Here is a 571,285-nt window from a genome sequence, read left to right on the forward strand (position 1 = left end):
CTTTGGATAGCGCCACTCCATCCCACGCTACCTTCAGGGGTCTTCCATGATCCTCCACTCGCTGTACCGATGAGAAGCCACTGTCTCACCCTGGTCTGGCTCACATATGGGCACAGTAGCTGCTCCCTGGGACAAGGTCCTTCTGGCGAAGATGGCAGCATATGGTGTTGGAAAGCAAGAGTGAGGCAGCTTTCTGGTTTTGGGGGAAAGGAAGGAGAGTCGAGAGGTAGGAAACTGGGGAGCTGGGATATGTGCACTTGAATTAAAATGAAAAAAAAAAAACAACAAACAAAAAAAGTGCATACTCCCGGACAGAGAAGCAGCTTCAAGTGTATTTTGCCATTTTCCCAAAGCTCCTGTTGGACCATGATTTAATCTCATTTGGGAGGGATTCAGGACAAAATCAATTCCAGCTCAAGGAAGATCAATGAAGAACAGATCTTTGCACTCAGCTCAGGACAAATGGTGTTTCACTGGGTAAGTCTCTTGCAAACAGAAAGACAGCCCCTTCTGCCTGACCTGAAACTACCTTTGTGGCATCTCCTCATAGTGCCTGAGAATGGAAAGGCCGTTCATTTGCACAACTTCTACCGTAGGCTCCTTACTGCCCAAAGCAGGACAGCCCGGCTCCTCCGCTCTTACCTCCCAGGGCTCCCAGTCCCTCTTGTAGGTGACTTCATACTCCAGTGTGTTGCCCAGCCCTTGGCTTCCATCAGCGGCTTTCCAGGTCAGCAAGAAGTCTCCTGATGTCATCAAGCTGACCGAGAGGTTTTGAGGTGGGAGGGTCTGAACTGGTGAAGGTACAACCCATGAGAGGAGATAGTGAGGACAAGGACATGAAGAGGAGAAGAAAATGGGACAGAAGTTCTGGGAGAACTATGGGACTGCAGTCCTCCATTCAGACTGTGGAGTCCTTTATGCCACAGGAACACTTCTGAGGATTCTAGACCAATCCACAGCAAACTGCTAACATATGGAATATGATTCAATACTCCAGGGACTGTAGCACCACCTTCAAGACTTGAAGAGCTGTCAGGTAAACTCATTAATTAATCCTACAGATTCTTCCTCAAGAATGAAACCAAAATAACTTCTTCCTATTCCTTTTCTGGTTTTCTTCCCATCCTCCAATCTCATTGCTGCTTACCCCTCCATCTCCTGCTTTTACTATTATTCTTTTTCTCCTTCCCCATCTCTTCTTTTTCTGTCCCTCCTCTCCCTCGTACTATCCATTTTGACTGTTCTGTTTTCTCCTTGAAAGGAAGCAGAAGTAGCAAAAAGATAGTGCAAGACATAGCCTAATGTCTCTGAGAGGAAACCGAATGAGTCCAACACGTACAACTTCTGTTTTTCTCACAGTTTGCTTTGCAGAAATTATTTCAACATAGCTATGCTCCTATTGGCATAAGCCTTTTTTGCCATTCTGCTTAGTTATTATCACCACAGCATCTAGTGTAACACATTCTTCTCCACTTGGATGCAATAATTAACATGTCCCGCCGTATTTTGTGTGTGTGCTCTCACATCAAAAGCAGGGGAGAGTGATAGAAAAGATAATGACAACAACTTAATTAGCATGTTCTGCTTCTTGTTCTTCCTCATCCTGTACAGATCCAGTTTCTCTCTAGCCTGGACATAACACTGGTGTCTGCAATCTGTCTCTGAAAGAGAATATAGTCAGAAGATGGATGGGACTAAAGGAGGTAGTGGGAAATGGTAAAATAAGCACAAGCTCTGCTACTGTAGTAGAGAAAGCACAGACAGAGAAATGAGGAGCTGGGTGATGAGATCTGCTGGGAATATCCCCAATGTTATTAATCTTATGGTGCATGGCTTTCACAAATAGAATTCGGCACTTCATGGGAAAGCCTGAAGGCAAGAGGTCTCCAACAGCAGCTGCTGCTTTCAGAGAAGGTTGGACTGTCAGTATGTCACCATTCATCAGAATTTTATCACGAGTGTTACGACTGAGAAAGCCTCAACTTTTTGGCTCTGCTTGTAAATCAAAATGGTTGTGTGAAGAAAATAAGATACTGGTCTACAACCTGTGAAGAAAAGCTGGAATTGGTTTTATGAGGCAAAATTAATTTTCAAGAAATATTCAAATCCAAAAGATAAATCAAGAGGGTTAAGCTTGATGTTTTTAAGCCTCATTGGACTTCATGCCTTTGAAGCAAAAGGGCCTTATTACATTAGCTAAAACATTAAACACATATTCCCTTTTCTGTTCCTCTCCCCCAGACAGGATTCGCAGCCATTCTAATACAGTGAACCTAAGACTTCTGATCGATTGTACCTCTGTCTCTCTTCCTGTATTGCAGAGGCCTGATGCTCCATTAAACTTCAACACAGACGGAAGGCTGGTCAAGCTAAGCCTGAGTATAACGCAGAAAGCCTGAAAGAGCAGCTCTCTCCAGTGAGAAGCCAGTTGTTTCCTATGAATGATCTTTTGATATTCTCAGTAGGAGGAAATGAGAGTACCAGGATCAACTGGGCAATGCTGAATGTGGATTTATTCAGCTGAGCACTCAGCATCAGTGTCCTAGGATCAGCATGATTGAGAGTGAGTCCTGGTAAATCTCTGCATAGTTTTGCAATAAACATGGGTCCAAGCTGAATGGGAGGACCTCAAAACCCTAGTCAGCGTAGTGTTGACTTTTGTACCCTATAATGACAGAAAGAGTCTGGGGGACATTTAGAAAAACAACTTCTAAAAACATAATTATAGATTTTTAAAAAGCCACATAAGTGCTCTCACCAATTTACTGCTCTTCTAGCAGTCAAGAGTTGTCTCAGTGGAAAGGCGCTAAGTACGAGGTATGAGTGAGTGCTTTACTGTTTCAGACATAAAACCAGACACTTCATTAAGCAGGACATTCAGCTTTGCCTTTGTGGGTTGTTGTTGTGGTGGTGAATACATTCACATGCCTACTGAATAAGCCCACTTGCCTTAGCGAGAGTTATGGCTCTAGGAAGTCATATGCAAAAGCAAGAGACACCCTCTCTGGTTAGCTACAATGACATTTAAGTCACAGAAAGGGGACAGCTTCTTGACAAGCAAAACATATTTGAAAAGTCTACTGGCTGAAAAATTTGTTTCCCTCTACCAGTAAACAAAGAGACCTCATAGGTGGATTTGCAGAGAACCTCCTTTTCCTTTTGTAAAAAAGGCCTGTGCATGGAGGAGCTGTGTCTGTTTTGAAGAAAGGTCACTGTTAACCTGGGAGAATGAATGTTCCCCTGAGAATTCAGACACCAAGAACTAGTGCTGGAGTTGTTTCTGCTGTGTTGGAAACTGTGACCCATGGTAGGCTTGGATGAGAGCACTGTTTTTCAGAAACAGCAGCCAAGAGATGGCAAGGACTGATTTGGCCGTTCCTAGCGGCCCTAGGGAAGAGGATTCCTAATCTTTCAAGAAGCACCTGTGCCCAAGCCAAGGTATCTTCTGGTCCAGAACTGAAGACAGAGGTTGTTTCATTCATCATAGGGTTACTGCTTGAGAAATCAGAGAGTCCATGGCGTGTGGTACTGCAGATCATGTGCTAGGCATGGGAACGTAATCCTCCCAAGCATCAGAGATATGTGTCAATCTCTAGAAAGGTAGTTGTGCAATGTTGTGCTGGTTTTGGCTGGGATAGAATTAATTTTCTTCATAGTAGCTAGTATGGGCCTGTATTTGAGATTTGTGCTGAAAACAGGGTTGATGACACAGAGATGTTTTAGTTACTACCGAGCAGTGCTCACACAGAGTCGAGGCCTTTTCTGCTTCGTATCCCACCAGCGAGTAGGCTAGGGGTGCACAAGAAGTTGTGAGGGGACACAGCTGACACTAACTGACCCAAGGGGTATTCCTTACCATTTGGCTTCATGCTCAGCATTTAAAGCTGGGGGAAGAAGAAGAAAGGGGGGGTATTCAGAGTGATGTTGTTTGTCTTCCCCAGTAACCGTTATGGATGATGGAGCTCTGCTTTCCTGGAGATGGCTGAACACCTGCCTGCCGATGAAAAGAGGTGAATGAATTCCTTGCTTTGCTTTGCTTGTGTGTGCAGCTTTTGCTTTGCTTATTAACCAGGTTTTATTTCAACCCTCATGTTTTCTCACTTTTGCCTTTCCAGTTCTCTTCCCCATCCCTCCAGGGAGGAGTGAGCAAGCAGATGTGTGGTGTTCTGTTGCCACCTGGGGTTATACCATGACAAATGGGTACATTTTTCAATACCTTTTATTTCAATACCTGTCATTCAATACCTCAGAGGCTCCAACACTTATGAGCGACGACTAAGTTCCTCACTTACACAGGTGCTGTACCTCTGCCCTGTCAGCTGTATGATCAACAGCCCTATGTTCCCTGTCCCTTCGGAAGTAACCAGCCCTCACTGTAGTTCTAAAGAAATGGAGAGTATCCCTCAGAGGCAGGACAAGTTAACAGAAATGATGAAGAGACACCTATTGTTGAGGGAAAAAAAAGGCAGGTTGGAAAAAATGGTTTTTTTTGGTATGAACTCCAAAAGATATCTAACACTGGGACAGGCAAAGTCACAGCTCATACTAGCAATAGGCAGGCCTACTCAGATCTGAAACTTCAAGACTAGTCAATTTAAATAGATATACCAGCAGGCTTTGAACATTGCCTAGCCCATGAATTTTGCGGTCTTGCCTTTACCATTCACAAGTATCCCATTGACGTACAGCTGGAGTGTTTGGTGTAGTCCTGGTAACTACATATGTTTACGCTCACAGAGTCTCCTTCTCTTTCTGTCACCAAGATGAAAGTAGGAAATAAAGAGAAAATGGAGAAATATCAAGCTAAGAGAAAAGGAACAATAATAGAACACAAACGAGGAAAAAATAGAGGCAAAGTGCCTAAAATTCACCTCACATAGCTCCAACTCCCAAAACCAAGCATGGAGCCAGAAGAAGACTGATAAGATTCTCATCTTTACACTGTTGCACACGAGCATGATCTTATTTCACTTAACAACTGCCTGCATCACTGGCTGTTCTTCCTCAAATGCAAACCCTACAGCCACTGTTCTTCCTTCTTGTCACCTCACAAAGCAAAACTCGGGTTGTTAACTAGGAGAGTTTGGGCCTTCTGTTGGCCACAAAGCACCTCTCCCATCAGCACTGATAGGGTCTCTAAGAGTGGCTTCACAGGAAGATAACTTATTAATGCTAAAACTTTCTGCCTCTTCACAGAGGACAAGGACAAAATTTACTGTTTGGAACTAATGATAGGACTTCCCACCCCCTTCCTTCACCTTGAGAGTAAGAAATAACCCCTAAGTTATGAGAAGGAATTAATTATCCATGTTGATTCACCCATCTGATCCATACAAAGTACACCCTGCTGTTCCATTGAATCACAAACCTGTCCAAAAAGAAACACTTCCGTGCCTCTCTTGCCACTTCTACTCACAAAAATGTATTTCTAGTGAATAAAGATTCGGTCCTCCTGTTTCCTCACTTTAAGACCTGATTGACAGGATTTTTAAGTCCTTGTTTGCTTGAGGAGAGAAGGCTCCTTGCCAATTCCTTCCCCACAGTTAAGAGCACATTTGCCTTACCTGAATGCTGAGTGGTCTTCAAGGCAGGTGCTTCACAGCAGGTGGTTACTTGACTTCCTCATTTATCACTTCACATGGAGTCAGTGCAAACGCAACTGCCAGTGGGACACATGCAGCCCTACCCCTTCAAATGAGCCTGTGCTCTTATTTCCCTTTCAGTTGTCCTATTGGAGTCTTCAGCACCAGAGCATGTTTGATTTGTTCTCTCTGACCTTCCTGTTTATAGCATAGGTCCAGAAATTAGGTTCCTGATCAGACGTCATGCAAATAAGAGGAAGAGTGAAGGAGCTACTTTTCACTGTTATATTTTGCTTAAACAATTTCCAAGAAATGCAGCATTTTCCTTTATAGAAAGTGTAATGGCCTCTTAACAGAAGCTGAACTTTGCTGCTGTTCTCTTTTCTTGTGAGCTGCACTCAAAACGTGTTCATTATATCATCCTTCTCCTTGTGTGCAATGTTTTCTGAGAGGAAAATTCATTGACATAAAGTTAAATGGTCATTAAATAAAACATTAGTTTACACTGTGAATGCTGCCTTAAAGACACATTGCTGTTGCTAAGTCTGACCTGTAGAAAACTGTTTCCAATCAAATAGTAACACTCGAAGCGTGGATTCTGCTTAAACCAAACTCACAGTGTAAGGGATTAAAATTCAAGCCACGCTCTGATTGCATATTTTAATTTAAGTGATAAGATCACTTTGCATCAGTAGGAGTGTGGAAAATACACTCAAACGGAGACAGTGTAATTTAATGTATATTTAGATCTTCTTTTTAATCTTGAAAAAGAAAAAAGGCAGGGGAGTGGTGTCATCTAAAGAAGTGAGAGGCACTGAAGTTTCTTACTGTTTTCTCTAACCTAGACTGCAGTCTCTGTGAAGAGACTACTACAGTTTTGAGCAGGACCTTTATCAATCGAAAGTACCAGACTTCAAGCAACTTTGGGTTACATCCTCCAGAGCATACACAATTCCTTATGAATCAATGGCAGCTGGAAGTGTGTCAGAAACAGTTTCGAGCAGCTAAAAGCAAAGTAAGTAGGAGAGAGGGAAAAGAAGGGAAAGCTACTTTGCCATAATTTTCAAGATATGCTGTTAAAATGAACGTTGCCCACATAAGCTCAAGAATGGAGACCTTTTTAATTTGTAGTCCCCAAGAGACCTTTCCTCATGTTTCTTTCACAGCTAAAAAAAGAGGTGTAAGCTTATTCCTTTAGTTTCTTCTTAACAGGCAGAAGAATTATCCCACTTACATGCAGAGACCTCAGTGGAGAAAAATTGAGAATTGGTAGTGAATACTCATGCACTATGCCTCTTGAAACTTCAGTCATTCATAAGTAATTACCCTTTCTTCTTTTCATGATTGTTAAGCCCACTCACACTGTGTGTGATTCCATCAGTAGTCTTGTTACGCCTCTCACTTAATTTAATCCAATTAGGTTTTGTCATCCTTAGACACAAAGAATCTACCTATCAAATGGAGTGCTTCTGCAATAGAGCAATGCTTGCTGAGCATGAGATTAAAGTTCCTTTGGATGGAACTGAGGCATGCCTTTTCAGCAAAGCTGCTACAGTAACTTGCACTTGCACAGCCCGTGACTGGATCAGTGGTAGCAAATTCACCATCAATTACCTTGTTAGTCTGCGCAGAAATCACTGTGCCAAGACATACCTATGCTGCAAGGGCCTGGAACAGTTTTGCCTTTAGGAAGTGGAAAGGCAACTTCCTCTATATAATCAGGCTGTGAAGTGATGCCTTTCTTTCTAAAGGCATCAGAAAGGGAGTTAACTACTATGTTAGGTCTCTGCCTAAGGTGAAATCCAGTAACAAACTTCAGCAGCAGCTTAGGGTAGAGGTTCAAGAAAATTCTTCTGACACAAAGACCAGCAGGGAGTGCTGAGTCTAAATCCCTGGATTTCTCCTGCTTTGTTTGCTGAGCCACAGTGAAAGCAGCTTTCATGGGTATATATAAAAAGCAGTGACCAGATGAATTCAGTGGTAAACTCTGGGATGGACTCTGACCAGAAAGACTTTAATTAATCCTTTCAGAAAACAGACAATTGTGAATTAAGACAGCAAAAGGCCATTTGTTAGTTAAAAATCTTTTATACCAGAGTGAGATATAACTTGACTGAATGGATGCACAAGTCAAACCTTTCAGCTCCAAGACATGAGGATGAAACTAAACCATCCTTTAGACACTGTGAGGCTTGTCATATCTGTATAAACCAAATAAGTTCATGACCAAGCAAATAAAAACGTGGACAAACATTTTACCAGAAAAGACACATTCAATTGAAAAGATGGCACATGTCACGAAGAATCTAGACATTCTGTTAGTAAGTGCTAAGAAAGACCCAGTGGTTCTGGCCCACATGCACACCACCAACAAAGAAACAGCAGGCTACGAGCTCCTGAAAGCAAAGTTTAAACCAGAAGGCTAAAAATGCAGTCCTACACAGTAGCATTCTTCAATGGTCCTGCTTTTATATGCTGTGTCAGATAACAGAGGCTCAGTGCATGATTGATTAAACTGTGTTAGGAAAAAGGGGATTATATTTATTAGTACCTGGTAAATTTTTGAAGCACATTAAGTTAATATAAGATGGGGTCCACCTAATCAAAACAGAATCAGTGCTGCTGACATTTAAGATTAAAACCACTATGAGACAATTTTAAAAGGAAAACCAAGGCAATCGTGCCAGATGTGGAAAGTAAATCATTCAGATTGATCTGTCTGTGTGGTCTGAAATCACAGAAAGCCTATGACTGAGAATAATGGATAGAATAGAAGGTAAGAAAATAAAACAAAGAAAAGCAATAACCCAGGTAAGCAGAGCATATAAAACCATGCAACTAAGTCAAGACAAATGCCCAAATATGCCTACACAAATACTTCCCTTTTAAAATATAGTTTAAATGGCAGAACTATTGGCAAATGTCTTTTCTGGGAAAAAAATAACAACCAAAAAACAAAACCAAAACCAAAATGTAGTAGGCATTGTGAAAGTTTGATGAAAGAAGATACTCGGTGAACACTAGTACATAAATATACATTTTGTACAAGAACTGTAGTTTGCATTTACACAATAATGCTAAAGAAATTACACTGTAAACAGAGTATGTGTCAACCACTGTGTTTTGCTACAGAATTTCAATGGCTGCAGGATTTCGTGCCACACTAAAAAGAACAGTATGCTGTTTGTGTTATGCTATCAATCATGTGAACAAAAGGAGGTGAACAAAATGCTACAGATGACCAGAGACCCTTAACGGCTGTAACAATGAGAGAGTCCAATCGTTCTAGACTAGGTAAACACCACAGTGAACCGTGATGAGGCTGTGTTTGCACTGGTAGACTAAACCAGGACAAGGCAAAGGTTGACCTCTGGAATGAGATCATAGACTCCACTCAACTGTTAGTGAACGCTTTGCCATGGCTTTTGTCTAATATCAATGAGCAAGCCAGGGACACTTTCCAATATGCAGTGTGGGAGAGGCCACCTTCTATTGTTGCAGAAAGAGCTTGGATACTCAGATCATCCATGACTGTTCCAGGTCAACAGCTTTTACAGCCAGAAATGGACCTTGGTCTATTTTATATGCAAGTACAGATCTAGACACAGCTTCTACTTTTTTAGCCACTGTAAGTGATTGCTTCTTGGAACTATTTGTGAAAGCACTCACTAGAAAAAAATAAACTGATTTAGTCCTGAATAATATACAAGACCTAAATTGAAACAACAAAAAGACACAATTTACTAGAATAATGTCTTAAAGGCATGTATAAAAAAAATAACCAGACTGGCAAAAATAAGCCCAAGAAGCTGTTAAAAGGTCAGATGTTTGCAGTGCCAAAGGGGCTGTTTAAGGATAATTTAAAAATTCAGAAGTGAACTTAGGCCTTTTGTAAGTCTTGCCATGCTATAAAGGTAGGGTTATTGTAGCCTTAATGTTCTGAAAAAGTAAATGAGGCAAGACCTATAGAGAAAAACGATAGCTTATAATGATATTTTCCAAGTAAATCTTTCAGTTTAATAAAATATAATTACTTTCTTTACAAGTCTTGCATAACCTACATTCTTACTCAATTACTTTCTTGTAATAAAATCTGTGGACTCTTGACAAATCAAGTAATTGCAGTAAATAATGAAACACGTTAACAGGCCTCAACATCGGAGAGAAAGAACTATGAAATGCAAGATTTTGCGAAGTACTCAGAGAAGAATCCAGGGAACTACTGACCTGGACAAAAGCTGGCTTTTGTACAGGATAGGTGGTACAAACTATAATGAAAACCAGAAATAGTAGAGAGAAATGTCCTAGGGAGGAGTTAACAGCCTTTGTAGAGAGTAATCAAGCCTCATAAAACTAGTAGAGTTCTTGGAAGATCTCCAGAAGCAAACAGATACAGAGTTATCCAATTAGAGCACTATACCTAGGTGTCTACAAAGCTTGATGAAGTTCCTCAGCAGTGCAGTTCCAAGAAACTAAGAGATAAAAGGAAGGTTCTCATGTAGGTTAGAGTTAGTTAAAGTCAGAAAACAAATGAGATAAATTAATGGTTAGTTTCCATACTGGAGAAAAGCTTTAACTGAGTTCTCCCAGGAATTTATAATCTTCAACATAACTTTAAATGAACTGGGAGACTGAATGATGAGAGATCTCATCATCTCTCTCACCTGAGAGATCTGGGTGGCTGAGAAAGACAAAATGTTATTTGGGGTACTGCAACCTAATGATGATGGAGAAACCGCTGTGTTATTATGTATAAATGGGTGGTTAAATTACAACCATAGTACCATAGATTCATAGAATGGGTTGGGTTAGAAGGGTTCAAACCCCCTGCCATGGGCAGGGACACCTGCCACTAGACCAGATTGCTCAAAGCCCTCTCCAGCCTAACTTTGAACACTTCCAGTGGTGGGGCATCCACAGCTTCTCTGGGCAACTCGTTCCTGTGTCTCACCAGCCTTCTCGTAAAAAACCTCTTTCTTATACCCAATCTAAATCTATCCTCTTTCACTTTAAAGCTAATATCCCTTGTCCTGTTACTACAGGTCTTGGTAAAAAGTCTTTCTCTGTGTTTCTTATAAGCCCCCTTTAGGCACTGGAAGCTGCTCTAAGGTCTCCCCAGAGCCTTCTCTTCTCCAGGCTGAACAACTGCAGCTCTCTCAGCCTTTCTTCATAGGAAGGGTGGTCCAGCTCTCTGATCAGTTCTGTGCCCAGAGCTGGACACAGTCCTCCTCTCACAAGGGTAGAATAGAGAGGCAGAACCACCTCCCTCCATATGCTGGCCACACTCGTTTTTATACAGTTCAGGATACGACTAACTTTCTGTGGTGCAAGTTCACAATCCTGGCTCATATCTAAGTTTTCATCCACCATTATTGTCAAGTCCTTCTCCGCAGGGCTCAATCAATTGATCAATTTGGTGTTCATGAACATGTAGAAATAAAGAATTCTAGCTATTAAATAAGATCAAAGAAGCTGTGAGAGAAGAAAAGTAATAGTAATGGGTGAGTCCAATTATCATAGACTAGTTAAATAATATGTTTCTTGAATATCATATTGAGTTCTTGCCATCTCATCTCTGAAGGAATACTGTAGAGTACTGTGTAGAAATAGAAAAAGTATAGAAGTGTTATCAGAAAAATATGATCTACAGGAAGAGAGAATAATTACTATGGAATTCTTCTGTCTGGAAAAAGAAACGATGAAGAGATGATTTGACAGAAGTTTATGGTATCTCAGACAGGAGATGATGAGTAAGGAATGATGAATTATTAATTCTCCTACAACAAAAACAAAGGAACAGCTTATCATGTAACTGGCACAAAATGAATCCAGGAAAATGTGGGCTTTTTTTTTTTTTTTTTTGAATGTTTTTATTTATAAGCAATTTGATTAATGCTTTACTATTAAACATTATGAAGCCAAAATTAAGTGGTTTAGAAAAGGATTTGTTAAATTTCTAAAGGCCAGAGCCATTAAGTACATATTATCTACAACAGCTTAGATATAACCTCCACATCAGGAAGCCTCTGGGCCAGGTACCAGGTAAATATATCAGTTGGGATTTAGTTATTTACTGTATACTTTTCTATGTTTACTACACCCTGGCTTTATGCATCCACAGCAAATATCAGCAAACACAGAATACTGGGCAAGATAAAATGACTATTTAGACCCAATGTGTTAGTCTTCTGTTCCTATATTACAGTCTGCTGCAGGTAAAAGGGGAGAAAAGGGTGTCTTTAGGTGGTGAAACAGCATTGTGAATCCATCATGAATCTGCAGTGAGTGAAATAAACTCAAATCATGCATCAGCGTCCTGAATGTAGCAGGACAAATAGGATAGAATTACACTGTAAGGCTACAGTAGATGCAGAAGTGCTCATCTCGAAAGTTTGCAATGTATCTGCATGCTGTGAACAGGGAGCTGCAGTATTTTTTTAAAAGGGAATAGAAAAAGCCATATAATTGTTTCAGATAGCTTTACGTCTACTTTTTTAGGCAAACAAATTAGCCTCCAAGAGCAAGGACTATCATCTGCTTCTCTACCAGCAAACTGGAAAGGACACAATGAACATACAAAGATTTTGCCCCAAAGGTGGCTCATGTTGAGAAAGTTTGCAGAGAAGTCTGGGTCCACCCACCTAACACCATGGTGAAACACCCATCATGTAATACGAGGAGTTGTTAGGATCAAGGCTGGAGCATATGGAATCCTGGCAGCCGCTTGGAAGGACTTAAAAGGGGCCAAAAAAGGCATGAAGCTACATGTACTACATATTCCCCATGCACAGAACGTGGCATGCAGGGTTTCTTTTCATGGAAATTTCAGCGCTGCAGTGAGAGCAGAGGGAACATGCAGAGGAGAAGAGGAGAAGAGGCAGAGATCATTCATTGGAGCTGTATGGAAGTAAGATTGTTTGTACAAATGTGTTTGACTGAATGAACAAGAAACTACACAGCGCCTGGCAGGATAGGTTGGGTTTGTTTTTCATTACCATGCAGAGATGCAGGGTTCTCAGAAATTCTCCAGCTACTGTTCCCTGAGGTTTTTGAGGGCTTTTCACTGCAGGCTTCCTTTCTCAGCAAACCATTCAGATCGGTTTTCCTTTCTTACATAAAAGACAACCCCCAAGCCAACAGAAACAGAGCAACAGCTCAACCAGGATCTTAATTACAGCTATTGAGGTCACAATATACTTGCTTCCCTAATCTCATGCAAATTCAGGTAATACGTTTCTGGTTGAGGAAGATTATGATAAGGGAATAATAAACTGATTGCTTAGAACAATGAATTGAAAAATGCCTGCTGTTAAAACATAGGTAATGTCTTTGGTGTTTGAGCATACCATAATGAAAGGGTTGCAATGATTTCATAACTGTGTTTTGAATGTAAACAGAGTTGTAAAATGTGATTTACAGTATTGAGATGCTTACCTCTCCTTTCTTCACTCTACAGCAGGCACTGGTGAATCATCACTCTGATATACAGGCGAGAACTGTATATCAGAGCTGGAACTACTTAGTGGGAAGGAAGCCCTGCAGAGAGGAGCATGTCATAATTGACTCCTGAATCATCAGAATGATGATTTCTCTCCTGCATATCAGAACTTAGCGCTGGAGAAGGTAGCAGCAAACTCCTTTTGCACAGTAAATCTGTGGCCCAAGGTAGTGATCAGGAAGTTGAAGACCTGGTACTCACAACAGCTCCTAAGTCTTGAATCACCAGGCTACAGGATTGTACAATGCTTTTTACCACCCCCACTGCAGCTGGACCTCATGCAGAAGAGAACTGTAGATTTGTAAGAGCTTTGATTCTATAACCCAGTAAGAAGTGGATTCCTTTGGTACTGCAGAGCTCTGAGATATGACCTCTGCTTCCAGTGTTCAGTACATATTTTATTAAATGATGCTTCGGTGGATATTGAACAATGAGTCCCTAGAGCAGAAACTCGTTCTGCCTAAAACTATTATTATAGTTGCAAAAGAAAACCACTGTTTAGCTCCCCTATCCTGTCAATTGCATGTTACTCTGGAAGTTCCAGGCTCCTGAGATGGTCTTCAGATCATAATATCTGCTCTGTGGGGTCACGATATGATATGATATCATGATATGATACAAGTATTCTTGTATGTGTAAATCCTGTCTCCAAAAAGCAGCTTCTGCAAATGCCCAGTGAAGTGTAGAAGACAGGAGGAATGGATAGCTGTTCACTGAGTATGTGAGTACTGATCACAATGCAAACGAGCTTCATCCGAAAGCCACTGAGCTAAATAAAAGTTCTTCCACAAGCTATTATTCCTGATTAATAAAACCACAGCAATTCAGGGTCTAACAAAATGATGCATATCAAAAATATGAATCCAGATACCAAATTTGCATATGAATTTGAATATCTCCTTTTAGTACCTGCCTAGATAGAGCGCAGTCATACAGCCTGGAAGAAATTGTTTGTGCTACTCAGAAAAGGCCGAAGAAGAGACTAGCAAAAAAATCCACTGATTAGGAAAGGACTAAATTGAAAATCCCTTGAAGTGTTCGTCGGTGTTCTCTATCAGAGACTGCAACTGCTTGCCTTTTGCTATGAAGAACACCAAGCTGAATTTGCTCACCTTTCAGATTTGGAATGGTACTTAGAAAGATTTAAATTCTGAAAAAAAATACAATGCATTTTACTGCAATTCTGAATCAGCCCTGTCCCATTACCCCAGCAGGAGGAATCAGCTGGCACAAACACAAAGCTCCTTCCCATTATCTCTGTGAAATAATACGGGAAAATCAGGAGGAAACATCCTACCTCACAGGTGACATAGCCGAAGCTACAGAACTTTTTGAGGCCAGATCAGTTGAGCTAATAGTAATGATATCGTAACCACAATGCCCTTAACATATGGAAGGGAACATTTATAGGAAGAAATAATATTTTTTATTAGTACACACATTATAATTGAAAAAAGAAACACGATTTTTTGGAATGCAAGCCCCCCTTCAGCTATGAAACCAAAGCCTTTTACTTATCACACAGTGGCAGCTCAGAACAAATGCTCTTACTTTGCACCACTTTCTTTACAGCAGAAAGGGGGGAAAAAATGGCTCCTCTTTCTCAACACAGCTTTTTTCTCAGAAGAAGAAAAAATGAAAAGAAGAATATAAATAGAGTAATTATATCATGCATAAACACCCAATGAACTTAAAGGAAAATACAGTACTTTAACACTTAGAAATAGAGAAACCCCAGCAGATAGAGACTTGTGCACCTTCACAACATTTCTTACCTGTCATTTTCTGTTACCTGCCCCCTTCTCCTCCACTCACTGCGCACTGTGAGCCCTTGGATTTTCTTTCAGTAATGTATTGTTTCCCTCATGGTTCTCTACAGCCTACTTTATGTATCCCAGTAACGTTCTTTATGTATCCCAGTAATGTTCTCTTCTTACCCTTAGAATATTCCATACTCAACTTTAACATTGAGAAAGGTGTCCTGGACTTCAACAATTTTTTCTCATTTTTTATTTACCCTTCTATTACTGTCTGGTTTTCTTTCACCTTAGACAATACCCATTTCATGCCGGTAGTGGAAAGGTAGAGATATGGAAGCTCCTTGGTGACTCTAAGATCTATTTTATACACACACAGAAGTTCAACAAAATTGCTCTCAAGAATATAAGTTTCCTTCCAAGGTTTCCAAGCCTGTCTTCTTCTGATAACATTTTATGCTGCTAAGTCTGCATTTCCTGCCTCCAAGTTTTGCCTCAGGCAATCTGGTACCATTGCAAGATGACTGTGATCTGTCACAGGATCATGAGGAGGATAAAATGCTCTTTGTGGATAAGACAGAAAGTTTGCAAAAATACCAAAGGGCAATATTTGGATTGTCTTCCATGCCAAATCTGTGAAGGTCATTGAGAAGGATATTGAGCTACTTCAGGCCTTTCAACACATTGCACTGGAAGCTCAAAGAGGGAACTGGTATTTATTTATTCCTAGGTTTGGGGGTTCATTTCCATCAGGTAATTGGAACTTTTTTCAGTTACCTGTATCTTTGGTATTCATTAACATTTGCCCATTTAATGGGTTTCTGTGATCCCCAAAGATTGCTGCCAGGAAAAGTAATCATCTGATTTCAGGTTTTTGAAAAGCTGAATAGCCTGCATTTTTGATACAGCCTTTTCCCTGCCAGTAATGGATTCATCATCAGATACAGACTTCTCAGGTGGTGTCTTGACTTCAGAAAGTTTCTTGACTTGGTGGTCTTCCTGACTGACATCCATCTTCCCACTGGGTTTTAAGCTGTGGAAGCAATAGTCACCAACCTGACAGAGGAAAACTGGCTCAGTGCTGTCAGGGTTTAACACCACCAAGTTACCCCCTGATAAAAGCTGCTTTTTGGGAAGATCATTTCCCTTCTGTAGGACAGGCAAACAAGTCTTTGTGGGATCTGAATGTCCATGGACATCTACAGGGACAGCAAGATAGTCTCCAAATGTATCCGGGTGCAATTCAGGAGAAGAGGTTGGTGACTGACCTGAAAATGGGGCCATGACACCGGATTTCCCAGGAGAAGACTCATGGCCAGAGCAGTCACTGGGGCTCTGGGACTCCTTTGAGTCAAAGGGCAGCTCCCCAGCAGTGACAAGCGGTGGATGAGTGGAGCCACTGGCTGATGGCAGTGACAGGCTCTCTGTGGTGATGTACTCCAAGGGGCACAGCTGAGGAGATGTGATACAGCCAAGAGCCTCTGGAGATTTCTGTTCTTTTCTCACTTTTGTGCCTTCCCCACAGGCTGGTGGAGCTGGTGAGACTTCTTCCTCATCATCGGGGTGTTGCATCATTTCCTTCTCAGCTGGGAGCAGGAAGGGCTGTGGAGGACCTTTTCCTGGCTGGTTTTGCCTCTGTGGAGACTGTGGATAGTCTTCCTTTGGTAGGGTCACATACTGAAGGGAAACTGATTTCTCACGAAGTCCCACTGGGTCCTTTTCCAAGGTCTGATGCATATCGGGCTGGGAGGACGCCACAGGGCAGTACAAGTACGGACCATTGAAAGCCAAGCAACGGATTGCTGCCTGGGAAGCAATACCTGCATCAGCACTACTCCTCCTTGAAACAGGAAAGGAATGAAGAACAGCCTGACTCGAGCAGACAACTAGGGCATGCTCTGTCTCATTTAAAGCATGGTATGAGTTTTGTAGGTCCAGTGCCACAGGGGAAATATCTGTCTTTTTAGCCTGCTCTTCAGGAGACTCTGTCAAAGTCTTCATCTGCCTAAATGTGGGAAAGTTCAAAGTTGCTCATGAGAGGTATTATTGTGGTAAACATCAAATATAAAACAAGTTTAGTTGAAAAGACACACAGTTACACATAGGGTTAGGAAAAAATCTTTCTTGGAGAAGCAGACTAATCCACATAGCAAAAAATTGTATCCCCTGCCCAAAATCAACTTGAATAGAGTTTCTAGTGACAGAACATTTGATTATATCCTGCCATGACTTAGGGAGCTCTTCGAGACTCTCAGCCACAGTGTCACTGTAATGTGCTGTTCACTTACTTGTCCACAACTTGAAGGAAGCTAGCCTGCTCCATCTTCTCTGAAAGACTGCATTTGTTGAAGTCCAGCTGGCTGCTTGTTGGCCTGTGTCCTAAATGCACTTTCTGAAAATGAAAAAGCAGACATGGCAAAAGAGCAGTGTCTCACTGGCAGTAGAATCAAGAACCATGGACAAGGAAAACAAAAAGGAGAGCCTATAGCATCTGGCAACAAGGATACAGCTCCACTAGAAGGTGTGTTCTGTTTTCCAGAAGGCGCTTACTTCAAACCTATATTGCCTTACCAGTGACCAAACTACAAGTCCTCAGTGAGTCAAAAAGGAAAGATGCCCTCCCAGTCTTGTTATGTGTGAACAGAGAAGGACTAGTAGGAGGTGTGATGGTAGGTGGCTCTCTTGGCCACAGTGATCATGAATGATCGAGTTTAAAATTTTCAGAGTAATAAGAAAAAGGACAGCACAGTTGCTACCCGGATTTCAAGACAGCAAAATGTAAGCTATTTGGGGAGCTACTTTAAAGTCTTCTCTAGGAATCTACTTTTGAGGGCTTGTGAGTCCACAAGTGAGAGCCAGTTTTAGAATCCACCTTTTAAAAGCACAGTGGTAGTGCCTCGTAAGTCAAGCAAGTGGGCCAGACAACCACCTAGTCTGAACAGGGAATTACTTCTGGAGACCAAGAGGAAAAAGAAATTGTATGATCTGTGGAAGCAAGGTCAAACTTCACAGGAAGATTACAGAGCTGTTGTTCATATGTGCGGGGAGAAAGCATGAAAGGCCAAAGCTCCAAGAGCTGAAGCTGGCCAGTGTTGTATCAGACAACAAGAAGGGCTTTTTTAAGTACGTTACTAGCAAAAGGAGATCTAAAGAAAACATTAGACCAATATCTGTTGATGATGGTTACCTGACTAATAGGGATGATGAAAAAGCAGAGGCATTCAATGGATTATTTTGCCTCAGTCTTTAATAATACTGATAGACCTTTGGCTGTCTAGTTCTCTGAGTCAGAGGACCATGAGTGTGGGAACAGTGACTTTCTGCTTGTGGACACTGAAACCCTAAGGGACTGACTGTATCAGCTGAATGTTCATAAGTCCATGGGTTTGATGGGATTCATCCTAGAGTTCTGAAGGACCTAGTGGATGTTACAGCAGGACCCCTCTTGATCATCTACCAAAGGTCTTTATGAGTCTGATGGTTCCTGCTGCCTTGAAGCTAGACTTCTTTGTCTAGCAGTAGACTTTGTGTTGTGCTTGACTTATGTTGAATATGACCAGAACTTCTCTAATAATAAGGCATAGACTAAAGAAAATACCTTTTCATTGTGGAGAGAGTAAGAGTTCCTAAGAATATCTGAAGTCCTGAAATAGAGAAATAATGAACCCTTCAAGGTACAGGTCCTTCTTACCCCCAGGTAGCTCTGGATCAGGAGACTTTTGCTGGGGTTTGGAATCTTCTCCTCCCACATTTTCTTCTTCCTGCAACAAAACAAAGTTTTCCAGATTTGCTTCTCAACATTCAACCATAATAGATTCCACCCCAAACACCAAGCTGCTCTGCACAGCAAGACACTGCCAGCACCCAGCTCTCACCCTTGCACAGACATGCACAAGGCTGCCCATTGCACACCAAGGCACATCTCCAAATAGACTTCTCTCTCATGGGGGACAAGAAGTACCTCAGCCTTTATGCCACCCACATGGCCAGCACACTGCTAACCCTCACAACACAAGCTTACCTGAGGAAACACTTATAGCTGCAATAAGCAGCTGTTAGCAAAGTGATGATGAGAGCTGGGAGCATCACTGGGAGAACCACTGGTGGCAAAACTGAAACAGAGAAAAGAGAAATAGGTATCCACCTTCAAAGTGGCGGCTTCCCATTACAGGTTTTCACTCTGGTGTGGACATTCTGCCTCCAAGTCCAGAAACAGCAAAAATAAGTAAAGATTTCATCTCCAGTAGGCTCTACTGTGTGCTTTATGCAATCTTATAGTCACTCTACAGTATAAAAGACTTGATGGCTTATAGTCCGTCTTCCTGCAGTCTTGGGCTCTTCAATCACTGATAGCAGAATGGACTGCTCGAATCAGAAAACAAGGATGATCTTTTGGTCAGGATCTTTGCTTGATTCTCTGTTTGGAAAACTGTACTCACCTTGTATGAGAGAAGTAGCAAAAAAGCTTAAAAGGTCATTCCTACTCAGCTCCTTCATTTACACTGCTGCTGTACTGCAAGGATGCAGACAGAACAGCCACTTTGTTAAGCAGCCCCAGATAGCTCATGTCTGGACCTAACTTTAACCACCGCTGAGATAATGTAGCTTTCTATAGAGATATTTCAGCCATTTACAGCCCACAAAACCTTATTGAAGCAGCCTGCATGAAAAGTACCATTCTCAGTCTTCCAGGTGAACTCCTCACTCCATTCACTCCAAGGCCCCTCGTAATCCAGAGGTGTATTCACCCTTGCACGCATTCTCCCCCTATATTCTGTAGAAGATGACAACATCTGCAGGGTGAAGATGAAGGGAGGTTCATCATTGTTGATATTTAACTTCTGGAGAGTCTGGGAAGAAAAAAGAAGCACAAATGGTGAAGGTGAGAGAAACCATCTTTCCCATTTGTCCAGTAAAGAGAAATCCAGGCCTCCTGCACTTTCTAAGACTTACCTTTTTATGTTGGTTGTTTTCCCAGTACTCAACTTGGTATCTCTGTTTTATGAAGTTGTATCTCAAAGTGTGTTTTATCCAGCTCAGTTCATACTCTTTGTTCTCTGTCACTGTAACTGATACATTTGCAGGTGGCAGCACCTTAACTGGAACACATAGAATGCATCAGGGTATTTACCAACGTATCGGTCCAGCACTTCCTTTCACCACTGTGAGCAATTTCCAGAGACTGAAAACAATTTTGTTTCATGCAGTGTAGGAGGTCTCAGCCTTTTAACACTTCTTAATTCCCTGCATCTTCATTTTCTAGTCAAATACATAAACCAATAGGCCACTAAATAGCAGAAAATCCATATCCATTAATGCTGACAGCACTCCCTGCGTACAGAAAAGCAGCAAAGCAATATTTGAAACATCTGTGCTGGTCCACCACATTTACAGAGATTTCCAGCTCTCTGAGAGCTACTGCCTGATATTTTCTCCCACTGCAGGAGCATTCCCAGCTTTAGTCTATGAAAAGAGCACCAAGTACCTCCAGATACACCCAGGCAGAGATGATCCACCTAACAAACCTTATTCAGCAGAGGAGTCCTACCCCATCCAGTGCCTCCAGAGCCCAGTTCCTTTCATCAGTCCCAGTCTTTTCCTCTTCCCACCTGCTTCTCCCCATGACCAGTGTTCTCAGCCACACTCACCCAGACAGGCATGTCTCCAAGAAACAGCCAGCAAATGTAAGAAACAATACAGCAACTCACTGCTCTTGTAGGCTTCAAACACTTTCTCCTCCGTCTTGACCCGGACAGACACATGGTACTGGCTCTGACTGCTGTAGTTGCTAACAGGGATCTCACAGCTTTGGACCACATATGGAACATGAGGCAAAGCCTTCTCATGCACAGGAGAGCATTCCTCTTCTCTGAGGGGAGAAAAAGAGGTTGTGCTGAGACTGGGGGAATGGGATAGAGCAGAAAGTTCATGGGAGAGGCACAGACATGCTGCCATGGGCCAAGCACATACTCTGATGTCGGAGTGGCCCTAAAGAACAAGCCAAAGAGGAGAGAGGTAGTGATCACTTTCTTCACTTCCCAGCTGCAGGTCAGAGTATCTGCACCATTGAAGAGGCAGCGAAGGTTCCTGGGCTGAAGGTCACCTTCAGAGAAGATGAGAGCAAGGTAAGGGACAGGGAAGGTCTGGCTTCTCAACCAATGCTTCCACCCCTGCATAGCCCCACTCCATCCCATGTTACCTTCAGGGGTCTCCCATGACACCTTCGTGCTCCACTCGCTGTACTTCCCAGAGAAGCCGCTGTCTCGCCCTGGTCTGGCTCGCACACGGGCAGCGTAGCTGCTCCCTGGGACAAGGTCCTTGTGGCTGAGATGGCACCGTGTGGTGTTGGAGAGCAAGAGCGAGGCAGCTTTCTGTTGTAGGGGGAAAGGTTGGAGAGTGGGGAGGGAGGATATTGGAGAGTTGGGGAATGGAAGAGTGGAGGGAAGACAGGGAAAGAGAGAAACTGCCACGCTGCACCTCCAAGTAGTGCCTCAGATGATGGTCCATGCACATGCTGCCATGCAGTGCTCCCTGCTCTCATACTAGAGAGGCTTCAGCGTGCATGCTGTCAGCATGGCACAGGCAGTACCCTGATCATGCAGAGTCCAAATCATATTCTGCACTAGCTACACAAGTTCATAACTGACAACTGATCAGTGCAGAATTCTATGGCAATCTGACCAAGATACTTCACTTAAAAACTAAAGGTCACACTGACAGGTACAGAACAGAAACATAAGCACATGAGGGGAAACGATAGGGCAAAGAATAAGGACTCTTAAAAACTGAAGACCAAAACATATCCTTCTGAAAAGGGAAGCAGCTTCAAATGCATTTTGCCATTTTCTCACATGAACCCACAAGCTTCTATTGGACTGTGATTTAATTCCATTTGAGAGGGATTCAGGGCAAAACCAATTTCAAATCAAACCCCAAGTGCAGTGCATTTTTGTCAGTGAAGAACAGATCTTTGCACTCAGCTCAGGACAAATGGTGTTTCACTGGGTAAGTCTCTTGCAAACAGAAAGACAGCCCCTTCTGCCTGACCTGAAACTACCTTTGTGGCATCTCCTCATAGTGCCTGAGAATGGAAAGGCCGTTCATTTGCACAACTTCTACCATAGGCTCCTTACTGCCCAAACCAGGACAGCCCGGCTCCTCCGCTCTTACCTCCCAGGGCTCCCAGTCCCTCTTGTAGGTGACTTCATACTCCAGTGTGTTGCCCAGCCCTTGGCTTCCATCAGCGGCTTTCCAGGTCAGCAAGAAGTCTCCTGATGTCATCAAGCTGACCGAGAGGTTTTGAGGTGGGAGGGTCTGAACTGGTGAAGGTACAACCCATGAGAGGAGATAGTGAGGACAAGGACATGAAGAGGAGAAGAAAACACCTAGGTAAGCTTCTCTATTTCCAGAATGTTTTATCCCCGCCACGCCAAGTACTTCCTGCTTGAGTTTCCCCTCCAGCTCCAGATTCTCCCCTAATCTTGCCCTCTCCCTTCCCCACCCCATCCTCTCAACGTGGAACTCTTTGGCAGTTTTCACAATGGAAGTGGAATTCACTTTCTGATTGAAACGCAAGGATCCCTAATGTTCATTGGAAAAATGAGAATCTGGTCTTTAATGCTTACCATTTTGGAAAAGATCAAGAGTAAGTTCTGCTTGAAGCATCTTGCTAGGTTTGAAGCTGTAAGTATAATTCACTCCTATTCCAAAATCGTCTGTAGCGTTACAACAAACCCAGTGCACATAGGAGTCTGGCACTTCATATAAGTCATTTTCTCTCTGGTGTTTGCAGAACATTTCCTTGTTGTTCCTGTGTATAGAAAAAGTGATCTATAAAGATCTGATTCAGAGACCTATAGTTAATGCTAAATTAAGTGCTAGAAACCAATTCCATTCCATTCTGTTATAATTTACTCATATCCTCTTTTCATTGTATCTATTAGTCCTGTTTTGCTTAACACCAGCGTTTTTGTCAAATGCCATCCCATTTCAAGGTTGTGCAGCAGAATGTTATCTTCTGGTACCAGTCTATTTTTGTTATTTGTTTAGCCTAACTCCACATAATCTCATAGGTTTTGTGCGAGGAAATGAAAAATAATGTCATGGAAATGCACCTTTTATCGGGAGTGAAACACAGTGAAGTCTCTGATGATCCTTATCTTCTCGAAGATGTTCATTTTGCAGTCCCAGAAAGGCACTTAGAAAACTTTCTGCAGCCAGAATGTGCTTCTGTATCCTCAGCAGTTCTGCTCTGCCAAGGGACCTTACTTATTCATTAAGGATCCCAGCCAGAATGTTAATCATTCTTTTAGATAGCCTTTCTCCAGGCCAAGGAGTATCATGAAAATTAGAAGCAATATTTTAAAATAGGCAGGAGAGGATAAGCTTTGTGTGCTTGCAGTAGCCTGAGCTGCTGGAGAGATGTGTGGCTTCTTTTGTGCCCTCTGGAATCTTGTTTGTGCTGGTGGCTTCATGCCCAGCATATTAGATTGTTCCAGTTCAGATGAGAAACATTAAGTTGTGCATATCTAAAGCCAAATATTGTCTTCCAGGATAGGATAGAGTCTCCTAGCCAGCTATATGTCAGCAAACGTTATTCAGTGCTATTGCTATTTTTAAAACTTGGGTATTAGCAAGGAAAACAGGGATATATTCCTGAAGTATGGGTGGGACTGACCCTACATGTGCATACCCTTAAATAAGATTCAGCCCATGGGTCGTGAAGTCCTGAATATATTTCTATCTATTCATCATCAGCACCTTATGGTTTGGAATTTAGTCAACTATTCTTCATCTGTGAGCTGTCCTTGTTTAACCATTGGCCATTTTGATTTCAGCTGTGTGACTGTCCACTCTTAATACCTGCTTGTCTGATTAATTCACTTCAGTCATGTTTCCTGCATGAGCCACACACTCCCATCATGCAACGATATTCCAGAAAATCTTCCAAGGGTCCAAGTAATTTTATATCATCTTTTCATAGAAGCATTAGCTTCAAGGCCCTGTTCCAAAGATCTCAGATTCTTTCAGCTCTATCAATTCTCTCTTCTTTACAATAAAATCAAGAGTTCTTTCTCTTTCCTTTCCTTCCTGTATCCCCAGACTCTAACACATTTTCCTCTCAGCTTTCCTTCTTTGTCTTCCTTTCTGCCATGACTATTCCTCCTTCTCTGTCCTTTCTTATCCTCACAACTGATAGTCTGGTGATGCGTTTCCCTTTTTATAAGGAAACAGATGTGACAGAGAGATACTGTCATAAACGTATCAGTATCTCTGGGAGGAAAAGCGATACCACAGATGATCTTACCAGTCTTGTCTATCTCACAGACACAGAGCCTATACATGTTTCTCAGAAGTGATCAAAACCATACTCTCAGTGATGTTCCTAAATGGGAAAAACAACAGGAGGAATGTCTCCTCCCTTTTAGGTTTATAAATAACACTCAGGCTTATACTTGTTCTGACACCATCTTCTCCACTCCACTAATAGTAACCTATCTGCCCCACCTTACTTCATATCTATGATCCCTCAACAAAATTATGGGAAAGTAACAGTAAAGGTTATTAAAATAACTTCACTAGCACACCCTATCCATTCCTCCCTTCCTAGAAGAGGACTCATAAGAAGGCATAACTGTTACTTTAATCCAGTGAGAGAGAGGTGGCCATACTTTCTGAAAACCTGACTGCTGGTCCCCAGGATTCCAAGTTGTAGCCAATTTCCCTTTGGATTTTTATCCAGCACAGTACTTTCCAGGTACTTACATTATAATATCCCTTTGGTAAAGCATCATACCAACAAGGGCATGAGCCTCTGAATGCTCCATCCAGGTACAGGTCACCTGTGAGTTGTAGTCATTGTAGCAGCTTAGGCTTTTCATAGGGATGGTCTCTGAGAAAGGATTCAGGAAAAAAAGATATAGTGATTTCAAATGTAAATAGTGACATTTTCTCTGAATTTGATATCTGTGCTGCGCTATTGGGATATGACCTCTGGATGACAGAGATGTCAACATGCACACATTAGTCTGATCTCGCAAATAATTTTTCTTGAGAACTGCTATCAGCTTGGTTGAGGGGCTTTTTACAGGCAAAAAAGGGAAGTAAGGGAAAGGAATGAGAAGGGAGGGGAAGGAAGAGGAGGGGAGGGAGAAAGAAGAACAAGAAAAAAAAACAAGAGAAAGAAAAAGAGCGAAAGAAAAAGAGCAAAAGAAAACAAAATAATGAAAGAACGAAATAAGAGAAAAGGAGAAAGAGAATAAGAGAAAAGGAGAAGTATCTCTCATTGTGTCAGAAGAGGAACAACATTAAACGTAGAAACACAAGCAATGAGTATGCATATGGTCTCTGTCAGAAATTCCACAAGAAAATAAAGTCATCTGGGTGCTGCTGTTGGTACCCACCTGCATCCCAGCCCTTGTCTTGTGTCTGTCCACTTGTCTCCACTCCTGTACACCGGCATCTGAATCATACAGCCCTTCATTTTCCTATGTTTTCTCTATCAGGGTCTATTCTTCCTTCCTATTTACTCATTACCAGTCAGCTTGTTCATCTCATCTATTTGTCCAGTATTTCACATATCCATACCACCAATACACGTTGTGGTGACTTGTCTGCACATGCACCTGCTACCCCCTGGTTTTGATCAAGATCTACAGCATAGAAGATGGTGGTAGAAGGAAGCAGAAAAGCAAGCAGAATATGAGGGAAAGCATAAGCTGAAAGAAGGAGACAAATACAAAAAGAAAGGCAATAATGTGTGGATAAAAGAAAAGATAAATTTTAAACTCACCTCTAGTGTCTTGGACACTGAAGGCCAAATACAGGTTCAGGAGAAGGATGAAAATCTCTTTCATGTTCATACTCTCCTTTGCGTACAAGCTTGATCCTAATTCAGAACATAATTGTTTTCATTGCCCTCTGGTTACTCTCTTGCTCTGCTTATTGTGGAGCTTCTTGTTTTCATTTCACATAAACAGAAGTAAAACTAAATTAGGGAACTTTTTTAGGCTTCATGTTGGAGTGACATTTAGAAGTAACTGCTACCAAGTATTTATTGTAGGACAAAATCCATCTTTTCCTATGGCGTGAGCTTGCAATATGAGCAAAGAATGAAGAAGTAAATGTACATTTTCAAGGAAATACAGGGATTCTTTTAGCTGAGTAGCAACTAGAAATAATCCTGAAGAGAACTCAGCCTTGAAATTGACTCATCCTCCTGCTCTTCATGCCTAAAGCCTTCCCAATGAACAGAAATGGTGTTCTGGTTTTTTACCTTTCCTTAATAGTCTGATTCCCAGCCACATAGCTCTTGGAAAGTATAAGGGTTGAGTTTCCATATTCATTCACTTTCAGATTTCTCTTCAACATGCTAATTTTTCAGTTGCTCCCCAAACAAGTTGCAGTTTGGAGAAATAGCACCAGGGTAGACTGAGTGGTTCAAAGACCATGGACTACACTGTTTGATATTGGAACTTCAAGTCCTTTTGGTCATCTCTCACTGCTCTCTTAAAACAGACCACCCTACTCAAGTATGCTACAGAGCCGAAACTCTTTTAACTTTAGGGGAGCATCATAAAATCTCCTTTTAAATTCCTATTGACCTTCAGACTCCTGAATGCCTCTTCCTTACACCAGAACAGCTGGCTGAGCCTTGAATACTCATTACAGCTAAGAAACCCTGTAATGACTCAAAAGCTGTTGTATGACAACAGACTGTCATTTTGCTTTCCCCAGGGACGAAGCAGTTCCCTTACCTGGATCCAGAGCTCTCTGTGAGGAAGGTGATTCCTCAACCTGGTGAGTGACTCTCCCTGTCCAGCCTCCCCTCACAGCATCAGAATCCTCTGATGCAGAAACCAGGAAAACCACAACTGGAGGCAGAAGGTGTACACCAACCACAGGCTTTTCTTGGCAAGGAGGTCTCCAAAATAGCTGTTACCTCTTCTGTGCACCTCAAATGTCACTTTTAAAGAAGCAGACCACACCCTTTCAAGGAAAGCCTGTGTAATTGCCCGTGAAATAGGAAGTCGCACTTCCTATTTTATAGCCCCCAAAGCACTTACTTAGATGGAGCTGTTTAACTGGGAAGGGAGGGGAAGGAAGCTTGTCATTGCCCATCTGCATGTTAACAGCTACCACATCATGGGACTATGTAGTTTCAGATAAAAAAGAGGATTGACTGAAGCAGAAGTGAGAAAGATTAAGAAAAATTTCTCTGCTTTTTGCTCTGGTGCTGCTCTTGCTTTACTCTAGGGCAGACAATCTTCAAGGCAGGGATAATTCTGAACTTTATGTTTACCTGTACATATACAGTGTGTGTGGGGAGACCTACCTTTACCTCTGTAAACCTTTAATTTGAATAATATTTTTAAAGTATGTTTCACCTATTTCAACAGCAGTTAATAATAAATGATAAGTATTATAGTATATAGACGAAGAAAAAGAAAACTGGTGAGAAGAGTTGATCTGAAGTTGTCCAACATCCAAGGCAGCCACACAGTTTCAAATCCAGCTTTATGAGAGTAGCTGAGGAAATTCTATGTCATTGGGACTATCAGGAGGTATGCATATAAAAACTGCAGACGAGGAGAATATGCGACTTCACAAGATATAGGCAGAATTTATTTTGCATTGCAGTATAAAGGCAGAAAGGAATTCTTCTGCTCTGATTTTCACAAGCCAGTAAGTCTATGTATGATCTCCCCTCACCCTTAGAAAAAAGGTTTCTTTGCTTCCCACCAGACATTTTCCCTTCCTTTCCTTCCTTGCTCAAACGGCTCCTCCATCTTCAAACAGACTTGCTGAGTTGCAGGTTACATCGCAGTATCTAGCTGTCAGTGGAAGACTTCAGATGTTACTGGCTCTGTTGAATCCCAGTAATCCTGCACACCAGCAGCTTTGCAGGCCATGCATGCCAATTAGGTTACAAATTCACAACGTGTTAGTCTCTTCTGTATCACAAGATGTAACAGGACTAACATTATCATTGCATATGGCTTCATCTCCTTCAAAACAGCACTGCTACAATGCCTTTCAAGTGGCAACATCAACGTCAAATAAAACTTTCCATCATTGGAAAGAAGACATTAACCTGTGTCTCTTCTGAACATGTGTTGTCTGACTCTGAAATATAATATGCATGGATTCTTCAGGTAGAACTTTTCTACCTGGAAAGCAGATGTGGCCTATAGTGCATCTTACAGCTCTTTGGAGAGTGCATTTTCTTACAGAAGCCAGTACAGGACTGTTATGCCGCTAGAACTATACACTTAATGAAGTGTCAAGTAAGAAATGATTTATGGTACCCAGTATAACAAATTATACGCTTATCTTTAAATATAAACTCTTTCCTTTATTTCCAATACACTTACATGCATAAATGCAGGGCTACAAATAATAGACTATTGAAGCTTATATCTATAAATAAGTTTATGTATATACATCAGGAAGAAAAGACAAGTTTAATGTGTAAGTCACCTTAAATACTTTTGTTATTGTTGAAGATGTTATCTGGTAGCATTACAGGTAACATCTAAGAAGAGAAAACATTATTTTGCCAGTTAGGGAGGGGCAGGTTGATGCATGCAGTATCCATGCATCATTAGTTACCTGTTTCTCAGTACCCTCAGATACTTGTTAATCTTTACTTCCGTCTGTACAAATTTGAGCAGCAGGTGGAGGACAAAGATTTTTTTTAATGAGGAATTGTAGCTTAATGCCACATAAGCTAACAGTCAAATCCAAAACATGGTGTTCGAAAACTCTTTTAACTAATCTGTTACTGATTACATTTATATTTGGTGGCATCTTTTCAACACCAGTACTGCACGGTGGTTTTAAAATACAGTGTTTTGTGTGTCAAACAATTTATGTAAAGCATGCATAACTTGGAATTCTTACAAGCAGTAGTAAATTTGTTCAAGAGCAAAATATTTTGATTGCATGACCATTAAAGAAATATATGCATATATATAGTTTCAATAATGAACTCCTCCTTAAAGAAAGATGAATTAGCAACTTTCAAACTCTTCTTCAGAATTATCTCATTTTCAAGGAAAAAGAAAAATAGTAAATTATTTCATTCCCCTCCCCCCCCCCCAAAAAAAAAACCTTTTTAATAGCAACTGCTAAAATAATCTCACAGGTAACTTTATTTGTTGAAGAATCTAATAGAGTAATTTCTTGTTGGTTCTATTTGGCAATGAGGTGTCAGAAAGTAGAAGATAGGAGAGAATAACTTGTTATTTGAGCAGGCATCACACAGATTTCCTCAGAATGCAGAAATAAGTAGTCTGTACAATTACCAAAAGGTCTGAGAGGAACACCACAGGTGTACTATGTTTGCTTCACAGAATTCAGAATACTGGTCAATGGAAAGAAGAAAGCAAAGGTGGGCTGCAATTTCTTCACTGAAATATTAAGAAGTTTTCTTGATGCATCCAGAACTAACCCTGAATGCCCCATCAGGCTTCCACGTGAGGGGAATAATTACCCATTCCCAAGCACTGGCACACAAACCTTCATACCAGCAAGTGAAGTGAAAGTTATGGCAGGCTAGAAAAAAAGGTTATGAAGACATTCTGGACAATTCATTAGCTCTATGAGCGAGAATAGAGATTAGAGCAGATCTTGGGGCTCAGGACACTAAACCTCTATTGCAGCCTAACACTCACGTGCTTTTTGAATATGGCCAGTGATTTTATGTTTCTGTTCCTTACTTTCTCTGGTCTTTATGTAGATGTCTCTGTTACAGAAGAGTCGTAAAAAGCTGAAGAAGCTAACTAAGTATAGATTTTACATTGAAAGGTAATATAGTACTAGAAATTGCTCTTTTCAAGATCACTTCAAAGGCTTGTTAAAGGAAACTGTCTGCAGAGAGGGATTACAGAAGGACTGTACAGCTACCTGCTGGAACATCTCTATACAGCACTTATGTTTCTCTTACTATATGAGTAGCACCTATTTCTGGACTAGTGTTGTAAACACCCAAGTCATCTTTGTGAGTGATGTGCAACTTCCAAGGGAAGAAATGCTTCTCAGATGGCCTGCTCCTGCTCTGAGACACCATGAGTTCAATATCCTGATCGGAGAGCAACCGAATCAGATCACCATCAAGGTCCCGGTAATTCAAAACAATGTCATCTCGGTCAAACTCCTGCCTGGTAGAAAAGAAATGGATTGATCCCCAGAAATCAAGGAATGCCTGAGAAATCTACATAATAGACAATATACTTGCAACCTAATTCATTCTGCTGAAAGCCACACAAAGCCTTGGGTGTCTTGGCAGTCTTGGTACAGCTAGTACTAGAAATCATTCATACAGCCTCATTCATGCTGTGCAGTGTTTAAACTAAGAAATCTGACAGAACCGAGAGTCTTTTCCAGTAACACCAGATGCATGGTGCAGTTAATCTGCAAGTTTGATAAAATTCCTGTACATAAGAGTTGACTACAGTTACTAACCACTTTTGCCTGCTTATGGTTGGGGTTTTTTTTGAGGGGAGACCAGGTTATGGAATGGAAGAATTTAGTGTGGGTATTCCATTACTAGTATTTGATGTTCTAATGTTTTGATGTTCAACACTAGATTGACCTAGTTTAACACTAGCTCATCAGGTGTTGTAGGTGGTTTCCTACATCCCGAAGAAGTATATTAGATGAAAGTTTCTTGTATGGGGGTATGGCTCTGATATTAGAACGAGAAATGGAAACTTCTACCCAGCATAATTGAGTTAGAAGTGTGTGGCGTTCCATGAATACTTACAACCCCAAGGCAGACTAGTGTCTGCACAGATAGCCTTGGGCCAGGTCGAAGTACAACTTCTTTAGGACAGTTAAAAAGTATTTCCCAACCAAAACATGGTGATGAGTCAGCAGCATGTGGGAAATGTAGGACTGGAAGGAACTTGACAAATGTTTAAATGATATTAAATATACAACTAATTTCTTGCATTGTACCTCACCAACTCCATGAGATCTCTGAATGATGGAATACTGCTCAGATCTTCTTCCACTGAGATATCCCTGTAACAAGACCAAATCTACTCGTTACATATCATGAAAAGAGAATTGATGTAATTTCTTCAGCAGTAAACTGGAAAACTATCTTCTTATTACCTGATAGTGCTCATAGTCTCATCATGGTAATAGCAGCGAACTTTATTAACTGTGTCTTCCTGCTGTGGTAAATCTTTTATGATCTTCACAAAAGCACGGGGAAAAATCCCAGTGGCATCACCAGCTGTTCCCTGGAATGAGAGGTAGTGTTAGAACAAAGAAAACCATGCCATTTTGGCCACATACAATAAATTCTGGAATCCAATTAATTTCCATGGAAACAACAGGAAGATGTTTTTCCTACTATAATCAAGAAAAAAAACAAACAAACAAAAAAAGGCTATGGAAGTGACCTGATGGCATCCCTACAGAAAGATTCTACAATTGTTTAGTCAAATAGAAGGCGGGGGAGTGAAACTGTGTAAAAAATTGAAGTCAGATGGTTACCAAGGAAGGCTGTGGTATTCAAGCAAGCAGAGATATCATATCAGCAAACACACAGTATGTTCTCATCATCCTTTTTCAGAAGACTGTTGCATTGCCCAAGTTCTCTATAATCAGACTGATGTGCACTGTGGTATGAAGCACGAAGTATAGTGCAACTCACCCTCAGGCAAGAAACCAATTAATCACTGAAACGGAGTTTCCATCTCCTTTCTGTGGCCTTTTTGTGTTCTAATCACTTCCAAAGAATTTAAAAACATTCCAGCAGAAGCAAATGCAAATAAAAACTGAAGCCTAGAGGGCAGAAAATTTGTAAGCTAAATACAACCAAGGAAGGAAACAATTTCAAATTTGAAGTCAAGGATTCATTCTTAACAGTAAGACCTGATTATAGTACAGTTTTTCCTTGAAAGGAGGAGGCAGGACCCAAGGACTAGCCAAGCCCTTCCTACTCATATATTTTGAGGTATGCTGATAATTCAGTGCTGCTACTGCAGTCTTACCTCCAACCAGTCTTTGTTTACTCTGCTGAGCAGATAGATCAAGTCTCCCTTCTTGAAGCTGAGTTCCAGTTTACTGGTTCCAGAAAAATCAAACAGTGCCTATGGAAAGTAATAACGCTAGAATTATTAATTCACAGAATTACAAAAATGAATCATTCTTTCTGTTCTTTTCTTGAGGTGAGACCATAAAGCAGCACGATAGTATGCACTTTGTCATCGCAGGTGAATTTCTGAGGCAATGTCATATATATATGACTGTAATATGACTGTAGCCTGGAGTTCTCACAATTTCTTCTACTCAGCACACACAAAAATGCTTTGAAGAAGTAATGAAAGCACTAGGATAAACATGGCTCTGAGAGAGCTACAGGCTCCTGTTCTTAAAGTGGCAGGACACTGAGCACCAGAGAAATAAATATAAAGAAGTTGAAAACACTTAAGAGCACTTAAATCAACATAGCTGAAGACAACTGACAAAGGAACAAGTCAACATAGGTGAAGACAACTGACAAAAGAGCAAGTCAACAGTGCTGAAGACAACTGAGAACTTGAAAACTTGAAATCCTGAGAATTAGAAACATATATATTATTTCTGGTTGCAGTTTTACAGCTTTCAGATTTGCTGCCAAATATCACAAACAAAAATGCAGAAGTGTTGTGGTGTTGTGTCCTAATTTAAGAGTAACTAAGAGTCGGTTTTACATCCAGCTTTCAGGTCTGTATGCTGAACTGAGACATTCGGGGGAGGCTGGGAAACTGCCTTGTACTCAACATAGCACTTAGATGCCACCTTTAGGGAAAAAATTAGAAAAAGGAGGTAAACATGTGCTACCAGCCTAAGAAGCTGCTCTTGAATAATGCCAAGTCATGAACAATGCGTATCTCCCCCATTGTCCTTAGAGAACACAGTAGCCATTTAAATGCTCTTAAAGGAGCAAAAATGACAAGGTGTTCTTTTGTTTGTGTTGAGATGGTTCTTTTGGGCTTGTTAATGCAAAGAGTTCTAATAAAAAAAGACAATGGCTACTGTTGTGCCAGGAGTTCATATGTCAACCTAATAGCGTTTTCAAAAGCCTTTTTCCATCTATTGAAGAGTTTTGGTAGGCGTATTCAATATTAACAAATTAACAGATAAAACCTAAGAGATATGACTGATCCGAGACCTGCCATACTCAGCGTATGACAAAAAAGACCAAACCCAACAACTCTCAGGCCACTTGCATGGAGTTTTTTTTAATCTTATATGGCAAAGGCACAGGTTCCAAGAAGCAAGAATATGCTCAGACAAGTACTGGTTACAAAGCAGTTCCACATGCTTAATACCAAGATAATATGCAGCCAAAGACAAGGGTGTAGGCACTTTTCCGTAGAACACTTCTGTTACAGAAAATACTAAGATGCTTCACCTGCAAAGCTTTTAAACACAATCTGAAGTCAATGAGACTGAAGCTTATGCTTGTTTTACATTTAATTTATAGGTATCAGTATTTCCATGTGAACCACTTGGCAGTAAGGTGTATATATCTCTCAGTTTTGAACCTCTTGTCATTCTAACTTCACTATGGGCCTTCTTATTACTCAGGTAAGAAGGAACAGAACACTTCTTTCCATGCTTTGTTTCATCCCCTGTTGTTAAAATCAATCGCTTTCCTGTGTCGCTTTCACTTTCCATTCTTCCCCCAGGCTTTAATTAGAAAAGGGAACTTGATCGATAAGATACCAAAGTAAAACAGAGTTTAATCTCCTATCCAATGGCAGATGATTGTGCAGAGCACTCACCTCAGCCCGTGGAGCTGCCATGCGATCAAAAATAGGCGCTTGAGGTGAAATGCTTTTACTGCAAAGAAAGGAGACAACAGGGAGGTAAATATGTCTTTCTAGTCATCAGAAATACTCCATGGTCAGTAGTGCAGTGTCTGCATTTTCATTATTTAAGAGGCAGGCAAGCCTTAGATCACTGGAGAAACTGCACGAGAATCTGTGTACAGCGCTGAAGTAAATAACTATGGATGCAACAACACTGCCCTAGTTCTCTCAGTTTTAGTGCAGAGCAGCAGCAATCTAGTGATGTCTGCTGCTGAGAACAGACGGAATTTCCAATACAGTCAGTATCCTGTACCTCTCTTCTACAGCACTGCTCAGCCCCCCTCCTCTGCCTTATAGGCATCCCTGTTTCTAGCATTTATGGCATTCGGTTCAATCTCTATGATCATGCAGACATCCAGGAATGCATACAGTCATGCAGGTTTTGCACTGTTTAAGTGTAAAGGAAGCTGGTCAATTTTGCTATGTTGAAAGGAAAATTAATTTGACTGAAGGGTAATGATGTCTACTTAGCAGTTCTCCAAAGGGGTGTCAATGCTGCTATGTAGGACAGGCCCCTGTTTAGACAAAGGACAGGAAAAATTAAACATTCAGTTTCATTTAGTGTCTAAACCAGATCTCGCTGAACTCAGTGTCAAAATTCACATTGACTTCAGTGGTGCAAGCCTATGTCCGTAAGCTTGGCCTGTATATTCTGTACATTATAATAGGTATTACCAGTAAAGAATTAGCAACAGATAGAGCTGAGCAGCATTTTTTTACAAGCAAGCTATTTGCTCATTTTGGAATTTTCCTTTCCTGCAAAGTACCTCATCCACTTTAAACATTTGAGGCTACTGAAAACAAGAAATACCCTGTGTTCATTCCAGCACAAAGATCCCCATATTAGAACTTCATGGGAAACACAGTGGTGACTCTCATCTCTCTCGTCCCCCCTCAGAACTGGGCAGCATCTCTTACGTCAAGCAATGCTGAAAAAACATGTCAATCACTTACATTCGGCGTGTCCGTGGGCGAAGCCTCCTCAGTCTGTGAGGCACCTGTTCACTATCAAAGGTTGAGTGGTAGAAGAACAGCCGTACCTCTTCATCCATCAACACCCAAACAGGTAGGCAGAGTAGGTTCTGTGCCAAGAGCAAGTAGGAAGCAGAATGCAACAGTGGGGGAGATCAATTCTCTATTCACTTACATGTGACAAATATGCTTTTCTGACCTACAGGATCATGAAGGATATTAATTGCTGCCAGAAATCTCCCTCCTCTCCCTTCTCACGCAGCAGGATGTGGCTGAACTGCTGACAGTTTCTCCTGTTTACTCCTGGAGTTGGCCAATCTATTGCTTCACTCTCTTTGTGCCTGATTTACTGCAGAAGGAGTAAATTGCTCTTATGTTTCCCTCAGAACATGAATGACTGTGGAAAGAAGGCAAGTACTGAAGTCTTCAGACTGGCCAGTGCTGAAGACTTTTACTGATTTAAAGTCAGGTCTTCAGTCAACCTGAACACAGAATTTCTCTCCATAATGTTACTGGCTGTGTCTTCACTGTAGAGCAGGTACACCCAGCAGCCCGAGCCACTCTCCAAGTCCCTTAGGTGCACATACCAACTGCACATTCATACAGTACATGGGGATTTGCCATTTCCTCATACATCCTTGGGTTTTGGTTTGTTTTTTTGGTTTGGGTGAGTCTTGTCTTTTGTTTGGGCAGAGGGGAGTGTTGCAGGGATGTGTACCTATATATGAAGGCAAGGAGTGAACCTTTAAACTGCATACTCCAGCAGATCCTGCAATCTGAACAATCTGGGGAATAGGACTGCAAGTTTTCCTGCTGTATGGATGCTGTGTCTTCAGGAAAAGCAATACGGAGAGAAGTAGATAACTAGCAGATACCTAAGATACAAAACTGTCTCTTAGCTGATTTCAGGGGATAAGTGTCTGCAGCACGCAGTATAATCTCTGCCTTAAGATGAAGTCTTACCTTCATGTAGGCATTTAGGATAGGAATCCTATTCTCAGCAATTTCCTTTTTGGCCCCAACATAAACTTTTCCTGGAAAATATAAAACCTGTGACAGTTATTGAAGAAAAAAAAAAAAAAAACAAGCAAACCAAAACCAGTTGTCTGAGGCTGTCAGAGAGATGAAGCAATCAGGAGAAAGTACGATCTCCAGGAAAATATGTATTTTCCAGAGGATTTTAGGTTTCTAAATGAATTTTACTGCAATTAGAGGGACTGCAAATAGAGCTTGACTTCTCCAGCATCCACAGCTGGGAACTTGTTCCTTGTCACAACTACTTCTCTACAACATGCTCCTCTTTAGAACAGCCTAGGGCTGATAAAGCTGCTAATCATGCACAGATTTGGTGCTGACGGCTTACCTGGCAGTATGGGGAGTGTGCAGGTAAAAGGGCTATTTTTGCTTTCTGCTCCATACTTCTCCTCTAGTTTGGTGTGAAGAGCATAGAACTGACGATAGCGTCGGAAAATCAGGTATCTGCCACCACCTTTAACCTTTACTTCAATGACAAACAGCTGAAACAGAGAAGGGGGATTCAGGCTAATGTTCGTACTTACTTACAAATATTTAGCAAATTAAAGTGAGGCATGCAATAGGAACATAAGATCAGTGCTCCAGTAGTGGAAATATTGTCTCAGGGACAGAGTGCAAAGCAAGCGATTAGTTGAGTATCTGCAGACTTAAGTATTAGAAAATAACAAGTTAGCACCAAACAGTGTGGTGTATGTGAGCATTCCCATGCATCACGTCCCTGTGACTGCTTTCTGTTACATAATCTTAAAAGGAAACCTGAAATGACAAGGTGATGCTTTATGCTTACACACCTTCCCACAGTGACAAACAAAACATATTAGGGAGTTAAATACAGATATTTTACATCAGGATGCTTTGGGCACCTAACTCAATAGACAGACATGTAAGTGAATTGATTTTCAGGGAAGAAGGCATTCATACTTCATCTTGACTTCAAAGCACACAATTTCAGAAAATACGGCCTGACCTCCTCCAACCACTATCTTCTTATCTCTTGCCAAAATTGCTTTGCTCTAAAGAAGCCCATGATTTCCATATACTGACCTCTGAGTCACATTGCAGACAGATCCTTCAGAAAACATAAAGACAGAGCAACCAAGCATCACTACATTCCAGAATAAAACATGCATACTGCAGTGGGAAGGTTTTATGAGAAATATCTCCAGCAAAAGCAGCATACCCTGCAGAGGTCAGACTGACCTGGTCTTCTCAAAAACCCCTCTTCAGAAAATCTCTGAGTGCTTTTCCCTACTATTCTCCCCCTGTGTGCTTTTTCATTACTTACTAATATGCCACTTTCTGCAGAGATGGAAGCATCCTAACTTACCAGTACCATAGGATAATGAAAACAAACCCTTTCCCTTCTACACTCTTTAAATTCCTTTCCCTCTATCTTCACAAAAGATACAGAACTCTAACAGGAAATGAATCATAAATTAGGGAAGAATGTCGAAAACAAGCAAGTTAGAGGATACCCCAATCTCATTTCACCCAGACGATAAATTTTTAGACTAAATCTGTAATAGACTAACCTCCATACCAGAAAAAAGAAGCACTAAGAAGTTCTCCACACATAACTATTCAGGCCAAAAAGCAGCTACACCAGATTAATTACATTTTGCTTCCCACAGCCAAACCAGACACAGATGAGGACATACAGAGACAGAATAAATCTTCCTTCTTACATAATAATTAGAAAAACCTTTCTTCTCTTCAATATCTGCAATGTTAGCTGAAACAGGCACATCATCTGGAAGCTGGTCAAAATCACTGTGAAGCAAGAGCAAAATATTTAGGTTACTCATTCTGACATTAGCCTCTGGAGGTCTCTATGCCATACAGAGCAAAGATAGCTAAGCATCATCACATTGTCTAGTGTCAAACCCAAAAGATAGAAACCTGTAGTGTCATTCTCTTCCTCTGGAGGTCTGATCTTGAGATGTCAAGTTTCTATACTTTCAGCATAAGTCACAGAATCACAGAATGGTTTGGGTTGGAATGGACCTTAAAGATCATCCAATTCCAATCCCCTGTCATGGGCAGGGACAATTTCCACTAGACCAGGTTGCTCCAAGCCCCATCCAACCTGGCCAGTGGTCACTGTGAAGATTCACCTAGCCTGAAAAGCATCCCTATTGTTCCTAGGCTTGCTGGAGTAGCAGGACTACAAAAGAAACATCAGAGCTGGTAAGATTTTCCTGAGAAATGTGATCAACAGTAGATGCATTCTTAATCATTCCTTCAGCATCTAGTAGACTTGGAATAATAACTCTGCAGCAGTATCTCTTATTCTATGGAGATCATTATGTCCATGATTTATGCTGTTATTATTCCTGCAGCAAATATAAAACAGTTCTGAGAAAAGAGCTTGTTGCACTAGGTGCTGTAGAAACTGACAGCACAAAGCTAAATCCTAAAAACCTTACACTTGGTGTGAAGGATGCATACAGTTTGCCTTATACACGTAAGAAACAAAGGAAGGATAAGCACAAACAGAAAAAAAGCAAAGAAACAAAGACATAGTATTGTTCTATATCATAACCAGTGTTGCCTGCACCAGCTATCAAAATGTCAAGTTTTCCTGCAAACATCACAGTAAAGCAGACTCTTAAAGAGGCTTTGAAAAAAAAAATGGGTAGCCTAGCAAATATTTACATGGAGAATTCCCAGTCACGGCAGATAACATGAAACAAGCACAAAGGTACTTGTTTGAAAATATCAAAAATGCTTGAAAGAACGCATGATAGGTTAGAATAAGCTTTGCAAATTCTAGAAAGTACTGGATTTGAAGCAGGATTTGAAACATATCCCTGCAAGAATACCTAAAGAGCAGCCATATGACCACACTTTCATGTTTCTTGTCCATGCTGTCCACACAATAAAACAGCATGGCTTGGCAGATGCTTTTTTTCTTCTGGGACCTTCCCCATGGTACAATACTTTAAACAAATAGAAGACAAATTCACTTCTGTTTCAATCTTACTATTCAATGTTTTTAGAGTGGTATTTGTATTAACACATAAGTAAAAAGGATTAAGAACAAGGACAGAAGGATAATAAATGCAGTAGAGAGAAAGAGAAACTTTAAAAAGGATCATCTAAAAAATGCCAAGCTGACATGTTAAATATTCTGATAATACAAAAAACACAATGGTTGGCTCAGTTTATTCTGCTAGGAGACTATCCCAAGCAGGGGATTCCACACTATGTAGCCCGTCTGGAAGGCTGAAGTAATGACGCAAAGTCTTGCAGTAGTTTGCTGTACAAGGAAAATGACATGAATTGGCACCACCCACAGCACCATAAATACTACTACTTACTGTGAAGACGGATGTGGTTATGGAGATCAAGAGATATAATTAGTCATATCACAAACACTCATATCACAAACCCCAGTAAAAGGGAAACTGTTTACAGCTGTAAAGAGGACAATGACCCACTACTCTACTATCCTACATGATGAATATTCCCCATAGAAACAAGTTGATTCCACCTTAAGGAAATGTCTACTCTACACTGAGCAGTGTAGTAGCATGGAAGCTATGATATCAAGAAGTCTTTCAGAATTGTCGAAGAAGCTTGCATCCAAATTAAATGAACAGATCGTAGCAGTTACACGGAGGTTTGTGGGGAGGTGGAAGGAGGGAGAGACATACTACCTCTTTTCTCGCAGCTGTCGGGGAAGAGACATGGTTTTCAGCTTCTTAAATCCAGATGGCTAAGCCCTGTTCCTCCACTTCCTCGGCAGTTCTTGGCTGAATAGGATGAATAGTCAAAGAAATTCTCCCTGTGTGAATCAGGCCACTGCAAGTCCTCAGAGATATTTTATTAAAGTTTCAGTGTCAGACGATTTCTTACGTACTTCCCCACCCCTACGAGATTGAGGAAGTAGAAGAGAAAAAACAGTTATAAAGAAAGACTGTTCTGTGATGTCTGTCATGTATCAAAACTGCCACGGTTGAGAAACCAAAAGCCCAACAAAAAGCAGAAACTATGAGCCACATATTCTGTTGTCCACTTCTTCACCAACACGTTTTCCTCTGTGGAAAGTGGGCTCAACCAATTCTGTTTTGCCCCAGCTAAAATGTACCCATATTCACCTCTACATTAATGTTTCTAAACTGGGATGAATACTTCTGGTTTAGTGATGGACTTGGCAGTCCTGGGATAAAGGTTGGACTTGATGATCTTAAAGGTCTCTTCCAACCTAGTTGAGTCTACAGTTCTATGATCCTTTCTTAAGGCTATGTGATTCCTGAGAATCCTCTTTTCCATGGACCAAGAGCCAGGAGGTGGAGCTAAAGAATAAATTTTAAAGTGGGAACAGAAAGCATGGTCAGGAAATGCAGCCTTGTCAAACTCATAGGTACCAGAGTATCAGGCACAGGAGACTAGGAAATGAGCTTTGAAGGATGGACCAATGCAAGTAAGACATGAGTCCTTGAAAGAGTCACCTTTTCAGCTTCATGTGCTCAAAACAATCCACATTTGCCAGCTACAAAAAGAGCGTAATGGCTCTCCCGAAGACAATCCTGACTGCCCTGCCTTGTACACAAAGGGTAGTGATACAGTATTTGTATAACATCAGCTCACAGTCTTTCAAGAAGAAAATAAAGGGAAGAAAGTGACAATGAACCCATCAGGGGTCGGTGCTGGGACCAGTGCTGTTTAATATTTTCATCAACGACCTGGATGAGGGAACTGAATGTACCCTCAGCAAGTTTGCTGATGATACTAAACTGGGAGGAGTGGCTGACACACCAGAGGGCTGTGTTGCCATTCAGTGAGACCTGGACAGGCTGGAGAGTTGGGCGGGGAGAAACTTGATGAAGTTCAACAAGGGCAAGTGTAGAGTCTTGCATCTGGGGAAGAACAACCCCATGTACCAGTACAGATTGGGGGCTGACCTGCTGGACAGTAGTGAAGGGGAAAGGGACCTGGGCGTCCTGGTGGATAGGAGGATGACCATGAGCCAGCAATGTGCCCTTGTGGCCAAGAAGGCCAATGGCATCCTAGGGTGCATTAGAAAGGGTGTGGTTAGCAGGTCAAGAGAGGTCCTCCTTCCCCTCTACTCTGCCTTGGTGAGGCCGCACCTGGAATATTGTGTCCAGTTCTGGGCCCCTCAGTTCAAGAAGGACAGGGAATTGCTTGAAAGAGTCCAGCGCAGAGCCACAAAGATGATTAAGGGAATGGAACATCTCTCTTATGAGGAGAGGCTGAGGGAGCTGGGACTCTTTAGCTTGGAGAAGAGGAGACTGAGGGGTGACCTCATCAATGTTTACAAATATGTAAAGGGTGAGTGCCAGGATGATGGAGCTAGGTTTTTTTCAGTGATGTCCAGTGATAGGACAAGGGGCAATGGGTATGAACTGGAGCATAGGAGGTTCCATGTGAACATCAGGAAAAATTTCTTTACTGTGAGAGTGACAGAGCACTGGAACAGGTTGCCCAGGGGGGTTGTGGAGTCCCCTACATTGGAGATATTCAAGGCCCGCCTGGACAAGTTCCTGTGTGATGTACTCTAGGTTACCTGCTCTTGCAGGGATTCTGTGATTTTTGTGATTTTGTGATTCTGTGATTTCCTTACACTGCAGATAGGTTGCAGCACAGCCTATCTGCCTTAGTCAAAAGCTGTCATGTGTAGTATATTTGCTTCTCCATTTCAGTCTTCAGTTCTCTTTCATTTTCCTGTTCAATACATATTTGGTTCTTTCACCACCTTCTGCTGTTTAGCACAAAAATTCCCATCTGAATGGAGCAAAAGTCAACCAGCATCCTTCAAAATAAAACTCTATTTACCACTGTAATCATCAGTCTCAAGGGTAGGCTGCATTTCACTGCATTTTAATGAAGTAAACTCTTCGCCCATCTCTTTCCTGTGGATAACAGAAGGCACCATCATAGAATTTGGAGGGGATATAGTGTCTTTTGATCAGAAGGGAAAAGGAGAAGCTACAAAATTCTGAACTTTATTTTCTGAGTGATCTGCTACTCTATGCTGCCCACACAGACTTGACAGAGTAGTTGTAAGTGGCGGTGTTGGATGTAAGTATTTCCCCAGACCTTCACACACTGCTGTGCATTCCACATTCTTGATTAGGCCTACTAAATGTGCAGTCCTCATGTAACCTAAAAACAGGCTCATTATTCTTTCCTTTGCATTGAGAGACAATAAACAAGTTTTCCAATTGCAATCCTCTCACTTTCTTCTAACATTCAGAAAGTAAAGGAGCAGATCACCTTGACCAGAGCTCTTAATCACAAGATCAATATATATGAACTCATGAAAATTCAGAGGGGCCCTCCTGACACACACAAATACGATTGTGGAGAGCACAAGAACTGGGCAAACTTTAACAGAAGTAAAAGAGAAAGGCCAGAGGGGTGCTTTTAAGGTAACTGTTTATATTTGATGCATATCATAGTTTTGACAAGAAAATCATAAAAAGGATATTGTAATCTTTTCAAATCTCCTGGAGGATAACCTAGATACCGTGCAGGTACATCTTTTAAGAGAGAGAGGATATGACACGATGCAAAAACATTTGCTCATTGTTTATCTGGAAATATGCCTTTTCAAGAACAAGTTGACAAACAACCTCACAGACAAATTGTCTATGCAACTGTTTTGCTGTAAACCAAGTAAAACAAACTGAAAGCAGCTCCTCAATTCCACTACTCTGTACTAGAGATTATTGCCAGTAATAATACTAATGTGCCAGAATAATGCTAACCCTGCTAAGGCTTAGACAGTTCTAGAAAATTTAAAGTTTGGCTAGACAGGGTGCTGGGGCATTTCATTCAAGTCATGCTTTGCCTCAAAAGGTCGGGACAGATGACCCTTGAGGTCCCTTCCAACCTGTGATTCTATGATTCTAAGGAAGTTTCTGATTCTGCAATATTTTCTTGCTCTGAACTAAATCAAAACCAAGACCTTCCTTCCTGACAAAACCACAGATTCGTACCTCAGAATAGTGGATAACTGACGGGTGAGAGGGCTCACCAAGGCTGCAAGAGACTAAGATTTAAAACACTGCTTTCCATGTTCTTCTATTTGGGCTGAGAAAATGGCCTGAGCCTAGTCAAACCCATATTCTCTCTCTGCTCAAATAACTACTTTATTATAGACAGATGAAATAAATGTCCATTACAGAATTGATACGATAATGACAGTACCCATGTCAAGAGATATGACTGCATTAGGAAAGTATCCCATTTCATCAGCTGACAAGGTCAGTCCTCAGTTATAAGAAAACCCATCCGTACACCATGGGCAGCATGGTCATTATGGCACTATGCACCAATTCTTTTCAATGAGCAAGAGAAAGCAGTGCATCCAGGTGCAAGAAATCCTAAGAAATTAATTAAAGGAGACTACTCAGAAAATCATCAGATGATTGAATCATGACCATATGTTGACACCATTACGTACCTTTTTGCAGTTCACCGCCTGCTATATTGTTTTGGCCATGTATGCCTGTGAGCTGTGAAATTGTGGCCTTCTGTCTAATGCGCATGTTGTTAGAAAATACTTGTGCAAGTATTTTCTGCATAGCACCTTGGAAATCAGCTATAACCAAACAGCCAGAGCAACCATGGAATTTTAATGAGAAAATGGGAATGTAGTCCCAAATCACAAAGGGAAAATGAACCACTAATAGAAGTTAAATCAAAGGAACACAGCAAAAATTCTCAGCTGAATCAATTCTGATGACAGAACTACATACCATGTTTACTAGGGCAGCAGCTGCTGTATTGTTTTGGCTGTGCAGGCTCTAGAATAATGGCTTCTCTCTAATGCACCTGATGTTAGAAAGTGCTGCATAGTTATGTTCAATTACCAGCCATTGAACAGATTTGTTTAGTGACAGGAAAAAGTGAACAAGAATAATATTCTTAAAAGGCTTCTGGTCTCATCACAAGTTAATGTGTAAAGGAAAATCATTTTAACAATGACTACAAGGAAACTGAAGGTCAAATAGAAACACAGCAGAGTTCACTTGCAAGATACTTTCATTCAACCTATTTTTTTCAAAGGATATATGGAATACTGGTTTCTGTAGCACATACATCATTAGCAGTTGAGTGCCTTTTGTGATTGCTTGAGACTGAGCTGCAACTGATAATACTGATTTTGGAAAAGTGATATGGGGTTATATTCCATTTTCCATTCATATTATATACTTGTATAGATTTTGCTTCTATGGTTACCATCAACTTTCCAAAATGCTTTAAGACACTTTTACAATATTTATGTTCAAATACAGCCATGTTTAAACTCATTATCATTATTAGAATAGCACATGAATAATAAATTACAGTTCTGTGAAATTTTTTGACAAAAGTTACCTAAAATAAGCTACTCATGTCTGCCTGGTAATCTCTGGTGCGCTTTAGCAGTAGCTTTTTGCTACAAAATCCTTAGTGCTACAAAATCCTTAGAAGACAGTTGGTCCAGTGGTAGGCAAAGAGATCCTCTTTCTTCAGTATATGCTTTCTGTACAGCTGAAAACAGACCTATCCCTTTTCTCCCAAAGAAAGGCTCAAGATAATGGCTCAATCCATATTGGCTGAACGCATGGATACTCTCCTTGTCACACATTGTGCTGGGAGGGGAAAAAGCACAGAGTATAGACAAATACAACATGGGACTTTTCCTTGGATTTCAATCTGGACACGGTTTTTGTGAGTGGGTGTTTAGGGTGAAAATTAACTAGTAGGCATTTGCAGAAGAGGACTATGATCATGCTCTGGTGATGTAAACACAACTAAACAATCTGTCGTGAACTAAAGAAATTTAAAGGTCAGCATCTAACACTGTTCCTGACAGTGAAACTGATGGTGCCATTTCCAGACTAAGTTGCTACTCAAAATGAAACATCTTTACAGAACTAAATGTTATAGGAACAGCAACTTTTTTTGTTTAATGACATTCAACAGTATCACTCTGTGTTTTGTTAGTTCATGATGCCTTAGCCAGATCTCACTAGCTTTTCTTCTGCAGAGCAGTATCACAAGCAGTATTATGATCTTCTCTGGGGAAAACAATTCTTCCTTTACAATAAACCTGCTTCCTTTAAAAATCTTTTAAAAAAGAGACAGGATTTCTCTCTGATATAGAAAGATCACTTCAGATTGGAAGAGTTAGAGGAAGTCTTACCAGAACAGTAACTTCTTCATGGGACTTTTTGTTCTTGCAGAGCTCGGATGGATATTGATGCCCAAGACTAAGTGAGAAAAATGGAAGCTCAGAAACAGCAACAGAACATTTCTTCATCCAGATAGCATATAAGTTCCAGAATAAAAGAGGCAAACAGGGAAGAAATAAGGCAGAACTTGCCACTGCTACTATGTATGACAGATGTGGGCTGGAGGTGGACCCGTATGTCAAAATCTGGTAACTGGACATTGCAGATAAAGAAGTAGGATAGCTCCATCTAAGAACTCCTGGGAGACCTATGCGTACAACCATGCCTCCAGAAGCTTAAAACCTAGTTTTAAGTGCATAGCAGCAGTGACCCTTTGTAGCAGGAGACTCTTTATGCTTTAGTCTTCTAACCATCTTGAGAGACAAAAATCTGTCGGAGTTACTGCTATACAAGACAAAATCCCACTTCATCTGTTTCACAAGTTTGAAAGACCTGTAAAAATTACTCAAAAAAAAAAAAATTGCAGAACTTTCCTAGATCTCAGAATAGGGTTGGAATTTGCTAGAATCTGCATAGATATATTCAAACCATCCTACACTGTTCCTAATAGTTTGATTTCCCCATCCATTTGATGAAACCCTGGGACCAAATTCCTTTTACTTAATTTAGAAACTTTAGATAAATGCCTTTAGTTAAGTGGAAGTTCTCTGAACAGACAATGAAGAAAGAAAGGCACCACTGGCCAGTAAAACACACCTCAAGTGGGCCAACTCCTGCTCTGAAGGTTTTATCTGTCTCCTTGGAATATCCATAAATTATAAAGTAACTATATTCGCAATTTTGTCACTTAAGGTTCCTAAAGTTAAGGAAATAAATCTGTGCCTTAGTGTGGACCTAGTTATTACTGGTACAAAGGTACCTTCCCATTTGGGACTCAGCTATATTTGGATATGCACTTTTACACTGGTCTAATTGTCTTTACCCTAGGGGAGTTGTACTACTTAAGCTACACTGATATAGTCAAAGCAACGCAATTTTCTGGTCAGACATACCCAGCCCGTTCGTTATACAGAGTTTACGGCTCATTTGCTCATGGTTCATAAACTGGGACAATATTCCCTAATAAGACTGGGGGGCAAGAGGCCTAGAGATTAGGATAGGCAGGCAACTGACAAATACAGTAACTATCAAGATCCTGTAATTTTCAAAGTATTCCTCACAGTTTATACTTAGAGCTTGTCTCACCTGCTGCCTCACATAGAGGCCATTCATTACTTCAGCCTTTATTCCTTGAAAGATGAACTTGTGGAATGAGCCCACCAATTACCATACCAAAGAGCAACCTGATCCCAAGCCAGCTGCCAGTCCCTCCATTCCAAGTGTGGAAGTGTGGAGTTTGTGTCTCCCATATCTCAGCAGGCAGAGGGCTGCCTTGTTACGTGAAGCCGGGTCTAAATAAGAGACCTCACTATTATCTGCATTCAGTTCAGCCACTGGCTTCCTATGCGATTCCTTATGTCTCAGCTTTGCCTCCCATAAAATGGTGCTGACAGTAATACTTTTCTCATGGGGGGAGAGCGAGGAGGGAAATGATTAATAGAGATATTATTCTTCATGAAGGTCAGGTGAAAAGTGAGAAACTCCAACAACCATTATCCTTAACAACCCACTTGCACTCAAAATCACCTACAGCGCAAGGTGAAAACAACACAAAAATGTAGCTCTTCAAAAATGTGCCAGCAGTGCTCTGATGCCCAGAGCAGAACTTATTCCCAAACCCTTAGAAAAGAAAGCAGTTGCTAAACAATCACTTACATTAACACCAGTAGCAAATGGGCCTGCCCTACTAGAAGAAGGAAACAAAATGAGGAATAGCTTTCTGTCCTAGGGCGCTATCTCACCTGGGAATACTGCTTGAGGATTGCTTTAATAATCTGAGCCAAACAAAGGTAATGGGGCCCTTTGAAGTTGTGATTTCAAGAAATTATGATGGCATCAGTTTAGGATGTTCCCTGTCCTCACATGCTCTTGCTCTTTCCTACCCCACAGGACGCCACATCCGAGGCTGTGCTACAAAATACATCAGCTAACTAATACAGCTGTAAATACCTTTTTATTTTTTAAGCCACGGATTGATTTCCCAGCCCAGCTCACAGGACAGACATCAATATGGAGAATAAATGGAGAGGAATACATAAAAAGAGCATTGCCTGATAACTCTGACTCATGAAAGCACTCTGACAACACAGTGAATGTATGTGTGTACATGTACATCCCCAAACAATTCAGGCAAGTGTACATTAATGTCTCTTGGCAATCCACCTCCACATACAGATGCTAATGCAGCCTCTCTGACGCATATGCTCCAGGGCATTCTAAAACCATTGTGGCAAGGATTTTACTGCTTTTATGATGCAAGGAGCCGAAACACACCCTCACACCATGTCCTTTTCTGAAATAGTTTTTCTGAATGAGCGAGCTGCTAGTGAGAGAGTATCTGAAGAATCCGGTCCTTGAATAGATGCTTCTCTCTGCTTTACTGCCTTTGCCCTGCTTGCCAGGACTTTATTTAGTTTTCCAGATTTCACTATAAACAACATGTATAAGCTGATGCACGATCTAAATGGAGTGCCATTACAATGGGTTTCTCACCAGGAATCAGACCACTGGGAGGTGGAAAGGGCAGAAAACTCTATGCCAATAGCAATTCTTCATGAGTGAAAACTGATTTCTTTGTGAAAAGGCAAAACTTAAGAAATCTCCAGAATAAAGGAAAAAGAGCAAGTGAAGGGAGGGGGAAAGAGAAGAAAGATCCCCATTACTAAGATATATGATAACATCTCTTTACTACCTAAAAAGTCTTTGCTTCAAAACAGAGGGTTATGATATGTCTGCTGAAAAACAGTAAAAGGTAGAGGGGGATGGATGTCCCGTTCCAGTTCTTTCTGTTCCACCTCTCGCCTATGAGTTCTGCTGAATGTGACATTTTTCCCTGGCGTCTAATACACAGAACTCTGATGCTAATTTTATGCACAGAGTTCTCATGCTGTGTAATTTGAGGCCAGAGACTCCTCCAACAGCCTGCCAGACAGAGAACACACCCTTCAACACTGCTTCTGCTGCAGAGAAATGGGGGAAGGGAGGAGGAAATGAGCCAAACAAGAAACAAGCTTCCAAACCCATCCAAGATGTTTGGCTGAATCTTGGCTCTCAGATCTACCAGGGATCTACCTCCAGCTCTCCGTCCTGTTTGTCAACAGAGAGATCAAGTGGATTTGCCAGCATATATATTATATATAATATATTCCACTAACATGAGGATGGACAAGTAACCTTCAAAACCTGATCTGATTTAATCAAAAGGGTATTCAACTGGAGGTATCCCCATTAAACGACTAGAAAGCCTTTGTGGTGGGACACCTCTCTTTGTTTCCAGTTAACTGGACCGATTCTTGCTAAAGCCTTTTAGTGGAATCATCACTTTCCACAAGGGAGAAAGTACTGAATTAGACCCATTTTTGATACTACTTACTTCTACCCTGATATTTACAATGCCAGAAGGAGAACCTCATACCACTGTCTTCTCCCAGCTCCAATTTTTCTTTCTCTTGACTGTATCAACCAATAGTGAGGGAACTGCAGGTTAAAAAGTAAAAAGTAAAAAAGAAGCTTTGATAATAGAATTATACCAGTAACTCCTCCTACTGCAAACAGTTTATGCCAGAACAAAATAAACCGCACTGCCTAAAGACTTCTTTGGATGGTACAGCATCATCCTCACCAATGCTTCTTCTCTTAGAATTATATTGACCAGCAGTGTTAAACACAGACTTGGTCTTAAAAAGAACCCACAACGGATATGTATGTGTCAGGCCTTGTACAGCAAGTGCTATTATAGCCCACAGACCTAACTGGGACTAAATAAAACCTCTCTTGAGAATTTGAGGAGAACTGGGCCTTCTACTGCTCTTCAGGTGCAACAGAACGTCATGAGTTTTGGCATCCAGAGAACTTTCTTTGCAGCTCCACTCATCATGAAATATGTGCCTATGTTGAGAGAACAAGCAAAACACTGGTAAGAATAAAGACCCCTCTTTTATATAAGCTAATAGATCAGAGCCTTTTTTTCCACTGCCAGACAGCATGGCTGCCAAGCACAACTATATTTGTAGATCCGTGATACTTGCAATACTGCTGGCCAGCCTTGCTTCTTCCTCTTCTGTCACTGTTTATCTATCTCCTTTATTTCTCCTTTTACGTACCCTAGTATCTATGGCGTGGGATAAAAAATGTGGAATTAAAGAGGAGACATAGCTAGACTCTTCTCCTAGGTGGACAGTGAAATGACAATCACAAGTTGCAAAAAGGGAAAAATGTCATTGGACGTAAGAAAAATAATTCAACATGGCGCTGGAACAAGGGCCCAGAAAGGCTATGGGATCTCCATTGAGGGAGAGTTACAAACTTTGACTATATAAGCTTGATCTCTCTTTTATATCAGCCCAGCTTTGAGCAAAGCATTGCATAGATGACATCCAGTGACCACTTGTAACCTTATTTATTCTATGTTCAGATACCAGATGCTATCTTCAGCCAATCAAAGTCTCCATCAGTTACTGGTCACCTTACCCAAGACAATCTGACCTAAATTAAAATTTCACATGCATTTGGCAACTGTGAAAATTTCAGACACTCTACAGTATAGTGCTACAAAATTACATTTCCTGTATAAAAAGGAAAAAAAAAAAGGAATGGGAGGAAACACAAGTTCTCCTAAAAACAAGACTTCTAAAAACAATACTTTTAATAACTCAAAATATATTGATATATTCTTGGACTGGATCGCAAGTAAGAAGCCATCAACCGACCTCTGTGCCTTGCTTATATTACCCACCTCATACATGTGCAAATTCTTTTCTTTTGAACAACAAATTTTCCCTCACCATTTTCACATACACCCCTCTCCAAACCCATCTTCCATTTCAAACCGCTTTCTTCTCCATGTGTGTTTTTTGATCCTATCTCACCCTTTATTCTTCTAGTTCTAAATCTCTGACTCTGAGTTGGAAAAGAATTCTTCAAGGCAGAGCAGCAAATAACTTGGCTTTGGGCCTGCTCCTGCTTTTTCAGCTCTCTCTGTCAAATGGTCTGTTAAGTATGTGTGGAAGCTTTGGAATGACAAACCCATGAACTGGCCTGGTAATCCCTGGGAAAGCCTGGTTTGCATTAATGACTCTTGTAAAATAAACAAGTGAGTTTGATGCCTGAAGTACCTTAAGAGCAGCCTTCCTCAGATGTTGCCTGACACATCAAGTATTCAGTGCTTGAAGTGGGGGGAAGAGGAGAATATGGCTACCATGAAAATGACTGGAGAAACTAAACTTACGCACTGCACAAAGCACTATACCTGCGCTAATTTTATTTGCCATAAATATAGTTCTTCAGGTTTTCTTTTGCCTTAATAGCTTGGTTCCATAATCCTCAGTCTCTTTATTCGTATTAGTGCTGCGGCCATAAGACACCAAGAGTCTTAATGTAAGAAACAAAATGGTAATAAGCTTAGCTTAGCTTGGCTGACACAGTGAAAAAAAGGAAAATTCACACGACTTGAAATGGGACTCTTAAGACTGTTAACTAGTGAGCAAGCAGAAAGGCTGCAGAGTTTTACAAATACCTGGTTCAGAGGACAAAAATCACAGAAGATAACACTTTCACCACAGAACTGCATAAGTCCAATAGGTATTTCAGAGATACAATTTGGAAATTCAGTGTAATTTTTCTCTCAGTTACAGAAAAGTCGCAGACATAATGCTTACTAGCCCACCCATGTCATGATGTACCAATACAAAGACTTTATGAACACCAGAAATTCATATACTAGAAAAATTGCTGGTTTCTCTCACTCTTTAATCCATATTTTAACTCATCAGAGCAGACCTGTATTCATATTCTGAACACTTTCTTTCCAATAACGCTTTATTCCATATGTTGCAGAAAAAAAAAAATGTGGATACAAACCACACTTGCTTGCCTTGGCAATGTCATTCATATTCTTGCTCCTACTGATGATTGTCTTGCATTTTCAAAGTTTATCAGATTTAGCTAGGCCAAGAGCAAACACTCTACTTCTACGTATAATCCTTCTTCAAATCTCAATGAACTCTTTGCTGAAATAATAGCCATCCAGCTGCTAAACCCACAAGATAATTAAGCACTGTGTAAAAGGACATTTCTTTTTAAGCAGATTTAAATTTTATCAAATGATTGCTCCATTTTAATTTGAATAATAATTATCCAAAGACTTTTTTCTTTTTAACCTTTTCTCACCTAAGTCCTTTCTTGGGCCCTTGGGCAATAGAAAAACTAAAAATGTAACTGGGATAGCAGAAGAACACGTGAAGAATGCAAGGAAGAAAAAAAAAGGCATGAAATAGTTACTGGATTCTCATTTAGGCTCCAAATCTGACTTCAGAAGGACTATTCATAGTTTAAAAGTTAAGTATAAAGCAGAAGGCTGTGCAAGATCACAGTGCCTTTGGCACAAGAACCACTTCTCACTATGAGACATATAAGTACAATACTTATGAAAGGCCCTAGTTACAGTTGGATCTACAAAATTTGATGCAGTATAAAAACAAGCAAAAAGAAGTGCCTCGGAAAAGAAAATTCTAGACATTTCTAAAAAAGTCTATTCTCCAGACAAATATCTGACTGAGTTTTCTTGTATTGATTTGGTTTGAGTCACCATTTTTGACTGCGCATGTGAAGTACTGGTCAACACATTTACTTTGCAATGCCCAGTGTTGAGAAGATACATCAGCCATGCGTAAGAGTTTGCGCTGGAATTAATGCTGCCACAGTAGTGCAAAAACTAAGCATGACAGTCTATAAAACAGACAATAGCTATTTTTTACAGGCTAGCAAACTATCTAGAACTACAGAAGAAGGGTGTTTGCTATGTGCTACTGATTCCAATCAAGATATCCTTTCCTTCACTTTCTAAAGGGAACAACTACCTTAAATACTTAAACATTTGGTTTTCTTTCTCCAAGTGTCTATATATACAAAAATCCTTCCTCACCCAAAACCAGCCTATTTATTCTCTAAACTATGACTCTATGGTGTCTTCTAATCATTCTAAGGGAGACTTTAGCAGATGTTTTTGTTTTGCTGTCTCATCTCCAGCCTCCTTTTAAGGAGCTATTAGTCTTCAGGGTTCCCTAATCCCCCAACTAAATTTATCAGCAGTTGATTGCAGCCAAGAGTTAAGCTAAATTAAACTTTGAAATCCCTGTAAAGTGTATCAGATGCACTCCTGGTAGGGGAGGCGGAGTAGAAAGCTCCAAATGTTCCACTTACCAAGAGGTAGGAGAACCATGTTTTTGTCTAAAGGTTTCTCAAAGCTTCAATACATTTTTCAAGATCACCACAATTTCCCTGATTTTATAAGAGCAAGAATTCAACTGCTGAAACAATTTGTCATTTAACTCCATTTCAGGGGCGTGCATACATACATGTGCATAAATTTGCACACAAGTACATACTTTCTTCTACAAGTGTGTATATTTTATACGAAGGAAGTATGTGTACACACACACTTAGATTAAGGCTGCAAGCATGCTTGAGACATCTGTTCCAACTGACAGACATGCTGTGAAAAGGTATTTATCTACACACACATATATATATCTCACATATGCACATATATATATATGTGTGTGTGTGTGTGTGTATGTATGTATCTGTTCCCCGGTCTTTGTCCTCACATAACCGATCATTCCCGTGTTTGCTTCTCTCACTCACTCACAAGTAATTATCAGAACAGATATCCATCCTGGTCTGACTGAATAGTAAAGTACGCAGTGTCTTAAATAACTTGCATGTCAACATCAATAGTTAGTTTTGATGACTACATATGATAATCCCTTACTATTCCAGAACTGTGAACTTCTATGGTACTTCCATGTCACAAGAGCGACAATTATATATCCTTACACACAAAAAACCCCAACCAAACCTAAACAAACAAATACCCCACACAATCCAAAATATAAAAAAGTCCAGTATGTACTCTTTCTTAAAAATAAAAAAAAAGTACATAGAAAAAAATAGGGATGCTTAAGAGGAAATGGTGTAAGATACAGATTTTTTAACTGTGGGCCAGTAATTGCAACCTAAACCATCAGTAGCATTCAGAAGTCACTGACAGCTTTCAAGAGATCAATACCCACATAGATTGATGGTGTCAATCAAGTTCCTAACGGATTGGCCTTCTCTCTCCAAAGTAATTGTTTAGTGGTACTAATTGATCCCTATCTTTCTGTAATTTCTGTATAAAGCTCTAGAAGAGGAGCCTGATGAAATCGTGATTAAAAGCACCAGAAAGAGTCCCAATGATAGCTGTAGAAGATGGCTCAGGTCCCAAAAAGATAACTGAGTTGACACTACAGCTCTCTTGATGTAAAAGCAATTCTTGCAAACCAGGTTACAGTAAACAAACTTGCTCTCCAAAGATTTCAAAGCATTTACTCTGAGGTCACATCAGAGATGTGTTTCCAGAATCATTTGTCTATCATTTTCACCAGCTTTTCTTTTCTTTTTTTTTTTTTTTTTTTTTTTCCAGGAGAGGAAAAAAAAGTGTGTGAAAAGTGTGAATTTTGCTGTCTGTATCCCCATGGCTACTAGAAACAGCTAGAAAAGGAATTGGGCACATCACACAAAATGTCAGGTTAACAAATTCCAACACAACAGCTGAGAGAAACAGACGCTTGCTTTCTCCCACCTTCATCTATATCACACTGAAAAAAAAGGAAAAGTCAACAGAAAACTAGCCAAAGGCATGTAAGGGCATCAAGTATGTCCTTCAGAAGTATAAACCTCTCTAAAAATAAGATGAAGAGCTATGCGACTAATTTTTTTTACTCATAGCAGTAATAAAGGATCCTTGTAAGGGATTTGCTCAAGTTCTGTACTGTTGCAGCAGCAACTGTCTCCTCATTGCTGGAGACAAACGGTGAAGAGGATTTAGAGCACATGTAACCTGGAAGAGAAATGATCTGTCATTCTTTCACAGAGCATTAGCAAACTTTCCCTCTCCTGGAAGAAGGAAGAGCCATTCTCCTTCCCTTGCCTCTTGTGATTACATCTTTAAGCATTATTATAATACACATGCTTATGAGTAATATCAGTAGTCAAAAAAAAAATCTAGCTCTATTAAGAAAGGGTAAGAGAATCCCAATTGAAAAGAGACAGCATTCTGTACAATACACAGGGTGAAGCCGATAGCAAGGAAGAGGTCAAGTAACAAACACCCTGTCTGTGAAAGGGATGATCCTTTACTCCACCCAAGTGGAAAACTGCTATACTTCTCACAAGAACTGGAGTAACAAAAAGGAAAAGGATGGTCTGTTTTGGAAGACACTATCCAAGGCTAGGATGCAACATGCAGTTTCCTGTGCCACTGTATTCTGTGGTCTCATGCGAACAGTTGATTTATTGATGTTTCAGTTGTCTGCCCTCTAACAGGAGAAAGTGGTGTTGAAAACAAATCTCAATACAGTCAGATGATAGTAATGGAAGGCATGGAGGTACACTACCTCAGAGAAAAACAAGACTTTCAGAATGCCCTGCTACTTGGTTTTGGTTTCTCAAATTAGAGGGTAGAAATGTCAATAGAAGTACAGAAAAAAATGGAGATTTTAAATTTCAAAGAGGCAAAACACTGCCAATCAGCATATCACTTGTATCTTGTGAGTCTCTGCTTCATCCATTAGCAAGATATTAATGAACAATTTACTGAAATATCTCATTCTGTTTCAAGACATCAGCATCTGTGTCTCACTGAGCTAAAAACTCAAAGGGCCTGGGGGCTGCTGCCTTCTACAAATAACTGTCAGGATACCACAGCATGAACTAAAGGTGCTGCTGCAGATCATTCAGGTCTGTATCACAAGCTACATTGATGCTGCATTTCTAGATTACAACCTCTTCTAGACCACAAAATTTCTTTTACCTACACAGGGAATATTCACTAAGTTTTGAAAGGAGGAGTGCAAAAAGGCCCTGCAATAAGGCAATAACGTGATTTATGTATGAGATCTCACCACTGTGAACCTTTTTAGGAAGGAGAAATTCAGATAGAATACAAAAATGAAATATAAGTTTCTATTAATTGGTTTAGTCTAATAAAACTATTTCTTTCTTTTTTTTTTTTCCAAATAATTTTTAAGGTCATAGGAATAAAGTTTTTTACATTGCCTAGGAAAAGAAATCCCCATACGTAAGATTATGAGCAAGGCGATAAGATTATCAGAAGAAATATCTTAAAGGGAATTGTAAAGTGAAGTTGTGGTACACTGGTAATGGCAGGGAAAATACATTTCTATTAGGAATATGTCAGTGAGTCTTTCTGTAATAAAATTCTTTCTAGAAGATAGAGGATAAGGATGTTACGAAGGATAAACTCAAGTTTTCAATTTGACGTTTACCTGAGAGAATTCCAGATGCAGCAGAATTGAATGCTGCTGGACAAGCTAACACTAACATATATGTCCATTTTCTTAAGAAGTTTAACATAGGTAACAAAAGTAGAGATTTCTTTCCTGTAGTCCTCCCTTTGGGCAACCTAAAGAGATAAAGAAGCAAAAGCATAGGAGAAAATTCAGTGTTTGGGTCTGATTTGGGCTGTGAATTACATAGAGATATTCTTTTAGTGCCAGTAAGTTCAGTTTGTGTGTATCTGTTTATTAACAACTGGTGCTGTTCAACTAATTTTGTCAGCATGGTTGAAGTAGTACTGCAGAGCAATGACTTTTATTTACTGATATTCTCCTTGGCTGGATTCAAATCATTACCTAAACCTGAGAAGGTATCTCATTTACTAACCATGTAAAGCAAGAATTGTTTTCTAATGAAATATTGACAATAAATAAGCAGCTGACACAACCCTACTCCTTTTCTGCTGCTAGCTACGGACTTTGTTAGCCAGCAATTTCCACTTGGGAGGTTGGCAGGAAAAACCCCAACTTGCCATTTGAGCTATGAAATTCTTCCCACTCGCTGTTTACCCAGAAAGAGATGACTCCTTTACAAACCTCTGACTTTAAAATCCATATTACTGTGCACTAACCACTCTGAAATGAATTATAACAGCATAAGGAAAAAAACAAACAGATTCATTAAAGAATAACTATCAGAATTCCATCAGAATACCACAGGATTCCAACTGCTAAAACTGAAGTCAGATTTCCCCAAAAGCTGTTTACCTTGATCAAAATGCTTCAACTGCTCTTCTACTAGCAGCCTGGTATAAATGGGAATAAGTAATGAAGCCGTGTCCCTGCTTTGCTAGTTTTTTCTGGAATATAACCCCTGTGGTAATAATTACATGGGCTTATCCATCCCAGTGTGAACAACACCAGAGTGACAATTACGACAAATGTCTGATACCGACAAGTGTCTGTTGTAAAGAAAACCAACTGTTTCCATCCTCTTAATCTTGGGGTCAGAGCTTCCCACTGGGACTAACAGCTTTTTCTCCTGCTGTAAGTATCCATTTGAGAGTTGCTAAGAGGTGTTATGATACACAGACCTACTCTTTCAGCACTAGCGGGTTTTTTTTTCTTGTTTGGTAATCTGAGCCTAATTCTCACCAAGGGTTTACAGAGAAACACCTATCCCTGTTTTTCATTTGTATTATCTCCTTTGGGTGATACTGTTCAAGACATTTAACTTTCTTTTCCACACCATTTGCAATACAAGCTGCAGAGTCTCCAAAGCCCACTGGTAACATGGACTATTAGTGACCTGCTTCTAGCCTCTGGGGTATCTCTTTTAGCCATTTGCTATTTCCAGCTTTTGAGCCAAGCATCAGAGGAGTCATATGTAAAAATGGAACCACTAAGATTTGATTCTACAAATACAGACTTCTCTCTCTCAAACCAAATAGTCCATTGCATAAACTATTAAGCAGTAATGGAACCTAAAAAGCCTGAATCAGTCTGATATACTCCCTCTGGCAGATGGAAACTATAATTAGTATATACAAAACAACAGACGTTTTCAGTCACAGGGTAGTAGGATAAATATATATATATATACCTGAACAAATACGCTCATATGCAGCCTAAAGAGAGCACATATGAACTCAAGAGCATCATATAAGCCAAGAGTCACAGTAAATATGGACTGGTTTATCTTAGCAAAGGAAAAGATATTTTTCAATGGGTACTGTGAGTCATTCTTTTAACTGTTCTATTTTTTGTATACATTCTGTCCACCTATCCTTCCACTTTTCACATGTGTGTGGTATAAACACTGAGGAAAATAAGCTAAAAACCACTATACCAGATCAAAATATGTTTCTTCTAGATACCTAGTATCCTGTCCCCAACAGTGGACATAGTCGAAAGCCTTTGGAGGAATGTAAGCACAAGGCAATCACATTAAGACACTTTCCCCTAATCCTATCCCAAATACCAATCACTTTAGCTCAGGAACTTCACAAGCTGGGAGTTGCCTGCATGAGTTTGGTGACCTTCAGTGCATCTCTCTTCCATGAATTTGCCCATTCTCCTCTCCAACACATAAAAGCTCTAAGCATCACAACACCCTTGGCAGGCTAAATTTAATAGGTGGCACATTCTTTACTAAGTAAATGTGTCATTTGGAAAAGCTGCGAGTTGTACTCACCAACATTAAAGGTTCTCTGGTACTTTTGCCAGGAGAGGTTTGCCCCAAAATTCTGGACAACTTCTAATGTAGGTATTGAAATTTCATCTTCCTAATAATTCCCAGTTGTGTTATAATAATTAGAATCCTGAATTACAGTATTGTATGGTTTATGGTTATACTGAACACCTACAGAATCTCATTTCACCTAAGAAGGATAGAAGTATGGTATTTCTTCCTTTCTTTAGAAGTAAGATGAAAGAGAACAATATATGCCTTGGACTGCAGCAAATTCAACCTGATTTATTATTCTTGTCTTATATCACCATTTGGAGACTATAACAGATACTGTAGAATTCTCTGCAAGCTCAGACAGCAAAGTAACTCTGTATTATGCTGGGCACCACAATACCAAGAAGATGCCAACAAAACCAGAAAAATACAAAATACAAGTAAGGAAAAATTATTGCAGGTCTGGAGAGGCTGATTTGTGAGAAAAGGTGTAAAATAAATAATTCTGTATAGCTTGGCTAACCCAAGGACCCAAGGACATTGTAACTGTAAAATGAAATGAAAGGCATAAGCCCCAAGAAGGCAGTGAAAAAGAAGGCTGATCCAGAAACTTGTATGAGATATTGAAGAGATAAATATACAGACGAGAAATTCTAACTTCTGCTGAATTACCCTGATTGAGCTGATAGAAAACATGTAACCACATGACTGAAACTGATGAGTGCAGTAACACAAACTTCCTCCCTAAATTATATCATTTCACATAGGTGAACTCTCAGTGATCCTACTGTCTCAACACTCCATGTCTTTCACTGTCAGGCAAATTCAGACAAAGAACTGAGAAGGATCAGGTTTTGACTGTTATTCTTCTTACCACCAAAAAAAAAACCTAAACAACAAGACCCCTTTCAATTAATTAAATACTCAACATGAAACAAAGACCTTGCTATATGCTCAATGAGGTAATAAGTCTGCTTCTCCCTTTGTAAATAAGGATTAGGAGAAACTAGCTAAAAGGATAAGAAAGGATTTCCACTACTCAGGATTGCTTTCACGTGGCTGAATTATACAGAGGAATCACAATGGAAAGCCCAAAACTTGCTCTTCTTTCACCAGTGGACAAATTCACTCATTTCAATGGAGCAGACAAAAATGGAAGTCACATTCCAGTAGCCAGAAAAGCAGTCCTACAGTCTTTAACCTCTCTAAGCTGCAAAAAGAAGATAAAAGAGAAAAGTTGTTCTGCTAAGCTACCAAATGAAAATTGAGCTTCCAGTTAACAACCACAAGATAATGGTATCTGTAAACCAGAACCTCATCTTGGTACTGTATCAAATATACATACTATATGAAAGGTTAACACAAACCCCACATCACTGAATCTAGTGAACAGCATACGACAAATCATATTGTTCCAAAGGCAACACACCATTTGGTTGAAACATTTGGACCCCCAAGAGTCAGCTATCTCACATGGAAATTAAATACAAAGTTCTGCCTGCTCTGAGGTAGGGCACAGACACAATGTATGTGAGAAACAAAGGAAGGTACATGAAAAGTGGTATTACTTCCCCTACTACTGCAGTACACTGAAAATTCAAAAACCACTACAGGAAGCATAATAAAAATAAATGAGAGAACACTGAACTGACTGAATTAACCTTTGTCATGTTTGATTCAATAAAGCTTCCTCTTTAGAAGCTACCTAAAGCTGCTGGAGAAGTTCCAGTTTATCACAGAACTCAGCATCAAAATGATACTGGCAGTAGAGAAATATTTTAAAATATTCCTGTCCCATATGTACTGCAATTACCTTTCCTCCCTTTTAGGATCAATTAATCAAGATAGAAAAATCAAATGTCACTTTTGCAGCACCTGCCTTTCCTGAAACATAATTTCAGTTATGTCACAACAGCCTTGGTTGCTTTTTGACTAAAGAACTGTTCAGTTTGAGTCCTGAAACAGAAAATACCTTTTTTACTCACAAACATACTCCAGATAAATGTGATTCGTAGTCCTTTATAAAACGTTTCCCCTTGCCAGAAAAAAAAAACAAACAACAAAGTTACAGGAAAAGTGTCCCCAGATGGATTACAGAATAGCAAATGGGCCTCAATGGCATTTTTATTGTTGTTATTATTGCTTGACAGAGTGAAAATAGAGGTGTCTTCAAAGGTGTCTTTCCCTGGAACGAAAACCTCAGCATAAAAAGAATTTATATGCTGAAAAGGTTACAGTCAATGTATTACAACTGTATATACACTATCTCTTCATTTACAATGCTCTGCCTTTCCCAAGAAAGCTTAGGTTGTAAATTTTTTAGACTTCTACAGCACCTTGCCCAATGGGGTCTAGAATGGAGATTTTGGATGTCCCTTTAAGGATGAGCAACCAGAATTACACAACTGGGTTTTGCTGTTGCTTGCAGGAAAAATTATTTCTGCCTTCCTGCAAAGCGAAGAGGTAAAGCTGAGTATTGCACCTTTAGGTGCAGGAGGCAGCCTAGGGCTGTCCTCTCTTCTTTTGAGTAGTATCTGCCAGGGCTAGAGAGAGAAAAGGACAAATTCCTGAGCATGTCTTCACTTTCTCACACTCTGACAAGGAGGTTGCATCTTCTTAGAATCATAGAATCACAGAGTGGTTTGGGTTGGAATGGACCTTAAAGCTCATCCAGTTCCAACCCTCTGCCATGAACAGGGACATCTTCCACTAGAGCAGGTTGCTCCAAGCCCCGTCCAACCTGGCCTTGAACACTGCCAGGGATGGGGCAGCTACAGCTTCTCTGGGCAATCTGTGCCAGTGTCTCACCACCCTCACAGTTAAGAATTTATTCCTAATATCTAACCTAAATCTACCTTCTTTCAATTTAGCGAGATTTGTGTTCCTAAGCAGTGTCCTATCTCTCAAACTGAACCTCCAGATGATCTCCATGATGCCACCTTTATCCGATGGAAGATGGAGCATCCATTTGCCTTCCAATAGCTGCTCTACACTACCTGTCTCTCCCCTTAACAATAAAGTTTTGAGTGGAGCACTAGTTTGCCGAGGTAATGCGTTTTCACAGCCAGGGGAAGGTGAGCGCCAAGGATTATTAATAGTGTTCCTCGATCAGTTAAGGGAAAGATAAATGTGACACCAGCAATCAAAATCCCTGAATATCTGATATCAGTGAGGAGTGGGTATCACCCGCCAAAAATAGAAAGAGGGAGAGAGATTATATAAGAGGGGTCCTACTCCGAGTTCCACCTATTTTTGACCACCTCCGCATCTAACACCCTTTCCAAGAGTGCTTAGGAGAGACCCAAGAGGTAAGTACCAAGAAAATGTTCCAGCTTCCACAGCACAGGTGGCTTCACCCGCTCCCGGCAGGAACCCAGGACCTTCTCCCGAAGGAAAGCAGACATGGATATTTCTCACCACTCGGACTCTATCCCCCTTCCCACAAACAAAAGACCGGAGACAAAGAGGTGAAAATCTCCCAAACACCGAGGAATGGCTTCCCGCAGAGACGACTCCAAACGAGAAGAAAGGGCCATTAAGAGGAGGGAATAGATAAACGTGTAGAGGGGGGCTGAGGAGAAAAGGGGGGGGGGGGGGGGGGGGAGGAAGTGAGAGAATGGAAATAACAAAGCAGAGAAGGAAAGAAAGTGAAGGAGAACGTGAGTAAGGACTCGGATAACAATTTACCGAAGGGCTCAGTTGTGAACCAAAGGCAAAACCCCCTCCTTAACATGTCACAGAAAGGACATCTCTATGCACAGACAGCTGATTGAAGTTTCCCTCTCTGGTGCGGTCATTAGGAAGATAAATGTGTCACACTTTTTGTAAAGGATCCCCTGCTTTCTGCTTCAGCTTTTGGCGTGGAGGCTTCTTGTTGCTAATCAAAGTCTCCCTGAATTGCTTGCTTGTGGCAAGAGCGGGTTGATGTCTACTTAATGTACTTGATCGTTTACTTAGTAAGAATATAATCGTTCTGGCGCTGGTGGAAGGGGGAGCTGATCTATACAAAAGCTTCTGTGCAGACAACTTGGATTTTGCAAGTAGTTCGAGCAGGAAAATTGTCAAAATCTCAGAAAGAAAAGGGTGTAATTCATCTCGCAGGGATGATAAGGGTGAAGGGCCGAGTGTGAGACTGCCAGGTCGTGAAACGGTTTTTATATTAGAATAACAGGTTTGAGTAAAGCTTGATGGGTAAAAGCCCCTAGAAGTTTGCGAGCTGTCCTTAAAACAGATGCACTGTTGAGATTAGAGACGGGCCTCAGCCACTCCTCCGTGTCAAAGGCTTCGCAACCGGAGCGGGGCCGGCACCGGGATGCGGCTCACCGGCTGCGGGGTGGGGGAAGGCGGGAAGGTTCCCCTTTGTGGCTCCGTGGCTCGAGGAACAAGGATACCTCAGCAATGAGTTAAGGAAAGGTTCGTCAGAACGAAAAGAAGCTGCGGGGGGTGAGGCCCAGCTCCGCGACAGACTGCGCCGGTGTGGACTCGGCCAGGCGGGAGGACGTGTCCTGAACAGAATACAGGAGGACTCCCTCCTCTCCCTCGCGCCAGCTAAGGAGAAGTAAAGGGATAAAGGGATATCAACTGCATAAAATCACACATCGATTTATCTTGTAAATAGCTGTGTATTGATGGGTCTACATTTAACCTAAGCGTAAAACAGACTGACGATTGGGTTTAAACCTGTGCTACACGGGAGATTTTTAACACCCTCCTCCGAGTGGAGCCCCACTGAAGCAAGAGACCTGAGTAACCTGGGTACCGCCTTCACTGCACCTCCCAGCTCCAGGACACCGGGGGGAGCACGGAACCCTTCTGCCTGTGCCCAGTCAGCATCCTGCTGTGTGTCCCTGCAGCGGTGTGTCCCTGGTCAGCATCCCAGCCACAGCTCCCCTGCCCCGCAGAGCAGGGAAAAAGGTGTTTCCAACCCAGGGAGAGGGACTCTACTCCCCGATCCGTCTCCTTATTTGTCCTTGGAGAAAGCTAAACCTCGTATCTCAGGAAATACATAGAAACGGGCAGGGGGGGAAGTTCCATTGAGAGAAAAACGACGGTCCCTCCCACAGCGGAGAATCGCTGCTTAAAAAAGAAAAGGAAGGAAAAAAACAGGGGACCCCAATGTCACCTCCTCCTCCGTCCTTCTGCGCTTAGTGGCATGCTAATGACTCATCCGTTACAGCTGAACTTGGGCCGCGAAGGACTGGGGCTCGCACTTCTGGAACGACTGACAGACCCCAGTGTCTCAGCCGCCACTTCCCTCCCAAGGCCGCTCCCCAGCAGCCCCGCTCTGGGCCGGGGTGCAGCAGCCCCCTGGGGGGTCGGGCTATGCCCGCCGGTCCCAGAGCGGGGAGATCACTTCCCCCCATACCCCGTATTTCCTGAAGCGGAGATGCCAACACTCCTGCGGAGATCTGCCCTACTCCCGGGCCCCAACCTTGGCTATCTCAGCCTAATGGCTCCTGCCCAAACTCTTGAGGACTAGCTGGACTATTGGCCATATTTCTTGTGAAAAATGGGCACAGTTGCTTGGAGAGAAAACACATTACACAGTTGCCCTAGAAAACACATTACAATCCCGAAATCGTCCTCGACGATGTCGGGAAGAGCCCGGTCCCCGCCTAAGGAGCCCACCGCTGCTCGGGAGCTCCGCACCAGCGCGTTTGTCACCTCGTGTCTCGTTCCACCGTATCCCATTGCTGAGGCTTCTGCAGCATATTGTGCATTACAAACAGGATCTGTAGGATTCGTAGGGATGTGATAATTAATTCAGCGAGGATGATGCTTAATATGGACTGGCCCGAAAGAAATGAGGTCTAACAGGAACGTGTGTGTGAAGGGGAGGGGGGAAGGCAGGAAGGGGGAGATGTTTAAAGTGTTTCAAAGGTACGGCGAATGTTCAAAAGCTACGTTACATTTGCTTCCCGACCTCAAGAGCAGCTTGAAGCTTGGCATATGCTGCAGTTCCTTGCTCATCACCGACTATAACCGGGAAAGCCCGCCCTGCCTTACTAAAGGAAAAGCCTCTGCTCTGCACCCGCACTCTTCCACCGCACCAGAGGACTTGACCTTGGCACAACTCTTTTCTCCAGCCGCTATCACGACAGACTCTGGCACTGCTCCAGTAAGGCTTAGGCTCCCATCTTGCAGGGAGCGACGCGACCCCCTGCCCCCTCCGGTCCCCTCACAGGCGCCCATCCCCGTGCCCTCTCTTGAGCCGAACCCCCGCGTCCGCGGACGACGTGGGGCTCTGCGAATGGGAGAGCGGCAGCCCACGTTTGGGCGCTCAGCCACGCAGGGGTACGGAGCTGGCGCGGGTCCAGCCCTTCTCGGTGTGCCATCCCCGCGCGGCACTGCAGCTTGGTCATATGAGCAGAAATGATGAGAAAAGCACTTTTTAATCTTTTCGCACTTGCCTCCCTGTTCAAACAGTTGCAGGATGGCTATGACTGACGTGCTCAACGCTGAGGATATCAAGAAGGCTGTGGGAGCCTTTTCAGGTGAGTACCTCTTTTTCTTTTCTTTCTTTTATTTCCTCTTTTCTCCTCTTTCCCCTCTTCAGCTTCCGATAGCAGCACATTTCTTTAAACTTGGGGAAGATTAGAGGATATTTCTAAACAAAATACTAATCGAGGATGGTTTTCAGAAGTGCAGTGAAAGCCTATCACATTTATCAAGTCCAGGGCTGCATCCTCAGCAAAGTTGCCCTGCACGTTACAGAGGTGAAATACCTATTTCAAAGGAAGGTGAGCAGCAACTGCGGACAGGCTCCTACCGAGGAGATACTTTCAAAGGAAAAAAAAAAACATCGGAAAACCAGACTGGATTATACCCTGTTGTGGGATAGGGAAGTGAGCCATGGATGCCGGCAGCTTCCCACTCACCCCTGAAATTGAGTGTCAGGTATAACAGAACTGCTGTTTCTCATTGCAAGGAGCTAAGAACTCTCTCTTTTCTTACGTCCTATGCGGGATCCCTGGGTGGGCTTTGCTTTTTTGGGATGGAGCAGAAGGCAACGATAGAGAACTCACTACTCTACTGCAGAAGCTTTCTGCAGGACGAATGGCTGCCAGCCGTCCGTACTTGCCTCTCAGACTACTCCGGGTCCCGATATTCCCTACCCCTCTAATTCACCGCCAGCCCTGAGCCGACAGCAACCCCTCAGAGATTCAGCAGTCGAGGTTGCTCTTAAAGCAACGCCAAAAATCGTACTCCGGGATGCACGTCTCCCTATCCCTCCAAACTACCTGGCCGACCGCAGCACCGGGAGAGCCGCCTCCCTCCGTCCTGCCCTGTGCAGTGACCTTCCCGGGCGGACGGAGGCGCAAACCCCGCCGAGCCCGGCTGAGCGCAGCAGCCCGGAGTCTAAGGGACCGGCAAGCCGCTTTGCTCCATCCGGCAGCTGGTTTTCTCATTAGTTCCCATTGTTCTGAGGCCAGCTCCAAGTCCCGGAGCAGATGCAATTAGCAGCAACTAATGACAGGTCTCAGTCAAGCAGATCCCGAAGGACTGAGCCTCCTTCATTTTACGTAAGAGGAAAAGCTGCGTCCGGAATAAGGATGCATGGGGAAGAAGGAGGGGGAAAAAACAAACAACCCTCCGCAGCACGTTTTGGAGGTCACTGTACTGGGTTTCTAATCCACATCTTCCTAATCGCCAGCAGTCGTTAGGATACCCGTGTGGGACAAAAGCGGGTGCGGTTAAAGGACGGGAGAGGTGGTGCAGGTAAACTCGTTTATCTCGGCTCCGATTTCAAGGGCTCTGTTTGTTTGTTTTGATTCTTTTTTTGTCTCTTCCTCCCGGGAGATCGTTTCTGACACGGTCTCGCAGGCAGGATAGCGCACAGCACTCCCTTGCAGTGCCTGAGCTTACAAACCACCACTGCACATACCTTTAGCGGTCCAAAAGCAACACCGATTTCTGATAAGTCTTCAGGAAAAACGAAACAGCCCTGAAATAGCCATGTGCTCTGTAACACTTCCCGTCAGTGCTCCATGGTTGAGCAAGAGTGGGTTTTTTTGTTTTAAAGGGTGGAAATGTCAAAAAGTGACAGCCATGTAATATCCAGAGACCGCTCTCAGATGACTGTTTTAGAATTAAACTTAGCAAAAAAAAAAAGGGGGGGGGGGGGTAAGGCACTGATATGAGATCAAGCAGGGCAGACTTCAGCTCCCAACTCTACCACAGACTTCCTGTGTGACCTTGGGAAAAGTCTCCATCCCTGTGTAGCTCAGTTCTTCATCTGCAAAGAGCAGGCACTGTCCCTCTCCCCCTCTGTTTATTACAGTTAGCGTCTGTGAAGCATGGAGAATTGATTACAGGGTGTACATGGAGCTCCTACACAGTTGTGCTCAACTGTGCCTCCCAGGATAGGACACGCAGGAGTGTGGAAGGAAACCACGGGTATGTACTAATGTATATCTCAATGGTTTTTCTAAGCAGCTCTCTGGCTTTTCATCTCCTATAGCTGCTGAATCGTTTAACTACAAGAAGTTTTTCGAGATGGTAGGACTGAAAAAGAAGAGCCCAGAAGATGTGAAGAAGGTTTTCCATATTCTTGATAAAGATCGAAGTGGCTTCATTGAAGAGGAGGAATTAAAGTAAGTCAAGATACGTCCTTTCTCAAATAGCCTCACCTTAAGTGTCTAATTTCCTGGGGTTTTTTTCTTTTTTTTTTTAAGACTCTAGATAATAGCATACAGTTCAATCTTCCAACTAGTATTTGTGTGCAATAATCTGTTGTTTGCTTACTATATGGTCTAAAGCGTGTTGAAGGTAGCTAGTTGTAACTTTTATGACTGATCAATACCTTATTGCTAATTCTTCAGTCAAATGTAGTTTCGGAGCAAAGCACTTGCCCTGAACATTAGAGAAGGTCAACACTGGATTCCAACTCACATATGAAATTGGTGGTACAAATAAATATGAAATGAAACTGTTCTGGGGAAAAAAAAACCCCGATCCACAACTTTCCTTTTTTTCCATGCCCCCTCTTTAGGTTTGTACTGAAGGGCTTTACCCCAGAGGGAAGAGACCTATCAGACAAAGAAACGAAGGCTCTTCTGGCTGCTGGAGATAAGGATGGTGACGGTAAAATTGGCGCTGATGGTATGTGATTAGAAGAGTAAACTTCGACAATAACAATGAAATATTACTCTTACATACAAGAGCTGAGGAAATCTGGGAATCACTGGGGGCTGTGACCTTCTGAAGGACACAAAATGGATTTAATGAAATACCAAGTCCTGCTACATTTGCCATCCCTTGCTTTAGGGAAAACAGGGGCTGAGTTCTGACACTAGAGGGGGCAACAGTTCATAGAAACCGAGATGTAGTTAAAACAAAGCACCGGGCTAAGGACTTCAGGGAGTTTAAGATTTCAAGTGGATTGAGGATCAGGACACTGGGAGTTCAAAGACTCAGGCTTGAATATAAAACTTCTAAAGAAAAACAGCTGAGTAGCAGCATTTCTGCTCGATGAAGAGTAAATAGGAAGGTAATGCACGACTTCACAAAGCAATGCTTTTAAAATTCAAATTGCAGTCAGTCTGCTACGGAATTTCCATCCAGCTTTGCCTAGTGTTTAAGTGGGCTTCACAGCTAAGAAAGCTTGTCACTCCCTTTTACTAAGTATGAGGAGTATAAGAAAAAACAACTTTTCCTTTTATAGCATTGCTTAAAAATGACTTTTCTATTACCCCTTGGGATGAATCAAATTAGCTCACATGCAAATTTTCTCCTTTTTTCTCTTTCTGTATTCCTGAGACACACTGGGAGAGACATGAAGAGATGAGTTTCTGAATTAAATTTTTCCTCATTGCAGGAGATAGTAGCAGAAGTCTGTGGCCAGGGTACTAAATCACCTAGACAGCAGGCAACTGCTGAGTTTTCACAATACTGATAAGCCACATGCTGGGTTGAAATCTAAAAAATACCTAAACCACTCCTATCTCTCTCTGTCACCCAGTCTCTGGGATTTGTAAAAAAAAAAAATAGTTGTCTCAATAAAAAAAAAAACCAAACAATTAAAAAAAGGAATAAAAAGCAAAATATGATTAACTAACATAGTCTCCTTACTCAGAAGCTGAAAAAAATGACATACAAAATCAGCCACTGACATATTAGTCATACATATCTGCCTGTTTGTAGCACCTTGACATACCAGTGACTATGGTCCTTTTTCTAGACAAAAGCCTTTGATTTCTCAGATCATGATTCTATCCTGGTCACAGAAGAGCAATTGTGAAGCACCTAGGGGAAGTTCCAGCTAAACTTCAGCAGTGTTACTGAACCTGATGAGCGTGTCACCATTTGAAATTTCACATGCTTAAATTATATGGGTCCTCCTTATTCCCATTAAATTAGTGGCAGTGGTACTAAAATCAGTGGGCGAGATTTTTCAGAAGAAAACTTGGCTCAGGTAAGTAAGGTTAGAGCTGATCCCCCAACCTCACATCACATATATTTTCAGTTATTCCCGGAAGGCTGCAAAACAAAAGCAGTATTGATTGGAATACAAGGACTACATTGCAGAATGATTTTGGCTTTTACAAGAGTCCCTGCCCATGGCAGGGGGGTTGGAACTAGATGATCTTAAGGTCCTTTCCAACCCTAACTATTCTGTGATTCTATAATACAGCATTAACATTTTTATTTATGATTGACCATAACTTTTTAAAGTTGAAACAATGCCTAAAAGCCAGTACATTGTAATAAGCAATACGAAACACTTCTCTTTCTTCTGCAAGTTTTACCCTTCCTTAACTTTGAACTGGAATTACACTGAATTTATAATCAATAATGAGAAGAGAATGAAAGGCTTCTTTTATTTGCCTCTTCTGGCCTGGTACATAGCCCTACTGTACAACATCAATGGTTTTTTTTCCATTTCTTAAATTTGACTTTAACAGGAAATTGTGACACTGGAAAGGCTTGAAATACATGCAAAAAATCACAGCTGGGGCTATGACCAAAGGATGAGGATGACAGACATTTTCCAGCTTTTCCTTTGGTTCAGAAATCCAACTCCAGATTATAACTGCTTATGTAACTAAAATCTAAAGTCACAAATGTACGTCACATTTATATTCAGTATTGCAATGCTGTATTTCTGTTGCAAGCCATTTGTTTGCTTCCCTGTAACTGAATTGTCAGGCATCACTTTTACCCCTTCTTTCAAACATCAGCTTCCTACATCACTAAATTATTACAACCTAAATGATGCAGCCTTTCACAGGGATTAATGTTAATTCACTAGATGGCCCTTGAATGCCCATATGGAGCACCCCTCAAGAGCCCATAGCAGTCGTAAAACCTAATCTTTATGGATTTTTAACACAGAGCCATCTTTCTCAGACTTTTCTTCACAAATGTTAATCCCAACCTAATGAGACTTCTTCCAGTTAGGGTTACATGTTACAAATTGTCTCTCAGGTCTCCGGCTTTAAACCTTTTATCATTCCTGCAAGACCATTCAGCTCAGAAACAGTTTCTTAAGGTTACCTCCTGTCCAGTCAAGATTTGTAATTTGTGGCTGATCTTCAAACAGTTGAAAACTTGCAGCCTGTTCATATAAGACATCATCTTCTGTCTGATGTTAAGACCTTTTCATCTTTCACTGATATGAACAAAAGATGACAAATGTGAAAAAAAAAAAAATAGAAGGTCAAGGCCAAGTTACCTAAGAAAACTACAAACATTAGCTTCTAGATTAGCTTGGGAAGCAATGCTGAAGCTGCTCTCTCAGCTTCTGGAGAACATTTGTAAGGAAGAAGTGAAAATGATCATAGTGGGGTTTTTAATCTATTTTGTGTGTCAGCACTGGACATGCACATCATGCCTTTCTGTTTCTTGCTACTAATAGACTTGAGAAAGTACATAAAGAATTTTCAAAGTTGATGCACTGTAGACAGAACAAGTCCACATTTTTATCCTAGTAAATCAAAATATTTTCCTTGATACAGCTCAACTTCTGCAAATATTTCAAAATATTTCAATTATTTTCTTTAAACACTGTAAAAATGAGACATCAAGCATTCAGAATTACAGCTGGTAAGTCATTACTTTGCAACAGGTAAAAGACATAACAAAGAAGAAAAAGCTTTTGAAAGTCCTTTTGTTATCCCCCTTTGTGCCCCTGTATCTTCTAAAATAAATTAGTGTTAAGTCATTACTTATGAATTTTGCTAAACAGATTTGCTATTGTACCGATAATGTAAAAAACATGATCTGATGAGAGAAATCATTAGCCTACAACATGTACTCTGTAATTATAGCTGTCATTTCAGTAAAATACTACAGGGTATGCATCAGGCTGGTATATGTTACTGAACTATATTGAACACCGCAAAAGAATCCTCTTGTTTTATGTTGGAGCTTTGACATAAGACAGCTAGTAAATTATTTTACATGACAAAATAGTCTAAATCCTTGCAATTTAAAAGTATCAATTGTGCAAAGAAAGATAGAACTTAATTTTGTTTGGAAGGAGAATTATAACTGGAAAGGAGGATGCAGTCTATCCCAAGGATTCTCTCCCTTGTCAGAGGCAGTAAATATTTACAAGAACAGCCAATAGGCAGGGGTTAATATACAGTGTCATATCTCAGAATATATACTTTCCATATACGAGTACACTTGGTAACAATGCCTCCACAAGCCATCTGTGGTTGGGCTAACCTTTATATGAAAACCAATAGTGAACTACTTTACAAGATTGTTCGATTGTTCAACTGGAACATCTTTGAAATACTTCGAGTATATTGAAAAACCTGGGAAAACTTTAAAGCAGATAGCAGTTATTCATGAAGGAGTATTTTATGGTTTGCTGGCTATCAGGAAGTACCCATGAAATATATTGCCATTAAGTGATAATATCACTATCATAATGTATTACAGAAAATATTTGGCTGCAAGCCTGAATAACCTTTTCCAAATATATTCCATAGATGCAAAAATTATTATAAAAAAGGATTTAATTCAGCTGTAGCAAGTATGACAGCTTGTTCTAATAGAATATGTGCAGTTTTCCCTTTTGGAAAGGCTTCATCCATTGCAGTTCATGGGTCTCTCTGCAGGATTTATTCACACAGTGATTTAATAATCATAGTCTGTTTCCTTTTCTGGGCAGAACAGTCTGGGTTTCTATCACAAGCACTTTATGTTATCTCTTAAATTCAGTTTGCAACATTGTCGATCTCTGTACCCACCGTGTACAGGATTTAGACACTTTTTGTGTTAAGTAATCTGCATCACTAATCCTAACTTGGATTTACATCTTTCAAAATGATGGATAGATTTGGATTTAATTTAAACCCACTGACATTTGCATGTCTTACTCTGGTTTGTCAGCATTTGGCAACATGATTTTTGGACACAACATCATCAAAAGTGCTACCAGTTTGCACACACCAGTCAGTGAAGATCTCACTTGTTTAGAGTTTAGCATTTTTCAACTGAACATTAGAATGTTCTTCAAATGCCTAATTTTCATTTTCTATCTTTTTTAGTTGCAAGACATTCTTCATTATGTCAAACTTCAATAATTTTCTTTTGAGCCTTTACAGATGACTGCCTCCCCTATTTGTCACGTTCCTCTCAGCTGATTATGTTAAACCCATAAACCACTCTCTCTGTATACTCTCTAATCCCTTTATCATCTTTGTTGCCCTTCTTGGGATTCCCTCCAGTCTGTCATTTTTCAAGCTCTGAGGCACACAAAACTGTGCAAGGTATTCTCATGTGTGACTGTTCCAAGGTTAGATGGAGTTAGGAATTATAACCTCCTTGAGTAATGCAGTATTCAGAGTGCGGTATGCCAGGCAGCTATTCACCAGGACACAAACATGCCTTTTCCATGCTTTAGCACCCCAATGAAAAGCACTACATATATACACCAAAGCATAAAATAAACTCAAACTGAAGATAGATATATATATGTAAATATTATTGATGTAACACTAATAAAAGCCACAGGGTAAAATCCTGTCCCTCTGAGATCACAAGAATTTTTCTCATTATCACCAGTGTGGTCAAAATGGGTTGGTGTGAGCTTCTGTTTTTGTAATCTGTCATTTCCAGTCAATTTGCCAGTACAAAATTGAATTAAAATGCAATATATTTATAATATAGGGACACAAATACTATGAAAGACTTGTTAATGAGTCTCTTTGCCAAACTCTGATATAAAGGAAATTTATCTCCCTGTGAAATTAAATTTCTAGCTCTTGCCTTCATCCCATTGAGATTTACAAAGGAATAACAGGGAGCTAACCAAGTTCTTCAGATGAACAGCAGTGGACAGTCTTGACAGTCTGGCATGTATAGCATTTCTCTCTTACCCTTAACAAATCCTTTCATTTCACTGTAAGATTTCCCAAGTCATACTTTCCCTTAAACTAACCAGGATTTCTTTGTTCTTCTGTTATTGTGATGTTTCTGCTACACCACTGACTCTGTAATCATTGTAATATGCTTCCTCCTTCTTTAAATTTTCTTTTTTTAATTTTTTTTTTTTTAATGTTTCCCTTCTCCAGAATTTGCAACTATGGTGGCTGAATTATAAAGGCTTTGACCAATGCAAACCCTTCACCCATCCTTCACTGCCCAATTCCAACCACCTCCTGCTGGCTGCTTTGGCTCCTGTTCTATTTATTTATGTTATTTTATACTCCAGCTCTGTTCTCTGCAATCCTGCAACTCTGTAATTGTGCTGAAAGACACTGTTAAAATAATAAAGGTCACATCAATCTGGGCTTTATTCTCTCTCACTATAACTTGTTTCTTATTTCATGTAGGTTTGGCACACGCTGAGAGAAAATTTTACTCTTTTTTGCTGACATTCCTGCAGCTTTATCCCTTGCTAGGGTAAAGTAGGAAGAACTAAAAGCCAATTTTTGGGATAAAACATGCATATAATGAGTCATTCAGCCCAAATTCTGAACTGTGGCAAAACTGACTGCATTATTTTTAAGCCATCCCTGCTAAATGGATGCATACTCATAGCCTGGAAAATCTCTAGTGATGGAAAATCTCTAGTGATGGCAATTACCCAACTTCATTTGGCAGTTTGTTCTTTCGACTTAATCAGTGTTATAGCTAAAAAGTATTTCCTAATATTTAACCTACATCTCCCATGCTGCATTTTGGTGATCAGTAAATTGATCCTTGTCTGTATCATTTGTTAAATTTGCCTGGTGCAGGGGGATTTTTGGATAAAAGGTCTGACAGCAATATCAGTTGATGCCAATCATGCATGAGGATAACTCTGTAAAGTATTAAAAAGCAGTCATTTCTGAAACACAGGATATGCTTACTATCAATGTTACACAACTATCTAGGACAGGAAGAACAGAATACTCAAAAGAATAACAGCATGAATATCGGGGGGGACACCAAGATTCAGGTGTGATGTTGCTGTTGATACTCTCACTGTTAAAATAGTATATAAAAATCCCATCAAAAACATTTCTTCAAATACTTTACCAAAGAAGTGAATATCTTTTCCTTTGAGTTACACACACAAAACTGAGACTCTAGCTAAGGAAATGACTAGCCAACAGTAAGCCTATGACAGAGCCAAGAGCAAGACACTTGTATCCCAAATCCTGTCTAGTAACTTTGGCACCAAGCTCATGCTTTTTATCTTTATTTTAACATCTTCCCCACACCTTGACAGAACATTGATTACTACTGCAAGAAAAAGGAAGGGTAGTTGCCATTTCTGGGTTCCAAACTATTCCCCTGCAGCAATAATACCTTATTCCATTCAGATTTATTATCGCTAATTTAGTATTTAAAATTTAAAAGAAAATAGGGCTGAAACCCTGTCACTATCACATTGTACAGAATAGTATTCTCTGCCACAGCAATTACCCAATGCTACTCGGGAAGCCAATAAACACTCCCTAAAGCTGTTCTAAATTTTCACTCTGTAGTAACTCACAAGGAAGACTTTCTTTGCTAAAGCTGCTGTGCTTTCAAAAGAACTCCTTTGGTTTTGCACAATGTATATACGGATCTGAAGAATGTATTGATTTCTAAGTATTCTAAATAAAGCAAATGAAAACGGACTGCAATGAAGCGATTTATTGCCCGGTTTGTTGCTTGGTTTTTTTTTTTTTCTCTCGGCAGCTGCTGACCTCACGTGGCAATAAAGCGTAATTACAACAGTATACTGGGCTACATGAAATAAAACCATTAGGAACCCCCTCATTGACGTATCATGAATCATAGAACCCTAGATTCATAGAATGGTTTGTGTTGGAAAGGACTTTAAGATCATCTAGTTCCAGCCCCCTGCCATGGGCAGGGGCATCTCACACTAGACCAGGGATGGAGCATTTACCACTTCTTTGGGCAACCCATTCCAGTGCCTCACCACCGTCACAATAAAGAACTTCTTCCTTATACTTAACCTGAACTTCCCCTGTTTCAGTTTGAACCCATTCCCCCTTTCCTATCACTACAGTCCCTGATGAAGAGTCCCTCCCTGCATCCTTGTAGGCTGTTCTGAGGTCTCCATGCAGCTTCCCTTCTCCAGCCTGATCAATCCCAACTTTCTCAGCCTGTCTTCATGCACAAGGTGCTCCAGCCCATGGAATCAACCTAAAAATTGCTATATAAAGAAAGGCTTTTATAGTCTCTTCCTAGTCTTTGAATCCGCAAGGATTTATATTTTAATTCTTCACTAGATAGCATGCAAGCTGTATTTTTACAACAACAAAAGCACAATAAGAAGAAAAAGCAAGCAAGAAAAAACCCACTGCCATTAATGAGTCTAAATTATATTTTTTATAGTATATTAGGTGAAATCAATAAGTTACAGCAACATTAACAGGGATATTTTACTGTCATAAAAGTCCGAAGACCCCAACAATTCCCTTATCAGTCTTTCTTCATGTTATTCCCTCAGTCATTCCTGAAAAAGCAACACTGAGTGACCAATCTGGCCTGAAATTTTTCAGCTCTATAGGAATGGATAAGATGAAAAGAAATATCCTTTAATTTCAAACTAAAAAAGTTACAATGGGTAGAAAGACCTTCAAAATATCATTGTTACTTTTCATGATAAGAGTACCTGACATTCTAAACAAGCATTTGCTCAGTTTATTCAAATATGCAACTGCTATATGTTTGAATTTTCTCATGCATAAGCAAGGGTGCAAATAGCTCCTTCAATGAACATTAACCTTACATTTCTTAATTGGCATCTTACATCTTTTTTTTCCTGAACAGCAAGTATTCCATATTTTTTCCCCATTATAATAGAAGTTATGAAAAAAACCCAACTCCAGCCATCATGTTGATGACAAATTATCAATACACATCCTTCCCTTAGATTCATTGCCAAGGGTTTGTAACAAGACACAACTTGATGATTTAAGATATGGAAGTTATGTTTATTCGTATGAAAAAATACACTTGTTCTCATTGGTATTACATATTGCTAGGAAGGAAACACAGATTGCTCTCAGCTATACCTCAAAAACAAGAGACAAATCCTCATGTCCTAGGCAAACCATCATTTCCTGACAAATGACACCAGCATTTTAAGAAAGGGTTTGTACCAACAGACCATCACCAACGCTTAAAATTTCTCCAATCACCATTTACCATCATCAAACAATCAAAAAAAATCATAATTGTTTATGCTTTAAGGGTCCTGCCAAGCTCTTAATGGAGTTTCATGGATCAGCAGTTTTCCACATGTCTTATTTTGGGAATCAATGGACTGGAGGCTGTAACACCTGTTCACTTTACAGAAGCTGAGCTAGGATTTATATTTACAGTCTACCCACCAGCCCTGAGCTCAATACTGCCCAATGTTCTATGATTGCTCCCACACTTCATTCACTTCGTCAAAGCAAAGCTTGCTTGTTTTCTTCTGTTGCCTTTTTTGACTTTGCATCTTTGGGGGAGGAGGGAAGTAAAGACACTTCTGCCTCATTTCTAAATACTTCTGAAGACTGGAAATGCAGTTCATGTGCTCCTTTCCAACAACACACACACAATTTGTCAAAGCCTCTGTGCTGTAGGATCTAAATATTAACAATACTCTGTCCAAACCAGAGTTAATATTGATCTGGAATTAAAAACTGTGGCATTGCATACATTTGCAACAAGTTTTGACTCACCAAAATAACATCCAAGATTATGAATTTATACAAGGTTCAATGAATCCACAAATTAGCCCACAAAATTTGTGTTAATGAGCGTAAAACATAAAAGAACTTGACTCTATAATCTCAGATTGACATTTAAAGTGGTCAATTTCTCTTTCATTTGTCATTCTTTTATTTATAAATGAATTGCAAATGAAAGAGAAATTTATATCATTCATATAAATGAATTTGCAAATGAAAGAGAAACTTATTTATATAGAAATTTCTATGGCATGTGTTAACACACCAAAATTCAGCTATGATTAAAGCATATGCTGGTATTCTTGTTCTAACACCACCCAGGGCCATGGGTAGCACAGGTACCAGAGCACAGGCTTTAGCAAATGTCAGTGATTAAAATACCTCCCCATGTGCTGGACTCCGTCCTTGCTAATGATGTGCTTGAACCTGAGCTGCTGCACCTTCATTCTGACAAAGCATTTTAGCAGATTCCCTTTTCCTGAGAAGCACACCTTTAGAAATCCCAACATTCTCTAGACCTCCAACATTCAAAATGACTTTTCTCCTAATAAAGAGGTAGTGAAGCCAAATGTGCCTAAAGGGGGTTAGGTGTATGCATGAAAGGTCAATTGCCAAAACTTTCCCAGACTGGAGGATCTCCTAATGTAAGAGAATTACTCCACAAAGAGGAAGTGCATTTGTGGTCAAAGTTCTTATGGTCAAAGAAGTAACAAAGTTTAACAGAGGTTCATATACTTCTAAAGACAGAAGTTAACATAAACACAAATTCTAGAGTCCCTTCTGGAGAGGGGCTCCTCATCAGGGACTGTAGCAATAGGACAAGGGGGAATGGGTTCAAACTGAAACAGGAGAAGTTCGGGTTAGGTATAAGGAAGAAGTTCTTTACTGTGAGGGTGGTGAGGCACTGGAATGGGTTGCCCAAAGAAGTGGTAAAATGGCATTCCTGGCAGTGTTCAAGGCCAGGTGGGACAGAGCCTTGGGTCTAGCGTGAAGTGACCCTGCCCATGGCAGGGGGTTGGAACTAAAAGATCTTAAGGTCCTTTCCAACCCAAAGCATTCTGTGGGTCTATGATTCTGTGATTCTCCATCTACCACAAAAAAACAGAAAGGACTGCAACAGCTATGACAATAAATGGATCAGAAGAGCCAGATAAAAATACTGGAAGGCACTTACTAGAGCCCATGGAACATGCAGCTAGAAAAGGTATTTCCTTCATAAATTCTTTTGGCTTTCCACCCAGGAAAAACCCAATGAAAGCATCTTCTCAAGTGTCTGAATCAGAATGTCCAGCTCTTACTGCAACAACAGTTATTAATTCTAGGAGATGCTCACTAAGCAAGTAATGATTTATGTACAAAACTGCAGTCAGTTTCCCTGGTGTTACAGTGGCACCACGCTGGCATTACAAATGGGTACTTGGGCCTTCAAGTGGTAAGAACACGATAACTCTCTGTTAATTCCAGCTTTGCCCCTAGAGCTTCTTGACAGGTCATTAAGAATCACAGGACCAGAGGACAAACGCTTAACCATTGATTACTGGAGGGAATGTCCATGGGTTGCTGAAAACCCAAATGCTTCAGAGGCATTTTCAGGTTTTGGAAACGTTGCCTGGAAGGTTTTTTAGAATTCTATCATTTTAACCATAAACAAACTCCATTTGCTGTATCTTCAGAATGCAGTGCAGTTGAACAAAATGTATCACTAGAATGATACAAAAATATATAGGTAATAGCAAATTATCAAGCACTTCTTACTGCTTTAATATAGAGGCATAAGAATTATTTGGCTCTGCTCATTTTATGCTTCCTTCTGCAGATGAATAAAGATTTTCTGTCTTAAAACATTTGCATTCCCCCCCCCCCTTAAGTAATTTTCAATTTTGCTGGATACAGCACAATCGCATCTACTCTTTCAGCTGCAGTGGGCTGTTGAAATTGAGCTATTGCCCAGCACCTGCTCTTAGTCAGACAGCTGAAATCAGAGGTTAGGGGAAAAAATAAAGATTTTATGTCATTGTAATGCAAGTCTCCTTTTAGCTTTGCTGCAGTCAGTGTTCAATTACGTTCTGTAACAATCGCCATTACCAGAGCCAGTGCTTTTCTGTTCCCCTCTGCATGTATTAACTTTCTTGTTCACATGTGATAGCCTTCTTAGCAAAGCAGAGGAGCCTGAAGAGACATGCCCACAGATTTAATGAGCCTACATCTTTTTTGGCCTGTTGAGGATCCTAGTGTTCAAAAAAAAATCTTCATTTTGAATGCTCTGAAGGAACATAACTGATACCATAGAACTTAAATTATTTCTCACTGAAAGCCTGATAGGTCAAAATTAACCTGATTTTTTTCTAGTCTCTTGAATGCAAAACACAGAACACGTAATAGTGAAAGGTTCCACCTAACTTTTTTTTTCCTGACTGCATCCTATTTTTACAAGCTCAGGATCCTTCTTGTTCATAATTTTTATAAATTCACTGTGTAGCCCAGATGTCAATGGATCATAATATAAATCATTATAATAAATTGACCTTGAAAAGAAAGGACATGGATAAGGCAAAATGTTTGTGCCTAAAAAGTAACCTGTTAGAAAAGCAGAGATGATAGAAAACAGAGTGTTGTGAACTCCTGAAAAATTAGTTAAGAGTCTTAAATACTTCTCTTCTCCTTCCTCCATTAAACCTCTGGGTCCTAAAGTCACATGGCTGCCACTCAGTTTTCAGCAAGGGGAAGAAAAATTCTAGCTATCATGCCTGCAGATAAAAACCTTGAACATTCAATCCCCAAAAGCATAAACAGAATATAAACCAAAACATAACCTTTTATTTTGTTAATAAATCTCATTACTTGAATGCAGTCTGTCTTTGAGTTTTTAATATAAGATATAGCATTAGTGTAAACCTAGCAGCTGCTTTCTCAGCAGACAGCAGCTAGAGATCCAAAAAAAGATTCCCAGCTGCTATCATAGCCATCATCACCACATAATGACTGGCATGCTGGAATTATGGGTAGCTCATTTAAAGATGTCATGTATTCATATATTCTGTATTTGACAGATTAACCCCTTCCCTGTGATGCAGAAGCATACTTCACGCTCACTTACCAGCATCCAATCACCCTATGCACGACTGTGCAAAAGAGCATGACAATGATTGCTCCAATAATAGCTGAGAAAGGTTCAAGCCACACACAAGGCCACAGCAAGTCCTCAGTCTGTCACAGATACTCCCCCACAGAGAGATCTATACAACAGTAAGGCCTGCTGTATGAAGTTCCAGATCCCTGATCAACTGCCCACATCTAATGCTTTAGAGTATATTGCTAAAAAACTACATAAATATTTTGTTCACAGAGCTTTTCCTTGTGCAAGAACAAAGATTCAAGCAGGGATTTTCCCAGACATATGCAGAATAATTATTCCCCCCAAATTCTCCTTATCTTTACCCTTGTGGATTTGAATGTATCCTTGAGAAATCCATCCCTCATGCCATATTCATCAGAAGAGAGGACATAACAGCTACAATTAGCATACTCAAACCAAGTTTACAGCCTTGTAGAGGTACCTACCCAACATCTAATGATTTACCACTTTTCACTGATGCCACAACTACCATTAATTTCTAGCTTCCAGTTTCCCAGTGTAGTAGATCAGAAACAAATGACAGATATGCCAGATCAGTCAGAAGCGCTGTTGTTGTAACTGCCAACAAATCCTTTGGCTGATTCAACCATTCCATAATCATCTTACATTTCAGTGCACCGAGTCTCAGCCAAAACCCCTTCCTATCTGTGTCTCAGTCCCTACCACAAAAGAGCAAAATCTCAAGACCTGGAACTATGATGCTGTTATCAATAGTGACATAGAAAGCATCCAAATTCATACTTCTGTGCTAATAGTTCCACTCTGAAGAGAAATAAAAGGCAATTTTTGGGGGTGGCAAATGAAGTAGCCCTCAAAATAGATGAAGTTTCTATTTATTCTAATGCGTGGGTAAAGTGTAAAGAATGGAAAGCTACAATAAAATTTACACATCCGTTCTTGCCATTTTCAAAGCTCTTCAGACATGTCAGTAAACACTCAGTCAATTCTGTCAGATCTATACAGATTTTAAAAGCTGCATGAACTCTGCGTATTTATCCATTTGCAAGGTATTTCTGGTGGTGTTTTGTTCCTCAGTTTCCCTTTAGTAATGTGAGATTTTAAAAAAGAGATGATGAAACACTTTTTATTTAAGAGGTTTCTTATAGAAAAGTCTAATTCCTTTCCTCAACACTAATGCCCTCCTGAGATGCATTGCTTACTCCAAGGAAGGCTACATTACTTCCTCGGTAGCTTTCATTAAGCAGCACATTCAACTTACAGGTTGTAATCTGCTCAACTCTGAGTGTATCCAGAATGTTCACATCTATATGCATCTATAGCTGTAAAACCAAGTCCTGGGAATACTAATAAATTCTGTCCCACAAAAATCACTTAACAGGTATGTGTTGTGAAGGAGACAATGAAGTGACCTGCACGGTGCCTGAGAATCTGAAGCACAAGCTATACTTCAATCTAAAAGACTGACCTTGGTTTAATCCTCATTGTAAAGCCCTACTTTGCTTCCAAAATTCCTTTCCATCCTCCTGGAGCTCCAGTTCCACCACCGCTGCCTTCTGTAGCCTGATGAAATGCAAGCTGCACATAGACACGTGCAGTTTATCTGCTGTTTCGTGACCATTGACTAAAGGAATGCGACTTCAAATTTCAGGGTCTTGAGGCTGTCAGGGGAACTCAACCTGCTCACATCAGAGAAGGGGCACTTCCCACTCACAGGAATCTTGCTTCATTTGAGGAAGAAACACAGTGTGTGAATAAAAAAAAAGAGTCCTCTATTTCTCCTTAGCTGGTAAATGCAGGATTTAACCTAACAAACACTTCTCTAGGGTAAGGACATCATCCTCTGCTGTTGTTTTAACGTTGTTTTGGGGGTGGTTTTTTTAAACCACAAGGTTTCTCTTCCCCTCTCTTTCTCACGTATTCAAGAGGAAAGAAGCTTCAGTGAGCACAGCTACCAGTATTCCAATTTATTCAGCAGCAACCCCTGTGGACTACTAACAGCAGACTGAGATTCTGCTTGGATTACAAGGTGTAGATAAGAAATTTCATCCTTAATATATCACTGCCAACGCCGGTAAGGGAACGACTTTTACCTATGAGAAGTCAGGCAGGGGAAAAGACTGATTTTGAGGTGGGCAGCAGAAAGTGTGTGGGGCAAACGGGCAGCAGAAATAGAGGGGACACAGCTCGTTAAGAGCTCTGTGTGCAAGTGCATGGGGAGGTAAGTGGGAAATGAGGGAACGGGACTAAAGACCAAGGTAAGCAGCATAGGAAAGTAGCAACAGAAAGGATATTACCAGATTCCAAGCAGAATTTTTCAAAAGCAATGAAAATCTCACCTCCGACATAATCTATGCCTTCTATTACACTGATCCCAGTGTAAAATGGTAGAGATGTTTGAGACCTCAATAAATGCTGATGGATACTACTACATTACAGCCACGATCAATAAATCTCAAGTACATAATAATGGTGCCTCAAAGCCTCCACATACAGACCTGTCAGTAAACTGGGACAATATTACTAATAGACAACAAAGGATAATGCAAAGATTGCAAAAATGGAACAACACAGAGACAGGTGAATTTCTCAGAGGATGGAGTGGAAGGAAAAGATGAAATAGGCTGTAAGCTATTTAGACATAAGTGATGGAGAACATCAATAACCACACAACTGGTTTATGTGATGGAGGATTCAGGAATGGAAAGAGAAAATGGTGAAAGCAGTAAGATGATCTGGGATTAATTTTTCTTTTCCTTTTTACAGGAACCCCTAGTAGTGACTCCATCACTACACTTCACTACAGTCATCATCCACAATTAAAGCCTCTGCCCACTCAAACTAAAGAATACCCTTTAATAATTTAATCACAGAAACAACGTTTCTATGTGCACATAAAAGACTCCTTTGATTTTGCTAAAGGTACTATTTTTATGCTATTTGCATGCCTGGCTATATGTCTGGCAGATATAGCACATAGTTACAAACATGTAAAAAGGGTCATTAATGCTAGAAAAGACAAAAAAAAAAAAAAAAGCAGCCTTTTAAGCAGACAGAGGTTAAAACAAAATTTTGAAAAATTTATTTTCAACCAGCTCTACTCTTGGAATTTCCAATATTATAACCCAAATACAGATGCATGATTGATTATTCTCTTCTTCCCAAGCTTACTTACTGCTTTTCATGGTAAGCAGATTCCTTGCTCCACAGTAAACAACCTGAAGCATAGCAAAACAAAGTTTATACCCTGAGAAGTGCTGTTTGTTATTAATGATAGGCTTTCAAACAGTGCTAGACCTTTCAAAACGATGGGAAAGGGAAAATCAGGAAGCTGCACAATCAGCTTCTTCAGCTGTATCCCAAACCCATGAAGGTTTATTTGGGCTGCTTAAGGAAGCCAGGAGATCAGCTTAAAGATTATGAATAGGGGATAAACATAGTTTAAGAATGGAGATCATAGTTTAACAGGAGATCTTAGGAAAAATATTTTAAGAAGAATATCAAATAATTGCAGGAACCAACCTCCTGCAGCATTAAAGACTACACAGGTGAGAAAGGACAAAGATCTGAGATACTGAGAATAAAGCAACGAGGAAACTGGTTATTTAGAAGATAACTCTCACCAGGAAAACAACAGTAACATAGTCAAAGCAGGAACTACGGACTGAGGGAAGTGTTAACAGGTCAAATGCTGACCCACGCTAAGTAGAAAACCTGCTCAATTTCCACACAGCACACACACAGCCCTCACAAACTGGTTCTTTTAAACATGCTGACCCAACTGACACTGGGAAATTCAGGTTTGCGGCCGGGTTATAAACAGCCACAGGAAAGAACACAGCGCGCCTGAGGAGAAAAGCAGTGCAGCCCCGCTCCAAAAGACAATCGCTCCATGGCTCGCATGCGCAGGACTGCACTCAGCCAGGCGGGTGAGGAATCTCCTGCATGGAACATGACATTCCGTAGCCTCATCGGCAGGAAACAGAGACTTCTCTCCCTCGCCATCGCTTGTCCTTTCCCTCCTTGCCGCTCTTTGCCCGTAATTTTATCATTTTCTGCCCTGTCCCCAGTGGGTTAATTTCGGCTCCGTGGTACGGCCCCTGTGTTCTGCCCAATAACAAACCGCCTCCTGACTAACGTACTTAGTTGCTGGGTAGAAACTACTCGCTTGTCTCCGTCGCGCCCCTGCGTTGCCCCGCCTCAGCCACTAGAAGGGGCGGGGAAGGCGGGTTTGACTGACCGGACTTTTGGTGGGCGGGGCAAGCGAAGAGAACCAATAGTAGCTGCGAATAGGTTTGATAAGCAGGGCTCAAAGCCAACCGAGTTGCCCGGGCAGTCGTTTCCTAAAGGAGGCGGGGCGCTCGGTTGCTAGGGCCGCGCTGTTGCTAGGGAGGCAGAGTGTGGTGGTGGCCGCCGTCGTCGTCTTCCCCGCGCCGGGGCCATGGTGAAGCTCGCTGCCAAGTGCATCCTGGCAGGTGAGTCCGGCTCGCCCCGTCCCATGCTCCCGGCCGGCTACAGGAACTTAAGAACGCGCTCTGTGGGGTAGGGCGAGCCCAGCAGCGGGGCGGCGCTGGGATGCCTGGGCCCCCTCAGGGTGTTGGCGGGCCGCGATCGGGAGGAGGCCTGTCTCCTCTCGACCCCTCGTCGAGGGTCGCCCCGACGGAGGATGTGGGGGAAGAGGCGACAGGAGAGGCGGGGAGCTCAGCTCCTTCGGGAACGGTGGAAACCGTGTTTCTGGTTACCTACCGCATATCCTCTCCTACGGTATGTGGAGAATCAAGAGATGTGCTCAGGGAGGGTGTGAAGCATAGCCGGGCCAGCTGAAAGGCATGGATCTGAAAAAAAAAAGAAAACAAAAGAAAGAAAAAGAAAGGAAGAAAGAGAGGAGAAGAAAAAAAGAAAAAGAGTATTTTTACAGTGTGGGAAGGTGGGCTGAGGATGAGGAGAGTGTGAAGGGAGCAGGGTAGACAGCAGAGGCAGAGTTCTGCCTCATGCAATAAGGCTCCCCTTGTACTGAAAGGAAATTCATGTCAGAAATAGGGATGATTCTGAGAGTGAAGAGGAAAGGTAGAGCCTTACCAAAGAGTAGAAGGATTAAGCATGTGTGCTTCAGAAAGACGTCTCTTTTCGCCGTGCAAACTGGAGGTTAACCTGAAACAAAGTGAGGTGAAGACACTGAACTATTTAGTCAGGATGGATTATGGAGTTGCTGGAAGTAAGTACATCTAACTGTTAACACTGCAGAAAGCAAGCTTGTCCTTCCCTCCCCTGCCCCCACACTGAAGCACTGTGCAGCCTCAGCCAGAAGCACAAATCCATAAAACTGTTGTGTGCAGACAACTCCCAGGTTTAACTCTGCTCCAAACCCGTTTTCTTTAATCTTTTATGTTTTTTTTTTTCTTTTTAAGCCTCAGAAGCAACTAGCCATCAACTTACACAAAGCAAAGGTGTGATCTTTGGCAAATGCAAAAGAATTAATGAAGAATTAATCTCCTTTGCACCTCTTTTGACAGCTACTGTGGACAGCATGAGCATCTTGCCTGTCTTCTAGATTTGAAACTTACACATCATTTCCAATCTGAAAGTTTCCATGTCCCAGCATACAGGCTTTGCTTAAGTCTTTCAGGTTTTGTTGTTTAGTGTTACCAAAGGCCCATTCCACAACCATTTTAAATTCACACAGGTTTTCTTTGGATGACCCAGTTATGTGCTTTAATCCTCACTGGGTTTGAAGCCGCCTTCTCAATTCTGTTCACAACACAAACAACAGAAAGGTCCTGTCCCATATGTAGTTCTCCTAAGTGCTACAATAATATCCATGTATTATTAAAAATACATTTTATTATAAATAATAAATAAATGAGGCAAAATAACTTAGTGAAAGAGACAGAAGAGATAGGTAACCACAACAACCTAAAGAGAGCAATAAAATGCAATTACATAGGTAAAAACATCAGAAACCAAACAAGGAGCTCTTGTGTACCTATGGAAATGGTTATGAAGAATAGAGTGGCTCATAGTATTGGGATCTGCACCAAGGTCAAAGAGAACAACAGGGGGAAAGGGCTTTTATTAACAAAAGGGAGACTATTAACTTGACAACAGAAAGCAATTCCTGTGTTATCTCAAGGGTAATTTACAGACACAAAGTAAAAGATACTGTTGTTTGAGCTGACTATGGAGACACTGAAAAGGTTTTCATTGTAGAAAGATGGGGGTAGCAGGCATTTTAGAGACACACTACAGTTTCTGGCAGAATAACAGAAATATGGATGGAATAAATATTGTGGGATGCAGTACTGGCAGATGAGACCAAACTAAATGAAAAGGGCAAGGAAACTTATTTTGGGAAAGTGTAGTGATGTAATGGGCTAAGAGGGTGGAAAATAAGAAGAGAGAAAGAACAACTGCGGGTGTCAAACTGAAGAAAGGCACCGCGTTAACTGAGAATTTGCACTGGATGATGTTGCTGCGGTTTGAAGCAATGGATGCTTCTTTATCTCATTTTACAAAGACAAATCTAATTGTCTATTGAAATACAGAATAGCTTCCACTGAGAACAGAGTGTTGTCTTCAGCACAAGCTTGAACTGATCAGGGAACAAACAAGCTGACTTACCAGATTTTCCTGTCTAAATATTATGAACCCAACTCAGCTCAAAGTAAGCAAGCATGCTAAAAATGTTTAAGCAAGAACTACATTTGGTTAATGCATCTAAAAAGCTGTAATAAGGTCAAAATATAGCCCTTTCTGGATTTATTTATTAACAACATAATATAAAAGACTGGTATTCCAGGCTTGGCTGTCATGAGCATTCCTTTAAGGATAAAGCTAGAACCACTGAGGTATTTAGTTTGTGTTTCCTGTCCTTTGAACTACATCCAGGTTAGTGAGATAATATGTGAAGAGAGGAAAGCCCTTTGGGAACATTAAGTCTTTGTTTTGCAAGGATTATGATATTTTTCATGGAGTGATACGGGCATACATGAATCCTCCAGTTCTCTACTGGTGCACTGGAATTTACGCAGCAGGTCAAAGTAGACAGCTGCCAAGATTATCTGAAGCGTTGTGCAAGCCATACCAGAAAAGCTTGCTCTAGAGGAGCAAAAACTAAAGCTCCTTGGTTTTCCTTCCATACAGGGATGAATCAGCAGGCTCTTTCTCTCCAGCCAAGTGACATTTGCTTCTGTTAGGCTCAGGATGCAACTAATGAGCCACCAGCAGCATTGAGTCAGCAAGAGTTGCTCTCTTAGCAGGGTCAGCAAGAAGAGTTCATTGAGGAATGCTACCAGTTTAAGCAGCTTTGTAGTATATAAATGACCTGTCTCTTCACTAAACTCAGTATATAACACAGATTTGAATCTGGGGAAATGGGTAGTCTAAGGAGAAGAAATAGCCTCCTCTGCAGCCCAGTCTCGCTTATCACATTGTTTTTCTTTGCATGATAACATCTCTGGGAATTTTTCTTAGGTAAAGCCTATAGGGTAGACATGAATTTTAGAACAAACAACAGTTTCACCCTGAACTGAGAGGCCTTTACTGTCATTCATAGGGCAGAAATTTGATGTCAGCACCAGTATGCATATTTGCAATATTAATTTCGTCACATGGGTAGTAATTTTTAGGTTGTTGTATGCTGCTTGTGACAGTTGTCTTGCCTGTACAGTTAGAGTATCCAAACTCCTGTGGCATATGGTAGTAACAGAACTGAGGGAAAATAAGATTCTCCAAGACAAAATAAAAATCTTTTATGGTTTTGGGTTTGCAGGAGATCCAGCTGTGGGAAAGACTGCTTTAGCCCAGATGTTCCGCACTGATGGAGCTCATTTTCAGAAGAACTACACACTGGTAAGCATACAACAGGCTCAAATGTCTTTGAAGTTGCATAAGAAAACAAATAAGGTCTAGAACAAAACAAGTAATATGATTTTAAGTCAAGGCATGCAAGGGGGGTTCTTACAGGATTTTCTTTCTCTTACACCTTGAATTCTGAAGAGAAATAATTGAATATTCTGTCTTTACATTATGTAGATGCTGCTTTTGAAACTTAATGCAGAATAATTCAGTTAGTTTTGTAATTTTCTTGCTGAACCAATGTTTTCACAAGCTTTTGTGGTGTTAGAGAGCTTCCCCCTTTAGGGAGTGCTCTATGAAAAAGCATTGCTGAAGGAGAAAGCTTTTAATTCCAACTATTAAATGTGCGTGTGGACAGTGCGCTTATCACTATGCAAACACGAAGATGTGCTGCATAGCCCCAAGATAATTATAATCTACAGAAACTGTTCCCAGATGAAGAGGATACAGTTTGCAGTCTTTCAGTGTGAGAATCAATGGTGATGACTAATCAGAAGCAGGATAAAAATAAAAGTAAATATAAGTAAAGTAAAAAAAGGAAAATATGAGTGTAGAGGAAAAAAAATCCCATACTAAAAGATATTTATTCATTGAAATAAAGATGGAAACAAGAATTTAAGGATAGAAATAGAACAAACAAACAAGCTACAAAGCAGAATGAGATAAAAGGTGGAAGAGGCACAAATAACCTCAGTCCCATATGTTAGCTGATCACATGGTTGGTGCAGAATGTTCTAAGGTGTGTTTTACAGCAGCAGTAAGATAGTGAATGTTGCCCTGCACGTTTCAGCTAATACTCTTGGCTGTATATAAGCAAATCTCTGGATGTTGGTGGTTCTCTGTTTTTTTCCCCCATCCGAGCAAATCTACGCGGCTTTGACATGTAGGTAGGAGTGTGTTACCAGAGCTGTGAGCAGTATTGCTGAGTTCCCAGCAGTCTTTGTTTGATGGGATTGTAATGATTCACTAGAATTGCCTCAGTCCAATGCGTAGTTGGTATGCAGTTGGACAGGCTTTTAAAAACTCTTCTGATCCTTGTTTTCCTGATTCTTTTTGACAGACAACGGGCATAGAACTGTTGGTGAAGGCTGTATCAATTCCAGAGACAAGTGATAGCGTGGTGAGTTTTTATGTGGCATAAATTAGGTCAGAAAGAGACATCCAGAGCTCAAACTTCTCTTCAGTCTCACTCTGATGGAAGATTGCTCTGCATGGTCATAGGGCCATTAGTTTTCATTAAGGAAATGAGGCTGGTCATGTACAATTGCTGATACTCCAGGTTTAGTTTAATCTTAAAGATGGTTTACATATTTGTGTCCCAACATGACAGTTGAAACCAAAGCTGTTACCATCTTTGTTAGGATTCTCTTCTGTCTTTTAGGACACGCAGGTTTAGTTCGTGTTTCTTAGAACTACAGGAGTTATAACTTAATTACTATTTTTCCTTAATGCCATATATTCCCACTAGTGGAACGCAGACCAACCTGCACATATTCTGTATAAATAGTGCAGGTTACTGTCCCACTCCACATACTCTGTTTCCAGTTGAGATGGAAACAAGACCTGGGGCTTGGAGGTAACTCTTTTATTGATTATACATAAAAAATAACTATTTCTTTTCTCATACTATCTGAACCAGAGTGTTCTCAGTGCGGGGAACTTGTCCCTTAGGGACATGACACTGTTGTACTGAACAAAATGCAGGAGTTACAAGTTCTGGTATTTACTTTCTAAACTCTTTCCCTACACTGCATTTTCCTGGCAAGAGCCTTCTTTCTGCTTCCGTTTTCAGGAATTTTTCATTTTTGACTCTGCAGGAAAAGATCTATTTTCTGAAGTGCTGGAGAAACTGGTAAGTCTTATGTAACAGTCCTCTTCTTCCAAAGAAGCACTTTTGCTTTGAAGATCTGAACTTCCCAGTCTGGCAGATGTAGCAAACTTTGTCTTCAGTGTAAATGGGAGCAATTACTTCAGTTGCCAATGCATCCTGTTCTTCCTGTCTAAAACTTGTAAAAGTACTAGAATACTTTCCAGAGGAAGGAAAGCAGAAAGTCATTCACTTTTCTTAAAATAAATAAATAAATAATAAAGGGATGTTTAACTGATATTCTCTGTGTACTGTTGGTTGAGGTTATTTTTATTTCTTACAAAAACATCTACTTTGCTGCTGCTCCAACAGTGGTTGTTTTTTTTGTGTGCGTGTGTTTCAGAGGTGTGTTTGATCCAACAGGACTTATTCTTGTCCTTAATATTGCCCTTGTTTCTTTCCTTCATGCATTTGTATCCTTACCTGTACAGTTCTCTGTTGTGTCATCTCACTTTGAGGGGTAGAATCAATTAATTGATGCAAGGTTTCATAAGATGGCTAAGTCAACCTAATGAGAAAACTAACAAAATTCATTGCTGTACAAGAGGCAATCCCACTTTTGCCCTTGCACTAGGTCTGGTTCGCAAAAGACCCCTCTAGAAGCTGGCTCAGCTTCTCAAACTGGAAGAAAACCTTTCTACTTTTTTTTTCTCTAGGATTAATTTTGCGCTTATTCAGCATGCAGAATCAGCTTCCCCAGGGATCAGATGAGTGCCAGAGCTGATACAAGTAAAGGAGCAGGACCGTGCAGACAGGAATGGGGAAAGAGAGCAAGGCCACCTCTCCCAGTGCCAGCTATCCATTTAGTCAGCTCCACTGAAATGTGAAACCACAGCCAGGGCATAGGATTCCTGAATGTTAGGCTTTTTATTTTTGTCTTAGCATCTGTGTTTGCCGTGTTTACAGACTGGCTGTTGACCACATCAGTTTCATTAGAGCTGACAATGTTCCTTTCTTGCTGTGCAGTGGGAGCAACCCAACGTCCTGTGCCTTGTGTATGATATCACTAATGAGCAATCTTTCAACAACTGTGCCAAGTGGCTGGAGAAGCTGAAGGCTCAAGCAGCTGGGATGCACATCCCAGGTGAGAAAGTGTGTGGTGATTCTTGTTATCTGCTCTCCTTTTCTGTGACAGCAGTTTTCCCCCTTGAGATGTAGGGCATGTCTTCTCTATTTGCTTTTACCAAAAAGCAGATAAGGTATTAATATATTTCCTTTGTGGAACTTTTTCTAGATACTTCTAGACTATTCTCCGTGCCTCTGACTTTTTCAGCTACTTCTAGACCTGTTCCAGCAGTTATTGCTAGCAAGTCAGCATTTCTGGGCGGTTGTTTTTCCTTTGTGTTGTTTTTTTCTGTAGGTGTTTTACTGGGGAATAAAACAGACCTAGTTGATCGTCGAGTTGTGGACCAGAAACAAGCACAGGAGTGGGCTGAGAAACACGGCTTGGAATACTGTGAGATGTCAGTGGTGAGTGTCTGCTCCTTTCACCATCTGTGGAAGTGGGTCTTTGTAAAGTTATCTTCTCTTTCAGGTAAAGAAAGATAATTGGTGTCTCCTTCCCCTTGTTTGTCATTTAACTCACCCTCAATTTTAATGTCTTCTGTGAAGCAGAGGAGAAATGGTCAAATGCTTATTCCATCTGTGATTCACAACTTTCTTATTTCTTTACAGAAGGAGATGAAAAATTTTGATACCCCTTTCCACATGCTGGCAAAGTCATTCCACCAACTGTACAAAGAGAAAGTGGAAACTTTTCACTCACTAGCTTGAGGGCTGTGACTGGCATGACTTACTTATCCTCGCAGCTTGTTCTAGTGCCCAGAAACCTGCAGGGTGGAATACAGAGTGAAGAAAAGAGATGAGCTATTTGCTTCTTCATGGTCATCTTCTGGTAATTCAAAATAAACTAGAAATAAGCAAGTAGAAACACACTCTTCTGCAGTTGCTACCTCAGCATTCCTTTCATGTCCTCTAACTTGGCTCTGTACTCACTGAAAGTCTGCTAGGTTGGAGGAGGCGGGGAGTAAAAGGGGAGGGCAGAATGGAAATAACCAGCTCTTTGCTTTGATACTGTCATGTGTCTTCCCTGAACAGACTTCCTGCTGCTACAAGGGAGGATTTAGAGGTTTGGAGAAGGAGAGAGGAAGCTGACAGGATGTTTTTCAACTTAAGCAACCCAGCATATGTTGCAGGGCAGGACTGATTTAGCCCTGATGCTTGAAAAGCATTTTCAGTAGGAGGCCTACGCCCTAAAATCAACACATGGAGACCGAGATATGTGGGAACTAGGCTGGTTTTAGGTGTGTTTCTAGGAGTATCCAGTGTTCGAGGCCTGTTTTAACAGCGTTACCCTTATCAGTTGTAGGACTGATATGCTGATGACTAATATGTGCTTGTGACTTCCAGAATCTGGTTCTTTTCTTCAACGTGGCTCACTTTCAGTGCTTGGTAGGAACGGTCTTGCATCTGTACCGCTATCAATTGGTAACGCAGTGCCCTCTGCTGGTCCCAGGTCACAAGGTTTCTCAAGGAGCTACTTCTGGAGGCGAGCAGGACTTCCTGCAGGCATATCCAAACTGGCTGATCTGCAAAATGGGGTCAGATAGCAAGAATATCTCTTTTATTCTAAATACGAGTGCAAAATTTGAAACAAATTCTCTTTTCTCCATGTGTTTTTCATCTTACGTGGTTTTATGTCATTTTTCTTTTTATCAGCTGAACTCAGCAATACCATGCTCTTACTAGGCTCAGATTAGAATGAGAGTCCTCTCTGTTGTTAAACTTTCCCTGCTTGTCCTTGAATTTGGGATTAAAGACCACGATTTTGATGTTGCTAGCGGAAACAGGACTAAGGAAATGAAAGACAGCCCAGCTGAGTTACCGTAACTCAGCCGTGTCTGGCTAGAAGTTTTTTATCAGGAAGGGTAAAAGCCGATAGAGAACTGCTTTTCTGTGGGGAGTACTGATGTTGCATGTGTAGGAGTCTTTTTGCTAATGCAGTATATGAAAGCACCCATGGTCAGGTACTGCCTTGTAACAGCCTAACACTGAGAAGTTCAAAACTGTAACTTTCTTTTCTCCCAGATTGTGTCAGCCTCCCTTGGACATGAGAGGCTGAATTTTGTATTCATAAGTACTACAGTGATTTTTCAGGCAGGCTTTTCAGGAATCTGTGTTTCAAGACTTTTATAAATTCATTTTATAACCACATTTATGCCCAGTGCTAGGAAAAGTACATTGGATTGAATGTAAGAAATACGACTGCAGATGTTGTAGCAGAGTTTATGAAGCACTTAGAGAATCTGGAAAAGCAGCTGGGCTTATTTCACTGGTAACTGTGTGTTTATGCTGGGAATTAACTAGGGAGCATGAATACCAGCTAAAGAGGTTAAGTAGGAGCTCAGCCCAAAAGAAAAGAAAATGTGTAAGTTCTTTTGCTAGAAGCCACCTCAAAAAATGACAGAACCACCTGGGAAAGCTCTTGCTTCCTCTAAAGAAGGAAGGACTCCTTTGTGGGCTTAGGGTAACTAGAAGACTCACTCTTTTTTGAGTTGGATTAGCATTACTGGCATTTGTATCTTACATTGGTTGTCTTGTTAACCCTGGGAGGTGTCTGTTGATTTCCATGGGCTGAGTAGAGTCTCGTCTGCAGGTGCTGATACCTTTGACTGTTAAGAATATTAAGACTAAGAATGAAAGTTATTTTGGATGCTGTGCTGATCTAGTTAAAGAACTAAAGAAGGCTTGATTTGATTTGGTAGCTCATTTCCCCTGGTTCTATTGATGATGTGATTACAGCACAAGACAGATACTTTTTCATATTGAAGATAGCATGCCAGGTGTGTATGCCAGCTGTGACGTGGTATATAGGGGGAATGAATGCCTTGGGAATGGCTGATGAAATGAATCCTATGCAGTCTTTAACCAGGGAGTTCAATCTCTCTGTACCAGAAGGACCTCCCATAACTTCAAATAAACAGTCTAAACGCACCAGTAAGATGAAGATGGGTAAATACTGTTTTATTAAATGAATGCAAAAGCTGGAGGATCTCATTAAGGGAATGCTTGCAGTGGTGCTTTGTGATTTATAGGGGAGCTGCTTTTGAGAGGTTAGTGAAGAAAAATGCATCCCATGCAGGGAAAGATGTATTGCCTGAGAGAGGAAATGTATGATCTAATTAGCTAGCAGTAGGGATTCACCCACTGCCCCTTTCCCTCTTCTCACAGGCCATGACTAGAATCAGAAAAAAGGCTGTGTCTAAAGCATGTTTCCTAACTTGCCTTTGCAGGACTATTTCAAGCACTAAATTAATGTCCTTCAAAGTGGTATGTTTAAGAATAATCATCTCAGTCCTTCCAAATGCATTTTAAAAGCATCATATATTGTCCTTCCTGGCTAATGTACTATATAATACCATCATGGTGAAGGTGATGCTTGTTGCTATTTTCTTAGCTTATACATGACCTTGTTGTAGATACTAGTAGTGAGGAGTGGGTATAGGACATGGGCGCCAAATATGGGAATGCTGTGGAAAACAGTTTTGTGTCTGAAGGAGCTTAGGGTAGCAACTAGGTGAGCAGGCTGAGTTAACAGACTGGGCCATTATTAAGTTTCTCTTACTATGTTCAGTAACTGTTGTGGCCACATCTGTAGAGTGTGAATTCATGTTTGCTGCTTATAGCCTTAGCATCCCTCTGAATTACAGACACTGTGGAGAAGAATAGGATAAAGGCAGGAAGCTGTCTGCTGACCAGGAAGCTTCTTGTCGTGTTACAGCTCCCCTATTTTGTCCAGTTGTGCAGTACTGCAGGTGCTCAGCATGGGTGTTACAACTCAGAGGAGACCCAGCTCAATCAGAACTGAAATTTCAAAAGAAGTGGGAGGAAACGAAAAAAGCCTTTAATTGTTTTCCAGAGATACATTGTCCTTCCTGTTCCTGCTTGCTTGTTTGATTAAACAAAAACATTCTTTTCTCCTGGGAGTCCCTCCCTCTTACCTTTCCTTTGGTCCTTGTGGTTCTGCTGCACAGAATCCCTGTTATACTTGTGCCCTGCTTTACTTAGCTTGATACATCACCAGCTGATTTTTTTTTTTTTTTTTTTTTACCCTTCTAATTTCTGCATTATCTATTCCCAAGGCTGCAAGACATTTGTTCTTAGAGAGATTAATAGATGAAAGAAAACAGAAGTGGAATTTTTAGTCAAATTGTCTTGGAAAAAAAGAGCCTTAAAAAGCTGACTTTCTGAAATTTCACTGGAAATTTGTCTGTGTAAAGTTGTCATGTTAAAGATGCTTTAATGGTTTGGTTTTGTCTTGCCAGGCATATTCTGCTCTGGAGTGAAATGCAGGATATAAAACTCCAGAAAGATTAGGTTTTATTGTGGGAGTTAATAGGAATTTCAAAGCTGATCATACTGTGATAAGATCTGTTCAGTCTTAACAATAGAGTGGTCACTGCTGTTCATAATAAAGCATTAAATATACTGAAATGGGGCTGTCAGAACAGTTTCTTCTATAGAGACTTAAAACTTAAGAAAGGCCATCTTTCAGAAAACTGATCTGATAAATGACACCATTTTGACCAGGGTTATTTCTGATATAACTCCAGTGACTTAAAGGGCTGGATTTGGTCTTTTATGCCAATTGGCTCCCCTGGGTAAGCTTCATTTCTTTACCCACTGTACATCTTGGACCGATCTGACCTGATAGCAAAAGACACATGATGTTGTTGAAAATGAAATACTGCCTTGGGGCAGAAGGATAAACTGTGTGGCCTCCTGAGGTCCTCCCAGCAATGCTTTCTATAATTCTATTAGATTAAGTGGGGAAAGAAGTAGTGTGGAAAGCACAAAACAGGCTAAGTCATAAACTAGCAATTAAACTGGGAGCTGGGCTGGGCTAGGGCAGAACACATACAATCTATCCCAATTAAGGGCTGTATCTCAAGAGAAACAAGGAGCCTGATGCAGGTGCTGACAGCAGGGAAAATGCTGCGTTTCTGTTCTGGAGGCAGCAACTGCTTTCTACTGGTGCTTACACAGATCCATGGGGGTCCATACCGTGCTCAAGGCTCTGCTCTGCTTTTAATAAATACTGTATCTATGATGTTCAGGTGGCAACTGTTTGCAGTTGTCTCCTCTGCCTGCAAGAGGCCAGCAGTGCAATGGCAGAGTATCTCCTAGCAGCAGAAGGACATTCCTATTCTTGACACCTGTGTGATGCCCCCCCCCACCCCGCCCATGCATTTGTTGTCAGTCCTTTTTGCATATCATATCCACTTCTTAATGGAGAATACGCACTTCTTCTTGTTCTTAGCAAGTAATTTTCCTGTCTTGCCGCTGGTACTCCAGGGAAGCTGAGGCTAAGGGACTTCTAGGACCTTCTGGAGCAGAGGTGGAGTCTGAGAGGGAGCTTTTCCAAGGGCCATGTTGGCCCCCGCAACATCTCTCAGCCTAAAGGCACATCATCTCTGTGCTGCTCTCATCCTATTTCCTCCTCCTGCTGTCATCTTGCCTAGAGAACAATGTCTTCTGTGCCAGTTGCCCTTGGCTCTGCTGACCCGGAACAGCAATGCTTGGGGGAGGGAGAAAGAAGATTGCTACCCGATCTCAACTCTTTTCAGGGCTCTTTAGCTGTTGTTATTCCCAATCCAAGTCACCGGAGAGATGGGGAAGTTGCTCAGCCTAGAGTGTAATTTTCTGTCAGAAGACCCCCAGTTGAATCCTGGCAGCCCGATCTTGGCTCTTTAGAGCTTGCTGCAGTGTAACTTTCACAGATACTGGCTGTTCTCGAGAAGAGACTTGGAGTTTTGGTGTTGGTTTGGTTTTGTTTGTTTGATTTACTCCTTGGGGGTCTTTCTCTCATTCCTCTGTCACAGCTTCACATATTTCCTCCCCTAGAGCTGTTTGTCAAGAGAAGCCTGGAATCACTCTCTTTCCTGATCTCTGAGATCAAATCCAAATCTGGCAATGTTGAAAAGGGAAATGTGACAGAGCCTACATGTCAAGCTGGGGTCAGGGATGGGGTCACTTTTGATGAATTTCCCTCCAGCCAGATCTGCATCAATTGGAGAAATGTGGAGCCTGTAATCTTTCTGCACAAGTACTAGAAAAATATACAATATGAGAGCTTCAAGTTAGGGGCAGCAAGCAGAAAGCTGTAAGGGCAGAAATTATCAGCTGCTGTGTCCCAGAGAGGGGACAAGCAGGAGCAATAGGGGAATAGGAATATGTAGGAAAAAGTGGGGTCTGTATCTCTTCATGAAGAGCCCAAAGGTTTTGCTGAGGCAGAGTTGGAGGGGTGGGAACACCTAAGGCTTTTCCCAGCTTGTGGAGTGATGTATGGAAATAAAGTGGGAGGAAAAGTAATTTTTGCATGAGCCATTGAGGGGAAATGAGGATACAGGGTAGAGCTGGGTAATGCTGCAGGTGGGAGGGCAGGTAAGAATTAATAACTGAACAGAGATTTTCAGGGTGAAGACCTTGGGGCCAAGGCCAGTTTGGGGAATTCAGAGCCACGATGAGTAAGTTCAATGGTAACCACCAGTTTAGGTTCAAGAGGTAGGGCATGCGTTAGAACAAGGCAGGATGAGTTAAAGGTTGCATGAGACCAGGGTTCGATAGGGCAGTAGCAAGAATCCAGAATGATAAACCTACGAGTACTACGGGATAAGAACAGCAAGCTGTGATACTGTGAGGAGCAGTGGCTGGAGAAGCCATTAAAAAACAGAGAGGGTAAGCTAAGGACACCATCAGACTGCCAGAGTGGAAGCGTGTGAAGAGCTGTTGGAAATCCAGATTGAGTACAGTTCTTCAGAGGGGATTTCTGAGTGGAGGGAAACAGACGCCTACAGTTGTTACCCCCACGTCTTTGTAGCATTTAAAACACAAATTAGTTCCAGCACTAGCTCAGTTTTCTTTTGCCAGAAAGTGGGGTGATCTATTCTTGTTTAAACCTTTCCTTTTTCTGGGGGGGAGAGGGATGGGAATGACAAAAACTTATGCCTAATTTTGCTGCAGCACCCTGACTACATTATGTTCATCCATTCAGGGAACAGAAAGAGAACCTGCACCTCACCCAAGCAAGCAGAAGTGCCCACTACAACTTGAGCATCGGCTTCCCACAATGAAAACTTCACAGTCAGTTCATACAGCAGACCTCCCCAGAATATCAGTATTTAACCTCAAGCAACAGAAAAATACAATGTGTATGAGATCAATGTAAAGCAGATAGAAATCACTCTTTCATGAATAAAATTAAATACAATAAAAAATGCCTTCCTCTCTGCATGGCAGGCAGGAATCTCTTTTCTGTGTTGGTTTCCTTTCTCTGCTTTCGCTAGATTATTTTTGTTCCTGTGAAGCATCACTCTCAGACTGAGCTGTGCATGGCCACTGTGTGCTATTTCTAGGACTTTTGGTTTTGTGATGTTTGGTGGCTTCAGTCCGGGGGCCGCGAAACTGGAAGTTTTGACATTCAGGTTGCAGCTGAAGCATCAGACATAAAATCAGCTTGTAAGGACAGCAGAACAGAGTATCTAGGAAAGATGTCTTGCAGGGTTAAGATAATGCTTTTCAGTGCTGTTGTCAGCAGAGAGAGATCAGGCTGCAATGAATGAACGTGAAAATGTTAGCTGGGGAAGGAATGCTGCTGGGTTTGGAAACGGGGAGCAAGGTTGGAAACAACAATGTGGGTTTCTTGTAACTGAGGTAAATGCAGAAGGAAGGATTCCTCTTCATTGTCCATGCCTCTTGCTTTTTTTCTTCCTGTCTCTGCACATGAAAGTCTTGCACCTATTCATCCTCACAACTCTGCTCACCTCCCATGTGAACAGCCCTCCCCGTTACCATAATACTGCTTAGATTCCCCTTTCCATGTACTGTTCTTTCCAGGGTTATAAGCTGCTGTCAGGAAAAAAAACCCCACTGGTCTTTCTATCCACTACCCTCCTCTCCTACCCCTTTCCTCTCCATCTGGTGCTAGGCTAGAGTTTGTGCCTTGTTCCCCTGGCACGAAACTGGACTGGTATAGGAGCGAAAGAGCTGTGCCCATGTTGGGTGTGTGTCTCTGTATGGGTGAGGGGCATCTGAGGCAGGCACCCTTTCCTCCTTTTATCAGACCGTGCTCATTTATTATACCATCTGTTTTCCCAGTGCTGGAGATGATGCTGGGGATATGTGACTTGGGGCACTCAGGCAGAAACTGGCCTGCACAAGGCCGGCCATGTGTTTGCCTCCTAGCAATGCAGCGGTCAGCAGCAAATTCTTTGCTGCCGCCTCCTCTCAGTATGGGAGAGAGCAAGTGTGGGCCTGGGTGTGTAGGAGATACAAAGAAATGAAATGTGCAAAAAGGGGGGGAAGAATGGGAGAGGGACTGGGGTACATGTGTATCAGCTGGAGAAAATTGTGGAGACAGATGGGCAGAGTGGGGGAGAAGGAAAGAGGAATGGATTGTAGAGAGGGAAGAAGAACTGGGGAGAATGGACACACAGAAATGGACTGGTTGGGGGAGAGCAAAAGAAAGGCTGTGAAGGAAAGAAACGCAGATTTGTCAGGTGTGTGGTGAGGAGGTAGATAGATTATCTGTGGGGAAGAGATGTGTATAAGCTAGGTACTACAGCAATAGGTAAGTATAACTACAGAGATGGAGATAAATAGTGTGTATATGTGTGTGTTTATATAGGCCTGTGTAAGGGGAGCTGAATGATTGGCAGTAAGGAAGAAGAGCCACAAGGAAAGAGGAGAGAGATAAAGCAGAGGAACAAAAGAGCAAAGGTAAAGATGAACCATGGGGAAAAGAGAGGCATGGCAAGGCAAGACAGCCCTTGCAGTGCAAACAAGAACTGGGATCTGGCAGGGGGATTCGTGTGGGAAGGAGGGAGACTAACAGCACTCCTGTTTGTGGCTGAGGTTTTCTTACTGAGACCTGAGAGAAGATGCAGGGCAGAGATCAGAGCACAATTCCTCAGTACTGAACAGAACCATTTTTATGTGTGCAGGGCTCACTGCAAGCACACAGAGAGACCCAGTGGACCTGGGAGTGTAAATGCCACTGTGCTAGTGCAGACGGTTTCCTGCCTGCTGAACTGCAACGCAACCCTGAGCATCTGCAACCTGTGGACTGCTTCTTTCCAGTTTACCTGCTTGACTGCTAGGAGCTGTTTAGGATGACAGCTCAGGCATTTATCTATCCTTTTCTCCCCCCTCCTCGTGCCCTTTTCCTCACAGTGTACTCACAATGGAACAGGAGGCATGAAAAAGCAGTGCTCAGATTCACAGGCACCTTCTTAATTCTACTGCCTCATGTAATAGACACCACCTTGCTTTGCTGCCTGAGTCGACCTCCCCCCTTCCCTTTGCCCATTTCTTTTCTCTTCTGTCCTTTTCTCTGCCTTTTTTCATCTCCTCCTTTCTGTCTTCATTCAACTTTCTATCATTTAAAATTCTTACTCTTCCCTGTAACCCCAACCCCCTTTCTGTGTTGTGTTCTAGACTCCCAGTTTACATGCCTCCCCTTGTTGTTGCAGCTTATTCCCTCTGGTTGCCCTGTTTCTTTTCTTCTGCTCTTTTTTATCTCTCCCCAGTTCCTCAGTGTCCTCCTGTCTGCGCCTGTCTGCCTGCTTTCCCTCACTCACTGTCTGTCTCTCTAGAATTGGGTTGTGGATTCTGTTGGCATCAGAGCGGGACAAACTGTAAAACCAAGGTTCCCAGAGGGCCAGGTTGTGATCATTTTATTTTTACAATGTCCTTGGATGTGTAAAGGTGTTTGTTTGAGGGGGAGGAGCAGTGCATGTGCTCCATGTGGGAGAGCAGAGTGCAGGCCAGAACGAATGAAGCTTATCACTAATATAGGTCAGTCACAGAGAAGAATCCCAGTGGTCTGGGAAATAGAGAAGTGCCTTGTCTCTTCAGGCTGGCTACTGGAAAGGTGGCAACTGAGCCACCTTTTTTTGTTTATCCAACAGACACAGGAAACCTGGAAAAGTGCCCTGTCAAAGAGTGCAGCAGTGGTGAGCATGGGAGGAGGATCAGCTCTGCACAGGGGTCTGCTCATCTCCCAGCCACCCCCTTAACCCAGGGAATAACCAGCCTGAGATTCCTTTCTGCTCTGAGCTCTTCTCTCATTCATGTTCGTACGTCCTTGTTACACAGTGGGGAACACTGCTGCTTCCCCCTCTGTAACAAAGATGCAGGGAGCTCCCTGTGCCCCCTATCAGTCTTGCTCATTGTGTCAAAGCAGACAACAACAGAGAAAAATAATTAGAGAAGCCCAAATGAGAACCATACACCCGCACCCTTGGAGGATGGGCTTGAGTGTTTGGCCAGCCTCTGCTGGGGTTGGTGCTGCTGGGCAGACCTACACAGCCAGCAGTGAGGTATCACCAAGGACCTGAGCCTGATCTGGTGGAGCTGCACGAGCCAAGTGTACTTCTGGAAACTGCTTTGCTCTGCAGTAGCCTCCTCACTTCCCATATGATTCGCCACCATGTGAGTAAACTCTGCTTTCAGAACATTACCAGCAATTTTCATAAGTGGTCAGTAGCTGCAGTGAATGAATGAAAGAATGAATGAATGAAAGTGGCAAATCCTGATGAGTGCAGCATTTGTCCTTGGAATTTTTGATTTCATTTCTACTAAGACTTCTGTTGTTACATGAGGTCAAAGTTAATCTGCTAAGATGACATTCAGACAATGGAACAGATATTCAGTTTTTCGTAGGTATTTGGAGCCTCTGCATCTCTGCAAAATCAGTGAGATGCTGACTGCTCAGCACAACTGACATTCAGGGTGGTTCTTCGATGTCTAAACATGGGGTTAGAGCCCTAAATAGGTGTTTTGTTTTCTTTATTAAAATAGGCCTCTATTCCCAAGACAGAGAATATCACCTCTCTACAATTTCTATCCATGGTACGCTCTTCTGTGCCTCACCAGAATGTTCCAGTTTAGCATTTGATTGGCTTAATCTGACTTGTTTAGCATACTTCCTCTATAGGAATTCACATTGGGAATCCTAAACCATTACAATGGCAATGTAAAACCAAATTGTAGGAGTTCACATGATAGCCCTGTGGACACGAAACACCAGCTTGCTTTCTCTGAAACAGCGTCTAAAGCACATGTACATCTCATGGCATGTCTCCCTGCCTATGTGGGACTACAGAAAGAAACCCTTCTCACAGTGAAATCCATAGCCTGTTACTGACATCAGAGGGACCCGATGATTTTGGATTTTCTGAGATTGCCCGCTCACTGAACTTCTGAATAGCTGTTGGGTTACATACTTCTCTTGATTGTCCCTCTGAAATGCCAGAAGGACTAAATAACCTATCCCAGAGACTGACCATTTTTCTTGGTTTTCTTAGGATGTTCCTTCAAGAGTCTCTTTTAACCCTGATTTATTACTGAGCATCAGACAAATTAAAAGTTCACTGTTCCTCCCCTGATACCTAAACTATCTGACAGTGAAGAGCAAGGGATGTCCTACAGAAGACAAAAGCGTGTATAGCTGGCTTGCAGAAGGGTTACCTGCATCAGTACCACCACACCTAGGAGAGTAAATCTGCCCCAGACAGGAAACCCCAATGATACCTTTGCAGCTCTGAGGACCAGGTGGCAAAAGTTCATTCATGTTTGGGCTGGATTGTCGCTTTAAATGATGATACTGAACAGATGAGGCTGCAAAGGGTCCTCCTATCTGTCCCCATCTGTGCCCTTTACATGGGAAGAAAGGCTTGGACTATCTATCAGTGTTGACACGAACCATCCTGACTGTAAGCCTCACCTTTCCCTCAGCATTTAGCATTGCGCTGATGCTTCCAGGAAGATTCTGAAAACCTTCAGTTCAGAAAAAAACCCAAGGCCTTTATTTTTCTTGCCTTATTCTTTGCAATTCTCTCATTGCTGCCGTCTTCACATGAAACAGACTTTCTGCTTCTTTAAGAGCCAAACCACGGCCAATACACATTTCCTCACAGGAGCTTCATAAACCTGTTTGTCAAGAAATGATGAGGTTTTTAACTTGTGGGTTCTGAAGTTGACCAAGACAAACCATCCTTTCCAGGAGAGGCAGATCAGGAGTGACAGTCTACTTTAGTTACAGTCAGTGGATGAAGAGACAAAGGCTTTATTGGAAGCAAGACAGTTATTTGTGCCCGTATTTCATGCACAACGGGCAGTGAGGCCCATTGCTTCTCTAATCCAAGGGTCTGGACACCCTTTTGCTGTGCCTTGACCCTAGAGCAGATTCTGATTACAAAACCTGTGCCATAACCTTTTCACTAACTTTGTTTTCTGGATACTTCTAGGGTTGGACATATGTGGATGTCAGTGGGAAGTATCTGTGCCTGGGTTTGGGTATGAATGGGAAGAAATCAGCGTGTTTCCATGAAGATCCAGGAATACAGCAAAGGAGAAGGAATACCTGTATGCTTGTGAATAAGTTGGTCTCAGACTGTATTTCTATAGTGTGTTTATGTTTCATATGGTGTATGTGTGTATTTTCTGTGGTTTGTGCAGGGGTAAGGGCATGTAGAGGTATGTATTTATTTATACACAAGATGGTTTAGCATGAAGGTAGCCTGGGACTATAGATAAGAGTGTAGAAAAATGTGTGTTCTGGGGTGGAAAAGTATGAGGGGCAGCATCTGAGGGAGGGGGATGGTGCCTTCAGTTTAACAGAGTTATGCAAATACATGGCGATAAGACATGCTGGTGGGAGGCGGGAATGTTCACACAACTTGTTTTCTCTCCTAGTCTTATTCAGTAAGTTTCTAGATAGGTGTATGCATTTATCCTCACTGGGGATACTTTACCAAATACTGGAATAACAGCTAGAGCGACTTGTTAGCAGCCTGCCCTCTGTTAGAGCTAATGGGTTGCAGGAATTGATTTTTACTTTTTTCCCCTATTGATTAGGAGGCTGCTGTACACACAAACCTAGCACAGCATGGAAAGAGAAAGGGAGGCAAAACAGTTCACATCCCGGCAATTCATCATGGTGGAAAATTCATCTTGGGAACCCCAGTTTTCTCCCACTATCTCTTTCAAATAAAGAAGGAAGCCTTTCCCTTTTGCAGAAATCAACCCACAGGGCTCATGAGATGATTGATAACACTTTGTTTTTATTCCAACCATCTCCGACTAGCAAACATTTCAAAGGTTACCAAGGAGTCTTGCAGGAAGAGCACGGGAGTTGTAGCTTCAAGACTTAATCTGGAACAGATTTCTTGGTTATATATGGGTACCCAACTCATTTATAACAGCACCCAGATCCCACTAAAATCAATGCAAATACTTTGATTTTGGTGGGCTTTGCTACTATATTCTGAACTTTTCAGTGCTTCAGTGCCTCTGTAAACTAATGTACTTTGTAAGACTGTTATGAGGCTAAATGAGTTGTTTGCACAACATTTAGCTTGGAAGAGGATATAGGTCAGAAGCTGAGGGAATTACGTATTGCAGCTTTATACCCTCTTACTTGGTCTCTGCCAGAGTTCCAGTCCTGTCTAAAATGGAGTTTTTTAGGCACTCTCAGGGCAGCACCAGCGCCACTTTTACATGGAAACCTACTAATTTTAATTATTAGACCTCTGTGCTCTGAATCTCTCTTCTTTCTTCCTTTCCAGTCACAGTATTACACTAGAGATGACTCTTCTGTAGTATTTGAATATTTGATGTTTGAACTGCCTTTTATGTTGATCCTCAAGTTAGATGAACCTGAAGAAAAGAGGACCACTGAGGCTATTTCCATCTGTATTTATCTCCCTGTCTCGATCTCATTTAAATCTCTATTATCCCAACCTGCAATTCTCTGGCAAAACCCCACAAATCTTCTTTCCTTGGTTTACTAGTTTGTTAAATTGGCCTAAGAAAACCACCAGCATGAAGATATGATGTGAATAACGTTTCTTAAGTGCTTTGGGACCCTCAGCTTTGGATGCCAGTGATGACTGCTCTGATCATCCCCTCTGCTTGTCTAACCATACAGACTTTTTCCAACTTTCTCTTTTCATTCTCTTTCTGCATCAGATCTCACTTCTGTCTTCTCTGCCCATTGGCTTCCAGTTCTATAATCATCACCCTAACCCCAATTTATTTTTCCTAGCATCTCCTCTGCTGGTGCCTCTGTCTATTAACACCTCTGCTCTGCCTCCAAATACAGCTGCATCAACTCCATCTCTTTTACATCTCATTACAGCAGCTCCTTCTGAGCTGGCCTCCCCAGGATGAAGATTCCTAGATACCAGTTTTCGTACACTATCGCGGTCTGATTTTCTCTTATGTGCCAAAAAGCTCCACTGCAGCTCTCAATTCACAAACACTCTAGTCAGCTCCATTACCATCCCATGGAGCTACTTCCGACTTTGTGCCCTTCATCTCCCTTCCTGCATCTTTCCTGTGCCCCTATTTTTCCTACAGCACTGCCCCTTCTCTCCACAAATAGCAACACTCTTGGTTTGCCATTGGAAGCAGACTTCCTGTGGCTCCCTGTCTCATCAGCTTCTCATTTCAAGTAATTTAAAATGTAATTTAAAATCTCTCTATTTCCTCCAGACTATTAATTTCTCTCTCCTTACTCTTCTATAGATGTCATTCTGTGTTGCGCTATTCAGTAAGACTGTTGTAAAAACCTGGCACAGGGGTTTTATTCTGCATTCCTGTTTTGGATTGTAATTTTTAATGGTTCTTTGTAGGAAAGATGAAATCTCAGCACAGCATCTAGCCACAGCACAAGCAGTCACACAGGACATTCTGGCATTTGCATTGCCTTTCTTCCATTCTTCTCCTGCGGCATTTAGAACCGTAGAGGAAATGTTGTCAGTGGCCTAAGAGTATATAAGTATTGTAGCAGGAAGAGAATCATTTCTGGAAATTGGGAAATGTGAGGCAGGAAGCTGTGTTCAGTCCTTATCCTGGGATGTGCTGAGCCCTCATAGATCTCACTACTCTCAGCCAGAGGTTAAAGAGCTCACCACCCTGCAAACATGGCCTTCTTACACTGGCCATTTCTTTCTGGGGAGAACGTGCCCCTCTGGTGTTGTCACTTGGAACCAAACTTGTCAAAGCTGCAGAAATACGTAATAAACAGTTCTGGATTGGTTTGAGGGTCTCTGTTTTGGCCCAGCCACTGCATCATCCTTGCCATCTGCCTGGGTTCATTAGATGTAAAAATATGTAATCCTGACATTGCAGCAATATATTTTTATTTACAGGTGAAATCTGTAATTTCTCACAGTATTGGGTCCCCTGCAAGCCCAAATCCGCAACCGGCGCAGTGACTGCTTGCTCTTCCTACTAGGCTCACTAGACTCGTATACCAACAGAAGAAAGCTCCTCAGCCCAGAGACGACTTCTGTCCAGGCAACCACACGTACAGTGACCCGAAGCAGCGCTGCCATTTGTAACAGTGAAATAAACACTTAACCCCATAGGCTATGCAGAGGAGCCCAAAGTGAAAACACAAAACATCACCCCTTGTCTCCCTCTCCTCCCTGAATGACCCTCGTGTGTAAGGGTGGGATCCTGGGAGCTTTCAGAAGACCTAAGATCTCTTTGCTTCCACTAACTCCAGCCAGGTCACTCCTGTGGCATTACTACAAGAGCTGTGCTACACAGTTTTGAGAGTACCGAGTAACTGAGGAGCCCACCTTCCTTGGAGCTACATGCTCCGCACATTGGTGCCTGATGGATTTGAGCGCCAGAATAGCCAGCTGAAGTTTTTTCCTCTTCAGAGTCTTCCAGACTCCTGGCCCAGCTTTTCTACCTTTGAAGAATGAGAAGACTTGAATACTGGGGTTAAGTTGGAGGCGAACAACCACCAACACAAAAAGAAAATGGCTTAGAGTCCCAATAATTATTTTTTCCACACTTATACCTTCCCCCTTCAAGGCCCCTTCCTTCTTTCAGTGGGAATGTCTCAGAAGGGGAGAGGAAGTCCTTGGTGATCTCTAGGTTGGCCAGCTAAGAGCCTTACAGAGCCTCCTCTTCAACACAGGCTGTCCTTGTAAAGCCATAATCTCCCACCATCGCAGGGGTGTTCTCTGCATCTCTCTGCCTCTCAAAATCCTTTGAACCAAGGACAATGGTTCAGAGCCTGTCCGCAGCTACCATACTCCACACTCCTGCATCAGCCTGCGTCCAAAAAGTGCATTGGGGCCACATCCCCCTTGCCCATCACTCCATGAGTGCAGAAAGAGACTCCCAGCTCCTGTGGCAGAAGCCAAAGCCAGGATTCTCCCAGGTGAGGCTGGGAACTAGGTGGTCTTAACCTGCACTGTCTCCTATCACCTCTCATCCCTTCTCCTGCCTCCCCAGGTCCTTTCCTGCATGCTGGTGGTGATCTGCGTATGGCTGATGCCAGACACCATGAGTGCTGGCTGCTAAACACCTGCAACTCAGTCTCAGCTGTGCAGGCCCTTCAACTGCGGAAAGTGATCAGTGGTCTGCAGGGCAGCCAATGTCCCCCTTCACCACCACCACCCCCCCCCCCCTCCGCTGGCTATGAAGCCTTTCAATTCCAACAATCGTGGGGCAGACTGTCCCGAAAGGACAGTCCCAGTCTGCACCCAGAGAGGGAGAAGGGAAGGGAGGTAGATGGAGTTATGAAATTGTAACGTGGCTGAAGCCCTCTGAGTGGTTCAGCTTCCCAGCACTCACTTCCCTCAGCCCTGCTCCCTGCACAGAACAGCAGTGAACCTACAACAGCTCTTCTGGCCCCCTTTTCACCGAACAACGAATCCGATCAGAGAGAAACAAAATCGGCAGCATCAAGAATTAGAGGATTCCTTTTCTTTATGGTTGTTGCATTAATGAGCAGCTACATGTATAGGACCAGGAGGTGACTAATGTAATTAACCTGGTGTAATGATACTGCTGAGGAAGAGAGAGAGGATTATGACATACTTAGATGTCAGTACTGCACAATTTCGTGTATGTTCCCAGTACTCTCAGCTTGTGTCTGACACAGGAAACTTCACCACTGATAGAACGCAGCCTACATCCATTCAGCTCATGCATTTTTCTGTGTAAAATGAGGATGTGAAATGGGGATTGTTTCCCTAGGTTTGAAGGGGAGGGAGCTATTCAGTTTTGGCGGTTTCTTTCCTTAACAGCATAATAGTAATAATAAAACAAATTGTCCTTTCTGGTGAAGAATCTTCCCAAAATGTCTGCTTCTTGGAGCAGGGGTTGGGATTTCACGGAAAGCTGTGAAGGCAAAGTCGGAACGCGGGGATTCACACAACACTGGTCAGGGGGAGACAGAGGGACGAAAAACACCAAAACACAGCCAACTTGCAGCGAGCCCACGAAGAGTGAAGAGCAAGCATTTAAAACCCCACCACAGCAGCAACAATAGCAGCAATAAGCGCTTATTTTTAAATTACCATTTCACCCGTCTCCTGAGGACAGAAACGGCTGCCTGAAGTTTTGCGCTGGGGTGGCCGCGGTGTGCGGGTTTGCAGCTCTGAGCACGTACGGGAGGAAGGCTGAGCTGAGGGGGACAGAAAACCGAGGAAGAGGGGGAGCCCCAGCTCCGCCTGGGCCACCAACCCTTCTCGGGGCTGGCAGCGGCGGGTTGGGAGCCTGGAGCGGGGGGGGGGGGGGCTGCCCCCTTCGCCCCTCCCTGCCTGCTCCTTGCCTGCTGCCCGCGCAGAGCGCAGCGCAGCGCAGCGCAGCGGAGGAGGGCGGCTGCCGCCCGCGGATGCTGGGGCGCGGGCGGCGCGGGCAGGGCGGGCGGCGCGGGCAGGGGAGCTGTCCTTCAGCACCGCGGGCCGCCGAGCGCGCCTCCCGCACCACCGCCGCCGCCGCCCGGGGAGCCGTCCTGCAGCACCGGGGCTCGGCAGCGCTCCTCCCGCACCGCCGCCGCCCGGGGAGCCGTCCTGCAGCACCGCCGCACGCCGCTGTCGAGCCGTCCAGCGCCGCGCCGCCGCCGCCGCCGCTGCCTTGATGCAGTAGCGGGGCCCGGGAGTAGCCGGGGGCCGCCGCGGGGCAGGGGGTGCCGCAGCCGCGCTCCGCGCCTGTAGCCAACCCCCCCCCCCCCCCCCCCCCCCCCCGCTTCCCCCCCACCCCACGTCCGTGTCCTCGTCTTCCCACCGCCACCCGGAGCCCCCCTCTGTCCTCGCCCACCTCCGCCGGGAACGAGCGCCGCGGCTGTGCGGAAAAGCCATGGGAGGCAAGACCTCGGCACCTGTTCAGCTGAAATCAAGGGCTTACAGTATACTGGGCAGCCTGGCTTGGTGGTAGGAGCGAGCGAAAGGAAAGGAGAAGCAAGCAAGCAAAAGTGAGAGAGGATTGGAGCGACTGCCGCTGCCGGGAAAAAAAAATAATAAATAAAACCCCAAGGAAGATAACTGAGAAGGAAAAGGATTTTCATGGCGCAGGCTGCAGAGCTAAGCAAGAAGACTGAAGGTTGCATCTCTGCTCTTACAGTCTCTAACTGTCTAGGTCCAGATAATGAGAGATTGTGTTGAGGATGCTGCTGCTGCTCCCCTGTTCACTGTGGAAGCCATCTCCAAATTAGCCATTACATATGGAAACTGGAGACCAGAATTTTAGAAAAAGGGATTAAGGCGTCTCATTTTGGGGGGGGTTCTCTCTTTATTTGTTTGGTTTTTCTTGGTTCTTTTATCTCTTGTTATTTTTTTTCTTTTTTTCCTTTTTCCTTTTTTTCTATTTCAACCAGAACGTTTCCAATTTAAAAGGCAAGCCTCTTCCCGTGTGGTCTTTCTAATTTACACTCTTTTCCGTGGGCTTTCTTACCTCCCTTTTTTGATATCTATCTCTCTATATATACCCATTATATTATTAGTCGGAATTATTATTCATTTATTTTATTAAACACACACACCCCAAGAATCAGAAGGCGGTTGGGTATTTGTATAATGAAGAATTATGGGGCTCTTTGACAGAGGTGTTCAGATGCTTTTAACCACCGTTGGTGCTTTCGCTGCCTTCAGCCTGATGACCATAGCTGTGGGGACCGACTACTGGCTTTACTCCAGAGGGGTTTGCAAGACTAAAACTGTCAGTGAGAACGAAACCAGCAAAAAGAACGAGGAAGTCATGACCCATTCTGGATTATGGAGAACCTGCTGCCTGGAAGGTATTTGATCCTGGATCTCCACCACCCCCTCCTTTCCTCTCCCACCAACCCATGTTTCCCCCCCCTTCCAAATAAATCCCTCCACATTCCACCATTTTCTCACTTCATTCCTTTCACCACGGATGGAGAGCAGTGGGCTCAGTTACTCAGGGCACAGAGGCAAGAAGACAGGCAAAACATTCTCTGTTCTGTTCCCTTCTCCCTTCCTCTTCCCCACATTCCACCCCCACCCCTCCCTGTGAAAAATTCACTTCCCCTCTCAAACTGGGATAACGCGCGTGTTACAAAAACACCGAGAGACCCAATTGTGTGGTCTGCCTGTCTTCAGCTTGTTTGTACTGCCTGGGAAAGCAATGCCAAAATGCTGTATTATTGCTTCACCACACAGTGAAGTAATTTGCAAACGGCTTATTTGCAAAGACAAGACTGGGAGCGAGGGGTGATGCGGGGAGGGGGTGACTGCAAAGCACTTTGGATGCAATTATCAGTTCACTTTTGGAGGGGGGGAAGAGAGAAAAGGAAGCAGCCCTGTTAGGTCCAATATGCCTCATGCAGTGAATCTAATGATTCCAGTCATCTTGAGCAGAGTTCAGATCATTTCGTAATGTCTGTGAGCAGCCACATCTCACTGGGCTGGGTGCAGAGGGGTCTAGTTGGTGGCTGACTGCTTTGGGACTGGGATTTTTCCTGGGTTTGTTTGTTGTTTAGGGGGGGTGGGGGGTGGGTTTTTGTTTGGGGCTGTTGTTTTGGGTTGGGGGGGGGGGGGTGTAAGGTTTATGGTAAAGGCTAAAAATAAATAAGCCTCTGAATGGAAAAAATCCAGCCTAAGTCTGATGTGGTGAAACTGAACAGCAACTCAGTGACATGTCTGATGGCAGAAGAGACAACACCACAGCCAACTTCTCGAATCAGACGTTCCTAAGGGAGAGGGAAAGAAAAGAGGGGGCCAGTGATTTGCTTTTGAATATGTGTTGCTCGCTACCGCTATTGGCGTATGTGTGGGCTGGGGAGGTGGTCTTCAGCCTGTGCTGGAGGGAGAGGGGCAACCGATGTAAATACGTGGCTTATGTTACACACGTAGCGAGGAGGAGAGAAGCGAGAGCACAGGAGCGCACTTTACAGCCCATTGTAAAAGCCCTGCTTATGAATTAGCTCCCAGCCGAAGGGTGGGCTCCTGGAGCTTTGTGGGCATCCAGGGATAACGCCTGGATCTGGTGGCATCCACCGGAGCTGGGTGTGCCTGGAGCTCCCCATCAGGAGACAACAGGGAGCGGGTACCGCAGGACTGATTCTCTCAGACCGGCACTGGGAGATGGGAAGGCAGTGGAGGTGGGGGGATAAACTATGCATGTCCTGATGTCTCTCACCAAAGCAAGCTAAAGCTGCTGTTTGGAAATGGTTGTGTCCGGGAAGAAGCGTGAATTTCCCCCCCGTTCTTGGTGCAAACGTTTGAGTGATGGCTGGACATGTTTTGAATAGCTAAGTGACTTCATTGAGCGATGGTCTATTTGACGCATACTGCATTTAGTGCCCTTTGTCAACCCAAACTGCTGCCTTTTAACATATCCTGCAGAGGAGCTCTATGCTGAATACTATATGCTGTCTCCACGCCAGAAAATCCATAGCAGTAAATTAATGGGAGATGTTTTAAACACACACGCACGCACACACGCACACATTTCCTCCAAATAGATAGAGGTATATAGCAATAAAAAATGAAAAGCTTTTCAAATAGCTATTCATTAGAACCAGGGAAGGAGACGTCTCCTTAATTAAAAATTAATGAGAGAGGGAAGAGAAAAAATAAATAAATAAAGGAAGCCTAAATGCAAAGCCATGTGGGGAAGGGAGGATGCGGGCTCCTGAGCCGCGTCCCCAGGCTGGAGGGCAGAGGGAGGCTTGGGATGGAGAGAGAACGTATGAGGACCCTGACCAGGAGAGGCAGTGAATTCGGATCATGTCTATCTGCCCACAGAGCTGTACCCAGAGGGACGAGGTCCAAGGGGGAGGAGGAAGGGGCGGGTGAGGTTTGTCAGATTGGAGGAGTTCAGGGCTCCTGCTCCTTTACATATGACAGGACCCCACAGGCACTGTGGAGAAGTGGCTTGCATGGCAAAGGAATGTGCCAGGATGCTTCCAATTAAAAGCCTCCAAGTGGCCCTAGCCCAGGCCCTCTGTCCTCCCTGTTGATGCTCTCCAGCGGGCTCAAACTGCAGCCCTGCACAAGGGGGTGAAATGCAGCCTGAGCACAAGGTGCATGGCTCTGGCAGGGTATTCCCTCTTGCCCCAGCCATGTGAGGGTTGGGCTGGCCCTTTCCCCCAGGCCCCAGGTTCTGGGCAGAAGCAGCAAGTGGGGTAGGAGGGTACAATGCACCACACAGGAGCTGAGCCCGGCTCCGAGTCCCTAGCCTGAGGGCACAGGTTGCCCCAAAACTTGGATAAAAGCTCGGTAGCAAGAACATGTCAGCAGAAGGCAAAACCAGCCCTACGGCCTCATTCTTAACAGGCCCTGGGCATGGGTTTGCTTCCTGGGGTGGCATGGCACAGGTCTGGCACCACTGCTGCCAGGTTGCCTCTGCCCGGATTCCCACAGCCCACATGGGCTGCTGGCTGGCACTGCCTTGCTCACAGGACAGCACAGTCAGATACCCTCACCAGCCCCTGGATGGCAGACCTTTTACTGTAACGTCTTAACCTTAAAGAAGGTTATTGTCTTTCTCAGCAGGAGGAATCAGAAAGGTGTCCCTGATTGACTCACTCTCCCTGGTGAAAGCTGCCGGCTGGTGAGCAGGAGGGAGAAGAGAGCAGCAAAGGATCTTTTCCCCCACGATACAGAGGGTGGGCAGATTTGTGGAGGGAAGGGCTTGGCCCCAGCAGGCTGTAAAAAGGGCAAACCCCTTGGACTGTGCTCACACCCTGCCCACGGTAGGGCACAAAGGCTCTGGGACAGACACACTTCTGCTGCCTGGGGCAGGTGTCAGGACAGGTCTATAGGGTGAGGGGAGGTATTGACGAGGAGGGCAGGAGGCTTTGTAACAAGGAAATAATCAAAAGAGCCCATACTTCCTCTTGCAACTGGTAGGAAACCTCTGATGAGGCCGTCTTGATTTCTGGGGTTGTAGGGGAATGCTGGCGTTAGTCAAGACTGTAGGATGTCAGAGATGGTGGACTCCTTGTGTTGAAAATACTGTGCTAAACTGTCTTTATTCCTTTTGGCCAAGATACCCAGTAGCAAAACCGGACATGGAGCCTCAGTCCAGGCTGTGCACGCACATATGCTGCGGTCAGAATTGCGAGTTCCTCTTGGAGAATTTGGTCCCCGGGCTTTCAGTTTCTGGGTCCCCCTCTCTTTAGTCATTCTTTTCCCCACAGTGGACTTTCAGTCAGCATTCGCAGATCTTGATATTGTTCCAAAAAAGAGTATCATTTGGGATCTTCCTACTTGATAGGTATTTCTTTCACTCCCTTTCTTGTGTCCTATAGTGAGCCCCTGCTCTGCGGTGGGGCTAAAGCAGAGTGGTGGTGTCGGTTCACATTACTGCAGGTCACACTTCTGATTTTTTTTTCCTCATCTTCCTTTCTCAGATTTTGGGGTTGCCCAAATGTGTCCCAGGGCCATTAAAAAATATTTGCCCTTCAAGAAAAATGGCCTTTCTCAGTCCTTTAAGTGCATAGGCACAAAACACACACATGCACTGAGCGATGAGATCTGCAAGCTCATGCCAGACGTGGATACTGCACCTCTTACAACTTTGAAATGGCTGCAGATCTTCCAGCCTAAATCCTTCTTGGCACCGAGTGCTTTAAAACCGCTTTTTATTATGAGTGATGCCTTGTCTAATTCTTTCATTAGCTCCTGTAGATCTCCTATAGGATCTCAAAAAAGTGAGCGACGATGCCTTATCAGGGTCTTACGAAGCAAGCAAATGAAATGTTTTTATATCTGCAGGTTATTGGTTTTGTCATGTTGTCATTATTACTAGGAAAGGGATAGGTCTGGGAGGCTTTTATACTGAGAAGAAGGGAGAGAAGAGTCCAGGGCAGGCAGGCATGAGTGATGTGCATGGGGTTAGACATCCCTGTAGATCTGACTGGTGTGAAGGCAAGTAATTGAATAGATGTTGGTTGAGAAAATAATTCCTGCCTAGAGACCCTTCCCAAGGAAAATTAATGAGCTGATCTGTTCCCTTTCCAGCTTGTTATATCTGAACAGCACAGAAGAGTTAAGTGCAGTTTCAGTGTTTGCAAAAACGAAGAGCTGACAGCACAGCGAGGCAGAGCACAGGCAGTGGACAAGCTTCTGCCAGACAATTCTGGTGCTGTGTCGCTTCCTCATGCTACCTTCTCCCACTGATGTTCACTCCTGGGCCACCTCTTTTCTTTCACGCCCATCTTATGAGTGTTCTTTTTCCTTATATTCCCTTTTACCTTTCCCAACTTCTTTTCTTTTCCTCTTCTTTCCGGTCAGCATTCCTAGTTTTGTGTTGCAGAATTCCTTGCGGTCCTACTTCCAAGGATCCACAAATCATACGGGATCCTTTCCCCTGACTTTTGCTGTTCTCATCCAGGGGCTTTTCTGAACACGCAGTGAACAGAGCAGTAGATTATTAAGTCAGGGTCTCCATGTCTTCGTGGTTCAGGAGCAGGAGCAGCCTAGCACAGCCCTGAGATGCAGCAGGAGGCAATGGCCCAGCACAGAGCTGATTGCTGCTGGCATTGCATCTGCCAGGAAGGAGGTGGATGCAGAGCTGGACAGGCCGTGGGTGAAGAGGAAGACAAAGGATTTTAAAAAGTGGGGTGGCAGATGGTGGGGAGAATTATTCAGGATCCCAGACTCGGTTGGGTTTGATTCTCCTCTCAGCTTAAATTCACACCTGACTGTACTGAGAAGGCAGGGATGAGAGGGGCTGAGACCTGCAAGCTCAGTTCCTTTGTGAGATTTTAAACAAGGAAATGCTGTTCGTCACCATTGAGTCACTGGGACTGACTTTTAAATTGCTTTTAAACGATGAAATTTCCTACCAACAGAGAAAGAGGAATGGGTTAATATTGTCCTGAAATGCACCAGAAATTGCCTTGCTGAAGACGGTGAGAGCAAAATGCAGTGGGAGGGACATGGAGATGCAGTGTGGCAGCAGTAATGTATAAAGAAATTACACAGAGATAGAACAAATGTCTCTTTGGCAGGGAGACCAGGAGCTATTCCTATCTAGTGTTTCCCTTTTAACCCATTCTTCTTCCCATGAAGCCTCCTGAGCCCCCATCTCACTTTGCTGCGGTTTGGTACAATCTAAGCAAGAGTTTTGGGGGAGGAGGACCGCTGAGGCTTGGCAGCAGAATCTCCATATTGATTTCATTTAAAAGCAGGAGTGAGGAGGTTGCCGGGGGGAGCAGGGAACATTTCAGGCTCTCAGATGGCTCTGCCCCCTGCCCCTGTTTGAAGAGCAGATTCCCAATCAAGCATACCCGGTTTATCCCAGGGGGGAGCCCTCGCTGCTCCATTCTGCACTGCTTCTCCCTTCCATATTGCGCTCGTTGTCAAGGGATGTGCTGCTGCCTTTCACGGGCACAAAACCTTCCCCCTTGCAGGGGGCTCTCGGGGACGGAAGGGGGCTTCTGCCGGGGGAATGGGTTAGCAGCAGGGCTCTTGCTCCGTCTCCTCCCCCTGCAGCCCCCATCCCAGGGCAACAGCTACCCAGCACGGGAAGCACAGAGCACAGAACAGGTCAGGCATACGTAGAATGTATTGTAAATACAATACACTTAAAAGTTATTTCTCCCTTGCCTCTATGACCCCAGCTTTATTCTCGCCCTCCATCTTTGACTCATTCTATCCATCTTCATTTTAATTTGCTCTCGTTTCCCTCCCCTGTTTTTCCTCTTTATTTTTCTCTTTCATCTTCATGTCTCTTCTGTGCTTTCTCTCCAAAGCAGCTTCGCCTTCATTATTTCGCCCTGTTTCTCTCCAAGTTCGCTGAGGCCCATCCCCCTTGCTTTTTCCTCTGCTATATTATCTTGTCCTTGCTCTCCTCTGTCTCCTCTGCTCCTGCCGTCTCATCTCTTTCTGTCCTCTTTCCTCTTTGCTGTTATTTCCCCTGCCCTTTCCCCCATCTCACATACACTCATTGTCCCCAGCTGAAGGACCCCATTCTTTTGGAGCTGTGCTCCCTCTACACTCTAAAGCGGCTCTTTTCTGACCCCTCTCCGTCTCTCCTCCTCCTCCTTTCTCTGGACAGTATTCCCCTTCCTCGAAGCAGTGTATAACACCAGTTGCTGTTGCTGTTTTCTCTTGTCCCCAGGGCAGCCTGGCTACCTCTGAGGGGGGTGAGACCCAAGCCCCTCCTTCTGGTCCCCTCATTGCTCATTGCCTGTGGTCAAGCCAACATCACTCCACTTTGCTGCCTCCAACCTCCCGTGGCCGGAGGGCTCACTGGCAGCTCAGCTGATGAGCTGGCTCATCTGCATGCAGCCAGCAACTGGGCTGGAAGGAGCTCATAGCAGTCCTAAATACCCTCCCCAGCAACCCTCAGCCATGGATCAGGCCAGGATCCAAATGGAAAATCAGGGTCTCTGTAGCCATAACCCTGGGGCAGTTGTTGTGCACTACAGCGAAGGATCTCTGGTTGTCAGGAAGAAGTGTCTCAGCAAGCAGCCATCCTTTTCAAGCCGCTTACAGGGGGATGATTTTCTTAGGGATGCCCAAGGGAGTGAGGGGAAGGGGCTGGGGTCTCCAGGCTCAATGGATCTTGATGATCAGCTGAATGAACTTCAGCGAGTCAGGCCAGGAGGTGATGCTGGCTAGAGGGAAAAGGGGATTGTGTCCCACGGAGGGCTCTACATGAACCATGGCAGCTCACTGAATGCCGGAAACAGACATATTGCTGTTAGTGGCCCAGTGCAGCCCATGGCTGCAGACAGAAAACTCACCACTAGCAAGTCCCCAGGCATAAGGAGTAGAGCAGGATGGATAGCAGAGAGTGTGGGAGCAAGGGCCATCCAAGGAAGAGGGTTGCAAAGTCAGAAGAGGGCTCATAAAAGGGGAAAGGGACAAGGAGGAGGAGGGAAGACCACGAGTATGAGGGCACCCCTGCAAGATTGGATGTGTTTGCCTGGAAAATGAGGTGAATGAGAGGGGAAGCAATCGGATTGCATTGAATAATGAATGGGATAGAGAAGATGGATCAGTAGCTCTTGATTTCCCCATTTTGTAACACACAGACAAGAGGACCTGATGTGAGTCACCGGAGACCCAGTTAAAGCGTTCTCATCTGATGCGTATCAGGGCTGTGGAGCTCATTGCCACCGGAGCTCCCGTGGCCAAGATTTTAGCAACATCTAGCAAGCAAGTGGGCATTTACAACCAAGTTCACAAAACTTAAGCGCCCTTCTAATAGATGTGAACAGCATTTTGGGTGTTTTGTAATTCAGCAATTAAGGCAGTCGCCATAAAAACGAGGATAACATTTCACAAGGGCAGTCTATCCCCTATCCGACTGCCATGTGGTTCTTGCCTCTTCCCTGAATCATTTGTCAGGGATTAAACAGAGCTCAGATTTACTTAGTCTGGCATTCCTTTTGTTTCTAGATGCTATGGTATGCAGTTGCAATATAAGATGCAAACTAGGCCTGTGTTTCTGCTGGTGTCAATGACTGCCCTAATTTGACAAATTAACAGTGAGTTTAGGTATTTCTATCATATTTTTCTAGGAAGGATCTGGGATAGAGAGCAATTAAGAGCATATGGAATTAAGTGGAGTCCTTTTTCTTCACACCCCAGGGTATAAAGCAAGTAGTTAGCAATGAAGGTGCTATATATGTGAGAAGAATTATTATTGTTGAAGTCCCTGCTTCCCAGAAAGCAATAGGCTTTGGGTCTCTTTGATGCTATCATGACTAAATTAGAAACGAGGTTGTCTCTTTTCTCTTGTATCTGTGTAAATGATTACTGAACTGGCATCTGATGACGTACAATACCGTAGTGTTTCTATGCACAAGAGATGTGAAGGCCCTATTCTCCCCTCATCGGCACTGATGCAACCTCACCGACTCGGATGGAGCCACAGTACATATGCTGTCCATACAGACAAGGGGAGAATGAGGCTGAGGATGGTCTGTGCATGCTTTAAACAACACAACCCCAAGGTCACTGCATGTCCCCGCGTTGCCAGTGCCATACCCAACAAACCAGGGGCTAAATTCAGTTCCAGTGTGGATGGCTGCAACAGCCTCAAAGTTAATGAGATTCTGCACTTGTTTATGCCAGCCTCCCACCCAGTCCAGCACTCCTTTTTTAGCTATTATTTCCATTGCCATCATCTTTCACCTTCATTAGAAAAATTCAACCTGGCTGCCCTCCCTGTGGGGTAAAAATCCTCTTATGGACTCCTCACCTTGGATTTATGAGCATGTAACACAGCAGAGGTGACCATGAATCCCCTCGCGTTCACCTTCTCGTTTTCATCTTTCTGCGTTTCTATCTTTCATTGAATCTCTTTTATTTACTGACAGCTTCCTGTCTCCCAGCCCCCTTTATCCTCTTTGTGTTATAGAAAAGCTCTCCCACAAAATTCCAAACTACACAGTCAGAGTTTTCATACCAAGCCCTGCAGGATAGCTGAAATCCACTGCTGTTCTATGGCACAGGCTGCTGAAGTTTCTATACTAGCTTCCTATCAAATCTATAACTCCCCAGAGAAGTATATGGACTTTATCCTGCACTTCCTCTTCCCCCAGAGCAAATGGTCTTACCTGCTAGCTGTGAAAACCAGAAAATGATGGTATACAAAAACCTGAGATGCAACGCCATCCTATCCATGGGTAGGAATCTTTCTGATGTGTGTTTTTGCTAGAAGCAAACAACCATAAATTTCTGATTTAGCTTGTTGTATAAGGTATACATTCTGTCAAATAAAGAACAACACTATCCACCTCCGTCCCCTGGATTTTCTATTCCTTTCTGATTTTTCTCTTCCTATTTCTCAGTTTTCATTCTCCCCCTGAACATGATATATTTTTTTTAGTGTCTGTTTTATTTTTCTCCTCCCACTGCTTCATAACTACATTTCATTCTTAAATTTGCAGTTGCTCAGGGAATTTCTCTGTTTCTTCAGCTCTTGTTTATACCAGCAGCGTAGCTGCAGTGTGATGGATCACGTTTGAACACTGAATAGGTCCCTGAATACGGTCATGTTCATTCAGTTTCATAGACCAGCCACTGCCAATCAAACTACTTTTGATCCAAACCTGTTTGTTGACTCCTGCAACCTAATTGTGACCTGTCCATTGTAACCAGTAAATTTCTGAGACTCTGTTCCTGGAGCTTTATTTCTTTCTGAAGATGTTGTCTAACACTTTTATCTCTTAGTTTCTTTCTTTTTTTTTTCTTTCTTGGTTTCAGTTTTTCTTCATTCTCTCTATGATTCCCCTTCAGAATTCATTGTTTCTTCTTTTCTTGTCTTTTTCTCCATGTTATCTCTCATGTCTGACATTTTCTTCCCCATGATGACATTTTTCCCTTCCCTTCACATTTCCAGACTGTAGTCCTCCTGGGTAGGAACCATTCTCCTTAATCCCAGGCCATTCAGCCTCTATGGAGAGGTTGTGGAAAAGGACTGACAACTAAGTGTGTTTTCATGTGCATATGTGCACACATGCACATGTGCATCTACTTTCAGATACGGTTGGTATGAAAGCTTGATGGCTGAAATGAAGTGTCCTGGCTCTGACTTTTGCCTTTCAGCCAGCCATAAGGAGTCATTTCCGAATGCAGATGCCCCCCAGAATTGCCTTGGGAGTACAGGGTCTCAAGGGATCAATCAACAAGAGTTTCTGCTGCTTCCTTTTAGAGTCAAGCATTGCCCTTTTCCTTACGCTGAGGGTCATGGGTTTTTGAAGGGCAGTGGCAGAATCATGAAAGAAGACGTTTTTCTCTTGCTCATTTTTAAGTGAGGGAGTGAATGAACTGTGATAAATATTTTTCTGTATATAGCTAGAGCTGTCTCAAAGAAGTGGCAGAGGAAACAGATGGCAGAGGCCCTTTATAGGCAGCTGCTGATGTCTCTTAAGGTGTCACCATCAGAAGAAAAGTGGTTGTAATTGGGGAGCTTCAAGATCAGTAATGCCTGAAAGGACTAGAGTAGAAAAGAATGTCATCCTGCATGAAGGTTGGGGAAGGAGGCAGAAATCAAATATTCAGAGACTAAGGAATGGTGCTTGAGAGTTGAAATAAAGTACAGGAAATAAGCTGAAGCAACTATGAAGTTTTACTGAATGACAACGAAAACAGGACGGATGGTTTCCCTGTGTTTGGGAGTTCATACTCACCTACAGACAGTGGGAACATTGTAGGCAGGGTGAAGAGCTGGTTTAGAGTATTTTGGGGACAGCAAGAGAGGCTGGTGTCCAGCGGAAACAACTGAGAGACATAGATCTCCAGTGCACTGTGGAAATGCAGCTGAGAGAGAGGAAAGGTCCAGGAATATCTATCTCCAGGCTCTTATCTTCTCCAACTTGCTTCTGAGCAGCATTGCAGCATGTGCTTTTGGGATGTCAGGGGGGGTGGGGTGCTACAGTTTGGTGTAGAAGCCTCTGTCCCAGATATTCCTCAGATAATTTGCTTGCCTGGAGCCCTACCATCTCAGTGTATGCAGCAGAAAAAAGAAATTGGAAGTTGACCTGTAAAATAACAGAAGTGGAGACATGCAGCTGCTCCCTCAAGAAATAACCAGAGCTAGGCTCCTTCCTATCTGCCAGGCTGGAAGGGATTGCACAGTGGGCTAGACCCCTAAGTATGCCAGTCATGGAGTTGCTTAAATCTCTCCTGCTCCATTTGTGCCTCCAAAAGTGGGAGCCATGTGTTCCTTTCAAGGAAGAGAACATTCATAAGAAAGTTCAATAGGAGGTGTGGGAGGAAACCAGGGAGGATGACAGGATCTATAATGAAAACGGAAGGGTTTGAGGTAACAGAGAAGCTGGCATCAGGCTTGGTATTGGAGATTAATTGGAGCTGAGCACTGCACCACATCTTCTAGCTGAGACACCTCCATTGCAGCTGTACTCAATAGTCTTGAAGGAAATAACAATTAAGAGTAGAGCAGTGCAGCTGTTTTGCTGTTGGTCAAGGGAGCAACAGAGAAACTAATATGTCTACCCTGCCAAGTGAACTGCAACGCAAACAGCAGCGCAGCACGCAGGAAAAGCATGGACTGACCATTTTCCTAAATTTCAGACGGCGCCTAATTATTGCACCACTTTTCCCCAGTCATCGTTCCACTCTTCCCCTCTTCAGTCATCGCTTTGTCCGTGTGTTCACAGGAAAGCATAACTGAGAAAGGCCAAGAATGGCTTTCCAGGAATTAATTCCACGGGCTGTCTAAGATCACAGGAGAAAGGTGTTTTTCTGTGTGCTGCATCATTACAGCTTGGCTCACATTTGCAGGAACAGCGAGGGGGAAAGCATTCAGAGCAAAGCAAGACTGTGAAAAAGAGCACTGTGGGGATGTACAGGCACCAGGGCCAAGGAGAATTTATACTTTTCCGCAGAAACCGAAGGGATGGGTTGTTTATGGAAGTATACTGACTCAGCTGTGGAGGAAAGCATCTCTGCATGCTGGAAACAGCGGGATGTTTGGGCCTGGAAGTGTCTGTGGCAGCTGGGAAGCACAGCTGGCCAGAAGGAAACACAAGGCAAGAGAAGACCCAAAACAAAGGAAAGCTGGGAAAATGAAGAATCAAAAGAGTCCGAGTATAAATTTTTTGTCCCAGCTTGGTGATGCCAGGAAATTTATCTATACAACGAACTCAAGGCAGACATGGCTACCTCCTACAGTGAGGCTCTCTGCTGGTCTCACGGATTGTAAACACACGCATCTGTCCTTCTTCTGGAGGCCTGGAGTACAGCTTTCATAGTAAAGAACCCATGGTTTGGCCAGGTGATCAGCAGAACCAAAACTTAATGCTCCTATTTGGCTGTTGCTCTTTGGCAGAGGGTTTCTGAGTATTTCACCTTTTATTGCCATGCTGCCATTACGACTGCACCAAAATGCTTCACGAAGGGTGGAAACACCTTTATGCTAGACGTCATGCATACACAAAAGCTGTTGTCCCCACATCAAAGAAGTGACAATCTAAGATGACAAACGACATATGAAGGGCAGCAAAGCAGAAGACAGCAAACGTGTAGAACTTGTTTCTGCATTTTTGCTTTTGACATCAGTAAGAGTGTATTACACCTGGAACTGACTTCATCTCCTTCTCCAGGCAGAGCAGAATGCAGAACAGGGCACATCTGCCCAGCACCAGGCAGTGCCAGAAGGAGATACCCAAAAATCTCTAAGCAAGCTAGCTTAAATATTCCAAGCCCTAATGGCTACTCAAGCATGGTGCTCTGCACAGGCAAATTAGCAGTGTGTCTGGAAGCTGTCAGGATGCAGCACTTAGTCAGGTGTGCTGCTTCCAAGACCCATGCAAGGTCACATTACAGTGTGCCATGAAGCCTCTCTCAGCTCTCAATCCAAATCTAATTCCTGTATTCCCATATGAGCATGCCTGAGTGGTTGGAGGGGTTCTTCCCCATGCTTGGTGACCACAGGTGGTCTGAAAGGAAAGAATGATCACACCTCATTCTGTTCCTGTGGGAGAGGTACTGTATTATTTGGGGTTCTGAAAGGAAGCTTGGTTCCAAACATGTCTCCAAGGGCTTGAAAGATCTGGAGCCCCCAGATGCCATCACAGCTGGATTTCTCCTTTTGCAGTTTTAGCAACCAGGGTTGAAGGAGACAGAAACAAATCTCCATGTGACCTGCAGATCCTGTCCTTTCACATGAGGGCTGAAGCATGCTGAAGAGGCAGTGCTGGAATGCTTTTGCCCATGTGATATCTGCCCTGAGCATACACGGCCACTTCCTTTTCTAGGGTTGTCACTTACCAGTGAAAATTCATTGGATTCATGACAAAACTGCAGGATTTACCAGCAAAAAAAAAAAAAAAGTTTGTTCTTAAAATAAATAAAATCTGATCTGGAGGTGGCAATTTACTCAGACACCCAAGAGATCACTTATTTTGAGTATCTTGTTTAATTCTCACTGAGACTGCTAGTTTTCTGTCATTCTTGATCTTAGTTTACTCAGAAAAAGGTGTAATATGCTATATGGCTTCTTCCCCACAATAAAAACAAATGAAAAGGACTCAAGGAGATGAAGGCTCCATGGCCATCACTTCACTGAGCTGCACCACAGCAGGGACAGAGGTTGAACCCACACCCAAACAAATTCTTCAGACCTATATGTAGACCTGCTGTTCTTTGGAATCCAGTGAAGAATTAGATCTCTGCAACAGATACACAGTCAGTAGCTTTTCCCAAATAATGAACTAATCAGAAATACTAAAAATAGGCTGCACTGGAACATCAGTTCAGCCATTTGGAATGCAGAGCAAACGGCACTGAATGTGTTTAATGAAGTAGAAGAGCTTTGTTTTTAATCCCTGTGCTATTGATAAAATTCTTGATAGGTGATCAAATGTGGACTTTGTTTTCAAATGTTGTGACTTCATGAGCCTGCCAAGACCCTCTTAAGCCACCTTTGCTCCTTTCACTGCTAATGCCGTTGGACTTCCTGCCTTTTTCAGGACCTAAAATAAGAATAATTGTAATGTGGTCTTTTTTTTTTCCGGATAACAAACATTTAGCCTCTGGGCCAGTGATCAATTTTCAAGAATAAATGTTCATAGTTGTACAAAATCAGACCCTGAGAACTGGGTCGGATATGTAAGAGAAGATGACAAGATGGGAGGCAGATCAGTTCACATCTCTGCATGCTGTTATGAGAATAATACCAGGGCATTAGATTAGTAGGATGGTGAGAGTGAAAGAGGGAGAATCTGTTTTTTAATTGTACAGCAGCAAAATGAGTAGGGAATCAGGGTAGAGCCTACAGCTGAAGAGAGGTTTAATTTTCATGCAGGGAAGGAAGTGAGCTGGAACCTCATGGGTGTTAGACCAAAGAACATGCAAAAAGACTAAGGGAAACTGAGGCTCTAATAGGAAAAATAGGTTTATTGTGAGGATTGAAGCAATCCTATTGAACAAGTTTAGTTCATGCAGACCCTACTGGCTGTCCTTCACATGTGGACTAGCTCTTTCAGCATGACTGGATTATACTCAGTCCAAAATGACAGAGGACAAAAGAGTCTTAAACTACCATCATATTCACATCTTTGAACTTATGTCATCTGGGATTTCTCCTACATACAGAATGTCTTCAGATGGAATTTAAGCAGATTTTTTGCAGTTTTGTGCTATTAAATGGGGTGAAAAAAGCTAGAATGAATTTAAGCACTAAGCCCTACGTCTGTTCACTGGGTGACATATGCTAATACGTTAGTGATCTTAGCGGGCAGTTTGCTATGCACCTTGAAGCTACCTTTATTTTTCCTTCCAGTGGATAAGAACCACAGTGTCTTCCTTCCTCATGGCCTGCAGGAAATCTTCAAACATATCTGAGATTTAGTTTACATGCTTTACAACAATGTTTTAACATTTGTTTTCTTAGTACACACACAGTCCTTAGCAGTTCTATGATAATGTTATTGGTGTGGGGGACAACATCCTATATGTGCTAAGCCAGTATAGTAATTAATTAGCTGACTGAACATTTGCATTGTGATTATAAATGCACAAATTATTCAACTCTATTCTGTTAGGAACCAGGTTTTCCTTTTAATCTCAACTGCCCATCAATTACAATGTACTTATACCTTAAGGTGATGAGAGCAGCAGAAATGCCTAAATAGGTTGCTAGAAAGTGCTACGAATAAAATAGAGATGTAATTCATTAGCATTGGCCACTCTTTAATTGGATGAATCACACAATGGGTGTGTTCCCAAAGCCAATCAGTGTGTGCCAGTTCAGTAGAGCCACAGCGAGCAACGCTGTGCTGCGTCATTCGGCATTCTCTGGTGAGTGATTAAATCCAAGTCATTTGTAATAAATCAAATGCTGTCACAGGGTCAACCTTGTGGGTCATGCTAGGTTATCGTGGTGGCTTTGCACTGGTTATATCAGGTACTGCTGTGTCATACAGGTTTTTGCTGGGTCATGGGGTCATGCCGGGTTCCTCAGATGCCATCTCTTGAACTCACGAGGAGCCGTGCTGGAGTATGTCAGAGGAATGATGAGAAGGGTTTGCTGAGCAGCCTTCTAGTGCACCTGGTTAAGGCTTCTTCTCTTGACTGAAATACCTCTTCCCTGGAAGATGTGCATTTGCCTGGTTTATTAATTTAAACGCTTTGACTTCAGTGATTTGTCCCTTCCAAAACAACACCTGCCCGTGGCCCACACTAGGCACTTGATCCAGTGACTTCTTTTATTCAGAACAGAAAACATTGTGCTACTTTGGTTAATTATATTGGTGCCTGACTCCACAAAGTCCAAAATAGATCCTGACCTCTGCTAACATTGTTGTACATTGCTGGTCTAACTTCCCTGTTGCAGACGAATTACAGCCAAGAAATGTGTACACCTCCCCTCAATTGCAGGATGAGGCTGAAGGACAAATAGGGACAATAACAAGACGTGTTCCAGGAGTCCCCTGCTTCTGTGGCACCTTGTTTTGAGTTCTGATTTGGCCAGGTATATGTTACAACAGCCCTGAGGTACTCTAACTTGCATCAGAGACTAAGCCAATCTTTTCTGGTCTGATGGTCAGAAAAATTCAAACACATCACAAAGCCACCTTTAATCCCCACACTACCCATTGTGTTTCAGATACCACTGGGAAAGCTGGGAATCCACATCTTCCCTACAGAAGTCATTTTTAATGGAAAGAGCTTCAAATGTTGACATTCCAGACTATTCCAGGATTTTTTAAAAGACCATTATGGCCTCCTGTGAGGTCTGCGGTTAGTTGAGTAGTAACTGATGTTTGCTTTTATAGAGAAGGAACACAGGAATAGTCTCAATAACATTTTTAAACCTCTCAAAATAAATTCATTTTCCGTGACACAAATGGCACCTCCAGAATAGAGAGTGGCAGATTGTGGTATGAAATTTTACTGGTACCAATCAGGATGACATTCCCAACCCACTAGTGCCATCGCTGGTCAGGTAAACAAAGACTAACAGATGATTTACTGAAGGAGATGTCCCATTTTTCATCAACAAAAGCAATGCTGCTGGTGAGGTTTCAGCTTGTGGTTTCTACACATGCCATTGCTGTCCTCTGCTCATAGCCACAGAAGTCATTCTGGTAGTCCGTAGGTTTTCACTCCTTGATGCATTTCATCACCCAGAGTCCCTGGAGCACAGGAAAATGCTCCCATGCTCATGGAAAAATTCAGACACAGAAAGGTTAAGTGGTTAGCGAAGTATACACAAAAACTGCAGTAGAAGTGAACTTCTCTCCATGTCTGAAGTCCATATCCAGATCACTCCACCAACACTGTTTACCTGGCTCCACTGACTATCTTACATAGATGATCTCTAAATCACCACAGAAATACCATGGATTGCAATCAGTAACGTATTAGAGCCAATTCAAGCTCTATAGTACTTCTTGCAAGCTCCTAGATTCTTTGAATATAGGAGGTCTCTGCAGGAGCCACTGATGCTGGTCTTCTATTGGAGTCAGTGAGTGAACCAGGAAAAAAAGTTATTCCCACTGCAATTGAAATCAAACTCATATTTTCCTCAGCAGAGCTATTTTAAGTCATTCGTTATTATCTTTTTTCTCCCCAAATAAAAGCCTGTTTGATACTCAGAGGTTGTTAGAACCAAAGGGGAAAGACAGAACACTGGGGTATTGTTCTTGCTGCAATTGCAGACTTACTTGGCACCTTAAAAAGATTTTACTAAAAAACAAACCAACTCTGGAACGCTTTGAGGAAGAAGAAGAAAACAGAAAAGGAAAACAGGAAAAAAAGAAAATCCATGCTGTTCTTGGGCAGTGTCAGGGAAGTAAGGCCTGAAGTTACCATACTGGGTCCAGTCCATTGCTGCCGTAAGGGAGCGTAATCCACTGATTCTTGTGTTCAGACGTGATGTGTATGAGGCTATGACACAGATTATATAATTTAACCTTTGTGATGTACAAAGGATCCAGTACTGAGCTCCTGTGTACATATGCCACAGATGGTGTTTAACGCATTTCCATGTCGTGCTGGATTCCAGCTTTCTCCTCAGGCTTTCCATGTCAGTTGTAACTCACCTGGAGAAATGTTCAGGTGTGTTTTTCTACTGCAAAAGCACAACATGGAAATGCACCCACATTAACTTCCCACCACAGTGCAGCCTCATGGGTATTACATGATGCAGGCAAAGGCACAGTTTGGCACTTTACATTGCTTGCCTTCTTCCACACACCAGCCCAAGGAATCATCTCACCATCACCCATTCATTTCTTTCTCCACCTGCTTGTCTGTGATAGGTTTTTTTTTTATTTCTCATTCATGTTCATCAGGTGCCTTCAATTCCCAAACATGTTCCCAGATCTGTCCCGGTGTCAGCTGTTGAGCTAAAAAGGGATTTTCTGAATTTGATTGATCAGGTTGTCACAAACCTGGCTAGGAGCCATTTGTTGGACACTAATCAGATTCCTGCTGCAGGATCCAGCTGCTGAGTTTCCAATGTGCTTTTAGTTTCTGGAGCGTAAAGAGAGACGAAAGCACTACACCTGACTGAGCATCTGCAGGGATGCTTGAGGGGCATAGAGCCTCTATCAACCACCCCTTCCTGAGCACTTGACCTTCTGCTGCAGTTATCTGTCGCTGCAGGTTTGCACAACTTCCCCAGGTAGCTTAAGTGCAGCCTTTCACAGAATTCTATCACGATGCATGAGCCTTTCGGCTTACACTTTAATTCATCAGGCACTGCTAGACGTAACACACGTGGTAGAGGTGAACTTTGCACATAATGCCTGAACCTAGGCATTATGTCAGAAAATACAGATCATGAGAAAACAACAAACACATGTCCCCATCCACTGCTCCCTCTCTCTTTGGTTCAGTGGGGGATCTCCTCCCTTCAGATTACCAGCTCATAATTTGTCTTTTCTGAATGTGGTTATTCCCTTTGCTAAATTTGCCTTTTTCCTTTCAAAAACCATTCACTCCCCTCTCTGCCACCCATTCTCTCCTGCCTCTTGAAGTTTCCTCTTGTTCATTCCCCAAGTCTTTCTTTATCTTTTCCATCCTTATCTGGCTTTGTTCAGCTTTTTGTGTTGTGCACAGGGCTCAGTAATCCCATCACCCCTGAGTTCAATCTCAGTCATCACCCACCAGGGCTCAAGAACCAGCTGCAGTCAATGATGCATAAAGGACTCTTCTGCCTAATAGGGAGTAGGCACCCACGCTGAAGCTACATTATTAGTTACAGCAGTGTAAGAACACCGTGACATCAAGAAAGCCGCACAACTCATGTAAAGGTCCCACATCAACATGAGGCTCAGGAACAACTGTTCAACAGCAGGCACCCAGGGAAGAGGTGTTTGAGCTCAGTGCTATTCTAGTAGCATTGTAGGCTTAGTAAGTACAATGACTCTGAAAGACATAGAGGTATTTACCTGAACAAGCAACTGGGGCCTTCAGCTGCTCATGTGGCAAGTGTTCAGAGCTGCTGGTTCTGGAGGACACCTGCCCACCTGGATTTCCTCCACACATTCAAGTTCCCTCCACAAGATCTTGGAGGAAAAAGACGAGATCAGGGCACAGATTATCTTCTAGCTGTTATATAGAGTAATAGAAGCATACAATAACTTAGTTTGGAAAAGACCTTTAAGATCAAGTCCAACCATTAACCTAGCACTGCCAAGTCCATCACAATAATGAGTCAGGGTCCCAGAATATATTATAACCTGCATGTTCTTATAAAAGGAAATAGGTGGAAGCATCATGCTGTCTATGGCTGCAGCTCAGCAGATGGTCCATTTGCACCCTATAATTTATGAGCCATGCTGCAGCATGATTTAGAGGGTAGAGAGTGCTTCAGTTTCATCAGGGACATGGAAGTAAGAGAAAGCTTCTTATGAATGGGCTGGGAATACAGCTTAGGGTACAAGAGAGTCTTCCTGCACTGACATGCCCACACACAGACCGATGCACACATCACCCTTGGAATAAGGATGACTCGATGGCTCTTATTATAAATGATCCTTGGCTAACAACATAGGTAAAGTAATTTATGGCTCTTCTTGCATTTCTGAATAATCTTTAGTAGGTTGAATTGACCATAAATCTATTGCTGTTCTTTGGGTACAGATGTGAATCCAAGGACTCTCTGACTCTTAAAATGATGAAGTTTGGCAAGCAGAAATCACTTTTAAAATCAAGGATTCAGTCTTCTCTCAGTTAAAGACTGCAGGAAGTGGTGACACACTTACAGGAAGCAAGGCCTGATTCTGGTAAACTGAGCTGAAATAACTTGCAATTTTCAGAATGGGATGAAACACATGGCAATTATAATGCAAGAAGCTTTATGAGGATGTAACTGTTTAAAAGCTGATTATGGAAAAAAGGGACTTGGCATCCAATCTGGAAGGGTAGCAGAGGGAGGGATGGCTGCATGGCAGGACTCCTGTTGGTGTATGAATGTCTGCACCATGGTGGCATTGTTATCCCCTTCTTGTCCTGACAATATACAGTCAATGGCACTTCAGGAGGTGGGTGGGGGACATCTGGTTAATGAGGAACAGATGGACATCATCGGACGTGTGCTCTACCTGCTCTTTGCTTTGCTGCTTCCTCCCTCACTCTCTGATTTCTCCATTCTCTCCCGCAGATGAGCTTTTCCTTCTCCTTCCTTTTAAATGGGAGGGAATATTGCTGTGCTTCTGAGAAAGAGCAACAAATGGCTCTGAGCAGAGGCAAGTGCAATACCAGCAAGTGCAGTTAGGAAATAGCTCATCGCTTGCATGTGCCTTTCTCTGGCATCCCTACGTGCTATGCTGGTCCCCACTTACTGCATCTGCTTCCCACCTGAGTTCTTGGACCCATCGTGACAGTGGGCAACAGAGGCCACTTTCTCATGGGCCATTTCTTTGATAGCACCTGTTTAACGATTTGAGAAGGACTTTCTTGAAACCCATTCCTTTGGACCTGGCAGTTTACCCCACTGAGAAAAGGTATTTATTTATCCATCCTGGCTCTCGCCTCCTTAGTTCATGGTGTGATTTTTAGAAGAGGTGAACCAATGGAGATGGCAACCTGAATTTCTGTTCCATCACAGCACAGATTTGTGTCTGAGCTTGTGTGTTCTCAGCCAGTTCGTGGGTGCCAGTAAAGTGAGTTTGTTGGTCTCCCATAGAAATCTGAAAAGCTGAATACAAACCAGATCCTGAGGGTAATACAAATTCCCAAAGGCTTGTGCAATCTCACAGCTCAGAGATGATATCACAGTGTTCCTATATGTGCTTCTACAAAGGAAATCTTCCTAAATCCCTGTGTTTCCACCAACGCTGAAAAAATAGCAAACTAATTCCTATCAAGTTCCAATTGGCTTTCATTAATACTAGTGGCTTTCATTGAGATTTTCTCCCTGAGCGATATGACAGAAAAGGCAGTCCCTAAACCCCTTTTCACTCCTTCCTATAACAATTTTTCTTCACTAGAGTTTTGTTTGCTCACAGTTACAGAATTGAACTGATCCCTCAGTTTAAGTTACGTGATGTCCTTACGTAGCATCAAGACAAGGTTTTACGCCTTCCACCTTCCTCTAACTCACCAAGCATTTTAGTGTGGGTGAGCAAAGTGCCCTGAATCAGTCTTTCAAGGGCAGCAAGAAGAGGTATAGTCAGCAGTCCGGCTGTGCCACCTTCTTCTGTCTCTCTACTCTGAGAGCTGTTACAGTGTCCAAAAATGGGATTAATTTTCTGTGTTGGATAAAAGGCCTCTGTCCCTTCCATGGTTTCTACTACAGCTGCTTTTGAGACACATTGGATTTTATATATATGGCACAAGCATAGCATGAACAAGGAAGGAGAACTTCAAAGGAGAATGATTTAGGTTGGCTGAGGTAGAAACTAAGTTAATTCACTTGAGTTGATCATTTCAATGAGGAAAATGGACTGAGTCCCCATGGTATTCTCACCATTGCACACAAATGCTGAGTTAGCATCCAAATCCATCCTCTGCCAGGATCTGGACTTTATGGGCAATTCGGAAGTCTTATTCAATATACATCCCAGCCAAAGCATCATGACTATATCTGATTGTCCTTGGCTTTCCTTCCAAGACCTTTTCCATACTCCCTCTTTTTCTACCTTTTCCCAAATGAGCCCTCACTTCTCTCTTACACCTGTGGGGAATTAACAAGCAGATTCTAACACAGTGAGTTAGCAATACCTCAGCAGCTTTACAGAGTCCAATAGCTACTGGCAAGACCAGGCAACAGAAGGAAAAGCCTGTTTATCTCTCTCCTTTTGCCATTCATCAGAAGCTGAAGCAAACCAATCTTAGCTTTTCCTTTGTATGGCCCTCCCTGGGACTCTATTCCTGCCTGGAGCATTTCCTTCGCAACAGCAGAAGAGTGAAGAGCCTGAGCCCCACTACAGTAACCTCTGAAGTCCAGAGTGACAAGACTGTCTTTACTGTACTCCTCTCCCACGAGCTATTGAGCATGGCGTCACAGTCTGGAACTGGTGTATGCTTCATTGAGTTCACAGGGAGATCCCAGTCTAAGGATCCCATCCAGAAGTCCTCAGGGAGAGAATGTGCTCAGCCATCCCTGTCAGCTCATCTCCAGGCTTCACCATGCACATACAAACAAGTCTGTCAGTCCACTCGGTGCTACCACTTTCCATCTGCTTGAATGGTTGTACACTTCTTGGTTCATCTTAGATCCTTTCCTCAGACACATCTCATATCTCTCCTTGGACACATTCCACAGGGACAACAGTTCTTTTTGAAGTCCCTTACCCATAAAAGAAGTTATTGGTCATTCGATCCTCATGCAACGGAGTTGGGGTGGTCTGGGTGCTTCTCACCAGCGTAACCTCTCTGTTTGGCAGCTCCCTTCCCTTCAACCCCAGGGTACATGTCTTGGCAATAATGTTATCTTCAGTGTTCCAATTCTAAATAGTCTTCCATCTGCTAAAGAGTGAAAATCAGTGTCGGTGCACCTGAACCTGTTCCCTTGCAGGGAGATTTTCTATGCACTGCCCCAGATTTGTCAAGTCCATTATGAAGAACCCTGTTGTGCAGAACTTCAAGACACATTGCTTTGTAAGATAAATGCAGGTTGAAAGCGTGCAGCTGCATTCCTAGAGAAAAGGGCTACAATTCCCCAGAGACACTCGAAGGTCCAAGGTAACTGCAGTCATGACCTCGTTGCCTGCACCAGTCTTATCAGTGCAGTAATGGAATGAACTTGTACAAGCCCCACTGGAGAAGAGACAGAACTAATAATCCCGAGCCTCTCTCCTACAGCAAGTGCATGCCCAGAAATGACCTGGTGTGCCTCTGAGGAAACCTTATGCGTATGACTGGGCAGGGAAGGAACTGGGGTTTAGTGGTGGTTTTTGGATTCCTGCTGTAATTTCTTGTGAACTACAAGCTGATTTTTTGCTTTGCACCAGAATGCAGCAACACTGGGAGAAGTTCATTGCTTTTTGGCTGTTGAGGCTGCTTCACTGGGATTTCAGGATGCCGATTTTCCTGAACTGCACACAACTTCTCAAATGTGATGAGACCCATGATCACCCCAAGTGAAATAAAACATCCCTAGCCTGAGTTAGAGTTCAGTTTCAGTCCTTTTTCCCTGATTCGGCTTCACTGATAAGTTGGAAATAACAATGCATCATAAACCTTACGTGAAGTCTGGGCTTCCATCCCAAAATTTTCTCTGAGGTTTACCGGTTATGAAGAACATTGTAACCAGCCAATGGTGGATCCACTGTAGCACTCATTCTTTTACTACACTTAAACTGACATGGAAGGGTTTTTTTACTTTAATATGCCATTCATCAACTGAAGTCTATCAGTATGTTGCCAGTCTGGGTAAATCTGTTTTTCCCTGCACGTGCTTTTCAATCTGATTCCTTTTCACCTTTCAAGTTCTACATGTAACACAATCTTCAGCAGCTGGATCCTGTGGTAGGATGAAATCTTGCAGCTGCTCTGTGGGAATTTGTAGCCTGGCCATTATCATGCTGTTTAAGTATTTTAGCACTGGCTTGCCAGGCTTCGCGATGACATAGCACTGACTTTCACCCCCCAGTTGTGTTTGTTCATATACACCCTCCTATAACTGGGCAGGGGGTGTTGGTTAAGAAAAGGTTGGTGAGACAGTTGTGTCTGTTAGTTAAGTCTGAATCATAGAATAACTGAAGCATTCAGGTGAGGAGGGACCTCACAAAGTCTCTAGTCCAACCTATTGGTCAAAGCAGCGTCGGCTGTGAAGCCAGGTTTGCTCAGGGCTTTATTCATCTGGGGCTAGGTTTGATATCATATTCCAGCAGAACTTCAAATGAATGTGGTATATCACTGAAGAACAGCCATCCCTAAAATTTCAGATGCATATAGCTTTTTAAAAATTAATACTTAGGTCTTAGCTCTATGTGCATCGTGCCTTTGTAACTTACCACAGCTCCTCACTCTACCAGTCCTCAGTAGGTGCTGATCAAGAGCTGAAAATAGCTGTATGAGATCTCAAATCAATATAAGCTGTAAGTCCTGCTTGGGCCATAAACTTGTAAGAAGGCCAAATGAAGAACCTTGTATGACTTTCTAGGTGGTGCACACAAGTAGAGAGAAAGCAGTGCTTCATCTCCTTTATCACAATAACTAGAGAGTAGCCAGAGAGTAGGAGATGTAGGAAAGTGTGATCTGCAGTCTCAAGCTCCCTGGGAGCTCAGCATGTGCACACTGGAGACTGCAAACCCATGGGAACATTTCTGATGTCTCCCTGCACCCTATTTCTAGACCCTGCACTCAAATGCACACAGGGTTGCCCTCTGTCCTGGGGATGAGTGGACTCCTCTTTGTGACCCACTGCTTACCAGCTTCTGAGCCTGTAACAGGAACTTACTCCTTTCTGTTGGCAAAGGGTTAGGCTGGAGGAATCATTGTATCATAACCCACTCGGGCCATCCTCAGGGTCCTGGGACTAGGGCTGGATGTGTGAAACCAGAGTTGTCATCTCTGGTCAGAATGGATGTTACTGGATTCAGATTCCCACACTAAGGTATAATGCCCTATCAGGAGGGACAAGAAGAAAAATATTCCTCTGAAATCCCATGTATTTGGCCCCTTATTCAGGAAATTGTACAACAGCTTGGGGGCTATATTACCCCCATCATGGGGTGTGAAGTGGATGGAAAGTTTTAACAGCGACACCAAGCAATTTAGCTGTTTCATATAAAAACTGATTTTTTCTCCCCCTAAATGTGACAAGGGATCATAGTCCTCCTATGCTGAGGATCTACTGCTGTAGGTCACAGAGCTGCAAAACTGTGTCAGCCAGGGCTGCTCAATAGTTCAACGATCTGTTGGACAAATAAGAGCATGAGAAGCACAGTAAAAGGCAATCTGAGACCACGTGAGTGTCTGTCAGCCAATGCCACAGCTCTGGAAAACCCAGGGTTGTAATTAGAAACAGTAAGTCTTTCATAAAGCAGCATCTCTTACTGTGATATATGTTAGATAAACACACACAAAAGGCTTTAGGCCAACCCACAGGATCTAATGCAGTCAGGATAGTCAAACCTGCAGCTAGAGGAGCCTTCCCAAACCTTGGGCTCCCAGGAGAGGCTGCACCTCTGCGTGATACCGCACACTGGTGCTCCAGAGACACTGGCCACAGGGTCGTAGACAGCCTTGTGCCCTTATCCCATAGCAGTGGCTGCCTTGGTCACAGGCAACTCCTCTTTACTGTCACTGCCAGTAATTCCTTGCATTTCCTATGTATCAGTTATTTTCAGTCCCTCTTCTCTGGAGCTCACTGCTCAGACCAGCCAGGAAATGAGATGCTGCACTCCAAACCTAATGCAGTGCAGCCAGAGGAACCCAGTCAAATTACTTTGCAAAGAACCCCGCGTTTGCTTGCTCATATTCACTAGTACACCCCACAGCACAGAGTGTCACTGCACTACATATGGTAGATGAGCACTTGGTGTTTTGTTGGTTTTGAGATGTGTGTGATTCCCAGCATTGCTTATCTGGTTTACAGCTGGCTTATAATCTATGTGTTGGGCATGTAATGGTGTGCAGCAGCACGATTGATCCAGAGCTAGATGTGGTGACACTGTCACCTCTGTCTCTCTCTTTTAAACTGTTCATCAGAAATTTGCAATCTAAGTTTCCAATACCAACTTTATTTACCTGATGCATCACTTTGCACTGCAGCCCTTTCACTGTACACAACATGTGGGATTTCATTTCAAGACTTCTCCACTCAGAAGCAGAGGCCTTTCATCCAGCAAGCTACAGAGAGTGGTTTCACTGGCTTGGATGGAAAGGATGGACATTTATAACTAATAAATATGCCAGCAAATCATATACGTTTGGCTGCATTCACAGCTTGAGCTGAGTGAATTGGAGGCAGTGTGAGCTGCTGTAATGTGTCATTTTCTCTGTCCTGCCAGCACATGACTCACATAACTTAAACTATCTTAACTATTGCTGGACTCCCCTGCACTTGTCCCTTGCTGCCCAATAAACAGGATAGTGATGTGGTGTTCCTAATAGCACCTCTAAGACTACCCTATACTACAACAGTAGCATTCCTGAAGAAGCCAAGAAAAGAAACATAGCTGAAAAGACCAGTAGTCGAAAAAGCTGATGTATTTTCACCAGAAGAAGGTAGCAATTCATACCCTCTACCTATCATTATCCTTAAGTATCGATTCTCCAGTCACATTTTCTTTGTTAAATCACTTATTTCATCAAGAAGGGATTCTGCGGTTGCAGTCAAACCTTGACTGAGCATATCTGTGCATTTGGTGTGAAAAGTGCATGTGACCTGAATTTTAGACTAATCTCTCAGACTACCCTTTTAATGAAAACACAGCATGCTGCATCTTCTACTGTTGGTAAACTCCTACCATCTGAAGGGACAGGTTATGTTCCCATGGGCCTGTTGTCAGGATATTGTACCTTACTTTACAAAAACTATGTGTTGGTTATCAGATGGGTGAGAAGACAGGTTTTAGTAAATAACACATAAAATATTTGTGTGCCATCATTCAGTTTACTTTAAACAAATTTGCTTCAATTGTGTTCCCACTCCATTTGTCTGCCTTCTGTGACTGTTCCAGCAACATATTTACTGGCACAGATTTTCACTTAAACAGCAACATTTAAGTGAACATGTTTGTGAAAAAGCAAATGTTGAATCTATAACCAAAAAGTATGCCCTGTGATGAGACCTTACTATTAATGAGTTACAGTCACTACCATATTGTTGTCGGAAATTTTTGTCTGAGGGGAACTTAGAATTTAAACACAACAACAAGAGCTGCAAAAGAATCTTTTCCTGGTCATATTTTTGACATGTTCTTTCTTTTGGGGGTGAGCAATGGAAACTAAATCATTTTCCATTTCCAGTTGATGGCATAGGAGAACAGCAATTTAGTATATGCGTCCAGTCAGAAAAGAATTGAATTTTATATCATCTCATATACTTAAAGCAATGCTGGCAGAAATGGATTAGCAAACAAATCAGAGGCTGAATTACCCTGATGCTGTCAAAAACACATCAATCAGCAAACAAATTAAGAGAAGTTATAGTTTTTCTCCAAGAATTATTTAAATACAGATGGGAGCAAGGGTTAGTAGCTCTGAGGGAGTGGATACATCCCAGACTCCTCAAAAGAGGGAATAGCTTTCTGTTGCTTATGCATGCAATTGTGCTTTTACATTGCTTTTCAATCCCATTTTTTGTAACCTTTGTACCATGTGTTGGAAGAATGGGGACTGGCCTGGGTTCACAGTGGAAAAATACAAGATTAAAGTTGAAAAAATTGAAAAGAAATCTGAGATCAATTGAAATCAAGACAGGGGGAAAGAGAGTGAGAGTCCCCAAACCAGAGAGTTGGAAATATTAGTCCAGGTCAAGCAAGCGGTATTGGAAAAAAACTTATGTCAACAACTGTAGCTGTGGAAGGCACTAGCAGAGAAATGCAAGTAAAGGCACATACTGGAGGAAATCAGCTTGGAAAATAAAGGAGAGGAATTTGATATTTTGCCTCAAAACAAATGGGAAACCATGAGTTTGAGATGAAAAGGCAAAGATGTAATACCAGTTGTGTTTAGTTGTACACACAAATTTGGAAAAGCCCTGAGTAAGAACATTTCAAAGGTCAGACCATGCTGTAGACATTATGGCTGGTAGATTTACTGTTAGAGTAAGGAAAGCAGGTTTGCAATTCACAGAAATGCCCAGGTTATGCTTAACATTTGCAGAAAGGGCTTCACAGAGGGTCAGGAAAATAATACAGATTATTTGAAGCATTTTAGATTAAGAGAAACTACTCTACCTGTGAAGGAGTTAACTGAGAAAAGCTGACACAAGTTGAGAAGCTTTCTTAGGCAAGAGAGGCTGCAGGTAAGCGGGGAAGAGCCAGTGCAGTTATAAAAGGTATGTGTGCATTTGAGTACTATTGACATTACAGTGGCTGGTAGAGCTCAGAGGAGTTTTTTACCGAAACGCATTATTTGTTTGTGAATGTTGGTTTGTTGAAGCTGACACTCTGCAGGAGCGTACTTTCTAGTCTCAGCGGAAAAGGCTGTTTAGATCTGAGACGGGATGACTAGGCAGAAGGAAAGAAAGAGAAGAGTCAATCAGAAGAGCCAAAGAATTAACTGATCTAGAATACAAGAGATCCAGGGTGAAGTCTATACTGGGTGAGAAAAAGAATTTCAATACTAAGTCTGGCTGCTAGACTGCTAGTTCATCTAGGGCAGGGCTTCTTTCCCCTTCCTCATAGAAAAAAATAACTGAGGAGTTATGGATATGCCACAGTACGAACAAAAGACTAATTCTGAAACTTCAGAAATACCCTGATGCTTTGCATCATCACATCTCTTCACCACTTCAGGCAGAAAGAAGACCCTGAAGCAGCAGTATCCTCATGAATGGAGGTCTCTGGCTCTGATGCCAGAAGTAACTGAGCTCTGTGTGGTCTTGATCAGATGGTATACAACTACATTTTCATAGGTACTTCTTTCTAAGTGCCTCATCTGAGATATTTTGCACCTACTGTTCTATTCTGTATTGTTCAAAGGTGCTGAAGACCTACTGCTCCCTTTCAAGTCCTACGGCAAAGCAATTAGGTTAAGTTATTTCAGACTGCGTTCCCAGAAATGAAGATGCATAAAATGAATGAAAACATGAAAATATTGGCCCTAATATCTCTGTGAGTCAGCTTTTCTATCTCTACAATAGAGAAAACGATGCTAACTGATTTTGCAAAATGCTTTGAGCTCTACAGATGAAAAGCAGCATGAATGTTAAGTGTGACTATAATTTTTATTAGAAAAAGATTTAAAGGATCATCTCTCCCTGGAGAAGGGATTCTAGCACAGAAGAGACATCCCTGTCCGAAGTACTGCTTGAAAGTTGAGCAGTTGCTAAGAGCCAGAGTACCCTTATCCCAGTGAGTACCCGGAGACGGATGGAGTGGACAACCATTTCACAAGGCTGCCATGAGGTAAAAAAAGAAATGGGACCAGGCATCATTATCAGAAAGGAGATCATTGGATTTCTGCACTGTGGTCTGCATGAACCTACAGCAAAAACAGACAAGGACAGTCATGTAGGAGAGATAGGAGTGAGTGACTCTCTTAAGTGCTCTATGAAGAATAAGGAGGCTCTGGGTGCTTGTTAAATAGTATGGTGGTGTCAGTGGAGGAGCCTGAGGACACAGCAGATAATGGCTTATTTTCAAAGAGCTGAGCAGAGTACCAGAAGCTAAAGAATTACTGGGAACAGGAGTAAAGTAAAAAGACGGAGTAAGGAGATAGGCCTAAATGATGAGAGGTACCAGGGTCAAGAGAAGTAGTTGTTTTTTTGAGTGACTGAACTATGTCAGATGTTTCCAGGGCTGCAAAAAGAGTAGGAGGAGAGGCATGAGAAAGGCTCAGGAAAGGGGAATGTTATATCTAAGTGAGATAAATCAGGGCAATCTATGATTGAAAGATGGAAAAAGTATATTGTACTTGTCTGCAAAAGGGCTAGGAGATGGGAACGACATGGGTGTGCTGGGAAGAGCACCAGTGTCAGAGAAACAGCTAATAGCTGTTGAGAAACAAAGAAGGAATAGGATCAAGACTATCCGTAATAAACTGCCCTAAGTCTCCTGCTGGTCATGGAGGAGGGAGTCATACTGTTGTTTCTGAAACTATAACCCAAATTACGGAAAACCAGAGGCTGGACAAAGTATCCTGAAGAAGATCTTGAGGTGGTGCATTTTGTTTGGTTTCGGTTTTCAACGCAGATGGTGTTGGACAGAAATGGAGATTAACACAGCACTGCAGGTATTGCCATAATGACCTGGGAGAGGAAAGGAGGGAGCCAGTCAAACTGCCGATGAGCACTAAAAAGCATGTGGGGAGAATGATTGAAGGGAATCAAAGGTTTAGTTTAATCCTGAGATGAAGAGACAACAGGAATTGGTGCAAATTAAGCAAGACAGCATTGGGTAGGGAGGGAAAAGCTGGGCTCATTAGGACAGATTCCCAGAGATCAGGAAGCTGAAGCTGAGAGTAAAGCAAAGACTGTAAGAAGTCTGAAAGACCATGGAAAGTAAGAAAATAGAAGAAATTCACATGCACAAAATTGCTCCAGGAGTGAAAGGAGAGATGAGTTGTTTAAAAACATACATAGGATCTACTCAAGAGTTTCAGAGATGGGAGACGGGGCTCCTCCTGAGAGGAGCAGGCTTGATTTAGTTCTGTCCTTCAGTACCTACTGTTGGTAAGACATGATCCAGGGAAGCTGCAATAAGCAGCAAAGACAGCTGCATTGATCTCCTTGGGAACTTGCAGAGTGTGGGAAATGCTCTGCTGCTGGGATTATCCCCTTGGTCACCTTTTGGGGAGGTCCTGAGGTTGGAGATGATCCCACAGCTTTCTTCTCTGTAGAAATGCTGTGCATCCTACAATCTGTGGGATGCAATGGGAGATCCTCAGGCCCTCTGTGTCCTACTGTTCTGCTGCTGCAATGGCACCCATCCCACTGCTCCTAGACAGCTCTTTCCTGTCGACTGCCTCCCCTTACAAATAAACACTCCTGATGTGCAGCTGATTGATTAGGCAAGAGCAATGTAGAGACAACGCTTTACCAAGCTATTTAGACCAGACCATGAAAGCACAAACCCACTCAATTCTCAGAGCCGGAGAAGCCCAGCAGGACTATAGGGGAGGCTTAATACTCACACTAAAACACCCAGCATGCAGCAGCTATATTATCTTTTCCTTACCTGCTGTTCCACTTGTGTCACTTTCTCTCCTTGAATCCCTGTGCTGACTTCCAGTCTCTTTCTACATCAAAGTTCAGTTCCTTATTTCATCTTCAAGGCTTCACATGGCTCTGTTGGAGCTTTCTCCCTCCTTCCTCTCCCACCCTACTCACTCATCTCCCCCTGCCCGCCCCCCCTCCATCTTCCTGCAGCAATGACTTCACTCCTTCTCTCCTGCTGTCCTCTCTCCTCTTTCCACCACACAGCCTCATTCACCTCCCTCATGCCTGCCCTCAGGACTCATTTACTGCAGCTAGTCTTCCTGCGTTAATGACTTCCACTTCTCCTACGCCGCTGGCAAGCTTTGCCCCTTTTGACTATTAACTTTGTTTACTATTACATCTGTAGGATGAGGAATGATTCAGAGATACCCGGCCAAGGCCAGGAGCAAACAAGAGATGAACATGCCATAGCTCAGCTTGTGACCTTTCTCAGGCACTTCCCTCATTCCAGCCTGCACATCTCAGACCTAATCTCATCCCTGCTGGTTTCCCGCTGACCTCACCAGAAGCAGGATCCAGGCCTCACAGTTGCTGCCTAAAGGCTGCTGAGAGCCTCTTCTGAAAGAGCTGAGCATCCTCACTCGTTAGTGCCCCACAGGCTGGGGTCTTTGTAGTGTGGAACCCTGGAGGAAAGATTCTGCCTTTTTAGCTGCCAGTAAAACTCTGTGTACACAGGGTGGCATGTGGAAATACATAATAATGCTTAACGCTATGAGCAGACAGCATTAGCAGGGGAAGACTTCCCCCTCCCACTCACCCTTTGTCTATCTGTTTCTTTCCCGTTGTCAAAATTTAGCATCCTCCACTGAGAGACTCCGTTTTGCTCTGATGCTTGGAAAGCATCCAGTCCCAGCTCACTTGCTTTCCCTGCCAGTCTCCACAGGTATTCTGTACACAGGGCTTCCAGCTAGTCAAGAAATGCTCTCTCTTCTTCCCCCCCACAGGGGAATCTCCAAGTTCCGGGGTTGTTACAGGATCCTGGTGGCTAGGCAAAGTCATTCATTCTTGTTCTGATGTATTAATCACCTCTGCGCACCACAAAGTGCACTACTGGAAAAGAGCAGCCCTTCAGTAGGAGCAGAGGGCAGCCCTGAAGAAGCATTTGCACAACGCATTCGTCAGTTCAGGTCACAGAGGAAGCAAGAGGAAAACCTGCACAGTTGTGTTTCTAATTTGTCCCAAACTCATTCTGGTGTTCACTGAAAACGGCTCCAGGAGAAGCAGTTTGGACTAGGGATTAACGCATAGAGCGAATTTCATGTTTGAGGTTGACAAGACTCTAACATAGGCTTGGCCAAACCAAGGCCACAGCCTTCCAAGGCTGTGCTGATCAAGAGGGCCAAGAGAACAGGGTCTTGGTGCACAACAGTATCTCAGAGGTCAGTTTTGAAGACACATCCCTTTAACTGTCCCCATGGAACAGATGTGCTTTCAGCAGCCACATCTGCCCCAGCAGGACCCAAAGAGAAGTTGCAAACATCTGTTACGTATGGTAGCTGAGGTGGATGCAGAAACTGGGCTGGAAAAGCATGAAAAACTCTTTTCCTGCCCCACAAAGCTCTGAAATTACAAAGCTTCCTATTCTACGCTGGGGTGGGACAAAGGTGGTTTTTTAAGGCTTTTTTTTAGACCAAAACCATGAGTTAGATACATTGAAACTGTCAGTAAGCCAATAGCTCAAATATTCACCTTATTCACCTGGAATTCAGGTGGTTTTGTCAAAGTCCCTGCATCCCCCTGAGAAATTTTCATTGAAAAACTCTGAATAACTTCAAGAGAGAAAGACTTGCAGCAGTGGCTGTAGCATGGGGAAAATCAAAAGGTATTTACTCATGAAGAGACATACACACAGTGAGAGTGAAATGCTGCCGTTCTTTGATCTTGGCACGTTTCCTGACTGGCAACTCCAGTTCGAAGGTACAATAATGAGGTTAACATCTAAGGTGCAGCACGACATTTGTTGTTGCTTCACAGACTTCTGTAGCTATAGAAACGATCAGAAACTGAGGAAGTGGCTGGAATTTCAGACCAGTGATTCCAGTGGAGAACTGGTAATTTTTTCCAAGGAAAAGTGGGCGAATCTGGAAGGAGTTCGCATTTTGGCAGTCTTTAGGAGACAAGTTTTTAATTTACTGGCTTTAAAGCAGGGAAGTTTCAGTTTTGAAACTTGGGCTATGTTACCTCACGTGTGGGGTAGGCGGGGAGGCATGGTTTGGTGTAAGAATCTCTGATGGGCATGTCTCCAAGTAGTGCAATCCTGGCCACAGAAGGTGACTCGGTACCTGGCTTGGACATGATTCAAAGCCCTAAACGGCCTTTCAAGTTTCTAACTGAGTGTAACTGGACCAGATCACATTAGAAATAATATTCCCTAGTCTAGTATTGTGAGTAAATTTTATCCCATTATGAATAGCCTCCTCCCCAGGACGCAAGAGTAATGTTATGTGTAGTGTAGCAGAAAACGCTTCAGAGATTAGCCCTAGCACATAGCTCACACCTACAGACTCTTCTGTAATAAAGTAGCGTACTCAATGGATGAAAAAATATTGGTGCGGCAGCACGGCTTGCAGTCAAGCTTCAAAGAGGTTATTATGACTGAGCAGCAGTACCTGCTCCCCCATATGCCTTCTGTGACTGTGCCACAGGTAGTTCCGCACTCCTCCTTCACAGCCTCCCTTTCAAGCTCCCCTCTCCAAATCTCCCCTCCCTCACTGACCTCCTCTCACCCTTATCGCAGGCATCATCCCTAAATCTAGCACGCTTTTCCCCTCCACTGTTTTCTTTTTAAAACTCAGCATAAACTAACACAATACGCACACACATACAACTGTAAATGTCCCATGATTCTCTGCTGCTATAAACCTTTTCCTTCTAAACACCCTGCTGGTACTGTTTGCTTGTTAAATAAGCCCAGTGCTGTGCTTAAATCTAACTTTTGTTGTAAGCATTTCACAAGAGGGCCAAGTCACTTTGTTTCCTTGTAAATCACTGGGGTACCCGCAACCCAGAGGAAATAACAATAATAAAATTATTAACCTTCTAATAGCAGCCTCTAAAAGCTAACACCACTAGCAAGGCTTGGCATTTGTTTTTTGCCCAGCTGCATAAAAAGGGGACTAAAATCAAATCTGTGCAATATCTACTGTAACACCCAATGTTTGATGTGGATTATGAGTAAAGCAGCAAGCTGGAACAGCAGCAGCTTGTCTGGAGATATTGAGAGCCACAGCGTAGCAGTGCTAACGCAATTTAATCAGACCCACAGGGGCCAGCTACCCTATTCGGCCCTGTGGGATATAGACTGTGTTTACCTACACTTTCTGAACTCCAGCGACCCAAATGAAGTATAAGCATGTTTGTTTCATGTGTAACAAAGCAAACTCTACGTCCTAGCTCTTTTAGCACAGAGGGCACTGCTTTCCTGCTGCTTGCACAGACCAGTCTGGTTTTTACTCCAGATATTTGCCCTGATAGCAATTGCACCAAAATAATCTCAGAGAAGTAGGAGCCTAAAATTGTTTGCAACCCACATAACTCTTCTAATCCCAAATCCCGGCATAGCTGGGAAATTCATGAAACAGTAAGAAGCCATGTTTGGATTCAGTACTCAGGCTGATTGCGAAGGGGCTGCAATGGAGGTTGTCCCCACTCTGGGGACATGACCAAGGCAGTGAGCTCCCATTTCTGGGATAGCTAAGGATACCAATGGTTTCCTCCCCAGCTATCTGTAAGAAGGGGCTTGCTGTACATCAGGTCAGCCCTCCACTCCTCCTGCCCTGTCTTCCCTCCAGTTTCTTATTCTTATTGCTTTAGGAGCATTTGGGAGGCTTTGGATCATTTTAGTGACTGAGGTCAAGGTCAGGAGTGGATTGACCAGGGAGCGAGCATCCTGAAGAGGTTCAGTACACTTGCATGCCCCTCATCCTAGGGTGCTCCCCAGGATGAGATGACTGGCTGGGGATCTGCTCTGGGTTTGGCTTCTCCCGAAACACCAGTGCTGCAGGGTGAGACATAGTGACGGCTACGGGAAATTGCAGAATTAGGAAGTCCTGACCTCCTCCTTGGTGGTTCCATTTTCAGATCGTAGGTGGTGCATTTCAGGGCAATAAAGGGCACAGGGCAGAAAAGCTCCATGAGTGCGTGGCACTGCACGTCGCAGCTCAGCCTGAAGCGCTGCAGTCAGCAGGGCTTTCTGCCAAGGAAATCCTATGCCGAGTTCCCTCCTGGCCATCTCTGGTGGGCTGCCTGAAGGGACAGCAGAAATCCCAGCGAGCTCTCTGAGCAGAGTAAGGGATAACCAATATTCCCTGCCTGGGTATAGCAGCCTCTGCTCTCCGAGGGCAAGCGTGTGCAAGCTCAGTGAGCACGTAATGGCTGCCATGCTCGTCTGCAGAGCCACCGCGCTGGGGGATCTTTCTCACTGTTGCATGAAGGGCTTTGGGATCCCTGGGGTATAAAAAGTGCTAGAGAAAATACAGTCCTTCCCTTGTTCTATTTCCTTGCCTAAAATAAACTTCACACTCATCTACTGGGCTGGAATAGCCAAAGCAGGTTGCGCATCCCCAGTAGAACCTCTCACTCCAACTCAGGTGACTGTGGCCAGACCCCCAGTTCTTACTCAGAGGTCATTAAAGAAAGAAAGCGGTGCCTACCTGCCCAGTCCTTTGCCCATGGGCAGGGAGGGTGATGAGATGAAAAGTCCTGAGGACCACTGGGGCAGGTGGTCCCCACTGCAGTTTTCCCATGGGAAGCAAGCTGAAGAATTCCCACACCCTGCTATTCCCCAAAATTTCTACTGCTGGCTGTCAATTATGATCCAGATTTGACAGTTCCTGCTGCAGGCTGATGACGTTGTGTGGGAGAACACAGGAGACTTGCTGAGACTGCCAAACTGCTAAACACATGTGATGGGGGGCTCTCCCTTCCTCCATGTGTCTGAGCCTTGGAGGGGAATGGGGAGGAGAGCTGAAGTGGCACAGAAGAGGGAGGATGGATTGAAAGCTGCCTCTGTCATTGACTTGCTCCATTCTTTGGATTATTTCCCTGGAGTTCCCAGATATTTTTATTATTAATAACTAATAATAATTTTTATGTAGCACTTTGCATCCTGAAGGACCCTAAAGCACACCACATACTTCATAAGCTAATTACCAGCTGCAAGCCTAATTCTTCTCTTGGTTGTGACCATATCTGCTGAAGGAAAATCTCAGAGTCACACTAGATTTACACCAGTTTAACTGAGGACAGCGTCTCCCTATAGATACAGCTGGATATGTCAGAGACAAATGCAGTGTGGAGTTGGAGATGAAAGATTTGAATTGCCTTTTCTCCTCCTTCATAATTTAAAAACGACTAAGGAAATTGCATTCAAAAAGCCTTGTGAATGCAGCATTACGACTGCAAGATTCAAGATTTGGATTTTGGGAATAGCCAAGCCCAAATTCCCACTGGAGTAGGAGCTCAGCCCACATCTGAACCAAGGCACTGTACAGCTCATGGCTGTGTTACAGGCTGCACAGGCCACTTTTCACAGTGTAAGGAGGGCTGTTCTCCCCTCTTTTCATGCCTGGTAAACCCATGCCAGTGCATAGTAACTGCTAATCACCCCTGCAGTTAAAGTCTCACCACTGACCCAAAACATGACATACTGGACAAGGTGAGCCTGGCTCTGTCCTCTGATGCATGCTCACAGATCAGTTATATCTGAGGATGAAAATGCAACCCAATAGGATAAGGTGAATTATAAACTTTCCAATCCATGGATTTCCTCTGCATACTTCCGGAGAGAGACTAATCCACCCAAGCTCTGGGTCTTTGAGGTCAAATTTGAGATGGTTCAGCCCTTATGTCCTCATCCAGCTAGGATGTTGTTTACATGCTCTGATTTCTCAGAGTTTGATGTTGTAACCCTATATGCAAAACCTGTCCTAGTTACTGTATTGTTGCAATGATAGGGGAAAAAGGAAGAAAAAGAGAAGCAACAGCTCTTAAATACTCCCTTTGTCCCATCCGCTCCTTTCCCTCCAGACTTACAGTAGTACCTCTCTTCCTCTGACATCTGGATATGCAGCCATAGATTGGGATTGCCTGTGGTAGCTATGGAGCATCTCCTCTCCTCCCACACCTTATGCACATCATTTCTCTCTCACTGCAGATAATTGCATCACCCTTCCTGTTACTCGGCTCACAGTTGTAGTGTCACATTTTGACTTGTTACACACACACACAAATGTTCTTGCTACAAATTGCCAGATTTATTTTTTTTCTTTTTAATCCTCTGTAATATCTTGATTTCGTTCACTTGCCTCTTTTTGTTTTGCTTGGACTTCTTTCCATGCCTTGATCAACTTCTGCTTCACTTTTCTGCCTTCCACCCCAGCAGCTCCAGCACTTCAGTTGTGCTCTTGGCGTTTAAAACCCAACACCATGCTGCAGCATCTGAGCAGGACTATTTACTAACCCTTTTCTCAACTATTTTTCTCGTTCCCAGCTCATTTAAAGACCCGTTTTGCCTCTTCTTGCAAGGCAAAGGCAATAGGTTTTACTGACTCAGCTGATACACCTTGAAAACTCTGCAACAGGGCTTGTATGCCAGGAAGTCCAAGTTTTTCCTACCTAGAGTGACACCAGTCACTCTAACAACTGTAGGAACAGTTTCTAACCTCTCTGCTGAGGACTCAGAGATACTGTCAGTGTTTTACGCATTCACTGAACCACACAGGAAAGTATCAGTTACAAACACCAAATTATTTCGTTGACATATAAATGAAATCATGACATGCATTTGTTATATATGTATACATAAAACTATTTTCAGTTCCAGAATGCCAGCAGCACAGCAGGGAAATGCAAGAAATACAGCATCAGGAGGAGCAAATTTATTCACAGCTTTAGATGATTTAGATGAGCCTATTACATTTTTGAGTTTAGTGCTATTTTCAGAAGAAGCTCAGCTCAGGTTTGATTCTGGCAAAGTCTAGAAATAGAGCAAATTATTTACCAGGGGAGATGGTTGTGCTAGATGTACACAAAAAGGATCTTTTTGAATGATTTTTATTACTGCCGTATTGAGGGTTTTCATTTGTAACTTGGACAGATGTCTCGCAGTCCCTGAAAACCAGCCACCCACAATGCTCCGGCTTATAAAGCTCAAACGTGCTGGATTTGTGCTTGCACCAAAACGTGTTCAAGAGGCTTTGCCCAGTTTTCCCGGCCAATCTCACTGTAACAAAGCACAGGAAATTTCAAGGCACAGCGAGGATATTTTTGTAAGTTATGACCCTGTAAAAAGAGGGTGTTTATAAATGGAAATTTCATATAATCTTAATAATAGCTTTTGCTACCTCTGCATCTCCACCCACGTCCATGGGAATAGCTACAGCCAGCTCTGAGGCTGAGTCTATCGGCAGCGTTCGGAGCGGGATGGGAAGGCGAGGAGGCTGCCTCCTTCAAGGGAAAACGCAAAGAGACTGAAGGCTGAGAGCAGGCGCAGGGTCCGGCCGTGATGCAGCGCGGTGCCCGCTCCCCGCCGCAGCTGCAGCACCAGGAGCAGGCAGGCGGAGCGCTGCAGGGGACCTTGCGGAGAACGCCGGGACGTGCGTGATGGGGCTCTCCGGCGCTCCCGCACCGAGGGAGGGACCCAGGCCACCTCCAGCAGTACATGTGGTGTCTTCTTCTGTCGTTAGCCCCCTCTCCTTTGCCAGGTGACAGTCGGCGAGGTGGCAGAGAGCAAGAGGGGAGCTGAAAAAGGCAGAACAGGAGCCTGGTATTGGCTTGGATGGGACTTCTCTGCCCGGTGGCGATCCTCCTTCCATCTTGTCATCTCCTCCCCAGTGCTACCCCACACCCGTTTCCCCTGCTTTTTCATCCCCTACCCATCTATGTCTGCATTTCTTTCTCTGTTTATTAACAGTCTCCTGACTAAACTCATTTCCTGAGAGCTGGTCTTATCAGGTATAATTGGTATTTGCTGCTCTAGCTTCGGTCATAGCTAATGTGTGGTGATATATCCCTTCCTTCATGCTCATCAAGATCTTTAAGGCAGTGTTTGTACCATTTTTACTGCAGTAAACTCTCTTTATCTTCTGATCCTTAGCAACAGCTGTAATAAACATGATTATTAATAAGGAGGTGAGGAGAGCTGGTATAATGGCTCTGCCTTGTAGGCAGGGGGGATATTCTATCATAACTATAAGATCAATTTCTATTTTGCATCAGTTCTTTTACAGGCTTCTTCACCACAATATCTAAATGATTTCCAGTGGCTCGTTAAGTGATGGGGCTTGATATCAGTCACATGTGGTTTGTTCTTTTATCCTGTCCCCAGGGAGAGAATTATGTATGCAACATACTGCTTATTTTGCTAAGGTTTTGTTTGGGTTTTTTATCATATGCACTGCTGCATGCTTATGTTGGAGAAGACCATGTCAAGGCAGGCATTTGGACAGGAAGGTGGCAAGATTTCTGATGGTCCTTTGTTCCCATGGGATACCTGGGATTGTCCCAGGCACCCTTCTGCAGACCTCATTTGCTGCCCCACTGAGCCTCACCTAGCAGTGGAAAGCTGTCCTTAAGGACAGAGCTGTGGAACTGTGGACCCTTCGATCTTCAAATTACCCACCTGAGCCAAAAGGTATAGCTACTATCACAGCGTCAGGGTCAGAGCTACTAGAGCAGCACCTTCTCAAGCCCCAGATCGCTGTCCCTTGTGGCACAGAGGCTGCATTTGCTGGTGTAGCCCTACATCCCGCAACAGAGGCCTTTAAACTCATACTAACGCACGTGAAAAGATGGCCTAATTTTTGTGAGGTGCTGTCTCCAGAGAGAATCCCCCAAAGGGCTAATGAGCACTTTTGAAAAGCCAGCCTTTCCTTCAGGCACATCAGCACAAGTGGGTAAAAGCAGATACCCACAAGCACTCTGTGCTCTCTGCCACTGTGCTCTTCAATCCCCCAAACCTGCGAGTGCTTCCAAGTGCTTTGTTCTTGGAAGGGTGGAGAGCAACCAAAATGCCTTCAGAGGGCTTCTTCTGTGCTCCCCTTGGCGCTTCATGAAACCTCACCCCTTCGTCTTGAAGTCATGTCAGGTTGGGCATTAACAACTCAGTGTCACTAGTGTCAGATTTTGACCGGGACAGCAGACCTCTTCTCCTGGTTTGGAAGCCCTTTGCCAATACGTGTGAGGAAGACACACCAACTGTTTGCCACACAGCTGTGGAATTTGTCTTCCCAGCCCAGATGCTGGCTCTGATCCCCACTTCACCACCTGGTTCAAAAGGACCCTGCCCAGAAACAGGGTCCTGGAGCAGACAGAAATGTTTGTGTTGGGTCTGACGACCTGCCCTTCCTGTGCCGCTTCTCGCATTTATTTCATGGGTAAATAGTGAATATTAGTTTAATCTGCAACAAAGATCACATCTAAGGTAGGAATCACAAGTGTGAATCTGGGAGAGCTTTCATGTGTGCTCAGGCTTCGCGTTGATCTGGGAGAAGGTCACGTCAACGATGAGCACATTACATTTGAACTGAAGCTGGGGAAAATTATCTGGCCCAAAATGGTTCAGTGTCTGATTGCTTTCATATTCTTATTATAAATATCCTCAGGCTATTTCCCTGAGGCAGGAAAATACCGTTATTCCTATTTTGAGTGAAAGAAGAGGGGAGTGAAGTGACTTGCCTAAAATGATACTGGAAGCGTGGCAGAAAGAGGTACTGAATCCTTGGTTAACACCAAGCCATCTTTCTGAGCTTTTATCGACAACAGCCATATCCAGCCCCCTCTATTTATTTCTCTAGAAGCCATCGTGCCAAAACCTCTGTTAAATTGGAGAGTGAGACTGAAGGAAAGCTTTCAGTGGATTGCTTTTTTCCATAAATGGAAATATCACAAATCATTCTGGGAAAACAGGTCTTTCTGTTCTCATCCCTCTTTGTCTGCTTCTCTCCTTTTGGACGTCTTTTCCTCTGCCTCTGGCTCCCAGTTTTCAGATGTACAGTCCTGACCATTTTAAAGTGTTCCTACCCTGCAGGAAGGGAGTAGCTTTTCATTCTTTGGAACTTACTATTTTGTGATGGTTTGCACTCTGCAGGCAAGCACGACTTCTGAAAGAGGCAGGGCTGCACAAAGCGGCACAAAAATAAACCCTATCACCAGCAATACCGGGCCGGGTTCTCATCGGGGGTAGCTTGGTCTGACTCTCGCTGCAGCAGACCCAACTGCTGCCAGCTGCCCTGGATAAACTGCATGTACCCAAGCAATGACCCGGCTGTATTGGAGGTCTCTCTGAAGGCTGAATGCACAGTTAATGTTGATTTTCATGCATCTTAGGCACTCAGTCCCTTTTGGCAGTGTGGCAGGTTGTCTCTGCTCTGTCTAAATGCCCTGACTGGGCAACTTCTGTCTCAGTCCAGGCACTGGGGGGGGGGTTGCCTGTTGCACCAGTCCTACCTCCTCCAGGAGGCATTTTCCAAAGCTTGGGCAGGCTACAAGCAAACGGTGGGGATTGTGCCTAAGGACTCACGATAATAATAGCCAGGGAACTTGGGGGCTGCTCTGTGATTTTCTATGGGCCTGGGCTTCCCCAGCCTTTCTATCCTGAGACAACACAGAGCTCCTCCCCACCTCCTCTGCAGCCTGCACATCCCAAAGCAGGCTGCTCAAAGGATGCCCACACCAATATGCCAGGGAGAGGGAGGTGACTGTGATGAATGAGAGATACTGAAGATCTGGTGGGTGAGCAAAGGAAAGAGGATGAGGGGAGAGCCTGGACTGTGCTGGGAGAGCTGCAGGAAGGAGGTGGAAGCACGTGGCTTAAGTTTCTCAGAGAGACGTGCAGGAGAAGCCAGAGTGCTCAACACCTGCCTGTTTCAGGGTTCACAGCACGAAATGGCTCAAGTCGGGAAGAATGGGAAGGGCAAAAAGACACAAGTACAAAGGGAGATGTTGTTCTCACTCCCTTGAGCAGCTCCTACACACCCTCCCAAATAGTAATTTGCTCCTGCTGAGGCACTCACAAGTATTGCCTATAGGGCAGCTCACAGCTCTTCCCTCCCTGGCTCTGCAAACCGCACGTGCAGCACAGAAGGCTGTTGTGTCAGACCTCAGCAGCGCTGCTGAGTGGCTCCATCCCTCCTCCCCGCTCAGCACAGGTGCCAGGGATGCTGCTGCACCATCTCAGCAGGCCACAGATGTCTGTCAGAGAGCTGCTGAGTGACCTTGGCACAAGGAGTGACACCGAGGCCTTCCCCGCACCGAGCTGAACTGCTGCCATCCGTCACTCACCGATACAAACTGGTGCACCCGCACCATGCCCTCGTGTGCAGCACGAGGCAGGGGAGTCCTGGCACCCTTGTTTTACAGGGTGGGACTCTGAGGCAGAGACAAGAAGTTGTTCTAACAGCAAGCCTGTGGCAGAGCAAAAACTGAATCCTGTTCTCTTACATCCCCAGTCAGTGTGTTAATGACCTAAATTCTGCATCCTTTCCCCATCCGTTGCCCAGAGGAGCTAGGAGGCATTGGGGGAGAGGGTGTGATAGCACAGGAATTCAGAGTCTGCTAAGCACAGACAAAGCAGGGCCTGAAGTGGGACCAGTGCTGCCCACCTTGCCAGCATAAACCCCGGCAGGGTTGAGCCAGGGAGGGGAGGCAGCCTGGCACAGCGTACCAGCCTGCAGTGAAGGGCAGCTCCTCAATGCCCCCAGCATCTTAAGTAAGCCAAGGCTGGACAGCCCAATGGCCAAGCACCCTGCTGAGCCAGGTCAGCCAGGACTTCTGGACTCTCAGCACCAGGAGCAAAGAGCCTGCATGTCCCCTCACCCTGACTAAGTAGCTGAACTTCTAACCAGCTATCCCACACAAGTCCATGTAAAAGACACCCTGCTCAAGATGCAGTGTCTTTCCCAGGCAGCTTGATTCTTCGCATAGGAATTAATCAGGCTCAAATACAGCAAGAAATAGAGTGGGGGAGAAGGAGAAAAGAAGAAGCAGGGAAAGGATGGCACAGAAAGAGGAGGTTTCCACATGCAGTGCCTCTTCCCTCCCTGGCTGATTCCAGCTGGGGGTCTCCAGCTGTGTGATGGGAGCCTTGCCTGGGAAGTGCTCCCCAACAGTGTACAAGCAGGAGGCATTCAGCATTCAAGATGTGCCAGGCAAGGAGCTGAAATCTGGTTTTGGAGGTTCCTTCAGTGCCTCGGAGAGCAGCAGTGCTCACATGCACTGTACAGCAGTGACAGCAACCAAAGGACCAGGGTGATGAGCTGCTCTGCCTGTCATAGGCAGATGGCCCTGGGCAGTCAGGGGCAAGCAAGCGAAAGGACCCCCTTCATGCTATATCTACCTTCCTCACAGGTTTTTAAGTGGGCAAGAAGCAGGGTGGGAGTGTGGCAAAGGAGTCTGGCTGTGCAGCTTTCCTTTCAGAAGACATATGGCTAAGAAGCAGACATTTCTTGAACGAGGTAACTGGATTGAGGATGGATGATTAATAACCTCCTTTCATAACCCACAGTTTCAGTGTGGGAATAACACTTCAGAACTACACAGAGAAGCTTTGTTCCTACTTTCTTCTCCTATTACTTACCTCTCACATGCACACACACTCCTCTGTACTGTCTCTAGCCTCTCCATGGAAGCTCTTTGAACTAGTAGTTAAAGGCAGTAGGTATCTCAGAAGCATTAGACACAACATGACTGGACGCAGACAGAGCTAAGCTTGGGGGCTGACCTAGAGGAACCTCCCTACCTGCCTTCTACAACTATTTGCTCATCGCTGCCTCCCAAAGTGTTCCAATCCTTGTTCCAGCAAGGCTCAGTCTCGAGAAGAATCTCAGAGGGAATCCTTTGAGCTTGGTCCTTCTTCCAGCTATGACCAAATATTTGGAAGGTCATAGGAATTAATCTGGAATAAACCTTCCAAGACATGACTCTGGGACCTGATACGGTGCCTGCAGGTCTCAGTCTGGGTAGGGTTGTCCTAGAAGAGCTCTGGGTTCATCACGTTCAACCCTTCCCAGAGGCAGCAACCACACATGCAGTGGCTTCACTGTCCCCTCCCCATGCACAACCAGCTTGTCCAGTGGCTGGGCTCAGGGACAGGGTGGCAGGCGGCTTTCCCATGTTGCCACAGCATTTGTTACTCTCCAGACTCAGTCTCCAAACCCTTCTGCTAAGGGATCAGTCAGCCTGAGCCACTTTGGTGGCTGACTTCTGGTGAGGGGGCCAATGGGATCATCATGCCTATCCAGGTACCTCATGCAGACACTGCTTTTCACATTTCTGAACATATTATGCCCATCAGTTTTGTGTTAATGGCCGGCCAGTGCAAGAATCCAGAGGGAAATGTAAGGGGAAGAAGTTTGGGGGAACCCCAGAGGCATAAGGAAATTGCCTTGCATGTGGGCACCCCTGTACCAGCATGAACAACCTGATCCTTGGAGATACTAGTCCACCAGTGGTCATGATGATGACATGGCTTGAGGGTTACCTCTCTGGAGTGGTGTTCGTGATTTCAAGAGGAGAGAGACATGGACGACGAAAATAAGAACCTGGTAGACATCTCAGATGACAAAAGACTAGGAAGGTGTTGCTTGCCTCCTGCTGAGATGGCTTTGCTGGTCGTAGAGTGTGTGGAAAAGGATGCCCCATGACTAAAGCTAGCAGAGGCCCTGTACATAAGACAGTCTGCTGAAACTGAGGGTGACCAGCCTGGGTTCCCTCACTTACAGTAGAAGATTTTGCTCCCCCAGTGCAAAGGGTGTTTTGCTGCTGAGCCACGTACACGCATATGCACCGAGCTTCTTGTAGCCTTAGTCTGTGAGAGGACACAAGAGGAGACCCGATAAAGGTATGCAAAACCAAGCAGTTTTATGGAGAAAGTAGACTAAGAGGTTTTGCTCCTCTCACACTGCACCAGAACAACAGAATGTATCCTGCACATGAAAAGAATAGGCAGCAAATTCACAGCTGAGAGAAACAAGCGCTTTTCCACCCAAACCTGATCCCTGCTGCTGGGATCCACAGAAGCCACACCAGGTGAAGCACAAACACCCAGTTACGCTGGTCAATGCTGAGGGAAGGGACTCTGGCCCTTGTGCTTCACAGGGTGACCCAGCCTCTGGCTCCTCTTCCCACCCCACCATCTTCCTTGGAGGTGGGCAGTGCTCTCCTGTCTATCTGCAGCAGGAGCCATGCCTGCTGGCCAAAGCTCCTGCTGCTCTTCACCACCGAGTGAGGGGTGCTGTGCTAGGTGGGCATGAGGCTGGATCCAGATAGTGAATCCCATATTCCTGTGCAAATAAGAGGGAGATGCATGTGTGAGCATGCAAGGAGAATACCTGGGCATTTAATGGGCATCTATACGCAATCAGGAGTGCTGTCTGGAGGGAAGGCAGGGAGGGCATAAAGGGCGATGCAGAGGGCAGTTGTTCCTGTGAGGCAGGTTTTGGTGTTCTCATTTGTTCTTGTTTTTTTCTCTTGTTCCCTAGGGAATTTTAAAGGTCTGTGTAAGCAAATCGATCACTTCCCTGAGGATGCAGATTATGAAGCCGATACAGCAGAATATTTCCTCCGTAAGTCTGCAGGTTCTTCTTCTTGCAATGGCTCGTAGGTGCTAGCGTCGAGTGCCTTTTGTTCTCTGTAGGTAGAGTGGTGGATATGCTGGGACCTGTGAGGCTCAGCAAGCCAGAGGAGGTGACCCCAGAGCCACACTGCCCCCCCAAACCAGTTCCACTCTCACCTCCTTGGGGCCCTGCTCATAAGACAGTGCAAGTTTCAAACTCACAGTAACAACTGATGGCTTTTTTTATTAATGACAATTAACTTTGATATAAATCTAGAGTCTTAATTCAAATCCATTGGAGAGCTGCTGAGCAGATGTAAGGTCAGGACTGTGCTAGCTGGGGCAGTGTGAGTGTATGCGAGAATCTGTGTGTCTTTCCTGAAGCAGAGGAAGTTTATATTTCCTTACCTGATACTGCACTTGCATCAATTTAAGAAATTAGCTGCACTGTGTCTGAGGAGCACCTATTTCTGTCTTTATCTTTCCCCAAACACCACTTGCCTATAAGGGCTGCAGGTCTGATCTGTGCTGCTTTTAGTGATGGGAACAGGAAGCAGGAGAAAGGAGAGTCAGAGCCCTTTGAAGAAAAGAGCTGGTGCTCACCCAGAGCCACTTGGAGAGGTGCTGTAAACCAGGCACATGGCATCTCCATAAGGAAACCTAACCTGAGCTCCAAGCCCAGTCTGGGACATGTGGGTGAAGCAGGGCAGATCAACACCGTGTGTTGCCCTCCCTGATCACAAGCCAGCATTTCCACCTTGCCCTAGAGGCAAGAGCTTGCTCTTCCTTTAGCATGGCTGAACAGGGATCATTCCTCCTCTTAGGTCCCCACCTTGCTATCCTGCCCTCCCTCCACAAGCCCAATGCCTTTTGACATCACAAGAAGAGATCTTCTCCATTCAGAAATCTGAGATGAGAGCTTTTGACCTCCCAAGGTTAAGCATCAGAGGACTCCAAAAGGCTGGGAGTCTTTCAGAATAGCTCCTTGTCAGCCAGGCATTCTCCAAGCCAGATGTGGAGACCCAGCCCTGCGGCAGGGATGAGAGATAATTTAGGCTCTGTGAGGCTCATTTGTATGTGAAAAGAGGCAGACCTTATGCTGCTTCCTCTTGGTTTCTCAAACAGTTCTTCATCCACTGTAAATTGTAAATAACCCAGGGAGATTGCTTCCTTCAGATGCCTTTCTGCAGCATCAGCCTCTTAATCGCTGCTTGGCCCCTGAACAGCAGAGCTGAATACAGGGGTTTGATCCAGTTTGGCACAGCGGCTGTGCAGGCTGCCTCTGAGGCCAAACCTGCTCTTGCAGAGCTGTTTGAGAGAGAGGAAGCTGCTTGCAGCATCAGCTGCACTTCAGAAAGAAGAGTTGGGGGAAGGGGCCAAGCATCTCAAGAAGGATGAGTCTGTTCCCTCAGAGGGAACAAGATCTGAGCACACAAACTGACCCATCATCAGGACCTGATGGCGTCCCAGTGTAGAGCCCTTTTCAAGAAAGAAACAGGTTCAAAGAGGAATTTGGTGAGTCAATAAAGGACACCTTGGATCATTCATGAGGGAAGTGGGATTTCTGCTGGCTTAGACATGACTGAAGAGGGACCCCACTGAACAGCTTCTTCCCAGGACTCCTGCCAAACCAGAGTCCCTGGGCTCTCTGCATGGGTGATGCTTGGTGGTACTGGCAAGAACAGCTAGGAAGTCATTCATTATCATCAGACTAAGCGATTCCCTCATTTAGGGGACTAGGACATAACTGTGGGGCACTGCCCATGGCCTTGCTAGAAGGGCTTAGACTTTATTTCTGCCAACCGTCCACTTAAGGTGTGTTAGTCTCTTTGAAATCAAACACCTCTTGTCAGGAAGCTCTTTGCTTCCTGCCATTTAAGCTTCACATTGTCAAATTCCACCTTGCTTTCCAGAAGCTATTAAGAAGGTTATTATCACTATCCTGGTCCCTGAAACACAGCCAGGCAGAACTGGAAAGCAAGCAAGAGAGGTTTCTCCCTGCTGTTTGCATTCCCTATGCACAGGCAGTGGGCTAGGGCCCCCCCTCAAAGAGTGGACCGCTTGTGCCTGGTAGGATCCTGATGCCAACAGGCTCTTTGAAGCATGCTCTCTGCCCACTTAGGTGTAAATCCTGTGCTTGCTTCAGTAGGGTTCATTCTTGCAGGCAAGGATATATTGGCTTTCATCCCCCCCTTCCAGATCTTTGCTCCACATGCAGAATTGCACCAGCCACTCTGGTACCTTTCTTTACCAAGCAAGGCTTCATTTCACGCTTTACCAGCTTACTTTCTCTTGGGAAGGGAGAAGGGAAGGCCTTCCTAATTAAAACATATGAATATTGGCCACGTGAACACAGGCAGCCTGTTGGTACCCACTGAGCAGCCCACAGTCAGCATGTGTGCACTTGCACGTGTGTGCACATGTATATACAGACCTGGCCTTTTGCTGCGTGATTACAAGAGAGTCCCCCCAGAAGCTTTGGGGTACATTTTGCATGTGTGTACGAGCATACACGGGCATCAGTGCCATTGCCCTCTGCTGGCTGAGCCATTCCCGTTATCGACCGATGGAGAGTGCGTGTGTGGGAGCTGGCACATCCGAACACATCACTGCCCTCTGGAAGGAGCCCAGTTGTTCGATCACCAGGGTAAGCCCTGTGCTTCAGCGTGGAGGGCTGGGACTTCAGCTTCTCGGCCCTCACTGCAGCTACAGAGCAGCAGGAGCTCCTTCCCAACCCTAAAAAGATATATAAATAAATAAATCTCTCCTTGAGATGCTCAGGCCCTTTTGGGAGGATTCGAGATCGAGCAGCTCTATGGGAAGCATTTGTGTGGCTGCTTTTTGAAGAGTGGGCTGGAGCAGCAATGCCCCCCAGGAGCAGAAGCTGGATGGTGCCAGGGCTCCCCCTCCAGTCTGTTGTCCCCCCAAAAGTGAAGGATAAGACAGTGTAAGGGGGGACAGGCAGCACGGCAGGGTCCCAGCTCAGCCAACAGCCCCACACCTCCCCACACTGAGCCACCAGCTTCGTGGCAGCAGACAGGGAGCAAGGGAGATGCTTCGGACAGCTCTCTTTTTCTGACACACTTTGTTTCTCTCTCCCTCCCCAATACATTTATCCCTCCTTGTATTACTTCCCCCCACCTGCACATTGCCTTCTGTGTCTCCCCTCTACCCCCACTCGTGTACCCCCACGTAACCCCATATCCTCACCCCTTTTTTCCTCTCTCTCACACCTCTGTTGTTCTTTCTGTCCTGCTCCCTCTCTCCTCTGCAGGGGCTGTTAGAGCCTCTAGTATTTTCCCGATCCTGAGTGTGATTCTGCTTTTCATGGGTGGACTCTGCATTGCAGCCAGCGAGTTCTACAAAACCCGACACAACATCATCCTTAGTGCCGGCATCTTCTTCGTGTCTGCAGGTAAAGGGATGCACAGGGCCTGATGCTCCTGGGATCTGGGAGATGGACAGCCTGCTCAGCTGTGGCATCCTGCATGGGCTCAGTTGCTCAGGCAGGAATGCTTATGGTTCCTAGCTCTGATGAGCCTTATTTGGGGAGAAAACAAGCCTTTTCACCCTGCTTCCTTGCCTGGAAGAGGCAGGCAGCTGCACCCTGCAGGCAGGAGGGGATTTCCTGCTGCAAGGGAGATGCTGGAGGGAGAGGGTTTCTTTCCCTACCGATGGCATCTCTCGGGAACCAGCCAGGAGTGCAGTCCAGTGATGCTGCAGGTGTGCAAGGAGGGTCTTGCCTGGTTTCCTAAGGGAAGTGGCCCACTGGGAGGGGATGGGAGTCTGGGGGCCCTTCTGTCCACAACCCCACAACCCTCATGTGTGACTCTCCTGCCATCTCCCTTTCTCTTCCCCACCGTCCGGCTGGCAGGTCTGAGTAATATAATTGGCATCATCGTATACATATCAGCCAATGCTGGAGACCCCTCCAAGAGTGACTCTAAGAAGAACAGCTACTCCTACGGCTGGTCCTTCTACTTTGGGGCCCTGTCCTTCATTATAGCCGAGATGGTGGGAGTGCTGGCCGTCCACATGTTCATAGACCGGCACAAACAGCTGCGCGCCAACGCTCGCGCCACGGACTACCTCCAGTCCTCCGCCATCACCCGCATCCCCAGCTACCGATACCGCTATCAGAGACGCAGCCGCTCCAGCTCCCGCTCCACTGAGCCTTCACACTCCAGGGATGCCTCTCCCGTCGGGATCAAAGGGTTCAACACCCTCCCATCAACAGAGATCTCGATGTACACCCTGACCAGGGACCCGCTGAAGGCAACCACCACCCCTACCGCCACCTACAACTCCGACAGGGACAACAGTTTCCTCCAGGTTCACAACTGTATCCAGAAAGAGAACAAGGACTCTATCCACACCAACACAGCCAACCGCCGGACCACCCCGGTATGAAGCTGTCGCCAGGAGCTGAAAATGGGGCAGGAACGGGCAGGAGACAGGGTGGGATGCGGGGTGGGAAGGGTGGAAGCGGGGAAAGGGTAGCAGGGGGGTGGGAAGGAGGAGGAGGAGGAAAAGGAGAAGGAGGAGAAAGCGCCCCTTGGGGGGTTGGGGACCTACCCAACGCAAAAACAAAAAACAAAAAAAAAAAAAGAAAAAAAAGAGAAAAAATCCACCAAAAAAAACACAACAAAACAAACAAAAAGGACAAAAAATAAACAACCAACGAGAAAGCAGATAAACAAACAAGCGAGTGAACAAAAAAACCAAACAAATGACAAGGAAATGAGAGGAAAGAGACAACAGCGAGAAAAAAAATTCATAAAAAAAAAAAGAAAAAAGAAAAAAAAGAAAAAATTTAAAACTGAGAGAAAGAGATTTAAAAAATAGAAATAAATTTAAAAGAAAATGCATGATTTCCCATGTACCATTATTTTAACATTTAATAAAAACAGACTTAAAAAAAATATAAAAGGGAACCAAGAAATAACAAAGGACAACAAATCCAGTGGGATGAGGAGGAGGAGGAGGCAGCTCTTTGGATTTTGGGGGGTTTTATTCTTTAATTTTACAGTTTCTTTCCCACTTACCTTTAATCCAGCACAGGCTCCTTGGGGGACTGGGTCTGGGGGTCCTGACAGCAGCGACTTTGGTGTCCTTGGGCAGCTTACAGAGGATCCCAAGGTGCCAGGGGCTCAGCCAAGACCCACTCTGTTTCCCCAGGACCCATGGGGATCCGCTCCATTCCCCCAAGACAGATGGGGATCCGCTTATGCCCCACAGGTCCATAGGGGTTAAGAGCAACTCCTGTCCCTAGAGAATGCAGGAGCCCATGCTGAGTCACCCCTCCACAGTGTCCCCAGGGGGGATCCCTGATTCCCTGGCCCTAGGGACCCTGGGGTTAACGGTGACAATGCAAAAAGCAAACAGACACAGTATATAAAGAGGCAGGCGTACACAGAGACAAAAAAAAAAACAAAAAAGGACAAAAAAAAAGAGGTTTCTTAAAAAAAAAACAAAAAAAAAGTGGCAATTTTTTTAATAAAACAACAGCTATAAATAAATGTAAATATAATAAGTGGATTTACTTGCAAGAAAAACAGATAGTATTATTTTTTCTTTTCATTTTTGTTTTCTCCAGCTTTAAACTGTGAACAAAAAACAAAGACAAAAAGCAATGGGGAGTGTGGTGGGAGGTGCAGGCAAAGGGTGGGGGCTGTGGAGGGGAACCATGGCTCCCATCCCTTCGGGATGCTGCTGCTGTGGTCCAGGGGGGGATATGGGAGGCCAAAGCCGAGGGCAGCGTGCCAACGGGGGGGACAGCACTCGTGCACGCAAGTGCCCCTGTGCTTACATATGTGTGCCCAGGCACGGGCACGCTCTCCTGTGAATGCTCCAGAGGCTTCCCAGGCAGCCCCCAAATCTGCCCGGATCCCACTTAGGTCCTGCCAATGGGGCTGCAGCCATGTGGGGGCGTGGCAATGTCTACCCAGCCCCTGAAGTAGCTCCTGTCTCCCCCCCCCCGGGTACAACCAGCCCACCCTGACCCAAAGCTGGCCACCGGCTTTTAGCCTTGACACATGTAGTCCCCGGCCCACATCCCAGGGAGGCCCCTGCTCCAGGCCTGAACATCCCGAGTCCCAGTGGCCATGCCAGGGAGAAGTGAGAAGCCATTGGGCATCTCCACACCCGCTGGGTTTTGTCCTCGTTCCCTCCTCGCAGGGGCATCCCATCCCTATGTGGCTTCATCCACAGTGAACAGGTGAGCTGGGCCCCCACCCCAGGACCCCTGCACTGGTGGCAGCCCCTTCCCAGGGGTGCCAGGGTCAGCTTTTAATCCAGTTCCCCCACGGAGGCAGAGGTAGGGGAGCACATGGGGCTACAGTGACACCCTGCAAGCCGCTGGCCAGCCCAGGGAGAGGGCAGGGCCCCTTGTGGGGAGGCTTGCGGGAGGGGGCTGCCGAGCCCTTGGGCAGCTCAGACCCACTTTTCGACTTCTCCGTCCTCGCTCCTGATGCTCCAGTTTTGCGGAGCTGTGCAGGCCCCCGCTTTGGGTCCCAGTGGGGCTTCTGCTTCAAAGAAACCTCCACCTCCCCGCTGCTTTCACCCCCCTTCCTTGCCCCAGAGCAGGGCAGTGGGCAGCAATCGGGAGGGGGTCACCCCTAGAAACAGCATCACCGGGCAAGAGGAGGATGAGAGCGGCTTGGCTGGGTGTCCAGACCCCCCCCCCCCCCCCCCCCCCCCCAACCACTGAAATCCCCTCCCGTGACCCCACAGCCCTTTAAAAGAGATTCACAGCAACCCCCCTGTTCCAGTGCCTCTCAAGGAATAAGTTAAAGCTGGTTTCCCAGACCCCGGCATTGGGGTTTCCATCCCCAGCTGCCCCCTCGCCCGCCCGATGCCGTATGGAGCTGGGGAGCATTCACAGGGATGAGTGTGCCCCCCGGGGACAGGCGGGAAGGGAAGAGTGCCGGGAGAGCGTGGATGGGAGGTGAGGGCTGGCAGGGAAGCTTTCTTCTGAGGGTGTTGCTCATGTCCAGCTCAAACCAGTACAAGAAACCAACTTCCATTTCCTTTATTTCATGGTTTTTTTCAGACTGTTAAAAAGAAAAAAAATTTTAAAAAGAGAAAATGACAAAAAAAAATCCTGGTACATGAAATAAAGATTTTTTTTTATATATATAACTTGGTCCTCGTTTATGTGGATTTACTGGGGGGGAGGAAAAGTTCCTCAAATGCCAGCAAGAAAGTCAACTACTGGACAGTTCTGTCCTCTCTGGTGACTGAGTGGACGCTCTTGCTTCAATGGCTCTTCTCAAGTTGGTCTTCATGATACAAGGCAAGAGGAGAGGGCTTTGCTACAACCTTTTTCAAAGTAAGTGCAGGTAAATGCAAGTCACACACATGGGCTTTTCCTGCTGCTCTCCAAATATCTGCTCCAGCCCCTGTTTTGCCCCCAGCATTGCTGCTCCTGTCCCATTCCTCCCAGGATGGTGTTACCACAAAGGATACTACCCAAACTCCTACCCAAAGAGAGCAGTTCTCACATCACCAAGCCAAGAACCACTTACCAGCTCAGCATTCACACAGGCTGGAGGGGTCAAAAAGGAAAGAGAAAAGAAAGTGGGACTAATGTTGTTTTGGGGTTTTGTTCAACCACTCACAGGATTTGGGCGATTTCCTCAGTAGCTGGGTTGGCAGGGCTGCCTGGTGGAAATGCTCAGCATCAGAGTCCTGAGTTGGGGGTTTCTTACACCCAGAAATGGGTGAGGTATGTCCCCTCACCTCCCACCCCACCGCTGGCAGCAGGGGTGCCACCAACGTGCTGAGATGCCCTCACCTCCACTGGGCTCCTGCTTACTGTGGGATCCTCCATGGCTTTCTGGAGTGGACCAGGATTCCCATCAGACCCCATCATCGGCAGCTCAAAGGGGTGATGAGGATGGAAAGCCATCAGAGGGACAAAGCCTCTCCGAAGTGCAGCCAGGGTCTGACCCACGGTGGGCTGGATGAGCAGGTAGGATGAGGGGTTTAATTCAGTGGTGACAGGGGGGGCAGCAGCATGAAGATACACTCGGCTCCAAAACGTCCCAGCAGACACTGATGGTTCACAGTGCCATCACAGCACCACAGTCCACCCACCGCCTGATGCACATCGCACAGGTTGATACCGATGCTCAGCATGCAGATCCTCTGATCAGCATCACTGGGTACCCCCAGCCCAACAACCTTCAGCTCATCCCTCTCCTTTGGGCCCCTGGTAGCACTACACAGATACCCCATGCCCCCCAGCATGCTTGTCAGCACACACATTTCATGGGCCAGCCAGCCAGATGCTTCACCACCAAGGTAATTGAGGGCACCTGCTGCCCCATTTCTGATCCTCCTCCAGGGACCCTTCCCAGGAGCAGCCTCTCCAAGAAGGAGGGCACAAGGAGGGGAGAGGCAGCAAAGCAGGCCAGGCACTGGCTCTGTGGGACACCAGGGAGCTCCTGGCCGTGACATACACACATCTAGGATGCAGCCATCTTCCTGCCCTGTCTAGCTCACAGACCCCAAAACCTTCTCACCCTCTTCTCATCCCCTTGCCTGGCTCTGAAGCTGCCACCAGTGCTGGGTGCTCCCACCCAAGCATGCGTGGGATGAGCTGCAGAAACCCTCATGCATCTTCATCCATCCTCCTTGGGCCACTGGGGAGATGAGGCTCCACTTCCCGTGTGATGCAGCACAGGGAGTGCCTGGCTTAGCCCCTTACATGGTTCCAGGAGACGCTCCTTCCTCACACAGTGCAGATGGTCTTACTTTTTCCTTTCTGCTTTTCCCCTTCTTCTGGCTTTTACAGATGGGGCAATGGCAGGGGAACCACACCAGCCTGAAATTAGGCATGAGGAATGCATGGGGAACACTGCTCAAATGGGGCAGCCTCCATTCCATAATAATTAATACTCAGCACTTCTACAGCACTTTTCATGTTCAAAGCACATTACAAACATTAACTAATTAATCTGTCATATTAAGCGGTATCTTAAAGGGGTGACGTTGAAAGCAAAGGGCTTGTGCATGGGCAGGAGCCCTCATTCCCACTCTCTCCCAGGGGACATGAACACTTGGATAGGTGCAAGACCCTAAAATGCCACCCTGTGCCCCTCTTGGGTCTCAGTGCTCCCCAGAACATTTGCTTGCCTCTTCCACAGGGATCAGCATCTTCTCCACAGCACTGAGACACTGAGGTCCTGGGAATGCCAGGGACTTGCAACTGACAGGTCAGTTAAAATACCCGGATTGGAAGTCCCCCTGCATGGGGTGGTTTCTCAGATCTGAGGACACACTTCCAAATGTTGGCCAGGGATGGGTGGAAAGCAGGCAGGCATCTACCAGGGAGGATGCTGCCCCACTCATAGCAACCCTCTAGGATGGCTCTGGCAAAGGATCCGAGCCTGAGAGGGCATGGTGCTGCCCGAGGAATGCCAGCCAGCACTGACAATGATGCCAGGTCTTCCCTCACCATGGAGGCAGCATGGCTGAAGAGGGGGCTCCCTTTAGGGGACAGTACAGAGTGAGGGAGCACTTCCTGCTGAGTAATGCCCAGCTCCTGGCACTCATGGGTCTGTTGTTAATGTGTGCTTACTGCTACTCTGCTGACTTCCTCATATGGACCTTAGCCAGGACTGGCTGGGTTTTGGGAGACACTCTGAGAGCTCCTAATATGGGGAAACCTAGATACATGGCCATCAAATTAACACCGGGCATTTAATAGCATCATTGAAATGGTTTAAACACCTAGAGGTAGTAATTAGTAATAATGGTTCGGTGAGGGAGGAAATTAAGAGCTAGGTATGGAGCCCAGTACTTTTCTCTGCAGGTAATTTTTAGTGCCAAATGACTACAGAGAGAGGCCAAGCACCAGACACACAAGCCTACTGTCTTGTTTGCACGTGAGGACTGACACAGGGGAGGAAGGCAGTTGCACATCTCACCTTTTCAAAGCCAAGCACTGGGGCCAAGGATGCAGAGAGCCTCAAGAAGGAGAACTGATGGAGAAAGGGGGTCTGTGAGGGTTTAGTCAACCTAACAAAAGCCTCTAGGTGAGCAAGGATGGCAAAGAGCAGGCCAGCTGCATGTCCTGGGGGCTGTGTCTGAGGGTAGAGGTGGCTCCAGACACTCAGCATCCCCTTCTTGGGTGCCTTCCAGCTGCTGGGGGCTTCTCCCCTCCTTTCCCCAGGCCCTTTCAGACACCCCCTGCAGAGACAGAAAGAAGAGGCAACAGTTTTGGTAGGGAAGGGAGGCAGAGGAAGGACAAATATTAAGAGCAGCCAAGGATCTATACAGATTAAGGGGATATGAATTAAATGCCACCAGCCTGAGATTTCCCTCCAAAAGCAGAGAACAAGTCATCCCTCTTGCTAAGCTGAGGCATGGAGCTGGACCCCATGGCAGCTCCAGTTCATTATGCTGCTTCTCACCCAAGCAGGGCATTTATAAGAAGTTGACCAAACCAAGCACATCCATGCCACATTTTAATGGCTCCACACAGCTCCAGAGTAGCTGTGCAACCAAAATGCATCATGGAGAGAAAAATCCCTCCAGGACATGGGACAGGTCCTAAAAAAAAACCTTTCCCTGGGGATTTATGCCCACAAGGGTAGAGCAGACATTGGTGATGTTCCAGTGTCCACAACGGATACTACATCCTAAGACCACCAACCACCGCTGGGTAGAGCGGTGCTGAGGACCTACCGGACATGGAGCTGCAGTGAGGACCCCACCAGAGAAGACAGGACCCCGATGGGCTGTGCTGCTTCCCCCAGGCACAGCAGCAGAGGCTCACCCAGCTATCACCTTTCCAGGCTGCAAATCCCAGCTCTGACCTGGCTCCAGCAGAGCCAACGCAGACGTGAACCATTCTGGCAGAGTGCTGTCATTTGTGCCAATTTTACAGTGTGGAGAGGAGTGCGAATGACGCCAAACCCTGCTGGCCTCATTTCACTTGCCCTTTATTGAAACCTCCGGGCCTTGCACCCTGGGCACACACCAACAGGGATGCAACGTCTCATATGTGCAGAAAGGGCTTGGATGAGGTGGCCTTGACTGCCTCCATAGCGGTCAGCTCTCAATATTGTGGGAAGTCGCAATGTGCAGGAGAAGGCTGACCCAGCACCGGCAGCTTCAGCAAAGGGGTCAAGATACACGGGTATGGGCTGAGTCCCAGAAACGGATCAGCAAGGGCAAAGCACCGGGCTTGGGAAAGGGTTTTCTCTGCTACTGCTCCTCCTGCCGCTCCTGATCCCCCTGGGGACGGAGAAAACAAGGGACTTTGCTCTCTAGGGACCTGTCAGTCAGAATCTGCCACCACCGTTTAATTTGCTGAATTTATGCCTGCCAGGAGGCCGGCCTGCCAGACTGTTCCTGAGCAGGCAGTGCCATCCCGTGGGATGAGCTCAGCACAGCAGCCGAGTCTCAGAGCCGCACTATGCAGGAGCTGAAGCAGCCGCACAGCTCCCATGTGGGAGACATCACTTGCTCAGTGTCCCACACAGGACAGGAGTGGCTGGAACCATTTCCAGCCTGCCAGGGCTCCTTACCTCTTGCTTCCCCTTATTCCCCCTCTCCTTCCAGCAGGAAAGCTCCAAGAGATCATAATGACATAACTGGACATGGGGGTTCAGCTGACTCCCACCCATGACAGGCTCCAGCAGGTCCCAGGTATATATATATGAGGGGCAGGTATAACTTTAGGAGGGGAGGGCAGACAATAAAGCTGTGACCCTGAGCTTGGTGTGGTCATGAGGTTGGAGGCAGCATGTCCCAGCAAGGCACCCTCCATCAACAAACCTCCCCACCTCTCCTCTAAACTTTACAGCTCCTCTGGTCTCCTGATGGTGCCAAGCCAGGCACCATCCAGGAGCGCTCGCTGCAGAGATGCTTCATTCATGCAGAGAAAAGGGCAATCCCACAGAGCAGTCCCCAGTCAGGGAGCCCCATGGCTGCCCCACACCTCCTTCTGTCCCTGCTGCTACCACCCAAGGCCTTGGTGCTGCTTGTGGGCCCTTCTGGGGAGTGAGTGGTGCAGGGAAGGAGAGAAGCTTCCAGGTTCCAAACCTTTCCCATCCCTTCCTGCAGAGCCCACAGCAAAGCCTGGACCCGACCTTGGGAATCAGCTGTGACCTTGGAAAGTGCCTTATGCAGAAGGACAGGCTCTGGACAGGGAAGAGGAGAGAAAGAAGGACCTTGGGCTGCTGCAGAGGGAGCTTGCTTTCTGGAGCAAGGCTGAGAGTGTGCATCCTTTCCACTGCCTCGAGGTGCCTGATGCCCGATGGGGGACATACACAGCACAGCTTTGCCAGAAGGGACAAAAGCACCCGGCTGACTCCTCCAAAGACAGAAGAGAGCAGATGGCGCTGAAATCTGCTCAAGAGGAGAGGAAGGAATAGCCCCGAGGCTCCACAGTCCCTGCACCCCAAGAGGCACATTTGTTCCCAGCCAAGCGTGTCGGCCAGCCCAGTCTCTGACTTACCAAGAAGCAGGGAAAAGAATGGCAAACGTGGGCTGGCTGAGCTGCTGTGTGTCCCTTGGCACTGTGCTCTTTTGTGGGGACTTTCCTGAGAGACCCTGGGAGAGAAACAGCATCTTATACATAGGTAGCATCTGCATTTGACTCCTTACTGCTTTGATAACTTGTTGTGCAAATGGGGTTCAACTCTGCTCACTAGCAGAAATCAGTTGGTGTTCAGCCTGGAGAAGAAGGCTCTGGGGAGATCTTACAGCAGCCTTTCAGTACTGAAGGGGGCCTACAAGAAATCTGGAGAGGAACTTTTTACAAGGGCATGTAATGACAAGACAAGGGGGAATGGCTTTAAATGAAAGGGGAGATTTAGATTAGACATTAGGAAGAAATTCTTCACTATGAGACAATGGTGCTGAGGCCCTGGCACAGGTTGCCCAGAGAAGCTGTGGCTGCCCCATCCCTGGCAGTGTTCAAGGCCAGGTTGGACAGGGCTTGGAGCAACCTGCTCTAGAGGAAGGTGTCCCTGCCCATAGCACAGGGGTTGGAACTCGATGAGCTTTAAGGTCCCTTCCAACCGTAACCATTCTGTGTCTGTAATGCCATGATCCCATGATTCTATGGTAAGATTTTCTTCCTGCCTCCTGATGTCCTGCTCAGGCCTCTTTACCTGGTTTCAGTAAACAGTAAGCTTTCCAGAAGAGGGACCAGCGAGGCAGGAGCATGTGGAGAACATGATTAGCTCCAGAAGATTCTGATTTTTCATGGAAGTTACCATAACACTGACAGTGTCGAAGGAAATTACTGTGGACCTTTCTGTGCTGGACAGGGGCCCTTGTAAAGAAAGACCACGTTGCCTGTGGTTCTGCTCACACACACCAGGATCCCTTTCAGTTTGGTGCTGAATATAACTCAGATGCTGGAGAACTGCAGGGCAAGGAGGAGGGCACCTGCAGCTGAAAAGCAAACCACTACCTCAGTAGTGAGAAGTCTATCACCCTCCATCATCCTGGGCCACATCCTCTTCCCTGCTGTTGGTCCAGCTGGATCTATGCAGCATTTCCCCAATGCAGCAGCTGTGACCTGCTTCTGCCTCTTCTGACACAGTTCCCCATCACCACAATAGCTTGTGTCTCTAACGTACTTCTCCCTCAGTGAGGCGGGGAAATAATGTCCCTCCCTGCACAGCATGGAGGTGCCAGCTCCCACTGGAGAGTTTTACTGGGGTGGCCTGGAAGACAGCACACAGAGCAGGGATTGCAGCTCAGCCTGTGCACTCCCAAGCTCATACCCCAGCCACTGCACCAGCCTTCCTCTCCTTCTGCAGGCTCCGAGCCAGCAGGGACACTGCCGGCACCAGCTGCTCTAATTGAGCTTTGTAGAATAAACGTGTGGAATTAGCCTGTTGGCTGCTGGGATGAAATCCAGCGCTGAGTGCAGATCAAAGGAGGCAATCTTGCTGACAGTTTGCGGGGAGGCAGCTGGACCCAGGCTCCTTCTGCAGCTCTGGAAAGAGCAGCGTTCAGCAGCTGAGGATGAGAACAGAGTATAATACATGCTGCCTCTTAGATGATACACGTGGTCCAGGCCCTGATGGTCAAAGCTACAGAAGCCATGGGAGACATCTGACAACGGTGATAAAAACAATCAAAGCCAACCAAGAGACAGCACTAATTCAGAGAAAGACTGGGTTCCCAAAAATCCAGTCAAGCATTTCTCCAAGAAAGCTGCCACACGAAGAGGGCAGGTTTATAGTCCAGCCTCCGGGAAGGGGATGAAGGTGTTGAGAAGGTGGCCACGTGTCACAGTGAAGCACATGGTGTGGGAGAACAGCAGACTGAAAAGGCAAATAAAAGAGCAATGGGAAAGATGGGATTCAAAGAAGAAAGCCAGGGAAGGACGGAGGGCTTCCCAGTGTGTGAACACTGCTCTGTGGCAGAAGCCAGTCCCTATACAGCCAGGGCTGGTTGCAGTGAAAGGCCAAGAGCCAGCAGTGAGCTCTTCTGTTTAAAGACAACAATGATGACTTTAGAAGAAGAGTCTGACCTGAAGAGGGGTGTAAAGGTCAGGTTTCCCCACAGGGGGAAGGTGTTAAGGCTGAAGACTATTTCTTTCGGTTTCTGGGTTTGTCAAGAAGCGTGGGGCAGTGGATACTAAGCATATGGCACAGGTAAAAGGTGTGCTTGCTGCTTAGTGAGGAAGAAGAATCCAAGTGGCTATTTCTGATGCATTTGTTATAAGAATGAGAAAAGGAACTACTGGAAAAGAGTGTTTTAACGTGAACATCAGTCTTCCAGTCCTCAGCTGCCTCCTTGAGTGGAAATACAGTCACACAAGCTGGAAAGCAACCCCTGCCTTAAGGCTTTCCAAGGCATCTTCGGTCAAGGCAGAAGGGATCTATTTCCTATGAAAGGCCCCTAACGGGTTGGGCACTTGGACTTGCTTTCCTTCATTTAAACCTGGCAAACCTCTGGTAACACCACCTGAGCTGCGTATTGTCCTCGTGCCACAGAGGAGGCTGCTGCTCAACACAGAGCCAGCTCACAGAGCAACAGACCTCCAAGAAACCACAAACCATGGTGGAGGCTGATGGTGGTGGAAGTTTCAGACTGGAATAGCCACAGTGCTGGAACGAGCCCCTCTTTTATGGATCTAACACCAGCACAGAGCCCAGAAACAGTGAAGCGGGAGACAAGAACAGAGAAACAGATGGGAGCAATTTATCCTGGCTCTTCTCATGAGCATCTTCCAGGGAAGAGTGATTAGCCTTATTAACTGATTAAGTGACTAATTAACTGATGAACTGAGATTATGGATCAAGGATCAAATGATTGCAAGCAAGTGTATTTTGAGTACTTTTCCGGGAAACGACGTATCTCATGTGCCTTTAATGAGAGCTAGAGGCTGGGTGGTGAAAGGCTTGTGGCTGGGGTGAGAGGGGTCCCAGGTGCAGCATGGCACAGGATACAGGAGGTGCAGTGCCTGGCATGAAGCAGAAAGGGAGACACACTTGTTCCTTCCCCTCTTCCAGTAAATTTGACCTAAATGGGGCAGCAAATCTCATCTTCTTCAACACTGGGCTTTTGTCTTAGATCCTTTCTTGTCCTTGATAAGAAACCAGAAGGTTGTCTCTGTGCCCACATGCACATTTAACCCACACCAGCCACTTCCTACACACACTCTCCTCTGACCCATGCCTTTACCCAACTCTGACCCCACAAAAGGTAGTTTGAAGGGCTAAGCCCAAATTGCACATGATCTGTCATCTCCGGGAGATAGAAGCAGCATTACATTCTCCTGTAAGCACCTACACAGGCTTCTGAGCAAAGAGGAAGCTGTGGAAGGGAAAGGATTTTGGCGTATCAGTCTATTTGTCATCACTTCTCTTCATTCGTTCCCTAGTCCAGTTTTCTCTTTAGAACTTTTCACTTTTTTTGTCACCATCAACAGTCCCTCTGAGCCCGTTCGATGCAGGAGGGTGAGGGATGGGTGCTGTGGGGGTTACCTGGAGCTGGGCTTGCACTCAGCCACCACCAGCAACCAGTGAGGCAGTTCCAGCACTAATGATGTTTGTCTCCAAAAGGGCTATTTAGGTGAGACAGTTACAAATTGCATTTTATAAACTGTATTTCTATAAGTGGATTTTTTTGCTAGCGGGGAAAAGTGCTTTAATAATCCCACTTCTGATTAATGGCAGGGTGTCTTGGCAAAGGAAAGACTGCTGTAGCTTCAGTTCTTTCTCAAGGAGGAATTACAAGTGGCAAATGAAGAAGAAAATGCACACCTCTCTGCCTGGAAAATATTGATCTATACTCTTCTTAGGTAAAAGATACCCGATAAAATTATCTAAAGAGTTAGATTTTGGCCTCTGGGCAAAAGAGATCTGTAAGCTAGATCCTGCTGCTTTTAGGGGCAGAGGAAACTTCAATTCCTCTGGCACATGAACATCTGTGATTTAACGATTTATTGCCCTCGATCCCTGAGAAAAAATAATATACCAATGCCAGCAGCAGGGATCTGAGGCACATGCTGTACTAAATCACTGGTTCATGGTCTCCCAGAGGGGCAACAGGGCTGAATCCTTACGTCTAGGGCTAGGTCTCCCCTGCAGCAGGTCAAGGAAAGCCATGAGGACAATGCAGAACCTCAAATGCCACGCTGTGAACACAGTGAGGGCAACTGCAATTCCTGTTCTTTGTGCATCTTTACCTCTCAAAGTCAAGTGTTTCCTAACAACCTCTAAAATACAGTCAGTTGAATGATCATACAGCTACAAACTGAAAAGTTACCTGCTTTCCTACAAAATCATCGGATAGAAATGTATTTTTATTTCAAGAGGCTGTGTGTGTGTGAAAATTAAGAGGCACAGCATTAAGTCATGTTTTCTGTCCTGACATGTGGTTATATTGATATCCTTGATATCATAGAATCATAGGATAGTTTGAGCTGGAAGGGACCTTAAAGCTCATCCAGTTCCAACCCCCTGCCACGGGCAGGGACACCTTCCACTAGAGCAGGTTGCTCCAAGCCCCATCCAAGCTGGCCTTGAAAAGAAATACTTCTGCCAAGAGAAGTTCCACTTTTCTATGAAGCTTAATCGTTGTTTCTGCTGGAGAAGACGCTTTTGACACCTCGCCATCGCCTTTTTGAGCTGCCCTGCTCTCCTCAGACACCAAAATCAATGTTTTCTTCCTCTTTGTGACAGCCAGGTACAAACTGAACATTTTGTCATGTGTCAGCCCCAGCTTTTGTACTTCAAAGCCAAACCCAAGCTTTTTAATCAACGGGGCACATTTACTACCATTAACATCACTCTCTTCCCACTCCTACGCATTTTTGTCGTTAAGCGGTAATTAGCAGGGAGCAGAACTCCAGCAGGTGACACTGTCACCACAGAAGGCACAGCAAAACAGGAGCCGGACGTTCCCGACAGGGGCACACGCCACATGGGATGCAGCTCCACAGCGTCCGGACCCCCCGCCGGCACCCCCCGGAAGCTGAAGGACGCGGACACTCAGGTCCGCCAGCGAGGAATGGATCGTTGGGGGCGCTCTCACCCGCTGTGCCTTCTCTAGCCCGCATGTACTGCAACTCTATGGCCACGACGTACTGCGTGCTCTAAGGTGACGCTTTACGGCCGCACAACGCGTTTGGTTGCAGTTAGGGTTTTTTTTTTTTACTTTTACGACAGCGCCGCTTGGCGGCACTCCTGTCGCGCGGCGCTGACGCGCAAGAGGCGGGACGGGGCCACGCAGGCCTCTTTCCGTGCCCGCCGCTGCCGCTTCCGCCGCATCCGGTGCCATCGGGGCCGTAAGGGGGCCGCGCAGGTGAGCGGAGTGCTGGGGGAGGCCCGGGATCGTCCTCCCGTCCTACCGGCACTCATCCGCTGGCGCTGAAGCCCCCGGCCCCGCCCCGGCTTTGCAGCTAGTTCCGGTGGGGCCTAGCTCCCGCCCCTCCCCACACTCGCGCACACAGCGCCGGGCTCCCGGCCCACCCTGGCTGCTCAGCTCGGTGCGGGCCGGGTGCCGGCGTGCCCTCACGGTGTCTCCGCGCCTTGGCGTGTGCCGGGGTAAGGTCGTGGTCCCCGGTGGCCCATTGCAGCGTGTGCGGCGGGGCTGGCCGTGCGGCAGCTGAAGTGTGGGGGGTTTGCTTTTTGTTCCGTCTAGAAGTTTAAAACATGGCGAAGTTCGTGACACCCGTGATCCAGGACAACCCCTCGGGCTGGGGCCCCTGCGCCGTGCCCGAGCAGTTCCGGGACATGCCTTACCAGCCCTTCAGTAAAGGAGACCGCCTGGGAAAGGTACTTCCAGCCATGGGCTGCTGCTGAGCAAGCACTGTGTGTCTCCTGCCCTCCCACCTCTGCATGCTGCCACCGGCTTTTGCTTTCTTACTACCACGGTTGTTCTTCTGACACCCTTCCTAACACATAGCATAGTTGTGGCCAATTAGCAGGGCTGGCAAAAGGGAGGTGGGGGTTGAGAGGCTTAGTTCTGGAGCACACAGCAGTGTTTGCTTCTGCTGCTGAAAGTCCTGCCTAGATAAAACCAGAGGTGGGGGGAACTGTCATACTTATTTTAGAATAGGATAAAATAGTTAGGGTTGGAAAGGACCTTAAGATCATCCAGTTCCAACCCCGCTGCCGTGGGCAGGGATGCCACACGCTAAACTATTTAAGTCTGAACCCATTACCCCTTGTCCTACCACTACAGTCCCTAATGAAGAGTCCCTCCCCAGCATCCTTATAGGCCCTTCAGATACTGGAAGGCTGCCGTGAGGTAATGCTTACTGTGACTGTTTATGCTTGTCCTTAGGTGGCTGATTGGACAGGAGCTACATATCAGGATAAAAGATATACAAGTACGTGTTGTGTGGTTGCTGCTGCTCATGACTTATTTCCTACCAAGTGTTCTTCAAGCGTCATTCCTGCTTTCATGTCTCACACCCGCTCTGGTGGTTACCTGCACAGCTCAGCAAGAGAGGCCACTCAGACTAGGCAGCATGCCTCACCCTTGCTGGGAGAGCTCTGTGGGGCTCTCCCTCTCCTCGGGGCTTATTCCTGAGTTTTGTACTGCCTCATTGCTGGGGCTTCTCAGGGACGCTTGGAAGAGCAGAAACATGGTGGTGTAAGGCCTGAGTCCCGATGTATGCATCATAAGTGAAGACGGTTGGAAGGAATTTGGGGAGAAAAAAAAGGTCAAACTGTCAGGGATTTTTGTAGTACCTATTGTCAAGATGCTCTGTTTTATTTCCAGACAAGTATTCATCTCAGTTTGGTGGTGGAAGCCAATATGCATATTTCCACGAGGAGGATGAGACGAGCTTCCAGCTGGTAGATACAGCTCGGACACAGAAAACTGCATACCAGAGGAATCGGATGCGTTTCGCACAGGTAACATGTTGTCAGAAACAGGCTCAAAAGTGAGCTTCAGTGGCACAGGAGGATTTTGCAACTAAAATGTTCTTTTATTTGTTTCCTTTGTTTCTGCAGAGGAACCTTCGGAGAGACAAGGACCGTCGGAATATGCTGCAGTTTAGCATGCAGACCCTGCCAAAGAGTGCCAAGCAGAAGGAGAGGTAAGGCTGCAGATAGGAGCATACCAAACTTGGACTGGAGCGTGTAAGCATACTGTTCATAAATTTAGGAAGTTGCTGTAACAGAACCCACTGGAGCAAACAGTTGGCTGGGAAGAATTTCAGGGTATTTCCAGTTCATTGCGCTGATGCCAGCAGTAGTTACAAGCGTGGGTTTCAAGCTGCTATCTGAGAATTTAGGAAAACGTTTTAGTTGTATTTAGAAAGTAAATGGGGTGTTTTAAAGCAAGAGCATTCCGAAAACTGCATTGCAGTCTTTAGAGATGAAAATGCTTAAAGAGTTGCTTGGAATAAAGAGCAGAGCTTTTAACATCTGGGGCGTCTTGATAACAGACAGCTCAGCAGCTCTTTCAGTGGCTCAGTGCCTAAAAGTGCTGCTCTGTAATTTGGAAGCATAGAAATGGTTGTGGCATATAGGAATCGAGAATTTCTTTTCATGTCTTCTCATATTTGTCATTTTAGAGATCGTTTGCGCTTGCAAAAGAAGTTTCAGAAGCAGTTTGGAGTGAGGCAGAAATGGGACCAAAAATCACAGGTAAACTAACAAGCTTTCTGCCCCCTGCTTTGAGCTCTGCCTGTGCTCGCAGGGCAGCTTCTCTTGCATGAATCCTGCCCGATACCTGTATCTCTGTTTCTCTCTATCTGTCCTGCCTCTGGCCGCACAGCAGAAGCCTCGTGACTCCTCTGTTGAAGTTCGCAGTGACTGGGAGGTAAAGGAAGAGATGGATTTCCCTCGGCTGATGAAGATGCGCTACCTGGAGGTTTCAGAGCCACAGGACATGTGAGTTCCCAAAACAGCTGTTTGCCTGCCTCCTGAACTGGCTGGATTTTTGGAAGGCAAAAGGGCAAGGGTCTCCTGGCCTACTCCAGTGTTCTCACTGAGGTACCCAAAGCAGGGGGAGGTAATGGAGCAGCCAACAGGCCCCCCTTAGTCCTGTGTAGTTTGTGGGTGTTGGTATCTGTAGTGGGGGTATCAAGGTGGTCTTTCTCTTACCTCTGCAGAGAGTGCTGTGGAGCCCTGGAATACTATGATAAAGCCTTTGACCGCATAACAACAAGGAATGAGAAGCTACTGAGGAGCATTAAGCGTATCTTCCATACCGTCACTACAACTGATGACCCAGTTATCCGAAAGGTACGTTTACTGGTTTCTAAAACCCAGTAGTGTGTTTCTCAGCACATGCTGTTGTGAGAGATCAGCTGACACTGTCAGACCAAAGTTAAGGGCAGGAAAATTCCACATCCTGAAGCTTGTAAAGGGATAGAAGCATTAGCTGGTAGCATTATTTTTCTTAGGTCCAAGGCAGATCTAGATTAATACAAAACTAGGAATACTGGCCAAGGAAAAGCTGTCATTCTGGAGAAGTGAGCAGAGCTGTGCTTGAGCTACAGTGGGAAAGAAACATCCATGTCAGAGACTTGGTTCTTAAGGTTTCTCCTTTTGGAGATGAAGAAGGCTTGGAGATCTCTGTCACCTGATCAGGAAAGAGGAGCCATGCCTTTTCCCAACAGGACTCACATTTTGTGATACATTTCTTACCTTTTCCTTGTTTGACTGAGGATTGGCTTGGATTGCTGGATAGTACCTAATGCTTTCTCTAGCAGTTGGTGGTATACCTATTAGTGTAACTTCCTCAGCATGGGAAAAGTGTTAGCAAACCAGATCATTAATTTCTTCTCATCCTTGCTGGGAAAGGGAAAGGTTAAGGTTGTCTGTTCTTGTTGCTGAAACGGATTTCTCCTTCTGTGTTTGTAGCTGGCCAAGACCCAAGGGAATGTATTTGCCACAGATGCCATCCTGGCCACATTGATGAGCTGCACTCGTTCCGTCTATTCCTGGGACATCATTGTCCAGAGAGTTGGATCCAAGCTTTTCTTTGACAAGAGGGACAATTCAGATTTTGGTAAGGAAAAGTCATGAAAGAAATTTCTGTTACAGTAGCTAAAGTTTTCTTTATGCTTTTCTTTTGGAGTTTATTCTGTGTCTCAGCATTGAGACTGAGACTCCTGGAGCAATGTGAATACAGCAGAAGACTTCAGTATTAATCTGCTCCAGTGTGGAGCTAGAGACTCACTGAAGCTGATGTAGTTATTCCCCCAAGTATAACCACTTGTATCTGGTTTTCTTCCCAGACCTCCTGACAGTGAGTGAAACAGCCAATGAACCACCACAGGAAGAGGGCAACTCCTTTAATTCTCCACGCAACCTTGCCATGGAAGCTACCTACATCAATCACAACTTCTCCCAGCAGTGCCTGAGGATGGTAAGGTCGAGCAGTGCTGGGTAGTCAAGCCTGTGAGAGAGCCTCAAGAAGAGGCTTTGTTAAGGCTGCTGTAATAGCACACAAGCATTTTAATTGGCATAAGTACATGACGCTGATGCTCTTTCAGGTTGGAAGGAGGTGGGATTACTTGCTATGAGCAACATGACTTTATTGTGGAAAGATTCTCACCTTTATTCCACAAAAAAAGAAACCCCACTCTTACTGATGAAGCAGACAAGCTTCTGAGTATGCTTAGTGAAGCCAAAGTGCCAGTAGAAGTACTGCTTACAGCGAAGTGACTAATGTGAAAATGAGGCTTCTCATCAGCTCTTTTACTGGCTTAGCATTTTTTATATAAGGGAAATGGGCTTCTGTTGCTGTAAAGGAATATTTATCCCCTAGGGGAGAGCTGCCTTGGGTTTTTAATTCTAACATGCCTTTCTCTTTTGTCCTGAAGGGAAAGGAGAAATACAAGTTTCCCAACCCAAACCCCTTTGTAGAGGATGACATGGATAAAAATGAAGTAGCATCTGTTGCTTACAGGTATCTTGATATTTTTCTGATGCCCAGGTTTGGCAAGGGGGCAGGATGTCAGCGTGATATGGAGAAAACAAATTGAGGGTGTTACTGATAGAAGCTTTGCCATGAGTGGGGTTCCTGGATGTTCTCACAGGACATCCAAGGGGAAAAGGATTTTGCTGAGCACTTGCATAGGTCTGGGTAAGAACAAGAGTCAGAAATAACCTTCTGATTTGTTTGTTGGCAGATACCGAAGGTGGAAGCTGGGAGATGATATAGATCTCATTGTCCGCTGTGAGCATGATGGAGTGATGACAGGAGCTAATGGAGAGGTGTCATTCATCAACATCAAAACGCTGAACGAGTGGGATTCCAGGGTGAGGAAGAACCTGATCCCAAAGCTAGCTCTAACAGCTGCACTGCTGCCTGACCTGCCAGGTACAGCAGGCAAGATGAGATAAACATCTGGTGGTGTCACCCAGGTGGTTATGTTCCACCAAAGGACTATAACTTTGGTGGACAAGCAGTGCTGGTGGGGTTCTCCCCCAGGTGTGAGGTAGCTGGTTTGAACCCTCTTGTCCCAGGTGTTGAGCACAGTAGCCAGTCTGTTCCCATGCTTCCCATGAACTCTTCCCTCACAAGCTTCCCTTCCTAACCAGTGCCACAAACATTGACCAATACCTGTGGTTCACATTACTCCCCTTCCCAGTGCAAGAGCTTTCCTTGCACGTTGCTGTTGGCATTCCCTCACATGATACCATAAGGTAGACAAAAAACTTCCCTGTGTGATGTCAAGGTGGCAGAAGAGATGACTGCTGCTGGCTTCTTAGGCTGACCCTTGCTTTGATTCCCCTCTCAGTATTGCAATGGAGTAGACTGGCGCCAGAAGCTTGACTCTCAGAGGGGAGCTGTGATTGCCACAGAGCTGAAAAACAACAGCTACAAGTTAGCCCGCTGGACTTGCTGCGCGCTGCTGGCTGGATCTGAGTATCTTAAACTCGGGTAAGATGGCGTTCTCACACCAGGCATCTTGCAGGTGCATTTCCCATGAGGTAACCCAGCATGTATATCCAAGAGAACCATCTGTAGAATGAATAATCATAGTATCATCCCATGTTTTGCATGGCCAGAAGGGGAAGGTTTGCAGTGAGCACACTGGCTCTGGTGTGAGCCACTTCCCCTCAGCATCCAGCTGTTGTGTCCTCCACTGTGACTGACCTTTGGAGGTGTCACACATGTTTAGCCATAACATTTCAAAGCATTGTTATATGATTAGGATGATAATTGGGGCTGCTCCGGCCTGGAGAAGAGAAGCTCTGTGGACCTCATAGCAGCCTTCCAGTATATGAAAGGGGCCTACAGTAATGCTGGAGAAGGACTCTTCATCGGGGACAGTAGTGATAGAACAAGGGGTAATGGGTTCAAACTTAAACAGGGGAAGTTCAGGTTAGATATAAGGAAGAAGTTCTTTACTGTGAGGATGGTGAGGCACTGGAACAGGTTGCCCAGAGAAGTGGTAAGTGCACCATTCCTGGCAGTGTTCAAGGTCTGGTTGGACAGGGCCTTGGGTGACATGGTCTAGTGTGAGGTGTCTCTGCCCATGGCAGGGGGTTTGGAACTGGATGGTCTTTATGTCCTTTCCAGCCCAAACCATTCTACTATTCTTTTGCCAACATAGAAATAAATGCAGAGACTGTACTGGCTGTCAGGAATTTGAGATCCTCAGGGTCCTGTTGCTGGGAGATACGGTGGAGGGGTATAGCCACAGCACTTTTTGAAATGGCAGTGTGAAATCAGTTGGGTACATGCTGTGGATAATGAAAAAAAGGTGTCTGCTAATTTGGGTCTGGTGGTTCAGCAGTTCCAGATTCAATCTTTGGATATGGGACTGATGCATTTGCAGCTGCTTAATTCCATAACTCCTTGCTAGTCATGTTACTGCTTAATTTTTACCTGTGGGACTAATTCTGCTGAATCTTCTGTACCACCCCATCTGATTTGGGGTGGTGGAAGGATTACAGGTACGTTACTGGTTGTCACCTTGTAGTGAGGAGATCCTCTTAACTTTCAGTGTTGGGAGTATTAGTTTTTTTGTTTAGCCCAGGAAAGAAAACCAAGGTGATGGTGCTGATTTTCTTGCTGTCATTCTCTTGGCTGGGCTTAATCTCCTGATATCCCTCTGGTTTCTTCTTGCCCTCCAAAGGTATGTGTCCCGCTACCACGTGAAGGACTCTGCCCGCCATGTGATCCTGGGCACACAGCAGTTCAAGCCAAATGAGTTTGCCAGCCAGATTAACCTGAGCATAGAGAACGCCTGGGGCATCCTGCGATGTGTCATTGACATCTGCATGAAGCTGGATGAGGGGAAGTACCTCATCCTGAAGGATCCCAACAAGCAGGTGATCCGGATCTACAGCTTGCCCGATGGCACCTTCAGCTCTGATGAAGATGAGGAAGATGAAGAGGAAGAGGAGGAGGAAGAAGGTTTGTAGCAAATTTGGAGATACATGCTTTAAAGAGATGATCTGGTCTGGGTGAAAAGGGGTGACCTGTGGTGAAGACCCAGTCTAAATGGTGAGATCTGATGAGTGCAATGGCAGGAGAGGAGTGAGGCTGGAGAACCTGCAGTCCAGAGGATGGTATTCAGTGGTGGAGCAGCTGTGGGTGACGCTGGGAGAGCTCAGATGGAGGCAAGAAGAGCTTGACAGTTGGCAAGGCAGATGTCATGCCTTGGTGTGGATGCTGAGGACTCATTTGGCAGGGGTTGGGGAGAGGACTCAGAGCACCAACTGGGAAAACAAAGCCTGCTATGGGAGCCCTTTGTTCAGTGGCAGTGGGTGGGTGCGTGTTTCTGCTCGTACCAGCATATTTGTTTAGTACAGTTATAGAAACAGAAGTGACTAGGTCAGTGCGTTCAGAACACATGGTGACCCAGACTGACTGAGGTGTTTCAGGGAAGGCTTCAGTAATGCAACTGGTGAAGCTCTGGTGACTAGCAGGTCCTTGAGGAGTTCCAGAGGGCTGATTGTGCTGCAGTGGGCAACAGCAAAAACATTTGACCCAGAGATCTTGTTTCTGTGATACACAAGACATCTATCAGCAAGTTTTTGGTGTTTCTTGCAGGGGTGGGAGCTATAGACTTAGTTCCCACTGTGGCATTTTAGGTCTCTGCAGCATTTGTCCAGGAATGTAATTGCACTGTTGTTCTAAATTCATGGTGTTGGCTGACAGCTCTGTTCGGGGGGTGTCAGGCACACGGAGGTGGGATGGATCCCTGGTTCCCTCTCGTTCCTTGTGGTGTTTCCTTGACCAGGTGCATTCACTTCATTCCTGTCTCATCTCTTTCAGAGGAAGAGAGCTGAACCCTGCGGGCTGCCCGAGGAGGGCATGAGCGCCCTGGCCTCCCCCTCTCCCTTCACACCGGCGGTTCGTCGGCGGCACCGCGAGGCAATAAAGTGACTTTGGCTCAGTGTCGCTGCCGTGTCGTGTGTGCGGGCCGGGGCCTGGCTCCAATCCCCTGCGGCGCCTGCCCCTTTAAGCGCGTTGCCCCGCCCACTGTCTCTATTTCCCCCCCGCCCCTCCCCGCACGCGTGGTACGCGCACCGCGGCGCCATGGTGCCGGCGGCGGGAAGCGGCGGCGGCGAGACGTGACGTGACGTGACGCGCCCTGCGCGCCCTCCCCCCCCCATCCCCCCCCACTTGCTGCTCGGCGCGGGAGGCGGGGAGCGGCGCGAGCCCCGCGGTGCAGGTGCGGCCGCTGGTGCGAACGGTGCGGGCGGGTCGCCATTGGGCGAGGGGCGGCGGGAGAAGGCGTCGGGGCCGAGGCCGGACCCCATTGGGTGGGGGGTTTATGAGTCCCTTTCCCTATTGGCTGTTGGGCTGCAGCGGCACAATGAGGGGCTTGCGGCCGTTAGCCCACAGGTGTTGTTGCTACCTGCAGGCCTCATGCTGTCTGCTATTGGTTGGGGTTGGGGGCCCTGTGTGCTCATTGGTCGGCTGACCTGTGGCCCATTTTGATATTGGCTGGCAGGGAACAGGGCCCCGCCGCAACACCCCACGCTGGGCCCTGAGGGGTGGTGATGGCCTCATGGCGGCCACACCGGGGCCAGGGTCTCTCGCCCCTTGTGTGACACCTACCCGGTCCTCTCCCCCACAGGGGCGGCTGCCCCAGCCCCGCCATGACCCCAGCAGTGTGCGGGGTGCTCCTGGGCCTGGCCTTGTACGCTGGCAGCCTGTGTGTGCTGAGCTGCACCGCTTTGGTCTACCACGACTACTGCATCATTGGGGCAGGACCCTCGGGCTTGCAGGCAGCGTATTTCCTCCAACGAGCCGGCCGAGACTACGTCGTCTTTGAGCGGAGCCACGCTCCCGGCAGCTTCTTCGCCCTCTACCCTCGCCACCGCAAGCTCATCAGCATCAACAAGCGCTACACGGGCAAATCCAACAGCGAGTTCAACCTGCGCCATGACTGGAACTCTCTCCTCAGTCACGACCGCCGGCTGCTTTTCCGGCACTACTCGCGTGACTTCTACCCCAACGCTGACGAGATGGTGCGTTACCTGGAGGACTTTGCTTCCCTGCTGAAGCTGCGGGTTCAGTACAACACGGCCATCATCCATGTCACGCTGGAGAGGGATGAGCAGGCCTGGAATGGGCACTACTTCATCCTGACTGATCAGGACAGGCGGAACTACAAGTGCAGGTAATGGGCAAATGCAGGGCTAGGGACGCCACTCTCCATGGGTGTCTTCAAAGGCATTGGCACAGGTTGTGCAGAGGAGCTTTGGCTGCCCCATCCCTGGCAGTGTTCAAGGCCAGGTTGGAGGGGGCTTGGAGCAACCTGGTCTAGTGGAAGGTGTCCCTGCCCATGGCAGGGGGCCAGAACTGGATGAGCTTTAAGGTCCTTTCCAACCTAAACCATTCTATGATCGTGTGTATCCTGTAACACTGCTGAGCTCCATTCCTAAAACCCTAGAAGTTCCTCAAGTAAACATACGGAGTTTATTTCTCACCTCTCCTGGAAGCTCAGCTCCACGACAGCAGGTTTGCTGACTCTCATTTGGAGGTGAGCTGGCAGGCAAGCTTGGTGGGGACAGAAGGCAATCCCAGGCACCCACGCACCAGGAGCTGCGTGAGCAGGACTGGAACAGCAGGCAGTACCTCTAGCCTCGGCTGCCTGGTGTTTCCATACAAGTCACAAAGTTTTGCCTAAGATTTAAGGAAAATTTACAGCGAAAGATAAAAAGATTACTATATTTCACTTTAGTGTTAGCAATTAGTGACATTGCTAACGTGGTTTTATGGCTACAAGTTAAAGGTTTTAAATATCAAAATCACTTTCTATCCCCCTTAAAAACTACTTTTGTTTTGCTGGACTAAAGGGCAACACAAATTTTAAATCAAAGTAACCTTTTATGCAACATAGAATCACCTTTAAAACTTTAGTATTATATCTATTTTCAGTGAGTACATATAAGTAGTACTTGCGCATTCTTGAACAGTGGAGGCAGGTCAAGGGTCTGGAGCACAAGTCTGTTGAGGAACGGCTGAGGGAACGGGGGTTGTTTAGTCTGGAGGAGAGAAGGCTCAGGGGGACCTTATTGCGCTCTACAATTATCTGAAAGGAGAATGGAGAGAAGAGATGACTGGTCTCTTCTCCCAAGTAACAAGTGACAGGACAAGAGGAAAAGGCCTCAAGCTGCACCAGGGGAGGTTTAGATTGGACATTAGGAACAATTTGTTCACTGAGAGGGTGCTCAGGCATTGGAACAGGCTGCCCAGGGCAGTGGTGGAATCACCATCCCTGGAAGTGTTCACAAACCGTGTAGATGAGTCCCTCAGTGACACGGCGTTTAGTGATGGCCTTGTCAGTGCTGGTTGAACAGTTGGACTTGATGATCTTGAAAGTCTTTTCCAACTAATTGATTCTATGATTCTGTGTTTATGTACAGCACCCACACTGACTTTTGCTATATATAACAATATTTCTAGTTGTCATTGCTGGCCTGAGGGTGGGGAAAAGAGGAGCAGCTCAATAGGTGAAGCTGGGAAGAAGTTTCTTTTGAAACTATGACCTCTGCAGCTGATCCAGTGTGACTGCAGGATTTACATCACAGCCATCCTCCATAGCAGGAGGATGGAGTGATGAGACAGAGTAATGGTCCCTGGTCCCGTAATTGCTGCATTTTCTAGTGCTATCCCTGTTTTTGCAGCTGCCTGTTGGTTGCCACTGGGACATGGGTCCCCAACGTGGTAAACTTCCCTGGCTCCGAATACGTTGAGGGTTACGAGACTGTGTCCACCAACCCTGAGGATTTCACTGGGCAAACAGTGTTGATCTTGGGTCGAGGGAACTCGGCCTTTGAGACAGCAGAGAACATTCTGGGCGTCACGAATTTCATCCACATGGTGAGCCGGTCCCGCGTGCGCCTGTCGTGGGCCACCCACTACGTCGGGGATCTGAGGTAGGAAACTGCTTCTCTTCCTCTTTTCTAATGCAGCTGGAGTATGAACCTGGACAATCACTTCTTGCTCAGGCAATGAGCCGGACTGGCACTGGAGGTGCTTGTGGTCCCGCACATCGCAGAAGAAATACAGGGCCTTTTAGCTTTAGGCCCTTGGTTTAAGGCAGTCCAGGATGCAGTTGGTGAACGCAGGAGCTTAATGAGAGCTCTTCAGGATCTATGTGAAATAGGAAAGTATCTCTTTGGAAACAGTGTCATAAAATAGTGCTGGGTCCTAAGTTGTTCCCTTGCTTGCAGTCACAGAGGAGAGCTGAGCGGTTGACTACATCCTGCAAGGACAGTGAAGGTGTGTTACCTGTGCTGTTCCTGTGAGCCCTGAGGCTCTGGGGATAACCTTTGCACTGAAGAGGGATGTGGGATACCTGGTAAAGGTTTGCTGTTTTCAGCAGTGGAGACAGAACCTCTCCTCCCTTCTTTTAGCTCTTCTTACATTCTCCTTTTCTTACCACAGAGCAATCAACAATGGCCTGCTGGACACATACCAGCTAAAATCTCTGGATGGGCTTCTGGAGGGTGACTTGGAAGACCTGGCTATCATCAAGGACAAGAAAGGGAAGTTACACATCACGCTTCGGTTCTACCTGGAGAACAGTAACATCAGTGCAGGCATTGACTCCATCACCCTCCCGCAGGATGAACTGGATAATTTTGCCCCCCGCGCACCTTACGACCGTGTCATCCGCTGCCTGGGGTGGAAGTTTGACTTCTCTATCTACAACAGGTGAGGAGGAAACAGAATCTCAGGAAAGCAGGTATTTGGAGTACAGAGGAAAGGGAAGAGCAGGTCCTCTTCTGGCAGCATTGCTTAGACCTCCACGTGCTCTGAGGTGGCTGGTCCTTTGTTGATGCTGCAGCTACAGCTATGTCGCAGTGGGAACCACTGTGTGTGCCACTGTCCCAGACAGGCTGCAGGGCTGAGCAAATGGCCGTGTTGAGACCTGGATAACACAGAAAAACCTGTACCTTTAGAAATTGATAACCTGACCTGCCAGATCACATGGATAGGGTGAGCAGTGTTCTGTGGTTTGGGTTGGGATTTTTTTGAATGATAGTACAGGTACAGATTGCTACAGAAAGGTGTTGTCTGCTTTTTTCCCCTGAGGTTGCCACCTTCACTCTACCTTGGTTTGTCTCCTAGTACATCCAGGAGATCAAAATGGTACTCTTAACTTCACTGTCTTCTAAAATTCACTGTCAGCAGCTCAGGCTGGAATTTGATCTTGTCCCGAGCTAACTTGGGATGAGCACCCTTGTCTTCTGGAAGATCCTCATTGAAGTAGTAAATCCCACTGAAGACACTGGGGGCATGAAGCAGTGTCTTGCAGTGGCTGCAATATAATGTGTATATAATATCAGAAACCCCTTCTATTTTTTCACCCAAGCCCTTTCTGACAGTCTGCTCTTGCTTGTCTTTTGCACATCAGATCCCTTAAAATGATGCCAGGGAAAGGAGACAAAAAGAAGTATCCTGAGATCAAACCCAATTACGAGTCCACAAGCACCCAAGGGCTCTTTGTTCTTGGCACTGCTAGCCATTCCATTGACTTCAGGAAATCTGCTGGGGGCTTCATCCATGGATTCCGGTATACAAGTGAGTACTGGGGTGTACAAAAGGGACAGAGATGGCAATTGGTCCTCCCTTCGAAGGAACAATTCATAGCTTACGGCTGGCCGTAAGACAACAAAACACAGCCAAGCTGCAGCTGCATCATCTGAAGTGGAGGAGAAGTGACTTGGGGTCATATCTGAAGTTTTGGGTTATCTGTCTTTGTTTTGTCTTGTGTTTCTCTTTGCCCATTGTCTCTTACTTATGTAACACAATAGAGTTCTGCCTGCCAGATGCTCTGCCTCGTGACAGGCTGTGGGTGAGAGGTCTGTGCTGTGGAGTTAAAACCCAGTGGCTTTGGCCAGTAGAGAATTTCTGTCTTTATATATGTGCTCATCCTTATCATTAAGACTACTCAGAAGTAATGAAACATCCCTTAGGATTCCCCCTCCCCGCCTGCTCACCAACCACTTAGCATCGCATCAGCTTTCAGAGGGCATCTCCGCTGCAGTTACCAGCAATTGGGGTGGGAGATCCTAAGCACAGATGAGCTGTAAAGCTTATTTATTGTGCCCTGTCAGTTATCTGTGTGATTTCTGAAGTAAGCTTGGATGTGTTAATAAGGTGTCCTTGTTTCTCCCCATGTCTTAGCTCGTGCAGTTCACCGCCTACTGGAAAAGCGTCACCATGGTGTCCCCTGGCCATCCACAGTCTACCCTGTTACACAGCTGACCAATTCCATCATCAAGAGGGTGAACGAGGCCTCGGGCCTCTACCAGATGTTCAGTGTCCTGGCTGACATCATACTGCTGAGAGAGTGAGTGAGTAATTATTCCCAGCACTGCGCTCCATCATTTCAGTCCTTTTTTCTCAACCACTGCTTCCCGTGTTGCCACCACATAAATTGCTCCATTGCTGCCTAAGGATGTTATGTAAGTCATGTAAGCAGCCACCTCAAAACTTGTACCACTGCCAAAATTTATGCCAGTATGCCCAATTCTGCCAGTTACCTCCCTCTCTTAAAGGGCTGAAAAGGTCCGGACCTTCTCTTTAGGCTCAGAGGAGTAATACTCTTCTACTGTCCCCAGGAAGAAGCTTTCCTTGAGCAGTGCATCTGATGGCTTTTTGGCCTTAGCCTGGACCAGCTGAGGGGATGTTGGATCCCAGCTGGCTTTTCTCTAACGGAAAAATTTGGTGGTTGTGGTTGTAATTCACAGGAATGCCACAGCATTTGAATACCTGGAAGAGTACCCAGTTGGAATCCTGGCTGACCTGGAAATGCAGACAGGGAGAAAGGCTCCCAGTGGGCTGTTTGTCGTCATCATGGAGTATGGGAAAAATTTCTCTGGGGCTGACAAGGATGTCTTCTACTACAACCGAGCTGTGGGAGAGGCACAGCATGCCTGGCAGTCCAACTTTTTGCACCCTGTTATTTACTTTTACAAACACCTCCCAACAGGTAAGCTTTCCTTTGAGTTACCTGATACTAGCAAAACTTGCGAGGGATAAATACACTTCACTGCCAAAGAAGGGGGTGGGACCTAAAGGAATTGCACACCCTTCTCCTCTGCTTCTTTCATGTCCATCTTCTGGGGCACCCACCACCACTGTGTGAGCTGAAAAAAAAGCTGGGAGCTGGCAAGAAGTTTCCATCAGTCAGACTGATGCACAGTGGGGGAGTTGTACCAAAGACCTCACATTTGAGAATAGAAACAAATAGGCACACTGGGAATTTTTCTGTTCCCAGAAAGAGGAACACTGCTTCCCTTTGGCTGGCACGTTATTTATTTTGCAGAGTCCTGGGTTTTTCAGTGTTAGCACCAAAAGAAGGCTGTTCTCTGTGGCCTGCTCAGGTCTGAGAGGTCACACAGTGAGAGGCAGCCAGAGGCAGGGGTTTGAAGATGAGTATTACAGCCAGCAAACAAATGCACTCAGAATAGATTTCCTTGGGAAATTACTGTGCTGAATCTTCATCTCCAGAAACCTAGGGTCAGGGTCCAGCCTGCCTTGCACAAGAAGCAGCACGATGGGTAGCAGCATTAAAGCTTGAAAGGAGCTCAGTCCGTCTGACAGTCCCTGCCAGGGGAAACAGGAGTGAAATGACAGGAATACTGTGGGCAGGGACAAGGGGCAGCTGTGCAGTGGCAGGGTTGCTGAGGACAAAGCTAACAGAGGGGATTGCAAATGAAAGTCAGGTAGGGATTAAAAGGTCAGGATAAAAGCTGAAACAGCTGTGGTGGCTGCTTTGTATTGCCCAGGCACTTTTTAATGCTGTTTTGATTCTGAGAGATTCCCTTAATGTTCTCTTGGCAGAGCTTGAAATGAAACTTCGGCCCCCAGATTGGCCTCTCCCTCGCCCTGATGCCATCCATCACATTGTGGAGGACTTTCTGACAGACTGGACGGCTCCAAATGCTCACATCCTGCCCTTGAGGCGGTTTTTGGAGAACTGCCTCAGCACGGACCTGCGCAATTTCTTTGCAGGTAATTTGTGCACAGGATAGAGGTGGCAGGAGGAGGAGGAGGGATGTGAGGGACATGCAACAGGAGTGATCTGCAAAGAGCTGAGATCAACCCATGGCGTGCTGGTGGTCTCACCATCGGTCACACCTCTTTGATGCACTCTCCAGATAGTAAAAAATGCTGGTGCTGTGTGTATGTTCCCAAATACTCTTTGTTCCTGCTCACCACCAGAAAAAGACTGCCCAGGTGCACCCAGATTAGGGAAAGGTGTATGAGGTTGGGTTCAATCCCTTTTCTAGCTTCAGTTTTCTTTCCACCTCCATTATCTGAATGTTCCTTTATGCCACTGGGTACCAGATCTCTTTTCACATACTGATGATGGGAAATTGGATTGCTGGCCTGGGAACCTCCTGCAGGACGTCCACATGACACACAGAGGCGGGTACAAAGAACATGCCAGAGGGCTGCAAGTTCAAATCCAGCTCCTTTTCCTCTCAGAGCACGAACTGGAGCTCCCACCCTGCATCTTCTGAACTCTGCAAAATGAAGTCCATTACTCTGCTGCCATCCAGGGCAGAGTACTGGGTGGGAAACTCTGGTTGCCTTCCCTCATCCTCTCTGCTTTTTGTTTTGAATGAGTCCTCAAAAGTTTATGGGAATTTTTCTCTGCAGGATATCTCTGCTGAGTCTGATATTTGATCCTTTTCCCCCACAGAGTCCTGTTTCCTGTTTGCCTTCACCCGTCAGAAGCTGCCTCCCTTCTGTCGTCAGGGCTACATGAGAATGCAAGGTCTGGAGGGGAGCGAGGGGCTCTGGCGCCATGCCGTAGAAGCTGGCCTGCTGCAGGATTACAGCATCACAGACTTCATGGGTGACAGACCCCCTGACAGCCACAAAGGGTCACAGGACCAACTGCTGAGAGATCATGTCATATCGGTTCGTCCGCTGCAGCATCTCGTTAATGCCAAGGATGAGCTTTAACCTTTCTCACTCCACACTGAAACTCGAAGGTGCTGTTGTGACAATACTGTAACAGAGATCCGCAGCAGGATTCTGCCCTGCCCCATGCACCTTCTCCATCCTCATGTCTTCCACTGATCATGAGTTGCCAAAGACCTGCTCAGATCTTGCTGTTACAAAGAGGACCAACGTGCTTTAAATGATAAGCAAGGGGCTAAAATCCAGCTATGCTGAGGCTCCCGTGTTATCCTTGCAGAGTTCAGAGTCGCTTGAAGACGGTGTTGGTGTTTATCTCATGGATCAGTACCAGCAGTGACTTCCAGGGGTCACAGAAGAGAGTGCAGGATCGGCTGCGTAACTTACAATGTCATGTCCCATGCCGGAGGTGACCTGCTGGTACTCACGCAGGCCAGTGCGGGCTCTCTAGTCCTGGAGTACCGTACACTGTGTATACTTGAAGGTTTGTTTCTGTGCTGAATCCCCAAGTGGCACTCCAGACACACTCCTTGGTACTTTTCCTGCCTTTCAGTTAGGGCAGGTGTGCAGCTTGAGTGAAGATGGGTGGGTTTTACTGACTTTATAGGTCAGATAATTTGTCATTTCTTCCTTCAGGAAGGATGAGCAGCTTGCCTGGAATGCCAGATACAGAGAGACTTACATTGGGTTCAGCTTCACTCTTCTCACATTTCTCTTCTCCCACCCCAAGCACCCTGAAAGGTTAGCCCTTGTGTTTTATAAAGCATGACCAATAGTTCTCCTGTTTACACTATGTCATCAAGAAAGTTTTGGGTGGACACTGATGTCATTAAAATGCTCATTCTGTATTTTATTCCCTCTCCTGTTACTTTGAGAGCATGCTGGCACTGACTTGGAGGCTGTTGGCATTTATTGCTCCTTCTGTAAGCCACATGCATATGTCTGTCACCTCTCTGTGGGCTCCTTCCACCGAAGCTGAAAAGCGAGAGCAGTTTCGAGCTTGACATTATGATGTCTCTCTGATTTCTAGGAAATGGAGGAGGGGCAAAAGGTAACGGGCTTTTTGCTTCAGCACTTGTTTTCCAACCACTGGGCATCTAGAGGAATGTTCCTCTCTAGTGCTTCCAGAGTGGGGGAGTCCTAAAACTCCCCTAATCCTTCAAATTCATTTGCTGTTTCTGTAAAGTCCCAGTTTCTACCCTGCTCAGAGGCTGGGGAGCAGAAGAGGTGAGGAAGATGGCAAGTGAATTCTTGCTCCTCTGTGAGAACACTTCTTCTGCTCAGAGATCTTAGAAGTTCACATGCAGCTGGAAGGGGGACACAATCACTTCTCAATGTGCATTAGTCAGCATCCTTCCATGGGCTTATGTCCCATTGCCACAGCTCTAAGGCCGGTCTGGCTCCTGTGGCCTGTAGCAGTCTGGGGGTGCCACTACTTCCTACATCCGTGGTACTATTGGCTCTTTATTTTGGGATTGTCTGACTGAACTGGGTTGACTGGCTGTCACTAAAGAACCCCTTTCACTCGTTCATGCCTGTGCGCGTGGACATGGAGGGTGTCCCCGTTGTACCTACGTGCATGCATGTTCCCCAGGTTTTTCCTCTTCCAGCCTCAAATGCCCACAAGGGGGCAGCAGTCTGCACGCCTACAGCACATGTGTCGCCTTAAATTGTGATCCGCCTTGTACAGAAAATAATCTGTACAAAATTGGCACCCACTGATGCTTCCAGCATGTTCTTCGCCTGCATCTCAGGGTTGGATCTGGTAATCCAGCTTCAGAAGGTTTTACTGCTGCCTGCTTCGCACACAAGCTGATATCTGGGTCATAGGGTCATAGAATGGACACAGAGTGGGGTGTTAAACCTCAACCAGTCTCAGCCCCCTGCCATAGGCAAGGACACCTTCCACTATTGCAGGTTGCTCCAAGCCCCGTCCCACCTGGCCTTGAACACTGCCAGCGATAGGGCAGCCACAGCTTCTCAGGGCAACCTGTGCCAGCACCTCAGCACCCAAACAGGGAAAATTTGTTTCCCAATATGTAATCTAAACCTACCCTCCTCCATGTGCTGCTGAGCAAGCAGTGCCGTTTGGGCTTGCTTCTGCCAGAGCTGACAACAGGAGGGAGTGCAAGCAGGGGCTGGTTTCCCATGGGGCACTGCGGGGGAGCAGCAAGCCGCACTGGTTTGCAGGCACCCGTGGGAGCAGGGCTGCAGGCTAGTCCCGGTGCCTGGTTCTGCTGCGTGTTTCCTGGAAGGGATTTAATCCCTGGCCCGGGGGAGCGCAGGGAACCCTCCTTCCCGGAATGCCCACAGAGGCGGCGCCCACCCCCAAGCAGCAAGGAGCCGCAGGCCGGCGCCGGGCCACCACCACGTGGAGGAGGCGCGCCACGCCCCGCGCAGCCCATTGGAAGATCACAGCCGCCAATCAGCACTCACGGCCCGCCCCGCGTGGCATTGCTTGCTGTCCCCTGCCAAGCTTAAAGGACGGCCACGACGGCCAATCCAAGATCGGGGCGAAGGCCAATCAGCTGTGAGGGCGGTGGTACCGGTGTTCGCAGCGTTCCTGCGCCGCAGCCAATCAGAGCGCGGGTAGGGGGGGCGGCAGGCGGAAGTTTGATTGCGTGCGGGTCACCTCAGGGACAGGGAAGGTGCGGGGCGGGGGCTGCAGGGAGGCGGCGGGGTTCTGGGTGTGGGGTGTCCCGTGGCGGCTGGGGGTCGCCTGTGGGTCCCGCCTGGCTCCGGCAGCCTGCCCCTGGGGTTGGAGAGGGGGTCTTTCCGTACCGGTTCGGGTGGCTGAGCGTGGCTGGCATGGCCTGTCCTACCGGTGGGAGCCGCTGGGACCCGCTGGCTAGGGGAGCCGTGTCCTGCGCCGTCAGGGGAAGGGGGGATCCCAGTGCAGGGGAAGGCAATAGCCCGGGGGGGAGGCCCTGCTCTGTAGGGCTGGGGAAACGGGGACCCTGTGCTTAGGGCGGGGGGAGCATCCTCACAGAAGCTGGGTCTGTAGCTGCGGACTCCATGGCAGGTGGGACCCACGGCTGTGAGGCTGGAGCTGCAGCGGGGTGGCAGGGGTTTGGCACAGGGACAGCAAGAGCTTCCATGCAGTGCCCCGTATGTGTCTATCTAGGATATCTTCTGGCTTGGGGGCTGCCCCGCAGAGGGGACTCTGAGCCAGGCACTGCTACACTGGGACTGGCTGTGGGGTGCACTCACCCCAACATACCTGATCCACCTCTCCCCACAGATGGCCCAGAGGCTGGCGCTTCGGCGGCTGCTGTCCCTCACCCCCAGGGCGCTGCCCCCACAGGCCCCTGTGGCACGCCACAGTAGGGCCTTCAGCGCCTCAGCAAACTGCAAGAGCACCTTCAATGTGCAGGATGGCAGCGACTTCCAGGACCGGGTGGTGAACAACCCCAAACCTGTTGTGGTGGACTTCCATGCACAGTAAGTTCCCCCCCATGGCTGTTGTGCCCCTCTCTGCCATCCATCACACATGCAGGTGTGCCTTTCTGCTTTCCTGACACAGTGCAGAGAAGCAAGTGTGTGCAAGGGCTCCCCAGGCTGTGGAGCTGCTGACCACCCTGCTGAGCATCTGGTGTTAAAAGGTGCTTTTGTTCCTACAGCACAGTCCATAGAGGGCTCACTCGTTTGTTGAGTTGCACCACTGTAGGTGTAGCTACGCCCTGCGGGAGCATAAAACACAAGTGCCAGGAAGGTGTTCCTCAGAGCAGCATAACTGCAACTCCCAAGTGGTTGGGTGCCACCCCAACTGGTGTTGCATCATCCTGCAAATGACACCTCAAGAAAAAGCTCTGATGTCCCCTTTGTGGATTAAGTACCCTCTTTAAAACACTGATATGAACAGCTGTGGAAGAGCACTGCAGTTGGTTACCCCTGCACTGTCACGTTGTGTTTTTCCAGATTTCTACGCTGTGTGTTCTTGAGGCAGGGCTCTTGACTGTAAATGCCCTTAGGAATTAGTAACAGCCCCGTGATGCCAACAGCAGCATTCGTCATCGATAAAAACACTGTCATCCTCTTGCCAGTAAAAATATTCCTAGATGTTATCTGCTGGATTAATGATACTGATTATCTTTGTTTTCTCATGTATTTCCCTAGTCCCGCAGCGCTGTCATGTGAGCCTGTTGTGGCTGATCCTGGGCAAGCAGAGTATGAAACAGCCCCAAAACTGCTTCTTTAAATAGACCAAACTGACAAACCAAAACAAACGTTAACCAGGATCAGCCAGAGAGGAGAGGACAAATAATTGAAAGCCTGAAACCTGATGCAGAGGGAGGCTGAGGAGGAGCAGAGTTTAGCAGAGCTTCCGTTTTAAAAGAAAAAGGCACTTAGAGCTTTAACTTACATTTTGCTTGGGCTGAGTAAGTTCAAACCATCGTAACTGATGCCGTTAGAGGCTGCAGGGGATGTTTTCTGTGTACAGGGCCTCACAAAGTCTTATGCTGTTGCACTTGGTTTAGCATAAGTGGTCTCTCCTCGAACACATGTGATACCTCTGTGAGTTTTGCAGCTAAAGGGAATTTCTGTAGACCCTGCAATGAGTGTGGAAGGGAAATCTATGATCTGATAATTGGCAGAAGTTGATTTGAGTGTTGCTGCTACCCCTGCACCCAGCAGCAACACTGGCTCCAGGGCATCTTTGTGGGCAGCAGGATCACAGCTCTCCACGTACCCACCAGTGAGGACACAAAGCATGGGTGGGATAAACGGCTGAGAAGAGGGGCAGGAGGACCGTCCACCAAGGCTGGCAGAGCAGATTATGGTGTGATCCAAATGACATGAAAAGCACCACGAATGCTGAACGGTGACCTCTTCTTCCACTCAGCCCCACCGCCACACACACAAAATTCTTTCACAGTTACTTTGTGGAACTGTGGTTTGGGCATGGTGTTTCCAGGCTGGCTTTTGAATGGAGGCTGCTGTGCTCCCCTCCTCTAATGTCCTCTCTGTTCTTTCTCCATCAGATGGTGTGGCCCCTGCAAGATCCTAGGCCCCAGGTTAGAGAAGATGGTGGCCAAGCAGGAGGGGAAGGTGCTGATGGCCAAAGTGGACATCGATGATCACACGGACCTTGCTATTGAGTACGAGGTAGGAGCTGGAAGAGCACAGACTTTCTTCTGCTGGTAGTGCAAAGAAGATCCCTCGTTGGGGTGAGGTGTGTGTGGTGTGAGGAGGGGAAATTCAGTGCCTATAGGTTTCTGATCTCTCTGTTCACTCATCAGTAGATGGAGTTTACTGCTTGGCCCTGCTGCAGCTCTGCTGCTCATGTTCAGCATCCCCACCTCTAATTCTGCAGAAAGGTGTCCTCTGGGCCTTGCAGGCGTCTGTCAACATGAATGCTTGCCTGGCCTTAAGGAGCCTGCAGCATACACAGCATTGTACTGCAGGCATGGGCTGCTCAAGTGCAGGGCAGGAACGTGAATTAACAAGCCCCAGTCTGCTCTGCCCTGAATGTGGTTTGGCTCTTCATGCAGCCAGCCCTTCCTTGTGCAGAATTTCTTGCTTGGTAACAGTGTCCCATCCTCAAGCCACAGCACAAGGAGACACCATGTTTAGACAGGTAAAAGCCAGGTCAGAGAACACACATAAGCAACAGGAACATGCATCTTGCTGTTGACAAGCACAAGCCTTAGTGCTTACACTAGTGCTTTACACGCCTCTTAGGTGTGTTTCTGTTCTGTCGTGCTTCCAGGATAGAGCAGAGTGACTGGAGAAGAAGCTCTGGTTTACATGATTGTGTCAATCATTAGGTAGTCTAAGAAGTGTAAAAGCTTCTCTGACAACTGTGCTCGCTTATGTTGTCTCTCCTTGTAAACAACTCAGTCTGTGGAGTCCAGGCATCGGCATCCTGTTGCTGTATTTTACAGGGAAGAAAACACTTAATTCCCACTCACATATGGAACTGCTCTCCCTCTGCAGATGAGTCCTAGGGCTGAGGCTGGTACAGGAAGCTCCTCAAGCTGCCCAGCAAAGTGTCCTGAGCAAGCTGCCATGTTCTTCAGCCTGGAGGAGACACTGTGTCATTCCCACACCCTGCTGAGCCAGGAGGAAGTGGAAACAGCTTGTTCCCTCCCACTCTTTCCCAAGGAGACCTTTCTGCCTGTGCTGTGGTGGCGTATCCACGCAGCTGGTGCCCACAGTCATGATTTGCAGTTCCCACAAGCTGAGCATGAAAGCCTTAGGTGCTTCTCTTGGGGGTGGTGTACTGGCAGAGATGCCCCAGGCCAAGGAAGATGGCTGCTGGCTCCTGAGTAGGGCTGTGTAGCTCAAGGGCAAAGGTGAAGAGGGTGAAGTTGTTTCAGTGGTGGTCAGAAAGTTAGTAAATCCTAGTAGATGCAGGCAAGGCTCTTGTAGCAACCATCCTAAGAAGAAAATAAGAAAGATTATTAGCTCAATTTAGGTATTGTTTTAAGCCTTCCAGTGGATGTGATTAGCTGGGATTGCAAGAGGATAATCACAGATGGATGGAAAACGGCAGAGTGTGTGCATGTGAAGAAAGGTCATTAAAAAGAGGCAGGAAATTCCCAAATTGCACAGGTTTGACACTGTGCGTTCCCACTGGATGGCCAGGGAACACCAGCACAGCCTGCTAGGTACATGCATTTGTCTGCAGGCTCTGCCTTACAGCCCTGGTGATACAGGTGCAGGCAGCACTGAGGCTGCTGGCAGGCAAGGGCCAGCTTCCAGCAATTTGTTCTGGAGCATCATGGAATCATAGAATGGTTTGGGTTGGAAAGGACTGCAATACCATCTAGTCCCTGCCATGGGCAGGGATGCCTCACACTAGACCATGTCACCCAAGGCCCTGTCCAGCCTGGCCTTGAACACTGCCAGGGATGGAGCATTTACCACTTCTTTGGGCAGGCTGTTCCAGTGCCTCATCACCCTCACAGTAAAGAACTTCTTCCTTATATCTAACCTGAACTTCCCCTGTTTAAGTTTGAACCCATTACCCCTTGTCCTACCACTATAGTCCCAGATGAAGAGTCCTTCCCCAGCATCCTTTAGGCCCCCTTCAGATACTGAAAGGCTATGAGGTCTCCATGCAGCTTCTCTTCTCCAGGCTGAACAGCCCCAACTTTCCCAGCCTGTATACAAACATGATGAAGATTTTGGGTTTTTTTGTTTGCTGCATCCTCTGCTCTGAGTGATGTGCGTGTCTGGTTTTGACCATAATCTCCATGGCTAACCCCCATCCCTAGGTAGTGTCTGTGAGCAGAACAGCTGCAAACAGATAGGGGTAAAGGAGAACTTTTTGCTTTGTTCTTCATAGTTTAGGCCATCCTTTTCGAGGTAGGAGTTTGGCTCATGTGCTGGGCATGGGCTTGGTTGTGCTTCATCTTCTGAAAAGTTACCACTTGAAATGTATGCATAAGGGCTGATGGGAAGACAAGTTGACATCAAAGAGGGACCAAAGACAGTGTTTGGGGGAGATCAGGATAACCAAAGGTGGTATTTGAGATGGATCAGGAAAGATTTAGTTGTTTTAAAATCATTCCACTGGGGACTGGGCATCTGCAGGCTGAGAAAGCTTTTGTTTCAGGGGGTTTCAGCATCCACGACTTCTCCACAAGCTGCCAGGAAGTCTCTTTCCATCCATGTTAATTCCCTGCCCACACATGCAGCCCCCAGCTCACTACTCAATTGCACAACGTCCTCTTCAGCAGCCTCCTCAGCGCGGGGGGAAGCAGGGCAAGGGGACAGACCCCCTGGAAGAGCTGAGGAATGCCGGCACATTCCTTCTCTTGGCTCTGAGCCCTCCCCGCTTAGCACAGAGCGGGGACACGCTTCCTGCGACTAGAAATGTCCCCGGCGCCTTTCCCTGTCCGGTTATGCCCAGCACAAAAGTTCTTTCTCTGGGGATTCCTCCTTTTATCTAACACCTTTCATCTCTGGTCGTGGCCTTTCTCTGCTGCTCCAGCCCGCTCCTCACCTCTGACCCCAGAGCAGAAAGGGAGAAGGAATACTTTTGTTTAATCTGCCGACTCTTAAAATTCTTCAGATTCATCTCTTGCTTTGGCCTGTTGCCTGTGTGCATGGCTGCTGGAAAGGGGCAGCCCCTTCTCTAGTAGCTCAGGGGAGCTGCTGGATACAAGGATGGTCATTCAGCAGCAGAGCTTGATCCGATGTTATGCCTTATTCTGTAGCCTGGGTGAAATCCTTCTCCCTGCTCCATTGTGTGACATCCAAGCTTGTATAAAAGCCCCAGTTTCAGACGGAAGAGAATTCCCTTGGAACGAGTGCTGCCAGGAATAGCCTGGATGGCCCCGTTTATTTATCTCTGGTCAGCACTGATCAAAAGCAGCCTGACTTTTTTCTCTATAAATGCTCTTGAGGGAGGATGAGGGTTTGTTTAGGTTCAGTACAGATGAGACCCAAAAAAAGAAGGGGGGAGGGAGGGAAAAGGGCAGCAACTTTGCATTTTAGAAATTCCCATGACATTTGCTTCTTGAGCTGCAAATAGCGTGTGCTCCGTTAAGAGGCTGCCCTTGCTGCAGCCAGTAGGAAGGAAGATGTCAAAAGTGGTGTGTTTTCTGGGCAGAGGCAAGTTGCTCAGTGCCCCTGGTTCTCACCCAGCCCCAGGCCCGCTACCCCTTCTTGGGGTTTGCTGCCTAGCACGAAAAGGGGAAGAGAAGGAGGGACAGAGGTTTGTTGTGTGCAGCTCCTGGGTGCGCTGCTCAGCACTCAGAGCCCTGTAACTTGGCATTAGCTGCTTCTCCATAGTGCTTCAAATAGCCCCTTGCTCCTCACTCGGGCTGCAGTGTCCTGGTCCTTGCTGTTGCTGGTTGGGCATACAGGTGTTTTGGATGGAACTGGGCCAACTCTGTTCATTATTAACCCACTTTGCAAACTAGAGGGAGGCCCAGTGGAGGTTTGCTCTTCTCAGGGAGGGAGAGACCAGCTGAGTGCAGTGCTGGTACCATCCTTTTTCACCCCTAAAATCACAACGGAACATGTTGATAGCACCATTGCCAGTGCTGGGGCCTGTGCTCTCTGGATCCACTCCCACCAGTCACTAGGAGGAGCTGAAGATCGTGCATTGAAGCAGTCCCGGTGCTCCCATTCCTTCAGCTGAGACTCACAAGCCCTGGAGGACAGACTGCAGCAGCCACGCTGGACTGGCCGGGTGGGAAGGAAAGCACAAAATGTCCCTTTCATCTGAGGCTCCTGGTGGGAGGAAAGCCAGCCTTCTGGCGGGTTTCCCAAGGAAGGATTTGCAGACCCTTGTTGGTAGCAGGGCTGGCAGCACACAGGGGAAGGCCCTGCAGGCTAGTGGGGAGGCAGCAGGCAAGATAAGGATGTGTTTTGGGGGAAGGCTTTGCAGAGATACGGGCACTGTGGGGTCACAAACATGACCAGATCTCTCTTGCCACAGCGGCTCTCTTGAGCTCTGGTTGCTCCGTTCTCAGTCGTGTCCCTGGGGTCTCTTCTGTCACTGGTCATCCAGCAAGCCCCTGGGGAGCGTTGTCATTTCTGCTGCTGTCCTCTTGGATAATTCCAAGAAAACTTTGGTTTTGGCTAAAAAAGCAGTGCCCAGAGCAGGACTCACTTTGGTCAGAGGAGCTTTATCTCTTCCTAGCTAATCGTCAGGGATCCACAGTGGACACTGCACTGGTGTGTGACCAGAAAAGGAAGGATGGGTCGGAGGGGGCTGTCATTACCATGACAGGATGGGGCAGGAAATCTGCCTGTGCCATGATGGGGGGGAGGGACACCACTCCTCTGGCTCCAGTCCTGTCTGCATAAGAACACGGGTCAAGTCTGAAACCGCCCTGGCCATAAAATGTCCAAAGGTCGTCATGTCTGAGGGGTGTCCTGGTAAAAGACTGGGTTTGTTTGCTTATGATAGGACAAAAAGGAAGGAGAAGAGGAATTTGTACTGGAGAAGGGAGAAAAGCTTTGCTTTGTTTTTATGTTAGCTTTGGGTTTGTCTTTAACATTTTTGGGCCTTATTTAAAGTTGAAAAGCTGCTCAGCCTTGACTTAAGCAGTGCAGAGATGAAGCCACAGGGAGAGGAGGAACATGGAGCTCAACTGGCCTGGTTTTGAGAGCAGACACGTCACTCCTGTAGCCACTTCTTTGGAGCTCCATGTGGGGCCCAGGCCCAGCTTCTGCTCACCCGTGTCTCCCTGTTTCCCTTGCCCATAGGTGTCAGCAGTGCCAACTGTGCTGGCTATGAAGAACGGAGACGTTGTGGATAAGTTTGTGGGGATAAAGGATGAGGATCAGCTGGAGGCATTCCTCAAGAAACTCATCGGAGCCTGAAGTGAAAGGGTGGCTGTACCTCTGCCTCCAGACACGTCCACATTGTGCATTCCTTGCCTGGGAGACTTGAGGGGCACGTGAACGGCCTGCCTTGTACAGCCTGGGGTTTTCTTCTGGTTTGGGGCTTTTAGGAGATGGACAGTGTTGTAATCCTTCCCTCCCACCCACCCCTTCTCTTGAGCAGCAGTAGTTGTAGAGGGCACTGAGGAGCAGGGCTGCTTATTCTCAAAATGGGGAATGTGGCTGGAATTAGCCTGTGTTTATCAGCAAAGAGCTGACGTGCAGAACTGCCGCTGCTGAGTTCAGGGGAGGAATGTTTTCCTCTTTGCTTAGTATCTGATAGCCCAGAGCAGAGGGCAGCTGCTCCCTGCGAGATGTTGGTACATACCTGCCCTGGGTGGGTTTGTTTAAAGCTGAGAATGCCTCTGCCTTGTCTGTGAAACCTGTCTCTGTCCTTCTGTCCTCGTGTCGCTGGGACAGGTACAACTCCCCCACAATTCCACAGGCTCCAGTCATAATTTTATAAGAGAAAATAGGGAGAAGTATTTTATGGATCTCCTTTTATATGTCTGTAATAAAGAGAGCTTTATCAGTTGCTGTTGTCTAGCTGGAGAATAAAACTTGATTCTTGGAAATCACAGGGAAGTCCCTTATCTGTCCAGAGAGGCGAGAGGGAGTATCGGCACCTCAGTGGCTGGTTTGTGATGGTGGGTTGGGAGAGCACAGGTTATGACTTGATCCCTACTAAAAAAGAAGGCACAGAAGAACAAACAAGTGGGTTACTTTCACAGGGCTTTCAGTGCTGCTTCTAGGATCCCCTTTGGGTGCTGCTCACTCCAGGATGCCAGAGGAAGGACTTGCCCCCTGCATGCAGAGTAACAGCGGCTCCTTGTGCACAAAGAGCCAGAGCTGTGCTCACTCCCCTGTGTTTTTCTCACTCCTTTCCTGCCTGTGGACCCTGAGAGACTCCCTCTCCCTTGTGTGAATGATTAAATCTGTTCATCCAGGTGAGCCTTGCCAACAGGCAGCCTTTTCACTTTAATAGCCCTGACCTTCAGACTGAGGGAGCAGTGTGTGCTTGTATTGTGAGCAGCCTTCAGCCCTTCCCGTCTCCTCCCTATATACACCTGTTTCCAGTCAACCTGGCTTCTGAGTGCTCCCAGCCTCCTCCTGTGCTTGTAGGCAGAGTACAGCACCAGGACTGATGCCCACTGTGGTGCTTATTTCCAGTTTGCTTATCTAAGCCACATGAGAACATTGTAAGTGCTTAATCACCAAGTACAGGCTGCTTTTCTTTTTTTCTCTTTCCCTTTTTTTCCCTCCTTCCCAGCTTCTGTTTCCTTCAGTCACTCTTAAACCTGCTTTGGCTCTGCTCCATTTCACCGCCCTAGCACAGCTTGTTATGAGAGGTGAGGCCATTTTCTTCTGCACCTCTGCAATAACATTTTATGACCTTTGACGAAGCAGGGGAGTGGTGATCCATGTCCTGCTGCAGCCACAGTGCTGCAGGCATTGCTCCTGCCTGCTCCTGTCGCCCCAGGGCCTGGGCAGCAGCACAAAGTGGTGGTGCTGGTCCCCCGAGATGGGCTGGGCTGATCTCACCCCTGGCACACTGCAAGAGGTGATGTCATTTGGATGTAATTTGGTAAAGAACTATTGGTCAGTTACAGTCAATAAAAAAAACTGGCATTTTACTTCATTCAGGAGGCCACAGAAGCTGTGCTGCTCGTGTCCCGCTCATGTTCCAGGCCAGGCAATTTCCCCTGCAGTTCTGGTGTTCCTGCTCTGTAAACACTTCTAGTAAAGACTCTCTCCATTTTCCTGCATGAGCAGGAAAAGTAGGGGAACAGCGTCACAAACCCAACAACAGTCAACTTCCATGCTTCACCATCACCAGAACAGGAAAAAACACAGTGACTTTGCATTGTGTAACTAAGGGGCAGTATAAATTAGCTATTTTATCACTTCCTACTGAGGAAAAACAGAGCTAAGGTGCCATTCAGCTGTTTCTTTGAGCTAAATGCTGAAGACCCACATGTCCTGTGGAAACCCTTCAGAAACAGAGTGACGGGTGGAGAGGAGAAGGAGGGGTTTGGGGGCACCTTGAGACTCCCCAAGTGCTTTGCACACTTCTCACCACAGGACAGGATTCAAAACACAAGGATGTTTTCTATGACAGGATCTTAACTCAGGTCCCCATTTGCTCACTACTGGCGAGGCTTCAGGGCTTCCCACAGGTGCTGGAAACAGAGGTGCAAGTGGGAAGCAACCAGCAGTGTTGTAGAGGGGTTGCACAGCAGTTTTCACGCCACCTGAACGTGGTGCATGAAACCTTTAGCAGCAACCTTTCCCAAGAAGAAAGAGCTGAAGGTAGTAGGTAATTCCTCAGTAGCAGCTGCTTCTTCCAGGTTGGCTGGGAAAAGTTTCCCCTCTGTTCACTCCAACAAGGATGCAGTTGGTTTTCCTGCTTGAAGTCAAGCACATTGATCAGCTAACGATTTGCTCTCTCCTGCCTGAGCCTGGCTATATTACAGCAGGTTTCTCAGCTTCTAATGTTCCTGGTTGCTATTTTATCAAGGACATGGTGGTTGGTGCCTAAATCCACTTCTCCCCCCTCCCCAGGTATGTTCTGAACCCAATGCCAAGATCCCCTGCAAAGTCCAGTGCAGTGCCTCTGTCCTCACAGCCTTGTCAAAGGTGCACAGGCTGAGGTTTTCCATTCATTCCTGTTGGCTTTACACTTGCATCAAGCCCTAACACAGCTGTTCCTTTCCCCAAGGCATTTGTGCTGCCTGTTGAACCCCATGTTAATGTCCAACTGCTCCAGGCCACAGTGAATGCCTGCAAGGAGGGAGAGCTGTGCTGCCTTCCCTGCTAGGGATGCTATGCTGAGACCAGCTCCAAGTGCTGGAAAAGGATGGAAAACTCAGGTTATCCAGCTTGCAGCACACAGTGGGCTTTATATATATAGTCCTTTGAAGGGGATAGTTTTGGCCATGTTTAGTTCCAGTGAGGTCTGCCCTCAGCAGCCCCAGCATTGACAGTAAATCCTTTGCTTTATCAATGTATTACATGATTGCTTCTGTGCAAAGAACAAAACAAAGACAGGCTCCATGTCAACAGGGAAACAGCCAATAGTGACACTGCCTTTCACCAGCCTGGCTGGGCTGTTTGCCTTAACGGTTTGTTAATCACTTTGGGCTTCCACCCGCCTCATTTTCCTGAACTAAGTAATTAGGAATAAGTAATTAAATGCTCTGCCCCTGCAAGGCTGTTAGCAGCCTTAAGCTCAGCACTGTTCAAAACTGCCGCTGAATGGCATTCAGTGCTCACTGTGAGTTTCAGCTTCCTGCAAGCTAAAGAATAACAGCTTACACAGCTGCAATATCCTAAGCAATAAAAAGATAAGACAGGCTTGGCTTCCAGAACAAAACCAAACCAGATCACCTGTTACACAGTCCTTGTTACCTGTCCAGGCTTAAGTACATCACTGCACACCAGTACTGCTCAAGGACGTGGGGTGCACTTGTGAGCTTTATAGTTCCTCTGCAGCTTTGTAGCTTCAGCAACACTTTCCCTCTTAAAAGGGAAAAGCCAGGCTGCAACTCGCAGTTGAGAGTTGTAAGCCACAGGATAGGAAGGAGCTTCTGTGCTGAGCTGTGCCTGGTTGCTTTCCTCCTCAACGTGCATCCTACCATCCAGGGAGGGATGGAGGCAGGAACAGCAGGGGAAACCCCACATTTCTTATACCCAGAGGAGCCAAATGGGTGGAAACCAGAGACTTCCAGGGAGAGCTTAACAATCTGGCACCCAATACCCCAGTGGGGATGGAGCCAGGAGATACCCTGTGGTGCCTTCCCTGCTGGGATGGAGGAACTGGTCCCATGAGGAGAGGCTGGATGGGGACACTGGAGCTGCTTGTGTCCTGTGGGATGAGGAGGGCTGACAGCTATGGCCAAGAGGGCAGCACCCAATCTCCCAACTGCCCACATTGACTTCCCAAGTCCTCATCACCCAAACAGTTGCAACCAAAATGCACTAAAATTGACTGGGTTTTCTCCATGGCCTGCAGTGAAGAAATGTGCCTGCACGTACAGGTGTGTGTTTATCCACTCTGTTGTGGAGAGTGTCAAGAGCTTCTGGGGCTCACGGATGTCCCCAGCAGCTGTAGCTGCTGATGGAAGATGATGGGAGCCAGCCCACTTGCTCTCCCACCCGAGAGAAGGTTGAGCTCCTGGTACGCTCCTCAGCACATGCTACTCATCCCTCTGCTGCTGAAGGCACCCTCTGGCTCCATGTCTGCTGTGAGTGGTTGAGCAATACTGGAAAACCGGGAATTTTTGCCATGAGAGCCCTCAGAAACACCCATTTGAGGCTGTTCAGAGGGCACAAAACGCACCAGAGGTTTCGGTGGTTTCCGGAGACCATGGTGACCTCTGGCCATCCGCATGGTTGCAGCTCCTGCATGCCAGCCAGCATACAGCTAGCAGCAAGAGGGTGTTTGTCCTGGCCGGCTCTGCAGGTAGCTCCATGGCTGGGGGATAGAGAGGAGCTGCATCCCCTGAGGTTGCTTTCTTGCTCCATCAATAACTCTTTCCCTCGGGGCCTGTAGCTCTGGGTGCAGGGACTGCAGGCTCCTTCCCTTGCAGGTGGTTTTAACCACAGGGCCATGCCATGCTGCAGCCAGTGGGCAACAAGCACCCTGGGTCTGGCTAGTGCAGCACGGCGGCTGGGATGGAGACGGAGGCAGGAGCTGCAGGCAAGCTCCAGCACGCCCAGTGGTATTTATATAACATTGCTTTGCTTTAATCTGGCTATTTAAGTCAATTGTCAAAGCCCTTTCTGTTCACGAGGAACCTTTTCCTTTTCTTTTTTGACTGCGAGTTTCATCTTTCAAAGCTTGGCTGGTTTTGAGTGATGCTGGAAAACACCATTTGCAGCGGCTTTTTGTTCTGGTATTGTTCAGGCACAAGTGGTTGTTTTCTTTTTGTCCTGGCATAGCTCAGGAGTGACTGCATGGGCTGAGCTCAAGCTTTCTAAAAATACTCACCCATGAGGATTGCTCTAGCATGGCAGCGTTCAGATCCAGAGATTAACGCCTTGCAGAGGTGCAGTGGTCTGAATACAAGAGTCTCAGAGAGAAGCCGCTGGCAGAATCGTGCCAGCTCTGGGCACTGTAAGAGCCACAGCACGTGGCGGGCAGAGTGGACCTGCAGAGTGCTGTGGGTCCCTCTGTGGTGCCAGGACCCAGGCAGACGGGAAGAGAAGGCCGCTCCTGCAGAGCCAACCCAGGGTAAATGCTTAGTGTGAGGAGGCTGTGGGGTAAGTCACAAGTCATAAAGAAAAGCACTTCTCGCTGCGTGGAGCAGCAAGGCTCAGGGATGAGCCTGCTCCTCACCAGAGGTTGGTCTGTGTAACCACATCCTCTTGTTGGAGCGTGAGACAGGCGGCTCTGGGGGATGGCGGGGACCGAGCAGAGATCAGGCACATGACAAATAGCAGGAAAGCATGTAGGGGCTCCTTTGTGTCCTTCCACCGGCTGATTGCAGGAAGCTCCCCAGGTGACGGCTTTAGCATCTGTGGGACAGGAGGCCGCATTGTTCTGTGCTCCTGTTTACGGCCTTTTGTGCCAGCTTTCGGCAGGAAGTTACAAGACAAAACCCTCACATTCTTCTTTCTTGCTTGCCAGGTTTGTTCTCCAGGGGCTGGTCCTTCAGCTCAGCTCACCACCAGAGGAGGTCCAGCTTCCCCTTCCAACCCCAGCCACATCCCATGGGCTTCGCCCTTAACATCCTGGCAGGAGCATGGAGAATTTTCGTGGCACTTGGGCAATATTAAAGGTTGCTGCTGCCATGCCTGCCACTGCGTTTCTAATGCTAAACTATGCGGCTGCCCAGCACACCAAGACCCTTGTACCTCTCTGCTCCCTGGTTAGTTCCCGTTTCCCTTTCCCTGGCTTTGGGCTTGAGTTCTGTTCCCAGTCTGGGTTTTCTTGGTCACACTCAGAGGAAGCACATTCGGGGTTTTCTTCATGTCTGGCATTGCACAGGGAAGCAGAAGCTGGCAGCGCCCTCGAGATGAAAGGATGTGGAAACACAAGGGCCCCGTCACTGCTGGTCTCGCTGGAGCCTGCAGCACAGATACTGGCAGCATGTGGCTGTGGCCACAAGCAAACTCCTTAGGTTTCTGTCATCTCCTTGTTCCATGGCTCTCCCATGATGCTGTGTCTTCCTGTGACACTATGCCCAGCCATGGTGCTCTGCAGCACATGGCTGACCCAAGAGCATCGCTTCCATCCTGCAGCCAGGGGCACAGCAGCTGAGTTCCACCAATGTTAAATCTCACCCCTTGTCCCCTGACTCCTTTCTCCTTCCCTCTGTGGGGCTTTACTCCAAGGCCGGGAATGATGGTCACGTCCCCTTGGAGGCATAGAGAGGCTGCGGCATTCCCGACGAGCCCAGCCTCACATCAAGGGCTGCTGGAAGCAGATCTCCCCGGAGCAGTGCTGACTGAGCAGCTGGATCCATGTGTCACTGGCTCTGCTGAGGGGTGTCAGCAGGGGTTTTGCATGGAGCGGATGCGCCTGGTGTTGTAACCTCACCTGGATGGAGCCTGGCTGCAGTTCAGCTCCCTCCTGCACCCGTGATCTCATGGAGTTTTGCAAGCGCTGGCTGGGCAATGGAGGGGGAGCTGCTGGGAAGGTGCAGAGCATGGCGTGATTCAGCCTGGCTCCCAGCTGAGTCAGGCTTATTTAGTCCCATGTCTCCATGCTCTGCTGCAGGGGGGATGCAGGAGCTCTCCCAAACTGGGTCTCCCCAGTGCTGCTGTCCTTTTGCCCCCCACAGCCCGGCATCCTGGCCGAAGCTGGCTTCTGCCGTGGCTGCTTCCTCTCTGCGGTGCTGCTGTGCACAAGCAGCTGCATCGTGTCAGCCTGATGGATGACCCGATTCCCAGCAGCAGCAGGGATGGAACTGCCCAAGTACAGCTCCTAAGGGTGATGCATGGGCCAGCTGTGCTCCAGGGACCTCATCCACGTCTCCAGCCAGCACCATGTCTCCTGGTGTCTTCTCTTGCCAACACATACAGCAGCATGGGTAGCGCCCAGGGTGTTTGAATCTGTAACCCCTGCTCTGCAGAAAGGGTGAAGGGACTCTCCCCGGGCAACAGGCTTGGTGGTGACTGGCGGTGCCCTTGGAAAGGTGTGAGCAATTCCTTGGAAATAGAGTCTGAGGATGATAAATGCCTGCAAATGGAGCCCACATAAGGATGAGGGAGGAGCAACCTCCAGCCATCACCCGCAGCCACTAATCAGCAGCCTCATAAGCTCGCTGTGGGGGCACTAGGAAGTGAAATGGTATCTAACGGGGTGTTCTCCTGCCCCATTTCTGCCCCAGCCGCTTCTGGCTTTATGGTCTCCTGCACCAGGGCAGGGGGATGGGACAGGAAGGCCCTCATTATTGAGGGCTTGCTAATTAGACGGGAATGTTATCTCCAGCCCAGATGTCAGCTCTGACCTCCCCGTAACCTTTTTCTGGAAACCAAAACAGACACAACGCTGTTTGTTTTAAAATAATAAAACTGAGCATTTGGGGTGAAGCAGGAAAACCTGGCCCTGGGGTACCGCTGGGGAGGCAGGAGGACAAGCGACCAGATAAGCATGGTGAGATGCACCAGTGGGTGGCACAGGGCAGAGAACGAAATCCCATGGCTTAGGGTGGCTTGGACTCTCTAACCTATATCCAGCAGCGGAGGTGGCATAGACATGGCTTCCCATCCCATCTCACCTCACCCCATCCCATCCCATCTGGGATTAATAAATCCAGAGGAGGAACCGACAGAGATCAGCTCAGTTTGTGTTTTACCTCCCTTCCTTGCTCTGGGGTTTACCAAAGGACCTCAAAAAGAGCTGTTGATCCCTGGAACAAGCTCTGCCTTTCAAACCTGACCTGACTGCCTTTTGTTCATGCCACATAGCACAGCCCCCAAACTGTTTTGAACTAAAGGGAGCTGGGTGACCTGAATGGTTGATGATTCTTGTCCTTGTCTTGTATCAAAAACTTGGTTTATTGCGTTTCTGTAATAACCTTCTATTGCTGGGGAGCAAACTGCCTGGTCAGCCCTTTGAGGACCTCACCCTACATTAACCTACATTACATCTCTGTTCCCCATAGCAGATTATATTGCTTCACTTCCTCTTCTTTTTAAGTCCATAGCTACAGTCTGGAGCTTAACCCCAAGGAGGACTCTACCTGGCACCCCTCCTCCTTCTGTGTCGGACATCCAGGCACCCTGTGCTGCAACAACAAAGCTCCTTCTGACCTAGGCTTGATGGCAGTTCTTGCTGCCAAATAAGGAGTGGGAGTGGATGTGACTGGCTGACAACCAGTGCTCTTGGGTTTCACGTTCTGCTGCAGCCTCCGTAGTTGGGGTGAGCCGCTGGTCCAGCCTTGGCTCTACCCTACCCAGTCCGTCTACACCACACGAACAAGAGAATGGCCTGCACTGCACAGCCCCAAGCCCCCCCTCCAAGGACTCTTCCTGATGGGGCTTTCAACTCTGTAAGGTGGATTTGGGCGCACACTCAGCCAGCACAGCAGGGATGCCCTTTGCCTGCCTCCCTCCCTCCATGCAGACCATGCCCATGACCTATCTATCTGCCAACCTTACATCTCATATCCTTGTGGTGTATTTCCCCCATCCACAGCCTGGAGCTCACCTCAGCTTTGCCCATTACCCATCCTTTATGAAGACTTCAGAGGGATTGCTCATCACACCGCAATCCTGATATTGCAAAAGGCGCCGCTGATTTGCAGTTACACATCATTCTGTCTACCATTATCCCCAAGACAGCATGCAGGTAAAAGCTGGAGGTGTCCCTTCTTGCTCACCTCCTTGGAAATCACCTGCTGGCCCATGGAGCAATAGGTGTTATTCTTCACGCTCCAAAGGTTGTGCCTGACAGTTCTTCATCACCGCAGTGATGCACTGCCCTCCAGCAACAGCACCAGAGCAGAACATGATTCCTGTTGTCTTCCAGTCCCAGCTACCGCCTGGTACACCCTGTCTCCCTCAGCTTCAGGGTTACTGAAGCAGAGTAATAGCTGAGAGTTGAGTAATTGAGAAGCTACCTGACCAGATTTAGACCTGAATGTAAACATCTTCTCAGATAACAATGGGAAGGAGGATCTGTGCCTGCTAAGGTGCAGAGCTGCTGAAGAAGAAAGATGGTGCACAGATGTCCCTGGGTACGCACACGGATGGACACACAACGTACCTGTAGCACAGCTCTGCCCCCCAGATTTGATTAAGTTTGCACCCATATTTATGACCTAAACTTCTGAGCCAGTATTTACAGGATAGGTGGATGCACTAACCCCGTGTGATACTACACATGCTGGTATTGTGCATGCATGCCCCAACAAACACACTCACAGAGCCTTGTGCTTTTACAAGGAGGCAGAGACTCCTGCTCTCCTCCAGGAGGTGAGATGGACAGTTCTTCAGGCTGCTTCAGGATGGTCCTTTGCATTTGCAAAAGGGACATTAACAAATGGAGGAATTCCAGTGGAGAAGCATAGAATCATGGAAAGGACCTTGAGATCAAGTTCCAATCCTCTGCCATGGGCCTCACACTAGACGGTGTCACTCAAGGCTCTGTCCAGCCTGGCCTTGGACACTGCCAGGAATGGAGCATTTACCATTTCTCTGGGCAGCCTGTTCTAGTGCCTCATCACCCTCACAGTAAAGAACTGGGGTCTGCATCATTTGACACATGAGCAGGGGCTTAGGGAGCTGGGGTGGTTTGCAAAGAAAGAAGGCTTGTGAGCTATCAACCCCCTGTCTTCAACTGCCCAAAAAGGGGCTGTGCAGATGGTAGAGCCAAACTGTCAGAGGTGCTCAGTGAAAGGACAAGAAGCAACACAGAGATTGTCAAAACCCAACTGCATATGATCTTGCGAACCCTCATCTACCTTAAGGCTGATCCTGCTCTGAGCACATGGTTGGACTGGAGACCTCCAAAGTTGTCTCCTACCCTCAATGATGCTGTGATTTTGGTTGGCAATAGACATTCCTTAACTCAGATACTGACCACAACCACTTGCATGCAGGATGCTTTAACAACCCCTGTGACCAGCCATGCAGCTGGAGTCAATCCATTCATGGTATCACCTGAAAGGAGATTTTCTGGCCTCTCCTGGGCTGCATTCTGTCATGGTTTCTGACCAGCTCATGTCTGGCTGCCCATGACTGTATATGTCCAGTGCTTCTCTAGTATCCTGGTAGCCAAATGGACCAAATAAATAATAAAGCTGGAAACACCTCTCTTTTGCTTCAAGTTTGTTTCAAAACAGAATGAGAATCTGCATCAGCTGAGACTGGCAATGGGAGGATGAAGATCAGAGGAGGGAAGAGAACAGCCTCCCTTCGAGGGCTGCTCAGATTTGAGTTGGCTTCATGCAGTCATCAAGCCCCAACCCTGACCTTTGTGAGGCTGAGGAGGAACACGCTGTTAAACCCTTGCAGGTTAACCTAACTCACATCACTCATCACCTGGGACAAGGTGCACACAGCTTCTCTGACTTTAGCCACAGCCAGCCTGCAAGCAGATAAAGGGTGACTGACTGCTGTGGTAAGCTCAGGAGAGGGGGTTTACCTGAAATCACTTGTGAACAACTCCCACAGCTCCTGCCCTCACCCTGGCTCTTAAAATGCATGGTTTGAAAACCATAAAAACTCAGTATGTGGTAGGGAAGGTTGTTACATCTGGCAGCTCATGTGTATCTGCAAACCTGGGTGTCAGAACTAGCAAGCCCATGCAGCAGCATCTAGCTTGCTCCACCCTGCATTTCTGTGGCTGGAACAACTATAAGAAGTGTATTATGGAGGAAGTTCTCAGTGCCTGTTTCCTCTCTTGTAAAACAGAGATAAATGCCTCCTGGTGTGCTAAATATGACTGGTTTTGGTGACGATAGCTGAGGGATGTTGGTCAGCCTTCCGCGGCTTGTGAGGGCATGGCTAACCCCTGTCTGCTGCTCCTTCCCAAAACATGCCAGTGTTTGCAGAAGGAGGTGGATGCTGTAACATCTTTTTATCTTTTTTCACCTCCACTGGGAGAAGTAGAGCTCAAAACCACAGTTACAGCTCACTGTAGCTTCCCCACCCCCCATCCCAGCCACTGTACGTGGTGTGGCTTAACTTCTCATGTCCTTGTTTTAATGAACTGGTGTCACGAATTTTATGTGCATAGCAACCTTATCTGATGACAGTGACATTTTTAGCATGTTTATGTTCGGCTTTATTTGCAACCCGTTGCCAGTGTAGTTCAGCTGGGTGGATTGGATGGGGTTAAAGCGTGCAAGAGTCCTGTTCACTCACTGCAGCTCAGCCAGAGATACTGGGGGGCTCCAAAGCACATGCGAAGGCAGAAGGATCTGCAGTGGAGTTTGTGCAGCACATTTGCCAGCTGCAGCCTTTCACACAGTCACCAGTGTCTGACAAGCAACACTGGGGGGGCGAGGGGAGGGTTGTTTGTTTTTCCTTTCTTTTTTTTGCTTCCGGTTCTCAGTACTGTCACAACCAGATGGGAATAGGTTTCCCACGTCGGATGCGGGGGACTCTCCAACCCAGTGCTCCCAGATACCCACAACATCACAGATGCAGACGTTTCTGCTTCACCGCAGCTCCAGCTAGTAGGAGGTATGGGGGCGAGGAGGAGGGGAGATGGGTCTCTTTGCAGTCTGAGGTTTAAACAGCTGGATCCAGCGAGGGTTCCCAGGGTTTTTCCAGGGAAGATAGCCTGGGAGCAAGCACCAGGACTGCCCCTGGAGGCTCCACCTCTGCACATCAGCCTCCAGTGGAGCGCTCTTGCCCAAATAAGGCAGTGGTTGTCGCAGCAAAAAAGAGCCATAAATAGTGGTAAGATCACTACCTGCCTCTCTCCGTGCGAGGCTGGGCACCCTCCCAAGCCCAGCTCTTCCTGCCTGCACCTTCCAGGGCTCCGCTCCAGCTCCACAAAGGCAGTGCTTCCCATGTCTCTGCTCACGGATGTGCAAGCCCCAGACACAAGGTCCAGTTTCTCCAGGTGCTCTGCCCTACACCATTCCTCACCTTGAGCTGTTCAAAGTGCAGCAGCCTCTCTGCCTGAGGTGATTCACTTGCTTTACAAAGTGCTGTGGGAGGGGGGCTGTGACTCACATGTCTATGTGCCTTTTATCAGCAGCTCATGGGTCAAAAGTTTCCTTAGTTTGAAGGGTGGCACTTTCATTCTTCAGTTGAGACTCTTATGTACAGAGGAAGATGGAGGAGGAGAAAGAAAAGCAGTACAGTAGGGCAAAAATTAGATTGGCTATTAGGAACAATTTCTTCACTGAGAGGGTGCTCAGACATTGGAACAGGCTGCCCAGGGCAGTAGTGGAATCAGTCCCTGTGTTTAAAAAGTGTGTAGCTGAGGCCCTCAGCGACACGGTTTAGTGGTGGCCTTGGCAGTGCTGGGGTAATGGTTGGACTTGATGATCTTAAAGGTTCTTTCCAACCTAGCTGATTCTACAGTTCTATGAAAACAAGACACTAGCAGACGCTGTAAGCAGCCCTATGCAAGACGTTTCTGCTTGCTTCTTTTCCAGAGTGTGAGATCCCCCTGGAGAAGATGCACCCAGGCATGACAGAGAAGGCACTGTGCTGATCAGCATTTAGGCAGGGGTCACACCACCTTGCTGAGCTTGGCCCTAATCCCATAGCATGGCTATGGAACTTCTCTTGTGGGGTCCCCTGCACCCTACACAGCCCCTGGGGACCTGAGGCACTTAGCTGTGCCGTGCAGCCCCTGCTGTTGGTGTTGAGGGAGGAGGCTGTCCTCAGGCCTTATGCTTAGCATGTGAACCTTCAAATGGCCTCCTTGCCCCATCTTTTCTCTCTGGGAAGATGATCTTCCAAGGGCATATTGCCATTCTGAGATGCAGTGCGTTCCTATGGCAATACCTAAATGCAGAGGAGAGCTTGCTGTCTCTTGGAAGGAGATGCTTATTCACGATGAGGAAGACACTGTGGGCTGAGCAGCAGCAAAGTCTTAGGGCAGCAGTCAGGAGACCTGGTGTATCCATCAGACAATTATTTGTCTGTTCCCTGATGTGGCTGACTTTTACTCCTTCCCCCCGCTTCTCAATTTTTCTCAAAGTAATGAAGCAATTCATTGTCAGTGCATATTTTAAATACTGACTCTCTTGGTTCCTGTCTTAGACCCAGCACATACTTCCCAAAAGTTTCCTGTGGGCCCCAACTACGGCACTTTAAACATTTTCCATCGTACGTGAAGTAGCTCTGTGCTGCCATGGGGTCCTTGGTTCCTGCTAGCTGGGGTAGTATCCTGTACCCAGCTCCTGCCTGGGACACGCTGCAGGTATCAAGGCCTGTCTCAGCCTTTCTTCACTTCTGACTGTTTTTTTTCACACTGAGTTTGTCTGGTCCATTTAAAGAGCTTGAAAGCTCTTTTGGGAAAGCAACAGGAGCTGATCTGGGCTTAAGAATCAATCTGTGCTCCTGCAGCGCAGTGAGAAAGAACAACTGTGGTCTGATGTGCAACAATAAAGGGGTGAATGCCTATCTTCACTAGACTATCCTCAGCCTCTTCCAGAGAGGAGAGGCAAGGTTGTTGCCAGTGAGAGCTGCTATGCTTGGGAAGCTGCCACTGAGAATTATGAGTTTTCCCCTACATGGTCTTTTCCAGGTCTGCTGGCAGACTGGGAGACACAGACCCTGTTGGGACTGTAGCTTGAGCGACTCTTGCCCCAGTCCCACATGAACACTGCTCTCCTGCTTTCTAGGCAGCTCCTTGGATGCAAAAGCAACCTTCAGGAAATGCAGATGTAGCCATCTATCCTTGAATATCTGGGTGTCTTCTACATGGTAAAGGTCCTGGGCAAACAGCACTATCACAGGTGACAAGTATGACGGTGACTGGAGATTGAATCATAACATGGTTCTCCTGATACTGTGGGTATTGCCTTGCTTGACCTTTCTCCAGAAATTCAACAGAGAACAAGATCAGAGAGCAGCAGTGTGAAAGGTTTCATGCCAATGCAGGGCGTAAAATGTTTAGCATTAAGGTGACAGCTGTCCTTGCAATACAGTTTTCCATCATTGGGATTGCCTCTTTTTAGGGCAGAAGGACTGTCCCAAGCCCTGAGTTTCTCCCTTCCCCTGCCAGGAGGCAGAGGGAGGAGGAGGGGTGCTTGTGCCAGGGTGGCTGGCTCCTCTGTGGGACGGGATGGGACAGCTTGCTGCCAAGAGGTGAGGTCATTGCCATAAGGAGGAAGCATCGCGTTGGCAGGGAGGAGGGCAGAGGCCTCTCCCTTCCCAGCTGTGTGTGCTTCTGGGTCTGAGCACACACTGGGAGGCCAGCCACACCACTGACAGGCAAATAGATATCCTGAAGGCCAAGCAGGGCCCTCTTTCTAAACCAAATTTTGCTTTGCAAATGGAATGAATGGAGAAGATCTGGAGGAATTAGAGCTCACAGCCCCTCTTGCTTTCCTCTGGCTCTTCCTCCTGCAGGGGTGAGTGTAGCACTCAGTTCAGGGCACACAAACCCCCATTATTCACAGCCAGAGAAAATTCCAGGGGAGAATAATCTAGATTTGTAGAGGAGACTTCACAGTGATCTGAAAACACCTTGGGCTCCTGTATACTGAAGAAGCACGAAAAAGGCATCTTAAAGTGCTTTTAATTATACCTTCGCCCCCCCTACACTTTACATATTTTCTTGCCTTTTTTTTTTTTCCTTTGCTAATTAGAAAACTAATTTTAGAAATTACTCTTGTCCACTCTGGAAAACTAATAGAAAATGAGTAAAAATGCAATTGCATGAAAATGAAAGTAAGCCTGGGGAAAGATAATTGTTTATAACTGAGGGGTTTTGTGAACTCCTGTGCCTAATTAGCACACTGCAAAGAGGAACCTTTGTTGAAACTTCCACACCCTGCTTTCTCAATTAAGGTACAAGGGAGATCATAATAAAAAGAGCTTGAAGACAGCTGGTGTGTCCCCTAGCAAAGCCAAACTTCATTTAGCATTCCTTAAATAAAATAAAAAACCCAAACACCCATACATATACCTTCTTTTCCTGTATATGATTCTTTTTTATTTAATGTAATGCAAAGCTCTTTTTCATGGATTCCTAATGGGAACAAAAACCTTACATTATGATCCTCATTGCTGATGTGTTTTTAGCCCACAGGAAAAAAGGGCTGGGATGATTATTTTCGGGGTTATGATGGCTGTCAGAAAAAACTTTGCAGGAAAGCTGAATCACTGGGTGAGCATCTTGTTTTCATCCTTTTGTGTTTTGCTATCCCACATCTAAAGGGCAGCTTATGAAAATTCAAAAGGCTTTTATACATGTACATTCCTCTATAAAGAGTCAAGGAATTACAGGCCTCTGTGCTGTCTCGCAATTAGCCACAAACTTATGTACAGGTGTGTGTTTCAAGTTCAGTGTTAGATGCGGCTGTAATCAGGAGAATGATAGAGCGGCAAGAGGTTTAAGGATGCTTTTAGTCCATGTGAGAACAGAAAAGACAAGGAGGGAGTGGACACAATTTACCATGGGTTGAATGCCTTGTCCCACTAAGTAGATGACAGCAAAGCTATCTTATTATTTTGTGCTTTAGATTGATACCGCGCTTGGGTCTGTAACTCAAAGTACAAATACTCTCTTCTACAAAAAGCCTTTTAACCTCTTGTTATTTATTTTTTTCTGGCAGCAGTGCTTGCAGGACTCTCTACATCCTGACCTAACATAAGCTGCTGCCTCATGCAGAGGAATTTCAGAAGCAGCTCCTGCACACCTTTGTCCTGTGGGTTTGATTCCTCTGACACTTTGCTGTCTCTTGGTAGCTGAGAAATATGCAGAGCAGGTGCTAGCCTGTAGTTGGGTGGCTCAGTAGCCTGCTACTCCTCAGTGAGGTATTGATTTTTGACAGGAATTTTGTGTTATGCAAATACGCAGGATACCCAGTGAGTTGCTGCCTTTGTTCCCGAATAATCCCAGGAAATGATGCTCTGATAAATGGGAAAGATGGTGACCGTGTTAAATGGTGTTTGCACCTCAGCTAAAAGGTGGTTTCCCACAGTGATACAGTTCTGTATCTCTGCTGGTATTTTCTCACATCCTACAAAGCAAATGCCTCAGTAAGTCCTGGCTAATTCTCTGCCTTCTGTTCTAGAGCCGTCAGTTCAGTCTTCTGGTCCACCGCTCTGATCCAAACAGATAGCTGAGAACAAGGGCAGTGCATGGATATTCTTTGTGCCTAGCTTCCTGCACTGGCCCATATGCTTCCAAAGGCAGAGCAGGCTGGCAAAGCTGTACAGAATGGTCCACTCTGACAGGGGGAGGTTGGAGGAGCTGGGAGACTTGAGGAGGCTCTCAAGGGAGCAGGAAAGAAGTCTCAAATGTGGGAGGGAATCTTGGCAGAAATGAAAGGGGGGTTGTTGAGCAAAGCATGCACTGGCTCCAGATGCACAGAGCTTGCAATATGTTACACTGGGAATCTGTGGGTGTGTTTGTAAGACCTGCCACTGACTTGCAAGCACAAAGGACGTAGCCTCCTCTTATCAGAAAAATGTGGGCTTCAGTCTTGCAGAAGAGGGAGAATGGATGTTTGCGTAACTTCACATTGAGTCTTCTTTCTGGTTGTGGCCTGACAGAATGGTCCCAAAGGTTGGCTTTGACTGGACCGACTTTGGTTTCTGGCAGACAAAAGCGGTGTCTTTAATTGTGGCAGGCTATAAACGAGTTAGTTCCCCTGCAGTTCCCACAACAAAGCTGCAATGAGAATCTGGATGACTTTCTACAGCACTGGAAAAATCCCTTGTTCCTCACGTCTCTTGGGCATACTAGAATATTTCAAGCTAGTTTCATTTTGTCCTCATCCAGCTCCCTGGAATGAGAACCACAGAGCCACTTCATTTGAGCAAATATTTAGTCTTGATTGCTATTACAGGCTGAGCCCAAAAACAAACAGCAAACATGAGGTAAGCTGAGAGGCACCATTAGCCAAGCAAAAGCTCACATAGTAACCTCAGGAAAGGCAGCAAGCTGAAAACTGGGTGTTCTCATTCTTTTGTAGGGAGGAGGAAAAAAGGGGGGGACTAAAATCCTGCTGGGAAGGGAAGAGGGAAGTAAACATCCAGTTAGATGCCTTTTGCTTAGAGGTTTAGATGTGTAAGTGATGCTGAAAAGTATTAGAACAATGGAAAAAAATTAAAGGGAAGTAGTTAAATACTTATCACCTTTTTTTTTTATTGTGTAGTTTTTGAACTTAGTCCTGTTTTCCAAATATTGCAGTTACCCTGGTACTGAACTCTTGGTTCTGTGAAAACATGGCCCAGCCTGAGACCTATGGAAGGAACAGAGAAGAAAAGGTGGTATAAAACGCTCCACAGCCCTGCCTTATCAGGATGAATTAAACAGTGTTTAGATGGATTTGTCAACCTCTTTAAAGTATCTTTTCCTTGCCAATATCTGACCCAGGCCTGGCAAGTGTGCTTGCTGCCTGTCACAAACATGACAAGTGCAGGGTGGCAGAGGGGCTAAGGAGGGATGCTAGTCTCTTTTCAGCTTGCCCTCTGCTGAGTGAGCATGCCCCCAAGCCTTTCTAAACTCAGGAATCTGAAGCATTTCTTACCCCCTCTGAGAAAGGGAGAAGGAAAAGGCGGTATTTGATATGTTAATAAAGGATCCTTAGCAGTTGTTGAACCAGGGAGCTGTGAAGCCATGGCAGACATTACATCGTACTCGCTGAATTATCACTGAAGGAGCTAAGCTGTAACAGACTATGTGAAAATGTTAGTTTTCTGTGGCAAAGAATTGCCGTGTTTATTTCAGGCGGGTAACAGGATGTGTTCTGATGGCATTCTGGACAAGTCTGGGTAGGCCCAAGGCAGAAAACTCAGATTCTGAATCCCAGTTTTGGGGCAAAGTTAATTTTGCTGGATGGCTTGTATTCCTATTGGCCTTTTTGTATAATGGTATTGGATGCCAGCTGTCTCTGAATTTAAAGCTGAACAGAAAAGTGTGAGTATCAAGAGAACACGGCTAGAGGAAACAAGGTTAGGAAGGGGATTTACTGAACTAAAAATGCTTGTTGTTTAGCATTTAGATAGTAGAGGTGATTATATTAGAATTCCTTGGAGGTAAAGACCGCTGGGGCATTATTCTTAGTATGTCAGATCAGGAATGTGGTGTCTCTATCCATGCATAATGAATTTGGAATCCCATCTCAGGGTTTGGAAGAACTCGCAAGCTCCAAGAGGAGTTTTCCTCTGCCTAAAACAGAAGTGTTCATTTAGGTGTGTTTCTGAGGTTTCCATGACTTCAGTCAGAGCACATCTATTTGGTACCTACTTCCTCAGTAAAGACCCCTTCTACAAGAGGATGTCACTCCCAGTTTATTGAAACAAGAGACTCTGGCACGAAATACTTACTATGCTACATAACCAATGGGTAGAGATTTATGCCTCTAGGTATCCCAAACGAGCAGAGATGCTTTTCGTAAATACTTCATTTTTCAGCTGCAGATCTTGTCATTAGGGTATTAAGAAAGTAAAAATGTGTTCCTCTTTTACTGACACTGAAGCAAGAACCACAATGAGGGAGCAGGAGTTCAGCAGGTTGTTCACACGGGGCTGTGTGGGTGGAGGGTTAGGGAGAGGTGAAAAGTAGGATAACTGTTTTAAATGTTAGAGTATGTCAGGTACGGCTCCTCCTCCTCCTCAGTCTTGGGGTGCAGAAATAGTTCCCTCTTACATTTTCTCCATCAGCCAAGTCAATTTGAAAGACTCCTGTCACATTGCCTCAGTTTAATCCCTTCAGCCATGCTGATGCATCTCTCAGTGGGCCTATAAACTAGATCAGTGAACTAATCTTTTTCCTTAACCTTCTTTTTTAACTCTACTTCAGTGATCCAGTTTAGAATATGGCTTTTGAAACATCTGCAACGGTACTGCTGGGGCAGTGATAAGCTATGACACAACACTAGGAATGAATTGCTAGTGGGAGAATGGACAACATCTTAAACCAGCTTCACTGATGAAGAGGGCACAATGGAATCACACCCCCACATATGAAAATGAACCAATTAAGCTGTTCCTTTTCCACAGCCATGCCAGAAGGGTTAGTTCTGTTAAGGATAAGATCATTCAGTAAGAAAATGGCTACTCTTCTTCCAACATCTACTACTGGCTGCTTCTGAGACAAGTTACTGGGCCCCATTTCCCTTACTGTGGTCCAGTGCAGCTCTTTTATTCAGCTGCTCCTGGTAGAATCTGGATGAACAGAGCTAGAATTTGGTCTTAAATGATTAGTCACTAAATTTGTAAGATCTGACCCCCCAGTGGAAACATCACTTGCTTTTACTCCTTCCACATCTTCAATTCATGATTCTCCACCTTCTTCAGTCTCACAGTTTGGATTTGGCATCTGTTGCAGGGCAGGGAAATAAAGAATCAGTACAAGGGGAAAGGAAGTTATGTGCTAAGAGATGATGCTTACATTGCGGGCAGATTTCAGGTTGGTCAGAGGACATAGGTGTGAAGTACACAGACACGCGTGGCTTTCTTCTACAGACCCACCTCCAAGGAGACATTTCCTTTTATTACAGTAGGTGAAAACCCCTCAAGTTGTCATCTACATTTATAGCTCCTGTATGGGTGTATATATTAAAGCCAGTCCAGAGCTGCTTTTTTTGAGAATTTCTAATTATGAATCTGCACTGAAATGACTGATGTTTCAGGCTTTTGCAAAAGCAGAGCTTAGGCTTCTTAGCAATACCAGATTGTGACATTCTCCAGATCTGTACATGTGTGGTTTCTGTCTAAAGCCACTGTGGTTAGCATTTAGCAATGTGACTTCTCCAGTGAAGTAAACACCTTTTCTATCTGTCACTCTTCTTGTTTCACTCAAGCTTGTCAGCTAGAAATGCATTTTGAAAGAGATTTCTTCTGCCCTACAAAGCACTGGAAATAATTCACAAAATTAATTTAGCCATTTTACCCATTTTGTCAGATACAGAAATCAAATGTCCTTGCATTTATTGTTGACTGCAGAAGTGCAGGCTTCTCCCTGGGATTGCTGCTTGCCAACAAACTTAAGCCCAATTGTCTTGGATTAGACCACTGTATGGGAGAACGCTGTAGCCCAGCAAAGTGGGCATTTGCTTGGGGTGCAGCTAAGGCAGGCAAATTGAGGAGGCATCTATGGATGCTCACTGCTCAGCAGATTTTTTTTTTTTTTCCCCCAGCTATAAGTACTACAGTACCATTAATTTACTCCCACCAAACTGGTAAATCTGTCTGCAGTTGAGATATGCTCTTCAGAATTCAATGACCAGGTTTATTCTTCCAAAGGATGCTGGCTTGCAAACACTAGTGGAAAATGTGAGTGAAGTTGATCAAAAGGATCCAAATAAACATCCTATGAACCTTTAGAAAGTAACAGATGTGTAAAATAGAAGGTTTTTTTTAGTCAGACTCTTTCTGAGGTGTGTCTCTTTTCCTGAGCAACTTCCTGCCACAAGAGCAACACAAATACCTATTGCATTTATTTCATAGTAATCAAGATATGGAAAACAGGTATTTCAAATCTGACTTGCCCCAGCTACTACACATCTACAAATCTGACCATGAGGGAAACACAGGGAGTTTTCAAAAGAGGTGGGATACACTTTCTGTTAAGGGAAAGGATGGTGTAAACCTGCAGCAACCTTTGATCTGAACTCAAGTTTTGATGCTTTACTGCTGAAGTCATCAAGAAAATTTTGATATTGATTAAACAGGAATGGGACCAAGTTCCAAAATTAAAAAAAAAAAAAAAAAAAAAAAAAATGGATGCCAAAGACAGGCCAGTCTGACCTTAAAGTTAAATCTTAGCACCAGGAGGAGCAGAGAACATACCACAGAATCATAGAATGGTTCGGGTTGGAAAGGACCATAAAACTCACCCAGTTCCAATCCCCTGCCACAAGCAGGGACACCTTCTACTAGAGCAGGTTGCTCCAAGCGCTGTCCAACCTGGCCTTGAACACTGCCAGGGATGGGGCAGCCACAGCTTCTCTGGGCACCCTGTGCCAGTGCCTCAGTACCCTCACATGGAAGAATTTCTTCCTAACTCTAATCTAAATCTACCCTCTTTCAGCCTGAAGCCATTACTCCTTACACGTCCTTACTGGAAACTGCACTAAGGTCTCCCTGGAGCCTTCTCTTCTCCAGGCTGAACAAGCCCAGCTGTCTCAGCCTGTCTCCATAGAAAGGTACTCTGGCCCTCTGAGTGTCTTCATGGCCATATCTGGACCTCTTCTATCAGTATATATATAAAAGTATGAGAGTTGGAAAAGAATAATAATTAAAAAGGCCCAATATCATACCCTCTTCTAAAATGACTGTGTGGCAGCTTTTTATGTCTGCATTTCATGCTTGCACTCTATCTTACTTCCCACATTACTACCACTGTCAGTTCATTCTGCCTTGCTTTCCCAGCTAAGAAAGATCTGATGGTTTTCTTCTTTAAAAGCTTTATACTGACTTACCTTTCCTTCCACAGCCACTTGGCTGAAAAGGCAGCCTCTCCTGCTCTTAAAAAGTTTTTGATACATGTCATTACCTCTACTATTTTAATTCGGCTTAATTTTTGAGGGAGAATTTAAAACCCTGTTGTGCAACCAGTAAATGTCCTTCCTATGTGTTGGTCACTTTTTTCATGGATCAAAATGAGTCACTGCATACTGCAGATAGTTTTGCCATCTAAGGCAGATGGTTATGTAGGTGTCTCTGGTTGTCACAATTCCAGTTTTCTTTAATTTTCTGCCTTGATGTACTAGCAAAGACCAATCCAGTACGTTTCCCTCTCACTGCCAAATCAAATTCTCATTTCTGTTTTGCACCTGTATTTACATTTATCATCTCTGCTTTTAACAATGACACCTCTGTATCCCTGATACTCAGCTGTACAAACCTTTCAGTGATTTCTCCCACTGCCTTTTGTGTCTTGAGATACAAAGGTCTAGCATTGTTTCCAAACTGCTGCAGTGAATCTTTCTAAGCCTGAAGAGTTCCACTTGGACAAGAGATGCTTACTCGAGACACTTACACCTCAACTTCTCTCTTTATTCAAGTCTCTTTCACTTCATTTGCACCCTGCACTCGTACCTTTAGTGCTGTCATCAGTAAACCTCACCTTGCGTTTTCCATCACTACGATCTACAGCTTGCAAACCTGCTCTCCTTGCAGAAAGTAGGCAGCTCCAAAGGGAGGGAGCCTTGTGTTTCAGCATGCTTGTGAAGTGTGCAATAAACCTCATCTGCATAGATGGATCTGACGTATGGATTGGTATTTGCTGTGCTCTTTTCAGAAGTACTTTTATCTTGCATCTTAGCTATGTGTGTAAAATGCTTCCTCATTTTACTTAAGTTCAGCCCTAAACAGCGCCGTTGTAAATGTGAAGAGGCAGAATTACACTTTTGATTTTCCACACCTCTACTGTTTTGGATACCTTTTGTAATCCAGTTGGAGCCTACTTTAACATATTGGCTGCGCAAACACCTCAGCAGGGGCTGCTTACACCAATGCTTCTGCTTGTCTCAGTCCTTTATGAAAACAAAATTCCGACTTGGATCTTCCTTCTTTGCACTGTAAGACAACAGGGCTAAGCCCCCCTCATTTCCAATGATCTCTGGAAAGGCCTCCGGACGCCGGTGCCGCGGCCCCGCGCATTGCTGCCGAAGGTTGACCCCGAGCTCCCTCCTCCCAGCCTTGGAGCAGCACCTCCGCAGTGCCAGCGAGGCAGCGCTTCTGGAGGGGTAGCGGCTGGCAACGGCCACCGGTAGCGCCCGGCGCGGGGCATTGTGGGACCGGCCTGGCACGGCCTCGAGCGGGGCGCTGTGGGGACGCCTTGGCACGGCTCGACCCGGGGAGAAGGGGAGCGAAAGGCAAAGTAGCGGGGGCTCAGCCCACCCCGTGGCCGGCGGGATGAAGCCGGGGCGCGCCTTCCCTGAGCGCCTCGGCTGCTGCTCTCGCCGCTGCCCACCTTCACCTCGCCCCGCCCGGCCCGGCGGCTGCGGGGCGGGCCCGTGAGCGCGCCCGGGCGTTGCTAACGGCGAAGAGCGTAGAGCACCGCCCCGTTTCTCAACGGCTCGGTGCTTCCTCAAGGTTCGCCCTGCCGTGCCGCCAGCTCTGATTGGTGAGGCCACTGTCAGTTCTCCGCAGCCGGCGTCACTATTGGCTGGCAGTGCCGCGGGGGGTGGGCGGGTCGGCAGCGTTGCTGGGCCGCGGCGGCTGTTGGCGGCTGGGCGCCTCGCAGTGCCGGTGAAGTGAGAGGCGGTCGCGGTGCCTGCGGGAGAAGCCGGCAGCGTGAGGAAGACGCCACTCTCTCGCCGCGAGGAACGCAGCCGCCACCGCTGCGGCGTTTCCCTCCTTCCCTCCCTCCCTCCCACCCTCCGCCGTAGCCGGGCTCAGGTAAAGCAGGGCGATGGACACGGGTGGCCCCGGTTTGTTCCCCCTGGCGCCGCGCTTCTCTCCTCACGGGTTTCGCGCCTCTTTGTCCTGTCGGCCGAGAGGGCACCGCTCTCCTACTGCTCTCTTCCTTCTACCCGGCGAAGCCGGGTGGTGGGCAGCCCGGCAGGGGAGCCGAGCTGCCGTGCTTGGGGTGCTCCCTGTCCTTCCCCCTCTCGTTCGGGGGCGTATGTGCACGGTTGCATTATGCCCAGGGAGTTGCCTCTCTCCTACCTCCACGCCCTGCTAACTGGCCTTCTCGCAGGTGGGGTGGCGTTATTCGCGCTCTTTTTCACCTCACAGTCTTCTTTCTTCTCCCTCCGGTGCATTCCCCCCCCTCCCTCCTCATATCTCCCTTCGCGTTTAAATGACTGTCCTTTGGAAGTAGCGGGTAGGAGAAAAATGGACCGTTTGGCAGCTGTCAGGGCTGCAGCCTGAGTCACAGGCTGACAATCCTCCTGCAGACATTGCAATGGGCTTGGCTTCCGCCCTCAGATCTCGACTTCCTCGTTCGGTTTGGTTTGTACAGTGAAGCCAGGAGAGAGGGAGGAGGGAGTGACAGGGCAAGATGAAGCTTGCAGTAAAAACTGTTCAGATAGCTTGTGCTTTCAGGCATCACCTCCAACTGAGTAGGGAAAGTTCTCTGGCTTTTAGTGGTATCGTTACCAACCTGCCTCCAGTAGGTGTGGGAAGTAATAAATTTCATAGCCCCCAAGGGTAGTGTGTACCCAGTGGGTTTCATAAGGATCGCTTCTTATTTGTCTAAACATAGGGTGAAATGACTTTTATAGCAGTAACATGCTTCTGGTAATAAAGTGGAATTTCTCAGAAGTAAACTGCAGTGGTCGGGAGGCTCTTCATGCAGTGTCTGTCAAATTCCACCTTTTTTTTTTTTTTTTCTCCTTAAGGTTCGTTTCCCTTCTTTTATTTTTTTTTCCCCTCTTGAAGCTTTGTGCTCTTCATCTGTCTTTTTCCGTAGCTTTTTCTTCTGTATGCTCTGTCATGATGTCCTGACATGTGTCTTACTCCACACTCCATTAGAGTAAGAACCTAAGCTTTCTTCTAAGTGAGCAGGTCTGTCCTAAAGAGAATATTCTCTCAAATAATGCATAAGAATTTTCTGCTTCAAACCTGAAGATACATTGTAGTGGATGGACTTTGGCCTGTAGATGATGATTTCTATGTCTCTGCCCTACGCTATAAAGAAATACAAGTTAATTTACAGGGAGGCTGTTGAACCATGGCTCGAAAGATTAAATTGCACATCCTTAACCGTCATCCTGTATGTCTCCAGTCTGTAAGGCTAGATACAGTAAAGTTTTAACTGCAAAGTAACAGCATTCTAATCAGTTACTGCTTGTGTAAAGACGCTTTTGAAATTAGTCACTAGGTAACAATGTGACTAAGTTCACTTATCCATGGCATTCCAGTAAAAATGGCAAATAGTGGTGCAGATATGTATTGACTCATAGATGCACTGTCTGCAACTATAGCACTCTCTCCAAAGTTTAAATGAGATAAGCAAATATTTTTGTTAACTAGAAAGTTGTAATGAGGAGGAAGCAATTGATAAATGTAAGTGGAGTTGCCTTTAGCACAAAAGAGTTTTGAGGTTATTAATCACAATTGTCAAAACTGTATAAACACAAGATTGTGCAGCTAATCTGACCTTGTAAAAATAACTAGAGTGAAGTCATGCAATGGTTCCATGAAGCTCTATGTCAGGTGGAACTGTTTAAATCGATGTGTTTTCCTTCTTGATAGCTTTATTTGTTCACTTATTCATAATGTGTGCACCGTCTTTCTGGAGGTGGACAGGCAAAATTTTCAGTAACTCTAAGGCAGCTGCAAAATTGCTGGCAGTGGATAGAAACAGGGGTCTGAAATTTTCATGCTTACTGACCTGGAACCTTAAAGTGAGTATGCCCAGTGCCAAGCTGGTGAGTTACATGGTTCTTTTTGTAATATAACGTCAGGTCTTTGATGCCTGCCTTGTATAGCCAAGATTTTAGAAGTTCTCTGGAGAAGAGACTTTGACTTCAAAGTTTGCTCTGCTGGGTAGCATGTGGCTGTTTCTGTATAAACAGGAAGACTGTACAGTTGGGTTCTGTCTGTCCCGGAAGAATGGGTGTAAAAAACTGAAAGCATTTTATTGGACTTTGTTTGCATACATTGTAAGGTTATTTATTTCATGATTCTGGGATTACTTTTTTTTTTCGTTCAAGTTATTCTTGTAAGAAAAAAGTTGGAGAGACTTAAGTTCTTGGTTTTGGTGTTTTTTTTTTTTTTTTTCTAATTATTGTTTCTTCTAGGTGGATTTTGATGTGTTTCAGAATGGTTTTAAGAAGACAAAAGTGTTGAGAGCTCCATCATAATCTTTTAAGTGAATCAGTAGTGAATAAGTAATAATAATAAAACCAAGAGGAATAAAATTACTTGTCCAGTAAAGTTACAGGAAAAGGATTAGAAGAGTTTCTCATTTAGGAGGTTGAAATAACCTTGTTGTGTGCTGTATAGCACATTATTTTGTTATTATGCAAAATGTTAAAGAGTGGTAGTGGGTGATAGATCTAATACTCATCTTTGAGTTAAAAACTGCAGTGGAGTTAGATGCCACAGATGCTTAAATCTCTCTGCAACAGTATTTGGCACTGCAGATAGTCTCAGCATTTGCAATAGAAATTACATTTACCAGTGCAACAAACTGTCTTCAAAACTTGAACCATTATTATCTTGGCAGGTCTTTAAAAATAATGTACTAAATGCTTATAATAACTAATAATTCACAGGTTAGTCCTCTGTCAGACTGTTTACATGCAGGTACAAGGGAGTATATGTATTTCAGTGTGTCTACTAAGTATGTGAAAATATACTTCAGTTGTACTAGGGGATTAGCCTGTCTATATCCCAAAATTCAGATTTTGTTCTGTTAATCTCTGGCATGCTGAACAGATAGGACAGGACATGTCACAGGTGTTGTGATTTATGAGCTGATTTTGCTGAATTTTCTGTTCCTACCCCTGCTTCCATGGGCCTATGTCTTGTCCAGATTTATGTCACTTTGGAATTGGTGTGACTGTAGTAGGGTGAGATTGCATGTGGACCCACTGGAGGTACAGGAACTCATCTGGTTAATGCAAGGTTTACTGAAAGGGGAAGTCAAAGTTAAGGTTTTCTTACCCCCACCTCTGCACACTATATCTGCTTTCTTGTGTGGTAACTTCAGGCTATTGGGTAATGTGCTGAACCTTACTGATGACTAGAGTGCGTTTCAGAGGCTCAGTGTTAGCTACGCATCTACTAAAAGTCCTGAGTGTATGATTTAATTTGTTTTGACTCAGTAATGCACTTGGTGCCCGTTAACATAGATTTTTGTCTTTGATTTCTTGTATAAATACCTTATTAGTCTTTGTTTTCTTAGTTTATAATTGAGGCACAGCTGTCTGCATGTTAAGTAGAGAAATTGTGTGCCTTATGTTAAGTCTTCTGTGGGTTGAAACAAAACTATAATAGCATAGGATTGCCTACAGCGGCATTGTTTTTGCTGGCAATTGCTCTAGCTTAATGGTGGCTTGGTGACCTTGTACCTTAAATTTCTTTTCACTTTCAGCACACCATGGTTCTAATTGAGTTTCTTAGTTTAGAAAGAGATGGAAACTAGCAACCTGATTTGAATAGAGTATGATGAGACAAATATACAAATGCAACTTCTGCCCTGGAAGCTAATGCAAATGGGTGTTGTCCAACTAAATGAAATGCATCAATTTACAAGTTCATCTTAATTATGGTTTATCCGCTTCACTTCTTTCTTTAGCGGCTGTGAGAACTTGTTCTGTGTACTTGAAGTAATAATCTCAACACCGATTCATCTTGCAATCCCAGGCTACTGTCATGTTTAACGTCTTCAGACCTCACTCTAGTGCAGTCATGTTCAGTGTAATGGACCAGTCTCTCTTTTCAGCTAGAGGCTCTTTGGCCTGTTACTATTCAGTACAATACGTTGCCTTTCTCAGCATCCTAAAAAGTGTAAAGAAACAGTAGGGCCTCCAATTTTCCAGTGATGGGAACTGTGATTGATTTCATTGTTTGATACCTCTGGATCTAGGACTGCTAAGTCATGTCCTTTTGAAAGGACTGTAAAATTGATCTAGCACACTTGTCCACTGCAAATTATTTCTTATGGAGGTACTACAAATGTATTGCTGTTGGATGCAGAGAGGTATAATGAAATACATCTCTGAATAATGTGGTTTGACTCCATGACCTCTTTATGAAATTTATGCCTCTAGAGTTTTGTACATAGGGTTTGTATTCTACTTGTCTTCATGACCAGAAATTTAAATTTCTCCTAATGCATGTATGCAACTCTACTGAGAGTAGTAAATAAAACCACACGGATGAGTGAGTTCAGTAAACTCAGGCTAATAATTAATGTATGTTGAGGGAAACTTAACTTGGAAATCTGTATCATAAAGTCTCCTCAACTGATGAATACTTCCATTCATCAAGAGCTACCATTTTAATGAGTCTCGGCAGGAAATTCATTGTGATATATGCCTCAACACAGAACTGGAGTTCTGATTTGAATGAAAGCAAAGTAGGCATTTGGACTTGTAAGAAAAGAGGTTTAGAGAAATTCTGCACTCAACTTTGACAGTCTTGTGCAATCAGACTTCTTTTTTTTTTTTTTTTTTCCCCTTATTGGGCAGCTTCCTGTTTAAAATATAAGATTTAAAGCGTGCTCTTGTAATAGTTTACTCCCTTTTTTATTGTTTGTAGTGATGAGAGTACGTTCATCTGTGTTTTTCTTTTAAGGTCAAGACTTTACCAGTTCACTTAAATTTAAGCTCTTTTAAATCAGCCTTGGAGGTGATGTAGCTTAGACTCGGGTAAAAGTTGGTTCTGGCCAACGCTCAGTCCAGCAGTTTTATTGACATACTTGTTGTTTTAAATAGCCAAGGGAAAAAAAGGAAACCTACAGCAAAACTTAAATTTATTTCAGTTGCTATTTTTTCTTCAAATATGACTGACTTAAATCAACTGTCATATCAGTTTGTAGGTAAGTTTTTAGTCAGTAAGGTCTTTTTTGGCAGGGACTGTTACACTGTAGGTCTGCTTGTCATTTAGTGCAAGAGATTCATTTTGCTATGCTCACAATGGATAAAATCAATTGTTGCAGAAGGGCTCTAAGAGCAAGGCCATGGATCCTTAGAGGCCTTGTGCGAGCAAAGCAAGGTGTAGGCCTCACAGGTAACCGGAAACCGGATGTGGGAGGAGAATGTGAAGGAAGCTGTGTAGAACTAACCAATACTGTTCTGACTAGTAGGCGTGGCTAAACACCACGCGGATATAAGCGAAGTGCGCCACAAATAAAGTGGAAGTTTTCTTATCACCCATATTGGGTTGGCGTGTCTTGCCTCTCCTCGCCGCTAACAATCAATTATTTTTAAATGTGTGAGCACAAATTAATTTTCATTCATGGTGTTTCTTTTCTAAACTTGATAGCTTATCTTAGGGTTTGGGCAGAGTTGAACAAATCTAAGATGCTTAAATCTAAGAACTTGGCAACAAATACAGAGTGTAAAGCTGAAGTCAAACTAGTGAACTGGATGAGAAAGTTCTTGCCTAAGCACTTGGAATTAGATGGTTGATGAGGTAAATTGACTTTTGACAGCTTTTTAAATGTAGAAGAAGAAAAATGCTTTCTGGCTTCTGTTTTGGCCATGTAATTCCTAGTTCAAAGTGTACAGGAAGGCGTTGACATTTTTCTTTGACCTTTTTTCCTAGCTCTTTTTTTAAATGCTTGGGGGTAGCTGTGTGTTTCACAGTTGGTGGAGCAGATGAGGGGTGGATTTGAGACGAAGGTATCCAAAATCAAATTAATTCATAAATTGCTGATTGCAGGTAGCTAGAAAACCATTTTAGTTAGTTTTTGCTTGTAAACGTATCTGCACTAGTCAAAGAAATACTTTTTAAAAAATTATTAGTATTAATGGAGTTACATTTTTTTAGCAGAGTATCAATATATTTTATTCTTCATAGATGTTGTTCAGATGTCTTCATTTCTGTTGTTCAGAGACAAAGATGCTTTTATCTCTTTGTCATGAAATAAAAGAGAAGGCTGTGTGGAGACCTCATAGCAGCCTTCCAGTATCTGAAGAGGGCCTATAAAGATTCTGGGGAGAGACTGTTCATCAGGAATCGTAGCAATAGGACAAGGGGTACTGGAACAGGTTGCCCAAAGAAGTGGTAAATGCACCATCCCTGGCAGTGTTCAAGGCCAGGCTGGACAGAGCCTTGGGTGACATGATCTAGTGTGAGGTGTCCCTGCCCATGGCAGTGGGGTTGGAACTAGGTAATCTTAAGGTCCTTTCCAACCTAAGCCGTTCTATGATTATGTGAAAATGTATTCAGACTTTACAGAATTGTTTAAATAAATGGATATAGAAGTATGGATGACTAGTAACAGTAATTAAGCAATTGGATACTTGAAACTGTCATGTTGCAAATGGACATGTCTGCTTATTGACAAAGGGAATTTCCTTTCTCAAAAGAGCATAAATACAAAGTAAGATTTCTTCACAAAACCTCTTTAAACTGTGATTTTAAATTTGTGGCTTAAACCAGTTTACTTGGATTTTATCATCAAGGCTATATTCCAGTATGAATGTTTATAGCAGATACTAAAGTCTTTGACCTTTCATTATGCAGTAAATTACTCTGAATTATTTAATGGCCTTTCCCAAGCCAAAGTTTTGTGTAGATGAACTTGAGCTTGTAGTTTAATGCAGTATATGATGGGAAGTAGGATCACCGCCTCCCTAAGATAGTTTTTTACGTGAACTGGCCACCGGTAGCCGCAAGAGAAGTGCCCCAAAGAAGAGATATAAGGACTCCCTGAAACAATACCTTAGCCTTGGCCACATTGGCTACCATCAGTGGTCCACCTTGGCCTCCAGTCGGGAGACTTGGAGACACACCATGCATAATGTCATTGACTCCTTTGAGAACTCACGCAGAACTAGGCTTGAGGAGAAAAGACAACATGGAAAGAATTGCACCCTGCCTGTACCACCCAAGGAGACCTTTTGCTGTGCTTTTTGCAGCTGGATTTGCCCATCTCATATTGGCCTTTTTAGTCATCAGCGCACTTGTAGTAAGCGTGGGTAAAGCCCTTCCCAAGTCTTCATTCACAAAGTCAAGCCATGATGATGATGGGAAGTAGATTGGGCAGAGAAGAGATTCAGAGCAGCCCTGCGGAGAAGGACTTGGAGGTCTTGGTCAATGAGAAACTGAACATTGAGCTGGCTTCAGTGTGCGCTCGCAGCCCAGAAAGCCAAGTGTATCCTGGGTTGCATCAAAAGGAGCGTGACCAGCAGGTCGAAGGAGGTGATCCTGCCCCTCTACTCTGCTCTTGTGAGACCTCACCTGGAGTTTTGTTTGCAGTTCTGGTGTCCTCAACATAAAAAAGACATGGAACTGTTGGAACAAGTCCTGAGGAGGTCCATGACGATAATCAGGGGACTGGAGCACCTCCCGTATGAAGACAGGCTCAGAAAGTTGGGGCTGTTCAGCCTGGAGAAGAGAAGGCTGTGTGGAGACCTCATAGCAGCCTTCCAGTATCTGAAGGGGGCTTATAAGGATGCTGGGGAGGGTCTCTTCATTAGGGACTGTAGTGACAGGACAAGGGGTAATGGGTTAAAACTTAAACAGGGGAAGTTTAGATTGGATATAAGGAAGAAGCTCTTTACTGTGAGGGTGGTGAGGCACTGAAATGGGTTGCCCAAGGAAGCTCCATCCCTGGCGGTGTTCAAGGCCAGGTTGGACAGAGCCTTGGGTGGCATGGTTTAGTATGAGGTGTCCCTGCCCATGGGAGGGGGGTTGGAACTAGATGATCTTAAGGTCCTTTTTCCAACCCTAAAGATTCTGATTCTATGAAGTCTACAATGAGAACCCACAATGAGGAAGATGTATTAGTATTTTTTTTCTTTAAAAAAAGGATTGTCAGTTTATTAGAAAAACTGGTGTAACTTCTGAAAATTGTCTGCATGTTGTCTGCACAGCACTGGCATATAGATATTGATAGTTTATCTTCTTCCTCCACATGTGGAAGTTAATCGTTTTGCATGGTAAATTTAAAGTTTTTTCCTAATGAGCAGAACAATAAAGGTAGATTTTAGGTCGTTATTGCTCTGAAAACTTAGTGGAGATTTAACTGATAAATATTGCCATGCTGTATTATGCCAATTCTATCATACTGCAGTAATGGTTCAGCTCTTACTTGTGTAGATAAGGAGAAGAATATAATAGAAAGGTTTGGGTTGGAATAGACTTTAAAGGTCATCAAGTACAAACTAGGGACACCGTCCTTTAGACCAGGTTGTTCAAAGCCCTGTCTAACCTGTCCTTGAACAATGCCAGAGATAGGGCAGCCACAGCTTCCCTGGTCAACCTGTGCCAGTGCCTCACCACCACAGCACTATAGTGTATATGGTTGTGGAGAATGTTGTTAACTATGAAGAAACACTTGAAACAATTCTGCTACTCTGTGGTCAACGTTTCCTTATGTTGACTTTTACTCTGTTAAGCCAGAAAGCAAAACTTTGTTGGAAACTTCCAAGTTATATTGCCTTCTCTTACTGGGACCATGGAATGTCAATAGGATGTCAATAGGGGATAATTTTTTTTTTTAAAGTCTTTTCTTCTAATACCAGAATGTAGAAAATTTTATATGCCCATATAGCCATGATTGTACTTCAAATGCCCTTGCTTCTACTCAGTTCAGACTGAAAGATGAGTCTGTTCTTCTCCTGTAAAACACAAATCAACACTTCAGGACATCCAGACCAGAGGGCATGGTTGGGTGATTTCTAAAATAACAGGTGCCTAATTCTGTTCCTTTTTAAACACTGATGTATTTGACATTTAGGAAAGAAAGCACAGGTAAGGAAAGGAACAGTGTAACCAGAGAACAAGTCTGAGGCTGAGAGGTACAGACCGGACAAGTGTTCCTGTTCGCTTCGCTGCACCAGGGGCTTCTCTAGAACATTGCTTATAATGGATACCTAAGTAAGAAGCCACGATGCTGTGCAAGATGTTGAACACAACAGGCAAATGGTGCAATCTGAATGTTTCGAGGTTTTTGAGACCATCTTGAATTTGGTATTTATTCTCTGCAAGATTGTTTTCAACCTGGACTCCTTATACATCCTGGAGCTAAAGGCAATGTAGCTTTTCCTTCAGTGGAGGAGTTGCTGTTCTCCTATCCAGAAAGAGTGACTCTCCTCCTGCCCCCTACCTCCAAGATCACCTTCATAATCAGAGGTAGATCTTCTTTATTAATCTGTATGTACAGCTGGAAGAGTTGAGAATCAAACATGGACCCATAAAAGTGGTAGACTTCTCTGTGTCAGGGTTTTTGTCTACCATCCCTAATAGCTATTGTTAATGGCAGAGCAGAACTATTTGAAACAAGAATAAAAAGATGAGTTCTAGCAGAAGGCAGTTTGGACCCATAGTTTGGCACAGAAGGTTGAGGTGTGAGTGTCTACAGAAGCCACATACATGCAAAATACTTTTTTCTAAAAGACTGAAAGAACTGTGGTTTTGCTATCTGTATTGAGGTGTGATTGCTTTGTTCCTTGTTCCCTCTTGTGATGAAATGAAACCTGGAGCGGACAAAGATGATAGGGAGACCTAACTGATATAGAACTGTGTATTGGAAGAGCTCCCTTCCACTTCAGTGTCACAGAGTTCTTGGCAGATATCTCTTTAGTCTTAAATCAGAATATTAGGGAAGGCATGAAAAGTGACCCTGAGGTAACAAGGACAGGCTGAAACTTTCCAAGCTCTTCCTTCACCTCTCATGCAATGTCCTTAGGGAATTCTGCATGCCTGATCAGAACTTTTACAGTCCATTATGTCTCCTGAAAAGAAGTCTTGCAGCAAAACAGCTTGAACAGCCAGGATGGGCTGCAGTTTTCTGAACTACAGCTGTCTCCTTAAGTGGGATTACTTTGCTGAATGGTCACGAAGAATGCGTTCTCCCCCTGGAATGTTTTCTTTGTGGGCACACTGTCTCTGGAAAAGGAATTCTCTCCTCTGCTGAGAAGGCATGTACTGTACATGCACTAATGAGAAACAACAGTTGCAGAAAGTGTATTATGCGGGATTGTAAACTTTGAATATTTATTCCAAGTGAATGGGGTTGGGTGGCAGCCAGCCTAGCTTTGTCATGCTAAAGACTGGACTTGAAATCAACAAAAGGCTACCCTCCCCCTCCCTAAACCAGTGCTTGATGTGTTTAAACAATGTGCACAGGCTTCATAGAACTGATTACTTTATTGGTGCCATGTACATGGTAATGGTTCTTTGGTCTCACTGAACTGAGAAGTTGCAAGTAAAATAGGGGCAGTCGTCCCCTCCTTAGCATTTACTTAGGGAAGCTATGCCTGCCTGTATTTGTTCATAACCTTCAGTGGTTAGTTTCTTTGTGGTATGCAGTGAAGTTGGCCGAGATAATTTCTGTGCTTGTATACCCTGTGGTGAAGGCTGCACCATCCCGCTTTCACTCTTTGGTACCCAAAACTAGCCTCTTCAGATTAGCATTGACTTACATTACATCTACAGGTGCTGTGCTTGTGTCTTCTGTTCTCCCAGTCTTGCCATTCATTTGAACCCAGTGAAAAGTTAATTACTAAGTGGCATGTAAGGACAGTGTCTTAATTGTTTGTGGCTTTGGGGCCTTTGCAATTTGCCATGGAAAGTCCCAGCTTCACAGAGCAAACCTCCTGTGTCAGCTGTTACAGTAGAATATGCAAGAGCTTGCTTCACACATACCAGAAGTGGTACTTGACAGCTGAAGAAGGCTGGACATACAGAAACCGAGAAACGTTTATTCCATGTTTGTCTGAGGATGTGTGCTGGGTACGTTTAGGCCACTTGGAAGGTAAGGAATTCCCTTTAACTTCATTCTTCTGTCTTGCGTGTAGTCTGGTCGGCACATCACTTTTGTGTAATGCAGGTATCATTTATACATTAGATAATTAGATTCTTTATTCTTGGAACCTGAGCATGCAGAGAGGGCACTTTAGTGCTCTACCTTGGGTTTAACTTACAGCAATAAACATGGTAGCTGCAAGTCTGGGCAGTACTACAGTCAAACTGAATATGCAAGAATAATTGCCAGCAATCTGCATTCCAGTTGTGAAATAAATCTTTCAACAATGTATTGTGTGCGTCAGACTGTGACTAGAGAGGAAAGCAGTGAATTACAGTGAGCTAATAGCAATCATTATGAATCCCAAATAAAGCTTAACTAGAAGAAATGAGTCTGCGTGGCAGCATGGCATTCTGAACACAAAGGCGGAGTGGAGCTGAAAGCTTTCAGCTTGGGAGGCTATCTATGAAGGAGTATTAATGGCAAACTCTTGTCTGATGCTGTATTCCTTTGTGAGATAACTGGTAACTGTAAACTTGTGATTCTTTGAGTTCACTCTGAAGCATCAAGTACTGGTGTGTCACAATATATCAGTTTAGCCTTCTGCCAGCTTTTCCCCTTACCGCTACCCCAGTGGCATTCAATTCTCATATTTCACTAATGATTCAGACCTTTTTTTTATTTTATATATATATATATATAGGTGTTGTTTACACATTGGAGCAGTTTGTGCTAAGTAGCTTCACAGTTTTCTTTCCCATAAACATCCTGGCACATGGAGCTGTGAAGTGTCAGCCTAGTATGTCCTAACTAAAGAGATCTGAACACTTTCTAAGTGAACCCAAGGGAATTACAGGGAGGGGTTTTTGGTGGGTGAGGTTTTGTTTTTTGATGTTGTCAGTTCATGGTCACTGTAGGCAGTCTGGCCACAGAAGTCTACTTACTGTGCTTTCTAGCTGCACTGCATGCAACTATGTTGATTTGATGAACTGCATTCAGCTGGCTGGGAAAGTAAAACAGTTGACTCTGCAAAAATAATGCAAGAATTGGCTGTTCAGATTGTATGCTTAGTGAGGATTCGCATCATATAAATGTTACTGAGCAAACTTAGTTTGAATCATTAGCTGCTTCTCAGAGTCAGGTTATTTTTAAAATGCTGTGTATTAATAAAGAATCAAGTTTCTTCATTGAGGACAACTTGGTTGTAACTGAAATGGGTCTGTAAGCATAGTGGTGTAGTTTTCTAGTGTAAAAGTCTTGTCTTGCCTGTAGAAATCATGCATGTTCCCTTTGCTCTGTGAGAGGACCTTTTGTATTGCATTCTTTCACAACCTGCTAGAGGTATATAACATGAGAACTGTGTTCCTGAAATAATTTTAAAATGTAAATGTATAAACAAAGAGAAGTTAACTTGCTAACTTTCTAATTCTAGTCTATATGTGTTTTCTATTTGTCACCCTTATCTTTAGGGCAGTTCCTCTTCCACTGCTCATATAAAGGCCATTAGACAAACCACGTGTGTGTGATCATTTAATGTGAAATCATAGAACGTTTTTATAGCACTGCCTTACTGTTGGATGTGAAGCAAAAGAAAACTTCCAGTAATGTACATCCCTTTTCACGCAGGCTCAGTCTTACAGCAAGGTTCTGAAATGGTGATCTGAATCACATACAGTGCCTGTATGTGTCTATTTTATGTAGCCCACTATTTCACAAACTTTTAATAATTCATCAAAGTAGAGAAATGGTGTGTGATTAAAACTGCCTATTCCAGTGTATCTTTGTATTAATGAGGCTGAAGCCTCAAAAGAATGTTGTGGAGATCCCTACTTTAACGGCAGTTCATATGGCTCTAACTAGAAGTGCTTCCTTGCCTAGTTAGGGCTCTAATACTTGTTAGTAAGTGGGATGCTTTAGCTGTTGCTATTGATGCTCTTCTGAATTCTATTGCTACTTCAGCCATTACCTCCATAGTTTACCATAGCCCAAGCTGCTCTCATTGAGCAATGGCTTAGTCCCAGAAACAATTCTGTGGCTGCTGACAGAGTAAACACTGGGGGGAGAGGAGGGAATAATACAAATAGTTCTGGAAAATTAAATTGCAAACAGATAATGTCCTATACTTCTAGCAGTTGAATAACACTGTGATCAAAAGGAAGGGGCTTTATAGCAGAGGCATCTTTTAGACCTTTCCAAGCCAGCCAGGTGTTTATTTCCAGCTTTTTGGAAAGCACTTGGTGCTTTAAATAGGGAGAGAAGTGTGTGAAGTGTCTGATAGCCTTAAGGCTGTGGAACTGTAGGAGGTTAAGGCAAACTTTTGTCCATATGATTGTATTCGCATGAGGTTTTTTGTTAATTCTGCTTACTTAAGGGAATGCATGGCATCTTAACTTAAAGCCAGTGTTTAACTTGTTCATCTCAAAAGAATCTGTAGGGAAATATGTATGCAAAGGATTTTTGAATTTATTGTTTTTTAAGGTTGGACTAAATATTATCAATGTCTTGATCCCATCCTATTCATGACTGTAGAGATTGCTTTGCCTCCATCTGTAACTGCATGGCATCATTGTGGCAATTATGTAGTTAGTTAAATGGCAAAAGGATGTCTTTTGGCACATGAAATAATGAAAAACAAGCAATGTTTGACCAGCCTGTTCCTCAGACTGCTATGAACCACAGTAAGGAAGCATCCTGGGTTAACAGGGAAGTGACTGTAGTATTTCATATTTGGAAACAATACTAGGAAGGAGGCATTTAAACTCAAAACAAGGATGGTCTGTCTTTCTTCTGTATTTTTTTGTCTTCTAAGCCGTAGACTGTTGTTGCATCAAAAAGAATATTGTTAACGGTATTCTCCTCTGACAGTTGCACAATAGCCATGTAAAGATAAATGTCCTTGCCCCACATAATTATCTACACCCAAAATGCAAGCTACTAGGCAAACAAATAACTTCCTAATTTGTTCCTAAAATGGCAATGACTTGCAATCATTGGGAGTTGCTGTGAGGCTGCAAGAGCTTAGAGGGCTCGCTTCCTTCACCACTTCAGGGTTTTTTAGAAATGCCCAGTGAAGTGCAGCCTAAGCTAGGAAGATGAATTTTGCAGCCCATGAGGTGGAACTTGCTGAATCTGATTCCTCTGGTACTGTTCTTGTGGAGAAGACAAATTAATGGTTGGTTTGTGGTACTGCTAGTTTAGAGGCCCTGTGGGTTAGAAGTCAGCCTTCAGAGTAGCACTAATACCATGTTATCTTAGCATGATCCTCAATTTTTTTTAGTTCTAGTACCTGATGATTCTGTTCTGGACCATATGAAATGGTGATAACAAGACTGTTTGCTGCTGCCATGCAATAGGGTAATTTTCAAGTCTGTTTAAATTTTGAGGTGCAGACCATCTCTGAATCTCGTTGCTATTTGGTAGTACTGGCATAAAAAAATCCCTTAGTGTTTGGTGAGATTTTTTTTTTTTAAATTGTTAGGCTATCTAACTTCTTGCTGTGAAAGATTTTGGTTTCAGTTTTGGGAATAAAAAGGGACAGATGATACAGAAAGATCCCGTACTGGCTGAAGAATGCAGTCTTGCTGTGTGCAAGATAATTCAGCTTTCTCCTCCTGTGAGGAATTTGATTAACCTCTCTGTAGCTATCTTCTTTCCTTAGTTCTCTTCAGCTCTAGAACTGGCTTTCAAGATACCCTTTAAAAGATTTATTGTGGTCTTATGTATTTCTTACCAAGAAAAGAATTAGCCTTTATCCCAGAAGAAATCTCCGAAGTGTATTGAATGCATGTATTTCAACAGTAAGGAAGTGAGGAATATGTTTCAGTGTAACGTAGGACACTTCAGATGGCTGGTTACTTAGGATTCCTCAGGAAATGATGAAACTGAATTTAGCCGAAGCATACTGCTTCTGTGTCTTGCCTGATTATAGCCAAAAAAGGCAACTGGTTAGATTCTGGGAGTTGCATAGGCAGGAAACTCTGTAATGGAGGCTAGAACAGAGATGTTGCTTTGCCAAACCTGATACAACTCTGAACACAATTGAATATTTATTTCTCATTATTTTTCTCCCTTCTCCTCTCCCTCCCCCCCCTCCCCTTTTTTTTTTTAACCCTTTGACCACAATGTGCAGATGATACTCTGCAATGTCATGGAGTCCCAATATCTTTTCTTGAATTCTTAGTCTTCTCTATTCTAAATACTCTGCTGGGCTAGCTGTTGTAGGGTGGTCTTGCAGCTCTCTTGAGAACTCAGAGTTTTTATGGCAGACTCTTGATTGCTGCATCTTATCTCTGGAACAAGTCTCTTCATCGTGTGGCCATTAAAATCTGGGGCTTCAACAAAAAATATGAAAAGCTAGGATGGAGGAGTTGCTCTGAGAGTCACCATTGTGGCGACTGAGGTGGAAGTGTCAGTGACCCTGTGGGGAAAGGACAAATGAGGTAAAGTGTGGGATAGCTGCTTGGCATATCCTGTAAGGCTTAGGACAAAGATTTGAAACCCAAGCTAAATGAAACAATTATTTATAGGGTAATTTTCTCTTTGCTAAAGAATTTTTGACTGTGAATATACAGCTAGCCATACAGTCTCTGGCATAAAGTTGCATACCACCTACAGTGATACATTTGTTGAAAGGAATTTCCCTACATGCTTACAGATGACTGGTGTGGGCATGTGTGCCTATCATTATTATAGCTGATGTTTTTCTGGCTTCATTCACAGCTTGCTAATGCTAGGACTCAACATCTCTTGTTGCTCTCATGCATATTTTGGGAGTTGAACTGCTTCTGTCCTGCTCTTGGTATCTATAGTAAGATTTCACCTATGTAACTTGCAGGCTGGTTTTGCTCTGTAGAAAAGTTACCCCTGGAGCTCCTGACAGCCTCCAGTGACATGAATATTGATATTTTCATTTTCTGTTCTTTTGGTGATAAAGAGCTCTAGCTTCTATCCAAGTTATGATAAACATGTATTGAGGACACTGGTATCTTTGTGAGGAAGGATCCAACAAGTAATATTTATGGGACCTTGTAAAGAGGCTGCTGTTACATGGTCAATGAGCCTTGACACATACAGTCCTTTCTCCTAATTGAAAGGATTTCTCAATGGCACCAATAAAATCGCTGCCTTATAAGCTGGAAAATCCATGGCGGTAATGTTCTGGTTTTGATGAAGCACTAAATCTAGGGTGCTGTTTTCTGAGAATGCTGCCTAAATCTCCTTTTTGTAGGGGTAGTATTTTTTCCTTTACCTGACTGTAGCTACATAGAAGGATTTTGGGGTTGTAAAATTTCCTGACCACAGGTTTATTCTATTACTGTCTTGGAGGTATTCTGCTGCTTAACATGATCTAGAAAAGAGATGCTAATCGGTGGGCTGGGTGTTGCTACTAAGCTGGGGATGGAAAGTATTTTATGTTGGTCTTAACTGTTGTCCTCAAATTATCGATGATGTCTTCTAGAAGCAGAGTGTGTCTCATGTATTGTCTGGACAGGTTTGTGGCATTTCTAAGAAGTTGTGGTATTTGACTGGTTATTTATCAGAACCAGGAGGTAGGAAATAAAGCTGTTGATTAAACATATTTGTAATATTTTTACCAAGTAGAGCAGTGAAAGGCTAATCTTGAACTGAACATTACTAACATAGTATCTCATGCTGAGTACTGGTGCATCTTACAAGTTGTTTGATGCTTGCTACTTTAATGTGCATTCTCTTTTCTGCTCAATAATGGCTTTCAAATGCTTAAGGGTCAATGTTTTGCTGGAGTTTTTTAGCTACTTGCTAGTATATGGTGTGGTTTTTTGGTTTTTTGTTTTTTTTTTTTTTTGCGTCCACTTGGCAAGCAAAACCTTGACCTTATTGGAAGTCTGACAACTTACCAGTGCTTCCGGAAATGAAACTAAAGGAGGGGGAGGCATGTTCTGATGACCGGGGACTTGGAGTACTTAGCGTGTGCCTGTCTGCCTCTAGGAATTTGCAAGGCAACTTGAGGCTTTAAAAATATATACATTTTGTTTCCTTCTCTTTTCACAGGTCCCCAATTCTAAAACACAATGTCGCAACGAGATGCAGATAAGTACCTTTATGTGGACAAAAATATTATTAATAACCCTCTGACTCAGGCTGACTGGGCAGCTAAGAAACTGGTATGGGTTCCCTCCGAGAAGAATGGGTTTGAGGCAGCCAGCCTGAAGGAAGAAGTAGGAGATGAGGCCGTGGTGGAACTGGCAGAGAATGGGAAGAGAGTGAAAGTAAATAAGGATGACATCCAGAAGATGAACCCTCCCAAATTCTCTAAAGTGGAAGATATGGCAGAGCTGACATGCCTGAATGAGGCTTCTGTTCTTCACAACTTAAAGGAGAGATACTACTCAGGACTGATCTATGTAAGTCTTGTCTGTTGGGGGTAAGAGTTTTTGATTACGTAGTATGTGAACTTAATGTAATTACTTTGCTTCTAAAAATGTGTATGTTAACCTTTCATTGCCCCTATACACAAGTTTCATGTGACTTAGCTTCTTCCTTCTGCTTAAGATTTTTTCACTAAACTATGCCAATCCCTCTCTAGTTGAAGCTTTCAAAGAATGCTGTCGTAAATCTGTCTTTAACATTTTAATGTCTTCGTTTACAGGATGTTTTGAATGCCATTTAACTTTCTTTAAGCAAGACATGAGAGCAGTTGGAAAGTAGTAAAGAGTCTATTCTGAACTGAACCAAGTAATAATAAAAATGCAGTCCTAATATACCTAACATCTGAATTGCGTTTTCCCATGTCTGGAGCTTCAGAGGGAAAGAATGCTGATGCCAAGCTTTTTGTGTTATAAAAATTCAGGATCTCAGAGTGTCCTGCTATAGAAGGCACCTGTGGGCCTGAATGTGTTTACAGATAAGAAATATTTCCTTTTCTTTGCACCCCAAAATGGACAAGAGCAGAGACTCCTGCTTCTTTTTGCTGTGGAAATGACAAAGATACCATTTATGGAACCAGTGGGCATACCCAAACGAAGCATGCAGCAACTACTTCACTGAATACCAAAAGCAATAAAGAGGGAAAAGTGGGGAAGGAGATTTTGGAACCTCAGTCTGGTCCTTCAGTTCCCTTCTGAAGTTCTCTTTTCCTCTTCATGTGGCCTCTGTTTAGCCAGCAGATGTTGGTCATGACAGCATCTACTTTAGTAATATTCTGCAGGCATAGAAAGAATGATTAATGTAAAATTTGGGTGCAGTGACTGGTTAAAACAGGAACTAGTGTGTTGTGGTATGTTTATTTTCAGACTAGCTTCCAACAGTGTTAAAATGTGACTGCCTGAGATGGAATCCTGAGGGATGCCAAAACAGTGGATGTTCATATTTTTAGGCATTATGAAATATTCTTCACAGTAGATTAAAAGATCTATTAAAACAAAATATATTAAAGAATAAATTTCATATGTAGATGTCCTTGAAGATGTCTGTCTAGATTTCCCTCCCTCTTTCTTGTGCTGCTAAAACCCAAAAGCTGCCCCTCTTGTCATATGGAGAAGACAGCATGAGTAAGAACTCTCTGCAACATCTATATGTATGTTTTGGGGGTTTTTTTGAATGCCTGCTACTTCATCATACCTGTAATGATGCAGTGTTTTGTGTAGTCATCTTATGTGGCAAACTGTAGATGATCTCTTCTGCCCTAAGAGGGACTGGTGGTATCTAAGACACCACATGGCAGCAGTTCACCCTTGTTATCCATCTTGGGTAGAAGCCTTTGTGAACTGTTGCCTTCTAAGCTAAGGAGCATGAACACAAGCTAGAAACTTTCACTCTGCTAGTGCTGTGACCACTGCTCTTCTGGAGTGGCATTGAGGGCATAGACTCACAAAATGGTTTGGGTTGGAAAGTACCTTAAGATCATCTAGTTCCAACCCCCTACCATGGGCAGGGATGCCTCACCACTGACCATGTCGCCCAAGGCTCTGCCCAGCCTGGCCTTGAACACTGCCAGGGATGGAGCATTTACCACTTCTCTGGGCAACCTGTTCCAGTGCCTCACTACCCTCACAGTAAAGAACGTCTTCCTTATATCTAACCTGAACTTTCCCTGGTTTAGTTTGAGCCCATTACCCTTATCCTGTTGCTACAGTCACTGATGAGGAGTCCCTCTTTGGCATCCTTGTAGGCTCTCTTCAGATACTGGAAGGCTGCTATGAGGTCTCCACACAGCCTTCTCTTCTCCAGCCTGAACAGCTCCAGCTTTCTCAGCCTGTCTTCATATGGGAGCTGCTCAAGCCCCGTTATCAGCCTTGTGGACCTCCTCTGGACTTGCTCCAACAGCTTCATGTCCTTATGTTGGGGACATCAGAACGGCACACAGTACTCCAGGTGGGGTCTCACAAGAACAGAGTAGAGGGGCAGGATTGCCTCCTAAATCGCCTCTATTATGAAGAACTGTTAAAGAAATTATCAGAGAACATCTGAAGGGTGCAAAGCTGGTAAAAAGTAAAAACAGTCTGATTCCTACCGAGTGATGTCAAAATTTGGAGAGCTGATGTGGTTGGAGGTTGATGCAAGAAGTTATTCTTTGTAATCAATAATTCCTTTGACTATTGGTCAAAATATGTTCTTGGAGAAGAATGTTGGTAGTGAGATGAAATAGGATGTGCAAGATCATGTGTAACACTTTTAGAACAGGAAGCTGCTGTGTTATGTAATAAGTTGTTGAAAATAATTCAGCATCTCAAAGTCTGTTGCACACTATGCAATGGGCTGTTTCACATATCTTGCAAGATATCCTCTGAAATTTCAGACATAGTCTGTGACTGTAATAAATTGAGTTCTTCTAATTGGATTGTAAGAAGTATTAAAATATCTCCACACCCTTCACCAAAGTAATCCTAGCATAGTAATTCTGTATTATAGAATCTTAAGTCTTGCCAAAACTGTATTTCTGTGCACTTGTGAAATGGACTGATCTCACCTGTCAGCAGTTCTCAGCAAGTCAGGAGATTAATGTGGAGGCTTAAAATACTTTCATTGGAATGGCTGTTGGTTGATCATTAATCCCCTTGAAGAAAGAGAATACACGCAATGTATCTCTAGCATAAATGTCTCTGGAAAGATCATAAGTGTTATTTAGTTCTGCTCTTGTCCTTTCTGTCTTCTTTGCCAGCAGGGATGTGTGGTTTTGTGTGGGTTTTTTTTTTTGGGGGGTGTGTGTGTGTGTGTGTGTTTCTTTTTAACTTTTTCTGTCTACTCATCCTATAAAAAGAAGGGTGAAATCTTAAGGCTGGTGCACACAAATTTTGAGCAGGAAGTTTGTCAAACATTTCAAGAACTAAAAGCCTGAGTCCAACACCAATTTGCTGTTTCTGTGTGCTGATTAGCTCTGCACTGAAGTGACTTTTGCTAATAGACTGGCTTTCATATTAACCCTTTCTGTTATGAATGCTTTATCAAGATCATTTTCAGCTTCTGTGTTGCTTACCTGAACTGCCTTACATGTTCCAGTTACTTCACTAAAGTTAACAGTTGCTGGAAAATAAACTATCTGAGGCTGTTAGCTTTGTGTCATGCTGTAGATGGTCCTTTGAGCTATTCAGAGCTAGGTTAGCAGTTAGAAAAATTAAACTAGTTCCAGTTTGGCCCATGTCACTTGAAATACCTAACAAAAGGTAATGCTAGAATTCTATTTTGAGATAGTAATGTCTGAAACAAAGTACAGATTTTTCAAGCCAACAATGCTTGTAATAGAATAGCCTTTCAGTTGGAGCCTTGGGTTCAGTTCAGGGATTTATGCATATAAGTCTTTACTTGTTCTTTAATAAGATGAAGATGACTCTTGTCTTCTCTTTGTAGGGCTGGCAGCTTCTGCTCAATTCAACTTGCTTCCTATATAAAACTATCTGTGCTTGAACAGCAGTCATGGTGTGGTGTTCTCACTCAGTTGCCTATCCCAGCCATGATTAGTTGCCTCTCTTTATTAGACAAAAATATCACCTCACGCATCTGTCTGAGATCATTATACTGCAGGAAACTTCCTGTAGGTATTTCTCCTGGCAACCAGAATGCTGGAAGAAAGGTGATGGCTTATTCCTTCATACCTGCTTCCTGGCTTCATTACTCTAATTGAAATTAATGTTTTCTGTTTTGTAAACTGCTGCTCTCATCTGTAAGACTGCTTCAGTTCAGCTTCAGACCTTTATTTTTGCTTGAAAAGCAACAGTTCTAATATGTCAGCAAACAGAGCCATAAAAAGTCACACAAATGCAGACAAGAAAACTTTACATTCCCTTTGGAATATTACCACAGTACTTGCTACCACTTTTCTTTTGCTTTCGCTTCTAATTCCCCAAAAGCAGCAAACAGGCCCTCAGCCTTATTAGCCTCTTGAAAGGAGAGGTAGGCTCAATCTGTGCCATGAGTTACAGTTTTGTTGGGGCCAGGGGGAAGTGGGACTGTATAGGGCATCTTCTTCCGATTATGATGTGCCTGTTGCTACTGCCATAGGATTTGAGTCATGATGGCTGCTAATGCAGACAGCTGAAACTGACAACCTGGAAGGTTTTTGCTTACTTGTTTTCCAGAGGTCTGATAAAATTGTAGCTTCTCTTCTAGGAGTTCAGTTGACTCCAATGTCAGTTATTCCCATGGCAGTGTAAGGAAAAATGTGTACTGCATGTACTGTGAACATGCTACTCTTGAGTTGACCCCTTCCTACGTCTTGGTCCTATTCTGTCATCCACTAGTGTAGTCAAAGATCAGGAAAGCATGACCCAGACTTTTCAGCAGTTACTCTGTGCTGTACAAGTGCTGTTTGACATGATGGAGAACTAAGGCTGAGGCAAAAGGAACTAGCCAAGTTGGTTTCTGCAAACTCCTGAAACTGTTCCTTTCAAGCACTACCTCAGACCTAACCTCACTAGAACATCTCACTGAAGCTTAGCTTCCTGGAGCTCTTGACGTCCTGTGCTAAAAGGTTTTTAGCCAACTTGCATAATTTCATGGTTTCCCACTTTGGAAAGAGATGTAGTATTTTCAGATATTCCTCAAATACTTAGCAGGTAGGTCTGGAAACATACCCTGATAGCTTATACTGGTGTGTGGAAAAGGAAACTTAAATATCTATAAAAATTTTCCTTTCTGGGAGACATAGGGTGAAAGCTGTATCTGAACCTCTTGCATGCAGGAGTGGGCCAATTATGTGATGTTAAGCCAGCATGTAGAAAATTTGGATATAAGACAATAAACTGTGTAGTAGATGCTATTTTCACCCTTCTGATTGCTGTGATCTAATCCTTACCTTTATCTAGATAAGGAGGCTAAATCTGATTAAGTATTCTGTGCTTGCTGTGGACAACTCTTTACCACTCTAAAGCACTCTTCATTGATCAAACAGTAGAAGAGGTGGTAGCAATAGAAAAGTGCCAAATATATTGTCTTCTGGTAGCACAAGTTGCTGTAGAAAGCTGTTCCTCTCCAGAGGTTTCAAACAGCTGCCTCTAAAATTGTCAGGGAACTCTAGAGTAGCTGTAAACCCCAGGAGCAAGGCTTTGAATGCTATTCTTAGAATATCAAGGAAATATCTAAGAAGCTTCTGCTCCTCCTATTCCCTTTGCAAGTAAAATGTTTGTTAGGGTGGTTTTTGGTGGTGTTTTTTGTTTTGTTTTGTTTGGTGGGTTTTTTTTGTTTGTTGGGGTTTTTTTTTTTAGATATTTGTATCTTAAAGGGTTCAGTTTGTTGTTGTTTTTTTTTTTCTTTTAAGAAGCTTAATATTTTAAACTAGAAGCATTTTGACAGTTATCTTCCATCAGAACTGTTGAATTTAAGCCAGCAGAAACCAATTGAGAAATTAACATTGGCAAATGTCATTGACTCTTTGAGCATGGAATACTTTAGAATTATTTTCTGTATTTACTAGTTCAGAGCTATACTATATTAATGACCTGACCATTTTGAATCTAGTTCTAGTAATATTCTTTCCCTTATAAATCATGAAAGTTTTTAGGCTGGAAAGGTCTCTGGGAAGCTACCTAATCTAACATCCTGTTCAGAGCAGTGTCAACACTGAATTTAGCCTAGTCCAGTTTTTCAAGTTGTCTTTAAAACATCTAACGAGTACAGTGGTCTTATTTTTCTTTTAGTAACTATTTTGGCTTAAAGTTTTATTATGTTGTAATTGATCTATTACTTAACAAATCCATAGCAAATATAAGGCAGAACATAATAAAATGCATGTTTCTTTGAGCTGAGCACCTACCTTATATTCAAGTCAAGTATCCAATTACATTGTATAAGAACTTTGGAAGGAAGAAAAAGCCAACCCTAGAGGACTTTGTTAGCCAGGGAGCAGGCTAGTTTGATGATAATCAGTATGACTAATGTATCAGATGATGCCCTCTGCGTACTTGGAAAGGTTGCATACTAGCTAAGTTGACATGACTTTAACTGTTGCTCAGATTCTAATATTGCTTAGTGGTGTCAGTGGAAGAAGCACTTAAAAAAGGACCTGTTTATTTGTTTTTTCCAAGTAATATACTGCTAAAATGTGCAAGTATACAACGTTTTTAATTCCTGTTTTTATTTGTTGGGGTGGTTTTTTTTCCAGACCTACTCAGGCCTGTTCTGTGTGGTAATCAATCCTTACAAGAACCTGCCCATATACTCAGAAGAAATAGTGGAGATGTACAAAGGCAAAAAGAGACATGAGATGCCGCCTCATATCTATGCCATCACAGACACAGCCTACAGGAGTATGATGCAAGGTGAGTGCTGACTGAGATAACGATTCTTTTTGAAATCACAAATCAAGGTTGCAGTCAAAACACCGTAGGAGAACAACTCGCTGCTATCAGAAGGCATTGTTGCCTCCTCTGCCCTTGCTTACAGACACCTGACACCTAGTTGGTGCCAGCTTTGTATTGAGGTGAATAGCTTTCTCCTGCTCTATTGGATTGAAGAACCTTACAAAGAGTCTGGCAAGAGCTAAACTTGACATAAAGAACAGGCAAACTGAGGTAGTGAACTCTCCGTTTCAGTGATGAGCCTGTGGAATGATAGCTGTATGTGGGCAAATATTGTATTAGTTGATACAGGCTTTTAACAGAAGTATTTAAAATCCAGTCATACAGTCTGGTTGGGTGAAACAAGTTTATTGAAGTGTGATGGTCACTGGTAGTTTTACTCATCAGGAGTTGTTTATTTACATTTTTATTCTGCTAAGAATAAAACTTATTATCAGGAAATACTAGATACATCTGTTGGCTTTTCACAGAATAAATGAAAGCAAGCTGCTTGACCTATTCCCCTCCCTGTGTCTACAAATGAGAATTAAAGAACCATAAAGAACCTGCTGCTTGTTTGTCACTTGAGGACTTTTAAATACGGAGCTCTGAATGTCTTGTGCATCTCTATCTCCCCTCTCTGAGAGGAGGTCTTTCTTACACAGAGCCAGTGCTTGTGTTGGGGATACTTGTGGAGTGTTCAGGTGTGGAGGTATTTTGGGCTTTTCTTCCTATTTGTAGCTGGGCTATATGAAGAGGTGTGCTTTGTAAGGTTTGAAGGTTATAATGGAAGCTTTGATTTGGCATGGCTTCTATTAATTTGATGACTCCTCTATTTTATGATGACTAGCAATGACTAAGGTGTTCGCCTCTCTCGGGTCTTGTTCAAAAAAGTGAGACTAGTGACAAAGGCCAGATATAATAAAATCATGCTTTAAAATGATAATTATAATCAGTTTTAGATTTCTGCTTTTCCCCTGCCCTCACTACCACTTGCTCCTCCAAGCATAACTATGGGTGACAATAAAAATATGGTTGCCCAGACTGGAAAGGGTGCAAGAAAAACTCCTTCCATCTACCTGTGCTTGTGGTTTTAAATGAATTTTAGGTGTGAAGAATGCTGAAGAAGTCTGCTGAAGCATGGTGCCATGCAGAGCAGAACACATGGGAGCATTAACATTGATGGATAGATTAAGCTATGTTTCTAAAAGCTTTGGGTGGGGAAGGGTGAGCCATACAGACATGCTGCAGGGAACTGATGGCGAGGTACTGATGGCAATTTGTTGAAGATGTGGCAACTCTTTAAGAAATACAGCTATACTACTGATGTGTTACTGTGAAAGGAATGCTGTATCCAGAGGAAGAAACTTCTGAACCTGGACTTCATTTATATAAGACATCACTTCCCTCAGACAAAGGCTGGATCTGCCATGAAGGACAAGGACAGATGTGCTGCCAATACTATATGTGGCAGTGTAGTTATCCATAAACCTCTTATCACTGTTTCACTTCATTTGTGTTTTTTTTTTTTTTTTTTCCTCTCCCTTGTCCACTCCTTGTCAACTCAATTACCAACATGTATTTTCTTAAACAAGCTATTGACTTAACCGTACCAGAGTTACTGTTCTCTAATGTCTTGGTTTAACGCCAGCTGGCAATTGAGTACCACACAGCTCTCTTCTCACATCCCTGCCCCTGGTGGGATGGGGAGGAGAATTTGGGGGGGAGGGGGGGTGGGGGAAGGCAAAACCTGTGGGTTGAGATAAGAACAGCTTAATACTTGAAATAAACTAGAATAGTAATAATTGCAATGAGAAGGGAGACAACAAAAAGGGGGAGAGAAATAAACCCAAGAAAGACAATGCACAGTGCAATTGCTCACCACCAGCTGACCAATGTGCAACCTGTCACTGAGCAGTGATCGGTACCTCTTGGCCACCTCCCCCCAGTTTATACACTCGGTATGATGTGCTGTGGTAGGGAATATCCCTTTGGCTAGTTCAGTTCAGCTATCCTGATTATGCTGCTTCCTGGACTCCCATTCTTCATTAGCACAGCATGGGAAACTGAAAAGTCCTGGACTTAGAATAAGCACTACTTAGTAACAACTAAAACATTGGTGTGTTAACCAGCGTTGTTCTCAGACTATATTCAAAAAACCCGAACACGGTACCAGCTACCTGGAAGAAAATTAGCTACCCCAGCCAAAACCAGGACACCTAAAAGTCTTTTCTACATAGAGTCAGAAACAGTTTCTTTATCATTATTGTAAAGGGATTGAAGTCCTTGTCTGTCTATAGACAACAGTTAAACCATTTGGAACTGCACATGCATGCATCTTGTCCTTCATCCCTGCCAGATATGTTGGTGTGTGGCAGTGGATATCCAGACAGCTGCAATTCTGCAACAAAGGACAGGTTACTTTCCCTGGTCTGACAGTGGTTCAGAGCTAGTGATTAATCTACATGGGTACTTTATTTCCTTTTGAAAAGAGAAGGAGTCTCCACTGGACCACTGCTTGAATGATGTCTAAAACTTGGAAATTCCAGACTTGAATCACAAAGCTAAAGAATGGCAGCCCTGCTTCTGTTTTCCTAGCATGGGAGAATTGCTGTGAGCTCTGCTGAAGTGTTTTCCTTTCCCAGAACAATTCTAGCTATGCAGTATTCTCAGTAGTATTGACAATCTAGAGGTTTATCCCAGCTCTTCTTTGCCTGGTTTGAGATCGTCACTTGACTTTTTTTCTGAATGCCTATTGGATGAGAGTATCATTCCCAATCAACTTTTGAACTAGCTTGCTTTGACCTCTGCTAGGTTTGGAAAGATTTGTGTGTGTGCGTGTCACTTCACATGTGCATATGTGTGCTAGCAAGAACCCTAGAGATCGTTTTAGGGTTATTTGCTGCCTTATTTCCTTATTGCAAAAGGTAACAAGTAGCATTGACGTCTGCTACTGGGAATGCAGAGAAGGTATGTTGTGTCAGTGCCTCTGGTCCTGGCTAGCCTCTAGGGCAATGAAAAGCAGCATTCCTATTCCACTTTCTCAGTTTTGCTTAGCAGTGAGGGAGGCTTGGTGCAGCAGCCAGTGGTATGGCAGGAATCTGTACAGAGAATAGAAGATGAAAGGATCTGGTGCTCTGCATGAGCTGGAGGCATTTAGGATTAGGCTGTCTTCCCCAGGTTACTTTCAGAGCCCTGAAGGCTGGGAATCCTTTGTGGTCTGGAGAAGGATATCAAGCTGTCGACTGACTTCTGTCAGCATGGGGTATAGTTATCTCTTAAGCTGACATGACAGAGTGGAAAAGCCTTGCGTGTCAATCGATTTGGACTCTGATTATCTTTTTTTCAGTCAATTTATGTTATTTTAATAAGCAGGCCTTTCAAAGGGACATTTATCAGGAAAGGAGTTGGGAAGGGAGAGGAAGATGAGAGCTTTATTCCAACCTCTGTTAATTTAGAAACTATTTAACTGTTTTCAGGCATCTATGCTGATGCACTAGGGGTGAGCTTGGTCCTCTTTTAGTGTCTACCCTGGTTACTCCATTTACAAAACTGTTATGTGGCTTTGTATATTCCAAGAGGTTACATCGCTTTTTGTTAAATTTTCCTAGAAGTACTTCCTCGAAGCAATAACATGATGGAGAACATATTCAAAGTGATTATTTTTTTATCTTTTTTTTTTTTCCCTCCTTTGACCCAACACATTAGAACTCAGAATTGAGATAAAAACGTTATTTTGCTGCATGGTACTTGGAATAACTTCATGTACTTCAAGATGAGAACTCTGAAAAAAGGTGTGGCATTTTTGTTTTCAGAGAAAACAACCATTTGTCTTAATGTCTCTGTTCCTTGGGTAACCTGGACACCAGAAGCCTCAGGTCTGAGTGCTTTCAGAAGAATTACTCTTCTGGTGCTGATGGAGCACAGTGCCTGCCAGTGGAGCGGTGTCAAATTATTATTCTAATGCAGCAGGTGTACACTGAAGGGGTACATTTTTTACCTCAGTTCATAGTCTCCAGGGAATCTGTGTAGAAAAATATATTTAAAGCTGTTAAATAACACCTTTTCTATTTGGATCACATATAGGATGTTTTCTAGGTCAAATTCTGATAGAACCTAGAAATTTCGTTGGTGTCTGGAGCATGATGGCTGGTTTAATGTTATTGTCTGAAACTTCTGGAATATGGTTATTTTCCAAAACTCAACCTGCTCCACTAAGAGACAGGTAGGAGAGGGAATAGATAGCATGTTCATAATGAATGTACTCCATCTCATTTCTTATCTAGTTTCTCTACCTATTAGTGAAGGGCTCCTAACGGTAAGTCTAGAAATCATTGTGCAGTAATTAAACCCTCCTTGACCTTCATGGATTAGTTTGCGAAGGAGCCTATGAAGCTTGCTTGTTGGTCGTATGCACTTGGGACTTAGACAATCTCTAGGTTTGGTGTTTAAAGGAAAAAACCAACTCTGAAGGATAGTAACTTTATGATTTTGATTGACCTTGTTACATTAAGAGAGGAACTGGTGTTTGCTGTTTAAGACAAATCACTTGCTTTGTTGATCTTCACATGCACCTCAGGCCCATTCATTATTTTCACAAGAAGCAGTCCTGTACATCGGCTTCTATAACATATAACCTTGAAGTATTTAATTTGTAACTGCTGGATGTTTATGTATTTCATAAGTTTCCAAACCAGTAGAACACTTCTGTTTTAACTTGCTTGGTCAAGTAGTCTTTCTCTTGTTGCTTAGTATTGGTCTGCTACACTGCCCTGTATATAGCGCTGTCCCAAAGTGCATCTTTGTTTTCTGCACAACATTCTCTGTTTACTGATTCAAGGATACTTGACTGACAGAGCTGCTCAGATTATGTAGAGGCACAGATGTCTCTTTCAACTTGCATGTAAAGGTCAAGTTCTGTTTCCACTGAACCCAAAAGAATATAGCCTGTGGTTTCACTAGTTTCTAAGATTCATCCAGATTTCTGATGCAAAAGGCAGTGTTAAGTTGGGATACTAATTATGAAGGGTTTTGATGGCGTTTGCATACAAATGTAAGAAAAGATGTAGGTAGCTTCATGTTTTCTTAAGAAATGTCTTACATGCTTTGAATTACTTCAGATTTCTAATTGCAGCTCTCAAAATCTGTGTCTCAAAATGTGGTTTTCAGTAGAACAAGGAGCTAAAAAAGTCCATTGCCCACTTGTTTTTTAGTAGCTACCACACCCTTTTTGCTTCATTCCTGTAAACCAGAGCAGGAGCAATCTGGCAGTCCCTTTTGTAATGGTTCAGCCCTTGCTGTCAGTCTCCCTGCAGTTCGCTGTTTCAGTATCATGAGCTGCCTGAGCTTTTGCAGGCTGTATACCACTTTTTTTTCCTGTCAGAACTTCATAAACATTTGTGTAACTTAAAATTACAGCCTAACTTGTTTTCCTGTTTTGCTCTCTCCAGATTCAGTTAAGGAATGTTAGAGAAAGGGGTATGGGCTCTAGTCCAAAAATGGCTTGGGGAAATAAATATTTTCATTTGACCCAGTAGGACATACTTCATTTTTTGGAATGAGATTTACTTTTCTTCTTGTGACTGTCCTCAAACTTCAGATAATCCTGGCACTGCAGTGTTCCTAACTCAAGTGTTGGGGTTTTTGTTGTTGTTGTTGTTGTTGTTGTTTGGCTGGGGTGCTTTTTTGTGTGGTTTTTGGTTGGTTGGTTTTACCTTGAAGTTCTGTTATTGAGAGCTATCTTGGATGTGCTATGTTTGTCCTTCATTTGATTCCTTTCTCTCTTTTTTGTATTTGATGACAGGTTATTAACATTTGGAAATTTCTCTATAATGTATTCTTTAAATGGTAATGCAAAACCAGGCTCTTTGGCTCTGTTCTGGTGCTCCCCAGGAGTGGTTTTGATCCTACTCACACCAGCATGTAGGTTAAAGCACCACAGTGAACATACTTGATTAGATTCCGTGCCAGTGCGGTTGTTCCAAATAGTGCAAGTGTCAAGTGCCTGGGGTTCCTCCTGTGTTAGAGCCCTGAGGGAAGGACGTGGGTTGTAAGATGATGTTGAGGTCGGAAGAGAAGCTTGAGGAGGGACTGAGGAACCAAAACTACTGCATGGCTGAAGCACTTACATGCATTTAAGACTAATGCTTGCTTTAGGTCATCTCTAACTTGTTGAGGCAGCCAGTTGCCTAAGTTGGGGTAGAAGCATACACTGCGGTGCTGGGGGAGCAGTGCAGTAACGGAAACCTGGAGGGCCAGGCTGCTTGGTTCTGCCAGACACTGGTGGTTAGGAGGTGGGTGGTACCAGCCAGCTATGGTTAAGCTTTGAGCCTAAATGAGTCAGCTATAGGCAGGGGACTGCGAGCCAAGCCTTTGCCTTTCAGCTACACTTCCTCTTAGCTGCAGAGGTGATGTCACCAGTGTGTGAATGCTATAGTACTTCTCCTTTTATGGTGATAAACAGGCTTGAAACTGGAGTCACTCATGCAGAGGAAGTGGGTGATAAAGGCCTGCTTGGATGTTCTGTGACCAAGATGTGGAGCTCGAATCGAACATTCTTCTAGCTTCCCAACCTTTTTCTTTTTCCCTCCCCAAAACATCTAAAAACAAAATTCAGGATTCTGGAGATCTGTTTATTTATCAATTATGCTAATAAATTCAACCACAGCAGTTCAGCATTCATTCAGATTTGTTGTTTTGCAGTAGAATATTTGGCTGAGGACTTCTTATGTACAAGATGTCTCTCTTGTGAAAAGAAAATTTGGTTTAATTACGTTTGCAATGTCCTGGAAGCAGTCTGAAATGCAGTCTTATTTTTGGACTGAAAAAATCAAGAATGAGATATTATGTTTTTTTAATATAGTAAAATTAATCTGTTGATCTTAATATACAATACTGCTGTATAGCTTAAATTTGAAGGATGTTTTACTTCCTGAATTTCTGGATGCTTGAGGCTGCTGCATCTTATGATCGCTTAAATACTGTGGTGATGAGACCTAAAGAAGAGGCTAGATAAAAGGCTTTCCTTGCCAGCTGGTCTGAAATATAGAACTGTTGCTATAATTAACTAATGAGTTGTTATTCTGGATTGTTTTTAATAAGTGACTCTGTTTAGGATTGAAAAGCAGATGTAGATTTCTTTTAATCAGGCGTTTCTTGATGGTGTTATTATAAGCCACTGAGTTTATGGTACCCAGCACATTCTCTTTTGCTGAGTAGGTTGCTTGCACAACTGACAATGGAGTAAAGGCAAGTGCTGACTGAAGTAGTGCAGTTACGCCCATGCAGAATGATCCTTAAAAAACAAAAAAAAGAGGCGTGGAGGTGGCCTTTTGTCTGGACAACTGAATTCTGATTCGTGATGGCACCAGTCAGTGTTGTATGGAGAGGAATATTGGCATTTAAAGCAATTCTTAACTGGAAGTGTATCTAAGAGTTACGCTTTTGTATGCGTTAGCTCTTTGCCCCTTTGGTCGGCTCCAGTTTCCTGTTGCTCAACACATTATTGGAGTTGTCTGTCTGTACACAATTAGAAGAATTCCAGCTATCCCAATGACTGCTGCTTTGCAGTCCTGGGAAAGAATTTCCCCCGGATTGCAAACAGGAATGTTGCCTTTTATGGCTCTGTCTGCACGCTGCCGGTGACTTGCCCGCACTCGCAGGTACGTTCCTGCTGGCTTAAAGCAGAGGTGACTAACGCAGCTGCAGAGGGCCACCATGAAAGTATGTCGGGGGAGGAAAACTTAGTGCCGAGAGGATTTTGAATGCTGTCTGTGACTTTTCCTGCCTGAGCACTTTTCAACACCTTGCTCTGTGTTTAAGGTGTGGAAAACTCCTGTGTTTGCCCCTTTGGGACTTCCTCAGGTCACTCCAGGGTGCAGTTACTAACTTGCCTTACTGGCATGAGGCTCAAAAAGAGCTGCTCAACCAAATGTGACAAAACTTGTCATAATCAAAAACCCTTTGGTGCCAAAGAGCTTCTTGGTATTATCTGACGTTGATCATCTCTTTTTCTGTTGGGGTTTAACTCTCGGCTTACCAACTTCTTTTTCTTCTGGAATAAGGGTCTTCTGGAAAAGGGTGAATGGGAAGGAATTCAACTGCTTAGGGTTTCATTGCCTGTCTTTGGAGCCCCAGCTCATAATTCAAAAACCAGAGCTGGCTACCAGGAATAAGGAGCACCTTCCTTAGGGTTATCCTTTCTTTTCCCTTTTTAATTTTTCTCTCAGATTGGCTGTTTCAAGAGCCTCTAGTACCTGAATGTGAACATAACCTTTTCTAGGACAAGTGGGCTGCTTTTTTATAGCCAGACTTTCAAAAGTCAGATGTTATTCAGAGGCACAATCTTTTCCTTTTGCATAGCTGCTTTGTGATAGAGAATGGCACCCAGGCAGTCACACTACCGAAGAATATATTACTTCAGGCAATCCATAAATGAGTCATTAGTTATTCCCCTGATCCATCCTCAAAGTGGCCAAGTCACAAAGAGGTCTGGCATGTTCCTGCTGAGCCCTTGACCCACTGGGAACCTTGAATGGATTCAAGGGAGCTGGCTAACATGTACTCTTAGCCTGGCCCTCAGCAAAAGGGGTGCATATCTTAAAGGCAATGAATAAAATTCAGCACTTGAAAAAATAAATATGCAGTGCCAGTAAAGCTGCAGTATCTGCTTCTGAATGCTCAAGAATTTGCTAGGGCAAAACCATTTGAGTGATGATTTTCTTCTGCTTGCTTTCTTCCAGACTTAGGGCTAATCAGCTCTTTCTGAGAACAGTATTAACAGGGATAAAGCAGATTATTTTCTTCTAATTTTTGTGCTCATCTGCATACAGTCAATTGTCCGTAAAGAAGCTTAAGAGCACGAGTTACCTGTCTGGTGTGTGAACCTAATGTTTCCATTATTGGTTTCAGAATGTTAATGTAGTAACATACGTTAACATCATCATTAACGTAAGAGAATGCTAGTGATTATGTTAAGACTGAAACGCTAAATTCACTTTCAGCAGCAGTGTGTAAGAGTATAGGAAGTAGTTTCAGGTACTTGAACTCTATCTGACTATAAAGCCTTCCCTAATTACAGTTCAAAATCAAGTTTTGTGCTTATCTTGCACAAAACAACTTGAATGGTGACTCAGTTATATCGGCTAGTACTCTGGTGGGGAGAGTAGTGAATGTACTTGGAGAAAAGAATAGAAAGAGAACCAGTGCTATGTATGAGGGCAGTCAACATCCATAAACATACTGATGAAGGTTACTGATTGCTGAAATAATATCTTGGAGCAATCCAGTGAATTGGGTGTTTGAGTTGTGCTTTCTCTCAGAGATTAGACTTTGGTCCAGCACAAAATTGGGGCCCTGTGTGGAAAAAGGGAAGAATGAGAATAACTGGATGGAATCCGACTGTTGTGTTACTGAGATTCTCGGACTGGGTGAGCTGATAGTTCTTTGGTCTTGATGTTAAGCAAAAAAATAAAAAACAAACCCCAGACCCACCAAACCAAAAAATAGTATACACACATAAAAACCCCAACCAAACAAAAAACCCCACAAAACCAACAAAAACAAACCCCAACAAAACAACCCCCAAATGGTTAATTTAGAAGCTACTGGGGATTTTGAGTTCAGTGACAGCCTGTCCTGTGAGTGCCCCAGTAGCTCTTGTGGACTGTCTGTTAATGACTTGCTGTGCCCAAGTCTGTTCCATGTGTGAAGAGGTCTTACCGTCAGTGTAATGAGTGTAAGCTTCTGAGGCTATTCTGGTGTAGGAACAGGCGCTCTCCAGTCTGCCAAGTGCTTCCAGGTGGTTTCTGGTGGCATGGAGGAAGAATAGGATGCACACTGTGGGGATAGAGGCGTGGGATGACACAGGGTGGACCAAGGCAGAAGCAGGGGAGTGTGTTCGCACAGAAGCGGTGAAGGAGCAGTGGGGTGAAGGCATGGTAGAATGACTAGTCAGGGCCGTGTATGAGGAATTGGCATCATGGGTGAAAGCTGGAGGGAGATTAAAAATGTGGGAGAAGATAGTGGTGAAGTGGCTGGGTGATGTAAGTTCTGTAACTGGAAAGATCTTATCATCCGCAGCTGGGAATTGAACACAGGGATTAGTATGTCTACTGGTATGTCAACATGAGCAAGAAAAGGTTTCCGCTGTTACCAGTTGCTGTGTTAATACAATAGGGGATGGTGCTACAAACAGATCAGCTGTATAGGACTTGGGCTGCTCCTCAGTATTGTAGTTTTGAAGTCCATTCTGTACAAAATAAGTAACAAAAATTTTTCACTGTTTCCAGTGTTTGTTTGGGGGGTGAAAGCCTCTGTTTGATACAAGGTTTTGGCATGTTGATATTTGTGATGATTGCTGTCCTGCTTCCTCTATTTCCTCTCCTCTGATGATGAATTTTGTTAAGTCAGTATGTGCCCAGTATAATGGGGGGAGGGGACTGAAGAACAAGTACATCAAACAAGATGTGCATCAAACTGTAGCTCTGTGATAAATAAATGTTCAGGGGGAGACTTACGTATTGTTCGTAGAAAAGTTGTAAATGTAAACAGTATTCTTTCTGGATGAAGAAAATTGGCATGGTACCATTATACTTTGATATATGGTGAGAGGTTGGGGTCTGTTGTTGGCGAAGGGGTTACCTGGCCATATTTCTGAAGATACTTGTCAGAGTTTACTAGTTCCTGGTTTTGTCTGTGGTGGTGATTTTATTTTGAGAGAGAAATTTAATTTTACAGTCTTAGTCTGACTACTTTTTAATTTTATTCTAGATCGAGAGGATCAGTCCATCCTTTGCACGTGAGTATTTTCCAGTTGTCAGCTTGACTAGATGTCAAAGTTTGTGGTTTTAAATTCTTGGGTGGAGGACTCTTTTTATTGTAAGTGCTGGGTGTAAGCTTAGTAAATCAGGGAATAATTGAGAGTCAAGGAAGGTCCCACTACAGTTGCTCCAATATATATTTAATAGTGTTTATAGGAAGTGGAGGAAGAAGAGAAGTTTTGAAACAGCCCCATTGCTCAAATTCCTAAAGAAATAGAGCTTTTAAATGGAAAAGACTTGGACAAGTTCTTCAGATTTGATGCAGCTGTTATGTTTAAGTATATACATCCTGATGAGGCTAGTAGAGTAACAGATACTACTGATGCAGCAGTTTCTCTTCTAGACACAGCAAAATTGGTTTGCCCTCAGTTCTGCTTAAGGAATTGGTGTATTTCTTCTTGCAGTCAGAAGGCTTCCTTTTGAAAGATTCGCTTCATTACCTTTCACCACTACCTCTACAACAGCCTTGGAATTATTCCTCGGGCACTTGGCAATCTTTGTATCCAAGTGACTAGGAAACACAGTTCTTTATTGCCTTCCCTCCTCCATGCATTCATATGGAACCTGCACCCAGTGGCAAGCTGGCTGAGGGGTAGCCTGCAGCCCAGCTACACCGCTACTGCTTACCAATACAATTTGTTTTTACTTGGGTTTGAGGGAAGTGCTGCAGTGGCTAGAATAAAGCTCTGTAGCCGTCTTAGGGTTAGAAATATGAGTATGTCTCCCTACGTCTTGTTTGTGAATGAATTGCAGATTTTCTTTACAGAGGTGAATCGGGAGCTGGTAAAACAGAGAACACCAAGAAGGTCATTCAGTATCTGGCTCATGTTGCTTCCTCGCACAAATCTAAAAAAGACCAGGTAAGACCTAGGTTTAATGATGCCTTGTTGCTGTGCCTACTTCGGACAATAGATATATATTGGCTGAATGTGGTAAAAACCATATTGCTCAATAAAAGGCTAGATACTAACATCTACTAAGGGACTGAGGAGGACAGTGAACTATGAAGCAATAAAAGTGTGCCAAAATTGCAAGCCAGGGAACATGGTTCTAAGTCATAACTCCTTTGAGTTCAGTGGAGCTACAGTGGGAATAAACTCATCTGCAATCTCTTGGATTTGAGAGTGAGTGCATGGGCAAAAGACTGTAAATGAAGCATCCCCCATAGTGATCTTCTCACACAGATGTACTGCTTGTAACCAATCTAGGCAGTTTTAAACTGGTCCTTCTGTGGAGTTGTCTCCTTTCTTCTGTACTTTTATGGATTAGGTCTGGCTATTCTAAATATACATATATAGACACACAGTCTCAAAACTGGAGAATACAGTGATAGACTAGTGGACATCAGCTGGAAACTTTGAAATTGTAGGTAGAACATGAAAGGGGTGGAAAACAGCCAGGTGTTAGCACATGAAAGGAGGGTGGTGGTGATGGTGGGAGGACTTAAAAGATGTCTCACTTATATTTTTTTCCCCTCCCTCTCCCCCGATGGACTATTGCCGAATTCGTCAGTTGTATCCTCGTAGGTGAGCTGCACGTTTACTGCACGTTCTGCACCAGGAATGCATTTTCTGTCCCATTGTGTGATTTTTTTGAGCAGCTTTTCACTCCACACCAATATCACTTTCTGCAGCTAAAACAAATCCATAGACAATTCACAATTTTTTTTTTTTTTTTGTGTGTGGTGCACAGTAATTTTTTTGTGAGGATGTTCAATTGGAGACTAAAGTAATATCAAGAATACTTGTGTTCTGTGCTCAATACTAGTTTGCATTTAAATTTTTTCTTGCAGGATTTTCCCAGATAGCACCGTTCCAGAAGTAAACCTCCAAGGCAATAGTACGGGACCAGGCTTTCTTTTCTAGTGTTTGTAGTACTCCTAGAATGATAAATGTAGTTAGGCGTTTGGATTTCTCTTCTCTGCAGTGGGATGTGGCTACAGGTTGCAAAGAAAGGTTGGAGGAAAGGCTGCCCTACAGCCAGGGTGTTCCAGGAGCCTGAGCTTGTTAGCCAGAGCTGAACACTTTGGAAATGTTCACTGATGAGCTGTGTGATGAAAGCCAGATGCCAAGTGTTGTCCACGGTATCCCTACATAAGAGTTTTCCTATAGTAGCTTGATGTGTAGGCATGTCTTATGCATGTAGAGTACATGGATTAGAAGGCATCTCTGCACGCAGGCATGCTATGTGTGAGTGCACATAGCAATAAGTAACTTCTGGAATCCAACCAAAAAAAAAACCTTCGTATGTGCCAAACTCTCAGACATATGAAGACTTTTTCCATGGTCTGTCAGTAGCTGTATTTAGAAACATTCTCCTTTTTTTCTTTTCTTTTTTTAAATGTGGAAAATAGAATCATGGGGTTGAGTTAAGTATTCTTCCACTGCTTATCCTTGAACAAAACTTCAACCACTAAGGCAAGCTGCTTAGGAGAATAGAGCAGTCCTAAGCTGGACTGGTTGGTGATTTGCCCAAGTTTGATATTTATATTTTTTTGTTCCCCTGACTTTTGATTATTCCAAAAAATCCTCCAGCTCCCATTTCCTCCAGTTTTGTGACTAAACAGTAGCCGCTGGCCTTAACACAGAAGATTTAGAACTGGAGTCTTTGAATGTTAATTGGTAATGAGTGCTCTATGCAACAATTCTTTACAAACCTTAAACTTTGAACCAAAGTATGAGGATTTATGAAGATTGAATAAGTTAAATTTTTTGAGGATCTTGGGTATACTGCTCATGCCAGATTTTTTTCCTTAGTAAAATATGGTAGCATCAAACCTTTATGCTGCAAGACTAGGCACAGTGATAGTATAGAAACTAGTGTGCTTTATCTACCAGGAAGGTTTCTTGATTGTCATCTTTTAGAAGCTTTGCATGTAAACCCCTGTTTTTTCAAGTATCAGAGCAAAATCAGATTTGTGAAGTGGATTCTCAACTCTAGCTCTCTTGGTTTGGAGGTAGTGGCAGCTTCCATCGATCCCAGTGCATTAGTGTATTTAGCTAAATAGCTTCTAGCTGCATGGTGTGACTACTAAGCACATTAAGGCTGCTTTTGGGGCCTACTGAATCTAATTGTATAAACACTTCTTTTTCATTTGATGAAGCTTTATTTATGGAAGTTGATTGATGTTTTCCCATGTTTAGTCTCTGCTTCTCTACTGACATAAATCATGTAATATTTTTTTCAAGATGAGAATGTTTGCAGAAAATCAGAAATTCATAGGTAATAGTTACTAATGCTTAATAATTTGTAATGAAGTTTAGGTTACTGATTATCTTTCTTCCCTCCCCATCCAACCAACTCTTCTTGGGATTCAGTTATCCAAGAATCTCTCACAGGACTGCAGAGAAGAATACAAAAGCAAATCCCTGATGTGTAAAATCCAAACCAACAAAATCCCCAAACACCCTCTTTTAGTGTTTTAAACTGTATGCTGTTAAGTTATCTGTGATTTTCTCCATACTTGAAGAGTAAATGGCTGGCAAAACTTCTACCTTGCATAAAAATAATTCCAAAAAGTGTGTGAGATACAAAAAATTCAGAGTACAAGATAGCTGTCAAGGATTTTAGTTGCTTTAAGTTGATGTTGTAACTTCAGAGCTGTAGAAAGAGTGTACTGCAGAGTGTGTACTGCCCAGCCACAGGCTAACAGATTCAGTGGCTGTTATTGCTTCTGTTTTCATGAGGAATATTATACATACTTCAAATGCATGCCAAGTATAAAACAGATTTGTTTCAGGTCAAGGAATAGCAATTACAGGTGTCAGAAAATTGGCAGCAGCTTGATGATAGGAACCTTAGAATTTCTAGAAAGCTTGTGACGGACAGCTCTGTGTTGTACTGGTTTTGCTTTGCAGCATTACCCATTGTATGATAATAATAATAATAATAATGAAGTATTCTTCTTCGTTGAAAGGTGACCATCAAAATTTAAGATAAAAAAAAACAAACAACAAACTCCACCAGAAAAATTTCTTTAAAATTTTGAAGGTATGGAATTGCCTTTTTAAATAAGGATCATATACAGTGAGGGACGGATACACTGCAGTAATCACAGCCTCTTAATGCTGAGAACTTCTCTCTCCACTGTATCGTGGTGCTGAGGCGAGTCATGAGAGCTAACTGATGACCTTTTCATACAGCTTTATATTGCTGTGAGTCTGAGCTGGCATTCTCTATGCATGTTACTACATTGGTGGTTTCAAGAGACCTAATCACCTCTAAAATACAGTTTAGCAACTCCTACTTGACATTAGGTACTAAATCACACAAGTGTCCTCAGTATGGATTTCTATACACTTTAGATCTTTGTGTAGCTAAGCATGACCTTAGTTTTACTTTTAGCTAAATAAAATTGATTTGATGTCAAAGCTTGACTTCTGTTTTGAGGGAAAATAATGCCTTTTCCTTTTTTCTTTTTTTTTTTTTTTTTCATATCTCCCCTCCTTGTTCCATAATTGGGTTGAAATGCTATGTTGCTGGCATCTCCCACTTGCACAGTAACTGATTGTAGTAACAAAGTACTGGGACTTCACTGCAGGATGGGGAGTAGGAATGGGATGAGGGAAGAGGGTTCCAACTTCAGTATATTTGCCAGAATAGGAGGGGAAATGTGACTTCCATGCAGTTTCAAGGACTGAACCCTAATTTCAAGGTTTTCTCCTTACAAAAGTGATATACCCATTCTGTTGTTAGAGAGCAGATATCCCAGTTCAGGTTCCCTTCTCAGAGCTAACCCCTTTGTTACATATACTTGACAGTGAATGAAAGTGTTTGCAGCAGCTGCCCTTGCTGTGTATATGCAGTTCTACAGGAGCTGAGGGTCTTTTTTGGCCTTGCACTTTGCAAGCATTGAAGTGAGGTAATTATGTAAGGAACAGATAAATACTTCTAGTTCTTTGTACAGTTTCTCATGTATCTTCTTTTTTTTTTTTATTGCATGTATTTTTAGAGAGACTGTGTAAGGACTAATCTTTTTTATAATGCACTTTGAGAATGAATGGGAACAATTTTCCTTTATAACTACCCTTAAATAATTTGCCCATAAATTCCAATTCTCATGAATCAAACTTCATTTCCATCTGTTACGCACAGGAAGTCTTGAGTACTTACTGATAACTGCTATAAAGAGAAATGTTAAACTGTCCTTTTGTGTCTGTTGAAGCTTTTTAGGTAATCCTGAAATATATAGAACTCCATGCTTTTAGCACAGAGGGCAAGTAATTTCTAAACTAGCCAGGGTTATATCTAGAGCCTGCAGGGAAATGTGTGTATGCTCCAGTGGTCTGTTATTTGGCAGGGATAGAATTTCTGAATTTTCTTTTCCTACAGCTCCAGCATTTTGTGTTCTTTAAGGGGAGGAGTGTGTGAATATGGCAGCAGAATGCAAGCGATCATGCAGTTTATGGGATACCACTAATTCTGTCTTTGTGTGTCTCCTTACAAAAGAGTTTTTTGATTGTTTGTATTTTGGAAGATGTAGACTCTTAGTGCAAGTCTTTTGGGTTTGTTTAAATATCGAGCGTTTTCAGACTTAACATACTGCTAGCTGAGTTCAGGATTCTCTTGCAGTAGCAAGATAGGATTTTCCTTGCTCTTCAAGCCTAGATGGCAAGACACTTCTGGGATGATGGGCTTGGATGGTACCACTTTATCACTTGGATGTTACAGTGTTTCACTTTGATCCTGGGAAGTCTGTGGGATGTTATTGTGAAGTGGCTTTGAAGGGCTTCATGTTAGCACAAAGTAAGCACTGGAATGCCCTTGTGTTGAGGAAGAAGATAAGGCATATTTGTGAATGCTTCTTTTTTACCAAGATAACTACTCAGTCTTATTTGAAGGTTTAAGGGATCATCTCCTAAGGTTTAATATGGCTTCTCTGCAGCAGATGCCAAGCTAGTGTGAATTGAAACTTCAGTGCTGGTTTGACCCAAGGTAGTGTAGTGAACTGCTACCTACTTTATTAATTTCTGATTTCCCTCTAGGGAGAACTGGAGAGACAGTTGCTCCAGGCTAATCCCATCCTGGAGGCCTTTGGAAATGCCAAGACAGTAAAGAATGACAACTCCTCAAGATTTGTGAGTATTACTATTCTAGTATTCTACACTTTCCAGAGGGAAGACTTGGTTTGCTTTTGGGTGAACTGCTGTCAGGGATAGGACAACTGCCTGTGAGTGATTTCATTCATATTAATCTGGGAAGTGAATTTCATTCATTGAATTATCCAGAATAGACCTTATAAATTTCTGGAATGAAGGAACCAGACCCTGGACCAGGGTCATCTATGCTGATTTTTATTATGAGCTTATTGCAGTCAGTTTTATCCTGGAGAACAAATGCTGGTTCTTATCTTTTTTCTTTTTTGGCTCTGAAGAGCAGTGGGCAGCATCTGAGAGGCAGATGGGTGAGCTAGAGCTGGTACCTAATGAAAACGGTTGAAGCCAAGATTGAGGGAGGTAGAACTGTCTAGATCATATAGCACATGAAACTGAAGGGACCCTGGTTACACTGAAGCATAATGAATTAAAATTGTAGGGTGTCTGAACGTCAGGTATGTCTGAAAGCGTTTGGTGTCTTGTTTGTTAAACTGCTGTTGTGATTGTCAGGCATTGCCTATTGGCTGATCTGAAACCTGCCTGACCAGTTCTGAATTTCTTCTCCTGGGTTAAAAAGAGAAGGTTTACTTTTGCTGTTTTCTGCTGTTACCAGATAGAATGAATACTAATTTTAATATTATTATCTTCCTTGTAGGGCAAATTCATCAGAATCAACTTTGATGTCAACGGTTACATTGTTGGAGCCAATATTGAGACCTGTATCCTTTCTACAACCACTTAAAAGGGGAAGTTAAAGGCTGTAGAGGTGGCAGTAACGGTACCTAGCAATCTCTTCACAGCTGTCTTTCTGTAGTCAGGTCAAGAAAGTTGTTGGAAGCGCTTAAATTTATGCTAGCAAGATTACTGTTATAGTCTCTTGTTTCTTTGTGACCTTTTCCACCATGGTGGAAATATGAATGAATGCATTGTAATCTTAGGAAGCTGAAATGGAAGCATAAACTGTGATAAGATTAATAGCTTTTGATAAGCCATTCTTACTTATGTCCAAGGCAAGAAGGGATGAATAGCCACTGTCTTTCTGGTTGTTAATCAGTTAAGTCTTTTATCATAGCCATTGTTCAGAGGCTGGCAGAACTGAGACCAGAACCTCAGTAGGTTGTTGACTGATAATGACTGCTAAATCAATACCCCTGTTAATTGTTATGAAGAGAACAGCAGGTAGTACAAGGGTTTTCTTCTCCTGCCATAGAACAGGAAGTGATCTGTATATCCTGACATATGCCTTGACTCTCTGAAGATCTGCTGGAGAAGTCACGTGCAATTCGTCAAGCCAAAGAGGAGAGGACCTTCCACATCTTTTACTACCTGCTGTCTGGGGCAGGGGAACATTTGAAGAGTAAGTATAATTTCATTGTGGCTATGGGGTTCCCTCATCACAATGACAAGATCCAAAACTCCTGTAGGCGAGGATCTGTTCCTTCATAGTTTAGTGGCTCTACCTTTTAGGTACTGTCACCCCTCCTCCACTTCTTCCATACACTCATATATACCGCTGCCCTCCCCTTGCACTTCCCAGTTCCTGAAAACTTGCTTCTCTGGTTCCTTCCTGCACTTGTCTCCTTGCCAGCAATGGCTCTACGCCCTTCCTTATCTAAATCACTGTCCCGTGTTTAGTCTCGTCTTGCATGATGTAAACCTTCTAGTGCAGGAATGGTCCTACTCTGATGTGCTCAGCATTTAACTGAATGGAGCAAAGCTGCCAGTACCTAAGCAGCTTTGGAAGTCTAGGATCCTAGCACATCTAGCTTTAGTACCTCAGCCTAGTAATTGGGGTCCATGTTGTTCAAGAGATGCAAATTGATTTGGAGGAAGGATAGGTGAGGATTTTTCTTGTATTTGCTACTGTTTAAGTGCTATGTATAAATTTCCACCTGACTTGAAACAAATGAGGCGTCTGAAATGAAAGGCAAATTTACTTTCAAATTAATCCCTGCTTCTTACAGCATTAGGGTGTAATGATGACTGACACTCCTTTGGAGAAGTAGTCCAGAGGAGGAGATAGAAAGAAATAAGGCAGAAAACCTTCAGTTTTGTCTAAAATATATTGAACGTTCCACATGCAGTTAAATTGGGCTTGATCCCACATTCATCCATCAGCTGCTAACATATGCAAATCAGAAATGTGATCTCAGTGGTAGCGTGTTGTCCATTAGAAAAAGGAAAAATAAAAACCAAATACCATGGTAACTTCTTTCTCAATTCTTTCTTAAGCTGATCTGCTGCTGGAACCTTACAACAAATACCGCTTCCTTTCCAATGGGCATGTTACGATCCCGGGACAGCAAGACAAAGACATGTTTCAAGAGACCATGGAGGCAATGAAGATCATGGGCATCCCAGATGAGGAGCAGATAGGTATGAAACCTCTGAAGGGCTTGAAAATGAGAGGAAGTGAAAGAGCGAGCAGATTATATCTCTGGACTTTTTTTATTCTGGGGTTCTTCGGGGCTTTTTTGTTGGTTTTGTTTTGTCTGATGTCTGTTTCCACACACCACACCACCTCCCCTCAGTGAACAATGTGCAAGTAATAAACTTAGTGGCTTTGTAGTGACCCACCTCTGGATCTGCCAACACAAGTTTCAGTTTATACAGTTAACATTAGAAGTCAGGCAGCTAATGAAAACATGCTTCTGCTTGCTGTTTTAGTTCTCAGTCTGAGGGCTGTATAAGAGTTTAAGAATAGCACATCCAAGATAAAAGAAACCCCTCATTCTCTTGTGCAATGCACAGCTTGTGTGCTCCCCCTGTCCCTAAGCAGTGGCTCTAAAGTATCTAATCCAGCCACTGCTGGATTAGTACTTTGAGAATGGCCTGGTCATAGTGCTTTTCTTTCCAGCTTAACACTGAACTGCTGATCAGAAATTAATATTGTCTGATTCTGGGGGCACAGTACCATGACAGTGAAGCTAGAATCAAATGCAGCCAGCACAAAGTGCAGTGATATGTATTCACCAGAGCTCTGTGCCACCTCATTCACGATCTGCTTCACTGGTTGGGAACCAGTGTTCTGCAAAATATATAGTTTCTGTATATATAGAAAGTCTTTTAAAACTAGTACTGTGTTTTTCTCTACACTGAAGCAAGCATTTGTGGTGGTTTGAGGTCACCACCTCCTCTGCTGGAGGCTGCAGCTCTTGTTGCTGTAGGAAATATGTGCCTTTGCCTTAACTATTGCTTTTCACAGTCCAACGTGCTATAAATCCACACTGTCATTATCTACATTTTAATACACTTCCTGGTACCTTGAATCATCTGAGACTGAAACTGCTGTATGGAGGTGAAGAGAAATTTTACTAGACCAAATGAAAGAATTGGCAGAGTAATTTATTGTCAGGATGTCCTACTATGCTCCATTTTTTTTTGAGTTGTGTTTTTAATGTATGCTCTAGGGCATGTTTTTGCTGTCATGTAGATGATCTATTGGTTCCAGCCACTGCAGCAAAGATAACTTTAGTGTTTTGCACTTGCTGTTCAAAGTGTAAAGTGCTCTAATGTTCTTTATAGGCTTAGAAGAATAATATGTACAGTAGCTGGCTGGATGGTAGGCTTACTTAGTTTTGATGTGAAGTCTAAGCACTAACTATCCTTGTTTATGAGTCAATGTCAAAATAAGTGCCAGGACTCCAGATTCAGCTGTCAAACCACTGACTTTCATAACATGCCACTAGGAACTTAACATTTTTCTTTTCTGTGAGTCCTGAGGTAGCATATATGGAGCCTTTGTTTGCTCTGCTGTCAAAGGGATATTCTTTTAGAGCAAATGTTTCTAAACAGGGTCCTGATTTAACCCCAGATGGCAACTAATCACCACACAGCCACTCACTCACTCCCTCCTGGTGGGGTTGGGGAGAGAATCAGAAGAATAAAAGTGAAAAACCTCCTAGCTTGAGATGAAGACAATAAGTAAAGCAAAAGCTGTGCACACAAGGAATTTGGTCACTATTGCCCTTGGGCAGGCAGGTGTTCAATCATCTCCAGGACAGCAGGGCTTCATCACACATTACAGTCACTTGGGAAAACAAATGCCATCACTCCAAACATCTCCCTTTCTACTTCCCCCATATTTATATGCTGAGTATGAAGCCATGGAATATCCCTTTGCTCAGTTGGTGTCAGCTGTCCCTCCTGTGTCCCCTCCCAGCTTCTTGTGCACCCCCAGCCTACTCACTGTTGGAGTGTTGTGAGAAGCAGAAAAGGCCTGGACTCTATGTGAGCGCTGCTCAGCAGTGACTAAAACATCTTGCTGTATTCCCAGTGTATTCCCAACACTGTTTTCAGCACAAATCCCAAACATGGCCCCATAGTAGCTACTGTGAAGCAAATTAACTATCCCAGCCAAAACCAGCACAAACAGGTAGAAATTAGGGGTTGAGAAAACATCTGTGGTACAAGATCCCCTTTGCAAGTGACTGGCAGTTTGCTTTGCTCAAAGCAACTAGAAGCTGTTACGCAATAGGTTTTGATTAATACGTGGTGAAAACTGAATTGATGCTATGGTATTGAAAAATGCCTTTCCTCTCCTAGCATCTGATGACGCTTTTGTAACATGTACCATTTGAAGACTATGAATATATCATTAGCAATAGGTGGGGTGATTCATCAGGGAATTAGTAATAGTTACGGTACAGGCACTTTTGCCCACATCCTGCTGCCCTTCATACACTCTAATGTATGTCTGTATGGACTATGGACCTTGGTTAGAGAGCTGAAAGCAATACAAGGTTAAAAGAATAAAATCCTCCTCCTCTTAACTGACTGTACTCTTAACTGTCTCTTTCCTGTGTTTAACAGTAGTCATTGAGGAAAATTGAGTATTGAATTCATTGAGTGAATTTGGACCCTTATCAGGGAATAAATGTTTTATCAAAAAAATATAGATGTTGGAAGATGGCGTATTATCCTCAATCTTGTCTCTCACTTTGCTATAGTGAAGTTGAGAGTAGCTAAATCTCCAGGCTGTGTAGTCTTGCATAGGGTAGATAGGGTGTGTCCTGTGTCCTGAATGAGAGTCATATAAGGTAATTCCTCTGATGCTTTTTCCCAGAACAGTCTTTGGGATGTTGAGAAGGGCCTCTTAATCATGTCAGGAAAAACAAGTGGGTCATATCAGGGCTTTTGGTAATGTCTTCCACTAAGCTATTATTATTATTTTAAAAGGTCTGCTGAAGGTTATCTCTGGTGTTCTTCAACTTGGCAACATAGTCTTCAAGAAGGAGCGTAATACAGACCAAGCCTCTATGCCAGACAACACAGGTAACCAATCTCCTCTCCATCCACAAAGGAAAATGCAGAAAAACCCCTACAGGAAGTTATTTCAAGTAAGAGAATGTACTGCAGTATGTAGGGAATGCTGGAGTCCTTTTTTTCTGTAAAGTGAATTATTTGTTAAAGGAGCTGCCGTGCTCCTTCACACAAGTGCACACTGTTTTGCCAGGCGTGTGTTTGCAGCCACCCATGGGCAAGAATGTGGCACTGTTCTTGTGAAAGGGCTAGGCAGGAAGTACTTGTGATGACCAGATGAAAAGAATTACTTTATTGGAATATATAGTGTGTGTGTGTTTAGCCAATCTAGGAGTAATTGCTCCTACAAACCTATATTATCAGACTTTAAGGAATGTTCTTTGCTGACTTGGTAGTTAGACTTGTAGCTGTAAGAGTAAGATGGATAGTTTTGTGGTGGGTGTAAAGTACATGTACATATTTTAATAGCACTGTCTATTGTTGCATGTGTAAGTAGTACCATGTTTCACATAATAGAAGGAAGACTTATACCTTTATTATAGACATGCTGCAGAAATATAAGAGGCTGGTAGTATATATTTTTTATATTTTTGGCTATTATTATGGAAAATATGCTCTAAGTGGCATTTTGGGGAGGAGAGTGAACTGTTTTGGTTTTGGATCTTGAATATGAAATACAGAGTTGCCTCAAAGACTAATCAGTACATAAAAACAGAACTGTTAGCTTAAGGAATCTATTACTTGACATAGCTTTAAATTGATTTTAGGCTATGAACTTTGTAAAGCTTCTGTGTTATAACTTAATGGTATGAGAGTAACATTTCAAATTTACTCTCGTGGCTTCAGGAGAATCTCAACCTGTAGTATAGGTTGCAAGGGTTTGGTTGTTGGTTTTTTTTTTTGAAGATACCTTTTTTTTTTTTTTGTCTCATCAGCCTGTTCTTCATTTAACTTCTTTTTGGGGGAGGGTGTTTAAAACCTCTTGGGCAGGCAGTTGCAGGAATGTTTTTCTTTTTCTCTTGCATTCTGTGAGAAAAAGGAAAGCATATTCATCTTTTTGTTGTTTCCTTTGACCATCTTTAGCTGCTCAGAAAGTGTCTCACCTTTTGGGTATCAATGTGACGGATTTCACTAGAGGTATCCTGACTCCTCGCATCAAAGTTGGGCGAGATTATGTCCAGAAAGCTCAGACCAAAGAGCAGGTATGCATGCTCTTAAAGTGAACATGTACTTTAGTCTTTAATCTTGCCACTACAAAGCTAACAAATATATTAGAGGTTTCTGTAGCTTTTAATAACCATCTTTATGACTGCAAGGTATGGCTACCACACTTGAATAATGTAGCAAACATATTGTTTCTAGTATTTGCTCACTTTATTTGTATGAAGATAGAAATCTGTCCCAAGGGAGTGTTCCTTCAGTGCTGTATGCAAAGGTGACATTATCAAATTGCTGTAATACAGAAAGCACCACTTCTGTATTGTACATTCTGTATGGCACTTCTGAGTAGGTCAGCTACCAGGGTGGAAGAATTTGCTGCTCACCCTTCAAATTGACTGTAAGTTTTGTAACACTCTTAAATCAGGATGTGCTCAAAACAAATCCTGACCTAGGAGCTAGTGGCCTCCTGAAGGGAGGAAAGCCCCTGTGCTTACTCACTGCATGGCTTCTTTATGAGCATGTTCTTACTCTCAATGTAAATAAACATGTCCACATAACATGGAAGGGTTTAGGAAGAGGACAAAGTCTGGTAATAATCACAGACTGCTTTTCCATGCTGCCTTTCAATTCTGATACTTGATTTCTTACTACACATAGTATTTCTGTGTCATCACAGGAAGGGTATTGGCATGAGAGGGAGGCATTTGGCTTCAGAAATCCCAAGTTACAAAAGAATTTAAATGCTTTTCTTTGGGCCTATTAAACTTGCTGTGTTACTATAGTTTTTGGAGGTGAGTGGTCATAACTTTTCTTTCTTGAATGCCAGGCATTGGTTTCTCCAACAGGCAGGATCCTGAAATTTGGCTTTCACACACTAATTAAGTAAGACAAATTCTTCGCTCTTCCTTATGGGGTGTCACTGTGCCATCAGCTTTTCATTGGGAATAACATCTGAAATTAAGCTTTTTCAGTGAGTTTGATGGAGAGAAAATATCGGCCTACTGCTGGGCCATTAGATGCCAAAACAGTGTAACTTGTGCCTTTCTTTGGATATATAACTCCTGATTTTTGACTTTTTTCTGTTTAGGCTGACTTTGCCATTGAAGCGCTGGCTAAAGCCACTTATGAACGTATGTTCCGGTGGCTGGTTATGCGGATCAACAAGGCATTGGATAAGACCAAGCGCCAGGGTGCATCCTTCATTGGAATCCTTGACATTGCTGGCTTTGAGATCTTCGAGGTAAGGAGATGTCAGGTCCTTATACTTGGTACAGTTTACCATGGAGCAAAGACTGCTGAAGGAAAGTGACTTTTAAACTGGAAAAGAAGAGTTTGGTTTTGGATAGGGTATATATTCCAATTCTGTTCCTAGAAATCTCTGCTAAGGGAATTGTCAGCTAACTTAATAAGTGCTCATTCTATAGTATTTTATGTATTCTGCAAAAAACATTACCTCGTTACTGTGTATTCTGATGCTTACATCCTTTTTGGTATGTGTATTAGAAGTACTTTAATTTCACAGTTCCAGGTGTTCTCGATTCTTTATAGCTCACAGCTTAAAAGTTTGTTAACCTACAAAAGAAGTCCTTTAAAATGTCATCACTGAACTTAAAATTTTATGTCACATTAGTCTGTCCTGAAACATGTAAGGGGTGACCCACTGAAACCTATTACTGTCATTAAAAATTATTAGAAATGAGTTTTGGGAAAAGGCAAAGGCAGCGTATATACCAAATCAGATCCAGCATAAATTCTGACCTATGTATGCTCCTTTCTGAAAAGAAGCCTGAAAATCGAGGATCAGAGTGTGGTTTCACATACAGCTAAATGGATTTAACAGGAACTTCCTGATGCAGAAAAGGAGTGAACTTGGTCCTTCTCTCCTCTTCCGCTCCTGGCTGCAACCACTTGTACTAATCACCTCTTTACCTCTGTGAAAAATGCTTCTTAGGGTGTTTTATAGTTGAATCAGTCTGCAAAGGGGACTCTGAGCATAAAAACTGATGCAAGATAAATGTAGGTGAAGAAAAGCTAAAGGGAAAGTTGAAGGAGAGATGGAAAAGAGGGGAAGTGGGAGCTCCCCCTGTAGGTGGCAGTGAGCTGTTAGGAAAATCGTCTATGAAATACTTAACAGAATGTGCCTTTGCATTACGCTTAGTCTGAAGCAACAACAAGATGCCATCAGAAAAGAACTGTCCTGTCATTATCCCAGCTAGGCAACTCCTATCAACCTATTACACTGGATCTAGCTCATGTGCAGCTGCAAAATGAATTGGACCAATTTAAAAAAGAAAATCAACTTTTCTGTGCCTTAGTTTTCAAATTCATTAATAACTTTATTCTTTTCATTCCCCCTCTGATCATGGTTGGTCTCATAGTTGCTGGATCTCAAGAAAAGGAGGGGAATGGAAATACATTTATAGGAATTACTGAAACATGGAAGAAGTGGACCACTCTAGCAGCTGCATTATATTTAGTGTGGTCTGACATGAAGATGTGCTGTCATTTATTAACCTTGTCCTTACAGTTTGAAGAAATCTGAAGATAAAGAAATTCCCCTCATTTTTCTTCATCTGATTTTACATATGAGGATTAAAAAGGGACTTTCCAGTCCACATGCTTCTAGGAATTTGTCTTCAGGCTTCTGTTGCTTCCTCTTCCTATGAAGAGTACTTGCCAGCTCAGAGTTTGTGAGAAAACTGGAGTCTTTTCTGTTCCCAAGTGAAGTAGCTGCAGTAATTGTTCTGCTGTTTGTAACTAAACATTCTTTGCAAAGTCTGAGGAACAGAGCGCATGAACTTCCCTAGGGATTGCAGCAGTGATGCAGTGGCACGTGACTGGAAAGGCAGTTCATAAGCAAGTGGGTTTATTGACATTGGTCTGTCCACCCCACAGAGAACACTAGCTTAAATTCCTGAACTATAGGTGTGATTTTTCCTGCTAAGAGAATAGTAGGTGTGTCTTCAAAAGCAACTGTTCAAACATCTTTCTACCTTTTTCTTCATCAGCTGAACTCCTTTGAGCAGTTGTGCATTAACTACACCAATGAAAAGTTGCAGCAGCTCTTTAACCACACCATGTTCATTCTGGAGCAAGAGGAGTACCAGAGGGAGGGTATAGAGTGGAATTTCATTGACTTTGGCCTGGATCTGCAGCCCTGCATTGACCTCATAGAGAAGCCGGTAAGCTTGTTGTTCTGCCATCAAGCAGCAGGAAATGGCTGCACTTATTTTGCCATTGAGGACATAACCTCTACCTGTAGACTGGAAACTAGCTTTCTAGCTTTTGTAATCTTCTACTGACATTGTGGTACGCTTAGAAGTGGAAGCGAACAGCTTCCTCTTTGCCTTGAGGTGTGTCACCGATAAATCTGTTAGTATCAGTTCTGTAGGTAATATGGCATGAAAATGTATCTAGTGAGACACGTTTTCCTCTCACAAAATTGTCTTCATTTGTGTACATCTTTCTTACTTACGTGTGATGGGAAGCTGTGACTATCTCTTGCTTTCATCCTGCCCTAATGAAACTCGGAAAACTATGAATTTCATAGTAGATGTAAGTACTAGTTTGGGAAATGTTCTTTGACATTCTTCTGTATTTAGACACCTTAATATCTGGCAAACAGTGTGATACTGTTCCTTCTATTAAAAAGATTTTTTTCCAAGTAAACCAGCCTAGATAAGTGCCGTGGAAGAGATATTCTCATAAAAATGTGAAAAATTCAGGTGTGGATTTTGAAGAATTATTAACAATTTATTAGGGTAGAGCTAGTAGAGCTGATACCAAACAACAGGTGAATGTAATGGGGGCTTAGGTATCGTTTTATTTCCTCTAGTCATCTAAATGTCTAATTATTGGTATAGTCATGTATTTAATAATGTTTTGATGTTTCCCTTCTTTAAGGCTGGGCCTCCTGGTATCCTGGCCCTGCTGGATGAAGAGTGCTGGTTCCCAAAAGCAACAGACAAAAGCTTTGTGGAAAAAGTTGTACAAGAACAAGGCACCCACCCCAAATTTCAGAAGCCAAAACAGTTGAAAGACAAAGCTGACTTCTGTATCATACATTATGCTGGCAAGGTAAAGAATTCAGAGCTAAAATATGAACATTTAAATGTCTGCTGTATTTCCTAATGCATAACCACCACTTAGGAATGGCTGCTTACCAAAATAGCTGCCTAGGGGAAACCAGTGGAAGATTTAACAAAGTTGTTCCATTTGTTGCGGACCTTGAAGTGCCTTAGGAGGTTTGCCTGCAAGTTATATAAGAATAGTTCATGATGTCAAACTGACACCAGTTTAAATTTGCTCTCTGTGGCTTAGTGAGATTGGAAGTACTTTTCAGAAGCCTTGCATCAGACTTCATCACCAAAAATGATGATGCGGTTGGCTTCTTGTGTCACACTCTGGGTGGAGCAAACTAGCATTGCAAATCTCTTTACTGACAAAACAGAACATGCAGCTGTTTGTTAGGGTTTGAAATTTGTAGGTATGCTTGCTTGGATAGCAAATCCAAGAATGATCAGGTGATCTGTTGTTGATTGTGCAACCTCAGTGCTACTTTTATAGACTTTGCAGGACCTCAGCGCATCTTGAGCTGCAGAAAATACCCCCCCCCCCCCCCCCCCAGTTTCTTGACGTATTTATCTTCTCCAGGTGGATTATAAAGCAGATGAATGGCTGATGAAGAACATGGATCCACTGAATGATAACATTGCTACTCTTCTCCACCAGTCATCGGATAAGTTTGTGTCTGAGCTGTGGAAAGATGGTATGTAATTAAACTTAATCTCGTTGGGGTTTTTCTCTTGTTTTATGTGGGAGAGTTTGTTTGATCATCAAAAGTCTGTGGTGAGCTGTGTTGCTTTTTTCCTGAAGACTAAGCCACCAAGATGAGCATCATCTGGAACATCCTTTGCTTAGATCATGGTATCTCATTAAAGGTTCTCTGCATCAATTTATGCTAAGCTTGCTGCATATATAGCAATTATTTCTCGAAACCAAGAATGCCAGGATAAAATATGAATATACCATTATGTCCCAGCAGCTTGCATAGCTGCAACGGTCAAATGCAAGATCTGAGGTTGAATCTATGTTTTCAGTCCTGCAGCTAGTGTATTCTTTCCGCAGTGCTGTTCAGTATTTTACTTTTATCTTCTCTGAGTTTATCTGTTTTTGAGTCTTACTGTTGCTGTCACTTTCTGTGGTAGGTTTTCTTTGACGTCTCTGTCTGTTGCAGAGATGCAGAACGTTCAGAGAGCCTATTTCTATCAACACTTTCCTATTCTTCATCTAGAACCAGGTGACTGAGAAACCCAGCTGTTGTGTCATGTGTAATGCATCCTAGAGCCATGCAAGAAATGCTTCCGTTAACTTCTCTTTGTCCCTCTGTCATACCTGCTTGTCTTTCTTGTTCATTTCCTCTGCTTTGTGCTGGTAGCTCCTCACGGACTTTAAAACAAAGGTAAAACTCACCTTGCAAGTGGATACAAATAAAATATGGACATGCTCAGGTGCTGAAAGTTGCTCTAACAGCTAAAAGCAAATATCTGTCAGCTGTTTGAATGCAGAGCTAGTAAGGCTGTATTTCTTGCAAGATTTGGAAGGATGATTTCTGTGACTAGGTTTAAACTGAGATCCAGTTTATTCTAGTATTGGGATTTGATTTCGGCTGCTGATAGTTTATCAGCAAACTTAGTTTGGCAAAGGAACTTGTACTGCATGAAAAATGGCTGTCAGCAAGTTGTGCCTAACAAGGCCTTTGCTTTGTGTGGCTCCTTTTGGACTTGAAATGGCAGCTGAATCACAGCTTATAAGTTTTCGTTTATTGTTCTTACCTGAATCTTCTGTTGCAAGTGACTGTCCTCTTTGCTATCTTGATGTAGACTGCAGGGCTCAAGATTTTTAAGAGGATTGTTCCAGCTGTAATCTGGGACACTCTTCTGTGGATTTCTCTGTGATGTCACCTAGTAACATAACCTCCTTTTTCTGGTAGGGCAACCTTGACCCTATTCTAACAGCTGCTCTAGAACTGATATTAGGTATAAATCAGAGCATCCTTTCTCGTTTCTTCTTTTGTAGGGGTTTCTCTTAGCAGTTTTTTCTTTTTTTAATCAGAAGCCATTTGAGCACAAGTTGATATATTTTCTGAAGTGAGGATTGGGAGCCTGAGTTTAGGCATCAGCCAGCCGCTAAAGATAAAGTGAAGCAGTAGCTTGAAAACCCTTAATAAAGATGACCAGGAGTGTGCAAACTTACAGTGCTGCAGTTGGTTTTCGTTGGTTGGGTGTACCTTTGCCTCCATGTAGCAGAGCAATGTGAAAAAGTAATGATTTAGTTTCTTCTTGCCCCTGCTACTCTCAGATTTAATTGGCTTCTATTGAAAAAAAGATCTGTGGAGTCCATCCATCAAGGTGATAGCTTCATCAGTGATTGGATGTCACTGTGGCATAGTGGAGAAACTGTTGGGGCAGGGAGTTCTGACTTTCTCCTAGTAATATTGTATATGTCTCTGTCATAGAATACTTGTACTCCAGAAATAACTCGGACAGTGGTATCTTGAGGTTTGGTTTGTGTCTTGCCTTTTACCATGTTTGCTCAGTTTACAAGTAGACTTGCTTCTTCTGATCACCAGTCATGGCAGCTCTGCCTGTAATGCGAGAGTGAAGCTGGGCTTTCTCTCTAACTGTGGCCTCTTCTGGGTCAGAGTTAACTAGCTGTAGACTCTAGTTAACAGACTCTGCTGGGCCAACAGCTAGAACTCTTGGTTTGTTATTTTTCATTGTAACCTGAGCAAGAAGAAGCCTTTGAAACTCACTCCTAGATTGCTCTTCCAGAGCAGCAGTAGAATATGTCTGGGAGTAAGTTTGACTCCATCATACTTCCTGTAGTGAGCTGTTGCCTTTTTTTTCCTTCCTGCTCCTATCCCTGCACAAATCTGTACAGGAGTCAACATCTGTGTAGAGATGAAGCAAAAAGGATCCTGCAGCTCCTTTCATTTTTCCTGTTCTACCCAGATGTTCTATGTATGTTCCAAAGCTTCTTTTGCTTGTGGCAGAATTTTAATTCTCCCTCTTGTGCTCTCTTTAGTTGACCGTATTGTTGGGCTGGATCAGGTAGCTGGTATGTCAGATACAGCACTGCCAGGGGCCTTTAAAACCAGGAAGGGTATGTTCCGAACAGTGGGACAGCTCTATAAGGAGCAACTGGCTAAACTGATGGCTACCTTGAGGAACACCAACCCTAACTTCGTCCGCTGTATTATCCCCAACCATGAAAAAAAGGTAAAAACAGTTTCAACAATAACTTCCTGGCGTATGTAGCTGGGTTTGCTATCTTTTGTCAGGTTTTGAAAGAGAGTTAAAAAAAGTTTTGTTTCCTCAAAATATCTCTTTAAGGTCCTCTTAAATAACTGTATACTTCCCAAAATCTTGGAGACTGATCTTTTGGTTCTTTTTAAGCTGGCATAAAAGCTTTCAAATGCTTCTAACTGGAAAAGGGAGAACTGGCTGCTTTACAAAAAAAGAGGAAGAGGCAAGGGATAAACCCCTTTTGTACAAGCTTCGTGGTGTTAATAAAATATGCCTTTTCGTCACCAGGCTGGAAAACTAGATCCCCACTTGGTCCTTGACCAGCTTCGCTGTAATGGAGTGCTGGAGGGGATCCGTATTTGTCGTCAAGGTTTCCCCAACAGAGTTGTGTTCCAGGAGTTCAGACAAAGGTAAGGCCTAGAAAAGAGTCTGAAGCAGTCTTTACCTTTGCAAATTGCAAAAATTGAAGTATTTTATTGCGGTAGGATTGCCACTCTTTTCAAAGGCAACACATCTGGCCATTGGTATTTCCTGGCACAAAGCCTCCCCAAACCACCTTTGGCTTCTCTAGTAAGCGTGTAGTTAAGGTGAGGCACAGAGGGAGCCCATCCAAGACTGCTGCTTTGTACTCTGTTGTCTAGAGATACAATTTTTTTTCTTCTAATAAGACTGTAAATTGTCAAATTCAAAATGGCATAGGAATGCTTTACTGATTTTTAGGTTTTGTTTGTTGTTGTTTTCAGATATACTTGTGTGAGTAGTCTAATGCTTTCTCCTTTTCAGATATGAAATCCTAACTCCAAATGCAATTCCAAAAGGATTCATGGATGGAAAGCAAGCTTGCGTGCTGATGGTAAGACACCCCAGAAACTCTACTTGAATATATTTTGGGGTGTGGTTTGGAAATCTGAGTTGTACATGTTAAAAATGCATCTTATAGTTGCAGACCAAAATTCTGAAGTGAAACATTTGGTCTGAGGGTACAAAAACCTTTCTCTTGGATTCACAGATGGATGCTTTTGGCTAGCATGGAGTTCGATAGTCCTAGGCAAAGAGGATCTTTCCACAGATGCATGCACTTTGAGTTGCCAGCAGTATTCATGGAATCAAAATGTGCAGAAGCATTAATGTTATCTGTAGCACATGGTTAAAGTATGAGCTTCAACAAACTTTTGGTAATGGTCTGCTGATGACAAATGCTTTCAGTGAAGGCTCCAGTTAGTTTATTCAGAATTGCCTGCTTCTAAGGGAAAGTTTTGGCTCTGTAGCTTGAAGACTAGGGGAGACTGAATTGAATTTGGCTGTAATTGATTCCCTTTTTTCTGTCTTAAAGGGATGTACCTTATTCCCCTTACACTAGTGTAAGTGTTGACAGCAAATCCTTTAAAGGATGAGGAAGTCAGTTGGAGTGCGTTTTTCTGATAAAGATTAGGAGTGGGAAGAAATAAATAGGAAGGATCGACATATGTGTTTACTTTCAGAAAGGAAAGGGCTTTTTGGACTAGGCATATGTTCCTCACAGCATCCTTATAGTTCTGAATACTTGATGTGGTGTTGTATTAAACAATGCTTTCTGTCATATTTTCTCTCTGGTTACCTCCGTTTCATGCTGTGCTTGGCTGAGATCTAACTCCTCTTATTGGGGCAGAACTGTATTGGAAACTAGTAACTTTGGTTGGCCTGAGTGCTTATTGTAGGGAAGGGATATCTTAAAGCCATGAGACAGAAATATGTTTTGTCATGTTTCATATGAAGCAGTCTTTGCAGGGCATGAATTCTTCCCTCTCTCACTTTAGATCAAAGCATTGGAGCTGGATTCCAACCTCTACCGAATTGGACAGAGTAAAGTGTTCTTCAGAGCTGGAGTCCTTGCTCATCTGGAAGAAGAGAGAGACCTGAAGATCACAGATGTCATTATTGGCTTCCAAGCATGCTGCAGAGGCTACTTGGCAAGAAAGTAAGGATCATCTTTTGTAAAGAGCATATATAAATGCATGTAAACATGTGTACATAAAGTACACATAGAAACATATATTTCTCCCACTCGGTTACAAGTGTTTCTTCAAAAGAATCTGTCTAGAAATTATATTCTTTTTTGCCAGAAAAGCCACGATTTATTTGTTGTATATTAGAGATGGTGGTGTTTTAGGGCTTTCTGGTCTCTCTAATGCTGGACTTCTGGCACCTGCAAGAAACTCCATGTGTTGCTATCCCACATACTACCAGAGCAATAAAGTCTATTTCTCTCTACAGGAATACTGTGCAGCAGGCAAAATTTTTGACAGTGCTGCAAACTGCAAATGTGAAAATGAAAAGGTATTAGTATAGTACTGATCCAGGAGGTATAGGATTTCTCTGAAGATATTAAGTAGGACTGCAAATGATTCAGTTCTAAAAACAAAACTAATGTCTGCCAGATTGGCAGAACACACCTCTGTTTCAGATCTCCCATTTTTGAAGTGAAAATAGTGAGGTTTTTTGGATTAGACATTAGGGAAAAACTTTATTAAATAGGAAATTGGATAAAGGAAAGGAAAAGTGCTCATAACAGAGCAGAAAAAAAATTGATGGAGGAAGTTCACTGGAAGTCTTGCTCCTTTTTTTTAGGAGGGAGCCTTCTAAAGTAGAAAAGTAGCAGCATCTAAGAAAGGGCTTGGTGGAGAGAGCTGCATGCTGCTGTAAGTTCCTTTGTCTGACCTCCGCTTGCTTTGCAGAGCCTTTGCCAAGCGCCAGCAGCAGTTGACAGCCATGAAAGTGCTTCAGAGAAACTGTGCTGCCTATTTGAAGCTGCGGAACTGGCAGTGGTGGAGGTTGTTCACCAAGGTAACATTTTTCCCTTTGCAATTTTGACAATTTGGTTTCAGTTTCAGCTTCTGGGGTTGAACCAGAGAACCAAAAAACACTTTTCTGCAGTTGGGCCGGCTTGCAACTACGCCTTGGTTCATTTAGGCACAGAATATCATAGCGTATTTTATAGCTATGCAGTATATCTGCATAAACCAAGTTCAAGACTATATCCACATAATGTTGTGGAAAAGCAGAAGTCATCTTTTGATGCTTTATGCCTAAGAAGAGTAAGAGGTTCACTTGCTTTGGTAGTATGGCACTTCAAAAAGTCACTTGCTCCATGGCTAGTCAGTTTAGCTAGACAAAAACTGATAATACAGGGACGGCTTGCCATCTGTTTTTCCATTGTAAAAGCAAAAGAAAAGCACTGAGGTCTGATCTTGCTGTTAGGCTTGTATATAATTTACCTTTATAAAGACAATGAATACATGAAGAGATGGTCTTTTTTCTAAATGTATGGGATTTCTTGCTTTTTAGCTAAATGAGAGTTGAGAACAGAGTTTAAACTTTTCTCTTTCCTATGAAATGACTTCTAAGGTAACATCACTTGCACCCATTTATATCTGGACATTGATTTGTTGACCACTACCCTCTGGATGCGACTATCCAGCCAATTCCTCATACACTGAACAATCCATCTATTAAATTCATATCTCTCCAATTTAGGGAGAAGGATGTTATGGGACCATGTCAAAGGCCTTAGAAAAGTCCAGACAGGTGACATTGACCCACCTGTGAATTTCCCCACTCTATGGCAACTTTTTTTATTCTCCTGCTATTACTACTTAGCTCCTGAGGACCTGGAATTGCCGTAACCCTTTCCTGATGCATCCCATCCTGGAGAAAAAGTCGGGCAGGCAGAAATTGTGTTATTGGCAGAGTATATAACACTTTCTACATAAGTTTTATTCAGTGCTTATCAAGTACAAGAGTGTTTCTTCATGTTTTCCTTGTTCCTTATACATGTCTCATTCCTTTGGTTTCCCTTTCAGGTGAAGCCCCTTCTGCAAGTAAGCAGACAGGAAGAGGAGATGATGGCCAAGGAAGAAGAGCTAATAAAGGTCAAGGAGAAGCAGCTGGCTGCAGAAAATAGGCTGAGTGAGATGGAGACCTTTCAGGCCCAGGTGAGTTTGCAAATCTCATGTGTAAAAGTTATTCTCCTCTACCTGGCCAACTGCTTGAGAGCACCCCTTGCTTTATTGGTCTGATGGACAAGCTGCAGGATTCCTGCTTGTTGAAATATATGACTTGGCTGCCATCTTGTTCAATTTCCTTTGCCCTTCTTTCCAGCTCAGTTTCTCTAGCAGGTCATTTTGTGTAGTGACCACTTACTGCCCTTCTATAGCCATTACATTAAGTCCTCTTCGGCTGGGTATTATAGCAAGCTAGTTGAATTCAATCTCACTGTTAATGGAATCCTTTTCATTTGGAACACAGAAGGTGGCAGCAGGATTGTTGTTCTGGGCTGATAATTATTTGTGTTACTTTTGCAGGGGAAAAACTAGACAATCTCCTTTTTTCAAATGGATATGGTCTTGAGAAGTTTATTAAGGCTGATATAATATGTGGTTGCTGTGTTCTCATTTGTAAAGGAGAGCAAACACTTAAACTGTGTTTTGATATTTAGTTTTTGATTAGCAGCAGGAGACTGCTGCAATGATTAAGACTAACTGTGGAACACAGGAGCACATAACACACATCACTAAGTGCTTTGGTAAATTGGAGCTTGTCTCATTTCTGGCTTTGTGTCTGATGTAGCTAATGGCAGAGAAGATGCAGCTGCAGGAACAATTGCAGGCAGAAACTGAACTCTGTGCTGAAGCTGAGGAGATAAGAGCCCGCCTGACAGCCAAGAAACAAGAACTGGAGGAGATATGTCATGACCTGGAAGCAAGAGTGGAGGAAGAGGAAGAACGGTGTCAACATCTGCAGGCTGAAAAGAAGAAAATGCAACAGAATATCCAGGTAATGCCTTAGGAATACTGACTCTTGTCAGTAAAGAGTATAGTAAGGGTCAGAGCTGCTCTGTTGTTTCAGCTTGGAGGGAAACAGGAGAGAGAGAATATAAAATAAAGCATAGAAAAATCTACCTGTGGAATACAACATAGTGATTCTGGTCCTGAGCCTGAGGCGTTCAGCCAGTCATCTGGAATGAGCTTTTCCATTCTTGAAGATGGTGGCCACTTGTCAAATAGACAAGTAAGCTTAAGCAAGGTGTTTTAGAATGGTGCGTTCTTCTTTGCAAAAAAGTATTGTTTGTTTTGCTAGAAAAGTTGTTTTTTAGGACAGGATATGTTGCATCAAGCCACAACAGATGTTAATTCTGGAAAGTACCTTGAGGTACCTTAATACCTAGAGGAAGGGTAAAGAAAACTTCCAAGTTCTAGGATTGCTACTGTGCTATTACATCGGTTGGTAAGGAGCACTGACAGATGCCTTGCTTTTCTGTGGATGTTGTGAAGGAACTGGAGGAACAGCTTGAAGAAGAGGAAAGCGCCAGGCAGAAGTTGCAGCTGGAAAAAGTGACGACAGAGGCCAAATTGAAGAAACTGGAAGAAGATGTGATGGTTCTGGAAGATCAGAATCTCAAATTGGCTAAGGTAAGATTCCTGAAGCTTATTACACAGGCCAAAGACGTACGGGTGTTTCTTGTGGAGCTACCCACCAAAGGCTGACCTTTCCCATATTGTGGGGAAATGTTCAAATGAGTTCAGTCATGTCTATGACAACTGTGACCTGAAATTAACTGCCTGCCTATATTCTTTACAAGTCAGTAGTATATGATATTTAAATAGCCATGACTGAATAACGATCCATGAACAAAAGTTTTCTGATACATCATTATGCCAAACAATATCGAGTTATTCCATGATTAGACTTCCCTTTCAGATTTGAAAAGGCTTCCAATACAAATTTTTAAGTAGCCATTGATTTGAATGCTATCTGTAATCCTGAAAGGATTTCTTTTGTTCCAAGTTCCTACTACAGGAGTAGTAGGCACTCATGACATTGACATATTTAAGCACAGTCAATTGTGGAAAAATGTCCTGTAATTGCAGCAACTGCTTTGACACTGTCTTCTCTATTCTGCAGGAAAAGAAACTGTTGGAAGACAGGATGTCTGAATTTACAACGAACCTGACAGAGGAAGAGGAGAAATCTAAGAGCTTAGCCAAACTCAAGAATAAACATGAGGCCATGATCACAGACCTTGAAGGTGATTTTGGTTTTGTTCAGGGCTATTTTGTGTGGAGGTGTTTCTTGTTTGTTTGTTTTTAAGGCAGATTCTGCACAGAACTTGCCTGTTTACTTCTTAATTTTAGGTGGTTTCTTGTTAAAATTTGTTGAACTTGATTTTGATTTCTGGAGTTTTAGTCCTCCCCAGGTTCTGAGGGGTTAAAAGTTACTCTATAGTGTGTATGCTATTGATTGGTTTGGTGGAGCTGTTCAGTGACTGGCTGAAGGTTATGTGCCTTGTCAGCTGAGCCCTTGATCTAAATAAAAATCCTCTCTAAAGCAGCAGGCCAATGGAGAAGAGAGGCTGGTTCTCTTTCTTTTCCTGCTGTGGAAGTGTAACCACTTTTCTACTTCCAGCAGCAGCATCAATCTGTCAGGGTTAGTGCTGTTTCTGATATCCTGTTTGCACGAGCTTTTCAGAGTTGAAGCTAGAGTTACTTCACCTGGAGACCTCCCAGGTTAACACAGCAGGAGCCAGCCTGTTTAGTTTCTGTAAAGGCAGAGCAGACCTTGTGGTCAGTGTCACTTAATGAGTGCTTATGCCTGTGTGGTGTGGGTGTTGGGAGAGACTAGCATTCTGCTGGCATTGTTTAGTATAGGAAAAGAGGGCAAGAGGGTTTGGCTGTAAGGTGAGGGGAAGTCATGCAGGTATGTTTTGAGGGCAAAATATGGGGGCAGTTGCATGTGTAGGTCCTGACAAAATAATGCACTCCAGCTATAGTCAGGACAGTTGTATTATTAGGAAAGAAACTATTGATTAAATGGCTTTACTTTCTCTGCTCATACAACATTCTTTGGGTATGTATCATCTGCAAAACTTAATGTGTCCCCATCTTCTTCAGAACGTCTGCGACGTGAGGAAAAGCAAAGGCAAGAATTGGAAAAGACTCGTCGAAAGCTTGAAGGGGACTCCAGTGATCTGCATGACCAGATTGCTGAGCTGCAGGCTCAGATTGCAGAACTCAAAATGCAGCTGGCCAAGAAAGAAGAGGAGCTGCAGGCAGCCTTAGCTAGGTGAGAACCTGACCTGCAGGGTTCAGGGTCCACCAAGTTGGGAAGTATTTCTTGTCTTGTCTCCCTCTGGAATAGGAGCTAAACAGAATCTGTGGTAGTTGCATTTCAGCCCCTGGACTGTTAGGATCCACATGTTCTCAGCATCGGAGTTCTTTGGCTGCTGCTCACTGCCACATTCTCTGTGCAGAGCACGGCTATGACTTTAATGTTTCATTGGAACTGTAAGATTTCAGAGGGGATTAAAAAGTAGTGGCAACAGACTCTCTCACTGGTAGTTGCTATATTCATCTGTTCAGTAAAGTGTCCAGTTTCCAGTGCAAAACAGTGCTTTCCCTTCTGCTTTCTTCTGTTGTCTCTCTGTGTCCCCTTCTTTAAGGTAAGTGATTGTGCTCTCTCAGATATTGGGAAATAGAATCCGTAGTGACACATGCATCAAAGTTTGAATGTAATATTGTAGAGCTGGCCTGTGGCAGCTTTCTTTATTGATTATTCTTAATAGGTTAGGTGATTTTAATTTACCTACAGTTTAAATCTGGCTCTGACCAGAACCCTATGTTGAACACAGGGTGGAAGAAGAGGCAGCTCAGAAGAACATGGCCCTGAAAAAGATCAGGGAACTTGAATCCCAGATCACTGAGCTGCAGGAAGATCTGGAGTCAGAGAGAGCATTCAGGAACAAAGCTGAAAAACAGAAGCGGGATCTGGGAGAAGAGCTGGAAGCATTGAAAACGGAGCTAGAAGACACGCTAGATTCTACAGCTGCTCAGCAAGAGCTCAGGTAACTCCACGATGTAGCTGTTGTCTTTTTTTGACTTTTTTAATAAATGCTGGAGCATCCAGTCTCTTACCAAAGCAAGTCTTTGCCTTTATTGGAGTAGTTTGGTTAGCAGCCTCAGTGGCTATAGAAGGAGGTAGTGTGCAAGCTGTACTCAAAGCTGCATTTACCTCACCTGATGTAAGAATGTTAATTTGCTCCCTAACCACAGTGTTAACGATAGACCTGAAACATTCATTGTTTCATGCTATTACTACTTAGGCTGAAGGTAATGCTGCCAGCTTCTGCTTAAGAACAGTGCATTGCTAAGCTCTAACTTTGAAAAGTGTCTTTGTAGCTTGTAGGGCTAAACAGACATTGGCATTTTTCTGCGTTAGACATGCTTTGGTGGATATACACTTCTGTTTGATTTTCTCAGTAATGGAATTTGTGAATTTTGTAGGTCAAAGAGAGAACAAGAAGTAACAGTTTTGAAGAAGACCCTTGAAGATGAGGCAAAGACACATGAGGCTCAAATCCAAGAGATGAGGCAGAAACATTCACAAGCTATTGAAGAGCTGGCAGAGCAGTTAGAACAAACCAAACGGGTATGTGGAATAGAAAACACAAGACCAAAGCAGTCAATCTCCCTGAAAGGACAGCTGCTCTATGACCATGTCTTAAAACTGCAGAAGAACATAAAGCGTTTGTGATACTAGGCATCTGATATGTGTGCTCTTCTTCCCTTGGTAGATTATTTTTCACTATGAAGCTGTTTTGAATAGTTGCATTCATTCTTTGTTCCAATCAGGCATGTTATACTGCTTAACCAAGATGTTCTTTTGACAGCTTGCACTTGTTGACTTGTACAGCCTTAATTTGGAATCTGATGATGGAAAACTATCTCCTGTGTTGTCTTCTCTGCTTGTTAGATTGTCTCCTGCTTATCAGGGACAGGCTGCTTAAACTGTTTTTTCTGAGTAAGAGCCTACAATTTAGCTGCTAAACATGAAACATTAGCTTGCTTGTTGCGGGGGCGGGCGGGGGAGAGGGGAAAAAGTACTTGGTGGGAGGATCCTGCCATATCTAAAGTCTGAGAGGTTTCGCTGTGTTTTTTCCCTCTTCAGGTGAAAGCAAATCTGGAAAAAGCAAAACAGGCTCTGGAAAGTGAGAGGACTGAACTGGCCAATGAGGTGAAGGCCCTTCTGCAGGGCAAAGGGGATGCTGAGCACAAGCGGAAAAAAGTAGATGCTCAGCTCCAAGAACTCCAGGTGAAATTCACGGAAGGCGAAAGAGTGAAGACTGAACTGGTTGAGAGGGTTAACAAATTGCAGGTGAGTGGCATGGGTTTTCCTTAGCTTCTGATAGAGCCCAGGGTTAGACTGAAAGCATTGTAGGGTTGTGGCTCCCCACAGCTAGTTCAAAAATCTTGTTCCTGCTGAGGATAAAGTTCCTACAAAAAGGAAATCCATAGTTTGCTTCCCAGGGGCTATGCAAGCTATTTAACTCATTGCCAGGGCAGGACTTGTGGATTGATGCTTCTTACCAGCTCTGAGAAGCTGAAGTAACTAGTTGCCATTTGAGTTTTGTAAGCCTTAAAGTATCAGCATGTCTGCTTCCCTTCAGCACACAGCGGTTTGTACAGTACAGTTTCCAGTTATGCAAACATTCAGCTGCTTGTGGATGTAGACCGGCATAAACAGACCAGCAATTGTATAACTCATTTGGAAGACAGCTTCTTGAAGCTTTGTAATGCAGTTGATGGTGATGAGGTGTGGCTCAAGGCTGATGTAGAAATTTAGGGTTTCTCCTCCTGTCTTCAAGTGAACAGCAAACCGCTTTGAGTCACACAGAGCATTGTCTTCTGCCTTCTCATTTTTGGAGGGCTGTTATTAAAAGCTGAGCATTGCCGGTGTGTGCGCTATCTTCTAGAATGTGCTAATGTAATTTTGAGACTCTAGATATAGTCCTGAAGCAGAGTATAAAAGAGGGAGTTAGTTTAATGAAAGCTTTTAAAATTCTTGCCAGGCTGTCTAAAGTCTTATATAGGCCTTAAAAAGCCCAAATCACCCAGAACCAGAAGGCTTTTGCTACAGAAGGGATCCCATGTAAAAATCTTTTTTCAGCTTCTCATACTTCATTCCTGGGAGTCTGGAAACGATGCATTCATTTCCCTGAGAGAATATATGCATGCCTTACTGTTATGAGGTGCCTGAGTTTTCAGTTCTGCGTCCTGTAGCTGCTCACCTGTTCCTGGCTTTGTTTTTGCAGACGTATTCACTAACTGATATTCTGATCTCTCCTTCAGGTCGAGTTGGACAATGTCACAGGTCTCTTGAACCAGTCTGACAGCAAATCAGCCAAATTGGCAAAGGACTTCTCTGCTTTGGAGTCACAGCTTCAGGATACACAGGTGAGAGCTTTGGAAACCAAGGCATCTCTGTGTAGTGCAGCCAAATGTCTTACAATTTGCAAAAGTAAGATGATGCTGGTGCCCGAAGTAGGTAAATGACCACTGTCTTTCAAATCTACTTAAGTTTGGTTTTAGCCATGCTATATCATTTTAGCCTGTTGCCCTTTTCTTTGATACCTGAATATGAGAAAGCCATGTAGCAGAATACAGTCTGGGAAGGGTTTAATGGTTTGAGTGCTCAAAAGACTCAAGAAAAGACTGTGGGTGGCTTGTGAGGTGAACTAATGTACTTTAATTATTAGAGTGTATGAGGGAATAGGACCATTCAGAGTATTTTGTTTCTGCGTGGACTTGCTGGAAGACAATTATTTAAATTCTGTCTTTGGTTGTGTTATCTGTGAAATAAGTTGCATACTTAAAATCAACTTCAAAAGTACTCATTCTGGAGAGAGTGGGTGAGCATTGTGAGCCTTTAAGGCCAAGGAGCGGTGCTGAATTCCACTGGGGTGTTTGCTTCCTAGGAGCTGCTGCAGGAGGAGACTCGCCTAAAACTGAGCCTCAGCACTAAGCTGAAGCAAATGGAGGATGAGAAGAACAGTTTCAAAGAGCAACTGGAAGAAGAAGAGGAAGCTAAGAGAAACCTGGAGAAACAGATTGCTGTGCTTCAGCAACAGGTACAGAGTCCGCATCCTATAAACCAATGTCTTTTGAAAGAAAGCTTAAGTGCAATCCGTCTATAGGGAAGTAAAATCTAAATGGAGAATCAACTTTAAGTAACAGAACCTTTCCTGGGAAAAGGTGATCCTGCTGATTTGGGCAAGAGAGGAAATGACGAGGTCTCTGATGATAATCCTACAAATTACTTGTAGATTTGTATCCAACAATTCCTTTAGGAATTCAGTCAGGTATTAGTTGAGGGGGGAGTGGGACCTTCAAAACGGAGCAGGCTCAACTTCTGATGCCAGTAAACTACATACAGCATTGTCTGTGGTATGGCTTCATGTGAGATCTTTTCTGGCTTCCAGGCAATAGATGCAAAGAAGAAGATGGATGATGGTCTGGGCTGCCTTGAGTCAGCAGAGGAAGCCAGGAAGAAGCTGCAGAAGGACTTGGAGGGCTTGAGCCAGCGTTATGAAGAGAAGACAGCTGCGTATGACAAGCTGGAAAAAACAAAGACCCGCCTGCAGCAGGAGCTGGATGACCTTGCTGTGGACCTGGATCATCAGCGGCAAATAGTTTCCAACCTTGAGAAGAAGCAGAAGAAGTTTGACCAGGTATGACTTCAGTCACTGGGCATTCAGTAGGTGCATCTTATTGAACAGCTGTGCTTTAAGAATACCTAAGCAATGCTGCTTGGAGAATGCATATTTATTTCCAAGCTAAGGCATAGCATATAGAGTGGAGAAATAAGCTTTCATAGAATTAAATTAATTCTGTTGCTTCCAGAGGAAGCTTAGTGATGTTTCTTTCCCAAAGGCATAGCTTTTATATCAAGACCAAGATCAAGTTTGAAGCCTTGTTTGCAGATCATTGAGAGAGAGTTGGAAATACTTGGTTTGAGGCCTAGGGAATTGAAAGTTTGTTCATTTGGGATCAGCACAGTTACAAAAGGTGGGATGGCATGCTTCATTCTTGGAAGCTGGTTCCTGCTTTCTGTGGCAGAGTACTGTTAAGACGCTACTGAAAAGGTGCATGTTTACGTTGTTAGAAAATTGTCATTCATTTCTCAGAATACTGATACTGTGCTCTTGTAGCTGTTGGCAGAGGAGAAGAGCATCTCTGCCAAGTATGCAGAAGAACGGGACCGTGCTGAGGCAGAAGCCCGTGAGAAGGAGACTAAGGCCCTCTCCCTGGCCAGAGCCCTGGAAGAAGCCATAGAGCAGAAAGATGAGCTGGAACGAATCAATAAGCAGTTCCGTGCAGAGATGGAAGATCTGATGAGTTCAAAGGATGATGTTGGGAAAAGTGTAAGTATGAAGTTAAAATGTCTGGCCAGGAAATATCACACAGGTGATACTGTTTAATACTGCAAAAAGCTTATGTTAGTGTTAGCACAGATGAATGTAGTAAAGAATACTGGACACATTGTGAGTTTGTGAATGTGTATTGCATTAGTAAGTGTGAAAGATGGATTGCAAGAATCTGGAAATGACCCAAAGTAGTTGAAAACTGAGGTAGTGGGAAACTGAACTGCTGTTAATTAACTGTTGTGGCAGAAATGAAGATAGGATAAGAGTCTGATTTGTAAAATACAGAGATTACCCAGGCAATGGAAGACAGTAAACCCAGTATTTCAAAACAAAAAATAAGTTTATGATAAGCAGAAAGGCAAATAAATTAAAAAAAAAAAAGAAAAGAATTAGAGGCCAGAAAATGTTTTCCTGAATTCTGTCAGTGCCAGAAGTCTCCAGCAGTAGGAGACTGCAGTAGATGTAGGTCTGCAGTAGGTCAGGACTGGGCTAACAAATGCTTTTTTTCTTTCTCCCCACCACACATGCATGACCAGAACTAATAGGTAGTTGTGATTTCGACTGGCAGCTCACAGGTATGCGAGCAGCTGACTTTGAGGGATACCTCTGCCCTACTACAAGGGCCACATGCATCATTCTTGTTTCTGCCTTATGTGAATGGTTGTTCTTAGCCTTTTTTGCACTTAGGATAGGTGAAATTGTCTGACTCTCTCTGAGGAAACCTCCCGTGTGGTACTGTGCTGTAGGTCCATGAGCTGGAGAAGGCTAAGCGAGCCCTGGAGCAGCAGGTGGAGGAGATGAAGACACAGCTGGAAGAGCTGGAAGATGAACTGCAGGCCACAGAGGATGCCAAACTGCGGCTAGAAGTGAACCAACAGGCCATGAAGGCACAGTTTGACCGGGACCTCCAGGGGCGTGATGAACAGAATGAAGAGAAGAAGAAACAGCTGATTAGACAAGTAAGAATTGCTCTGTAAATCCTGAAAGTGTTCCATGCCCAAAGACACTTGTGTCCAAAGATGGTTAGACAGACAGCATCAAACCTCAGGTTCTTGTTAATGGTAACTGTCCAGGCAGCACTGCAGAGCTGTGAGGCACTTCACCCCTTGTGTGCATGATTGCTCAAACAGCCTTTGTCTATTAAAGGAACCTGTGTGGCTTTATTAGTGAGGAATGTTAACCCCATCCCCCTGCCAGGAAGAAGGAGAACGAGTCACATGCTTGCCCTTATGTACAGTTTGAAAGGGGGATATGAAAACTGGCTATTAGGAAATCAAGGAGCCGAAATGCTGATGCCTGTATTTCTTTCTACAGGTGCGGGAGATGGAGGTGGAATTGGAAGATGAACGGAAACAGCGCTCCATTGCTGTGGCTGCCAGGAAGAAGCTAGAGATGGACCTGAAGGATTTGGAAAGCCATATAGACACTGCTAACAAGAATCGTGAAGAAGCCATCAAGCAGCTCCGCAAACTGCAGGTGAGATGCTGCAACCGTCTTAGCTGTCACTGTAGAACACTTACCCAGGGAAATGGGATACAAGATTTCATCTTGTGAGAGCCATGCATCAGTGGCAGAAGAGCAGCAGAACCTTGTAGCAATTTACAGGGAAAGATTTATTGGCATTTCAAATATCCTTCTAACCCCGATCTGCCTGTTTAATTCCCTGAGAGACAAGCTGTCCACTGTAGTGCTTGCTTCATGTCAGTGTTTTCGGAAAGGATTATGGAGCTGCAAAGCTAGAGGGGCCTAAGTATCACTTATGCCTTCTCCTGCCCCACCACAGTTCTCCTATGCTTTTGTAATTCCTACAGGCATTTGTCTGATCTGTTCTTAGGAAAAATTCCAAATCTGCCCTAGACCATCCATTGTATTGCTTCACTAGAAAGCTTCCTGTACACTGCCTTCCCCCCTCCCTATATCTGACAGGTTTTTTTCCCTTGCAATTTAAGCAGTGCTGTTTGCTTTCATTACTCCTTCTCCTTGTTACTTGTGAAATGGGAAAAGGATTATTCCTTTTGTTTTTACAGCAGCCTTTGTGGTAGCTGAAGATTAATGAATCCCTGTTTCCATTTCCCTTCATGTTTCCTGTAAGACAAACAAACCCACTCTGTTAATGTGGATGCTCTGAAATCCGTCATTTGCTCTCCCTTTTTCAGGCACAAATGAAGGATTACATGCGGGAACTGGAGGACACACGTACTTCCAGAGAAGAGATCTTGGCCCAGGCCAAAGAAAATGAGAAGAAGTTGAAGAGCATGGAAGCAGAGATGATCCAATTGCAGGAGGTAATGGAATATGCATGCAAGTAAAGGGTTTGTTGGTTTTCTTTGGCCAAGAACTAAGCATAGCAGTCTAAGCTTCAGTGGTTGTTTCCTTTCTCCTGTACTTTTCGCTCTGCTCAAATAGGAGGTCCACTTCAAAATGCAGAATTTGGCCCTTTCTTGACAGCTGTGATAGGAGAGTGCAAAAGAAAGGAAGCCATGGGGTGGGTGTGGAGCAGACCATGTCTTATAATTAGGTCTGGATGTAGCTGGAGACCATACCACCCATTGCCAGTAACTACTTTTTCCTATGCTGCATTAATTGGTATCTTCCCATTGGATCACTGACCGTCTCATTTTCATTCCAGGAGCTTGCAGCTGCTGAGCGTGCCAAGCGCCAGGCCCAGCAAGAAAGGGATGAGCTGGCTGATGAGATTGCCAACAACAGTGGTAAAGGGTGAGTAATGTTCCCTGTTTTAAGGGTGGAGGAGCTGGTTTGAGAAAATACTTTGCAGGCTGTTATTTTTATATAATCTGCAGCATGCACTGTATCCCCTCTGCTCTCAAAAGACTGAGTTTATTTAAAGATATGAGAAATGGTGGATTTTCTCCAAGGCATTAATGGCACTAACACTGCTTTAATGATTCTGTGTTGTATAGAGCACTGGCCATGGAGGAAAAGAGACGCCTGGAGGCCCGGATAGCTCAGCTGGAGGAGGAGTTGGAAGAAGAACAGGGCAACACAGAGATAATCAATGACCGGCTCAAGAAGGCAAACCTTCAGGTATCTATCCAGGCTGTATGTGTGTCAGTAGGGGTTCTCTAGTCTGTGTAAATTGTCATACTGCACTCTGATTAATGCCAGCTGCCACTTTGTGTATAGGCCCTCAGAAGTCCCTAGATGTGAGGAAGATCAAACACCTGAATACCACAGTACAGAAGATAGGTTGGGCAGTCAGAGCTGATGTTAGCTCACTGGTTTTGAACACTTAAATCATTAGGTAGCTGCAACAATCAAGTTTATTTAAAACAAAACCCTAAGCAAAACCACCAACAACAAACCCCAGTAACCAACCAAAAAACCCCAAAACAACCACCACAAAAATACCCCAAACCTCCTAGTCCCTTTTTTTCTGTATTAAGAGATTATGAGAAAGATGATCCGTATCATGCTGCTACTCCAACTTGACGTGCTGAACAGTGCCACAATGTGCTTGAAAAACGACTTTTCTGCCAGTTCTGTGCTGCTTCTGATGGACTAACCATATGGAATTTGTTAGGCCGCTATAGAAACCAGGATTGTGATCTGCATGTTCTCTGCCATATTTTGTCTGCCCAACTCTGAGGGTTGAGCATGTTGTTTTCTCAGCATTCCAGAGCCAAGGAGCTAGGCTGATGGTTTTCCAAACGGCTTGTTCACTCTGGTGGATGAGAGCATAGTTCTCAGTTCTCGAGTTGGTTGACTGTCAGCCAGAGCCCTCTCTGGCTTGGAAGTGGACCGAGTTCTTGCTCTTTCCCCTTCAAAAGTCAGTATTTTTAAGCTGCTTCTTTGTAGTAGACAGAGGGAGTAGACAGGCAGCAAATAAATGATAAATTAGTAAAGCACATGTATTGGATCTATTTGCCTCAGGATTTTTGTAATTCACTAAGACTGATAATTACTGTGTTACATGCCAAACCCTGGCTTTTGCTACTGAGAGCATTGTGTGTGATTGGCAAGTTTAGCCCTAAGAGGAGGCTGATAAACCTGTTATTCAAGGAATTCCTTTGAAAATCTGGGTAAACTAAGATATTTTGAGAAGTGCCCTGCCTACGGAGAGTTCCCTCTGCATCATAGTTATTCCAGGTATTCAGCTTACCCTGAGAGTCCTTTTTCTTTGCTGTCAGCATGTGCCTGGGAAGTAAATCAGCCTTTCAGGCTGGAGCGCTGGATGTGCTCAGAACTTCTTCTCTCTGCAGATTGATCAGATGAATGCCGACCTGAATGCTGAGCGTAGCAACGCACAGAAGAATGAGAACGCTCGCCAGCAGATGGAGCGCCAGCTTAAGGAGCTTAAGCTTAAACTGCAGGAGATGGAGAGTGCAGTAAAGTCCAAGTACAAGGCTACCATCACGGCCTTGGAAGCAAAGATAGCACAGCTGGAAGAGCAGTTGGACATGGAGACAAAGTATGTCCTAGCAGAAACTCTGTTTTAAATTCCGATTTGTCTTAGTGAAGGTTTTATTCTAGGTGTAGTGGGTAGTATGGAAGAAAGATCTTGGCAAACCTTCCTTGTTTTTCACTGTAGAGACTTCCAGCTCCTTCCAGACTTAACCACTCCTAAAACTGCAGCTGTGATACACTTGCTGCCCTTCTGTAGCTTCACAAAGTATCTTATCTGTGTGACATCGTTGCCTTTTTGTTATTTCTGGGAAATACGGCCTGCCATCCCCTTTTTTCCCCTAGGTTATGAGCAGTTTTTCTATCTTCCTTGTTTCTAACTTGCCCAAGTCGTGTCATCTTGCTGGGGACAAGGGGAGAGGAGTTTTTGTCTGAGCGTCACTGTGTTTCTGTATAGGGAGCGCCAGGCTGCCAGCAAGCAAGTGCGTCGTGCCGAGAAGAAGCTGAAAGACATCTTGCTGCAGGTGGATGATGAGAGGCGCAATGCTGAGCAATTCAAAGATCAGGTGTGTATGGTTACTGCAGCACTGGTGAGTCTTGTGGTGGGAGGACTCTCCTCCTATGGCCAAAGCATTGGCTGCATTAAGAGGGCATTAACCTTCCTACGGACTTTTCTTTTTCCTCACTGTGATAATTACAAGATGACACAGATGAAAATGCTTTTAAGGAAGAAAAGCTTGGAGCTGTCAAGTCTTAGGCAGTTCCTTTCAGAAAGCAAAGAGGGGGCTTTGAAAACTGCTTTTTGCTCCTCTCACTACTAACTGTGCTGCAGCTCTGGGAAACATTGATTTGTATTTCTCTCTTCCCCACACATGCTCAGGCGGATAAGGCAAACATGCGCTTGAAGCAGCTGAAACGCCAGCTTGAGGAAGCAGAAGAGGAGGCCCAGCGAGCCAATGCGTCCCGTAGGAAGCTCCAGCGTGAGCTGGAGGATGCCACTGAAACAGCTGATGCTATGAATAGGGAAGTCAGCTCCCTGAAGAGCAAACTCAGGTAAAGTGGAGCATTCTAGGTCATTGCTGTAATTGCCCACTGCAAACAGCATGGCCAGGTACTTGCTTACCTCTTTGCAGAGCCTGCCCTGTCTGGTGAGGTCAGTGGAACCTCGTGTTGCTAACGTTCTGTCTGTCTTTCCCTAGGCGTGGGGACCTGCCGTTTGTCGTGACACGTCGAATTGTCAGGAAGGGTACAGGAGAGTGCTCCGATGAGGAAGTGGATGGCAAGGCAGAGGCTGGTGATACCAAAGCTACTGAATAAGTCTTCCCATTTGACCCAGGTTACACGTGATGGAGTGACCCATCCACCCTCCCCTCTTCCACTGGACTTTCAGCAAACCCTGCCCTCCTAAAATGGCTGGGGATCTGCAGAGCAAGCCCAGCTCTGTGTATCTGGAGCCATGGGGCATCTGTGTTCCTCATTTCCTTCTCTTTCCAGTTTCCTAATCCTCTTGTATTTAATGCCAAAGAGTTGGGTCTCTGAAATCTGACCAGCAGTTTGGCCGTCACAAAGGCCTGTAGAACTGTCCGTGCCATGTCTGCTGGTGAATCCGTACACAGTTTGGAGGGAGTGGGGTTAGGGAAAGATTATTTTTGCTGTAAATCTCCTTTTGTCTTCAATTCTAGCTGCAGGGAAGCTCCTTCCTGTATTCTTTCCCCTCCCTCTTTGTTTGCTTTCGGCAATCATGTTCAGTGACCTCAGACTTCTGCCTCTTTTACTCTGCCCACCCACATGGTTTGGGAGCAGTTTCAGGAAAAACGGTGTGCTTCGGCCATGGCAATTTGCCCTTTCTGCTTTCACACGTTTCCAGGGAGGGGTGAAGAGGGAAGCTCCTCTCGGGACCAGTTATTTGGAGGACTTGCCAAAGTTGTCTTTTTTCTTTTTCCTCTTATTTTTACTGTCTGGACAGATCTCTGAAGTGCAATGATGTCCTGTTAGTGTCTGCCTCTGAGCGGTTTCATCTAAGGTAGCGTGGACCAGTAGTTAATGACAGGCTGGGGAAGCAGAACAGTGTCCTTGGGCTTGTCTGGGTATCTCTGGGGGACCAAGTATATTTAATGGTAATAGACAGAATCTAGGGGAATTTAATAGGGTAGTGGGCAGAGGGTGGGGATGAGGGGAGGGAAATCCCTCTTTTATCGACATGTCCAAGCCTCTCGCACCTGCTCTGTAACCAGGGGTTGGGATTAGTTATTGTACACCGTTGACTAAGAGTATATTAAAAACCCTTTAATCTGCACAGATATATGTAAGGCCTTTGTATCTCTTGTAATAAGTAATTAAGAAAAAAAAATAAAGGTCTTTATCACTGCCTTTCTCTTGGGACCATGGTTATATATAGATAGTCTTTACTTTTCTACACCGTACACTGGTTGCTGGATTTACCTGTATTCTTAACCATATTGTATATGCTGCGGTTAGACCTACTTATGAGCAAAGTAAAAATAATTCCATATGAAGCACCATACTGTATGCCTGAAGCGCTCTCAGTGCAGGAGCCTCGTGTCCCAGTTGCTGTCACAAAAAGAACTTTAGATTTTTTTTGTTTTTATATAATAAAAGTGCCTTAGCATGTGCCTCAGCTGCGTGTCACCACTACAGTCAGTAATGGTTTACTGGTGCTCCACTGATGTTACCAATAAAGATTATCCATGTGCTGCAGTCCGTGTGCGTGTGTTGCCGTTCCATCTCTCGGCATCAGAGCATCAGCCTGTCCTGTCAGCGGTGCTGAGATCAGGTGTTGAGGTACCCCTGGGCTATCAGCGGGGCAGCACCAAGGGTTTTGGAGGATGATAACGCACCTTGTTTGTGTGGTCTTAGGGAGCCACCTGCTCAAACGCGAGGTTGTGAGCTGAGCTAGTTCTGTTCTGGGACTGAAGGTGGTATGCCTGACTAACCGGGACTAACAACTGAGCAAACAAACTCTCTGCTTTTCTTGTATTTCCCATCTCTGGAGTCACTGGAAGCTTGGGTCAGCGGAGGAGGTGACAGATGTCTAGAATTCAGCTTTGAGGCTGCCAACACAAGAGGTGTGTGGACCTGTGACACCAGCACCTGGTAATTACCCTCATCCCTTTGGCTGGCAAATGGTGGGCAGGGGGGACTCAGCTCACACTCAGCACATCCTTGGGGGAGCACATGTTTCCCGCTCCAGAAGGGTGGGATTTCTGTCTGAACACATGTTGGGAGGGGGGAAAGTCTTCTTGTTAAGAAATGTCAGCGTTGGTAGAAGCTACAGCATAAAAGGCGGGTGGGGGTGCGTGGGAGGAGGAGGCACAAGGATTTGTGTGTAGTTGCATGAGCAAGGCCTGGTGGTGTGTTACACAGGCTGCAGCCTGTGTGGGCCTGGATGGGGTTAATGGAGGATGGAGGTGCACTTGTGGCATGTGGAACACAGGCACTGCCATGCTGATGGTTTGAGTCTACACCATTAGGACTGGAGTTACGCTCTTCTGAGAGGTTGCCGGTTCAGATGCTTCAATCTTTTTCCATGGTGTTCTGCAGCAACACAAAGGGTACCTCTGTCAACAGCCTTTCAGGTGATGATAAAGCTGCTTTCCCAATGTAGGACCATCTTCAGTAACACCAGCTGGCCAGGCGCTGCTGTGATACAGAGCAGAACTGCCCTAACACCGGTGGGCTGAGAGCGTGCTCACCCTTTTAAGCTCAGGCTCCTTTTTGTGTCCTTTGCATTGCTGCACATGAGCCAGGTACTGCCTGGATGCTGCTCTGTCCTGTGCAAGGTGGAAAGAGACTTTTGTCTTTTTACCTTCAGCTTTCCACCTTTGTGCTTCCACGAGGAAAGGCTGAAATTGGCTTCTCACACCATTTTCCACTTTGCAAAGTGCAACCTTGAGCTAGCAAGTCCTCATGGCTCCATGTTGGTTGTTCTGTGGCTCTCCAGAGCTGCTCAGTGGCTCATGTGGGTTCTGCTGAGGTGCTGAGGATGGTCTGAGTAGGTGAGTGGTCACAAATGCGGTGGAAGAGAAATTGAACTGGGAGCTGATCCATGAGACTTACAGGGGACTTGTTCCTGGAAGCTGGTGCTGGAGTCCTATTTGTGGCCCGCACCATCCAACATCAAGGCTGATCCTGGCAGGCATTGGAAGGGTCTGAATGAGAGGGCGCATGTTGATAGAGCTTCAGAACATGGAAGGGATAATGGTAAAGTTAACTTCAAGCATTCCTGTCCCTGCCCCGGCTCACTGTGCTGACACAAAGGATCCATAAACCAGATCATTAAATATCACAAATTTGGCTAAAAACCACAATAATTGATGCAGGTTCCAGCATGGCCCTCGCTGGTGTAACAGCAGAACTGAGGGGCAGAGCCAACAGCCCTGTCACAGCCTCCGGAGGATGGAGGCAGATCACTGGGCCTGCAGCATCTGGTCCTGCTGCTAAGAGCTTTTCTCCACAGAGAGCTGCTTGTTCCTGCCACGGCTTCCCCCAGGGCAGAGTGAAGCTGGTGGCCATTAGAGCCCGGGTGCAGCAGCACCGACCTGCCAGGGTTAGGATTTAGCCCTCCTCCATTCCCTCCCAGAATTGCCTCAAGTACCACGTAGTGCTAAATGGAGAATCATTTTGTCAGAGCTGAGGCTGCAGATTAAACGGCTGCAGAGCTTCGATGCTTCCGTGACAGGCACGGGAGGAAGGGAGCTATAGTGGCAAACTGCAGCCTTCCCTGCCTGGAGGGTGTGAGGGGCCTCAACACAGTGCTTTGAGTGGTCTGACACTAAAATGCAGCTGCTGCAGCCCAACTGGAGGTCAGCGAGCAACAAGTCTTTTTAAAGCCTTAATCGCTGCCTGTGCTGTCTGGAAGCATCCATCCATGTGGGTGCACAGCCTGGTCCATGGAGCCTGGGGAAGGGGGAAGCTTTGCAGCTGGTGAGGGTCCCCATCATGGCTGGTGATGGGGCTCATCTGGAAGCCCAGTCCTGAGCATTGCTCTGCCTGTTCCAGAGAGGCTTTGTCCCAGCCTTACGTGTGAGATCCCAGCTGCGTTGCCTTCCCCAAAGAGCTTGGATGTGAACTTTGCTGGGGGCACGTCCTTTTGAAGCATGTCTCCAAGCACAGCTGGAAGACAGTGTTCCCAGTTCCAGGACACATAACTAATACTAGTAGATCATTTTGCTGTCGGTATGGACCTCCTTTCCCCTTCCTCTGGTGCTTCAGCAGCAGGAGCAAAAGCAGAAGGAAAAGGAGAAAAAAACCCCAACAAACACAGTCCTAAATTTGTAACTCCCATCCTCGCTACCACTTGGAGCCAGCGTGGCTGCGCAGAACACAGCTGAGCAGCACAGCAGCAAGAGGAAGGCATGAAGTGCCTCAGGCGATGATGGTCTGGCATGTGAGAGGTGCTGGAGCCCCATCTCAAGCCTCACCCAGACTGGGGCGGACTGGCCTGTGGTGCTTTCAGTGTGGGGGAAACGTGCAGAGAAGGAATTCAGGAGTGGATTCGGTAAAATTACGGTCCCTCTGGACTGGGTATGACTTGGTTGTGCATGAGGAGCATTGGGGCAGGCTGCAGGAGTGTATGTGACAGGAGAGGTTTGCCCCAGAGGTTTCACTATTGCTTAGCATCCAGACCCTCAGGAAGGACAAGGGAGGAAATGGAGAAGTGCTGGTGATGGAGTGCCTGGCCTCGCAATGCTGCGTTACTCATAATGCGGTTGCATGCCGCTGATTAACCTGGAATGATACTGTGGGTGGCTTCAGCCACTACAGCCTTAATTGACTTTTGATGGAAATTGTGCAGAACATCATGGAAGGGGCTGTAATGGCCCAGTGCCTCGCTTGGGATAAATGCATTGCTTCCTTGGGCTCGTTTTTATAAGAGGAGCCATCACTCAAATCCCTGACCTCCTATAAAGGCTGCAAGTGGGGCTCTGTGGCCAGAAAAAGCTTCCCTGGAGACAAAGCGCTGGTGGAGGGACTGGTGGTGGTCAGTGAGATGCTGAATGGAACAGCACTGACCACCAGCACCACAGGGCAGCCCACACTAGCTCTGTGGGTGAAATGATGCTTAAAGAAAGGGAAAAAAGAGGGAAATAACTCTACCCCTTGGAGCTGTGATTGAGGAAATTTGCTTCCTGCTCTTCATTCCCGCTGTATCCAGGGAAACATTTCCCTGTGTTGCCTTATAAAGAAACAGCATCACACCAGAGCTGAGCCCACCTTTTGCATTTCCTCCCCCAAACTCCTGGCACTGAGCACTCCCAATGCAGCAGCAAGGGAAGCATCCTTCCTCCTGGCCCAGGATCTTCCTTCCCAGACCCTCTTCTCAATCCTGAGCTGTCCCTGGGGCTTGAGAGGACCCTTGGCAAAGCTCCCCATCCCTGCAGGCTGCTGGATGGATGAGGCCTCCCCGTGGCCAGCGGGCAAGTGTTGAAAGCTTGTTTCATTTCCTTCTCAGCACTTCCCCCCTGCTGAGAGGGGCATGGGGGCTGCGTGCACTGTGCCCATGCTGCCAAATTCATCCTGGGCTGGAACTGGCTCTCTCAGGCCCTGTTTCTGCCTCCCCTGCAGCCGGTGCAGGGGTGATGAGCTTGCTTCTGGAGGAGAGACCCGCTCTGGTCCCAGGCAAGGCTCTTGGCTTGCATTAGAAGTGCTGCTGACACTGTTGGGAACTGCAGCAGGCTTTGCAGCAGAGGTGTGGGCACAGCCAAGCCAGGTTTGAATGAGGTAACACCAATTGTGCTGCACAGGCTTCTGGTCCTTCCTGCTGCCGGTGGAGTTGCGTGTCATGCCGCTCGCACTGAGGCAGCTCCTCGCTTTTGGAAGCACGAGGCACGGAGCTGCCTCACCCCGATGAGCCCTTGTGGGTAAGGCCATGGGTAAAGCCCTTGATCAGCTTTTGCCTGAAGCCCGGTTCACCATTTCTCACTCACCTGGGAAGTTTCCATGAGTCGACTTTGAGGCTTATGCTGCAGCTAGGATCTAGAGTCAAGAAGCTGCGGAGGGATACCACAGGAGGAAAGGTGCCTTATGGGTTTGTGCTGCCCATGCTTGCTTGCAATGAAGCTGAAGGGTGTCCATCTGCAGCACAGCCCCTCTCCTTTGCCAAGGTGCTCTGGTGGCCAGTGATGTGGTGCCAAGTGCAGCAGGGCTTTGCAGGGCTGGTCCTCCCCTCGCAGAGTGTAGCCTGCAGCCCTCGTGTAGCACTGGGGAGACACTGAGGATGAGTAGAGCCTGGCACCACGTTCCCACAAAGGGACCTGGCTCGTTTGCTTTGGGCAGTGGGTGAATAAGGGTTAGGAATGAAATCATGGAGGGAGACAGGACTGCAGCTTCTCTGTGGCTCTCTTGTAACCTGAGAGCAAATAGGTATGTGATGGTGAGAAGAGGTGAGTACCCACTGCATGGACATCAGGCAGAGCACAGGTGGAGCTGCATCCAGGATTATCCTGCAGGATCATCTGGGAATAGCCTCTCTCCAAGGCAAGACTTCAAGATCTTGGTCCCGAGTGGACAGAGCAGCCATTCCCCACTCTGCTGTCGAGGATGTGTCTGAGCAGTGCCCAAAGCTCTTCCTTCAGCAGCCCCTGGGATATCTGTGCACAGTGCTGCAGGATGCCTTCTCCCCATAGAGCTGCAGCACCTCCAGCTCGCCCAGCAGGAGAAGCTGCCTCATGACACTGCCATGAACTATTAAAAGCAGCAAGACAACTAAAATAAAATGTCACGGGATGTTCATGCCACACAAAAAGCGTGAGCTGGTCTCCTTCATGTCCTAGGAAAATTAATCCGTATTTGCAGGCAAAGGAGATGCCCTGAAGTTGGGAGGCAGTTGAGGGGATGCTGGCGGGAGGCTTGTCAGACCCCCTTCTCCATCGGTAAGCTGCAGGCAGCTGACTCCAGCTTCCCCCAAGAAACAAAGCCTTTCCTGACCCCCGGGGCAGAGGAAGGAAACACCCTGCAGCAGACACCATGGTGGTGGGAAGAGCCAGGGCTGGAAAGGCCAATGCTCCCCTTCCGGCCATGGCTGTGCTGCAGAGGAGCCCACAGGGCACCTCTTGGCTGTGGACCAGCTTCCCAGGGCGCAGTGTCTCTGGGGCCGGTGTATTTCAGAGGCAGGAAGTCCTCCTGCTCTCACAGGGTCAGGCATATCCACCACAAAGTGTGCGACACAGCTTCAGCCACCTTCCCAGTATTCCCTGCTGAGACCTGCCACATGGCCGGGTGCCTGGCCAGGTCCCCCCACCAGCACCAACAGCCCCATGGGCTGTGTTTGTGCCCTGCTCATGTGCTTTGTCTGGGCTCAAGTTGAGCTTCCAGCAGCCCGATCCCACCAAGGCAGAGAGCGCTTCCTACTCTGGAGGGCTGGTAGGACGTTCATGAGGCCCACCATGGGGCTGACTGGGAGAGCCCACTGCTCCTTCCTGCATGCCATTTCCTCCAGAACAGGCTAGAGGCTCCCCGACAACCTTCCACTTGGTCCCACTAACCTCCTACCTGCTCAATGGGGCCCCTGCCTCCGTGCAGGCAGATAACAGAACCATAGAACCAATCAGGTTGGAAAAGGCCTTTAAGACCATCAAGTCCAATCATTACCCCAGCACTGCCAAAATCACCACTAAACCATGTCACTGAGGGATTTACCTATGAACACTTCCAGGGATGGTGATTCCACTGCCCTGGGCAGCCTGTTCCAATGCCTGAGCACCCTTACCATTAATCCCCCTACCACTACCAGAATTGAGGTGCTTAGGCTCTGTTTAGGCTGGGTGTAGAGATTTGACTGTCACGACCCCAGCACCTTCACAGGGATGATCACAGCCATCCCATTCCCACACCTACCAGCCCTGTGTTGCTTGCTCCTCACACAGAAGTGGGGACTCATCAGTGCACAGAGCAAGGCGAACCCATCACGTTTAAGTTGCCAGAAAAGAGCAAACCAAGTGGAAGTGATGGGCTGTACGTGCAGGAACATCTTGCTCTGACATAGTTTGTTCCCTTTACCTGCTTAGCTTTCTGGTGCTGCCTTTCCTCCCCCCCAGCTGCAACCGGCACAGCCCTTGCTAATCTGGGCTGCTGCTGCAACAAGGTAATGACTGCTCTCATGTGGTTTTGATGCTGCTGCTTTCTTGTTTTGCTGAGTGGTGAATAGATAAAATATTTACTGTATTTTCTCTTATCTTCTTTTTTCTTCCCCTTTATCTTTTCCTTTTTCTCTCCTCTTCTCTCTCCTCTTCACCACCCAGCGAACACTTTGATGCCAGAGCCAGTCACAGCATAACATTTCACAGGGAAGAAGGAGTGCTTGTGGCAATTTCTGCTCTGCAACGGGAACTTCTGTCCTTTTGAGAAGAAAAAAAAACAGAGACAGACGTTGATGGGAGGGAAGCCAGTGATAAAAGGACAAAACCTGCCTTTAGCAAATCCTCACACCCGCATCTGTGCCTGCGCATTGATTTATGCAGATGCTGTCAGGTAAAACCAGGGGGGACGTGAATATTGGCTGCGACCGATGGTCTGGGATGCATTTAAATATTAAGTATCTCAGAAAACTCATGAAGAATGGTTTCAGTTGGAGAAACTTCTCCTGGGTCAGAAGCTGGAGGAAGGGGAGGAATTATCAGCGATACGGCAGGTGTATAAGAGTGCGCCTTATTTCTTTCCGAGGCACAGCAAGACGCAATGTGTACTTACCTGTGTTGATTATGAGCCCTGCTGAGCTTGATTACAACCTGCTCCCCCGGGCGGGCGTGCTGTGCCTGGCAGCACGGAGGAAGTGCAGAAGGAATTTATCTGTGCTGGGATGAAATGTGATTGCCAGCTGCACGCTGCAGCGGGGGCTTGTTTCTGGGTGTCAGGGACCCCAGGCTGCTCAGCTAGCCTGAGTGCAAAAGCACATGGGGGAAGTTTATGGCCTGGATAAGTGTGCTCTTCACTGGGTAAAGAAGTGGCTGGAAGAGTGGTGGTAAATAGCACCACATCGAGTTGACAACCAGTGGTGGGGTCCCTCAGGCCAGTGATGTTTAGTATCTTCATTGATGATCTGGATGAGGGGATTGAGTGCACCCTCAGTAAATTTGCAGATGAGACCAAGTAGTGTGTGAGTGTTGATCTGCTGGAGGAATATGAAAACTCTGAAGAGGGATCTGAACAAGCTGGATCAATGGGCTGTGGCCAGTGGTACGAGGTTCAACAAGGCAAAGTGCCAGGTTTTGCACTTGGGCCACAACACCCCCATGCAATGCTCCAGGCCTGGGGAAGAGTGGCTGGAAAGCTGCTCATGGAAAAGGACCTGGGGTGCTGATTCACAGAACTGAACATGAGCAGCTTGTGCCCAGGCTGCCAAGAAGGCCAGCAGCATCCTGGCCTGTACCAGCAATAGTGTGGCAGCAGGGCCAGGGCAGTGATCATCCCCCTGTGCTGGGCACTGGTGAGGCTGCCCCTTGAATCCTGTGTTCAGTTCTTGGCCCCCCACTATAAGAGAGACATTGAGGTGTTGGAGTGGGTCCAGAGAAGGGCAGCAAAGCTGGTGAAGGGTCTGGAGCACAAGTGTGATGGGGAATGGCTGAGGGACCGGGGGGGGGGGGGGGGGGGGGGGGATGGAGAGAGGAGGTGACTGGTCTCTTCTCCCAAGTAACAAGTGACAGGAGAGGAGGAAACAGCCTCAAGCTGCACCAGGGGAGGTTTAGATTAGATATTAGGAACAATTTCTTCACTGAGAGGGTGCTCAGGCATTGGAACAGGCTGCCCAGGGCATCCCATCCTATACCAATCACCATCCCTGGAAGTGTTCACAAACTGTGTAGATGAGGCCCTCAGTGACGTGGTTTTGTGGTGGCTTTGACAGTCCTGGGGTAATGGTTGGACTTGATGATCTCAAAGGTCTTTTCCAGCCAAGTTGATTCCATGATTCTACTTCATGGTAACTTTTTTTAGCTTGTTTCTAAACTGGTTTGGTGCCGTGACACTTAAGCTGGCATTTCACTGCAGCACAGAGCTGATAGCATGAGGTGATCTTCAAAACCAAGCAACATCTTAGTAACAGCTTTATATTAAACAGAGAGCTTTCCTATAAACTAACACTAAAGCAGCTGCCCCATAGAGGAGCTGAAAACAGCTTTAACAGCGGTTTTAGTTGGAGCTCGAGCACTTAATGAAAGGGATTGCTGGTGATGTCTCTGCCAGCAGGGCTCCGGGCTTGGTGAAACAGGATGGCCATGGGGATTTTGGGTATGCTGCAGTGACCTTGGTGGGTGCTGGGAAAGAAGAGGGCTGAGCAGACGCAGGTCACATTCCCAGTAGCTCTCGGAGCTTTCAAAGAGGATTTGGCAGCAGAAGGGTGAGTTCGTGCCTGTTCAGAATCTGAACCTCTGGTTCTTGTTTCTCCCCATCTCCCTTCCCCTACTAATGACTCCCAAGGGAAAGTTCTTGCTGCAGGAAAGGGGAGGAAAAGAAAAACGACAAAAGCAGAAGGCTGAGGAGTGCAGGGGGAAAGCAGCCTTCAAGGGGTTGACCTGCTGTAGCAGACACAGCAGTGCTGAAGGAACTGCAGTGAGGACAGACACCCACTGCCCCAAAACACACATCCAGGCTTGGGTTGCCATCAGTCTAGGCCAGTGGGGAGCTGCACAGGAGGGTGCACAGTGCCCCCAGATCCCCAGCAAACTTCTAATAGCAGGAGCCCAGGGGCTCCCTGGGGATCCAGCATCTGGCACCATGCATGGGGTGGGAGGGCAGAGCATTCACTTCCAAACAGGATAGGCAGCTGGAAGAGATGAGGGTCCTGGGAGAGGCACGGTGAGTGGTGAGTAGCCTGTGTGCATTAAGCAGACTGTGAAGGAGTAGAGAAGAGCAGTGCTGAGGCTTTCTTAAACCCTTCCAGGTACATGTGTGCATGTGCATACATGTACACATAAGCTTATATATGGGTGTAAACAGACACAGCGTGTATGGAAGTCTGCGTTAAGCACAATGTGGATGGTATCCAGAGTAAAGCCCATCACATCAACATTGCAATTAGCTTCTAAATATACATACTGCAAACTGATGAAATTCAGTGTTGAGGTCAAATGCAGATTCTATTTGGTAAGTGTATTAGAATAAGGGATGTACAGCTGAGGCATGTTAACAGGCTGATGGCTGGAGAATGCGAATCAAATGGAGAAAAAGATGCTGTGTCTTTAAAAATCAGGAGAAGTGAATCTGGGAGCTAAAACTAAAGTGATTCCTCTAGAATGACATGGTTACAGTCTGGTACTGCAATTACATTTATTTAGGTGCCCTACCTGTGCATTCCCACTGCTGAAATATAGGCTCAGATTGCTTCCAGCATTCTCCTCCACCCTAAATTGCCTGAATTTATAGCACATACTTGGGAGACTATGGCAATTTCCCCATTCCATATTTAACCCACGTTGCTCAAACCACCTCAACTTCACCTGAGTGCAACTTGTGTGGAGAAAAGTAGTATTAATAAAGTCAGAGGCAAGCCTCTGGAGGGAGTGGGGCCAGCACGGCAGTGGTAATCCTGAGTCATTGCCGATGATTTCTGGGTCAGCCAGACCATACTGCGCAGGGCTGGGTGTCCCCGGCCAGCTCCAGTGTCACCCAGGCAGGGATTTCCACATTGGTTTTATCATCAGCTTTGCATAGCTGCGGATCTCCCCTTCTGAATTCTGCATAGCCTGGTAACGTTTTGTTTTGGTTTGAATTTGTAGCCCTGCTCGCCTTCCAAACGGCTGTGGAGCAGGCAGGAATAGGAGAAGGGGCTGGAAAACATGACTAAATATGGCTGTGTTTCTGATTGCTACAGACTGCGGGATTAGTGTCCCCTTCTTGCCAGCAGCCACAGTTGAAGTTCCCAAGGTCTGAGGAGTATGAGAAGAGCTGAAACCCATCCCTGCCCCCTTCTTTTTGCCTTTCCACACAGAAATCTGCAACCTATTGTGTGGGCTAGCAAACTTGGCACCCTCCAGTCGCCTATAAAACTGCATTAGGCATTTATATTTCCTGTAGTTGATTATGTGTGTCTGGATTCCGGATGATCCTGGGTGAGAGGGTTAGCCTTTTTATTTTTTCAGTGGGGGCCACAAATTGCATTTGAAATAATTTCATTTTCTTGGAGATAAAAGAGACGGACGTGTTCTGAGACAGATGGAGGCAGCTTCCCCTGCCTGCAGCTTGCACACGCGCTCTGGCCACACATGCAAGGCACAGCCCTGATTCAGACCAGCCTTGTCCAGAAGCATGTCAATAACTTCATTGATTGCACTGCTATTTCTCATGCTTACAGTTAAGTGAATGCTTAAATGTCACACTGAATCACAAGACAAGGATTTCTTCGCATTTTCACAGAGTCAGTTCTCTCGACCCAGCTGGCTCCGTGTTTGTGCATGCATTCGGTTTTTATGTGAACTCTAAGTATTTATGCAGATGTAGCACGTACGGGGGGATATTCTTTATAAACTGGGGTTTGCTTAACTTGAAAATAACCCCTTGGCTCGTATGTAGAGTATTTATTGTGCTTTACTGCCAGCTTCTAATTTGGGTCTGAAGCCAAAGAGGCAGTAACTATTTCTAGAGTGGAGAAATCACATTAAAAATAAAGAAGTATGTTTTCAACCCTTATTTGAAATGTGTGCTGTATTAGCAACAAACAGCACTGTGAAAGGGTAAAATCAGACTGGAAGTGCTTATTGGTTCAATGTTATAAACTTACACAGTACTTCTCTGTGGAAAGGAAAACGGATTGATAAACTTTTGTGGCAAACACACAATCTAAGGGCATGATTTTCGGATCATATTTATATGAGGAGTATACTCTGATACGAATGCTGGACTACTGAATAGCCAGCAGGTGGAGTCATCTATAATGTATGTGTTGAGATCTGGAAAGTTGAGTAAGTACGACTGGACACGTGGAAGTTTCAGTTGAAAGTTGAGACTGAGGAAAATACAAGGAATGGAACTGGAAAACTCTGCGCACGCAGAGGACACAAAGAGGTAAAGCTTTAGCAGCAGAAGAGGAGGGACCTGCAAAATGTTTGGAATAGCAGAAAGCTGGAGCAATCCTGGAAACACTCTTGTGGCTTGGATCCTGAGGCATAATTCATGCTGTTATAATTTGCACAGATGGCAGCCGTCTCGAGGGAAGGCTTGAACAGCTGGGAAACATCAGGGTGTGGGCCGGCTTCAACCGCACACCCTTTCTTTATCCCTGCATCAGTTGCGGAAGTGAAAAGTGATACTGGGATTGCTGTAGAAAGTATCTGCAAGCTATTCTATGGCCTGGGAGATGGCTCCTCTTGCTATTTGGGTTGTGCTAAGGACCATCTTAGTTTGGCATTTTGTGTATAACAATGACATTCAGATGCTTTTCAATAAACTGATCAGGGAGGAAGAACCAGCCTTGACTTATAGATCAGCCATGTAGTAAACTGAGTTGTAGCTAAGGGGCTCTATTAAACAGGGTGCTTCACGGAAACAAACAGGAGTTACATGATAACAGCCATTCTGTTCATGTGATGTGCCCAGCCACCACAGTGGGTGTTTCGCTTTGTCCTTCCCTCTGTCTGCCTATTACATCAGGAATGAATGCTGCCTCTGGCGGGGCATTTTCTCTTCTCGAGCTGTGCAGCCTCCAGCCTATTTGGAAACAAGCAGTTGCAAATAATGACTCGTATCCTCTGTGTGCCTGTGTAGGCTGAATAATAATGTCATGGCCATGCTACAGACTTGTATCTGAAAGAGGAGAGGGTGGCACACCCCTGAGGAACTTCAGAGACACAGCCAGGGACGTATTTATGTAGGGGTTGTGGCTCCAGGAAGGCTACTGGAGGACTGCATCAACACCCTTCATTGGTGGCCTGTTGACATAGACTCCAGCCTCCAACAACCTTTGGTTCACTCACAATAGGCAGATGAGGGGAATAAATGGCAGAGGGTGGGGGAGAGCCAATGTTTTATTTTCTTATGGTCTGCATCCCCATGGACTCTCCACACAGCTACTGTTGTAGCTCCAAGGCTCATTGCTGATTACCTTGAACCAGTCTGCCCCAGTGTCTGCATGGGAAAGCAAAAGTCCTTTTGTTTCCCAGACAAGCTTTTCACACAGCTTCCTATCATACCTTTTGGGGATACAGTGGGAGGCCCATTCATATTAGAATTTCATATTACTCCCCATCCTTCCAGGCATAAAGCAGTGCAGGCAGATGGCATTTTTATTCTAACTGCATATATGCAGATAACTGCATCTGCACTGCAGGTGTTGCGCTGCCTTAGCAGCATTGGTATACCTGAAATGGCACAACTTCTGTACGCCCCACAGAATCACAGATCAAGCAGCATTTAGCAACGATAAATGTGCTGCGGTGATATTTGAAGGCAGCAGGAAAATGAATGAGGAAAGTTCTGCTCTGGGCTCCCTGGTTGATTCCCGGCTGTTGACATTGCTGCTTTGATGGAGCGCTGAGGTGCTTGGTGGTGTTTGCTGAAGCCAAGTGTCCTCATTGGAAGAGGTGGCACGGGGAAAAGACCGGGTGCACTGTGGGTATTGACCCACTGACTGGCAGACAGCTGCCAGCACTCCTGCGTCAGAGTGACAGGTCAATACTGGCCTCCTGCTGCTGCCTGGGGGACTGGCATCCTTCCTGCTGTCTGTGTAAGTCAGGTGACAAGGTCTTTGGATGTTGTTGACATAGGTTATGTATTTCTGGCTGTGTGCTAATTGGTGACAAGGAAAGGCAGCTCCTGTTCATAGAATTTTGTAGCAAAGAGCTGGCCTGAGATAAGCAAAGAGAAACATTTACTCATGCTCATTGCTACGGAAAGCTCCATCGCCACTTCCTGCGAAACCAGGACCAAAGTACAGGCTGAAACTTTACCTTGGCGGCACTTCATTACCTGTGGGAGTACTGCTGTTGGGAGGAAGAGCATTTGGCTCCACGATCTTGGCTGGCAGGGTAGAAACAGCAGGAATGAGCAGGGTTGGGCAAGGCACTAAGCCTCCGCTGACCTGCTTAGCAGAGACCAAATCCACTGGGAAGGAGAGGGGAAAAGCTGCAGGAGTCTGTGAGGACAAGAGGGAGCTGATCAGCAGGATGAGACATTGTGTGCAGATGATGGCAGCAGCAAGAAACCATTCTCAGTTGTGGTGGTGGAAAGGAGGGATTTGCTCTGAACTGCCTTCTAATGATTTCTATGCCTTCAGGTCAAAGACTAATAGCTGAGGTTGTGCCTCATATTCATGCCTGTGCCTTAGAACCTGCATGAGTCATTGCCTCTGCTCCATCCGAGCATGTTGTGGGACGCAGCTCTTTGCACTTCTATAGACATTTCATGGCTGGTGCTCTGATACCACCTGATCTTCAGCCCGGCGGGATCACCAGCACATGTTCCTTCAAGGAATCCCTTCAGAGGGTGTGGTGTCTTTCAGGAAGGGGGAACCCCCACAGTTTTACTCAGAAATTATATGAGTCTGTACAGAAAGACATATTCTTCATACCAGCTTCTGAGAACTCTCTGGAAGGATAACGTTTCTTACAGTTGCCTCTCACTGAGCCGTCAAAGACAAAACACTGGTGAGTGCTCTGCAAACTTGCCCATAAAATCACGGCACATAGGAGCTTTTGGCAAAGGCGCTGTGCAGCAATGGTAGGGTTAACAGAGGAGTCAGATGTCTGTTCAGTATGTCTCAGATGTCACATCCAAATACCTAGAAGGCAGCTGGGTTGTGTGAAAGGAAATCAACGGATTAAGATTTTAGTCCCAGCTCAAAAGCTTTTTTGTGACTTCAGGAATGCTTCATATCGCAGCTGTTAAATGAGATATAGGTAATACCTGTCCCACAAGCATACTGTGAAAATTAATTCATTAATCCTTTTTTTTTTTTTTAAGGGGAAATGGAAAAAGCTAGAGAAATAATCATATGAAACATCACGGCAGTAACAACAGAAAGCAAACAACAGCCTAAAACATGGCAGCGGCACCCATAGGTCAGTTTGGTAGGGAGGCCACAGTGCTCTGCCTCAGCTCTTTTCACCTGCACCATTACAGAGGGTGCTCCGTGGTGCTCCACTGGCAGCCTGCAGACCACAGCCAGTGAAAATGCCTCACTGAGGGACCTGCCCACAGCACTGCCAGCTCTCCCAGGCACCGCTGTGGGTATAGGATGCAAGGGGAAGTGGCAGCAGCTTTGCACCTACAAGGCAGGAGATGATGGAAATGAGGTGAGGGGAAAAAAATAGACTGGGCATTGTAGAGCAGCTCCTTTTTCTGATATTCCTCAAGGGCAGTATCAGACGGATGTCTAAGTCACAGGGAGAGGAGCGCTTCCAAGTGCACGCAGAGACTAGTCTCTAAAGTGTTTACTCCTAACTTGTCTTCAGGTTGAAGCCTTCTGCAACACCTCATGGGCAACATCTTCACCTGCATCCTTCATCTAGAACCCCCTCATTAAAATTAGAAGGAAGACAAATACAGAAATGCTCCTTTCCTCTGAATGAGTAGCATCCCAGTCATGAGAATCTCAGCTTCTTTTCAAGCTAAGAGTGAGTGGACTGGACATGTTCCTTCAATGTTGTTTGACAGTCTGGCTCATTTTATCAAACCCAGTCAAGATGAATGAGACATGTGTTTACTCTTGGTGGGTGAGCAGACAAAAGCTGCATGTAATTGTCCTTTGGGTGCCTGCCACTCCATGGGGATTTGCAATCATTTTGAGAAAACAGATTTTCCCTGTCACTGGAGGAGACAAACTGGCACCTCAGCACAAAACATACCACTTAAAATAGCTTCTAACGTGGCCTTGAAAACTATTTTTGGATCAGGAAAAATGTGGTGTAAAGGAAGACTGGAGCAGTGTATTGTAACTGTCACTCAAAAGCAAAGGCTCTATCATCTCATGAAGATCAGCAGATGTGTAAAGACTCACCAAGATAACCAAACTGGTCCACAGGCTTCATTACACATGGTGACAGTGGTCAAGGTCTTCCTCCTATGTGCCCTGACTCACAATAATCACCTCTGTTCCTGGTTTTCTCCTTTCTCTCCAAAGGATTTGCAGGAGAAGGAGTGCGATTCCCATTCCACAATAAAGCCAATTGCAGATTTGTATTATGATCTGCTGATTACTTTTCCACCAAGCTGTGATGGCTTCCAGACTGCCCTCAGGAAGGTGCAGTCTGCCTCTGCGTTCCTCATTCTAGAGCAGAAATCAGCCCTGGTGCCACCAGACAGCAGCTGTGTAATAAAATCAACTCCACGTTTCTGTTGAGGATCCCAGATTTGTTTCTCAATATCAAAAATGTAAAGTCATACAAAAGGGCTAATGAACAGGCTTCAGGCTTTTGAAGAAGGCTGGAGTCTCCATCTGATTGAAACTCACCTGTAGAACAAACGACAAGTTAATGCACAAAAAGGCAGGAGAAACCCATGGAGGCTGTCAGGAATGGGAAAGCAGATCAGCTCCTTTCTCGGGAAATCAGATGCAGACTGGGGCTGTGAGATGAACCCTGCAGAGGGACATGCAGAACAGCCAAGAACAAGCTTGAAAAGGGCCAGGAACAACATGCACCATGAGTGATGTGAGGCTGTGCTGAGTGGGGACAGCACCAGGTACTGAGTTGGGCAGCACATCCCTGGAAGTCATCCCCATCTGGTCTCTTTTCCTAGGTAACAAGAGATAGGACAAGAGTAAACAGTCTCAAGCTGAGCCAGGGAAGGTTTAGACTGGAAATTAGGAACAATTTCTTCAACAGAAAGGGTAGTCAAGCATTGCAACAGGCTGTGCAGGGAAGTGGTTAAATCACCGTCCCTGGAAGCATTCACAAACTGTGTCGGCAAGGCCCTCGGTGACATGGTTTACTGGTGGCCTTGGCAGTGCTGGGGAACGGTTGGACTTGATGATATTAAAGGTCTTTTCCAACCTGGTTGATTCTGTAACTCTCTGATTCAAAGCTGGATGCTGCTGAAGAGGTGGATCAAGCTGACGCCTCACTCTGCGTCTCCTTCAGCTGAGTACCACTCCTCACAGGCAGCCCCTGCCAGGCAGTCCTGCTCTAGCAAGCGGGCACAGGCTGCGCCTGAGGTGGGGGCTCGGAGACAAGGGGGGGATGCCTGTGCCTGAGGGATGCGTACCCTGCACCCCTGTGGCTGCCCAGCCGGGTGGAAGACTCCTGCCCCCAGAGCCTAAGGTCCAGCCCCACTGCCGCAAGACGCCGTCGGGGGCAATCAGTGACTAGGCCGCCTTCGCCCGTCTCCCCCCACAGCCGCTCCCAGAGCTGCGCTCCCGGCCCAGCGCGGGCCGCGGGGAACGAAGCAGCTCTGGCGCGGGGCTGGGCAGACGCGGCCTGAGGCGGGGTCCGGGTGCAGCGGGAAGGCCGGGCAAGCGGCCATTTCCCGCCGCCCCGTGCTGCTCTCGGCGGCAACCGCGGCGGCGGTGACGGGCGGCCTGTGCCCCGCGGTGGCCCCGCCTCCCGCCGAGCCCCGCCTCCCGCCCCGCCCGCCGAAGGCTGCCGAGCGGGGGTCGTGCTGCTCCGGCGGCCCGGCCGGCGTTTCCGGAGATTGCCGAGGGGCTTCGGCCCTTCCCCAGCCGCCGCTAAGCCCGTGACCGAGGCGCGCCGGTGGGGTCGGAGCTCGTCGCGCCCCTTGCTCTGCTCGCGGCGTGGGGCTCGACCTCCTCCTCTCCTCCCGTCTTCGTCTCCGGCAGCGCCGGGCGTCGCGGTGACAGAGCGGGGCGATCGCGGCGGGGGGCGGCCGGGGCTCCGGCGGCGCGGATGGCGGAGGGCGGCCAGCCCCCGCAGCAGCAGCAGCCACAGCCGCAGCTCCTGGCCGGCGGCGGCGCGGGGGCCGCCCGCGGCGTGAAGCGGGAGCCGGAGCTGGAGCAGCCCATGCCCGGTGGGGACGGCGCCGAGGGCGGCCACAGCAAGCGGCTGCGGACGGAGGCGGAGGCCGACGGCGGCGGCATGCAGGTAGCGGGCAGGGCCGGGCCGGGCGGGCCCTCTCCGGATCACCCGCACCGGGGCTCGGCGGGAGCGGGGAGGCTGGGTCGCGTTTAATTGCTCTTTGCGGGATCCAGCACGTTTCTTACGGGCTTGCGGCCCTTTCCGCAGCCGCTGGCGCTGGGTCTGTTGCCCGCGGGTCCCTGGCTCCCGGGGCGCAGCCTAACACGTGGGGTGGCCCGCGGGAAGCCGCCGCTGAGTCCGGTGCTCCAGGCATCGCTTCCCCGCCGAGGACCCTTGGGAGGCCAAGGTAGTGCGGCTGGGCACGGGCACCGTCAGGGCTGGGGGCCCGGGGGAGGGTGACCCTCCCCGCCTCGGGTCTTGTAAGCCGTGGGGAGCAATCCCAGGTGCTGCCTGGGAAGGGGGCCGCGGGGCGTCGGGCCGGCGCCTTCCCGCTCGGCCCAGGGCTGCCAGCAGGATCTTGCGTTCCCGCCGTCTACTGCCTGCACGTCTCGATCGTCCCCAAAACATTGCTCTTCCCAGGTGCGTTCGCTTTTGTGTTTGTGGGGTGATGCTGCTGAGGGATTTCTGCTTTCCTTTGTCTGGGTGTTGTGAAGGGTCGTTTTGTTGTGGCCATTGTGCTGGCCTTTTTTTGCTTCTGTGTTTCTTGTGAGGAGTATGTCGGAGCTCTTTGGAAAGAGCATGGTTTGTTCACCTGGGCTTGTTCTCTTTCACCTTCTCTTGGGTTGGTCAGTGTTACTGATAGTTTCCGAGGGGGAGCATCCTGTCCTCTCCAGCATGCTTTTCATCTAGACACCAAATGCTGACCAACAATCTTCCCTTATTTCCCAGGCTGTCCTCAGTTTGCATGCTCGAGGTTTTCGTTGATTATTACTATTTTTTACGTAGCTTGCAGCAGGAGGGGTTTGTTTGTGGTTCTGCTCGATATTCAGCCTTTCGTGGTGGTCCCTCCACCTCACATCATCACTTTTTTTCCCTGGTGTGATGGTGTGGGCTGAATGTATTCTGGAGCTTCACATCCGAGTGTTGCTGGTCGTGCTCCCGCAGGGGCCAGAGAAAACTGCACCGTGCTCTTTTATTCCTTGAAGTAGTATCTTCTCCTACACGTAGGTGTTAAGTATGACTCAGACAACGTATATAATTGCAAGGAGAAAGATGCTCAGTGTTGAAGGAGTAGTGCTTGCACGTTGTGTCTTGCTAGGAATTGTGAATGAGTGCATGTACGTGGTGACATGAAATTTCTTCCAGGTCTTTGGAGTTGAGCTGAGGCACAGGTCCTGCGTAGCTACAGATGTGCCAGCTGATCTGCAGTTAGTGGTTAAACTGGTTGGTGTTGATGGAAACCAGTGGTAAATCAACTGAAAATTGCCCGGGAAGGGGTTTGAACTGTTTTAACAAAGTAGTGTCGTAATTAAAATGTAATTTTGAGTGTAATTTCTGCATATATATAAAAGACTCCCCTCTATATTTGCATCGAGGAAAGCTTGTGTTATCTGTTCAATGAATAGTACAAGATACTAAAATTGCACTGCAACAGTGTCTGTGCACAGCAGCGTGTAATACTGGTGGTAATGGTAGCAGGGATTGATTGTGGATCTTAGTGGAAAGCTGGGTTTTGTTTCTGTATCAAACACTGGCAGACAGTGGAGGAGTGAAACTAGTAGAGCCTACTTTTAAGGCTCTGCTTATAGCCATTGTATCTGTTCTTCAGATGAGGACCCTCATATTGTAGTTACTGGGTATCCTTGGCGTCATTTTAACCTTTACGTGTGTATCTATATAGAAAAGATTTTTCAATCATTTCAATATAAAACATGAAAATAAACATATATATGTATATATGCGTGCACACACATACTGTTATGGCCAGAAGTTTCCCTTGACTTTTTTTTTTCCTGTTAAAGAGTGTGGTTTATTTATGTGGAGAATCTTGTTATGGTTGTAAGGAAGAAATGCTTAATTTGAAGCTGAGCTAACAAATCATATCAGACCTAGGAAAAATGTTCTTTAATGTTTGGGGAAGTTGATAATCTTTATCTAAACATCAAAACATAAGACTGCCTTTCAGAAAGATTTCTGTTCAAATAGTGTATTCTTTTGAAGTACTTTATTGTAGACTCAACGGGTTCTTTTAGTAAATTCTCTGTATTTAACTGTACATAATACTTAGAAGAGTAATAAAGAACCTATTACTTGATATTTTTTTTTTCTTCCCTAGAACAAACAGAGTCTTTCTGGAAGCTGGAAATAACACCAGGAACTCTTGTACCTTGTTTTTCCTGCAGATCCTGTCAATTTTCTACTTCCTGTTCCAGAGCCACAGGCTGTTGCTGTGTAAACTTGGTGACCTTGTGTCTCTGGCCTGATAATGAGAAATCCCGGGTGCCACACTTGCTGCCACGGTTTCTTCCTTGCATAACCCCTACCTACCAATGTTTCGTTATATTAATATGGCTTGTAATGCTGAAATAAATCATTTAGCTATAGAAATGACTATTTCAGTGTTAAAACTAATAGCTTTTTTTATTGTCTGTTAATATGAAATATAAAAACTAGCGCACAGGAAGACAAGATAGTAACTAGTTAATAAGAACTGGGGGCAAAGTGTGCCTTAGAGCTTAGAGTAACCCTTAAATTTACTGCGTTTCTTGTTTTCTGCTGTCTCAAGCTAGCATGCTCAGACAGCTTATGCAGTTAGGGTTTCATTATCTAATCCATCTTTGATCAGGCCGGATAAACGGTGTTTGGCCAGTGCTGATCTTGTTAGGAGGGTGGTGTAAAGCTGCTTGAGATGGGATTGGGACAAATCGGATCATGGCTGCTATCTGCTTCTGGGCCATATTTCAGTTAATCATGGTGTGGGACGAAAAGGTCCAGCATGAACTGCTGCTTTTTAGTTCCTTTTGGTCCATAAGTGGCAAAAATAAAACGCTACTGGCCAAGAATGTCTCCTGGAAGTATTTGGATGTTTGTAAGCTTTGGAAGTGAAGGGCCCCAAAGGTACTGCTGCTTTTTAACTGTATAAATACTAGCTTGGTTTCTGTTTGCTGGCTTGGATGAGTTGAATCTTTGGATCAGTTTGCTGATCTGGATAAAAATAGAACCTAACAGAGGGGAGAGGAAAAAGAAAGTTATATTGGATTAAGTCACATGTGAAACTGCACTGAAATGCAGTTGTTGATGCAGCTGTATTTGCTGCTTGTCAGAAGAGGTTGACTGCTTCGCAGATGGAAGAGAAAGTACCCTTGCAATAATCTTTATCCTCCTCCGTTCCCTGCAGGATGAAAGACGAGAAATGTTATGTCTAGGTGGGAAGTATCCCTTCTTTCCCTTTGGATCTGCAGACAAGGGTATAATTCCAGGGTGCTGTCCTGTCTTCTCCATCAAGGTGCTAGAGGTATATCAGCCGTATATCTGTTGAAGAAAGTTATTAAAATACCTTCCAGTTCCTTTGCATGAGGTTGAATGATTTAATCAACTCCTCATTTGGTTCCCAAGCTGAATGTTGATTTAACTTTTTAATGGGGCTCTAGGCTGGTTAGTGAATTAAAGTTATACCTAGGGGTAATATGTGGTTGGAATTGGATGTGAGGTGTGAACAGAGCTGATCCTTGTTCCTCCTTCGGGAATGCCTTATGTGCATGAATGACTCGTGACCTATGCCTTACCCAGCCTACCTAAACTTTTACGGGCAGCAAGGGGTGGTGACTTGGTGTGTCATTCAGGGGTGTCTGCATAGGGTTAGTAAAGATGACTAGTGGTGTTGAGATCAGTCCCCTGTGACTGAATAATGACATAATAGACAATAAATCTTTGCTCAGCGAGAAATCTGTGATTTCTCTTCCTACCACAAACCAGAAGATGTCCTGTAATACCTTCTACCAGCTTAATTCCTTCCAGAATGGACACCAGAAACCTTGAACAGTAACATGCCACAGAAGGGGGAGAGCGGGGATGTTGCTGGTGCTTCGTGACAACCAGTGTCCTCATTCAAACTATGGCCCTTTTGTGGAGGGCAAGAAATCAATCTGCTGATAATTTCCAAAGACAGGTTTGGGTTTTAAAAGTACGAGGCTGACTGGAACTGTAATTTAGAGGGGGACAGTGAATAACAGCTTTTGTGCTGTAGTGGACCCAGTGGAAGTCTGTATTTTTAAATCTTACAGAAGAAAACATTTACTTCCAGTAAATTGCAGGAAAGCAGTATAATCAGGTTAGCTTTTTCATCCCTCTTATTATTTATGGCATGGCCATCTCGTAAAGAGATGCAGAGCAATACAGGTGATACAGTATATTCTAGAAAAGAAATGGTGTTCTAGTTTTTAGAATCTGACCCCTGCCTTGGATCCAGGATGGGTTTCCTGGGATGCTGTTTGGACAAACTGTTGCTGATGTGATGAGACATAATGAATCACCTTTAAGTTTGTTGTTATTTCTGTGTTTGCTTTTGTCCTTTGTGGGTTCTTTTTGAAGTATTTTAGTGTCATGAGTTGGCCCTGACACAGTCTGGGAAGACTTAGAAAATTGCCAGTTCAAAGAAAGCATTGGCAAACAGACTGAAAGTTGGGATTTTAGAGGTGTTGAGAGCACTTTAATGTTGCCTCTTTTCTTCCCATGTTCAGGGGAATGGAAAGCCCAAGTAAAGTATTCTGGATGCTTTTGTACCCCTCCAGGCTCTGTTGGTATTTCTCTTTGGATTTCAGAGGTTTGTGTTTGAAGGTGATGGCCGTGGTTGTGAGGCTGGAAGCTGAACAGAGGTCTGGCTCTGCTGGAGATGGTTTCCTTCTGCTTGTGTGTAGACATATGCTTTTTATTTTTCCTTTTCAGAATTCCCATTTAGAAACATGAGCCCGCTGGCATTTTGCAGAAAGCCTGGGCTCTGCCTTGCACTTTGAAAAGGTTGCCCACCTAGGTGAGTTCAGAGCAGCGTACCTCCCTTCCAGGCACGTCCTGTGAAACGCCCTTTTTGTCCTACTGACCTTGTGAGCATGGCTCCCACTTGCCCTTTTGCATTAGGGGGGTTCACACCTATGTTTTCAAGACTGTCTCAAAGCAGTGCTGGTCGCTGAAGGTTTAGCAACTGTGTTGCGTTGTGCTTTAACGTGGCTTTCAGCGGCTCTGCTGTGATGAAGCTGGTGGCATCAGGAGTACCAGGACACAGGAAATGCTAAGGAAGCAGCAGTAATATAAACTTCTTTTCTTGCACCTGCAGTAGGGAAGCCAAACTGAAGTTGAGACAGACATGAACTGGATTCTGTGTGTGGTCCATGGTGCCCTGGAGACTGCTGCTGAAGGACAGACCCTGTTAGCTTTGAAAAATAAAGCCTGTCGCTAGCAGCTTTTGGTTTGCCGCACAGGAATCTCTGCCCCTTTGGAAAATGTTAGGGGTCGCATTGGTTGAAGGTGTTTTATAACCGGCTCCATGCTGCTGACTTGTCTCATGGTGTGGGGAAAACCTTAGTTTTCGTACAAAGCAAGAGAGGAGGGCAGGTGTTTTGGTCAGCTGGAAACCTCTTTATTTAATTTGCCCATCTTGGGTATTACTTGACCTTTTGTGTATATGCTTTTGAAATGCAGTGGCTTGAGGGATCAGAGGAACATCTAGATGTGAAATGAGAGAAGCAATTAGAGGTAACAAGTTCCAGCTCATTGAAGCACTCTGTTGATCTACATTTTTACAGTGGTATTGAATGGAAGCTGGAGTGTAGCTGTCATGAGATACTTCCAGTGTTTAGGGATTAGAGCTGCTTCACTGCCTTTTGGGCCTTAAGTCCTTTTGCTCTCCAGTAAATTTACTTTTGCCAACAATCTTCTCTAAATTTGGGAAAATTCTAATTTAAAATGTGTGTATTTTCCCCAGCATGCTTCCCCCTCCCTCCACTTCACATTCCTAAGTGCACCTCCTCTATTATGGATTGAATTTGAGATGTTTGCAGGAGCCAAGCCCAGTGATGCTAGGGGCTGTAACCACACCAGACCCGTGCCACTGTCCTGACCTGCAGTGCTCTTTGTCAGGGCTGAGCTGTCCCACCAAGCTGTGGCAGGGCACCTCTTCTGCAGGGGAGCTTTGCTGTTTGCTGGGTTTTACTGAGAAGGGCCTGTTGTAGGTTGAAGTTTCTAGCCCATGCTCTTGGTTCTTGAGGTTTTCCAGGGTGTTTGGAGAGAGGCTTGTGAGCTATTCCAGTTTCCCTCTTGTTTGGCTTGTCATATATACATACAGCATCTATCAAAACCAGCCCTTGCAGATCTCTTGCTGGGGTAAAGGAAATGTCCCTGTTCATTGCAGTGAGCATCCCATCTTCAACCAGACCAGGTTGCCCAGAACCACATCCAGCCTGGCTTTGAATGTCTCCAGGGATGGCACATCCACGACATCTCTGGGCAACCTGTGCCAGTGTTTTACTGCCCTCATTGTGAAGACTTTTCCTCACATCCAGCCTGAATCTCCCCTCTTGTAGTTTTAAACCATTACCCCTTGTCCTGCCCCAACAGGCCCTGCTATAGTCTCTCTCCTTTCTTACAGGTCCCTTTAAAGAAGTGAAAGGCTGCATGAGATATCCCCAGAGTCTTCAGGCTGAGCAGCTCCAGCTCCCAGCTTTTCCTCATAGGAGAGCTGCTCCATTTCTGTGATCATTTTTGTGGCCCTAAATGATTGGAGGGATGTTGGAAGGGTTGTATACCACAGTCCCTTTGTTCAGTGTGGGGCAACAGCTGAACTTGAGCTAGATCCAGCATCTCTTTGGGCAGAGCTGTTTCTGCCAGCACAGTTGGTGTGGCATTGGTGTTCAACAAACTATATAGCATTGCCACCTCCTAACCTTTGGAGTGTGGGCAGGCTGTACTTGTGATTCATACTGATTAGAAAAGAGGTCATAAGATCTTTTACTTGCATCCCTTGGATGGGGCAGTTGGATTCAGTCTGACATGTTTTTGAATGGCTGTGTGTTCCCAGGACTGTTGCTTGTGTTTGTCTACGAGAGTTCGTTGTGCAGGAAGATTGGGTGCTTTGCTTCAAGGATTGTGGTCTACAAGCAATTGTTGCTTTTTTTTGTATGACTGTCTGGGGTTTTATCTGCTCATAATTGCTCTGGTAATAATGCAGGTATTAACATAGTCAGGGGGAATAACCTGCACCATTTAAGGGGAGATGAAACTCCAACGTGTTAAAAAGCACTTTTTACCCCTCTGGCTGTATGTAGCTAAATTTCCTTTAATAGGGAGGCTGAAGAAACAACTTTATGTAGCATTTCTGTGTGTGGCAACTATCAAAATATTCTCCCCAGAGGCCTTTGGGGCCCTGGGATCTGGATCCCACTCAGGTTTCTTCAAGGGACGGTAGTGTGCTCTTCTGGCTGAGGCTTTCTGCACGGCTTTCCCCCTGCTATTTCAGTAGGAGATTCTTGCGGACACTTGGGGTGGTTGTTGCCATTGGGGGTGATGCCTGGGAAGAAAATCCCACCAAGGCATCACTTAAAAGCCCTGATTTAGTTATGTGTGGGCTGAGGAGAGGCTGTAGATGGGATCCTGGACCTATAATTTGCTGCCTGTGTTTTTCCTTCCCACTCCTCTCCAGGTAAGGGTTGCCTTTGCCTTCCTGGGCAGGCAAAGTGGGAGAACGCTGGGCTGTGCCCTGCTGCAGGGCTGAGTGCCTTCTCCCTGGGCCCCATGTGCTCTGAGCAGCTGCTGCGAGATGGTACTTATGAGCCATTTCTGCCCATCTTTTTGTTTTTTATTCTGTTCTGTGGCTTTGCTTCCTTTTTGCGGGAAGAAGAAATGAGAGGAAGTGTGTGCATTAAAGAGCTTCTACATTACCCTTTGTACAATCTTGTCCTGAAGAGAAGGTTCATCAGAGGCCTCTTATCTATTCTTATCCTTCGTGTTAAAAGCTCTGCATAGCCTCGGAGCAAAGCTGGACCAGGATGGAGTGTGTTTTGTAGGTGCTTCTCCTTGCCTGTAGGCACCAGTTCCTCTCAAAGCTCAGATTGGGGGTGACCTGAGGCAGTTCCGAGGATTAAAGACCACTTTCTTTAAGTGATGCTGCTTCTACTCCTATGAGTGGGACCAGCCATGCAACATGGGGAGATCCAAGGGTTTGTTTAGGGAAGGAAACCTAAGCTTTGTGTGGTATTGTCACAGCAGACTGAACTGCAGACAGTATGTATGAAGGAGGTGGAAGCTGGTAGTATTGTATGGGCAGATGTCCTGGGACCAGTGAGATGTACAAGAGTGCGGAGCAGGGGTTTGTGTGATGTTGGTCTCAGGAATGACCCGGATTGTGGAGGAAACATGAGGCAGTAAAGCATGCTCATCACTTCTGCTGGTTTGGTGGGATCTTAGGTAGCCTGCAGAAGTCAGATTGACTTCTGAAGCTTCTGTCTGTCCTGTTACTTGATTTGTCCAGGAGTGCAGTGTGTGAAGATGCAGAATGTCTTCAATGACTCAGTTTTAGGAAGAGGTATGTTATGCTGTGGCGGTGCTTTGGGAGTTGGTGTTTATCCTGGGTGGTCTGAAGCTGCTAGGTGCTGTCTCCTCAATGCACAGGGGTGAGGAGACAGAGAATGTGCCAGAGTGAGAACCAGTGCAGCAGCAAGCTGCAGCCAAGGGAGCTCTCGTACATGGTGCATCCAGCATGGTGGTGGCTGGAGCTCAGACCCAGCAAGTGCCCAGCAGGAGGACATGACAAGGCACAGTGTGAGGTCTTAAGAATGTGGTTGTACATTTTATGTTTTTAGAGATGACTTCATCTCCATAAGTGCATTGAATGGATAATGCTTGCTGTAGTGCTATTATATCTAGCAGGAGCTTGGTTATCAGTTAAAATGGGTGTGAGGTCGGGCTTTGGGCTGAGTGCTATTCAATATTTCATTTCTTCCTTTTCATCTCATGTGTGACCCCAAACCGAATTTACTGCAGATAATCTAAACCTTGCACTGAATACAGAACTATCAATTTTTAATGGTCTTTTGTACAGTACTTACTAATGTAGTGTGGGTGCTTCACAGATAATAATGATCTTATTTTTGCTGTTTTCCTGAGAGGTAGAAAAGGTGTAATATACCTTTTGAAATGGGGAATTGAGAAATGGGGAATTGAGGTACTGTTGATAACACTAGTGTTGCGAAAATCTGATTGACACTTGCAACCTGATTGATTTGTATTTTGTATTGTAGCTGCTGGGGTTTTGGTGATGTTTAAATCCTTGATCTGCAGCTCTCTATAATTTCCACTGTGTATATGAATGCCTACCACTTCCACAAGCTGATGCTCAGGTATGTTATGTTGGGCAAACATAAAGTGATGTAAAAAACAGTGGAAAAGCTTGAGTTAAGTAACTTGGTCACCATCATAGCAAAATTTCACTTGGACAATGAGGTTTGAAATCTAACTTTTTAAGTATAGGGGATATTGCTTGGCTTTAATGAGGAAACCATTTTCGTTTTACCTTCTCTTTAATGAGAAAGCCATTTTGGTTTTACCTTTTGGTTTCTGCAGCTGTTTTTCCTGCTCATAACGCAGCACTTCCTAGGCTTGAATGAAGCAGGAGTTGGGGAGAATACAGCACATAAGCGTGACTTGTGGTAACATCCCTGCACATGAGGAAGCGGTGGAAGTTGCATGGGTGGCTGTAACTGGTGCCTTTAATCCACAGTCTTGACTTTTGCAATTGAAGTGCTGTTTTAGGAGAGAAAGTAGCTACCTTGTCTCTTGAGTTACAAGCATGTTTCTGTCTGGTGGCAAGCAGAAAGCTGCTCTGTGGACAGGAAAGGCAGGAACTGGTTCCCAATCTGCTCTCTGTGCTGGCTCTGTGCAGATGAGCCACTCTTCCCCCTTCCTGGGGACACAGGTCTCAGCATGGGCACTTGTGGGGATAGTGGTGACAAGAGGGAGCTAAGGCATGTTTTGGTAGGAAGGGATTGTGAACGCATCTGGGCTGCAAAACATTCCTGCTACTTGGGATTCTTGGGTGAAAAGTACTTGGGTGATTGTGGTATCTCTATCCTTTTGTTGAAGAACATGTCCATAATGCATCCCATTACTGCCTGGTTTTTATTGCTTCTGCATGGGTGTTTAGTTCTGTTCTCAGCTGACAGCGCTGAGAAGAGGGGGGGAACCAGAAGTGTGCTGTATGGCTGGGGCTCTGCCATCTGCAGAGTCCTGTACAAGAAGACTAGGATGTTGGACTGGATGCTTTATCTTGTTGCCAGGATTGTCAGACTAAAGCAGTGGAAGTACTATAAAGCTGTAGGGAAGGATAAAACAATCCATCCCACTGCCTTTTCCCAAGGGAAGATAAACACCAACCTGGCAGTGCCACCTTTGTGTCTCTGTGTGTGTTTGAGGAACTCTTGTTGCCTTGAAACGAGGGGAGGAGATGAGGCTGGAGGCTTCCCAAGTGCTCACATGAATCCGGTGGAGACCTGGCACCTGCTAATGTCACCCGTGGGATCCAAAAGCTTTTTCTCTGAATTACCTTTATACCTAAGTTGTTCCTGGAAACTTCTGACTTCTTGGGCTGGTCAGATTTCCCTAAGAGTGGTGATCTGCAAGCCACATACCTCGTGTTGTGAGAACTGGGCTGAGAGGTCGCAGTCACAAACACAGTGGAGGCATGGCTGTGGCTTGCCAGGGTGGGATGGATTCAGCAGAAGGTGAACAGTGCTGTCTGTGTGGTGGCTGAACGTCAACTATGGGCTGGAGAAAGCTTCAGAAAAGAGGAGAAGTTGAATTGAAAAGGAAATGGACCAACTGTGGATTTTGGTTTTCAAATAAAGAGGGTTACACTGGGACTTAACTCTTTCTAGTGTTTCCATCTGTTGTGTTTACTCTCAGCCAACAATGAAGCACCACAGAGCTGCTTGCTCACTCAGATATCCTGTTCTTCCCCTGTTGGGATGGAGGAGAGAATCAGAAGAGTAGAAATGGAAAAACTTTCAGGGTAAAGACAGTTTAATAGCTAAAGCAAAAACTGTGCAGGCAGGCAAAGCAAAACAAGGAATTAATTCGCTGCTGCCCATTGGCAGGCAGGCGTTCAGTCATCTCCAGGAAAGCAGGGCTCCATCACCCAATAACGGCTACTTGGGAAGACAAACACCATCACTCCAAATGTCCCTCCTTCCTTTTTCTTCCCCCAGCTTTATATACTGAGCATGATGTCCTACGGTATGGAATATGCCTTGGATCAGTTGGGGTCAGCTGTGTCCCTTCCCAACTTCCAATGCACCCCTAGCCTGCTCGCTGGTGGGGTGTTGTGAGGAGCAGAAAAGGCCTTGACTCTGTGTAAGCACTGGTCAGCAGTAACTAAAACATCTCTGTATTATCAACACTGTTTGCAGCACGAATCTCAAACATAGCCCCATACTAGCTACTCTATGAAGAAAATTAATTCTATCCCAGCCAAAACCAGCACAACGTCTGTCCATCCGTTCTTCCAGTGCCCAGTTCTGACCTGTGAGTTAGTCTTGGTCAAGAACTGAACTATTGTGGCGGGCTTGGATGTGGTGAATGGGACTGAGACTAGGATTTGACTTTATGACTTTATGTTGTCTGACCAAGTATCTGATGTGTGTTTCTCTCATATATATATATATATTCATATTCATATGTCTGTGTGTGGCTGTGGCAGGAAATCGAAATGTTGCTTGTGATTAGGTATGGGTTTTTTTTGTGTGTGTGTGCGTGTGCCTATGCCCACTGATAGCATCGTTCCAGAAAAAGCTGAAAAGCTGACTGCATTTTACCACCTTGCCTGATCTCTTCTGTCTTCTTTCAACAAGAGCATCATGTGGTCCGTGCCAAATACTGCAGATTCAGAAAAATAACTTCTCTCTGTCCATAAATCACAAATCAGCACCTTTCAGAATTCTCAATGCTTTGTGCTGTATCCTGAAACCCCTTTGATTATGGGGTTGGGAACATATCTGAGCCCATCTCTTTCAGCCCGACTGTGACCATTGTATAGGTTCTCCTGGGGATGGGTGTTTCCCATGGGGAACGTGTTGATTATAATAGATGGAGGTGCTGTGAGACTGTGCGTGTGTGTGTGTTTGTTCTCCTCCTGTTATTCAGAGCTTAAAGGGGTGAATAAGGATTCCTCCTCTGCTGATCAGTGAGTTGATGTTTTCATCTTGAGTGGTATAAGGTATCTGTGACTGCTTTGCATACCAGAGGAGCATGGGTTGGATTTGCAGCTTGGACCACGATTCCTTTAAGGACTGGGAATTCTTTGATGAGTGATTACACTTAACTCTGGGCTGTTAGTTGATGGATGTAGATGGAGCATGTCCATGTTGCTTGGGAAGGTTTCCTTAAATAGGCATGACCTTTCCAGTGAAAACAGGAAGATAGTTTTTTGTGTTGGGTTTTTTTCAAGCTTGGTGTTTGTCTCGTTTTTGGAACTCACGATTACTGCATTTACCATAGAAGTAGCTCACAGTCTTGGTAGTTTCATGGGGCAGGGTTTGGCAGCTCTGCTGGAGTTTGATATGGAGATTAGCTTGCTTTGCAGTGCAGCATTTGATGCAGCATTTATTCTTTCTGTATTTGTTCCATCCTTTCTGTACCAGCTTCTATTTTTTGCCTTTGGTGGTCTGGTTCTCCTTCCTTACCATGTTGGCATCTGAAAATCAGAGGTATCTGTATGTATAGGGAAAAGACTAGCCAAGTCTGTGTAGTTTAACATGTAGGTGGGGAATGGATACTGCTTCACTAAGTCTGGTTCATCCTATGATAAAAGTGTTTCTGTTGGGTTTTAATATTTGTTGGTGTGGGGATTGCAGGTGAGTTGGGAAGAGTGGTCCACTCCTTTCAGAATGTGGTGACAGGCTGCCTGAAGTAGTGCCTGCCCCTGGCCAGCTTTTGGAAGGTGTAGCAGGAGATGGCTGAAGTTTTCCGAGATGACTGAAGTTTTCCAAGATGCCTGGTCTCAGCTATTTTGTCACTGTTGCTGAGAAGGCGTTAGCAAGCTCCTTTGTAAACTCTATGGTCTGTGTTTGAGCATAAAATCTCTATGTTTGGGCTGCTGTATCTGTTCTAAAGTATTATGTGGGGATGCTTCTCTTGGATTTGGTGCTTGATAAAGAAATGATGCAATACTCTAGAAAAGGTGTAGTATAGTGGACAAAGCCTTGATGACACAGTGGGATCAAGTGTATTGTTTGGCTTGGGTGGCTTACTTGAACCTCAGGGTTAGTCTGAAGTACAATTTTTATGTCCATTCTCCTGAGCAGTTTCGTATTCTAGGTCACCAATTTCTTGATGCCTGAATTCTTGGGAGTTTGCAGTTAAGGTTCAGAGGTTTGTAGATCTGTCTGGTTGATTCTGGGATTAGCAAATTTTACTTTTGTTTCCAGCATATGATTTTAAAGGCAGTCCCTAAACCTCTGGGCCCTTTGGGCAGGAGTAAACATGTGGCATTGTTCCTGTTCCATGGGTGAATTCCTACCATTGTAAGGCTTTCTCTGCCTCTGACTTCCTGGGCAGGATTTTGATGATGAATACAGTCACACAAAGTAGTGGAGAACTTCTCAATAGGTCACTTAATCTTACTTTCTAGGTAAGTGTTTTTCTGTCTTGTATGGATTCCCCTGGGGTGCCAAGGCTGTTGGATGGTTAACTCCATTTGAATGGTTAGCTTCATTCTCCAAACAATCTTCTTATCTATAGATGGCATAGTGTTTGTCATGGAGGCCACTGTTTCCAAGAAGATGGTAGAAAAAATCGAATTTGAAAAATGAACATTGTATGGTCTATGTTTGAACAAGCGTACTGTGGACATGGCAGTGGGAAAGGAGGACGGGACATGGTACCACTCATCTCCCAAAGGCTGCTCTGTTTCAGGATGGTGCTGCCTTCCCTGTGGCTTGAGGGTGACTTTCACCACCATCTAATGTTAAGTTTACCCCAGGTTGGAGTTGCTGGAAATGTGTTTTGTCAAAAGCTAATTCAGCATGCTATGCATGAAGGGTAGAAAAAAACCCAATGTGCCTGTAGGAAACTTTCTTTTTAGTTGGAAGAATTTAAACAGTAAAGATATAAAATGTCTGGTAGGAAAATTTCTTCTTCCTTGCATGGTTAGCAGTAATAACCGAGAGCAAATTATACAGTGCTGTGTTTAGAGCCCTCTGATAGTATTGTCATAGCTTCTGCTTCTGTTTACAGATTTCCCATGTAGCTGAATTAAATTAACAAGGCTGGTCAATTCATTGCTGCTGTGTTTAACCCCCTGGGCAGCAATGAATCTGGCAAGGATGAAGCATCATTTTTACCTACTGCTTGGAGAGGGAGGATGTACAGCAAAATGAAGTAGTACTATTGCTTGGGGGAGAGATTCACAGTCACAGCTCTGTTGTCGGATGAAGGGAACAGAGGAGGATCACAGCAGTGTTTTTCTTCCACTGTTTCCGGTGTGGCTCTGTCACTCTGCTGAGTTAGGTAGCATGAAGTGTTTTTTGTCATGTATGGGCTAGCCAGAGACTAATGTATCCACAGAGTTTGTTCAAGGTGGATAGCATTACAGGAATCAAAACAAATCTCTTAGTTCTTGTTCATAGATTTAATCCATTGTTTTTAGCAGTTAAATGTCCATGCATTCTTTAGCCTACCCTCTGTTATCGTGGATTTGAGCCCTTCTTAAATCCTGATGCATTTAATTGCATAGCATTGATGTTAGGAAGAAAAACGTGGCGCAAGGTAATGCACACCGGAATGAAAAGTCTCTACCAGGCTACCTATGGAGGAGTAGAAATCTTGGAGCACCGGGTTCAGTGGGCCATCCTTCCTTCCCCTAGTTTCAGCTGGGTGGCTTCCTCACTCAGTTGCTGCCCATTCTTTCTAAGGGTGGTTCTTGGAGGTGTTGGGAATGCATGGTGAGCTGCATGCTGCTACCATCTTATGCAGCGTCAGCTTGCTTTGTTAACGGAAGGTAGGCTCTGCAATATTTTAACTTAACCACAGCATCTTTCTATAGCACCAAAATTCACTTAAAAGTAAACAGATATATGGATCTGCATTCTGTTGTTAGAGATGTTTTGTATTTTCTTTAGGCTTGTGCAGAATAGGTAGTGTGGTGGAAAAGGTTGTACAGTATTCTCTCCCATGAGTGTCTGTAGCTTGTGAGACTGGGGTGATACTATGGGTTAAGCCTCACAGCCCATTTGGAAATCTGGGCTTCACCATGCCACACTTGCTGCTCTTGTCTGTTTGCTTCAAGTTTTACGTGGAATTTGTAGATGGTTGTGCGGTTTGCATAGCAGAAACTGTTCCTTTGTAGCAGCTGATGAGTGGATGGCCAACAGCTGATTAAACCAAACCTTCTAAAGGCTTTTGGGGAGGAAAAAGAAGAAAAAAAGTATTAAGTTTATGCTCTGCAAATGTTTTATCAGTACCACTGGGTTAAGCAGTGTCAGGCCACCTGATGTAGGTTGGTCTGATAACACCCCTTTGCTCTGGGTCACAAGAGCTTGTGTCCGTGGTGTATCTACAGTAGACACAGCCTCTACGTAGTGACTCTTTATTTTGGGGTGCGTGGTGTGAAACCTTACCTCGAGTCTAAGCTGACCTGATAGTAAACAGCTGCTGAAAGAAGTGATCCTTTCCCTCCGTCCTCCATTTGGTTCTGAGTTTCTTTTTCATGATCTCATAGAAAATGAGTAATGACAAAGAGAAGGAGTATCATTAAATTCAGCCGCATCCACTGTGGTGGATGTTGTGCCTATCTGCCTGCTAGGTCATGTTTAAAATGAGGGTATCAGTTGTGAACCCCCTGTTTATTCTTAGAAGGGTGTGCTTTTTGGATCCTGCTTTATGGAGTAGTTAATCTGTAATGCACAACTTTGCTCTTGGTGTGCAGCAATTGCATCTTCCAGGGTAATTTACATTGATGTGCAGGTTAGCCTGAGGTATTGCAGGCTTGACCTCAGTGCTGTGGTGCTGGGATCAAGGGACACAGAGCGCCAACTGCTACCTGGGGAGTTGGGGAGTCTGGGGGGGCTGTGGTATGCTGGAAGCGTGCACATGCCAGGAAGGTCCTGCCTGGGGGTATGCTTGGGAGGGGTGAGGGCACTTGGATAAAACCGTAGAATAGCTTCAGTTGTAAAGGACCTTCAAAACTCATCCAGTCCAACCTCCTGCAATGAGCAGGGACACCTTCAACCAGACCAGGTTGCCCAGAACTACATCCAGCCTGGCTTTGAATGTCTCCAGGGATGGGGCATCCACCATCTCTCTGAGCACCCTGTGCAGTGTTTCACCACCCTCAGTGTAAGGATTTCTTCCTTGCATCCAGCCTGAATGTCCCCTCTTGTAGTTTGAAACCATCACCCCTCGTCCTATCGCAACAGGGCCTGCTGAAAGGTCTCTCTCCATCTTTCTTATAGGCTCTGTTTAAGTACTGCAAGGCTGCTCTAGGGTGTCCCCGGTGTCGAGTCTTCTCCAGGCTGAATAACCACAATTCTCTCAGCCTTTCCTTGCAGGAGAGCAGCTACATCCCTCTGATCATTCTTGTGGCCGTCTGGATCCTCTCGAAGAGGTCCATATCTTTCTATGTCTTTTCCGTATCTTCCCATATATTAGTAGCTGAGGCCCTGACAGGTGACCCCAGATGCTGAGGGGCTGAAGTAAACCAGTAAATCAGCAGTATTTTTCTCTGTGTGTGTGCCCAACAATGATGGCAAAACTTTTCTCCTTAATACTGATCTTTTTTGTTTCTTAAACCAGTAACTGCATGTTGACTTTCTGGAGCCCAGGAGACTCAGGGAATGACCTGAGAGTAGGCTCTGGTAGTAGTGTAGAAGGAAAAGCTGTTGGAAAAAGCTGAGTTGCCTCTGCTGTCCCTTCAGGAAGGAAGGTGGCATCAAGTGCTTGCTGTTCCTGTCTCTCCGGTGCTGAGAGACATACAGCACTGTGTACGTTGACATGGCACGCTGTACCCACAGTGCAGCTGCACATCACTTTTGTCACCCTTTGCATGTTTAGTGCCACCACATAGCTGTTGATCTCTCTCCCATCCACACCGCTTGAGGGATGAGCGGTTGCCTTTCCGTCCTGCAGAGGAGGGGGATAAACCTGTGTTGGTCTGTGGGGTTTCTCCCATTAACCCATGTTTTCAGCCCTGGCTGTGTAGCTGGCGTCAGGCCCTCTTCCCTCGTGTGCCGGCACGCGCGTGCTGCCCTTGAAACCAGACCCAACTTATTAAAATCATTGCTGGTTGCCATGGCAGCTGTTGTCGCTGTGGGCTAATAGGAAAGGCAATTACTGCTGCATGCTGGGGAATGTGCAGGGGGAGGACAGGAGGCTGACTGCCTGCTGATGAGCTGTGTGACTGGTAGATGGGCTGTCATGGTGAGGAGAGAAAGGCCGCAGATGCCCTGTAATGAGGTTTGGCCAAATATGCTGTGTTTCCACCTCCTGGGCAGGCTCACGGAGAGATTCCCGCCCTTCCTTTGATTGTCAAGGGGAGCCTGGGGGTTGAAGTTCTCATTTGCAGCTGGGCTCAGCATAGGGCTGCTCAGTGACTCTCAGCTGGGCCAGGAACTGAAATGGGGAGATGGAAAACTTTATACGTGTTGAAGATACTCATCTGGCCCCTTTCCAGCTGCTTCCTCTCTCTAAATATTCCTTCTCGGCTCTTGGCTGCTTCCTGTAGGTTGAAGGTCGTGATATAAAACAGCTCCAATTTTCTTGGAGTGAGAAGGGTTGGTAATAAAAACTGAGGTTAGTTTTGTTTCAAGATGCTTTGCTGGTTCTCAGGTGCTGCTGTGTCAGTAGAAGGCTGACATGGTCCATTTTATGATGGACCCCTGTGTATATCCCTGTCTACCTGCTGGTGTTGTATGGTTAAGTGGCAGATGTTGTCTTTTCATGGTTTTCAGAGTTTAAAGCTAAATTGCATCCTTCATCTTTTTTTTCACTGAATTTGGGCAGTGTGTGCTCAAGCAGTGCCAGTACTGTTTGTGCCCAGTGCAAAAGTGAGAGAAAAGGGGAAACACTTTATAGCGAGGAGCTTGTAGGAAATAAACAAATTCCTTGAAGGATTTGAGTTGGAAAAGTAGGTGAGAGCTGCAAGTCTGCTGCTTCTGTAAAAAATCAGGGATACCAAACCCTGCTTTGACAGAGCCCTGCACCCCCAAATCACAGCCCCCTGTCCTCTCCAATTTGTGCTGCTTTTCTTTTCCCTTTTGCTAGGAAATGGCCCGAGACGTTTCTGCACGGGAGCTCTTCCATGAGGCCCCCTCTGGCCAGCGAGAGGCGCATCACATGAGTTTCTCCCAGCTTCTGGAGTCTATCACAATGTCAGTGAAGCTAAAATGGTAGTCCCCTTTGATGGGGAGACAGACCCAGGGAGCCTGGGGGAGGATGCTTGTGGTCAGACCAAGAGAGAAGTGAGACGAAGCATTTGTCTTTTGGAGCAGGCAAGATCTGGACCTTGTCTGAATCTTTCTCCCTCATTTTGGTTGATGTCCCAGCAGCTTCTTGCAACTGCCCTCTGTATCGTGCCCCGTTGGGCTAGCAGCAGTGACTCACGCAGCTGAGATGGTTTCCGCAGCCTGTGAGAGCCTGGCTTCCCAGGGAGCTGTGGCACCAGGAAGGGGAAGGTTTCTGGTGCGTTTGATCCTTCGGTAAAGATTACTCTGTGTCTGTTTAATTAGAGACTGCTGCTTTCTTCATTGGTGTACTAAATATAAATGGAGTAGCTGGTCTAATATACTCGAAGTTGCAAATGTCAAGAGTCAATAGCTTAATTTTCCTCTTGCCAAATCTGATTTGTCTTTAAGTACTGCTGCTAAATCTAATGGTGCAGTAATTCCTGTTTGTTAAAAGGAATGAGAGATTTAAGACTAAGAGGGACTTCAAACTCTTCTCCCTCTCTCATCCCACTTCTGTTTACAGAGGAAGAGCTGCTCATTTGCAGGTGTTTGTACAGTATGATATGAAGTGTCAAAAGGCTTGATCTAAATATGCCATGTGCTAAGTTTGTATTCAGCTGAAGCATAGTTAAGGTTTTCTCTCTACAGTTGTTTTTTTGGGTGCAGATTTGTGCATTCCAAACATTACCTTTGTGACAGTCAGCAGAGTGCCAAAAATGTTTAAAAGCATTAGAGATGCAGCGAAGATAAAGAAGCTGTGGCTGCAGCCCAGGCTTGTGAGGATTTACTTGGGGCTTCATATTCAATTTGGGATTCTTTGTCTGCTGAACCACAGTCTAAGTCCTGGCAGGCCCCAGGGATATGTGTAATGGGACAGACATCTGTGCCTAAGATGCCTTGCCCTGTCCGTCTGCCTGTGGAGGAAAAGGAGTAGGTAGCAAATGAGAGATTTCTTTTTCTTTTTTTCTCTTTTTTCCCCCGGGGCTCCTGCTGAGCACAGTGGACCTGATCTACCTCCATCTGCTTTGCTTTGTACAGTGCCATTGTACACGCTGTTTGCTTAAGCGTGTCCACAGGCTGGAGCACGATGCCCAGGAAGTGGTCACTGGACAATCCTGGTGCTGCCACCTTGTAAGCGCTTGGCTCCAAATCGGTCTGTTGGAAAGTCCTGGAGAGCAGAAATGATGGGTAGAGCTCCTCATGGTGAAGACTGACTCACTCAGTGCTGTTAGCAGCCACCTGGTATGCAGCGAGGCTCTGCGCTTTGCCGTCGGCTGCTGTAACTGCTGTTTATTCATGCCCTGGCTGATGCAGCGTGCTTTTGTTCTGGCTGGTGGGATAATGTGGGGTACCTGGTTTTGGGGCAAAGCAGGCTGCTGGGCTGGAGGAGGAGGCAACACGCTCATTACGTGATGGCAGCATTTTTGCCATGTTGCAGCATGTGCTGGGGGAGGCATCCCTTAATTACGGGAGCACCCAGAACATCAGGTTGATCTGCTAGGTCTCTTCTGGCCTTGAGAATTGAGGCCTGGCAGAGCAGTTTCACCATTACATGTGATGAAGAAAGAAATCCAGAGATACTTTCTTGAGGTGTTCCCATTCCTGGTGGTGGCAAGATAAATTGGGTTTCTGGAGTGTGCTGGGTTGTAATCAGTGTCTGTTCTCAGTCCGGGTGACGGAGGCAGAGACTCTCCCCACTGTTTCTGTGTGCTCCTGGTCATCGGCAGACATTACTGATGGGCACAGACAGCTTTTTCCAAAAGCTGTTTCCTTTGTTGCATGATGCAGTGTTGAGTCAGTAAGCCTGTCGCTTTGAAGGCTGACATTTTTCATATCCCTGAAACGTTTTTGTCTTCCCTTATCTCTTTTTTCCCCTCCCTCTGCAGCTTTCCCTATTTTTGATAGAATAACGTTAGACTTTCCTAGGGCAGAGTGGTGACTGTGGGAGATTAGCCTACATCCTCTTCTGCTTTAAGCTTTGGGAGCTGGGCTGATGGAGAGCACATGACCCTCCCAGTGGCTTTTCCTTCCCGGCGGGACACAGGGAGCTGTGTGTGAGGGAAACAAGCAGGGCTGTGTAGCCAGTCTGCTCTCTGCTCCCGCTGGTGGCAAGGGCAGGCGGGGTTTGCCAGCTCCTGCCAGCATGGCACAGTTCGGCAAGCTGGCGGCATTCCCAGGTAGCGTGGGGGTTTCCCATGAGTGTGCTACTGGCTTCCCATTTGGACCCCACATGTAAGCATGCAGGGTGACTGAAGGTGATGCGAGCTGGCTTCGTCTTTCCTGAACACCATGTAAACGAGCAGAGTGCCTGAATTATTCACTCCTCCTCGGCCTGCTGTTCCTATTGAATTCCCTGTGTGAGGCACGCTGCCAGCACCTGGTGATGAATTTGTCGCTGCACCAGCCCCAGAGGCACCGTGCACCCTGTGTGTTCAGGGCTGGGGAGCTGTGTAGCGGCAGGGCGGTGAGGCTGGGTTGCCCTGCAGTCTTGCCATCCGCAGCGTAGGTGGGCACCAGCCTTTTTGCTGCTGGAAGGGTTGTTGGCAGGTTTGCGTGTCTATATCTGGTTCTGCCTTGCAGCCATGCTGAAGACTGCCTGGGCTCCCAGGTCCTCATCTTTTTCTATTAGCTCTCCATGTGTGGTATCTGGTATTGTACCCTATCTGTATTTCATCTTCGTGGTGTGGATTTCTCCTCAAACCACATCCTTATTTTTTTTTACACACAATTTGAGGTTCTCTTTTCTGCATCCCAAGTTTTCAGGGGTTGGTGTGCTAGAAAGCAATCACGTTTCACATTTTCTGAGAGGAAATGTTTCCTTTATTATTCTAATGGAAACCATTCCCTATTTGCCTATGATGTTAGTCTTGCTAATTTTTGTAAGTGTTTAAAAGATTTCTACTGTTCACATTATCACAACACATAAAAGCTGTAAGACACATTTTATGCTTTTGGAGGAGATGGTCACTTCTCTGTGCAAGAACTTCTGGGTGTGTGCTTGGTACCACCTTCATTGTGTTGATCCTCTGCTTTGTTCCTCTCTATTTTCTCTTTTAAGCAATTACAGCAGGTGGCTGGTCCCTGGGGAAACTCCCTTTGACCAGAGTGCTCTCTAGTCCCGGTTGACAGGATCGGATGGAGTTTCAGGTCTTCCTGACTACACAGAGGAGTGAGTGTTTTTTCACCTCTAATTGGATCATGTAAATCAGCTCTTCCTTTGTGTCATCCTCTTTGTGCAGAATCTCCTTCTGGTGATTTTTGATGAATAAATCGGCCTTGATAACGGGTTGAATTTTTGTTCGATAGTCATGTTGATACTTAAAACCTGGTGTATCTGAGGAGCAAATAGGGGTAATAATCAGAATTGTGACCAGTGATTTCCCTCAAAACCTGATTTCTGTAGGTGGTATGTGATTGAGTACAAAGTGGCAGGGTCTGGCTGCCTTTTTTCCCCTGTTTTTTAATTTAAATCCTGTGCTGTTACAGCCCTCTGGGATTTTAGTGTTTGGTAAAGTGCTGAGGGGTCCATAGGGCCTTGCAGAGACTGGAAAAAACGAAGTTCCCTTCCAGAGAGAAACCCAGCCCTTTCACACCAGTGCAAATTCTGGATGCTGGAGGGGTGCACCTCTGCTGGCCAGTGCAAAGCTTTTCCTGCTGAACGTCATCCCCTCAGCCGAAGACAAAGTCTTTCAGAGTCACTGCTTATCTTCCTGTCCTCAGTTTGCTTTGTGTGGCTGTGATGGACAACCCAGAGGAAGGATGTGCTGTCCTTTTTTTCCCTTCCTTTGACTCATACCTGGAGCAGCAGAGTATGCTGTTACCTCTGAAGTGGTGGCTGCAATGCTGCTTGCTGTGGCTTCTCTGCAGCAAGCAGCAGAGACCTGAAGTGATTCAATGGAGAGAAAAGCAAAACAAACCCTAGGAAAGCCTAGATCATTGCATATGTCCATGAGCATTGACTGGTTATTGCATCAAAAAGGCTAGAAGGAAGGGAACAGGGTAAAGATGCCTATTTTGTCCTTCATCAAGCTGGAATGGAGACAGGTGTAGTATTCCCTGTCAGCAGAGAAGAGGGAAATGTCTGAAACAAGCTTGCTCCTATTGCTTTTAAAGTTGTATGAGTAAGAGACAACAAGTTGCAAAGGTGTGAAGCCTGCAGTGGTGTTCATGCAGCAGCTGGGAGGCAGTCTGGGAGGCTTTCCTATTGTCACACAGGGCTTGCAAATGTGATTTTTTTCCTGTGGGTAAAAGCATTCAGCCCCTCCAGAAATAAATACAAAAGCTGATGGACTGGGACTCATGAATGGCAAGCTCTACACGTAGTCACTGGAGAAGCTAAGGGTTATTGTAATACATGGCTTCTGGGACGCAGGGGAGAGCTAGAATTGGCATTGCCAGAGTCTGGGGCTCTGTGATTTCATAGTATTTTTGTGGAGCAGAGATTTCAGGTTTTTGAGCTTCTCATTTATACCCGTTTTGGCTTTAATAATGGCAGCAGGAGAAAGGGAAAACTTGTTCTTCTTCCCTCCCTCTTCTTTTCTTCCCCCAGGAGGTTTTTGACTGCTTCCATAAAGTAGCAGATTTCCAGCTCTTTCCCTCATCCTCCTGATCTGATTGAAGAGCAGTGGGGGAGAGAAGCAATCTCATTCAATCTGTGATTTGCATGTGTTCAACCCTCCTGTCCTGAATCTGTACGGTGCCTTTCTGTGTGGCTGATAACAGCTTTCCCATGCCGCAGCTGCATCTGTGTGAAATTTCAACATCTTTTATTTTTTTGTTTCCTTTCTGCTGCTCCTTTGAAGCTGCAAGTAATCCTCCAGGCACCAGTGCTGTCTCTCTACCAACTCTGACTGATGCAATGCTGTCTTCATATTGGATAGGATTTGGAAGGTTCATTTTTTCACATGTGATGATTACAGGCTTCATTTTGACAGGCATTTATACACTGCAGGTGGTAGTGTTGGTGCCTTAAGACTTGACTTTTGGCCTGTTATGTTTCAGTTTTGGTCAGGCTCATATATAGATAATGTTTAATATATGTGCACAGATGTATATTTTATATACACACAGTGTTATCTCCTTGTGGTCATAGTTTGGGTGCTTGTAATGCATTAAGCAGTGTCACTAATATAAATGAAATGTTTGTTTTTCCTGTCCTCTTTAGGAAAAGCTCTTGAATGAGCAGCATCAAGATGAGAACCAGGAACATTTCGAAAATACAGATAGCTCTGATGACAGAACGTGCATACTTTGCGCATCTTAATAGCGAAGTCTTCTACGTGCCTCATCTTACCACGAGCATCCTCTGCAGAGCCACCGTCAGCCAGTAGTTCTGCAGTTGGTCTTGTCAAATCCTTGACATCTCTTTGTGATGGTGGTGTATGGGCCTGTAGTGAAGAGCAGTGTTTTTTTCTGGAAGTCGTGGAGGTCACAAATCCAAAGCACTGAAGACAGAAGGGGTCTGTGTGTCTCTTTGCAAATTTAATGGGGAAAAACATATTAACGTCTGTGTTCGCAGGCCCTCCCCAATTACTGATCTGAAAAGTAGCTACCAAGTGTGCGTAGATTTCATCGATAAAAATACCTTTTCCCTTGTGCATTCTCACAACTCTGTAAATAATTAACAGATCAAGTATGGCAGCTTGGTTTTGGATACTCAACGGCTACTGACTATAAAGCATTCCTTTGATCATGAAAACTCACTTAAGCAGCTACAGTCATTCATAGAGCAGCAGCGGTCTTGAATTGCTCCCTGCTCTGGGGGATGAAAAAAGGAGAAAAGTATGAGCAAACACCAGCCATATCTGGTTAGGTTATACAGGATTGGGGATGTTATGATCAGTTCTCTGAGGGAGTAAAAGCTGAATTTTAAAGCGGTGTTAAAGATGCCTGTGTAGAAGGCTCTGAAAGGCATGGATGTCAAGGACTGATAGTTTCTAGAAGGAAGTGTGTCAGCAAAGCTCATGTTGTTGCAGTTTCATCACTGGTTTAAGCTGTCCTAAAACTATGCCTTTGTTGAAAGAGGAGCCCTGCCTTTCCCCTGATACTGACCATGTGGTCCTGCACCCTCCAGCGTACAGGTGTTTGGGATTACGTGGCCTGTAGTGCCCACCTTTGTTCATGAAGCTAATCCTTCTCCTTTTTGATGGATTAGTTTCGAGGAGGATGAGCAAGCTGATCTGACTTGCAGTGTTCTTCTGTGATCCCTACAGTGCATGCAGGAGGTAAGGGATGCACACTTGGGAGCAAGAGGAAAAAAACAGGGCAGTTTCCTTTGGTAGTGAGATTTTTGAGGTTGGCTTAACCTGACTGCAAAAACCATGCTCTTAGAAGGTTTGTATCACTGTGTAGCCCAGGGATGTTCAATCACTTTATACCTGGGCCCAGCAGTTTTTTGCAGAAGGAGGGAGCAGGTAGAACTGAATTTATAGGGCTGCGACTGTCTAGACCTTTGAATAAGAATGTTGGCTGTATTTATAAAGAAATCTTGAGAAATGAAACAAAAAAGGCAAGTGATGCCTTGGCATGGTTTGATGCTTTGACTGGCTCTCTCATCTGCTCTTTGCCACGGTGCCTTTGGTCTGCTCCAGTTCAGGAGTTTGCTATACTGCCAGTTTCTCTGTACCTAATTTAAGATGTTTTCATGTTCAGTGGGAGGGTGGCTCCCTTTTTTGTTTCCTTCGTCTGAATGTGCCACATAAGATACACGACGCTGTAATTTCAGGAGCTGAGTGTTTTTAGATCTCTGTTCTGCATTTCATCTGTAGGCTCAGGGAGGGAAATGGAACTTCTTGATGCAAAGAAGTCTCCAGGGATTGCACGCAGAGGAGGTTTTTAGGTTTGTGAAGGAAAAAGCTTTAGGTGCATGTGCTGTGACAATCCCTTCCCACACATGCACGCTTCCAAACCGAGTGGTAATTTCAAAAGCTTTTAAAAATTGTTAGAATTTTAATGTTATTGCCTTCTGGAAGGCTTTGTGGAAAATGGTGATGGGGTGGTGATGGGCAAGAGATGCAGAGAAGTGCCCACAGAGGGCAGGGCGGTCAGAGCTTGTGTATTACACACTCCATATGGAGCAGCCGGATGGACTGGCTGGCTGTGCTGGGGTGTGTGCTCCATTCTGCCCCGTGGGACCATGGCAGGGGACGTGGTGAGAGGGTCTGTGGTTATAGCTGTAGGAGGCTGGGATGGGAAGCCAGCCCGGGGGTGGGGCAAAGGGCACAAATCTTCAAGGAGCTAGTTTTGGTCAGTTCCACCATTGGTATTGTGGCTTGATTATTACATTGTCTTGCCGGCAGGGAAGGGAGGGGACTTTGCTTTTGTGTGGTGCTGGCAGGAATGTGCAGTCCAGGGGTTTTGAGATATCCTGGGGGCGAATTTCTGTGTGTGTGTCTTTTTCTTCCAGAGGCTTCAGACTATCCTTAAAGACAATGGGGTGGAACTGAGGCTCTGTCAGGAGGTCGTCTGCTGTTTTTGAGGACTTCTGGGATATAACTAAACCTAAAGCTGGTAAAAAGAGAGAAATGTATCACAGGCTTGTGGGATGCTGCAAGAGAGAACTGTGTCTCCTGCCTGCTTGGCAGACCCATGTCTCACAGCCTCCTATGTGCCTGGTGTGCAGCAGCCTGGTGCTTTAATGCTGCAGGCACCACAAAGATCCCTGGCACGTGTCTTGACCTTTCACAGGCACGATCTGTTCTTACGACCTCTTACTGTTTAATTGCAATCTTATTTTTGTGTTTGATGGCTGTATTTAAACACAGAATGTACAGTAGTATAAGAATATCCAATGTCTGAGACTGCTGGCAGTGTCTCACTTATTTTTCCATTAATACATAAAGTTCTTGGCCCACAAGAGTAGAACACAGGCAGCAGAAAACCACTTTCCCCTTATAAGCAGGGCTAGCGCTCCCGTATGGGCCAAACTGAAGAGTTCAGACCAGTTAGAGATATCTCGCTGGATAATTTTGCTCTCTACAGTAACATGGTCTTAAAAATGCCTTTGGAGTGGCTTTGGCTTGCTTCTCTGTGCAATGAAATGGAAACAGTAACTTACTGTAAATGCCTAGTTTTGTCCCCATATAGCTGGGCTGGGAGGTGGTTTGTTTTGAATCTTCCTAGCTCTCCTGAGTTTTTGGATGCAGCCTTCCAAATGAAGGGCAGGTCTTTCTTCCTTTCTCTTACAATTCCGAAACAAAGCACATACTGAAACTCCTCTCAAAACTGTTCCACACAGGAGGTGTTCCTCCTTTGGGAGGGAAGGAGATTCTTTGATTAGTGCTCCTTTCCTCCTTCTTTTAACCCCTTTCTAGCTGTGACCATTGGCTGCAGTGGGATGCTTCATACTTCCAGCATAAGTTATTTGGCTAGGTTGGGACATCAGCTATAATCTGCCATATTGAGCAGCTTGTGTAGGGTGAGTATTTCTGATAGCTTAGGTAGGATTTCTCTCTTTCCATGTACTTAGTACAGAAGTGTGACCACAGCTACCATGCTGGCATCTCGGGACAGTCATGTTTAGCAATAGTTAGCTTTGCAGGAAGAGTGAGGAGGTTTGTGTCACAGAAGTGGATTCCAAAGAGTCCTTCGTTAATGGCTGAGAAAGCCTGTTATTTTAAGACTTATTTTTATGAATTGCCTTAGCATGTGGTCACATCCCATCCAGACTGTCTGTGGCCCATAAAGAGGTGCCACTCAGTTACAGGGTGGGAGTAAGAAGAAGAGCAAAGGTGTGCTTTCTGTAGAGGAATGGCATTGTGTTCTAGCAGGAATCACTTGTGTTACTTTCCATGTGTAATTGCTTAATTGGGATGTTGAAAGGTTAGCTTTGATTTTGTTTTGATATGTTTTTACATCTTTATAGGCAAGTGTGTAGTGCTTGGATGTGTAATTAGAAGAAAACCCCTGAAAAATACTGATGTGTGTGGGAGAGGTGAATAAAGGTAAAGGCAAGGAGGGAAGGGTAAAAACTGCAGGCTTTACTTCCTTGTGGAGATAACAACCCTTGCAAGGGGAGTACCTCTCTTATAAACTGTTACACAGGGATTTACTCTGGTAAAATTCAACAGTCATGACCTTTCCTTTTCCCTTTTAAAATACTAGTGAATGGCATTTTGGAAACAGACACCCTCTTTGTCTCCAGAACATGTGCTGAGGCACTAACGAGCTATCCCAGGCCTTACTGAAAGGAGCCCTTCGGTGGTTGGAAATGCCTGTATCAGACTCTGTTGCCCTTCTCACTCTTGGTACCTTTGAGGCAGTAGGAGAGCATCACCATGCTGATGTGCTTCACATCATGGTCTCTCCATCATCTTAAGAATGGAATTAAGTCTCTTGCCTGTGACTGGGATATTCATCTCTGCTGGAGTGGATTCTCTTGCATCCATGTGTTCATACATGGCGCACAGATGAGATCTTTCAAGAGGGCAAAATTCAGGGTGAGCCCTCAACATGCGCAGCTCCCATTTGGGGCTATTCTAACTTCAGAATGACTTGCCATCCATGTTTTCCCCCTGTTGTTCTTACTATGTGCAGTTAGTGCACTGGATGCCCTTTCATGAGGGCTGCTTCTGAAGCATTGTGCCAAGGGACAGAGGGCTCACTCCTCTGTCCTTGTGATGCCACGTTGGGCTGCCCCTTGTGAACAGAGAGAGCTGCCACGCTGTGCAGGTCGCCCTCACAGCACTCAAGGGGGTTTCTTCCCTTTTATAGACACCCTTTTGTTCCCCACTCTTGCAGGGAGAGGAGCTTTCCAGGAGGGGGATGGAGAGGCCAGGCTTAATGGTCTTAAGAGTGGATTTATTCTTTTTTCATTATTTTGGGAGGGGAGGCCTGGGAGTTGTTTCTCTCTAACTGTTTCCAGATGGTGCTGCTGGAACACAAAGATTTCTAGTGTGTTTGGGATGGCGGCAGTGAGACCCTTAGCCCCCCCGGCGCTTCCTGTGCAGCTCCACAATCCTGCAGGCTTAATCAGAAACAGCCCTGGCTGCCGAGGCACTCCTGAAGCCTGCCTTTTCTTCACCCTGTGCCCCAAGCCCTGTGCTCTCTCCCTCCCCCGGGCTTTTTAACCCCTTGCCATTACGGCTCTGTCCTATCAGCCTGCCCGCCTCGCTTCAATCCTTTCTCAGGCTGGCTTTGGGCACTTACAGTGCCCTGGAGATGGAACTGCATTTGGCTAGACTGCTCAAAGAAATTATGTCTCTGGGGAAAGGAAAGCTGGTTTGTAATGGGAACCTGGGAAAATAATTTCTGTAACTATCTAGGGTAGCTTATGCAATCAGGCCAGCGTGTCCAGGGCACAGAAAATGTCTCTCGCACCTATTTGCCTGCAGCACTTGGTATACAGCAAGATTTTTGTCTGAATTGTGTGCTGTTGTACCTCTTTTTTGTGCCCATTTCCCTAAAAACAAGGCAGGCTTAATTTTCTGTCACAGCCTCTTCACACCCACCTAACAAACTGGTTTCAGCTTTTTCTTCTGCAGGTAATAGAACAACTGTAATTTCCTTCTCAAAATTAGGGGTATTCTTCTTTCATTTTTTGCCTGAGAGCAACAGCCTCTGAATGTCTTTAAAATCAGCCACGAAGCTTGTGATAAACTGACATTGCTTCTGGATCTGTGGTCTGTCATCTCCCTCACCTTGTTCTCTTCCATGTTCTCCAGGCTGGTTTTTGAGACAGCAGGAGCAATGAAACCATCTACTAAGGCAGAACTCTGTACTCCACTGTGTGAAAGCTTGCAGTTGGCCTGTTTGAGCAAGCTGGCTTTTTATGCTCTGAGCATGTTGCTTTATCATGAGTGGCTTAGCATAAGTTACATGTGAAATGCTTCCTCAGCCCCATATAACAATTATGGCATCCAAAGGTGCACCCAGTGCTGGATTTTAAAGCCTTGTTATGAACCCTGTCCTGTTGAGGAAGGGTGGAAGTGAACATGAGCTGCCATTTAAAATGCTTCTGCCTGGTAAAAGAGGAGGGAAATCAATATTCTGTGCTGTTGGCTTCTGTGCATGCAGAGTGTCCTTGCATTTGCTTGATCACAGATGTCACACTGTGCACAGTATTCCCAGGGGCTTTAACTCACACTGGATCTATTATTGCCAACCTAGGTCATGGACCAGGAAAAGCAGGCTGTATTTCCTGTATGCCCAGAGCAGTATGAGGATGCTGCCGTATGTAGTCCAAAATAAAACTGTATGGTTTTGTTTTGTACATTTAAATTACACAAATTAGTGAAATCTTACGTCTTTGAGAAGCTGAAAACACCCTTTGGCTCATCTGGAAAACGAAAAAGCCTGTTGGTGGAAAGCTGCTTCTGACCTCCAGAAAGCTACTTCCATTACTTCTTCTTATACCAAATCTCTGTAAAATACTTCAATTTTAGCTCTTCTGTTTTGGCTGTGGAAGTGATTTCTGTGTATGAAAGTCCCCCTCCTTTCTGCAAAATGAGACATCTGTGTTATAGCTTCATATGGACGCTGTCTGCTTAAACACTGAGTAAACTTATTGCATGCTGAATTTAACAGACCTGAAAGTTTCAATCTGTGTGGTTTGGTCAGATGTATATTTGTGTGTATTCCATTCTGTAGCTTCTGCTATACCAACCAGTTGTTATTCCTGTAGTATATAGAGGGTTTTGCAAAACAGAAGTTGCTGGGAGGTCGGAGTTAAGAGGTATTTCAATCACAGAAAACTGCACAGACACGTTTGGGCAGCCTCACCAGGGTGCTCCCTGTGACGGGGATGCAGCCTTCCACTGACTTGTCCTGTTCCCTCTTGCTGGCCACCTCGTGGGCTTGCTTAGCTAATTGCTCCCAAACTATTCGAGCTGTGGTCGGGGCAGGCGGCTATTTTTATTAATCTGACATCACCCTCCTTTCTTGTCTTTACTGTGTCACTGGGCTTCCCGCCCAGGGAGGCCTCTGGCAGGCCTGGCCTCCCTCTTGGCTGGCCCCTGCTCTTTAATGATGGTGGAGAGGAGGTCCTGCAGGCTCAGAGGCAGGTGATGGGCTGCCTGGGGCTGCAGGCTACTACAGGGGTGGAACCCCATTTGGGGGGCCGTGCAAGGCAGCGAGGTCACAGCCAGGAGCTCTCCTGTCCTATCTGTCCAACATCATACTGGCTCCTGCTTAAAACAAGTTTTTTTTTAGGAGAAGGAGAAACCTGGGGAGAGGAGGGCAGGCTGGAGGCTGCCATCACTGCAGCAGCTGGGTCAGAATTCCAGGGAGGAACAGGGGCTGGATGGGCCTGCATCCCAGCCTTCGCCAGGCCCTGAAGCAGGGAGCCCGTGGGTGCTCTTCTGCTCTCCTGGGGGCAGCTGCCAGCCTCAGGCCCCATGCAGTTGGAGCACCGTGTTAGCAGCAGCACCTCCGGTTTTCCCTCCCTCAGGAAGTGTCCTTAGTGATTTGGGTGTGTATGGGAAGCCAGGGCAGTGCTAGCCAGCATGAGTCTTCCCAGCCATCAAGGGCAGTGGCATGCAGCACACTTGGTGTGGCGCCTTTCATCAAAATATGAGGCCTTTAGTCCCCAAACGCAACTTAAAAAAAACCCGAAAGGACAGGTAATAAGTAAAATATAAATCCATTTACTTGCATCCACAAAACGGTAGAGGTTGTTGATTTCAGGACACTGACAAAGGAAGCAAATAAATGGAAGTCCTTTGCTAGATGACGTTTGTGCCTCTGGAAACTGGCCAAAAGCTGAGAAGCAAGTTTAATTGAAAATGAAGACGGCTGAAGGGATTTGTCCCACACTATAGATGCAGTTATTGGAACTGCAGAGTGATTAGCAAGAGCTGTATATCAAATTAGGGTAAGTATCGAGGGAGAAGGGTGACATTAAGATCCATTTAAAAACTACTTTAGTTCAGTTTTTCATTAATAATCGGTAATTCACCCTTACATGCTGCTTTTCCCATTAATTTTATCCACAGACAATTTGGGGTAGGGAGATGGCACACACAATTGAGAAGCCAGACTGAATGCATCACATACACTTAGACAAAGAAACGGATATTTCTATGATTCTATATTTTCTTTTTGCTTACATGCAGTAATTTGTGCATGTCCAATGAAGAATTACCTGTTTTCTTGGTAACTGATAATAAGGTCAAGGCATTTACAGTTTTGCTTGTGCTCTGCCACAGTTAAAATACTAAAAAGCCTTTTTCAAGTCCCCCGTCCCCCCCCCCCCCCCCCCTTGCTGCCCAGCACAGGCTTTCTGTCTTTCCTGCTGTGCAAGGAGTAAAGCAGGAAAGATGGTGAAATGCCTGGGCTGCAGTGAACAGTGCTGGGATTTCTGTCTGGCTCACAAGCTTTACTTTTTCGCAGCTGTCACTTTCAGATTAATAGTTTAGTTGCCAGTGTTCAGCTTTCTTTTTTTGCTGTTGTTTTATTTTTTAACATCTTATTCTCTGTGTCCTAGAAAAGTGACTTCTCTCTGTGTAGCACGAGCCTCTGGTATATATATGTAGCTTGTGCTATCTCACCACTTCAAAATCCCATTTCTCTCTCAGGAGGAACAAATGTTTTCTTGTTGCCTTTATGTCGTTGCTCTGTGTAGTGTGGGGGTTTCTGAAGCTGCGGGTCTCCCTCGCCACTTCTGTCGTGGCTGCTGAGCTGCCAGGAACTCTTGAGGGCAGCCAGAGCAGAGGCCGATGAGCTGGTCTTGTGTTGGTTTTGCTGCTGTTGCTCAGAACCTAGGAGGCAGTTGTGAAACTCAGAATAATTGCATTGACTTCACTTTTCCAGCATTGTCCGGAAAGCAGGCACAGTGCAGATCCAGGGAAGAGATTGCTTGGTCATGTTTCTGAGGTTATCTTTGCAACTGAAAGGACGTGACACTTAAAGTTGAAGCTTGGATGTGGCAGGAATTGATTCTCTGGCTGGGGAAATACGGATAAACTCGCTAAGATAACAGTTCCTACCAGCAGAGTTTTAATCTGTGGGCTTTAGGGTTAGTTTGGCTGTCAAGAAACAATTGCTAATTGGGCCTCTCTAATTGTTGTGTCTGGCAAAGTGGCGAGTCTGTGATGTAAAATTAATTTGTTCTGGGGTCAAGTTAGGTCAAGGAAAATTACTGCCTCTTTAAGCTAAAACTTACTTTTAAGAAGAAGGACTTCCAGACCTTCCATTATGTTACAGCTGTGACATTTCCTACAGAGGACTCACTCTACTCCAGTCCTCTATGGCCTTTCGTAAGTTAATAGCACCCGCAGAACTGATCACTTCTTAGTGGTGTGCTGTTTTCTTGGCAGTTCCTCAGGTGTTCCAGATGCATCTAATTCAGCAATTTTTAAGATTTATCAAGTTGAGAGGTGTCAAAAAATTCAATGACCCCCAAAGCCCAGCTGTCCTGCTAGTGCAGGAGCATCTCCTTCAGTCATCTGCAAATGGCTGTACTGTGTTTACCTTGTACCCGTGGCTTGCAGTTGTGTCAGACATTACTATTGCAAATGTCAACGGAAAAGAAGTTGTGTTAGCAAGGCTTGGGGAATTAAAGGGGGGAAATCTGAAGGGAAGAGAGAGGGTTATAGGCTTCATGGATTCGACTGAGTTGTGACTTCCATCCTGTTAAAACCAGTTGGCTGGCACAGACTGTTGCTGGGGTACAGCCACAATGCTCACAGATCCTATGGAAGTGTGGAAGCCCATGTGTGAGATCATCAGTACGGTTTGAATAAAATCACAGTATGTGTTGCAGAAAGCTGATGTACTGTATTAGCTTCTAGGGTTTTTTTTTCTCCCCCCTCTAAAGCAAATTGCAAGTACCTGAGAAATGCCTTTCCGTGGTAAACAAAGTAATGAAACATCCCAGTGTCAGTTTGATTTGATTTTGCAGGCTACCACTGCCTGACTCAATTTCTTTACCAATGTCTGGTCTCATGTTGGTATTGAAAGAGAAATGTAATTGTCAGGAGGGAGTTGCAAGAGAGATGGAGTTATCTGGGGATTCCCTCTCCCACCAGGCTGCTGCTTGTTGGCAGGGTATTTATGTGTCAAACATTCCCTCTCTCTCTTTTTACTTCCATCTTGTAAGATTAGTTTTGTGTGTGTGCAGGCAGAGGAGGAGATTGAGTTGTATCCCCAGCCTCTGCTGCATTAGGTCACCCGCTAACTATCAGGGTTTTTCTGTCTGGACGTTGCTTGACTGTCCTGTTCCAGTTGCAGGAGTTTATCACTTTTACTTCTTGCTCTGTTTAGTTTTCAACAAAAGCAAACTCTGTATGGAATAATCATGCAGCAGGCCCTGGATTCACCATTAGTGACCTGTAAAATTGGCAGCACTGGAGATTATTGGCGAGAGACGGTTTCCCTAGGCGCTTCCTGCCTTCTCTTGGAGAGTTAAGTTCAATTAGAGCAATGATACGCACAGCAGGGATTTTGTAAAGGGTTCAGTACTTGGTGGTGGCATTGCTATATGAGAAGCAGAGATATCTTTGGCCTTTTTGTGACCTTAATGCTCCAGCTGCTACCCTCTTTCTAACCTCTGCTTTCTCCAAACTCTAGCTTTCCTAATCTAACCTTCTTTTGCCTTCTGATGCAGCCATACCCCTCAAACGTTTTCAGTCTGTGATTTGTGGGATTTGTCTTCCAAAAACAAAGTGCGAATTGTTAGCTGTGGGTTTTGGTCGTTTTTTGTTGTTTTTTTTTTTTTTTTTTTCTTTCCTCCACATCTTTCTTGTTTGTTTCTCTTCCCTAGAGTGAACTGCCCTCAGATCTCTATAACTGTCTTCCTTTTCTCACTCTTGCAATTTACTTCTGTGGTGAAACCATTCTGTTTCTAGACATGGTTTCTGGGCATTTAAGTTCTTTGACTTTAGGAAATCCCACAAGGTTCTGTTTTGTCTCTTTTCTGCTACAGCCTCATAGTAACAGTCCCTGATGTGAAGAACATCATCCTCAAAATAACTATTTTTCTTTCTTCATGATAACTTTCAGCTTGTTTTCTCTAGGGGCAAATTCTCCATTTATTCATTGTTTTCTGTGTGGAAATCTTTGTTTTCCAAGGTGTTGAGACAGACTGCCACATGAGCATGTCTGAGGTACTGACCTTGCAGGTGCTGTGAACAAGTACTGTTAAAAGAGTACCTGGAATGGTCTTTTGGGAGAAGACTGTATCTCCTGATACAAAGTGAACATTTATGGCACTTAGATACAAGTTGGTAGACTGTAGCATGTGAGAGACACAATCGCAGAACTTGCAATATGTAGTTACACTGAGGGAGGAAAGTACTAGCCTGCCTTTTCATCATGATGTTGCTTGGTTCTTAATTTCATTCATAGTTAAAACCAAATGCTTTGGATGGTGCTGTAACTGTCAGTTTTCACTTGCTTTTTCCAACTTCTCTGTCGTTCCTTCTCTTTCTGTATTACTTCTGCTTTACCTGCTTGCTGGCTAGTAGTGTTTGAGAAGAATGTACTCACAGGGTGGTCAACCTAATTAATTACTGTTAATCCCCCAAAACTGGCTGCCAGAAGTTTTTGTTGTCCTTGAAGCTCTAATACTGTGCGTGCTACTATAGCTTTAGTGTGAGACCCTGAGAGGCTGGATGTTTCCTGGCAAGTTTCCATGGAGAATCCCCTGGGCAGGTTTGAGGTAAAGAGGAAGAGAGGGAGGATGAATACAAACTTAAAATAGCACTGCAAGTCCCTGTATTGAAATGTTAGCACCTTGCTTTTAGCAGAAGTTGTGTTTGAAGTGTTCTTGTATAAACTGTAAAGTTGTGCCAGAGACCATAGGCCCTGTATAGGGCAGAAGACTCCTTTCTGGTAGGAGCTGGCCTGTTTAACCCAAATATCCCAGCGCAAAACTCAAACTATCTCAACAAAACCTCTTGCTGACAGCGGTCACACAACTCTGTCAGCTTCGTGCCCAGAATATCTTTGTTTTGACAATTCGGAATTGTTTTGCTGTGTTTTGTTAGGGTCTTCCCCTTTGGCCTGCCTCTCTACCCCTGATTCCCCAAGAGTTGCTGGGGAAAGTGCATGGCTGGCTTTGGAGTTCCTCCTTGCAAGTCATAACAACAGATAGGAGCAGACTTAAAAGCTGATTGTGGAGGGTGGCTACTGCCTTTCCTCCTCCTAGCATTCTGCCAGGAGTTGCTCATGAATGCACGGGTACCAGCGTGAAATTGATACAGGCTTGGTCTAGTTTAGTTTATCCTCCACCCAGAGAGAGGCAGATGCACGCACAGGGCATGTGTGAGTGCCCTCTCCCTGTTTCAAGTAGGAAGTGTTGGAGGGAGAGTAACAGAAAATAAATTAAGAGACCAAAATAAACATTCGGGAAGTATCATGAAGTATGTTATCATAATCCCCATTGCACTGCTAAAATAGAGACAGGTCTGGGAATTTCGTGGAGAGATTCCAGAAGTGTTCGAGGCTCGTAAATCCCCACAGAACAGTGTGATGGGGCTGCCAATAGCACAAAACATGCTCGCTCAGAGACCCTGGTGGGGTGAAATAAGCAAGTCTAGAGCATTGATCTCCCATTGGGAGTGTGCAACATATTGCTTGGGCTTACTGGGGTGTTTGAAGATACACTGACTGCTTTTAAAGTTCGTGTTAAGCTATTAGTACAGTTTTGAAAAGGAGAAAATTACACTTTATGGCTAGTGTTTAGGGAAACGTTTCTTCAAGATTGGGCAAGGTGGGCGGTAGTTTCTGTAATTTTATGTTCTGTTTTGTTCAGTGTTCGTGATGATAAATGGAGTTCGCATATAAGAATTCTTTGGAAAATTACGAATATTATACACCACTGAAATTACAGAGGGTAAGGCAGGATTAACTTATGCTTATTTTATGGCTTTTTTCTTTTATTCTTTTCCTTTCTGCACAGTTTGGCACCTGCAGTTGAAAATTAATTTAGGTGTATTGGCTTACATGAAAAATAGGAAGTTAGCAGAATGCTTTAATCTTAGCTCATCCTTCCCCCATTTCATGCAGGTTCTTGTTTTTGAGTCAAGACAGATACATAATTCCTTGGTTTCTCTTCCTTGTAACCCCTACATTCACTCTTTGTTTTCTTGTCTTGCAGAACGAGCCTCTGACTTCAGGTTATCATGGATACCCAGCAAGAGACAATCAAGTAAGAGTCTGATTGCAGTAAATGTGTGTGTGTGTGTCTCTGTGCATTTATGGGTGTTTTGTCCAACTGCTTCCCGGCTGTCTTATTATGGAGTGGAAATGGTTTTTGTTTTATTGTGGAATGCCTGCAGAGATATATGTGGTAAGATGAACCTTTTTTATGGCCTCCAGCCAGTATGTGGCAATGTGCCTGGTAAGGGGTTAAACATGATCTACATTACCAACAGCTCAGGAAATTCTTTATTCTTAGAAGTGTCATAACTTAAAATCACTGTCATAAGCTCCCACTCTATCTCCTCAGTGTTAGTGAATGTACATGTTCAGTGCCAGTGCATGCTTGGCCCTGTTTTATACATACTGCTGTATTTCCAGCGTCTGGGGAGCAAAACAGCATTGAGTTTTTGTGAGAGTCTGCTTTGCTGGTGGAATTAGGGAGTGACACATCCCATTGGATTGTTTCTAGTATCTGTGAACTTGTCTTGCCTTCCTTTCAAGTCCTGCAGGGCCCCTGCCCCTTGCTCTTATTCAGAATGTTCCCCTACAGCAGTAAAAATCACACTGTTAATTGTGTTACATCTGTAAGCATTCTCTTGCCTCCTAGCACAAGACGGAGAAATCCCAGTTGATGAATTTGTGTGTCGGAAGGAGGAGATGCTTTGGAACAAATGAAATTTAATGGGTTGTAAGGTACAACTGCCACACATTAAATCTCCCTTCTTAGAATGAAGTGGGGTTTTTTAGTGTTCTGCAGGGCTAATGCAAAGCAGAGTATGAACCAGTGTAACAGGAAATTAGTATGCACAGAAAACCAATAATGCAGCACATTTCAGAAATGAGCAAATAACAAAACCAGAATCAAATTCTTCAATACTCTCAGGTACTGCTATATAAAGAAAGTGATTTTCATCATATCTTGATGAGGCCTGAGTATATGTAGCAACAGCTTAATGGGAGATGTTTTTATGAAGGAAGTGCAGCATAGTGTAGCCTCAGCAATTGAAGAGCTCAAATCTTTGGTGCTTGTAACATGTGTATGGGTTTCTACATAGGAGGAAATTATTCAGAATGTCTACTGGGATACATTAAAGTGATAACTAGCATGAATAAATATTACACACTGGGATGTTGTGAGAGTTGGGTTCCTACTCTACAGTCGTGGTTTAAACCCAGTCAGGCTAAGATATGCTGGGTTGAGAGGCAGAGCCAGTCCCAGATCCTTAAAGCAGTTCATATCTACTTTCAGCTTTTCCATTCTGGTGGCAACCTCTGCACCCAATTTTGCCCTTCACTGTACCTAACTATTTAGGGGTGTTTTCAGGTGTTTCATTTTGGTGACTACCAGCATGTCCCGCTTCACAGATTTCCTCCTTCTCATCCCTTAATAACTCTTCTGATTTGAAAGCCCAGGGCTGCTGTTGCTGGCAGGTCACCAGATCAGTGGAGATGGGCTCAGGAAGCTCTACATCAGCTAGGGTGTGAAGTGAGAATTGCAGCCTGAGCAGCCTTGGAGGGCTCTGTGTGGGTGAACATAGGAGTAATGTATATTAGCAAGTGTGCATATGTATTTCAGCTTTAGGGAGATTTCAGTTTAATTTGTGTGTTTTCATTTTAGCAAATACTTGTAAAAAACCTTTTTGGCCTTCTTCCCCCCCCCCTCCCATTTTGGTAATGTCTTGATCTGTGGTGTTTGTCCTTCTGTCTTGCTTTTGGCCTTGAAGCAGCTTAAATTCAGGTCTGGTTTTCACTAATGAGGTTTCAAAGCTTTTAGCTAATTTGATAGGGAGCCTTTAACATGATAACAGGGAAAAAAGTCTTCTGTTGCCACACACTTGGGCTGGTGGGGGAGACAGCAATGGCTGTTCCATCACCTGCCTTTCTGCCCTGGGGAAGGAGGAAGGAAGTGGTGTGGGAATACATGCAGTGATCTTGAGCTTGTAACAAAGTAATTATGACATGCAGTAGCAATTATGTCTGATTTCCTCAGATTAGGAGCTGAATTTAACCTGGTTGAGTGTAAATCTCTGTGTTTTGTTCTTTCCCATTGCAGTTCTTGATTGTAAAATGTTTGCGCTTTTTACCACAGTGTTTTCCTTAGCAGAAACAGCAAAAGCAGACCTTTATTTTTAGGGCTCTGTAGCCACAGTAGTCCTGCTAGAAATTCTGTGGCTATAACTTGCCCTCTCTTTCACCTTACATAGCATCCTACTCTTTCACTTCTTTGTATGTCCTTTTAATTCACTCCTTCAAGCTCTAAATGCCGTTTAATTGCTGGCTGCAAACCTTTCACTATGCTGTTTTTACACCCTCTAGTGGTTAAATCATGCCCGGATATTCCAGATTATCATCGTTTTTTTTCTTCCTGCTAGTGGAAATATGTGATTGGTTTGAGTCCTCACTTTGGCCATGTGGGACTCCTTAGATCTACAGCATAAAGTTTATTCTGTATCCTTTCCCAAATATTTAAGCATTCTGTCATCATCACACATGGGCACTGAGGCAAATGAGGTGGGTTCATGCTGAGACTGTGTTCCTCTTAATTCTGGTGTTGTGTGATTACCTTATGATAACCCAGAACTTTAGGTTGTTGTGCAGCCCCCTCGTTCCTCACCTGCCCTGCCAGAGTGCTGGCTTAGTGGACCTCTTGTGGTGAGAGGGCCGGGGGAACACATGCTAAGTCATTATGGTGTATGCTTGCCTGAAAAGAGAAGGTTTTGTGTTGCAGTGTATATTACTGGGTCTATGTTACAGCCATGTAAGGAGCTGGAGAGCTCTCTGGGGCTGTTCTCAAGAATTCAAGGTTTGCTCTGTGGATGTCTAATGCACATACAGGAATGGCAGGATGCCCCTCCTTTTCCCCAGAGGTAGGCTGATAGCAGGGACAGTAAAAGGAAAATAAGGGAAGCGTTAGTGTAACATTGTTAAGCAAGAAGAGAACCAAATCTTTTGGTGAGGAGAGCTTATTCTCTGGGGACTGTTCAGTTCTTTATCCCTCTGTTGGGCCTGCCAACAAGACGGTGTTTCTTTTTTAGTAACACGAGCGCCTGCCTACAAGGCAGTGAACCAAGACTTCCTTGCTTCATTTCCCAAGCTGTGACAAACAGCTCTGAGGTACTATGAGTTGCTCTCAGCATGGAAGATGACTGTTACAGCTATACTGATATAACTTTTACATACAGACAAACTCATCAAGAATAAATACTTCCAGAAGGCTATTCCATGCCAGCTATGCCAGCTCATTTTATATAAAACCAAGGCCTATGTCATACAGCTCTAGTGCTTTTCATGTCCAAATGTATTCACCATGATATCTGAAATTTGAGTGCTGAATACTGTCACTTCTGTGGCAGTATTTGGCAGCTGCACAGAGTAATTTTGTGCCCCAACAGGAAGCAAAATGGTCAAGAACACCTTGTTTAGCTGCTGCTGAAAGGAAGAGAAGAGGAGAGAGAGGTAATTGCACACACCAGAACTCGGTCAGGATGTTTGGGCTATTAAACCTCTTCTGTTACGGAAAGTGATTCTCAGCTATCACAACGGGTTAGGATATTGGTTTGAAGCCTCTTTTAAAAGCTTGTACTTGCGTGAGTATAATTCTTAAATCAAACTGGGCCATTGGCTTGGTACTAATGTGGTGGAAACACTGTTACCCGTCACAAGTGACATTTCCTTCAACAGCTTAATTTCATTGGCTGGTTTTCCATCAGAGCACTCGCCAGGCTTGACCTGTTGTTCTCATGTATGTAGATGAGACTGCAATACAAGATAGTGTGGGTGCCCATGGCAACTGCTAGGAACAGCTTTATCACTATCCCTTTGGTCTGAGTTCAAGCTTAAGGTGAAATGCTGTTAAATCCTCTCCAATTGTCAGCCTGTTCCCCTGGGTCTTCACTCGCTTGCTGCTTTGGAATATCTGTTGGGGCATGATGTCTGTGTGCACTCCTCTCCCAAGGGCTACAAGCTGGTCTGGATAAACTGAACTTTGGTGGTGGCAGTCTGTGAGAACAGGAAACCTCCTCTGTTGCTTTTTTTCCCTGTTTGTTTTCTTTGCTTAGTCCCTCCTGACATGTGGAGCTGGGCAAGGAAGCCCTTCATCCTGAGATGTGAAGGGTGTGTGTGAGCTCCCGTGGGGAGGCAGGACAGCAGGTCACCGGGCTTCCTGTTGGAGCTGCCTGCACAGAGGCACTACTCCTGCTGGTGGTCTCTCTGCAGTGAGCAGTGGGGATCTCAGCAGAGAGTTCAAAGGGACAAACCTCTATCCTCTCCTCTGTGTGGTCTGAGGCTCCTTCACCTAAATTCCTCTTTTCCATCATGCGGATGAATTGGGAATTTGGGGATATTGGGAACTTTAGCAGCAGCATGGTTTAGGATATCCACAAAACCCTCTTGGTTTAGTATTAACAGGCTGAGATGCAGTTGTCATAAAACAAATAAGAAGTCACCTTCTTGAGGAAAATGGATTGGCCACTTGGTTGTTTTTTATTTGTACCATGATAGCACCAGCCACACTCTCTTTCCAGTGCCGTATTGTCAGACTTGGAACAAAGACTCCCTGTCTCAAGAGTTTGAATCTGTTATTGCTGTTCCTGAAAAGCATCTTGGTTTTTGATTTGTTTTCCTGCTTGCAACTCGCCATGCACATAAACCCTGTAGTATGTGTGCTAACTGCCTTGGTCACCTGTGAGGTTGTGGCAGTCAAAGTGTTAAGTTTTTCAAGAGCTAAAAGGGAGGGTTATTTGTGGGGTTTTGGTTTGGTTGTTGTTTACGCTTTTGGTTTGTCTAGAGTGTATTTAATACAAGTGCTTGAACTGGGGGACAGAGAGGTTCTAGGAAAGCTTTGAAGTTAAGGCCTTACTTCTTGAATGAATAGCCAGGATAAAGATCAGGAAGCAGCTGAGATCCTCCAAACAAAATGGGGAAGACCAGACTTGGTGTTCCTGGTGCTTCTGAGGAGTGCCTCTCTACTTGAAGGCAAACAACCCCAGATTTGGGGTGGGAGCAAGCTAATGAGATGAAAACTTCTAAGTGTCTTCCTCCTGTTTAAAATGAGGTGAACTAGGATTAAGATGACTAGATCTACTGCTTCCGGGCTTCCGAAGCCTCTCTTCAGGCAAGCAGTGAAATGTTTCCACTCTATACTAGACAGAACCAAAAGGGATATTCTGTTACTGACATAACTGCAATGTTCTATAGAAACTAATGAGCTTCCTGGTAGAGAATGGGGTCTGGGCAAACATGTCCAACATACTCAGGAGATGAGAAGCATCTGTGAAGCAGCTGCACGAAGAGGTTGTGCAGTTGGATAACCAGTGGGGTACGGTGGGGGGGTTACCATTTAGCACCTAAGCTGTGAAGGATGTGGGGTAATTAAGATGTGTTATGGAAAGGCATTTAACACTGCAGGAGCAGGGAGTTTGAGAAATCCTTTATTATTATTATCCAATCCTGGCTTGCATCTGACACTGTTTATAACTCAGCACATTCAGAAGGTAAAAAAAAAAAGTGTTGAGAGTGGAGAGGGTTAAGTTAAAAGCAACGTAAATCATGATATCTGGGAAGGAAAATAGAGAGCAGAGTGTTTAGCTAAAAATTGAAGGAGGAGTTGGTTACAGACTGAAGTCCAATCAATCAGGATGAGTTGGAAGACAAAAGATAAGATCCATGGAAACTAATGTAGCAATACTTCTACCCTGAATCCAGAGCTGTCTTGGCAAGACATTTGGTTGATCACTTGAAGCACAAAGAAGTGGTTCCTTGTTTTCTCAAGCCAGACTACATCTCTAAGAAACTGCAGGAAGGACTTAGGAATTGTGATTTGAAGGAACTGTAACTCCACTAAATAACTGAGCTTGTTATAAAACTGCTTTCTGAAATGTCACTCTGAACCAAGTCTCTGTGCTTATATTGGCCGCATTCCCCCAAATCTCTCCTTTCTGTTCAGCTTATTTCCTACCATTAAACCCCTTAAATAATACAGGAAGCACAGTGTCTTGCAGTTGACACAAGCCTTGCAAACAGGGCAAATATAGGTCTCTGGCCCTATATTTATTTACCTTTTCCCTTGTGTCTGCTGCCTTTGTGGCCTCTCTGCATACAAACCAGGGAATAATTTCCTTGCAGAACTCCATAAACACCTCCAGCAAGCTCCATACCAGTGCATGCCTTGGTCATGGTTGCTCAATATCGAGAGGAAAAAATAACCACGTGGAGAAAAGTTGTGTGAGAAGAAGTTGAGGAGTGCATCCAATTTGAGATATGTGGGAAAACTTCCTGACAATAAACTCCTTCAGCCCTGTAAACAGCTTCTCAAGGGAAGTAGCGATTACCTTGCTGATGAATAGTCCTGCTAAAGCTCTGGGGTTGTAAGACGTTGGCAGGAAATAGGCTGGATGATGTAATACAAATTCCTTTCGTGTTTGAGCCCTCCAATTCAAGCAATTTCTCATCTCTGCTTGGGGTTAAAGAGAGATGTGAGTCATCCTTGGGAGAGGACCAGGAGACCACTTCTATCCCTGTGAGGTACTGTTTGCTGAAGTGTTACCCGATGTCTGCAAGGGTCTTGGACTCTCCCAAGCCTCTTAGTTGTTTTGGCAAGAGGGACAGTATCTTCTTTAGATTTCCCCTTCTAAATGACGACGAGTGCTAGAGAGCATGGCATGTGTATTTGAAGTAGTCTGTGAAATGGTTGGTCGGAGGACCAAAACCAAATGGTGTTGAGCACATACAGCCTGTTGATGGGTGTTCTGTCCTACCGATTGCATGAAAGCAGCTGTTCTGGGTCAGACGGGAGGTCTCTGCCTTCCAGTGTTCTGGCTTAGACAGTGTAAGAGCAAGTACTTAAAGCAGAGGGAACAGTGCCAAAATTTGGTGATACTTCCCCATCTCCATACTCTTAAAGCAATCCCGTGGCTTTGGGATTTCCTGGCTGCAGATTATTATTTTCTTTTTAAGTCACCTGTGATATTTTTCTTTATTTAATTACTTCAGATTGTTTTTGAGCCCGTCTAAATCTTTGGCATCCACAACATCCTGTGGCAACGAGATTTGTTTTATGGGGGGAGAAAGTTGTTGTGTGCACAGCTAACTTGAAACCAAACTGGTTTTAAAGCTGTCAGGTGAGGGCTGCCCTGGCGTTGCACGGGCGAGGATGTTCTGCTTAACTGAAGGAAAACAAAGCAAAAAGCACAAGAAGAACACAAGAGAGAGGAGAAAAGGGTGGAGGAGGAGCGGGGCAGCCCCGGTGCCGGGCCAGGGTGCCGCTCTGGCGGCGGGCTGCCAGGAGAGGGCAGCCGGCGCACAGCCAGCGCTAGCCGCCCCGCCCGCCCGGCGCTGGGGCCAGGCCCGGGGCGCGGTGAGGGGCGGGCGCCGCTCCTGCCTCGCTCTGACCGTGGCCGTAGGGAGAGAGGGGGAAGAGGTTTCAGCCTCCCTCGGGCCCATAGAGTGATCAGTTGTCTCCAGTGTGTGTTCTGCAGATCATGAAATCTCACAGCTTGTAAGTGAATGGAGCGAGTGAATACGTATCTTCCATCTTTTTTCTTTTCTCCTTCATTCCCAAAAATGAAGCTGGAGAACTCAGGAAATACAACTAACTGACCAGTGTGGTTTCAAAACCTGGCAAGATGCTGGAAAAGATCAGATGCTTATGGTCAGACCCTTTACAAAAGGAAATTAAGACAACAGCAGATGCATATTGCTAATTTTTAAGAAACAGATCAATTCAATTTTCTCCTCTGATATGGTGGCAGGCTTGGCAGATGGAGAAAGCTGCTGGCTTTGGACCTAGTCCTGCATGACTTTTACATAAACTAAGCAAATGAAAGGTGAAATTAAGAAGGGGCTGAGCATCATTAGAAAACCATATTTGGAGTAATTATGTCCTGCATTTCTCTGCATGTGTGATACGGGGTCTTCATGTGTGCTGCTGTGGCTACTCTGCACTATTCGTCAAACATCACAGTAATGAAATAGCCAGTTGAATACACGTGTGTGCAGGGGTAAGGTAGCCTTTGGAAGATAGGATTAGATGTCAAAAAGATCATAGAACTACACAATTGTTCATGTTGGAAGGGACCTTAAAGCTCCTCCACCATGAAGGCAGGGACACCTTCCACGAGCAGGTTGCTCCAAGCCCTGTCTGACCTGGCCTTGAACACTTCTCTGGGCAACCTGTGCCAGCACCTGAGCACCTTCATAGAGAAGAATTTCTTCCTTATATCTAATCTACATCTGTCAGTTTAAACCCATTCCCTCTTGTCCTGTCACTACATGCCCTTATAAAATGTCCCCCTTCAGATTTCCTGTTAGCCCCCTTTAAACTTTGGAAGACTGTTTTAAGGTCTCCCCTGAGCCTTCTCTTCTCCAGGCAAAGATCACAGTACATTGCAGAAACAGCCTGAAATCTAACAATTTGAGATTAGGCAAACCCAGCTGAATTAACAAAAGTAGCTGTATATGCAGTACAAAATGGAGAACAGTTGCTGATGCAGTAATATTGAAGGTAGGATCTGGGGTAACAGCAGATAGCAAACTAAGTGTATTGGTGCCTTTTGCTGGGATCTGGAAAACCTGGAATGCATTTCCAGGTGTGTTGCGTAACTGCAGAAGGCAGTTATTCTTTAGAGCTCAGCACAGCGAGCGGAGCACCGCTTTAGGAAAGATAAAGACATAATCTGGAAAGAGTCCAGGGAAGAACAAGAAAAGGAGGCTCAGACAGCCTGCTGTAAGAGGGAAATACTGAACTTGTTCCCTTGTTTAAAAAAAAACCAAATAGTAGAAAAGAATGGAGGATGGGGATTGATCATTAGCTGTGTCCATTGAAGGCAGCTTAACTTACATCAAGGAAGGCTTAAATTGGGTGTTAGGGGCAAAACAGTATTTTCCTGATTCAGTGTAGTAAAGCACTGGAATGGTAATTCAGGGGGCTGGAGTTCCTGTTTCTAGGAGTCTGTAATAACAAGTTAGGCGATTCCTGATGGATGTTTGTCTAAACATGCTCTGTGCTGCGTCTGAGCATGGAGGACCTTGTCTCTCCTGCCCTGTACTGGTGTTTTCTGTGACAGTCAAAAGCCAGTTGTTGCCATCTACATGATTCTGTAGCTTTATGATTGCTGTTGTCTTGGGCCTTTCTCTCTCTTTTTTGTATGTCTAAATTGTGAGATAGGAGGCTCCTCTGTTCCTGTCTGATCTTACAAGTGCCAGAGATCCTTTCTTTGTGACAGCTGCCTCATAGCTCTGTTTCTTCCTGAGCTTGCTTATTACTCAAAGGGTGCGGGGTGTTCAGCATCTCTGAGTCAGTCCTTCCCTCTGTCTCACAGTAATAATATGTATCATGTATGAACCTTGGAGCTGTTGCTATCCTGATTTCCCTTTAAGCTCTCTGGCCAGATCTCCATCTCGAGCGTGCTTAGAGGAGAGAGATTTATTTATTTATTTATTTATTTTTAAACCAACATAAACAAACACCTCCTTGCTCCCCTACCTGCAACTCCCCTTGCATGAAGAAAGGACTGAGAGCATTCAGCAGGGCAGGGAGCGTGCTTCTGCCTGCTTGCGGTTGGATCTGCTGTGGGAGGGCAGCCTGTGTGCACTACACCGAGTACCCGCTCGTGCCGGCAGCTTCAGCAGGACCCTGAGTAAATGAATGGGATTGCGTTCTGTTCTGCTGGCTTCTCCTGCATGGTGAGTGAGCAGCCCTGCATTGGCTGGGGAAGGATGCTGCGTGCAAGCAGACGACTTCAGCAAGCTACGCAGATGCTCCCGAGAATAGCTGGTGGATAGAAGATGGTTTCATTCTTTTCAATATTAAGGGAGAGGTATTTCCAGCAGTAGCATAATGTTGCTCGGAGCAGGCATTTGCCAGATGGTTTCAGCTCCCCCGAGGCTTTGGGATGTGAAAGGGAAAGGGCCAGGAACACACTTTTGATTCATTCCATTAGTAGATTAATCGTCACTGTCCTGGCTTAATAAGTCTCTTAGATTTCCCAGTGGAAATAGCACATGTAATTCTGCCTAGGTCACGCTCTGCACACCTGTGTTGAAGCTTTCACAGCAAGAGGCTATGCTGCTGCAGGCAACATCTGCAAAACAAGATGGGGGGGGGGGGGGGGGCAGGTTTTTTTGGTGGGGAAGAGGTGAAAAAATGTTTTTCGTAAGTACTGTTAAATAATGCTAGTGGGAGTGAGATGGCTTGTGAGAACATGCTTGAATTCTGCCATTTTGGTGGGGGGTGTATTTAAAAACCTTGCAGTAGTAATTTGATGTTATGGAGCTGTTATTTTTCTTCTCCATTCAGTATTAATTGCTGGCTGGATTGCGTTTTCCAGGAAGTCTGTGATTAGAGGACAAGGGTGCTCTTCCTGATAAAGGTCAGAGGCTGATGTCTCGAGAGGGTGGTGATAAAATGAAGAGAACTGTCTCACTGATTTTAAGGGAAAACCTGAGCAGATGCTGTGCTGCTATTTACTTCGGGGTGGGGGAAACTGTCCCCCATGACCTGTCTCTTCCTGCCTCTCTTTGCACAGGCCAGCCAGTTCTTGGGGAGTGAGTTTAGTTGCTGCTGCCTCCCACACAGGAGAAGGTTTGTAGCTTTTGGCAGTTTTAGCAGGAATCTGCGTTTTTAACTCTTTGGGTGCCTGTGGATTGCGATGAGCTGCACTCTGGTGTCACGGCAGCACTGAGCTGTGCTTGCTTCCAGGCTTAATAAAGGTTTTCCATTAGAACTCTATCTGATAAAACCTGTTGAAATTCTGTTGCTTATTGAGGAGAGACTTCAAGTGCTGCCAGCAGACACATCCTTGCTTTTTCTGATCTGTTATTGCTGATACACCTGGAGAGCATGGACTGCCCTTTCTTACAGGTCAAGAGGAAAGCGGTGGCTAACGCTGGCCACAGTTTGATAGTCATCTCCATTCCTGGAGCACCTGTCACCCTGGCTCTTTGCCATGGTATCCCTAAGCTAAAACAGTGCTCCTCAATTCCAAGTGCTTGGAGAACATCTTGTTTTCCAACCATTTATGGCAGCTAGCTCCATTCCTTTGCAGGGTCTGAGGAAAGACTGACAGGGGCCAAAGGAGTAAATGTCATGAGACTCCAGAGCTTTCTGCTGAAAGCTGAGATAGAGATATTTTACATCCCGCGGTATATGTAGCCGGATTTAGGCTCTTTGGTATTTCTAGTAGAATGGCATTTCAGAACTGGGAGCTGAACTCTTGACAGCAGCATTGTCCCCAGTTGCTGCCAACTTCACCCCAGACAGAGAACTGCTGTATTTCATGAGCAGCTGCTGCTGTGGAGCAGAGCACGGGGAGAGTGACAGTCTCTGAAATAATATGAAATATACTGGCACGATAAACAGATAGAGACATCCCTCTGAATTCCACTCAAGAATTAATCTAATCACTGCGTAATATGTTCTTACTGGTCTAGCCTACCTAAAGGGCAAACTTAACTACATTAGGCACAATTTGGAGCATTTGATTTCCTTTAGACTTAGAACTAGGCTACAGCTGACTATCCATGTACATATTTTGAGGTTTCTGGTCGTCTCTAATCCAGTTTGTAGTGACATTACCATTAGATAACCATAGCAAGGTCTTTATCTGAAAAGAAACATGCATTCTTCAGGTCATACAAGGGTGAATAAAAGATCATTCTGGTCACTTTCTGGGAATTTGGGAACAGGGAGGAATTTAATACATTGTTGTCGCCGGTTGCTTTGTTATCAAAGCAAGTGGCTTCTCTAGTGTGTGCAATAGCTGTCAGATAGAATGGCTACACTTCAAAGCTTAAATCTGGATTAAGATCAGGTGAGAATTTATTGCATAGGACCTAGGGCACAATAACTGCACATGTTGACTATGGCCATAGTTACTCCATACCATTCATCTTGTCTAAATCAAATGTGAGGGAAGCTGCTACTCATTCAGTTTGTCTTGGGGACTGAAAGAGTAAGGAAGTACAATCAGTCTCTAACAGAAGAGCCTAATTTTTCCAGAAAAGGCATAAGAATTGAATTTATAGTACTAGGGTTTTTTGTTTGTTTCGGTATTTTTGTTATGGTATGGTGTTGGGAAAAGAAGGGAAGGTTGAACAGCCTTAATACAAGCTCAGCTGAAGGTGTTTGAGGGTCACGGTATGTTTGCAGCCCACAGACTGCAGCTGAGGACCAGATATATAGCTGGTCTGCTCCTATGAGAACCAGAAGCCTGCAGATTCAAGTATATCAGTTGATACAAGTGCCAAGAAATACATCTGAACTCACTGGGACATCCCATGTTATAAGCTCGAGATGTTTCCTGTACTCAGTGTATGCAAGATCTGCAGAATGCCCTGTTAAAAGATACAGGTATCTGTCTGCATGTCTTCTTGGAAGTCCCATATTAAATACATACGCCAAAAAGGCTTTGAAGAATGGACTGTCTTATGAAGCAGGGAACAAGTAGTGCAGTTAGCCTTTACATACATATGCTTTTCTAAACTCTCATGCTCATAATTCTCTGAGGAACCAGTCAGATTGAGGGAGCTGTTTGGTGTAGCCATGAGAATAATCCAGATAGGTGGTGGCGGCACAGGTACGGTTAAAGGACTGCTTTGCTCAGAATGAGATCAGAAGCAGAATTGCTTTTCTGACAACTGACCTTTGCTGATCACTGTGAATTGAAGTTGAGGATATTGTATTCTATAACTGAATTTTTCCAGTAGCATTTCTGTCCTCTAGAAATCTTCCTCTATATATCTATTTATGCCTCTTGTCTTATGCTTTATTAATGACTGTTACATTTGAACAGGCTGCTGTTCCTTTATGTGGTTTGACAACTGCCAATACCCCTGTTGAAGTATTTTGCTTTTAGTTCTGTTAATGGCAGTTTTGCCTGGATTTCCTTACTACCATTACGTAATGTCAGTATCCGCAGTCCCCTGACACGTGTGTTTGGTCTCTTTCCACCCACCCTTACTTATCACAGGTTGATGCTGTGTTCCACTAAAGTCCTTAGCAATTCAGTTTTGCTGTTTCCCAGGAGCTGTCACTCAGTGTTTATCGGTGTTACTTCTTCATTAGCTGGAGTCATTCCTTTCTTCTCTGCTGGTTATATACTTGTGCTGTTTCTCATGCTGAAGCCGTATTTCAGGCAATCGGGTATTTTGTCTTCATTAGGTATGTAAGGCTTCTAGGCAATGTCTAGGTAATATTTTTCTCAGAGGGTCAAATGAAAGAATGTTACTTGAATAAAAGAAGAAATAAAACAGCTGTCACAATAAGGATATTAAAAAAAAATGTGCACAATGTAGTATTTGTGAAGTTGATTCCTTACCTCTCATAGGTGTATTTGCAGTCTGCTTCTGGGGTTTATTAGTCTTTGAGTCTTTTTAATTTGGAGAGAATGCATTTTATACTCTTAAAAAGGAATGTTAAAACCCAGCCTTCAAACTAATTGATACAAGGTAGAATTTCATTCCTGTTGCTAGCAACTTTACTGTCGCAGGATTTGTAAACTGTGTTCTACGCTGCAGTAAATTAGATCCCAATGTTACAGAGACTTGTAGGTAAATATAGTAGCCATTATACCTTGATAGAGTTGTATTGCCTAGGAAATGACTACTGCTATTGAAGAGGAATTTGCTCAGGGCAAGAGGGGTATCCATTACTTCCTGAATAACTCACTAACATTGTTAACCTTCCTCTGCACAAACAAGCCAGGAGGGGAGTCCCTTTCTGCAGAATGGTGGTGTTCTGTATCAGTATTCTCCTTTATCAGCAGCAGGCCTAAGCCAAAGTTTCAGCATTATTAATAAACCCCTGTGTGGTGCAGTAAAGAGAGCTACATCCTGTCTTCTCCTTTCCCCACTGTTGCAATACTCTCATCTTCATATCCTTTCTTAATTTGCTGGGTGTTGCTGATGAATGACTGATGCATGTCACACGGTAAGCACCGAGTCAAGAAAAAGTGTTGTAATGATGCTTATAGCTCCATTGATGAAGTAGTTGAAGCAGTGTCTCTTTCCACCTGAAGTCTCACATCTTGAACAGGCTAATACTTGGATGCCATCAGTTCATCCTTTTGCTTTGTGGACCATAAAGAGATGAGTTATTGATGTAGGAGCCAAGTTGCTTTTTTTTTTATTTATTACTTCCTCTTCAAAATCCAGAACTAAATAAATATCCTCTTTAGCGCTGACAAATAAGTCTAGGGCATAGAGAATCTTTCTGCCCTTTATAAGTTCAACTGGATGTTGTACTCCTGATTTGACACTAAAAATACACTTTTGCTGTAGTTTGATGCTGTGTAATACTTGTGCTACTTAATGGAAAAACTGAAGGGAGATCAAATACTGCTCTCTAGACATTACTAGTGAAGCTATTAAGGCAGCTATTAGTTAACTTAAAAAAATATATTTAAATACCAGTGTTAGGGGTTATTCTAATCCACTCTTATACATACCTAAATATATTTGCTATATGCCAGTTCAGTATGGACTTCAGAATAGATCCTGTATGTGGTAGAATGGAGAAGGTACAGCTTGAAGATGAAGCCTGGGATGGCAGCACAACTGCAGAGGTGCTTTGCCTTCTGCAGACCTTAAGCTTGGTAGCTTTTCTTCAGAACATTGGAGGATTGCAGTCTTCACTCCTGTTCCACCATAGTGAGGCTGACAGGAGTAATACATGGAAGTTCCCCAAATCATTCCCAAAATATCCTGGGAGCAGTTGCATCACCATTTAGTTTCTGCAGATGAATGCCCACAACAATGTATTGAAGCTGCAAGAATTCCTTATATCTAAATGTTTGCATGACCTGGAATGTTTTAACTTTGAATTCACATTTTAGTTTTGTTGATGTGGGTGTTCCTCGGATTTAATTTAAAAGTGTATTTTTGTCTGGGAGCGCGTTTTCAGCAAAGTACTTTTGCTTGCTCCTGAGCTGCTTGTGGTTCTCCTGAAGGATTGACAGTGCCTTCCAGAATACTGCTCTTGACCATACTTGTGAGGAGAGGAAGATCCAAAATAAAGCATAAAAAGCTTTTCTTGGTACCCGGTGTGTTTTGTTTTCTTTTTTCCTCCTTTCTTTCTTCTTTTTTTTTTCCTTCTTTCCTCCCTATGTACTTGAAAAGATAAGCCTGTGAATTGAGACCTTCTGAAGTTTATTGAAGGACTTAAATGTAATGACTGTGCGAAGTCAGTAGCAGGACAGTCCCTGAAAACCGTTGGTTTTGTTAGCATGTCAAGGTGTTTTATTGTTTCAGGTTTTCTGCTTTTTGTTGACGATCAACTAGCCCTTGATATTTTGCTTTTAAATAAGTAATCTCTGCTCAGAAGCCTCTTGCTGTGTAGCCGAACCATACCTACAGGACAGAGAATAGGGAATCCAGTTTTCCAGTAATAAAATGGGTTGCTCTATAACAAAATGTCTTTCTTTCCTTATATGCCAACATTTGGCTTATTTGCTTGGCAGAACATCTAAAAGGGATTGTGGTATTTTTCTGGGTGATTTATTGTATGCACTTTGTATTCGTGCTTCCTTTCACAAACAGGATAATGCAGAAAGAGGCTTCCTGGAGTCCTTTTGGATGCTGACAGGAAATCTATCTTGTGGTTCAGAAATTCTGATAATCAGAGATAATGCCAGGATCCTGAGTGGAGGGAGGCTTCGCAGATGAGCAGTACTCTGCCACCAGGGTAGTCTCCAGCGGCACCCAAAGGGGTAAACCAGCCTCAAAGAAGATCCTCTTATCTCCGTAGGAACTGCATGTGTGCCCAGGGCTGCCTTCTGTGCCTCTCTCCAGATAGCTCCCAGCCCCGTCTCTAATCTTCTTTGGAAAAGAAAAACCACCCAAACCAAACAAAAATCAACCAACCAAACCAAATAAAAGCCAAGACACAAGGCATGCCCAAACCCCACAGCTAGCAGGAGTATGATTTCCCCTGTTCTCTTGCTGGGATGTTCTGCCAGAGGCAGATAAGCCATGGGAAAGCAGCCACTGTGTTGGAGAAACTTGCCTCTGAGCACCGCAGACCATGTCTCCCTTCCTGTCTCCACTCAGACCTTTAGTAGATGGTTCTTGAAGTGTTTATTGTGGTGGGACAACGATTGAGTCTTCATCCTCTCTCTGAATCTAGCTTCTGCATAAGATGTGGAAACTCAGTCTGGCTCTTGGCTGTGAGGCCAACTGTTTTCCTTTGGTTTGAAATGAGATTTTCCTCTTCAGCCTGCCCCAACCTCCCCTCCCAGGTTTCAGCCAAGGAAAACTGCACAGTGAAGAGGAACACATAGATTCAACAGCACCTCTTAACTATAAAAGAATTTCATCGTAGAGTTCAGGCTGTTTTTTAAAACTCTTTTATGGTTTTGTATTACAGGTGAGGTTGCCAGGAAGCCTTATTAAACATCAGGAGTAGATTTTTTTATGGTCAGTATTTTTCATTCAGATATCCAAATGCTGTCCCAGATGCATTCAGGTGCACCACTTAATTTGCACTCCCCCACCCGAGGCCTTCCACCTGCATCTTTGTTCTGCAAACCTCCTGTTGTCAGACCCCACTTCATCTTTTCGCTTCGCTCAGCGAAGGATATTATTTTAGCTCTCATTAGTGGAAGAGTTCCAACCTGGATGCTTCTAGGAAAATTCAGATGCTGCAGAAATTGGTATTGGTGGCTTCACTGGTAACACTGCTTTCCTGACGCAGTCTTCTGGTGTTGACAGAGGTATAATTGTTTGGCTGAGCTTAGCTAACAGCAGCAGGGCTTTAATAATATGAGCTCCAGCAAGCACCTGCATTTGGGGATGTCATTGCATCACAGTTGTACTTTTGGCCTTACAGCAGGTTTAATGTTAGTGCTGTAGTTAGGGCTTATTAGAACTGCAAATACAGGTCATACAGTTCGATGCAAACCGCTGGCTTTCCTGAGTGTCCCCACTGGAATATGTTCACAGCTGTAGTTTGGTTAAAACCTACTTGTTATCTGGTTACATCCCTTTTGTTTGTAAGCTCGAGCTGGATAAGAGGACCACAGTGCTGTTTGTTGGGTGGCTGTTGGAGCATCTTCCTTAGTCACTGCTGGAATGAAAAGCATTTTGTTATCACAGACTGCAACAGCTGAATTTTCTCCAAATATAGAACAGAAATACATATGGAATGCTTTGGTTCTTTCTTCAGTATTGGGAATGTTTCTACCTTTTCCCTGTAGTAGCAGGTCAAAGCAATTGCTGGGGTTGCTATTCTTAAGAAGCTTTGAAAAACTCACCATCTTCCAGCTCTGGCTGTGGATTTCACCTCCTGTCATTAGGATTCCTGGGTAAACTTTACTTGCCCCCTTCCTGATTTCCTTTCTATTTCCTTCTCTCAACTTCTTTTTTTTTTTTTTTTTTTTTTTTTTCACGTGCTAGACTATGTACAAGTGTTGGAGATGTGACAGGGAAGCCCAACAAACAATCCAACTGTCCAAGAAAAATATGCCAGTGTACCTGTGGTTCCACTGAAGTGCTGAGTATTTATGTAGATACACTGGTTTGGTCTCTGTTCTCCTTTCATATATCCAAATGCAATTGTCACAATCATTTTTGCTTAAGCTACCGCTAATTTCTGTTTTTACAATTGATTGCTCTTTTGTGTCAAGATAGAATTGAGTATGGAGTTGCTCATTTTCAATGTAACACTTCTTGAACTAAGAAATTGTTTTCTGTAATTTGGACGTTTCAAGGGTGTTCTTTGGCATTAGCCCCCCGATGCCTCATGCAAGTGTTGTTGCATTTGAAATTCCTGGTGATCAGATGGGTTTCTCCCTCTATTATGAAGAGGTGCTTAGCAAGTCACTCATCCTGCATGCTGTCTAATGTGATTTCAGCAGTGTGAGGCAGACACACCACCTCTTACCGTCTTGAGCTTTATCGGCTAGAATGTTAATCCACGAGCATTTGAAATCATACGCCTCTGAGACACAATCAGCTAGAAACTGGTAACATCAGTCTGAAACTGTGCCGTACCTATTCCCTGTTTGCCCACTCAGATCTTTCCTAAGTAGGCTAGAAGAATCTTTTGTAAGTTATTTTTTAAGCATTTGGCTTATGTGAAACTTACCTACCAGCAGTATTTTGAGGGTTGAATTTATGCACACAGCTAAGCAGATGCAATCCTTTTATATGGAAGTAAGACTTTTGATACTGGTACAGAAGCAGGTAGAATTTTTTCTCCGTTTTACCAGTGCCTCTTATTTTGGCAAATACCTTGATATAATATTAAATAGGTGGTTACTTGCTCCCTTTTTTTCCTCTTTCCCCTTTTGTTACTTGCTAAGACCTTCCTTACCTCTCTAACAAGCATTAATGTCTTTGCAGACTGCTTTCTTCCCTGTTCGCTTTGGTTTACCCAACAGCCTCCCACCAGAGAAGAGGGACCAATGTTTCACTAGGCTACCACTCTGAACAATTTTCTCTTAGCTCGGTATTATTAATTTCAAAATCTTTTTCTGTCTGCTTCTAATCCTTTTTGAGACGGGAAGGATCCCTGAGAGATCATGTATATTTCCACACACCGCAGCCTTCCAGGTTCCCTGACATATATCCTGTAAAGCATTGCTGTTAGGATTAAGACAAAGCATTTGCAGAGGGACTTAGCTACCTGTTTCAGAAGACCATTTTAGTCATGTCTGTCTTTGTTTTCCTGGAATTAGACTGATTAACATACCACTGTCCTCTTGCTGCTTACGGAGTATTTTGTGTTCTCTTAAGATAAATGTTCCAGAAAAAAAAGTCTTTTATTGCTATCTTTTACATACTAGCTAATGTAGTTTGAAGATCTATATAATCGGAATAAAAGCTTAAAGAAGGCCTGGTAGCTCATCTAGTTCTTCTCCCCACCCCCAAATTATATTGGCCAAGTAGGAAATTTTCTTGTTTATAATCTGAAGGCTAACATAGTTACCCCACTGCCACTAGTTCTGTCTGAAACAGCGGTGCCTCTAGAGGCACCCTGCAGCAGCGTTTGCTGACGGGTCTGGGCACTCCTCTCACTGCTTGAGAATACTGAGCATTGAGAAACCTGCTCTTGCAGTTCATCAAGAAGTGCTCCAGGACGACGGGATTTCATCACCAGAAGTCTGCTGCTCTCGGTAATCTTCCCATATACCTTCCACGGAGAGGTGGTGGCCTAGTAGCGACAGCGGCAAATGGATTCGAGCCAGTATTTGAATGATTCAAGGAGGGTTTATAGGTCATGTTTTGCTGCGGGGGCTGAATGTGACCTGTCCAACTGTGGAGTTGCTGGGATGATTTGTAACCAGTCTCAGTTATTGAAATTAAGGAAAACGGATTTAGTCTGAAAGTGCTCCTTTTTAATCCCATGGGGATTAAAGATGAGAGTGCCTGGGTCATTCTTAAGCTTAGTTTTAAGCACTCATATTTTTCATGTCTAAAAGTAGGATTTATTTGGGTTTCCTCATCCGAAATGTACCTTCTCCCTTTCTCTTCTGCACACAAGGAATCTCAGCTTTCATTAAAATGACAGCAAAATAATATTTTGGTTTGGGATTGTGGATCAGAAGAAAACCTTGAAAAGGCCATCAAGGTTATTTGGTGCAAGGTTATTTGGGCTGCCTGAGTGTGCAGGCTGGCTAAACTCATATAGCTACTGCTGCTGTGACCCTGCTGCTGAAACGTTTGCTGAAGTGTCCAACCCTGATAAAAATGTCAGCACTGATGCTGTTTCACTCCTCTTGGAGCACTGGAGGTGTATGGATCTCATGTTTTGCTCTTTGGAGACTGCGGTACATAGGTTTTGGTGCAGTAAGCAACCTGGCCTAGTGAAAGTGGCAGTGGGCTGTAAGTAGGTGGTCTTTAAGGTCCCTTCCAACCCAGACCATTCTATGATTCTAAGTGAATTTTAGAAACATCGCTTTTTTTTTACCTTCTCAATCTGACCCGGCATGCCAAAAGAGGGCAGACGGGCAGCCCGAGAGGTGCTGTTCTTGATCATTCAAGTTTCCTGAATCGAGACTTGTGCTCCTTCCCCTGAGCAGCAGGACCAGGGTTTTCCTGGCTGCTGGAAAGCTGAGCAGCATCCTGCCTGCCTCTGATGAGTGCTTCCCTGTGGCTGCCATGTCTTGGTCTCAGCGATAAGCCTTTTCTCTGGGTTTTTATACAGGACTGCAGCGATAGCCATGTATTTATTTCCTCAGAGCCTGTCAGCATCTCACGTGCTCGTGCCTGTACCCAGGACGAGCCTGGCTTGGGGGGTGGTTGTGGCTTGCTGAAGGTGAGGGGAGCCCAGGGATCGCCGAGCCTGCCTGGGATATCTGCGCTGTTTGCCACAGGAGTCCCATCCATTTGTTGCTCCATGAGGAGATAGATAGGGTTTGACTTGTGGGTGGAGCATGGCAGGCCGCATGGCTGCTTGCTTTGCTCCAAACCCGCTGGATTGTACTCTTGTAATCTGTCGGTAAAGGAAGTAGAGCTGATATGTGAAAAAAGCACCATTTCTATATCCTTAGCTGAGATAAAAATACTTCTTCTAAACTCATTTCCAAGGAGACCAGTGCCTCAATGAAAACATGATTTATTTTTCTATTATATATATTCCTCCTTCCACACCCCCCCCCCCGGTTTGAGGTGAGGCCGATTTTAACATTGCGTTTGGAGCCCAGCGGGGGAAGTCGATTCTTCATCCTGAGGTGGGAAGGGAAGGGAAGGGAAGGGGGCGAGAAACCCGTTTTCCTGGTTTGGAAGAGCGGTTTAACTGATTAATGAGATGAGAGGTGACACTTGTCCTGTGGCACGGGCGTGGGGGATGGGACAAGGAGCCGCTCGCATGGGGAAAGGCTTGCTGGAGCTTGTCGAGGGCGCTGGGGCAAGTGTGTCGTGCGCCCGCGCCGGGGCTGCCTGAAACGGGAGCGCAGAGCTTGCAAGGGTGCCTGCCCCTCTCAGACTTGGGGGGAAGCTGCCGCCAGGCAGGCAGGAGCCCGATACGCTCGGAGGAACCGGAGCCAGCTGCTGCTTTCCCTTTAGGAGTCTATTCAAGTCTGTAAAATACTCATGCAGAGCCACCTGCGAAAGAAAATTAACCCCTTTATCTGTGAGGTGCTTCTCATGCTGACAGTGAGCTCCTGTGGGAGCTCCAGGGTGGCTGGCACAGCGCAGGTTTCCTCCTTAGCTCCAGGATCCCTGTAGTTGTGTTCCTCGGTGCCTGTCAGTGGTTAATGATTAAATACAGCTACTGAATTTTGGCCGAATTTTTGGGTGTTGGCTAATGGGGTGGATGAAGACATACAGAACCTGCCTATAGCACCGTGCAGGGCTCTTGCATCTAAGCATGGTTCTAGGAGAAGCAATTAGCAAGTGGGAGGGAATGGGTCCTCACCCCCAGTGACCTTGGAGGACAACGCTCTGCCTGGTTCACGTCTAAATATCCCTTGTCTAAAGTAAGCACTCGGGCACTGGGAGCTGGGCTGCATTTATTACTAACCCCACCCATCCCTGCCTCTTGCAAGAATCTTGTGAGGCCGAGATTGTGTTTTTAGAAGCAGAATGACAGAGAGAAATTCCCTGGAGGCGAATGCAGAGTGTGTGCTGTGCACGCCAGTACAGACACACGGGGCTGGGAACTCCCAGGGAGAGATTAAGTGCGAGAGAAGAGCGCAGAGCAGCCAGAGCTGGAGGAGGGGGGTGGAGGAGGAGGCGAGACGCTTTCTATGCCTCAAACTGAGCCATTTGGATATTATATATATTTTCTTTCCTTAAAAAACCACCAAAACACCAAAAGCAAAAAACCCTCAACCAACCTTGGCCTCGACAGCCTCTCTGAAGTGCCTCTTGTGCTGCCGGATCACCTCACTGGGTTTGACGGACCCAGGCTAACATGATGTACCTCTGGGTGAGTAGAGAAGCGTGTGTGAGGGCTTGCACACTTTGCACATATAAGGAGTGGAAAGCTGAAGGACTCCGCACTAATGTGAGCGGCCTTCATTGTTGGGCTTAGCTCTCTGCAGCCTCTACACTCAGTACGCTCTAGTTTTCTGTTGTAAAAAAGAATGTTTAGAGCAAGTATTAACTGGGTATGGAGCAGGCTTTTCCTGCGGTTCCAAGTTCCTCTGGAGGAAGAAGTTTTGGGCAGGTGCTTCAGAGACAAAATGTTTGGTGTAAGGCTGCTCACTGTCTGCCATCTGAGAGACCTGTGTGTATATATGTATTTATTAATTATTTTTTTTTCCTATGCATACGACTTGTTCCCATGTGCCTCTGCTTTATGGGATTTTGGTGTTACTGAGAGACAGCCCAGGGAGTGGAGGAGTGCTGCTGAAAGGCATCTGTAGTCGCTGAAGTTTGAGAGGAGCAGGGAGGGAATAGATAGTTTTGCAGTTTGGGGCTTTAGGGAAGAAGCTTTTTTGACAGAAGTTGGATGCAGGGTTGTTTTTCCAGAAGTGGCACAGCTACTCAAGTTTCTGGTGGAGTATGGAAATAATGTCAGGAAAAACATGTGTGAAGCGTTACATAGATTCAGCAAGCAAAGTAAAAGCATACATGAAAGTGTATATGTATTTTCAGCCTTTGAGCGAGAACTGGAATTTCCTCTGGAGCAGTCAGCTGTTAGGCTGCTCAGTTAGTTATCAACGTGAAGTTCTGTCTGCTCCTGGGCACCCTTGAGATCAGCAGTTCGCCCCTGCGTTCCTTACCTTGGATGCTTGAGGTGCAGAGTAATCGGTTCCCAAGTTTTTGTTTTGGGTCTTCTAAAAAAGTCTGTGGGTTTGAAGGTGGAGACTCTCCCTGCTGCTGCTTTGGGAGTCCAGCTTCCCATCACTCCCAGGAACAAACACTGGTTTATTTTAGCAACAAAGCGAGCTTTGGAAGCTGGGCAGAAGGATTTTACTTCCCTCCTTTGCACATACACACACTATCTTTGTTGCAGGGTAACTTGATTCTGCGCTGGGGTATGCACACTTGCTTGGTTTCATCCAGCTGGCCCCGCTGGCAGGCACGTTCACCTTCCTCGCTCTTCCCCCTTGCCGTGCAGCCTGGCATGCGGAGCCCCAAAACGGGGTGCTGGCGTTTAGGGAGAAAGGTTGGGCAGGTCCCATGGCTCAGCAAAGATTTGTGCTTCTTTTGGTGGGTGGGGTAATAGAAGTTAGTTCAGCCGTGCTGTTGCTGATTTTAGATAAGCAGTAAACAATGGAGATGTTCCTTCACCGGCTGAAGTATGGAGGATGCCGGCTTGTGAGTGTGGGAGCTGAGGAGAATTGCCCTTTCTGGCAAGGGGTGTGTGGGCACGGTAGTGCAAAGCAGAGGGTGTCAGTCTGTGTAAAGGGCAGCTTTGGCCCAAAAGATGAAGTGCTGTCCTAGATTCTTAAGATAGGGTTGAGTTTTGGGACACTTGCTGGCACACCAACACCAGTATCCCTCCATGGTCTGCTGCTTCTGCCTGCACCCGTAACTTTGGGCAGTGCTATTGCTATGCTTGCCTTGCAGTTCAACTTCAGAGGAGTGGGGAAAAGAAGTGCTAAATGCCTGAATAGCTGAAGGAGTTTCAAGGGCATCATCCAGGCATTGTGCCATGATGATTAAATAAAAAATTAGTGAATTTCTGCTATCTGGGTATAATCTTTCCTTTCTCAGTACAAGTTACCCTGCTACTTTCAGGAATCTTCCCCTCCTCAGTCCTTTCAGGAACCTTTTCCTCTGTGCTCATTTGTGTTTCTGCTTTAAGCTCTTTTTATCCTGATGGGCTGCATAACCTTTAGCAGTGAGAACAAGGAGCCCTGAGTGACAGATCTGGTTTGATCGGGGGTTTGCTGTGCCTCGGCTGTGCTGGTTTCTTGCTTTTCTGCTCACAGGTTCCTCTCCCTTTCCCCCTGCCCCTCTTTTCCTTCTTGTTCCCATGCTGTGTCTTTTCAGTCCTGTGCTTCTTGTCCTTGGAATGTCAGGACTTCAGTAGATGCATGGTGATTTGTACTGAGTCATTCCTTAATTCAATGCATGAAGCTACATTAATGCAATGTTAAATTTGAGGTTTTAAATATGCAAGTCCTGAAATCCAGAATTAAGGTTCCCACAGCAACCATAATGTGTGTGTGTGTGTCCCTCAAGGGTGCATGTTACAGAATTGTCTTCCTTCAAGAGCTTGTGCAATACTGAATGCTGTCACACTTGACAAATAATAAAATGAGAATGCACCTTCCTCTGCAGCTATAGTATGGTGTGAGTACTAAACCCCAAACATCACAACAACCTGCAACATCACAGTCCCGTCCTGATTATAATGCTGTCTCTGAGATGAAGTGGTGGTGTAGCCTTGGTTCAGACTGACATTCCTGCTCGCTGAACTGTATTCCCTCGGGTGAAACTTGTTGCAGGATACTCTTAAATAAGGGCCTTGTAAACTGCAGGGGATTGTGGGCTGTGGAGAGCTGAAGAGTGGGAAACTTGAAGTATCTGTTGTGGTGACCTAATGCTTGGCATTGTGAGGGAAGGGAAGGTGGCAGACTAGCTGTGCCAATAAATAGCAAGAGAGACTATTTATCTTAACACTTTCATTGTGTAGGATGCAGTTGTATAAAGTCTTTCTGTAGCAGAGACAGTGTGATAGTCTTTCTGATGTTGAAAACCGAACGCATAGGTCTGATAATCGGTGTTGAAACTCAAGGAGTTTCAACATACAGGAGGTGTGTGTAGGGGCTCTTTTTGTTCATAAAGGACCATCTAAAACTATTTTAGTGTCGTCATGCACTCATTCCTGTTTACCTGCAGATGTGTGGAGTCCTGAGTTGCTCAAGAGGGCTCCTAGTCAGCAGTTACCATCGGGTAATTGGGGCTACGAAGGTGGAGGGGGGTCTTTGCTTGGGAGGAGGTCTGTACTGACAACAGGGGCAGGCATTCTGCTGGCAACAGCCAGGAGCAAAGTGGTTTGAGTGTGGGAAAAGTGTTCAACCCTTTTCTGGATAAGAATGCCTATTTTTTTTCATTTATGAGCAGATGAATCTGTGTGTACTGTGAGTCATAAGATACAATCTAGAGTCATTTCATTCCAAGTATTTTCTAAAGAGCATGATGTGTTCTGAGAGTCGCATGTATGAATGTTGCCTTGTTGGAGGTCTGTTGTTACAAGAAAGGTTGAAAGGAAGGGGCAGCAGTCCTAGCAAGCAATTTATCAACCATCCTTCTCCTGTGCTCAAAGACAGCTGAAGCTATCAAAGGCAGGAGGGACCAAGGCAGGGGAGGTCCATGCTGTTGCTAGGCTTCTGGTAGGAAAGCACTGGATTCATCGCTCTGATCTCAGATTATAGTGGGTATAGATAATTTCCTCATTTCTTACAGCCATGTACAGAGTACATGCTGAGTGTTTGTGAGAGGGCCGGCTGCCTATTGCAACGAGAAATGATTTCTTTCTCTAGAGCCCTGTGAAAGTGAAGATCTTACCTAGACCTACTAATTACCATACAAGCAAGAATAGTGCCAGTAAGCTTGCCAAGCTCATTTTGAAACATTTTTTGTTGGTTTTCTTCCTGACCTGCCTTTTACTTGCCTTTTTGTCACTTAAAAGCCTCTCTTTCCATTCACTGGAATAATTTTTTCCCCTAGGCTCCGAGCTCATCAGTTTTACCACCAAGGGACTGGAAATCCAACTCTGCTGCCAAATTTGGGTCTTAGCAACGTGCTCTCCCTCACACCAGGTCTTCCTATTATTTGTTTGGATTTTTTTTTTTTCATGAGAGGTAACTACAGCAGTGAAAAGTACGGTCATTATGGTGTGGCTTTCAAAGCATTCATCTGATAGCAGCAAAGCAAGTGGCTATCCAAGGAAAACGGCCTCCTTGCTCTGTTCTGGTGCCAAGCCTAGGGCAGCTATTGCTGGGGAAGTCTGGCTGTGCCTGTAGGTCTTTGGCTGGAACCTGTTTTGTAGGAATGGCAAATAAACACATTGGGCATCAACTGAAGCTCTGATGGGATGAAGAGCAGCAGTCGTAGCCTCAGTCGATGCCGAGAGAAGTTAAGATGTGGAACACGGTGGTTCTGAGCCTGCAGGAAGGTTTTCCTGAATGCATGTTAGAGGTCAGGCCTGGTGTGAATTTCTGTGAATATGGTAAAAGATGCTTAATGTTATATAACACTGATTTTGGATTCTTGCTCCAGAGCAGCAAAGCCCTGGAGAATCATAAAATGGAGCTCATGGAAAAATTCCCTGAGCTGGTAGTCTGTGAGCTGATTCTCTGGTCTGAAAGTCCCCATGGTGCCATACTGTGGCCTGCATACATAGCTGTATGAACCCAGGAGTAATATGTTTGTCCAGCCCTGCAACTGAGATAATGAGTTCTGCTGCTCGATAAGATTTATTTGCTTTGATGCAGCACCTTGTGAATGTGTCTGTGCTGTTTCCACACCCAAGGTGCTCCCTGCACAGCTGGTTTGGGAATGCCTGCCTTATGTTCCCCTGGGGGGGTTAATGTGATGAAGCAACTTGCATCTATTTGCATCTAGGATTTATACAGGCTTTGGAGATTTGGGAAACAGAGAAAAAAGAGTTTATGAAAAGAGATTATATAATGTGACCACCTATGTTATTAGAGCACCATGAGCTGATAATCCAGGTGATTTTTTCCAGTTCTATGTTCCTGCAAGCCTGTAATCCTGGAAGATGCCAAGGTCACTGCTGAGACCAAAAAGCCTGGTGCAGCTCAAAAATGAGAAGGCATTTCAAATTTAAGGTCCTGGTTTCAGAGAAAGGAGATTGAGGATCAGGATAATCTATTCTGTAGGCTACATTGGATTAATGTAAACCCAGGTAAAATCAGTGCCCAGCACATTGCGATCACATTCAGGAATTTTCTTCCCTGATGAGTCTAAACAACAGAATTAGAGGGCTGTAGGCTGGCTGAGTTGATACGACTTTCTCCAGCAGCTCTTCTGCCTGACGGCTGTGTTCCCACCTGTCCAAACAGCAAGGAGCACAGGGGACCCTGTTTGCTCTAAGCCTGTCCAAGTCTTGGGAGACTGACAGGACCAGGTCCTGTTAAAGTTAGTTTTTCACAAAACAGCCTGTTTGTCTTGGAAGGAAGAGGATAAACCGCAAGAGAATAAGAGGAGAATAAACCTCAGCCTTCCTGGTTTCCAGCTGAAAGCTTGAGGAAGAGTGCAGATAATAGTGATTTGAGATTGAACATCTGTGTTTCCTGCACTTCCTGTGGTGCTTATTTGCAAATCTGGATTCCAGCAGCACCAGAACCTTACACTTGTCCTGACCCCCAAAGTTACAGCAGTGGTATGGGAAAAGTCTTTGAGTGATATGAATTTGGATGGCCTTTTGCTACAGCTCTGAGCAGTCTAGGGTATCAACTGTGTATATGTGCATGGCGTGACTGGATAGCTTGTGTGGTTAGCTGGAAGAGATCCCTTTGTCCTTCAGTGAAGGCTACTGGATACAGCAGGAGTTTGAGTTGGGTTGTAGGGTCAGACAGAATGTTTTCTTTCGGGAGTTTCAGTTTGGAGGAGGATCTGCAGTCTGTATCTGCAGCTCTGGTTGGTACTCCATACCCAGGACTGTGTGACGCATCCTGCGGCCGTGCACTGGAGAGGCAGGCTGTGCTGATGGACCAGTGCAGATAGTTCTGCGCTGAAGTTTAAACAGGCTTAAAGAAAATTAAGAAATCAATTTAGGATGTGCTTGGTGCCCTCCAGGGCTAAATTCTTTTGCTGAAAGTGTTAAAGATTCCTCAAAGCTGTGAAGAAATTTAAACAAGTAATTACGTTTCCCTTGTCTGTCCCTTAAATTTAGGTTTCATTGTTTTCAGAGTACTGCATCTCATGACTAATATACTGCCTGCACAATGCTCTGGCTGATTTTTTACCAGATGGTTCTTGGGTTTGAAGCTGAATCCAGGGCAAAGGCAGTTAGTTTTGCTCCTGCTTCAAGTGAAGCTTCAAATGAAACATGCTGTCCCCCACACAATGCTCTAATTGAAACTTGGACATAAGATAGTGATGAAGTGAAAATATTTTGACCAGATGACAGGGGTTTTTTTTAGATATTCTTAGGGATTATTATTCATCGTGCTTTAAGGAGCTGGCAGAGGATAATACTGGAACACTCCTGTACTTTTTTATCATTTATAAAGCATGTAGTATTGAAACAAAGCTTAAATGTAGAAAAATGCTGAAATTCAGATATGTATACGTGGGTAGAAAACAGAAAATGTGCAGTATGATCTGCCTGCTGCTATTTTTTACTTTTTCATTTCTGTTGTAATGGCCTCCTTTTTCAGCCCACCCTCAATCACTACAGTGATGTCTGCTAGCGTCCATGACGTATGTACCATTTTGGATGGAGAAGCCTCCCGAGTAAGGATGAAGCATCTCTTAGGAAGCTGGCAGTGCCTATTTGGAAGTGTGCACGGGGCCTGAAACTCCATCAGGCCCATCGCAGTAATGCTGCATAGGCCTGTTGGATCCATCAGTAGCTTCATCCCAATTTATTACACTGAGAATTTTGGCTGCTTCCTCACTGTTCAGCACAGTGAGGAGGAGCAGTGAATACCAGTTACTTTGGTCCAGCCAGCTGAAAAGGAGAAGCACTTTCAGCATAGGTGAAGCTACTGGTTAGGGCATCTTTTAAGAAATGGGTGGTATCTGCATCTTAGAGTTTTAGTGTTGGAGAATTCTTCTGCAGCAAAAGCTTTGCTGGAGTATATAGTGTATGTGTAATTGCTGCTTTTAAACACCTTTAGGACTCACAAGTACAGTAGAAATACGAGGTGCCTTAATGCTTTTTCCTTGCATGGGGGGAGTATTGCTCTCCAGTGCAGCTCTTTAGCTGCCGTGAACTCGTGTGCAATAAACACCCTTTCTCTCTTCAGCCAAGCAGGGTGGTGATAGACACCCTCCCATTTAAACATGCGCGATTTTCTCTCCTGCAAGGGTAAAAACTTCAAAAATAGTACACATATCTATGCAGAACTGAGTGCCTTGTCCTGTTCCCCTCTTTCCCTCCCCCCTGTACCAACTCAAATTACCAGGAAGCCTTGGAAACTTTGGAGCAGGGGAATAGAGGTGCAGCTGGCCTGCATGTGTTGCACCAGCTGTAATGCAAATGAAACATGCTGAAAGAGGCTTTTCTCACTTTTGTAATTCTTGGGTATTGTTGCGCCACGGGGACATGCGACAATTTGTCTTAAATGTGTTTGCTGATATGTTCTGTACACTATACTGCGTCCTTTGTTCCGTGCCAGCAAGAGACAATATCAAAATCCAATTGCTTGTCGGCAGCATGTCTGGATGCAGCTGGGACTGTCTTCCTGGCTTCCCCATCCATCAGTCCTGGGGTGATCCAATCACACTTGATACCAGTTAATGTAGAGCTGGCTGGAACACGGACTTTGGTAAATCCTCAGCTTTCTTGGTGGGTTGGACAAGTTGTTACAAACCACATGGTTTTTGTCCTTTGTTTCTGAAAGTACCTGTTGCTCTTCTGTGAGAGGGCTGAAGGGGGAAGTCCCTCTAGGAAGACAAACCTGCACACTGGTCTGTAGGTACCAGTAAACTTTTCCAGTGCTTATCTGAAATGGTAAGACATGGGTGCTGGGCTTCAGTTCTGTAAAAACAAAAGCTGATGTTGATTTAATCCCATTACATTGCGTTGATCTCTCAACCACTGGACTCTTAGTAGGATTCCAGCTTTAATCCTGTAAGGATCAATCTGGCCCGTTGCTTTTCTGTCCTGATCCTAAATCCCCCTTTAATCTTGTTAATTATACCAGGCCTTTTTTGGTTTCATTTTTTTCTCCCTTGTGGACCAGCAAAACAGCATTAAATCTTCACATTGCTGTCTCTTAACGTGGTGTTTTTACTCTTTGTTCATCCTGTTGAGGAGCAAGGTGCTCCTGAAGGCTGGTTTAAACCATTTCACCCGCATCAGCCTTTGGTGCCTGATGCTTCAGACTCCCATGGAGTCAACTGGTCATGCTGTTGTGCTGAATCCTTCCTGGTTCTATCAGGATCTTTCTTCTTTTTCATCTGTGTTGTGCAGTGTGAAGGGGGTGGGGAATCATGGAACATGACAGCCACTTTCAAATACTTTCTTATTTTAAAGAAAAATGTTTTTTTTTTGGAACAGAGTCCCATTGACTCTGGCATTTGGAGGGCTTTGGAGGAGAAGACCATGTGAGGTAATATGGAGCACTTCTAGGGTAACGAGGCTCTGAAAAGAGAGGAAGTTCCAGGGACAAGGCTCGAGTAGTCCCATGGTCCACAGATAGATTCTGAAGGTCATGGAGAAATTCAGCTGCTTACATCAGCCTTTTTATGTTTATGTGTGTTTGGGGGCTTAAGGAGAGGAATAATGTGCATTCAGACTTGAGGCTCTTTATCTTCACATTGCACTGTCTGCAGCCCTCCAAACCCAGCACTGACTTTTCTGTGTAATGCACAAGGCCAATTTCTCACTGTGACAATCTGCTCCTGGCACTTGCTATAATAGAAACTAGCTGTGCTTAATGTATTCATCTCTGGTATTTCCTATACGGTAAAGAAGAAAACCAACCCAAAATTGCACCTAGATTTGCTGTAACTCGATCAAGAGCTGACAGATCATTTCTGGAACATGTCTGTGCTGGGATCCTGACCGCTCTGCCAAATTTTATGCCTTTATCTTGCAGTGCTGTTCCTTTCCCCCTCCCTGTCTGTGCCACTCTGCCTCAGTCAGCAGCAGCTTCTGCTTTTCCAGCCTTTCTGCCATATCCTGACTTCCTACCATCTTGCCAGAGCACCACGGGCCTGATTTTCTCTCCTTGCCAGAATGCAGGTTGTATGGATGCATTTGCCATAGAAGAGATCAAGCTGATTCCCTTTTAAACCAGACAGAGAGGAAAACCATTTTGGATCATGGAAGTTGAGCTCTATGGATGTGTTGATTATAATTAAAGCAGTCCCTGTGTTTTTAGGTTTTGGAAAACACTTAGAGCTATGAGAAGAGGTGGCAATTGCTTTTAAGCAAATGTGGGCATTTTCCCAGCAGTTCTAGGGTTAAGGAAATTGCAGAAGGGTGACATGGTGACTGTGTTCCCTTTTTTTGTGTGTTGCCAGTAGCGAGAAGGGGGAAACTTTGATTTCTAATCCGCTTTGGAGGAGGCTCTGTATCAGGGCTGCACAGAAACATCCAGTCAAGCAGCTCCTTTATCATAAAGGGGATTTTAATTAAAACTGTTCTCGCATCATGAGCGGAATGAGCGTCAGTGCCAGCCAGCCCTGTACTGGGCATTTATCTCCTTCAAACCACATTACCAGTAATTGCTGCATTAAATCAAAGTCGAGGGAGATTACAGGTCTGAATTGGGCTGGCGGCCGGTGACAGTGTGGGGAGCTCCGTGCTGCTGAGCCGCTGATATGGGAACCCCGTCCGCCCCCCCCCAGCTGGGGATGAAGAGTTGGAGGCCTGCTGGATCCCAAGGAGCCCTTCTCATTACGGGGCAGGAGGTTTTGTCATGACCCAGGAGGAGTGGCAGGCTGTATGCTTGGAGCATTTTAAGCTGCTGGTGTTTTTCTGTTAACTTCCTTTTAAAACAAACAAACCCGAGAACAAAACAAACGTTGTGGCATTGCCATCCCACCTCTGTCTCCTGTTTGGATCCACGACAGAGGTTGCCTTTTGTTCACCTTCTGCTGCTTATTCCAGCCCTGAAACTCCAGAATAAATCGCCTCATCTCTTGAGATATCCCTCCTTGTCACAGCTCCATGATAGAGCTGCTAACTCAGTCCCAGTCTGCCCTGACGTGGGAGAGCTTCCCTCCTTCTTCACCTGTCCCTACAATGAGGAATTGTATCTTCCTTGACCTGTTGTTCCTTTGCCAACTACGGCTCATTAGTTCGTTTAATTATTTTTCTAGGTTTGTAAGCATTCTGTTGTCTCTTAGCTCTAGAACAGCTGTTTCCTGTCTTCTTTTCTCTATACTTTGACCTTGGTGGCTCCAAAAAGCATCTGATCATCCTAGCATTGCTCTTGCTTCCATTCTTCAGACCCCTGGCAGGGCAAGGCTGAGGAATGGCTGCGTCCACGTGAAGTTTTAGGCATGTGGACTGTCTGAGTAATTAGATCTATGTGGGCAATCAGTGAACTATCAAAATGTGACAGCTGGATTTCTAGGGGCTGTTATTAGATCGGTCTCATAATTGTAAAGAAGGTAAGTCAGGAACAGAATATGCAGAAAGCATGGTGTGGATTTTGTTTTTAATGTGGCTGTCGGTTTCTTCGTTTTCATCTTGATGGCAGGTAAGTATTTTCCTGTCCTATTGCATACAATCTGGGGCAGTTTGGCAGTGGCAGGTTTGCTTCATTTTGACCAGAGATGCCTTTGGAAATCTGCCATTCTGAAGTATGCTTCATGCAGGGTTTGCCTATCTACCACATTCTGCTGCAGAAAAGGGTCTTGTTCCCAGCACCATACTGAGGACCCAGTAATGTATATGAAAGAATATGCCTGCTAAAGCAGTTCAGTGGCAGGCTGTCGAGCAGTATTAGGTTTTCAAGATTCACACAAGTTACTCAGAAGCTATCTAATTCAGAGCAGTTGCAGGAGGTGTGCCTGCTGTGCGCCTTCAGAGCTTGAAGTTGCAGCTTTTGCTTCATTACAGTGTGAGCTTGAGATGCAGCTAAAGTATTGCCCTACTTTAACTCTGGCCTACGCATGAATCTGTAGCCTGAGATAAGTGGTTCCTTTAAATTCATGCTAAGAAACCTGTAAAGCTGTAGAGGCTGAAGTTTGAGTGCTGCTGATATCCGAGCTGATAATGCAGGGGGGTTGCAGTTGATTTTTGCATTGGTAGTCTTGTTACCAGGAAGTCAGAGTAGCCCCGCTGCAGAGTAACTGGAGAGATGTGCAGAGAACATGATCTAAGTCTCTCATGGAGATTTCTTGATAATGACAGAAAACAGAGATAAGGGTTTTCATGGGAGCTGGGAAACCATCTTTATGGCTTCCTGGTTTTGGGACAGAGCATGCAGATAGTGGCAAATTGGGGTAAATGGACATGTATGATTTTTTTCTTTAGAGGTCACGGAAAGCTGCTGACAAGAGCAGGTATCTTGATCATGCAGATGGTGCAACATGAGAAAGCCCTTGGCTGGTTCTTGTTGTCCAGGGATTTCAGCTGCTGTGGCTTGTTTTAGAGCTTCCTGGGAATTGAAGCTAGCCTGGGAAATGGGCTTTGGGCTGAACCATGTCTGTCCTTTTGACTCCTGGGGAGAAGAGTGAGTAGTAGTTAGCTTATGTGTCCATAGCAGACCTCTGTGCCCACATCTTGGGGCTCTGGGTGAGAATAAAAAGGTGTCCAGAATTTTGATCACTCCTGCCATCTCAGAAATGGTCAGGGCTCCCCCCCCACCCCAACCAACCAAACTCCAGGTGTTTGCTGCCTTTTACAACGTTTGTCTTAGTCTGAGGCAGACAGTGATGTGAACACTGCCTCTTGCCCAAGAGCTGGCATAGCCTCAACATACCTCTTCTGTTCTCCACCACAGCCTTCTGCTTCTCCACTAAAAGCACCAGAGGAGGGACACAGCAATAACTAACACCTCTGCCCCAACAAGAGTAATCCCTGGGATCACTCCCTACATCAAAGCATGACTTGCTGCTGTCACCGTTCATTTAGCATGCCTTGATTTTCCTCTTTCAGGGTACACGCTGTGTCGTTCTTGCCAAACCTCAGCTTTGCGTGCTATTTCTGGCTCCTTTCTGTGCACTCAGCAAATGCACCAAACTCTTAACTGCAGCATTTCTGGCATGTTGTTCTTGAATCTCTTTAGAGCTGTCTGAGTTTAGGATTATATATATACACATATATATATATTGTTTTTAATAGGAATGGGGAAAAAGCAGGATTCATCTTCTGAAGCAGGCAAGCAGGATTTTGAACGGAGGCATACAGAAATTAATGGACAGATGTAATTCTTCTATCATGAAATTGTCTTTGCAGATTTACGCTGAAGGTGTCATATTCTGCATACTGCCGTGCTGGAACTGTTTCCAAATGATTTCCTCAGATTTATTTGGGGACTTGCTGTTGCGGCAGCTAAAGGTCCTGCCTGCATGATGTTCTCAAATTCCTCAGTTCCTGCCAGTAGTGCGGCCTCAGACCTAGCTATCTCACGTAGACTGTGCTGCCTGTTTATTTCCATTTTACTTCTGTTCAATTAAGAGTTTGGTTTAAGATTTTTGACATGTTTTGTCTCTTGCATGCATAGTTACAGTGTGTGGGCAGCAGCTCTGCTATTCTGGTTGAACCAAGTTGGGCAAGGGAATGCTTTTTCTCCCGTGTCAGAAGAACAAGATGCTGCCCCCAAAAAAACTTTCCCCAAAATTCTACTTTTATATGTGGAGGTGGGAAGCTCTGCCACTCTAAAGGCAGGCACAAGTTCAAGTCAATACTAGAGTAACTTATTGTGTGGACACCCTTTAACTTAGAACAAATGCCTTTTTCTATTTCAGTTTGTCACATGGAAGCAATTTGATAAGCTGTGAGGCTAGGTGGGGAGGAAAATCCATTCCAAAGCTGTCTCCGTTAGGGAGCAAGTGCTCAGCCAGATGAGTAAGACACGGCCATGTACTGAAATGCTCTGCGATAGTTGATCATGTGCTCCCTTTGCCCCAGGCAGAGGCAAGGTAAAACGTGTTAGCTCATACCCTCAGCAAGAGTGGTTTATCCCAGGACTGTTTGCTGGGATAGACTGGGAATGCCATCACTCTCGGCCCCACAGCTGCCACGCAGCAACTTGCTGGTGGGCTGAGATAACTATACTTATACCATGGGAAAAATTGTCAGTATCACCTAGACTTAGTTTGTGATTCATTCAATTAAAAATACTTGGTGAGAGTATCTCTGATACTACCATCTGGTGACTTTTAATAATACTTATTCTTAGGAAGACAGTTCTTTAATTAAGGAATTAACCTTAATTTCTGTAGGCTTAGCATAGATTGGGAGAAATGCTTAGGCTTAAGTTGCCATATTTCACAGAAGAGTCAAGTCTTCCTTTTTCAGATCTCCCCGCCATCCCCTTTAGGATCAGCTAATTGAACTGCTGCTGCTTGTTAAGTGAAGAACGAAGTGGGAGTATGAGAGGCAAAATGGGTAAAGCTTTTATCTGGCTGAGATTCTGGAGCTAACAAATAGCCTCAGTAGCAAAGGAAAACTGCCTCCACTCTACTCTTTCTTTCCCCTTTCTCCATTGCCCCCAAAGTAACATAGAAAGGCAGCGTGGCTGTCATCTAATGTCTAAAGTACCAAGAGAAAACTCCGTCTCTTCTTTGATGTTGAAATTCTGCATCTGCACACCTTTCTGTTTTTCAAGGAGCAACAAAAAGCACTTTGATGGACAGGTACCATTACCAAGATCAGTGCATATACAAGTGGTCCCAAAAGAAAGCCGTGCTGCGATCACCTTTGCCAAATGGCTTAGCCCAAAAGTACACTTATTTTCTTCCTGAAGCTGTGCCAAGCACTTATACTTCTTCTTGAAAGGAGGCCCAGGTTTTTTTTTGCTGGAAAGTCTCTGTATACTTTCTTTTCCTCCTTTATGCTGTGCCTCTGGTAGTAACTAAGGTGACAGAGCCTGGCTGCTTTTAGAAGCTCCTTTTGGACCTGTCACATACTATGCTCAGGTGTGCTGGAGTTTCCTCAAGATAGCATAATCAAAACCTGTTTTCGTGCATGTAAAGAGATGGGTTGGAGCAGAAATGGAAGTTGGAGCTGTGTCTTCTATATGCTGCTGGTATATTCAGACTGTTGCCAGCTTTATTTTGTAACTTAATTGCTAATATATTTTTGTGAGTTATTGTTCTGTTGAAGCTGCCTTCCTGTGAGCCAGCTTGTTAGCTAGCATCGTGCATAAAACCTTGGTTCTGGAAGCATGGTCCTTTGACAGAGGATTTGTCAAACTTCGGCTGAGTGTTCATTGCTGCCTTACACTTCCTTCCTTTTCAGCGACAGACTCTGGGCAATCTTGAATTTTACCTGAATTGACTCCAGGTCCTTATCCGGCAGCTGAAGTTGTGTGGGCAGGTTCTGTGCTTCCAACTGCAGGAAGGCTCTGCCTACACAGGTCTAACTTCAGGATCAAGAGTCTTTACTCTCCTGCAATTTCACCAAGAGTCTTTGTTTCTCTTGACAGCCATGGATGCATAGATCAGGTGCTCAGAGATCTTGGTTTCTAGTTGAGGAAGATCCAGGCTTGTGATTTCATGACTCCTTTTTCGGTCTGTAGGTTTCTGGGGTTTGCTAATGCTACCATTCTTCTGGATGGCTGTAAGAAGGTTCAACGAGCCAAAAGTCAGTTGTCACCAATAAAAGGTCTTGCAATATACTGCTTTAGCAGACCAACATGGTATCTGCTCTGCCTCTGTTTTCCGAAGCAGAGTTTGTTGAGGCTTCAGAAATAAGTGGTACCTAAGAAAGAATAATTTTTAATTCTGACCTGTCCTTTTATGCTGTGCATTTGTAGTTGTGTTTTAAAACTGTGCTAGTTTTCCAGTCTAGATGAACCATTAATATTTAATAGCTACGTGTAGGTGATGCAGTGAAGAGCTAAGGGTGGTAACAGGATGCAGGTATCTTATGTCCACAGTTTAAAGTGTGCATGGTGCCTAGGTGTTAAGCCGCTTTAGATTCGTTTCAGGACTACAGAGCTTGCTTGGGAAGTGTTTACAGTGGTAGGGGCAGATGCAAACAAATTCCATTGCTTTAAGTAAATTGCCTTGTGAATGGCGAATGTGTTGCATAAGAAGATTGAAAAGGGAGATCTCCAGCACTGTGAGGGGAAAGGACATGAGCAGGAACTATTTCAGAGCTTCCATTTTATTAAATACTGTCTTTGATATTTTTCTCTCTTAAATTTTCTTCAAATTGTGAATTTCATCCATGAAAACTGGAATGTGTAATGACTGAGCTTGTTCCTGAGGCATTTCCTTGGCAGAAGCAGCGTGTTGGGGCTATCATCTCTGTTACATTTAACCTGGTATTTGCTGCTTTCTCTAGCTTTAGGCTTCTTAGGCCATTTGCCAGAAGGATTTTAGTTTCCTTGGATTCGAAGTGTATTTTTGGTAATTTCATTTGTGCTAATGTGTTCTAGTAACATTAATCCTAATGAACACGAGGAATCAGTTGCACTAACTAATCAGACTAGGTTCAGGCAAGCAGTGGCTCCTATGGCTTTACTAACGCATTCAAATTCTTTCCTGTGATGTCCTTATTATGCTAATCCAACATGCTCTCATTTGCTTCTGCTGCTACTCCACACCCCCCCAGAACTGCTGGTTCCATTTCTGCTTAATGCATCTTGTTCCTGATCTTCAACATTTGCATGCTTTGGATGCTTCACTTGCAAAGAACGCACTGGCTTAGTGCTGAGTTATTTGCTCTCCTGTGTAGCAGCTGATCCACCACCAGATTTTCTTGCTCTTGAGATCAGGACACCTGTGTAAAACTGCCAGGTTTCTGAAACGTGAGGAAAACCAATTTAAGCAATCACCTATTTGTCATCATCTTTGCTTCTGCTTGCTCCTTGCTATTGAGCTTTCCTGTGCATGCTCTGCCTATATTTATGTCCTTCCCACTTGAATCTCTAATGATTCCAGTGTCAAAATAACAACTAGACCATATGTAATTTTCCTAGTCGATGATTATATTAAAACTGAGAAGAAAAAAATCATGCTTCTCTTTGAAAAACACTACACCTCTTCAATCCAATCAAGCAATACAGCCTAGAAAATGTAGCCCTCTGGAGGAATGATGACTTCCTAGTATAAATACTCACCTGGAGTGAGTGAAAGCCGCCTTCGTGCTCAGGACGTATGGGACATGCTTTGCTGCAAAATGAGGCTCTCTTTCAGCTCTAAAGATATAATCTTGGTATTGTGTGCTGTTTGTCTTAACACCGGTATGAGCTGGCTGAGCTGCTTGATCTGTTTAGCTGCTATGGAAATCAGTACATACCCAGCCAGAAAATGCATCCTTGCTTGCTGGCGTGTTTCCTACATTTACATCAGTCTTTAAAAAGCAGAGACATATTGTAAGCTGCTCATCAGATCCCTGATGACCCAGTTTAGCAGATGTAGTGATTGGCTAATTGTTAAAGATGCCATTTTTGGTGGGTGAGAGGAAGAGCATCAGCCAGGCTTCTAGCGATGAAGAGTTAGAATCAGCAGAGGTAAGAGCTCTTTAGTGGGAGTAACTAGATACGGCTTGGATTAATTTGTCTGGAGAACAGAGAATTATACTAAAGATTTTATAAATTCAGTTTATAAAATGAAACTGTTGGTGTAATTTCCTTAGTAGAGATCCATGTGGTGTAATGACTGTGCAGCATGGAAATATCTCAGACTCCATGCTGTACTGCTGTGTTCCCACAGTACCACAGCTTTTAGCAATTAAAAATAAATATATGTATACATGGAAAATGCCTAGAACTACCACGGCTGCACTTCAAGCATAGTGACACTATGGCTAGAATATGTTCTTATAGCTGTACTTGTAATTGGGACTTAGCATGTTTGCTATAAGCAGGATGAAGAAAGCAATAGGCAAAGCAAAGCCCAGGGCTGCGGTCTTGCATTTTCCTAAAAAGCTCCTCAATCCGCAGACATCAAAGAGAGCAGTGCATGTGAAGTGAAATTCTGGGTTTGAGAACATTGGGAAAAACTTGTGTAATCTCCGTGCTTTGCTTAGTAGACAGAAAGAGGAAGATGAGGTAAATGCTGCTACAGTAGCATGTAAAACAGTATTTCCAGAAAAACCAATGTAGGTAGAGATGGGAAACAATAAAGTTGGATGTTATAAAAAGGATACTAAAATTCAGTAGTAACTAGACAGGCGATGTTCTTAGTTGTGCGAGCTGTGTGATCAATAAACTCACAAACATGTCAGTTTTTTTTTCAGGCTCCTGGCATTAGAAATAACAAGTAGAGGAACCAGAGCTACTGGTGCAGAACATGAAACTGGGTATTATAGGGATAATATCAATCGGCAAGAATAGTAATTATGGCTTTAACATGCATTCAAGATTATGTGTTGTTCAGATAGGGTAGATGTAAAAGGTGATAGGCTATGTTGTATGCAGTAGACTGTAAAGAAAAATGAAGAGTAATACTGATAATGCAGGATCTGTTTCTGGTCAAAATTGCTGTGGGGAAGAATGGTAAAAGAGGTCCCAGAGGGAGTACTGTGAGTCTGCTCTAATCCCTCATAGGCTTGCATTCAGATAGAAACTTCATGCTCTGAAATGATACTGTTCCCAGTGCCATTAGATACAAATGTTAGTATGAGAAACTTTAATTTCTCAGATATGGCTTGGAGAACAAATGCTGCTAATAATAATAGGGTCAAAAGATGTCGTCACTGTAGCATCATCACCTTTTGTTGAGACCGTGAGTGAATTATTGGTGCTATGACTACCACAGAAAACAAGCCTTCATGTCCCCACCTTTGGACGTGTTCCCTGTGATACAGGCTTTGGTTCATGAAGCAAAATATTTGATGAAGTCAGTGAACTGGATTGAAAACTCAGACTTGCAGGTTGAAGTGTGTGGTTTGAAGGGGTTTTTGTTGTTGTTGCGTTTTTTCATTAGAGGTACTTTGGGTACAAATTCTTGAAGATATATGTGAGGGGGAAGAATCTTGTAAGAAGAAACTTCAGCCTAACTGAAGGCATAATCATAGATTCATGGAACAGTTAGGGTTGGAAGGGACCTTAAAGATCATCTAGTTCCAACCCACGTAATCACCTTACAAAGGCTGTTAGGTGCAAAAAGAGAGCTTACAAAAGATAATTTATCAGCAGAGATTGCTGTGCCTTTAAAGTCAGTAGGGATAAAATGCGAACTGCCAAAAATCAGGCTGAGTTAAACCTTGCAAATGTTGCTAAGGAAATGTGTGACAGTTTCTCAAAATACAGTTAGAGACAAGGGAAGATTTGGGGCCACTTAGTGTTGGGGGTAGGGTAGTTAATGAGGATACTCTTGTTGTGATCACAGAATTGAACAGATCTTTGTTGTTGTTGAAGGTGGAGTTGACCATGGGAGCAAGGGCTGGACGGGTAACAGGCATGAACCTACCGTAGAAGCAACCACATTGGAAGCATCAAAGACCCTAGTTTCATGCAGGCTGGGCTGGGGAGCAGGGTTGCCTGCGGAAGGGTGATACCTATTCCTGAAAGTGAAAGAAGTGGTTCATAAAGTTGCACATCTGATACAAGTTTTAATCTATCAAATCAGGAGTGCTAGCGTATGGTTGGAGAACAGGAAGCGTAACAGCCCTGTTGGTGGTGGGAGATGGCCTGAGTAAATACATACCTGTTGGTCCAACTTTAGTGGTATGCTGATACAAAAATATTAATTAAAGGCTTGGATATGAATGAAAAATACAATAAAGGGCAACAAAAATCCATCAAAACAGGGTTGTGCCATACCAGCCTATCTGTTTTTAAGATAACCAATTTTCTTAACTTGAAAACATGCATTTTTCTTAATAGGATGATGTGTCTTGCTGTAGATGGGTCATACAGCATCTGATGTTGTGCTTTAGAGGAAAGTACTGATGAGGCCAGAGAGGAGGCAGTTTAGTGCTGAAATTGTGAAACAAATTAGGAGCTAAGAGTGTTGTTCTAGGTAATGTCTTGGGGGAAGAAAAAAATGAGCACAGGCTAGATCAGGTGCTGGAAAGGGCTTCTAGAGATTGGGAATTCAAAGCTGGTTTTATGACAAAAGACTGGAACAGCTGCTGGTTTAGATGGGTAAAGCAGGGATATTTGAGGAAGGTTAATTATAAGAGAAAGAGAAAATGTGGTTAAGCCAGAGGACAGAACTGCGAAAGAATATCAGAAACATTAAGCTGGAGACAGATGCAGATCCCAGCTGCTGGGGAGTGCAGTTCTAGAGCAGCCTTTGGCTGGGGTTACGTAGCTGCAAACCCCAGTTCTAAGATGGAGTGTGATAAATTTATAATAAGAAGATTAGATGACGTATGATAGCATTTGATCTGATTCTGTCAGGAGGTCTTTTCCAGTCTTAATATTTCTATAATTCTAAATTTATTCATATGAGTAAGCATTTGCAGGAACAAGGGTATGATTTTATAACAGTTACCTAACTTGTGTTACTGGAAATGCATGTGCATAGCAGGTTATATGGTAACGTAGCTGGGCCTTTATCTCCAAATAAAATTACGGAGCACAGCGCCATCCTATATTTGACTACTATTTGTTGCAACTCGGTGTGTAGTAGTAAACCAGCCATAATGGCCAGCCTTGCAGAAAAGTCAGTAGTTCATTACCGGTTAATGAAGCCCTGCTCTATCCATCTTAGCACATACAAGTTTAAAACTAGTTTTTGTTGCTTAATTTTCTGTAGGACACATGAGCTGTGATGCTTTGTTACTGAAGTGTCACCCAAGTATCTTAGTACTGGTTAAGGCAGGATACTTAAATTTGCATCAGAAATGTTAAAGCATGGCTGTTCTGTCTGGATCTGTAGTTAAAACACAGAGGAGCTTAGGTGATGCTTCCGGCTCCCCCTCCTTGTTTTGTTTTGCCCATGTGTTGGTTATTTATAGATGGTAAGATATCTGCACTAGGATTTGGAAATGTTTATTCCCCTGAGGCCTGGTTGGAAATGACAAGAATGGGATTGTGAAATAAATGTAAGGTTTTCTAACTTAGTTAGGGATTTGGTTTTAAGACTTGGGGCAGTATCTGAAGGGCAGCCTATCTGAAACAGGCTGTGGAAAAGACTTTTTTTTTTTTTTTTTTAATTAATGCCTTTTCATAAGTAAATGTTATTGGAGGTACTAAATTGCCTGATTGCTTAGTAATGAGCTATGCCAAAGAATAAAGGGCAGGCACCTATTTGAACATGTAGTTACAGAAAGAAGGGGAAAAATGAAAGTATTGGGTGTTCAGAGAAAACCAGATACTCTCTGTGCCCCAAAGCCAGACTTGCAGGGGGAGTGCTGAGGGATGGCCAAACAGCCTCTAAAGTTGAGGAGGAGGCATAATACAAGCTCCAAAAGGCCTGCTTGGGTCTGGGGCAAAATAAGCTGACCAAAGAGAACAAGATGGAAGTTCCTTGTGGGAGCCTCATCCTTTTTCCCCAGTGAAGAGCTCTAGAAGCATAGCTGCTTTCCCATTTAAGGGCAGTTAATTTCTCTCTCTCTCTGAAAATCCTCACACAGAAACAATGGCTATAGAAACTTTTTTTGGATGCAGAAATGTCATGCTTTATAGTCCCCAGATTGGCCGTGCTCCATTTGTAAGGAAGCAGCAGCCCTGTGGCCCTAGGAAAGATGATGAGAGTGGGTGGCAGCTGCTGTAACCACTCACCCAGCTCGTAGCTGTCCTTTCCCCAGGCATCTCAGAGAGAAAGGGCAGTGGGAGCAGACGAGCCAAGAGCTGTCCTGCTATCCTGGCTGGGTCAGAGGGCTGCAGATTAGGCACCCCTTACCTCAGTTACAAAGTGCCACACGTGCAGATTGTGCTAGAAAATGATCCAAGTATTTAACCTCTTTAAGGAAAAAAATAGATCTCAAGTTTTAACATTTTGGAGGGGCAGGAAATGATCGGTAATGGTAGAAAGGCAGCTACCAAAGGCTAGGCTGAGGTAGCTGTTTAGTGGTGCACAGCAGCACTACAGAAAGGTTAAAGATAGAAATGGAAAAAGCCCTGACTGTGTGTATTTAAAATAGGAGATATATGGGGATTCGGGTAGTCCTTCTGGGGTTTGATCACTGTAACATCCTTATTATTGGATGGGAGAGGGTTTATCACTGGAGGAAGGTGGGAATCTGTTGCGGTTTGGGGCTGTTAATCAATAGAATGGTTTGTGTTGAAAGGGACCTTAAAGCTCACCCAGTTCCAACCCCCTGCCACGGGCAGGGACACCTTCCACTAGACCAGGTTGCTCCAAGCCCCATCCAAGCTGGTTAACTGTTTGGAAGCCTGGGTTTGGGCCTGGTGCGGGTTGTATTAGTGATGGGTGAAACCTCATGCGATCTGCTATGGGAGGTGGGGACCCCGGCACCCCCTGGCCACGGTGTGTCTTCTGAGAACCATCAGCGGGCTCTCGGGTGTCTGGTAGAACGCCTGGCACGCAGGGCCGGCGGGGTGAGCCTGCAGGCCTCTGCCCGGGTAGCTCCCCATCTGTTCCCGTCGCTCAGGGAGCGGATTCCTGCCTGGGAATGGGGAGGCCAGGCTTCCTAAAACGGGCACAACAACTGGCCCTGCCCAGCCTTGCCCCCTTCTCCCCATTGGTTGCTGTTCCTTGGGGTAAAGTTAATCCCTCATCCACCCCCAGTTTGGCTGGGACAGCTGAAGGGGGCAACCTGCCGGTGCAAGGCCGGGGTGGTGGGGGCAATCCCGGGGCCCGGCTCCCACCTACCAGCCCCGGTTCCAGCAGCTGTCCCTGCCTGCCTCATGCGCAAAGGGAGGGAGGGATGGCTGTTAAGCGATCCGGGCACATACACCCTCGTGAAAGAGATCCCTTCAGTGCGAGATATCAGCGTGGCCTCTCCCCTCTCCCTCCCTCCCCAGCACCAAAGGGTTTTACTATGCTAATCCCAGCACCTGTCCCTGCCGAGGACAGCAAGAAGGGTATGGGGGTGGGGGAGGAGTGGAGTCCCATATGTTTTTCCCTGTCCTGGATTGGGAGTGTTCCCTCTGACGCACCTAGAGCCCAGAACATATGCTCTTTTCAGATCCTAAATGCTGCCTGCTTCCTCCCATCCCTGGCGGCAGTGGTTGTGAGGATCCCGGGTCCCCCTCTTCCCGGCAGTCACTCTGTTTGCTGCCCGGGAGTCGCAGGACGCTCCTCAGGCGAGGCTTGCAGGGTCATTTGCAGTAGGGGATTTCTAATTTTAGGAGCCTCTGCCACCTATGGTTGAGCGCTGCCTCGCTGGATCCCAGAAGAGAGGGGCTGAGCTGAGCCAGGCAGCTCCTTTTTATTTTCAGCTGAGCTAGTGTCAACCTGAGTGGCCCCAGAGGCCCGAGCCAAGCACTGCGCAGGGCTGCCAGAGTCCTTCCCACAAGGCTGAAAGACGGAGACTCGGGTTTGAAGCTTCCAGTCCTGTGTCCATTTGGCCTTTAGCTGGAGGATCTTTGGCTATGTATGGTGTGTATTGTATGGATTACCAATACCCAGTCGTCCAGGTAAGCAAAAGGACAGTGGTGATACAGAGTCTTGGTGTTTGCTCTCTATGTTCTTTGGGCACGTAAGCTCCAGAAGGACACTGCTTCCGTGCTGGGCTCCTTGGCTTAGTGCTTCCCAGGCCTTGGCAGCTCAGAGGCTTGGAGGCAGCCCAGATGCTCAGAGGGTGTTGAGGCTCCTATATGTGAGCAGTACCATTTGACGCTTTAACTCCAAAGTCTGTGTCATTTGAGACGTGTGTGTCTGGATTTGCATTTTTGGCTTTTTTCTCAATTTTGTTTGTTTGTAAAGGGTTGACCTGACAACAATGCCATGTTCTGCAAAGCTAGTGTGTTGTTGCGTGCCTTACTGCGTTGTCCGGGTGCAAGTGACTTGTACGTGTGACTGCAGTCTGTCCCGTGGGGATGGTGAGCCATCAGAGCAGCTCCTCACCTATTCTCCTTCTTCTGAAACCACCCACAAGACCTCCAACAAAGTCTTGCTTGTCACCTTTTTGCTTTTGGAGGGCCAGCAAGGATGTGTGGGGCGATAGGGATGTGGGTGGGTTTGAGAGTAGCGCTCGGGGCAGGGCAAAGCCTGTATTGCAGCCTCTGCTTGGGGAGGGGGCTATATTTGGAGCACACGTGAGATTTGCTGGCCCGGCGTGTGGAGTCCTGGAAAAGCCAGAGGCCATGGGTCAGGCTCAAATACTTCTGGAGCCAAGTGAAAGATGATGTTCTCTGCACAGTCCTTGGCTATTCAGCGTCAGCATTCCTTGTCCTCACAGGCACCAAATTTATCCAGAAAACGTGAAACATAGACTAGTGATTGAAGATTAACTACCCTGAGATACATCAGATAGTCATTAAAGAGTGTTTTGTTAGGTTACCTTGTACTGGGGGTTTTATTACGCACATGAATAGAATCCACCAGCAGAAGTGTGTCTTTCGGTTGTTAAGATTTGTACCTGATAAATTGGTTCTTTGCACTTGAAACTTTTTTCTCCCTCCCCTTGGCCTTGATCCAGCTGGCAGGTTTGTTCCATCTAAACTTGAGCCAGCACAGAAATGCAGGTAATGGGATGTTAAAATCGAAGACTGTGCTTTCTTTCCACCCTAGCAGCAAAGGGGAATTACAGGCATAGCAAAAGAAAAAGGAAAACAAATCCTGAAACTCACTAAAGCAGAGTACTTGTGGTGTGTTCTGCTGTCCCTCCTCTCCTCATCTCCATTTCTATGAGTCCTATGAGTGTTAAACTAACCCAAGTATTTGAAAGCTTAGCACACTGGGTACATGAAGATCACTTTGTCAAACTAGAGGTTAGTTCTTCATCTGTGATCTCACCAGTGTGATTTCAGTGGTCTCATCCTGTCGCCTGCTGCATAAACATCCTTCTCCAGGATGTTTATTATTTTCAGTTAGGATTTGAATTATAGGAGCTAACCAAAAACCATCATGTACGTTGGGTGAATACAAAAGGGACTATAAAAGTGGTGCAGACGTGCTCAGGTGGGAGCAATGAGCTTTGCCTGGCATGATAGAGATGATAAGCTGTGCCCAGGCACTGCAGACTAGTTAAATGTGCCCATAGTTATTTCAGAAGGCTACTTCGACAGCATGGTAATGAAGCTTCAAAGCATATGTGCGTGTGATGCACGAGAAGTCAGGAGAACTCGTAAGCATTGGCATCTAGAGCCGTTCTGAATGTGCTGCTTTTTGAATAAATGCAGTAAGTAGGAAGGGATGATCTCATGGCTCTGAGCTGTACCTTCTTCAGGCTTCCAGCCTTCAGCTCTACTGCTTCTCTGTTGCTTTCAGCAACATGTTCCGCAGTTTGAGTCTTTGGTTATCCTTACAGAGGGTGGCAAATGGTGGTGGTTAATTTGGGCCCTGGTTCCATGATTTGCATGTAGGACAAGTGGAGGCCCACTTAAACTTATATCTCTTGGCCATGAGACAACATCTGAACCCTCAGCGAGGAAGGGTGAGTTGCATAGATTCACCAATTAATTTTGTTAGTCTTGTTCATTATCAGGTGTTGCTTTGGGCTCCAGTAGAGCCCAAGACAACAAAGGCATTAAGTGTTCTCAAGTCTGGTCATGTTTTCCATGGTATTCTTGAAGCTTTGGAAACTCTATCAGATGTTGATTTCGGCTAGTTTTGCGGCAATCGGAGCTCCAGCAGACCTGTGTTTCTTGTTGCCTGAGGACCTCATTGGAAATAGGGGCTTGTCTTTCGCTAAATGGGAGAAAAGGTGGATATATTCCAAGCATGGGGGAGGAGATGCTTTCTGGCCTACAATGGAGATGAAAGAGAGAGACCAGCAGTAGATCACACTGAAGGGAATTCCCACTCTGCTGGCACACGAGCAAAGCAGTTGTACCAACTGGGTGGTGCAAGTGAAGGTTCAGCATGTGGCTGGGCACCTCTTTTTCCTTATAAGATTCTTCTTCATGGCAAATACTTCTAGAGGTTCCTAATGTGAAGGCCAAAGTGGATTAGAAATTATGCTGTCCTGGTTAACAGTGGTGGGATGATGGTAGCATGTTGTTTCTCTGTCGTGAAGGTCTGCGATACAGCCCTAGATCTGGGACAAGAATTGATACCCTGTGGGACAGAGGAGACTGAGTGAAAGCAGTAGTTAATTTAAGTGGAGTCAGGAGATTGTCCTGAGTGACATATATGTGAAGGGGGCCTACAAGGATGCTGGAGAGGGACTCTTCATCTCTTCATCAGGGACTGTAGTAACAGGACAACGGAGAATGGGTTTAAACTAAAAGAGGGGAAGTTCAGGTTAGATACAAGGAAGAAGTTCTTTACTGTGAGGAAGATGAGGCACTGCAACAGGCTGCCCAAAGAAGTGGTAAATGCTCCATCCCTGGTAGTGTTCAAGGCCAGGTTGGACAGAGCCTTGGGCAACATGGTCTAGTGCGAGGCATCCCTGCCCATGTCCAGGGGGTTGGAACTAGAGATGATCTTAAGGTCCTTTCCAGTCCAAACCATTCTGTCGTTTGCAGAGGTCTGGTGAATGAGATGCACATTGCTGAAACCTGGTGTTTTGCCATGGCAAAGGTATTAAGGAGGTTACTGTGGGTTTTTTGCTGCTTTGAGATGGAATTTATATTTGACCCCGAATTGTGCTCCAGAATCTCAGGTTTGTAATAGGGGAGGAGAGAAAAAAAAACCTAATCCAGACAATCAAGTACTTTCCCTTTTTTTGCAATATTGCCTATAAACCTGTAGAGGGTGGGATGTTAAGGGTGTGCTGATGCCTTCATTTTAGGCTTTCTCACCACAGGAGTATCAGCTGGGCTGGGCTGTGTGCTCCTGCTGGCGGCCTCCTGATATAGGAGAGAAAGGGGAAGGGAGGGAGGGAGGGAGCCAGACGTCAGTTGGCAGGGAGTGAGATTGGGAAACTGAAAAGCACTCTGGGTCAGCATGGGCTGCCTGGAGAGCAGTGTGGTAGCAGAAGGCCACCAAGCAAAACCAGTGGAAATTATAACTGGGCATATTCATCGGAAGGAGAGCACATACAAACATAGAATCATAGAACGGTTTGGGTTGGAAAGGACTTTAAGGTCATCTAGTTCCAACCCCCTCCCATGGGCAGGGATTCTGTACACTAGACCATGTTGCCCAAGGCTCATGCAAGGTATCGCTGCACTGTAATTTGGCTTTTCTGATGCTAAAGCCCCAGGAGTCTCTTGAGTACCAAGTATCAAGAAGAGATGCATCAGCACAGGCATGTTGCCCCTCTGGTTTTATCTGTGTCACGAGCACTGGAGCATCAGCACAGCCCTCTTGTCTAAGTGAGGGATTGCCAGCCCTGTGCTTGGCCCTGTCTGTGGGTTTCCGTGGGTGCAATGTTGGGACAAATCACTCGTGCGTCTCAGATCCCCTCTGCCAAATGGGGGAGCAGCCTATCGGTGTGTTCTGCGGGGTCGGCGGGAGAACAAACGCTGCCAACCGTGGCGTGCTCAGGTGTTAAGGGCCAGATGCTTACTGAAGATAAATGGGAGAGGGAAAAAAAGCAAAGCTGGGAAGGAGTCCAGCTCTCTCCAGCTTTTATGATGAAAGAAATGCAGATCCTGGCACGGTGACTGCTTCCGGTTCAGCCGACGCAGCACCGTGTAACCCACGAGTTCTCTCTCCCCTTTGTGGCAGGAGCGAGGTCTGTGCCAAGCTGACAGCTCTCTCCCGAGCATCCTCCTGCGGGGAGATGCTCCCTGCCGCCTGCTGAGGGCCGGCCGGTCGTGGCCTGTCCGCCAGACCGGAGCCGCGGGCGATGGTAGGTGTGGCCGAGCCCTGCGGTCCTGCCGGGCCGGCAGCAGCGCGGGGCCAGCTTCGCTTTTGTTTGCGGCTCGCGTCTGGAAGCCTCTGCCGAGCCCCTCGCTCCCCGTTGCGGGGTGTCCCTCCCGGCGGGCAGGCGGGGAGCGCCTCGCCGGGGCTGCGGGCGGAGCGGGGCGGTCCCGGCTCGCATTAATTACCTTCGGCATTCGGGGCGGCGCTTCCCGCAGCCATCTGGCCGAGCCGGGGGGGCGGCGGGGGGAGCGGCGGCCGGGAGGGAGGGAGGGGGAAGAGAGGGAGGAACACGGGAGAAGAAAGGGAGGAAAAAGGGCTCGGGGGGCACCGCGCCGGCGAGGCAGCGCAGCGCAGGCACCCGCCGCCGCCCGCCTCCACGGGGCTGCCGCTTTTTTACGTTTTTATTAGTATTTTTTTTTTCCTTTTTATTTTTCTTCTTTCTCCCCTCCGCGGCCGGGCTCCCCCATTTTGGTTTATGGAGAAAAAGAAAATGGTAACTCAGGTAAGGTAAAGCGGGCGGGCCGGGCTGCCGGTGCCGCGGTGCGGCGGCTGCCTGCCCGGCTTTGTCTGGCCGGGAGCGGGGGGTCCGGTACGGTGCGGCGAGGAGCGGAGCGGAGCGACAGGCAGTGGGGCTGCCCCGCCGCCTTCCCCGGGGAGACCGCGGCTCCGCGCCGCCTCAGCCCGGTGCTAGGGCGGGAGGGAGCCCCGCCGTGCCGGGGACCCGGGCAGGGCTCTTTGGAGAAGGGGTTCCCACAGTCCCCCTGCCCGCAGCAGCCTCGCAGTGCTCTCTAGGGTGAAGAGGTGCGTGCGGGGCACCGGTGCTCCCGCTACCGGCTGAGCCCGCCTTTGAACGAGCGATCCCGAAGGTAAACGTCTTCCCAGGCGTTGCTGATCTGGCTGCGGTCGCCGGGAGGGCTGGGAAGCCCTTGTAGGTAGCTGTAGGCGTGGGGCTGCCCGTCTGTTCCTGGGGGAAAGCGGCTGACGTTTCCTGGGAGCGCACCCAGCTGCAGGGGCCATCGCTCTTCCTCTGCCTCGCAGCAGGGTTTTATCGGACATCAATGCCTTTTAAGGCTGCTGTACGGTTTGGGTTTTTAAAATATTTCTCTCTCTCTTTTTTTTTTTTGTCTTTTTGGCTTGGCATCTGCAAGTTGCCACCGGAGGAGGGGGCAAAGTGGGGAGGAGGAGGAGAGTGGCATCACGGAGCTGGAATCCTTGGGAGTTGGGCATTATATAATGCCCCCGCAGTGCCTTGCGGAGCTGGAAGCCTTTGGGGGATATTCCCAAAGTGGGTGGAGGGAAGGACTCTCGAAAGGAACTTTTCCTCAGATCTGGGTTTCATAAGCGCTGTTTTCTTCCAGAGCTTTGCAGGTTTTTAGGCTAGGCGCATATTGTCATCTTGCCTTTCTTTTGCCCTGGTGGAACCCCCATCCGTTAGCTGCTGCCAAGATCCCGTGTGTCCCACTGCGAGGGACAGCACTTTTGTGGGTGCCTGTCTCAGAGTGAATCCACTGTAAGGAGTGACACCTGCTTTGACCCTTTCTATTTCTCATCTTGCGTTGATTGTCAGCGGCTGAAAAATAGGTCTCTGTCCACTCTTAAGGTATCTTCCCAGGCTCCAAACCCCACCTTCTGCTATTTAGTCCATTCCATTGCTGATTCCTTTTTTATCTGGACCAAGGCTTTATGTTTTGAGACAGAGGAGCTCCACAGAAACCTCCAGAGGCTTTCTGTATCTATATTTAGTTGAGTGAATGATGCTGAAAAGCCAAGGCTCTGCAATCAGGGTCCATTTGTATATTGCTGTGCCTGGTTAGATGGAGGTGTATGCCCATAAGCTGTAGGCTGGCATGTGCCTGTTCCAGAGAGTTGTTCTGCACAGCCTTGCATTGCAATCCACTGTCGGCCACAACTGTTACACACATAACCTATGTGTGTGCAATGCAGAAAGGTGCCTGGATCACCGGTACACAAGCGTGCATAGTTTGTGCATGCCTAGGACTGAGCACCCTGAAACATGAGCTGGTTGGCTTGGATACATGCGGAGCTGGGAAGGGTGCGACTCTGCTGGAGCACTGGCTGAAACAGAGGAGGGTGCATAAACTCGTTTAAAGGTTTGGGACATCCTAATAGACTTCGGGGAAATCTGCCTTCCACAGAGATTGTTAATTTACTGACATAGGAAAGGAGACATTGAGACCATGCATTATTAGTGTTGGTTGACCTTGAATTACAGTTGTCTTAAGAGTATGTACTGTCTAGGATAGCTTTTAGGATTTGTGCTGCATATTTATGCGCTGATGCTGAAGAAGAGGCATATTAAAGTAACCAGCAGGGGAGGAGAGCTTGGCCATATCTCAGTCAGGGTCTCCGCATGAACTGTGAATACCCCTTTCATGTGGAGTTGAGGAAGAGAGTGAGTGAAGGTGAGTTCAGCTGTAGCATAGTGCTGCTACTTACAGGGGGAACATTTGGCTTGCAGGCTGGTCCTTGGCAGCACTTCACCGCAGGTTCGGCCAATTGTGAGGCTGGAGGAGCGTGGCACATCCAGGACAGTATCCAGAGCAGTGTTACTCTCATTCTGCAGTGCCTTTTGAAGCAGTGGAGTGGCCTTACTCACAAACTGTGAACTTATTTCGCTGGGGCTCTGTCTCTTTTATAACAAGTAAATGTTGTTAGTATGTTAAGCTGGTAATTGCCACTGAATGAATTCAACATTGCTACAGCCTTTTGCTCTGTTGGTTCAGTTTTCAGAGAACATTGCCTGCCTGGTCTGTGCTCTGTTGTGTTTTAGGCAGCATCTTCCTTGGAAATCTGGGACATCAGCTTCTGTATAGGCATGAGGGGCTGGTAAAACAAAATAAATGGGGTGTGTGGGGTGGGAAAACTAGAAACACTGATGAGAAGAAATGAGAAATGCTGGAAGGTAGAAATGTGCTTGAAAAGGAGGAAACTGAAATTGCTAATGAGAGCAAGAGCTCAGATTCATTAACAGAAAGTACCCTCGTCTTATCCCCCTTAATCCTAAATCAGTGAAAATGAGTGTTAAACGAGGCCCGGTACATCATGTGCTAATTGCAGATAAAAGAGAGTCTTTGGTGGACGGGAATTATATGCCAAAAGGCTTTTTCTCTGTGCGGTGCATGGCGAGGTTCCTGGCTTGCGTGGAGCACAAAGCCCTCCCTTTCTTGGACAGCCCAGTGCCTTGCTGGCGTTTTCCTCCGAATCTGTTTCCCATCAGGGCTGGGAGAGGGGGAAGGTGTCGAGCATCGCAGAGAGTGGGAAGGGAGCTGCTGCCTCCTTAAGGAGTCCCGCCAGCCCATGTGGCAGCCAGCAGTGCCGAGCAAGCATGTGTATGTATGTATGTATGTATGTATGCCTTTGTAATGAATCCCCCCGCCATTGTCTGCTCCCCTCCCTGCTGCCGCTGATGGAGCCTTTCACCTGGGCAGTTGCCTGCTGGCGGGTCTTCTTCCAAGATGGGAGGGAAGAGGAGGAGGAGGAAGGATTGCTCATGATAATTCAAGTCAGACTGGGGAGAGCTGCTATTTTCTGACTGCAGCACCCCATTTTCCCCTCTTCTGCCTTGAGTTCCCAGCTTTTGATGTGGGTGTAGGCAGGAACATCTGAAGGTCCCCTTTTGTGCAGCTGTGGGATCATCAGTCTCCATTTTGTGGCACCATCTGAAGCATCTTTGCTGCCCTGCCTGCCAGCATGCTCCCTCGTGTCCCCCCCAGCACCCCTCAGAGGCTCCAGCCAGCGCCGTTTGTCTTGGCACGTGTTTGACTTGCTACGCTCTGCCCAGGGCTCAGGGAGGTGATGGCGTTTGTAGCTTTGAGACTAATTTATGTCCTTGTTAAAATGAACCAGCAAGCAGCCTCATTTTTTCCAGAGGTTTTCTTCCCTTTCCCTTCCCCCTTCTATAACCCCTTCCCTCCCACACCCCATGTCTAGCTGTGAGACAGCCTTGTGCAGCCAAAAGTTACTTGCTCAGTCACTGATTATTTCTTTTAATTGGAAGAAAGACCCCACAAAACCAAAGGCAGAGCTCCTTAAATGGAGATCTTATTTAAATCAGAGCAGCGGCTGACTCATTAAAAGCCTCTCTGTCTCCTTTTCGTTCCTCTGCCTCATTCCCTTTCCCTATCTTTCTCTACCTCCCGTTACAGTAATGGTGTGATAAATCAGATCTGATCTTTGTCTGTACTCTGTGTTGGGATCTTGCAGGGGGTGCATATTTGAGGAGGTGGTGGGGAGAAGACAGGAGATGGGGAGCCCTGTCACGACAGCCACCTTGTGCTAGCTAAAATTGTACAATGCATCCCATTATAGGAGACCGTCCTCCTTTGTTTGAACTGTCTGCAAGGGAGACTGAGTCCCAGCACAGCCTCCCCCCTCCTGTCCCCTTATGTCTGCTTTGGGATCTGTTCCCCTCCAGGCAAGCTGGATGCTGCAGGAGTCCCCTGCTGCCCTAAAAGAAATAATAAGTTTAAAAAAAGATCATTTTCTCCGTGTGGTTGTAGGCTTCTTTTTTTGCTGACTTCTCTCAGGAGCTATCTCTATTCCCCTGTCCCTTTTCATTGCTTTGAGGATTGCATCTCCCTTTCCTTTCAAGCCAAGTGTCCTTGCGGTTTGCTTTTCGGTTTGGTGTTGCCCTTGTAAACTTGTGTGAGCAGTCTGAATAGGATCACTCTCTTCCCTGCTCACAGCCTTGTGCTCTTCCTCTTTCTTGGTTGATATCTTGTGTTGTTTTGTTACCTGGCTCTGAGCCTATGCCTGTCCCTGAGTTTTTGCTTCCCTTCTTCTGTTTGTCATAGGACTTTGTTTTAGTGCTGCACACACCGTAGGTGCACGCAGCAAAGGTTTGTGTGAGGGGAATCCTGGCCAGGCCCTTCTCCAGGAGAACTTCCCCTGGGAACTGAAAGACAGATCTGCGGCTTAGTCCTCATTGAAGGACATGGTTGCTCAAGGTGGGCCTATGGGTTGTGTCTGTGACTTTTGTAATACTGAGGTTTAACTGCTGGGTGGGAAGGGCTTGTTCTTAAGGGCTTAAAAATCAGAACCCTGTGAGTGTCTTTTAAAGTTCTTTTCTCATTACCACCTTTGCTGAGCACTTTCAGATGCATTGGAGTAGAAGCAAACTGAGCTTGCAGTGTGGCCTTGGGATGGCAGAAGCTGCATTCTATGTTGCCTAGGCAGGATGGTGTTGTCAGAGGGAACTTGATACAGCAGTGCCATTTCCTTAAGTCCCTGTCCTAGAAATAACCTCACTGCTCCCTAATGCATTTCTCCTGCAGGTGACTAAGTAACTACCCCTGGGTACCTGGGAATTGAGAAATGAGGATGCCTAAGTTTGCCACAGTACGTGCTGTGATACTCACATGGAAGGGCTGTGTAAATTTAACATAGTGGTTTATTGTTATTTTAAGAACTATTAATTTGTGAAGTATCTGGACTAGTGAGAAGGTTGTAGTGAGCTACCCAAAAATGCTGAAAGTTGAGAAGCTTGGGAAGCCCTTAAAACCAGCAATGTTTTTCCCTGCAAGTTATTAATTCATAATGGCTCCGTTGCACTTAATTAGTATTGACCAGCCTTCTACTATGAAATCCTAACACCAGTGCGGAAGGGAGCTGCAGTGGGGAGTCTGATGGTTTCTAGATCTGGAGTCTGGTCTTAACTGCTTCATGTAAAATGCTGGATCTTCCTCGTTTAGACACATTTTCAGCAGATGATGTGTGCAGTTAGCCACCCCTTAGCAATGAGATCCTTAACCTGTTTGTCTCCCGGGATTTACTTACTTGCAGCTCTTGGAGATCTAGGTACTGGGGAGGAGGTGGTTAATTTGCCTCAGTTTGCTCTCAGATATTATGTAAAAGCTTATGGTCACATACTCTTCCTATCTGACATGTTCCTTGGAATCAGAGTCGAGAAATGTTAACTTTCCTACCCAGAGGTATTCTGGTGTGCTCCTGTAGCGTTACTTATGATCCTGTGCTATGCAGGATGGGTTTTGCTGGGCTCTTGGAGGTTGTGCTACGACCAGTGGGGGCTGGCAATGTATAGGCTGGTTCTGTAGGGTTTGCAGAACACAGAGCAATTAATGCTCAGTTGAAAGCTTTTTGCAAAAATAGAGTGCACTTTGCCTATATGAAAGAAAATAGGACAAATGCTGGGCCTGTTCAACAGTGTGCTTTGTTTAAAATTGACATCTGACTTCTTATTTTTCTTTGCAAAACTGTTCATCGAGCAATGCTATTCACAAACTGAATTGAGAGTTACCAGGATAGTAGCGGGAAGGTACTTCAGTTCTGGGGCATTTCTGTATTTTAAGTTGGGAAAGAAACCTTCAATTGTTCTTTTTCTTTCTGTGTCTGTGGTGGTCTTTAATCACATGATTACATGCTATTTTTTTCCACAAGAAAGGAAAGCAAAACCAGACAACCCTCCACCCGTCTCCATCAGCTCCAGTATATGTGGCACCGTGATGACCTCTGCAAGTATCAGTAGCAGGGTTGGCTGTCCCAGATGCATCCCACAGACCTCTGCCACTTAACACTGCATGTGTAATTAGCTGTCATTTGCTGTGCAGGCCAGCTTGATGTGTGTTTGCCAATTGGCTTTGTGTATTTGCTGACAGCAAAGAAGTGGTGATGTTTCATAATATTAGGCTCTGGTTTAGGCTTTGGGAGTGTACATTAGTAGGCACATTTACCCCTCACTTCCATTCCTGCATGACCTTTCCTGTCTCGCTTCTGCCATCCATCATGGATGGATGTGTCTTCTTTCTCTCATCTTCTCCTTATTATCTCTGGTCAGTAGCTTCTCTTACACCAGTCCATGTCTATGCTAACCCTGTCTCTGCTCCTCTCCAGTTACGTGTAATTGTGTTTCAGCACACTACTTCTTTACCATGATCATTTCAGTTTTTTCTCAGCTGATTTTTAGGTCTTCTTATTCTTTCTCTGCTTCTCCTCCTCCTCCTCGTTGTCCTCGCTACAGTCTCCTTGTCATGTACCTTTTTAATTCTCCACCCACTCCTTGCATTCCTCATTTAGTTTGCCTTTTCTGCTCCTATTACAGCCAAACTTGTCTGATCTATCCCTTCCCTCCCCCCCCAGTAAGTGTCCTGTTGACGCTCAGGCTTCTTATCTGTGTTTACTTTCCTCCCACTACACTTTGACATCTGTTTCTTTGGTCTTTTGAATTTGAGGTGCATAACTTGCTACCCCACATTACTTGATCCCTACGAAGGGGATGGCGCAAAAAATACAGCGGTTGGGTCACCTCCCTGCTGTCATTGATCTTCAGACCTGGATCTGACATGGCTGGTTTCTTCTCTGAAACCATGTTCGTCCCCCAAACAAGAGCATAAAATCAGAGAAAGCGGGGTACAAGTGGCGCTGCCAGCCACCCTCTCTGTTTCCTGATAGAATAAACCATGTCGCCATTTCTGATGGTGAGTAACCTGCCTTAAAAACATTTGCAGTGCCACTGCCAGCCTTGACAATCCAAGTCCTTTCCTTCCTGAGCGTTGCTGAATCCTCCGTAAAATTTAACGTAAAGCTTCTTGTCTCCATTTGTTCTTTCCATGATAAATCCAAAAAATTGATTAATTCTTTGCTTTTTGGTAGGTTTTGCTTACCAGGTTTTTTTCTTTCTTGCTTGTTTTTAGCATTTTTGGACAATCATATATGGCTTTACTAGCAGATTTAGTTGGTATGTAAGACAGGCACTGTAGTTTTCCACAGTTTTGTTACAATGTTGGTCAAATTTTGGTAGCTTTTTAGTGTGATTGCTAAATACGGATTCCCAAAATGCAAATTTTTCTGTTAAATATGAAGTCTTGTAGGCTTTTCAAAGTGTGGGGGTTGGTGTGTTTTCTTTTTTCTTTCCCCCCATCTTAATCATAAACAAAATACACCCCCTGCTTCTTTCTTGGGTTGGATTGCTATGACTGAAGTAGCAGAAAAAAAATTACCAAATCTGAAATAAATTATAGATAATAGGAAAAATACATTAGTTTGGATGGTTTCTCAGAATTGTAAGCTGAAAACAGGGTCTTACAATGGGAAGTTATCAGCCATCCTGGCTCCACCAGCCCTGCCTGTAATGGAGACTTTCACTCTGAGCAGTGTCAAAATACCTAACTGGAATTGCACTGCAAGTAGCCTGTAATCTGAGGGTGCATGGAGACACCAAAAATGTCCGAGTAATTGCGAGGGTAATCTAGCCGCTTCTGAAGCCTGCCCTCAGGCTGGGAGTCTTGAGTATGGTTAAAACCCTCTGAACTGTCCTCCCGGTTATCCTGCTTAAAATTCATAGTCTCTGCAGTTGTGGTCCTGTGGAGTTTAGGATTTTGGTGTGCTTTATAAGCCCTGGTCTCGCTGAGCTGTCTGAGTTGGAGGGCATATTTGACTTTCAGATAATTGCTTTTGATTAACCAAGATTTAGATAATCAGAGTTTGACCTATGCAGTGCATAGACCATCATTCACCCATCGGGCCTCACAGAGGCTCCTTATCTGAAGCTTACGCTCTCCCTCCAGTCCTAATAGCAAAACCTGCTTTAAATTACTTAAGAAGACTGATTTAAAAATGCCTTGGAGAGGAGTTTGGATTTCTTGGATAGTACTAGTCTTCCTTTGTAATTTGATTTGTTGTTCTTCATAGCTTTTCTTATTTTACTGCTATTGCAGCATATGCAAGATTATCCAAACTGAACAATTATGCAAAGCACTTAGGAATATTAGGGAGCAGGAGTATGAAAGGCTTTTGTTTTCCAGCATCTGTCCCTTCTCAAATGTGGTTGAGATAAAACGGGCAGCAGGGGGAAGGATTTCAGCATTTCAACAGGTGGAGTTTTAGATCTATGTTAACTTAGAAAGGATCCTTGCAGCCTGAATCAGGAGGGAGAGGAGGAAGAGCGTGATAATTTAGTGAAATTAGTGAATTAGTTGATTTATTGACTGTTGGTTGGACTGTGAGGTATTGTGGAATGATAGCTTCGCTTCATGTTAAGATATTTAATGCGGATTAGTTTGCTTTAACTTTACACCTTGTTTTCCTTTGTGTGTGTGATGAAGCTGTTCGGTGGTGTTAGATTTGCTTTGCAAAACCATTCTCTGGTCTGCCTCCAACCTCTTCCAGGATGAAGCTGTATTCTGTCTCAAAGCAGTGGAAGGGAAGGAAAAGTACTGTTAGGAGTCCCTCTTATGTAAGTCTAGTTTGGGTTTGGGGGTGATGATGGGCTTTTTGGGTCACTTTAGATGGTGTGGAGGGCCCAGTCTGTGGTAGAGTGTAGTGTGGTGAGAAAAATAGTACTGAGGAAGGTGGTGACTGGAGGCTGTGGTGAGAACTTGGGACAATTCCCTACTTCATGTGTCCTTCACAGGGACATGGGTGACAGACTGTGAATGAGCATATGGTGTGACTGATGAAGAGGTCTAGTCAAGGAGGGACTGTCCCTCTTGGTGGCAGAAAGAATTCAGGTCATCCCAAGCAAGCTGAAAATCTTCATCCTAAGAAATTTTCTGAGAGACTCTAGATCTTCAAAGCTTCTTTTTCTTTTTTTTTGGTCAAAATGCTGCAGGGGTGTGAGAATTAATTTAAGTGGTAACATGGAATTCAAAAGGGCAGAAAAAACACTGTGAAGATCTCTATGCTCCATCAGAAAACAAGACTCCTTAATGCCTTGACTTATTCAATGAGATGAACCTAAGTAAATCGGGTTAAATCAGATTAAAGATCCCTGAGCCATGTATTCTATCAAGTCTGAAACTGTAACTTTGAGCAGCCCGATGGTAACTTTGGCCATAGACAAAATGAAGGTCCTCCTGAAACAAGCCCTGCTGTGAGGAGGTAAGAGAGGCTGTGATGTGACTGTCCTTTTCATCTCCATGTGGTTTCTCAGGACTTCTGTTGTTGTTGTTAGGAATACTCTTTAATTGGTTTTGACAGTGAGCTGCAGGAGTTACTGCAACTGTGGCACACAAGTTAGGAGAAAGCTGCGCCAGAGGCTGCAGACTTGAGCTTCTCAACTCAGACCTGTGCCTGCTAGCTCCAAGCCTCCCTGACAGATGGGTGGCCAGGGTCCTGCCTGGCAGCTCAGCCACGGGGCCAGGAACACATCTCCTGGCCACACTTCTGCTTAAAGCAGAAGTATCCAGAAAGCCAGTGGCTTTCCTAATGGGCGGGTAGGAAACTCTGAGCTATGTTATTTGTAACACTGAGAAGAATAGTTGGAGCTGAGTAATAGGAATTTCTGAGTGTTTTGGAGGAGAATAAAGGAAGATAAATTTAATTCTTCCAGGGGGTTTATAGGGGATTGTAGTGGCTTTCAAAAGTGTAGTAGGCCTCTAGGTTAGCTGTGAGGCTCTGTGTGTCACCGTACAATTACTCTGAGATACTCCGTGGCCTAAATCTAGGAGAAAAGAAGCTGATGGCAGGAAAGAACATGTTTGATTGACACGATTTAAATGCAGAGGTGTGATGAGCCTCCTGGCTACTATTCTGGCAGTCCTAGCAGAAGAGTGTTAGTGTGGTTCCAGGCCTCCTGTAGCCAATCCAGCTGTGAAGTGTCTTGGGAATTGCCCTTCACTGTGTGTGTCCCAGCTTTGTGCCAGTGGGGACTGTGCCTGTGTGAGCTGCTTCTGTGCACCCATGTGAGGTCAGATGTGTTGGTCCTCCTCGTGCTGAAGTACGTGGAGAAGAGCCTGTTAATTAGGTGTGATGTTAGTAGTAGTACCCAGCAGAAGCAGATAGAGGCAGTTGCTGAAACCATTCCCTCTGTGATCGATGAAGATTGACCCCAGATACAAAATGCAGGTGGTCCTTGTGCACTGTGCCAAATTCTGGGATTCTGGAAAGGTTTCTCATTCTGGACGTGTGAGGGGAACCTTTAACAGCAGTTTTCATCTTAAATGATTTAAAGGCATTTTTTCATGTGTATCAGTCTTCCTGCAAATCCTCTACTGGATTTTGAAGACCTAACAAAGCAAAGGGAATTCAGGTAACAATAAACACATTGCTCTGGGCTGCTACTCATGCTTTCATTAACTCTTTGAACATTAACTCTTCCAAAAAAATTAATAGGACACAATACTTAGTTTTGCATGAGCTTTAAAGACCAGCCTAGGTAGATGACATTGGAAAGGATCACCCAGAACAGAAAAACCGGTTACATAGCACTGATTTGTTCTTGCTTTCAGTGCCTGGCTAGTCCTTTAAGTTCTCAGTGTTGCCTGCCCTTTGCTTCCAGCAGAGCAGGGCAGTTCAGATCCCTTCAAATGAGGTGAAGTTAAAACCAAGTGCTGAGGGCTTGTGCTGAAGAACATTTCTCAGATTTGATGGTGATGAAGCATGTCTGTGGGCTGTGGTGTTCCATCTGGGGGATGATTCTGTAGAGCCCATCCAGCAGGCTGGAGCTCTGGCTTCCTAAGGCAGGAGTGTATTGGATTGCAGAGGGACATCTGTTTCAGAGGAGCACATTTGTAGGACAGCAGTTTGTCTGTCTGTCTGTTCCATGCAGTAGCTTCAGGCTCATGAGAAATCGCTCTGATTCGTTATGTCTTCATTGCTTCAGATTGAAACTTCCCCATCTTCAAAGGAACAATTCACTTCTGCTTTCTTCTTGTTATCAGTTAATTGTGTTTGTTCTAAAGCAGCGTGGATTATCATCTTGGCCACTTACGTACTTGGGCTGCAGGATCTCCTTCCCCCCTGACCTCAGTAACAGTCTTACGAGCTCCACACATCACATTTCTTTAAGGAGGTGGTCGCACCTTTGAAAATCAGAGGAGCTGGCAGAGTCTGCTGAAATCTTCTGGTGTTTTAGGTCAGCTGTCGGTGATAGTAACCTGATCTATGGCAAATCTTTCCTTCCCTCTCCCTAGGGTGCCTGCTCTGCCCTTTGCGTGCCGGTGGGGCTGATATGATCCAAATTAACTTTTTCATCTGTTTGCATTTGCTTTCTGAGTCATGAGAGGTCCTTGGGAGCCACAGGATTAAATGTTGTTTTTCTTCCTAACACTTTTTGTACTGTAGCAAACATTACGTTTTCATTCTTGCCTAGTTTTTTTTTTGCCTGTTAGTGTGCTGCTGGGTATAACATGGCCCATCACAGGAATAACAGGGAGCTGCACAGTCAGCAGAGGAGTGCTTACTATTTGATATCTGCTGCAAAATGGTGACTCCTGCTCTAAATTACTTGGTGAGGTAATTGCTCATCTTCTAGGATATTTTTCTTCCTCTCTATGTGAGGTGTGTTAATAGGATAGGAAAGCACAAGGTGTTTCTTGGGCCATATTGGGTCTGACTTCTGACTGCATCTTTTAGTTCTAGCGATAGGGGAAGGATAGTTGGGTTGTGGTTAGGAGCAGAGATGTACAATCCCGGGACATGCTACTGGCAAAGCAGCGGGATTGTTGTCACTCTCTGAACTACACTGCTGTGATTGCTATTTTATGTTTTTAACGTAAACAGCATCTTTTTGGCAATGTGGCTGATGGCCAGTCTTGAAGGAGGGAGGCTGCTGCTCTTCCCAGGAGCCTTCGGTCAGAAGGGATAGAGGGAGGCGGCAGGTGATTGATCCACCTATTCAGTAGGCAGCTGCTCTTGAAATGCTATCTGGAGAGTGGTTTTGCTGTTTGACAGTTCAATACTTCACTTTGGAGCCAATTCGTGGCATAGAGCAAGGGGATGAGAGAGAATTTCATTAACAGGAAACTGGCCACTCAGATGCTGCCTTGGTCTCTTCCCTTCACCATGAGGACCATAGATGAAATAGCAGGCGCTCTGGCTTGCGGTAAGAAGCTCACTCTTGATGTGCTGCAGGGCCCTTTCTGTGCATAGCAAAGACCCAGCTGTTCCCCTTTAAATGTATAAAAGCAGCTGAAATGAGACTGCAGGGGAATTCAGCAGTTTAATCCAGGACTGTGCATCTGCAGACCTTGCTGAGTTGTCGCATAACCTTGTACGCGCCCTGCCGTGCCCAAGCTGTGACAGGGCTGAGCCATTTGGTGCCCAGCTTGTATCTTCAGCTGGGCCAGGATCCAGGTACAAGGAGTGTCTTCTCCTTGTACAGTCTGAGAGGCACCTTGAGATTGTGATTTAGTTACTATTATCCTTTAAAATGTGGGCACCAGGAAAGCCAGAGATGCCTCTCTTTTTATATACTAGTAATTACAACCTTTACCTGGAAAGGAGATGCCCTGGTGCAGCTCAGTTAGCCAGGACAGGCCGGCTTGTGCCTGTCACTTAAGGATAACCCTTTGGCTGCTGTTTATGAGAATCTCTTTCTGGCTTCCCTTCACTCAGTAGGCTTAACTGTTTTCTGAAGGCTTCCCCATATATTGTGTGACCAGCAAATATCGTGCATCTTTTGAATCTGGTGAGATATGCAGTAGAAGCTGGTATGAAAGTTCATTTTTGAGCATGGTCATGGGTTTTTTGGCCCTGTAAATTTGATACTGAGCAAGTGTCTTATATGCGATTTTGATTTCCTTTGAAATTTACTGAAAAATTTACTTGCCCTCTGAAATAGTCTTTTTAAAAAAGAAAAGTTTCTTTGTAGGTGAGAGCATAGCTAGGTCCTAGTTAAAAACCCCAAGCTTTTAGCACTATGAAAGTCAAAACAGCCCCTAGTACGTGAGCGACATGCAGATGACAGCCAAGTAAATGACTGCATTTTCTGTTACGTCCTAAACCTATCTCATAGCAGTTTTTATTTATGCCAGTGATGGCCAAGTTGTATACATCTGTTAGCATCCCACAGAGAGCCCAGCAGAGCTGCTAGCAACCAGGGAATGCCCGAGTAAATGCACTGCTGAAATGGAGAGAGGGAGTTGTGGGAGGGAGAGTCAGGCTTTCTCACTTCACGAGGTGCTGGTCCAGCTTTTGGGTTTGCTGGTCTTGGGTTTTTGCTGTTCTAAGGCACAGTATTATAAGATTTAAAGCAAATTATTTTCTCCCTGAGTGTGAACACTACACCCAAAAGCCAGAGGCCGGTAAAAGCACAGCACGCAGTAGCTGTGTTCTTCATCTCTCTGGAAAGCAGAGCACCTTTTTACCTTGTCGGGGAGTTTTTGCTTGTTTGGAAAGTAACCGGAGCTGTGCTCATCAATATTTGAGGCCCTCAGGTGCCTGTGAGGGCTGGGGGGAAGGAGGGCAGGCAGGCAGTGTGGGAGCTGGAAGGGCAGAGCAGGGAGCAGTCCTGGCCCTGCGTGGCTGTCTCCTCTCTCTTACGCTAGTAGACTTCTCATCGGGATGAATGTGCTCTGAAATATTTATTGCCCTGTTTAAATATTCATCGCTGCAAAGGCAGCACAGCCTGATGGCAGCAGCAGAGCCTCAAGGGACAGGGGCTGCAGCAGTCCCTGGCATTTCCTTTCGGTAATATGATAAAAATATATTCAGAAAAATACCAACCCCAAAACCAGGCATTCCCCCACTGCAGGATTGACAGGAGCAGTCAGGCGTACGTCTCGGTGTTTCCTCTTCATGCCAGAGACTTGTGTTTGCTCTCAGGCTCGTATGCCGGGGTGCTGCTCTTGGTTGCCAGATGCTAATGCTTTTTTTTCCAGGCCTGTATCCTGGAGTGAGCGGCTTTGTTTAGCCTGACACTGTGTGCGTGAGAGGGGATGTACAGAAGGGGAGACCGACTAGATGAAAGGGTTTAAGTTTTGTGCAGCCTGTTCTCTTGCCTTTCTGTAGGTGTGAGCAGACAAACAGAGCGAGGAGGGGGAGAATACAAAAAAAGGACCTTTTAATGCACTTGGCTGTGGAAGGTGGAGGTCTGCTGGGAGTTATGGAGGGGTAAATTTCACAGGAACTCATGCAGTAACATATTAATGGAGCTGCAGATGCTGACAGGCGTGCCACCAAAATGAGATGCTCTTACATCAATTTAGCTTTTAAGGGTTATCGATCTAGCTTCAGTAAAATTGAGCAGTTTAAAAGTGGGCCTGCCAGTAATATGCTGTAGTTTAATGTGAATATTTAGTACATAGCTGCTGTTAAACCCACGCACCTTTTATGTGACCAAAGCGTTGATGGGGTGATGACAAGGGAGAGCAGCATGCTCCCAAAGATACTGCTGAGCACAGGGGCTGCAGGAGCTGCATTAATGACACACCTACCCCCCCCCACCCCCCGACCAGGAGGAGCCATCTGAAAGGTGGTCAAATACTCTGCTGACTTCGAGCTGTGTAGGGGAGAAGTCTGTGCTGGTTTGTGGTTACAGCAGGAATTTGGTAAACATACTTTAGCTGGAAGGCCTGGGGGTAAGAGTCTTTAAAGGGAGTTTATTACAAAGGGGAAATCCTTCCTGAGACACTTGACAAATTCACTGTGTATAAACGAGCTTTATGCTGGCTTACATGGGGACACTCCTAAAAGTTAAGCGTAAGCGAAGCAGGCAGTGGCAATAACATACGCTAAATGTCCATGTAACTTCTTGTTCTGATATGAACATGGCTTTCAGGTGCCTTTTCAAGTTGCGCTTAATTTAGCGTAACTATGTGCTGCTGCGAGAAGAATAGTCCCCCTCGTGTCTCTGCCCTGGCCATATGTTCAGCCTCCTCACCACTTTGGGCATCATGCTTAGGCAGATATAAATTGAGACAGTTCAGTTTATGACCAAACAGAGAACTATTGTTTGGATTAATTTTCTGGCTATGGCTGTGGCATGCCTTAATCTTGCAACAGCCGGGGAGGGAAGCGGAGCCACTGCTTCTGAGGCCAGTTGGTAGTTTATCATATTAGGTTGTACATGAAACTGCACCTATACTTCTCAATAGCTTGCTCTTCTCCATAAGGTGAAGTCATTTGACTTATAAATGTGTCTCCTGCTTAGTTTAATCTGCTTTAATTTATGTGCATTGACTTCCACCAGCTCTTAGCTTTCCAGGATGCTGGCCTATAGGTCTAGCTTTAGAGCATCTCTTCTGGCCATGTGCATTGTAGGCCATTCTGTCTCACTCGCGTACCTCTGTTTTGAATGGCATAATGTTTTCAGCATGCAGGCATGAAGAGGTGGAAAGGACTGAGTCCTACTCACCAGCTGACTTAGTGACTGTCATTTAGAAATCAGTAAGCAAAATAAAATGGTGTCTTTTACCAGAGCTGAATTTATCAGATTCAGCTTCTGGCTATTGGTTTTCTTGATGCCTTTGTTCATTAAATTAAATATCATTAGTGCCTCCTTTTTTTTTTTTCCTCCCTCTTGCAGAAAATAATCTGTTGCAACTTATTTTTTTAATTATGAACAAAATAGATTGGGCTTTTCATGTTTTTTTCAGTGTACAGCCATGTGGCTTTTTCCAGTTTTGTGGTATTTTTTGTGACTTTTGTGTTGCCTTTTGAGTTTTTTAAATTCCCTTTAAAAATTCGTACATGGAAGCATGCATCTTATTTTTTATCTGGCTGCGGCCAAGTACCAAAGTAGCAATACTTCTGGCATCCTACTTGTTGCTTGTATGTCTGAACAACTGTAGTCACGCTGTACCAGGCTGCTGCACGGGTGAGCTGCTTCTCCATGATCCTCTGCTCCTTTCCAGAACCTCTGCTTTCCAGGGCACATAGTGGAGGCTTCCTCGAAAATGGAAAACTCCTCTTGGAACAAATGAGTAGCAGGAGATAGGAGAATGAATTGCTGGGATGGAAAGTAACTGTGAGAACAGATCAGTTTTTTTAAACCGTCAAATTTCTGTTCTCGAGTGTGTGCCAAGTCAGATTACCTCTGCCCCGCACCCTGAAATCAGTTGGATATATTATTGCTTTGTTACTGGGTCCTGGTACTTACGTCACAGATGAGTCCCATCTGCCTTGGTTGGGCTGTGTGCATCTCATCCCCAGTCTTCCCTACTGAATTCTTCCTGTACCCGTGACAGGCCAGTGGCAGCAAAAATGTGACAGGGCTGAGACATCTAGCTGCTTGCAGTAAAGAATAGAGCCCCAAGAGGAGCTTTGGTTTTGTGTTTAAATATTCTGTATACGTCTCGTCCCCCACCTTTGCTCCATAGTCACGTTTGAACGCACGGCTCCTCGCTATGGTTTCTGCCAGCTCTGCAGTTCTTTCCAAGGCATTCAGCACTCTCCAATTGATTCCAGATGTGCTCTCTGCTTCCCGGCACTTTCTCCCTTCCTCCTCCTGTGCTGGCAGGGGAGACAGGGCTGCGTTTCCCTGTGAGGTGCTGGAATTAGTGCAGGCAGCCACGAGGATTTTCCTGCTGGCCACTGAAATCAGGGGAATTGAAGGGGCCAGTGTAAGTGAAGCTGCCTAATGGGGCTTTGAGGTTTATCCATCCTTCAGGAACCAAGTCAGCTCAGCGCAGCACCTCTGTACAGCTCACTATGGCTTTCAGCTCATTCCTTTCACAGCAGGGGAGAGGGGGACAGGGAAGCCCGATGCTAAAAGTGACCTTCGAAATTCTTCTTAGAAGAGCACTGGGTATGCAGAGAGATCTGGAAGAGTATATTTCAGATAGCTGTGTCCCACTGTAAGGGCTTTGAAAATTCCTATGACTGAAGTAGATAGAATCTTTCTAAGGTACTTGAGTGAGCTTCATGAGGAAGCAGTTTGAATTCTTGAGGTTGCAGAAATAATGCTCCACACTCACTGAGATTCAGTGATCTACTTGTAGATACAGGGTGATAGTCCATTTGCAGAGCAGGAATACGGGATGAAAAATTGCTTATCAGCCTAGCTCAGGTACCTGATTGGGGTAGGAGAAGCAGATACTGGTCTTTAAAAATATGTCACTTGGAGAGCTAGGCTTCCCTTAAAACAAAGCCATGAGAAGTGAGCAATCTGCAGAATTAGCTGAGGTGATAGTAGCTGTGATGCTACCCTGACAGCCTGGTCAAGAATTACTGTGGGATGAGGTGGGATTTTGTTCCCTGTTGTATTTCCGTGTTCTGCAGCCCTTCTTTTACTGAGCAGCACCATGAACCACTGGTTAGCATTCAGAAGGAAGGCAGAAATCCAATACAGGCAGGTCCCCTGTGCCATCTTAAAGTCATGTCCATGAGTACCCTGGTGCTACCACGGACCGCTCCTGAAAGAGCAGTTACCACATTCCTTCCCCACCAGTGGCCTCCGGTTCCTGCTGCCTCCCTGTGTGAGGATCCGCAATCATGCAAACTGTGAGTGTGATTAGTTTGCTAATCTGCTGAAAAGCTAATTGTAGTTAGCTTGGATTAAACGCAAACACCACATCTGCAGCACACTTTCTCAGCTATGATTCACTATGAATCCTGGTCCAAAAGAAGAAATTTAACCCTCTTTGCCCAACATTAATCTCACTTATGTGGGGGATGCTGCTGCCACTCTGGGTGCTTGGTGGATTAACGCCTGACTAGATCCATAATATTTTGAGACTTTATTTTTACACTGATTTGTTGAAAGCTGGTTGTCTTATTGGAAAACTTTTTTCCCCAAGAACATTTGACTGTAAATATGAAGTGGAAAATATTCACTTGGAATACTGCAGAGGTGGGAAGAACACAGCCAGGGTAGGTGCTAAGGGGCCAATCTGGAATAAAAAATTGAGCCTGAGCTGTTCTCTTACTTGCTGGCTTTGCCGCTGAGGACTCCATCCTGGTGACTTTTTCCCTTGTTCCACACCCCCACCCCTTTCTCCCCAGTAATTCTCAGAGGTAGTTTCATTCCTAATATGGAATGGAAACAGATGTTGAGACCTTGATGTCGTCTCTTGAAGCACAATTCTCTCTTTCTAATCAACCCCAAAGAGCGTGAATTGATTGAAAGCATTTGTTGGGATGCCTTTGTGCCAGTAACATTTAACCTTGGTTTTGTTTTGTTTTTTTTTGTTTCTTTTTAACGAGGAGTAATGTAGATTTTGGGAGCAGAAAATCAGTGCTTTTTTACAATCTGAAAGGTATGCTTCAGGCTGGTAAGTAGATGTGGCTCTGGGCCTTATTAATGTTGCATAACTCTAAAGCTTTGGCTATATCCAACAGGAAGCCTCTTTGCAGGTTGCCCAGAGGCTTCTTAATTAAGCATGTACACATTCAGCACTGAGAGAGCTTGCATCTGTACATTGAGCTAGAGCAAAAGTTGACCATTACTGGAAATAATGACAGCATGGGGATGAGTGAGTGCTTCCTGTGTATCAGAGTAAGATAAGACTATAATTTTCTTTCATCCTTTCCTACAAAAGAGGGACTTGATCTTTCTCTCTAACTTCTTAAATGCATTTAAAGAAAAAAGGCCAGCTGTTTTATCTTACAGAACAGGTTTTGGTAGCCTGGAATAATAGAGTGTATATTGGAAGATAACTTATTCTTCCCTTGCTTTTTGTATCTAGGAAAAGGAAGGGAAAGATTAGATAATCTAGTGCAAGCTTGCACCAGGAAGTTAAAGAAAACATGCCTTTAAATGGTTAGTTAGGTGCAAGCTTGAGTGCAGGCATCTTTTTTTCTTTTTATCTTTTTCTGATTAGCTTTTTTAGGCTTATGCTAACCAGTGCAAAAAGCTTTTCCTAAATTGATTACATCTGGCTTCAGAAAAAGAATGCATGCATACGAGCTTCCCTTTGTTTTCACAAAACTAGCATAAAATTGCACCAAAAACTTGAAAAATTACTTATAAGTAGAGCACTGCTTTTGGGAGGATTCAGGAGGAATTGCTCTTGTGCCTGTGGTAGCAGAGTCAAATTCACTGTCCTTTCCTGTTACCACCATGTGTCATAGATCAAATGAAGATCAAGTGCCAGATGTGCAGATGAAATATAAACCCTCTTATTACTGTGATCCTCTTCAAGGTGCTTTTTATGCTCAACCCACATCAAGAGAGTGTTGATTTTCATCAGTCTGGGTCGCCAAACAGACAGACATGGCAGTCTTGCTCTCTGGAGGAACAGATGCCTTTGTAGTGTGGACTGCAGGTGTCAGGTTAGGGTCACATACCCCTTGAATCTAAGAACAGGTCTGTACAAAGATGAAGAATGCAAGATGGTTATATCCTTTGTATATATCCTTTTCACCTCCAAACTTCCTTTCCATAGGCATTTTACCCATTTTTCCCATTCAGAAGCTAATCTGTAATAGTGGAGAAAGTGTTATTACTTTTGAGGGATTAAGAGATGGTGTGATGTTCGTGGGCGTCATACATAGCATGATTGAGGAGTTGTAAGAAAGCCGTTATCACTTTGTCACCCTGTACATCACTTTGCCTTGTGTTTGAGTATCCTCATGACTGTAAAGAGCAAAAAACCAATTTCTAAAATCAAGGCTTAAGGTTCCATCTTGCTGTAAGAGCTACTAATGTAGGTTGGGGTTTGTGTCTGTAATAGCACCCAGCTGTGATTTTCTGGAAGGGATAATGCTTGAGTTCCTGGTGGGTCTCGGAGCATGCCTCACACCGCTTTGTATCCATTCCCATTTGCAAAGAAACTGCTTGCTGATACGTTCATTGTCAGTGTGCAAATTGTGGGATTGCATGGGGAAGAGGGTTAATGGATGTCAGAGACGCCTGAGCTCATCTAAGTGCTGGTGCACATGGCACTTCCCTCCCCAGCTTCTCCATCCCCTCTCTTTTCTGGCTCTGGTTCTCCTCCAACTCTTTGCCAGGCCATTTCAGCACTCTTAACTGGGAACAAACCTGACAATAAAAAGTGAGTTGGTTTTTCTCCCTGGGATATGTGCTGAAATGGCTCAGCACAGGATGGATGGAGCACTGTGGCTGGCAGGGGAGAGAACACATGAGTGCACAGCTGGAGGTGGAATGGAGAGCAACTCTGGAGTCATGGCTGAGAGCATGAGTCCCCCTGGAGCTCCTGCTGGAGCAGCCCTTGAAGGAAGGAGAGGTTGTGTTGGAAGAGGCTGGGGAGGGGAGCCTGCAACAGCAATCTTAATTTGTGTTCAGCTGTGAGAAGGGGGGGTGGTGGGGGGATGGAATGGGAAACCCCAGCCCATGTTCCTTATTATTCTCTGGGCATTCTCCTATATATTCTCCTGGGTAGCAGTGTGGTATGGCAGGTCCTTTCTCCCTTCTCTTCATACAGCCTGGGAGCAGCGCTTGGCCTCTTCTGCCAAAGCCATGTGTCATGCTGTGACCTGGGTTGGAGGAGGGACAGTGCGGTCCCTACATCCCCCTTGCTCACAAGGATCCCTTTCATGCACAGAGCTGGGGGCAGGCAGCGGCTCCAGGTTGAAGAGGCATACCAGGCTCTTCAGATCTGAGCTACAAATGTTTGTGCTGTTTACGAAAGGGATTAGGTTAGTGCAGAGAGCAAACAGGGGTAGCCTGGAACACACTGGTCTTCACAAACAGGTTAATTGCCCCTGTTAGCTGCAAGTCAGCTGCTTCGAGTTGTCGTCAAATGAGTTCAGTGAAGGCATACCTATTAGAAACCCTGTTCCCCGTAATAGGCATATATTCACGTCTGGGGATTACCAGAGTTGAAAGGCATATTTAAGAGATTATTTGATGTTTCATGCTGTAGCATTTCTCTTCACCTTTCTGTGATGCTTATGACTTGCAAGAGGGTTATGAACAGCACAGACCTTGTGGCAGTTTGCATGGAAATGTCTGTACAGAAATTGTACCAGTTCAGCTTCACAAGGATTGTAATTTCTGTGGTTGGTCATGCTTTAATATCTTTGCATATTGTGGCCTACCAATGCAGAAGGGATGTGGAGCTGCACTGCTATGAGGCTCCTTTCATATCCCTGTAATTACACCTGTTTCTCTAATGAGCAAAACAAAACCAGCCCTTCACAGAATAGACTGATCTTTGACAGCTTTGTGGAAGTAGGAGGCCTTTGTGTGCCTTTCTGGTGTTCCCTCTTGGAGCCCCGGTGCCGTGATCTTGGATCACCACCTGCTGTCTGCTGAAAGAATTCATCCTGTGTTGCGTTTGCTGAATGAACCACGTTGCTCCTTGTTGAGACGTGGTCCCCAGCTTCCACCCTTCTGCAAGGTACTGCTACATGCAGTTACTTACTGCTCCTCTGCTTAGCTTGGAGCTACAGAGCTTGTTAATTAAGTTAAAGCTGCGTAAACTCCTAGCAGTGTGTCCTCATTAGGGATTCTTCACTGGTATAGCTATTTTGACTTTTTAAACAAAACGTGGGGTGGGTTTGTACTGACCTGTATAGGCAAAACCCTGATTTAAGGAAGGAAATTGGTACCTGTGAGGACATGACTGGACTTTTGTAGGGCTGAGAATAGGGACCTGAAAGGGGAGCCCTGATGGATATCCTTTTTGTGCCGTGAGGGCTTGGGTGCTGATGAATCAGATGTCAACATTTTGCAGGAGGGGAGCTGCTTTGAATTCCTGCCTGATGTGGATGAGTGATTTCTGTTGGGAGCAGAGCAACAGAATGAATAGAAAACATAGGAACGGCTGTTTTTCTTTGAACCAGAGATTACCATATATTGTACTGAAGTATTCTCCTTTTTTTCAAAGAAGAGGAGTATGTGTTAATTACACTGAGTTCCAGTTGTACTGAACAGCCTTTCCCAGCTTGGTGAGCACAGGATGGCAGCTAGCGTGGTCTGTGCATGGCAGCATAAACTCACAGAGAGAATTGGTTAACCTGGATCTGCTGAAATTATTCCTGCAGCCAAATGTCCCTAAGGCTCACCTCCTGGAGACTCCAGCAGCCACCCCGCATTGTGGTTGGCTGCTCCTAAGGGGTAGTTAAGATAATCCATCACACTAGGTGAAGATGGCTAATAGTTCTTGGGGGGAGCTGCAGCCAGGCTTTCCTAGTCCTCTGATGGCATACTTGTGTGTGTTTGGGGATGGTGACTACTCTTGGACATACCCATCGTGGTCTGTTGTTGCATTTGAGTAAATGCTGAAGAGAATTTGATGAGCTAACACAGACAAGACTGGCAGTGCAGTGGGGTATGCTGTGAAGATTGCATGGGCTAAATACCTTCATGTGGGTCTCCCCTTCTACCTATGTACCTCCACCAGGAGGTTTGGGTGTTTCTCCATGTTCTTTGTACCTCCTGAGAGGTGGGAAAAGCAATGCGTGGCTGCAGGATTTTCCCTGGTGGGTTAGGAGTAGGGAGAGGAGTTCGGGTTCTGTATTTGAAGATAAATGGAGACTTTTTTTTCTTTTCTGTGTTAGTTCTTGAAAATATGAAGTGTTGTGTAAATATTGAAGTTTGGTAGAATAACAGAGGAGGTAGAATCTCCATTGGGTTTGGAGGATATCAGTATGCCGTGAAACCTGCAGAGATCACATCGGGAGCTCCTTTCTGTAGACACTAGTGGAAACAGGAGAAAAAAGTAATTGTAAAGCATCAAAGGAAATTAAAATTACAAAAAAAAAATCAGATGGGAAATGTGTACATCGTCATATCAAGAGAAAAAAATTCGAGATAGAGATACTCTATGGGACTATGAAACCTGAGCAAGCATAATGGTGATAGATCTGCAGATAACCTGAGACATTAAATTCAGGCTACATTTGTAATAAAAGGTACGATTTTTGCATGTTGGTGTGATTGGGAGGGAGTGACAATGGTATTAAAAACATTTCATTCTGCACCAGAAATCCCTTATTGGAAAATCTGAAGAAGGTCAGAGGGAAGTAATGAAGTTACCAGGTATTTTGGCTTGCAAGGTTTGATTAAGCTCAAAATAAATATGTATTATCAAAATGCCACAAGCAACAGAAGTGAGAGAGAGCATTTTTCATCCTTCAAACATTTGGAGATAATTGAAGAAGGGACAGAAGTATTTAAAAGGTTGAAATGCATTTAAACTGGAAGGAACATTGTTAACTGAGGGGTAAAAATGCTGAAAATAAGATTATATAAGGTTGATGGGCTGGCATTTTAAGTAGTCTTAAGAGTGAGATGAAACAAAACACTGGAGTGTATCCTTTGGGGAACAGCCGTGCACTGCTGAGAGGACGGCAGCATAGGTTTTGTTTATGGCTAATTAGCATTCTCTTCCTCTGATCTGGGGTACTACTGCTTTTACATCCAACTTGTCCTCAGAAAACTGGAAATAGTTTCTGCTACTGCATCTTCCCTGGAGTTACCCTGCCAGTTTTCTAAATTTAGATTTAAAAACATCAGTTTCATATTTAGCTTGTATTTTAAACACAAGAAAAGGATAGGCAACATGGGCTGTGTGGAAGCAACCCAATCTAGTTGAGGGTGTCCCTATTAATTGTAGGGGTGTTGGACTAGGTGACCTTTGAGGGTCCTTTCCAATCTAACTATTCTATGATTCTAATCTATGATGCTAAGCAGTACACCAGGCAGTTGGATATAATTAAATACAGTAAGCAAAAGAGTATGCGGATGGAGTGGAGCTAGCATGACAAGGGGATAAATAGCCTGAGTGGGCGAGTGTTGTGGTTGCTGATATCTGGTTTGGGATAACCATCATTCAGCCTCACCTCCCTCCCGTTTGTCACGCTCTCCCTGCAGATCTTGGGGATGGTTTAAGACGAGCCAGAAGCTCCTTGCTTTGAAGCTGACAATGGCAAAGGAGTGAGCAGATGCAGAGGGCTGGTGGAGCTGCCCTCTTTTTCAGAGGTGAAAACCTTCCACCCTGTTCTGCTCTCAGGAGATGTGCTGGGTGTGTGGAAAGCCTCCACAGAGCTGCTAGCAGGCGATGCAGGGCTGCAGCTGCCTGGGGCAGTGTGTGCAAGGACCCAAGCACTGGCTGTGACTGGCGTGCTTGCCTCAATGCTTCTTTCTCCGATAAAGCTGCAGAGTTTTGTGTTCCTGCAGGCAGCAGGGCTGGACTTCAGTTAATGAGACTGCCCGTTCGGGTGCGGGCCAAGGCTGCAGCTCAGCTCTGCTAAGTGGTATTGAATGCCCTTCCCTCTCCTTCTCCCCAGCTGCGGGAGCACGTGGCCACGTGGCCCCCGAGGGAGGCAGACCAGATAGACTAATGTCAGAGCAAATTTGGGATTCAGCCAGTGTCTGAATGACCCGGTGCTGGCTGGAGGTGCGCTGCGTTCATCATTGTTTCCTTCGCCCAGAAGGGAAAGCTGCAGGTAGGCTGATAAAGGGACTGAAAGGTTTGTCCGGCTTCACTGGAGGTCCGTCAGCCCCTGCACGCTCTCTGCTGACAGGCTGCTTGGTAATTCCTACTGCCTTTCCGATCCGTGGGACAAGGTCTGCTCCGCTTTTCTCCATTGATTTAAGTGTGCTGGTGTCAGAATAGACTCGGAGCACCCCCGGGCTCTGTGGTGGAGGACCCAGGGCTGGAACAGCAGCCAGAATTTAAAATCAGGATTAGTCTGTTGACACACACATAAATCAAACAGCCCTCCTATCATAAATCTGTTCCGTGGATTTTCTCTCTCCCCTGCTGCGGCAGTGGAAGCAGTAGGAGCGGTGCAGCAGCCTGGGCTTCAATGTCAAGGCCGTTCTCCTTTGCCCCAGGTGGCTGAATGAATACAGCTCCCTTCTCCCGCCTCGGTGAGATCCCTGCAGTGGCTGCATGCTTTTGTGTTTGCCTTGGGTGGTTTTCAGGCATGGTGGGGTAGCATTTTAATTGTCCTTGGGGAATATATTTTGCATGGTCAGTTGTCTGTTTCTGAGTCATCTGGCTGGTGTCAACTACATCTAAGGCAGTGCTAAAAGCTGCTAAAAAGTTCACTGTCCTAGTGTAGAGGTCTCTGTGGGATAGTGTAAGCTGGGGGAGGAGTGAGTTATTAATGCCTTATGTGATGGTAGTGTGATGTGTGGTGCTCAGCACTGGGAGGGAGGGAATGTCTTCTAGGTTTCCAGTCTCGGCTCAGTTCCCCACAGCTCTTCGGTGTCTTCTGTATGGCCAGCAAGAAGCAAATGGGATATTCCTGAGCACCTGTGCTCTGTATTTGGTGCTGCTGGAGCAAAGGAGGGAACTGCTGCACAGATGAGTTTTAGAGAGCATTCCTCTTTACACAATAGGGAAGTGTGCTCTGAACCAGACAATGTGCTTGCTTGTGAGCAGGACCATGAGGGTCAGACTGAAGGAGCTGGACCCAGATATGGTACTTTTAGGGATATTGAAGAACCCTGTTCTTCTGTCTGTGTTTCCTTCTCTGTTCCGATGTTTCAGTGCCTCTTTCCGCTTCCAAAATACTGCTTTACTGTGCATAAAGCCCTGTGTGAGATTACAGGGGCATGCAATTTGCAAGCCCCATAATTGGTTCTTTGTGTGCCACCCAGTAGTGAGAAAGTTGCCCAGAAAGATTAAGAAAATAGTGTCATGGCTCAGAGAAGCAAGGCGTGCTCTTTTTGATAGAGAAGATAATAGAAGACTGTGCAATATGATGGTGGCAGTGGGTGGGATATTCACATGAACACCTGTGTGTAATTTCTCATGCTGATGGTTTGATTTATCTTCTGTAGTATACAGCTGTTTTCTCCTTTTCCCTCTCTTCAGGGTAACCAGGAGCCAGCAGCAACTCCTGATGCAATGGTGCAGCCATTCACCACAATCCCATTTCCGCCACCCCCACAGAACGGGATTCCCACAGAGTATGGGGTGCCACACACTCAGGACTATGCAGGCCAGACCAGCGAGCACAATCTGACACTCTACGGAAGCACGCAGCCGCATGGAGAGCAGAGCACGAACACAGCCAGCACGCAGAACGGATCTCTCGCAGTAAGTGCAGAAGGGTGAGGAGCCAGGAGAGCAGCACAGTGCTGTGGGGAAAAGCAGCCATTGATTAGGCTGCTGACTGCTTCTTAAGTACGCAGCAAATCAGTGGTAGGCTTGAAAAGGAGAGAACGATAAATAAAACATAGCTTCTGACCTTCTACTACCTTCCTCTTGTACATGTTCTGCTTGTGAATTGGTGTTTGCAAAGAGCAGTAGTACTTGGGATCATGGTGTTTTTACCATGGAGGCATTGTCTGAAGACAGTCCTTTACAAAGGTGTTAATTACCTTGTGTTAATTGGCAAGCAGTTCAAATGAATGTGATGGAGGCAAATTCTGGAAGGTTGATGGTACAAAGGATTAGGATGAGCACATGCATGTAGGTGTAATCCCAATGTGTCTTTATTTTCAGGAAGTTAGCAGAGTACAAAAATACTTTCACTTTCTGAAGATGGCAAGGAGCTTCAGGGGGCAAAGATAGGAGAGGACCTCTTAGCTACTGGGCTAAACAAAGCTACTTTGCCAGACAAAGATTTTCACCTTCTTAGGTTTTTTGCTTTTTTCTTCCCATGGCCTGGAACTGGCACTGGGCAGCATGCTGGCAGATTATCCCAGCAAAAGCTTTATCCACCCCTTAAACCACTTGTTAAGACTTAACTTCCTAATAAAGAACCTTATGGTGAGCCTTCGGTTCTCAGGGGTGGATTTAATCTGTTAATGCTTTCAGTTTTACTTGTAGTTGGGTGTCTGGCTCATAGAGATTATTTTCCCCCCCTTTAAGTACTGAGTGAATTCAGTGCCAACAATTGGAAGAGCTGATAGGGCCAGCTCAAGTATGCATGGTCCCCAGGATGCACATCTGCCTCTTCTGAAGTGGGCGGGGGGCTGCATGGTTGGCACCGCTGGTTATGACTTTGGTATCTATGAGTTCATCCTAGGAATGCAACAACTTCAGCATCTTGAAGAAGAAAAGGAGTACAAACCCTGTAAAGTGCATTGATAGTGCATAAATGAAGCCTCAGCAAACACAAATGTAGATGAGATCGGGCTGAAAATAAAACTTCGAGCTGGTGCAGTATGCAGAAATGCAAGTCATCATTTTAGTACCAGGTTGCCCAGTGCTGTTCCAATTCGTAAGGTTTGGGCTGCCCGTCTCCAGCAGCTATCTCAAGCGCTGCCAGTTGGATGAGAAAGCTGGAAACAGGGAATAAAACAGGGCAGTGGCTTTCCTGTGTATTTTTTGCTGTTCCCAGCCTTGCCCAGAGCTTTAGAGTGTTCATTTTTAATGGAAATGATGCGAGCCTTGACCTTGGATGTAAGCTCTTGCCAGTCCTCCTGCTCCTCTTCCATATTAGGAGCCATCTCCGTGGCACTGCAGGCCTGAGCTCTGTGTTTCATCAACTGATGCCGGCTCCAAGGAGCCTGCAGTGCTTGGGGAGGCTGGCTAGCCTGCAAGGGGAGACTGGGAGCCCATCTGTGCCAGAGGGAGCGTTGCTGGGAGACTGCTGGGAGGTAGTGGTGTTGCCAGGAGGCTGTGGAGGGAGCCTGGCTGGCAGGGGTTATGTGAGAAACAGGCTCAGTAACACGTAACGCTTGTACTGGCTGATGGAAGCAGGTGGGTACGTCTGGTCTGACCATTTGATGTGGTTAAAGATGTGTGAGCTGAGCATGTGGAGTTGGGCTCACAGGCCATGGATAGCTGGGAAAAGAGTATGGGGGCAGATGAGCACATTGCTGCTGCTATGGCTGGGATTGATCAAACTCAGAGGATCCCAGATGGCGGCACATGAAGAAATCCAGGGGGAGGGAGAAGGCAGCTCAGATAAGGACCTTTCATGTGCCAAACTTTCACATGCACAGGGTCCTGGATCTTCTGACTCCCTTTATCTTTCTGCTTAGGACTCCTGTATGAAGTTATTTTGATTCTGTGGGCTGCCTTGGGATGTAATTGCTTGTAACTTTTCTCCTTCTCAATACGCTGATTAATGATGTAGGAACTAGGGGAAGGAGGAAGACTCAGTAGTTACTCAAACAAAAGTGTGCTATTAAAATACAACGGAACAACTTAGTTATTTCACCCTGAACATTTATAGCCAACGTCAAGCATTTAGTCCATCACACATGCTTGTTCTTACTTACAGGACATGTGGACTTGACTGCTATCCTTTAAGGTATCTTTTCCTTTCACCATTCTGTTGTCTTGCTCAAACAACAGTGCTAACTTCAGCAGAGCAAAAACTCATCACGGGTGATGTATGGTCCTTCCGTCCCATTACTGCAACTGACAAGTGCAGCTGCTGTCATGTGAAGGCGATACACCAGACCAGACAGCTGGTACATTTTTTTGTTGCTGAGTTAAAGCCTGTGCTCCCGTGGGATGATTCAGAAATTCCTTCAGCCAGACAGATAAGGTCTCTCTTTGCTTTTAAGAATAAGGCCTGTGCTTGGTCCAGTTGGCAAAGATAGCAAAAGGTGTGCTCAGATGGCAGGGTTTTCTTGCTGGTAGCCTTTAGGATAAATGCAAAAGTAGCAGAGAATATGGAGTGGCTTAAAGGTCCCTCACGGAAAGGGAATTTCCATTTGTTTGGCAAGATGTTACACAGCAATGTAATGGGGTCTATAAGAATGTTCCTAACTGTAGAAGCACCTTCTCATAGAAACTTGGCAGATTCTGGTGAGGAAGTCCATTTGAATGAGTTGAGTTTGGTGGTGTCTGAATTAATAGACAATGGTCTGGAAGCCTGAGGTCAAACATCAGCAGTGAACTTCAGTAAAATAGACTTTGAGAGTCAAAGTCCATGCCTTCCTACGCAGTCTAAAAGCCTTGAGCAAAAGGGGAATGACTGGTTGGTGTCATCAGCTAAGGATGAGCTTGATTCTGGAGGTCTGAGTGTAGTGGAAAGCATTCAAAGCTTTCAGAGCAGGGGCATGGAGAAGAAACTGGCACAATAGGTTGTGTAATACAAACAGCTTAGTATTTTGGAATCTTTTTTTTTATTTTAGGATCAAGCCTCATCCGTGGGGCTTTGTTTCTTGCCTGGCATGTGGGTCTCCCAGGCTTCATCTCCAGGCATCTGTCCTTTCTCTTGATACTGTCCCAAAGCACAGCTGAAGGACCTGGATTAAAAATAGGCTGAGGTACCAGACCATATTTGGCCTACTGAGTCTGCCTGTTGCAGCCTGTTGTCTCTTCAACCATTGACACTCTGTTTTCACTTCTTATGGTGCTGGGTCCCCTGGTTACTTCCCCCTTCCCCCTTCTTGGTTTACATTAGTGTGCTTATCCCTAATGGAGGCCCCCAGCACAGATAGCTGTGAGTGGAGATGCTAACGAGCTGCAGTACCTCTGGCAGCTGAGCTGATCTAAAGATTCACTGCTGTCAGAAAGGCGAGTTCTGGCTTTAAGCACAAACTCCTGCTCCTTTTTACTGGCTCTGGCATTCCTTATGTGAGCTACTTTAATTCACTGACCTGGCAGAAAGCTGCCCAATTCTTTTGCTGGGTTAATGAATTAGAGCAGCTCTTGGAGGGATCCAGCGAACACTGCTCTTGCAAGGTGAGCGTATGGAGTGCATGGCCAGAAGCCGAGAGCAATTGTCAGCTCTCTGCATCTCCTGCTACTCTACCCGCAGAGGGAAGATTAATCATCCGCTGAACTAAAAAAGCTTGCTTGATAGTAAATGCAATGCACTTAACACTGTGAGCTGATTATTCAACTCATTTCTCTTGTTAATGTCAGAGGGAAGAATTTGTGTGTCTGTATAAATTATGGAATGCAGCTGGAGGTATAGAAGTAGAGGAATAAGTTTATGTAAATTACTTCGCATGAAAATGGCAGGTGCTGTCGCCTTGGTGTTGCGTTGTCATGAACCAGCATCCAGCATCATTTAATTACAGAGCATAGTGTCTCTCAGCTTCTCAATGTGCCATACTGAAACATATTTAACTCATCTGCTGTATGATAAAGGGATATTGACTTTGTGACTCCTTAAAGAAGACCCATCTGTGGTGGGAGACCCCTACATACTGTGTTCAGAAGCAAGACAGGGAAGCTGCTTGGTTATCTGGCTGTGCGTCATACATCTGGCAAGGGTTTGGAAAGAAGGGAGCCAATGGCACCAAGGGGCTCCTCAACTGCCTTTTATAACACATGGATGATATTATAATGATGACTTTCCCTTGGGTATTTTTTGCCTAGTTTGAGATTGCAGAATTTTCTTCTGTAATTATTTTTCATCACTTTAGTAATTAAAGCAATTGCTCATGTGAGGTATTTCAGGTGAAGAGTATGTTTAATGAATATCCTCACTTGTCTTTCAATACTGCTGAGCAGGTAGACACTGGGAAGAATTACCTTCAAATAAGTAACTAGCTGCTGATTGTTTGGCCACCTCAGCTTGGAAATTGCTGTCTTGAGGTAGCAAACTCTGACATTTAGCATCAGGAATTTGCTTTGAGTATGAGGCAGATTATTTTATTATTTTGAGTATGAGGCAGATTATTGTCAGCACTTGTAGGCTTGTGCCTAGTGAGACAAATTTAAAAATGATTTTGAAAGAGAAATAGGAAATAAACCAGCAAATATCATTATGTTAGAGTATACAGCTGTGGTACTTCTGCATATCTCTCAAAGGCTGTAGCAGATCTAGAAGTAGTACAGAGAAGGATAATGGTAGTGATGAAAGGGATGTAGCAGGTTCTCTATGAGAAGAAATGAAATCTTCACTTACAAAAAGAGCTGACAGGAGTGAAGGCATATGACAAGTACATGCATACATATGGTCTGAGAAATAAAATAGGAAACTGTCTCGTTTTCACTTACAAGGATGCACATAGGAAATAATCAGGTGCCACGTGTGGAAAAAAACAAACCCAACCAGGTTTCTGTTTCTTAGTTTTTTCCATATAACCAAGAATTTAGGATTGGAACTCCTGTCCGTAAGGTGCTTTGGAAGTTGAGACATCAACTGGCTCAGTTTGCTGGAGGCGGATCTTGAGAAAAATCACTGCATATTTGCCCTGATCTGTGTTCTTCCACAGATGCCACAGACTTGGCCACTGTCAGAAAACAGCGGGCTGAATGGATCTTAGTCTATCACTGCTCCATTGACAGTGTTACTTCCTACTCTGTTAGAGTATGGTGGGGCAAGGAAGGGGTTTTGTGTCTGGTGCATAATTCTTCACTTGTTTTTCCACCAATCCTGCTCAGTAGATACCAGTTCAGTGGTGGGTGGCGGGTTGTTTTGACGCGAGTTCTTCACTAGAAGCTGCAGAGATCTTCCCACGTTGTCTGTGCTCTCCTTTGCAGTGGGAAGATTGCCTTCTGCCAGTCATAGCTTGCAGTCCTTGTCTCCACACAATTCCTCAAGCTCTTGATTCAAATAGGTCTCTGGGTTTGGTTTCTTTTTTGGATCCAAGACTGATCTAGAAGCAGTGGAGTGAGCACAGTCTGCCTCCCAGATTTTGTAAGCCACCCAAGTCCCCTTTTAAATACAATTATTAGTTACAGTTTGTGTTTTGTAAATATTTTCTTTGCAGTGATTTATGGCTCTTAACCTCCTCATTATGATTCACAACATTTTGGACCACCTGCTTCCTGGGGGAGGGGATGGGGGGTTGTTTTTTCCTTTTCTATAACTTGGACCTGAATCAGTTCCAGTTCTGGATGCAAGTGGGAGATGGAAACAGAGTGTACTTGGGTATTAATAGTCCATGTGCTGGCCTGTCGCACTGGTGCTTGTCTGGCTCATCAGGGAGGTAGCCCTTTGTCTGGCCACACAGATGGAGATCTGCTTGGAGCCCCTTCCTGTCAGAGGAGTCCTCGGCAATTGCTTATTCACCAGCTGCTTTAGAATGAAGAGTGTAGTCGAGAGGTGGGAAGGTAGTTGTAGTGCTGCTCCCAAACCTTTCAGAATACCCTTGCATTGCCAGGTGTTCTTCTCCCCTTTTACATGCATATATGCACATATATACATCCGTGCTTCTCTTTGCAGCTGCCTTTTCTTGGTTAGCGTTTCCTTACTGCTGGTGGGTGTAAGGGAGAAGCTGGCATAGGGGTACAGGCAGCAAGCAGTTAAAAGTGAAGCACATATTGCACGTGTCCTGAGCTCCGATGTATTTCTCGGTGACCTTGAGAAGAGCTCAAAGCTTGCGTGTGCAGGCATGAATGACATTATCACCTGCATAAGTATATGTTACACAGGCTGTGCTGAGGAGGTGAATCCAACACTGCTTCTAAACACAGGATTTTAGCTGCAGTGTATCTCTGTGTTGCCGGATGACAGGCATTGAGACCCGGGGAACATGTATTAGCTCCCTTCCAAGCCAAATTGCTGTCTGTAGCAAAGGGTGAGGGCTGGTTCTTTGCTATAAAATGTTGATGTGAGGTCAGAAGCAAAGAGCTGAAATTTGGTGTGGGGAAGGTGTCAGGGTGGAGAGTGGACACTCTGAAATGCAGGCTTTCATCATCTGGCTTGGTCAGGGTAACACTGTTGCTGGTCTCCATTATGTGCTGTCTGAGAACATGCTCCAGGCCCTTCCTTTCATCTCCTTCCTAATGAATTAAGACAGGGAATAACTATAAAAGGGGTAAAAAAAGAAAAGAGGCAAGATCTGAGGAGCCTTTCTTTCATTTACGTTGTAGCTGAATGTGTGGCAGTAGACAAATGCATTGAGCTAATGTTATAGTGGCTGAAAGTTCAAATCTTACCTTAGGGCCATGGACAATAGAAACGAGGGAGCGACTGATTCCAGTGCGAGAAGGTATTCAGTGTTAAACTGCTGCTGAAAAATCAGGATATGTGAAAGCTTGAAAAGCATTCAGGGACTCTTAGTGTAGCCAAAAAAGTAAGAATGGACAGAGATCCTCTGTTCCTTATCTTTTGCCTCCTCTTTGAAGCCTTTGTCTTACTGTACACATCTCGTGCTGCAAAATGACTCCTGTGTGGCAGCAGCACTCTGCCATATGCAGGAACAGCTGTGAGTGTTTCTAGGCAGGCCATGGCTACATGCTAACATCACACCCTTGGTAAGAAGGGAGTTCCGCCCTCTGTCTGTGGAGAGGGAGAGGATGGGAGAGGAGTGCAGATGACCTCCCGGCTCCCTCTCCTGTAGAAGCGGCAGATCCAGTCCTGTGCAACCTATGTCTGAATTTAAAGACTAAACCATTTTTGTCACCACCATTCAGAATCTGTGCCTTTCCTCATTCACACTGCAGAAGATGCACCTATGTGCATGGGTGTTTGCCCACCTTGTCAGTTTATACAAAGCCATAGAAAATGTGGGATTTGGCAAATTGCACTAGCAGAGCTCCAGAACTGACAGTAGAGATCCCATTTAGCAGAAGTGCTGATGATTTTGGGGAGTTACTTTGGAGCACTCACTTGCAGGTGGTGTATATGGTGGTGATGGATAGGCTACTCCTGTGTTTTGTCCTTCTTGGAGAGATTTGCCCTGAGGAGCAAAGGACTCTGATGGAGTCATAAAAATAAAACCACCAAATAGCGTGGTATGATTTAATCGCAGGCCAGCTGCATTGATTCTTCCCCCAGGGTGCACTCTCTGTATGTTTAGAGATGCATTTTTGTCATAAGGGTGAGGATAGGAGAAGAGGGGGAACTTGAATAGGGAGAGGCAGCTTTTTAGATATGATCAGATGGAAGTTCTGAGGTTGCAAAGAAGAATCTGATGCTTGAGTGATGGGTGAGTCTTAGCCAGATAAAAATGCTTCATCCTGATAGGCTGCTCCAGAGACTTGCACAGCTCTGGGAAGTAGAGATACTTGCAGGGTGATATTTTTGTCCTTCCTATCACGGCTTAATTTATATTAACTAGATCAAGCATGTTTTGTGCTGCCTGTGCAGCCCTACGAAAGTAAAATGGAAAGCTGCCACTGCTTTGTTCAGCGTGACAGGACCTCAGTGCTTGCTGTTTGCTTGCTATTGTCAGTGCTTTATAACCAATATACAAGTTCAAGGTCATGCCTGTAAGAGACATTTCTGGCCAGAAGAAGCTCTCTTAATGTTGCCAGTTTAATTTACCATGGAGAGATGTTTCTTTCAAAGTATTCATGAAGTGTTGTATATTAAGTGATGTGCAGAGCAATCTAGCAAGCCCAGTCAGTGGTTGGGGAGTCAGTATCTGCAGCTCTCATGAGATTTTTTTTTCCTCTTTGGTTCACAGATGGTGTATTTAAAACAGCCAGTGGAGGAGGAAGGGGCAAAAAGGCTCCAAACCAGCAAAAAAACCCCTACTCTTAAATCTTTACTTTTAAGGCCTGCATGTGTTCTGGAAGGTGCCTAAAAATAAAGTTGGCTCTAGCAATTACATGGTCCTTGCCGCCTTGTAGAACTTCTTTTCACTTGATGGGTTAAGGAAGAAATCAGATTATCATCTAAAAAATGAAATGACACTTAAAAGTGCATCACACAGGTGGTCAAAGCATGACTCTTACGAGGCTGAGGCAAGCAGCGGGAGATAGAGTGAGTGGGTGAGTGCTCTTTGAATACCTTGGCCTGTCAATGTGTGCTGTCTGAAAGGGACAGAGCAATAAAACAGCCAAATTGTAGTCTACTTTGTTCTGTAGCTCTGACCTTTTGAGGTCATTTTTTGTGACTAAGGTGTGAAAAATACCATTTTCTCATCAAGCCATTTTGCAAAAGGGACCTTACCTTTACATTTAGTGCTGTGCTCAATTTTCACCCCTATTTAGTCTAAGCCCAACACAAGTGGCTGACACTCTCTTCCTTTCTTCTCTCCTGCCAGTCATTTCTGTGGGGGTGTTAGCTCCCTGCTCTGGCACACTGGTCTCCCTTATTCCTCTGCACCTTTTTTGAGCACAAGTCCTGTTGTCGCACCCCTTGACCTGGCTTTGTCGTACCAGTCAGTGCTTGGGAATGCTGGAGCAAATTCCCTTGTTTTAGCTGTGAAGTTGGTAGCAGAAAGTATATATTTATAAAGCCTGCAGGCGTAATGGCTGTTTCCTGTCCCTGGGCTGACTTTTAAATGTATGAGAAAAGTTAATCAAAGACATCCGTAAGCTGTTCATGTATGGATTTTACTACTTAGTTATAGATCTTCTTTTGGGGTAATGTTTCTCTGAAGGGAGCTTGACAGAGCAGATGCCATTTTGCCTGGGAATGCATTTCTGGTTTTGGCCAAGTGAAGAGCTGCCACTTTAGCTGTGGGATTTGGATGATTGCGTGAACATCCTGCCACATGAGATTAGAGTGGCGGTACTACCTCCCAGCTTCAGGATATGAAAGATCCGCCTCTTCATTAGGGCTTACATATGTGGCAGCTGAAGTGAGGAAGAACAGGAGAAAAGAGAGAAGCAATTTAAGAAAACCAAAGGCAAATCTTCTGAGCTAAAAGGTGATAACGAGGGGAGGGAGGCTGAGATCTCATTACTGTTTACTCATGGAAAGGGAGGGGAACAACAACAGATCAATTGTTACTGGCTTTATCAAAATAATTGTCAAGTGCAAGATATTGCAGTTGCAAGTGTAATACTAATAAAAAAAAGACAGTCAAAGCACGTGAAAGGAATTTGTGTGGCTTCTATTCATGCACATGCGTTTGTGTTTCTGATTTCAGCAGACAGAAGGAGGGGCACAGACAGATGGACAGCAATCACAGACACAGAGCAGTGAGAATACCGAGAGCAAATCCACTCCAAAGCGACTTCATGTGTCTAACATTCCCTTCCGCTTTCGAGATCCTGACCTTCGGCAGATGTTTGGGGTAAGTTACTAGCACCTTTAAAGGAATGATAGATTCTCCTTCCCCACAGGTGGGACACGTGGTGGTGGTGTATTTGTGTGAAGGAAAATGAAGCACACTTTGAAATACTTGCAGGACTAGAACAATTGTTAGCATTTACCTCAGCTGGTAAATACACATGAAAACTATAACGGTGGTGTTCATATCAAGATGTTCAGTGTAACCTAACAATTGGTTTGGAAAGAAAAAACAAACCACAAAATGAAACTTCATCTTATTTCCCAGTAAAGGCTAGGATTAAACATTGACTTAATATATCCCTTGCAGAGCACTGTTTTTCAGTTGCTTAGAAACTTGTTGAAATATTTATGTCTTTCCTCATGATCTGTGATGAAAAATTGCTGCAAGGAATTGGCCAACTAGCAATTGCATGTGGAAAAGCTAGTGCAAGTCAGATGGTATTTTATATTGTGTATAATATACATTCTGTTTCTTCTGACCAAATAGTTTGCCTTCCCTAATCTTTGTATGCTATTCATCATTCTCAGTTTATAAGCTTTTTGGGGAAGAGTTTGTTTGCATGAGTATAGGTGGTGACTCATTCCCTGTGAACAGAGATAAATGAGCTAGATGCTTCATGACCTAACCTACAGGTGAAGTTATCTACCTGTATATCATCATCAGGAATATTTGACTTGTTTGATCCTTGATTGATGGCACATTCAGAAGTCTTCAGAAATAAATCTTATTTTATAAAGTTCAGAGTTGCTGCCTGCTTAAGATGCAGTGCAGAGGACTCAGGATAGACTAAAGCTTAAACAGGGGAAGTTTAGATTGGGTATAAGGAGGAAATTCTTTCCTGTTAGGGTGGTGAGGCACTGGAATAGGTTGCCCAGGGAGGTTGTGAATGCTCCATCCCTGGCAGTGTTCAAGACCAGGCTGGACGAGGCCTTGGGTGATACGATTTAGCGTAAGGTGTCCCTGCCCATGGCAGGGGGGTTGGAACTAGATGATCTTAAGGTCCTTTCCAACCCTAATTATTCTATGATTCTATGAAAGCTAAGGTTCCTCTTGCCCCCTTTGGCTTTTAGTATGTACCTTGGCCCTAACTATATACCCAGCTGCTCCTCCAAATTTTGCAGTATTTCTGTTTCAGTTGTTGCATCTGTTGAGCCATCTGTGTTGTCCTAATTGACAACAAATAAAACATAAGCAGCTGCATGCCCTTGCAGCAAAGGTGGCCATCCGCACCTTGGGCTCTGTTAAGACTGCATCTGGAGTATTGTGTCCCGTTTGGGCTCCCCTGTGCAAGAAGTGCACTTCGTGTAAGTGAAATACTGGAGCAAGTCCAGTGAGCACCACTAAAGCGGTCAGGGGGCTGGAGAGCATGGAATGCGAGCGGAGCCTGAAACCTGGGCCTGTTCAGCTTTGAGAAGAGAAGGCAGAGGGGGGATGTTTTTGTTGTCAGCAACTACCTGCTGAGAAGATACAGAAAAGATAGAACCATAAAGTCAGCTAGGCTGGAAAAGACTTTCAAGATCATCAAGTCTAACCATTACCCCAGCACTGCCAAGGCCATCACTAAACGATATCACTGAGGGCCTCATCTACACCTTTTCTGAACACTTCCAGAGACGGTGACTCCACCACTGCCCTGGGCAGCCTGTTCCAATGCCTGAGCACCCTCTCAGTGAACAAATTGTTCCTAATGTCCAATCTAAACCTCCCCTGGTGCAGCTAGAGGATGTTTCCTCTTGCCCTGTCACTTGTTACTTGGGAGTAGAGACCAACTTCCACCTCACTGCAACCTCCTTTCAGGTAGCTGTAGAGTGATTAGGTCCCCCTGAACCTCCTTTTCTCCAGGCAAAGCCATCTTCTCAGATGCAGCCGGATTGTTTTTGCTTGTGTGTAATGATGAGATGAGAGACGACAAATACAAGCTGGCACATGGGAAATTTTGATCACATATCAGGAATTTTTTTTAATTGTGAGGGTATTTAAATACTGCAGCATGTTGCCTGGAGAGGTTGTGGAGCCTCCATCCTTAAAAGACATTTGACTTGACTGGCCAACCAGGTCTCATTAGACCTGTTTTGAGCAGGGGTTGCACTAAATCACCTCTGGAGGTACATCCCAGCCAAAATTAGGATTCTGTGATTGTGTTGCAAAAGGCCTGGGTTTGCTTCTGTCTTGCTCATACATTAGATTGTCACAGTCTTTGACATCCTTGGGAATGTTTTGAGGGTGAAACTCATCTCCTGGCAATCTGCAGCTGCCGAATCTTCAGTCACTTGCTCTGCTTTTGTGTTCCTAGCTTGCTTTTTGCTGTTGCAGGGCTGTGCAGTAGGCAGTTCCGTCCGGTTTGGATAAACCGGTTGCTGAAATCACAGCCAGTTCTTGGACCACCTGCTACAATCTGTATTTAGCACATCCTGATCTGTGCTACTGCTGCTCCCCTTTCCTGGGAGCTGCATTGCTGACATAAATTGTTCCACATTGTTACTGCCCCTTCGTTGGGGACCAGTACTTGGCTTGATGACTGGCCCCTTTCACACTCACTCACATTGATGCTATTCTTCCCTGAGCTCCTGGTGTGGGGAACATGGATGGAAATGAAAGATGTCCCTGTCCTGGTGACTCTTACCTCTGCTTTGCAGATTGGGAGACCCAAGCAGTTTTAATGAACTGCTGTCTTGAGAAGGGGCTTGCGGAAAATGCAGCCTAATTGTTTGCATTAAAGTTTCCTGTTCTCTTTTGGGCCCATATGGTGCCATTTGTTGTACATAGAAGGGGTGGGGAAATACGCTATATGAGTTGGTTTCTGGTATTCCTCAAGTCATTTAGTTTTTCATTTAGGTGGTTTAGTTTTTCTCTAAACATAATCTCAAGTTCCAGCACAGTGATGTGATTTTAAGTTGGTACATTGCCTATAAAGCCTTTTGCTAGTTCACCTGGCCCTGTGTTTTCTGAAAGATAATGCCTGCCAGAAGAACATTCATCTTTTGGGTCACAAAAAAAGCATGTGCCATTTTCCTGTAATAGAAAACTTTGCTACTTTGCCAATGAAATAATCAATGGTTCTTGCACATCTCCCTTTTTCACTGAGTGCCGCTTCTGTCAGCATGCTCCAAGACTCAAGCAGGAGAGAGTTTCTCTCTGAATCCTCCTTGCTCCTGTTTCTTTTCTAGGATCAGGATGCTCTCCCTTGGGTGACTCACTGAAACCTACCCTCTTTCCTATAGGAGACTCATGGTTGTCTTAGTCTTCAGCTGCGCCTAGCCTGTAACATCTCTCCCCCCATCTCTTCCCTCTCCCTTCTGTGTGTCAGGTCACATCTCTTCAACGTCATATCTAAGAGACTCAAAATCCTTGCCTGGAGTGATTTTCCCAACCTATTGTACAAAGAGAGGAATTGGGTAGACAGCAAAGCCGTGGAGGAAGAAATAAAAGTGATGGTGGGGGGGGAGTAAAGAAGTCCCCTGAGGATGGAGCAGCATGCAAGAGGTCATCCGAGTCCTGAGGCGCAGAGCAGTAGCTAATGCTTTCACCCAGACTTGAGTAGAGGTGGACTTCAACTGTGGTGTCCCATGTGTGCTTAAATGGATGTTACATAACACTTTCTAAGCCTTCACCATTTGAAAAAGCTACAGACTGAAGGATTTCGTGACAAATTCAAGTTATGCATGTTTCAAACCACCTCTCTCGCCTAGTATGTGTTTCTAACAGGTCCCTCAGATATCTGCAGGAACGGAGCAAACATTTCCTTACGTATATGCTCCTTATAGGGAGGCAAATAAAATAGGCTGCTTAAACTGGGTAATATTTACTTGACATTTCATGATGCCAAGAAAACGACTTCCAGAAAGCTTCTAGAAGGAATAGGTCATTTTTTAATGCATGCAATACTGCACCCACTGTGGAGTAAATCAATAGTTGACCTTGTTCTAGCAGATAAAGAAGAGTTAATAGCTGACCTGAAATCCCATCGTTGCCTAGGTACCAGTGGTTGTTATTTGTCTGTATTTGCTTTGTGCAAACAGAATATGGCATCAAGCAGTAATGTAAGGAGCTTTAGAAGACTCTGTTTCTTCAAGTTTAAACAATTGGCAGGATAACTGCTTGGGAAGGTATCTTTAAAAGGGAGGCGTTAATAGAAGCTATGAAGTATTAAACAAAATCGTATTGATGGCCAAAAAGACATGATTACACAGTCACTGAAACTGTGTTAATAAAACTCAAAGTATCCTGCACCTTAGGGAGGGAGGGAGGATGAAGAGGATGAGGATGTAAATGGCAGGAAATACAATTGTAAACTTAAAAGAAGCAGGTGAGAAGGGACATACGCTAATCATGGAGATAGTGGTGATATGGGTTCAGAGGAGAAGGCATCAGATTTGTACATGCAGAGAGAAAAGATCTAGGTGTAGGTACAATATAAAATTAGGGAATAGTTGTGTGTTTTGGAGAAAAACCACCACAAATAACAACAAAACAAACGAACAAACAAAAACCAAACAGAAAAAAGAACAACAAACCCCCCCATCTTGCTGTGTTTAAGAGGTGGTATTTGGACCATATTGTGGTTTTGTATATAATTTATAACAAAGGAGGATAAGAGTGCTTGCTAATATTTACAATCCAGCAGATGTAGATAAGCAGCATCCAAAGATAACAGCCAAAGCAAGGAGCTGTTTTGTTCATTAATGTTAATTTTTAGCTAATTCTTGTGAAATAGGGGAATTGCAGAAGGCTAGAGCACTGCCCACCCGGATTCACCGTTGAAAGAATTGAAATGGATGACCCAAAGAGCTGCAAACTATCTAACTATATATTGGTCCAAGATAAAAACTAATTTGGGAGAGTTTTTAAAACCGTTAGAATCTAAAGAAATCATTTAATATCTATTCAGTGTGACTTTGTATAATGTAATCTACGTCTTTGCAGATAAATGCTGTCTTGCCTATTTTGGCAAGATTGTACAAAGCGATACTGATGCAGTTGAACATTGCCCAACCACTTGAATTCATCCAAGTGACCAGTGTCAGTTTTTAACAAGAAGAGTACGTATGTCAAATAAACACAACGCATCAGAAGGATTAAAAACCTTTTAAATGATAGATAATAAGTTGTAGTTACTGGGGAGAAATTGGTGATCAAGACTGTTTCAAGTGTCAGTTTCCCCAGGGGTCTGTGTCAGTCACAGTCCTGTTCAGTATCTGTATCTCAGCCTATGGAGACAGTGCTATTAAAACCTTGCCAGTAAGGTTTGTGGTTAAAAAACTATTTGAGGAGGAGGAAAGCGAAAGATAAGGTTCCTCTTAGAGAATTACTTGAAATGCCTGGTTAACTGATGATAAATCCAACAAAAACATGTTTGATGCAACTCAGTGCAGAGAACCGAGTATGTGGAAACCAGGGTGTGCTTGTAGGTTGGATAGCTTTCTTTGGAAAACACTGATTTGGGAGAGTACTAGTGATTGCTGAAGACATATGCTTCAACAGTGCAAAGGGGGATGGGGTATTAGGCTGAAGGAAGGATGTGTTCTTAATCATGTTCAAAGACAAAAAGACTGTGACTGCATAAATTTGTTCAGTTCCGAGATCAGTTTAGGACCAAAAAAATAATCTTGGGCTTTGAAGATGAATGGCTTTTTAACTGTGTAAGGTGTTGGGTACATGATTTACTCAGTTTATTAAAGAGAGGTTGGAAGATGACAAATCTGTTCTGTACAGGTGCTTATGCATGGATGATACCTACTAATAGAGGGTTTAGGTCTTGTTTACAGTCATAATAAGATTTTCCAGTTGGATGCTGAGATTTAACACAATTAACCTTGAAATAAGAGAAAAAATCTGAGTTGTTTAGGCTAATTTAAACAATGGAGCAATTTACCAGGGAGTGGAAGAGTTTCCAACAGTGTTAAAAACAAGTTATCAACTCCTCAAAATCTTACTGTCCAGTTTCTGAGGGGTGTTTGTTGGCTAGTGCTTGTAAGGACTCTGATGTGAAGGTAGCAGTCCTCATAACTGCTGTCCCCTTCTTTACTGGACTATGTATACAGAAGGTAAGTTCACCTTTCTCTCAACATGTTTCTGGTCCTTTCAACATTGTGCTGTGGTAGTGCATGTGGTTGTACCTCATGGATTATAGCTTCAGTCATTCCCTCTCAGGCTTCAAAAAGCAGTTTTCCTCCCAGTATAAAATTTGCTAGGATGCTCTGGTTAGTTCAGGACTTCAGAGTCAGATGGACTTCACTCTCCTGGGGAAGATGGATGCTGGATTGGACTGCTGCAAGAAGAAAATCCATCTGTTCTCAAGCCGAATCATCAGTTATCTCCACAAAGACAAGCAAAGTGGATCGTTTGGTAGTTCTGTGCACTAAATCCTTCTTATCTGTTGAAAGAGCCAGCGGTATGAGGAGTCAGAATAGATGGTTCTCAGAATTTAGAATTACAGAATAGTTTGGATTGGAAAAGACCTTCAAAGGTCATCTAGTTCAACCCGCTTGCAATGAGCAGGATTCAACTACATCAGGTTGTTCAGAAGAACCATGTCCAGCCTGGCCTTGAATGTCTCCAGGGGTGGTGCATCCGCCGTGTCTCTGAGCAACCTGTGCCAGTGTTTCACCACCCTCAGTGTAAAAAATTTCTTCCTCCCATAAAGCCTGAATTTCCTCTTGTAGTTTAAAACCATCACTCCTCATCTTATTGCAACAGTCTCTGCCCATCTTTCTTATAGGCCCCTTTTAAGAACTGAAAGGCTGTAATAAAGTCTTCCCAGCATCTTCTCTTTTCGAGGCTGAACAACAAGCTCTCTCAGCCTTTCCCCATCAGAAATGGTGAAATGCTCTTTGCTCAAGAATCTTCAACTTTGTTAAAAGAAGGAGATAGTGTAACATAAAAATAAAGGACTGTGTTGATGACAATTGCAGATGAAGGTGGGGTAGCACCATACAGGGTGTAAATTCTCTCAGGCTCTGGCTTCAGATGGAGACATCAGCTTTTTAAAAGCATGCTCACCCCATGGCTACTACTTGCAGGCTGTTAAGTATTTCTGCTGGAGAACATCATCAGCCTAAGTTGATAAATGGTCTTTGTGTGTTACCACCTACATCAGTAATAATGCATAGCTGTTTTATATTAAGATGACCATTCTGTCACATTTGATAACTTTCTATTAATGAATTTATTAATAACTTATTAAAGGTGACAGAATGGTAGTGTCTTTTTTTATTTTTAACACTGGATTTTAAAGGAGGTGATGTTATTATCCTTTTGTTCTCCAAGCATAGTTCATATCTCTTCTGCAAATTTCTTTATGGTGTATGCTTGTGTTGACCACTGCTTTGTATGACCCAAGCAACACAGCTCTGAGCTCAGATATTTTTGGAAGCTCTTGTAGACTTTAGGTCTCAGCCTCTGGGGAAACATTTTGGCACTTTGCGCTTCCTAAAATATCTTAGTGGATATGATATCTCATACAACTTCATTCTGGTGTCAAGAGTGCAGAACACCTCCATAAGCCTGGAGTTTGAGGCTAAAGCGATGACAAGCAGGATTAGAGCTCTTTCTCACCAAGATTTTGGTAGAATTTTAAGTCTGCATTTGCCAGTAAATAAATTTGAATTCACAAGTAATTCATGATACACAGGCATTAGCAGTGGTAGAAAATTACTTGTTAGGTGTTGAGGTAAGTAGGTAAATAATAGGATAGACCAAGAGGCTGTGATCTGAAGGTGTTGATGCCGTGAGGCCTGAAGTACAGTAGTAGGAAGGTAGATGAAAGGGACTCTGGTTTCTGAGTGGATTGGACACCTGAAGGAGGAAAATTCTGTCTTCTGGATATCAAGATGTATTTTAGGGTTATTTGTCTCCAAATAGTTCTGGCCACCCATCACACATAACAAGTCCTATGTTTCAGTACTGGATAACAACCATTCTGACACAAGGTGGCCTCTTTGTGATGGTTCTTGTTTCCAGGCTCTTCCTGCAGTGAGAGAGGTCCAGCCCTGTCACAGGACAGGATTTTGTTCCTGCTGAAATTGGTTAGAGTTTGAAGGGGCAATGCTTTCATACTGATGTCTTTTACCAGGCCCATTTCTGGAATTGCCTTTTGCAAAGGACTTGTGTGTTCAGTGCTGCTTGAGCATCCTGTTTTGCACAGTTATGCTGGGGACCACAGTACTTCTGCATAGGGGTGCTTGCTGCAGCTACTGTACTGTCTGTTTTGCTCTGCAAAAGCTGTGTGCTTATGCCACAGGACATAGAAACTGGAGTGGCCATCTGGTGGAAGGCAGCGATGAATGGATCATACATTTAACTGAGATTTGTTTAGGTTTTCATCCGAGTCTGCAGTGAGACAGGGCTGAATGTCATTTGGGAAACGATGCTGTGCTGTAGCTGGTGGATTTACTTCCATAAAAGATCTGGATAAAATTACCTGGAGTTGTCTTTTTATAACCCAGTTTTCTATGGATTCAGTCTGTATGTCTGAGTCCTCTCAAATTGAGTTTTGAGTGTATGTTGCTTTTGTGAGCATGGGTTCGAGTAGCTTTTCCATTGCAGCAGTGCCAGGTTACAGTGCAGTCATACCTCTGGGAATGGTGGAAGGCAGGAAGGAGCTGGAAGGGTAGACCTGGAAGCTGGCCTGGTGTTAAGATCTCTGGACAGTACACTGTGGTACTGTTCTCCCCCATCTCACTGTTCTGTGTGAAAATCTTTTATTTGTGAGTCAGAGCATAACAAATGACTGAGAAACTACGTTCCTTGTCACTTTATTTGCTGGGGTGGCTGCAGTCTGTAAATCCTATTAGAAATCTTTGCTGTTTGTGTGGCTTCTTGTTAAAAGCCTGGTTTCGTAGAAAACGTGTTTTATTGGGCAACAGGTCAACCCTAATAAGGGCTTGGTGGTGCTTGTTTACTGTCTGTTCAGTTGGTAAACTATGGTAGTGCTTTGGTTTATAAATCCTCAGTGTTTCCATCTTCCTGTCAGCAAAGCATACTGGTGTAGCTTGGCTGAAGAGGGTTGGCCCACCTCAGCTTTAGGTGAGGAAGTTCATGTACTGATAGCAGCATAGCTCTGGCAGACCCCATGCTGCCATAATTAAGCACTGACTAATACATGGTACTATGTGACAGATGTTCTGAGCTGAAAGTATATCCTGTGGAGCTGGGAGCTAGGGTAAGGATGCTCTCTGCAGCATGGACCTATCCTGTATATGAAATGCTCTTGCTTAAGTCTGAGGACCTGAAAAGGCTTTTTTGACCATCTTTGAGAAGGATCTGTTTGGCGTCTTCAAGGTTTAGATAGTTCACTGCACTCATCTTTGAGTGAATTTTGCAGGGCCAGTGCAAAGCTGGTGTGAATACAGAGCTCACTTGGAGGGATGTGAGGTCATTAATGGTGTCTCACCACTACCTTTTGTTGTTCTGTAATTTCTAGAGAATTTGTCTGATATTCCCTCTTGTTAGCATCTTTAGGGTTAAGTTATTTGTCTGGTATGTATTGGAGCTGATTTTGAAAGATCTGGACAGGGAGAGGAGGCAGGGCCAGCTGGAACAGAGTATACAGGAGAGGCCCTACCAAACTGTCAGTGTTTTGGAAGGCAAAAGCTTTCTGGTGCCAGATCTCTTAAATTTAGTATATATAATGGAGTTATGGCCTCTGCAGGAAAAATCTGCTGCCTTCGTGGCATCTGGGTGGAGAGAAACACACAGCATGTGTATACCTTTCTTTGCACCATTCCCTTGCATCTGTGATAAGATACATAATGTTCAAGCAAGAAAATTGCGTTCTGGTCATAGCTGATGTCTGTTAATATCTTTATGCCTCTTAAGACTGTTATTTTCCACAGCCCCTGCTACTGTTATAGAGGAGATGATTCTCATTTACCTGCTTTACAGAAAAATAAGTAGGAGCTTGTACAAGGTCACTCCAGGGAATGGAGCTCTAAGTTAAAATAAGCTGCAGTAGCTATGCCATGGCATGAGTGGAAGTGTGTGTGTCTATCAATCCATCATATGGCATGTGCATGAGCAGTTCATGGAGGAGGCTTCTTGCATGACTTGACGTGTGATGGGGGATGCTGGTTTCTTGGTCACACTACTGTGTGTGACTGTGAAGCTTTTTAAGTCTCGGAGGGGAGCATCTGAAATGTGTAGTCCTGCAATGCCTTCTTCAGAGGCTATGAACTCTGCCAAGGATTTTTTTTTCCTTGGCTGCCGTGCAGGATTGGAAATAGAAGTTCTTGGTGATCATTGAGTGAACAAATCAAGTCTGAGCAAAGTGATTCATGTATTCAAGGTTAGAGATTAGAGGGTTAGTGCTCATGGATGACCTAAGTATGAGTTTTGTTTTATTTGGATAGCCCCTCTGTCTGCTAGAAAATACAAACATGCCTGTATACACGATCTTAAAAAATTACTATGAGGGCATTTGGTGTTGACCCTTGTATTTAAATGGCCTAGCATTTTCCATACGAAAATTGCGACCTTTCACTAAGGAGCTCTTAAAACTTCCATTGTTTGCAGTAGGCTGTTGACATTTGGTAGACCAAGCAACATCAGAGAACAAAGTGCCTTTTTATGTTCCACTAAATTAGATTCAGCTTTGAAGGAGATACAAACTGTTAAAATGGACTAGTTCTTTTTTTTCCCTGCTTTCATTCTTCAGGAAAAGTCTGGCATGCTACCCAAGCAAAAGTGCCTCCAGGGCTGGACCTGCTGTAGCCATTGCAGCAGCAATGACAAGAGCCTTGGTGTTAGGAGCTGTCAGAGCAGCTGTGACAATGGCTGCAACAGTCTTGAAGAGCCCAGTGCATGTCCTTCTGCTTCATAGCCATGCTACTTTCTTCCAGGGAATTTCATAGAGCAGGAAACCCCTCCCCAGCAAACCTCAGTTCAGCAGTTAGCTCCTGTTGTCTCTGCTTCTTCTCTCCCAAGCAGGTCCTTCCCTCCTGCCTCCTCAAACACCCTCAGCTCCTAGGTAGAAAAGAGACTGGGGCCGCTTGCACGGGTGGATGTAGCCCGTTGCAGTAGACATCAAGCCTGTGCTTGCTGCAGCCTTAGGATTTGGTGATCTTAATTCTGTCATCTAGGAGATTGTGTACCTCCATCATCTGCAGGGCAGGGAGGCAGCCCTGTCACCTCTCGTGGAGCTAGGTCAGACCACTGGTGTTCAGCATTACCACCAGCTTTTTGTCAGCCACAAGCCATGAAACGCACAAGACAAGGATTTCCTGTTGGTGTGGGAGCCCTGTGCAGTGCACTGAGCCCAACGGGGCTGGCAGGCAGCGCTGGCAGCAGTACCCGAGGATCCAGGCCCAGCTGGGTGTGGAGAAAGGGGAAGATGGCATGGCATAATTGTGCACCAGAAGCTGCACAGTTTGTTCTCTTTCAAGATGATTCTAATGAGGTAGAAAATGGTGATTTTTTTTTTTAAGTTTGTTTTTTTTCTTAGGCTTTGAAGATTCTGAAAATAATTCTGGCATTTGCATTTATAGAGAGCCCAGCTTTTCAGTGTGTGTGGCAAGGCTAGGCAGCCGAACTGATCTGGCCAGGGCCAGATCCTGCTCTTGAGCAGCATGTGCTGCTTTCCATTCCCTTGTGTTTCCCAAAGCCTTAATGCTTGCCTGACCCTTTGAGGCACTTCAGAGCAGTAAATCGTCAAAAACTTAATATTTATTCCTTTTGTTGAGCTAGGTTTTTGCAGGATTGGTGAGCTCTGTCAGTTTACCTGCAGGTGAGAATGAAAACAGGGACCAGCTTCAAGAAGCTGGTGGGACCGGACAAGGGAGTAGGGGCAGCCCTGCAGCAGCTGGGGGCTGTTAAATTGGTTCAGCCCCTGTCGTGTAACAACACTGAAATAGTCTACCAAGAAAGCAATCATGACTGATTTCTTTCATGGCAGTGCCCAAGTCATATGCAACAAAGACAACAAAAAGCAATCAACAGCTAATCTCCTTTATAGAGAAGCCCACATCAAGCATGGGATAGAAATAGAAAACGTATTTTAGCTGTGATTGGCACAGCAGTGGTCAAAAGAGGATCCAGCATGGATCAAGCCTAAGCTATTGAGATGTTGAGGTTTCAAGGAAGATGCATGTTTACATTAGCATTATTCAAACTTTGTGTAACGTAGGATATTGTGAATTCAATTGTTCTTGGGATGAATAGAAGATCCAGTATTGTCCTTAAACAATAGAACAATAAAAACAGCATCTGTGAACCAACATTTGTAAAAGAATACAACTATCTCCTTCTCAAGGATGGGAAATGGAAGCAGACACAGACTATAGCTAAAATTGCTGCAAGTATTTTGCTTGCTTACAGGCAGTTGTGGAGTGCTTCTTCAAGGGACTTAATAGCTTTTTATTGCTTTACATATTCAGAACTTCTCCTCAGTCTTTGTGGCTCACTGTTGTAAATGTCCCATATTTGCAAATCTGGCCGCAAGTCTTTCTTCAAGCAGGGTACCCACAGAATGAGCATTATACCTATTTGGCTCCACATGGAAATGTTAATAAAAAAAAAAAGGCAAATACAATATTAAGAGCACCATGGCAAAGAGTAGTGTCCCAGTGTGCAGAGCCTGTGGTCATCGTCTTTCCTAACCTGAAACCATCCTTTCTTCTTTTGACCCTTCCTTCATTTGCTACCACCTGTAAATCTTCTGCAAGCAGCAATATCAAACCCACGTTGATGGAAGCTTCCATAAATAATGGGGTAGGAAAGATGCTCAGATACGGCATTTGTCTTGAGTGCAATATTCATCTCTAGAGTGAAGACCACTCTATATATATTTTACTGAAAATGAGACCTTAGACCTGTGTTTCCGGAGAGAAGACCTCCAGTTTTTGGAAACACAATATTGGTAATACCTTTAGCGATAGGCTGCTGTTCTGAATTTGGCCAGTTCAATAAATATACTTACATATGATCCAAGTAGAAGGATATGATCCATGTATGGTTCCACAGAGTGTGATAATCTCCTTTCTAGCTTGTAGCTCTTGTTTCCCACTTTTGCTCTGTGCTGCGTAGAAAGCTCTTTGGAGCCAGTGTGGGAACAGAGTAGCGGGGTCCTGCTTTCCCCAGGGTCTCCAGGCTGAGAATAGAGGTCAAAATCTTATCGTATATGAGAAATTTGCATAGGTTATCAACAGCCTGCTGTATGTCACAAGTTGAAATTTAATGATCCTTTTTTGAAGAGCAAACTGTTGGGAGATGGCCATTTTCATGGTTTCTGAATCTGTCATTAATCGTTGTGAAGGCTTGGAGTTTTGGGAAATAAAGGGAAGGTGGGAGGAAAGGAGATTCAGAGTTTGGAATCCCTGAGCTTGGGTGTCTTATGTGACTATCTCCTCCAGAGAAACAAATTTCTTTTTGTGATAGCCACTTCAGGAGGAAGATGAAATGCTGAATTGCATTTGGGAAATGTTGTTAGATGTCTGAGATGAAATCGTATAACCATGTCTTAGATGAAATAGAATGAAGGAAGAAAGAATTGTTTAGATTAAAAGGGAGGAAAGAAAAGCAACCTTAAATCCCTAAAACGCTTCTGGAGATTGTTTTTCTTCCTGTAGACTTCTGTGAGAAAACCTGGGGTCTGTGACCAAGAGGATCCTCATGTCCTAACCCAAGAGAACTGGGTCATGTCACTGAGATTTTTATGCCTTTGCCTGTATGATAGAAATGGAAATATTCTCAGCTCCCTTCTTGTGCTCAGCCAGCCCCCAAAAGGTAGGAAAAATGGACTGCCAAAAGTAAATATTTTCTTCTCTCCCCCCCCTTGTCTCTCTGCAGCAATTCGGCAAAATCCTTGATGTAGAGATAATCTTTAATGAGCGTGGCTCGAAGGTAAGTCCTGTTTTTGTACCCGCTTCTCTTGTTTTGATTGCAGAGTAAAAGGCAGTTCATTGCCTAGAGAATATCCTCTGTAGAGATCAGCAGGAATTAGTGTGATGGGGGAAGGGAAAAGCTATTTTGGGGACTGTCTCCTGTTCCCTCTGACTCCAGACTCTGAGCATGGTCATTTCTGGGCAGCATGTACAAATGCTCCTAGACACTTCTATCCATAATGTGGGATCAGATTCCCCAGCCTTTTGAACAAACAGGGAGTCAGTCACTTAAGCCTTCGTACCAACCCATTCCCATTGCACTAGCAATGGATACCCTGTGGGGAAGGCAGAACAAGGTAAAACAGCTTTGAGTGATGGGAGACTGTAAGAACAAAGCCTAAGGCCCCTAACCCTCAAACCGTATTTCTTTTGCATTAAAATACTTCTATAGAAAAAGCATCATATCTCATATGTGAAAGGATTTTATTTACTCTTATTTTGCAGACTTAGTTGGCACTTCTGAGATACTGACCTTTCGTGTTTGAGATATTTGATGCTTAATACAAGCATTCTCAGTCCACTTGCCCTGCCCAGTGTGGACCTCTTCCCCCTGAATTTGCGCTCACACATCTATTTTCATCTTACAGATGTGTTAAGAGGGATGCTTTGTTGAGGGTTAATGGTAATAGTTTATTTCTCTGGAGATGAGATTTCAAATGTTGCTCAGGTCAGCTGCAGAGAGAGTCAGTGATCTTTGTCCTAATTGGCAATTGGTTCTCCTCACATAACCAGTATCACCACAATGACAAATTGATGTGATTCTCTCTCTGCCCAGGAGGTTCAGCACTGGAATAGCAGGGAGTTTTGCAGGTCAGGAGCAAGGTGCATTGCCAAAGCTCTATGGGGGAAGCTTGCACAGTGCATGTCTATACTCTGCTTGACTTAATCAATGCTAAGATTCCCATTTTCAATTAAAACAAAATTTCCCTCCTCCCCCCACACACGTGTGTGCACATGTGTGCATGCACACAAGAGATTTTGAAGTTGCAATTCATCTAAGCAGTTTTGGTTTAGAGTCTATGTCTTTCGCTTGGATTTGAGGTTCACAGTCTTAAGGTGGCCTCTTTGCTTCAACATACAACCTGGGGTATGTTCATGTTCAGAGCCCTCCGCAAATTTCTATCCATGTTGCCCAAGATGCATTCTGAAATTCTTCAGTGTCTATATTAGCTGGAAACCAGAAAGCAGTTGTGTATAGAAAAGGGATGAGCCTTAGCCCTTTCCCCATCCTTTGTTTGTGCTTAATACCATGGTTTTGGTGGGTGTTTTTTGTTGTGGGTTTGCTTTTTTTTTTTTTCTTTTTAATTAGATAGTCTGAACAAGTCAATGTCTGCATGGCTTAGCTAGAGAGTTCTATGTCCCTCTGTGAATACAAATCTATAGGCTTTACCCAAACAGCTATGCTGAGTTTGTAAATATTTATTCTGCTCTTGGCTGTTCTTATGATATTTATAGGCCAGACCTATCTGTGAATTAGTCTTGATTTTAGTCATTTCTATTTGGCTTTGGGAATAGCCTCTGGCCTCTATCAAATCCCTGCTTGTTTGGATGTAATTGCAAAAGAAAACAAAAATAACTGGCCTGGCAAAGTGGTGAGCTCTATCCTTCGTCCTCCACTGCCTGTGCTTTCCAGAGCAGTATTTCCCTCTCTGCACATGAACTTCACTCCCTCTTTTCCATCCATACAACCCTGTATTAAAACGCCCACAGCTGCCCTTTCCCTTCTAGGCAACATTGACGTTGGAGGCTTTCTGTGAAGACAATTTATGACTTATGAAAAATACCTTGTGCAGTTGTTACAGCCCAAGGCTTCTGGTTTTCAGCTAAAACAAAAGTTACTGCTGAAGAGTTCCTTGATGAATTTTATCCTGGACCCTTAATAAATACATGAAAAAAGAAAGTGATCCAAAGAGATGTTCTTCCAGTCCTTGACCATGCAGTTTTCCACTGCTTTTTTGTCATCTTACAGCAGAAAGCAGTTGTAAAACTGATAGCCACTATGAGGAATGGGGCAGAATCTGAACAGAATGAAGAAGCACCCAAATAATAATTTTGTGGTGTCTTTGCATCCTTCTTTACCCAAAATAATTCCTGTTTTAAAAAGAATGCAAGATTATTCCTGCTTAGCATGAAAATGGGAGGCCCCAGTGTTTGAGTGGGGTGTAGCTGCACGAAGCACCTGGTATTCACATAATAATGGAAAAGCAATAGTTTGATCTGATGGTGAAGCAAAGGAAATGGATCTTTCTGGAGGCCACTCACTCACTCTTGGGTTCTTCCTCCACCTTAGGGAAATAAAATAAAAATCTGAATGCATTTTCCTGCCCTGTGGTTTCCCTTCTAATCTAATGATATGAAACCTCTCTCTCCTCTTCTCCTCCTCTGTCTTGGGAATCCGAAAGCAGATGCTCCTGCTGCCTGCCTTGTGCTGTGTTCTCAATGCTCCCTTCCCTTCCCTGGGTTCCTAAGGGTTGTAGAGTTTTGTGTATTATGTTTTGTAACTATGTAAAAGGTACAGTGGTAAATCCCAAACTGCCCTGGGTTCGCCCCCACCCAGTGTACAATGGGTTTGAGCAGCGCTTTGTCCCTGCCGAGATTTGGCAGGAGAACACTGCTGGGATCGCTCCAGTGCTGGTTGGTAGGAGGGACTGGAGGAAGTGTGTGGGTTGCATCCTTCCTTTTGAATCCACCTGAGATGAGCAGGCAGTGTTCTTCGACAGCCTGGGGGAACGATATCAAACTGGCTGTGTCCTTGGGGTTTCTGTGTGTTTAGGAAGTTTGGTGACCAAAGAGAGAGCAGCGTGTGTCCATCACAGCCTCCTCACGCCTCAGGTTCTTGCATTTGGCTTAGGAAATGTTATCTGTTGACTTTTGTATTGCATTAGAGTAGGAGACAGTTAAAAAATTAGTTTTGCTGATTCTCCTCTCAAAGCAGTGCAGATCCTTGTTTCCTAACTTCATTTCTGCCTGGATTCAATGTGTTTTAGTAGGATTATGTGGTCCCTGGTAGACATCACACTGATACCCATTTGCTACATATAACAAACAAGATATAAACTTTAAACATCCCTTCAGTTTCATTTTGGTTTGTTCTTGTTTAATAGAATGACATCAGTCTTCCCTTGATGTGTTCAGGTTTTTTGCTTGCTTCCAGGAAACTAGCTGTTTGCTTCTTTTATCCTGTTTACCGTTACATTTCTAGTTCTGACCCATATAAATGCCTTTAAATAGCATTCTGCTCATGTTTGCAGCTTACCATGCACTTCACTGGACCGTGAATAAAACACCTCCAGAAGAAGTATAGAGAGAGGATTTCTGCTCCTTTTGTTAGTGGAGGTGCATCCTCTAGATGCATATTTTGGCCCTGTTGTGCTGAACCGAACAAGTGGACATATTTTCAGAATTAATGCAGTCTGCCTGCATATCAAGTACCCTGTGGCATTCATAAAGCTGCAGGGGAAGAGAATCCAAGCTCTTTGCTCATCAGCTGTGTACCATGTGGTATGCCAAGATGTGCCCTCAATGACATTCAGAGACCAAGAGTGCGTAAGCACACAGCAAAATCTTGGCAGAATAGGGAGCAATAGGAGTTCATGTCAGTGCAGACTGCAAGCTCGTCGTTTCAGGATAGTGTAAGTTTATGCACTGCCTTCCACTTGGGAGTCCCAGATATCCCAAGTTTTTTGCAAATGACTGACGTGATAGAATCATAGAAGCACTTCAGATCTAATTAAGAAATGGGTCGCATAATAGTTTACATTGTGTCTTCACCAAGAAATTGCATCTATGGCTGAGTTGAGTTCTCTAAGTAAAGAGGTACTAACTAAAATCTTGTGCACAAAGCAATGTGGAAACACTTAGGGTTTGGGTTTTTTTTTACATTTGCAGTTAACTGTAGGTTGAGAGTATGAATTTAGGGTTTGATAACTGTGCTGAAAAGACTGTATGCTTGCGTGTCTGTTTATTTCTTCTTCGAATGGATTAGGTGCTTTGAGTTGAGCCACAAGTTTCCACTGAGTGAAAAAGATACCACCCCTTGTTACACAAAAAGAATTAGAGGTCTTGTTTTAATTTTAATTCTATTTTTATAATTTTTGTGCAGATGTCCTGAGTTGAACCAGAAATACAAATAGCGTTATTAACGCAAAGAGGCTTAAGAAATTAAGTGCCAGTGACCAGTGTTGCTTTCTCAGGTCACCAAATCCCTTTATAATGCCAGTAGCGTGAAAGAGACCTGACCTGTGTCCCTTTATCCTAGCTCAGTGAAGTACAGTTTTATGCCTTCAACTCTGTGATACTAAACTAACAAGTTAAATTAGTCCATACACTGAACTGTTTTATTTAAACTTGAATAATCAAGGCTGAAGTTGATGGCTTGATAGTATAAACTGATTTACTGCTCCCGTGGGAGTGCCTTCCCAGTAGTGCTTGTTTACTGTGCAGGGAGTTGAATTGAGGGCGCTAAATTAGCCAAAAACTGGCGCAGCAGTAAGAGAGAGAGAAAGGAGCTTGTCTTCTGCCAGCTTAGCTAGTTGAACTCGCAGACCATGCAGTAAGATCCACGTTTGATGGAAGGAAGAAGAGGAGCGCACAGCTGGGAACAATACAGGGCTGTGAAGCCCGTGACCTGGGTGGAAGCCCCTGGCCCAAGGTGGCTGGAGCTCCTCTGAAGCCCCAAGCTCCCTCTGCGCAGCTACTGGCCAGACTCCTGCTGCTCACTCCTGGCCTCTGCCCCCTTCTCGGTTTTGCAGGAGGGCTTGGCAGTGCAGCAACACAACAAGCAGAACCAGGGAAATGATCCAGCTTAAAAAAAAAAAAGGATCCAGCCCTGCAGGGTTTTATTTTGAAGGTACATTTTTGGGGGTTTTAGCCTGATTAATCCTTGCATCTGGTTCACCAGATTGCACAGGTACTCAGATGGGTGCTTTATGTGTATGCACCTGAATGCAGTCAAAGTGTGGCACAGAGGCAAGGGAGGAGGTGGAAGAGCTGCTGAATGGTGGCAGCTTGGTGTGCACAGATTCCCTCACCAATTTGAAGTGTTCATTTGTGTGTAACTTCAGTAATGTGCTTCTGAATTTCATGCTGTGTTTCTGTCGGTGTATTCAGTCCTGCTCATCTCAGGTGGATTATAGCTGACACCCTCCTACTCTTTCCATATGCCTTGGAAACGGATAGCCTAAACTGCTGTCTCCTTGGCCATTTTTTCAGGCTCCTAAAAGTGTTTTTTCTCTCCTTATTTCCATTATAAACAAACAAACAAAAAAAAAAGAAAACCCACCCCAAAAAAAAAAAAAAAACAGAAAAGAAAGAACTTGGTTAAAACCAATCACAGCAGCAGATAATGGCAAGGCCGGTTGCTGGCTGCGTGCTCCAGTGGTACAAGGCAAAGACGCTGCTGCTGAGGTGACTGGTCAAAACTGTGACAAAAGAAGGGTTAACAATGCATGGATTTCAAGGGGCTCTATTTAGTTTCCTTTGGTTTTATTTTCTTTTTTTTTATTTTATTTTACTTTATTTTCTTTTTTTTTTTTTTTTTTCTGTTTAATTTCTGTGTTCTGGCCACACCCAGGAGAACCGTCTGCTTTTGATTTCTCCCTTTACGGTTACATGGTAAATTTTCTTTCTCATTCTTCAGAGATGGAAACATTCAAATACTATATATATATATATACACATTTATTATTTTATTTTCACTGCTCATCATGTTGCTTGTTATTTATTGCAGAATCTGAGGCCAGACTAAAAGGGTGGCAGTTACTCGGTCTCTTCAGGCCCTTTGAATAAACCTTTGGGTAAAAAGGGGTTAGTCTGGCATTGCAAACTACTCACCAGTCCTAAAAATGTTTGCTGGGGTTATTTAGTGTTTTATGGGTACACTGAGGTTTAAACTTATTTTCTGCTTGGCAGAAGTTCCTGGCAATTGCTGGTGGAGAGGAATTGTTGAAAATTTCAGCCTTGTTACTGTAACAGCATTATTAAACCAACCTAGTTGTATAATCTAAATTTTAGAAACCTTAAGTGTTTTGTTTTTTTTACCCAGGACTGTATCTTCCCTTCCTCTGGCTCCATACCTACTAATTATGGAGCAAACCAGTACCTGCTCTAAAGCTAAGCAAGTAAATACTGGACATCGGCCACCTCTTTTTTGTTTTCTTTCTTTTTTTCAAGGGCAAGACAACCTTGGGAGGAGAAACAGAGAATTGTTTGTTGCATATGTATTTAGGTACAAATTGATCCCTATTCTTTACAGGTCATCTGTGAGAAGGAGTTAAAACTATATGTATGTGCTATTTGTCTCTCCCACATCAAACATATGTGTATATATATAATTGCTAGGTTTTAAACTTAGAAATAACAAAAATGTCAAGCATGGCTCACCTTTTATCCTGATGAAAAATTTTGAATGTTTAAGAGATGCATTAAGATGACAAACCAAGGGGGCACAAATACTGACTGCCATAGTCAACCATGTAAAGCATTAATTCAGCATTGACATTAAATGGTTCTCAACAAAGAGAGTTGCACAAGCTAAGGACTGATCTGTCAATAAAACTAAAATTGTGGGTAATCAGTTATGTTGTTCCGAATAGGATTACTTCTGTTTTAATTCACATTGTTTATTTTCACATGTGGATTTATCCTACCTTCAGTTAATTTATTAAAAACATTGAAAACTCCTGTTCCATTTAAAGATATCTATTGATAATGTGGTTTTAAAATCCCGTACAGACTTCGCTAATTGCAAACAAATAGGAATTCAAATAGTCTTGCTTTGGTTCTGGCCTGCACAGATTGATGTCTAAAAAATTACCTTCCCTGTGCTCTCTAGCTTTCAGTTCACATCATCACAGAAGACATAAATTTCATTCGGTCTCCACAGGCTTGCCTAGAACAAACAGAAATTTTAATGTAAAAAGAGGGAAATAGAGATTCCTGTTGCAGTCTTCACCTCCCCTCCTCCCATAGCCTTTTAAAGATGCTTTTTCCCCATTATATAGAACCAGAGGGAAAGGTGTTGCTCTATTTCTCAGTCTTGCCTTTCTCTGTAGGGGTTCTTTGAAGCAGACATGATACCTTATCCCTACATAATCAGCTTTGCTATTACACCCCCAGTACCTTCCCTGGTTCCCTGCAGCATATTTGAGAGTTACATGACGTTAGGCTGTTTTATTAGCCCCTATCTTTTGTAGCTCCAATTTTAATCATTTAAACAGGGAAAAAAAAAAAAAAAGCTGTTCTGAAAAAGGCATCAGTTTTTTATTTATATAGCTTTTTATTTATGGCTGGAGAAATGAAATTACCTGAAGCTCTAAATTATTGGGCTGGAGCCCAAAAGAGCACTCTTGTTGATCTCAACACTGCAGTACTTGGCTAAGTTTTTTTTATTATTGCTGTTCAGGGGAGGGGAAGAAAGACTCTTGCATTTTACAAATGTGTAACAGTTTTGTGCTGGAAACCTAGCTGTGGATGATAGAGGCCAGCATGTGGAAGTGGCTCTTGGGCTTTGTAAGATCAGTATTGTAAAGACCTTTAAAAAGCACTTGAAGAATGATGGCCTGCATGTGTCTTGTTGCCAGCAGTGCTCAGAAATCAAGATGTGGGGGGTCTAGTCCCTACATGTCGACCCCAAGATGCATGGAGTGGGCTGTGAGGCTGGCATGCCATTGCCCTGACAAGGCATAGCTGTAGATCACTTACATCACCTCCCTCTCCAGTTAGTATCAGGAGTTTCCATTGCATCACATGCAAGCTTTGTTCTTCCTGCTCCCGAGGGCCTTGGAGCCAGCAGAGATTACTCTCCATACATGAAACCCCTCTTTGCTTTTTACCAAGCCACAGGAGTCAGTTACTCCTGTGCTTAAGATACCTTAAAAGCAGAATGCAACAAAGATTTTGTTTGGCCCTGCTGTCTCTAATGGCAAGAAGAATATCTCGTCACAGTTGCCTGTAGTAACACACCATTTTTTACTTGTTAAAATCGTAATTGGCTCAGTCATGTTGCCTCTGTTTTAATGTCAGTGCACCGATCTCCGTGGAAAGAAGCATGATCTCTTACTCTGCCCTGTTACACGACTGCATGAGTTGGCAGCAGCCTGAGCATGTAGGACAGGCATGTTGCATGTGCCTTCATGGGTATGGTAAACCTAAATTCATCTAACTAAAGGGACATTTTAGTGGTCATTGAGCCTTTGTGCTTGCTGCAGACAGGGCACATCAACATCAATTCGTCTCCAATTTCATGTTCTAACTAGGAGATTTGCTGCTGTCCACGGCACAGAGGTTGCCATCTCAGAACAAAGCTTAAGTAAGATGGGTAGCAGGGTGGGAGGGAGGTAGCAGTGGTCAGCAGTGTCAGGCAAAACCTTTCTTTACTGATTAATCAGTACTTAGGTGTTTCGATTTGCACTCAAGTCCAACACATTATACATAGATAGGAAAAATTTGAAACTCTAAATCTTCACATTAAGTAATGTTTATTTGGTGGTGCCACCTAGAAGCCCTGCTTACTTCCAGGGCCCCATAAGTTATTAGGCAAGTAGGAGTAGACAGGAGCTGGGCCCCGAAGAGCTTACAAGGGATGCTTTACAAACAGCCCTTCCTCTCAGCAGTTTTCTAAGGTAGGTAATTGTTATTGTCTCCATTTTACAGGTGGGAAAAGCAAGGTTCAGTGTTTGATTTACCCAAAGCTTCGCAGAATTCCTGGTGCCAGGCGTGAACTCAGATCGCTGCTCGCTCTCGTAGCAGTTTCTCAAGAGAACGAAGTGCTGCTCAGTGTTGATGTCCTGTACTGTGTCTGGGGTGGGCGGCGGGTCCTCCAAAGCATGTGTGTTAATGAGCAGAGGGGAGAGAAGCCCAGCTTGGGCTAGACCAGCTTGCCTGTGTCAGAGCACGGTTTAGTGTTTTTAAACAACCAAAACGAACCAAAATATTGTCTCGAGTAACTTTGTACTTCTTTTTTGGTCTGGCCTCAATTGCTTTTATGTTTTCTTTCTTTATTTTTTTTTAATTATTATTCTTATTATGATTACAGTTCCTTTATTTTATCGAATTTAATTTCTTTCATTTATGAAACATGCATGAACCAACAATGTGACTCTAGGAGGTTATTGCTGAGTTGTGCTGATGTTGATTTCATACTGTGATATTTTTTCTCTATTTACCTAGAGATCAGTATTTCAATATATAACGATGTGCATGTTTTCCCCCCTTCTCCCGCTGCATGCAGGGATTCGGGTTCGTAACTTTCGAGAATAGTGCTGATGCAGACAGGGCCAGGGAGAAATTACACGGCACCGTGGTAGAGGGCCGTAAAATCGAGGTGCATGTCTTCAGTAATTCAATTTCTTCTTTATATTTATTCTTTTGATTTCTTTTTGTGTCTTGCCTCACTTATTTCACATTTGGATCCCAGTCTTGTGTGTGCGTGTGTGTTTCTGTCTGTCCTTCACCTCCCTGCACTGAAATGTATAAAAGTTTACACCCCTTATGGAATATTTTTACTGTTATTTTGGGTATTTTTTTCTTTTCTTTCTTCTTTTATTCAGTTTTGTTGTGTTTTTTTTTTCCTACCCACTCCAAATTTTTGCCCTTCTGCTGTCTTGATTTTTCCTTTGCTTCAGTTTGCGAGGCTCCGATTTCCTGTTACCAGGCCTGAACAAAACTAACTGAAAGAGTACTGTCTGACTTCTAACTCTGTGTCCAAAAAAGAAAGCAGGGGGCCAGCCAGTATCCTCTCTTTCCTCCGAGGCCAGTTCTCCTCCACATAAGTGTGAGATGATGCCCATGGTGGGAGGGAAGGGGAGACACAGGGCAGAAGCCCTGAGTGGGTCATGCTATGCACATACTGCTGTTTTATTGACCTGCCTGCTGTCAGGAGTTGGCTCGGTGAAGGCTAATCCTTAAAGTTTATAGCTCTCACTGCAGGGGAGTGAAGGGTTAATGTTGGCTGGCCAACATGGCCATGTATTGGGCATGCCTGATGTTGACCTCTTTGGTGTTCCACTGTGTTGAAGGCTAACTGGCGTCTTCCCTTTCTCCCTCTTTCTTTAAAAAAAAAAAAAAAGAAAAATATACAAATATTTAAAAAAAAAGCCACCGTTTTTGAGTAAGATGTCTGCATATTTTGCCTTTTTTTTGTTTTGTTTTTTTTATTTCCCTTTTCGATGGTTTAGCGTTTAGGGCCCTTCACTTGACTCACTCTTTCCATGGTAACTATACACAATGCTGGCGATGGTACGAGTTGGCGGTAAGTGAAACAAAAGCGCTAGAGAAGAAGCTTTTTCTTTTTTTTTTTACTTTTTTACTTTTTTCTTAAAATTATAAAAAAAAAAAAACAAAATTAAATAAGAAAGAAAAAAATCCATCTGCCATCTCACATTAACACTACGAAATGTGATTTGACTTGTTGTCCCCACCCGCCTCCTTCCCCTTTCTCCCCCTTTTATTTTCAATGCTGTTGAGTAATGCCGCCTGGACTTTGGATGTACATATTGTTTTGTAGCAGTCTGAGCTGTTTGATTACTGACTTCATGGTGATTTCCCCTTGCACATCTTACTCAGAGTTACTGAACTCCAGTTTGGCTGGTTTTTATTAATGCACCCATTTCCTCTTCTCTCCCCTGCCCCTTTTCCTGCTGCTCTCTTTCTGAGACCTGTTTGTAGCTGTTACTGTTTGTTTTCTCTCTTTTTCTTTCTCTCCTCCCCCCCCCCCCCCCGTTTATTTCTTTACTCGGTTAAATGCAGCTGTTGGTCTCTTTGCTGACTGGTGGTTTCTGATCGGTTCTGGCAATTTTTCCTTTAAGTGCTTGTGTTGCACTTTGCTATAGCAGCTGATTTCAGGCACTCGCTCCATCTTAACGATTGTCTGTGAGACCCTATCTCCTCCCTCCTTCCCTCCCCACCCTCTGAATCAGTTGTGGTTTGTTTTTTTTTCTTTCTTTTATCTGTGTGTGTTTAACTGCATGCTCTCAGTCTCATCATTGTTGTTTCCCATTCTTTCTTTTTAAGTGTGTAATGTTTCTATTGTTTTGGGGCTGAAATGAGAGTAAAATGTAGCTCCAGACTCCCCACCCTGCATACGCTCACCATCCATAAGTCTCAAGGGCCCGAGGCAGCTTTTGTTTTTGTAGCCCTTCTTTTTATTCCTTCTTCACGCTGGCCTCAATTCCCATTTGGCATGGGTTTTGATAAGTTACGGATGTTGTAGAAGGACTTCACCCTCCTTGCAAGAACTTTGAGGCTGTCTGACACGGGGCTGCAGTAACTTGGCTTCCAAACTGGTCCATCTTTTTTTTATCAGCGCCATCTCTGTGGTAACACCTCACTTGCTTGAGCAATCAAACTGCTTGGAACTATGCAGAGCTCTGTAAAGAGGGTGGAGGGTACAATAAAACCCAAAAAGACCCAGGTTTGGTGCTATGTATTTCTTCTTTTGTTCCATGAGATTTGTGACAAGGAAAAAATAACCTGGGAAAAGACTGGAAAATGAGGAGGAGGAAATCAATGAACACGGGCCATTCAAACAGTTGCTAGCATTCCAGAAATCTCCTCAAGCCTTGGGAGGTCAAATCTAAAGCTGATGGACTCCAGGTTACCTTTTCTATCTGAAAAGTATATGGGCCAGCAACCTGCTGGGACCCAATCCAAATGGTGAGCTTGAGAAACAATTTGGTTAGTGCATCGCCTGGTTCAGTTCCCCTGCACTGGGCTGCAGAGATTATTGTTGCCTCTTGAACAGAACTTGGACAAAACCTCCAAAGTTTTACCCTTTCAATCAATGAGCTGAAAAAACCATGTGCCAAGGGGTGGCAGGGTGATGGAGAATCTGCACTTTACTCTCACTGGCCTTGTGTTTAATGCATAATTTTAAAGTGCCATGTTTAGCTGTAACTTTTATCATTAAATGGCAACTGTTAAAAGTAATTGAAAGATTGCATTTTTCTAAAATTAGTTGTTTAAATTTTTTTTTGCTCGGAGAAATTTAGTGTTTGTGTGTGGTATCTGGAGAGTTTTCCATCATTTTCCCTAATGCCCTATACTTCCTTCCCTCTCCCCCCCTCCCCTTTCTTACTTTTAGGTTAACAATGCCACTGCACGAGTGATGACCAATAAGAAGATGGTCACACCATATGCAAATGGTAAGAGAAACTGTTTGTACTAATGATGAGCTGAAAGGTTGGAAAAAAGACAAAGGGAAAAGTCATGACCTCTCCTCAGGACCAAAAGAACCCAAACCCAAAAGAAACCAACAAAACCCCACAAATCCTAATTTCTAGCATTATTCTTCAGTGTAACCCTTAAGCATTTATGGAGAAGTACCATTTTATAGGTGGAGAAGTGGGGACACAGAGCAGTAGTGACTCACTCAACGTGACCAAGCTCGGTGAAGAAGCCAAAGACCAACGGGTTGTCTGCCACTGCTGCAGGCTGATGCTGGACAGTGGGATGTGCAGTACTCCTGAGTCTCCTTGCCATCACGTTGATACCTAAATATGAATGCAGAAGCATAACTAAGATACGTAATTAGATGTATCTCAGTTTAGGTTCTAGCTGTAAAAGTACAGCTGCCCCCAAGCAACCGGGAAAACAGAGGCATTGCCCTGCTTTGTTCGCTCCCTTTTGTCACACACTCTGCCTGTGTTCAGCCATTTTCCAGTGAGCCTGAATAGAGAAAGACCAAGTTGCTTGGGTAGTGAAGAGTCCTGTTTCATCAGGATATCTTAATGGTTCTGTCTGTGCAGTAATTTTATTGCATGGGCATATATAGCATAAAAAGTCATTCTCCCAACAGAACATGGATGTTGCCTTGATAAAGATTTTGAATCTAAGTCTTTGTCCTGAAACAGCCAGAAGAGTTCTTCATGTTCTGAAAATGTTCCCAAATGGCTTCAACAAGGCAGGAAGCTGCATATAGGTAGTTGCTAGTGGAGGAGTCGGTTATGATTACAACGTAAGACTCTGAAGTCGGAGGATATTAGTTTTATCTGTGGCTCTGCTACTGACTTGTTGTGTGGCTCTTAGCAGATAAATCTTATTTTGGTTACAGAAATGGGGGAACAGGACCAGGCAGAAAGTCTGGGATTCTGAGTCTCAGTGTCTGAAAGGAACCAGGAGATTTTGAAGCAAAATGCTAGTCAGCCATTTTATGTTGCCCTGAAAATATGTATGACTGGTAAAATAACTTGGTTTACTTGTGAAACCCTGATAATGGGCAGGCATATTTTGCTTTTGCAACCTGCAGTTTAAAGCCAGCTTTAAAGTTATTAGTATTCAGTATTAGACAAGGCTTAAGGCATACTGACTAGTGGTTGTACGACTGTTAGTAAACATGAGGGTAGATCCCAGTTTTTTCATTGTCACTGCTCATTTTAGTATTTTGCCATCGAGCCAGGAGATCGAGGGGTGGTGTTGATGGGCTTTAGTTTGCAATGTTGTTCATATGGTTTGTAGGCTGGTTAGAGGTGTTTAAGTGCAGTTAGGTGCATCAGGACTCAGAGACAGAGGAAGGGTATGGATTTATTTAAATAAAAATACCTGTATGATTGGTAGCTAAACAGCTGAAGTCTTTCCTGAAAGGAATGCTTTATGGAAGCAAATCATGTTGTTGGCTTTAGATCCCTTCTCTCCCCTAGTAGAAAGGTGATAGCAGCGGGACATATAGCTTTCCACAGCTGACTGGAAATGTATTCCTCCTTATGCCCCAGTGATGACTTCTTTAAGAACTATTACTTGTAGGTTTTATGTTGATGACTTGCAGTTCTTGCCAATTACCCAGATGATACTAAAATCAATTCTCTGGGAAGGCTTTCACCTGAAAAAGCAACTTAAAGAAGACAGGAAATGCTAAAATAAGAGACAGGAGAAAATGTGAGATGAAGAGACTGAATTGCTTTTCTGCACTGTAGTCACGTAATTCAGTTAATGAGGAAATTCAGACAGTGTTGGGTTTTAGCAGGTCCCTAGCAAATTAAGACAGAAAGGTGTTTTGAGAGTTTCAGGCTGTAACTTGACTTGCCCAGGAAGACAGTCTGGCCTGGTGGCTTTAGAGAGGTTTTGGACTCACAGTGTGCCTGGTGGAAGCAGAGAGGAGCTGGCAGCAAGGTTCATGCAGGGAACGCAGGGTCGCATAGTGCTCGTGGCGAATATGCATATAAGGTAGTTGGCATTCCCTCAGCGGAGCCTCTGCTGTGCTGCGGATCAGCTGATGTTTTGCTGTTCCCTCCGATACAGCGACCTGTACCTAGAACTTGACATTAGAAAAAGGCAGTTGGCCTCCATCTACACCAAGGGGGATTGAGGCGAAGCAGAAATTGGAAAGAGCTGTGCATGTGAAGCTGGGGCGCATGCAAGAGACCGTTCCCCCTACCCACGCTGCCCGCTCCTTCTCTTGGTGTAGATTTTGGCATTCACTGCAGTCTTTGTTGTTTCAGGTTGGAAGTTGAGTCCTGTGGTTGGAGCGGTGTACGGCCCTGAGTTATATGCAGGTAGAGCTTAAGTAGATGCTTCCACTTCTGCCATTTGACTGCAGTGGTGTTTGTTTATGTTCTCAAGCTGCTGTTTCTTTATAACCTTTTTTACGTTTTGTTGTTGTTTCTTTTTTTTTTTTCTTTTTGTTTGTTTTTTTTTCTTCTTTTTAAAATCAAATCAGCGTCCAGCTTTCAAGCAGATGTCTCGCTGGGCAATGACGCCGCAGTGCCCCTGTCAGGAAGGGGGGGTATTAACACTTACATTCCTTTAATCAGTAAGTAGCCCCCATTGGCCCCTGTATTGTTACTGTGCTTGAGTTAACAATGACCTGTTACCCTTCTTTTCTCCAGTCTGTATAATATATACTTGAAAGGATGGGTCACCCTGGGAATGGGTTTACCATGAGCCAGAGTATACTTTGCTGTAACTTGTTCATCTGCAGTGTGTTTCTTTACTGGCGAGTCGGTCTCTCTGAGTGATGAGGAGGCTGCAGAACAAGGGGAAGGGATGTGTGAGGAATCAGCCATTCCCTTGCTCTCCTCCCCCTTTTTGAATTCAAAGAAACCAAACGGACAAAATCCCTAAAGTACATATTATACAAGCTGCTAAATCGCGAGTCTGCAGGGCCCCTGGTGGCATGCACCTGGACGCACGTTGGGTTGGGTTTGCGTCCTGGGACTCCTTCCCTCTTGGTATCTGTTTATTACGTGTTTGCAGATGCCTCTGAGGTTTTACATCATTTCGTCACAAGCCAGTTTATTCCAGTGTAAAGCGTAATAAAACAGAGCCAGCTACTGGTCATGCTTGTTAGATGAAGGTGAGCTCTCAGTAAACTGGCACTTTTTGGGAAATTTCTGCTGCTGTTATATGGGCTATCTTGTCTTTCAGGCTTTAAAATGAACATACAGAGGATTGGGTGGCAAAGAGTGGGAGGGGAAAGGAGGGAAGAGACTGATGTAAGTTGGTTGACTTTAAGGGCCTCTTGACAAATTACTTTAAAACAGCCTCTGCAGTTTTGGAAGAGCCGCCTGCTATATTGATAGTAACTCTCTGCGCTTCTCAGACTCTAACCGAGACTGCATGGCGGTGTCAAAAGGTGGGGGGATTCATACCCTGTTTGTGGTGGGCGAGGCATGCCAAAGCATTAACCTCTTGCATGCCAAACCTCTCTGCAACCCCTCTTTCCCCAAAGGCCATGGTGTAGCAGGAAGTATGTATCGGATGCTTGCTGGGTTATAAGCATGCCCCTCTGCAGGACTGATGCAAAATGTCCCACTGCTGTGGAGCTATTGTGTCACTCTGTTTGAAGCAGACGATTGTCTTCTGGGAGGGAGCTCGGATCCTTTTCACCTCCACCTTGTCTGTCTTTCCAGTTCCAGGCTTCCCCTATCCAACTGCAGCCACCACAGCAGCCGCATTTCGGGGAGCCCACCTGAGGGGCCGAGGAAGGACAGTGTATGGGGCAGTCCGGGCGGTACCTCCCACAGCCATCCCTGCCTACCCAGGGTAAGCACTTAGTCACAAGAGCAGAGTGCTCTGCACAACCGTGTCAAATAGCTAATCGGTTTAACCATAAAATAACTAAAATTGTCTGGATGGTGAGAGTCAGGATATTGCTAGTGCCAGAGCATTCTGCACATGATGGCATCCACTGGGGTCAAATCTAAATTTATCTCTGTTAAGTTTGTGACTGAAACAATTTTCAGTACTTGTAACAGCTTAAAGTGCTGATGGATTCCTTCTCATAATTCCTCAATTTTTCTGTGTGGTGTTTGTCATCCATTGACCCAGTAGTTATAGTGCTGCTGAGAAGGACACAAAGAGAGAAGGTCTAAAATTTCTGAAAAGGTTCTGCTCTTTGCATTCCATTTGCATTTTCATATCCAGGAATGAGGAATATTATCCATTACCATCATGCCTCACCATCTGGCAGTAGGACACAGAAGAGCCAGTTACCCACAATGGATTTGCTTTCTTTGTTGGAGACGGTTTAAAAAGGTTTAAAACAAAGATTAATCAAGTCCATTAATTTAAATCTGGGAATTTTGGGGATACAGGGAGAACAAAAGTGCAGTGTTCTTCCGACTATTATTTGAAGCAATGGTGGATGCGTGGCCTTAGATTCTTTGCCCTCTGACTTTTCAGTAGTAATGCAGTGGAATAGATGCTGTTACAAAAGAGTATTCTGCTGTTTAAAAGTACAGGGAACTAGGTTTGTGTATGAGTTTTGGGTTGGGTTTCTGTTTAAGTGTGATGTAACAAATAAATCAGCAAATCCCTTTCAAACTCTCTTATTTTGTTTCTGATTTTGAGGATGCTTTATTCATATTGCCTCTCTCTGGGATTTTACTTGCCATATTTTCCAGGCAACTTTCTCAGAAAGAATAGAAGTAGGAATGAATCCTCCAACACAAAGAAATGGACTGGCCCTTTTTTCCTTTAAACTAGCCCCAAAAGGGAAGAAAATAAATTGCAAACCCCTTATTAAAAAAGGAGTTGGAATACATACACATCAGTGCAAGGAGCTGGCCTCATATATGCTGGATAAGCTTGCAGAACCTTCTCTAGCAGATTAAGTGGTGAGAGCTACTCTTGGCCCTTCTTTTTCAGAGTCCAGTCTCATATTTAAAGTAGAGCTCAAGGAGGCAAGCTGCAGTGGTCATGTATCTGTCTAGCTTTGCTCTCCAGCAACTCTGGCAATGTTTAATTCACCAGAAGACTTTAAATAAAAGCTCTTGTCTGCACCCACTGGCTTTCCGAACAGTGTTTCTTCTGGGTTTTCAGATCCACCTCTCTTTGCCACCGCTCCTAGGTCATGCTCTGTATCCTCTAACCACAGCCTCTGACCTGCAGCTTGTCTGTTGCTATAAACGTGACCCAGTCCGTTGTTATTAGGAAGTGCTCCACAGTGAAACAGAGATGCAAAGCTGAGCTGAGTGCTGCCGTCTGGCAGAATACGAAATAGTTGTACTGGGGAGGGAGGATGTGCTCTTCATCCCTCGGAGTAATGGCTGGAGCATTCCTAGCAAGAGACTGTCACGAGTGGCACACTGGGAGGGACTCTGGGCTGTCCAGCCTGAGTCCTGTATAAAAGGTTTATTTCTGTTTGGAATATGGGCCAGACTCCAGTGATTATCCCTTCCAAATACTGTCTCATGACTGCATTTACTTACGTTATGTTGAGTTTGTCTGACCCTGCTGACTGATACCACATCTTGGTGTGCAGCGTGTTACCTAGTAAACATTTACAGGGCAGCAGTAAACAAGGCAGGTGTGCAAACGGCCCAGGACTCTCCCTAGTTCCAAGCATTGGGATGTAATTAACTAATTCTCATGCTTGTTGTCATCATAGTCTGAATCTCTGCCAGATATTTTGTTGAAGGAATTCAATTCCTTGTGGAATTACACAAAATGTGCCCTGCAGTTTCATGTTGCAGTAACCTGTAGGACAGCTGCTGCTCCATGTGGGTTCTGCTGACCTCCATGGAGTTAGGGGCAGGCACACATTCCTGACACTTTACCCTGCATCAGTTGCTTTCTTCCTAGCCAGTGGAAAGACAACACCCTAAGATCAGTCAGCAACACATGAGTTAAGATGTAGTGAGTCATTTGGAAAACGACAGTAAGGTAAGCTGCAGGTTAACTCAAACCTGGTAGGAGGAACTGGTTTTCACAAACCTTAGCGGTGTTTAAGTTACAAAACTTAAAGGTATCACTGCATTTGAGAGCTTAACAGAATTAAAAAAATACAGAATGTAGATTAATAAAAGCTCATTGAATTGCCATACTGGATCAGACCTGAGGGTCATTCAGGTTAGAGTAAGTTTTGACAGTGTCTAGTGCTAGATACCCCAGAGGAAGGTGCAAGAAATGATGTTGTTCTTAATAGTTTTAACATTTATTTCAAGAACTCGAAGTAAGGTTTAATAATGCGTATGTGGAATGTACATACTTACCTATGGACATGGCTGTTTATCCAGAGAAGGCTATTCATAACTTAAAAAGCAATTGTTCAGACTGTTGGAGACGATGTTAGGTAGTCACGTGGGTCTGACCTCAGAATACAAATGCAACCTTCAGTTTACTACAGAGGCAGCATTCAGTAGACGTAAGGAAACACTATAACCTCTGATATATACCGTGAGTAAAACCTTTACTGGAATATTGCCCTGATTTGTAGCAGCCATGCTTTCTAAACAAGGATGCTGACATATTACACTTGAGACCAAAAGCTGTAAGAATTCAGTCAGTCTGGAAAAAAAAAAGTTGAGTTGCCTACTGTAAAACTCTCAAAACTAAAGAACATTGATCATTTTTATTTCTCAAACTATAGGTTAGGTGTTGACTTGTTCATGGTCATTAAGTATCTATATGAGGAGTAGGCTTGCCATAGTAAAGAACATTTTAGTCTTGGAGTGTAAATATGTAGAGGATTCACTGACTTGAAGTTAAAAGTAGATAAAAATCAGATTAGCTATAAGGCAATAGGGAGCTTTGCGGGTTTGGAGTGGATTTTGGTTCCTTTTACAACACAGTCAATTGTTGTTACACCTAAGTGATATGGCTGCTTTACAAACAGCATATTTCTTTTTATCATGGATGTATTTTAGCTCAGCCAGTGGGCTTTCTGCAGATGCCACTAAGATTTGATAAGCTGTTGGGCTTCTTCATGCTTCTGGTCAGTCTACATAACCAGAATGGTCTCTGTGGTTCTCAAATTAAGGAATTCTCTCAGTTTTTGCTAGCATTAAGAATCACAGATACGGATATTCTGGCATATAAATAAACCTCACTAAATTTTAGCTGTGGCAGTCAAGTCCTAACTGAAGGAGAGATGGAGGATGCACATCTGCTTGGTGGTTTGAACCCAGGAAGTCTTACCTGTTACTAGTGTTCTGTGCAGTTTTCTCTGGAGAACTGATGCTAGCATCTCTTGTTGACAGTATTCTGAGTTACAGGAATAGTGGCCTGATCCAATGTGGTAATGCTTATATTCATCCAACTGATTGTGTTCAGAATAACTGTTAAAACTGCTAACCTGTTCATAAACCAACAGTCACTTCCTCTGTCATGCGTTTGCCTTTCCTGCAGGAGCAGGTGGAGTATCACTGCTAAAACACTCCTGGTCCTAGATAGAGAACCCAGCAATGTAAGTCACTGCCCCAGGAGCCAAATTCTTTGTTATGTGGTTGTAAAAACTTAGCTTCAACAAACATGATCTTATGGCCTGCTTCTCCCTGCTGAAGTGGCTCCCCTCTTCCTCTAACAAGGGTCTCTATCTTCACACCTGCTCCCAGCGCTCTTGGAGACCATAGTAACTTTGTCCATTGGGAATGGATTGTACTTTTCCTGGGGAAGACAGCAAAACTAAATTATTCAAGCAGTAGCTAACACTGCAACAGATTTTCTTTTAATTTTATTTTACTTTTTAGTAATAGCATGCAGAATTTTGGCAAGATCTGCTGGGCTTTTTTTGTGTGTGTGTGCCTTACAATAGGTGGGTGTCTGAGGGTGGCAGGCTCTTGGCAGCTTTTCACATTCCATCTGATGAGTCAGAAATGATAATCAAAAGGAAAGGTAGTTTTCCATACCTTCTTTTTCTTTAATGCTACTGGTAAGTCATGCACATCAGATCCATGAACATCACAGATGGTGGGGCTAATGCTTTCTAAAGCCTTGAGCAAGTTTGTGCGGAGCTATTCAGAGGACAAAGCAGGAGGAAATTCCTTAGTATGAAGCACACGCTGAAAAGCACATGGGTGGGGGGCATCCCCTCTCTTCCTTCCTCATCCTTCCCCGACCCCTGTCCCCAAAGCAAGCTGCATAGTCTTACGCTAGCGAATGCTCTGGTAAGAGTGGCTCTTTGGGAACCCCAGGCTCTGGTTTAACCGTCTTCCTGCTTGAAGTTCTGAGAGAAAGAAAACTATGGCTTAAAGCAGAAAAAGCACTGTCCCATGGAAACCCTTCCAGTTGCTCCTCTCTGCTATGGAATAGGTTGTTACTACCAGGGATTCCCACTGCACCTTTCAATTCTTGGACCTTGGACCAGTCACCTAACCTTTTTAGCTCATTATCTCTGCTTGTGAAAGCAATGCATTGTGGGTATTTTTGGTTTTTTCTTTTTAATTACATTTCTCTGTGTTTACTTTGATCAGAATTGATTGACTTGTTTTCCTGAGGTGTTGCATCAGTTCCTTAAGATGCTGAATAATAATACTTTGCATGCTTGTGTGATCAGCCAGATCTTATCGCATGTCTAATGTGCAGGGTAAAAGCAGGTGATGTATGGATGTCAGAAACAAAAGTCATGCAGCCCCGTGGAGCTCAAAATACATAATCATACCCAACTCTCTGAAGAGTGCTTCTGACGTAGGTGACTCCAGCCCCTGTGGGAGGCCTTCCGAGGGGCTCCTCGATTTCACAAGCCCATTTCATGAAGCCAGCGTTTCCATGTATTTAGGGGGTAATTAAAATCATTCCAGGAGAATAAGCAGAGTGGAGGTTTCTAAACCCTTGTTTCTCTTCTTCAGGACATCAGATCTTTTTCGGTCTATTTTTACCATACAAGATGGTGGTTCCCCTCCCTCTCTCCTTTGCATACTGTCTCCCCCCTCTGCCCGCCCCTTCCCCCTTTTGCATGCCATGGAAGATGACTTGGAGCCGTCTACGTGCGTGCGCACACACATTCTCTCGCTGATTTGCTCCTGCCAAAAGCCTAGGTTGTGGATTCATACATCACCTGCCTGTGTAAAACGCATGTGCATGCTGCCGTCCTCAATAACCGGAATGTGTTTTCTGTTCTTTTGTTTTTTGTTTTTTGTTTTTTTGTTTTTGTGTGGATTTTCTGCAGTGTGGTTTACCAGGACGGATTTTACGGTGCTGACCTCTATGTAAGTACACACACCGGAGCCTTCTTGTCCCCAACCCCTGACAAGCCAGCCTTTTTTTTTTTTTTGGTTTTTTTTTTTCTTTTCTTTTGGTTTGTTGGTTTGGTTTGGTTTGTCTTTTTTTTTTAAATATCATTTACTTTAATTTTCTTCTTCCTTGTGGATATATATATTTATATATTTAGGAATGCAAGCATGCTTCTCTGTCACTGCGCTTGCCCCTGGGTGCAAGACCTAAGCCTTTGGGTTTCCTGATCATTGCCAGGGTCAGTCTACTGGGTGTCCTGTCCCTCACATGCACACTGGTACTAATCAACCTGAGAGATGATTAGCGAATTCAAATTTCTCTCAACACTTCTTTTGTTGACATAATTTGGATATAAAAATATCAGGACTGGTTTAGCCTCAGACCTTCCCTTTCCTTCTCCCCCTTCTGCCCTCCCCTTTCTCTCCCCTCTTGGGACCCTTTCAGGTTTGATCTGTGCAGCCCACACTAAACTGAGCAAGCTGTATGTTTAAAAATGCTTGTGTGCCACTGGGGTGTAGAGATTATCCCTTTGGGGAAGACACAGGGACTGATTAAAAATGGAGACCAAGATGCTGGAGTGAAAACTGACATCTCATTTTGCTGGTGGAAATGGTACCTAAATAGGCTAGATTCTCTCGCCTCTTTGGGGAATTGTGAAGTACAAATAGTGGAGATGTTCAGTTAGAAGAATCAGCAGCCTCCTCCTGTCTGGGAATTAGCTCTGATACCATAGGAGAGTTTGTCCTGTCATTATCTTTGTCCAGCCAGTCTGTATTGGAAGTCTCCAGGGCATCTGTGTATGCATAGGTGGGTCATGGATGGGAGGGGTTCTGGCAGGCCACTGAGAAAAGCGGTTTCCTCTCCCATGGAGAGCAGTTGCAGAGCAGTTAAGGTAGGAATATGCCTTTCAAAGATGAAAGTGTTGAGGTCCACTACTGCCATTGCAGCTTGTGGACTGCCTAGTTCTAGCAGAGTTGCCTTTTGTGGTATCATATGTAATAACTCTTTGGAGCTGGGGGCAGTTCTGTAGCAGGTAGTGGCACAGTTGTCAGCATGGATTTCACATCCCTAGTCCTTTGAAGGTGCTACTTCTGACATTCATAGAGAGGACCCTGGGGTTAGACTCAAGATAATGGATGGAATTAGCTCTTGGATTTTGTTGGCTTATATGGAGGGTCAGGTCTTGTAAAGTGCTTTTCCCAACACAGTTACAGCAGTTGGAAGACATGCGCTCTGAGCATAGCAATACTGGGTCCATTTCTTCATTCTTACATATACTGTCATGTGTGCAGTCCTTTAAAAATTGATCTGCCCAGTCAAGTGTTCCTTTATAAAACTGTGTCAAGGACTACAGAGTGTTCTGGGTTTTCCCATTTCACTGCTAAAACACCAGCTTTACAGACCACTGACTTTGCTACAGCAAGTAAGCAAGCAAATGAGCAATGCTTAGTGCCTCTTCTTTCAGAGTATGGCATATAAGAGGCTGTCACGTTGAAAGGGAGGACTGGCCAGGCTTGTTTCCTATTTCTTTTGAGAAAGCTCCTTCAGAGCTTCCATGGCAGATGAGGAGAGGCTTATTTAACATGTTTTAAGGACAGAGACTTCATTAATGAAGACTCCCGGTAACCACTTGGTGCTGCAGTACAGTAGCATCACATAACACGAAACCAAGCTCCCAAGTCCAGTTGGAACCATTAGGTTGACATCTGACAGCTTTGATGTATTGACTCTGGTCTCACTGCCAGAAAGCAGGATGATAGCAAAGGGGACTCATCAAGGTAGATGGTGGTGTTTTTCCTTATGTTATTGGTGCCCAGAGCTCACTGATGAAGCTGAGGAAAAAGTTGCCATAATCCAGACATGAATTTACCCTTCCAAACAATTTGCTTGGCACGGGTAGAAAGATGACAGCATTGCTGTGCCACACTGACTTGTCATGCTTCTCACTGCAGTGCTTCTGCCCCTTTAGTTGCTCTGAAAGGCTTGTCCAGATTGTGGAAGGGATGGCAGAGGGTACTTCAGTTAGGACTCCAGGGGCGGTAAAGTAAAATTGAGGTTCCCTCAGGTCTTTTGAGTCTGTAGGGTTGTGTCAAGGAAGGGCGGAAAGGAGCTGAGCTGACAGGGAGAGGTTAATGGTAGATAAGGTGAAGGGAAGTGTCCCAAGTTTGGGCTGCTTTTCTGCATACGTGTTGTGCACAGATTTCTCGTTTTCCTCCTCCTCCTCTTCCTCACTCCTTTTTCTTTCCTGGGGCAACCATCCTGCTAGCCATTTCTTCTGTTGAAGAAGGCATTCCATCTGTTGTTGGATGCATCTCACTCTGGCAAGACACCTGAATGCATAAAACAACCTGCCCCAGGATGCAGAGGGCTTCATTTCGGCTCATAAGAAAAGTTACTTCTTCTACAATGGGGTCAATCTGGGCGGCGGGGGGGAAACCCAAACAAACCCACCTGTGCGACGACTGCTCTTGCCTGTGAAAAGCGTGCTTGCATCCACTGGAAAGAAAAGGCTGGTGAGCCCCGCTGCGGGCTGTTTGTATGATTGTTTCTTTCCACAGCTGTGTTTTTTTGAACTGCTCTTCCTGTGTTCTGTTATAGAATAGTCTTACAGGAACCAATCATTAGCGCTAAAATACCTCAGGTAGGAGTGCCAGTGTGACCTGCCAACCGATCAGATTGTGGATTGCAGTGGAAAAAACTGAATTATACTAACCATTCCAGCACCACATTAGAGATGGGAACAGAGGCTTTTTATAGGGCAGCGCAGACTCACGTGTGAGCCAAGCCCCCGCTGTAGCAGGGCGGCGTGTGTCCAGATTTCACACCAAGTGGCATTTCATTCAAAAAAACAAAAAAAGTAAATTCAGTGGAAGGGTTAACAAGGTCATGCTTGTCCCATTACCATGTAGAAGCACCTGCTGCAGTGGACACCGTTGTCCTGTCACCTCTTTTAATTCATTCATGCTCATTCCTGGTGCACATATGCCACCCTTCTAATACAGAAATACTGGAAACGGTTCTAGCCCTTTCTGCTTCTTCACTTCTATTATAGGGCATTTGAGATACAACATCAAAAAGATCTGAAAATTGGGCTCACTGCCTAAACCTGGCAGGTGGTCAGATGTATGTAATTGGTACTCATTTCTCCAGGGATATGAGAATGATTGTGTCTTAGTGCATAAAGGCTCTTTGGAGTAAAGAAGGCCAGCAACACACTTCGTGCACCCATCTAAGGCAGCAAGGGAAAAAGAAAAGGGAAGCTTATACCATAGGGTACACCAATATAGTAAGATGTAGTTTTGGATTTCATCATGTTCTCGTTGGATTGATCACCTAATATGGACCTGAAGAGTGGAAGAGAAGATGGGTTTACTTTGAGCTTAACCTTATAGTCTTAAAAGTGCCCATTTATTTCCATTAACATGCTCAGTAATTGGAATGCTGCTTTAGTTGGGATTGCAGCTTCCTGTATGTGTTGTTTTGCAGTGTTTGTGTTGTTTCAGAGAATATATGACAAGATTGAGACAGCTATCATCTAATGGTAAAGAAGGAATTTAAAAAACGTTTTCTCACTTTGCTGATGAGCCAAGGACGATAACATCACAAGAGTCATAGTAAATTTGGGCTTTAGTGGATATGTGAGCAAGTACCATTTTTTGACACTTGAGATCTACAGGCTCAAGTGCTACACACGGACATGAGGAAAGGGGTTTAGCAGGCAGGTTATCCAGAGAAAGAGAACTTGAGTTAAGATAAGCAACATTAGGGTTGTGTTTGACTTTCTTATGTCCTCCCCAGGCAATCCAAAAGACTGTACCGGAAAGGACTGATCTCGATTTAGAAAGTCCTTTTGGTTGTTACTTACTGCCCAGTAAAAATGCATATGCTGTTTCCTTAGTTCCCCTATTTCCTTGTCAAGGCAGTGATTAAACTATCCCTTTGATAGGAGTGTCTCTGACATAACATCTTCAGGAGAAGCTCAGCCACACTTACTTCTTTTAAGATTAGGCTGAAGATTTCAAAAACTGAACCTAGACAGGTAAACCTGTCCCCATGGAATCACTTCACTTAAATAGATGGAGTGGGAGTTTGCATGGCTGTGCTGGGTTTCAGGGACCATGCCACTTAATGGTGTCTTCTGTTGCAGTTGGGTTGTAGCACTGGAGAAGTGTGGTGCAGCTAGCAAAGAACTTTGAAAAATGTTCTTCTTTTGTTGGGAAACACATGTTTGCTGAAGATGTTCAGTTTATGTTTAATAGAGTACCCAAAGTGAGTGGCATCAGAAATCATTGGAGGTGGTAGGTAGGTGAGGTTACAGATGAGCTCTGCATACCAGTTAGAGTTGTGTGTGAACAGGAATAACAGGAGAAAATAACTGGTGCACTGGGCAAGGCTTTAGACATATTGGTGGAATTATAGGTGGGTCCTGGGTTATGGAGAATGGGAGCATCAGCTGGGTAAGGCAACCAGCCCAGTGACTCCTTTGCTGTATACTGGTTCCAGAGCTCGGTGGAAGGGTTTACGAAATAACAAGTTACAGTCGCAACTTTCCTCCTCCCTCCTTCAGCCTGTTTTGGTGTATTTGGACCTGCTGGTCATGCTAAATACATCCGCGTGCCAGAAATCCCCCAGCTGTCCACGCTCATTGCTCCTATGACAGGAACGTACCATGGCCATTATAATCCCCATTTTTGGTTTATTTGAAGTACACACAAGTAGAATTTGCAGACCACTTTGAACGGAGCAGGTCTGCCCATGCGTGTGTACCTCTACCCTGTGATTTTAATTTACTTTGGTTTTGAATTAACAGTAGCTTCAGTTTTGCATCAGTGCATGGTTTAAAAGCAATACACATGTCAGCTATTCCTTAACTTCATTTCTCCAATGAATTATTTCTCCTGTTTTTTTTGTTGTGCAGTTGACTGAAGAAATGTTAACATCCCGCTCTAAATCTCTCAGTGGAGTCTCTGTTCCCTTCTCTGATATAACAGATGGGTTATTGCTTGTTATAATTATTAACATTGTGGTGTGGGACAGGGCTAGGGTGGGAGCCATTCTGGGGGGTGAGGGTGGGAGGCTTCGGGAGTCGTTAAGGTTGGAATGTTAACTCCAGTGGTGACTGACTGTTTCCGTAATAGCAGGTTGTTGTGGCTGCACGCTCTAGTACTTGAGGCTGTGTACTTCACTGAGCTTGTGGTAGAGCCTAGGGCGAACTGCTGTCCCAAGAGAATGCTGGGATGGATAGAACTAGCCAATATGAGTCTGAACGTGGTGACTTTGCTGGTTGTTCTAGCTCCAGATGTCAGCATGCTTAGTTTTTAATTTTGATTAATAAATGTTACGCCATTCCCCCTCCCACACCTGATTCCAACCCTTCTTTTCTTTTTCTTCTTTTCTTTTTGTTTTGGTTTGGTTTGATTTCGTTTTCCTTTATGAGAGACATGAGTTAAAAGAGAATTACATGATAACCCTTTTTGATTTCAAGCTGCATCTTGCTCTCATGTTCAGAGTATGGGCCAGGCACATTTGAAACGGCTTCTGATCCGGAATGTGGCTGGCAACTGTGGGGCAGGGTGGGAATCCGGGTGCACACTGAATCCCAGCCACCCTGCAGGCGGGTAGCGCCAGGTAGAATTGCCTGGTACATCATGCCCAAGTGACAGCAGACCCCATCAGGAGCTCAGGGAGCTGCTAAGCTTCAAGGATTACCACAGTGACATCAGTATGAAATTGTGTCTTGACTTGGTGAGGTTGATGAAGGTTTGATCTGGATTAAGGCTGCACCTCAATTCCTCTCATCTCCGTCATGTTTTGGAGGTGGCAGTAATGGTGGTGCAGTAATAGCACACCTGTACCAAGCTAAACTTCCGCAAACCAATACTCTGAAATGCAGGATTGAAACAGCAGGATGAGATTAAAAGGGCAATATGACATCTCTTTCGGGCAACATGGTGATGTTTCAGAGGTGTAGATTTGTGTAGCTCTTTTCTTCTGTTAACTACAAGATCGAAAAGGCTATAAGTCACAATCCTCTGGCACAGGAAAGGCTGCCCAGCCATATTTTGGATAGCATGTTAGTCTTCGTGGGGCCAACACAGGACCCACAAAAGCAACCAAAATTAAATTAAAATCATTACTTCTAATTTCAAAGCTCTCTAGCCCAAAACTGAGCACTGCTGAACAAACGCATTGTCCTGTAATAGACCTGATCTTGCACTCTTAGTTACTTATATGCGAAAGGTCTGTAGGGAAAAAGTGGTAGAGGCATGTTGAGCTGATTCTGGATGTGAAGAGCGTAAGTCTGCCTTCTGGTCCTTCGGACTCTGAAATGTCAATTGGAGAAAAAAAAGCCAGAAGCAATCTGGAATTTTCTGTTGTTATTTATGGCTCATTGTATTTCTAGCAAATCAGAGCCACGGTTCATTTACCATCCCCGTCGTATCCTTCCCCGTCGTCGTCGTCCGTGTCCCCCCCCCTCCCCTTAACAAAAACGTGCTTAGAAGTGCACAGTGAGGAAAAATCTAACCTGGGCTTCAGAGCCCTCTTTGCCACTTTGCTATCTGCCATGCAGCCTTTGCCCCTGTTAGTGGCATTTTGAAGACCTTTACAGGTGTGTAGCATGGGTTTCTCCCCATGCAGCAGCAATACAGACTGTTCTGGCATAATTTCCCCTGACCTGTTTCCTCCTTACATGGAGGGAGGGTAGAATGGTCTGGTTGGTATCACTGTCAGTTTGCTTGTTGCCAGCCCTGAGACTGTCTTCTCTGTCTTTTCCTGATTGCTTTTTGGTTTCTGTGCCTTTGATACTTTCACGCATCTGGACCAAATGAACTTCTGGCCTTTTGTGTTTCTGAGGCTTAAGAAAGGAGATAGAAGGAAAAGAACAGGAAATTCTCTGAATGGTCTCCTTCTAAAATACACATTCACAGAAAGTACCTGCCTCTGGTTTCACCAGCATAAGAGGAAGGGGACATAAAAAATGATGTTGCATGCAAGATTTCAGCTCTCTTCTGGTTTTCAGTTCCTCCATGCCAAATTTAATTTCCTGCAGGGATATAACCATGCTTGGACTTGCTTTTAGTTTATTCCTTCTGCTAAATGGGGTAATAGAAGAGTTTCCCCAGTCCTTCTGAGGAAAGGAACATACATGAGTTAATGGGTGATGCTTGCGATAGGCTTGACATGGGAGCTGATGCAGTTTGAAACACTTCCTCTCCTTGTGATGTGTGTGACTTTTTATTTCATTTTATTTTTTACGCTCTGTGTGGGTGGACAGGTATCTGTAAAGTCAGTTCTCTTCTCTCCTGCAGGGTGGATACGCAGCCTACAGATATGCACAGCCTGCTACTGCAACAGCAGCCACAGCCGCTGCAGCCGCTGCAGCAGCTTACAGCGATGGGTATGTAAGGGGGAGGTGTCCACGGGGAATAGCTTGCTGTGCTCAGGGAATCAAGGAGCATTGATCCATTACAGCACTTCCACTTCTTTCCCTGTTTCTTTGTCTTACTTGCACTCGCACACATGCATGCACAACCCAACATGAAAGACTTGAATGCACGGTTTGTCTCTCTGCTCCCGGGTAGTATTGCCCTCCGGTGTATGTGAGCTGGCACAAATCCTGGCCTCTTCCCTATCCTTATGATTCTCTGCACAAAGGAGGCAGTGTGGTTGTAGCCTCAGAGTCAAAAGATCTGGCTTGCCTTGCCAGCTCCTTGCTCTGTGACTCTGGGCAGGTTGTTTAAATCACTGGGTGCATTTCTCTCCCAATCTGTGAAGTAATATTCAGCTGATTCAGGATGCTGTAACGTGCTGCTCTGTATAGATACAAAGGATTATCACCAGCAGAGTGCTTGCCTTAAGATTTTGTATCTCCTGTGCAGCGAGGCCATGTTTTAATCCTACCACATGTGAGACCATTAAAGTTTGTACTCCCTTCTCATTCTGGAGAACCCCTCACTGCTTTCCATTTAGCAGCTGTTTCCATGCCAGTAGTGCTAGCACCAGCAGTCCCTCTCCTCCCAAATTGCATCACGCGGTAAGGGATGCACTGGCTGTCATTTCAAAAGTGCTGACCTCTTTCCTACAGGTGGAGCTCATGGCTTCTGCCACATTCCTCCTTGCAGGCTGTTCTCTGGCCCATCTCATACGATGCATGGCAGCATGCCCATAGGATCTCTTCGAAGAGGGGCTGCCTGCATGTGTGTGCATGTATGCATACATGTGTGTAGAAGGGCATGCAGCTTCCTCCATTGCCTGTGGTCAGACAGCTGGTTTCTCTGCCCCCCTGAAGTGACTTTTTTCTCTCTCTTTTTTTCTTTTTATTTTATATATCTTTTCTCCCTCTCTTCAGTTATGGCAGGGTGTACACAGCAGATCCGTACCATGCCCTTGCCCCTGCCGCTAGCTACGGAGTTGGCGCTGTGGTAAGTGGTATTTTGTTTCTTGTGCTGTTTCTCATTTCCAGCTTGGGCTATCAGATAATAAAACTTCACCCAGAAAAACCTTTTTGTTGGTGGAGGAGGTCCTTAGTTGTTCCTCATTCATATGTTTTTGTGTGTGCACTAGGAAAGGAGCCAGGTTGTAGGAGACCAGTTATTACTTGGTCTTGCATGTCACCTACTGCCAAGAAGACCAGAAATACCAGGAGCCAGAATATTGTTAATGAATCAGTAGAAACTTGTCAAGGTGATAATATAGAACAAAAATGAGCAATAGTTAGAGATTCAAGACACCATTTTCTTAAAGGGTCGTGTTGCTGTTGAGGTATCAGTTCTAGGAAGCAAGGGAGTGAGTTGTTCTCATGACATTTTGCAGCAAAGCTGCTCCACTTGGTTCCCTCTTCCTCTAGTGGAGGGATGCGGTGTCCTGCCTGCCAGCAGTGTAACTCACAAAGAGGGGAGCGAGGTATGCTGGCATTGGAGGGGAGTGGAGGAGCTTGCTGAAAACACATGCCTGCCCATCTGCTAGCCATTGCAGTATCTGTGGTGTAGCAAAGGCTGGAATACAAATGTGTTCAGAGAAAAAGACATCTAAATATAGATAGCTGCAGTGTAGCACCTCCGTTAGAGCATCAGCTCATCATGTAGATTCTCTTCAGGGTCAGTGAAAGGAAAGCAGGTACTTCTAGGATACCAGTCATCATGTCTATTTTAGACTTTAAGGTGAGGTGAAGCATCCTAGAAGTCCTGATCTGTGCTGTCTACAAAGACAGCTTGGACAGCTGTCTCAGGGATAAGGACTCGTGAGTCCCCTCTCTGGTACTGAACTCGCTTTGACCAAGACTTGCCAAACTTCACCTCCAGCTGGCTGGCCACGAGCATGTCCTCCTGAGCCACGTCTTTGGTTTTGCAGGCAAGGTTCTCATCTCTTGCTTCTTAGAGGTGCTGATGGTGGCGGGTCAGTGCCTGGACGCATCCATTAGTCCTTCGGGTGCTGTCCTGAGTATTTCTTCCCAGTTCTCCTCCTAATAACCTCTTCTTCTCTCACTTAATTTCTACAGGCGAGTTTATACCGAGGTGGCTACAGCCGATTTGCCCCCTACTGAAGTGACGTGAGCCCCCTGCAAGTGGGACAGCCCCCCCAGTTCATGAGGCCTGGCTATTGCAATATTTACTAGTAGAGGAACTCTATAGCAAGATGAGGAGGAAAAACAAAAACAAGACAAAAAAAAAAACAACAAAGGAGAAAATACTTTTTTATACCTCACTATGTTCTTTGAATATGTATTTTTTTTTCCTTTAAATTTCTGCCTTTAATTCTTTTGTTCCAAAGATTGTGCTTCTTTTTTTTTTTTTTTTCTGTTTTTGTTTTTTGGGTTTTTTTTAACTGTGGTAAAAATAATGCATTTCCGTGTCTGTATGTTGGTGCATAGATTATCCTACCAATCACGGAAAAGGCAATTAGTGATAAGGAAAGCTGTTAGAAACTGATATCATGCAATTAATGAGGAACACGCAGACAGAGTTACTTCCCTGGGTCTGGTGCTTGGTGCCTGTGAGACAGGAGGACGTGAGAGAGAAGTCTCCACCTGCCGTGTTTCTGGTCTGCAGAAGGAAGCACTCTGTGGCTGTGGCTGGGACCTAAGTGCTGGTGGGAAATAGTCATTTACATTTGGAAATATGGGGGAAATGCAGAGACTTTTCTCATTTTTATCACCATCTGACACGCACAGGTTTGGGACAGTTTCAGCAGTGTCAGGATTCTAGACGTGGCCAGAGAAGACTTCCTCAACCTGCCCAAAGACTTTGGCTGTTGCCTGCTGTATAGGGGACAAGACTTTGAAAGGAGTTTTTGATGAGGATGATCTTTCCCACCACCCACCCCGCCCCCCCCCCCCCCATACTCTAGCTGATTGTTTTCCGTTGCTGGTGGCTGTAATTCCCTTAGTTTTCCTTCCTCCTTTTCAAGATCTTTCTCTCTTGCTGTCCCTTTCCTCCCCTTCATTCTTCGAGGAGTGGCAGACGCAGTGCAGCATCACACAGAGAACCTCTGCTGCGGACAGCAGGTGGTTAAGCTTGCAGAGGGTGAAGCATGTGCAGCCTCGCAGAGGAAGAAAGCTAGCAGAAGAACCATGCTCCGATGCATCGAGGTCCAGCATACAAGGTCCCTCCTCCTGTTCATCTTGGGATGTGTAGGCGCCTCTGCAAGTAATCTGTTTCAAATAACATGAGTGAGGAAACACAAGTCATGTATAAGCTGCTTGAGGCGAGGGGCAAGCATTTGGGTTTGTGTGGGGGAAGAGGGTCTTTTACATCTAAACCTGATCCTGAAGTAGTTTTGTTTCTGTCAGGAGTTTTAAGGGGAGGCAGAAGCAGTTTGTGCAAGCTCTGAATTCATAGGAACTTCCCACCATATTTCCACACCCTTACATAGTTGTGTTTTGCCCAGCCTCTTACAGAAGGTTGCGTACCTGGTCTGCTGAGTCCCTATAGACACTACATATTAGAAGATTCAGAATCAGAGAGACTATTGAGCAGAAGGCTCCACGACTCCCAAGGCCATCTCCCTTCTGCTCTCAGTGGACAGTGATTTCACTGTGTTTCAAAGTCAGCATTCTTGGATGACTGTGTGAGCTGTGTTGTGATGGGGAGGTGCTTCTCTCCAGACCTCCCTACTCAGCTGCTGGCTCCTAGAGTGCCCCCAGTAACCGCATGCTCAGAGGCAGGGTCTCTTAACCTCATGGCAGAGGAGTGCAGAAGCATGGTTTGAGTAGGCTGCCTCGATGGGTACTCGGGTGAGCTCACTGCCCACAGAAAGACTGCTTGGAGTGTGGGTTTGTTGGTGGAGCCTCTCCAACTCCTGTCATACACCGGCTGCTCCATCCACTGCTGATACCAGCATGGGAAACCTGCTGCATTTAACACTAAGCGATGTCAACAGGCAGAGCTCCCAGGGAGGTGTCCTGGCCCAGCCACGCACAACCATGAACTTCTTTGCTCTTTCCCCAGCGATACACGTGTCCTCTCTGTGTGTGGCAGAGAGGAGGCACCTCGAATGGGAAGAATGAGGAAGCCTTTAGTTAATCTAGAGACCCTGAAGCTATTGATTCTCTGGAGGAATAGCTAGATCAAAAGGGGACACCAAACTGCCAGCCTGTTGGCCACCTTTTGGGTTTGTTTTTTTTCTTTCTGGTTTTATTGTTGGTTTTTAAACTTTTTTGTTTTCCAAGCCAAAGTTTGGTTTGTTGCTGTTATGACAATTTCGTTGTTGTTTGTATATAAATATTTTAGTTAGCTTGAAAATGGGGAGGGGGGAACAGTGTGTTGGGGCTTTCGCAAAATTTAGGAAATGAGGGGCACTCAGGGTGTCCGGGGGCTTTTACTGCCTGAGTTTGGGGTAGGGGGGAGTGAGGACTGGTGGGAGAAATAGTCATATTCAGGGGGAGCCGTTTCCACCGCAGGGCAGCCAGGGGACTTCTGCAGCAGAAGTCTCTACTGGACTTGTTCTACCTACCTGTGAGCAGAGAGGCTGTCTGAGGCCATCCCTTCCCTCGCCCGCAGGCAGTTCTGGTGCAGCAGGCTGCGAGCGGGAGGAGTGCAGCTTGTGGAGCCCGGCAGTGGTGGTTGCTCATCCCTCTGCCCCTTTTCCTACCTTTCAGTTCAGCTGGTTCTGACTGCCCCAGTGCCCTCCCCTGCCCTGGCAGTGCTGCCTGCAATCCCTCCCACCCCTTGGCCTCTCTGGGAGTAGGGAAGCCAGCCCCATTTCTGCCTCCGAGCAGAGTCTATGCATGGCAGCTTCAGCCCTCCTGAGTATGTTAGGAGAGTGATGGGTTTAGTGCAGAAGCGCCCAACCTTTTCAGGGCTGTGGTCCCTTGCTGTATGATCTCCGAGAAATACCTGCTCTAGACCATCCAGCCTGATTTCTCCTGTATCCGAGCCCGGCCTGCTCCGGTCGCTCCCTGCCAGGCTTCTCCAGTGCATTAGCCAGCCAGTGTCTCTTTGACTCCATAGTTAATGCTGCAGGATGCCCGCTGAGGCAGCTCGCTGGTATCCCAGTTTCGTGCTCTCAGTAGTAGGCTGCAGATGCCGGGATGCTTGCACAGCTGGGGGCTGGAGGGAGCTCACTGGTTCCAGGTCTCCAGAGCACCGGACCTCCCAGAAACTTGCATGCCAGCTGGAATTTTGAGTGAGTGTTGGGCCATGGTGGGAGAGCTCTTCAGCCTTTCTTCCCTCTTGGCAAACAACAGCTCTGGTTTCACTCAGATGTGTTATGAACTGGTTTGATATGCATTCAGAGTAACCAAGCCGTGGCTATATCCATCTTCTAAAGAAGTGAGGACAAAGCCTATATCTCCCTATGCAAAATTAATTACACTTAATGAATTAAACTTAATGAATTAAACTAGGCCCTGGCTTATTTGACCGATGGCAGCTGGTGCTTGCCCTGAGATGGGTCTGCAGCCACAGGTCCCTTGCAGAGCAGGGCTTGGCTTTCCAAGGGAAACCGCACAGGCAGCCTGGCAAATAGCTTGCTGTGTGTCACCTTCTAGTCTGGTGGCATCTGGGATTCCTCTTGATGTAGAGGAAAAGATGTTTCTTTAAGTCTTGCTGTTTGTACTGTCTTGCAATAGGTCTGGCTAGCACATGATATTATACTGATAAAATTTTGGACTGAAGAGTTGATTCATTTAATATGCTGTTCTGTCTTTCCTTGTGGGTACAGTTGTGCTGGTACAAAGATGACTTCTGCTGGTATCGCATATTCTCTACTGGGAATAAGTTATATTGATACCCAGCATGTTAACAAACTGTTGTTGCTGTCCCTGTGCTAGGGAGGCTGCACTGCTGTAGGTGGGTTAGCTTTTCTAAGTAAAGCCATGATGGGACCTGGAGACAACGGGGAGCTCAGTATGAGCCTGCTAGAGCCAGCTTCTCCCAGGTTAAGCAGTTACGTGGATGCTGTGTCACGAGTTCGGATTGACAAAGCCATGTTTCAAAATAGCTGTGGCTCGGCTGTTTCAGTGCCCGAGAGCAGACTTGCCCCGCAAGAAGAGTGCTAGCTCAGGAGGCCAAGAGCTGTGTTTTGGGCTGGGCTCTGTCAGTTATCCTCAAGGGTCATCATGGAGCAGTCATGTTGCTACTCTAGACATCACTTCCCTGTCCCTAAAGTGAAGTGAAAGTATATCCCCTGTTCTCACCCATTTTGAGATCTTACGGATGTGAAGGGCGCAGCGAGAGCTGAGGAGGGTTACCTGAATAGCTGGCTCGAGTTCTGGTTGTGGAATGGTTAATGAAATGATTTCCTTGCCCCAGAAGAGAGCTGGCTGCTGGGCTTTCAGTTCCGGCACCCATGGCTTCACAGCAGCAGGGAATACAAAGCTGAGCCTCCCAGTTCCCACCCATCCCTATGTGTACCTTCCCATCCCGGCCCTGAAGGAGGAGGCAAGTGGAGGACGGGTTTGGGGAGCACTTAGGAATTCAATAAAGGGAAACCCAAACACCAGCTCTGGGGAGCGCCTTTGCCGAGTCTAGCTCCAAAGGGAAAGCAGCAGGCACAGCCAGCCTGCTGCTGTGGCCCTCCAGCCTGGCAGGGTCAGGGTAACGCTGTCCTTGGTGCAGAGGGGTGATTTTTCAAGTGTGTTACCTGTTTGCACTGTTTTGATATAGGAGGGGGGGGGGGGGGGTATAAAAAAACCCCAACCTAGTGAACAAGATGAACATCCAACGTAAACTTCTTTGTGTTTTTATTTTGACATGCTCTTGGGAAACGTCAAACATTTTGTAGTATACACCAGTGAGACTTGATTCCTTGTTGCATAAAACACTATTTTTGGTGATGTTAATGTCTGAAAAGCCCTTTCCCTCCACCCCCACCTCATTGATCGCCCTCTCTGCCCTCCAACCCTGGTTAAACTTCTCTTCTACAGTAAAAACTCCAGCCAACAAGGCAAGCAGGAGTCTGATAGCCAGAGCGTGAAATGGGGCCCTTGGCAAACAGGCTCTGGGGCTTCCCACGCTGCCTCTTGACTCGTGGTAGAGCAAGAACACATCAGCCAAAACCCCTTGCCTGATTTCACCAGGAGATTGCTGGTGTCTGAAGCCGTCCACCCGCACATTGCCTTGGCTGGCAGTCAGCAAAGTGCTGGTTCACCTTAGGAATGGATTTGCTTTTTTACTCTTCTTTTTGTTTGCTTGTGTGTTCTCAAGTGGGTCAGTAAATCTCTGCCAGCTTCCCAGCTCTCTGCTGCTGGTGGGGTTTGTTGCTTCCCCGAGGAGGGAATTCCTTACAGAATTTGGGCCTCTCCCACATCAGTAATCTCAGTTATGGTCATGTTTTTCTATTGATTCTTTTCCTGCTCACAGTATTTTGTGTGTGCACGTGTTGTAGTTTCAGCAGCTCGATTCAGCTGTGTTATCAAGTGACGAGATAATCCTCTCTTACCCCAGGGGATGTGATTTGGGTCTGGGTTTTTTCCTTTTTTTTTTTTCTTCTTTTTTTTTCTTTTTTTTTTTTTTAATATGATAAATCCTGCTTGTAAATACCTGGAGCTAAAACCTGGGGCTGATAGCAGATGAGAACCAGGGCTGTAGAGCGTTATGGAGCTGGTGGAGCATTTTACTGACCTCACAGGCTGATCTACTTGAGACTTGGAGACGTTCAGTGCGAGGCTGAGATGCCGCAGCACCTCCAATGGCAACGACAGACTTGCCCCTTCACGCGGTCTCCCCAGCACCTCCCATTGCCAGGTACCGCCGGGGAACAGGATGTGTCCCGAGTGGGATGTGTTCCCTTCCCCTGGATCATTTCCTAGGATGCCCGAGCCGCTTGCCCAGGGTCCCATTTCCCTGCTGACTCTGGAGAAGCAGTATCTGCATCCCAGGGCTTTGTGACAGCCTCTAACTTCCCGCCCTCCCTCGTTAAGTATCATATTGTATAGTAGCTTTCAGACCATACAGTATTCATTGGGTTATTCCTATTATTATCAAGTAGCTGGAATTGTGAAGGTTGGAGTAGTTAGATCTTTAGCTTTTATTCCTTTTTTTTGTATTACTATCCATGTGTATAAATTATTGATCATGTTGCTGGCTTTTATAAACTCTAAGCAAGGGGGGAAACCCTTCCTAACCCTTTGCAAATGGTAATGAAGCACTGTTTTTAAATAAAAGAGAGAAACACCAGTCTGCTGGCTCCCATGTGTTGTCTGTTTTTCAGTGCATCTGGATGAACTTTGCTGGTTTACATCCCTAGCAGGTAAAACACAAAGAAGGGAGGCTGGTGTGAAGAGTGAGAATGATAGCATCTTCTTAACAGTGATAAAGGGCAAAGCCTTGGAGCAGGTTGCCCAGAGAGTTGGTGGATGCGCCATCCCTGGAGATACTCAAGGCTGGATGTGGTCCTGAGCAGTCTGATCTCCTTGAAGTTGCTCATTGCAGAGGGTTTGACTCGATGCCCGTTGAAGGTCCCTTCCAACCCAAACTATTCCATGATTCTGTGAAGGGCAAAATCCCAGCCCTGTCTGTTCATACACCAGCACCTTTCCTTGCTGTTCTTTCCCATAGCTGCTTACTAGCAGAAGAGGGCCATTTGTTTGCTATCTGATAAGGAGCCTGGGTTTTTTTCTCTTTCCAAGCCTAATCTGTGTTTGAACCTGTTGGTGTGGAAGGAGAGACGACGACTTCAAATTACAGTATCAGCATTTTCTTTAATGCCTGTGTTGCCAACCTCCCGCTGTCTGTGTTAGAGCTGGTTTAATAGTTAACACACACCACTGGAAGCCGGTGTTCCTGTGCTCGGCATAAATTTCCTCTGGGAGTTTGGACATGTCTCCTAATGACAGCCCCTGTTGTCCTGCCTGTAAAAGGAGTAGTGCTGCAGACAAGCAGAAATTCATTCATATTCTGTGAACTACTTAAGAGATCCTCCAGAAAAAGAGCTCATGCAAATATATATGCATATAATCAGATGCCCTTTCAGCTGAAATGATCCTAAAAATGATAAATAATAAATCCCTGTGGCAAATTTACAAGTAATTATAGAAACTGGTAACTGAGCAAAATGATGGAGCGAAATATGCCCAGTACAGTTGAGGTGGGCACAGGATTTTGCTCTTTTGGAAATGCAAGGTACCTGGACTAAAAGGGGTGGGATAAGATGGGTCCCTACGTAGTGGGGTTGTTGGTAAGGGTGCAGGAAGGCACCTGAGCTCCTTAAGCATTCCTTCCCAGTATTTACTGAGGAGCTGCAATGTGTTCCTGTCAGATGATCCTCATTTCATTCTAACAATAACTCGAGAGGATGTTCAACAGTGACTGCTAAAATTAGATGCCTGGAAATCAGGGCTGAATAATTGTTGTGGAAGAGCTGGTATGGGGATTCTGCATCCAGGAGACAGGGAGAGGCTTTGAAACAAAGCTCTGCTTCACTGGGAGAAAGGTGGTGCAGAGGCATGCTTCCAGAGCGAATCAAAGGTGCTCCAGGTCTTCCTGCCTACCTTCATTTCAAGGCAAAGCTATAAAATGGCTGATCCTGGGATTCACTCGTAAGTCATTCAGAATGTTGTAATATGGTATTTCAGTCAATGGCTTTAAGCTAAAAGGGGGTAGATTTAGATTAGGCATTAGGAAGAAATTCTTCCCTGTGAGGGTGGTGAGGCACTGGCACAGGTTGCCCAGAGAAGCTGTGGCTGCCCCATCCCTGGCAGTGTTCAAGGCCAGGTTGGATGGGGCTTGGAGTAAACCTGCTCTAGTGGAAGGTGTCCCTGCCCGTGGCAGGGGGTTGGAACTGGGTGAGCTTTAAGGTCCCTTCCAACCCAAATAATTTTATGAGTCTATGATCATTGCATTGCTTACGATGAGTTTATCAAAAGTAGAGCTGGTCAAAGGAACCAGATGCAGATTCCTTGGATGCACTACAAGCTGGCTAAGGAAATTAACACTGCTCATGTAATGAATTCCCTTTCTGTAAACTATAAGTAATTATAATAAATAAAAGGCAAACCCCGCAAGTCACAGCTGCCCATTGCCCACCGCAAGCCACAGTGCCTGTTTCAGTGTGCAAAGGTAGCATCTACTAAGTGACAGTCCCTCCATCACATGAGGAAGTAGCTCAGAAGAGGGACATGGGCTCCAGGCCGCAGGGCTCAGTGCCAGCCCCAGGTCCACCAACATGGTTGCTGAGCAAGAATCCTTGCGCTGTGCAGCTGTATTTGGCAGTGGCATGGTGGGACACGGTCACTAAATGATAGCATTTGCTGGAGAGCATTTGGATCTTATTGAAATGATTGATAAACCTAACCTGAATTTGCAGAAGAGCTCCAGGGTGAGGTTAGTGTGACTGCTAAAGCTGTGTCTTACACTGGCACTGACAAGCTGCCCCAGGAGATTTGAGCCTGGAGGTGCAGGAAGAAGCCCTGATCTCTGCCTCTGTGGGAAGCTGACCTGTTCTCCAGACTTTGCTGCTGGTCTGTTACTGACTACAGGAGTTTGGGGATGGCAGCCTGAGCATCCCTCTGGGTAACAGGAGAGGGATGGAGAGCTACCTGCATGCTTCCTTTATGTCTTTATAAAGGAAATCACAAAGTCATGGAATAATGTTGGTTGGAAGAAACCCCTGGAGGTCCAAGACATAGGTCTTGCTCAAAGGTCAGTCCAGTTCATGTAACTGTAGTGTTTTCATCATGAGCTCGGGAGCGAAATCCATGCTGGAATGCCAACAACTTCAACATGTCCTGCAGGGTGAGAGGTGGCCCATAGCCTCCTGTGCTTGCCCTCAGTCCCGTTTCCTTCCCTGCGCAGCCTGGGACTGGTTGTCACTTGTGGCTGTTTTCACTGGGGTATGGAGAACAAAGACTGCGATGCACTTACTTAACATTGATTTAAACACGATCTATAGTTTGTGGTTGTTCTCAGTTTGCTTGCAGCGTGGTCATTTCTGTCACAGCACATCCAGTGCTGGCTCCTGTGGCTCCACATGAGCTGGGACCAGTTCAGCAAAGAGCTTCCGGTATGATTCAGGGGCTGGAGTGGGGGGGAAGAGGGATGGCAGACAGGGAAATGACTATAGGAGCTCGTGTTTATTGGCAAGAAGAAGCACAACAGATCGCTTTCTAGAAGCAAGGAACAGAGATACAACTTTCCTAGGCCTTTCCTACCAGTCAGTGTTGTAACACACCCTGGTGCTTGGGAGTTGAGGCCACCCAGCTCCAGCCTTATCTGTGTGTTAAGGGACTTGCTGCAGTTAGTTATTTCTGAAGCCTTTCTAAATGTCAAATCCTGATCCAGGAGCTTCCATTGATCCATGCTGGGCAGCCCTATTGATATAACCTCAGCTGGAGGTTATATCAATATAAGCCATCAATATAACCATTATATCAATAAGCTATTGACTGTCCTGGGTGCTCTCTGTTCCCCCTGGGCTCGCACAGACCCTTCCCTAATCCAGACCTGCAACCCTTGGGTGCTGCTCCCCTTCCCTCTGCTGGCTGATGGACACAGCCTCACCAACCAAGTCCTCATCCATGTGGCCAGCCTGCCCTCATGGCTTCTCCCATGTGGAGGTGAAGGCTTGTCTGAGCCCCATGACTGGGGAAGCGAAGAGCACTGGAGTCAAAGCCAGAGGATTTCTGCTTATGGGAAGAGGTCATTGTCTTCTGCAGGTCTCCTGATGTGCAGTGGCCATCACCCCACGACCAGACCCCTGCAGTCAGCCTTCTTGCATGGAGAAGCCTCTCCACGTTTGGCTCCTGTTCCCAGTGCCGTGCTCAGGATGCGCAGAGCCGACACCGGGAGCAGCTGTTCCACTTTGTGGAAACTTTCTTGCCTTTTTAAGGCCGTGTTGAGTGCTCTGCTCTAACTTTAGCACAAAGGTATGGTTGACTCGGCTTCTTTTATTAATGGATGGGTATAAATATATCTGCTCCTGGTGCCTGCCTTGTTCTTCCATGTGTAAACACCGAGCTCTGTCCCAGCTCCTTCTGATGATAAGTTCCTCATCCTCTGAATCACAAATCACCTTTTTACGTGCCAGGAGGAAGCGCCCAAGCCCAAACTCACTTCTTTGGTTTTCATAGCACCGGCGCTCTCCAGCCAAACTCTGCTCAGAAATCACCCATTTCATAGAGCTCTGCAGCAACAGCGGGTCCGGCGGGTTTATGCTTCTATTGCAGCAGCCTCTGCACTCATCTGCAGCCTCAGAGCACTGCAGCCCTCTCCTGTTCTTGAGAGGATGTCCCCCGTCCTCACCACTGAGAGGGTGGGAAACCTCCCTTTGCCTTTAGAACACTGGGGCTTTACTTCTTTGGTCAGAGCACCCTGGTTCTGCTGCCTCTGCTCCAAGAGATGCTGCTCCCTTGAAAGAGCTCCTGCTTTTGGCCCTGTGTGGCTCACTCTGGTGAGATGCTACTGGCTGTCCCCATGCTTCCACTGAGGATGGAGGCAGGTCTCTTCCCAGTGAAGAGTGGATGCAGGTGCTGGTGGCCTGAGCATGGGAGGCTTGGGAGGGCTTTTGTCTCACCCCAGTGTGATCACGGGCAGGCACCAGGGGTTTGCTGCCTGCTCCCATGTGGCACTTGGCTATAGAGAAAGGAAAAGGGAAAACAGGCACAATCCCGTGCAGTGGTGGTAGGAGGTTTCATACCTGCATCCTGGTGGGCTGAATGGAAAGTTGGGGAGGCAAAACCAAATGTTCAGAGGTGGGGAAAAGCCAGTGGCTGCTGAGCTTGCCTTGGACGGTGAGGAATGAGTTGCTGCAGGGCTGTGACCTGGGCCTAATGCACTGATTTCTCCTCCACAGACCAGCAATGGGGCTCACGGTGTAGAAATGGACCTGACCCACCCTTGCTTGCCACTAATGCTGTGGCATGAGTGCAACTGAGCCAAGTTCCAGAGAGACGAGTCTAACACACTGCTAGGGGTCAAACTGAATGAGACTCAGCCCTGAAGGCAGGAGATGACAGTTAATGCTGCAGTCAACTCATCCCTGGTTGAGATCTAGGTCCTGCTGTGGCTGAGGGCTGTTGTGTGTGTGAGGGAGGTCAGGCAGAGCCCAGCTCTGCAATTCAGGTCACTGAGTGGCTGTGCAAAACAGCAATTCAGCCCTGGGCTCTCAAATAGCTTTGACTTGACAGGAGCAAATACCTGGGCTAACCACAGGGTTGGTGAAGCTTGCCATTCCCACAGGCTTGCCAGTGATGGTGAATACTACGTGCAACACGCTGTCAGGACCTGTCCACACCAGCATAAGTACCAGGGGTCTTTCTGCTGAGCAGCATGGATGCTGGCGAGTCAACAGTCCCCATCATCACCAGTGAGCTGTGGGCTATGGTGAAACATTTCCTCACCATCAGCCAGTGTCTTCTTGCTAAACCCCACTTGTGGGAGCGGGGACCATCCAAGGCCCCAGCAATGGCCTGGGGTGCTCGGAGCCACAGCAGGGAGGTATCTCAGAAAACCCACTGTGACTTGCAGGCCATGACCTGGTCCTCTGGCAGGGAACCAAGGGGCTTTCTCTTGGTGGTGATGAATCACTGTGCGGTGTGCAAGGAGCTGTGTTCACCAAGTTTCCTTGGCCACGTGTTTAAGTGCCTCCCGTATGAAGACAGGCTCAGAAAGTTGGGGCTGTTCAGCCTGGAGAAGAGAAGGCTGTGTGGAGACCTCCCAGCAGCCTTCCAAGTGTCCGAAGGGGGCCTATAGGGATGCTGGGGAGGGACTCTTCATTAGGGACTGTAGTGACAGGACAAGGGGTAACGGGTTAAAACTTAAACAGGGGAATTTTAGATTGGATATAAGGAAGAAGTTCTTTACTGTGAGGGTGGTGAGGCACTGGAATGGGTTGCCCAGGGAGGTTGTGAATGCTCCATCCCTGTCAGTGTTCAAGGCCAGGTTGGACGAAGCCTTGGGTGACAAGGTTTAGTGTGAGGTGTCCCTGCCCATGGCAGGGGGGTTGGAACTGGATGATCGTAAGGTCCTTTCCAACCCTAATGATTCTATGATCCTATGATTGTAAGTGTTTCCCGTTAGGGGGAAGAAACAGCATGTGGAGTGCGTGAGTTGTGGCTGGGGGTGAGCGGCCTCCCAGCCTCCCCTGGCTTCTCATACTGGGAAAAGGCAACCAACCCCCTTCCCTACTGGGTGGGTAATAAACCCACTTGAAGGAAATGAAATGAGTGCTCTGGAGCCTTTCCCATGGTGTGCTCTCATCCTGCTTTGCGAGTCTTCAGCAGCTGCTTTTCCTCAAGCTTCTCTGTTAGAAATGAAACACCTTGACAAAAATGATGTGGTGCTGTGAGAAACACCTTGGCTGAGCACCCCTCTGCCTCCAGCGGCTGATGGCACTGGGGGCACGTCTGGTGTGGCCATGGTGCAGAGCCAAGAGCGAGGTTGTTCCTGTGAGGCAACAGCTTGAGCTGGGCAGATGCACGGTGGGTTTACACTTGGGTCTCCTTGGGAAGATGTGAGGTACTTGATGCTCTGGTGTTGGATCCTCACAGCTGAGAGGCCCCAGAGGCACAGAGGAGCATCCTATGGGCACTGCCAAGGCTGAGATCCCAGCAAGCCTAGGTGTGCAGAAAGCATGGCTTGGAAAACAGCCAGGCCTTGAGGCAAACCCTGGAGATGTTTCTCACGAAGTGCATCCACTCCATTCCCTCCCTGCTACGGCAGCTTTGTGGATCTCCTGGGGCCACGTGTTTCTACATCAGTTACCAGCACTGATTCTGAACATCTGTGCCCAAAACACAGCGAGAGTTGCCAGGAAGAGAAAACCAGCAATGGGTGAATCTCTTCTGCCTTGCAAAAGATCAGGTCCCAGGTGCTGAGCTCTGCTGTGCTGCTCAGGGACTGCTGCAGAGCAGGAGTTATCTTGTCCAAACCCTTCACTTCTGCCCTCTGGCAGCCAGGCATTCCCTGCAGGACAAAGCCCTAACATGCCCAGAGCCAAGCCTCATGCCCAGAAATGTTTCTGCCTTCAATTTGACTCCAGGCTTTGGGGGAAATAGAAATGCTTTTAGACATTGCCATTTCACCATCTATGTCAGAGAAACCACACGCCATGAATGTGCCCAAAGGAATGACCCACGGGAACGGCAGGGCTGGAGCAGACACAATGATCCAAGGCAGCAAAACCAGAAAGGCATATTTTCAGTTGTACTTTATAATCTGCTCATGCAGATAGAACTAAAATGAGGACCCAGAGCAAATAAAGCCAGGTCTAGCCTGCCTCTCAGGACACAGAGCATCCCCTCTTGACTTGTTCTGCACGTGGGTTGCATGGATGTGGCTTCAGCAGCACCCTGAACACCCGGAGCTGTGTCTTACCCATTGGAATAGTCAGGGCCATGATGTACCTGGGTCTGGTACTGCCTGCTTGAAGCTGGCTTGAAGTTGCCATTGCTGCAATTTACACTTTTCTGATGCCAAAATGTGTGGGCCATTAGACATCACAATGGTGGTGAGGAGACACTGCGTTGCTTGGTTAATGCCTTCCCTGGATGTGGGTACACCAACTCAGTGGTCTTGTGTGATTTGCTCCCTTGTGGTTTCCCATCCCAGAACTACTTCCTTTAGGGTTTTCCTTCTGTATCTAACCCCATAAGTGCCCTGCTGGTTTCCCATGTATGGGTACCAAGGTGGGCCTGAAAGGGTCTCTCATATCTCTTTTACCTCTAGACTGCATTAGGTCTTGCAGGTAGCTGTGCTTTCACATGGAGCCACACATGTGTGAGGCCATACCCCTTTGCTCCTGTAGGGACCCAGCACAGGCTCAGGCCACTCAGAAATGTTTTTCTCATTCACGGGTGACGTGTGGCCCTATAGCTTGTGTTTCCCAACCCCTCTCACCAAAGCTGGGGTTGTGCCTGAATCCCCTTCTGCTGCAACTGAGGGCTGCTTTGGGAGCACCAGGGTTTGAGCCACAGCTCTCGGACTGGGACAATCGCCAGGCATGCATGTGGGCTTGGAGCTGGTGCTGCTGCTCCTGCATCTCTGCATCCTGCATCCCTGCAGATGCTCCTCAGCATCTCTGGGGTGTGAATGCTTGGATGTGAGCTCCTCAGTGTTTAAGGGTGTAAAGGTTATTTTCCCCACACTGCTGGCTCTCACCTGTCACTTAGACGTCACAATAATTCAGATGTGGCAAAGGTAGCAGAGTCATTTGAGGTATCTCTCAGCATGCCAAGAGCTGGATGTCAGGTCACATGCATAAGGGGACAGGAATTTCCCTTAAGGTTTCAGGAAAGGCTGGGCCCTAATTTGGGGGTCCAAAGCTGAGGCAGCTGTGCAAGCCTTGCCATGGGAACGTGCTGCAATGGTGTTCACATGGGCTTATCACAGCAGCACTTAGGAAGGTGGGTGCTGCTGTTCCGCTGCTGCCACGCAAATCACCGGTGGCATTTTACAGGAGCTGTTTATGCGTGTGGTGATGGCTGTGCCGAGGGTCACGTCTATTTTTGCTGCCACGCCGTGTATTTTTAAATTGGGTTTGAACAGCGCACAACGCCCGTGGCGCTGCTCCCGTCGGATCATGCATCATGTCAGAAAATGGGCCGGAATACCTGCCTGCCTGTCTCAAGATAAATAGTTATTCTTTAATTAGATTGCTTTGTTTCAAATGTCGGTAGCTTTCTAAAAAGCAGGAGCAAGAAGTCAGGGTTAGGCTGCCTCAGCGGGACGGGAATGTGCGGCTACAGAGCAAAACACATCTGCAAAGATGGGGGGGTGTGCTTGGCCTTCACAAAATATCCCTCTGCTGCTTTGTTCCCTTGGGTTCATCACTATGGAAAGCTGCTGCATTGGTTCCTGCCCTGGGTTCAGCTGTAGCAGTCATTTTTCTCCCTCCTAGTAGCTGGTGCAGTGCTGTGTTTTGGCTTCTGTCTGAGAACAATGCTGATAACACACTGATGTTTTAACTGTTGCTAAGTAATGCTTACCCTGACCAAGGACTTTTCAGTCTCACGCTCTGTCAGAGAGGAGGGGAAGCCAGGAGGAAGCAGAGACAGGACAGGACACCCAACCCAAACCAGCCAAAGGGGTATTCCATACCACAGCACATCATGCCCAGAATATAAACTGGGGGGAGTCACCCAGAAGGGACCAGTTGCTGCTCAGGCCAGACTGGGTATTGGTCAGTGGATGGTGAGGACTTGTGTTCCTCATCGCTTGAGTTTATTGGTTTCTTTTTTCCCTCCCCTTGTCCCCTTGAAGCCATCAATGCCCTGTCCCAAGGATGCTGTCTGGGTCTCCCCGTGTGGGTACAAAGCAGCACCTGTGTGCTGAGGCAGTGCTGGAGGCACCTCTGTGCCACAGTGCCCTGGTCCACGGCATGGCCAGTGTGTGCTGTGCAGGTAAGAAAAATTATGGAGAGCTGGGGCAGACATGGTTTAATGTTTTCCTGCTGCAAGAGGACTGAAGTCAGGTTCTTGCGGAGGTGAAAGGAGGCTCAAAATGCACGCACACATGAGCAGAGACAGAAAGGAAGGAGCAAGTTTCATACTTCACTGAGGCACCTGAAAGGCATTTGCTGCTGTTGTGATTTCACTCTCCAGATGGCCAAAACCATCACTTCTGGTTCACCAGTGAGCTCATAGAGGGGAGAGGAAAGAGAGAAAATCTTGATGTCAACCTCACTCAGGCTCAAATTATTTCTTCTAGGTTCCTGGCAAGCCAAAAGCCTCCTGGCATCCTGGCAGTGCTTTGTATCAGGGATCTACATGGGTTTATTTTACTTTCAGATGAAAACATTTCCCAGGAGACCTTGTTCCCAGCTTTGGTACCAAGGCAGGTCTTCTTCTAACCCTTAATATCCTCCTAACTCTGACCTTCAGGTTCTTCATCAGGGCAGGGAGCAAGCCCTGATCCCTGGCAGGAGCACGGGAACCTGCCCCATAAACCTGGGCTCTCAGCAATGCACATAGAGTCACAGAATGGTTTGGCTTGGAAACCCAAACCTTCAAAGTTCATGCAATCCAACCCCCTGCAATGAGCAGGGACATCTTCATCTACAGCAGGTTGCCCAGAACCACATCCAGCCTGGCCTTGAATGGCCAGAGTGTGGTGTAACAGAGACACATCAAAGGGGGGTCTGCATGTTAACGAGGCAAGGCGTTCTGAAATTCATGGCTGCATGGATAATAAACCAGCAAGAAGCTAAAGGTAAGAAAGGAGGATAAAGATCTGAATTTAAACCTAAAATGTTACTTCAAAGGACACAGCAGCTAAGCTGCTGGGGAAAATGCTCTGAAGTCTGGGGATTTGATTTTGGGGGTGCCTACAAGTGAGAGCTTCCCCAAGGACTAGAATTGAGTGCCGGGGGAACTCTGCCTCAGAGCACAACCTTTCATTTAATTACTTCTGTCTTAATCTGTATGAAGTAACTGCATATTATTAAATGATCCTGCTCATAACACAAAGAGAACTTTGCACTAACAGCAGATGGTTTTAGTTTTCTTATCCTGTATAAATAAGACATATGTCTACCAGCTGTTTTGTAAATAACCTTGCTGTCTCAGCCCTGCCAAGGGGGTGGCCCTTCTCTTCCTTCTTCACCTTCTCATGTCTGATGGCTTTTGATTATGCTATTTCCTGTCAGCATGCCTAAAGCCAAGTTAAAACACGCTACCTACAGTAGTTAGTCATGTTTGCTAAGTTGCTGCTTACACTGTTGTCTTCTTGTATCCTCTCAGGTTACCCTAAAGGAGCAGGTAATGCTGAACAAGGCGCTCTGAGTGACTGCGGGAGCTGGGATTAGGTGCTGGTTCCTCACGCTGTGCTTTTCTGCACCCGCTGGATGGTGATAAGCTGCTCTAAAAGGCTTTCTGGGTGCATGAGCTCTCCCAGTCCCACAGCTGTAATTTGGAGCAGAGCAATTAAAGCTTTGGCTTACAATAAAGCTGGCACCTCTCTCCTCCCTCAATGTTCTCTGTAGATTTGCATCCCCTATCACGTGCAGCATCTCTCACAATGGTGTGGCTGTCCTGCAAGCCAGGTTCTGCGGGCACACTGATAAATCATCTCGCTTTGGACACAGTAGAGCTCTCCTTGCCCTGCTTGCCCAATGCCCCCAGCTGGCACTGCTGTTTGGCCAGTGCTCAGACCTAGGAGCTCATATGCTTGCATGTCAGTGCTTGTTTCTGGGGCCGTCCTGTATGCAGTGCCTGAAATATTAATACCAGCATGCGCAATGTGCTTTGGGGGAAGCATCCATAGCTTTGTTCTCAGGCTGGAAATCCCTCTCTCCAAAGGGAGCCAGCAGCTCCCCTGCTTTGTTTCCCTAGGAGAGCTGATTTTCTCCTCCATGCTTGCAGAAACATCACTGGCTGCTGCTGCCACCACACCACAGCCAGCTCGGCACAAGCTGGAGGCCAGTGGTGGCCAGAGGGTGGCCAAGGTGACGGGAGCAATGCCTGGGGTCTTTGTGGTCATCCTGGTGATGCGGTTTGTATGGATCTCCTTCGGATACATTTCTCTAAGCTCTCAGGTTAGCAAATTCCCCCAGGAATGCTACGAGCTTCATTAGAGCTTCTGCTAAATCACTGGCCAACATCATCACAATGTATCTTGAAACCTTTTGGACCTGGTGGCTTAGGGATGCTGTTTGTGGAGCTACTGGGATGATCCCACAGGGAAAATGCTGCTGGTGTAGCACGACGGAGCACCTTCAGCCACAGAGGCTGCCGAGTGGAGAAGGTCTCACCAAAACCCTGATGAGGGGAAAGCAGGGAAGGAAAGGGAAGAGCAAGATCGGCAGAGGCTGGCACAGAGCCCTGACTGTTCATGGTGGAGGGCTCGCCCTGGGAAAGGCTGCGTAGTGCAGGGTGTATGGACCGTGGCAAGGGAAAGGTATGTGGACCTGCAGCTGGTAGATTATCCCCTCTACTGCACAGGGTTGACAGCTGGTCCATGCCTCCTTCCTGTGTAGATGTGAGGACAACTGGAAGGATGTATGGAAGAGATCAGTTGCTGCCAGAGCAGCTTGTGGTGGCCACAGCCTGTCCAGGCTTGTGGAAATGAGCTGAAGCTGGACATCTCTCTGGGGCGAGATGGCCTGGAGGAAGGTCACTGGTTTGAAGAGCTGGTGCTTCACCTGGTTCTCTGACTAATTCACTCAGAGCTCCCAACATGACCAGACACCATCTTAATCACAGTCCCATTCCCATGGCACAGCATCCAGTGCCTGTCTGGTGTGGCTTTTCGGCATACCCCACACAAAGATGAAATGGTGGACATCTGCAGAAAGAGCAGGAGGGAAAAATGTGTGGAAAGGGGAATCTCCAGGAGGAAGAAACATTCCTAGAGGAGGAAGTGAAGCAACGGGAACGGCTCTGCTACACTCGCCAGGCAACGAAGTGCCTTTCGCACAAAATCACGGTCGAGACTGGCGCCGACTCTCCCTCTTGTGGACAATCGCCTCTATTTTGTGTAGTGTCTGGTGGCTGCCGCTAGCAGCCTTGAAACTCGGATGGTTTTGCTGTGAGCTGAAATGAGATGGTTGGACGTGATGGTTCACAATAACTCCTGTATTAAATATCCCTGTGAATTAGGCTAAGAGATTGGGTTGATCTGCAGAGCCGGTACCTGGAGTGCCCCTGACATCAGGCTCATCACTCAGCAAATGAGAGGCACATAGAACCACAGAATGGTTTGGGTTGGAAGGGACCTTAAAGCTCACCCAGTTCCAGCCCCCTGCCATAGGCAGGGACACCTTCCACTAGAGCAGGTTGTTCCAAGCCCCGTCCAACCTGGTCATCTCTGCCAGTAAAGCAAAACACCCGAAAACAGGATGCATAGCCCTGAGAAGGGAACAGATACTGAATCAATGATATGCCATGCTCACTCGGGTCAGGACAGACTGGCCAGGACTTAATTTGCCTGCTTCCTTTCCTCTCACATTGCTCAAAAAAAAAAACAAAAAAAAAGCCAAATCTTGCCCATGTTCCCACCTGAATTTCCTCCCGAACTCTCTCCCTGACCCCACAGACTCCCTCTAGTCCCAGGTTATGTACAGTGGGTGGGACATTTGTAATATCTTGTTTATCCCACAAAAGGTCTACCTGCTTTTCCCGCTCTATCTGCAGTCCCTGTTTGACCTGTGGTCCCAGTGTTGTCCCTGTCCAGCAGATAACCACTGGCCTTTTCCCCAGGAGGATAATGAACCCAGTGTGATTTGGACCTTGCTGTAAACTCACGGACAGACAGAAAATTAACAGCAAAACCCCAAGAAGGAGCAAGGATTCATTTAGAGCAGAGCGCCACAGCGTGCGGCGAGATCTCTGCTGCAGCTGACAGGGAATGAAATAAAGGACCTCAGGCTAAGACAAGCAATTTCCAGGCAGATGCTGCCACAGACCAGCTGGATCCAACCAGCTGAGCCACCAGCACTGAAGCACTTGGCGGAAGGAGGAAGATCAGACTATAAAGCCATGATGTCTGGGGAACCCACAATAAAACAGGTGCCGGGGGTGAGAGCCCTGCATGGTGCTGAGATCTCTGAGCGTGATGGAGCTTGCTTTTTATTGAGGGTTTTTATTGAGGGTTTTGGGGGGACATGCCTTGAAGCCATTTGTGAATGGTTAGAGAGCAAACTGTTGTCTTTGCACGTTGGTTAATCTGCTGCAGAGTCACCAAGTCAGCGGGTTGGTTTTAACAGTTTGACCTTGTAAGGCTGCAGCCGTGTCTGAAATATGTTTTGGGGAGCATGTATGAGAGGGTTAAAAAATGTAAAAACCTCATGCAGAGCTCTGCCTTAGACTGTTGAACACAAGCATGCAACTATAACCTTGGGAAGTCCTTTACCCTCAAGCTGCTGTGAAGGAGTAGGACTGCTTCTTCCACATCTCTTGACCATCTGCCTCTAGTGGTATCGGGGGAAGAGGCTAGATAAGCTTTTAGCTGTCATGGATCCTGTGTATGTAAGGTACTTATGGGTGAGCTTTCCAAAGGTGCCCAGCCTGGGACATCCATATAGGCAGCCCTAGACCCAAACAGGTGAGAGGTAGCCAGGCTGAGCTTGGGAAGGATGCTGGCTTGTACCAGCACCAAAGCAACCACAGGACCACGATTCTCAACACAGGTGAGATCTTACAGCGCTTGTTCTTTTTGGGCCAGTATCTTGCAACCACTACAAAGCCCCACCACTATGGCTGTTTTGCCAGCAGGACCCTAATGTGGACTAGTGAAAAGATCTGATTGCAAGCACAGCAGTGAAAATTATATGAAATGGCAAGGATGACAATATGGGGAAAAGATGCAGAACAGAGACCCCATCCCAAACAGTGGTAGATGCCCTGCTCAGGGGCCGGGCCACCAGCACTGTGTTGAGAGTGCTCACTGCCATCCAGTGTTAATCTGCTGGAAGAAAACATTCTTTTGCCAAGTGTTTTTTTCAGAGGGATCGCTTTCCCTGCAGCCGTTCCCCATGATACCAGCAGAGCCGAGAAAGCACTGCTGGATTAAGGACTGCTTAAATTGCTGCTGCTTCTCAGAAGAGAAGAAGTCCCGGTTGTCCCTCTCCTCTCTTAGGGAGCGCTTGGCATTGGGATGATAATGCAAAATGAGAGCGTGAACTTTGAAAAGGGCCAACTGCAGCTGGAAGCAAGAACCTGCTCGAGCTTGTTAAAAGGCAAGTGTAAACAGCAGTACAAACAAGGGGTAGATCTTGGCTTCCTCACGGGCTCTTATCTTGCAGGAGCTCTGTGCCCTGTGGATGAGAGACTGCTTTGCAGGCAAAGGGAGTGAAAAATGTGTCTGTTTCTTGCCTTTCACCCCCCAAAACTCAGGCAAAGGGAATCACTAATTTGTGTGTGCTGTGCCACTGCTTACACAGCGCTGCCCTGGCTTTTGGAGGATGGCTTCATGGGTGTTTCTTTCACAAGCAATGCCTACGTAAGTAGCTCTGCCTCCCTTTTCCCCTCTGCCAGTATCTGCCAATCAGGCTGTGTGACAAACCAGAGAGCAGAACTCAGCTGGCTTCAAAATAAGTTCACCAAAAGACAAATACTTTAAACTCACCTCAGTTCCTTGATCCAGTTCATTTTGCACCTTCCTAAAGAGCTGCACAAGCATCACAGGGTGGGGGTGGTTCTACTGGCATTGCCTCCAAATCCATCTTGAAAACACACACAGCCTCCAGTGCTGGTACCTTGAAGGGCTACTTGCCTGCCCACTGGGGCTGGCCAAGGCAATTTGCAGCTGTACCACCCAATTTCATCATGAAGCAATGTGCTCTCCCAACCTTTTTTGGGAGCCTGAGATCCCACAGCTGAGCTGAGCACAGTGCCTGGTTAATGCCTGGTTGTGCCTGGTTAATTCCTTTTCCTTGAGGAGCAGCCCAGGGCATGTGAGTCCCAAGGAAGGGTGGGCTGTTTAAAGGGCGCTTGCTTGCACAGTGGCTCAGCTTCCTCACCTCTGATGCTGTTCTTGCTCTCATCTTGGCTGTGCTGAAGTTGCTGCTGCCTTCGCAGGCATGTGTATGCCTCTCCAGCAGCACCCAGCCATGCCCAAAGCACCCCCCACTCTCTTACAGGGCAAAGCACCTTGCAAGGTGCCCCTTGCACCTGTATTCCCAAGGCATTGCAAGGAGGGCGAGGAGGACCCTCTGTGGCATAAGGCATGGTGTGGGAACAGCTGCCTCTTCCAACTGCTTGCATTTCAGTCCAACCTGATTTTGAAATCCCAGCCTCAGCCATGCTGCCAGCATCTCTGTTACAGCTTCCTATGTGTAGCTCTGAGCTACAGAGTTCAGGGTGTCAGGCAGCCACACCATATTGCATGGATGCTGATTGCTTGGCTTTTTTTGCCCATATGTGATTTTAAGGCCCTTGCCTTTTCCAGCTGTCCCTTGGCAGGCTCTAGTTACAGTAATTTGTTGGTTGTGAGGGATGAGGGAGGAATTCGCTTCTTGCTTTATTATTTCAGTAAGTAGTGCACAAATCTCTGTGTGCCATTATGGAGTTTTGAAGTTTAATCCACCTGAAGGGACTGCTGTATGCCACAGTTCCTTCATGCCTTCCCACTGACTCCTAGACAAATCCAGGGTCTCACGGCTATAATCTATGTTCTTACTTCCAAAAAGAGAATCTCCTCCCTTTGCCCATGGGATGGGCCAGCCTTTAAAATCTGCCCATTGTTTTCTAATCGTACTCCCCCTTCTTTTTACTGCACTCATAGTTTCCCTCGGAAATCTTCAGTTCTTTTGTGCTCTCATTTCCCAGCCCTTCCGAGGAGGTTTGCATCCCCAGAGAGAGCTCATGCAGCCTCAGAAACAGCCTCAGCTTCTATACTGGAGCCTAAATATTCTGGTCTTGGACTGCCCTGCTGCTTTTCTGCTTGTTCTCACACTGAAGCCAAGTACTGGCCTGCAGTAAGTGCCCTGCTTAGCCCAGGTATACATTTTGTCCAGGTGCTGTGCAGTGTCCTATATACCGTGAGATGCCTGGATGACTGCACAGGAGCTGTGGATCATGCCTGCATTATGCTAGGCATCTTCTGGAAAAAAAAAATGACTGAGTCATACAGTCGCTTGCCTCATAGTCACTGAAAGCTGGATCCTGTGAGCAATGAAGTGAAGGTAATGCTACCTCTGACTTTATGGCACAGGGCATGTTCCATGAACAAATCCATGCCAAGATACTAATAAGTATATACCACAGCTCTGCAAGCTCACAGCCCAAATCTTGTCCTGATGCTGAAATCTCTTCCTAATCCTTCCTCTTCCTTTTAAGCAGTCGCCTTGGGTCACCTCTCAGCTGCTGAAATCCATCAGTGTGTGGGAGCCCTGCCTGAAGGCACTGCTAAGAATAGTGTTTAAGTGCCAGGGGAAGAGAAGAGTTGAGCCTGGAGTGGATTTGGCCACTGCCACCATCAGTTCTCCACCTTGTTTTCTACAAGCAGTGGAGGCTGTGCATTGGATGCGGCTTCATATAGTGCTCTTTTGTGACAGTCCTCTGATCCTTTGAATACTGAAATCAAAGGTAAAGCTGCACAAAACTCAATGTTCTTGCCTTGCTATGCATATAAGATCCTGTTACTATTGCCCTTACCTGTCCTGCTAACATTGCTGGAAGCACAGGGTCTCACCTGCATGGACTGAGCTGCAGGCTCCTGAAGCAGAGTGCAAATGAATCTCTGAGAAGCAGTCACGTTATCAGCTAAATGCCATAGAAACCACAGCTGCGTTACGGAGGGCCCTTTCCCTGGCATTATGCAATAGGTAATTATGTAAGTTCCCATTATATAATAACATTCCCAGCTTTTTTTGGAGTGCCGGCCTCCCCCAACAGCTCCCCTTGCAGAGTGGCATGTACCATGTTTACGTCATGTCACATCATGTCATGTCACGTCATGTCATGCTTTATACAACCCCAAGTCATAGCAGAGCCAGGGCCATCACCACCACCGCTCCCAGCACAGGACCCTTGGCTGTTCTCAAGAGGTTTTGTGTTGTGGGGGGAAAGGCTCATTGAAAAGATGTTATTTGGTCAAAAGCCCCCTCTTTGTCCCTCTGAGCTGTTCTGTTGTGTAAGCATATAAGATGGTTTCGGTTGCTCCTTGAGGAAAATGGAGTGGTTTTTGGAGCATCTCTCTCCTTCTTGCTGGAAAGTTTATTTCATGAACTTACTTGAAAAGAAAAAAACCTATTATTTCTGCTAGTGTCTTTCTCTTGTGTGTACATCTCCCTGCTTGCAGCAGGTCTGGCTGCAGGGTAGACAGGGCTAGAAATCATTGGTGACTTGTTCTATTAACTGCCAAGGCAATGCCGGGGACTGCCGGGCCCTCTGATGTTCACTTTACAGGCTGGGGTTGGGTTACCTCTTCTCTGTGGTCAAACAGACTTTGAGCTGGTCCCTCCCTGTGGCTAGTGTGTGATTCCTACTGTGCATCTCTTTTCCACCTGGGTGTCTGTGCCATGTATTAATAACCACCAGACAGCTGCTGTTTCTAAAACCATACCCAAGAGCCAGACCTTGCTCTTTCACTGGTGTGCTTGTGGGCTGAAGCAAGTCTTAGAACTTCTTTGATCCTTCATAAATAGGGAAAACAAGCATCTTTTCCATTACTGGGATTGCGGCATGGTCTAAATCCACTAAAGCCTCCAGAAAGGTTTGCTGCTTGAGGGACAAGCAAAGCAGAGGTGAGACTGTACCCACTGCTTTGCCAGAAATGTCTCTTCCACTGCCTGCTGCACCCATTAGATGGGTGGTCCTCTCCTAAGCATCTTTTGGTAACATTTTTGGGTAGAACCACAAAGCCCCTAGGACAGCCTTCCTCCTTGGGAGTACCCCAAGGCTTTGCTATGGCTGTCCCACGGGATCTTCCTCTGCTCCAATCCCACCACCAGTGCTCAAGGCTGGGGGGTTAGGTGCAGCATTTTCCCCATGCCAGCAACCTGCTGAAGGGCTGGGAGCAAAGCTGCCCAGCCACCCCAAGGCCCTGCTGTGGAGGAAAAGAGACTGTCTCTATGCCCCACTCTGAGAAAGAGCCCCCTACACAGAGTTCTGCCATCTGCCACCCAGCCGCAGAGTGACCCTGCGTCGGGACTCTGCAGTCCTGCGTGTCCCAGGGTCACCCTCCTGCCTCCGAAATTTGAGGGCCCCCTCCCCAGCTTCCGAATACCGGGAAGGGGCTTGGACGTCACCTCCAGTCCCCGTAGCTTTGTCGCCCGTGGCCACTAGATGGTAGCAAGTCCTGGCCGACGGAGCCGGGCTGCTCCGGCGCCTCCTGCCCGGGCAGCGGGAGCCTCAGGCGGTCCCTGCGCCGGCTGGTCCCGGCCCACCCGGAGGCTTTGCAACGAGGCAGAGACAGCGCTCGCATCACGCAGCGATGCACCCCAAAACGTGGCCACAAATATGGACGGTACATCTTATGCTGGTCTAGCGAGAGTGCCTCTGGTGTGGGTGCAGACACATGGGAGGCAGCATGGCTCTGCTGTGGCCAGGGCTGTTTGAAACAGGTTATTCAGTCACCCGGCACTTTTTAAAGGCGCATCTGGTATCTTGGCTCTCTGGAGTTTACATTTATTAGAGGATCGTGCAAGTGACAGATTTTGCCCCGAGGGAGAGAGGAGAGGCCTATAGATACTAAAATGTTATGTCCTTTTTGCCGCTTCAGGGTTGAGGCTTAGCGTGGTGTGCCATAAAGGTTTGAGTATTTCTGTAGGCTATTTACTTAAGCTATAGGAAGGAGAGCTTACAATTTAATTTTATTGCTACTTCACTTTAAGAAAAAAAAAACACAATATGGAATCCCATACACTTTTTAAGCCTTCTGACCATTTAACACTAATGCCCATAGCAGGACCTCTGGCTTCACCAACCCTGGTTAAATCTACAGGGAGCAGAGGGTCACCCAACTTCAAATGAAGTTATTATGGCAACTGAGTAGTTTCAGCTTGGGGAATATGACAGAGCTCAGTGCATAAGCAGCAGCCTCTCATGTACCAGGAGCACATTTCTGTCAAGTCTGAAACGTGTGTAAAACAGTAAGGTCAGTATTCAGGATCCTGCCCAAGGCTGAGCCTGGGATGGTGCTAATGCTTGTCTACTGCTGTAAGTACTTGAAGAGGGAGTCTGCAGGTATGTGATCTCTCCCATCTCAGCACTGTGCTGTAGAGAACATCATGAGGAATGAGCCCTCTTCCATCTGTTTGCACAGGTAAATCAGGATCGAATCTTGGCACTGGAATGTTTAGGACATGGGTTTGTTTTTTTTTGGCTGTAAAGCAAACTAGTGTGTAGAGAAGAGAGAAAGCGGGGATTTGCAGGTTGACTCTGACAGAGTCTTGCGACGTGTAATGGCCAAAATTCCCTTACCTCTGGGCTTGGATACCAGGGGACGCCTCCATTTGGCTTTTACCACTGTTCTTACTCAAATGATTCCCTTTAAACCTGTGCATTTGTGAGGGGATGGTGGCTGTGGGCTTCCATCCTCCTCGCTGCCTGTTTTCCTTCGTACATGGCACTTCTTTCCCCTTGCAGGGCTGGAGCACGGAGACTGTTCCCACATTGCAGAGTGGATGGGTGCAGAGGCAGTGATGCACCTCAGGTCCTGCAGCACTGGTAGGGACAGTGGGGTCGCATGTTCTTCTTCTGGGCCCCAAGAGCAAGTGTCTTCAGTGCTCAGCTGACATTTCCCACCTGCCAAGGTCTGCAGCATGTGCCCCTTTGGACGTGTCCAGAGGTAGGTACGTGCTTCAGGACAGCAGCACTAGCTGGGCTTTGTTATCAGGCTGTGCTCTGACTGCAGTCACCCCCTGGAAGGGACTAATCACCCTGCTGGTGTGCCAGGCCATTATCAGTCCTGATGTGGCTAAATGAGAACGGCTGGGACATGTCCTGAAGCATACCCACACTGCTTGTCAGCCCAGTGGCTTTTCTTCCCAACACTGATATTTGACTTGACAGAGGTAGCCAGAGACCTTAGCTGCTGGCTGGGTGTGTGTTGAGTGAAGCCCTCCTGTGGCCTTGTGTCTCTGGCCTGCCACAAACCCTCCTGGCTCAGCTATAGGTCTGTTGGTTCCAATATCCAGGCTCAGCCATCAGCTAATCCTGGGTGTTCCCCAAAGAGACAGGCAGAAGGACCCCAGCAGGTAGATGCAGGGTAACTGGCTCCCATATAGCTTTTATCCACTTCCTCCTTGCTACAGAGGCTGGGGCCACTTTGAATATGGTTAGCTCTTAAGGACTTGTCTCTTCTAACTCTGTGCTTTTCTCTATAAGTAAACGGTGTGTGTTACCCCAGGGAAAAAGGAGAGTGAGATCATCATGGGAAAGGAAAGGCCTTTGGAGCAACAGAACCGATGCTACCAGCTGTCCTGGTGGCTTTTTCTCCTGCTTGCCCTTGGCAGGCCAGGGGAGAGGGGGTAGGGTGGCCTTGCAGATGACGGTGCTCTACAGGAATCTCCTGCCATACAGCTTGACGCTGTCTCTGGGTCCTTGTGAACCTGGGACAGGCTCCTGGCACTGTGTTTCAGCGGTGCCCTTTCTGTCTAGAGTGGGACATGAGCCAGTCCAACACGAAAAGCAGAAATGATGCCATCAGTGGCACCCACAATAGCACCTGACCCAAAATAGTTTCCTAGAAAAAAATAGGGAGGCTGATTAGTTTAGACAAGCCTGAAAGAGAGCAAGACATCCAGCTGACGATTGACAGGTGTAGGTCTGTGAGCAGGGGCTATAAATCCCATGGGTGAGCTCTCCAGACACCCTTTGGGGAAAGGCAAACGGCTGCGGGGAGCACTCGGGACCTGACTTCAGTGAACCATGGGGCTCAGTGACCAGGAATGGCAGCACGTGCTGGCCATCTGGGGAAAGGTGGAGTCCGACGTCGCTGGCCATGGGCATGAGATCTTAATGAGGTAGGCAAGAAGCTTTGGTCTTAAGAGTAGAGCTGAGAGTTCCTGATGACAGACCAAGGAAGGTGTATGTTTAGCATAGAGGCTTGTGTTTGGCAGTGTTTGTTTCAACCAGCTTTGCTTTCTTTGTTGTAGGGTGGTGTTTTTTCCATTGCTATGGTTTCTGGGTTAAAAACTGTGTAAAGTGGCTGTGCTTCTGTCTGTGGGTGCAACAGCACGCCAGTGATGCTTTCAAAAGATGGTGGGACTCACTCTCTATGCCTCTGCTGGCAAAGCTCTGCTTGGATCCTCATTGCTCAAGCACTGTGGCAAGAAATGCTGGAGCAAATTGTGTGACCTGGGGCTTCAGATGCTCTGCAGCAAGGATGTAGAGAGGCAGGGAAGGAGAGGAGAGGAAAATCACCTCTGTCAATGATTTCAGTAAAATTAACTGTGAAGTACATGAATGTTTCCCTCTCCCCAACTTAGTCTCACCTGCCAGAGCGCTGCCCAACCTCCTTTTTGGCCAGAAATCTGGGTGGTAACACTTGTCTACTTCCCAGTGATGTATCTGAGGCCTGGTTGTGAAACAAGGCACATCCTTCTACCCACTTCCCTCCTCCATGATCCTGGTGTCAGAGTGGGAGTGCTCACGAGGTCTGCATCCAAGAGGACCCCTGCACCCCTGCTGTCCTTGTGGTCCTGGTCCCCCACAAGGGGAACATTCCAGGCACCAACAACAAGTCACAGAAATGCAATCTGGAAGAGATCTCAGGAATGTGGAGTTAGAAACATCACTGGGTGGCACTGGGGCCTGTCCTTAAAGACCAGCAGGAATGGAGGCTTCAAGGATACTCTCTCCAGGTCTCTCCCCTCAGCCTGTGCACAGTATAATGTGCTGGAAGGGTACAGGCGCTGAGGAGAGCAGTGGGGATATAGCACTCATTTGGGAGGCTTCCCAGGCTAAGCACAACTGAAGGAGCCCACACCACCAGGTAAATCCACTGAAAAGCTTTGAAAAGCTTTTTCAAAGATGAGCCAGAGCAGTGGGCTGTTTCATTTACCTTCTTTATCATGGCCCAGTTTAGCTTGAAGGGAAGGGAGAGGTGGGGCAGCCGGGTGGCAGTGTGATGGTTCATGAGGTCCAGAGCAGGCATGCTGCAGGGGTAGCAGGAACCTGAGCCCTCCCCACCAGTTCGTCTCTGTGTGGTGGCTACTTTGGCTCTGGAGGTGCCACAAGATAGTAAAAGCAGTTTCTAGCTGAAAAGATCATAGCATTTTTCTTACAGGTATTGCAGGAAAGAGCATGGCATTAAATAAATAGAAGACACCCCCTTTCCCTGTGACTTTGTGCTCCCCAGCCAAACCAACCCAGATAATTTCTTATTCCTTCAAGGGGTTTCTGAAGGAAGAGAAAGGCAGGGGAAGCCCAGCAGCTCTTAGTTTAGATATGTGTCTGCACGTGAATTGTCAAAGGCTTCTCAGGTAGATGTCACATTCTGGGTATATGTTTAGAAAATGCCTATTCAATTAGATGTCTTCCAAAGGAAACAAAAGAATACTCCTTGGAAGAATTTTCAAGTGTCTTGGGAGTCTATAATCTCTGTCAGACACAATTCAGGCATCGCCGGACACAGTGGAGGGAGATTTTTAGAAGTAACTGCATCCCATTCCAAAGTGCAAGGCTTTTTTCTCTCTCTGGGTGGGACACAACTTGTGTCATGGAAAGATACAGGAGAAAAGAAAAGGCTGATGGTGGCGTGCTCAGCACCTGATAGAGTACAAAAATTCTTTGAAATGAAACACCAGCAAAGACTGGTCTTTGGTCCAAAGATTGGACTCCTCTACTGAATCTTTTTGCTGCAGAACCCTCTGTGTTTTCCATGTGCTTGAGATATTTGTTAGTGTAGTTTTGCCTATACTCACATCATACAGTGGAGAGTCTGGCCCTCATGACAACTTACTTAAGAAGAATGTCCAGTTCTAGATGGGACACAAGTCCCAGCACCCTCTCAAGGGCAGAGCAAGTGTGCAGTCACTGTACCATGAGAGGGAAAGTGGTTTCATGGCTGAGGTCCTGGGCTGGAGCTCCAGACACTGCTGCAGGTAACTTGGGCAAGCCACTTCACAGATGTGAGCTGTAGGGTCCTGGCTGTAAAGACAGATACTGCTTTTTCTGGTGCTTCAACTGGTTGTATTATGCCCATCAGGGGGTGTAATACCTGAAGATAGACTTGTGCAAGGGAGCTAATGTCGCCTAACACCAAATTATTAGACTTCTCCTAATAATCAGGACAGACAGTATCCCCTTTTCACCTCAACCCTGGCAGGGAAGAGTGAATTTCCTACTTTTGGTTGCCAGTGGTGTCTGCATCCTGTCTCCTAGGAAATGCAACAGGGAGGAAGCACCAGGGACAACTTTAGTCTGTCTTTTAGACACTTCCACCTTCTTGGTTTCATTTCCATTTTTGGATCAGGGAGCCTATGTATAGGACTGCATGGCATGGCACCAACATGCCTGAAGGTTGTATGGTCTTATTACCCATTTACTCCCAAGGACTCTCTGAGGTGCTGTGGTTCTCAATGGACAAATTACACTGCTGGTAGCTGGGCTGAGCTGGGGGCTGGGAAAGAGGGAAAGGAACCAAATGTCTCTGTGTCTGCAGTCATAGGGTGGAGACACAGTAGCTGTCCCATTCAGCTGATGTTCAAGAATACCTAAGCTCCAGATGTGAGGGACATGAGGTTGGGGACTGCTCCCTTTTTGTGTGTGTGTGTACAAGAAGCCTCTAGAAGTCTCTTTTCCTGCAGAGATGGGCTGGGTAAGAGTGTCCTGGTGAGGGCCAGGGGTCTACAGGTTGGCTCCTCAGCAATAGTAAGTCAACAAAGACAGATGGTTTTGTTTCTCCTTCATAGGAATGCGGGAACTCACCTCTCAGTACCACAACCAACCTTGGCTCTTCTCTCTACCTTAATACAGCTGACACAACCCAGGGGACTGGTGCCAAAGAGTTAGCAGAGCTATATATATAAAAAATATGCTCTGTCACTCTAGCTGGACATGTTCAGGGCAGTGTCTGTCACAGCCAGAGGAAATGGAAAAAGGCAGCAGTGATCATGTTTAGGACATGTAAGAGGATGGGATTAAAGCAGAAACAATACTCAAAGGGAGGTATGTCAGGAGCTTCTGCTCCCTGAGACATCATTAAAAAATGATAAAAAGCAGCCTGTATAAAATAAATAGAAATTTCTCCACATAGACTGTCATCAGGTTGTGGAACAACCTACCAGAGGAAGGTTGAAAAACACTTAAACCAAATTCCGAGTAGGGTCAGATGTTTCCCTGGCTTATATACCTGCTAAAAGGAGTGATTGTGAATGGTGGTAATTTGGAAAGGATGTAAAGTGTCAGAGTTTCCAGGTTAAAGTATCCTCTACTAACAGGGACTAGGTAAGAGGGAAGGAAGAGGGTTATCACACCTTTGTCTGAAATACCTGGAGCAGCTGGACCTCAGTTACAGCCTGGAAGACAGCTCTCTCAAGTCTCACAAGTCCCTCTACTTTTGTTCACAGACTCTTCCAGGACCACCCTGAGACCTTGGATCGCTTTGAAAAGTTCAAAGGCCTGAAGACCCCTGATCAGATGAAGGGCTCGGAAGATCTGAAGAAACATGGAGCTACTGTCCTTACCCAACTGGGCAAAATCCTGAAGCAGAAGGGTAATCATGAGGCAGAGTTGAAGCCCCTGGCTCAAACCCATGCGACCAAGCACAAAATCCCTGTCAAATACCTGGAGGTATGGAAAATGGCAGGGAGCCTTCTTGTCTGATGTGTAGTGAATGTGTGCAAGATACGTGAGAGTTGCCCTTTATTTACTGATGGCTAGTTGGACTTCAGTGAGCTCTCCCTCAAGTCCAATGTCTCTGTGTACAGGCAAGAGGAGGAATGGAAAGGGCTCATGGTATGTGAATGGTATGTGACTATCCAAGTTTAGATTTCCCATTCCAAACACCACACTCAGTCTGACCAACCCTTGACAATAATAAACCAGCCTATGCAGCCTCTGCATGCCTGGGAAACTACATTACGTAAGAGCTGTCAGTGACTGGATACCAGGGACATACAGTTTAAGGGTAAGCCCTGGGGGATCTATGGGAGACCAAGACCCACAAAAGTAAGTGTACAAACACAGGGCATGAATTTTCAGCCTTAATGGATTAGGCAGACAAAGAGTAGGAAGGTCCATGATCTACTCAAGGTCATGAAGCAGATCAATGTCAGAACTAGGAATAGAGCCCAGTTCTTCTGCCCAGCCAAGCTCCTTGCATGCTAGACCTCACTGTCTCTCCAGAGACTGTGGGAAGGGCTACTGAATTAGCTTGGAGATATTTCCAGGCTCAGCAACCTATTTCCTAGTCTGGCTTTTCTGAAAATAAACCCTGAGTGTCCCTTCAGCTTTTCTCTCTCTCTCTTTCCTTCCTCACAGTTCATTTCTGAAGTCATTATCAAGGTCCTTGCTGAAAAACATGCTGCAGACTTTGGGGCTGATTCCCAGGCTGCAATGAAGAAGGCCCTAGAGCTGTTCCGGAATGATATGGCCGCCAAGTACAAGGAGTTTGGTTTCCAGGGTTAACACATACGCACAGAGGAACACCACGATGGAGGCGTGTCCATGCATCTTAGAGTAGCTTCCCCAGCACTGTTTCGGACATCTCACAATTGGCCATCCAAGATCTGTGGGAAAGTTTTGATGAGAGGCCAAAAGTCACTCCAGGCAGTGTAGAGGCACTCAAAATGATATCCATCATAAACCATTATTTCCTGGCTTCATGTATACAAGAGAAATAATCTGCTTCCTTAGGAGAAATAATGTAAGGGATTATCTGTGAGCTTCTGCCTACCCTACCCCACCCCCTTTTTCTTTCTCCCTCCCCAAAACGCAGTCCCATCTGAGAAGTGAATGGCATGGCCAGAGGCAAAGGGATGTGGAGTAACAAGGGGAGTGTTGAAAAGTGTAGTGAATGAGAGAGTGAAGGGATGACTCAAATGGTATGAAAGAGATGTCAGGATGGGAAGCAGGGGCACAGCGTCCCATTCCTCCCACAGGTGAGACTGTTAGCAGGTTACTGTGGAGAGCTTCCAGCACAGTACTACCTTGCTTTATGGGGGTGAATTCAGCCAGTCATTCTCCAGTGTCTGCTAGCTCGGAAACTTGTTAAACTCATGTTAGCAAAACTAGGAAAAGCAGTACTCCCTGACATCTGTAGGTTTCTGGTAGCTGCTGCTACGCATCCGAAGTTCTGTTGCACTGGGAAGTCAAGTATGTGTTTCTCAGAAAATAAAAATTCCTGCACCAGTGTCGTGTGTTTGCTCCTGGCTTTACAGGCACACCAGTGAGAAGTGGGAGAAAGGAGAAAGCGTAAAGGTGTCTTGTACACGTATCCAGCTGCAGTGTCAGTCCATGACTTGAGTGGCACTTGGCATCTGTCTTAGCCAGGGGACTTGGGGCACTCAGATGTCACCATGGGGTCATGACCTGGTTACTGGGCTTCACAACGCAAAGCAGCAGCATGGACTCAGTGCCTCAAAGCTGACTAAAGGCCAGGGCCATTGGTGTGCAGGGGGGAGGGTGGCAAGGAAAGGCCCTTTGCTTATTTATGGGGTGGTAATATGCACAAGTGGCCTTGGGTCCCAGGAAAGCACAGTGTGTTGTTCCCCCCAAGCAATGGAAACCAGGGCCAATTAGCCCAGGAGGAAGGATGCAATGGCAGCGTATGCTCTTAAGATCCAAGCTTTAGCCTCTGTATCATTTTGTATTTTTGCTGAGGTGTGTTTACAGATGTATACCCACATCCTGTGGGGGAGCTTAAGGAACAGACACAGTGCCAAGGCCCCTGCGTTTGCCTGTTGCCCTCTCCCCATCTTGGTACCAGAATGAGGTTCAAGTAACTTAATTTTACTGGGGTAGGAGAGGCTAAGGGCCACGTTGTGCTAAGGCTGCCCAAGGATCAGTCAGAACTGGTTGGAGTCTGAATAGGGATTTAAGTGCAAAGTCTTGACCTGACACTCAGGTTCACAGCGGACTAGCTGACTCTTGGTGAATCACGCAGCTCCTTTGGCTGGACATAGTTATTAGGCAATTATACCCCACAGCGAGCACTGGGGTCCTTCTTCTCTCCCCTTCCTCCATCCACATCATCCATCTCAGGGCCTCAGCAGTAGGCTGCTGCATTCTCTTCTAGCATATGCACTCAAGTTGTTTCCATGCAGAAAGCAAGTTGGATGAGCAATGTGCTGTCTTTCTGTGTATTTGCACAGGGTTGAGAGCATTCATGACAGGGTTGCATCTTGGCACAGCCGCAGGATGCTACAGAGGCAAGCAGCTGGGTTCTGGCTATGGGAAATGTGCAGAGTAGACCTGGCTGCTCTATTCTGGTAGGGAGAAAGTAATGCACCTTATCTCACAGAGACAGTGTGAGGGAAAGCATGAGAAAGAAAAATGAGGTGCTCAGTACTAGGAGCTACTAGCATGGTCTGGTTCACAGCACTCCTTGCTGCACTGTGTGCAACGGAGACAGAGGTGGAGCCACCGGCTACCCTAAATTCTGAACCAGCGTGATCTGCTATGTCTTGGATCAGGGCAAAGGCCACAAAATTTCAGACTCTGAAAGGAGAAGGAATGAATTCCTTCCCAGAAGGGCGCATCTCTGATTTCTTGCTCTTTACAAATCCTCACTTTACCTCTGGGAGCTTGTTTGGGGTTTCAACCTTTCAGAGAGGGTCACAAAAGCATATGCTGTCACCTAGATGAAGTTACAACCAGGTGGTCACTGGCTAAAGCAACTTGCTTCATCTGACTCCAGTCTAGTCTGTCTGCCTTTGAGGGTAGGGCAACCTATTTAATTAAGGTCTAGGATTGCCTGTCCAACACAATAAGATTTCCTGCCAGTGACAACACGCTCTGCTTTAGGATTAACATCTCTGCTACAGCAGCTGGCACTGTCAGTCTGAGTGGGACTGGAGTCAAGTCCTGATATTTTTATATAGGGCAGTGTGGTGGAAGAGAGAGGGTTTGCATGTATGTTTTGTCTAGCTACTGTTTATTAGGTGCCTGGAATAAACGTTGGTCCATTGGGAGCACTAACCCTTTACTCTGCTAGCCTTACTCCACTGTGTCAGTGCACTAAGGACCATCCTTAAATCTGTGCTGGTCAGATGCAGGGCCTGGTGCAGGTTTTCTGGTTGTGCCTACGGCCCAGTGAAGATGGGCAAACTGAGATGAACCAGCAAGTTCAGATACCAGGAACTGTGGAGCTATCTCCAGCAGGCTCAGTGGGTTGGCATGGCTGTGGTGAAATCCATGTGTCTGCACCTTTGCTACTCTGGGTACCAAGTACGCCCTTGGCTGCAGTCCTGACATAGTGTAGCAATATATGTAATTCCTGCAATGAGTGTTTCAATCTCCAGGAACAGCCCCTCCTTGTAGGATAAGGGTAGTTTCCTAGAGGAAAGGGGATGGTGCGGAAAGGGTTTTTCAGGTCCAGTATGTATTGATTCAGCATTTCTGTTGGAGTCACCCTCTCCACTGTGCTATTAGTACATATAGCTTTCCTGGTTCATGTATGGGACAAAGTCCCTTAATAGAGATAAATCATATCAGTGTTTTCCTGCCTCCTTTCCAGGAATAGCTTTACATAAGGAAGATGGGCCCCAGGGGCTTGTGCCCAGCCCCCCTCCGTTAGCACCATTTGGTGTCACATACACATTCCTGGTCACACAAGGGGACATGGATTGTGCGGCTGCCAGCCTCGTTGCTCCAGTACATACATGACTACAGTCAGGTCAGGCTCATGGCTGTCATATGCTTTCCATGCACTCCTGCAATTTCTTTTATGCTAATAATGCTGTTTCTGGCAGCAAGTGGGTTATGCACCTGCATCCGCCCTTAGGTTGAAAAACATCCTTGTTGCTTTGCACTTGACATAGTATTCTGCTCCCACTGCGTCCGTTTCCATTGCATGGCAGAGCTCCCTATGGCACCAAGCCAGTGACCTGTCTATGCTCTCTCAGGCTTCAGTGTCAGATGCTGGCAGCTCATCAGGATCTCAGACATGGGGAGCAGGCCCTCACTTCCCAGGCATTGTGCGAGTCAGCCCAAGCCACAGTGCAAAAACACTGCAGACTGCGCTGCCTGATGCTTTGTCTTTACTTCTGACTGCTGATCCTGCCTCACTCCTGTACCTGTCAGTGGCAAGGGGCATCAAGGAGCAAATGCTGGGGACCTGACTAATAGTCCTGTGATCTGTCTCTTGGTCACCTTAGTGGGAGAAAGGGATGGGGCTCCAATGAGTAACTGTGTTAATTATTTAGCACATTATCATGAAGCTTGTGACATTTTTCATGTTTGCATCTCCCTGCAGGGCTAACGTCAGGAAAGGGCAGGGAAGTTTCCAGTCTACATCATAGTCACTGAACAGATAGGTCTGGTTTCTGAGTATTGAAGCACAGTTGTCTAAAGAATGTATTGTCTACATGACACTGTAATTTAATAAGGAGACTCAAATGCTCACCTATACCACAAGCTTTCAGATGAAGATTATTTTTGTCATGATCCCTATGTTTTCTACCACCTGCTCAAAACCTGTCCTGTATGTTATGCCACTGAGAAAAAGAAACCCGTGGTGGAGCCACCCCAAAGAGGTGTTCTTTGCAGCAGACTTGCTCACTAGTGACATGTTTTTCATAAGGTACATGGTGTCAGAGCTTGTCCTTCTTCCTGGACTCAGATCTCTCAGGTTTGTTAAAGGCCGCATCCCTGCATGTTTGTTAAGGTTTGTTAAGGTTTCAACCTATTAAGGTTTGTTAAGGTTTGCATAGGGCCTAACAATCAGTCTGTGCTGCTTCTATGACTAAGCACAAGCACACACATGGGTATCTGTATTCATGCACCAGCTTCACAACATACATCATTAGCAAAGACACTCTGTCCAAATCCTTCAGATTTCACTGTGCTTGTGTGCTGGTTCTTCATTTAAGAGGATGATATGTGTTAGTTCTCACATTGTTCTTAAATGAAGTAAGGCCCTGAAACCAGGTTTTGCTAAGGTCCAACCAATTAAAAAGACAGACTGTGCAAGGACATGGCACCTCGGGAGTACTGGTAAGTAGGGGGCTGTTAAATTTCATGAAGGTGTGCTGGCAGAGTTGAGGAAGCCACCTGGAACTACAGTAAGTGAAAACAGAAATCCCAATCAGCCTCTTTTATCCAACAGGCTGATAAATGAGTATTTATGAACATGAAAGAGTTGCAACAATGCAGCCTTCTTGACCAGCACATAAATCCCTCCCTCCTCTGTGATCATAGGCATAACAAGCCCATCTCCCAGCCCTGTGACTTCTATAAAATCCTGATCCAAATGTCAGTAAAGGTGACCTTGTGGCTTTTTAAAGCAGTACTTTAGAGTCACTTGGCTGCACTGTACCAAAGTCCTTTCCCTATTTGGCTTTCATCCTCTCTAAATATACAAACAGAACAGGCTGCCTCCACCTTACCCTGTAGAGCTCTGTAGAGACCACCCATGGTAAGCTATGTCAAACAGAAGGTCTGGGGCTCTGCTGAGCAAGGCAAGGCAAGCCCTGGCACAGAGCATGCCAATGTGGCTGGTAGTTGGATGGACAAAGCAATGTATATTTGGGGTGGGGTGGGTATTGAAGTCTCTGTCCTTCCCTCAATATACCAAGAAAAGCATCTCATGCTGAAAAAAACAGCAGTTCAGTGGCCCTGAGCTGGCCAAATGGTTACTTTGGTTATGCCCATGTAAATGCAAGTGTCATGAGGTCAGTGGGGATAGCTTGGACATGAGGCTGTTCCACTTCATTTAAGACACTGGCTTGGATACATGTCATGGCACTTAGGGGCTGGCTTACTGGATTTGCCCAGAGCTGGTGAGAGGATGCTGTTGGTGGTGTGCCTACCCTGTAAACCACCAGTAGACATGATCCCAAACCAGTTTTCCAGTTAACTACCTCAGGTATTAGAAATCAGTATGACACAGATACTCTTGTATAGGAATTTGTGAATTTCCCCAAGTTGTAGGGCTGTATATGTACCCAAGAAGGCTGCTTTAAAGCTAATACTGGCATGTATATCTTAGTTGCAGCCTTATGTCTGGAGTAGAGCTTAAAGAAAATTATGCTCGTTTCCCATTTCCCCTCTCCAAGGAAAGCTTGGTATGAATGCAGCTGCTGGGTGTCTTAATCTTATTTTAGATTGCCCTTAAAGCAGGTTCAAATGTTCCACTGACAGAATAGCTTTAGGTGGAAGACCTTCTGGATTATTAACACTAATTCTCTCTGTCTCCATGCTTAACCTGAGGATCTCCTGTTGCTTCCCAGTGTGTATAAGTAACGATGCTTTTATTCATTCAAGTTTTTCTATGTTCTGTCCTCCTCCAACATGTCTGTTTCCTTCTTCAACCTAAACTCCAGCACTAATGCTGTCACCAAAGGGGTGGAAAATTCCTGGAGCTGATACCCTCCCTAAGATCTGGGACTGCTCTGTTCAGGGCTTGCATGACAGCAGGCTGCTCCTTTTGGCTCTTGGTGAGCTTTTGGGTTATCTGAAGAGTTAGCTGATACAGTGTCAGAGTGGTTCTGTATTTTTTCACTCACCTCTCAGTTGGATGAATAGTCTGGTGCCCTTTGAGGGATGTAGTATGTCATGGATTAACTATAAGTTGGTTGGGGAGAAAGGATAAAAAAAACCCAACAGCACAGTTTTGACTAAACCAGCCATCCTGTGTTCCTGCAGTCTGTGTGAGAGCCTGCTCTGAGCAAAAGTTTTTTTACCAGACATGCTCAGACAAGCTGTACAGAGATGGAGGAAACGCAGGTAGAGCAAGCCATGTGCCACACTTGCAGTTATCCCCCTCTGAGGGCAGATGGATCTGTATGGTCAGTAAGGAAGAATGAAAAATTAAATACAGGTGGGAAATGGAGGCACAACTGTCTTCCCCCAGAGCCTGTTTACTGCTATAAGTGCCTTCTGAAGAGCAACAGCATCATTCGGACAATCACACTTTGCTGTAATGCAATGGCAGGAGTTTCCTAACACCAGCTGGTAATCTGTGTGCTTTTGCATGGGAAGCAAGCTGGGCTTGAAGTTTTCTCATGGTGCTAGCACTGTGGATGCGATGCTTTCACAAAGCTGGCCCATAAATCATGAGAAAGAGACTTTTTGTACAGTTTGCTTTTGCACTGATAATGGCACGTATTGCTAAGTAGCTAACCCCCCAATGGATTTCAGTATGTCACGTTTAAGCTGCTGTCCCTATGTCTTTTGTTATGTTCCCTCTACAGCTGAAATGATCCCTTAGTGCATAAAGTCATCAATCTTTTTCTTTCCAGTCAAAATTCTCTGTCCCAAAATGGAGTTCTTTGTAACAGTCACAAACTGCTAGCTCATAACAACAAGAATGATTAGAGAATAATCTTTAACATATTTCCAACTATGTTTTTTTTTCTAGTTCAGCTGTGCTGTAGCTTCCTTGTCTGTTTTAGATCAGAAACTTGTTGACTATGCGTGTCATCTGGGAGAAGCTCTGTTCTGATGTTTAGTGGTAATTAAGAACTTGGTTTCATCCAGTTTAAAGCTCTCAGTCTACAAAATGCACCATCTGAAACAACACTCTTCTTACAATATGCTTGAGGTATTTGCTGTACTGTTTTTAACCTAGACCTTAGTTAGAGACCTATCTGTGCTTTTATAGATGGCACACTGAAGCAGAGCAAGGCACCAGTACATTCATTGTTTCATGCTTTGGTCATTCAGCTGTCCACTAGGCCAGGCTGCCGACTGCATGGCAGCGGATGTTGCTGAGCTTCTTGTGTAGGAAGACATGTGAAGTTGTGCCATCTGCTAGTAAGCAGTTCTTGCTTTGATGTGGTTGAGTTTCAGCAGTTGTCAAAGGACATCCTGTATGTAGACATTCAGTTGAAACAGTGGTGTGGTGTAAATACCCAGATAGATTACAGATGCTGTATACAAAGCAAAGCAGCGTAAAGACCTTTAGGCTGACTTGGATGAAGTGCTTTAGATATTAATGAACTATGGTATCACTTGGGGCACTGCTGATCTTCTCACTTCCAAAGAAAAAGGCCCTGGACTGAGATAATAGAGGATGCAAATATCTAAACCATGTTACTAGCAAAAGGGAGGTCCCTAAAGCCTAGTGTATGAACCTCAGATCCTCCTATGTAATTCTTCACATGCTTGCATTTCTATCTGTAACCCCTCCTTGATTTCTAACACTGCCTCTGCTATGCCCTGATCTTCCACCAGCTTGGATGGGTCTAAGCCAGCCAGTGTTGGCTAAATTCATTTATAATCCTCATACGTGACTTTCCTCTGCCTAATCTGGCAGAAACTAGACATATTTTACTTACATCTGACCTCCAAAATCTGCAGTTCCAGCTGCTTTCATCCAAAAGTATGGTTAGTGAACACGGTTCAGGTGTGTGCCTGTTACCACATAGATCACTTAGCTCATACTCCTCTGGTCTTTTAAAAATGAGCTGTGCCTTGCAGTCCATTTTGGAAAAGGCTTGCCTTCACAAAACCAGGTTTGGTTGATGAATCACTGCTTGACAGGGGTGCCTAGGCTCTAAAAGAGTAGGCTTTAAAAAAAAAGGGGGGAAAAAACACAGAGCGGGGTTTCATACTGGCTGTACTTTGGAAACCCTTCCCACTCAGCACATGGCTGGCTGAATCCTTTCTGAACAACCAGACTCTCTAGCAGTATGCTGGAGTCCTGGACAAGTAGCTCAGCCTTCATATTCTACTCCAGCAGGAGTAGAACAGGTCTGTCTAAAACTTTCATGCAACTTCGAGGTTGTTACTGTCTTGAATGGGACCACTCCACCCCAAGGGGAGTCTCTTTGAAAAGTAAAATGAAGAGAGGAGGGAGAAGATTTCAATGCCTAGCATTAAGGGATATGCTGCAAAGCATGAAGAATCTGTTTGGAAACAACAGACTATGTGAGAACCTGCTATATGGTGCTTGGAGAGTTTGTTTTGGTTTTGTTTTTTCTCCCTGTGAGCTATGGTTGAATTTCCTCTCCCACCTCATTGACAGTAACATCTGGACTGACCCGCACTCACAATTCTCTATGGAAGAAAGCAAGTGCAACAGGAGAAAGCAGGTTTTCTTTCCTCATTGCTCTAGTTTGAGGATAGCTTGCAGCTGTGCCTGACTGGAAGGAATTTATAGGTCTCACGTATGATGGTCAAGAAACATTTCCTCTCCTAACTTCATCGTGTTTGTGTTCATACACATAGTGGCTCATAACTGGGAAATCTTCAGTTCCAGTCCTCCTGGCAACATACAGTGGGAAAATATAGGTAGAAATGGAAGCAATGCCTTTTCTTTCCTTCTACAGTCAGGCTGGAAATGGACAACACTACATCCACCTCAATAAAAGGGTTAATTATATCTGTGAAGAAAAGTGTATTGGAGACTTTCAATGTTAGAAATAGACCAAAACAGAATAAGAAAGTGCTGCAGAGTACACCATCCTTTCAAGTACTGGTGATGGTGAGATAATACATAGGGGGTGGGAAGGTGGAGAAAAGCTGGGGGAGAGAGAGAGAGAACATACATCACTTGTATCTTGAGGGCAGAGAATCTTAGAAATAAATTTAAGGAATAACCTTTCTTTGAGCATTTAATTTCACTCCTGGTGGGAGTGCTCAGCTTACAATTAAGTCTGTGATGAGAAAGTGTGTGGGTGGTTGTGTGTATGTATGTACAGCACAAAGCCTATAGTTAGTACATAGAACTAAATGTTTTGTTCTGGAGTCCCAAAGGTACACAGCCTCTCAACACTCATTAATTTCAGTGGGTGTGAGACCTTCTAAAGACCTGGATTCATACAGCAACATTTTTCACCATAGGCTTCGGACTTCTCTTTTTATTCTGCTCATGATGCAGTAGAAACCTGGAAACCAGCTCTGCATCAATTCATCAGCTGCAGTATGAGTCCCTTTATTAGTGCCTTTTGTGGCAATACCTGCTATCTATTTAAAGTGCTAAGCCTTCAAACTGCAGTTTCCTGCAGCAGATGTAGCAGAAGCAGATATCTGCAGAAGCAAGTCAAAATGAACTCATGTTGCTGCTCAAAGGCCAGGCTCCATCCGAGTCACTGGCAGTTACTGAACTCCTGCCACACGAAGATGGGCTTTGGCTCCTTCTTTGGTGGTTTGGGGCTTGGAGGGAGGCTAGGTTTCCTGGCAAAGTCATGCTGTAATTTATATTCCCTGCTTCATATTCCCTCTCATTTCTCCCCCTTAGAGGGCATTCAAGGAGAGGAGTCATTGCTGTTCTTGTGGCCTAGCTCTGCATCCTCAAAAGATGTTACTGCTAAATTCATGTGGCATGTATGGAGCAAATGGATAAAAGAGCAAAAATGACACCAGGTATGCACTCTGGAGGCAGAATGATGTCCTTTTGTGTGTGTCCTGACCATGTAACAAGGGGTGTCCCTCAAGGGTCCATGCTGGAACCAGTGCTATTTAACATTAATGCCATTTAATGTTAATGGCATAGATGGAGGGATTGAGTTCATCTTCAGCAAGTTTGCAGATGACACCAAGCTCAGTGATGCAGCTGATAAACTAGCAGGAAGGGATGATATCTGAACGGACCTTGACACACTTGAGAAATGGGCCCACGTGAACCTCATGAAGTTCAGCAACGCCAAGAACCAGATCCTATACCTGAGCTGGGGCAATCCCCAATGTCAGTACAGGCTGAATGATGGACTGATTGAGAGCTGCACTGCAGAGAAAGTTACTGGTGGATGAAAAATTAGATGTGAGCCAGCACAGCTGGCTTGCAGCCCAGAAAGCCAGTTGTATCCTGGCTGCATTAAAAGAAGCATGTCCAGCAGGTTGAAGGAGGTGATCCTGCCCTTCTACTCAGCATTCATGAGACTCCACCTGAAGGACTGTCCAGCTCTAGGTCCCCAGTACAACAAAGACATAGATCTGTCAGAACGGGTCCAGGGGAGGGCCAGAAAAATTATCAGAGGACTGGAGCACCTCTCTTATGAAGACAGGATGAGAGTTGAGATTGTCCAGCCTAGAGAAGAGAAGGCTCTGGGGAGACCTTAATGCAACCTTTCAATATATAAAGGGGGCTTATAAGAAAGGTGGAGGAAGACTTTTTGCCAGAGTCTATAGTGACAAGGGGCAGCATTTTTAAACTGAAGGAGGGTAGATTTAGATCAGATACAAGGAAGAAAATCTTTGCAATGAGGGCAGTGAAACACACAAACAGCTTTCCCAGGGAAGTTTTGGTTCCCCATCCCTTGGAAGTGTTCAAGGCCAGGTTGCATATAGCTTTGAGCAACCTGGTCTAGTAGCAGACCTACCCTGTCCATAGCAGGAGGGTAGGACTAGAGGGTCTTTAAGGGTCCCTACCAACCCAAACCAGTCTGTGATTCCATTTCTCATTTCCCTACTGGCTTGTCACTCTGCTTTTCCATTCTGTTCCTCTCATCAGTGCCTATATGAATGAAATGATCTCACCCTCAAACAGGAAGCAAGAAATAAAGTATTTAAGTACCATACACAGTACTATAAAGTACTGCAGCATCATGGCTGCAGCCTTGCACCTGTAGGCCACACACTGACATGGAAGTTATAGGAACAAATGCAATTTATGCTTGCTCAGAAGAAATTCCTAGAAGGCATAACCACCTCATGAAGGAAAAAATAAATGTGGCTAAGAATAAAAATTTTAAGTCCCTAGTTTACGCACAGCAATAGCAGGGTATTTTTGTTTGGAAGAGATGTTGGCTGCAGGGAAGAGAATAGCCAATTTTTCTCCAAAAGTAGGTTCTGTATCTGGGTTTTCCTAGTCTCAAAGGGCTTCTGATGTGTTTTACTAAGCATTGCGAGGCTAATTCAAGAGACATGAGCTACAGTTAGTATGATATAACCAGACTAAAGAGCAGCCTAGACTAACCAGGGACACATTTCCCCTTGCAGCCATGGTGTGTATCATGCTCAGCTAGCTGGTAGCAGAAGAGACCATGCAATTCATAAACAAATGGTGAACATTATGGAGGGATTGGAAGGGAAGGCTGAGATCACATGATACCAAGCTTTGCTCCACTCCTGAGTTATAAAATAATTTTCATGGAGTCACAAATGAAAACCTCCAGTACAGCATAAACCAGTTGTCATGACATTGGTTGGTTGGTTGTTTTTTCCTGAAATACATCTGAATAACTGGGACTTGGCCTGTGACAGAGACAGGAATGGGAAACATATCTGCCCACCCAGGCTGCAGAGAAAGATTCTCAATTATGTAGCAAACGTTAGTCAAGTAGCAGTTTGAGTTACACGTGGCTCCACAGCACAACTGTCTCAAGAAGTAGTCCCCTGAGGAATGGGGAATAGAGCAAGGAAAAAGAGCAAAGGGAAACAACAAAAAGAGCTTTAACTAGCAGTGACTAGTCCTAGTTCTTCTTTCTTCTCTTAACTGGAGTGTTGTCACCTGCATTACTGGAGGAGATATTGTTTGGCCCAAGTACAAGTACTTATTTCTCCCACCCCCCAAGTAAATCCTAAAGTTCTTTTCAAACCAAGACAGCTATTAAGCTGGGACTCCTGGTCCAGACTCCTTTTCTCATTCAGATAACTGTTACTGCCCAATATCCCAGGTGTGAGAAAGCCGCTCACACAGCAACACCAAGCAGGTGTTGGACATCTGGTTAGACCCTGGAATAAGAACTGGGACTAGCTTCATAATTTCTTTATACGGAATCTTTCCTAGACTTCCACAACACATCATTTATTTGAAAACAAAAGAAAAAACGTCCTTTCTCAATAAAGAGCTTTCGATCTGCTTGAGATATTACCTTTATTATAATTGGTGGAGGGTTGACATTGTGTTTGGACAAAGCACAGGACACCAAAGATGAACAGTCCTTGCTCCACCAGAGACTTAGACAACCTTGCTCAGCTGGCTTGGTCTTGCCAGTGAGGGCTGCACCATGACTATTTCACAATGAGGTGAAAGCAATCAGCCTCACCCCACACGAATGTGAAAAACTAAGATAAGCACAACTATCATTCCCTAAGGTATCTGCCTGTTTTCTGCTAGAGGTTCACCTTTGCATTGACACAACCACTACAGAAGATAGCACGCAGTTTTGTGGAGTAACTTTCAATGTTTCCCAAGAAAAGCTGGGTGGAAGCACAGCCTGCCTGAAATGCAGTTGTTGACTCCTGCTGTTTCTCTTCTAGGCATAACCTGCTCCAGAAAAGGCATTCACTTCAACAAAATACAGACTTTGGCTCATTTGCTTCCAAACACTACGTACATCCTGTGGCAGAAGGTAATATGACATTATCTCATTACATGACCTCATACATACAACACAGCTTTAAACTATACAGAAACAACACCAGTCAGACACAAAATACACTCAAATGGATCTACTTGTTCTCCACACAACTCCTCTGAGTGGTAGTGAAAGACAATGCACTGAATCTGCAGGAATAGGCACCATGACACATAAGATAGCAGAGCAATTCAGGGTGTCAGAGTAAGAGGCAGCTTGTCTTGGTTACAGAGCAGCCAGGGAAAGAAGATGAAGACTGCAATGAAACTGAATTCAGTTACAGATAAAAAAAGAAAGGTATGACACACTGAACATTAGCTTAATTATGAGCTCAACTCAAAGTTTATGGAGGGAAATTATTTAACCATGCTGTACTGAAGGACAGCCAAAATGACCTCAGATGTTACAAAAGATCTTTTCTACTTTCTAAAGAAAAAGAAAAATTAATTCTAGTTTAAGATCAGAAGGCCCACTATAGCACTTCTGGTGACTGTCATTAATCTGGAGAGCACTGTATGAAAACAAAGCAGGAGATATGGAACAGCTCCTTACGTTTTCAAAACACCTGCATGACTATGTGATGTGATAATTTCAAGGTACCGGAAAAGAAAGAGAGATGTGATATGCCAACACATGAGGTTCTGACAGAAGGTATATGTATGTCTGTGCATCACTATGCAGTGCACAGTGTTCCTATAAAGGATCTTACCAGGACTTATCCAGGGCACATTTACACTTATGTCATAAAGACCAGAAATAGAAAGTTCAAAGGCTTCTTCTATGGGGAATTTTGCAGAAAATATTGCTGTTCCCTTCAATGTATCAGATTTTAAGAAATGGTTTTTATGTTAATTTGTGATGGGTAAGGAGAGGCAACAGAAGGGCAGATATTTTCTTTAAAGTACCATACCTGATGCCATGCCATATGGCAGCCCATATTACAACACTGGCCTAGAAGAACTCTAATCTCTCAGAGGACCTCAAACCCAGCATTTTGCCTTCCCAGAGAATGTGAGACAAACTTATGAGGAGATCAGATGAAAGAAAACTGCATGCAAGAGCTTATTTTCCATAGACTTTATTTCTCTGATGTTTATCTCAGAGTAAACAAGCAATTCTGTTGCCAAATTGGACTTAACTACATTGTTACTATCCTAGAAAAGAACCAGAAAGAAAAATGCATAGAAGATAACTGCACTTGTAAGGTTCACCAGTGATGCCAGAGCAAACATGAATTTCATGTGAGGGGCGCTGAGTTATACACATGATGTTTTGGTTGATACTGTCATAACAGACTTCCCTCTACTTATCTGGCTCGGATTGCCACATTTGAGTTAAGCCGAACAGCATGAAACCATTCTCTAGGAAGAGAAACTTTCACATGAAGGCGCTCTTACTCTCTCAGCCTTGATTCACTGCACTGAGCCCAATGACTACAAAGGTCAAAACCACATCATTCAGAAATGAAGGTACCAGACCTTTCTTTCAGTTCTGCTGTGGCACTGGAGGACTATGGAATAAATCCTGAGAACTCATTTTCACCATGTCCTCTTCCCAAGCTTTGGGTCGTCATCATTTCTGTGGATGTCAGCCGAGCACTCGGAGGTGAGCACAGAGGATAGTATCTGCGTGCAAGCTGCTCACAGGAACTTTTATTTTGCCTTCCCTCTTGCCTAGACAAGGATTTCCATGCTGGGCCACGGAAACCTTCCTGTAACACTGCCAAGACAAGCTGCCCTCAGACCTCACGGCTATGTCATTTCCCAATTGAGGATTTTCCTACCTGGCATATGCAGCGAAGGAGCGATTACTCAGGCTTGTAGTTAGGAGCACACCACCAGGTTCAAGGTGGTTAAAGTGGTCTCGCAACAGTTGCTAATTCGAACCACTTTTTGTCAGAGAAGTCATCCCCTGTCTGCTGGGAAAGCTGGGCTGCTGGGAGCTGCATGCATGTTTCTTGCGGGGAGAAACACAGCCCAGGTGAGGGGGGCAAACCATGTTTGCATGGGCCTGCTTCCAACACAGTTGCAATGGCGCCATGACACACTGCTGTCGCTAAAATAATGAAATGACCTTCCCTACAATTTCAACTCCCCCTCAACAGACATTTGCACTGTTAACACCCTCAGGGGAGGATGGCGCTGGAGGCCGGCCCTTCCCGCCTTCCTCGCACCGATGCGGCAGCCACCGGAGGGGGAGGGAAGACGAGGCTCCTGCATCGGTGCCACAAGATGGCGCCCTGGCGCCTCACGCCCTCTGCCACAGCCGCCCCGGCAAGAAGCGATGGCGGCGCGTAGTGGGCCCAGCTGCCACTGCTCTTTTCGGTGGGTTTTTTATGTGTTCTCTCCTCCTCCTTTTTTTTTTTTTTTTTTTAAGCCTCTGTTTTGCTTTTTTCTTATTTATTTTCCCAACGACAATCTGGGGAGCGATGCAACAGTCTCTGGGCGAGGGAGGAGGGGGCTGCGCAGCGCGATCCCGGCTGCCAGCAGTGGCGGTGGTGTGTGAGACATGAGAGACGGTATCCGGGGAGCACCCGGCAGGGAAACCGTGGTGCTGCATCCCTCTGCTGCCCACACAAGCCCGCTGGAGCTCCTGTCCCGCGCACCAACACATGCAGGGCGGCTCTGGTGAAACAAGCCCAGCAAGCATTTTAGGAGGCTGGTTGACTTCAGGATAATGGTTTCCCACTGGTTTGCAAACTCCTAAATATTTCTGAGGTTACTGGCAGTGTGCACTTCCCTTATCGCAGTAATTACAAGGTGGCCCCCAGGTAGCCAAGGGAGAGCATCCACAGTGAGGGTCAGCAAGTCCCAGGTGCACACCAGAGTGCTCAAATCCATATTAAGTGTGATGAAGGTGAATTGAATCTTCCTCCTCCTTCCCATCCACTGGCCTCTCATCTGTTTGTGATTACCCTGTACCTGCACTGGGGGATACACAACAGGATTGAAATCCCAGTGAAACCTGGTGGCAAAAGAGCTGTACAGCTCCAGCCCAGCACTCCTGAAAAGCACACTGATCCAGGAGGCTTTTCACTTCCTGCCGGAGGCCTGGGAAGGACAGGGATCCTCACATCCATCCGACCCCAACACTTGCTGGAGAATGGCAATCCTGAGACACTGAAGATGGACAAGCCCAGAAGATGTGGCACCCAAACACCCCAATCAGCCAGACCTGCCTACCATACACCTTCTCCAAGCAGCTTCCCATTCCTCTCTCCATGTGTCCTGTTGTCTTCACCACCTCCAGGGAGCGACTGATTACATGCGAGGGTATAGGGAAGAAGGATCTGCTTTGTTTACTTTCAGCTTTCTGTCCTCGTTAAGGTGATTCATTTGATGCCAGGACTGTTGGATGTGCTTACTCAGGAGTGTAAACTAGATCATTACACTAATCTCATCTTAAAATTTTGCACTTCTGTCATCCTTAAGAGCACATAAGATCAAACAGGGCCTAATTTTGGGCCTTCTGAACCTCTGCAGCTTCCTTTACAAAGACATTTAGATCCAATGTATTACCATGGCATGAAAGGCTTTGGGGCAAAAGATGGAGTGGAAAATCTGATAGCTGTTCAGCAATTAAAAAAAACACAAAACCAAATAGCAGACTGTTCCTGCCTCATCGTGGGGTTGGTGTATAGGAGTTTACTAATTCAGTTAAAAATAAACCAGTTCCAAACTGACTGACATGAAAAGTCAGTTTAAAAAACCATAAGCAATAATAAACAAACAAAAAATGAATGGTAGGAAACAAAATTATTATTGGAAACATATTTTGCCTTAATTGGACATCTCTTTCTAGATGAAGTAATTTGTGTGTGGAATCCAGCTGTATGACTATTGTTTGACAGCAAAATGATCAGTTCACCAAAGTGTGAACATCATGTGGAGAACCCCGTTGCTGCCGCTGCCTTAAAAAGGACTCTTGCCCTAGTAGGGCTTTGTCAACAATATCAGAGGGTGCAGAGTCAAGCTGTGTTGTAAGCCCTAATTGTATGTCACCACACAATGGCCTTTTAATGGTAGTGATGGCTTTGTGGGCTGCAGATGGAGCCCCAAGGAGGGAATGGTTTCCCATGTGCTAGGTGCTGCAAAGGGCTGGTATAGCACAGTGCCTGTTGCTTTTAAAGCACCTTACAGGAAAGGTGAGTTGAGGTGGATCTGGATCTTCCCTTCCCACGGTAAAATTAATCTATCTAGGCTCCTCATCCCATAGATGTCAAAGCTCATGAGACTCTATGATATGGCTCTTTTAAAAGCTGAGTCCAGCCATATCAAAAGCCTTCCCCATCCCCTTTCTCTGTTCTGATGTGATTGCCATCACTGGAAGCGGTAGGTGCTCAGCATCAGGCATACCTGATGTTTTTTGACTTTCAGGTATCTCTTGGGATGGGTATTTGGGCTCCCCTGTACTCTTTTGCAAGACTTCCTAAGCCCTACAATGTCTGTCTCAGCAATATTAACAGTCTAGTTTTGCAGAAGGTGATACAGTTGGTATGCATGTATGGTGATACCATACAGTTAAGTTTCTGTCCCACTGCAGACAGAACATTCCTTCTTTTTGTTCCGGAAGTCCTGATTCCAAATGCACTGAATAACCACTAAGCAACACAGATATTTCTGTCACACCCCATCCTGAGGCATAAATTCCTGTTCTCAACTTTAACCAGATTTAATTTGAGACCCTCCAGCCTCCCTCCCAACTTCCCAACATCCAAATTAACCCTTTGCAGAATGTTGACCGTAGCTCCAATTCCCAGCACACTCAGGCTGTGGAGAGATTCCAGTTTAGCTCTTTGCATCTCAGCACTGTTTCTAGCTACTGCATGTCATCTCTTTCTGGACAGTCTTTAGCAAAGCCCTTCTGCATTGAGCTTCCAAGATGTTAGCTGTCAACATGCAGACATGAAAACAAGCCTCCCCCTTCCTTCCCTACCTCTGTATCACACTGTAGAGTCTCTTGGGCTCCTGCCCTGTGGAGCTAATCCTATAAAGACAATCTAGCTATCTCTGGCAGATGGATATTGATCACCTGCCTTCAACAGGGACCCTCCACAAGTAGCATAATTTCCCACTATATTCCTGCACCCCCTAACCCTGATCAGTTTCCATGCCAAAACATCACACAGTGCTTCTAAAATCAACCTACCTTTTCTCTTCCCCTCTAGCAAACTAGATAATTTCTTTTTTTTTACAAGAAATAAAAGCAGCCATGAGGCCTTCCAGGGATCTAGGGAAAGATGTTTTCCTCTCTTCCCCCCCCCCCCCACCTACATGGCATGAATCTTAGATTGTATTTCACAGGTTTGATTTGAAGTAAGTTTCTTACTGCTACAGATTCTGCCTCTGCGCCCCCTCTGCTCATTCGGTGAGTGACACTAATCAGTGGTGTGGGAGGTAGGGACAATATGGAGCACCAGGGTGATTGGCAAGCCTCACTCAATGTACATGTACCCCAGTAGGTATGTGAGGGTGAAGCAGACTAGATCTATCAATCTCTTTGTATCATTGCCCATCTCTGGTGCAGTTCTTCATTGAAATTAATAGTTCACTAAGTGGAGAAGAATAAACAAAGCAAGATTTCGCCCCAGAAGCCCAATTTGGTGAAGGTTTTAGCGTTTGGGTTTTTTCCCCTGTTAGATAAGCAAATGGCCTCCATGTTAATCACAATATGTAATCGACACAAAAAATCAGGCCCTGCTGGGTAGGGAACGATACCTGAATTATCTCAGCAGGAGAGCTGGCACTAATTTACTGCTGTTGTGCTCCAGGTACTTCTGATGCAAAAAAATGAATGGAGCTGAAGGTTTGTAACTTTACTTGCAACTGCATTTAGGCTTTTTGCATAGCCTCCACAGGGTAATGTGAATTGGTATGAGACCTTTGAAGCATGGTTAGAATCAGTAGCCTTGTCCTGTGTCAGCTGCCCTCATGCCTCCTTTTCTTTCTGAGCAGCCTTCCTTCCCTCCTCCCTACCGTGTTTGGGGTTTATTTTTACCACTCCAGAGATGTGGATGTAAAATGTACTGCTGTTCTCCATGGTATCTTTCAAATGGGTGAGTTTCATGCCTGTTCTAGTTTATTTCCGTAAGTTTGCCAGTGGGACATTTTGTAAACTGAGATAGAGCTGAAGGAAGCAGCACAGTTCTGTTTATTGAAAAGATGTGAAGGGTGACATTTTACATCAGAGATATTTTCAAACCTTGTAACCTTTTCTGCCCTGCTCCTTGAATGGTACTATAGGCTACAGTTGTACTAGAAAATAAATGTAAGATCTTTCTCTGGCAATGAAACCAACTGGAATAGAAAGGTCTGCATTGACTTCATTAAACCTCATTACCCTCCAGAAGTCGTCAGCTTCCTGCAGACTCCTTATGAAGAATTATTCCTGGCCTGAGATAAATCGCAGACTGCTTGAAGGGATTGTCTGGGAGGACCCCTCCTTGGTCTGGTTCAAAACTGTGACAGGGAATGTACAATTAACAATGGGTGATTCAGTTCTGGAGTCCACGAACATGTTCTGACACCATTTAATTGATTGAATATAGTCATTCTCAAGATGCCTCTTGCATTTGAGCATTTGATTTTGTAAACCTAACACAACTGCTGCCTCAAATCCCTTTCTCCTGTGCTGGGGTGAGAGGTGATGGGGTTGATTTAGATTAGACATTAAGAAAAAATTCTTAACTCTGAGGGTGGTGGGGCACTGGCACAGGTTGCCCAGAGAAGCTGTGGCTGCCCCATCCCTGGCAGTGTTCAATCCAGGTTGGATAGGGCATGGAGCAACCTGCTCTAGTGGAATGTGTCCCTGCCCATGGCAGGAAGTTGGAACTGGATGAGCTTTAAGGTCCCTTCCAACCCAAACCAGCAGTGGGTGGGAATCTCCCTGGCAGGATCTCCCTCTCTGTAGGTGGAGGTTTGTGTCACTCCGCCTGTACCAGGAAAACACCAGAGACTGTAATTGTCCTAGTGGGAAACCCTTCCAGCTTTTTTGGTGGCTTCTGTTTCTTAGTGTCCCCCTCACTGAATGTGCATTTGCTGTTTCTGTGGGGAGGCAGGAGCTGGGAAGCTGTGCTCCCCATGCTGGGTGAGGAAGTCAGTACTTCTAGTCAAGGATGATACATGTTCTTCCAACAGGTAAGTTGCCACTTCAACCACTGTTCAGCTTCTCGAGTTTTCTGGTTGGAAATAAAAGAGTAAGTCTTTGGGGTATTAGTTTCCAGTGTCTTCGCTTAACACTCCAGATCAACACCTTGGGCTTGCATCAGATTACATGCGAGTATGAGCTCACGCTGGCAGCATGTTCTCACAGCTAAATTGGAGGCACAGGCGTTTGTGATACCTTGTATGGGCTAGTGTTTTCATGTCAACCCAACAGGTCATACGCCATTGGTGCTCAACTGCTATTGCTGGCCTGATATCAAACCCCAAACTCCAGGAGCAGCGCTACAGGCCAGTTAGTTAAAGGGAACTCCTGACATACTCATATCCTTAGTCATGTTCTTTTGTTTCATCTGAGTTTGCTTCCTGAAGTCTGCTGTTTTAATCAGAATTACTTCTGTTTGAATTGAAACTAAAGGCACTTCTTTTCCTTTTCTTCTCCTGTCTCCTCCTAAGATAGTGAAGCCTGCAGACGGCCAGAGCTTGAGCTCAGGAGCACAGTGATGGAATGCCTCTCCTGGGTCAGGGTGTCCATTTCCTGACTGCAACAGCCTATCATGTCACACAAGCTCCTTCATAATGCGTCAAACTTATCTTTATAAATAGTCAGGCTTCTTGTCTCTGGCCTCTGGAGCAGAGGCAGAAAATTAAACTTTTTAAACTATCCCAAGGAAACATTTCCTGTCCACAGGACAACCTCACCCAGTGACTACTATGTCTGCTTAATTTTTCCCAGTTCCTGAACACTGTTTTGTACATTCTCTTCTTCTGCCCCTTCCAGGCTCTGAAAAATAATTTGATTCTAGTTACTTTGGGGAAACCTGAAGATTGACTCTTGCCACCTCTTGGCCTGACCTTTTTTGATGTACTCAGCTGCTCCCCCTCTGACCCTCTGGGCAAACAGGCAGGCAGAACATCCCACCACAGAGCAGTTTCTGGCTAAATGCCCATGTTCAGCTGGAGTCTTGTCAAGACATGGGCCACACAGACATTTCCTGTCACAGCAGACAACTGTTGGACCAGTTATCATGCATCAAGCCTTTGTGAGGTTGGTGCCTTCCTGGCATGGTGTTAAAGACTGGTGTGTCCTTACCCTGCCAGCTTGTTAGGGTGGTGCCAACATACTCTGGTCCCTCTAAGGCTGCTGACCCCAAGCTCTGGGCTCAGCTGTGCTTTTCTGTAAATACCCCAGGATCAAGCTGTTTGAATGTGGCACAGTTTATTCAGTGACTGGCTGTCGTGGTTTAAACCCAGTCAGGTAACTTGTTAACTCACCCCCCCCCACCTTCTTTCCCTCCCCCTACTCCCGGAGGGACGGAGAGGAGAATCAAAAAGAATGCAACTCTCACAGGTTGAGATAAGAACAGTTTAGTAACTAAGGTATAACACAGATCACTACTGCTACCATCAATGATAATAATGATAAAGGAAATAACAAGGGAACAGAATACAACACCTCACCACCTGCTGACCGATAACTCACCCCCCACCCAACCAAGCTCCGACCGATACCTCCTCCAACCCTGCAGTCTCCCCAGCCCTTCCGGCTAACTCCCAGTTACATCCTGGGCATGATGTGCTGTGGTATGGAATACCTCTTTGGTCAGTTTGGGTCAGGTGTCCTGTCTCTGCTTCCTCCTGGCTTCCCCTCCCCCCTGGCAGAGCATGAGGTTCACAAAGTCCTTGGCCAAACCAAAACATCGCTATCAGCTCTGTTCCCAGGCCGAAAGTCAAAACACAGTACTGCATCAGCTACCAAGAAGGGGAAAAATGACTGCTACTGCTGAACCCAGGACACTGGCCTTGCAAAGCTTCCACACCGCTCTCTTTTTGACTTCTCACTTCTGAAGTTAAAGTAATTTTGGTCTCTGGTTGTGCCCCACAGAAGCCTTTTTGGAGCACTCCACAAGTCCCTTTTTAGGGTATTCACCTAGGTTTCCTTTCTGTGCAGACTAAGACAGTGTGTCATGTCAGTTATGGGGCACAGATAGAATAAGGACTGTTGCATGGAAATTCTGAAAGACTCCTGTAATCTAGGCTTTCTCTTTACAGTACAGTTCCTAATGCTTTGCCTGGCACCAGTACTTGTATGAAGGACAGGCCAGGGGAAGACCCTCTGTTCTGGCAGTGGTTTGTCACTCTGTTTTTTTGCCATGGCATGAAATGACATCTGATGGCTTTGTGAGATAGGACACAAGAGAGAGAAGAGTTACTGTGTATGAAAAGCCCTTGTCTCCTCAGCCATCTCCTTAGAAGTGCCAGAAGGGTACTGGAAACTGCATCTGTGGAGACTCCCGTAACAGCATATGTGCAAGTTCATGGATTAAAAGCCATCCAGCAGGCACAAACGTGGCACTGCAGTACTCAACAACATGCAGGTGGTGAGGACAGTCAGAGTACAAGGACTGACATGAAAAATGAGGAGTACCTCGCAATATAGACACAGCTCAACAGAGCCATTTGGTTTCTTCTTTATTCTGGCAAAGCAGAAAAAAGATGAAGCTTTCACCTGAATTTTAGTAATAGCAGGTGCTATCTTTCCCTGTCTGGACTTTTTGTGAGAAGCTGGAGGGGAACAGAAGATGACAGGAACTTTCTGGAGAAGAATGACAGCTGACATTAGACATAGAGCTAATTGGAGATAATTTTCCCACTTGCTTGGTAATGCTGTTTTTCCTACTGCCTTGAAGTCTTAGAGCACCCCACATACCTCTAGGCAAAAAAAATCCAAAACCAAATCAAACAACTGGCTCTTTTATGTGTTCTTGCTTCATATTCTCCTTTATCCAGTGAGGGAAAAGATAGAGGTAGGGAGCACAGACCCAGCCAAACCCAGGTGGGTCACACATGACAGATTATGTTTGGGCCTCCAGCATCTCTTTTGCTTTAATTCCTGGCTGATATAAAGATACCTTGGGAAGAAAATGCAAACCCAACATTTCACTCTGGAATACATTACTTTTCTCAGTTCTCTCAAGAAACAGCAAGCTTCTCTTTTTTCCTAATGTAAATGAGTGGGAAAGCAGAAGGGACTCTCAGACAGTTCTTGTTTTACTGAGAAAACCTTCACTACTCAAGCACCTGTTATGCAAAATCATGTCTTTCCAGTTTTCTCTTTCAGTGCAAATCTGGTTCAGAACAACATTTCCTCCTGATAAATCTCAGTCCTTAAATGCTCCCTCTTCATGCAACCAATTTGCGTGAAGTTGAGAAAGTGCTTAAGTAAGCCTAAGCTCATCTTATTTTCAAAAGTCAATTCAGAGTCTGAAGTCTCATCGAAAATCAGCAAAACTCAAGGCCCCTTAATTAATGAAGTGCTTTCAGACATTTTTCTCTGGTGGAATTCTTGTCTGAAAAGAGAAAATGCATTGAGGAAGATGTGTCAAGTCCCAAGAAGAAGGGATAGAAAGCATCCCTAAGCTCTTGCTTGCACCAGGAGTGTTCACTTCTTATGCATCTGCTCACTGTCTAGCACAGTGAAGTGACCTTTTGCTGCTGGGGTGCTCTCCATCAGCTGGGTTTTGTATCATCTGGAAGGGTTTCACTGCCTATCTCTGACAATCATACTGTGGAGGGGGGAAACGAAGTTTTAGGATACTGTGAACTGTTTTGCTAAAGTCTGTGCTAGAGGTGTTCCTCCTCTCTGGGAGATCAAGGGCGAATAACAGGTCTTGCAGTAGCCACAAAGGGGCCAGAGAGGAGAATCACAGTTCTCTCCATATTTTTTCACTGCTTTCAATGTTAAATTCTATGGGTGGCTAAAAATGTCTTCTGTTCCATCAATTTGTATTTCAGAGGTGAGTAGACACCCTACTCCTAACAGTATATGGTCCATTTCTTTCCCTTGAGAGCTGTGGGATGTCCTGGCATGCCAGGCAGGAGATGAGCAGGTATCTCCTGAGGCATCAGCTGGTCACTGAAGGGCAATCACCAGGCCTTTGCCATGACTTGACTATGCCAGCACAGTTGCCTTACTTCCTCACCATGCCCAGATTCAGGTTTCATGACAGCCATGTATAAGGCAGCTCTGCTGCCTGTCACAAGACACAGTTCAGAGGTAGTTCTGAACTACCACAAGCCGCAGCTGCCTTGGGGCTTGCACAACCACAAGACCACCAACACAGCACAAAGATGCTCTGTCTACCTAAGAGATTTCTCCTAGGCAAAACTGCTAGGAACCAGTGCAAGGAAACAGTGCAGAATTTACCCAACCCATGAGCATTTTGGAAACAGTGCATAACCCTTATATCTGCTTTCCCTGTTTCAGTAGGTCCAGGGGAAAGAAGAGCGCTACTAAATTATATTAGGTCTTGGTGCTACTACTACCACAGTGTAGTAGCTACAAGGTCTCTGAAAATAATTAGCTCTCAGATGTTAATCAGGAAAATGGATTAATAGCAGCTTCTTCTCACTTTAGGTTACAGATAGGATGTTGGTACAAAACAGGTGGCTAGCCATCATGAGATAAGACAGGTGCTGTGAGGCACAGGATGGATGCGGCAAATGTAGTTAATGATTAAGATGCCCTGGCCTTTGTGTACATTGGGGCTTTCTATTTGTTGTGTGTATATTTATTGTTTGTATATTTTCTGGTATAATTGGGTCCTGTTCTGTGGGCAGGGCTCCATAATACAAATAAATACCACCATGACTAATGGCAGACCTTGTAAGACTGCCCCAAACTCAACAAAAGTTGTAAGCAGACTGAGTCAGTGCTATTGTGTAAGGGGATGATTTTTGCTTTGGCAGTGTTGTGGCCAGCTGGAATTGTTCTCTCTAATAATTGCCAATCTGGATTTCTCCCAGATGGCAGCATCTCATAAAGAATATCTGAGAAGAGCTCTGGTCTGCCCTCTAATAAGGCTCCACGAGAGAGCTGTTCATCCCTGTCATCCCTTCTTTATAGGCTCAGGCAAGTCTCCTGTCAATTTGCAGAAAAAGTCATTGCTCTGTATTTATTTTTCCTTTTTATTTTATTTCTTTTTAGAAACTTCTATTTATTACCTTGTCAATGAGCCACCCAGCAAGGAACAAACTGTTTTGTGACAGAAAAGGTGAGACATTCTGCTCTGGACCATCCAAGAGCAATGCCAGTGATCTTCCTTCCCTGTACTGTCCTCTAACCTCTCAGGTTATGTTTAACAAGGCTGTGTTTCATTTCTCCAGCAGAGAGAGGGTGAAAGAGGAGGTTATGCTGTGCATCCACTCAAGGGTCCCTGAGCAAAAACCTTTCTGCAGTGCAGTGCTTGTTTAGCACACAGGTATGCAGTGATTGAAGAGCAGTGGGTAGCCAGTGTGTAATTTTAATCCTGAGGCTCCTGGGACTTGCCAGACGAGCATGTGCTGAGGAGAGTAAGACTGTAGGTAGTCAGAAATCAGGGGTTATGCAAAATAATTGCTCTCCTGTGTAGCTGGCACTGCAGCAGCTGAGCTCCTGATTGAGGTGATATTTGTTTCCGGTCTGCCTCTTCACCTTTTAACATGTTTATCCATCACTGCGGTACCCAAGTGCCTCGCAATCTAGAAGGTGTTAATCCTCTCTCAGCTCTCCCCTGAGTGCTGTTGGTCCTCTGTCAGGGATGGGAAACCAAGATGCTGATTTACGTAAAGAGTTTGGAAACTGGAGGGGCTGTTCCTAGGGGCTGTTAAATCTCTGATCTGAAGAGTAAGACAGAAACCCATGGTACCTAACACCCAGTTATTTTAGCATCTTTAACTTACTTTAACTCTGAAGCTCCTATGAGCTTTGCAAAGACATTGAGGAACTAGGTGGAATCTGTCATAGTCCTGATGTTAGCGGGGCCTGAAATGCAAGATCTGGTTTTGCTGCTGTGAGCTTGTTTTTGTGTTGCTTTGGTTCTCAGTGTAACGCAGAAAGACCACTAGTCCCTGTTTAATACAGTTGTGCTGTGTTCCAGAAAATGTCTCAGTGTGTGAAGGAATTGTTTCTTGGAGCCAGAAATTATCCGCTTGTCCCCTTTCATTCAGCACAACTGTAGAGATTATTTTTCTTTCCTCCATATTTTCCAAAATACGGATTCAAGGCATATTGCTAAAAACAATCTAGAATATTCAGCGCTCTCATGTGTGAGTTGGTGTTCTGTACTAACTGCTGAAAGTCAAATGCTTGTGAGAGGACACTTGCATAAATACAGTCCATCTGTCTGAAATCCCTCCTGCAAGAGCCTGGAGGGCAGGGGGCAGGAGTGGGCTGGAAAGGACGATTTTGCTTCCCTCTAGGTCAGAGTGATGTAAGGACACATATTCAAGTTGGATTTTTTTTTTTCATTTATGTTCTTTTGCTTTGCTACAAGATGTTCTGAAATACAGCGACCTCATCCCTCCTTGTCTTCATGTTTAATCTGAACTAAACTTAGCTATCCATCCCATCCAAAGCACAGGACATGTTACATAAGTAATTCATTGAATACTTCTGAACAAGAAACAAATGCACACGAAACAGTTCATAGACAGTTCACTGAAGGAGCTGCTTTCTGCAAACAGTCCAAGGATCTTTGTGGAAGTGCTCTGGAAAGCATGGTCTGACATAAGAAGTCCTGTCTCTATTATTCATGTTCTGGCTGTAAAGGACCAGTGAACTACCAACCCTCCACTTGGGGTGTCAAGAGCATGCAATGAGGACAGGCAGTCTGAGGAAAATTCTTTGAAGCAGACTTGGGATCAAGCTTCATCACAGAAACAAGTGTGAGGATCAAAATAACCTACAGGTTCAGTCAGGGTCGCCCACTGCCAGCACCAAGTTGCCACCGTTGGCTATGTAGATTTCGATGTTTTTCCAAGTCTTTTCCTAATGGGACTTTTATGACATTTCTTAGAAAATTTCCCAATAGATTCTACTGCCCCAAAGTCTGCTCTGCTCTTCTGCCTACAATTTCCTGCTTAATAATCTTGTTCCCACTGAGATATCCCACTGTCCAACTCTAAATAAAGTGCTGTCACAGTTGTCATCTCCACCTTCCAAACATATCTAGGGTTTTGAGCCAGCCTCCCTCAGACTTTGTTTACCTACGTGGCACAGAATTATCCCTTTCAGAGTTTTCTTAAGGCTTACTGAAGTCAATTCCTCTAGGCTTATGAAATGCTTTTCTTGCTAGTTCTTGGCCTCCTTCCAAGCTGTCAATAACTTTCTAGGAACATGATGCGTGGGATTTAGGGCAGTTCTGCATGCTAAGGATGGCCAGTGATGGTGGGGGCAAAGAAAGGTCTTTGGCTGATGCTGTCATGAGAGCAAAAGGAAATGTTTCTCTGGGAAGTCTCAGGCACTGACTGTGCCAGATAGTGGCCTATAAAGACACAGAGAAGAGAGAAGTTGGGTGAGACTCATAGCAAGCTCTAACCAAACCTGAGTACAGAAGTTTGGTTTGTAGCAGTTTATGATGTATATTCCCCACATCAGGTACTGTGCCAGGAGCAATGCCCCAGTTTACAATCACATCATGGAAATGACTTGCTTATTTATGGTAGCATATCCATCCTACAGCTTTGCCAGACATATTGATTGGTCTGTGAGGTGGGTCTGGCTAGTCTGTGTTTTTCCGCATAACAGATACTGAAGGGAGAAGAACTTCCCAAGAGCTCAGAGGTGAAACATCTAGGACAGAGCCACTGCTACTCATCTCCCCCCTGCTCTTTCTGAGTGCATAGAAAAGGCTGTTGCTATAGAAACCAGTGGGGAAATGTACATTATATCATGTTTTATATATTTTTCCAAGGAGACCCTTTGAGCCTGCCATCATGTAATTTCACAGAAACAATAATGCTAATAAATCCCATAAGAGTAATAGTGATTTCAAATCAAACCAAATAATCATCATTTACTTCAAAAACACCTCTGACTACAACCTTCTACCCTAGCCAAGACACTGGGACAGGGCTATCAAGGCATCCTACAGTATGGTACATGACAGGCAAATCTAAGGCAGCAAAAGGTGTGATGGGGAGGGGGAGGGGGGGTCCTACATAGTGGTAAATGGCAGTTAACATTTGAGGAAAGACAAATCTAAATAAAATGCCTTCAGATTTATAGGTGTGTAGAGAAGGATGAAATAAAGTGAAAGGTGTATTTTATAGCATATAGTCTAGTTTATTTTTAATCTTCTTTACCACCCAACCTCGTATTGCCATCCTATCTTTGTGAGCCCTCTTCTGAAGCTCTTTTCTCTTTTGCAGCCCTTTTAAAAACTATCCCACCATTTCCTACTTGCCTTCATGAAAATAATGAGCCCTTTGCCCTCCCAGACAATGAGACCTATTGCGCCCTGGTGTTTCAAGGAGACAGTGTTCTTTGTGAGGCTGCACCATGAGCCTCTCTCTAGCATCAGGCTGGCCTGGTGGCAGCAGTTCTCCTGGGAATCCTTCAGAACAGAAGCCCAATTTAGTCCTTTGGATGTCAAAACAGGCTTTCACTGCCCTTCCCACCCTCTATTTGTTTTTGACTTAATTCACCATGACCATTATTTCCTTCCTGATTTGTACTGACCCTGTGGCTTAATTAGATTTTTGTCATTATTTATAGTAGCTCCTGTGATGTGTTTGCTTGTAATTTCTTGAGGACAAGAACTTTCTTGCTGTGTAGAGCAACATACAAAATAAATCTCAGCCCTGTCTTATTCCAGGGCTGTGATTGATCCTCAGTCAGGTGTATGTCCCTGCTTCTTGTCCTGAAAGTAGGTACATGAAAAACATCAGTGAGGGTTTGTATCATTAATGTTAGGCTTTATATACTGCAGTGTAGGACAAGGTAGCTAGTGTAATAAAGCAACTTAATTATACTACGTAAGGCCAAGTAAGGGTCCATCTCCTCGCAGCATCTTTGCAAGACGTATCCCTTCCTCCAGTCCTGTGCATTTTCATGACCTCTTGGGTTAGAGTAAGTTCTGTGCATATCCCCTGAATCCCAAGGTGACTGATTAAAAAAATGTTGCTTCTCATTCCATTGCCTCCAAGGCCTGGCTGTAGATCTACTCTTCACTCCTTTCAGGGTTTCACATTTTCTGCACGCATGTAGTAGAAAGCCCTTAAAGCCCTTCTTTATGTCTTACAGTCAGACACATTCAGCAGTTAGCAGGGAAGAAACAATTTTCCTATCCTCTTCTTGCCTTATCTTATGCCCCTTGTGCAGATGTGTAGCCTTGCTCTGTTTTCCAGCCCCAGCCATTTTCACAGAACATAATGGCTGCTGTGAATAAGCAACTGATATACATACTGTCTGGTTTAAGGGGCTGTAAGCACTTCTAGTGCCCAAATAATATATGAATATTAATAGAATGACTTTAATGATATAATAAAAGCCAAAAAATAAATATCCTTAGGGGCATGATAGCCTAACTTCAAAAGCAATTACCATCAGTAACAAAATGCAGAGAGAAGACTAGGATTACTTTAATAAGGTTACCTGCTTATTACCATTTGTTTCTGTGGGTGTCTGTAATGCTGCTTCACCTTCATTCCCAGATACTTTCCCAGATGCTTCTCACCCTGAGCATTGTAAGGCCAAGCTGGACTACTGTGAAGCTGGGGCTCACTGGCCTTCCCCTGGGATCCAGAATATCTCTGTGAGCACCTGCTCCTTGGTCTTCAGCCTCCCCTACTCTTTCACCCTTGTCACTGCAATGTTGTTTTTCCATGCCCTGTGGCTTCAGATCCATGGGGAAAAGGCAGGAATGGGAGGACGTGGAAGGGTGAGGAAGGCTGGTGTCTTTGTGGAAATGGAAGGACAGTAGAGAAAATAATCATAAGGTCAGTGTTGTAAGACAAAGACAGAGATTGGGTGATTATGAAGGCTCTTTAAAAATCCAGCTTTATCCAGTAGGCCAGGAGGAGAGGACATTAGGCTCAGTAGGGGCAGCACATGGTCTACAGTGCAAGGATTTCTGATTTAGATTCCTAGAGCCCCTTAACCCAACCAATGCCCACTGCCCATGCTCTTCTGACTCAATTTTCAACCTCGCCATGTCCCTGTGGCATGTGAGTCCCAGAGGTTGATCACCGGTACATTCAGCATTCGTGCACTTGGGTGGAGTGTCTGTAGGGAGGTGGGCATATGCTTAGGGGGACCAAGACTCACAAAGTTGAGAGGTGCAGATGGTAAGATGAAGAGACTGCTAAGAGCAACAGTGATGTCTCTGCAGAGACCACATTAAATCACATCAGGAATAAGTATGCCAGCTGTGTGCATGAAGAACAGAGTTGTTCTCTTGTATCAGAGGCAGCATGGGGAAAAGTAACAGTCTGCTTCTGCTTGTGAGGATATTTATATATATAAGCTAATGTGCAAATAGATAGATACATATGTACGTATATACATACATAGATACATAGAAAGAAATATGTAGATAGCGACACAGTTCTGCTCCAAACAGACGAATGTGTAGCCCCTGGTGTCTGGAGGACATAAAAGGATCTTCCAGAACTTACTGGAAGTCTCATCAAAGCCCTCATCCCACAACTCACTTGCCTAGTTGCACCTGCACAACAGAAAAATAGGACCTTGATCATCATTCTTGAAGAAAGTAAAAATGACCAGGACGCAGCTAATAAATAAACCAAGTTTAATCATAAACCATGTACATATTTATTGATGGGGGGGGGGTGAGGGGTGTATGATCCGAAAGGTGCTGCCTTGGCAACTGGCAGAGTGTATTTTACCAGTCAATATATAGTACCAGCAAAGGGTGGAGCTGATAAATGAATATGGGATTTTGAGTCCCAGAGGCTAATTTTTACAGGCAACCATCATTCTTGGTTTCCTGTCAATTTATAGCATGAACTAGCTCACAGCTATGCCCAGGACTCAGCAAGGCAGATACAGCCAAGAACAGAATTTGAGGGTGAGGGAAGGACAAGATATCTGAAGGTCGTTCTGAGGTATATGTAATGTATATACTCTTCTATTGTGTGCAGTCTTGGGGCAATGCTTTGCCTACAGTTAATGTGTGCACACATCTCATTCCAGTCAGTGAGAGTGGAAAGCTCACATCTGAGAGAATCTATTGGGCTTTGAGGGCATACAGGAGCACATCGAACCACAAAGCCAGAAGCAGAACAGGAAGAGAGCTGAGGACAAAGAAGCCTGGACTGGGTTGAGAAAGGGAAGAAGTGAATGGACAGCCCCAGATTTATCTGGCCATGGCCAGACACATCAGCCTTGTTTGAACTGCCAGCACAGATTTTCTGTTCTGAAGGCCTTCTACAGTGCAAAGGTTTCCAGCAAGGCAACTTTTATCAGACAACAGGCAAAACCATGAACAAAATTACTAGAAGCATGTTAACGGAAGAAATACGATGGAGATGGCTCTACAACTGTTCAGTTCTTAAATTTGAAGGAAAATCCAGCCCTGCCTCTGAAGTGGTCTAAGCCTACATATGAATCTGGTAAGTCTCAGCTCGTACAGGCAGAGGATGGAACCATTGCTCTGGTTGCCAGCAAGGCAAAAGGTGGCATTTATACTACATTATTCAAAGCAGTGTGGTTTTCAGAGACAATATCACACCAGGCTTGCAAAGCAGTCTAATGTATTGGCTTTTTGCAGAACAATTTCACTTTCAATCAATGCACATACATTGATTTTACAGATGACCTTTCACTGCTAGAAAGTAGACACTGTTTTGATGTCAAACACACTTGACATCAGATTTTGCTAAGAACCTACCCTGAGACAATAAAAAAAAAACCAAAACAGCAAAGCAAGCAAATAAAATCTGTAATACAAAACAACATTCATATCAACATCAAATGATAACTGTCCCAGCAAACACAAAATCAAGATCTTCTTAATGCAGGTCTTTTCGGAAATCAGTTAGTCGTGCATCTGTATATAGAGTCCACTCCCAACCTGGGAAACCTCAGTTAAGACTGCTGCCCTTTGAAATGATAGTCCCATTTTTTTAAAGGAGTGCTCCACACATGCATGCACACATACATACAGGCACACAAGGATATGCACACAAACACACCTATAACCTCCTCTCTCTTAGCAAGAGCTGCATGCTGGATAACTTAATGCCTTCTGTGCATTTTTTACCTACTTTCTTTCTAAGGATGAAGTTCAAATGTCTATACTTCTCAGGTCTATTCTTTAAACAAAGCAGGGAATGACGAGGAACTACGTTACGGACAGAGGAATGGACTCGTATTTCAGGCCTGTGATTTTTCCCAGTCATTGACAAGAACGATGTTATTTACATTCATGACTCAGCAGAATCCACAGAAAGTTATCCTTTCTCCATGTTGGGTTCCCTTGAACCCCATAAGCCCATTCTGTGCTTCCACAGATCTTTTTTCTTTAAGGCACTGCATGTGGATGATGACTTCGGACAGAAGTGCAAGCTCCCTTCACTGGATTGTGCATTTCTCCCTCTCCCTGGACTGACCTTCCCTGAGAACTTTCGATTTGATGTACTTCAGGTCACTGTTGACACTTGGCCGGCGAGCAAAAGGAGAGATCATACCATAGGCGTCCATGTCCTTGACTCGGCGCATGCGAAAGGGTTTTGTTTGGAAGGGGTCACCATACTGGATGGAGATTTTCCTGTGGAGGGAAGGGCTCATCTCATGAGGTAGCTTGGCCATGCTGAAGAGGACATAGAACATCTCATCCACATTGGTGTTCTTCTTGGCTGAAACTTCGAAATAAGCACAGTTTTCATCGCTGGAGACGAGGTTCTCCCCTTCGTCTGAACGTACCTTGCGGAAGATTTCACTGTGGTCGCTTTTGTTGCCACAGATCACCATGGGGAGGTCAGCTGATTCCTTGGTCTTGTTCTTCAAGCAGGATTTGACCTCAAGGATCTGTTTCTGGAGCCTCTTGACCTCATCAAAGGATTCTCTGTTGTCGAGGCTGAATACCAGGATGAAAACATCCCCTGCAATTACAAAAAGATACTGTAAAGGCTTGTTGCTTGCAGCACATGTAAGAAAAGCTAATTTTAAAAAAGCAGTAGGTTTCTTTGCCATCTCCTCCCCATATTTTTTGTTTAGTCCTTTTAAATCTGTTCACTCAGCTGTACTTTAATTCCAGTTCTCCTAATTCAACTCCTCACACCTTCCTGTAGTACTATGGAAAAGACTTTTGGCTATGACGTTCCTTCATCCATATCTGTTTGTGTTCCTACCTCACACTGGACTTGCAATTTATTTCCCATTTTAATCTCTTTTGTAAACATGTTTCTATCTCAGCTCTGTTGCGTTGCTTTTCTTTCTTCCTTTTATCTGTATCTCTGCATAAAATACAGCCTGTTCTGACACCAGGATGAGTGGAGAGTTAATAGCCACTCAGCCTTGCCCTTTTGATTGTACAATACATGGAGCAACACCTGAACTGAAGATTTACACCTAGTCAGTTCTGAACACCTAAGTCAGGAATAAGAGGTTTTCCAAAGTGCAGTGCTCTGCTGTCATTTCATTTGCTCCAGAGAAACAGACCATGGAAAAAAAAATACATTAATTACACAGATCCCCTGGCATTTCCTTTTTGACATTTCCTGACTTACAATTCCTTTTGCAAATATAAAGTAATGTAAATCATTGCCTTTTGCATGACATTCATGTGGAACATGCTAAGAGAGCTTTCATGGACAAGAGCTCACATCTGCATCCCAGAAAGTGGCCCTAGGACCTCACTGGATGTCAACACTAGCCTAGTCAGATCTGAACATCATGTTTCTCTGTAGTTAGAAGGGTAGACAGCAAATCCAGAAAGTGGGTTTGTTTTTCCTGTGGCTGAATATATCTCCACTGTCACTTTCACAATTAAAGAATACATCTTAGCTCATCACAACAGGACCTGCTTGACAATAAGAACATTTAAAATGAGCCCATCATTTTCCCTTTTTTCCCTTTAATGCATTTGATTAACCACAGATTAAGGAGAAATGGTAAAACTAGAGCTACCCTTTTACTGGAATATCAAATCAAGGAATCAGACTGGAAATTTTAGGAAAAAAAATAAATCTTTGAGATTTTTTTTTTTTTTGTTAGGATCCTTTTCTGTGAATCAACATGCTTATTTTGTCCCTTGCTGCTTTGTTGCTTTGTATGCCCACAAGATTTTATTCAGCCATTTATTTTATTTTTTTATTACAATAAAAAGATATGGAGCAGAAAGGGAAGGTAGAAGGGAAATAAACTTGGGGGAAATCTCGATTTCAGACCTTCACCCAGTGGACTTCTCCTCTGTGGCTAATGCACTCCCTATAGTGCCTGGAATATCCCAACCAGGAAATATCTCTCTAGAGAAGTGCATGTTGCAACAAAATCAAGCAGTCCTTTTAGCTACCTCCCAGGAAAGACTCATCTCCAGGCTGCAGTTTTTTAAGGTAATGTCTATCCTCATGATTTTTCACCCACCGTTCCCCATCTGCAAACTTTCCCCACTTTCTTCTCACCTGTCAGGATGGAAAGCCTTCTCATAGCAGGGAAAGGGTGATTCCCAGAGGTGTCCAGGATATCCAGCTGATACATGTCTCCCCGGATGTTGTAGACTTTGCGATGGAAATCCTCAATGGTGGGAGTGTACTGGTCCTCAAACCGGCCATTGAGAAAGCGTGAGACAATGGAGCTTTTCCCCACCCTGGAGGCTCCCAGCACTACCATGCGGTATGAGTTCTTAGCTGGCACATTCAGAGTGCAGTTTCCACCAGACATAGTCTTCATCATTGCTTGGTCCTGAAAGAAGAAATAGTGGAGTTGGAGGGAAGACCAGAAACTAAACAGAGGATGTAATAAGGCAGTGAGGACCAGAAACTAAACAGAGGATGAAGTAGGGCAGCTCCTTACCACGGGCTTGTCAAACAGTGCTCTGGAGCACAGTAGTTAGTAGATCAATGGTCCATACAGAAATCTTTTCTCTGGAAATGCTTAATTTTTTTCAGTCTCATTTCCAGGGAGTGAGGTTCATTGTTGGTAGTGTATTTTTTCTTTTCTTTTAAAGTCATATAAAATTGAAGTCTTTTACACTGAAAATAGCATGGTTTTGAACTGTATTTGCTATTTCATTTAAACATTAAGGGCTAATTTTATCATCTGTGCTTCAACTTAGATACCAAGTTCCTTCCCACCATCTGCGTCACTTCGACATTACCAGATTTTTCAGAAGAGCTTGATTCTCATTTAGATACATAAACACAGAGGTCAGATTTCCCAATATACTGCATCCACTGCAGCTGCCATCAGGGCCTTGATGGCTTTGTTTGATTGCCTAAATAGGAGCTGCAGATAATACTTGTTTTCTGAGATCAACCAAAAGTCAGACGGAAACAAGAATCAGGCTCGACATCAATGGAAGCTAGACATCTCAGTAACTTTAACTAGCTGGTCCCATACAACCTTCATTTCTGATACAGGGAGTCTGAGCCAAAAAATAGCACTGGCTGAGGATAAATTCAATGATCTCTGCCTTCAGTGACCTTTTAGAAAGCAGATTTTAATCATGCAGTTTGGACTGGTAGTGTGGGAACCCCCTATAACAAACTATCAGCATTTCAGCAGGATATCTGGCAATGGATGGAACTGCAAAAACGTAGATTTCATGGGATTTTCAGTCTTTATACGTACACAGCTGTTGTGGGTGTCACAGTCTGTGCGGGTGCTAAGTACAAGAAGGATTAAAAATAAAGGACAGCCATCTTACATAGCTACTAGACAAGATTCCCAACCCCTGACAAATAAAATGAGTCTTGAGACTTTGGAGTTCATATTTTGACATAGCACTCAACTGCAGAAAACTTTGCTAGGAAGAAAAGAGTGCTGCTCTGACATTTTTCATGTACCAGTTCAAATGTGGGTGAAGGGAAAAATATAACCCCTGTGTGGGGAAAGCTACGTGTAGAGCAAAGAAAGCGCATTTCTGACAGAGTTTATTTTGGTTACTAGGATCTTATTAAAGAATAATCAAGTTCCCACTGTGCTGTTTGTTTAACTTAAGTGTTGTTTATTTAATATTACAATTCAAGTACTTTATGTACACTGAAAGATCATATCTGGGTCCAGATCTGGATTCCTATCTTTCCCTTGAGTGAATTTTATCTCCCAAGCTTTTATCTAGCTGACACTTATCTCAGTCAAAAGCTTAGAATCTTTTACTTTGTTTAACATGTGCTAAGCGCCAAAGCAGCAGCAAAGATACAGTCACTGCTAAATAAAGGAGCCTGTGGAATTCTGATCCAGCATCATTGCTGTGCTATAGCCCAAGGCAACAGCAAAACACTACTGTTTATTATTATTATTGCTATAATTTGCTGCCAGCAGCACATTCAGTCCTATCTAAAGCACAGAAGAAAATGCAATGCTTTCTTCAGAGTACCTTACACTCTGAATTATATTCAGTGGGCAGGACAGCATGATATTAGAGGCAGACAGTAATGGGAGAACATAAATTTGGTTGGACACAAATGTGCAGAGTTACGGTACTGTTGGGATTGCTGTGGTTGGAATGACAGTAAGGAGCACACCTGGTATTTGAACTGGACTCTGTGTTTTATTTAGAACAGGACCTATCTCCAACTGTACAGAAACTCTATATTCAATCTCTGAAAAAGCACTGCCATGTACACTATCTCTGCCCTTTCCTATGTAGACAGTCCAATGCTGTCTTGTATTCACGGGCAGACAAATGGTGACGGAGCTGCTTTGGGATGCTTCCTTTCACCCTCTCAGGTTTGATTTAGCTGTCAGAGAAACCAGGGAGACAGATTTTGTGGGAAAAACGACAAACTTCTCTACAGCCCAGGATCAGTATTTAGAAATAAGTCAGCTCTTCAGTCTGGGATGGACCAGTGTAGCTGCAGAGTAGCAAGTGGATTGTCCTGGTTCACACATGCCAAACATCAGGTTTGTATAACTTGGTGTGGCAGCATCTGTGAGTGAGCACAGTTGTGCTTTTTAAGCAAATGCCTTATATGTCCTGCACAGAACATGCATGCTGAGGGACCTGATCCTGGCCAGCAGCTTTACAAGCCACAGTCCTAAAACTTATACTGCTGATGGGCAGGTAATCACTAAGCTGTTAGTGATTGGAGAATCTTCCATCATACAGCAAAGGAGGTGGACTGTGTCACTGCAGCTGTTTGGAGGGTTAATTTTGCACCTTTAGTGCAAAAGACACTTCTGTTCTCCGCTTCCTTGAAATTAATTCCACTGCTTTGGAACTCAGTTAATGTCACAGTACACTGAACAGCTTGGAGAAGGAATTGGCACCATAGCTACCTGCAGACACGGAACATTAAGGCATGAGGAAGCTGAATGACTACCCAAGGTGCAACAAATGAGAAATGTGAACAGACTTTGAGACCCTGCATTTCAAATTCTTTCTCTATTCCACCTTTCCTCACCCTTGCATCTCTGCTCATTAAATCACATTGCCTCCCACCCCCATCAAAGGCAAAATCCTATGTGCAGACATGCTCATTTCAGGATGGTTTGCCCCAATGATGAAAGCGAAGGAGGGGTAGAAGAACATACAGACTTTAAGGTATTAAATAGTCACTTTATGCTGTCCTTGTTCCATCTCTCAAGGCATTCATTCAAGGGGACTGTTGTGCTTTCCTGACTGTGTTTCATTTCACACATAGTCAAAAGATGCTTTTCAGCACTTTGATTCATGGAGTTGCTACTCATCTCGTCACCTCTGCTGCAAATCTGACTCAGAGTGTGCTGCTGAACCAGGAGGTTTTATCTGTGGTTTGTGCTTTCTTCTTATCCCCCTACTCCAGTTTCAATATAATCTGCCTTCTTTCCTCCTCAGAAAAGGAATGGAACTTCAGCCTTCACACCCAGGGGTGAGTGGGGGGAGCACAGGGATGTGTACATTGCAAAAAGATTAAAGGCAGAAGAAAGGAAACAGGGACCACATGTTCATATACTAAGTAAAGCGAAATCAATCAGAAGAGAATGAGGAGACAAACAACATCAAGCTGGCTTTAATCTACTTCTTTTCCTTCCAGTTTATTAAATGCTTAAGCATAGATTAATTCCCAGTGGTACCTTCTGCTTTATGCACTGGCTTGATACTAGAAACTTTGCATTAGTATTGTATATTGTTGCAGCATAGAGATTCCAAAATGTCATAGAAATGTAGACAATGACTGTTATCTCCACTTAATAAAGGAAAACACTCATACACCTAGGGAGAGCTGAAAAAAGCTGCCCCAAATCAAAATTAAATCCTATTTCTTTCGACTCCCTATGTCATCTTCTACCTGCTAACCACCACTGCTTGTTTCATTAGCAGACATCAGATTTAATAACAGTGAATCTGCTTTTGTATGAGCGCTTGTCTGATTCCAGTGAGTTGCTGACAAATTTGTTCCTGAGCACCTGTAGAGATATCTAAGGAAGACATTCTTCATTCAACCTGCCCAGAGTTTTTACACCTTCATTTTCAATCCTCCCATCACGGGTATGCTCCCCAGCACACCCCACCCTTGCACAGACTTCTGAACCACCTCACTTGCACTCCTCGGTCCTCAGCTACTGTTTGTGTCTCTGTTTGCTATCCCAGTGTAATTCAGTGCACCCAGCTAAAAAGGACATAGGCAGACACAGACTGACTCATACATAACAGACCCAACAGTTGTTAATCACTACTAACATCCCTGTAATCTTCATACACAACAGAATCACTCCAGTGGGATGTTTGTTTCCTGCTTTTATCCCAAACTCCATGCTGCTTTCTTACCTCTCTCCTTGGAGAAGCAGTCCTGGGTCTTGGTACAGTCTGGTGAAGCTGATAATTTTAATCAGAGGTGGCTGCTGCTGTAAGAGGCTGTTGTTCTGTGGATCCCACGTTGCTTGCTCTGGGCTCAGTTCTTCACCAGTGTTTCCCAGGAACTTAGCAGGATTTGGAAGGACTGCAGGGCTCCAAAGCAGTTTCCCCCATGGGTGACAGGTACTGGATCGGATGACTGACAAGGGCTGAAGAAGAGTCTCAGAACCAGTGGTAGCTTTCCCTTTTGTGAGATGAGCTCTTCTCGCAGCCTCAGTTCAAGAGAAGGAGAGGCAGAATCTATTCCACTCCCACTGGCTTTTCTTGCAAGTTGTGCTTCGTGGGCTGTGCTGTGGGGAGGGGATCTCTGGAGCGTCACCTAGTTGAGCAGGGTCGTGGGTGCATCTGGCTGGCCCACCCTGCTTCTATGCCACCTCAGACCCTATGGGCAAAAATCAGTGGGGGCATGGAATCTGTCTGTTGTGAACCTACGCTTACCCAGGTCTTGTCTGGCACACCTTCCCCCGAGCTTCTTTTCTTCTGGTCCGAAATTTGCTTTAAAATATTCCGTTTTGAAGACAGAAGGGGCTTTTCTTTACATTCACCAATTAAGTCTTTCTGCTTCCCTCCCTGCCTTTCTCTCTCTCGCTCTCACAACTACTGGCAAATTGCAGATTTTCCTTCTGTAGGACTCACAGATAATTGGCTCAACTCCTCCCTTGAAGTCAGTGTCAGACACAGGGGAAGGAGGGGTGCTGAGGGGGTGGGATTTTGTGCCTATTGAAAAAAATCTTTTCTCCTCTAAACAGAAAGTTCTTATGCGTTGCAGACTGCACATTCCCGTCTTTCCACCAGAGACCTGTATGTATGTGTATGTGGGAACTGAGTTAGTGTATGTGGACGAGAGACACAGAGACTTCATTTACTTTGCAAGCTGTAAACTCATAAGCTGTTCCTAAAAGCACTCTACTTCTGTGCCGATCTTTGCTGCTAGACAGAAGCAGACTGACTCATTTCCCAAGTAGGGGCTTTCTGTCCATAATTCCTGTAATACTTTTGCCATATGGAATACTTTCTCCTGATCCCTCAGGACAGGATTGAAGACAATACGTTAGGATTGATGGTTGGTTTCATTAAGAAATAAGAATAATGTGTAACTGCTGTTCTTACATTAATATTTAAATAAATGAAAAATTAAAAGCAGGGATGGGTAATAAAAATGTTTAAAAAGAAGGTCAAACAGAAAGTGTGGGGGACTGAGGGTCAGAAGAAAAAGAATAGAAACAAAGAAAAATTAGGGCGAATTCAAGGTGTTTGTTCAATATGAAGTGAAAAATCATGTTTGTGGTATATTTCACTTTTATTGACTCTCATTTTTTTCTCCTTTTTGACCTGAAATAATAGTTTAGATCTACAAGTCTATTTAAAAAGATGTCCAAAAGATAGATTTTGAAAGATTCAAGGTAAGGTATTTCAGTATTTCCCACTCTAAAACCCCTAATCGGAGAGGGATTGGGAAGGGGGGGGGTGGGGGAAAGAAAGATTTGAAATATACATTGACAATAAGAAAATAGGGAGGCACAATCTCCCAAATCCAAATATGGTTTCAGGTCTACCCACAATTCTCTCTCTCTTTGATCAGTTTTATTCTTCATTGATCATAAAGATTCCTCCAACTACCTTGTCTGTTTCATCCAACAATTCCTGCAGCTTTTGAGGAATTCCTGAGATGCTTTGCTTTTTCTTCTGCTTCTCCTCAGAGCACAAGGAGGTTTCTGTTGTCACCCTCAGAAGAATGCTTTCCTCTGTGCCATGCACACCAGCCATCAGCACATGGTCTGACACATCTGTACATCTCTCTGGGCTAACAGACTTTGAAGGCCACAACACAGGCAATGGGATGAGTCTTGCTGCAACCATCTGTGAGAGGCGGCAGCTGCTCCTACTAAGGTCAGGCCAGAGCAGAAGGTGGATTTGGGGCTCCCAGGCTAACACAAAGGCAAAACACCAGTGATTGAATTTGGGAAGCAACACCTCCAGCAGACAGCTGTAGATCTGGGGAGGAAGGGCATGTCTTGGCACAGCAGCATTGAAACACTGCAGTAGTAGTGAACTGCTAATGGGTCATGACCTGACCACCGTACCAGGATTCTTTTGTCAGCTTCTGAATCTTTTCACTTTGGCAGATGTAGAGGAGTACTTTCATGGCTCAGACAGTATTTTTTTTTTAAGTCAGATACAATGCTTTCCATTCATAAATCATGGGTTCAGATCAAGCCTGGACCAAAAGCTGCCATCTTTGGTGTCTGGTCAACTACTTGTGTAGCTTAGATCTAAACAGAGCAGCATCCTGGTATGATTGCCATGCTTCAAAAAAGCAGCAAAGTCAAGTCCTGCAGAGCTACAGAGAATAAACTCCTCTTTCTTTGCTATAGCTTCAATGTTGAGGGTAAAAGTTCTCTGCCAAAAGAGAATTGTAGTCATCCTGGGGACCATCTCATCAGCCTGGAATCTCAGCCTACTCAAACTCTTTTGTAAACCAAATGCAAAACTCTTGCCTAGCTGGCTTCGCCCAGCCCAAACTCCTACTCAGCTGTCTTCTCCAGCATTTAAAGTAGCAAATCAGGTTCCTCAAATGATATCAAAATAAAATAGGAACATACTTGACTAGGCACTATTTGATCTCTTAGTGATCAGCTAATGAAATAATAAATTACTTTTGAAGTAAGCCTTTGAAAGATAATTGCTATCTATGAGGCTTCAGAGGGTCGAGAGATGTTGCTGTAGCTTGTTGGGTTGGGTTTTTTTTCCTTTACTTTGTTCTGGAATGCTCCCAGTTCAGAAGTAGAGGAAAAGCCATGCTTTCATGCCTTCCTGTAGGGCTCAGGAGTGCAGAGCTCAACAAATCCACTCTTTCAAAGACATCTTGAGGGGCTCTTATGGGGAAGTCATCTTATATCTGCCCCCACCTGAGAAGCAGAAATGACAGCACCTCTTTGCTTTTAGGGTTACTAAGGGAATAAGTGGATCAGAGAGACAAAGCCACTGCAAAAACAACAGAAAAAGTTCAGAGTCTCAGCAGTTTCTTCTGGTTGGTCAGATACCATCAGCCTTTCTTAGAGCTTACAGATATTTACCAATTTAAAAGCCAGGCTTACAATGAATTACTCTCCGGAGGTATTTCTGCCTCCTACTCCTCCAGTCTCTAAAGAAAGCCTGATTGAGGTTTTTAGATGGCTAAGGCTGTCTCAGAGGATGATAAACCTGTGGCTGCAGAGAACCACCACAGTTACAAAGGTCTGTGTCTGCCTCACTGGGTGACACTGGCTATGGCTTTTGGTGCAGTCCTTGAGCCTGAGTGTCCAGTGTGAGACAAGAGAAACAGAACGTGTGGCAGATGAGCTATATCAACTGAATAACATAGTTCATATAGGATTCACTGAAAGCAAATGACCAAGAGCGCTGGTGCAAAGGGCTTTAAGTTAAAGCTGCCAGGAGGGGGGAACCTAAATCCATCCCACTTCTACCACTTTGGTGTCAGTGCTAGCAAGAGATACCCAGAGCCTAGAGAGGAATCACAGGTCAGCAGGAGAGCACCTGAATGTCAGGTTTGAGACCATCTATGGAACCTGAAGGGGCAGAAGTCAATAGGACCTGGTGAGATGCATCTGCAAGTCCTGAGGAAACTAGTGGTTAAAGTTGATAAGCCTCTGCCCATCACATTTGAGATGTCATCTACCTGTACTCATGCAAAGCACTTGACGTGCAGGTCCTGCTGGCTCATCCATGGGGCAGAAGGTGGTGCAGCTATGGCTGGTGCACAGGACAGATGTGCTTTTGGCACTGCCTAGACCTTGGGTGAGCAGAGAGGGAGGGCTTGAGAGGGCAAGTCAAAGGAAGGGGAAGAGAAATGTTGCAGAGAGAGGCTGTGTAGAAATACGTACAAAGGAATGGGGAGAGACAAGGGGAAAATACTGCTGACCACCTCGCTCCGAATGGTGAAGACCTAAAGTGAAGTGACTTGCTCTATGGTGGGACACAAATGCTTCTCAGACTCCTCAAAGGAGCTTCTTCCTCTCTGCTCCCAGGCTGCCCACACACTGACCATGCCAGCACCAGGAGTTAGGCAATGTCAACTCATGGGGCAGAAATGTCACTGTCACGAGTAATTTATACCTTCTGCAGCTTCGGGTACCCGCTGCAGCTGGAGGCAGACACCTGTGATGGGCTGATGCATCTGGACTAATCTGTTTCTCTCCTCCTTAAAGTGAATGAAAGAAGTGACAATCACAAGCCCTTCATCTCTGGTCAGAATTAGTTCAAGACAAAAGATCTTCCAAGGCTTTTGTCTCCTTTTCAAAAGCAAATGCAACAGAGATTAAATATTTAAACCAGCTTTTCTCTCTTTCCCCATTCGTTTTCACTCCCCTCATTATTCAGTAAGGCAGGCTCATTTTCCACCCCCTCACCTTCCCTCCCTCCCTCCCTCCCTCCCTTCCTCCCTCCCTTCCTCCCACATTCATTTCTCCTGCTCTGTGCCCTCCCTTCAAGCAATGCTGAAAAATTGGTATTCAGGAGTCAGTAAACTTCAGTTATATTCTGAACAGCAAGTATATGAGCAGTCATAAGTATTACTGCCCCTCCATTACCTGTGCACAACCCCCAGCATTCAAACTCAGTCAAGAGCTCTCCATGGGTGTTACAGTGACTGGGAAAGTAAGTAATGATCATCAGATACAAGTGAGAACAGTAACAGTAGGGAGAATACAGCTGGAGAAGGCATCCATTTGAGAAAGTGGTGGTCTGACTTGGTCCTGTCACAGAGTTTGTGTATGACTGTAATTTCTCAGCATCCCAGGGTGCAAAATGGGATGTAAAATGTGATATTTACTGAGATCCCTGCAAAATGGAAAAGCATTACTTTGTTGTGAAAAGCATCCAAGTCAACTCTTACCTGATGCGTTTGCTGTGAATAATTATTTTAATTAGATTTTAATGAAATATTTTGGAGAAAAGACTGCATTTCCAGTCCCCCTCCTTTCCTTTTGCCACTGCCACAGCATGTCCAGATTTCCTCAGCAGACACACATGCACCCTTTCATTTTCATCCCACTGTTGGAATTATTTAAAACTTTCCCCATCTTTGAAAAATTACTAAGCAGCAAAATTGAGGCTTAAAAAAACCTCCATTATTCAAAAAGGCTTCAGGGTAGAACATAAAGGAAAAAAATCCCTGAAGTGTATGATTCATTTCTTTACCTTCCATGAATACCAATGGTTTATAGTCTCCCAGGCCCTGATGAAGGAAAAGTGACCCCCACCACATCCAACTGTGTAGCTTATGAGCCTGCTGGAGTGGAAGGACAAGTCACGCCCTCACCTGACTGTGACTACAGTGCTGTGTCAGCCTTTCAGGAAGGAGCATAGGTACACGTCACAACTCATAGTCTCTGTTCATCATCCCAATTCCCTAGCTGCTCCCAGGCTCTGTGTCCAGACAGATAGCTGCATACCTGGGAGGGAGCCAACACACGTGTCCTCTGCTGAATGATGGTGGTAGGAAGGGGTTCATTCAAAAGGCCCCCAAAGCTCTCCTCTGGCTGACACCATCCCAGTGCCTCTAAAAGACAGAGAGAGACATGATCCCTTTGGGGCCATTTCTATAGCTGTGTTTCCACTGCTGTTACTTGGTTCCTCGAGATGCACCCTTGATTGTCCTCCTTTATCATCTGTTTTGACAGTTGATGATTTACAAGGGCTGATGATTGTCTCTGGAAGATTGTTACCTTCAATGGGAATATGAACAGCTAAGGAGAGCAGAGGGGAAGAAGGAGTTGAGAAAAGATGAAGGGAACTGGGAAGGAGAGAGCTCTGTAAGTCTTCACAGAAAAATCTCTGATCAAAAAAGCACAGTGAAGGCTCATTAGATACAGCTCAAAACAAAGACAAAACAAATGGTACAAGAGGAGATGCATGAAAAATGCATGAAACAGAGACTGACAAGCCAGAACCCTCTGCAGCACACATGATTCTGCCTGAGACCAGCTGTTCTATTTTGGTCTCCGTTAAGAAGTGGCAATTACAAGTCTGGGTCTGGACACTATATGTGGGATCAGCTGGTTCCATATAAACATTCCCATTCAGAAGCCCTCCTTGCCTTGCAAGCTGTCAAGTGAAAAGTATTGCTTCTCTAAGGATCTGGTTTCTCACATTCATTCATACTCTACCAACACCTTCCATTTACAGCTCTGCCTTCAGAAAATGGGCTAATTCACCTGTAAAATCTGATGGTCTTTACAGAAGTGTCCTAGCACAACTCTGCTAACACTGTTGTCTTTTCATGCCGAAGTGACAGGCTGTGCCCTGAAGCCATGTGGGAGGACTGCGCAACCTGGAGCTCAATGCTCAGGTGATTCCCTTGGTTGCCTTCCTGGGGCCAGAGCCTGAGCACCAAAGCTGTCTAGTATAAATCATCTTCTTGGATGCTTCTTGGTGGCTCTGGCCCTACATCTGCATGATCCTGCAGAAGTTTATTTGGCACTTGGTTTCATTGTGATTACTTACAAGAGCAACAGCAACATGATGATGATCAGTGTGAATTAGGGTACTGTGTCCTCATAACAGGTTAATTGCTTCTGTGCTTTCCTCTATGTAAAGGACCAGTCCTATGCTAGAACCTGGGCAATTACAGCACTTGTTCGTTCTTTATTGTTCCTTTCATTAAGAAAACAATAAAGTTTTGGGCATTGAAAAATGCCTCATTTCTTTGATTTGAGAAATTATACGCCTTTATTTATAATAAAAGGAAGACAGTGAATGAGAGTCATTCCAGAGAGAAGAACAGGTAAGAATGACAGATTGTTCTTTTATATTTCTTTTTGTTCTTGTTCTGTTTCCCCCTCTCAGAGGACTGTAATCATGTACTCAAGAACCAAAGTGAAATCCATTATCATAATAATGGCAATACTGTGTACTGTTCGTGTAACCTTTTTGCTAATAACTCCACACATTCTGCAAATATCCAGGAAGTTATGCTCAGTCCTTCCTCTGGAGCAGGAGCACAGATATTTTAGCAGTTTACAAATAGAAAAGCTGAATGTGCATACAGGTTCTTACTCCCAGGTGACTCAAGGTGAGTGTCCCCAGACATGAGCTCCCTCTGCCTATGCTACGAACTAACTGAAAACTGAGCAGCCATTGCTAATGAGCTGTTGAGTGTGAGTTAATCGGTCCTGTTCAGAGATTACATAGCTTTTGGCCAGTGCAGAGTATGAGCAGAATGAGTTCTATCTGTCTGCAAAGGGCCATGCAAATAACAGCCTCCAGGCTGCAGGACTGGAAATAGAGTCCTCATCTCCTTGTCCCCAGTCCCAGGCATTGGCTGTATGGCCAGGAGGTGACACAGCACATAGAGATGTGTGTATAACAAATGCTCGCTGCAGAGTACCAAAACCTTCCAGGGAAGTATGGTTAATAACATGTCAATAGCTTCATCTACATCCTTCAAAGGAATCATAAAACAAAACCATTTTAGCCCTGTTCTTAAGAGGCAGCATTGCTTGCTAGTCTCTCCACAGATATATACGGGGGAAGAAGCTCTCAAGGTGCTGAAGGGTCAGGTATTTCTCTGCAGCAGAAATGACTAGCATCTAAATTTTTATCTAAAAAAACCCAACAGAGCTCATACTAAAGCTTCTGTATTTGCACATATTTGCTGTCAGGGGCCAATTTTGAATGGGTCCATTTAGTTAATGTGAAAGTGGAGAATACTGAACCAGTCTGGTTCCTTTGCCTGCAAATCTTTCTGATGAACTGGAACCAAGAATATTCAGATTTTTTGGTGATGGCCTACAAACTGCTCTTGTTTGTATGGAGCCAGCAGTGCTGCTGCCTGCCTCCTCAAAACAAGATTTCAAGCCTGCTTCCTCTGCTCACGCTGCAGGCTATGCTAGCCTGGCACCCCAGTTTTAGCAGCGTACAAAGCTATCATTCTGCTATGAAAGCCTATCAGAGTGGCTTTTATTCTGGTGTAAATGACTAAGCAAGCTGCCAAGTCAAAGGAAATCAAATCTAAGAAGTTTCCTATATGTTTGTTCTGGCTGAAGGCTCAAAGGACATGTACAGGAGTATAAATTTACCCATTACCTTCTCCATCACTCTGCACGCTCCCAGCCTCCCTCTGTCCAGAGGAGATTGTTCCTCTTCAAATAATCTCACAACAATCCAGTTACCAAGAAAACTGTGTGTCTTTAATGCTGGATGAGACTACATATTATTAAAGGCTCCCGTTGGCTCTGACTTGTACTTTGCTTCCAAGCAGAGGGCAGCTGAATCTGTGAAATGAATAAAGGGACAAATTTAATTACTGGCAAACTAACCCATCAGGATTTCCACTCTTGATAGGTCTGGAGTGTATAGAAAAGGGGCTGGGATTTATATGGCAGGTCAAACAAAGAAAGGGAAAGATAACTATAAGAATTTGAGCTGGAAATTGCTGATAATTAGGATAGGATGCAAAAAACTTGGAGCTGCTTCATCTGCCAGCCTCTTCCATGCGGTATAGACCTAAGCCACATTGCATTTTGTTCTGACTTAAGGATGTGATCCCTTTACCATACAACCTAATTCTGTATAGTGCCCTTCTTAAAAGAGGGGTTAGAGGAAAAACATAAGGAGTTCAATTTTTTCCACTCTGGTCTTGAAGACAGTTGATGTAAGTACCCGGAAATAGCAATTCCTCCTTCTCAGTGTCTTTGAAAGGCACTTTAAGCTATTTTAATACTACAGAAAGGAAAACAGGCACACAGATTCATACTGCACTTGCGATTCCTTTGATGAGTGACAGCACAGGCTCGACGCTGCCAGTGAGGACTTGAAACCAAATCCATCAGCAAAGGTAAAACACTCAGGATAATGAAGCAGAGGTGCTGGAAACCAATCGCTCTGGTGCAGTCCTTCATCAGTGGCACCATGGGTACACACACAGCGAATCCTTCAGCCTGTTCTACTGATGGAGCAAAGCCTTTGCCACTGGTGGATCATTCTGGGGTGGGCTCCTGCTCCTTCAGGCCTATGGTATTGTTCAGACTCAGACAGGGAAATGGATGGAAAGAATAAGGGACACAAGTTGTCATAGCAACCACAGGCTCTGCGCTTTCAGGCTTATGCAACCACAAGCAGGTTGGGAAGGTGTGAAAGGGCACTTCCCTCCTCTTGCACATGCAAAACCTCGTCGAGCAATACTTCACATCCTTGGCAGTTAAGCAGAAATCAGCAATCTGACAGAGCTTTGTGCTTCCTGCAAAGCCTCCCCCTTACCTTGTACTTACTTCCGGAGCCTTCACAAGCTTTTGGGCAAGAGCAGGAGCCTCCAAAGCACCCTTTACCCCATCCATCACCCATCAGAGCATGCCCTGAGAAAGGTTACTGGCCTAGTGCTTTTGCCCAGCACCAGCAGCCAACCAAAGGTGCTTTAGGTACACGGTGCAATACTAACACTAATATTACTTATGCTGTAGACCTTGGGGAGCCTTACAAAACCCTGTGCTCCAGACCTGCACCACAGAAATGCAGCTCCAAGGACAAGATGTTGAGGGCCTATGACAGCTTTTTGCTCTCATTGCCAATAGGGAGCATGAAGGCTTTAGGCACCAAGCATTTGCAGGTAAGTAGCTAAACAGCTCTTCTATCATCCCCCTATAAAAAAAGGGGAAAGGTGAATGGAAACCAGGGGTTTTTGTTTGCAGAACGAATGGCCAAGAGGCTCTTCCCGCATGCAAGCAGTCCACAGGGCTGATTGATTGGAGTTCTGCTTTCATCTTGGCTCATTGCATCCCCAGTTATGAGGTTTTTAGACACCACTAGCAACTGTATCTATCATGCTAGACAAATTTTATTTGCAAATACTGAAAAGGGCAAATAGAGAATAAATCTGATGTCCTCGCTCTATCTGAGTTAATGTAAACTCTTGCCAGCAGGGAGAGCTTTATGTGGACAGAGAGGCAGCTTGGTCAGAGCTACAAAAGGGCGCTGCACCGAGCCAAGCATACGGCTGCTCAATAACGAGTGCAAATCCCTGTGGTTTTACAGTAAATCGCCTAACAGCTGATGAGATTCAGGCCCTCCTGGATTTAGATATGTGCTGTGTGATGTGAGAGAGAAAAGCCACAGTTTTATTTTTATTTGAAGCAGGGAAAGCAACACAAAGACAACAAACTGGAGTTTTCATGTGAGCAGAGAAAATTCAGTAAGCACCGTTTGAGTTAACCCTACAGATTCAAAGGTTTGGAATTAAGGCAGGTTATTCCTATTTTCAGCCAGAAAATAAATATTCATAACTTGCAGTCTCATGATTTGGGAAGAAGTGACTTCAAACATTGCTACGAACACCTTCAGTGTCCCATTAGCACCTAGTTGGAGGTGCTAGGACTTCCTACATAGCCACCACATAAGCAAAAAACCTTGGCTGCCCAGATATTAGTATTTTGATACCTCTTAGTGTCTTGGCCTGCCAAACATGCTCTGCTGTGTTTCTCAGTGAACTTGGCCAAGCTTCTTTAAGCACGGATGATCAGAAGGGGTCAAGAGCATTTGGCTGGGCAAAGTTATGGTCTCTTCAGCAGCACCTGGACAAGCTAACCCTTGCATGCAAGGCAGACTGCACTGAGAGGTGCTCACAGTCAGTGGCTTTGGTCTGTAAGCTCCCTTCAGGCTACCTATTCAATCAACCTCAGGTGATGACACTAAGATGAAAACTATGGGTAGCCATAAGAATGAAATGTCAGGTACTGACACCTCCCCTCTGGCTATTGCCAAAGGAAGCTAAGCAGACATAAGGCTGCAGCGTGTCAGTCCTGACTCCACTGAGCTCTCGCAAAGTCATAAATAGCCAAGAAATATGTTACAGCACACCTTTTAAATGTTACTGAAGCTAAAGTTTTTGTATTCCCTAACTGTCCAATAGCTGCAGTGCAGTGAAGTCCTGGAATATCCCTTACATGTTGTGATGGAGACATCCCTCAGCTTTATTCAAACTGTAAGACCTTGCTACTACACACAGATAGCATCCACCTTCCTCACTGCTGTCTGTCCAAGAAACAGTCTGACACAGGAGGACAGAGTTATATAGCGGGTGTATTGCCTTTTGAGGTCATGACAGAGAACAGTGAATAACGAAGGCCAAGCTTACATGTCACTTTCTGGTCAGCATACATGAACCGCACAGCCTAGCACGATTTGCTGCTGTCATTTCTTTCAAGTGTCTCTATAGCCACGGCTGCTTTGCATTTCTCCTCACCATGGCACCAGCAGCAAGCCTAAACCCAGTGTACAGACATGAGTAGGAAGCCAAATTGCTGGTGTTGGAGGGAGTTGTGGGAGACATAGTAAGTGCCTTTCACAGTGCTTTGCTGCAGGAGGAAAGAGCCAGCTCTGAGAAGGAAGTCAACAGGGGATAAATTTAAGAATGGGCTGCGTGACTCTTGGAGGGGTCTCCTTGCTGGGGAATGCAGAGGGACTGTGGAGAGCTGCTCATTGTTCTCCTCCCCAGTGGCTGCCCTCCTCAATCTCTGTGCTCACACAGGGATTTACAAGCACTCCATGCCAGCCATTTTCTTGCATTTGGCCTGATGACCAAAGTCACGCCCAACTGAGAGGACAGCCAAATTCTTTCACATCTGTGCTGCCTTATGCTGTCTGCCATTGTCGGGAAGAGTAGAAGATTTATCATGGATACAGCACCCGGGCATGATGGAGCTGGAGTCAGTGTCTGCTGTGAATGGCTCTGTCTTGCCGTGAGACCTTTAAGGACCTCTGTAAGACATGCAGATCCCAGTTTGTGGGCAGTGCAGTGCTTGTGCTCTGCAAAACCACCCTTTGTGGTCCCTCTTTGACCAGCAAGATACAAGCGAGCGTGCATTTAACAAAGTCTTGTTAATGCACCCCAAGGGTCGCACCATACCATTGTAGGCTTTGTCTCTACTGGGATTTGCAGGTGGGAGACCATTACAAATACTTCCCCTTCTTCATACTCTTCTGCCTCTTTCCTGCACCCAAAACTTTCTTCTCACTCTCCACCATTTGCAGCTAGGTACTGGTCCACCTGCTGTAAAGCTCCCCCTTTTCCCAACACTCATTGTACCAAGTCAGGCACTGCAGGCAGCAAGCACCAGAAGGAAAACAACCTTGTTAACAGAAATGGATTTTTCTCTCCATACAGATGGGCAGCGAATATTTTTAAACACAGACTCAACAAGATGTGCTGATTGGTACCACTGTAACCCCACAATCCTTTCTCATAAGCAAACTAAAGAACAGATGGATATTATGAAACTCCAGGGAGATGGATTGTTGGATAGTGGACACACTTGGCCCTTCTCCAGTTCTCAGAAAGGACCCCAACAAAGTACTTACTTAATTTCTGAAACCCAGCCTGCGGTAACAAGTAATCGTGAGATATGCACACCAGCCCAGCTTCAAAAGCATCAGCCACGGTTGATAGAAGCCTAAAGAGAGAAGGCATATGTAGAGAAGACAGTAAGAGCAAGTTGTGTAAAACGCTAACTGTTGAAAACAGCAAAAAGCACAAATGCTCCCTGGGAGGGAGAAACACAAAGCAACAGTGGCTGAAGAGACACTTGAGAGACACAGTGGGCAGCAAATTGATCTTGGCTACACAGGCCATGTATGTCAGCCAGAAAACCAAACACAAGCATTTCGGTCTGCATTGGTTTCCGTCACAGCCTTGAAAGGCGATAGCTAGCTCTTTACGTGATTCTGACCAGCCACCTTTTGGGATAATGAGTTCGAGTGTGGTCCTTTACCCGAAAGATCCTGGAGAATGGTGGAGTATCCTGTGACTACTTGACTGGAATCCAGTTTTGATCACCCTCTTCTCCCAGAGGGCCTGTCCTCTCAGTCACAGCCTGCCAAAATCCCCCACAGAAATCTGTAAAGGGAGAAACCTGCTTTTGACATTGTTATTTAGCCTTATTTAGAGCTTGGACTAAACCCAAACTATCACATCCCCGATAGTTCAAGAGTTGAGGTTGATAAATTCTGCTGGGGCTACTCCTCCTTGCAAGAGGGGATGGCCATGGTGCTCTCCCATGGACCCTGGAACAATGCCTTTCACTCCTCTCTGGCTTCTTCATATGCTCATGTTGATACAATGATGATCTTTGTGATACCTCAGCAAATCAAGGAATTATGCAGCTTTATGTATGAGATACCCATAAAGCCTTTCCTACAAGACAGTAGATAAGCTCCTTTGTGAAGTAACTAAATCAAGAGCATCTGCTACCTAAAATGTAGATAGGGTTTTCTGCCCAAATTAAAGGCAGATGAAAGGCTTTTGCCTGTTACTGTTCTGTGGAGTTCTGGGTGCCTGTAAAAAACAGGCAGCAACGCTTGGAAAAGAAAATGAATGGGAGAATGACCCTGAAGAGAGCCTGGAGAAAGAGGCTTTCATGCTATACGCACTTTAAAAGATGTTAGGACCCAAGAGGAAAGAAGATCTCCCTACACATTTGGTGCCTGCTGTGTGCGCAGAAGCAGGATTTAATACCTCCTTTGTAAACATACAGGACCATGTCAAAAATCCCCAACTGCATCAACAATTCATTTGCCTGATGAAAATTACCCTTTGGTTGAAAGAGAGAACAGCTGTATAACTATCCTTCTGTAAGTGGTAAGACCTTTGCACATGGGAGATGCCTTACACAGGGAGATTAATACAGGATATAACCATAGTCCACGAACACCCCGAGGATGTAGACATCAAGGAAAACAGAGAACTGTTTGGCATGAGTCAAGGAACAGAACATTTAGTCTGATGCCATGAGAGTCTCTGAATGCTGGGATATGGCTGGTTTTGGACTAATCTCCAGAGGAAATGGTGAAAGCTGTGCTGCTTTTTGTTGTTTGAATAACTCAGCTGGCTCAGACCCTGGGAAGTGCCCCGTAGGGATCAGTCCCCTTCTGGCAAGAAGCTACCACCTCAGGTCCTCTTCCATCTCTGCAAGAAGACACCATCATAATGAATGCCAGCCTTTCTTACCCCTAAATAACCCAAGCAGCATGCACAGCCCTGCCTTTCATGAACAACCCTGTGACAAGAGTCCCAGAACCCTCCCAGCACAGGCTGCAGCACATCTCAGCCTTCAGGCACAGCACTGCAGGGAACTCTTGCAAGCAGAAATCCATGTCTAGTCTGCCATTATGAAGGTGGTTGGGAGGCAGTGCAGATAAATAAATAAGGAATGCACAATTTTTAAATTGGGAGCTGCCCGTCTGACTGTCTCTTGGAAGAATTTTCTTTGCTTCTAAAACCTGACCTTGGGCAGATCTTTCCCTGTCCCAACGTCTGGAGCTATTCTTGTTGGTGTCACTGGATGAATATTGCAGGAGAATGAGAGATGATGTATGATGCTGTCAGATGTGGACAAAGAGGAGAATGCCATCTCCCAAGGAAGGAGACAGCAGTGCAGTGAGGGTGGTAAGATGTCAATCAACATTTGCCTCCCTCGGTGAGGCAAGACTCACGCTCTTCCAGCAGCAAGAATGCTAATCATCCGGGTGAGCTGGTTGTTCTGCTGCTGCTGCTGCTCCCAGCTCCCAGGCTGATTGATAGCAGTAATTAAAACCGCCTTTCTTTATGGGGCGACTTGGTGTGGTTGCTGCATCTTAGGAGCTCAGGCATTTTGGAGGCAGAATTTGGAGTAGACTCTGATATCTGGGGAGGTTCTGGAGAGGCCACATTGTCAGTGAAATGGGCACAGTTAACACCTGTGTAGTGCAAACCTTCCTTCTGTGCAAACTCAGGGGGGTTTTGCCATGTTTTGTATTTTTATGCTGCAGATCAACTAATTTTCTTGGTCCAATTAGAGTTACAGCTGTTAAAGCCTAAAGCATGACTGGCTGATTAGGTTTTGAAGAATGTGACATTTTGCAGCTTAAAGCTTTATCAAGAGTAAGCAGCCTTCACTTCTTTTCTTGCTTCTTTTAATTCCTTTAACGGAAGCGATCGACGTTTGCTCTCTCCAGATGGACCCCCCGCTCACATCAGGCTCTGGGCACCCTACAGTAAAAGACGGCTTTCCCCTGGCTTTGCAGCCCAGTCTTCCCAGCTCATCTGGCGAGTGGCCCAGCCTATTGCAAGGGAAGGTAGATCCTTCTCATTAAATCATACCCCTGATGTGAAACAGTCCCTGTGCAAACACACAGAAACTCCCCTAAATGCTATGTCCCAGGTCGGCTGGGTCCCCCTTTTGCTTTAGTAAAAGGGTAATGGCCCTCTTCTACCCACTCATCCCACCTCCCCAGAGCGCGTTATTGCTACATATGGGTATATTGTTCTCTGCTTCTCTCCTCTCAGTCTTACTCACCATGCCGCACCTACGTATGCTTCTATCTGCACGCTTACAGGAAACCCTCAGCACACTGAGGGTTAAGGGGACATCACCTTAATAAACAGTTTCAATCAAAGCTTCCAACATCGCCAGAACAGCCCCAAGCCCCTCTCTGATGTGTCTCTGCAAAGGCCAAGAGCGCATGGCTGACCGAGCCATGGCCTCTCCAGCTTCTTCAAAGTGAACAGCCATAGTGCAGAGAAACAGGCATCCTCATCAAAGAGCTAATCCAAGTCACCCTCTTTGTGATTCATCGGAGGAATAATGTCTTGCAAAGCTTTTGATTATGGATCCCTTTCCAAAATGGCAACATCCCTTCGCACTCTGCCACCCACTGAAGGGCTTTCCTCCTCTCATCCCACCCAGGTGGGTTTCCATTTTGCTAACAAGCCATAGATAAATGCTTGGTAGCTGGCAGATGCAACTTTACCACTGTGTATGCAGCTCCTCATCAACACTGTGTAGGCTTGTGCCTCTTCCGTATTTTTTTGCCATAATGACCAGCAAGAGGGAACGTTATTACATCTACTGGTAAGTATCTTTCCTTAGCAAGTCAGTCTGGTTTATAACTCTGCTGCTAGTCCTGGGTACATATTTAGAGAGATAGGGGATAAAATTGCCCAGCAAGCTCCTCTGAGCTTTCCCCACTCTTTATTTGGACCTTGAGACAGTGGCTGCTCCTTGCCTTAGCTGGTGTAGGTCATGGTACTCCCTAAGCCAAAGAAAGGGCTAATGGGTCCCCACAAACAGTCTCTTTCTATAGATACAGGCTCACAACAAAAGCTTGACTTATAGAAGGGAAAGGAAATCAAATCCTTCAAAATGTGTCTGCTTTGAAGATTAAATCATATTCAGTTCAGCCTATTTGTATATTTAGCACATTTTCTTGGCACAGATATAGATGCAATTCTCATTTCGTTTACACAGCTGCAAATCCCCATCTGAGTTAAAAGAAAAGGGTAGAGTCAGAGCCTGTTAATCCACCCTGGAAGAGATATTAAATCTTGTAATTCAGAGTTTATACTAGACCTTTACTGAAGGAGATTAAGAGGTTGTCTTTCTATTGTTAGAGTCAGGATGCAGGTCTTACAGACCAACTAACACAGCTTACTTATAGAAGCTAATTCTGCCCTCATCTGTACCTGCAAAGCGTCCCAACACATTATGGGCAATTAGCTGCTCAGTGGTGAAAGATTGCTATGGTTTCTGTCAGGATAACCCATGTCCATAGCCTAAGTCTTGGTGGCAGTCTGACATCACTGTCAGAGCCTGGCTCATGAATGATCTGTGCATCAGAACAGCTGGCAATCCACAAAAGCTACAATTCCCTATTCTTCAAAAGAGAGAATTTAAAGAAAAGGCATATGGATACATGGAACCATTGGTGACACTGACTGGAGTCAGAGGGTGCCTTTACACTTGCTCAGGGATAATTTGAAAGTGATTACAACCTGCCACTAAAAGCCCAGTCCTAAACAGGACATGGGGATCTGGCAGTTCTCCCATTTCCATCTCCTCCTTACGTGATAAAGCCTGTTAGATGTAATTTCCCCTTCTGTGTTATTTACTGGTAGACCAGACTATTCTTTCAAAAAGGTTTTTTTTTTTTTACTGAAATATGGCAGTTTACTGATGTCATATTTTTGACTCCAGGACTAAAATATGGCACCTCCATATGGCTGCAAAACATATTAGCAAGCCTGAGTGTGAACATGGACGTAGAGTTGAACATTAGAGATAAAGATCTGGTGTATATTTGATAATTCTGTCTTCCTTAAAATGTTTTCCACATGCACGAAACCGTACACATTAATATACAGTTTTTTACTCCTTCTTTTCGAAGCTTGGATCCGGAGTCCAGGATCTTCCTGGAAGCCTTCAGGCTTGGATTTGGTTTTTGACAGTTGAAAATAAATACCAGAGGCTGACGGATGGAATAGCTCAGCTCAGTGCTGGCGTAGTTCAGAAAACTGTGTAAGATGTGACTCAACATCTCCCTATGTGTGCAGCGCATTGGCTTTGTGCAGAGGGTGCTTTAGCATACAGCTTACTTAGGGCAGCATTATGTTGCAGTTACCCCCTGGGTGATAGAATGATGTTCACTTAACCTGTCTGCACTGGTGTAAGTGCTAATAACCGTCCTGTGCTTCGAACAGACCGAAGCCCTGTTCTGACAGCACCCGAGACAACATCAGAGGCAGGGTTAAACAAAACCCAGGTTTTGTTATTAAGAGGCATTTCAAGGCACCCCAAGACCTGAACAGGGGAATAGTCTGTTGCTTTGGCTGTGAACTGTGTGTCCTACACACCAGCTGTAGGACAGGGCTCTTGTGATTCTGGATCTTGAGTCCTGGTCATGGGATCATCCACACTGCACGTACATTAGCTCACTCCTGTCCTCTCTTGGAATGGATAAACCAGCTGCTACTGATGCAAAAGCTGAATGTCCATGACATTTAGCTCTGCCCTTCAGGCAGCAAGGTGGTGCAGTCTGAGCCCGACTTGGTTTCTTCAGCCCTGTACAGCCTGCCAGTATTGTGTCCCGAGGCACTGCGTGCTTACATGTCCCTTCTTACACTACTTTTCAAGGCATGCAACATATGAACCCAGCATGGAGCTATAAAAAACACTGGTGAGCTGCAGCACAGCCCTCATGATTTCAGGCTCCAAAGTACAGGGGTGTAGTGGAAGAGCAAACCCAAGAGGCGTAATACATGTCTTTGGTGCACACGGGTGCCTGAAAAAGGCTCATTGCATTGCAATGGAGATGCAGCCAGTCTCATGTGGGCAGCTCTCAGCAAGACAGATATAACTCACACTGTGCTGTGTGGCCAGAGGATGGAGAGCTGGAACGGGTAACTTCACAGTGTAGTCATAGCCACCTTCTGCCACAGGCACTTTTCCATCTCTTCCTCTGGCCCAGAGCAATGATTGTCTGGTACGAGCCTTGGGATGATCCCTGAGCACTCTCCCCAGCAACCACAGCAGTTTATGCACCTTTCAAATCTGTGGGAACTGCTTTTGAGATGATGTCCTCAAAATCAGTGAGGATTTTGAGCACAGTGCTCCCCCAACATCTGAGATGACTTGGTGAGAAACCATGAAACTTCTGTCCAAGACTTACTTGCCAGAGGAAATTGCAGAGATGGGGAGTTTCCAGGTCAAACTTTCTACTTTAGGAGTCTAATAATGTCTGTAAAGATATGAAATAGCCTTTGATTAGGACTTCCTAACTGCTACTTATTTCCCTGTAGAATTTGGTTGTTTACAGCTTTGCTCATTCTTCTGTATTCTCACTCCCAACCAACTGGAGGTTGTTATTTTGGGGCTGCATTCAAAACTACCCATATGTGAAGAACAGAAGTTGCTTTCAGAACAAAAATAAGTCATGGTTACGTACATGTTCTAAAATGCAGTCCGTCCCTATCTGCTTCTTGCAGTGGTATCTGAGCACCTTGATATTTTGCAGTATTCGCCAAGGAATTCAGACAGCAAAGTACCTGAGAAGGATGGGGTATAGCCATAATCTTTTCAGACACATATTGGCTAGTTTAGGCACCGTCTTTGTCTACAAGGAAAGCAATTGCAGTTGCTTAGACATCTAATTCAGAGGGGACAGCTAGGTAGCTATCTCCTGCCTTCCTCTAGCATCTGCCTGTAGCATCTTCTGCTTCTTTCCCCTTCCTTCTCCCCATGCAAAAGAGCTGTACTTGGCTGTTTCCTAGCCAGCTGCCTCTACAGCCTGGGGGGAGCAGGAGGACACAGATGGGACAGGCTGCAGAGGCTGCTATTAGCCTTAAAGTTCTGGCCTGTTTCCTCTGGGGGATACAAAAGGTGGAGGACTGAAGTTTAAAAATAACAGTTGTCACGAGAGATGAACTGCTTTAAGTTTTAAAAACTGGCTGCACTGGCTAATTGCCAGGAGTGAGAGTTTACCAAAGTGGTTGATCGCTTTGACAACTGAGATCCCTTTGGCAGCTGCCTTTGTTTCCAGTTTATATCAGTCCAACAGTTAACCCACTTAAAGCTAAGGTATAGAATAGACATTGAAAAAGGGAAGTTTGCTTTTCTCTTTGAAGTCAGGTCTAACAATTAAGCTGAGATCTACTGGCCTTACAATCCTGATGGGCTCCAAAAGGAAAATAGCGTCCATTAGCATGCTTTCTTTGGACAAAACCCCATATGTTTTAATGTAAAATATTTTGATAAGTGACTTCTATCTAGCACATGAAATATTGTCTGGCTTAGCTAATAACATCAGTTTAAATGTTAGTTTTATGGATTCTCAGCTGTTACCTAATCTTTCTCCAAAATGATCTTTACAGAGATTAGGAATTTTATAAATGTAACTAGGGAATTGTAAATGGCAGTTTCAATACCTGAAGCATGTGTTATTCTCTTGATTAGCCAAACCAAATACCTTATTTATTCTTCAGGTTGTTGCTAGTTACAAATATGACTGTCAAATAGCCAGAGAGAAGCCACTAGTCTTTTTCCAGAGAAGCAATCTAAAAGCAGAAATGCAAAAATCCCCAAATATGAATAACAATAATAAATTAAGCTTGCTTGCTTGCTAGCTTTAATAATCACAGCTAAATGTGGTGATTTTAAGGTCACGTTCATTTCAGCCAGCTGCCCTTGCAGTGGTGACCTGACATTTCTGAGAGGGGCAATCAAATATGATCCTGTTATTTGGTTGTCCACCTGTTACAAAGCAGAGATTGAGATTGAGTTCCCGTGTCCTCTGGCTCAGCCATCTCTAACCTTGTGTGCGCCACGCTGTCTATGCTCTGTGGGAGAGATATTCAGATGTGCTTCATTGCCTGGATCCCTGGGGCCTGATTAAAGGACTGTCAAAGTTGTATAGCTCGTGTATAGCTCATGATCTTTATGTGTGGTCCTTCCTTCCTACACTGAGGACATAGTTGTCTTTGTAAGGATCAATCAGTAACCTCCCATCCAGCCTTGCTCAGTACGCTCTGATTCAGTACACTGTGGACTCAAAATACCTTTCCAAGTACAGCAACCTTATGATGGCACCACTTAATGTTCCTCTCTCATGTAGCCAAGTAAGTTAGAAAGATTGATTGTCTTGTCTCTTCGTGTTGCTACAGCTCTGGCTTGAGTGATGGGTGATTCCTGGCCCTCCTGGGTCAGCTTTACTCTCGCAGCCTCTCCTTGCCAGCCTCTCTGACAGCCCTTTGCTGCCTCCAGCTTTTGCCACTGGTGGGTCTGCCTGCACAGTCAGTTCACAGGCTCCTAAAGAGGCTTTGGCTGCAAGTCCCAGGGTCTGTCCCAATCTGAGAAAGTCACTGCTGAGTTGACTTCTGCTGTCCCTGAGGGCTTTGCAACCGTGGCCCCTTATCTTAGATGTGAGCAGTGTTTTTATCTAGCTCCCAGCAGTGTGGATGCGGGGACCCCATGTCCCCTCGGTGAGGATGCTTCCTTAGAGCTACTTTGCAGATGACCTGGACATATGCTCTGGGGAGAATTTACACCTACTCAAGAATTCTCTGCTCACCTTCTACATATGCTGTGCCCATATTTTAACTAAGAATCAGGCTCAGTTAAGTCAAACCAATATTTTAGGATTTATGGTGCAAACATCCATAGAGAGAAGTGGTGGTACCTGTAAGCCACCATTGCAAGAAGAGGCAGGGAGCTCCAGGAGGCAGGTATGGGGCAGGGGAGGTAAACAGTTTCCGATGTTGAAGGAGCACAGGGAACAAAATTCCCAGGTCGTTGCGAAGTTTTCAGGTTCCTCAGAAAGGGGAGCTGCAGAAATCCCTCAGGAAGACGAATAAGTGCTCTCCCAAATTACTCAGCATCTAAATATAGTGGCTCAATCCTTGCTGAATGACATTTAATCAGACCTCTACCTTAATGCTGTCTTACATTGTTATGCTGCATTATCAAAAATAATCATCGCATATGTGTGATTAACATACCAATACCAACGCAATGTATTATAATGTCTTTTTCTTCCAAGAGGCAACAGATATGGATGTATGTGGCAGTGAGAATATCCTTTAAAGGCAGGCTTCAAATTTCTTGAAAAATGAATCATCTTGAAGAGGGTCAAAAGATCACTATAAATATGTCTGCTACGAACTCCAAGATAACTGCAGTTTGCTGGTTTGCTTTTCATACGGGGACAGTTGTTCTTTCAGTTGCCTGCATTTTGGGGGGAGCTTGGGTTATTTTGACTAAAAAGATTCAGGTTTTAGAAGAATCATTCTTAAACCTATGAACAGTCCAGCTGAATAAAAATGAATCTAAATGAGTCAATGACCACAAGAGCCTCCCCAAGACGCTGTCAGATATTCCCATATTTCTAAAATACGTCATGAAGTTACAATAGGAAAGAGGCTTCACAAGGTTTCTGAGGAAAGCAGAGCTTTTTCAAAAATATGTTGCTCTTTTCTTGAAAAGTAACTTTTCAAGAACAGCAGTGTCTTCTTAGGAACAAAGGCCTGGGAGGATCAGTTTACTCCATTCAATTTTCCGTAGGGAAGTTTTTACCTCACTAGTACTATCAGCCAGGGCTGCTCTAAGGTTAAATGCATCTGTGGAAAACTTTTGCTCAGTTGCTGCTTTTAAGCATCATAGAATCATAGAACAGTTAGGGTTGGAAAGGCCATTAAGATCAGCTGGTTCCAATCCCACTGCCATGGGCAGGGACACCTCACACTAAACCATCTCACCCAAGGCTCTGTCCAACCTGGCCTTGAACACTGCCAGGGATGGAGCATTTCAGCTTCCTTGGGCAACCCATTCCAGTGCCTCACCACCCTAACAGTAAAGAATTTCCTCCTTATATTCAATCTAAACTTCCCCTGTTTAAGTTTTAACCCATTACCCCTTGTCCTGTCACTACAGTCCCTAATGATGAGTCCCTCTCCAGCATCCCTATAGGCCCCCTTCAGATACTGGAAGGCTGCTATGAGGTCTCCATGCAGCCTTCTCTTCTCCAGGCTGAACAGCCCCAACTTCCTCAGCCTGTCTTCATACGGGAGGTGCTCCAGTTCCCTGATCATCCTCGTGGCCCTTCTCTGGATTTGTTCCAACAGTTCCATGTCCTTTTTATGTTGAGGACACCAGAACTGCACACAATACTCCAGGTGAGGTCTCACAAGAGCAGAGTAGAGGGGCAGGATCACCTCCTTCGACCTGCTGGTCACACTCCTTTTGATGCAGCCCAGGATACGGTTGGCTTTCTGGGCTGCGAGCGCACACTGAAGCCAG

The 571,285-nt window shown here is 44.9% G+C and overlaps 12 protein-coding genes across 52 annotated transcripts; 9 read left to right on the top strand and 3 right to left on the bottom strand.

The window, feature by feature from the left end:
• Nucleotides 1-14,991: 14,991 nt before the first annotated feature.
• CSF2RB (colony stimulating factor 2 receptor subunit beta) lies at nucleotides 14,992-26,760 on the bottom strand. The gene is made up of 14 exons (XM_057420668.1): nucleotides 26,594-26,760; nucleotides 25,630-25,725; nucleotides 24,603-24,729; nucleotides 22,463-22,647; nucleotides 22,008-22,156; nucleotides 21,037-21,208; nucleotides 20,808-20,940; nucleotides 20,546-20,706; nucleotides 19,791-19,936; nucleotides 19,513-19,687; nucleotides 18,859-18,949; nucleotides 18,529-18,598; nucleotides 17,126-17,229; nucleotides 14,992-16,842 (listed from the first exon to the last, which is right to left on the bottom strand). Exons 2-14 carry the CDS (start codon nucleotides 25,697-25,699, stop codon nucleotides 15,648-15,650), a joined length of 2,778 nt encoding a protein of 925 aa, XP_057276651.1. The 5' UTR covers nucleotides 25,700-25,725; nucleotides 26,594-26,760; the 3' UTR covers nucleotides 14,992-15,647.
• Nucleotides 26,761-28,972: 2,212 nt separating this feature from the next.
• NCF4 (neutrophil cytosolic factor 4) lies at nucleotides 28,973-39,573 on the bottom strand. The gene is made up of 10 exons (XM_057420672.1): nucleotides 39,376-39,573; nucleotides 37,402-37,486; nucleotides 36,045-36,198; nucleotides 35,645-35,715; nucleotides 34,664-34,791; nucleotides 33,623-33,680; nucleotides 31,844-31,942; nucleotides 30,957-31,087; nucleotides 30,798-30,863; nucleotides 28,973-29,998 (listed from the first exon to the last, which is right to left on the bottom strand). The coding sequence occupies exons 1-10, from the start codon at nucleotides 39,405-39,407 to the stop codon at nucleotides 29,770-29,772; spliced, it is 1,053 nt and encodes a 350-aa protein (XP_057276655.1). The 5' UTR covers nucleotides 39,408-39,573; the 3' UTR covers nucleotides 28,973-29,769.
• Nucleotides 39,574-63,408: 23,835 nt separating this feature from the next.
• On the top strand, nucleotides 63,409-72,980 carry PVALB (parvalbumin). Of its 2 annotated transcripts, XM_057420590.1 has the most exons (5): nucleotides 63,409-63,664; nucleotides 63,973-64,040; nucleotides 66,008-66,140; nucleotides 66,539-66,648; nucleotides 72,075-72,980. In XM_057420590.1, exons 2-5 carry the CDS (start codon nucleotides 63,980-63,982, stop codon nucleotides 72,101-72,103), a joined length of 333 nt encoding a protein of 110 aa, XP_057276573.1. In that variant the 5' UTR covers nucleotides 63,409-63,664; nucleotides 63,973-63,979; the 3' UTR covers nucleotides 72,104-72,980. The 2 variants fall into 2 exon arrangements, with proteins under 2 accessions (XP_057276573.1, XP_057276572.1); XM_057420589.1 differs by lacking the exon at nucleotides 63,409-63,664 and having other exon boundaries at nucleotides 63,856-64,040.
• Nucleotides 72,981-83,137: 10,157 nt separating this feature from the next.
• IFT27 (intraflagellar transport 27) lies at nucleotides 83,138-99,602 on the top strand. 10 transcript variants are annotated; one of them, XR_008973639.1, is made up of 8 exons: nucleotides 83,956-83,992; nucleotides 86,546-86,625; nucleotides 87,692-87,751; nucleotides 88,424-88,483; nucleotides 89,465-89,582; nucleotides 89,859-89,968; nucleotides 90,173-90,392; nucleotides 99,466-99,602. XR_008973639.1 is itself a non-coding variant. In XM_057420503.1 (7 exons), the coding sequence occupies exons 1-7, from the start codon at nucleotides 83,219-83,221 to the stop codon at nucleotides 96,723-96,725; spliced, it is 636 nt and encodes a 211-aa protein (XP_057276486.1). In that variant the 5' UTR covers nucleotides 83,138-83,218; the 3' UTR covers nucleotides 96,726-96,797. The 10 variants fall into 10 exon arrangements, 4 of the variants coding, with proteins under 4 accessions (XP_057276486.1, XP_057276487.1, XP_057276484.1 ...); XR_008973634.1 differs by lacking the exon at nucleotides 99,466-99,602 and adding an exon at nucleotides 96,552-96,774 and having other exon boundaries at nucleotides 90,173-91,098; XR_008973638.1 differs by lacking the exon at nucleotides 99,466-99,602 and adding an exon at nucleotides 96,552-96,774.
• A 7,950-nt stretch (nucleotides 99,603-107,552) lies between these two features.
• On the top strand, nucleotides 107,553-158,081 carry CACNG2 (calcium voltage-gated channel auxiliary subunit gamma 2). Of its 2 annotated transcripts, XM_057420500.1 has the most exons (5): nucleotides 107,553-107,908; nucleotides 108,457-108,602; nucleotides 153,526-153,609; nucleotides 156,874-157,014; nucleotides 157,474-158,081. In XM_057420500.1, exons 2-5 carry the CDS (start codon nucleotides 108,461-108,463, stop codon nucleotides 158,007-158,009), a joined length of 903 nt encoding a protein of 300 aa, XP_057276483.1. In that variant the 5' UTR covers nucleotides 107,553-107,908; nucleotides 108,457-108,460; the 3' UTR covers nucleotides 158,010-158,081. The 2 variants fall into 2 exon arrangements, with proteins under 2 accessions (XP_057276483.1, XP_057276482.1); XM_057420499.1 differs by having other exon boundaries at nucleotides 107,553-108,602.
• A 13,245-nt stretch (nucleotides 158,082-171,326) lies between these two features.
• EIF3D (eukaryotic translation initiation factor 3 subunit D) lies at nucleotides 171,327-179,361 on the top strand. 3 transcript variants are annotated; one of them, XM_057420496.1, is made up of 15 exons: nucleotides 171,327-171,383; nucleotides 171,723-171,856; nucleotides 172,368-172,413; nucleotides 172,809-172,945; nucleotides 173,045-173,130; nucleotides 173,611-173,683; nucleotides 173,814-173,929; nucleotides 174,151-174,283; nucleotides 174,905-175,052; nucleotides 175,282-175,412; nucleotides 175,870-175,955; nucleotides 176,179-176,308; nucleotides 176,791-176,933; nucleotides 178,135-178,415; nucleotides 179,280-179,361. In XM_057420496.1, the coding sequence occupies exons 2-15, from the start codon at nucleotides 171,734-171,736 to the stop codon at nucleotides 179,291-179,293; spliced, it is 1,647 nt and encodes a 548-aa protein (XP_057276479.1). In that variant the 5' UTR covers nucleotides 171,327-171,383; nucleotides 171,723-171,733; the 3' UTR covers nucleotides 179,294-179,361. The 3 variants fall into 3 exon arrangements, with proteins under 3 accessions (XP_057276479.1, XP_057276478.1, XP_057276480.1); XM_057420495.1 differs by lacking the exon at nucleotides 171,327-171,383 and having other exon boundaries at nucleotides 171,692-171,856; XM_057420497.1 differs by lacking the exon at nucleotides 171,327-171,383 and having other exon boundaries at nucleotides 171,692-171,856; nucleotides 173,817-173,929.
• Nucleotides 179,362-180,109: 748 nt separating this feature from the next.
• FOXRED2 (FAD dependent oxidoreductase domain containing 2) lies at nucleotides 180,110-187,794 on the top strand. The gene is made up of 8 exons (XM_057420494.1): nucleotides 180,110-180,633; nucleotides 182,144-182,395; nucleotides 182,907-183,176; nucleotides 183,880-184,046; nucleotides 184,653-184,818; nucleotides 185,219-185,460; nucleotides 186,315-186,485; nucleotides 187,180-187,794. Exons 1-8 carry the CDS (start codon nucleotides 180,110-180,112, stop codon nucleotides 187,443-187,445), a joined length of 2,058 nt encoding a protein of 685 aa, XP_057276477.1. The 3' UTR covers nucleotides 187,446-187,794.
• A 2,185-nt stretch (nucleotides 187,795-189,979) lies between these two features.
• On the top strand, nucleotides 189,980-198,322 carry TXN2 (thioredoxin 2). Its single transcript, XM_057420505.1, has 4 exons — nucleotides 189,980-190,048; nucleotides 190,642-190,841; nucleotides 192,383-192,506; nucleotides 197,568-198,322. The coding sequence occupies exons 2-4, from the start codon at nucleotides 190,642-190,644 to the stop codon at nucleotides 197,682-197,684; spliced, it is 441 nt and encodes a 146-aa protein (XP_057276488.1). The 5' UTR covers nucleotides 189,980-190,048; the 3' UTR covers nucleotides 197,685-198,322.
• Nucleotides 198,323-220,968: 22,646 nt separating this feature from the next.
• MYH9 (myosin heavy chain 9) lies at nucleotides 220,969-294,870 on the top strand. Its single transcript, XM_057420492.1, has 41 exons — nucleotides 220,969-221,186; nucleotides 238,192-238,544; nucleotides 244,736-244,892; nucleotides 255,681-255,708; nucleotides 256,497-256,590; nucleotides 261,715-261,807; nucleotides 262,481-262,544; nucleotides 263,084-263,182; nucleotides 264,058-264,201; nucleotides 267,004-267,099; nucleotides 268,171-268,289; nucleotides 269,336-269,488; nucleotides 271,257-271,430; nucleotides 272,152-272,325; nucleotides 272,902-273,016; nucleotides 275,335-275,528; nucleotides 275,844-275,965; nucleotides 276,339-276,408; nucleotides 277,352-277,512; nucleotides 278,270-278,378; nucleotides 279,395-279,526; nucleotides 280,161-280,367; nucleotides 280,865-281,002; nucleotides 281,496-281,619; nucleotides 282,482-282,653; nucleotides 283,219-283,431; nucleotides 283,871-284,015; nucleotides 284,535-284,741; nucleotides 285,716-285,820; nucleotides 286,342-286,494; nucleotides 286,846-287,094; nucleotides 287,575-287,787; nucleotides 288,537-288,749; nucleotides 289,105-289,266; nucleotides 289,947-290,075; nucleotides 290,420-290,508; nucleotides 290,712-290,835; nucleotides 292,011-292,219; nucleotides 292,610-292,718; nucleotides 293,033-293,205; nucleotides 293,352-294,870. Exons 2-41 carry the CDS (start codon nucleotides 238,212-238,214, stop codon nucleotides 293,467-293,469), a joined length of 5,883 nt encoding a protein of 1,960 aa, XP_057276475.1. The 5' UTR covers nucleotides 220,969-221,186; nucleotides 238,192-238,211; the 3' UTR covers nucleotides 293,470-294,870.
• Nucleotides 294,871-311,742: 16,872 nt separating this feature from the next.
• On the top strand, nucleotides 311,743-478,241 carry RBFOX2 (RNA binding fox-1 homolog 2). Of its 28 annotated transcripts, none has more exons than XM_057420626.1 (15): nucleotides 311,743-312,134; nucleotides 348,522-348,572; nucleotides 423,367-423,591; nucleotides 433,185-433,328; nucleotides 447,108-447,161; nucleotides 456,432-456,524; nucleotides 459,282-459,342; nucleotides 461,635-461,688; nucleotides 461,853-461,945; nucleotides 463,045-463,177; nucleotides 468,522-468,561; nucleotides 473,505-473,581; nucleotides 475,897-475,985; nucleotides 476,937-477,009; nucleotides 478,086-478,241. In XM_057420626.1, the coding sequence occupies exons 1-15, from the start codon at nucleotides 311,940-311,942 to the stop codon at nucleotides 478,138-478,140; spliced, it is 1,437 nt and encodes a 478-aa protein (XP_057276609.1). In that variant the 5' UTR covers nucleotides 311,743-311,939; the 3' UTR covers nucleotides 478,141-478,241. The 28 variants fall into 28 exon arrangements, 19 of the variants coding, with proteins under 19 accessions (XP_057276609.1, XP_057276615.1, XP_057276618.1 ...); XM_057420625.1 differs by having other exon boundaries at nucleotides 311,750-312,134; nucleotides 433,182-433,328; XM_057420632.1 differs by lacking the exon at nucleotides 461,853-461,945 and having other exon boundaries at nucleotides 311,745-312,134; nucleotides 433,182-433,328.
• A 26,903-nt stretch (nucleotides 478,242-505,144) lies between these two features.
• On the top strand, nucleotides 505,145-510,700 carry MB (myoglobin). The gene is made up of 3 exons (XM_057420648.1): nucleotides 505,145-505,366; nucleotides 508,916-509,138; nucleotides 509,829-510,700. Exons 1-3 carry the CDS (start codon nucleotides 505,272-505,274, stop codon nucleotides 509,973-509,975), a joined length of 465 nt encoding a protein of 154 aa, XP_057276631.1. The 5' UTR covers nucleotides 505,145-505,271; the 3' UTR covers nucleotides 509,976-510,700.
• A 30,901-nt stretch (nucleotides 510,701-541,601) lies between these two features.
• Nucleotides 541,602-549,357, bottom strand: RASD2 (RASD family member 2). Its single transcript, XM_057420647.1, has 3 exons — nucleotides 548,607-549,357; nucleotides 544,318-544,597; nucleotides 541,602-542,796 (listed from the first exon to the last, which is right to left on the bottom strand). Exons 2-3 carry the CDS (start codon nucleotides 544,586-544,588, stop codon nucleotides 542,267-542,269), a joined length of 801 nt encoding a protein of 266 aa, XP_057276630.1. The 5' UTR covers nucleotides 544,589-544,597; nucleotides 548,607-549,357; the 3' UTR covers nucleotides 541,602-542,266.
• Nucleotides 549,358-571,285: the final 21,928 nt, after the last annotated feature.

Source organism: Pezoporus wallicus, unplaced genomic scaffold, assembly GCF_028554395.1.
Source record: "Pezoporus wallicus isolate ANWC-B61680 ecotype Strahan unplaced genomic scaffold, APGP_CSIRO_Pwel_v1 contig_2871, whole genome shotgun sequence".
NCBI lineage: Eukaryota > Metazoa > Chordata > Aves > Psittaciformes > Psittacidae > Pezoporus > Pezoporus wallicus.

Coding starts and splice junctions, on each gene's coding strand:
- CSF2RB (XM_057420668.1), bottom strand. CDS start 25,699: ATGAACATGAAAGAGATTTTCATCCTTCTCCTGAACCTGTATTTGGCC. Junction 24,730..25,629: donor CAGTGTCCAAGACACTAGAG/GTGAGTTTAAAA, acceptor ATCCTTTCTCAG/AGACCATCCCTATGAAAAGC. Junction 22,157..22,462: donor TCTTGATCTTTTCCAAAATG/GTAAGCATTAAA, acceptor TACCTTCACCAG/TTCAGACCCTCCCACCTCAA.
- NCF4 (XM_057420672.1), bottom strand. CDS start 39,407: ATGTCTCTTCCCCGACAGCTGCGAGAAAAGAG. Junction 37,487..39,375: donor CGACAGCTGCGAGAAAAGAG/GTAGTATGTCTC, acceptor CTTGCTTCACAG/TGATTTTGACCAGCTTCCAG. Junction 31,943..33,622: donor TGGCAGCTCCACGGGCTGAG/GTGAGTGCTCTG, acceptor TACTTTCCATAG/GCACTGTTTGATTTTTCTGG.
- PVALB (XM_057420590.1), top strand. CDS start 63,980: ATGGCTATGACTGACGTGCTCAACGCTGAGGATATCAAGAAGGCTGTG. Junction 64,041..66,007: donor GGCTGTGGGAGCCTTTTCAG/GTGAGTACCTCT, acceptor CATCTCCTATAG/CTGCTGAATCGTTTAACTAC. Junction 66,649..72,074: donor CGGTAAAATTGGCGCTGATG/GTATGTGATTAG, acceptor TCCCTTCTCCAG/AATTTGCAACTATGGTGGCT.
- IFT27 (XM_057420503.1), top strand. CDS start 83,219: ATGGTGAAGCTCGCTGCCAAGTGCATCCTGGCAG. Junction 86,626..87,691: donor TTCAGAAGAACTACACACTG/GTAAGCATACAA, acceptor TCTTTTTGACAG/ACAACGGGCATAGAACTGTT. Junction 89,969..96,551: donor AATACTGTGAGATGTCAGTG/GTGAGTGTCTGC, acceptor TCATCCATTCAG/GGAACAGAAAGAGAACCTGC.
- CACNG2 (XM_057420499.1), top strand. CDS start 108,392: ATGGGGCTCTTTGACAGAGGTGTTCAGATGCTTTTAACCACCGTTGGT. Junction 153,610..156,873: donor TACAGCAGAATATTTCCTCC/GTAAGTCTGCAG, acceptor TCTCCTCTGCAG/GGGCTGTTAGAGCCTCTAGT. Junction 157,015..157,473: donor CATCTTCTTCGTGTCTGCAG/GTAAAGGGATGC, acceptor TCCGGCTGGCAG/GTCTGAGTAATATAATTGGC.
- EIF3D (XM_057420496.1), top strand. CDS start 171,734: ATGGCGAAGTTCGTGACACCCGTGATCCAGGACAACCCCTCGGGCTGG. Junction 172,946..173,044: donor ATCGGATGCGTTTCGCACAG/GTAACATGTTGT, acceptor TTGTTTCTGCAG/AGGAACCTTCGGAGAGACAA. Junction 174,284..174,904: donor ATGACCCAGTTATCCGAAAG/GTACGTTTACTG, acceptor CTGTGTTTGTAG/CTGGCCAAGACCCAAGGGAA.
- FOXRED2 (XM_057420494.1), top strand. CDS start 180,110: ATGACCCCAGCAGTGTGCGGGGTGCTCCTGGGCCTGGCCTTGTACGCT. Junction 182,396..182,906: donor CACTACGTCGGGGATCTGAG/GTAGGAAACTGC, acceptor TTCTTACCACAG/AGCAATCAACAATGGCCTGC. Junction 186,486..187,179: donor CCTGCGCAATTTCTTTGCAG/GTAATTTGTGCA, acceptor TTTCCCCCACAG/AGTCCTGTTTCCTGTTTGCC.
- TXN2 (XM_057420505.1), top strand. CDS start 190,642: ATGGCCCAGAGGCTGGCGCTTCGGCGGCTGCTGTCCCTCACCCCCAGG. Junction 190,842..192,382: donor GTGGTGGACTTCCATGCACA/GTAAGTTCCCCC, acceptor TTTCTCCATCAG/ATGGTGTGGCCCCTGCAAGA. Junction 192,507..197,567: donor ACCTTGCTATTGAGTACGAG/GTAGGAGCTGGA, acceptor CCTTGCCCATAG/GTGTCAGCAGTGCCAACTGT.
- MYH9 (XM_057420492.1), top strand. CDS start 238,212: ATGTCGCAACGAGATGCAGATAAGTACCTTTATGTGGACAAAAATATT. Junction 271,431..272,151: donor TTGACCTCATAGAGAAGCCG/GTAAGCTTGTTG, acceptor CCCTTCTTTAAG/GCTGGGCCTCCTGGTATCCT. Junction 290,076..290,419: donor AGATGATCCAATTGCAGGAG/GTAATGGAATAT, acceptor TTTTCATTCCAG/GAGCTTGCAGCTGCTGAGCG.
- RBFOX2 (XM_057420625.1), top strand. CDS start 311,940: ATGGCGGAGGGCGGCCAGCCCCCGCAGCAGCAGCAGCCACAGCCGCAG. Junction 433,329..447,107: donor ACCTTCGGCAGATGTTTGGG/GTAAGTTACTAG, acceptor GTCTCTCTGCAG/CAATTCGGCAAAATCCTTGA. Junction 473,582..475,896: donor TTCTCTGATATAACAGATGG/GTTATTGCTTGT, acceptor TCTCTCCTGCAG/GGTGGATACGCAGCCTACAG.
- MB (XM_057420648.1), top strand. CDS start 505,272: ATGGGGCTCAGTGACCAGGAATGGCAGCACGTGCTGGCCATCTGGGGA. Junction 505,367..508,915: donor GGGCATGAGATCTTAATGAG/GTAGGCAAGAAG, acceptor TTTTGTTCACAG/ACTCTTCCAGGACCACCCTG. Junction 509,139..509,828: donor TCCCTGTCAAATACCTGGAG/GTATGGAAAATG, acceptor CCTTCCTCACAG/TTCATTTCTGAAGTCATTAT.
- RASD2 (XM_057420647.1), bottom strand. CDS start 544,588: ATGATGAAGACTATGTCTGGTGGAAACTGCACTCTGAATGTGCCAGCT. Junction 542,797..544,317: donor AAGGCTTTCCATCCTGACAG/GTGAGAAGAAAG, acceptor TTGTAATTGCAG/GGGATGTTTTCATCCTGGTA.